This window comes from Choristoneura fumiferana, chromosome Z (assembly GCF_025370935.1).
Source record: "Choristoneura fumiferana chromosome Z, NRCan_CFum_1, whole genome shotgun sequence".
Classification (NCBI taxonomy): Eukaryota; Metazoa; Arthropoda; class Insecta; order Lepidoptera; family Tortricidae; genus Choristoneura; species Choristoneura fumiferana.
In genome coordinates this window covers 39,681,406-40,198,906 of record NC_133472.1, presented here as the reverse complement: position 1 = coordinate 40,198,906, position 517,501 = coordinate 39,681,406, and the positions used below count along the sequence as shown (strand labels likewise).

The 517,501-nt window shown below is 38.5% G+C and overlaps 11 protein-coding genes and 2 pseudogenes across 14 annotated transcripts; 8 read left to right on the top strand and 5 right to left on the bottom strand.

Annotated features, from left to right (window-relative positions):
- Nucleotides 1–13,939: 13,939 nt before the first annotated feature.
- Nucleotides 13,940–57,085, bottom strand: rno (PHD finger protein rhinoceros). 2 transcript variants are annotated; one of them, XM_074099946.1, is made up of 6 exons: nt 56,799–57,085; nt 55,657–55,976; nt 44,524–44,718; nt 43,385–43,601; nt 33,474–33,663; nt 13,940–32,944 (listed from the first exon to the last, which is right to left on the bottom strand). In XM_074099946.1, the coding sequence occupies exons 2-6, from the start codon at nt 55,830–55,832 to the stop codon at nt 25,833–25,835; spliced, it is 7,890 nt and encodes a 2,629-aa protein (XP_073956047.1). In that variant the 5' UTR covers nt 55,833–55,976; nt 56,799–57,085; the 3' UTR covers nt 13,940–25,832. The 2 variants fall into 2 exon arrangements, with proteins under 2 accessions (XP_073956047.1, XP_073956057.1); XM_074099956.1 differs by lacking the exon at nt 56,799–57,085 and adding an exon at nt 56,579–56,630.
- A 17,144-nt stretch (nt 57,086–74,229) lies between these two features.
- On the bottom strand, nt 74,230–94,685 carry RhoGAP68F (Rho GTPase activating protein at 68F). The gene is made up of 9 exons (XM_074099923.1): nt 94,314–94,685; nt 94,124–94,246; nt 85,690–85,814; nt 83,696–83,850; nt 82,842–83,159; nt 81,766–82,007; nt 80,157–80,357; nt 78,480–78,586; nt 74,230–77,610 (listed from the first exon to the last, which is right to left on the bottom strand). The coding sequence occupies exons 1-9, from the start codon at nt 94,360–94,362 to the stop codon at nt 77,440–77,442; spliced, it is 1,491 nt and encodes a 496-aa protein (XP_073956024.1). The 5' UTR covers nt 94,363–94,685; the 3' UTR covers nt 74,230–77,439.
- Nucleotides 94,686–96,124: 1,439 nt separating this feature from the next.
- Nucleotides 96,125–97,504, top strand: Cypl (peptidyl-prolyl cis-trans isomerase-like 1 Cypl). Its single transcript, XM_074099936.1, has 2 exons — nt 96,125–96,356; nt 96,436–97,504. Exons 1-2 carry the CDS (start codon nt 96,286–96,288, stop codon nt 96,878–96,880), a joined length of 516 nt encoding a protein of 171 aa, XP_073956037.1. The 5' UTR covers nt 96,125–96,285; the 3' UTR covers nt 96,881–97,504.
- Nucleotides 97,505–100,904: 3,400 nt separating this feature from the next.
- LOC141436827 (uncharacterized) lies at nt 100,905–122,635 on the top strand. 2 transcript variants are annotated; one of them, XM_074099909.1, is made up of 7 exons: nt 100,905–101,286; nt 106,776–106,991; nt 108,603–108,879; nt 109,597–109,944; nt 110,684–110,843; nt 111,092–113,918; nt 115,090–122,635. In XM_074099909.1, the coding sequence occupies exons 1-7, from the start codon at nt 101,221–101,223 to the stop codon at nt 115,243–115,245; spliced, it is 4,050 nt and encodes a 1,349-aa protein (XP_073956010.1). In that variant the 5' UTR covers nt 100,905–101,220; the 3' UTR covers nt 115,246–122,635. The 2 variants fall into 2 exon arrangements, with proteins under 2 accessions (XP_073956010.1, XP_073956016.1); XM_074099915.1 differs by lacking the exon at nt 100,905–101,286 and adding an exon at nt 101,420–101,631.
- Nucleotides 122,636–123,121: 486 nt separating this feature from the next.
- On the bottom strand, nt 123,122–126,476 carry LOC141439972 (uncharacterized). Its single transcript, XM_074104435.1, has one exon. It carries the CDS (start codon nt 126,425–126,427, stop codon nt 125,384–125,386), a length of 1,044 nt encoding a protein of 347 aa, XP_073960536.1. The 5' UTR covers nt 126,428–126,476; the 3' UTR covers nt 123,122–125,383.
- A 7,691-nt stretch (nt 126,477–134,167) lies between these two features.
- On the top strand, nt 134,168–166,404 carry LOC141436820 (uncharacterized). Its single transcript, XM_074099900.1, has 3 exons — nt 134,168–134,248; nt 155,635–155,769; nt 159,893–166,404. The coding sequence occupies exons 2-3, from the start codon at nt 155,646–155,648 to the stop codon at nt 160,747–160,749; spliced, it is 981 nt and encodes a 326-aa protein (XP_073956001.1). The 5' UTR covers nt 134,168–134,248; nt 155,635–155,645; the 3' UTR covers nt 160,750–166,404.
- Nucleotides 166,405–179,597: 13,193 nt separating this feature from the next.
- LOC141436921 (uncharacterized) lies at nt 179,598–229,073 on the top strand (annotated as a pseudogene).
- A 6,249-nt stretch (nt 229,074–235,322) lies between these two features.
- syd (JNK-interacting protein syd) lies at nt 235,323–283,247 on the bottom strand. The gene is given in 26 exon segments (XM_074099987.1): nt 235,323–244,117; nt 250,815–250,907; nt 250,910–251,053; nt 252,581–252,739; nt 253,388–253,502; nt 254,302–254,462; nt 254,543–254,703; nt 255,639–255,822; nt 256,041–256,197; nt 256,528–256,641; nt 256,778–256,927; nt 257,501–257,652; nt 257,824–257,975; nt 258,778–258,926; nt 259,272–259,431; nt 262,964–263,088; nt 263,849–263,971; nt 264,322–264,481; nt 265,025–265,082; nt 265,555–265,572; nt 266,954–266,989; nt 268,003–268,156; nt 271,488–271,675; nt 272,710–272,857; nt 273,863–274,018; nt 282,253–283,247. Coding segments are annotated over 26 exon segments (3,666 nt in total). The 5' UTR covers nt 282,583–283,247; the 3' UTR covers nt 235,323–243,998.
- A 108-nt stretch (nt 283,248–283,355) lies between these two features.
- Nucleotides 283,356–295,808, top strand: wus (TM2 and DnaJ domain-containing protein wurst). Its single transcript, XM_074100080.1, has 7 exons — nt 283,356–283,807; nt 285,146–285,293; nt 285,976–286,177; nt 287,009–287,152; nt 287,949–288,072; nt 288,531–288,614; nt 289,888–295,808. Exons 1-7 carry the CDS (start codon nt 283,547–283,549, stop codon nt 290,011–290,013), a joined length of 1,089 nt encoding a protein of 362 aa, XP_073956181.1. The 5' UTR covers nt 283,356–283,546; the 3' UTR covers nt 290,014–295,808.
- Nucleotides 295,809–300,068: 4,260 nt separating this feature from the next.
- Nucleotides 300,069–451,689, bottom strand: Egfr (epidermal growth factor receptor). 2 transcript variants are annotated; one of them, XM_074099977.1, is made up of 5 exons: nt 451,571–451,689; nt 307,328–308,728; nt 306,973–307,105; nt 303,548–305,384; nt 300,069–303,436 (listed from the first exon to the last, which is right to left on the bottom strand). In XM_074099977.1, exons 1-5 carry the CDS (start codon nt 451,629–451,631, stop codon nt 302,591–302,593), a joined length of 4,278 nt encoding a protein of 1,425 aa, XP_073956078.1. In that variant the 5' UTR covers nt 451,632–451,689; the 3' UTR covers nt 300,069–302,590. The 2 variants fall into 2 exon arrangements, with proteins under 2 accessions (XP_073956078.1, XP_073956068.1); XM_074099967.1 differs by lacking the exon at nt 451,571–451,689 and adding an exon at nt 323,059–323,233.
- A 31,140-nt stretch (nt 451,690–482,829) lies between these two features.
- LOC141436808 (paramyosin, long form-like) lies at nt 482,830–499,168 on the top strand. Its single transcript, XM_074099873.1, has 16 exons — nt 482,830–483,056; nt 483,128–483,184; nt 483,968–484,054; nt 485,156–485,322; nt 486,141–486,378; nt 487,021–487,140; nt 487,449–487,715; nt 488,402–488,648; nt 489,641–489,768; nt 492,044–492,156; nt 494,309–494,498; nt 495,260–495,394; nt 495,764–495,958; nt 496,808–496,903; nt 497,584–497,865; nt 498,512–499,168. Exons 1-16 carry the CDS (start codon nt 482,946–482,948, stop codon nt 498,707–498,709), a joined length of 2,631 nt encoding a protein of 876 aa, XP_073955974.1. The 5' UTR covers nt 482,830–482,945; the 3' UTR covers nt 498,710–499,168.
- LOC141436815 (paramyosin, short form-like) lies at nt 492,172–494,275 on the top strand. Its single transcript, XM_074099886.1, has one exon. The coding sequence runs from the start codon at nt 492,891–492,893 to the stop codon at nt 493,770–493,772; it is 882 nt and encodes a 293-aa protein (XP_073955987.1). The 5' UTR covers nt 492,172–492,890; the 3' UTR covers nt 493,773–494,275.
- A 13,238-nt stretch (nt 499,169–512,406) lies between the features above and the next one.
- LOC141428603 (paramyosin, long form-like) overlaps nt 512,407–517,501 on the top strand; it is a 15,119-nt pseudogene continuing 10,024 nt past the window's right edge.

The following is a 517,501-nucleotide window of genomic DNA, read 5'->3' as shown; positions in this document are numbered from 1 at the left end:
CAAAAAAAAATCCTTAATTGAGTTTATCGGTCTGTTACTTAGCAGACTGATTAAGCTTGTTAGACGTTTGTCAAGAGTATGATTCATAACGTTGCTAGCAGTCTGCTAGTTGTTTGAAGGCCGCTGATAGACTGATTAGACGCGTTATGTTGGCCACCTTGACCAAATCAAAGACAAAAAAATGGCCTAATCGATAATTAAAAAAAAAAACAGTTGACAGCAAATTAGCAGGAAAAAAAATAAAAAGCGAGAAGTTTGTTTTCCCGCCATTTCCGATCCGCATGTATGTTGTGCAAAAAGCCATAATTATGCTTAATCATCCTAATTATTTTTTCATATTTTATTGTTAATTTATTTGTTGCTAATTTAGAGGATTTTTTAAATACAAATTCCTGAAAAATATTTTTTCCTGCTTTTTTTTTAATCTTTGCGTAACTTCACCCTTCACTTAAAATATCTTCGGTATGATTTTTTGCTCTTTGTCAAAGTCAGCTGTTCAAACTTGTGGCGGCCATTTTGAACTTAGCAGGGAGATAAAGGAGGGTCTACGGTCCGCTAACTTTAGCAGAGCCTTGATCGACTGATTAGCGCTAACAGACGTTTATGAATCATGTTTTTTAGGCATCGGGCCTTCAAGGAGCCAAGAGGCTCTAACTTTTTATGAATAAGGCTGTAAGAGTTTTATCAGACCACATTTTTCATTTTCATTCAATTTTTATGGAATAATCGAGAAAAACTAACAAAAACGCAACGTTGCCAGCTCAGCAGGTATAAACTCTCTTAATTTGACAGAGTAAAAAAAGGATCCGCTGCTTTTGATGCTGACTCTACACCATGTGTACTCTTTCACAGTCAATTTCACTGAGATTATTTTGGCATTATCTTCGACAGTACATTTTTTTTACTAATTTTTTAGTTACACCACTGACTACTCCATGTTGTTTTTAGCCTAATGCACGGCCAGCGTCGTCAATAAAGCAATGCCGTAGGTCGGCGGTCGGAAAGGCTTATTTGCATTGCATTATTTCCGGTGGTAGGACCTCGTGCAAGGTCCGCCCGGATTGCTACCACCGTCTTGCTCGCTAATCCTGCCGTGAAGCCTGCTGCTTACACTATTGTGTTTCGGCGTGGAGAGTAAGACAGCCGGTGAAATTACTGGCACTTGAGGTATCCCATCTTAGGCCTCTAGGTTGGCAACGCATCTGCAACCCCCTGGTGTTGCAGGTGTCTATGGGCGGTGGTGACCTCTTACCATCAGGAGACCCACTTGCTCGTTTGCCATCCAGTAGAATAAAAAAAAATTATGTTGCATTAGAAGTTACTCTAATTCCAGGGTTTATACTATTCAAGAATTATATTACTATTTTTACTAGCTTTTGCCCGCGGCTTCGCCCGCGTGGAATTCGGTTATCGCGGGCTGTTCCCTCGGGAACTGTGCATTTTTCCGGGATAAAAAGTAGCCTATGTCACTCTCTGGCCCATAAACTATCTCTATGCCAAAAATCACGTCAATACGTCGCTCCGTTTGGACGGGAAAGACGGACAAACGTACAAACATACAAATACACACACTTTCGCATTTATAATATTAGTATGGATGAGTTGAAGTAGCAACAGGCAGTTCACATCTCTCGAAGAGCATTACTATAAAATTGATGATTTTCGACCCCCCACGCAAAAAGAAGGGTGTTATTAGTCTGATACCAGTGTCAATCAAACAGAAATATAATAATATAGAATCAAAATAATCAAATTAAAATACATTTATAATATTAGTTGTACGAGCATTAGTAATAAGTAAACATTAATAGATCTAGGCATTGTGTGGGAACCACTTAAATTAACATGGTGCTACAGTTTGTCTAGCCCTGGGCACTAGGATGTTAATTTGATATAACTCCGAGAAATGCCAGTACCTATTCTCTATTTAACTTGTTCCATGTCTGACTACAGCCTAGATCCATTTAATTTTCATCCATATTTAAATAATAACGCTCAAGCTCAGATTAGATAGAGACAGTACAGGCGCCATCAAATATGTCGGAGCGGCCGAGGTGATCAAAAATATCGAAACATAAACTCTAATAGTACTCTACTAGTTTGACCTATCGCCTCTCAAACAGAGGGTCGTGGGTTCAAACCCCGGCTCGCACCTCTGAGTTTTTCGAAATTCACGTGCGGAATTACATTTGAAATTTACCACGAGCTTTGCGGTGAAGGAAAACATCGTGAGGAAACCTGCACAAACCTGCGAAGCAATTCAATGGTGCGTGTGAAGTTCCCAATCCGCACTGGGCCCGCGTTGGAACTATGGCCCAAGCCCTCTTGTTCTGAGAGGAGGCCTGTGCCCAGCAGTGGGACGTATATAGGCTGGGATGATGATGATGAAACTCTAATATCTTAATAATAGAGTGCATGCGCCGATATTTTTGATCACCTCGGCCGCTCTGAAATATCAAATGGCGACATACCTGAGTGATTATTTATTTCTAAAATACCATCTATACCTATAAAAAAATATATATTATCACGCAGTTTAAACCATAGAGATAGGTAGGAAATGCAGAAATATTTTTTTAGAAAGAAATTGCATCTTTAGCACTACGATTGCATTTTTTTTATTCCTAGGAGTTAAAGAATAAAGTAAGGTTAAGCTAATCTTAACCTGAGGCAGTTGTCTCACCGCCGGCGAGGAAACGATTGGCGCTCAAGAAACGAACAAAAGATATAAGATCCTGTGTGAGTAAAAGAGACATATATATTAATAGTTGATCGCTGGCGGTTCACACTGCCGGCGAGAACTCGCTTTACATCTTTTGTCGCAGCGACAAGAGCTATAAAACTCGCTGAGCTATAAAACTAGCTCAGCGATACTCGCTCAGCGCTATTAGCTTGGCGGCCGCCCGGCTCGAGCGAGTGGAGCGAGTAATCGCCCGTCGTACTCGAACACTCGCTTCTCGCTGCTCGCCCACTCGTTTCTAGTTACTCGCTCTGCTCGCTTCTCGCTCATCGTCGGCGGTGGGACAAGTGCCTAATAGGTATAGTCTGGAAATAGAGCAATCCTTATTATCAGCAGTATTACAACAATAATAGATATTTATTAGAACATAAAAGATTGATTATATATTATATTGAATAACGAAGAAGAAATTTCACAATAACCTAACCTAACCAACAAAAAGTTGGAAAGCCCCCGACGTTAACACTTCAAAGTTCTATCTCAAAAACAGCTAAACCGATTTTGATGAAACATGTCTAAGAACCATCGCTAAAAAAAGCTACGGTGGCACACATAGCGGTCAAACTTATAACACCCCTATTTTTGCGTCGGGGGTTAAAAATTACACCAGTTAAAAATTAAATACCTAAATTAATTAAGGTCCCCGTGGCATTGTGCCCAAAATACTAGCAGTGTTTCATCATTGTAATTTTAATAATTTGTTTTCTGTATCGCTTACTATGTCTGGTGTACATTAAGAGTCTTTGTATTGTATTGCATAGCTAGTTAGGTACAGTCAACGTCATAAATAAATAAGTGATCACTTTTGTACCTTGTCGCTTTCAGTCAGTACACAATTTCGTATAGCTTCATTTTTCATTCTTCATTCAAACATGACGTTAAAACGACAAGGTACAAAAGTGATCACTTATTTATTACGTTGACTGTACCTATGCTAATTCATTTGATAGGTATAAGTTACTGGACCCTGCTAAAACATTCGCCCGCATTAGAAATAGCTTATAATAATTTGAAAGGACAACGTTCGCTGGCACAACGCCATCTATTGATTGCAATCGAAGTTAACACGTCATCTTGAGAGCCGAGGTACGGTACGTCACCGTTCCTGTGGCGGACAAAGGCGGTCAAAGGGCCCTATTAGGTTATTTCCATTCGGAAACACAGACGATCGGAGCTAAGTAATTCCATTTGTTATTTTTACCCGACTGCCCGAAGGAGGATTTGTTTCGAGCGTATATATGTATGTATGTACATATGTATCTTCTTACCTACTGATATGTTTAATTGTATGTCTACTAGGTAATCTACTAGTTGGTTAGATATTATATGGAATCCGCGTGCCGAAATAAATGATTTTTATTTTATTTTCCACTCAATTTATTTATATTATGGGACCACCACACATTTGGGGGGGTATAAGGCAGTTTGCAACACAGGAACAACATAATTGCAATATTCATAGCAGTACCTACATGTGGCAAGGGGGAAAGGGGGCGCGGAGCTAAAAATGGTCAAAATTGGCGAGACGTACCTTAGGATGGCCCTATTATCCCTCGTGTTATTGATATTTATAGACAAAACTTACCGAAACAAAAAATATACCTAAGGGTAGTAGATACTTATGCACTTTATCGTTTTACAGCAATGTACTTAACACCACACAAAATTGACAAATGTGTTAAAAGGACAAAGTAAAAAAGTGACCCGTTACCAAATAATTAAATAAATAAATAAATATCATGGGACACTTGACACCAATTGACCTAGTCCCAAACTAAGCAAAGCTTGTACTATGGATACTAGGCAACGGATAAACATACTTATATAGATAAATACATACTTAAATACATATTAAACATCCAAGACCCGAGAACAAACATTCGTGTTATTCACACAAATATCTGCCCCGGCCGGGATTCGAACCCAGGACCTCAAGCTTCGTAGTCAGGTTCTCTAACCACTTAGCCATCCGGTCGAATTTTGTTTCTGTTTTATCTCTTTATCATTTGAGCACACAAATCTCAAATTTTTTTTTTTTTTTTAATCTTTATTTATTATGGAACTTTGATCAAACGATAATGAACATGTCAGTTCCCAAAGCCTTAACTATAAAAACACACAACAGCTATAAGATTTAAATGAGTAACAACTCGTGCCAAGAGGGACTGCTATGTCCTCCAAACCATACCACCGGATCCCCTGCCACAGGGTGGCAAACCTGCGCACGGATTCTTTTACACAGAACTCGGAACCAATGTCAACCACAAATCTGACTACTTACTTATCTAAAAATCCGTATACAAATCTAGCAGCCTGCGACCAAGGCTCCGACAATATGGCTTGGAAAATACCAACATTTAAGACATTGACATTCCAAATTGAGTAAAACATATTCCTCTTGCTCGAGTCCTTACACACTCCATTAATAGGTGGAAAACATCTTCAACCACATCGCACTCAACACAATTTGGAGACTCTGCCTTTCTCATTAAATGCGCAAACTTATTTAAAGGAACATGACCAGATCGAAGTCTATGCGCACAAATAACTTTTGCTCTGGAGAGACTAACAGAATCAAACCAAGGTACATGAGGAGGCTCAGACTGCATTGTCCTATACCAAATACCCTTGAACTGAGACCGGCTGTCGAAATGCTCTTTCCAGAGGTCATGACATTTGTTCTTATAACGCAAAATTACCTCAGAAAATTCAGGAGCAATCACGATCTCTGTTCCTTCACTAACAGCAGACGCGGCTAGTCGATCAGCTTCCTCGTGCCTACCAAGCCAATATGTGAAGGGATCCACTGAATTTTTAAACACTGCCAGAATTTTGGAAGGAATAAATCAGTTCCAAATTCTGTAAGCCGTAGAAGAACAACGTTTCCCCGATGTACAACGAGCTATATGTTGAATCGCACTTTTGCTGTCGGTTAAAATCACTATGTTATGATAACCTAATACATGAACAAACGACAAGGCCTCATAAATAGCACAAAGCTCTGCAGACATAATGATAACCCGTGAGAGATTTTAAATTGTGCCTTTTTATTACAAATAGGATCAAAAAATGCTACTCCTAACTTATCACCACACTTTGATCCATCAGTAAATATTTTATGAAAACTGGAATACTTTCTTTCCAGCTCTAAGATTACCTCCAGACGAAGAACGTGACGATTGTATTCACGTTTTAGCCCCTGAATACATTCTAGATTACTAAACAAAACATCACTTACCTGGAATTTTGACACCCACATATCTAACTTAAACATAGGTAATGGACATGACGAGGAATATGCTCATCAGAAACCTCTACAAACACATCAGCTAGCAATGGTTTCCTCCTGCCATTCCAATAACCGCTTTGGCAAACATTGCTCAACTCACGGATCATGTCAACTGTAACATTATTGAATAGGTCAAAGCTTTTAAACAAAATCTAAACGCAAGGTAACGACTTCTGACATACAAAGGTGCTATACACAGTTCACTTTCCATGACGTGAATAGGCGTAGACCTTATGAACCCTCCAATCACCCTTAGAGCCTGGTTTTGAATTTTCTCAAGCTTATACATATGCGTCTTAGCACTGTTATTATACAAATAACAAGCGTAATCCATCCTACTACGAATCAACGAAATGTATAATCTACGAAGGTGCTTAGGATGAACACCCCAAGAGCACCAGCTAAAGTTTTCAGGATGTTAAGAATCTTTGAGTTTTTCAACAACATAACCTATATGTTTTTCCCCAACGCAACGACCTATCTAGCCACATTTAATACTTGACTGTGATATCAGAGCACAATTGACTACCGCAAATTTCAAGACTTACATGCTGAACCTTATGACCTTTGCTAAATACGCAGAATTTGATTACTGGCTGAAACGTCTAACCCTAAACTATCTAACACATTACCATTGTGCACAATGAATTTTGCATACTACCAACACTATCTTGCAAAGACTTTGACCTAATATACAAAACAAATCATCCGCATATTGTGAAATATGAACTTATCTATCTTATGACAAATTGATACGTAGCAATATTAAATAAAAGAGGAGAAGAGGGTCTCCTTGGGCCAAACCTCTATCAGTCCATCGAACAATGGAAAAGTCATATTTTGGTCTCGTAAAATGAGAATGTCTTTCACTCAAGAAAGTCCATAAATACTTACAAAAATTTGCACCAACTCCCAAATAATCTAAAATGTTTATCAATTTATTTTCCAAATTTCCTTTTAGAAATTTTAATATTGTTAATAGAGCTAAATACTACATACTTATCAACCAAATAAGAACCGGTCAAGTGTGAGCCGGTCTTAGAAAAAAAACTTTGTAAATAAAATCAAAAATAATAAGTTTCTTGTATGGAGACTCCCTTTCTTTGTCTGCCAGCTGTATACGTTATAAACCGGCTTCAAAAGAAGAATGAGGTTCTAAATTCGAATGTATATTGAACCTAAACAGTTTGTCAGTTTGATTATAAATATGAGATTTTGAGTTGCATTACATTGCAAGGCCGTAAAGCCGTAAAGTTTGTAGTGGTCAATCGAGCGCCGACTCGGTTTAGACACCGAGCGAGTCTATGCCGCGCTTGCCGGTTTACTATATTCCAGTACCTTGATACCATGTGGAAAGAGATTAGGACTGGATTTAGGGGAGGGCAACCGGGGCTATAGCCCCAGGGCCTCCACAAAAGAGGGGCCCCCACAATAGAGACTTCGGTTTTTTTTTTGAAATTCCCTATTTTATTTGCAAAATAGTTTGAGCGGGGGTGGGGGTCCCCACTCTTTCTTGCCCCAAGGTCTCCACACCATACCGGATTGCTACCACCATCTTGCTCGCTAATCCTGCCGTGAAGCAGCAGTGCTTGCACTGTTGTGTTTCGGCGTGGAGAGTAAGACAGCCGGTGAAATTACTGGCACTGAGGTATCCCATCTTAGGCCTCTAGGTTGGCAACGCATCTGCAATACCCCTGGTGTTGCAGATGTTTATGGGCGGTGGTGATCTCTTACCATCAGGAGACCCCACTTGCTCGTTTACCATCCAGTCGAATAAAAAAAAAACATAAAAACCATTAAATCCGGCCCTGCAAGAGATCGATCGAACGCCGCAGTGTCATGCTATTAAAACGACGTAACTGGAATAATCTAAATGGGGCCTTAAGTTCTCGTGCACTTAGTACTTACCAATAACTTGGGCCGCTTCCTCGCCGTGCCATATTTCCGTTCATAATAACCCTCCCTTTTTGGGTCCATCTTAAAACTTAACCAACATCTCACTGAAACTCCTCCTTAATCGGTTACTCACTTACTAATGTTTGATTCTAAGGCAACGTTATCAGATAATAAGTACTTGATAAGTTTAGGTCTCTGATATCATTAATAATAAACTAATGATTGATGTGTGTAAAATACGTTGCTCAGTAGTTGATTTCGTGTTACTGCATAGGTTAGAAAACGATTTCGCCCATGTTAGTTAAAGTAAACCGAGACACTGAACCATGGGGCGATTTTGAAAAATAATTTGGCGATGATCTCTCATTTTTATTCGCGTTTGCTACACCAAGTGATTCTTCGATCTTCTTTGCGTCCATGAGCTAATAAATATAAGAAACTAGTGATTACCCACGGCTTCGCACACGTAAATCATTAGATGCAGCAGCAGAATTGAAATTTCGGGATTTTAAAAAATTCTCGTGGGAAATTCTTCGTGATTTTCATTGATGTTACATTAAAAACAATCATGTCAAATTGCACGACTCTAACCCCAACGGTTGTTGTTTTTGAGATTTTATCCCTAACCCGTGGGAATATCGGGATAAAAAGTATCCTATGTTTTATTCCAGATGTCCAGCTATCTACATACCAATTTAAGTTTTATCCAAATCCGTCCAGTCGTTTTAGCATGAAGGAGTAACAAACATTAAGCCGTGGTGGCCTAGTGGTTTGACCTATCGCCTCTCAACCAGAGGGTCGTGGGTTCAAACCCCGGCTCGCACCTCTGAGTTTTTCGAAATTCATGTGCGGAATTACATTTGAAATTTACCACGAGCTTTGCGGTGAAGGAAAACATCGTGAGGAAACCTGCACAAACCTGCGAAGCAATTCAATGGTGCGTGTGAAGTTCCCAATCCGCACTGGCCCCGCGTGGGAGCGATGGCCCAAGCCCTCTTGTTCTGAGAGGAGGCCTGTGCCCAGCAGTGGGACGTATATAGGCTGGGATGTATGTATGTATAGTAACAAACATCCTTACTCACTCACAAACTTTCAAAAGTATAATATTAGTAGGATATCTGTTCTATAGTTCGATTTAAAGTTTAAAAACTATAGGTATTATAGGTAGTGCCACTTGTTGAGGTCATGCACAAAAAAACATGCCGTGTGACAGCAAGATTTTGAAATTTGACTCATTAATTTTCATTTCTGTTTTTGTGCAATAAGTTCTTTTTTGTAACTGTGTGTAATCATTCACTTCAAACTATCGTGGCACTACCTTATATTAGGACGATATATCCATCTAGGCAGGTCTCATTAGAGAACAAGTGCGATCAATTATCATTAGAGTAATACTGGGAATAAACTAGTAGTTTAGTAGCATTGAAGGTAAGTACACATACCTACGTTTTATGAATTCAATTCGGGTTTTGTTCCGCGTACCTTGATTTTAGAGTAGCTCGATATTTCGGTACAGTTGCATGCGCCATGATCACGAGACGACTGGAGAATTGCGGGTATGCTGGTATAACTGTTAGTCAGACAAATAAATCGGACGTAACCGATCTACGCTCTTCCCTGGGTGAATATTCGGGCGTTAGTACCGCCGTCATTGTTCTCAACACTTTTTTTATCAGATTTCTTAAGCAAAAAGGTACAACAAACATCAACATCCGACACATATTGATGAACACATGTGACACATGTTGATATTTATTGTACCTATTTCTTGAAATCTGATAAAAAAGTGTTGAGAACAATGACGGCGGTACAAACGCCCGAATATTCACCCCCCTACATTTATTTATGACCACAGGTTATGACGAAACAGAGTACCTAATCTGATTTTAATTATTTGTATTTTATTGTATAATGTATACATACTTACTAAGTTGGTCCCAGTTTTAATCCCTTAACTTATTTTATTGATCATACACCAATTGTTTCTTCATGCAACGAAGGGTTCTGTTCGCCGGTTTTTCTTTGTTAAATAGATATTTCGTGCCAATTTCAAATCAATCACAGTACCCTGTATAGTTCCTGAATGTAGAAGTAATAATCTGCCCCTCACCCTGCAGAAACTGCTTTTAAAATGGGTCAGCATGAGATACACCACCCAAATAAAAACGATAGAAGTCTATATTGATTTTTAATTGACTTATAACAATGCACAATAGTGTTGTTAATCTAAACATACAATCGACACATGAAATACAACAAATTCGGCTCTAGGCAAAAATGGCGCTTGGGGCCATTCAGGCGTCCTAGCCGCTGCGCGCTGGCCAATCGCTGGTCCTAATTAGATCCATAAATAATTTAGCTGACTGAATGTAAGCGGTTCAGTCTTTTTATTCGTCCTTTCGGACTGTCGTTTGATATGACGAGCCTTGATGCCGATACTAAGTTTTAAAAGCCTGAATAGCCCCGCATAAAAGGTAGGTATCGGGAAATAAAAACATTGGACTGAAAAAAATTAAAAGGAAAGATTAATTGATCTAAAAAATTTATTAATGAATGAGGCGACTATGTGCACATTGAAAACACTTGTTTTATTACAAGACCACCACTTGTACACTATTTACAACGCGCCGCCCCCGCGGCCTCCTCCCTTACAATAGCATCCACTTAAAATACTGTACACAATTAATTTGTACAAGTTAGTTATACTTAGAGTTAACCACTAACATTCTAAATTTAATTAAAAACAATGGAAATATTGTTGATCATAATACTTATACAGATAATGGTATAAGAAGTGAATCTCTTAAAGTTAAATACTTATAAACTTATTAGGTATATCGGCTACAATATAAATAATATATGTATTGAATCGTCTATCCTAATGACTGGTACGCGTCGGCAGCCAGGCCTTAGTCTAACCGTCTACCGGAATGCGCGCGCGTCGGTGCGCCGGCCTACGGTACCATAGTATAGTGTACGATGTACTCGCTTTATTATTACCACTAACCGACACTGAGAGCTAAGGAACCATCAATGTCGAAGCTTGACCCTACGCGTAACCCTAGCGGATCCCCGCAGTCCGCAGCGAACGGCGGCCGCCGCTCTCGCAACCACTTTATACATAAACATATCAACAACACGCATTCCTATTAACAGCACTTACCGAATAATTACAATTCCATACAACACTTTATAATATTCAACACTCAGTAAATAAAAATACTCAATATAAAATCATGCGCTCAAAGCACGAAATCTAAATAACGCCATGTCATAAATTACCACAAATCAATACGCTCCCCTCAAAATAATTAAATAGTTTCTAATGCATACATCGATTTCATAAAAAAATATTCTTTTTAAAAACGCTCATAAACGATTCACGTAACACAATTAAATGATGTTCCGTTAAATCAATCCTAATTAAATTTAAAATATAAATTAAAACAAATCACAGTAACAAGGTAATGATCTATATAAATATAATTTCCGTATGTGATGTATTGCTAACGTCAAGTGTTTGTGCGTGATAGAAAAGGTGCATCGGACCGGCTAGCACAAGCGTCGCGACTCTCAGGCTCCGGCACCTCGCGCACTAGACGGCCACGACCGCTACCAGTGGCCGCAACGGCCAACTGGCCGCTCTTTTAGTTAATTAGAGGCCGTATTGTCTAGCGCGCGATCACTCACGGTGGAATCCACCATCTCTTTCTACCTGCGTCTTATGCCGTATGACAGAAAAAAGTGGCGAGAACGACTGATTCAACTTTCCGATTCGACTGAGTCGAGTACGCAACGTTCATATGGTTGCTTTTGTGGCCGTTGCAGCCACTGGTTGTGGTCGTGGCCGTCTAGTGCACAAACTGCCTTCGTTGCTCATTGCGATCTGACATAGCAGCACTGAGTGATTATAGCGAAGAGGACGCGCGTGCTAGCCGTTTAACGAATCAAGTGAGAAGAGCACGTCATTGTGACAATGAAGACAGGCACTATCGAGCAGTTGAAGAACGAATTGGTCATGTCATGTCAGTGCCAATGCAGGCGTGAAAAGCGTTTTAATACGATTCGATTTAAGCGTTTATTGCGAGAATATCTAAAATACCACATTATTTACTTCGTTTAGACCGAGTGGACCAAACATTTCAAATGTAAGGTCAATAACGAGATTACTAGCAGTCAGAAAATAAATGTTAACAAGTGTCAAGTCTATTATGATTCTGGATCTTTCTAGTAGCTGAAGTCTATTCGCCGAGAGTTAATAAGTATTATGGGAACGTTCGAAATAGCGACTGTCGCTTAATAATCGCAAACTGTATGATGGGCGTCGCTAGTTGCCGCGCAAATTGAGTTTCGTGGTAGCGGGCATTTAGTTCTTGTCAAACGCGAAGCTAATCTGGCGAGCGGACGCGGCCGCCATTTTAGTTACCATTCTTTCTGGAATGGACTTCGAGTGTATTAGATGGGTGTTCGAATATTGTTTTCTGTTTCACAGTTAATAATTGCTTTAAGTTATTGTTTTTATTGCTAAAAATAATGAGCGGACCGCGTTTGCAATGAGTGAAAAACCCTTGATTGTTAATTTTTTGTCAACCGTCGGCGAATATATAGTCGGTGAAGGCAAATATTACTATAACACACCAGACCTCAAATTGAAAAAAAAAAAATGGTGCTTAAAGACGGTTTCGCACTGATTTTAGTTAAAAGCTGACGGGGTGAACTAGACTTGCATTGACATGGACACCGGTTACCGTAGCAATAGCTCGGACTTAACAGAAATATCAACAGACTGATTCTTGTCATGATTAACTTGAATTACTTAGTAGAAATTTCAGCGAGACATTAAGTACGATACAAGTTAATGTACCTATATAAAGGATAGACGAGCCTTCAGATTTCTTAAAAGCAAATATCTAGAACCGTTTAAAGGAAATTAGAACCAAGCGGTTAATTATTGTTTAGACGGCAAAGACTTGAAAACATAGCGCACTTTAACCCTTTATAAGGCTCCATTTATTGGAACATACTATCACAGCATCAAAAGCAGCTATCGAATACATACCTAGCAAAGGATGTTTTTAAAGCTAGCAGTATTTTCAATAATTACAATGAATATTGTAACTTATTACTAAAAGAATAAGGTAGAATTTCCAAAATAATGCATGTGGTCGCTAAATCGTCTCTGCCTTATAAAGGGTTAACAGGCCAACTCAACACTAGCGCCTGACAACCTCTACAACTGAAACTGATTGGGTGGTTTCCTGATAATAAATAAACCTTGTTCCATTTAGTACGTCAATTAGATAATCAGAAAATACCGGACGCGTATTTTTGTCAATCAAACAAATAATGAAAAAGACGAAGCGCCTCGAAGTTCTCGAGTGCGAGCCCGTGCGTCCCGCCGTGTTTAGTGTCGCATAGCGTGACATCACACGGAACTAACTGGGTATAAGTTTATTTTTTTTATTGGCAAAAGTAAAAATACGCGTCTGTAATGACGGACTACTTAATTAGACTTTTTCAGGAAACTAGTCCCTTGCCGTACCGAGACAAGGTACGGTACGAGACGAGAAGAGAACACGAATAGAGGAACTGACCGCTGTACCAGGCAAAAATACGATACGAGTACAGCACAACTAGAGTTATAGTGTCGCTCGGGACTCGTCGGTTGTCTTCGTTTTTCTGAACATTCAAATGAGAAAAAAAAGAAAACCGATCTTTTATTTCGAATTCCAAACGTCATTAGCATACTAGTTTAAGTGTACACGAACAACGAAACTGCAAATACCGTACCGGGTAAAGGTGCGGTTCGAACAAAATGGCCGACGCGGCCAAGTTATTCAACGGAAGACATCCTAAGCGTGATTTTGACTGCAGTTTCGTGTTCAAGTATTAATTAAAATTAATTAAACACCAATAGTACGACACGAACACCTATTACAGTTAAATAGTTTAGTTCATCGATAAAACCAATAGCAGGTCTGCTCCCAAGTTCAACATTTAAAATTAATAAATTAATATCATACCATCTCTCACACTCGCCTATTAAATACTATTAATGTGAGAAGGACAGCACGATACGAAGTATGAGTTTCTAGCTTAGAAGTATAGGCCAGCGTGTGTGATAGTTATGGCTGACAAAAGGGCAATCCGTTAGAATAAGAATGCCACATGTGCTCTACGCACAACCTGCAATAAAATATTTAACTCGGGATAATGCGGTTTGTTAACAGTACTTGTAGTTCACAGTTGGGTAAACCTAGCCTCAGTTAAAAGGCAAAATATAAACATACATATATAGATAAATACATAATTGTACTTAAATATATTAAACATCTAAAACTTGAGAAGAAAAATTCGTATTTTGGAAAGATTCCGAGCCTTCGTAATCACTGGTTTAACCGGTCTTCTAGTACTATTACCTATTTAATTGATAAGATAAATAGTATGGTGTGTTAGCGAAATAATGATAGTAATAAAGAATAAACATGATAAATAAGGATGGCGCTCCCTGCATGGATATGAAAAAGTGAAAAACACTTCAATCCGTTCAGGATAATTTAAGGGGTATTTTAGGGAAACCTAAAATGGCTCCGAAGCGGTAACGTTTCGTGTGCTCTGCCTACCCCATTTGGGAATAGGCGTGAAGTTTGTGGTGTGTGTGTTTGAGGGAATATTCAAAGTCGATTTTTAGTCTGATCAAGCTAGGTATATAGTTCAATAGTGATTGTAATTATATTATTATGAAAAAATGACTTTCTGCCAAGTTTCTTGCGGCGCATTGTTCTTGGCAATGATGGTGTTTCCGAAAGGCAGTTTAAAAAATTAAAAGTACCCATTGCGGCCTATTTACTGAATAAATGATTTGAATTTGAATAAAGTTGAACATGAACAGTAGCTAAATCTTTAATAGCAGTAGTATTGAGATGAATCATACAGAGGGACTAACAAAAATAAATTAAGTATCTCTGTAATGTTTAGTTTAAATCCAAAAAACGGCATCACATTAAAACCACTGATCATGTAACTATGAAACTTTTGATGTTTATTAAGCGATATTCAATATTCAATAGTCATTGTATGGTATTTGACTATTTTTTATTTACTTTATTAAATCAAAGCTTGACCATGTATGTTATCAAACGGAAAAAGATTTTTTAAGCATTCTTTACATATTGCAGAGTTAGAAAGGTGTTAAATTCGAAATAAGACAGAACGAAATATACGTGTGTGACGTCACATGCAAGTAGCGCCATTCCTACAGCATAGTTTTTTTTAAAGGAACAAAAATAGGTATCCATTTTTTTTTACTATAAATTAAATTTTCAACCATTTTCTTTTCTTCGCTAACATTGGATGTACAGTCGCCACCAGATATTTCAGAGCGGCCAAGGTGGTCAAAAATATTGAAACATGACCTCTAACCTCATAAATCTAAACTTTTATGAAATAGTTGTGTATGGAGTTGTCAAATACCGTATTGTATCAGTTTCCAGTAGCGCAGTAGTTAACTATTTATGTTTTATATGATAACATTATGAAAAATTATACTAAAGAAAATGCCCCGCACATCTTTTGTAATTTAGACTTTAATAATTAAAAAAGATAGGTTTGTTTTTATTTTTCCAACTTTACAAGCTCAGTTGATGAGATCTCGAAACTTTACAAGTTATTTACATTTATAAAATTTATAATATGACGGACAATTCGATTTATAAATATTAAAATATCCAACGAGTGTCGCCTATGATTCGTAAATACGACAAATATCTTTATAATTTTGTTAATATTCTTTTTATTACATAAAGTCTCAAAATTTCTATGTCGATAAGCTCTATGTTGGGGTTTAGTTCGTTACTGACGGTCGCTCTCGGAGACGCGATATTACATACATATTATAATAATTACAATTACATCTTAAATCTCTGCAAGCCGTCACTAAGGGCGGTTACAGACTAGCGTTTTTTTTCTGCGCGTATACGCTTGTTTTTGGCATACGCGCTTACACTCGCGCTACATTAAATCGAACACGCGTGTCGTACGCGCTCATTCCTGCGTGTTTGCTCGTGTTTAGTCTAAAGGACATGTTGTCTGTACGAGCGCTTACACGAGCTTATATTATTATGTGCGTCAACGCTCTCAACTGGCCCTTTACTGCGAACTGCAAAATTCGAACATCGTATCTTGCCGTGCCGCTGACGCTTATATTATTTAATACGAGTGAGAGGGACGGTATGATACGAACTTCGAATTTCGTAGTAGCCCCCCTAGGGTAAGTACAGTCGAGTTCATAAACTTTTGACCAAACATACACGCGATTGGAAACGAGCTTAGGTAAACGCGCGTATAAAACGTTAGTCTGATACCGCCCTAATGAAGTACAGTACAAATATTGAAAGGTTCGTACGTGTTCGGTAGAACCCTGTCGCAGGAAGCCTCTGCTGCCTTTACCAAGTTTTTTTTTCAATAAGTGCAACAAATGCTGACTGCAACAATGTTCTACCGATTGTCACATACGAACTTGTCAAGGTATAAGAATGTATATAAATATTGTTGATCGGGTCTCGTCGGTTTTCTTCTCATATCTTTATTTCGAGTTCCGAATGACATTAGTAAACAAGTAAGTGTACTCAAGTATAAGTGTACTTTTGGAACGTTGGGACTATGTTTTGCCTGGCCCAAAAAAAAAAACAAAATAAAATAATTCAGCGTATCCAACCGCGGCAGTCAGTCATAGGCGACAATGTATATTTCTTTTTTATCATCATACATAACCCTACAACTAATTTAGACTAAGATCACGCAAGAATTTCAAGTCCTTCTGACCTTCAACTTAATTTAATACATTATTTATACTTATTTTATTTATAATTTTCAATACATTACCAATGATTTTTTTAATTTACTTATTAAAATTTTGCAAAATTTTTAAACAACAACAGATAGGTACAGATTACATCAAAATAAAGAAATGCAGAAAAGCTTAAAAAGACAGCGAAATAAATTAATGACATATATGATAAATGGATAAAGAAGTTTCTTTTTTTTATACAAAACTTTAGTACCTAGTAAAGGTGATGCTGTACCGCTTTCGGGGCATTTGGATTTTCTCGGCAAAACATTAAGGCCAATACACACGGGACTGCATCCCAACTGCAACATAACTGCCAACTGAGAACTGCCCACACATTTTTTATTGCGGTTCCATTGCAATCGGCACAACTGTGCAGTTGTTCCTGAGTGCGATTGAAATTTAGAGGCAGTCGCAGTTCGGATGCAGACCGTCTGCACTGTCCCTTAGAGTACGGTAGCATACGTAGGGGTGGAAGAACTTTACATTGATTCATCAAAATTAATTAGAGTGCTATGCAGACTCCATGTTTCTTATGGTTTTGTTTTTGATCAAAATTAGTATACTAGTTTATGCTTTAAGATAGCTACAGCATACCTTTCTTCACCTGACTCTGTCACAATCAGTGTTAATATTTATTATGAATAAATATTGCATTTAACGATCAGATACTGGTGTAGGACGCTGCTGCGAAAATAAAATGTTTTAATAGGGAAATACATAAATCGTATCATTTTTTACCCGACTGCAAAGGAGAGGTATTGTTTTTATATACTATGTACGATCAGCCGCCGAGAAAAGTAAGCCTCCGGTGTGGTTATCTCCCTTACAGGGGGTAACTTTTTATCTACCGCTGACTGTAGAATCCGATACATTACATACATTTTACTTGCGCCGATGTATCTGCGTTAGACACCGGTATCGGATCAAATAAGTGTCAAAACACTGTAAGAATACATCGGAGCAGCCAAGAAGTAGGTACAACGGCTAACGAAGATCCCGTTATAAAACTTTTATTTTTATCTTACTCTCACTCAATATCACTGAAATTTAGTTAGTCATGTAGTTGTTTGAAATTGGTCAAATAGTTTGTTTTTCCTTTTGGCAATCAGTGTAACCGTTCCGTCTATTTTAAGCGACAGACACGTAAAAAAGTAATATATACATATCGGCCTTTACTCGCGGTTTCTCTCGCGTAATTCATTAGATCTAGCAGATTTAGACAATTTACTCTAAACTCACCGGTTGAAATATCAGGATTAAAAGTAGCCTGTTATTCTAGACATCCAGCTAGCGTACCAAATTTCATTCAAATCCGTCCAGTCTTTTCAGAGTGAGAGCAACACAAACGAACTTTCGCGTTTATAATAATTAGGTATACTATGTTCCAACGGCAGGCAAAAAAACTTATTATGGACAAACTTCTACATGTATCTCTCAACGTCATTCTAAAACATGATACAACAAGTTTTATTTTCTCGAGTGACCACTAGCCACTAACAGCCCATACTTTGAAAGTTTATACTAAGAGCTAAGTGATAAACAAGTGCATCGGACAAAATATATACTTCTTTAATGTTCGTTTTTTCGCCTGCCTTTGAAACAGAGTAGGTATAGCAGTATTATTGAACACCCTGTCTGCTCCGATGCGTTAGACTATTTTCAAATGAACAAGAACCAGGTAAACAAAAAAAATAGAAAACCTTATCTAGAGTTCAGATGGATTTTTCTGTTCTTAACGTCATTAAAGATATTTTTAGACCTTCGGAACAATAGATATAGTGGCAGGTAAACATAGGGAGTATTTGCATGTCATTATTACAGAGGGGTGTCTGTTTAACGGGTTATTTATACTAGATAAGTACGCACGAAAATTACTCGGACGACAAAAAATTGTTTGACAAAAAGGTGACTTGACTAATTTCTTATACTGGTGATAATGATCGGAATAGGCAGAGTCAGAGTCAAGTTTGCGAGAAGAAATTATATGGAGTTGTTAGAATTAGACCCCGGATTTTTGTGGCAATGACGTCACAATAGGGTAGTTTGGGGAGTAAATGGGACGGTGTTAATTAATCTGTCATCTCCCAGGATAACAGGATCAAAGGAATTTGGGCACAAATTTATGCCTCTGGGAGAGGACAGGTTAATACCACTGTGTAAATTATGATGATGATGATGATGATGATGTGTGTGGGAATGGGCCCAAAAACCATCTCACCGTCCAAAAACATCTACGTGCAAAAAACACCAACAACAAGCGAGTGGACACAAAAATCAAAACGGGTTTAACTTAAACCTAACGAATTTGTTGTAATTACTTGTAATTTATTTTTTATATAGGTATTAAATTTTAATTTAAAGAAAGAAAAAAATAAAATCATTTATTCGTGACATGGGAAGATGGACATCACATGGTCCCAAATCAACAATCTGCCGATCTTCCTTTGGGACCATCTTCACACACATCATCATCATCATCATCATTTACACAGACATATTAATTAACACAGTTCCATTTACTCCCCAAACTACCCTATTGTGTCGTCATTGCGACAGAAATCCGGGGTCTAGTTATTACAATACCACCTAATCACGGGAGCCTGAAATATAATACAAATTGAGTTGCAGGATTTTACGGTCACGTATTGCGATTCATTTTGAATTGGCGTATTAAAATCTCTAGTTATTGCAGAACGTATTTAACTTTTATACTTATTTAAACTAAAATATATTATAGTAGAATGAATGGTAAACAATACGAATTAATTATTTTCAGTATCCCAGGAATGGATGGTGTTAACAACTCTATATTAATTCTTCTCGTGAATAGTCATCATCATCATCATCATCATGTCAGCCGAAAGACGTCCACTGCTGGACATAGGCCTCTCCCAAGGCTCTCCATTCAGACCGGTCTTGTGCTTTCCGTATCTACCGCGATCCCGCGATCTTAACTTAACTAATTGAGTGAATTGTAAGTGAATTTAATCTCCCTATTACGACCATTGCTTATCATCCAATATCCGTAACAACTTGGGGGTACATCGCATGGTTAGGGTTGCCAACTTTTTTTACAAGAAATAAAGTATATTTACGTCTGAGAAGGGTAATAAACAGTATTTTAGAAAAATGAACAGTATTTTCTACCTTTCATGATTTAAAGACGAATTTTTGGGTGCTTCTCGCCCAACTTATCAATTTAGTTTCATTTTTAAAAGCCTCACAGACCTCGTCAGAATCAAAACTAAAATTAAAATAAATAAGGAGGTAAATTTTTATTAAATTAACATTGGCAGATTCGTTCTGGACCACCACTATTGTGACTATGCTGTACTGGCTTAGTGTGTGGTTAGTGTTAGACAATGTTGATGCTGAAAACAGTATTTTACATACTTTCTTTTAGTTCAACAGTAAAAAGTATAATGTAGTGAAAACTGTATAATACTTTTTTAACAGTATAGTTGGCAACCCTACGCATGGTCGAGCGGTAATGTCTATAAGGCCAATGGGATAGTATTTTGTGCCGTATAAAAAAAAACCCGTCACGTGGCCGCAATGTAAGTACAGAGCAAAACTGACTGTGAATGAAAACAGAATGACAAGCATAATTCTTTTTTTGAAATGTAACCAACAGATGTCGGTGCCATCGAGATCTATTTATTGTTTATTTACCAACTATAGATTGTTAATGTGAAATGCTGATCAATATAGGAACAATGTTGTGTAAACTATTATATAGCCTTCGACTACGCATACATGGAATAAAACCTAACCAGTAAAAAGTTATAAAACCTCCGACTTTGTCACTTCAAAGTTCAACACCTCAAAAACGGCCAAACCGATGTTGATGGAACATATCTAAACCAGTTCTAGAAAACCTGATTTCAAATAAAAAAACGCATTCAAATCGGTCCACCCGTTTAAGCGTTACGGTTCCACAGACAGTCAAACTTATAACACCCCTCTTTTTGCGTCGGGGTTAAAAATAGGAAAAAAACATGAACTATTGCTTTCTCTTGTTAGGATATCAGCGTTATCATTAAATCATTATTAACACGATTGAGATTAATTATACCTTCTTGAGAGCCCGCGTCAATTCTTTTTATATAAAATTTTAAAACTTAATGTCATAAAAAGTTGACGTTTGGTTAGACATTATTTTCAAAATTTTGTACGCTGGGTATCCTCAGACATTTCTTTACCGGTACAGTCGAGTTCATAAACTTGCGAGCAAATTTTTTATCAAAAATATCCGAACACGACTCTATTGTTAACGGCGTAGAAGCGTTTTCAGATATTTTTGATCAAATTTTTGCTCACAAGTTTATGAACTCGAATGTAATACTGTGAACGATACTAATGTAAAATCTCGATGACACCGAGATTTAATTATTTAAATTACTACTTTTATTACATTTGCGTCACCTCTTTTCATTAGAATAACTCAGCAGAAAAACTGACTCGCGGTTTTTAAATTAAGAACTGTTTTTAACACCAAGTTACTATACTTGTCATTAGTGCTACCTACATAAACTGTTATAATTATTACAATAAATATCTCGTTTCATACAGAAATGGTAACAAATTACATAGTTGTAGTCAGGAATGATTTTTCGCGTTTTTTTTTTGTACAGTGCAAAGGCAATAAATTCACTAGTATTAATTAGCAAAATAAATAAAATCCACTGATTAAGTGTGGGCGTGTTTGGCTTGGTTATAAACCAGAGCTTCTGTTTTAATTTAAATAGTGCTTTTTAATCAATGATTCGATTAAGTGTGTATATAATAAGATGCCTCACTCAGAAATGTACATTTTCCATACATAAAAATAAAATTGCTGTAACAATTACTTAGTTATTAAAGTTAATAGACAACCCTGGGTGCGACACATTATGGCTCGTTTTAAATATTATACCAAAAAACAGTTTAGACCAATGCCAAATAGTTTTATCAATCGGCTACATATTGTAAATGCATCGTCAAGCCAGCCCATACATGGCCAGTTCAAACTTTACTAGTGATTTTAATTGATTTCATAGCTAATGGCACGCAAGTACTTTAATTAATTAAAACTGAGATATTTTTGCGTAAAAGATACTAAAACTTTAATGATTGCAAAGTTGCTGTGGTTATTTTTTTTTTGTTATCTCGTTCCAGGACCGAACCAGCGACTGGAACCAGGCAGTGGCTTAGAGGAAACACGTTTGTTGTTACAATATCGGGAATAGAACAGTACTGATGAATACTACACAGACCCAAATGTACAGGTTTTAGTATACACAATACCTACAAGCGAATAACAATAAAGAGTGCATCAGTAAAATAACAATTAAATGAAGGCGCCTCTAAGAACTGTCACATTGACGTAACACGCTTCAAAAATTTTAGTTCCATTTCTATCCGTCGTGTACTGTTCCGTGCGGTCGGTCTGTGCGGTTAATGTGTTGATTGAAACAATACATAATGTTCCTTTTTATACTACAGTCAATACCAAGCGCAAACTGGCCAGTAAAGACGTCATCACGAGAGGTGTCAGAAAAATACACAAAACAAGTCCAAAAACTAATCGACCTCAAAAATACAGGTCGATACACGCCCTTAAATAACAGTGCACCCGGCACTTTATCTAACTGAAGGAAACAAAAGAGTTGTGTAGAAGTTCATAGCAGTAAGAAACCTGTCCGCATAAAAACGAGTGGAAGACTGAATCATAAGATGATTTCAAAGTATGTACGAGCCAGAAGTACAAGTTGGTTCGACATGTACATAGCAAAACGGATATAAGAAACGATTTAGAAAAACATCGATTATAAAGCGTCCAAATTATAAAGCCCGCGGTGGATTATCAAAATTAGAAACGCATAAAAAATAACACCAGAGCGAACATCACTAAAACGTATGTATGACAGATTATAATTTCCAAAAATATCGTTTTATATGGAGTATCGAATGACATGCGCAAAGTTGGAATGGTAGTCGTTTAAATAGTAAATCAGAAGCGAAATGCAATGCCTGTCATGAAGATCGAGTTTTGCTATAAATAAATATAAAAATATAAAAGTTTAGGTCTTATTTCGAGACTCAGTCGGACCATTATGCACTAACAAAACGCGTATGATTGCGATAGCTGACTCTTCCACACTCTTGCTACCCTACAGTCGTCTCATTCAAACGCATACAACCGTCTCACTCTAGAATGAGTGCGTATCAAAGCACTCATCGAAAATTACAGCACCGCATCGCCTCAAAACTACTGGATCGTTGCTTTAAAAAGCATTATATTAAATAAAAAGAAATAGCGGAATGCTACTTGCATTATAATAATTTTAGTACATTAAGGGATGAACAATAAAAATCTCTAATTATAATCACGATTTTGAGGCAAACCGGTGCTGAGGCGAGCGCGCTTGCAACCCTTACGCGCGACTTAGAGATTCGCTTACGACACAAGCATAATACGGCACAATATACAAAACAACGCGCATCATCGCTACCAACTAACTTACGGTTCAGCTGAGGTCGCATCGTAGTCGGTACACGGTATATTTACACAGAAATGGAAACATAAATCACTTACTCTTACACAATGACATTACTTAATGGTACATAAGCTTACCCTAGCACACAAGTGTACGGTCAACGTGACTATGTGATGAGTATTGCCGAATATTGCACAAACCTGTGTTAAAACCTGTTCCAAAAAAATCCAAACGACATTTTTACTTAACACTCACAAAGTCGCTTGAACTTTTTTGAAACCAGTCCAAGTTTAAAACCAAATAAACATACCAATCAGTACATTGTACATTTCCGATTAGTTAATTATTAATTATACAGTTGTCAAAATGATATGCAAGTATATAAAGGAAGCTTACAGCTTGTTCGTTTGAAAATTATTACTTTAGAACACGTCGCGAGGAAAATTCCCGTTATATTAGCGCAGTTAGCATCAGGTACTTTATGGGGCGAAACGCTCATAAATCGAGCATTTAATATTATTCATATTAAGGTCTCGCTCGATTTTTGAGCATTTTACGCACCTGTATCTGATACAGACTGTGAGCCAGTGGGCCTGGCACTTAAGTTAAATGAAATGTATTTCGTATTGCTCTCTTTGCTCCAAGACACGGGATGGCAGTAAGCAAGAAACGAGAGCACGTACTCGTCTCTACCACAACAAAGTAGACTATACTTCGTTTTTATAGCATTAGAAAAAGGGTAAATAATCTTGACGAGTTTTTTTATCTTACTAATGCTAAACAAATTAAGTATAGAACCTTGCAATAAACACAAGGGGTTCGAGTTGCGTGAGAAAAAGACAAATACATGCCCTCAAACGAATATTTGATCAATGATCACTAAAATATAAACTAAAATGCTGACATGGATGAAAAACTGAATATGTACAAATGTGTGTGTGTGTGTGTGTGTGTGTCAATCGGTTGTATGGTAGCATCAGCTGTATATCTGAGACAATTCTCGACAGATGTATCTAAAATGATTTATTCTGATGTTATGCCATTATCATTAAAAAAAAGAACGTCGTAAAAATTGGTTATAATGCCCGTCTATTTTATTGTTATTCTTTGGTGAAACCCGAGCCAATGTTCTTGGACTGCGGTTAACATCAAATAAAAGTTCGAGTATTTTTTTAATAAGCTCAAGCCAGCAAGCTTCTTCCATCTGCCAAAATAACCAGCAGTAGGTTTTGGGATAAAATACTGCATTGTAACAATGGTTTTACCTATATAGTACAAATTAATACAGGCTGGCGGCGAAATTGGCTAACCACTTGATATTAATAAATAAACTTTGATTATTAAAAAGTTTAAACGGTTCTAAAACTGATTATTGTTTTTTTATACATATAATCGCACAACGACTGTAAAATGATAAGGTTTTTTACTAAAAACAAAATAAATACGTTAGTTAAAAATTATCTATAATACGATCGGTATTCAGTCTCCGGATTTCTGATTATTTTGACCAATTTAATAACAAACAGATCGATAATTTCTAAATATTAATCTGCTAATTTGTTAAAATATAACGCTGTTGGTCCTGAGCCATGGAATTCATTTAAAAGTGTTAAAAAGCAGTTTAAAATCGTACGTGATAAATTATTTAAAAAAGCCATCTCATGGCAAAGTTTTTTTAAAAGTTATTTGTCGAATTTTACATCTACAACTAACGTCAGCTTCCAAAGTTCATCCGTTTTAGAACCAATAAGGTAAACGTCCGAGTGCCCAATAGATGACACCCTGATGTCACCTATAAACCTAATAACTAAATTAGATGGCAACTATTGAGACAGTGACGAGCACGCGTACGTGTACCGTACATCGATGTATTTGTGTGCCGCCAATTTACGTTTCCGGTAAAGTGATAATATGAAAACAAAATGACTATTATATAAAAATTAAAAAGAAAACCTAGTTTCATATAGCACCTGTTAAAACTTTTTTTGTCTGAAATAATGTTAACGTGTAATTATTTTAAACTATATTTTTTTAATGTTTACTGTATACGCAGTTTGGCCTCTACTGGTTTAAAATGTGAGAACGTTTTATTGCATTTTATGACAAAATATAAATACTGAGTGAAAAGTCAATCGCATCCAGCCATAACAAAGTACATGACGGAACCACTGAATCGCTGACGACAACCGAACCGAAAAACCGTGTGATGTGATTTGTGATCGTGATTTTTTTTGAAAACGTAATACATACTTGATTTCGATATAGTTACATACACGAAAATTAATGAGATTCCGTAAGAGGCACAAAGTAAAACAGTAACATTAACAAAAATATATAAGCTATACATTATATTAAAATATACAATAATTGTGCATCACTCAATGCACTGACCTATAATAAATCTTAGAGTAACTTTAAGTTAACCATTGAGCTTTCCATTTATACAAATAAATAGTTATACAGAAGACGTAATATTTAAAAATATACAGACATTAAAGATAAGGTTTCTATACATAAATAGTTCACACGCTCACGAGTGTCGGATCACCGTTTACCGCGCGTACTTTTTGTATCACCTCACTTCACAGTGTTTATTGACGGCCAGCGACAGCGGCTGCGCGGGCGCGTCGGGCGCGGGCTCGGACGCGGGCGCGGGCGCGGGCGCGTGCGAGGGCGCGGGCGCGGGGAGGGCGCGGGCGCGGCGTCGCCGGGCGGCTCCTTCATCACGTACCCCGAGCCCTGCGAGCTGCGCGCTATTTTTAACCGGATAGGAGTCACTTTAGCGGTCCGAATCTTGCGCACGCCGGAGGCTTCGGCGTAGGCGGCGGGCGGGTCGATGGCCAGCGGGTCGGGCAGCGTGGGGTCGTAGTCGAACGGGTCCACGGCGGCCTCCGGCGCCGGCGCCGGCGCCGCGCCCGCCGCCGCTGCCTCCTCCTCCTTCGGGCGCTTGATCTTTATTATCAACTTGGTAGCACTTTCACTTTCACTGTTCACCACTTGCAACTTGTCCTGTTTCTTGTCCTTTTTGCGTTTCCGCTTCTCGCTCTTGCTGGGCTTGACCTTCTTCGTCTTCTCGTCCTCCTCGAAGTCGGCCATGACCATGCGGCGGTACTTCATGCTCTCGCGGCGCAGGTCCTCGAAGCTGGGCTTGGGGATGGGGTGGTGGAGGCGCTTCTTGGGCGGGCGGAACTGGAAGCCGGCGGGTTCCTCCACCTGCTGCACGGTGTTGGAGCCTATCTTGATCTTGAGTTTGGGCGCGACGGGCGAGGTGGCGGGCCGGCCGGGCTTGGGCACGCGGCCGCGCCGCTTGTGCGCGGCCGGCGGCGTCACCACCGCGCTCAGAGTGGCCAGCTTGGACTCGTCGGCGACGTCGACGTCATCGTTCATGCTCACCTCGAGATGGCGCAGCTCCCGCGAGAGGCCGCTCGTCATCTTCCGCTTCTTCTTCTCGACGGGGGTTTCCGTCTTGTAGTCCTCGCGGGTGGGGATGCTCGTCATGGAAGCGACGGCTTTGGGTATGGTGATGACGGTGCGGGCGATGGGCGGCGGCGCGGCGGGCGGCGGTGCAGCGCCCATCGGCACGCCCGCCGTCGGGTCGTCCATGTTCATGTCCTGCGTCCAGTACTGGCGCAGCAGCTCCTTCTTGCGCATGCGCCGCAGATTGGTGGAGCCGGTCACCATGGAGGAGGGGCCGCCGGCCGCCGCCAGGCTGGCGCTCACGTCCACCGGCGGCGGCGGCTGCGGCGCCACCGGCGTAACCGTGCTGGAGTAGTTCGCGTCCAGGAACGGACCTTTGATCTTCACTTTGAGCTGATTCCTCGAGTCGGACAGGGAGACTTTAGGCAGCTGCGGCGTGAAGATCTCCTTGGCGAGCTGGACGGGCGGCTGCGGCGTGGGCGGGGCGAGGCGCGGCTTGCTGGCCATGAGCGCTGAGTGCAACTGCTTCTCGTCCTCCTCGTCTATTTCCCCGAGCTGCTGGTCGGCCGTGCCACTGGCGAACGCGAGCAGGTGGCTGTGGAAGGCGTCGGGCGCGGGCGGCGCGGCGCCCTCGAACGACAGCTTGTACGTGCGCATGTCGACGGGCCCCGGCAGCACCGGCTGCACCTGCGAGAAGCCCGGCCCGCGCTCGGCCGACTTGCGCGCCGGCGAGTCCGCCCGCTCCGGCTGCTCCGGCGTCGCCGGCTTCGCCTCATTTACCTCGACGCTGGGTTTCTTGGCGGGCTGCGGGCTGGCCACGCGCGGCGACTGCGAAGAGTCCTTGTACGAGTGCTCGGACTTCCTGTCGTCCCGTAAGTCGACGGACTTGCGCCTCTCGCGGAGCGCTTTGAGGTCGACGCCGTCGTTGGCGATCTCCTCGTCGAAGTCGTAGACGGTGCCGACGAGCTTGCTCTGTATGGAGTTGCCCATGTATTCGTACCCGGGCACGCCCTGGCCGCGGCTCTTGGAGCGGCCGCGCCCTCTCGCGCTCCTGTTGCTGCGGTTGCTAGCTCGCTTGCCTTTGGAGGGCTCGCTCTGCTTGGGCGATATGCCGGGGCTCTTGCCCGGCGATTTACCAGGGAACTTGGTCTTGGGAAGTTTCGGTTGAATTGGCGACTTCGACTCTTGCGCATGTAGACTCAGCATCGTTTCGGTGCTGTCATTGGATTTGGTGGGCGCTTTGTTACTGGTGTCGTTGAACGAGTCGACGCTTGGGCTGGAGACGACGTGTATGGAGAACTTGTCGCTGTTGCTGACGTCGGGGTCATCCCGCGGCGAGTCCACGGGCTTGGGCGTCGGCGGCGCGATCATGGCCGTCGTCAGCGCTATGTTTTGCGAAGACGAAGTGAAAGCAGCGCAAAGAGTCGGGAACGCGGGCTTGGACAAGGGCTGTATGAGAGGAGTACTGGTGTAGGACAGGCCCGGGGGAGCGTACAAGCCGGGACCGGGGGAAGGCAACGTGAGCTGAGCGGACGCGCAGGCCCCGCTCCCGAACAACGGCAGAGATCCCATCGAACTAAGGAACGGCGACGCGTCAGGTGGATACGAGGAGTACTGATTCAACGGCATGGAAGGCTCTACGGAACACGCGTACGCTGGTATCGGTGCGTAACGTTCTATCTCAGGTATCATGTGGCTTTGGTGTGAGATTTGGGAGTCGCAGCTGTTCATGTGTGATTTGAGATCAGTCTTCTGCGAACATATTGAACCTTCAGACGTTGTGCTTGAAGCGGATGACCGCCTCGTGATTATTTTGTTCTCCCTCCATTTCTCTTGACTCACGTAAGGGGATGAGATTGTGGCGCAGTCGGAGTGTATTTGAGAGTTGTTATTCTCGTAGTTCTGATTGTCTAGATGCAGTTCTTGGTCGTTGCTGTGCATGGAGTTGTCGACAACGGACAGGGACTGCGAGTCATCGCTTTGTTTTGACAATGATATCGTGTCACCCACTTCTGAAACGGACTGTACGTCGGACTGGATCGTCGCTGGCTCTTTCAATTCGTCGTTGTATCGATGGTCGTATTTCCTGTCGTTCGGTTCGACATCGTTGTGCTGCATCGGTAGATCGCGCCATTTATCGTTGCTTGTCATGGGTATGGGCTGGCAGTCTTTATTGTCATGCATGTCATTTCTACGCAACACGTGGTCGGCCGCTGACAGTGGTTTGTGAGTGACTAGATGTAAATCGTTGGCAGGTGTTTTGGGCTCATGGATGTCCGTGGCCGCGTTTTTGTTCGGCGGCGGAGTCTCGGCACGTTTGACAGGACTCGTAGGCAAATCTTCCTCTGTGGGTTCTTTCTCCTCGTTGGCGGCCTCGTCTTGAGCGGAATTCTCCGCAGGCACTTTTTTACTGCTCAGCTGCATTCGTAACCTGTCGACGAGGTTCAACGTTTCTTGCACGCCCTGTTCTTTCGAGTCTTCCTTGAAAAAGAATTCAGGATACGATGTGAAGGGTTTGATCATTTCGTCGTTGTTGAAGCCATCATCAACGGCCATCATTTCAAACTCGAATAGCTCGTTGTCTTTCGGCTGCGGTGAGAACATGGAGCGGCATGGATTCACAGAAGGTATCTTCGCACTCTTGGATATTTCAACACCCTGTACGTGACTCGCGTCTTGAGCTATAAACTTCTTTTCCTCTAGCGTAGAACGCTTCCGCATAATCCTAGGCGTAGGATTTTCTACTTCTATCGAATCCATGTTCAACGTTCGAGCATCCATCGGAGTCTTTGGTGACTTGATCATCGTATTCTCGTTCAAGTTAGCTTGGATTTTGGCGATCATTTTAATACTGTTCTTGTCCGCAGAATCCGTGTCCTCAGTCATGTATTTGTCGTGGCTGCCGAGTTTTTCTACTGGCGGAGGATGCATGCTGGGGCTTGGTGCTTTCTCAAGCCAATGCTTTTCATTTTCAGCATACTTGTCATTTTGATGGAAATCGTTAATCGGTATTGGAATCTTCTTGTCGTCATCGGCAAGTTTCTCCTCAGTTTGCGGCTGCTTGGCGGGCGATAAGCTGCTAATGGTGCGGCTCAATTCTAACGCGTTCTGTTCGTCGTGCCTGGTCAGTATCTTTCTCTTGGCCGACTCGCGCGGAGCTTCATGTACCGTCACTAATTCCTTGGTCACTTCCTTGACGCTCATTCGTCTATTAGGGATGGGTTTGTGTTTGACATCTGCTGTCTTTCTGGGGCTGGTCTTGTTTTGGATGGGGTCAGCCTCAGGTGTTTTTATCTTGTCCTTATCATCGATGGACACGCGCGGCTTGATCTTGGTGGGCGAGGCCTTCACGGTCTTGGGTTCGATGAGCGGCTCTTCCTTGACTTCGGTCTTCACCTCCTCGTCCGTTTTCCGCTCCGGAGTTGGAAGTTCACGGGACTGACTGCCCTCTTTGGGAGTTTTATTGGATCCAGAGGCATATCCGTTGTCGTCTTTAGATGGTTTTCTCTGTCGGGCATCAAGCTTATGAGGCAGATTTCCGCTTGTAGTAATGCTTCTGGTCCGAGCACGTGTGGCGGCCCGCGCGTCATCGGCTCGGCGCGGTTCCTCTCCTTCAGGAGCCGGTGATGATACGCCGCACTCGGGCCCCCGTTCGGAAGTTTTAAGCTTCTTGTCAGGGGCCTTGCGTGGGGACGTATCAGTCGAAAGGCTCTTTCCTTTTCTTCGTCTTCTGGGTCGCTTGGGAGAGGGACTGCCCGATCCGGAGAACCGCGATGCCTGAGAGCTGTCAGTATCACTCGAGGCACTAGTTGAAGACAATGGTCTTGACACCTTGTCGAGAAAGGGCAAGTCCACTGTAGGCCTAGTGCCTGGCGGCGAGAACATGGAGGGCTGACGCACGGCTGGCTTAATCTCACGCGCCTTGGCCGTCGGCTTGATGCCGGGCTTCTCGGGCTCGTCGTCGGAACTTGATGATGAAGAGTAGCTACTGCTGCTGGAGTTTGATGACGAACTTGAGCTCTCCTTCTGAGGCGTTTTCGCACTTTTGCCCTCTTCCTTCTTCGGTGTGAGTTTGGCAGGCTCAGGCTTGTCGCTCTCTTTCTTCTTGTCAGTGTCGGAAGTATCGGCGACTGGCGCCTTCGTGCCGAGCCCGCTCTTGATATGGGCCGCTGCTTTCTTGGCAGCCTGCCTTTGAGGCACGTATGCGATAGTCTCCTTTTCCACATCTTTCGATGACTTTTTGCGGCCAACTTTAGCGGGAATATCTTTCGGGACCTCTTTGCCTTTAGATTTGATAGGTATTTTGGGTTTTGGTTTATTCTCGTCACCACTTCCTGTCTTTTCGTTTCCAGACTCTTCCTTTTTAACTGCAGTAGTGGATCGCATATTCTCTGAAGCTTTTTTGGCAGCTTGCCTTTGTGGAACGATGAGATCCGAAGGATGATCTTTACTTTGTTTAGAGAATTTAATATTTTCCTTATCCTTAGCTTCATCATCCGAATCATTACTTTTAGTTGGAGTCTTCTTTTCCTTGTTGGAGGGTTTTCTTCCCCTCTTCTTAGGAGCAGGTCTATCCACTTTAGTGGGGCTTTTCTTTTCAGGCTGAGTAGGAATAAACTCCTTCATTGCGCCCTTCGTTCTGGGCAATGGTTGTTGTGAGTCATTATCAGGCGATTTGTCAGGTTTAGATTTTTCAGCTTTGATCTTGTCTGCTTTGAGATCTACCTTGCCTGAGGACTCCTCGCTGCTGTCGGAGTATATGTTGTTCGGGAACTTGCTGTTTTGTTGCCGAGTGGTTCTGATCGGCATCAGGTCGTCGCTGTCCGTGGCCGACTGGCCCGACTTCACGGCGTCGACCATTTCCTTCTCGAGATGCTGGAGCGTCTTGCTGCGAGACCGATCTTTCTTCATTCGACTCTGCAAAGCCTCGTCCTCACTACTGCTCTCGAGTACCAGCGCCTTAGACTGTGGCACCTTCTTTTTCTTCCTTTCGTTCTTTTTGGGAGATCTTTTGCCTTTGCTTTTAGGGGAGACTTTTTTCTTTGGAGAGGCTGACGGTTTCTTGGCGTCATCGTCGGTGCTGGACCCGATGGCCCGGCCGCGGTACCGCGTCGAGCGGGATATCTCCGGGGCACTCTCCTCGCTTGATAGCCCGCTATACATGCTGCCGCTCCTCCGTGAGCCGTTAACATAATGCTTTTTGTAGGGATTAGACGACTTAGAGCCTCTGACCATGCCGTTGCGATCCTTTTTCTTGTCGTCGCCCGAGTCGGGCGGCGCGATCCGAGCCAGCAGATCGTCGAAGTCGTTCTTATGGTCAGCGGCGTTGGGATGTGAGTAGAGCCTGTCGTATATGGAGGGGCCATGGTTGGCCTCGATGATGGCGGCGAGGTCGGGGCCGGAAAGGGCGGGCTCGGCGGCCAGCACGGCGACCTGCTTGTGGAAGGTCTGCTCGCGCATGCGGAAGAAGGATCGCGAGAGCTTCTCTCGCCGGCTGACCATGTAGCAGAGGTTGCGGACGCGCTCGAGGTCCTGCCGGAGTTGGACGAACATCTTCATCTTGTCGAGGTCGGCCTGCTCCTGGCGGTGCGAGAGCAGCTCGCTGTCGTCCGCCTTGGGCGGCAGCAGCGGCCGGTTGCGGCCGGCGCGTCGCTTCATCTTCCAGTAGTTGTAGATGTAGTTGATGGCGTCCTGGTCGACGTCGAGCAAGTGCGTGCTGACGTCCTTGACGCTCACGTGGCGGTCGAACTCGCCCTCGATCTCCTGCAGCCGCGCGGCGCGCGCCTGGTTCTTCTCCTCCGACGTCATATCTTTGCGCCGTTTGCGCTTCACCTCCTCTTCCTCCGAGCCGGAGCCGGGGCACTTCTCCTTTTTCGAATTGACACTATGTTTTTGACAATACGATCGCAACTTGACGCCGTCGTCGGCGTTCTCGTCCTCTATTATAGCGCGCATTTCTAGTCCATGTTTAAACGCGCACGTAACGTGATACGCAGTCTTACAAGTCTTTACGGAGCACTGTATGCAAGCACCCTTGCGTTCGCGACACAATACACACACTAGGGACCAGCGAGAGGCTGGTATTGAGGAAATTTTGGTTATTGGTTCCATTTTTTCCGCACAACCTATTGACACTTCGGGGATCCAGAGTACGCAGGAAACGTGGGCCCACTTGTGGCCGGTGGGCGTGCACTTCATGGCGCCGCCGTTGTTGGGGCACAGCACGCACGTCGGCCGCACACCGTCGCCGCACGGACGACACAACCACTGCCCTGGAAACGCACACACGACAATCAACGTCTATTAATTGTTATTTTATACAGGCTGTTTCATAAAATAACTTCGTCCGCAAATAATTTGTCCCGGTTTCTATGTCCTTTTCAGGGTCTCAAACTATTACACGGTATTCCTTGCAGGTTTAAAAAAAATAAAACAAAATACCGACTGTCTTGAAAAAACTCAAAACGTAAAAATAAGTTCAGTGCTTTAAAATATTAAGTAGCTCAAAAGTTCAACAATCGGGACCAATTGGATACTAAGAATCTTTGAGCCGGTCGAAATCATGCGTCCTGACTTGTTTTTTTTTATTGCAGTCGGGCTTTTGTTTTTTTTTTATGGTAACTTAATGTATATATTTAGAAAGGCTTATTATTAGCTTTCATTTAACACCCATATTGTTATTTATTTTTTATGAACGCCGTATTAAAACATGCTGCAGCGAGGACTAAAGACATACATACTACATACTCTCGAAAAACAGCCCTCCTTTAGGCGATGTAAAAACCTTCCAGCGGAACTTACCATCGGGTATGACAGTAATGCCGTAGCACGCCTGATGCACGCAGATGTTGCAGGAGTCGCAGAAGACCATTTCGTTGCCGTCCTCCGAGTCCGGCGAGCGGCAGACGTCACAGATCACGTTCTCGTCGTACTCTATACCGAGACCCTCCTCCGACTTCATGATGGCTTGGATCTTGTCCCACGTCCGCACCTGGAGAGTTCGCGGCATTAAAAACTCGTACGGCTCAACACACACAAATAAGACAATCGGGTAGTGTCCTGGTAAAAAAAATATACACAGTTAGATTATAAAATAGTTTTCTTTCACTTTTCATGCTCTAAAAGTAGGTCAATATAGCCTTACGATTACGAGGTGGGAGTAAAGCGAGTACTTTAGTCCTTAGGGATTAAAAGATTTTTTTTTTATTTACTTCGAGTGACAGATAAACTCAAACAGACAGTACTTGCTTAGTTTTTGGCATAAAATAGGATTGTGTGTGGACCATTTTCATTACGAAAATGTTATGTTCTTAGTCTACGTGGTCTTAGTTCTAAGCTTTTTCCACATGGAAGGTGGCGCCATTCCATTTATTCCACTTTGTGTGTGGGCCATTTCGCCGATGCGATTTTGTTATATCTGTGTCTGGCTGGCAAAAAATACTTACCGCGAAAACTTTGAAATTGTTGTAGTGTAAATCATAAACGATGAATGACTATTAAAGGGATAAGTTCGCCTTTGTGCATATATTTCATTGTTTGTCATCTGTGTTTGTTTACATACATACATACATACTATTCCTTTCTCGCCATCGACGTGAAAAATAGAGTTTTGACCTCGATAGTCTCGATAGTCAATATAAACCCTCGGATAAATAGACACCCTCGCTAAAGCTCGGGTGGCTAACCACCTCGGGTATATATTGGCTTATTTTAGTCCCTCGATAAAAGATATACCTACTATTAGACAAGTTTTATTTTTCTTAGTCAATCAGACAAATTTTTGCTGACTGCACTTGCATTGTCATCCAACTTACATTATGTATTCCAAGTTTCAAGTCAACTCGACTTCTACGAGTATAAATAATTGGGTCAAATCTCAAAAACAACAACAAACAAGGCAAATTATGAAGCTTGTAAAAATGACAAAGAGAATGCGCGTCGTACGGGACAAGTGACGTCAAATAAAAAATGTACTGAGGCGTGACGTAACACAAAACTTTAACGGACTATATATTCATTTTAAAATATTTTATTAAGTAACTATTACAAAGTTATGTTTCATCAGTCAGACAGATTGTAGTGACCAAACATCCCCTAAACACAAAGATTATTCAGCCGGGAGTATGAGCGCAAGAGATTAGGAAGGTAAGTCGTCTGCAGTGGCCAGTATGTAAGTGCGAAAGCGATGCCACAAACATAATTTAATTGTGGTTTATTTTTTTTGGTTATATATTAATCGATTTTACTGGCCTAATATAAAAAAAAAGTTGCAGAAAACATGCCAAACGGCCACAAAGCTAAGCTAAGCTAAGCTTGTAAGGTTGCATGTAAGTGAAAATAAGTTATGTCAGATCGCTCTGCGCTCCACCACGACCACTCTGGCACGAAATTATTTAAATTTACTAAGAAATAAAAAAATGTGGCCCCATACAAAAAACTCTACTCCGTCACATTTTTTTTGAGGACGAAAACGACAAAACGAAAAGAATTTTGACCCAGCCAGATTTTTTCAGGACAGCCTATCAATCTAGTTGCGAATACTTTCTAATGAGATCACGTCTTCAGAATCGCCCGGCTTAGGAACCTACCACCTTTACGAGCGGCAACCACCTGTGGCACGAACTAACGAACGCGCGGCAACGCAACGCGTCGCATCGCGTCAACGTTACCCAATCAAATACTGACTTAAACCGTCGATAGCCAGTAACGGGCCCTAGAAATATCGATTCCTGTATCTCCCACAGCCTAGGTACAAAGTGCATCGTACATAGGGTCCCAGGTCGTACATAGCGGTAATGAAATGACCTAAATAACCCAGCCAGCTCTAGAATCGATAAAGCACCGGATATTGTGATTTGCGTGCGGATGTTGAAAACTTGTTACAGTAAACCTTAGAGTTAAATAATATAAATTAGTATTTTATTTTACTGCTACTTGTACAGTCAACTGCAACAATGTCGATACGGCGAAAGTTACTATGAAGTATAACAATGTCTGTGAGATTAATATTATGTATTGAGCTTTCTTTCAATTTGGCCAAATAGTTAATTACCAGGTAGTTTTTGTATCAAAGAAATGAGTCGTTTGTGGAAGTTAGAAAAAATAAACGTATATCTTTATACAAGTTTTTATGTGGGCTATATTTGAAAAGTCATTCTATCTTCATTTTTAACCGACTTCAAAACAGGAGGAGGTTATCAATTCGGCTGTATGTTTGTTACCACAGAACTCCAGTCATTAATGAACCGAATAGAATTTTTTTTTTGCGTTCGTCAAGGTATGTCTCCAATTAAGTCCCACAAGCACCAAGTCAGGATCTGATGATTGGATCTTAAGGAAATCGAGGGAACTCTTCAAATGTTGTAGGGACACCTATAGTAAATTCGATATAAATTTAGTAGTAACTCGTGCATTTGCTCTTGAAAATCATCATTTGGTGAAGTGGAACTGATGATGCAGACCACAGTTGACCATCGGAGCTACTACTCAATTACAAGTATTTCACGGGTTGAATTTTAATTACTTTGACACAGTTGCTAAGCAACTTATGCTCCTCGTAATGTATATGGTAAAACGGGTGGTGAAGCCCCAAGACTCCTCAATAATGAACGTCTCAGCATCGGAAAAAGCAATCTTTCGTAAAAGGTGACGAGCAGTTGATATTAAACTATTGTATCTTAGATCGTGAAAAAAAATTGCAGTCTAAAAAAAAACATGAAAATAATGTAAATTGCGTAACAATACAATAATCTGGTAGTGACATCCTGGTAGTCCGGCCAGGATCGTCTCCGCATGACGGAACTCTTCAACGGTTAATGGCATCGACTTGAAATTTGGTATGGAAATGTAGTTTAGGTGACAATGCAAGTACAGTCAATAAAAAGTACAGTTAGAAAAAAAGATTGTACTAAAAATGAAATTTATACCAAAAACTTATTTGCGCTATATTTTCAGCGTCTATGGCCAGCAGAATGTATCTGGGGCTGTTGAATATTATTTCATCAAAAATCTCGTATCTCAAATAGATACATCAACAAATTATAAAGAAGAAGAGCTTTTCTAACCGACTTCAAAAAAGGAGGATGTTCTCAATTCGAGTGTCTTTTAATAGTATAATGTAGTGACCATATTCCACAATATAAGAGTATTTTAAAAAAATCAGCCATTACAAAACTAAAGAAGGGAGGCCGTTTACCCAACTTAGTCGGTATACATATTGGCGTTCAAAGTACATATGTAAGGGTTAACGGATGCGGATGCGGAGGTGAAAGTGGATGTGGAAAAAATAGTAGTTTATGCTTTATTCAACTCAAAAATCTCTAAAATTTAAATAAAAACTGCCAAATCTCACTTGTTTTCGGCGTCATCGTGCATATGACTTAAATAAACAATTACTTTGTACAAAATCACTTTAAAAATAGAAAAATAGAAAAAAAAGATGGCAACAACAGAACTAATAATATATCTAGCGGGCCCATACCTTGAAATCCCCTGAAATGTCACTTTGACAATGACGAAACTTTGTTTACATTTTTTCCGTAGGATTAAAAATCCGGGTTTAACTATCATATCATAATGTACTATTTAATGGTATGGTTTATACCAATCCAATTTATATAAAGTGTAAACAAACCAATTTAATCAAAATTCTTGTATGAACACCCAGTGGATCGCATCAATAACACATTCATCTGTAATTCATGTCTTTTATTTAACTAGACTTATAATTACTTTTATTTTTTCAAAAAATCACCTGGTTTAAATATTTAATTTTCATTTGAAAAATCTTCGTCAAAATCTGACGTTATTTCTTGAATGAAACATGTGTATAATCTGTAGCAGCCTAGACTAGCGTAGACTAGAGATGGTAGAAAATTGGACTTTTAAAAATCGACTAATGCTCGATTTAATAAGCAACTTTTATTTACTTACGTAAAAAATAATAGTACATTACTGCAGAGGCCATGAAGTAAGGGATTGATGGACGAGTTTGGGGTAGACGGCCGAGTCGTAGACGAGGCCGGATAAAACAAGTCCAGCAATCCCTGTTCTGGCCGAGGATTGTATAGTGCTTTTCTCAAACAATGTGAGGAAATATTAAAATGAAAATAACTACTAGGTAATCAAGTAAACAATAGTTTATTATGAAAAAAGTAAGTAGGTACACTAATTAATATTGAATGTAATATTAGACATATTCGGACAGTTTTTAAAAGTGAAATGTATCGTTTTTCCTGGCACATTAATGGTATTTTTCTGGATTGATGATGTTGGATTACTCGGTGGTGGTGGTGGTGAACCCTCTTGAGAGGCTAGTGGCTGAGGGTTATTTACTTCTTCGCTCTGGCGGGAAGTGGATGACTGGGGGCTATTTATTTGTATTCCCTGGTGGGAAGTAGATGGCTGAGAACTTAATAACGAGGTAGTGGATGATTTCAATTGAATACTATTGTTTATTTGTTTTGATATGCAACTTTTGTTTTCAATAGAATCTTCGATATAACCCTCGGCCACTTGATCAGAACGCCATCCACCATGTCTTTTAAGGGTCATCAGATTTGCCCCAGAATCTGCAAGAAGAGTTGCAGAAGACCTCCGGAAGCAATGACCCGTATAGGAGTCAATATTAGGCAAATTTAAAAAAGTTGCGATCGCCCTGGGCATCAATGCAATGGTGTGTCGTCCAATTGGTTGCCTAGTACACTTTCCATTTTTGTAATTAAGGAAAAATCGATCGGTCTTGGTGTCCACAGGGCGAAGAGCTTCGTATTTTTGTACTACCGTCAAATGTTCATCTCTGACAACAAACATGCGATCTATTTTTGTTTTAGTGTCACGTAGTTTCACAAGGATCATATTATTATGATGCTCGACGTCATTTATACTGATGTTGGTCAGTTCTAAACACCTACAGGCACCATTTATGCCTAATACTAGAGCAACCTGAAATCAATACTCAAATGTTAATTAAACGTTTATCGACAAGTCGAGAATTATATATTTTAAAGTGACATAAATTACGCAATAAGATTACCTTGATTGCCAAAAAACGATCATCGGGAGCTTCCAACAAGAATTTTAATATATTTTCACCAGTAAATACTTGAGATTTCTTGCTTTTATATCCAGCAGACTGCCGCTTCAACAGCGAGTTCAGGTTCTTGTATTCTTTAATATTGATTCCGTGTTTCAGTTGTACGGTACATCTAAGCATAGAATACATAGCCCACAGTGTTGAGGGCTTTTTGCTTTTTGCAGCTTGGCTAAAATATGCGAGAAACACATTCTCTGAAAACGAGCTAGTCTTGGTTTCTTTTCTCCAGTTCATGAATGCGTCGTAAATTTTCATGTATAATTCCTTGCTTTTATGCGGTAGCATATTTTCCATAGCTAAGTTGACCTCCTCTCTTAAATTAGGCGGAGTACAGTCCATAACTTCCCCATCACTCTCGTCGCTTGAAGTCATTTTTATTTTTGTTGAAATTACAATGTGAATGAACGAGAAAGAAAAAACATTTAATTTACCGCCTTTTATATTTTTTAAACTTGCCATTTGAACAAGCTGTTCGAGCACCATGTTTAACCGCAAAAAATATAGAACCATAGACCCCTTTTTTTTTAATGTTAGTTGCGACATTAAAAAAAAAGGAGTCTATCACCGTAGTTCCAAACCGATTTGAATGCGGTTACTTACAGAGTCTAGTGGTGGTTGGCTGTTTGTATTTTTTTCTTTTGTCAGTTTAATGTTAGTAAGCCAATTTAAAAAGTTAGAGCAGCGGACAATAATGGGTTTTCATACATACTTCATGGCCTAGGCCAAGAAGTTATGTAGGGAGGTGGTAGGGAGCCATAAATGAGAAACTTCATGTCTCCATTTTGTGACATTAACGCATACATTTCCGAGCATGTTTGAGAAAAAATAGTTACTGCTTTTATAATGGAACAAACAGCGTTTGGAATTAAATCAAGTATTGTAAATAATAAAATAGATAAAAATACTTTGATCCATTTTGGTAAATGGCATCTGTAAACAAAGACTTTCATAAAGTGGATTGATATAAACCATAACACAAGTCTATCACTGCCAGCGATACAGACTACTTTCGCGCGTCAGAGCCACAATGGATATTTTTCAAGCGACAAGGGCAGCGTCGCCTAGCAACCGGATAAAAGCTTTTGGTACATAATGACAACACCTACACGTTCATTTTAACTGTCTCAACAATGTCCCTTTTGTACTTGAAGGGTTGTGACTTTTGACGCTGATTCTAATGACGTGGTAACTTGGGTGCGCCGATACTTTTAGTTTTAACCCCCAATCTATCTGTACACCGAATTTCATCTAAATCGGTTCGGCGGTTTAGACGTAATGAGGTAACAAACAAACAGACTTACAAACTTTCGCATTTATAATATTAGTGAGATAAGATTTTATGTATAAGATATTATATAAATTCCACCAGTTCGCCCTATTCCTTGTACAGTCAGCATCAAAAGTAGCTATACACTTTCGTACTTTGTCGTTTTACAGCCTTGTACTAAACGCCATGCAAGATTGTCAATGTGTCAATGCGAGAGAATAAAAAAGTGATCCGCTATCCGTGATGACTGTACCGGTGCCTAGAATAGCCAGACCGCCTAAGCGGGATTATATCGACCTACATCGACCGGCCGACTGACCCGCTTTCGAAATACGTTACCCGCAGGCTCCCGATGAACCTTCAAAACTATTTTATCTAGAATAATATCAAGTTATTGGCAAAAAAGTGTTCCGACTGCGGCAGATTTTTTTGTGTTTTGAACGCTAATTAATTAATTATTACCCAGTCCACTTAGCTTAGAAATACATAATAGTACATTAACGGTCAGGCTTGCAAGTAGGCAATTGTAGTTCCGGCCGAGGCGGATAGTGCTGTTCACAATAATCTAAAACGGAATCAACAAATGAGGAGTATTGAGTACCTAACCTATCAAAAAAAACGCCACCTTTTTTTTTCAATGACACTTAATGAGTGCTATTTTTTTTTAATTTGTTGTTTATAAAGCGTTGGGCCTTAATTTTTTCTTGTCTTCCTTCCTCATCAGTTCCACTTCACCAAATGGTGATTTCTGAGAGCAAATGTATCTTAGGTGTCCTTACAATATTAGAAGAGTTCCCTCAATTTTCTAAGGATCCACTGATCAGATCCTGACTTGGTGACAACGGGACCTTATTGAAAGTATTCTCATCAAGGAACAATATAACTTCCTCTTTATTGAAGTCTGTTAATTATTATCTTCAATTAAAACAATGTTGACAAATGTAATCTATACTTAATATTTGTGTTTGTGTGTTTGTCCGTCTTTCACACCATAAATGAGCGACGGATCGACGTGATTTTTGGCATAGAGATAGTTTATGGGCCCGAGAGTGACATAGGCTACTTTTTATCCCGGAAAAATGCAGTTCCCGAGGGAACAGCGCGCGAAAACCGAATACCACGCGGGCGGAGCCGCGGGTAAAAGCTAGTGTCTTATATTACCTACATGTTTGATCGATCAGATAATTAGTTTATTTTTAATCTAATGGTCCCTGCTAATAACAGTTAAATCAAAGTAGTCCCTGGTCAAAAAAACTGTTGAGAAGCACTGATACGAACGTTACGTTATTAACTTATTATGAACGTGCAGTTAGTCCCTATAAGGAAACAGCTGCGATCCCTTTTTCGCTTTTATTTCTTTACAGATTACATCTTCACTTTTAACGCATCTAGCCATCTAGTGCTAAAAGCTGCGGCAGTTCCAAGGTTTCTCACTATGAACGCTGCAATTAAAGTACTGGGCGGAAGTTAAGTATTTAGAAGGTTATAATAATAATATGCTTTTCAGGAACTGAACGAAGTTCGAAGAAAAATTCCTGTCGTAAGTTGGAGAAAAATGCAGACAGTGAAAGGCGCGGCCACATGCAAATCGCTCGACGCTCGTTTCCAACGTCAAATCTGGTCACGTGACATATAGCGATAAAGCCACTTAAAGCTGAAAATGTTGAGCTCTTCAATTTCGGCAAAAAACCCTGTTTTTTTTTGTCATTCACTCCAATTTCTTTTATTTGTACCACTGGCACGACTGTTACTAAATGAGATTATGAAATCAGCTTCCAAGACCAAGATCATTCCTGCAGGCAGCCATCTTGTCGCTGCTGCTCGACGCGGCGACTTGACGCTACTTTTCGAGTCGCGGGAAATTCAAAATCACATTCAAAATTGGGTCACGTGACCAGATTTAGCGCTGCAAACGAGCGACGAGCGACTGCATGTGGCCGCACCCTAATGCTTTAAATTGAGTTGGTACCACTTTGTTTTCATGTAAGTATGATGACTTGATGATCTTAAAGGAAGACCAAGGCTGACAGTATGCTGATATTTTATTTACATAGATATTTTATTTTGAAACGTCATGAATAAATATTTTATTTATTTCTGTCTTATAACAATCAATAGTGACGGCAATTTCCCTTGTTCACGGTACATAAAGCCAGGGATACACTATGGGTCAAATGTCATGCGACGTGTGCAGCCAGCGACTCGGGTGAAGTGGCGCGACCTTGCCGGACTTCGCTTGACATGCCTGGCAACGTCGCGCGACACGTCTATCTAACGACGTCGGGTGTCAGGCGAAATCGACCGGCTTCGCTGGACATGTCGCCGGCACATGTCGTGAGACATTTATCCCCTAGTGTATTCCTGGCTTAAGTCGGCGGGATTTCACGCTTCTATAAAGGATCGAAGCGACATCATCCATAGTCAGGTCTTCGCACACTTTAACAGCTCAACAGCCTCTCGACTCCTTATCTTATGTCGTATTTCCTAACAGTGCAATTTTCATTTTGTAAAGGTAGTATACGACGCGTGTTCTACACGTCGACTACGCGTCTCCACTTAAGGTCAACTCGCACCCATTTACCACGCGTAGCCATACGTCGGTCCCGCGGCGACTAGGCGCTTGCGGATGGCGGGCAACCCGCCATATTCAACCAAGAACTATAATAATATGAAGACGAGCTGACACAGTTTACTACGCATTGCCCACTCATTGACACCACATTGTCCACTAGTGACCATTTGGGGTGGATTACGTAGTTGACTACTCAACCAAAAGTATGAGTTGAGTTTGTGCGGCAGTGGTCTTTTACCGGGTTAATAGAGTGGAAAACGAGCCTGCGAGACATCTGATGGATAACCTTACCAACAAGAAGTTGGAAGCCTCCTTTGTCACTTCAAAGTTCGATATCTCAAAAACGGCTTAACCCATTTTTATGAGACATGTCTAAGAACTATCGGTACTCGCACATTATTGGTGGAAACGCTGCTTTAGAAAGTGTCTGAACTGTACATTCGGCAGTTGTTCTTACTCGAAAATACAAAATGAAACATAGATACACAGAAAAACCAGAAAAAGAGACCAGCGCTGGGAATCGGACCCAGGGCCTCAGCATTCCGTGCTGCGTGCTATACCGCTACACCACCACTGGACAGGAGTACAGACACGAATTTTCCCTATGCACCACATATCTCAGCTTGTTTGTTTCTTATTTAGTCACTTAAGCAGCGAAACCGTACAAGTAATAAAATTTGGAATTGAAATAAAAAATACAAAAACACTCCAAAAACCAATCTTAAGTTGTTCTTACTGTTGTATTGTTCACGCGAGGAGTTAGGAGGTTAAGTACTAACCTCCAGTTCCTCGATAACTTTCTCGAGCTGGTCCTCGGTAACGGCGCCCACGCCTGCCCTAGCGCGCTCAGCATTCAACAGCTTCAGCCACGCAGTGTCGGTGGCGTCAAGGTCGTACGCGCAGGCGGCTTCGGCGCGAGCCAGCGTCGTCGTTATCAGGTGCTTGTCGGGGGAGTACGTCGCGTCGCGGTTCAAGTGTATGTACTTGTCTTTAGGCCTGCGGAAGGAAGGAGCCTTTACTCAAAAATGTCCGTAAGTCTACATTATTCCTTATATATCAGAATGCTAAGTGCATAGTATATGGTCAGCGAGAAATTAAAAAGTTAAAAACATTGCAGGCGCGCTAGCTCGACAATAATTTATTATTGTCGAGTCGCAAACTTTTAATAAAATGAAAATAGCCATGGAAATGTTGGCACAAACCGTATACAGCCAACTCAAATGGCTGCTATCAGTTATTTTGTTGGAACTCCAGACTTTTTTTATTAAATCTGAAACAGCTAGGGGTTTTTTCGGTGGAAAAATACACCTGCAGTTTTTTTGTCACTCCCAACTGATTGACAGATATTGGTGCTGGTACTGATGAAACCAAATAAATGGGTCAATCGGCTTTTTAGTCTACCTTGTTGCCATGGCAACGTCTCCTGAGTTACTTATATTAAAATCATGATTTTTTGGGATACAAAACCACTAAAAGTTTATTAGGAATTGTGGCAATTTAAGGCAATTCCTTCATGGCTCATCTCTGAAGCATGCTATTAAGTATATATTTTTTTTCCAACAAAGTGTATCACTGATGTCTCTTGAGTTACGGGACAGAACAACACACTAAAAAGTCGATTCACCAAAATATACTCAGCGACATAAAACTTGCCCCACTCTTTATACAAAATTACCTGTCACATACATTTGGGGGGCAGATTTTTTGGCGCTCAGTCTATTGCTCTTTGGTGCGCTTTGTGGTACAGGGAAGAGTGACAGACTCCGTTTAATCTTCCACAAAGTGTTCCCTTACTTAAATAGAGAGAGAGAGATGGAGAAGTCTCTAAAAAGCCGTAACCAATCTACAAGACAATCCATTAACACTATCACTCCGTCATGTACGACTAAGAAGAAGAATATCCTTCTTTACAACTCACAGTTTGAACTCCTGGAAGTCTGGCGGCTTCGGATTCTCGGTGATCCGGACCTTGGGCGCAGGCAGCGAGTCCGGGTTGACGGGCACCTGCACCCCCCGCTCCCAGTCCTGCTTCCAAGTGTCCGTAATCACCCAGTACTCGGACGCCGTCAACGGCTCTGAATCCGGCAGCTTCATGGCGCTGATAAGGTCCTTCCTGAAAACCGGATGGATTGCTATTAGAATTATATTTTTTTTTATCGAAAATGTAAGATCCTATCCCATCTTAAAAACCTTTGAATCTCTACGCATTGCACCGTATCATACCATGACCGTAACAGCAACGTGTCATTCAAATAGTAGATTGTACAACAAGAGCATAAAACGAGCCATTTTACCCAAGACGTTCATATAGCCACCCGAGCCGGTACGGCAAGGGTGGATAGACACGTCGAGGGAAAAATGGGTTTAATGCTCGCGTTTTACACACTGCTTTTCACTTAGATTGCGAGGAAATTAAATAGGAACAGTGGAAATAATTGTTCACTTACTATGTACCTTTTATTTTTCATGCATTATTATACAGTTATCTATATTGATTTTAAGTTTTATTAAAAAATAATGGGAAGAAACTTTTTTGTTTGTGGCCGTTACCACCTGCAGGGCTACTACGAAACTCGAAACTCGAAGTTCGTGTCGTGCGGTCCCTCTGACACTTATACTATTTAACATGAGAGCGATTAGCCCTGCTGATTACCTTGGTGTTAGACGAAGATTTTACTTTATGCACTAGAGCATAAGAAGTCATTATATATAAACAGGAACTTTACGAGCATGAGAAGTGAAATAGTTATTTGTGTCACAAGGGAGCAAAATGGTGTATTTACGGCGAGGGCTTAAATTGAATCCAGAATGTAGCGAAGGATTCTGCAATAGAATCCTGAGCGTAGCGAGGGATTCTAAAGTAGAATCCTAAGCGTAACGAGGGATTCAAGTATTAGCGCCCAAGATGAAAATAATTTTGCTCCCGAGTGGCTCATACAACTTTTCACATCGAGCATTAAGAAACTTGAAGAAAAAAATATCTAAATATTATTAAAGAACAACCAGCATATAAAATGGCGCGGCTTTACAAATATCAACTTCAAAAAATGGCATTTGCAATAAAACAATTAGAAAAGCCTTGAACAGAAAAGTCGCACTTTGCTCCCTCTCGTCAGGGAGGAAAAGTTACTTTTCTGAAGGAGAGGTGTGAAATATAGTGTTTGTATCGAAAAGTATGAGGCTCCGCCCACTAGCACGTTTCGTGACCAACCGTCGCCGTCGCGCGTCATGTATGCGTTTGACATTCCATTTGACACTTCGTCTGACACGTTCCTATTACGATCATGGCACGATACGCTGTAATGTTTAGGATAATCCGACAGTCGCGATATCGCGATTGAGTCATTCAAACGGCAGGTGATATAACGCGTAGAACATACGGCTGTCGGCGCAGTAAATTCACAACCAAATTAAGATGAAGTGGAGACCTGAGACTCGTGGGTTTGGGGGATCGAGGATTCGAGAGTAATGTCGTAAACTAGATTCGGCTAGAGGTTATACATAGTTAGGGTCTGTACGATTATTTGTGTTAATTAAAGACACAAAATTAACGGATCTTTGAGATTTTTGTACGTATTCAGCATTCGTTTATTTTTAGATAGGAATAGTTTATGTCGAATTGAAACCTCTTATTGGACAAGCGAAAGCCTTCAAAAGTAATTTATGTCAACATGCCAATATCCCGTGTTTTCAAAGTATCATTAGATTGATAGATTATTTTCACAAAAGCATTTTTTCATAGTAGCGAACTTATTTATTTAGCGAATACTGGTAAAATATGCAAAAAAAAAATACACGGTATGAAAAATCACTATAAAGGACAAGAACAATTAAATTTGCGATTGTGAAAAGCCGCGATGTGAAAATAAGCTACTATAAAAAAATGGTCCTGTGAAAATAATTTATCAATCCAACATTCTCTCTTTGAACTTATGGGTACGCATCCATGGAAGTGCAGTCTAGTTCTATTGGTTGAAATCAACGACCACCTCTCCCCCGGTAACGTGGATTCGACTAACGCGATTGGTCGACTTCCATGGAAGCGTACCTCAAGTGAACTATTTAAAGTCCTGGTTAGTGATAAAAGGGTATTTGACACTAAGGGGCTGTTTCACCAGCCATTGATTAGTGTTAACTGACGGTTAAATGTGATGCTGTCTCCGTCTATTCGAACAAAACAAACAGAGACGGCATCACATTTAATGGATGGTGAAACAGTCCCTAAATAAGCAAATAACAGTCCATAGGCTTGTTGATGCATAGCAACACCAGGCCCTATGTATGAGGCATCTTCCATCAATATTTTAATTGAAACAGAACGTCATAACAACCATGCAGCCTCAATACGACTACATCTCATCTCATCCGAGATTCAACCTAAAATTCGTTCAGCTACAATCTGAATTCCAACTGTTCAAAAAACAGCAAGTATTATACCTGCGTTTGAAGTTAGGAGTCGAGGGAAAAAACATCTTAAATCACATCAAAAGTTTGGTAACATTTCAATCCACTGTGTAGTACTGAAAATAAGGGACAATGTTGTAATAGGGCATAAACTAAGCGTGGTGTAAAGAACCCTAATTATCTACTTCGATCAATAGCGGCTACATTGCTTTGCTTTATCTGGACATCTCACCACAATTCAAATAGTCAGTTAATCATTCAATGTTTTATTCATAGCTTCTCAGCGTTCGTTGTCTCAAATACCTCCGATTGAAAAAACGTCAACGGCCCGACACCGATACGAAATCGATGCAAACGAACGCATCCAGCTGCTCGCATAAGGCTGCGTTTCCACCTGCGCGATGTGCGAGCCTTTCATGTCATGGACAAATAGAAACGTCATTTACCCATCCTCGCCTCGCTCAGCAAATCTCTAGTGGAAACAGCTTGGCGGAGCGAGGATAGGTAAAAAAAGCGATTGGTTCATGACAAACAAACTTCTCGCAACACATCCTCGCACATCTCTGGTGGTAATGCAGCCTAACAGTGGCCTTACTGTCTAACACCTTGGGATCTCAATCGTTTGCACCACTTCTCTCACACAGTAGAAGACAATGTTAGAAAGAGATGGTGAATTTGATCGCGAACGTCAGCGCGTTAGACAATACGGCCTCAAGCCCCTATTTAATAAAGTTACAAGTGCTACAATTCTACATAATTGACACTTTTTTGTATGAAAAACTTAGAAATTATGTAAAAGACCGTATTGTCTAAAGGCGCTGCCACATGCAGTCGCTCGTCGCTCGTTTGCAGCGATAAATCTGGTCACGTGACCCCATTTTGAATGTGTTTTTGAATTTCCCGCGACTCAAAAAAGTAGCGTCAAGTCGCCGCGTCGAGCAGCAGCGACAAGATAGCTTCTTGCAGGAATGATGAATGATCTTGGTATTGGAAGCTGATTTCTTAATCTCATTTAGTAGCAGTCGTGGTCGTGGCAGTGGTACAAATAAATTAAATTGGAGTGAATGAGAAAAAATAAGTGTTTTGCCGAAATTGAAGAGTTTTTTTTTCAACGATAAAGCTCAACATTTTCAGTTTTAACGTTATATATGTCACGTGACCAGATTTGACGTTGGAAACGAGCGTCGAGCGATTTGCATGTGGCCGCGCCTTAACGTTTCTGATACTCACGATCGTAATCAAATGACGATCGCGAGCGTCAGCAGTGCTACTACGAAACTCGAAACTCGAAGTTCGTGTCGTGCGGTCCCTCTGACACTTATACTATTTAATACGAGAGCGAGAGGGACGGTACGATACGAACATCGAGTTTCGTAATAGCCCTGCAGAAACGTAAGGCAATACTGCCTCAGTACCACTACCATGAGTTTACAGTGACCGTACTCGATAGCGACGGCGTAAATTATTTGTAGGGGCGCTGTACAATTCTCCATACAAATAATTTACGCCGTCTCTATCGAGTACGGTCACTGTAAACTCAAGGTAGTGGTACTAGTCACTAGTCCCCATTCGATGTAACCATCGGCATATTTGCAGACCATTAAAAAAGGAACTGAGCAAAATTGTCTATAGGTACCAGAATTACTGGAAAGGATCAATAACCAAAATGACCCAAAGCACTCGAAAATCAAATTACATTCGCAAGCGGACATTTCAAAAAGTTCAATATGTAAAATCCCTTTATGCAAATCCCTTTATGCAGTTAAAAGCCGGGTTGGGGCAAAATGTCAATCAATTTTATTGGAAATGCATCTGACAATTTGCGATTGCAACATATCGCTTTAAATCCTGGGGATAATTATTACTTATTAGTAAAGTCAACGTCATAAATAAGTTATCATTTCTGTACTTTGTCGCTTTCAGTCGTTACACAATTACGTATGGCTTTTCAAACATGACGTTAAAGTGATTGACGGTAATTAATTTCATCGCTTAATGGCGTAGATTCTTTTAAGTTTCTTTAACTTGCAATTTTAATATGTAAATCGGTGTTGTGGTTTCAAAATTTGCAAACCATTTTGCGACCACTTCCTGGCGTCCGATTGAGCTGAAACTCGGTATATTTATGCGAGTTCAGTGACAGTACGGTAATCTGGTAGTGAAATCCTGGTGGTCCAGCCAAGATTGTCTCTGAAGGCCGGACTCTTCAATGGTTAACGGCATCGATGTCGAATTTAATACGGAAACGTAGATGACAACGCAAGTACAGTCAACAAAATATACAGTCAGCAAAAAAAGGCTTTTATAAAAAATTATGTTCAACTTCGTCAGCATACAACGGAGGCTTATCTCTTTCCCGGATTAAGGGGCTGTTTCACCATCCATTGATTAGCGTTAACCATCGGTTAAATGTGATGCCGTCTCCGTCTATTTGAACAAAACAAATAGAGACGGCATCACACCTAACCGCCACTTAACACTAATCAATGGATGGTGAAACAGCCCCTAAAAGTAGCAAGTTAATCAAAGATATTGTAGATATTTATTCTTGAAAGAATTGTAAGAATCGGTTCGGTTGCTTCAAGTAAAAGCTAGCTGACTATGAAAAGTGACAAACTTTTAATTCTAATATTTGAATTTTTTATTAGTACGGTTGAGAGTTCAAAAATACCCTAACATGGCCGACATAAAACAATGTGGTAACTCAAATTCGAAAGTGCGAAACATAAGATAACAGATCTGACATTTTCCCAATCAACCTTAAATAATAAATGAAGGGTCCACAGAAAGAACATGCCTAGTCAGTCGCCTTTTTTAAAATTAAGATTTTAATCTTATAGCTCGCAAAGAACTATGACTTAACCATTGAATTAAATAATCTGAATACAATATAAAATGTTTTTTTATTTTTTTTTAATGGGAACCATATTAATTGTTTGTGATGACTAGAGAGCGGATTTGAAGTAGCGATTACAAGTTTAATATGGATAAGACTAGTACATGTAAGTATTTATTTTTATCAAAAAGGTGCGTAATAAATAGGATCTTTATTGATTTTAATTATCTATAAGATTGCATGGCGGTAAGTAAGTAATTAGATAACTGTAAGACCAATAAACAACATCTTTTTTCTATCTATCTGTCTAATCAATCACACTAGTCATATCTATATTAACCTTATAATCGTTACTACAAATCCGCTCTCTAGTGATGACCAACTTTCAAACCACTATAACTCAAAAAGTTGCTTAGGTGGTGACTAGACTCGTTCTTTCGGTAGACCCTTCAAATGTAGTATGTATGCATGTATTCATAATTATAAATAAAATAAGTCTTTATTACGAGACGCATAAGCCTTATCATACACAGCTCAAAACATTTCTAAGGATCAAATCATTAAAGAACTAAAGTTCCTGGGCGACTGAACGTTGCCCGTTGTCTCTCAAGAGATGGCGCCACTCACGCATAAAAAAAAATTCTATCTAAAATCATCTCTATTCAGCGTTTTGACGTGCATATATACAAGAATTTGGTCTTATTCTAAGTCCCTACACTCTTGGCAGAGTGGTTGTGGCCATCTGTTAGGGATCAGTAGTGAACCATCATGAGGACTTTCTAGGGGAAATTGTGTGGTTTCCCTTAGGCGACACCATTACTCATTGCAAGACAAATATATTTAATTTAGCCATGAAAACTAGATTTTAACATGGTTTTACTTCTAATATTTGTATGTTTGTTCATTACAAATTTTGCTACTTGAGTTTCCCCATTTCTAGAGATCGGATCAACTTGAAATTTGGTATGAATAATGTTGTTTGGGTGACAATGCAGGTACAGGTAGCAAAAAAAGCTTGTAAAAATTATTTCCTTTAAAACTTTCTCTTTTCAAATCTAGTTGTTTACTAATTAATTAGTTCTGATGTTACAGCGTGATGCAATAACAAACACACTCACAAACTTTCGATTCTCTAATTTGATCCCTAGATGAGTTCAAAGTGTGTAAAATAAATTCAAAAATTATACAACACACTAAAGTTAATGGATGTCTCTGACTGCCATCAAATATCTAAGTCTACCTAGCTCTTTAGCCCGTTCGCACCAGTGGTAACACTGCCAAATTAAAAATAATATGTACTATCAAATTAGAGACGGCATTATCTATAGGTCAGAGTGAACACCATGTATTTCCATCTCACTCTGACGTTTACTAACCATTAAGTTGGCAGACATTGGCCCAATATCAAATGAGTGTTCACAAATAAAGTCAGTTTCGCCCACAAAGCAAAACATACATACAGGGTTACATTCATTCATCTGTGTGAAAGAAATCTTTGTTTTAACTATTACATAATCTTTATCGAAATTTATTAACAGTATTACCACCAGTAGAATATAATATAAACACAAATAAAATAAAATTCGCTAGTGCTGTGCAATTTGAATTTAAAGAAAAAGAAATACTTGCTTTGAAACTAATATTATATCGGACAGAATTCAAAATAATTTGGCATTGCTTGCATAAAATCATTCGCATGGCAGCTTATTGGAAATATGGGACCAACATAAAAATGTTTAAACATACATCTGTTGTTCTCTATGCAACAAAACAACATGAAACAAAATTAAGATACAAAACAACTAGAAGAGTTACGAGAGTTTAGGCCTTATTGTCTAAAACACTCGGAATCACAACCGTTTTCACCACTTGTTTCATCACACGGTGGCCCAAGTTAAACGTTAGACCACTGGTTAAAACTCTACTTGACTTTTATTAAAGTCTTAACCAGTTCCCGTTAATTACTTAATATCAAATTCACACAAAAAATCTTCAAACGCTTTACGGTGTATAAAATGATACACACACAACTCTACTGCTAAGGTAATAAAGGCGAATAGATAAATTGAAGCAACATAACCGTTCATCCACTTCTGCTGTTGACCATACCATATCAAACGCATAGGTAATATAGTGTCCTGTCCTCTTAAAGAAAAAGGCGATATCTCAAAAAAAAACCATACCATGTCATCCAGAATGGTTGAAACATTCTATGCAGTCTATGCTACACAGTGGTATAAATAACTCCAAAAGTGATTTTAGTTATATATGTAAGTAATGAAGTTATAAATGTAGGTAGAGGCTGAGATGGAGGCCCACTCGCTAAATCCGGAATGTATGTATAGGTAGACAAAATAAGAAAGGCCCTATAAGCATATTATGCTTGTAGTAGTGCACAGAATTGATAAGAAACTTGTCATTTTTCTAATTTAGAGTGTCAACTTGTTTATGCACACACATTACTACTACATACATAAGGGGCTTTTCTTAGGTTTTATACCCATAAGTTTTTACCAGCCCTGAATTCAATAATTAATATTAAAGATACAGACCAAGATATACTCAGCGGCACAAAATTTGGCCCACTCTCCATACAAAATTGGCTATTACTGCATACATTTGAGGGCCCGGGAGCTGGCGCTGCCAAGAGTGCAGCCAGCGGTATCGGCAATTTTTGAAAAAATATTAGTTTTTCTTTTACAAATATACAATTTTACTCGCAAATGTGATGAAAAACATTGTGTGTTGCACGGGCGGTGCTAGAATTATGAACATCGACTCATTAAAGCCCTCAGTCTTCGACTTCGGGCTTCTAATAGACTCTCGTTCGTAATTCCTTATTTACCGCCCTTAGACACAATGTACTATTACTATGATGAGACTAGGAATTTGCAATCAGAATCTTACGGGTGCACTTCCTTAGAAATGGAAGAAGAACTGCAGCATTGGACCACTTATTTGAGGTACCTTTTTTTCAGATCCATAAATTTTGTGTCTGCTACGGTCTGCTTTTAGAGAAACTTCCAATGATCCCCCTAAACTTTAGAAATCATAAATGCCTTCAACTACTTTCCCACGCCTGGTCTAATTAGAAACTTTTTGAACATCAACTGATCAATTGTGTGCTATTAAAATGTTAAGGATCAAGTTTTACACAGATAAACTTTACACTACCATTTATATATGGACAATGTATTGAATGCTTAGATTTTTAAACTCTATTTGTATATGTGTAAGCATGGTCAGAAATATTTGAACACAGCTCTATTGACAAGCACTTTAGTGCGTGTTCTATTATCTTGAGCATCCAGGCTGCTTTGAGGTATTTGACATATGACTGTTCTATAATTTATTTCTTTCTTTCTTTGATTATTTATTTCTTTGTGTTACTAACCCTTTTAAAGAAGATTATGTATTATTAACAATCTATAGACCCTGAATAAATATTTATTATTATTATAATAAATGTAAATAGTATCTCAAAATTTTTTGTGCTAATTTGCATTTTTATTACTCCCTTTGTTGACTGTACTTGATAAAGGCATTGCCATCAGAGCTCTGTCAAGGACCAATTTTCAAATCAATCAGCCCTTTGGAAGTGTTTATATTAAATTGTTTTAGTTGCTTACAAGTGATGCTAAAAATAAACAAAATGTTACTTTATACAAAGCATTAGATGTTGAATGTGGTATATAATTAAATTAAGATCAAGATAATGTAATAGTAGTTGAGATTAAATTTCACCTTTAAACCTGTTTTGTCATTTTTTTTTATTATTATCATGTATCAATACAAAAAAATATCATATAACAATATATGTTTTTTGGCTACCAGAGCAATAAACACATATCTATTCTCCTAAACAGTGCATTTGAGTAAAAAAACAGTAGAAAACAGAGAAAACAAATATTGATGAAGTTAAGCTACTAAGATTTTAAAAATGTCATTTTTAGACCCTGGTTCCCATGCCAGCATTCTAGTCTCAACAGTCTCAGGTAGTACATCTGTACACATTATCTGTACAATATTAGTTTTATGCATAGATTTCCTGTGTGCCTGAGACACGTTAACAAAAGCCTCTTCCAACTGTCGCCATTTCACTCTATTACTGGGCACTGTATACAACCTAAAGTGGCTTTAATGTCAACAAACCACCATCAATCTCACACTTTTGTATATTATGTTGCAGATTTATTGCATATATCACAAATCACATTATGGCAGGAACTGTGGCCTTGTCCGTTTGCATTACACATTACACACACATATGGGTATTTCTCCACTAATTGGAAAATTTGAACAGCTGCCAACTTTCAATTTGAATTATGATGAATTGAACAGTAAAAATGGTTTTGCACCATCTACCATCGCATCCACCAATCAGGCAACAGGGTACATTTTTGTACTCTTGGGACAATGTTTGATTAAAAGTTAATAATAATTACATGCATATTTATTGAAATACTACTTTATTGTCATCAATGGTGTAATCATCTTTTTAAGTTCAATAGAGAAATCATGCTAAATAGTAAAACATGGCTAATATTATCTGATACTTATCAAATTCTGGGTTGGGGATATGTCAGGGGACTGGTTTTTGGGGTGTTTGTAAAATTTAAATTAAATAGGTAGTTTTATTTTTGGTATAATATTAGACAAGTTTAAAAACATTTTTCTTTGACATTTATTTGATCATGTTTTTCAAAAAAAGGCCAAGGACAATGATTTTCCAATTAGTGGAGAAATTGTCCATATACATATCTAGTGTATACATGATATACACAAAATATATCTGGGAAATCAATCTGGGAAATATACACTAAGGTTGCCACTTGAAAGAATTTGGAGTCCTAAATGGAACAATACTGTTTTTTGTTACACAAAAATAATAGTATTTTAAGTACAGTCAATATCAGATCTACCATGACAGCATTCAGCTCACAAGTTTTCACATTTGTTTAAAATCAATATTAATTTGATGATGATGATGATGATGATGTTTGAGAATTGTTTATCCCTATTCGCTAATATGTAGGTAATAAACTATTTTCAGGCTGTACCTTCATTTGACAGACAATTGTTTTTAATAAGACGAGTGTTTTACGGTACTAAATAAACAACTTCTCATGCACCAAAGTTTAACAGTTGCGAAATTTAGTTAATTTTTAGCATGTAATTAGAGAATCATTTGCAGTTCAAAATTTTAAACTGAAACGGTACTTTAACTGCTAAATTGATGAAGAGGACTTAGTAGCAGCGCTGTTTAAAAAAAGCAAAGCAGCAGTAGTATCAGGTTATGAATATTGCTTCGAACAATTAGGTTCTAATTCTAATTGCAAATACTTATTACTTATGCAAGAGTTACAACTTTGGCAATCAAAAATGTTAATATTTATATGATGACATAACCTCAAAATGTCAACTAATAATATGTAGTTATGAGGATGAATCAAAACATAAATAAGAATGCAAGAACAGACTGAATCTTTAAGCCCCTGTTTCACTACTATTGCTACTAAATTCTTGATAAATTTCATGTTACAGATATTTGTGATACTGTCCCGTTTGTTTAAAATACATTTGTCACTTGAAATTTATCAATGAATGGTGAAACGTACCCTAAAGCTCTTAAGCAAATAATTTCTTTGAACAAATATAAAGGTAACATCCTTAGTTTTGCCTTGTATTAGATATTTTATAAGATATTTTTACACAATAGACAATTTTGCCAGCATTATTCCTGCTTTAAGTCAAATGCAGATTAAATAACCCAATGACTGTGTTTAATTAAAATGTAAAATGATCACAAACCTGAAAAGTTCTGCCGGTGCCTCAGAGGCACTTCTATTATATATTGATGACCTCTTGAGGTCACTCGCAGGGCGGAGTTGCCACAGAGCGTCCTCGGGCTCCATCCTGCGGCGCTTGGACGCTCCGGCCTCCTCCCCGCGCACCCCTGAAGCCCTCTTTGTGCCTCTCAGAGACATCTTGCTTCCAACATTAACAACCTACATGTTCACGAACCAGCTGCTTTACACTTGGAGCGAGGGAGTAGCATTGTATAGAATGTCACATCGTTCTCTACATGATGGCATTTTAGTTGGACAGTGCACAACAACAGGGGATGCAACCTGGAAGAAAAAACACAATATTGCTACACAAGTCTAGTCACACACAAGTACACTTGTGATTTCCATCATTGAGCATGAACACTTGAATGACAGATCTGACAGCTCACACTGCACAATGCATCACACAACAAAACAATGCCACTTTGTACTGGTTATTTTTCACGATTCCCATTCTCTAAACACGACTCAAGACGCGGAGGGACGATAAAACAGCACAACATTACGTTTTTTGAGATTAAATGCTTGAACTACATAATGAAACAAAATATTACAATACCAATTAAAGGCAGTCGCGTCAAGGCATTGAAATATCACGACAGACATTTAGCATCGAGGATATTTTGTGAACGTGTAAAAGTTATCGCCTTAGCGGATTTCCACATGGAAATCGGATGAAAATGAACAACAATAAGGTTTGACGTTTGATATTGCACGGGAGGTATATGGCGGGTCCGCGGCGACTGCAGGGCTCGGTAAACACTGGGCGAAGCGCCGTGGGCCACCCGAGCCCGCAAATCATGCGCAGTACGACCCAACATGTCAAACACACTTGCATACACCAACAACAAAACCCACAAACGCCATTCTAAGCTTATATTAACCGTAAATATTTATCCCACGGCCAGTCTCCATTAGATAGTCTACATAACAAAATTGACAACATAGATAGCAGCACTGTTTTGTAGCCTGATTGACGTGACTGGTCCTACGCATCACTGTTGGTCATGATTCCATATGAATATATATGATACATGGTGCAAATCGATTGTACATTCCTCGATATCAACTTAATATGCTGTAATAACGTGTAATTTTACGTACATTTTCTATAATAGACATTTGGCGCCATTGATCCAAAAACCTCTTTGGTCACGTGACTATGTACGAATCACCAACGCAAGCCAAGTAAAATGGCCAAAACGCACATCGAGTTCATCTAATGTCATTGGTTTTGAGAGGAACTTGCCGCATAACTTATACATTGAGACAAGATTTTCACTACGTTACAACAGAAAACAAACCAAACACGAGCACATATTCAATAAACATCGGGTTTGTCAGCAAATAGCACAAATTTTAGCGAGAGTAATTACAACATGAACTTAGAGCAAGAGATATCAATAAGAAGTTACGGAAATTAGCCACTAGTTGGCGCTAATGTGTTAAAAAAATGCAAGTTGCCATAATGAAAAAACAGCGTTTAGTTCAGAAATTTTGCCATTAAGTGATACATATTCATTTTTTAAAACAACAATATAGGTGAATAACAATTATTGAAATATAGTTTGTTTTATTACAATTTTAAAAGAAGTGATTATTTAATTTCACAGAAATTGGAATGTGCTGATCGTTTTTTTCTATGATGGCAAGGACAGATTTATTTGCTGTGAACTGGAACAGTTAAATAAAGCTTGCTATACATTATCAGACCTCAATGGAAAGTAATGGTGGATAAAAATATCACAATAAAGACTATTAAAATGTAAATAATTAATGAAAGAAAATGTTTCTTTTCTTTTTGTTACTTACTGTTTCGTTTTTTCTAAAATAGAACACCGCAGTTTCATTTTTTTTTTATTTCAGATCGTTTTCTTCGTAAATGACACCAAATAATATTTTGATCTTAATATAATAAATCATTTATGGATATATCAAAAATTCATGAGTAATCTAAAAATAATATTTAAAAGGAAGGCCTCTGTAGAGATTATTTTAACTTTAATTCTATATCCTACGATAAAAAAGTATAATTTTCGATAATATGTAGCGCTTGTTTATACTTGTAAATATCTGACAATGTCTAGTATAGCTGCGAATTATGTATATAAAAAAAAAACGAAAAACATGGCCCAGTGTCCAGTTAGTACAAACATAAATGATTATGTTAGTTGCTAATTAAAATATTAAATTTTCTTTACTTATTCAAATAGATTTCTAGCTCACAATCTGATAGTAAGTTTAATTAGGTCATTAAGTACTGTACGGGTAGGGTTGCCATTTAAAATTTGGCATCCAGATAGGTAGTTGGGTGAGTGAATACAAATGAATAAATCAGAAACTAGTAATTTTTTTATCATTTTTTATTTAGTTGGTTCTATTAAAAACGTAAATGTATAATGCCTGTAAGCTGTAATAATCATCAAATTGATGACAGCTGGTCTTTATGAGGATTTTAAGGTCTTCACGTGAATATTTATGTATATTTTATAACAAGTGGAATTTTTGGTATTCATTTTACTATGAAGAAGTGCCTTCTAATAATTTCTGTATAAAAAGTAATGATATCCCATCAAAAACATAAATGTACAATGAGACAAGTTCAATATTATAATATGTACCTTGGTTATTGATTTCAACGACAAAAGAAGTGAGATCTAAATGGGTGCCAAGTTCTATGGTCAGTCCTGAAATTTATTTATTACAAATATACAATTTTAGTCGCAAATGTGATGAAAAACATTGTACGTCGCGCGGGCGGTACTAGAATTGCAAACATCAACTCATTAAAGCCCTCAGTCTTCGACTACGGGCTTCTAATAGACTCTACATCACATACATAATAATAATTCGTATATGAGAACTAGCCAAGTCATACCTTAGGCTCCAAATATGTATGTATTATCATAAGTATCGACAAAAAAACTGTGGGGAAGACATTTTATTACTATAATTACATATTTTCATGACAGATATTTAGTATTAAGCATATTTGTAAATTAATGATGATGATAATGATTAACTCAGTGTCACCATTATGAATGTGCTGGTTTTTGACGTATTATTTGTTAGTAATTTAAATAGGAAGAAAGACAAAACGTCACAGCAAGCCTACTATATATATATCGACACAGCACGGCTACGTTAACCTCCAGACTATTCTGATTTTGTATATTTCTTTTTCTTGGTTCTTTTTTAACCCAATCAATTTTTCTTGTCTACTTTAAACTGAAAAAAAAATCATTTATTTTTTTGTCAAATGGCAACATTTTGTTTTCATTCGCCATTGAGTCATTGCTTCCGCGTTGTTTTAATAGGAATTGCAAAATTTGCAAAACCGTACCTAATAAGAATACTTTTCAGTTTTAAGCAAGCAATTACTAAATTGGATGTATGACTGCTAGCTACCAAAAGATCGATGAGATTTTGTTAGTCTTACACAAATGTTAAAAAAGTTTCTTGGCTTTTTTTTCAGTATACACGATAGCTGTCAAATCATAAGTCAAAACGGAATATTATGTATTATCATTTTTGACAGCCAAATGTTTCGTAACTGAATTATGCTTGCTAGTGAATGCACGGCACTTTCACATGGGCCACCCCACGGCCACCCGATCGATGACGTCACGCGTCGGTGTACCGGTTTTACTATTCATGTGTGGCACGGCCGCACACAAAGACATAATTAACGTTATCCGTTGAATCATCGTGAAAGTAAAGAACTGCAAATTTAATTGTGCGGACGGGCAAAATTGGAACTAATGTTTTCTGAGCCAACTTCGGGTCAATGGTTTGGTATTGGCGCCATTAAAACTAGAAAACGTAAGTTTGTTGTATAGCAGTGTATGAATCTGCACTAATCTGCAGACGAGACAGAATTAAAATTAAGACTGAATTCTTAAAACATGCGTGAGCTACTTTGTTTTAGCAAATTCCCCCTCCTCCTAATTTCATAAAAGTTTTTAACTAAAGCAGGTCAGATTGAGGATTTTTATTTTTGTTTTATGTAGACCTGCGATGGAACTAACAGGTATGTGGACAGTTAGTATTTACCTGTGGAGCGCCCTACGATTGTAAGGATGCGAATTTCTAACCTCAAACCTCGTCTTCGTCCTGACATTAGCAGCTCCGAGCTCGACCAATGTTTAAGACACCAGACGCCTTACAATGCCTCCAAGCGAACGGGTCAAGTTATAATAGCCACACGATCAGCGATGAATGAATTGCGGATGAGGCTGCGAGTGCGGACTCCAAAATTCGTATCTTACAGTCACCAGCATTAATATCTGCCACAGTGGAGCGTGCAAAAATATCTGACATGTCCTTCCGCCCTAAAAATAGAGTCGTATCAGATATTTATGCACGCTTGTTGTGTCAGATATTGGTGCTGATGACTGTACCATCCCTTTCACACTTATTAAATTCAGTTAGCTTGTCCGGGACGGCGCGCTGTTCTAATTTCGAACTTCTTGGGTGTGTGATCATGATTTTTTTATCGACTTCATTAAGTAAGTACCTATCTCAAAACTCCGTCATTTATGAACCGATTTCAAAGAAATGTTCTTTACTTGAAATAGGAATATTTCCAATTACGTCCCCATGTCATCAAGGTCGGGATCTGATGATCTTCGAGGGAACTATTCAAATATTTTTTTTATAAAGGAACTACACATAGGTATACCTTCCGCCGCCTAACTTTGCCTAAAATTTCATTGCCACGACTAGTCGTACCACAAAAACTATAAAGGTATAATTCCAATAATTGAATAGTCACATACTGCTATTTATTTATTTATTTTATGTAAGCGATTCGAACACAATCCGGGACTAACGTAAAGACGTCGCATAAAATTGTATCTCAAAAATGCGTCAAAACTGAGTATTAAGTAATGAACTTTTAGGAAGATTTATATGGCGCGTGGTATATCGTTCGCGGGGCCCTGAGCACGTGTTCAGAGTGCCTAATGCAACGCTGGCCCTAGGAGCACGAGGAGCGGTCGCTATCGAGTGGCTAGGGGCGCTCAACGGCGTTGCCAAAGGGGGGCAGAGAGGGGCAGCTGCCCCTCCCTAGAGATTCTAAAAAGTTGCCAAATGTAAAGCAAACAAATAAAAGTTATTATAATCGCCATAGACGTAAGGCTCGTAATACTAGTGAAAAGCTTGATCTCGACTTTACCTACAATTCATACCAGTAAACATAAGTACCGAAGCGATAACGTTTCGTGGCTCTGCCTACCCCATTTGGGAATACAACGTGATGTTTGTGTGTGTGTAAAAAGTAGCCTATGTCACTCTCTGGTCCATAAACTATCTCTGTGCCAAAAATCACGTCGATCCGTCGCTCCGTTTCGACGTAAAAGACGGACAAACATACAAACACACACTTTCGCATTTATGATATTAGTATGGAAGTATGGATTACCTGATGTTTTATGAACATGATTTTAAATGTAGGTATTCGAATCGCAGATTCGTGGATGGCTTGTACAAAATGTTTTTATAGAATTAATGATTTTTTTGAATATGTAATGTGACTAATGGATATTTATTATTTTTAATTTACCTAAATTCTCTTTTAGTATTATTATCATTTATATCACTATTTGACATTTATTTAGAGTATTACGTATTATTATTATAATGTTTTGTTTGTACACCAGAAAAGGTAAAGAATTGGTGTATCTACTCGTAATTTATGATAATTATGAAATTGTTATCTGTAAGTACAGTCACCAGCATTAATATCTGCCACAGCGGAGCGTGCAAAAATATCTGACACGTCCTTCCGGCCCTAGAAATAGAGTCTTATCAGATATTTATGCACGCTTGTTGTGTCAGATATTGGTGCTGGTGACTGTACCAACAGTAACCCAATCCAATCCTCACAATCACAAACAATAAAGGAATTTGAATTTTGAAGATTTCGGACTTTTCTCATTGGTTGCTATTAGAGCTACCTTCATATCAAATTTCAAGTTTCCAGGACAATCAGAAGTCCTTATAGTTTATCTGTGTCATTTGATTGCGTTGACTTTGAAGTTTGATTTGTTCAAGATTTGTTCACTGCTTCGAGGGGTAGCGGACCGGAGGCCCTACTCCGAAATTCGAAAATCGAAGTTCGTATCGTACCTACCTCTCGTATTAACAGTATAAGCAAAGTCAAAGACACATTAATTATTTTTTTATGTTTTTTATTCTGGACTATGGAACAACCCGTAACCGACCGGACTGTCGTAATTTGGCGGTAAAGAAAACTCTACCATTCTGAGAGGAGGCCTGCACATCAGTGGGATGTCTACAGGCTGAGATGATGAAACACACAAACGTTCACATTTATAATATTAATTAGCCATCTATACTAATATTAATATTATAAAGTAGTTTGTGAGGTTGTAGGGGGTAATCTCTGGATCTACTGATCCAATTTAGGTGAAATTCGGTATACAGATAGTTTGTGTCCCGAGGAAGGAAATAAGATAGTTTTTATCCCGGAAAATAGCAGAGTTCCGGCGGGATAGCGATAAACGAACTGATGATGTTGATGATGATGATGATGAACTGAATTTTCACTACCACCACTGGCGTACTAACTCTGCTTGCTTGCACTATTTCTTGCACATTTGGGAGTACCTATGCTTGCTTGATCTGTTGTTTGCATGCTCGCTTGCATGTTTGATTGCATGCTTGCTTGCACTATTTCTTGCACATTTGGGAGTATGCTTGCTTGATTTGTTGTTTGCATGCTTGCTTGCTTTCTGGTTCGCACGCTCGCTTGCATGCTTGCCTGTATGCTTGCTTGCATGCTTGAATGCGTGCTTGCTGGCACTATTTCTTGCAAAATTACATGCTCACTTGCAAGCTTGCTTAGATGGCTACTTGCATGCTTGCTTGATTGCTTGCTTCTATTAAATGTTTATGGTTCACGCGAGCGAAGCCGCGGGTAATAGCTAGTATAATATAATGTAGTTTAATAGTAATAGCTTCCGTTATTATCTAAAACGCTAAACATTTTAACATCATAATCAAGTCCTTAAAAACAAAGTATCTACTTACTTTTAATGGGGTTCGAAAAGTTCAAGGGAAGTCCTCAGGAATTTCGAAATCCCCGTATCTAGTGTTGCATCAAGAAAAAACCCAACCTTATATAGGAAACAATCTATTGAACCCGATGATAACGTTGAAAAATCATTGCGAATGGAATCAATTGTTTCTCATAAGTTACGACAAAATAACAATGTAAGTAAGATAAGTTTTACATAAGAAATAGATAAAGTTCAAAGATCTGATTAAATTGCCAGCGCAGAAATTCATGCGTAAGTACATAAAAAGGCACTAGAATATAAGTCAGTCAGTTAGTAATAAGACGGACTGCTACACAAGTATGGTAGCGAGTGGGATGCGCGTACCAATTGAAATCCCAACTCATTAAGCGACCGAAAGCAAATTAGTTTACGTTCTTAAACTGGATTAAGTGAATTATTTCAAAATAGAACTTTATAGTGTTAAATCGTAATGCCTTATAAATTGGAAACGAAGTTTACCCAAATGGTCAAAGCCATGGCCATTCTATTAATAGTGAAAATCTTGATAGAATTATCAAACGTACACGTTCTAAACAGCTTAATCGAAAAACTGGTCAATTGTGGACCTTTAGCGCCGGTAGTTGTGTTCCAGCCGGAGATACGGAGATGCCTGCAGTATTTAGGGAGAATAATGCATACGAAGCAACAGAGAAGCGTGAACGAAGAGATCCTGTTATCGGTGAAGAAAGCTTTGCGTTACATGACGAAACGGAAAATAGGGGCGTTGATTACCTTGGAAAGACACATGGATCTGGCAGAATTCGTTGATACCGGGACGAGGTTGAACGCTGATGTTACTGGGGAGTTGTTGATTAATATATTCACCCGCAATGCCCCTCTTCACGACGGAGCCGTGATAATAAGGAACAATAAAATAGTAGCAGCAGGCACTTACCTTCCTCTGACGAAGAGCGCCCTTCTTCCAACGAAGTACGGGACCAGACATAGAGCTGCTATAGGGATCAGTGAAGTGAATGACTCCATTACTATAGTCGTGTCGGAGGAGACGGGAGAAGTAGGGATTGCCTTCGAAGGTGCGTTTCTTAATAACCTGACTATGGATATGTGCTTGGAAGTCATTCGACGGGAAATGTCGTCTATGTGAACTGCGACCAGAACTCTTGGATAAAGTTGTTATGGCTTACGAATATGTCAAGTACTCCGAAATTCGAAAATCGAAGTTCATGTCGTTCCGTTCCTCTGCCACTTATACCATTTAATACGAAGAGAGTGAGAGGGACGGTCCGATACGAACTTCGATTTTATAATTTCGGAGTAGGCCCACAGGAAGCTAATCAAAGGTCCGAGGCCCAAACTACGACTCTACGACTAGCATGTTTTGTAGGTTTGAAACTGTATTTTACTCGACATTGATGAATTTTATTGTTCTGCAGTAGTAGACGAGCGTTTATAAATAAATTATACATATATAATATAGTTGACAACGAACCCTAAAAAGATTTAGTTCGATTTGCGAAGTTTGTTTTGCGCCGTCACGTTTACCCTAATAGTATTTAACGGGATAATGAGAGGGATGAAACCACTGATTTTCCGCTTCAGCCGGCGGAATACGGTATTTGACTATTTTGTATATGTCTTATAAATTAAAACAACACAATACCTGTTATCGAATAGAAAAATATTTTTTAAGCTACCTGTACAAATAACAAAGTTATAAAGGTTTGAAATTCAAGATTAGACAAAGAAAGACATACTGGCATGTGACGTCACACGCCAGTACCGCCATACTTGCTGCATAGAGAAAAGCGTTTGAGAAAGAGACCGGTATATTTAGACGACCAGATGGCCTAGTGGTCAGAGAACCTGACTACGAAGCTTAAGGTCCCGGGTTCGATTCCCGTGTCGGGGCAGATATTTGTATGAAAAATACGAATGTTTGTTCTCGGGTCTTGGGTGTTTAATATGTATTTAAGTATGTATCTATCTATATAATTATATTTATCCGTTGCTTAGTACCCATAACACAAGCTTTGCTAAGCTTACTTTGGGACTAGGTCAATTGGTGTGAATTGTCCCGTGATATTTATTTATTTATTTATTTATTTATATAGATTTTTCAAAAAATCACTATAAATCCAATTTTCAACCGATTTAAATTTTCTCTTCGCTAAACACTATCTGTATATCTATATTTTCATAATAATATTAAGATATGGCAAAATCAGAAGTTGTCAAATACCGTATTGTATACGTTTCTTACATAACGTCACTGTCACTACTTTGAAAAAATCTCGTATCTTAAGCTCGTATCTCAAATGAATACATTAACAAAATTTATGTTCATTCATACAGTTCAGTCAGAAAAAATATCGATTATAGGTGCGGCCATATGCAGTCGCTCGTCACTCGTTTGCAGCGATAAATCTGGTCACGTGACCCCATTTTTAATGTGACCCGCGACTCAAAAAAAGTAGCGTCGAGCAGCAGCGTCAAGATGGCTGCCTGCAGGAATGATCTTGGTCTTGGAAGCTGATTTCTTAATCTCATTTAGTAGCAGTCGTGGCAGTGGTACAGATAAAAACTGGTCAAGAGCGTGTCGGAGACGCCCAAAATAGGGTTCCGTAGCCATTACGAAAAAATAAGTAATATTTTTCTAAGGATTTCGTATTTTATACGGAATCTTCCAAGTTTAGGTATATTTTATTCCTTAGGCTGTTATGTACTCATAAACTACTAATAATTCTCAAGCAAAACCTACCATCCTGATTTTTTTTTAAATTTTCCGCCCACCGGTTTAGATTTTAGAGGGGGGGACGCTCGATTTTAATAAAAGTTTTAAATAAAAGCGCTTTAAAGTTGAATATTTCGTAAACAAATCACTGAATCGAAAAATCGTTCTAGCAAACCCCTAATAGTTTTAAAAGACCTATCCAAAGATACCCCACACTATAGGGTTGGATGAGAAAAAAAAATCAATCCCCACTTTACGTCTACAGGAAGAACCCAAAAAAAATTTAATTTTTTAATTGTACCATTTTGTCGGCATAGTTTACGTATATATCCGTACAAAATTACAGCTTTCTAGCATTGATATTCCCTGAGCAAAGCCGCGGACGGACAGACAGACAGCCAGACAGACATGGCGAAACTATTAAGGGTTCCGTTTTTGCCGAAATTGATTTTTTTTTCCTGTGAAATCTCAACATTTTCAGCATTATCGCTATATGTCACGTGACCAGATTTGACGCTGGAAACGAGCGTCGAGCGACTTGCATGTGGCCGCGTCTTATAAGATAAGAGTATTTTAAAACTCCGTTTTAAAAGTAGTGACGCGATGCGTAGGTAGGTACCTATACATCCTTATCTACTATATTTAATACAACCTTAGTCGGTTAAAAAATAAAACAAGCAGGTTAAATTATAACAAATTCTATATTTTAATCATTATTGTTATTAATTATTATCTCATATTACTATCAACAGGCATATATTAAAGATTTAAACAATTTGATACTAAAGTACAAAACTACAGCTAATTTTTCTATTGGTTCACACATTTCGAATTGCTGTACAGTCGCCATCGTCGAAGCGTTAAGTTTAAGATACTCACAGACAAAGCACGCGGAATGAATGCATTTTTGATGAATATTCAAGAAGGGTTTTTTTTTAAATGTGATCTGTTCCATAATTTTTTTATTATTAAAATTCGTCGACCAATTTTTTTATACAAATGCGATGACCTTATAAACACACTGTTTTACACACAAGGATCTTATTGCGTGTACCTTATCCACTTCAACATGGCGACTGCACAGAAACTGGATCCCATAAGGTTACAAAAACATGAAAAAAAGTTAGACGGTCAAGGTCACAAGATCACAATTTTCACCTGCACTATGTCACCCTATGATGCAAAGCAAATATAGAGGGAGCCACTTGACTGTTGGGTTTTGTAAACTTTTGAATAAACTAACCAGGCCCTATAGGTACCGTCAAAGAAAGATATCAACACGGCCAAAGTTGCAAAATAAGTATACACGGCCTTAATGTTAATTGCATAAAGTCGTGTATACATTTTTTTGTAACTTTGGCCGTGTCGATATCTTTGCCCTTGACTGTACTACGAAGTGCAAAATTCCAACTTCGTATGTTGTCGTCCTGCAGCAGAGCTACTACGAAACTCGAAGTTAGTGTCGTACCGTCCCTCTCGCTCTCGTATTAAATAGTATTAGTGTCAGAGGGACCGCACGAAACAAACTTCGAGTTTCGGGTTTCGTAGTAGCCCCCCAGGACTCTATGGAGCGGTCTATAAAGACGATGACTTTTATGAGTATCGACAATTTCATTCTCTATTTGAAACAGCAGGGCTTCTACGAAATTCGAAGTTCGTATGTCGTACCGTACCGTCCCGTCGACACTTATATTATTTAATACGAGAGTGAGAGGGACGGTACCATACGAACTTCGATTTTCGAATGTCGTAGTAGCCCTGCAGTATAGTAGACGGCACGGAAGTAGACCCTAAAACCTTATTTCCCTCTCACTCATGTGAGACACATGTGAGCAAAAGAGTATATGACTTTGGGTTTTATTTTCGTGTCGTTTGCCACAGGACAGCGATTTTTTGCAAAATAGCATTTTACATTATACAAAAGACAAGTAGAAAAAAATATGAATATAAAAAAGATAAAAAAAGTCATTGCTCCAAAGATTCCTGTCCGTAAATAACATTACAGCCTTTAAAAATATTTTGATAGGAATTAAATTGAATAAAAAAAAACCGTCCACATATAAACTGAGACGAATACTTATAGGTACGAAGGATGAAAATTAACACTTAAAAATAACCTTTCAGACTTGGTTCGTACAGCCAGAATGGGACACCTACCGCTGGAATGGGAATTATACTGACGCACAAAAAAAGGTGACTTAATTCGATACAGAGTAACCCTTTACTTTTGCCCGTCAGTGAAGTCATTATTATTTTATTATGTTGATAGGTCGCCTACTGGCCGGTAAGAGATTTATATTCCACGCATTTGCTAAGGCTTATTGTAAAGATTTTTTTAATTCTGATAAGTACGGTCACGTGCTTTAATTTGGGACCTATTTTGTGAAAAAATCCTTTGAATTGTCATACAAAATGACAGATTCGAAATTAAGGCTCGTGACTGTACTGTCACACTGCTTCGAACGGTCGACTATAAATATTAAGTATGCACTGTTTACCTCATTGCATTGGAACAGGTTGAAAATATGTATATTTTTTTCTAGTCGACTGCACAATTTTAAAGTGATACCTACTGCTACACGAGGTAACTTTTACCAAAGACAAAAAATTCGACGACAGTTTTTAGAATTTCATTGATGCATTGTGATAATTCAATACAATACATAAAATAACTTCGACTTTATATTCTATATGGATATCAGAATCACGGCGTGTATGTAACCAAAACTAGCCTACCCTACTTATAAAAAAAAGTCTTCTCACATAAGCTTAGCAAATGAGTTCAAACATTTCACGTTGGAATGCTCTTTCACAGATTCAAATAGGTACATACAAATTAAAAATATATTATATAAAAAAACTTACATCTACTTTGAACTATAATAATTAACGTATACAGTGTAAAACTGACTCAATTCGAAATTCAAAATGAAACCTCGATTTTTTTAATGCAAAGTTTATGTTTGTAATATGTATATATTGGGTCAGGTTCATTCTGTAGATGCGTTGTACACATAACACTCTTAAATGGCCAAGTAAATACTGCACATAGGCAAAAATATTAATAAGGAGAGCTTGGAAAGGGAGAGCTATTCATATGACATCTCACTTTAAAATGACAATACATAGCAAAACGAGCACTGACTAGGCTTATAAATTTATTCAGACAAAAATTTATGTGTAATTGTAATAAATGTCTATTACTAGTACCTACGGGGGTCAGTTGACGCTTAATTGCCTTTGGATTTTACCATGTTTATAATCAAAAAGAATGTAAGTAGAATAAGCAATGGATAAATAAAATATTTGTATTTGTATTTGTAGTTTTTTCTATATAGCTCGTAGTAGAAAAGCAGTCTAAATAAAACAATTTTGTTTGTATAATAAAATTACACATGGAACTGCAATGACCGGACATTGCATGTCCACGTTATGCAAACTATCAAAAAACAGCTCACCCTTTACGAGCTCTGTTAGTGAGCTTGCTGCTATAGTAAAACTATACAAAAAGATGAAAGAGTGCCAGATATTGGATAGTTCATACCATAAACAATGACTCCAAGCTACAGCTCATTATGCACGCAATTATGACGTTACTTTGCCAACTCGATAATAAACGAAATAATTAAATTTTTCAGTTAATTAAAAATTAATAAATTTTAAGGGCGCTTTAAAGCGCTTTGTCACTGGGGTCGCTTCTTGAAATAATCTTTTTAGTGCAAGAAAACACTATGCGGTCGACCACGCGGTTTTAGCGAGCCGTCCCTCTTCAAAGTATCGCTTGAGAACGGGACAGACATACATTCATGGGTACAAACAATCGCGCCCATTCCAAACGAAGGCAGGCAGAGACTATTTGTTTCCACCTGCTACGATGATGATGAGATCGCTTACTCAACACTCATTCGTCTTTTACACATGCTCGCCGATTTTGGGTACTCTTGACCTGACCTGTCATCTGACCATGGAATGTCTTTCTTGGTCCCTCCCTTCCAACATATAAATTCACACCTACCTTATATTCTATTCTATATATAATCATTCGTTATTCTTCTTCATCCATCCTCTCCACATGGCCAACATCACCTTTAATGCCACAACGATCTCTTATTTGTTATTACACTATTCCTCATTCGGTCAGTCACGAGAAAGAGACAGCGAGCTAAAACCGCACGGTCAACCATGTTTTTACACTTAAGGTGTCATTCACCCTATTGTCAGCAGGCCGATCGGCCCGCCGGCGGCGTAATCACCTACACTAATATCTGCCACAGCATAGCGTGCAAAAATATCTGACACGTCTTACAGACTAGAAAAAAGAATCTTATCACATATTTATGCTCGCTCTATTGTGTCAGATATTGGTGCTGTTGTGTGAAGCTTATCTGTTCAGGTCTTTACATGGCCTTCATGAACCAGAAATTGTAACTGTTGTAAGTGACTGAATGTGAAACAATGAGGGCTAAAAGACATGAAATATCGCTAGATGGCGTTAGTATCGGGATTTTTTTTTTGACGTTGCGGTCTTGCTTGCAATTGGCTCATTTATTCAAGACCATAACGTCAAAAAACCTCGCGATACAAACGCTATCTAGCGATATTTCTATCTTTACCCCTCATATACGAGTACCTGCCCATATTTTACAATGACTATGATGATAGGGATAGTTTCCTAAAAAAAATCTAAATAATTAATCCGCCAGTTAGATTATTAGGTAATATTGAACAAATATTTTTTTATTTTATCAATTAAACAAAACTGATGAAATAGCCAGTAAGGCGGCCTCTAGCTAGACGATCAATTATAATAAATAATTATATTGAAGATTGCGCAATGCTTGAACGTAAGTTTGAGCGAGTTTAATTTTGATTGTTCCATATTTTCCCATTGAAAAAAAGTAAATGTCCAATTATTTCCCGATAATCGAACTGGCGGACTAAGGGCCTGTTTCACCACCCATTGATTAATTTTATTTGTCGGATAAATGTGATGCCGTCTCCGTCTATTCGAACAAAACGAACAGAGACGGCATCACGTTTCTCCGTCAAAAAAATTTAATCATTGGATGGTGGAACAGGGGGTAAATATAATATTTTTACTCATGAAACTACCCCAATTACTTTGTCGATTCTTCCAAACGTCAATTGAAAAAAAAAACCTTGTGCGTGATAATGATAAGATACAAATTCGAATCTTAATACTATGAGCGCTAAATCTAAACTGTACATTTATGAACAGTCAACTTCAAAATGTATTAAAGATGTATATAAAACAAGCTCGCCAGAAGTTGACTGCGAGGGCCCGCAGACGCGGGGTAAAGCCGCTGCTATTTCATTTGATTACAGCAGAAATATGTGACAGTGGAAGATTTCAGAATATTTTGACTGTTTAGGTATAGATAGTGCCGCGAGAGTTGAAGTGAATGATTACACACACAGCTACAAAAATAACTGATTGCACAAAAGAAGAATGAATGAAGTGAATGAGTAAATGTCAAAATCCTGCTGTCATTACACGGCGTGTTCTTGAGTGCGTGACTTCAACTCTGGTGGCACTACCTATAGTTAAACGTGAGCTGAAATAACAGAGGCCGTATTGCCTAAATCCGAGTTTAGACTTGCAAGAAAAATCGTGCAAGCGATCGTGTGCAATCGTGTTGGCTTTACGGCCTCGCAATGTAATGCAACTTGCACGATTTTTCTTGCAAGTCTAAACTCGGCTTTGCGTTTCTGGCGCTCGCGATCGTAATCAAATGTCAGATTTCCAATACAATGTCATTTGATTGCGATCGCGAGCGTCAGAAACGTTAGGCAATAGGGCGGTCACTTTCCAAGGTTGTATAAAAAGTGAATTTTTTTTTTTCTCGTCACCAAATACATTGTTCAATTTGTTATGAATAGATACTTTTATTCAAGTGACAAATGAAATGCCAAATTTCAAAGTATGGCTTGAGAAACAGACTGCGCACTCAAAGCGTACGTAGCGTAAGAGTTTTCAAACTATCCGATCCGATATCGGTGTCCTGCTCCTGATATCTTAATGGCGTGCAATACCAAATCGGCACGGATAATGTGAACACTAAAATGATACCTAAATATTAAAAGGCGTGTTTTACTATCATTTGTTAGTTGTATTTTTGTTGTTCAGTCTTTTTCCTAAGTCACACACAAGGTCTATATACACGATTTCATTTCGCTTTCCCTGCACCGTATCAAATAGCACTGACGTTACCCTAGCGTCGACGAGACACTACTTTGGCATGTGTGCTGATTCTACAGCCAGAGGCAGATCAGGTTTACATTTAATTGCTTAAAGACCACATGCACCTCACGCACTAGACGGCCACGACCAGATTAACTAAAGAAACCAAATTAACATCGCGCACTTGGCCGCAAAAGTCCTCGAGTGGCGACCACCAACCGGAAGACGAAGCTTTGGCAGGCCTCCCACCAGGTGGACTGACGACATCGTTAGTGTAGAGGGAAACCGGTGGAAGCAAGTGGCGAGATGACGTTCATTGTGGCGTTCTAAGGGGGAGGCCTTTGTCCAGCAGTGGACGTCTTCCGGCTGATGATGATGATGATGATGAACTTGTCCGCAACAAACAAATGGCCGCTTCTTTAGTTAATCTGGTTGTTGCGGCCACCGGTCCTGATCGTCGTCTTGTGCGCAATGTGCCGTAGGTGGTAAAGAGCAGGAATAGCTGTATTAGGATCTACCTCCATCTACGTATCGTTGCCCAATCGAACTGGCCTTTATAGGCCGAGATGGCACGGTTAGGTTGAATAGGAATCACAGTTTCCCTTCACTAAATTACACTCGTGACGTCAAAGTACTTATGCAAAATGTTACACGCTCGGTCTCCCTACAAATCGCTGAACTCTTTCCTGTATCACGATATTATTTCTGTGATAATGCTAATTGGACTGTCAGTTACATTATCAAAAAATATTGAACGCGAATTTTATATTTTTGTCAATTCAAACCAAATGAAGATATAGCCTTTTTCCGCGTAGCGTCACGCCGTGCAACACATTTTAGCACGGTGTGACGTCACGGGCCTCACTTCCAAATTTCCGTGTCCAATATTTTCTAATAAATAAACCAACTGACGTATAGAATTTTTTTTAGATACCCAATTTAGAAACACGATTAAGTTCACTATCTCTTTTACGACCGCCGCACATAAACTGCATCTATGCTGCAATTTCTCAGCCAGCTCACACTTCGAACGGACGTCTTAGAGTCTCCCCGCATCTAGCGACGCGGAATCTGCTTTAGCCGACCAAAAAACGCTTTATTTCCACGCAATAAGAGCGAGAAAGCTGGAAAAATATGCAAATTGAAGTGGCAATGGGCAGGTCACATCGCTCGAAGAACAGATAACCGTTGGGGGAGAAAAGTCCTCGAGTGGCGACCACGAAGCGGAAGACGAAGCGTTGGCAGGCCTCCCACCAGGTGGACTGACGACATCGTGAGAGTAGCGGGAAACCGGTGGATGCAAGTGGCGAGTTGTCGTTCATTGTGGCGTTCTAAGGGGTAGGCCTTTGTCCAGCATTTGACGTCTTCCGGCTGATGATGATGATGATGATGAAGAGCGAGAAAGACGTCTCCCGTCGGTAAACGTCGTTTCGCGTCGGCCGAGAAGATAGACGACTTTTTCGCTCTTATTGCGTGGACATAGATTTTTTGATCGGCTAAAGCAGATTCCGCGTCATTGGGTTTGGGGAGACCCTAACGCGGCTCTTAACGGTATCTGCACCGTATTATGTCTATAAATAGGAAAAAAGTGTTCAAATTCAACCTTTCAAAAAATAATTTCGCACAAATTCAATTTGAGTGAAATATTTCGACATTCCATAGGTACAGATCATGATTAGTTATATATTATACATTAACTATAAACTATATTATCAATATGTACATTATCATAAGTTAAATCTTTGTTAATAGCTATTTCGTTACTATAATTAATTATTACGTTAGATATAGTTCTTTTAAGTAAACTTTTAATATTACAATACAAATAACTGTCGATAGGATATATTATTTAAAATGGGACTATACCGCGTTCGTTTGTTTCTCCGTCTAGCATGCGACACAATACTGTCGCATTTAGACCACATTCACTAATGTAAATCCATCATGTTAGAAACCCTAAAGCTAAATGTTTTATAGATCTCCGATAAATATAAGATTAACCCCCTGTTTCACCATCCATACATTAAATTTATTTGACGGATCAATATGTGATGCCATCTCTGTTTGTTTTGTTCGAATAGACGGAGACTCACATTTATCCGTCAAATAAATTAATCAATGGGTTGTGAAACAGCCCCTAGATGTCGCAAATAAAAACAATGCAGATGTAATCTCTGACAATGAAGCAGCTTAAGCTGCGGTCCACCAAAGATGTGCGAGGAACGTGTCTTTCATGAACCAATCATAGAAACGCTTCATTTACCTCGCTTTGCTGTTTCCACTAGAGCTGTGCTGTGCGAGGGAGGGTAAATGGAACGTTTCTAATGGTTCATGAAAAACACAGTCTTTGCAAGACATCCTCGCATATCACTGATGGAAACAGCCTAACGAGCGTGAATCCATCGTACAGAATCTAATTTGATAAAATAATAAATTTTTGGCACTTCCATCTTCCTCATCCTGGGAGAGAATAAATAAAGATGAATAAATAAATGACAGATTTCTCATACAAAAACTGACATTTGATTGCGATCGCGAGCGTCAGAAACGTTAGGCCCTGCGGCATTTTTTAACCACAAGTAATGCTGATATGTCTGAAATTATTTTTATATATAATATAAATAACAAGCTTCAATATGAACTTTTGATAAATTAAGCTCGCTTCCAAATTCACCTTACGAGGTATAGTCCCAGCCCAGGCACTACCCCAATTATTAGTTTATACGTTAAACAAGTTTTTACAGTCTACCGCCGGGATCACTTACACCTGCGAAGATGTGTTGAGTAAATGTGTTTTTCATGAACCAATAGAAACGCTTCATTTACTTACCATGGGAAACAATAATGTAAAACTCGGAATGTACGCGCAATAATGTACGACATGATAATCCGAAGCATTATTGCTTCCGATTATCATGCCGTACATTATCATGGTCGCGCATTATCAGGACGTACAAAATATTGCGCGCGCTGTAATGTACGTAAGTAGTGATAATGTACGACGTGATAATCTGAATCAATCGATTCGAATGAAAAGACATTTTCTCAAAAATGTCCGTAAAAGTTGACATTATTCTTTACATATCAGAAGGTGAAGTGCATAGTTTATGGTCAGCGAAAAATTAAAAAGTTAAAAAGATTGCAGGCGCGCTAGCTCGACAATAATGAATTAGCGCGCCTGCAATCAGTCACAATTTTTTTTTTTAAGTTTAAAAGGCCATGGAAATTTTGTCACAAGTCGTATACAGCCAAGTCTAATGGCCAGTATCAGATATTTTGTTGGAACTCCGGACTTTTTCAATTGGGTCTGGAACAGCTTGTGGTGTTTTCGGTGGAAAAATACACCTGCAGTTTATTTTTAATGAAAAAAAGGCGGGAAAGCATAAGAAAAATATTGGAATAAAATTAAATGTTATGATATATTTTGAGAAAAAGTTTGTCCTATTTCAGAATTATTCACCATTTTTGAGAAAAGCTTTATATTAGTCTCGGCTGGAATAGCAATTGCTGGCTTCGTATTAGTTAAACGGACTCGCAAGCTCGTCCGTTTAATACTCATACTCAGCCAGCAATTGCCTACTTCCAGGCCACGACAATAATCTACTATTTTCGCCGCGAATCGAGCGAGCGCAGCAGTAGTCGGAGCAGATCCGACCCGGCCGGGTTAGGTTGAAGGGCGAGGAAGTGCGAGCGAGCTCGCCGCTCTCGCCCTTCGTTAGGTATTTTTTTTTTATTTCAATCACGGAAATCGTAAGGCATGATAATCGGAAGACATAATGCTTCGGATTATCACGTCGTACATTATTGGTTCCCTGCTAGTTCTGTACGGGGTGATAATGCACGGCATGATAATTCGTGCACATAAGCACGGATTATCAGGCCGTGCATTATTTAAGCGTGCATTAACAAGTTGTACATTAACTACACCCTTTATCATTGCACAGCACCGCCACACGGCGGCCACGCCGTACAAAATACGCGTTCTTGAATCTACATAGGCACGACGACGTCTGTACACGCGTCAATGTGTGCGTAAGATACACAGGGCTGACTATCGCAAAACCTAATAAAACCTAATAAGTGCTACCAATGATATTTAAAGGTACTTATATTTAGGTATGGCTTAGATAGTGCAAATCAATGTAATCGTTAATCTTACCTATTTATTTAAACCTAATTAAAATGTGTCTGTCTGTGTATTTAAGCATTATTATTTTCAATTACAGTAGATATACGACTACAAACTTAAACGAATTATTCGGTAGGTAGTTATTTCATGTATTAATCGCGATAATTTCAGAAATCATTATTTATTTAGAAAAAGGAAGTAGGTAGGGTGCCGTTACCATTTCGCAAAATTATTGCTCCCTAACTTAGTGCCGTGCGGCCGACATACATCGCGTCGCGCACCCGACTGCTTTCCTGCGGTTTTCCTACAATCTGCGCTTGAGGGGTGGGGTAACTCGAACCGGTGCGGGGCGGAGCGTGGCCATTCTGTACGTTAGTGCTATTATATATTCTGTGGCACCGCGCTGGTGGAAACAGCTGAGCGGAGCGAGGCGAGGTATACGAAGCGTTCCTATTGGTTCATGAAAAACACATCGCTCATCTCTAATGGAAACGCAGCCTAAAACGCGAGTCACAACAAGGACTAAGGAAAGACAAAATATCGCTTGATAGTGTTAATATATCGTAGTACCCTTGACATATGTCACGTTTAGGATTAGCTAAATTATCGCAAACTGTATAACAGGCGTCGCTTTCATCGCGCGCACTGAGTTTGGTGGTAAGAGTCACGCAATTGTTGTCAAATACGTGTCCTGGGGACGCACTAGGTGCGGGGGTTTGGAGGTCGCGTGCTGTTTTATATTTTGTACAGTTAATAATTGACTTATTTGTTTTTTTATCAACTCAATTCTCGGCGATCAGACTATATTTTAAGGTAATTCTTTTGATACACATTTCATTAGAAGAAGAATAGACAATCATCTAGTAGATAGAACAAAATACTACCTATATCTGTATTTCATTAATCAATTTATTGAATCTATTCATTGGTTTCCTAGACAAAGACAAGATTGTCTATGGTCGGGTCGGTAGCGTAGTCTCTAAAATGGTCTAGCATAAAAGGGCATAAAGTATACTCTTACCATCCTTGTTTAAACTAACCGATACTAACGCCATCTAGTGATACTTTGTGTTTTTTATCTTTACCTTCTCTAAACTTTAAATCGGCCGAAAACCGTTAGGCATAAGTGTCTCCCGACTCTTAGGGACGTACGCTTGCTATACATCGATCTCTTTCGCTCTGCACTAATAAGAAAAAGACTTATAATGCCCAGCATTTGAACATGATAGGTATATTCGATTCGCTTAGCATCGGCTGTAATTTAACTATCCGAAAAATATTTAATAAAATTTGCCACTAAATGTAAAGCCAAGACAACAAGGAAGACTTACAAACATCTTTTCAACGAGTACAAAATAACCCTGTTTCGATTATCAAATAATTTTTCGAAAGTAGTTTTTAATTTAGGAAGCCTTTTACCAAAATCAAATAGAGAAGAAAATCGCAATTCAAAATTTTAAATTATCACTAATTACCACTTTCTCGACGCCGTGTAGTCCGAAAAGCAACACAGTCGCTTTTTTAACTACAAAAATAAACGTCACCGGCAATCCGTATACGACGTTTACGAAACTAAAAGAAACCGATTTAAAATTTCGAATCCGATAAACCGCTTCTGGCTGTTCCACGTTCCGCGAAATTTAAATGATGAAGATGGTTTCTTGATTTTTCAATAGGAAGTCCACAAATGAATTGATGGGGGCGATGGCCTGAAGAGACATCTGGCCGTTTGGCGGCCACGAGAGGTTGGGTCCAAACACCACTGCCAAGTTGCTGCTCGTCATTTTGTTGAGGCAACTCCTGTCTTGTACCTGGAATTTTGCGGCTTTCGATCAGAGGCCTTATTATCTATACACATGAAGTCATAATCGTTTTCACCACTTCTTTCTGTCACACGATTTTTCTTGCAAGTCTAAACTCATCATCCCAGCCTATATACGTCCCACTGCTGGGCACAGGCTCTCAGAACAAGAGGGCTTGGGCCATAGCTCCCACGCGGGCCCAGTGCGGATTGGGAACTTCACACACACCATTGAATTGCTTCGCAGGTTTGTGCAGGTTTCCTCACGATGTTTTCCTTCACCGCAAAGCTCGTGGTAAATTTCAAATTTAATTCCGCACATGAATTTCGAAAAACTCAGAGGTGCGAGCCGGGGTTTGAACCCACGACCCTCTGCTTGAGAGGGGATAGGTCAAACCACTAGGCCACCACGGCTTAAACTAAAACGGCTAAATTCGGCTTTAGACAATACGGCGACAGGGTCAAGTTTCTCTAAGCATAGTTTAGTTTATTTAGTCATTCAATATAATACACCATAAGTTACAAAAATGGGTCACATTTTTTACGAATAGGGAATATTACTGCAATTTTGTGCCGTCAGAGTGCAGCACTATAATAGCATAAAACCGTAAGCAGTTTTTTGAGTATCTTTAATGCCATAACATCATATTTTTTTAAATAAAATTTTTGGAAATATAGCTCTATCGTTACAATCGATGTAAATATCACGTTATTTTGTTACTAATAAATTCATCATGATTTCTGTAGGTACTGAATACTGATACTCTTTGGTCATGATCTGTCATGGCGACAAAATATAAAGAGAACTGACGTTGTCATGGGTTTGCGCTAGTGTCGCTCCCTGCGCAGAGATTTGCCTAATATGCCCTTTTGGCTTACCTTCCACAGGAACTGTATGATGTATTTCAAAAGTTTGTAGTTGTCGGGAGGAAGCCACTCTAGTATCAGTATCTTGACGTGCCTAGGTTTGTCTCGGTTGGACCATACTGAAAAAAAGAATTAAGAAACGTATATAACATAATATATTTTTATTTATAACTAGCTGTCCCGGCGAACTTCGTACCTCACACTTAAGAGACAAATATCCATAGGCGTATTTTCATTTTTTTAATATTTTTTTTATTTAACTGGATGCCAAACGAGCAAGTGTCTCCTAATGGTAAGAGATCACCACCGCCCATAAACATCTGCAATGCCAGGGGTATTGCAGATGCGTTGCCAACCTAGAGGCCTAAGATGGGATACCTCAAGTGCCAGTAATTTCACCGGCTGTCTTACTCTCCACGCCGAAACACAAAAGAACAACACAACTTATAATGCTTTTGCTTTTGCTTATAGTAAAAGACCTATTCGATGATACCACACTATAGATAGAGAGCGAGAAAAAAACATCCCCACTTTACGTGTATTATACGAGATACAGTCACCATTTATTATCAGCCACAGCGGAGCTTACAAAATATCTGACATATTAAATATAATGACCCGGATAACTCACGTCTTAAATCGAGTTTAGCTCGACATGTTTCGGGCCCGAAACATGTCGAGCTAAACTCGATTTAAGACGTGAGTTATCCGGGTCATTATATTTAATATGAGCGAGTCTCACGGTAGTTTCATGTTCAAAATATCTGACATGTGCTACCGGCCCTAAAAACAGAGTCGTATCCACAGGACATATCAGCTATTGATGCACGCTTTGTTGTGTCAGATATTGCGTCACTGCCGTGTGAAAACCTCGTAACATTTTTTTTTCAAAAAAGTCATACTCTTCATGATAAAATCTTGTAATGAATGTCCACATTTAAAAAAAACACTATGCACATTTTTGGTGCTTGGGCGTGTAAAAAAATTGTATCCATTCCGTTTTTTTTTAAATTTTGGAAAAAATATGGTTTTACCTACTCAGAATCAAGAGTTCAATCGATTCCGATCGTTTCAAAAAATGTCCCCAGTTTTTCATACAAAATTTTATGAGTCAGTTTTGTCACGCCCATCCATACTGAATGTATGAAAAAAAAATTTTTTTAACTACCGGAATCGATTGTGCTCTTGATTCTGAGTAGGAAAAACTATTTTTTTCCAAAATTTCAAAAAAAAGAAAGGGTACACTTTTTAAACGCCCGCTTACGAGGTTTTAACACGGCAGTGACGATTGGTGCTGGTGACTGTACCATATTTTTGGTACTTGGGCGAATATTCGAGCGTTTTGACCGCGCGGTCAAACGTCATTAGTGTCCTACGTTTGTTATTTTAATCACGCTAATTTCAGCATCGGTATTGTCTTAAATTTTCATAAGAATACAACCCTGGGCATTACCTCACCTGCGAAGACACTAATGACAAAAAAAACCCTAATATTCGCCCACTTACGAGGTTTTCACACGGCAGTGACCATTGGTGCTGGTAACTGTACCATATCTTTGGTAGTTACAAGGCTTTCGCACGGCAGTGACGATTGGTGCTGGTGACTGTACCTATTTTTTTCAAAATATTATATCATTGCTTGATCAAATGATCAACCCTCCTCCTTTTATTTACAATTAGAATACTCACATTGGAACTTCAGTATTTCCTCGTACAGGTCGAATGTCAGCAAAGGCTCCTCAAGGTCCCTCAAGAATGTCTTCAGCAACACGGCGGCGTTGTGCGGGCAGTTCCTGAAGGATATCGGCTCGCCCTTGTTGCAGGACCGTTGGAGCTCCTTGATCACCGATATGTTGGCTGAACGCCGGAATATACCCTCCGTTTCGAGAGCTAGAAAAAAAAATGCGAAAAAAAAATCTACCCGCTATCTAAAAGCCCTTTCTTTGTGAGAGGAAGCCTGTGCAGATAGGGCGAGACGTGGGTATATCACAACAAATATGTACCATGCTTACTCTGTTGTTTTCTCCGTATGTACAGTCGAACAAATGAATCACGACCCAGTGTGGAACCTTCGTGCTACTAATGACATGTTGACATCTCATACTTTTGTCAAGGAAATCATAGTGAAATTGATTATGAAAAGGTATCGCTTACTATTGTCGTGTTTTATTATTCCAGACATCGTCTCTACATACCAATTTTAACATGAAGGAGTAACAAGCAATAAACGCAGTCAAAATTCCTCAAACAGGACTTTCACGCTAAAACACACGAGTAATATTTACCTCGACGTTTCGACCACATTACAGTGGCCGTGGTCACGAGTAGACTGAAGTGTGGGGTGTCAAGTCTGCCTAGCAGCGCGAGTGCTTCGAACTACCCGCACTTGATCACAAATAGTACCGGCACTCGTATCTCGAACTACCCGCACTTGGTAATTTTTATTTGTCACCCCATCACACCGACACACAACACTAACAACGTGCGATCGTCCCTCCGAACATTCATCCCGACGCCGACATTTATTTATAACAGGATTCCACGAAGATGAAAGCTTGTATCCATCGTCCCGGTTGAATTTTATGTGCTTTATTATTTTAACCGCTTCACGCACCACTCTTGAGTAGAAATGACACTGTAATGTGGTCGAAACGTCCGTGACGTACCCGCGGTCCAACTATAGTTTGTCCAACTGCTTTTCGACGCCCTTGGGCGGATCTCCTCTTTCTGGGTATTTTGCCCTTCGGACAACTGAAGTTACCTAACTAACCTACCTATTTTTGTATTAAAATATAATATTTATATAAATAAATGTAAATATAATATTTCCGGGTTGGACAAATTAGTTGGACCACGGGTACGTACCTGAAACGTCGAGGTAAATATTACTCGTGTGTTTTAGTAGTTCTGTTTGTGGTATTTTGACTAGTGAGTGAAAATCACAAAAGTGTAAAGCGTTATATTACACGCATACTCACACTTTTATGTCAAAGGAAGGTAAACGAGCAAATGGGCCACCTGATCGTAAGTGATCACCACTGCCCATGGACACCCGCAAAACCAGAGGGATTGCAGGTGCGTTACCAACCTAGAGGGCTAAGATAAAATGCCTCTTGTGCCAGTAATTTCACCGGCTGTCTTACTCTCCTCACCAGAACACAACAGTGCAAGCACTGCTGCTTGGCGGTAGGATTAACGAGTAAGATGGTGGTAGCGATCCAGACGGACCCTGCACTAGGTCCTACCATCAGCAAAAAAAACTTTCGCAGCCATAATATTAGTAGGAAAAGTGACTAACCATCAGGTTGCGACAAGAACTCCACGCATTGCCTAACAACAGGCGGGATGGAGTCCACCATATTGGAATTGTTCTCCTTTATGAACTGGAGGGAAACCCCGAACTGTTGCGTGGGAGGGGGAGAGAGGCCCACTTTGCGCGCCTCGTCGCCGCTCTGCTGGCTCGTGGGGGGCTTCTTTTCAGCCAACTGTCGTGCTATTTCGGACGCCTTCGGATTTTTCTGGAGCAACAGCTGATCGTACCTGTGACGGGGTTGGTAGGTTAATACCTGTATAACTGTGAATTCAGCAATAATGACCTATTTGTGGGATCCAAAAATATATTTGAAAAAAAAAGGAGTTGTAGATATAAATAAGCACTATCAAGAACCCTCACGATCTGTTTCATAATAGAAGATGAGTTAAGTTTTTGTAATTTTTGATTTGTTCGACGAATTTTCGTAAATCCATAAATGCATTTTTTACTATTAAAAAAAAAGAAAAACTGCATAAAACGTACTATTACCAATATTTAAGATAGTTGCCGTCCATGTGGCGTTAGGTTTGTCCATATTGTGTTTTTTTGACACGCTTGCCGAGTGTTGTATTGTCAAACCAAACAAGATCTAATAATTCGTTAAAACTTCGAATTTAAACTTCTACATAGGCGTTTGCATACGGAGGCCTTTACCCAGCAGTGGGGGGATGTGGGCCGATTTAATTAAAATTTCTAGTGTTTTTTTTTTTCAACAGTAAATTTTGATGTCGGGTTTGACCACACAACCAACGGCCTGCAAATATATGTTTGTAATGGACTCGATTGACTTATTGGTAAAAAGTTAAGAAGATGCCCTGTTGTATCTATAGAATCTATACGGACACGTTTCTACGAATATTAGAAAAGTCCTATATCAATTCTGTGAAAGAAAAGAAAGAGAGAAAAACCAAGTAAACATTATACCGCTACACTACAACACTGCACTACCACACTACTGTTGCAGATGTGCACTACTACATACAACAGGTCATCTTTCTTGAGTTTCTTACGTATAATTTTTATCGCCTTATCAAGTTCGCAATCTAAAAAAATGTTCTTACTCTAAAACTTGCTGCGGTATGCTCAGCTTATCCAAATCCAAATGCGGCTGAAGTTCGTGCAGATAGTTGAAGTACATGACCTTCCTTCCAAACTTTACGCTGATCGCCGGCTTCAACATCTGGAAGACTATCCTTATGAAATTTGTCGGATGAACCAGATATAATGCTTTCAGATTCTTTTTATATTTCCTGTCGAAGGCTTTGTAGGCTTTCCAGAGCCATGAGGTTGGTGGCTTGTTGTTTCTAGTCAAACCGCAGTGGAGATAGACGAGACTGTAGTCTTGCTCGACGTACTTGTCAAGAGTAAACATGAGGTACCTGCGGAAAGATATGTTTATTCACAGAGTAGAAACAAAAATCGGCCAAGCGCGAGTCGGACTCGCGCACGAATGGTTCTGTACCATTATCTATACAACATTAGACATAAGCAAAAACACGGCAAATATATCAAGTTTGTTGCATGGGAGCCCCCTTTAAATATTTAGTTTTTTTAATTTGATTATTTATTTATAAATTGAATATACATTTAAATATTCTGTGAATATTTCAAGCATCTACCTGTTGCCATTATTAATATCAAGAAAAAAAAACCGCAAAAAAAAACACGTTTGTTGTATGGGTATATGTTGTTATAGCGGCCATAGTAATACATACAACAGAGCGGAGCGAGGGCTATGCGGAGCGGAGTTGCGGACTGGGGGGCTACTACGAAATTCGAAGTTCGTATCGTACCGTCCCTCTCAATTACATATTCCATAAATAGCCGCATACATTTTACGAATACGAATGTCAAAAAACGTGCGAATATTCGCGAACGCGAATGCGGATATTCGTTAAGTACGTCACTAACTTACCTCAGCAGCAAATCCGGGTGTTGGTCCTTGTTTGGCGGCAGCCGGCACGCGGACACGACGATGATGCGGCGTCCGATCTCATCGTCGCCGACCACCTCCACGAGTCCGCTGTCGTTCAGCTCCGCGAAACTGTCGTCCAGGGATATCGCCGCGATCTCAACGGATAAGCATTCGATTAGGAACTCAAACGGATTTAAGCAGGAATTAGTGTCCAAGCTTGTAACTTGTAACAAGGCTGATCAAGCCTTGTCTATTGTTAACCTCTTCCTCATTGCATGTTTTGGTTCGTTTTAAAAATTCAACTCGAATTTCAATTTTCGAATATCCACTGTACTTTCAAATTCAACACTTTGTTTTTATGTCAAAAATCATTCTCAGATCAGCAGCCATAATATAAGGACGTGCTAAATATTTTTATTATTTTGACATCGATAGCTATTCGATCATACATATATCATAACAGTTAACAGTTATTAGCCACGTATCCACTAGAGGCAGCCTCGGGCCGAGCGGCTGCCTCGCTCCGAGGCCGCGCAAGTGGAGACGCTGCCAAAGGCACGGCTCAGACTGAGGCTCCTTTGAGCACGGCCAAAAAACCGACAAAATATGGCTCGGCTCGCGGTGCTCGGCCTGAGGCTGCTCTAATGGATACGCGGCTACTTACAGTGTTTTATAACCAGTTTCATCGCACATTTGTATCCTGTTTTGCTTAACCCTCTAAGGGATCTTGAAGGCACAATTGTGCCTTCTATCTTACATTTAATAAACCTCTTGAACATCTCCTGTCTTTACCTCTTCATCATCATCTGTCGCACGCATCGCGACCAGCTAAGCAGGCACACTATGCCAAAGATACGAGTACGTGACCGAAGTGCCATCCAGTGGCGTAGCGTGGGTAGGTATCAGCCAAAAAAGAAAATTTTCACTTCTCATGCTCGAAAAGTTCGTGTTTATGCTGGATTTAGGCGACATAAAATTACTAAAATATTCGTCTAAGACCAAGGCAGTCAGGTGCCAACAGCCACAAACAAAAAAGTTTCTATATATTTTTAAATAGTTTTTAATTTATATAAAACTAAAAATCAATCAAAAAAATCATCCAGATCAAAAATCATCAAAATCAATATAATTATTTAGCAATGCATGAGAAATAAGAGCTACCTAGCAAGTGAACAATTGTTTCATCTGTTGCTATTTCATTTTCTCGCAATCGAAGTGAAAAGCAGTGTATTAAACCCATTTTCCCCTCGACGTCTATCCACCCTCGCCGTACTGGCTGAGCGTCTCGGGTAAAATGGCTCGTTTTATGCTCTTGTTGTACAATCTACTATTTGCCGCCCTCTTATTAAGGGTACCTACTCATTCTAATCGGTCCGAATCGTAGGTGCGACATTTTTTTTGTTATGGAATTATCATCATCATCCCAGCCTATACACGTCCCACTGCTGGGCACAGTCCTCCTCTCAGAATGAGAACACTTGGGCCGTAGTTCCCGCGCGGGCCCAGTGCGGATTGGGAACTTCACACATACCATAAAAAAATTATGGTGTTTGCCGCCCCCTAAATATGCCGCCCGAGGCATTCGCCTAATGTATTAGGGCAGAAGCACCGTTTGGGGCCACTGTACCTTTTATGGCCAGTTATTGTTTAAATAAATATACGTTTGAAATCAATTATTCGTTTCAGCAAGTATAAACTTTTAAAAACTCACTAAAAAAAAAAAAGAAAAAAAAAGAATAATTGTTATTGTATTGTATTGTAAACATATTATTTTAATACTATAACTTTTTATATGTGACCGCAAATTTCAACTGGCCAAAAACGGGCTTAAGCTGGCCAAAACCAGTACTTCTGCCCTATTAGTAACTGAAACAAAATTGCGAGCACGTGATTTCGGCAAAATGCGCTAACACCCATAAGCTAAGCAGTGTTTTATCTAACAGTCACGACTGTAAGATAGGTCCTGTTACTCTTTTATATATATAAGGTTATACCTCCGTATAAATCTCCTCGAGTTTGGTAGCGAGTTCCTCCTCGAAGTTCTCCTCGATGGTGCCATCGCTGCCAGATCTCTGGAGCAGGTTATCCGGGATATCCAACAACTCGGGAGGCAGGGGCGCTGGGAACAAACCACCTTGGTCTTCAATAACAATATAATAGTAATATCTTGGGACAGATTACACCAATGAGGGCTATCGCGTATGAATTCGCCACTAGAGGCGCTAGTGTAGCGTGAGGTCTCCGAAATGTTTGCAATATCTGAAATTAATTATGGCAAATACGCGTTCCGAAATTAATGTCTGTGTTTTGAGACAGTTTTGTCTTTCGGAAACCTTTGTCCTCCCATTTTTCCGAACAAAACGGGCATGCAACACTGTGGCATGCTCGATATTTTTATGGTACGGTTTTAAGGTGTATTAAATATGATTTTAATCTAAACTTTGTTTTCACGCCCGTAATAACAGACTTTGAAAGCCATACTTAAAAACCTCACGCAACCGTGCGCCATCTAGTGAGGCAAAAAACGATAGCCCTCATTGAACAAAGCCCCAAATTAAGCAAAGGTTGTATGTACTATATGGGCGCTAGACAACGGGTAGACATACATATAAAGGTAAATATTATACATACTTAAATACATACAAACATCCAAGACTCAAGCACAAACATTCGTATGCATCAACCGTAAGTCACAGACGGTTCTGGCGGAAAATCAGCGCTGCAGGTGTATAACGCCTCAGGATAATGCTGAGTCAGCGATCGTTTCGCATGGTTTCGCTCTTGCGACTATGGACTATAAAGAAATATGGCGATGTATAAAAAATACCACTTTCAAAAAATAAATTTGTCTGATTATTAGAACGTCGATTTACCACCCGTTAAGGTATATATAGTCGGAATATAATAACCTTACCAACCAGAAGTTGGTAAGTTTTTAATTTTTAAACTTTGTCACTTCAAAGTTCAATATCACGAAAACGGCTGAACTTATTTTGATAAAACATGTCTAAGAACCATCGCTAGGAAATCTGCTTTCAAATAAAAAAACGCATTCAAATCGGTCCACCCGTTTAAGAGCTACAGTGACACAAACAGACACACAGACACACGGAGCGGTCAAACTTATAACTCCCCTCTTTTTGCAAAAGAAAGAAAAGGATGGTGGTAAGTATATCAAATTTACAACGAAAATTATAACGGCTAAGATTGCTTGAGAATGATTACTTGGAAGATTCCGTACACAATACGCATTTATTTATATTACTTGATTTTTTTCGTAATGGCTATACGGAACCCTATTTTGGGCGCATCCGACACACTCTTGGCCGGTTTTTTTACGTATACGCTCGTCTCGACTAACGGACGGCCAGTCGTTCCCGGCTTCCTGTGCCTATACCGTTTGGCCATTATTCTGTAATCTAGTCACGTTACTTGACAATCATGCGCACAATGGCGTCCAAATTTTTAAAATGACGTATTTCTAAGCGGATGACGGTTGAAAACTGGACTTAGTGGACATATATGAGAAGTTAAATCTTTCTACAGATACAGAATGATCAACCGATATGGGTCAGTTGGAGAAGTCACACTATAAGAGATTGCGAAATCTATACTTGGTTTGAAAGAAAGAAAGAATAAGTTTATTTACTAAACTTATATATATATTAAACAGAAGAAAGAAAAGAAAATAAACATTGTGCCGAAAGAAGTAAATATTAGGGCCACACTCAGCGTATTGCCACAGCAAGCCGCAGCGCTGGTTTTCAGTATGACCCTTGGTTTGAATAAGTATTTAACTAAATGTAAACAAAACAACCGTGAAAAAGCCGTGGTGGCCTAGTGGTTTGACCTATCGCCTCTCAAGCAGAGGGTCGTGGGTTCAAACCCCGGCTCGCACCTCTGAGTTTTTCGAAATTCATGTGCGGAATTACATTTGAAATTTACCACGAGCTTTGCGGTGAAGGAAAACATCGTGAGGAAACCTGCACAAATCTGCGAAGCAATTCAATGGTGTGTGTGAAGTTCCCAATCCGCACTGGGCCCGCGTGGGAACTATGGCCCAAGCCCTCTTGTTCTGAGAGGAGGCCTGTGCCCAGCAGTGGGACGTATATAGGCTGGGATGATGATGATGATGAAACAAAACAACGTCAATCGGTGTAGCAAATATTGAAATTCCCACTATCTAAACATTTACATTTCTGTATTGAAATACACTGAACTAGTTATTATTACAATGACGGATAAGTAAAATGTTTAAAATCCTTGAATGTACCAAATCTGGCAGCTGAAGTTTGTTTACATTTAGTTAATTACCTAAACGTTTAAATTTACTATAGCATTCAACATTCGAACAAGGTACTGAAGTGTAAAGCCGAGTTTAGACTTGCAAGAAAAATCGTGCAAGTTGCATTACATTGCGAGGCCGTGAAGCCAACGAGTTTGTATTGGTCCATCGAGCGCCGCAATGTAATGCATGCAACTTGCACAACTTTTCTTGCAAGTCTAAACTCGGCTTAAAGATATCTAGTATCTGTGAACTCGACTGTACCTACAGGATTCAGTCAGTCTTTTTATTGTTACACACATACCTATAGTCAGCCGTGGTGGCCTAGTGGTTTGACCTATCGCCTCTCAAACAGAGGGTCGTGGGTTCAAACCCCGGCTCGCACCTCTGAGTTTTTCGAAATTCATGTGCGGAATTACATTTGAAATTTACCACGAGCTTTGCGGTGAAGGAAAACATCGTGAGGAAACCTGCACAAATCTGCGAAGCAATTCAATGTGTGTGGTTCCGCACTGGGCCCGCGTGGGAACTATGGCCCAAGCCCTCTTGTTCTGAGAGGAGGCCTGTGCCCAGCAGTGGGTCGTATATAGGCTGGGATGATGACATACCTATTTCAGTAAGCATTGTGCATTGTGAATCACTTATAATAACGACTTCATGACGCAATAAGTTTTTATACTAGTAGTTGTATTTGTTAACAGGAAAGTATTTAAGGAAACCATTTGAAATTCAGTTTTTCCTTTGGGAGTACTATTGAATTCTTTAATATCATAATAATTATTTTATTATGCTTATGCATACAAATTCCAAAGAGACAAACAGAAAAAAAAATTAAGGCGACAAGCAGTTTGTATGAAAGGACAGTAGGGCTACTACGTAATTCGCAAATCGAAGTTCGTATCGTACCGTCCCGCTGACGCTAACATTATTCCATACGAGAGTGAGAGGGATGGTACGATACGAACTTCTAATTTCGAATTTCGTAGTGGCCCTACTGGGCATTCAAGCCGCATAAATAACATAATTGTGATAAGACTGATATGAACAGGAAACATGTTGCTGCTTTAGGCCGCTCGCCCACGGCGACTCTTTGTAGCGATGCAGCAGCGATGCTGTCGCGCGTTCGCATAGGTAGTCGCGATGCGGTCGATAGCTGTGTGCCGTCGCCCACATAACTACGATTCAGTCGCGATGCAAACGCGCTTCTCCCTCCCTCCCTTCACACCCTTCCTCCGTTCTCTCCACGATGTCGTCCGAAATCGTCGCGCGTTAGCATTAGAGATGGGTAAATCCGGATCTGAAGATTCAAAAGAGTCAGATCCTCAACCGGATCCGAATCCCTTAATGACTCCTTTCAAATCTTATCGACTCCGGAGTTACTAACTCCGACCAAGTCCGGCCGGATCGAGTGGCTCGTGATCGCCGTCACACTCACTCGCTCCGCTATCACTCTCGGCTCGGATCGGATCGGATCGGATCTTAGTACGTTTGGTCGGGCGCTGAGTGAGCCGGTACCTACGTCGGCACTCGGACGGACTTCTCGCTCGGTTACATTGGAAAGAAATAAGATAGAATTAAAACACAATATAATATGACCGGAGCGGGCGACGCATATTTAACACTGTTTTCAAGCTTCAAATAATCAAACAGAAAACTAGTAGGTTCTTAAGTAGCTCATAGTTCTTTAAAAAATACACAATTTAGAATTTTTCAACATTAAAAGGACGAAACGAATCGGTACTTCAGTTCAGTTCAGTACATTGACCTTGGTACCTACCGAACCGAGCCGCGCCGCATCGGCCATAGATAAATTAATAATCGCTCGAAAGAACCGGAGTCAATAAAGGAGTCGGATTCAATAAGCGGATTCGGTACCGACACCGGAGCTGGATCTAGTGAGTCAGATCACTTCGCGGAGTTGAGATTACCCATGTCTAGTTAGCATCGCTTCTGTAGCGCGTTGCCAATGCGACTAACGCGCGTTAGTAGCGAGTTAGTCGAGCATTTACAAAACGCGCGACAGCATCGCTACAAAAAGTCGCAATGGGCGAGCGCCCTTAGTAACCAGTAGCATTCCACCTAATCGCATTTATATTATACTTATACACACAACAGTAATGACAACATAAGAATAATAGTTCACCCTTGTCGAGCTGTGATTACTGTTGATGCCCAGCAGGCGTAGACTTAAGTACCGTATATGTAAAAGTTTGTTATGTTTTGGAGATAATTAGAGAATCAACTTTACTGCGTTAAAACATAATGTTAATGAGATTTTTTTTTTATTTGACTGGATGGCATACGAGCAAGTGGGTCTCCTGATGGTAAGAGATCACCACCGCCCATAAACATCTGCAACACCAGGGGTATTGCAGACACGTTGCCAACCTAGAGGCCTAAGATGGGATACCTCACGTGCCAGTAATTTCACCGGCTGTCTTACTCTCCACGCTGAAACACAACAGTGCAAGCACTGCTGCTTCACGGCAGGATTAGCGAGCAAGATGGTGGTAGCAATCCGGGCGGACCTTGCACAAGGTCCTACCACCTAGAGATAATTAATAGTCAGTGATTAAAACTTATTTTACTGTCACGAGTAACTAGATACATCAGATACATAAATGTCAAAGGCACATAATGCTTACTAAAAGTTTTCCCGCCAATCGTTGACGGTTATGACAAATGTGACAAACAACGGGTCACTTGACAGAAAGTGTTAAAATATCTTGTCACTCAATCAAATGCACAGGTTGATTATGTTTGGGCGGAATTTCTCGCGGGCTCCATTTTGCGCAGGCACGCGCAAGTACGGCAACCAGATCTTACTAAAAGAAATCATTACAGAATTTGCCCTCCCATACCCCATAAAACTAAATTTGCTTCGAGACAATTCCAAATCACTAGCTCATTTCTTTATAATAAGATAAATAATGTTTTAAAAATAATTAGATTAAGTAGGTTTCAAATGAAAAAGAAAGTCTCACAGTGGTTGCAAAAACTCGATTATGATGATACCGAGTATCTTCTGACTTAAGACAGCAACATTTCTCTTTAACGTACCTGCACATACACTGTCACCCATATAGACTCAGAAACTTTTACACCCATAGATACATACACACACTCACACGCGCACTCACACATTTACACACACACACACACACACACACATAATTTTATTAATTATTAATTTTTCCTTTTCTTAATAAAAATGTTTCAGTTTACTTAGTAGCTACTTGGATATACGTAGTATTACTCTATTAGCTCTAGGAATGATTGATAGTTATCAGTTTGTAACTGTTACAATAATTATCTTGATTATTACTATCCCTTGCAACCCACTACACTGGTATTCAGAGGGTTTAACACTGGTAAATATAATTATGTATACTTAAACATCACACATAAAACTGAACTCGTCAGCCAAAGATATGGAGTCTCTTGATAACTATAATCAGTTTTATTATAAAAATAAATAAACCATAAATTAAGAATACTTTAAATATGTCACCAATGCAAGAGAAAGCTTGATATTGTTCAAAAGTACCTTGTCACTTTAACCACTGTGACAGTTCATATTTATGGCAGTTCAAATATGACGAAAATAGACAAGGTACTAAAGCATATACATGTTTTTGCCCTTGACTGTACACATATGTGACAGATACACAAAACTACTTTCTTGTACACTATGTACAATAATACTTGTAAATGTAAGGAATATAGCTTATTTTACAAGATTTTATTTAGGTTCACCTGTCCCGTTGTCTGTCAGTCTGTCTGTAATCAAATCTTGTAAGTTAAATTCGACCAACTTCCAGTGGTTGTATTGACTTGAAATTTGGTATACTTATGTAAATTGCGTGACAATACAATGATCTGGTAGTGACATCCTGGTAGTCCGGCCAGGAGCGTCTCCACAGGACGGAACTCTTAAACGGTTAATGGCATCGACTTGAAATTTGGTATGCATATGTAGTACAGTCAGCAAGAAGAATGAAAATAATGAAAAGAATGTTGCCATACAAAGACAAAACCCACTAGACACTGACAAAATTGATCTCCGATGGACAGAGCCACATTAAAACAAAATTAAAAAGATTTTTTTGTTATCAAAAATATTTTGAGTTCTGGAACCTACTAGAATGTATTGTTTAAATTTTCCACACCGCATTCCCTCTACTGATTTTAAAAAGTGTTTATTAGAATCAATGATTTATTCATCATGGAGAGAAATTGTTATGTACAGTCACCAGCACCAACATCTGACACAACAAGCGCGCATAAATATCTGATACGACTCTATTTCTAGGGCCGGAAGGATGTGTCAGATATTTTTGCAGGCTCCGCTGTGGCAGATATTAATGCTGGTGACTGTACATAATACTAGTGGTTGAACTTGAAAGCTAACAGTGGGACACATCAATGTCAAATAATAGACAACTATACTTGGTTTGGATAGGTATTAACTAAATGTAAACAAAACAATGTCAATTGGTGTCTTACATATTGAAATTCCCCCATTAAACTGTCTAAACATTTACACTTCTGTACTGAAATACACTAGTCCAGTTTGTATTACAATACAATGATAGATAAGTAAAATGTTTAGCTGTAGTTTGTTTACATTTAGTTAAATACCTATTCAAACCAAGTATAGAGACATTTATATTCCTAACAGCTTTGATATCATTCATGAAATGATTTACTAATGACTACCTGGGGCTTCACATTGTCACTGTATTAATTTTTGTGTTGACGTGTGAAAGTACACTAATAAAATGGTAGTCTTAATGGTAGTTTAAATAATAATAAAAATTAGGAAGCCAGGTTATTTTTAAAGAAAATAAAACAGCCAAAACTCAGCCAATAAAGGAAATTTGGAATTTTTAGCCCAAGCCGGGGTCTCAGACGTTGCAATAAAAACTTAGTCTCACCTGATAGAGGTTCCCAGTTTTCTCTGACTTCATTGTAAACTTGGTAAAAAATAAATTAAATAATTACTTTGGGGCTTAAAAATATAGCCAAAATAATATAGCGTCAACATTCGTCTACTTTAAAAAAAATAAAAAAAGTCCTCATGGCGGCGCACCTCTTGCTTTTCAATTTATTATATCTCCATCCAGCATGGCGAGATGCAATGCGTTAATAGATCCAAATTTTAAATGAATTTATATATGCATATACTAGCAACTGAAAATGTGAAGTGCCTTTGATTAGAGACCTTTTTTTAACCACCAACGCAAAAAGAGGGATGTTATAAGTTAGACGCCAAGGTCTGTCTGTGGCATCGTAGCTCTCAAACGGATTGATCGATTCTGATGCGGTTTTTTTGGGTGCCGTCCAATCGTCATACAATCATTTAGCATAATTTCATTTTACTACGTTCAAAAATCATAATATTAATTTAAAATATAAAGAGATTTTATATTTTTAACAAGCATAAGCTTAAAATAAAAAAAAATTAATCATGACACTCAAAAATTCTTACCTAATGGATCCCGACTGTTGAACTTTAATTCAGCTACTTAACAAAGTTCCAGCCCACTAGACTTGTTTTCTTCTCTTTAGTACTTTTCAAGGCAGTCGGGTTTTTCATCATCATCATCATCTCAGCCTATATACGTCCCACTGCTGGGCACAGGCCTCCTCTCAGAACAAGAGGGCTTGGGCCATAGTTCCCACGCGGGCCCAGTGCGGATTGGGAACTTCACACGCACCATTGAATTGCTTCGCAGGTTGTGCAGGTTTCCTCACGATGTTTTCCTTCACCGCACTCGTGGTAAATTTCAAATATAATTCCGCACATGAATTTCGAAAAACTCAGAAGTGCAAGCCGGGGTTCGAACCCACGACCCTCTGCTTAAGAGGCGATAGGTCAAACCACTAGGCCACCACAGCTTTTGGTTGGGTTTTTGCTTGTTTAAATTTATTGTTTTATTTATATCTATGCATTAGACCAAGGACATATAAATAAGTAAACAAAGAATAGAGAATAATCAAGAAACTTGACCTGCGTTCTAGGTCAAGTTTTTTCTCTAGGTTCCAGAAGGTACCAAGTAGCTGTTTACAGTTTCAACAAGTTTGTTTATCAATGTTATGGACGCAATGAGCATGGAAGCGTGATATTCTGAACAACTTACCAAGACCGTCGGTCGGTATGGGTTGGGTGAGTTCAGAGTCGTCAAACTCCAGTCGCGGCTCGTAGTCGTGGTACTCCGACAGACTGGTAAACGACTCGTCCGCCTCGGAGTTCCCGTGCAAAACTGCGTACGTAGCAAATGATTTAATGTTTACCTTAATCAAACTACCTACGCATCGATCGATACGTACCTTGGAAGGCCCGCACGGGACCCAGCTTCGGCTGATATTCTGACTCCATGTCGGCTTGTCGAAATGCCCCCCAAGAGCCCTTGCGTTATCAGCTATATACGTAAAAATTTAAGAGAAAACTGTTGGTAATGTTATGTACTGTAATGTCACTTCCTCTCCACTCTCATTACGACACTAGTTAATCAAGGACTGTGGCGCTCTTGAAACACTGTCTTAACGGCCAATGGACTGTGGAAATACATCGCATTACTATATAATTTGAAAAACACAAAGTGGGTAGGGAATTACCTAAGCAAATATTAACGCCCGATTAGACACTGAGGATCACTAACACAAGCAACTTTTTTCTTTCTTTTCTTTATTTACGTCAAACATAGGGAGAAGCTTGTTCATAAAAAATGGCAACATTGGTAGTTTGTTTGTCATCAACAACCATATCTAGGTACATACTGAGGGCATACTCCGAAGTTCGAAAATCGAAGTTCGTGTCGTACCGCCCCTCTCGCTCTCGTATTGAATAGTATAAGTGTCAGAGGGACTGCACGACACGAACTTCGAGTATCGAGTTTCATAGTAGCCCTGCTGTTGGGCTACTACGAAACTAGAAACTCGAAGTATTAAATAGTATAAGTGTCAGAGGGCTGGCTCTTTCCTCGGTCAACGTATTGGCATTGACATACAACGAGGAAACGCAGCCATGCCTTATGGGCGGGCACCCTGCACAATAGCATCGACTTGGGTGAAATTTGTAAATATAGATTTTTAGGATTAGAGTAAGTTACTTTTAGTTCTTTTTTTATTTATTTCTGTTAATTATTGTGTATATTATTTGCTTGTTTATAAATAAATTTGTTATTTAGTAGCCCTTCAGGGCTACTACGAAGTTCGTGTAGTGCCGTCCCTCTGACACTTATACTAATTAATACGCGAGCGAGAGGGACGGCACGATACGAACTTCGAGTTTCGAGTTACGTAGTAGCCCTGCTGCTGTAGCTGTGGCGTTGCCAATATGCCAACAAAACGATACTCTCCTACCCTACCTCCAACCTCATTGGCTATTGCGTAACGTCTCTGCAGCAGGGCTACCACGAAAATCGTAACACGGAGTTCGTGTCGTGCGGTCCCTCTGACACATATGCTATTTAATACGAGAGCGAGAGGGACGGTACGATACGAAATTCGATGTTCGTATCGGACGACCGAACTTTGAATTTCGTATAATACTTTACGGATAACTTGTGTACGGTGACATTTGTTTTTTTTCCATTCCACAGGCAGGCAAAAACTAGTTAAAAATACAAACTATCACTATTACTATAAACTACACACTACAAAATATCACGATTACACATCCTTAGCATATTTAATCGAAAATCACAAAATATCGATTCGAATTTAAATTTTGCATAATGACATGTGCCACCGTACCTTTCTATTCTATTCTAGATAAATACTCAAAGTACCGTACCCATGGGTAGTACGTCCAATACCGTACCCAAGCTATGTGAAATGAAAAGTATTCTAGTGATACCATATGGCAAACACTTTATGTACTTCCAGTACCATACCAATGAAAATATTTATGTCTAGCGTTTTCATCTGTCTCACAAACGAATATAATTTTCCATTTTCAATTTTTATGCCTTACTTATACTTACTCCACTCCAAAAAAGACTCCAAAGCTCCTCCAAAGCAACTCCAAAGAGATACTTACTCATAGTCTGTGGTAGTGTAAGCACCAAAGAGTATTTAGAGTACCTATAGAGAAAGCACTATGGATGGTGTAAGCTAAGCGTCAAATCATATGTCATTGTCATTACATTTCCTACGTCAAGCCAGCGGCCAGCCAAAGCCAAACAACTACCAGGTGTTGAGCTAGCACAGCTTTCTTTTTTTTTGACGCCAGCAACTTTACAAATAGTAGTGTAGCGTGCGAAATAAAATAAAGATTTATCAAATTATCTGATCAACCATGCTGGGCTATTCAAATGCTGGTATTCCTGATAAATCATGGCAACCACCGGTCGCTGTCATAGAAACATCGTAAGTATTTTAACACTGATATGCTCATTTATGTGTGAAAAATAAACAATGTAACACTTAATTCTGTCTCATCTTGCAGTATGGGCAGCGTGGTCGTAGAAATGTATTGGAAGCATGCTCCACTTACCTGCAGAAACTTCATGGAGCTCATTAGAAGAGGTTACTATAACAACACAAAGTTCCATAGAGTTATTAGGGACTTCATGATCCAAGGCGGAGATCCTACGGGCACAGGAAAAGGTGGACAATCAATCTACGGACCAACATTTGATGATGAAATAACCTCGGATTTAAAACATACTGGAGCTGGTATATTATCTATGGCCAACGCTGGGCCAGATACAAACGGCTCGCAGTTCTTTGTAACATTAGCGCCGACACAGTGGTTAGACGGAAAACACACCATATTTGGTAGAGTTCAGAGCGGAATGGCGGTAGTAAAGAGAATAGGTTTAGTTGAATGTGACAAAAATGACTGCCCCGTTGATGATGTTAGAATTGAAAGAGCATATATACCTAAGTAAAAAAAATATTTTATAAATTGTCTTTGTATGAAATCTGTGTGAAAAAGTGAATATTAAGAATTTGGCAAATAGATAGGGGGACTGTTTACCACAGGCATATTACTAAGCTTCGTTTAAAAATTATGCCCCACATTGGCTTTGCTAACTCATTGAAACCTGCTGTAAATTTAATTAAATTACTAGTTATTTTTATAGTGATATTCAATTCAATTTTATTTTCATAACACTATGTTGTGTCAGATATTACAAACTATTAAATATTGCCGTTATTTTATAATATAAGGGTCAATCAACTTTTTCTTGTCCACTTGTTGCTATAATTACCTTCTACCCTTTTACCTACTGCCAAACATGCATTTTTATGGTAATTTTAAGCCCCTTTTATAATTGGTCATCTAATAAACATCTTGCAGCATCTAATATAATGTGACAGAATAACAACAAGAAATAGTGGATCCACCATATGAACAAAAAATTACATTTATTCATAGGATCCACCCATGTGTAAAGTAAAGGTTTAAACAACTCTAAAACTTAAGTAAATGCCAGGTGTACCAATACCAGTATTGACGTGAGACTTAAGTAATTTTTCAAATAAATAAAGATGTTATACTGCATCATTTACTTAGTTGTTTCACCTTACATCATGAATTTTTGTGGGAGTTGCAGGCAAAAGCTAGTAAGTAAAATCTTAGCAAAACAAAACACTGGTCACAATCATACCCCGGGACTTTCGGGGCACAAACAATTTCCTAAAGAGTAGACATTAATAGATAGGTTATTCTGACAAAACATCATATTATGCCTAATGAATAATTACCTCACTGCGAATCGTAAATTATACTAGTATTTTAGGTTTAGTACCAAGGCTTATGTTATGAGATAATAATAAAAACGTTAATTACCTGCAGTAAATTTAGTAGTTGACATGATTTTCGAAATAAATTATTAATATCTTTTCTTTGGAACAGTTAAGCAGCGGTCTCTTGCTGTAAATATCCATTTTAACCCACTGAATGATTTTTCATTGCCTTGTAACAATTTGTTCAAGATGTTTAGTGTGCTATAGCCAAAATTCTTATTTAAAACCAACTTCAATTTATTAAAAATCTTTTCTTTTTTTTTTTTTTTTTTGATTAAGAGTGAAACAATTTCATCTTAGGAAATTTTATATTTTTTGAGTTTTAAATATCATGTATTTCTTTTTCTTATTGATCAATTGTTTATTAGGTAGAAACCAGCTAGAGTGCACTCTATTTTTTAACTCGATACCTACTCTTTGGCTAATGTCAAGCATCGGTGCCCCGAAAGTCCCGGGGTATGGTATGGTCATAATAAGTCCCAAACTTTCTGCTTTGTATTGTATGTAGTCAAGTGCAAAGCTGCCGCAGTATAACTAAAATGCCGTTGAATGACATCCGGGCAATGTTCAACTTTGAATGGTCAGTACAGTCGCCAACATTAATATCTGCCACAGCGGAGCGTGCAAAAATATCTGACACGTCCTTCCGGCCCTAGAAATAGAGTCGTATCAGATCTTTATGCACGCTTGTTGTGTAATATAATACTTGTAATAAAGAAGTACCTCTGAAAAACCATCAACATCAACACACATACTTTTAGTTATAGCCTATATTGCCGATAGATGGCGCTGTACCCCCAACGTTGAAATTTTACTTTCGCGCTGTTAGAGGGCTACCTCTTTGGAGGGCTCCACTCCAAAATTCGAAAATCGAAGTTCGTATAGTACCGTCTCTCTCGCTCTCGTATTAAATAGTTAAAAGTGTCAGAGGGATCGAACGACACGAACTTCGATTGACGAATTTCGTAGTAGCCCTGCCGAAACACGAAACTCGAAGTTCGTATCGTACCATCCCTCTCGCTCTCGTATTAAATAGTACAAGTGCCAGAGGGACCGCACGACACGAACTTCAGAGTTTTGAGTTTCGTAGTAGCCCAGCTATCCATTGGCTGTCCACGAGAAACCGCGTCAAATAAAAAAAAAAAAAGCCGACAACACTTGCCGTATGCTTGATTGAAGTACACTGTTTAAACGATGTTGATACTTAGATATAATTAAAAATTTCCAGATATTAATTTATACTCGGGACTTCAAGCTGCATCAAAATTCATGTAGTAATGAGTGAAAGTTGATGATGCACTTTAGGAGTCCCTTGGTAAATTTTATGACTTTTGTCAGTGCCCATTTACGTACCTACAGTCCAGACGCATAAATTTTTGGACCATTTGGACCAGATTGGCATTGAATATATCTTGTAACATTTGAATTCTAACATAATCTTATAACATTTGGATTTTGAGGATGGTAGGTTGAATCAAACAAAAAATAATTTATTTATTTCTTAAGCAGAAGTAACAAAATTATCTAAGCCGGGCTAGAATGGCGATATCACAGACTTATAAGAGATGACGATATAACAATTTTGACACTCAAAAATTATACCAGCTACGAATAAATATTCTCTGGAAACGTAACTAAACCCGAATAACCATTCCGCGGAATGTCTACCGCGACGGGCGGGGTTTAAAATATCTACCGCGCGTCGCGCCAGTTCGGCCGTAAAACTTGAGTCGTGCAGTAGCTCCGTGGAAAATTTCGATCAAGTTTGTGATTGCGTTTAGGCTCGAATCAATTTAAAAAATATGCCATCTTGTTGTGTGAAGTGGTGCAGAAGCCACTCAGATATGAAAAACACAGGACTCACCTTTCATATGTAAGTAAATAAATATTTAAAACACCATACTTGGCGGCCCTGGAAAGTGTTATGCAACATGTAACTAAGATTATTTTTCTATGGATTATAATAACTCTCACGTGATTTGCTCCAATAAAATATATATATTTTTCTAGTCTGTAGGATGATATTATGCATTAAGTATTACAATAGTGTTTAATGCAACTGTATCATGATAAGGGCCATTGAGATACGAGTGCGAGTTTATAACATGCGGCAAAGCCAGAAGAAAATAAAAGGTACTTAGTAAGTGAACAATGTTTCCACTGTCGTTATTTCATCTCCTCGCAATCGAAGTGAAAACCAGAGTGCAAAACTCAAGCATTTTTTCTCATTTTCCCCTAGACGTGTTTATCGACCCTCGCCGTACCGGCTCGGGTGGCTATATGAACGTCTTCGGTAAAATAGCTCGTTTTATGCTCTTGTTGTACAATCTACTATTTCACTTGTCATGCTCGTAAACTTCGTATTTATGCTGGATCTAGGTGACGTAAAATGACTTTTTATGCTCTAGTATGCACTGGTAATATTGAAATCTTCGTTTAAGGCGTTCGTAATCAGGTGTCAATCGAAGTGAAAAGCAGAGTGTAATACTAGTTTTAAACCCGTTTTTTCCTCGACGTGTCTATCCACCCTCGCCGTACTGGCTCGGTTCAAATTTTATACTATTCTAATTTTGTTCAAACTTTTATTCTGAATTTCAAACCAAATAACGGCATCAGAATGAACATTTTATGTAGTGATTTTATCACCACCTGCTGTAATTGTTATAACAAAGATTATTTATTTCCATTGTTGTATTTAAAACATTAAATAAAAAAATAAACTCGTAAACAAGCCTATTTATTTTAGTCTAATTCTGCATAATGCCATCCACGCATTGTAAGATCGTCCCACGCTTGTCGCTTGTTGTTTGTTTGCGTAAATGTTATAAATGGAATCACAATCGAACGAAGCGTTCATTGCTAGCAGTTACGCTTCCAGAGAATATTTATTCGTAGGACACCAGATTAAAGTTCCGTAAAAAACGCGTGGACAGCTTTCGCTGGCCAGTCTATTTCATACATTTTACTTGCCCCAATATCATACCGTCGTCCGATATCGGATCGGATAATGTGAAAACGCTCTTATCTTTAGGTGTTTGGTTTGCCGTCTTCCTACGAGCATAGTTTTCTGTACACTCGCAACCCTCGCAACGCAAAGCGTGGTCAATTTATGTGCTGGCATCACTAAATAACCGCAGAAGGTGGCAACACTAACTGAAAATGATGAATATTGCAACACCGCGTGTCGAGCGGTAACGTGAAATTCGCCGTTTTTATTAATTTCTATCAAGTTTCTATCAAGTTCATATGATGTATGTTTTTACTTAAATACAAATGTTTTAAAACAGCTCAGTTGGACGATAAAAGTTAAATCAGTGTTAAATTAAACGTGTGAAGATCCATCCAAGCTCTGTTCTGACACGTTCTAGAGACGCCATGTTTGTCACGTTTTTGCCAGTTGTGAATTTATTTGGGCAAAAATTGAATTTGCATTAGCTTTGCCGTATGAGATAAGCAAGTGTTGAAAGAATAATTCACAATGAATATCGTCTTTCCAAAGAACAAAGAGAAACGGAGCCGAACATCGTCTGGTGAATCCAACAATGTAAGTTGTCATCCTACCGATTCCCGCTCTAGCGATGTCGTCGTTAAATTTTCGTCCGAACCAACTGCGGCCTCACGCGTTGATGTGTATTTATATCTTTACCAGTGACGCTACGCTTGGCGATTGATCGCAATGTGTCGTTATTTAAACAATTACGATAAATTGTGTATTTGAGTTTTTTGAGGCTAAGAAGTGGTTGATTTTCAAGTTTTTGCGTGTGCGGCATCCTTGTCTTGTCAAAGTCCATGCTTGGTTAGTTTCATTCTGATCTTGAAGCCTGGACGTCGTGCAAGCTTTTATGGGCTCCTGAGGTTGGTTTGCTGTCCCAAAAAAGTCATGGCCCAGGTATGTTTTGGCTGTTAGTTTATGGATAAGATAAAGATTTACTATCAATGTGTGTTCAAGAAATAGTGCTTGATATTTTCTTTATAAACTACATAATGGTTTTCCTAGAATACTTACTCTTAAGACTGCCTTCACAATGAGCATCATGTCACATGTTAAATATATGATTATTGATAAATTTCTGTTGCATCTTCTTTTTTAGGAATGCTAGGAGTAACTAGCTTTACTAAATTTAAATGGGAATATAATAATCCTTATGAAGACTGTTTAATTACAGACAAGAATCTTTAACTTGTCCTTATTCAGAAAATGAAACAGGTTATTCTAGTGTATTCAGTGCTTTCAATATGACTGTCTTTTTATATTTTGTCTTCAACACTTGTGTGTCCATTTATATTAACTTAAACCAACCCACACCAACCCTTTGTATCTATCCATCCACTAACCTTAATGTGTGTCTGGTGTGAACTTGGCGCTACACATCTTCCCCTTCCCTGCTGAATTCCATCAGTCTTAAATCTAATGTTGAAAACACCATCTTTTTAATTCTAAAGTATCTGTCAATGATCTTAATGATTTTTGACTTGTAATCATTATTTGTTCATCAAAGTTTATCTAAAACATTTGTTTTTCTACAAAAATATCTTGTGGGATTGTTTAATTGAACTTAATATTTATTATCAAGAAGCTTTGAAAATTGCAACTGTGGTTGAATTCCTGCATGCACTTTGATAACTGTTTGCCTTGTTGATGGGAAATAATATCAAACATAACTGGTAAGTTATTCATTCATGCTAGCAATCTCAAAATCCATTTATACCTGTCCATTGGTATGTATAGGTACTTTTATGTGTGGGCTGTTCTCTGCAAATCAACGTCTAAATGTCACTGATTGTAGTTCTTACTAACTCATTATCTTTGCTGCAAAATTTCTGTGGTCTGTTCATAAACATGCACTCTTTTTCCTTGCCTAATACTCTGTTCAAAAATTAGATGAACACAAAATTGTATTAACTTCTCTTCATGTTGACTTTCAATATCGAAAGTGAGTTATCTGATGGTCAGAATGACAAATTTGATAGATTTGCGTCCTGTTTCACCATCCATTGATTAATTTTTTTTGAGGGATAAATGTGATGCAGTCTCGGTCTGTTTGTTTTGTTTGAATAGACGGAGACTGCATCACATTTATCCCTAAAAGAAATTAATCAATGGGTGGTGAAGCAACCCCTTATCCTCCTTAATCCTAACTTTTAATTTAACAGATAGTACTTGAGACCTAGATGCAGGTCACCAACTTTGTTATTTTGATATTATTTCAACATTCTCATTATTATTTTTTCTACAAACAATATGTGCTTTGTAACGCACATTCGGCCATTATACTAAGCTTTAATTTGTTCTTTGCAAAGTACAGTCAAAGAACTAAAGTCACTGACATAGCTGGAAAAATATGCAAATTGTAGTGGCAATGGGCAGGCCACATCGCTCGAATAACAGATAACCATTGGCGGAGAAAAGTCCTTGAGTGGCGACCACAAACCGGAAGCCTAAGCGTTGGCAGGCCTTCCACCAGGTGGACTGACTGCATCGTGAGAGTGGTGGGAGACCGGTGTATGCAAGTCGCGAGTTGTCGTTCACTGTGGAGTTCTAAGGGGGGGGAGGCCTTTATCCAGCAGTGGACGTCTTCCGGCTGATGATGATGATGATGCAAGTACAGTGGCAGAATGACAAGGTTGACCAGTTTTCAAATACATTATGACGGAATATGTCGTATGCGGTCAATAAATCAGATACTTATCTATACTAATTATAAAGAGGAACACTTTGGATTTTTGGATGTTTGTTACGAATTAACTCAAAAATTACTAGACCAATATTAAAAATTCTTTCACTCTTAGAATGCTAAATTATTACAAAGTGCCATAGGCTATATTTATTAACAGCAAAAATTAGGGTTCCATACTAAACTACAATGTAACTCAAAACACTTTGAGTTTACACAAAAAAAGTTGCCATAAAAAATATTTCATCGCATGTGCTGTAGAAACTATTGATTATAGAACAAATAAATGTTTTATGATATTAAAGAATACATCAAGATCTACAAAAAAACTTTGCGGTACCATATGTCCAACTAATGTAGTTAGTTGTCACTATAACTACTTTATTACATTTTAAAAGTTGACAGAAATGACGGCCAAAATCAGACCATGTTATCGATACCTTTGTATTAATCTTTATCCAAATAAATAATTTTATATTCAAGACGGTTTCAATACCTGTAGATTACTTTTTGAATTATTCAAATCGGACATTCCATTCAAAAAATATTACGAATTTAAAAATATCAAACTAACCAAAAAATGCATTTACTCTACGTTGACGCGCCCCAGCTTCGTGCGTGTCTCGGTTGTAGTTTTTGGGAAATTGAGCTCAAAAATATGTGTGAAGTGCCCTTGATTAGAAACCTTTTTAGAGTTCGGTGCCCAAAGGGTAATAGAAACGGGACCCTATTACTAAGACTCCACTGTCCACCTCATTTTTTTTTTAAATACCACGTCGGTGGCAAACTGGCATGCGGCGCGCCTGATGTTAACCAATTACCGCCGTCTAGGAACGCTTGCAACACCCGAAGTATCACTCGCGCGTTGCCGACCCTGCATAAACCTGTCTGTCTGTCACTAGGCATTGCAGTATCTCATGAATCGTGATAGCTAGACAGTTGAAATTTTCACAGATGATGTATTTCTATTGCCGCTATAACAACAAATACTTAAAACAGAACAAAATAAATGTTTAAGGGGGCTCCCATACAACAAACGTTATTTTTTTTTTGCTCGATATTTATAACGGGAACAGGTAGTTGCTTGAAATATTCACAGAATATTTATTTGTATAAATGTACTTTCAAAATAAATAATTAAATTAAAATAAAATAAATATTTTAGTGGGCTCCCATACAGCAAACGTGTTTTTTTTGCCGTTTTATGTTAATGTCGATCGAGTAATGGAGATCGAGTCTTCGTACGAGAGTCCGATTCGAACTTGGCCTTTTTTTTACTTTGCCCGTGCGAAGCCGGGGCGGGTCGCTAGTATATTATACTAAGCAAGCAAAAACCTTAAGGTGGTCAACCATTTCATTCCGCGACTGTACATTAGGACACAAGATTATAAATGGCCAACTTCAATGCAATATTAAATAAAGTATGATAAGTCAAAAATCTTGCATTAAACATTATATTTAAAATAAACTAGTTTTACATCTCATTTCATGTTCAGTTTAGGTTGTGCAATATCTATTTGAATTTAAAAGCAGATCTTTACACTATTTGTTTATTCTAAACCTCTCCCTCGTTTTTCAATAAGATGCTGCTTTGGATGTTGATTTTAGTCTAGCCAAGCTGTAGCATGGAAATTCATTATAATTTGTGTCTCAAATCAAATGTATTTAATGAAAACAATTTGATAGGTTTCTTGTCATTTTACTTGATTAGAAAGTAGTGTTGATTCTAATTGCATTTGCTTGTGAAATATAGGTAGGTACACAATATTGCAACAGCGAACAAAATTATAGAAATGTGTAGCTACTCATTTAAAATTTTATGTTTCGGTTTCTATCTATGGATTTATCATAGGAAGATCAATAAGTCGATAATCAAGTAATCAACATGATTACTTCTCTCCTACTACTAGGTCTCCATCTACTAAGACAACAGGAGTGGTTGGGTGGGAACCAAATTCAGCTGTGCTAAAGATGCAACTATAAATTAATCTATAAGACTTGCAAGAAAAATCGTGCAAGTTGCATTACATTGCGACGCTCGACTGACCACTACAAACTCGTTGGCTTTACGGCCTCGCAATGTAATGCAACTTTGACGATTTTTCTTGGAAATCTAAACTCGGCCAAGTCGTCCGTTTTTTCCGGTGAAGCTTCTGATATGTTATATAATAATCTGTCATTCAATCCCTGTTTATCCAATGGAATAAAAAGAAATGACATTGTAAATTACAGCCAGGAGAACAAGGAGAAGAGACAATCGAATATGTTGATGACGTTGGGACAACTAATATCAATAAAAGGATAAGATCACAACAAATTACAATTTATTCATGAAGTTTGAGCCACATTTCAATTTTGATCTGAAAGTCAATGAGTTGTGTCTCCAGGGTACCAGATATGACTACAATCATTTTTATTCCTCTGAACTGAACTTCTTGCTCAGCTTTAAAAAGTTGTTGAAGCACAGAATGCCAAAAATTTCTTTTTGTGGACTTTTAACCATTCTCTATCATTAAGCAATTATTGAAAAAAAAGAAACAATGTTATTGTTGTTTTACAGGAGCGAGGTGTACTAATGAATTTAAATATTGCTGTCCCTTCCCTTCCCGTTATATTTATAGGTCTATCCCTTTGAGTTAACATATTTTGTAGAAAAAAAAACAGAAATATAACATCTACTTTATTTAATCTCTAAATAAACTCGAATAAAAAGAAGCCACTTAACTTGAAGCCATTAAATTTCTCCCCCTCCCGTCTTACTTCCAATTTCGATTTATTAAAACTCCTCAGACTGAATGTTGTATGGTATCCATGAAAGGTTCAAGGCAAGAAACAGAACAAAACTTTGTAATGTCGGCTGTAATGTTATGATTCAGTTGGAATAAATTATTTTTTATGCATTATTATTATTATTAAGTGTCCTATGCATTATTACATTAACTATATTTTTTTTTAGTTTTATTGATTTATTTTGATTGATTGATTTTTAGTTTTAGATAAATAAAAAAATATTAAAAAAAATGTAGAAACTTTTGTTTGTGGCTTGGCTGTTGACACCTGATTACCTTGGTCTTTATGTCGCCTAGATTTAGCATAAACACGAACTTTACGAGCATGAGAAGTGAAAAATAAGTGATGCGTAAAAAAAAGCCAAAAGAAACAAAAAAATAGCAAACTGGTAATATTGTGCCTTTAGCTGAAGCGAAGTTGTTAACCAATTCTATCTTATTGTTAATTCAATAAAACAGATCAAAGAAGCTGCTGTGAGGAGTCATTGGCAGTAGTGTTTGCTAAAAGCGACTGGTTGCCGAAAAAAAAGTTAGTTGAATCACATAGTAACCGCCTTCTTATTTTCCAGTCGTTCGTGAAGAATATGACGTCGCGTGTGTCGGGTCTGCTCCCGGCGACGATAACGAAGTGGTTCAGCAGCCCCAAGTCGAGCGCTAACGGGTCGGCGCCGGCCGCCGACGCCACGGACTCCTCCACGGAGGACGAGGCGCCGGAGAGCCCCGCCAGCCAGCCCCCGGCCAAGCGGATGCGGTACAGCCCCGGCGCTGTGTACGGCAACACAGACGTGAGTACAGTACAGCTTTTTGCCATCATCATCATCCAAAAAGGCGGAATATCGCTAGATGGCGGAGGCGATGGGTAGATGGTGATGAGGTTTTTTTGACGTTACGGTCTTGCTTGCAACGAGGGAAGCTTGAGGTCCCGGGTTCGATTCCTGGCCGTGGCAGATATTTGTATGAATGATACAAATGTTTGTTCTCAGGTCTTGGATGTTTGATATGTATTTAAGTATATTTATCTATTTAAGTATGTTTATCTGTTGCCTAGTATCCATAGTACAAGCTTTGCTTAGTTTGGGACTGGGTCAATTGGTGTCAAGTGTCCCATGATATTTTCTTTTTTATTTTATTTATTTAAAAGCATGAATCATATTGAGTAATTTTAAGTACCTAAAAGCCTCTCAAATAAGTATATCGCGCGGCGACTATAGGTACACTCGAGTTCATAAACTTGTGAGCAAACATTTTATCAAAAATATATGAACACGACTCTATTGTTAACGGCGTAGAAGCGTGTTCAGATATTTTTGATTGAATTTTTGCTCACAAGCTCCACTGTACCTATGTATAACAATAAAACTGTCAACATTATTGTTCTAACTAATGAAATGACCTAGCGCCCAACGTGGCAGCGACAGAGCTGTCTAATCGAGTATAGTGGTCTTGTTTGAATGGTATTGATTGTGTCGCGTACAGTCTATTGTGAACGGAACAACGTACCTGTCAGACGCAATAACCAATTAGCCTTATAGACTAGCTAGACAATATTGGCAGGAATATTCCCTGTATGATAGGTGTTCTCGTGGACTGCATCAGATCGTAACTATACCGCTCCATTTGAAACTAGCTAACTTATTTTATCTTAATTTTCCACTTAAAACTTTTCAATTTAAATACCTAATGATATTTTATTCTTATTTACGCTGGGTTAACCTTTCGAACGGAGAATGTAAAATAAACCTGCGTTCTAGCCTCCTTTGTTTTGAATGATATCAATAAGGTGGATTAAGATAAAAATAGAAAAAGGTAGCATTCTATTTTGGACTGATCCAAGCCAAAGTATTTGCAAGGTTAAGAAATTGTAACAAACAAGTATCATGGATTAATTTTGATCTGGAAAAAAAACTTAATTTTAAAATGTTAGAAAAATGAATTTAAGCAAGCTACACTGGTAAAAAGCCTGTGTTGTAGTATGCCGCCTCTAAAATGTTGTAACCAGGGACTTGGTTATCCTCCTGCGACCCACCATACAACAAAATATGACATCGAAGTTTAAAACTTAATGTCTCATAGTTAAAGTTTTTTTTTTTTTTGTAAATTTGAATAATAAGGAGAAAATTACACTATTCCTTTTTCAAAAGATATGTTCTATTGCTAACAAAGTGTACTAATATTATCACTTTGAACCCCAGGAGTTTATAATATACATTATTTATTTTCCCATACAATTCTGCTATAACCGTCCTAACCGGCCGACGTTGAGCCAATACGAAAAAACTGGCATGAGAGAGAAATATATATTTCGCGACAGTGTGTGCTAATAGGCGATTTGTTTTGGATCTCATTGCGTTAGCCTTTAAAATAATTTCCATTGTTTTATTTCCACGTCTCTCCAGGCGAATTGCGTCACAAACAATATAGAAACCATAGAGCCGTCGACGTCATTCACGGTCCAATCACCGCCGGGCCGCACCACCTTCCGGCGGGAGACCAACTACGTGTCCACACCGATCCGGTCGCCGGATGACACCATCGATCGGACGGACAAAGACAGCACCGCCACCTTCCAGCAGCACACAGTGACGACCATCGGCCCAAGCGTTGCTAAGAAACGGAAATCGCTCTTCGGGAACCAATCGCAGGAACTCAGTGATGCTTCCAAAAAAGCGTATGGTAAGTAGTTTTCTCAGTTTTCTCAGATTGCTCACCAGAGGACGTATTGTCTAACGCTGATGTTAGCGATCGCATTCACCATCTCTTTCTACCCTCGTCTTATATACAGTGTCACAGAAGGAATTGGTTACAACAATTTTGTCATTCCAAGTGTGTTAGACAAGAAGGCCCCTGTACAAAAGTACTAAGTTGAAAGAAGTCAAACCTGGTTATCCTGTAGTCCTAAAAATACATTAAAAACATACAAAATGGCTATAGGCTGAATGCCTCGACGCAAGGTCAAACAACAGGCCTGACATACTCAATTCATTTTTGCAACACTATAAAACTTGGATCTTTGTTCCAGAGCATTATCAATGTCAATAAAATCAAGCCTCTTTCCTAATGGGGTAGGCAGAGACTACATCCTTCCAATTGCTACGATCCTGGCATACAACTCTCGCTCCCTCTACATTCATCAATCTTTTCACGCATGCAAGTCGGTTTAGAGTACTCCATGTCCATTAAACCGTTCAAATATAAGCTGTCGTGCGAAATGGGACTAAGGGCCTGGACACATGTCGCCGGTACGGTGCCGTCTACGGTGTCACGGCGCGGCGCCGTCAAAACTACCAAGCGTGTACGTACCAAGCGTTTGACGGCGCCGCGCCGTGACACCGTAGACGGCACCGTACCGGCGACATGTGTCCAGGCTCTAAGCCAATCATCTTTCCACAGTGAAAACATCAAACAACACAGTGAAGGATCCAAAGCAGCCTTCGTTCAAGCCGACACTTCTCGGCTCTCCGTTCTACGCCGGCCGGACCACGTACGGGGGCGCGGCGTCATCCTACATCAACCAACCAAACATAACACATCGACAGAACACGACGGTCAGAGAGTCGCCGACCACAAGTGACAATAACATCAGCCACTCTGCGAGGAGGGTCATGGAACTGCTGGAATCATACTCTTCACCTCTAACGGAGGCCAAGAGGATACCACATTACACAAGACCAACAAAACATGACCTAATGAAAAGGATATCGGAAAGCTCGGTGTCTTCGTCCATTAACAAAATTAACTGTAAGTCCCTAGATGTAGGTACAGTCACTAGCACCAATATCTGACACAACCTGATAAGACTATTTCTGAGGCCGGTAGGACGTGTACGATGTTTTTTGCGCACTCTGCTGTGGCAGATACTAATGCTATGTGTAAATGTACAGTCGCCACCAGATATTTCGAAGCGGCCAAGGTAATCAAAAATATCGATACATGAACTCTAATACCTTAATAATAGAGTGCATGTGCCGATATTTTTGACCACTTTTTGACTGTACTATCGAAACATTTGACTCCAAATTCGCCAAAGGACTTTCTCATAGTAAATTTTCTAATGAATTCCGTTGTCAAGCAGTGCAGTGCTTTTTTTTGTCGTGTAAAGGTTCCAGGTCAAGATTCAATTGGTTTGGTAGTATTTGAGTGGTTGTGACTTAGCCACTCTCTTTGTTAAAACCTTAAACTTCGCTTTGTTCATTTGACGATGTCAGAACAAAATTCCAGTTCAAAACTTTCCGTCAATTAAAGTGATTACAGAAAGAACCAATTATAAATTGTCATATTAGTTTAGGTTCGATCACTTTGCCCAGCCGGCGACGTGGCGGGCGATTTTGCAATGCATTGCGTGTTTTATCCATTTGCCGATGTGCGGTGAGCATGTTGACTGCACAATGAACATCGTAATGGCTCGCCATATTCCTGGCTAGGCCATTAGTTCTTCTAACGTTAAAATTATACTACAATATCGCTTTTTTTTTCGTAGCCTTCAAAACGCAAGAACTCCACGTGTCAAGCATAGCATCGATACTGCGGCTGAAGCAGCGATCGCGGCTGAATGACACCACAAACGCGGCGCGGCAGCTGATAGCCTCTCACAGCAGCACATCGCCTGACTACCGGCCTTATCCGTCCGCCTCCAAGAGGTAACTATTAACTACGAAACGACCATGACCTATACACGATGTATCTGATTCTGGGGCTACTACGAAATTCGAAAGTCGAAAATCGTGTCTTTCCGTCCCTCTGACACTTGTACTATTTTATACGAGAGTGAGAGGGATGGTACGATACGAACATCGATTTTCGAATTTCAGAGTAGGCCCTCTGAGGTCTTCCTCCTGCTTACGTATTTGGTGTTATGTGGCTTAACGAAGTGTTATTTTTCTTGCAGCGATCAAAAAGAGACTGATGGCAGCAACAAATTAACTACAAAAGTAAAATCGAGACTGACGAGGCCCGCAAGGGGCGACACTAACGCTCTGGACACGGAAACGTTGCCGCCGGTGGACTTGCCCAATGCCATTTTACAAATCGACCCCAGTAACTTACCCGACTTCGGCAGCCCACTGGCCACTAAAACGACCTTATCACAAAAACCCAGCTTAACAGCTACATACTCTTCGTCTATATTCGAGAAAAAATCGACCCCAGCCGTAGAAATAAAAAGCATAGAAACAGTTCCTAGTAGCAGTATTTATAATTTCGCCAACCCCGTCAGAATAACAAGTGAATCTCCTAAAACGACGACGACACCGCCTAAATTCACGTTCGGCAGCCCGGAAAGGAAAATAGACGAACAGCTCACGAGCGAAAACAAAAGCTCCGAGCCTCTCAAACCCGTAGCCGCGGCAGCGAAGGAAAACAAGGCAGAGACCGCGCCAGCGAACTGGTCGTGTCCCGACTGCTGGGTTAGCAACAAACACGACGCCGACAAATGCGTCTGCTGCGGGTACAAGCACGTTGCTAAACCCAGCAGTAAACCTAAATGTACCCTCTGCAAGCTAGCTGACAGCCAAGCGAACTCCGACAAATGCGTCAACTGCGACAAAGTACAAGTCAATAACATCTCCAAGCCACTCAAAGCCGACACGTCCAAATGGAAATGCGAGGATTGTTGGGTGAGCAACGACGAGGCTGCAGACAAATGCGCCTGCTGTGGCGCCAAAAACCCCAAAGGTGCCAGCCAAGTCGTCCCCGTGAAGCCGGCCGAACCTTCCAGCGGCATGTGCCCGAAATGTTTTGCCGTCACCACCAACGGGAAGTGCGGCAAGTGCACGCAAGTCTCTAGCACGCCTGACAAAAACTTCAAAACAGTACTAAAAGCCCAGTCCAATAAGTGGGAATGTGAACATTGTTTAGTAAGAAACGATAGTGATAAAACCAGATGCGTTTGCTGCGAAGCGGACCGCTCCGGCAAACCCAAAGAACCAGAGAACAAACAGTTCAATTTCGGTACTATCAACACCACATTCAAATTCGGTATTGATCCGAAAGTCCAAGAAGCCAATTTGGCCAAAGCGGCGGAGAAACCCGCAGAGACTAAGGATAAGATAGAGGAGTCCGAAACTAACAATAACGTGCTTGCGAAAGCACCGACTTTCTCATTCGGCATACCAGCTAAGAAATCGGAAGATCAACCGGATGCCTCTAAAGAGAAAACGGATGAAACTCCCAAGGCCACCTTTACTTTTGGCTTGCCCAAGCAGAACTCCGTGGCGCCGACCCCGGCTCCCATGTTCGGCATTCCTAGTAAAGTCAATGATACTCCAAAAGAAAAAGAGAAAGACGAAGCCGAAACTAAAACCCAAGAGGTGAAAGCCGTTGAAGAGGCGCCGAAACAACCCGTCGTTATGTTTGGAGCGACGTCGACTCCTGCCGTCACTTCTGCCGCGCCCAGCCAGCCGATCTTGAGCACGTCGTTTACTCTAGAGAAAAAAGAAGCTCCAAGCAACCCCCTCAGCTTACCAACGACGAGCGTTTCGGCCCCGGCGCCGACACTCAGTTTCGCGGCGCCTAAACCTGCAACCGGCGGCTTGTTCGGGGCCATCGCGACCACGGCCGCACCAGCCAGCGTTAACTTCGCGCCTATAACTACGCCAGCTACGACGGCGACAATGTTCCAAAAGACTGATACCGCACCCAAGCCGCTGTCGATGTTCCAAAAGAGCGATCCAGCGACGACGGCCACTGTGTCGCTGTTCCAGAAGAGCGAGGCGCCGGCGACCGCGGCCGCGCCGCCGTCCGCCGCCACCGCGCCCATGTTTAGCTTCGGTAGCACCCAATCTGCTCAACCGCAAACCGACAAGCCCAAGTTCAGCTTCACGTTTGGTGGCAACAAAACCGATAACGTGTTCAAACCGCCGACGTTCGGAGGCACCGATCCTAACAACGCCATGAACAAGTTCATCCTCGGCAGTGCAACTGATAACCCTATGGGAGCGTCGAATCCTTTAGCTTCTGGTAACAGTTTAGCCGGCAATAGCTTAGCTGGTAATAGTTTGACCGGTAACAATTTGACCGGTAACAGTTTGACTGGTAACAGCTTGACTGGCAACACGATGACGAGTAACAGTATCGCGTCTAATCCATTGTCCGGGAATGGTATGCAAGCTGCCGCGCCCGCTGCCACTGGTATGTTTGGTTCAGTGCCAAAGGAGAACATGTGGTCGCCACCTAACAGCAGCACGCCGAATCCGTTCGTTGCGAACGCGTCAACGAACAACGCGCCCAAACCGTTCGCGTTCGGTAGTTCGACGCCGTTCAATGCGGCCGCCGCGCCGGCTTTCGGCGGCGTCAACACGCAAACGTCAACGACGCCGGCGTTCGGCGCTGCCAAGATGACGTTTGGGGGCGCGTCGCAGCCCCCGGCCTTCGGGGCCGCGTCGCCGCCGGCGCCCGCGTTCGGCTCCAACGTACAATCGACGCCTAGTATCTTCGGGATGAATAATCAGAACAACCAGCCGTCGATGTTCTCGACGCCGGCTCAGAACTCGACGGGCATGTTCGGGTCGCCGCAGCAGCCGGCCGCGGGCAGCATGCCGCCGCCCTCCGTGGGCATGTTCGGGCGGCCCAGCGTGGGCGCGGCGCCGACCTTCGGCACGCCCAACTCCTCGATACCCAACTTCGAGGCGCCTTCGCTCACGCCGGCGCAGGCTCCCGCTTTCAATTTCGGCTCCACGCCGACTTCGAACATCTTCGGATTTGGACAGCAACAACCGGTAAGGGCTCTATTCGTTTCTCGTCTAGAAACACATAATTTTTAAAAAGATTTTGTACTTTTAGATTTTTTCTGTACGTGATTATGCATGTAACAGTCGAATTAAGTTATGTCCGTATGTCTAGTAGTTCAGTTGTCTATTAGGTAATATTAAAATATACATAATGATGGTGGTACTTCATTATTAATGCATACTCCATCAGACCATTAGAAGTGAGTAAAAATCTAGTTGCAAGATTTGTTTACATTGAGTTAAGTGAAGCTACTACATTTTTTTTTTCTGAAACTCCACATCAAAATAATAATCATAAATTGAAAATACAAACTGAAATATAGATGCACAGAAAAAACAGAAAAATAAGACCATCACTGGGAATCGAACCCAGGTCCTCGGTAATCCACTGATGGTGTTTTGACCATCAGTGGTGTAGCGGTATAGCATGCGGTACGGATTACCGAGGACCTGGGTTCGATTCCCAGTGATGGTCTTATTTTTCTGTTTTTTCTGTGCATCTATATTTCAGTTTGTATTTTCAATTTCGGTTTTACGGGATGACCGTAAAAGTAAAAATTTGGAATTGAAATGAAATTTACAAAAAGATTCCAAAAAACCAATCTTAATAATCATAATCCGATGTTCCCTGTATTGCCAACTCACTTCATTAAAGCTAATCAGAATGTTTTTTATCGAGGTTTATGTTTAATAAATCTTTGTTATAAATGTAGTAGAGTTGTTTCTCCAACCCACCTGTAGTATCAATCAAACATATGGTATCTGGTGACTGGCAGATGCGATCATCAAGGTAATCCTTATGTATTTTTTTATACATAAAAAAACAGTTTGGGTCTACAGGTTATCCCTTGTATTTTATAATGCCCATTGGTTCGAGCGAGACTTTGTACATGTAAATACCCTACTCTACATGTTCTTTTCATGTTTGTCTAGAGGCCAGGGACAGGTTGTAGATATATACTTTTAGGGCCTACGTTAGCTGACGTGGTTTGCACGGCGCGGGTGGCCGCCTGTTGAACAATAGTGTGAGCAGCGCTAACTGCGCGCGTCGCGTGCATAGGATTGTACCTGCGCCCGCGCCCGCACCCGCGCCAGCTAGCGTTGGCCCTTAGTTTTCTGTGGTTATATTTAACCTAACGCTTTATTATTGTTACCGCAGCAGCAGCCTGGCGGCCTAGGCGGCGGTCAGACGGGCGTGTACAGTTTCGGCGTCGCGCCGGGAGCGCAGGCGCCGGTCCAGTTCAACATGGGCAGCGCACCCAACGCAGCCGGCCGCAGGGTCCGCAAAGCCGTCCGCCGGAGCTCCCAGCGATGAGTCGCCCCCCACCCGCGCCCCGTGAGTCCGTTGTAAACCTCCAAAAACCGGCTCCATCCAGTTTTTCGATGGTTCAAACTAACCCGCATTCAGTCTGGTTGGTTGATATAAAGGACAGGAATTTAGCAGCCATGCTGGTGTTTAGTTTGCTGCTACTTAGCTTTTTTTGTTAGTCGTATTTTCTAGACTGAGGTACGACGGAACTGCGCAAAAGATTCTACGCTGTCAACTTTTGAACGGTTTCATTTTAGTGTTAAGCTGGAACCACACTACCGGATGTACATAATTACAACATCTAAATTCTCTGTTTAAATGTGTACCGCGTAGATTTGGCGCGAGTGTGTTTCTAGACTTAGTTACCCAGCACACATTTGGATTGATGTAATGTTGGTTATTTAATGTTGTCTTCAGAAAATTATTGTTTAGATTTATACGAAACACTCATACGTTAGCTAGCTATCTTACCGGTGATAAAATGGAGGATTTATAAAATTGTGAATAGTTAAATTATGGTCAGTGGTAGATTGACGATTGATTGTCACTGGATGTTAACCTCTTCATCAGATGTTTGTAGAAATTATACGGAAGTTTTAAAATTTTATTAAAGCGACTGGTAGAAATGTGCCGCCAGTACTAGTTGGGAGTCAATTTAGCTTAAGAGCAAATTAGTCGCGGTTGTAATGAGACCTAATAAAGTTACTTAGCATTTACTAGGGCAAATGCCTACATTATTTATTTTTGTAATATATTTTAGGAGCGTTCAGATTAGACAGTCCAAATATCAGAACGCCACACCAATCTTTCGTGCAACTAATGATTTTACGTAGTTCATTTCTAAAGCTATATTTTTATATTCGTAAAAGCAGTGCTTTTTAAACAGTTGTTTTTTAAAGTCGAAAGAAACAAAAAACGTAACAAGTTTCGTCGACTAATTATACTGTGTGACTTTGCCAAGTGCATATACGGAGGCTATTAATATATAAATTTGTCCTGTGAAAAAGTTAACAATCAATGGCAACGTTCCAGAACACATGTCAAGTACTGTGGTCAAGTGACGATCAGTGTTGACTTGATAGGGATATAGCTGGATTAACCCAAGATATGATCAAACATATAGTTTCAGAGTAAACATGAAATTTTGTAACAAATATAATTGTAAAGAAAATATCAGAGTAGAGAATGTATGTAAGTACAATGCCTTTTAGTAACCTAATGGCTTTTCACTATTTCTCTCCGTCAACGTCAAACGGTGTAAGATGGTAGAAAGAGATAGTAAATGCCATTGAACAATAAGGCCAATAGTTGTCTTAGGCCAATAGTTGTCTTGACGCTCTGATTCGGATTGGACTATGCGTTCTAGTGAGAGCCAGTGTACCGGTGATGCTTGCTCGCTCTAACGCAGGATGACTATCAAGATGGGGCCTTCGACTGCTTAGCCTCTAGATATTTTGTTAACTGTCAATATATTGTAAGTTATAGTTTTGCACATAGAAAGTATATAGCTTTCTGTACTTAGGTAGAGACGGTACAAATTGGGCCGGTGATGTACGAATTTATCCAAAATTAACGTAAGTTTGTTATATGTTTTTCAATTCGACTATGTCGTACAACGCTGGCCGTTACGATTCTGTTAGATGTACTGCCGACACCAGACGCCTAAGAGTCGCTGGCTCAGTCTTCAAAGGTTCTATGTTTAGCGTAATCTAACTCTACTTAAAACCCCGCGGCCCCGTATCTATCGCCGCAAGTAAATTTTGTACAGTGAAAAATAACCAGAAAGTTGAAATTTAACCATCATTTAATTTATGAAATTAATTAAGTATTATATGATGATGAATGATGCTATCAAAATGCATGGGCTTAAAACTGGCCATTCCAGAAAGGTAAAAAAGAAAGTAAAAATGAAGCTTAACTTATAGTTGTGACTTCGATCTTTCCGGATGTGTCATATCCATATCATATTAGTAGGAAAGCTGGCTTTTTTGGGTAGGTAAATTGAGGCGAGCTGAAAACTTTTCTAGTTTTGTGTTTGCCTCAAATACAGAAACAAAATATCAGCCAGCTCTCGAGCTATATTCAATCGCTATCCAATTGTACAATTTGTGTGGTCTTTTTTGCGTTTGTGTCATTTATGGTCAAGCGGTCTTCTGATTTGGACTGAATGATTTGCCTTCGGTCATGATCAAACTACTCAAACTGAATTAGTAGGGTATATAGTTAAATATCACATTAGTTTTTTTTTTTAGTTCATTATACAAACTTTGAATTTAAAGCCCCATGGTCAAAGACATCCTGTATACTAACTTCATAAGGCAGAGGGCGATATCTCAAAAACAATCACTTGAACTATTTCTACCATCTGATTCAGAACGCCTTAAGCTAGACAGTGCTGCAGTGGTACAAATAACACTAGTGTTTTTTTAGGTATCGCCTTTTGTCCTGAGAGAGAGCGTAACTCCATAACCAAGTATTTTTTGAACCAAATCACAACGTACTTGAAATTAACATGACGTTCGTTTGTGCAATGGATTACAATAAGAACTAATTCTGTGAAAAAGTTCCGCTTTTAAAATCTATTGTATCTAAATACTTGTAGTAGTTGTTTTAAAACTCTACTACTCCTTACAGTCCAGTTCATAAACTTGTGAGCAAAAATTTGACATAAAATATCTGAACACGCTTTTACGCCGTTAACAATAGAGTCGTGTTCAGATATTATTGATCAAATTTTTGCTCACAAGTTTATGAACTCGACTGTACAATAGCAAAATCATGCAATAGTGAAATGGTAACCTATGCCTCGAGCCCAAAATTAGGCGAACTAGATCGACAACTGAAAATGATACCAGACATAGCAAAAAAAATAGGCATAGGAATATGTCGAGATGCGGAATGAAAGTGTTTGTCAGTTTTGGATTTTATTTTCATAGCTTTAAGCCTAAAATCGACAAAAAGAATAACAACAAATAATAACGTAACGAAAATTTCACAATAACTGAAATAGTTCCAAGCAAGCCGATGGCAGTTAAGTCGAATGACATATATAAAATGCCAATAAAATAAAATGGCGGATGGCGTCCTTACCAATGTTCGACATTTTTTCGAAAAAGATTTATTTTATTATTATTTCGTATTGAGTTTGTTTCTAACATCGATATTAAGTTTTTTTTTAAATATCGATATTACAGCCCTGGTGTAACTGTGGCAACATTTAATTTTGTGTGTAATGAACTGTCAAGTTGGTTCGCCTAATTCTGGTCTCGAGTATAGTAACACACACACCGGCTATTTAGTGGAACAGAACGAGGTTTACCAAGCATCCAGCCAACTAAAAGTACCGTTGAATATCTGACAGAGTAGGTACGATATTATAGGGTAGAACACTGATGAAATTTTAGATTAAATGTGGCGGCCTCATTTTAATTCTACAATTTATTGTCGTACTCTAGTACTGCTCGTAGATCAGTCTGGTATTTGTTTTGAAGATGGGTAAATCCGGACCTGTAGATTCAGAACAGTCGGATTCTTAAGAGGATCCGAATCCATTATTGGCTCCTTTCAAATCTTATCGGCTCCCCGCGGAGTCGGAGTGACCAACTTATTTGGATCGAGCGGCTTGCGATCGGTGATTCAGCACACTTCACTTTCGCTTAGTAATTATGACAAACCGATACATACTTCAGTATCTTAGTATCAAACCGATCCTGATGGAGTCGTCGGATCGGATGTAACTGAATCACCGCTACACACATGTCTAATTTGTTTCCGCCGCTCCGCAAGCTTCGATTGGGTGTTATAATGTTGTGTGGATAAGCACTATTTAGTATTTTTCACTTCTCATGCTCTTAAAATGTTACTTTAGTCTCTGCAAATCTAGGGAGTAAAGCTGAGGATTTTTAGGGCGTGGAAATAACCTCAAATTGCCAACTGTGCAAAAATATAAAAAAAAACACGATTTAGTTTCGTGAAACACAATTAATGATTACGAATATGAATATATTCAATTATATTAAGGATTGATTCATTTTATTATGCAGTCCAATTAGTTTTAAAATAGTTTTTTTTTAACTGTTGGCTAAATATGCAAGCATTTAAAACGTAACTTCATAAACAATAAAAGAAAAGAAAAAACCGCGCAACAATTCTTTTTTTCTATTTCAATTTTAATGATGATGGCCTGTCCATTAGTCCAGCGTACGTTTTTAAAAAGTAATATTGTAATTTTGAACAGAATATTGTTTTTTTTCTTCGCATTCAAAGTGGAAGGTAGCGTGTTTAACGCGAGACTAAACGACCTAATGCCACTCGAACTATAGCATAAACATCTCGTGTCGTTATGGCTTGTTTTAGTCCCTTGTTGAACAATCTACTATAAAATGCTTACTTATTCTAGTATTCGCCCAATGGTTCCATTAAATATGCCGGTTTGTTAAATTCATCTCCCTTTGACTAACAAATCCAATTTAGCTGTAAGTTTCTCTGTTAATTTGTTAGTGGAACGGGTACGGTGCCGAGGTTATTTACAAATTGGAATCCCGACTGTTCATTACTGGTGTAAACTAAATTCTCGTCTCATTTTTTTAGGCGACTTTCTGTGCTATGGGGTTTTAAATCGGCGTCTCACTTGGTCGTAAGCTCTTAATTTTAGTGCACTAATTTTCATTTTTATTTAATTATGACTTAACTCAAGTTCTCATTCATTAGCTTTATTCCAATAGATAAAATCGCGGAAACAACGTAGAGTAATAAAATACTATAATTTACTTCAAAGCTATTTTTGTATTGAATCAATCGCCTTGTTACGGGCACATCCAGACTTGTATAGTGACTAATGAAGCTATGTTGTAGGCAATTGTATTTGTTGTAGTATTTAATTTTGAGTGGTTATTTTTCTAACGAAAATAAGGTATTACATTATTTTCTTTTATCAGTGATTGTTTTTGTTTCGACAACGGCACGCGCCCGCTTTTCGTGTAAATACCTACTTAACGTGGTACATGCAAGTGAGTCCAAAGGAGCTGCTCCCTCGTACTTTGTCGCTTTAAGTTCAGTGTAGAACGTCATACAAGGTTGACAAGTGTTTTAATGCGACAAAGTACGAAATTCAGCTGCTTTCGAGACGTATAATAGACGATTGAAAATATTCAAGTGCCCATTTTACGCACTACGCAACATTTGCATTTACTGTGTTAAAATGGCGATCCGTATTTGATTCTAGACTCTAGGCTATCATTCCGAAATCGCCTCTATTGTTATGGAAGCTGGACTTTCAAAATCTATGGCTAACATCATCTTTTAATATTTCCCGCGACTTCGTACTTTAGGGTATTTAATTTAATTTTATAGAGTCGGACCCTGACTCTTCCATCAACAAGATATCCAATTTACATATAGGCGAATATAACTGCTTGTGTTAACTATAAGTATTTATAATTTGATCTTTGCTTCCGCATGGAAAATAAACAGTTTTCAATAACGCATTCGGGCATTGTGTCACTTCAATTTGAGGTTATGATTACTGATATGACCATGTCTGGGTCCCGCAGTTTCGGGACATATATTTGTATTATCATTTTCTTATCTTGTAAATATCCATTCTAGGTTTTAACATATATTTAAGTACTAATTAGTTGTAATCCATTAACAGAAACTAACTAAAATTATTTCAGCCAAAAGATCATAAACATTGGTGTTTACTTTGCTCACTTTAGTTAAAAATTATGCCCAATAGTTTCATTAAGTTTAATTTTTATTAATAATTTATTTATTTATGTATCGGTCAGACAATGTGAAAAATTAAAAATTTAAATATGATGACCAATGTTGTATGTAACATAAAATGTGTATTTTACAAGTAAATGTTAATTATAAAAAAGATCCGATTTTGTACAGAAACTAAAACGCACATATATAATAATTAATAACGCAATGCAGTTAATATACGTCGTTAATTGTCTTCCTGGATAAATTTAGGGTTTTTTTTCTACTAAACAGTTATATCTATCACTTGATAACTCTGACTAAATTCGTATCTTATTTTAGAGCCAAGTTCGCTTCATTAACTTAATTATTTATAGACATTGGCGCTTTCTGCTGTAACTATCTACTTACAAACTAACAAAACTCATCATTAAACGCGCTTAGATAATTTGTGTAATATACATTGTTTCTAGATAATTTTCCATTGTTACTCACATGGTTGTCTCATTTCGTATTTCTGACGCTATTTACTTTCTTTAGTCTTCGCCCTGTAAGGGTTTCTTTCTCAAGTTTTCCGAAGTTTGTAACAAATTTCAAATTTTAAAAATAAATCATGTCCATGTTTTGTTTTTAGTTTTAGCAGTGTCGGCTCTACGTTGATCATAAGTCAGTCATAATTTTTTACGTTAGATTATTGTAGGTAACTGAAGGTACTATCACAATTGTAAGCTGTATTATTTCCAAACTTTAATATTTCAATAAGTAATTGTATCAATACAACGTTGATCTGGTTAATTCCTACAGTTTTAGTTGAACGGACTATTTAGTTATTAAAAAATGTGTATTGAACTGTGTCAGTTTTGGATGGGGTCTCGTGATTTGTGATTGTTGAATTGTTCCCCGGTAGGATCCGCCTAAATGAGGAGTTCTGTGGGTTCCGTGAAGGAAGCTCACCTGTTGTACGTATACGAGGTGGGTAGGCGGTATTGCATAAGGCGCCCGTGACTTCAGTAGGGATAGATACATTCCCACTGTCAGGTTTTGATAGCGTCAATGTAATATAAGTTAAAAACTGGCCGAACAACGATAACTTCAGTTATAAATTGTCGCCAAAAGGAACATCTTGGCTACCATCGTTATAGGCATCCTAGTTATCGGTATCTCTAAGTTCTAGATGTATTCAGCATGTAAACACGTTAGGCAAAACATTGTAACAGGCTCGTGTATGATTCGTTTGGATCGATTGTATATTTTAAAAATGTTACATGAAAAAGGAAATCTTTATGTCAGTACATAAGTTGTTTATATATCTGCTCCTAAATGACTGTTACGATCTTTTGCTTGTATTTAGTTTTTATTTCTGTATATAGTTAGTTGAGTTGAATCATTTCGTGATTTGTGGTAGTGTTTGGACCTTGGTAACTATCGTATTTTTTTATTGATAGGTAATGAAATCAGAAGGCCTCCAAATGCTAACTACGCAGTCATTAAGTAATGTAAAATATGTTATTGTATGTAACTGGACTATCGGTGAATATTACAATAAACACGCTGTGGATTTTGGGGAACAAAACTAAACTTGTATACTCCCACGAGATAATGTAATGTTGACTAATTAAATGGTGACAAATAACGTGGGTTTATAAATGTTTTGGCTTTGTTCCTCAACCAAGCTGCCATCAAAATTAAACCGTTGTTTTCGTTTTATCCTTGAATTTCCTAAATAAACGTTTCCTGAATAAACGTTATACCATGAGTTAAAATAAATGATTACCTCGACATTTCGGCTGCATTGCAGAGGCCGCGGTTATAGTAGGTACACAATTGAAGAAACTGAATCGCGTACCAGGGTGGAACCTTATTGTTGAAAATGTCATGTTGACGTTTCGTACGCCTGCCAAAGAAAGCATCGTGTCATTGATTGGGAAAAGGTTCCACCATGTGCGATTTAGGTGCCTCGACTGAGGGAGAGAGTTATGGGGGAGGCATACCTATGTGTAACAGTGGACGTCTTACGGGTGATATGATGATGATGAAATGAGAACTACTATGATTATTCAGTGCCACTAATATTCCCTCTGAAATAAAAATCCTGACTATAGGAGAGAATAACTTTAATTAAAATGAAGTAGGTAAATTTATTATAATGTTAAACATACATATATCAAATCTACACTCAAATCAAGGCATTAAGTACCTATTGATTGTGCCGTAAAAATGTCTTAAATATTAAAAAATAAATCCAATAATTCGCCTAAACGTTAATATTTTTTTCTAAAACAACCCTAACTGATTTTAAATAGATATGTCGTATCGTATGTCAGTCGAATCATACCGGGTGTGGCCTAACGGGATTACGGGAGCAAATAATGAGGGTTTTCATAGAGGCAAAATATCGCTACATGCTACATGGCGTTAGTATCAATTCAATTCAATTTTTGGGATTATAATGGTCCCATCGAACGATGCGATGATTCCGCCGATGTCAGAGGCGTCTCTACCTATAGTGCAGGGTGTGCGTTGCACACGGGCGCATCGGTGTTAGGGGCGCCGGCCGCGGCATTTTATACCTATTCCATTTTGACCGCGCGCTTCCTAGATGGCGCTAAAGTAATGATTGCACAAGGGCGCTACATGGGCTAAAGACGCCGCTGGCCGATGTCGAGGTAGGATAAGACAGTGCCAGTCAACTTTAGGTCGAGTACGGTAGAGCTGTCCTTGTTCGGTAGAATACCAGCCGCAACCAATCTAAAACAAGTAACCCCTGCCACCACTGAACAACCCACTACTTTACTTATAGTTAGACACAGTTTAAACTACGGGACACTTTTTCTTTTAATTAAGGGATTGCAGAGTTATATACCAAATTGAGGGAGCCCTGAACCATTGAGGAGAGGACGAGTGGTGATTGGGGAATGGAAGAGGCTGGGGTAATTCAAACGGTTTTTGGAATGCATCCGCATACCTTGTCCTAACAGGGCAGAACCGCTGAGCAGCTTCAAGATATCCAATATTTTCTTCGGACACAACTAGTTTTATAGCCTTTTGGCGGCTATGTTCAGGACACTTTGGATCTGTAGCTTTATGAGGCCCAGAGCAGAACAAACAGCTTATTTTGTTTTGTGGCACTGTGCAAGATTCACCTGTGTGTTGTTGGGAGCAGTTGTAACAGCATGGCTTAGACCTACATTTTGCTGCTATGTGGCCAAATTTACAGCAGTTTCTGGATTGAATGGTTAGGATGTCATAGGTAGCGACGTATTGAAAATATATATTTTCTCTGGAAGTGATTGAGAGTGAAAAGTGAGAACTACTGTGTTTGAGGGGATCCATTCTGGGGCTTGTCCTTCCCTACGCACTTTTCTGAACAATCTACGCTCTTTTATGATCTGACCAGTTGAGCAACCAAAGCTTGAAGGGAAATCAATACCTGAGATCAATTCGGAATTCCTCTAGTGACCACCCAGTCGGGATGTTTTTCACTACACCCATCCTAATACTCGTACTTGATACAGTAGGATAGACGCAGTTAATTTGTTTTCTTGTATAAACTCAGAATCGCCAAAACAATTTGCTTCATTTGCTGATTTGAAATTAATGACAATTTTATTACGACCCATGGATTTTATTGAACCTTCAAAATTTCTTTAATGTTGTTTTTATGTAGAAGCTGAGCTAGTTTCAGGACGCGCAATGTTACACCAGCTGAGGGGTCTGACTCAGTCCTACTGATGTGAACCACAAAGGGTCCCTTGTCTGCATCTGAATATTTCATATTTCATTTCATATTTTGAATAGAATCCCAGGAGATTGAATTTTTTTCGGAGACTCAGATATGCTAACACTACCACCATCAAGCATAGCACTTCGCTTTCTATTTGCACTTTGCAGTTCCCCAATTTGCATTTGTGAAGCTTGAGTGAGAGGTAGGAATGAGCCATCGCATGAGTCTTGTGAAGACATATCCTCATTTGTAATAAACGACAACGAGCCTCCCTTATCGGGAGGATCTTTGTCACTCATGCTAAAAAATCGAAAATACTCACCTGTAACACCACCTGGTTGATAAAATTATTATAAACCAACACCAATATTAGTAAAAACTACCCAGGTATTGAACAAAGATCACTATTCTTAGAGATTACAGCGGGGCACGTGTGTACACCAACGTAACAACGAGCGGAATCCGGCGTATCGTGAGGTCCGTTTGACGTTTGCTCGTGATTGGTTAAATAACTAAATGAGCTAATCGCAAGCAAACGTCAAACGGACCTGACGATACCAACGCCATCTAGCGATATTTCGCCTCAGTGAAAACCCTCATTAAAACAGATCGTATTCGTCAGACTGAACGAAATTAGTTCAACGACTTTTAAAAATAAGTAGCGTATTATTCTTTGCAATTTCACCAATAGGCAAAGTACTTCTTTACATACCTTCAGAAGGAGTTCATAGGTTGCGGAAGCACAGCGCCTATGGTGCGTTGTTCCTTGCTCAGGAACACATGTTTGTGCCCCTGGCCCAGGATGCCACAGCTGACGACCTGGTCCTTGTATCTCCCTACTCCGGGCCACACTACCACACGTTTGTAACCAGGCGGTCGGTCATAGGAGCTGTTGAAACCGTAACGATTCTGCTTGAACACTCTGGGCTTGACTATGTCCTGATCCGCCGGCCCTGGCTCCTTTGGCGAACGCTGCACCATCGCGACGTCCACCAGGGCATTCCGACCTCGATACGACTTCTCCCTTCCCGTCTTATTCATCACACCAAGCCTCGTCCTCTTGAACTTCTCGAAGCTTCCCGGCAACGCAATCGGCCAGGTCGCCGCTGAACATTTCTTGAAGCTCTTGTCCCTTTTCCCTGTGAAAAGATCGTATGGTCCGCGCAGAGAGACGATCTTCTTGGATTTCATTTCAATGCTCTCCTTGTCGACTATTTTGTAGCGGTCGGGCGCCAGACTCCATCTAGGAACCGTATCCTTGAACCGGCAGGGATCTTCCCATTCGAAAGAAGGTAGAGTTGAATGGGGACCGTAAGGAGCTTTGAAGGGTACGGCACGGTAGTAGGTTCCAGGAGGAGGGACGAACGCTTTAGATCGTCTGAAGCGTGGGGCTCTGCCGAAGCCGACGTTGTTGCAGGCGGGCTGGTAGCTGGCAGGTTCGTGCAGCGTGCACCACGCCGGGCCACCCTGCGCCGCCATGCGTCTTCGTTGTCTTAGAATAGCCTGATTTCTGTATCCTAAATTTTTCGACCAGTCTTCCATTTCGGCTTTGTATCTCCATACGTCTTTCGCGTCAGTGCGATTCTTGTTGATGCGGTAAGCTTCATGTATGGGTATGGGATGGTAGAGGCAGGGGTCGCAGCCGGGCTCACGTTTCGTGTACAGGCCAGAGGAGTCTAGGTTGGGGTGGACTGTTATTTTGCCGAACCTCGGCACGCTGGCGCCGAAGCCGGCGGGGCATGCCTTTGCCGCAGCCATGGTTTAGTAAATAAATCCAAAAGTTATAAAAATAAACGGGCCTGTTGGATATGTCACTTTGATAAATTTTGATTGACGTTGTTGATTTTTTTTATGTTTGGATCAAAGAGTATTGTAGGTACAGGTAGGTACCTATTTTTGGATGCAAAGGTAAGGTTTGAACCGAATAATTACAATACCAACTTAGCTGGATTGAGCTTGTGGCAGAAAACTGTCTCCAGTTATTCAAAGCGAATGCAAACAAAAGCTTTTGTGAGCAGTTATTTGTAATTTTTGTAAGTGACAAAGGGGATTTGGGATCTAACACATGTCTATGTAATTCGAACTTCGTATCTTGCCTTGCCGTCCCGACGATGCTTATATTATTTAACACGAGAGTGAGAAGCACGGTACGATACGAACTTCGATTTTCGAATTTCGTAGTAGCCCGCTACGACTCTATTGTTAACGGCGTAGAAGCGTGTTCAGATATTTTTGAACAAATTTTTGCTCAGAAGTTTATGAACTCGACTGTACAAGCGAGCGGTTGGAACGCTGCGTCTTTTAATGTCACTTAGCAACAGTGACATGACACGGTTGGTCGCTAATTGAATCCCGTTCGAGCTGGATCAACTAGAAGTAGGTAACACAATTATTGACAGACAAGAAACGCACACTCCACTATTTCTGAATTTTAAACTCTCTTTGTCGGTCACTAACTAAACGCTTCTTTTATCCACTTAAAGTTTTATTGGTAGAGACCCCTTAACGGGATAAGTTCGCCTTTGTGTATCTCAACATTTGTAAATTGTGTTTGTTCCATACGTATTGCCAGAACCATGTCCAATGAGGGCTATCGCGTATGAATTCACCACTAGAGGCGCTAGTGTAGCGTGAGGTCTCCGAAATGTCAAATCTCATAGTTTTTGGGTGAACTAAGAGGGTGTATTTATAATTAGAATAATTTTGTGAATATTTTGCAATATCTGAAATTAATTATGGCAAATATGCGTTCCGGGGCAATGAATGTCTGTGTCTTGAGACAGTTTTGTCTTTCGGAAACCTTTGCCCTCCCTTTTTTCCGAACAAAACGGGGACTATGCAACACTGTAGCATGCTCGATATTTTCATGGTACGGTTTTAAGGTGTGTTAAATATGATTTTAATCTTAACTTTGTTTTCACGCCTGCAATAACAGACTTTGAAAGCCATACTTAAAAACCTCACGCAACAGTGCGCCATCTAGTGAGACAAAAAGCGATAGCCCTCATTGTCTATCCTTGCTTTTCATTTTCATTTTGTCCACAAATAAAACCGCTACGATAAAATAGTAAGTATTTAACAATGCCAAAAATACAAGCGTTAAAACGAAAACGAGGAGCAAACGCCGATTAAATCCATTTCCTTGCATAAAAAAAACTCCATTGCATTTGAGTACAGTCGCCTGCATTAATATCTGCGACAGCGGAACGTGCAAAAATATCTGACACATCGTACCAGCCCTAGAAATAGAGTCGTATGAGATATTTATGCACGCTTTGCTGTGCCAGATATTGGTGCTAGTGACTGTAGGTACGTGGTGCTGCACCACCCTGTGTGACCCTGTCTACTTGTTTATTTTGCTTCACATTCTTTTCGGGCCTTCAATAAGCTCGGTGTTGGAGTATTGCGGGAATCCTCGCATTTACGCGGAGATATTTATCCGTTAATAAAAGCTTGTGAAGTCATGTTAAAATTCAGAAATGCAAATAATTTATGTAGCACGCAATATGATAACTAAAATTACTAATTTATTTATATTTTAAAGCATTTATTTAGGCACTAGCTGTTCCCCGCGACTCTGTTTGCCAATAAATCGTTTACTGCTGACAAATCTGTGATTTTTAGCATAGTAGCATTTGAACCCCCTTTCCTCCTGGTAAGTTTTAAGATAAACCCCCTCCCCTGTTCAAAATCACGTGTATTTTTTTAGGGTTTTCTCAAAAGGAAATAAAAACCAGCCAAGAGCGTGTCGGACACGCCCAGGATAGAGTTCCGTAGGCATTACGAAAAAATCGAGTAATATTTTTCCAAGGATTTTGTACTGTGTACGGAATCTTCCAAGTTTAGGTATGTTTGAGACCTTACCCGGATTAGACGTGGCCGCGGTCATGACCAATCATTGTAGAATTGCCGAGTGTCATAGTGGAGATAATCGTACTGTACTTCCGGTTGCTATTGAAACTTCAAATTTGGTAAAAGTGTGAAAAAATTAATTTTGTATGTCCGTCTGTATGTCAGTATATAACCATGTATGAGTAAAATGACCTCACTCTGTACATTTTGCTTAGGGGAGACGCTCTGCTAACTCTGGATATTATAGATACCTAAAAATTTGCATGGAACCCTCGGCGGGCGAGTCTGACTCGCTCTTGGTCAGTTTTTTTAGTACGAAGTAGGTACACAGGTAAAAACCAAACCGAATTTTCACTTCCCTCACTTAAGTTGAAGTTTCTTAAATCAAGGGACATTTTATTTAAAGTTAGTAGTTCTATTTTTATTTGTAGTAATAAAAAAATAACAAGTAAATAAAAGAAAGGACTTCGTGTGATTAGCCCATAAGTCGATTCAACCTAAAAATATAGATTTTAGTGTTGTCTTTGATGGATTCCACTTTATAAAAACCGGCCAACAGCGTGTCGGACATGCCCAAGATAGGGTTCCGTAGCCATTACGAAAAAAAAACAAGTAATATTATATGCGTTATAACACAATTAAAACACTTACTACATTCTTAAAATCTGTTACCAGAAAAAGAGCGTATCTTCACCGCACTTACGTCCTTTTGTTGAGTAGCGCAGTTTTTCAGTAATAACTCAAAAACGGTATATCTGATCATATTGAAACCAATTTTCGTTGAAAGTATTTATTACGCGTTACCTTTCCATATTTTTGCATATTTTTTGGACAAACGGTTTACAAGATAGGGGATAGGGGGGGACACAATTTTTGCTACTTTGGGAGCGATTATTTCCGGAAATCTTCACTTAATCAAAAAATTTCCGAGAAACCTTACCATCTTTTCAAAAGAGCTGTCGAACTATGTGCCACAACTGCCACACGTTGATGCGAGTTATTTTTTTTTTCAATTTCTGTTACGTGTATGGAGTGCCCCCCTATAAATATTTATTTTTGTAATTTAACTACAAAACTAAATAGCGGCTTTGACAAGACATCTGTACTCCAAATTTCATTGATATACATCTTGTAGTTTTCGAGTAAAATGCCTGTGACATACGGACAGACGGACAGACAGACAGACAGACGGACTTGACGAAACTATACGGGTTCCGTTTTTGCCATTTTGAAAAAATTTACACGCTGTTTAGAAATCGTGCGCTCAACTCAACCTCGCTCTCCCTCTTCGTGATATTTTGTGTTTTTTTCCGATCCCCCCCTTTCGAGCCTCACGTGATTAATGGCCGGTCCCTTATATCATACACGTACATTTATCGACGCATCGTGACATTCTAGAATTCCCGACGTAAGAATTCAGATTTCCCTGCCATGTCTGAGGGATATAATCTTCTTATTTGTTCTTGATGCAACGTGGCGCCCATGTAGGTAGAGTCAACAAGTCTGGGAACTACATTGCCCACGGCCTTGTGTGACTAACTATCTATGCTTCCCTCGCGAAGAAATTGTTTGTTTACACTTTTTGTATATTGGATTGATATACAATATAGGCTCCTAGACCAGCTATTTTTAGTAAATCGCGCGAAGCATGATCTTTGCAACACAACGCTGTCATCGACGTCAAAAAACTAAAGTAAAGTCGTCCACTACCCAAACCGTGAACAACAATTATTGTGCGCAGTTTTATGCAGTCTGTACTGTGCCTATAAAGTGTTAATTGGGCCAATCAACTATTTTACCGACACTTTGGGCGTCTCCTGCGTTACCAAAATTGTCTCTGGCGTTACCAAAAAATCGTACTTCCAACAAGATATTTCACGGTTTAATAGTTTGAACTTACGTAGGATGGCATGAATTCGTGTACACCATCTATTAAATTACACAAACAACATGTTTACTGACAAAAATCTGCAATTGTTTGAAAAATGTCGCGGACAGATTAGTGTTGGTAAAAAAGTAAATCTTGAAAGCAGTTCGTTAGGAATCTAGAGTAGAATCGATAATATACTGTATTTTCAAACACTATTTTTTTTATTTTTTTCTATAAAAAGTAGGTTGTTTTTTTTCAAACTCTTGTTTTAAAGAAAGAAAGAACAATTTATTTTGAAATAATATTCGTCACATTATGTACAGGTTTTTAGGGTTCCGTAGTCAACTAGGAAACCCTTATAGTTTCGCCATGTCTGCCCGTCTGTCTGTCTGTCTGTCCGCGGCAATTTGCCATGAATTTAGATATCAGTTCAGCCGACCAAATGGTAAAATAATAAAGCAAAAAAAATTTTTTTTAGGATACTTCCCGTAGACGTAAAGTGGGGGTGATTTTTTTCTCTCGACTAACCCTATAGTGTGGGGTATCGTTGGATAGGTCTTTAAAACCATTGGGGAGTTGCCAAGACGATTTTTCGATGCAGTGATATGTGTGCGTGCGTTTTCGTAGTAGCCCCTCAGCATAAATACGAACTTAACGGGCAAGAGAAGTGAAATATTTTTGTATCAAGCTGGCATACTTCATAACATCATACTGCTAAATTGAACTAACGTCTGCGTAAGGCACCCACTTGTAAGCAGTGTTCCGGTACGCGACTCCAGACTTCCGGATGCCTGGGTCTAGAATCGTCGCCGAGAATGCAGGATACTGCAGTTTTGGAGGTAAAATTCCATAAGTAATTTTTACGAGGGCAAGCAGTGGAAATATAAATAAAATTGCTCATGTGTTTTATATAAAAACAAAATAAAATTTAAGCCCCGCTTATACTTCGCTTTTCTTAGCATTAGAAAAAGGGTAATCAATCTTGATGAGTCTTTTTATTGAAAAATGTTTTTAAAAATTCAGCGACTATTACTTATGATACCAAAGCATGTAAATGATCATACATATGTCCTTGCTAATGAGGGCTATCGTTTTTTGTCTCACTAGATGGCGCACTGTTGCGTGAGGTTTTTAAGTATGGCTTTCAAAGTCTGTTATTACGGGCGTGAAAACTAAGTTTAGATTAAAATCATATTTAATACACTTTAAAACCGTACCATAAAAATATCGAGCATGCCACAGTGTTGCATAGTCCCCGTTTTGTTCGGAAAAAAGGGAGGACAAAGGTTTCTGAAAGACAAAACTGTCTCAAAACACAGACATTCATTGCCCCGGAACGCATATTTGCCATAATTAATTTCAGATATTGCAAAATATTCACAAAATTATTCTAATTATAAATAAACCCGCGTAGCTCACCCAAAAACTATGAGATTTGACATTTCGGAGACCTACCGCTACACTAGCGCCTCTAGTGGCAAATATTTGCTGTGAATTTTTTTCTAAAGTATTTTTCAATAAAAAGACACGTCAAGATCGCTTACCTTCTATCTAATGCTAAAAAAAAGAAGTACCTATAGAGGTAGACCCGTGTCCTATTTCACGAACCTACATGTTACTATTTTACAAGCGTCTTTGTTTAACAGTATGCATTGAAAAGAGACTACCACCTGTAAATTATAATTTGTAGATTGAAATGGGCCTCTGGAATTAGAATCGTGCAAGTTACATTACATTGCGAGGCCGCAAAGCGAATGAAGTGGTTAATAGAGCGCCGCTTTGTCATTGGCACAATAAGGGCACAATCGTCGTTCTATCCGAACCTGTATATTGCCATAAAAAAAAAATAGAGCGCCGCTATGTAATGCAAATTGCACGATTTTTCTTGCAGTTCATTTATTGTCAAACGTAATTTGAATCTCAATTGTTTTTACCACTTCCTTCTGTCACATGGTAGGTATATGACGAGGGTAGAAAGAGATGTTGAATGCACTCTAGACCATACGGCCTGTGGGCTTTATACTGTCATTCGGTCAGTCAATTCCTACCCCCATGTTCTCTATTTGATGTCAGCTCTCCATAGTCGGTGTTAACTGTCATACTGTAAAATTGAAAATCGTCCTATGAATTGACTATTTTGAATTCATAATCAATATTACAATTATTATCGTTCAAAGTGTCTTTTGTCAAAATGTAGAGCTGAAAAATATTTAGAACCAGCTATCTTATCGTCGTGTATGAATTACCTAAGCCCGATTTTGTTATGTATGTCTGAATCAAGACCGAAACGTAATACGTAAGCTCAAAACAATGATGGTGGAGCAATATCTCCATCTTAGGCCTCTAGGTTGGCAACGCGTTTGCAATACCCCTGGGCGGTGGAGACATCTTACCATCAGGAGACCCACTAGCTCGTTTGCCTTCCAGTCGTATAAAAAAAATAATTACAACTAGTACTTATTCTCAGCCTACGTAAATACAAATGATCCTTATTTCTTACGGCCCATATCAAAGTCAATGTTACCATGAGACAAGATTCCATTTTTAAGGTTCCGTAGCCAAAATGGCAAAAACGGAACCCTTATAGTTTCGCCATGTCTGTCTGTCTGTCTGTCTGTCCGTCCGCGGCTTTGCTCAGGAATTATCAATGCTAGAAAGTTGTTCCCATAGACGTGAAAAGAGGGTGTTTTTTTTCTCTCATCCAGCCTTGTAGTGTGGGGTATCGTTGGATAGGTCTTTTAAAACCATTACGGGGTTGCGAAAACTATTTTTCGATTCAGTGATTTATTTGAAAAATAATCAACTTAGTGCAAATTTTCATTAAAACCGAGCGTCCCCCCCCTCTAAAATCTAAACCTAAACAAAACCGTGTGATGAAAAATTTGAAAAAATCAGGATGGTAGTTAGTATATCAAACTCACAAGAAAAACTATAATGGTTAAATTTTCTTGAGAATTATTAGTAGTTTAAGAGCAAATAGCAGCCTAAGGTATAAAATATACGTAAACTTGGAATATTCCGTACAAAAAACGAAACCTTAGAAGAATATTACTTAATTTTTTCGTAATGGCTTTGGAACCATATTTCGGGCATGTCCGACACGCTCTTGGCCAGTTTTGATGATATTCAGGATAGTCAATTTTCCTTGTTGATGTACTTATTTTCAATTTGTATTTTTCTGTTTAGGGCCTATAACTGTCCCCAAAAGTAGCCCCTAAGTTTAAAATTCATTAATTTATGTTTCATCATAATTATGTGTATATATATATGTGTGTTTGTTCCCGCTTTGACGCTTAACATATCTACCCAACCGACCGTCATGAAAATTGTTAACTATGGCGATACTTCGAGATTAAGAAGGATACAAGACATTTTTTATCCCGAGAGTAGAGTTAAACGATTTTATGGCTTATCAAGTCGCGGGTATCAGCTAATTTCTGTATACCTAAGTATAGATAGTACTTGAAGGAAGATATCGTACTCGTATCTGAGTACATCGGACGGCGCTAAAATCCCGACCACCGACTCGCGCAACGTTAAAGCCGCAACCCAAACCGCATCGCAAAGATATCATCACGATTTTAATTCATTGTATAAACCTTTATTTTCCGCATGTGCTAGTCGTTATCACCGAATTGGGGTAAAATCTTAGGGGGAACAGTTCTCTGCATTACTTAGTAAATACTGGGGTGTTTGAAAATCGATGGGGGAAGGGGGTGACGCGCGCTTGCGTTAAGCGGGGGTACGTCGCGTGTTGGACTCAGGCCGCCGCCGTCGCCGCACGCCACCGACTGTAACAGGTCCTGACTTGTTGCGAGAGCCACCTGTTAACACATGGAGGCACCGTGAACCCCCAGGTGAGCAGCTATTGCGAATTTACCATTTTCCTGACGAATGGGGACGGCACGCGCCATTTTGACGCGCGCTTTCCCGCCAATTTCAAGTTTCGAATGTTGTCTGTGGCATTGCGTTAGATTTTTCTGAGGTTCTTTACAGGAAGCGATTATTGCTGTTCGGTTTTTTTATCGGTTTGCTCCACAACACGATTTTATGTTCTATGAAACCACTTGAAACGATCTTAATTATACTTACGTCATGTTTTGAATATCTCATGTGTACCTATTTCGTATTAAACAAGCATTTTGAAATGCCTGTAGGCATGTTCATTAACGAAATCTTCTGAAGTGAAGTTTGAAAGCCATTGCCGCCATCAACGGCGTAAACGTATGTTAAACTTTTTAAATCTTTTCAACGAGATATGTTTCGTATTTTGAACTCGCCCGCAGTCAGGTTTCATCCTTTGAAAGGCTTCAGTTGGAAACACGTAGTTCAGTTTAATCTACACTCCTATTGGATATAGTTTAATTATAGTTTTTGTCGGATACCCACTTCATGAGCAACCAAAAAACAAACCTAAATTGTATCCTTCCTAGATTTAAACACCCGTCCTTATTTATCTTGAACCGAGTGAAAGAGAGTTGCTTTTGCTCTGCGGTACTTTACCGGCTTAGTAGTTGTCGCATAGTTTTAGGAATGAAAAGAGTGCCGTGTAATTTTTGTTTGTTGGAACTCACATAGAGAGGTTTCCTTGCCTGTTGCATTCAATGCAAGGGGGGTGCATGCTTAAGGTATGCTGCTACATGTACGTCGTCGATACAGTACTGTTACTGTGCCCTAAGTGTAAAGTACATGTGACGTAGGTTACAGTCAACGTCATAAATAATTGATCACTTCTGTACCTTGTCGCTTTCGGTCGTTACGCAATTTCGTATGGTTTTTCAAACATGACGTTAAAGTGACAAGTAGGTACCTACCTACAAAAGTGATCACTATTTATGACGTTGACTATACCTGGCGGAAAATGTTAAGCTGTCCCATAGTTCTGGTAGATATTAGGTAAAACAAGCTTTAACATAAAGGAAACATAGGCTCTAGGCAATGCCTAGATTGCCACTCAAAATACCATATATACCCGTATCACGCTATTTTTACACAAGTAATATTTACCTCGACGTTTCGGCAACGTTACAGTTGCCGTGGTCACGAGTAGACTGAAGTGTGGGGTGTCAAGTTCGCCTAGCAGCACGAGTTCTTCGAACTACCCTCACTTGATCACTAATAGTACCGGCACTCGTATCGCGAACTACCCGTACTTGGTCATTTTTATTAGTCACTGTAAAAACGTACTGTATTACAAAGCATCACACAAAATACTAACGAAATAAGACCAATTGATTGTTTGCTCTCGAAACCTGTAAAATCCCGAAATCCCATCCGCTAAGTCTAGCTAAAGATATAAAACTACATCTTTTAAAACGATGTTAGTACAAATTCCCGCACCTAAGCAGCAAAATTCCAAAATTTCGATCGAGGGTTATTATTCAAGCGTTTACTTTATTTGATATACGTGGGCACATTTTTGTTGACATTCTGTTATAGTTTCAAGATTATCTAGTACAGCGGAGTTCGTTAACTTCTGAGCAAAACTTTGATCCAAAATATGTGAACATTAAATCTATTGTTAACGGCTTATAAGCGTGTTCAAATATTTTTGATCAAATTCTTGCTCGGTGTTAGAATAATAAATAGCAATGCAAATACTCTTTGCTTGTTTCTAGTTTTGTGTCAGAGGTCGGCATCTCTATGTTCGACTGAAGTTTCCGTTTCCGGTCGCTTAGCTTTTGTTACAATCTTTATGTCATACAGAATTTACGTTGTGCAAGAATAAAATCTTTTCTTTATTGTTTCGAAACCAGTTTTCTTATTTAATTAACTTCAGGCTATGGGCCCAGAGACGCCAGCCTGTTATTTAAGTTAAGAGATGTGGTGAGCAAATAACATCGACCATTTTGAATATCGGCGGAGAGTGGGTTAGGTTTGCCGGCGAGCGGCCATTACAAATTTTCGTCGAGAAGGTATACTTGCGGTTGGCAAGGCAGGAAAGGAAGATGGAAGTAAATACGAACAACGTAATGAAACTGGAAGGAAACAGGAACTGGAATATCTGGAAATTTCAAACTACAGTACTACTGAGAGGTCAGGGATGGTTGGACATCGTAGAGGGACGAACTTTAATACCCGAAGATAAAGTGGCAAGACCCATTTGGGAGGCTAACGACGCTAAGGCTCAGACATTAATGGTGACAAGAATGTCAGAAGATGTCATGGTGCATCTGATATCATGCAGAACGTCAGCTGAAATGTGGAAAAAGCTTTTAAGCGTCTATGAACAGAAGTCTGAGACGAGTATTCATATTGCACAGCAAAGATTCTTTCAATATAAATATGAAGAAGGGTTGAAATGTCAGTATTTTTATCAAGAGTTCACGAAATGCAAAACCAGTTAAAGCAGCTGGGAGAAGAAATCTCCGATAAATTCACAATCACGAAAGTACTAATGTCGCTTCCGGAAGAATACAAGCACTTTGTGTCAGCTTGGGAGTCTGCTCCGGACGAGAAACAAACTTATGACAATCTCGTGGCAAGACTTTTAGTGGAGGAAGAGAGATTGAAAGAGAAAGGCGGACCATCGCAGTCGTCCGCAGCATTTGTTGCGAAGAAAATAGTAGACAAACGGAACATTAAGTGTTTTAAGTGTAATAAATTCGGACATTATGCGAACGAGTGTAGAAGCAATACTTCGAACTATCGTGACAGCAGGTCAAATAATAATAACAATCGTCCGAGTACATCAAGTTCAGATAATAGGTGCTATTATTGCAAGTAAAATTGGACATAATAAGTCGCAGTGTCGTTTCAAGAAAAATAAAGAAGATAATAAAAATAATGCATTTGTGGTATCTAATTCGTGTGAGGAACATTGTCATATGAAGTGGCTCGTAGATTCCGGGGCCAGCGAACATATGTGTTGTGACAGATCGTTATTTTCATCATTTACAAGTGCCTCGCAAAAATCCGTAGTAGTTGGAAATGGCGCCGTGATTAGTGTTTTGGGACGTGGACAGATGTCAGTGCAAGTCAGCAATGGGAGTGAATGGATTGACACGACGATTGACAACGTCTTGTTCGTTCCCGATTTAAAAACAAACTTATTGTCTGTGAATCGCGCGGCTGACCGCGGATATGTCATTGTGACAGATGACAATTCGTGCAAATTTTTGAAAAATGGCGTTGTTTGTGCGATCGCAAATAGAGTTGAAAACTCTTATTATATGGTTTTTCGATATAAATGTGAAGCTGCGAGTGTTGCAAAAGTAGTAAAGAACGATCTGTATGAGTGGCATGAAAAATTAGCGCACCAAAACTTCGATTACGTCAGGAAAGTGTTGGAGAAAAATAACATTGAAACAAAACAAACCGCGTCTCAATGTGAAAGTTGTTTAAAGGGAAAAATACACAGATTACCGTTTAAGAAGAGCGAAACTGTAAGCACCAAGACGTGCGAAATAATACATGGGGACACGTGTGGGCCCATGGAGGAAGAATCGATCGGCGGGTCGAGATATTTTGTCGTACTGAAGGATGACTATTCGAACTTCAGAACCGTGTATTTTGTGAAAGCTAAACACGAAATAAAGAGCTGTTTGGAGGATTTCTTTAACAAGTCAGAAAATGTTACCGGAAACAGAGTGAAAACTTTTAGAACTGATAATGGATCAGAGTTTATAAACAAAGAAATGATGGAACTATGCTCGAGAAGGGGGATAGTACATCAAACCACCGTTATATATTCACCAGAACAGAACGGAAAATCGGAACGCGAAAACAGAACGCTTGTCGAAGCAGCTAGGACAATGCTACATGCTAAGAATTTACCCAAGAAATTGTGGGCTGAAGCAGTCAACACTGCTGCATTTGTCTTGAACAGAACAGGGAAAGGCAAAGAGGGAAAATCGCCATATGAAATATGGACTAATAAAACTTTTGACATACATCAGCTAAAGGCTTTTGGTTCACCAGTGTATGTTCACATTCCGAAGGAGAAGAGAAGAAAGTGGGACCAGAAGGGTGAAAAAGGAATGATGGTTGGATATGGTGAAAATGTCAAAGGGTACAGAATATACTACCCAGAGAAGAATTGTGTTGATACAAAAAGAGATATAGTTTTCTTAACTCAAGAGGGAAATGAAGAGAGTGAGACAGTAAGTGAAGCATGATATGTCTGAAACAGTGACAGAGGCTGAAGGTGAAGGGTCAAACATACTGAATGACACTCATGGGAGTCTCAATTTAGACTCATGTTCAGGCGAAAGTGAGTATCAGACTGAATATGAACCCTCCGAGGGTGAATCATCAGAGGCAAATGAGCCACCAGTCCTTAATGAAAGAAGAAGCCAGCGGGTAAGAAAACAAACTTCATTTTACCAGTGTCACAATGTTGAAAGTGAGCAGAGCGAGCCTACCACATATAAGGAGGCTATGAAAAGAAGTGATGCAAGTAAGTGGTGTGAGGCGATTAATAGAGAACTGCAGACCTTAAAAGACAATAACACGTGGGACTTCTGTAGTGCACCGGTAAGTGAGGAAGTTATTAGTAGCAAGTGGGTATTTAAATTAAAAGGCAATGGTAACAATATTAAATATAAAGCCAGGCTAGTTGCAAGAGGGTTTGAGCAGAATAGTGATTTTGATTTGGGTGAAATTTATGCTCCTGTGGCAAAATTATCAACTTTTAGAGTCTTTGTAGCTATAGCAACTAAATTGAATTTACCCATTTATCAAATGGACGTTACTGGGGCATTTTTGTATGGAGATATTGATAGAGATGTGTATATTAGATTGCCAGAAGGGGCTTATTCTGGGGAGAACAACATTGTTAAGTTAAAAAAATCTTTATATGGATTAAAGAGTTCACCAAAGTGTTGGAACACTAAATTCAATTCTGTTATGACTAGAGAGGGCTTTATAAGGTCAAACTGTGATTCATGTTTATTTAAAAGGTGTAATGATAAAGATAAAATGTATGTTTTACTCTATGTTGACGATATTTTGATTTTTGGTACAAATGAGAAAGAAGTTTCAAAATTTAAAGGAATATTGAGTAACGACTTTGAAATGAAGGATATGGGACTAATTTCAAACTTTCTAGGCATTCGTGTAAAGCAAAATTTAGAAACTAGAGTTACTGAACTAGATCAACAAGTTTACTTGGAAAATGTTCTCAAACGGTTTGATATGGAGAATTGCAAGGACATGTTAACTCCTATGGATCCTAACTTTAATGCAAAAATATTTACAAATAGTACTGCGCCTATAGATAAAAATATTGAGAAGTTATGCAGGCAGATGATAGGGTCTTTAATGTATGCTGCATCAGGTACTAGACCTGATTTATGTTTTCCAGTATCCATGTTAAGTAGATACCAAACATGTGCGAATCATGAGTTGCTATCTGCATTAAAAAGGGTGTTACGGTATGTAAAGCACAGTTTGAATTATAAATTAGTTTATAAATGTGATGATATTGTTTTGCAAGGGTATTGTGATGCAGACTGGGGAGGTGATCTCAAGGACAGGAAGTCCACCTCAGGCTATATGTTTATGTTGTCAAACTGTTTAGTTTTGTGGTGCTCTAAGAAGCAAGCTTCTGTAAGTCTGTCTTCTACAGAATCAGAATATGTATCATTAAGCATGGCTGCTAGTGATGCATGTTGGCTTATAAATTTATTAAGTTATTTTAATTGTGAAAAAGTTTGTCCAGTCAATATACTGTGTGACAACCAATCAGCTATAATAAATGCTAAGACAGACACCATAAAGCGTTTGAAACATGTGGATATTCGATATCATTTTGTGAAAGAGCTGATTAAGGGTAATAAAATTTGTGTTAATTATGTTGGCACTAATGACCAACCGGCAGACATGTTAACAAAGTCTTTAAGCAGAGAGTTGGTCTCTAAGCATTTAGATAAGTGTGGTATTATGAGCACTACTACTACTAATTAGTGTAAAATTGTTAGATTTTTTTTGTTGTTGTTTGTTTTACAATGTATTTGCATTGAGAAGGGGTGTTAGAATAATAAATAGCAATGCAAATACTCTTTGCTTGTTTCTAGTTTTGTGTCAGAGGTCGGCATCTCTATGTTCGACTGAAGTTTCCGTTTCCGGTCGCTTAGCTTTTGTTACAATCTTTATGTCATACAGAATTTACGTTGTGCAAGAATAAAATCTTTTCTTTATTGTTTCAAAACCAGTTTTCTTATTTAATTAACTTCACTCGGATGTTTACGGACCGACTGTAGAAGTACAGGACGCGCCTGAAAAATAATCGAAAATATCATCAAATTTTACGGACCATCCATAATTAAGTGTGACCACGATAATTGATGCAGTTGAAAATCTCAAATAATGACCCTTGATCTGTTAGACCGAATAATTGACGCGGTTAACTAGTTAAGAATATTTTAAGCTGCAATTCGTTATATAAAAGTTAAAAACTTCAACAAAAGAAACTCGAGCTCGTGTCTATTGTAAAACTGCGGTCCTTTATAGGTAACACGATCACGAAAAGTTCTAGACAAAAACTGGATTCCACTGAAACTCAGGCACCGATACCAACTCGCATGCAGTTTGCCCCAGTGCAGCTTGGAAATGGATTCTCAAGTTATTTTACTAGAATGAATACTGGCTAAGAGCGTGTCGGGCCACGCACTGTATATGGTTCTGTATAATATGCGGTAAATAGCCTACATTCCTATAAATATATAAAAAGTCCGTTAGTTTTTCAAAAAAATCGGACGCCCATTTAAAAGGTTATGCCAGCGACTTCGTCTGCGCGGATCTAGATTATCGCACGGTGGCGCCCTTTACCGGAATAAAAGGTACCCTATGTTGATTCTTGGGGTTCAAACTACCTATATACCAAATTTACTATACACAAAATCACTTTTTCACTTCTCATGCTCGTAAAGTTCGTGTTCATGCTGGATCAAAGTCAAAGTCAAAGTCAAAATATCTTTATTCAATTTAGGCTATAACAAGCACTTATGAATGTCAAAAAAAATCTACCACCGGTTCGGAAAAACCTCTGCTGAGAAGAATCCGGCAAGAAACTCAACGAGGTATATATATATTTTTTTTAAAACAGGTTTACAATATTATTAAATGACATGTATACATCACAAGTTCGCTATTTGAAGGGATTGCTAATGCGGATCGGAATTATTTCCAAATATCCCTGTCCATGATATAATCATTAACTTTATAATACGCCTTTGATATTAATGTCTTCTTGACAATAGATCTGAATTTTGTATCCGTTTCATTTATAATATTTTTTGGAATTTTATTATAAAAACGTATGCAATTTCCAGAAAAGACTTTGGTTTTAGCCAGTCTGTACGATGGAACTTTAAGCTTCCCTGTGTTTCTAGTAGCCTTTGGCTTATCGACGTTAGTGGGAAAATCACATATGTTCTTCCTAACATACATGATTATTTCAAAAACATAAAGCGACGGCAGGGTTAGGATATCTGTTTCCTTAAAAAAAGATCTTAAAGATTCACGCGTCTTCAAATTATAAATTGCTCTAATTGCTCTCTTTTCTAAGATAAAAATTGACTCAATGTCTGCAGCAGATCCCCATAAAATAAGGCCGTACGAAATAATGCTATTAAAATAATCTACACACTGGGCGACATAAAATGACTTTTTATGCCCTAGTGCATAAAGTAAAATCTTTGTCTAAGACCAAGGTAATCAGGTGTCAACAGCCACAAAAAAGTTTCTATATATTTTTTAATTTTTTTTTTAAATAGCTTATAATGTGTCCCACTAAAAACTTAAAATCAATCAAATCAATCATTATAACTAAAAACTTATAATTATATAGAAATGCATGAAAAATAAAAGGTACCTAGTAAGTGAAAAATTGTTTCCACTGTTGCTATTTAATTTCCTCTCAATCGAAGAAAAAAGCAGTGTAAAACTCGAGCATTAAACCCATTTTCCCTTCGACTCGTCTATCCGTACCGGCTCGGGTGGCTATGTGAACGCCTCGGGTAAAATGACTCGTTTTATGCTCTCGTTGTACAATCCACTATTTATGGTCTAGTGCATTAGAGAAAATTTTCATCTAAGACCAAGGCAATCAGGTGTACTTAAAATACGCTGACGCACCGTAAATCCATGCGTATTTTGAGCACCGGTTTTGCAAGTTACGCGACAAGAAAGTGATTTTAAGCGCGGTGTGGACGGTACGCGTTAATAAAATAATAAATAAAAAAACCCGACTGCCTTAAAAACAAGTGGGCTAGAACTTTGTTAAGTAGCTAACTTAAAGTTCAACAGTCGGGACCCATTAGGTAATAATTTTTGAGCGTCACTATTTAAATGGGTCCCGACTGTTGAACTTTAAGTTAGCTACTTAACAAAGTTCTAGCCCACTAGACTTGTTTTCTTCTTTTTAGTATTTTTTTAGGTATATTAAAACGATTATAAACTATATATATTTAGAATGGGACTCGATAGGTTTGAATAAAAAACATTTTTTGAATACTTAGAATTTGGCACCAAAAATCAGCCATTTTGATTTTTCAAGAATTTCATGTACCCAGTGTCACTCGCGTCATCAAGACGAATCCAATGACGTATCATTTATCAAAATCGGTTCAGCCATTGAGTAGTTACGAGAGGACATAGGAATAGACATACATACATACATACGCGCCGCTTCGCAGTCGGGTAAAAAAACATGGCGCATGAGGCACGTCCTGGCGTCTCAGGTGCGTCAGCATTATGTGTTCAATCTTTGCGAATATTAAACCCAAACCTGTATCATTATGCGAAAATCAACAGGTAGATATTACTTGAGTAAACACGGCGACTCAGCCTCAGCAGTGTAGATTGTGGACAGCGAAATTGTCTCCGTTATTTACATTGGCCTTTTAATCCTAAAAAAATACGAATCCCTGTGCTCGTTGTGAGGTCAAGGAATTCGAGTGGGATGCAATTATGGAAACAAAACGCGTAAGTAGGGCAGTGAAATGAAATCAAGTTTTATCTGAATACGGTATTTAGGCCATATTTTAAACTAGGCCTTCCTGCGGCTTTGCTTGCATGAACCAATCTGAAACTAAAACTTAACCACTTGACAGTCCGACGATAGTATGGTATCCAAAACCAAAATGCTCAACCCGTCCGTGGATATTTTGATGTCATAAAGTTTAACATTTCCTTGCTCACCCGCGACCTTACGATAGCTAAGCTTATGCAAAATATGCGTGTTCATGCAGTTCCTCCACCTCCACACTGTAAGAACACACACAAATCACACAAACCCATCTATCACCACCACCACACAAGCAAGGAAATTATTTTAGTTCATTGATATGGACCTCCGCAAAGTAACGCCTGATTCAATAAATTATTTGAAGCAATTAAATTGAAATTGCAGGATTTACTTACATGGAAGTTCATGATGTAGTTTTGGTAATTTGGAATTACCAAAAATATAGTGCCCGGTCGCTAAGAAGTTAATCCTGACACATTCATCATCATCCACATCATCCACTGCTGGGCTCCTCTCAGAACAAGAGGGCTTGGGCCATAGTTCCCACGCGGGCCCAGTGCGGATTGGGAACTTCGCATGCACCATTGAATCGCTTCGCAGGTTTGTGAAGGTTCCCTCACGACGTTTTCCTTCACCGCAAAGCTCGTGGTAAATTTCAAATGTAATTCCGCACATGAATTTCGAAAAACTCAGAGGTGCGAGCCGGGGTTCGAACCCACGACCCTCTGCTTGAGAGGCGATAGGTCAAACCACTAGGCCACCACGGCTTCCACACCCTGCCTGACACATTGCACAACAGTAACTATGAACTGTGATACTTGAAGTACCTGATTATTATTTGAAAAAAAAAAAATGCAATACTTACTACTCTGTCGCACGCAACAAGTAATCATTGCATTTTGGTCTATGATTCATATTATTAACTAACCGTTGCCCGCGACTCCGTCCGCACAGAATTCATTTATCGCTAACCCGCGGGAACTATGCAATTTTCCGGGATAAAAACTATCCTATGCCCTTCGGACTTAAGCTATTTGCATACCGAATTTCATCTAAATCGGTTCAGCGTCACAAACTTTCAGATCCATCGCATCCAAACATCTTCACAAACTTTCACATTTATTATTTTACTAGCTTTTGCCCGCGACTTCGTCTGCGTAGATTTTTATATTTACACAATACTCCATAGGAATGAGGTTAATATCCCGCATTGCCTGTTTCCGTGGGATTTACGAAAAACCCCTTCAAACTACGGCTAAACATCCACATCTATAATGCTCAAGGAATAAGATTTTTAATTCCTTACCATTTTCCTACATCGAGCGATATCAAAGATTGCGTACGATGATACCAATATTCAACAGAACAGTACAATCGAACGAACTGAACCTCAACCCTACTGTGCAACCTTTTGGGTGACACTCTTTCCCAGCCCGGATAATACCAGGATGGAAATACCGACCCTGTTTTTTGTGTACACGCCCATAGAAGCTCCTGTCAGTTTCTATAGGCGTGTACACAAAAAACAGGGCCGGTATTTCCATCTCGGTGTTATCCGGGCCGGGAAGGAGTGTCACCCTAACCTTTTCACACAAAATGATACAGTTGCATTGCCGCACAAACATAAAGCTTGCTGTGACAACGTAGCGTGGAATCAAATACCTAGTTCGATAGTACTCAATGGCCTTCATTGACCAAGTGTTGAACAGACATGCTACGGCACATCTACGAGTATATTATAGTCTTACGTCACAGAAGGGCACGACGAAATTCGTAAATCAGAAAGAAAGAAAGAAAGAAAGAAAAACATTGATTCGTGACATTTTTACAAATAAAAGAAAAAAGGAAATAAATTTTGTCACGAAATGGTCCCAACTCAGCATGATGTCAACCTTGCGGCCGACGCTGGTCTTCCGTTGGAACCATTTAAGCGTTAAAAGAACACAACAGCAGTGAACTCGACAACTAAAACAATTTTTACAATACACAAAACTAGTAATTTACAACATAAAATATACCTTAACTACACAAAATATAAATAAAAGAAAAAAGAGAATAATATGCACGTCTGTATAGGCCTATTGCCTTTGCCAATAATACAATTATTGACGTGGCATTAAAAAAAGAAAAAAGAAGAAGAAGAAGGAAATCGAAGTTCGTATCGTGCCATCCTTCTCACTCTCGTATTAAATAATAGTACCTGGGAGACCGAGCTTTCCTCGGCCTAAAATTCGATGATAAGCGTTTTCCCAGAGATAAGATCAAGCTAGATCAATTTTTCATCGTCGAAAACCCGCACATACCAAATTGCATCGAAATCGTTGGAGCCGTTTCGGAGATTCTGATTATTAATACAAGAATTGCTCGATCAAAGGTATTAGATTAGATAGATAGATAGGTTACTCGTACCGACAGCGGGACGGTACGATACGAACTTCGATTTTCGAATTTCGTAGTAGCCCCTCAGGTGACCGGGCGTTAATAGACCAAGAGCTGGTAGACACTTTAGAAGAAATATGAATATTTATTTGTTTTTCGCAGAAACATGTACATTACACATAAACAATTTAAGAAAGTAATAAAAGCAAGTTTTTTGTGAAATTGCGAAGCGGTCTTAGCTCAGCATAGTGTTGGCCGTGTAGGCCAACGCTGGTCTTAAAGGACGTCTTGCACAAGTACAGTCACCAGCACCAATATCTGTCACAACAAGCGTGCATAAATATCTCATACGACTCTATTTCTAGGGCCGGAAGGACGTGTCAGATATTTTTACACGCTCCGCTGTGGCAGATATTTCTAATTAGTTTTACATTTTATTTTGTTTTTATTTTCAATATTGTATGATTTTGTTTTGGTATTGTCACCTTCCGTAACAAGTTGAAGACAACTGTTTTTTTTTGTAATTTTTAGTTCGTGATAGCAACAAAAAAACGGAAGGATTATAAACACCTTGCTGTCTGTCTGGTCAGCACAATTTTCTCAGCCATGTTTTCCGCCATACTTAAGCTTTTCTTAGCTTGGGCCGCAAATGTGTTTTAGCATTGGTGCAGCGGGCGCGGTGTTGAATTTCACCATTAAAGGTCAAAATGGTTGAAAATCAATAATTTTTATGCCAGGCAGGGCACTCACAGAAGCTTGGCGTGCCGGGATGTGTATACGTAGCTGAGTTGAACTGCCTATTCACTGGAGCCGGGGTGAGGCAGCGGAGCGGAGCGAGGGGGTAATCGAAGCGGAGTTGCGGAGTGTGTCTGTGGAAAGGCGCGGAGGTACATAGCGGAGCGGAGCAAGAAAGTAACGCGGAACGGAGTTGTGGGCTGTGTCTGTCTATAGACGCGGAGCTATATCTATGTATGTACTCGTAGGTAGCAGGGATGTAAAGGATACTGTGGTTTTATCGGAATCGAAAGCGGAACCAGATGTTTTCTATTTAGTTTATCGGAACCAGAAACGGAATCGGAACGGAAAACGGAACCGGAAACAGAACCGGAGCCTGAGTGATAGGTGGTTGAGATGTAGTGTATTTAGCACGTAGCAAGCGGGGCGAAGAGCGAATGACTTACTTAAACCTGTTTCGAAAATACAAACTGAGACATGGATGCACAGAAAAACAAGAAAAAGAGACCAGCGCTGGGATCGAACCCAGGTCCTCAGCAATTTGTGCTGCGTGCCTGAACCAAAACCTGTTTGTTTTTGATGTACGCCGTTCAAGTTCGGCCGCCACGCTAAGCATTGACATCCGATATAACTTCTGTTTCAAAAGTAACGGAACCGGACCCGAACCGAATGTGTAAAACCAAATGGAAGTTCCGACTTAACGGAAACGGAATCGGAGTTCCGTAACATCCCTGCTATGTAGCTCAGCAGCTAGTCGAAGCGCATAAAGACCGCTATCCCCACTTCTTACAAGAATTGCTCGTTTAAAGTTATTAGATATAGATAGATAGATAAACAAGCCACGTGACGTGTGTACGTTAGATCGTTACAAAGTTAACTCAACAAGTAACAGCTTGTTACGAGTAAGTACTGTGTCAATCATTCAATATTAGAATCTGTAATACGAGTGGATTATACTTCACGGCCAGTACATGAAAGCACTAATTATATTACACCCTATAGGATTTATCTCCGCTCCACTCCGTTCTGCTCTAGTGGCCAGGCATCCGAACATAACGAGCGTGTTCTAGTCTAAAACGCTCTGAAATCCACTCGAAACGCTTTGATTCAGACTTTCACGACCAGAAGTCAAAGCGTTCCGTTCGAATTTACTATTGACCAAATGGTTCGAACTAAAAACGACGTATAAATCTTTGATACGTAAAGGGCATACGACATTTTAGAACGAACTAGCAAGCGAGGGCGACCTGTTACTTGACTATTGTATCGCCGCTCGTACCAAAAGCGACTCTGTGTGCTATCTATAACATACATAGATCCAGAACCTTGTGTCGTATCTAGTTTCTTCGCGCACAAAGGACCACTTGGTAGCTAAATCTTTCTTAGAAATAGAGTTAAAAGATAAACTTTATTCTTTTATTTGTGCTGAAATTCACATTTGATTTTTCGTCTTAAAGTCTCCGTGTTGTGTTACTCACCTGAGGCTAGAAAGAGAAAAGGTATTGAAAAATCACACAAGTATTGCAGATATCGAGTACCTATTTATAGAGCTCCATCGAACATTTACTACTCGATACAATTAGGTAAGCTAATCATCTTAATTACCGCCGTAAAGACATGGTGGCCTAGCGGTCAAATTCAAATTCAAATTAAAATCATTTATTCAGTAAATAGGCTGCAATGGGCACTTTTACACGTCATTTTTTAAACTACAAGCGCTTCCGGAAAGTCAATCATTGCCAAGAAGAATACGCCGCAAGCAACCGCAAACTTCAGTAGGTATAAAATTAAAGAAAAAAATACAAAAAAGTATACATATGTGCTAGAATTAGTTTACCTAAGAATGGTGACAGCACAAAATAAAAAGATAGGGCATACTGACGAAAAATTCTATAATTTGTGGCAACAAAAAAGGACATTTCCATACAAATTTATTGGGACATTTTGGGAAAATAAAATTTAGTAAAAAACTTAAGAAGATAACCTGTTGTATGTAGTAGTGCACAGAATTGATATGGGACTTATGTAATTTTTGGAATATGGAACATCGACTTATCTATACCCTCCTAACGCCCAGAGCCCTTTAGCACTTATTGTAATTTGAACATTAAACTCTATCATAAATTACATAAAGTTTATTGTTCATAAATCAAAAATTTGACTTGGGCGTTAGGATGATACGGACAGGTTACTACTACATACAACAGGTCATCTTTTTAAGTTTTTTGCCTATAGAGGTACCCTGAGGTAAAGTCAACGTCATAATAAGTGATCACTTTTGTACCTTGTCGCTTTCAGTCGGTACGCAATTTCGTATACTTTTCACACATGACGTTAAAATGACAAAGTACAAAAGTGATCACTTATTTATGACGTTGACTGTACCTGTCTACATTTTTACGAATCTGAGTCGAAAATAAGATTGATTTGCTTTATGCCAATTTTATAATACTTCGCTCATAATATAAAAGCTGTGGAAACGCGTTGTCTCAAGTTATGGGTAAACCTTGTTTGCTTGTGTCCTTATAAATCTCATAGTAAGTTCAACTGTCTGACCTAACGATTCACTTGAGAGAAGTCACGAGGAGTAGCTAGTAATAAATAAAGTAAGTAAACATAATACTCATTGCACGAAAGTTATAGAGTCAATGTTCTTATCCACCCTTCAAATTTCAAGTTTCAAGATATTCACAAAAAGTAATTGAAATAATTCCTCTGAAGCGATCAGGGCAACGACCTCACCCGCATCGCCGTGGCGTAGACCCTCTACGAATTCGTAGCCACCCGTAGCACCTTTAACTGAGAATCCAATATATTTTTTATTGCTCCAGATTTTAATAAAAAAGGAAGTTTCGAAAGTTGACGCGAATATTTTTTCTATTAACGAATTAAAAACGTTATATTTTTTACCTTAGCTAAGTATTAGAGTACTTATTAGATCGGCAGTGCCAACACCGATATAAGGCAATCGCCCGAGAGCTCAACACGCTAATGTCCAATAGATGGCACTCTGATGCCACCTCTTTTGCTTTTTCTTTTAAGAGCGTTTATACCTGCTGAGCTGGCAACGTTGCATTTTTGTTAGTTTTTCTCGATTATTCCATAAAAATTTAATGAACATTAAAAATATTGTCTTATAGAACACTTCTTTATATATAAGTTAATGTGTCTACTCCAATAATTATTCGTGGTGGACTTTTATATTCTTTAAAAACTAATTAATGTTTATGAACGGTTTTTAAAGAAAATAAAAGTCTATAACGAATAATTATTGGAGTAGATACATTAACTTATATATTCAGATGTGTTCTATCGGACAATATTTTTAAAATTTTATGATTTATTCGAGAAAAACTAACAAAAATGCAACGTTGCCAGCTCAGCAGGTATAAACGCTCTTGAGTGGTCATGGGCGTCGCATGAGGGTCAGTAGTCAACCTAGCTAAAAACTAGCTCTCTCTCTCTCTCTGGTCGTAAGATCGAATCCAGGAGGACTACTACGAAATTCGAAAATCGAAGTTCGTATCGTACCGTCCCTCTCACTCCCGTACTAAATAATATAAGCGTCAGCGGGACGGCAAGATACGAACTTGGAATTTTGCACTTCGTAGTACAGGGCCACGGCCAGGTTCGCGCCTCTGAATTTTTTAAAATGTATGCGCGAAATCGCACTTGAAATTTGCCGAAAGATTTTCGGTGAATGAAACCATGTGTGAGAGGCTTATACCCAGCGGTATAAGCTAGAGAGAGATAAAATAATAGTCTTTAAGATACATAATAGTTGCCCTCGAACACGTTCGTTACCTCCACCGGCATGTTATGTAGATGTAAGCGCGGACTCTGTTACCTGTTGATTACATTTTTACTTATTCAAGGGCCGGGCGCAACTGTCTAAAATATAAATAGAGGCTTAATACATTTCAATGGACGTAGCCCAAAGTTGGATTTGGAAGGTGTAAAATTTACTCTTTTGCTCCCGGGGGAACTTTGGGGGCGGCAGGCGTGAGCTTGCCTTTGGAATCGGAATCGGAGAAATACCGAAGGAACCCTTAATAAACAAAATATTTACTACATAATTTGCGTGATCCTAATACTGGCTAAGTAATACAGATCAGTCATTTTCTGAATCCCGAGATTAGGTGGTATTAACAACTCTTTACTTATTACATCTTTACGCAAAGTGTACGTAAATTGACTGTACCTATTCCAATCACTACTGGTATAGAGTGACGTAGCACTGGCTGAATCTAGATAAATATATCAATTTGAGGTTTTTATTCAACATAAGACATGCCAAATAAATTGAAACAGTCAGCTTTTTTAATAACAGACAGAATGTGAGCGAGAGTTTTGTTTCCGAACTTCGCGGTCACGAGTCCGGCTTTTAGTCAGAAACGATTTTTATCAATATTAAAATAAATATTAACAATGGGTGTTGTTTTATAAACGACACATATTTCCTAGTTTCTAATTAATCAGAGCTCGACCAGGCAACGGATAAACATATACATATTTATATAGATAAATACATACCTACTTAAATACATTTTAAACATCTAAGACTCGAGAACAAACATTCGTATTATTCATACAAATATCTGCCCCGACCGGGGATCGATCCAGGGACCTCGAGCTTCATAGCTATACGGTCGTCATATTGCCACCTTTCCGATTCTAAAGCCGAGTTTAGACTTGCGAGAAAAATCTTGCAAGTTGCATTACTTTGCTGCGCTCGATTGACCACTACAAACTCGTCGGCTTTACGGCCACGCAATGTAATGCAACTTGCACGATCTTTCTTGCAAGTCTAAACTCGGCTTTGTATTAATTTATTTGATAACAATAGTCTAAGACCCGAGTATAAAATAGCCTGTTAAAAAAAACTGTTTAAAAAAAAATACCTCGTTGAGTTTCTTGCTGGATTCTCCTCAACAGAGGTTAGAGGTGGTAGATTTTTTGACATTCAGAAGTGCTTGTTATAGTCTAAATTGAGTAAAGATATTTTGAGTTTGACTTTGACTTTAAACTTTCTGGATAAATTTTAATACCAATCGAAACTATGAAGCCTATAAAATGTATAAACGTTGGGTTATCTATTTTTATCCGTGCATAACTACGGTTGTCAGGTTTAAATCAATTCTAGTTTTTTTCACCCATTTTTGTAATAAACTAATCTTATATCACAGAAGCGCTGTTTTCACTGCAAACATTATGGTTTAGGGTTACCTAACTGCAAAAAATCTGGTTCGAATTTGCATGACGGTTGTAGTTTTTTTTACTTACTTTGGTCAGGAATTTTTTAGGCAACCCACTTGCTATATATTTATTAACATATTTAATTTAATATAAAATACTTTCATCCATTAACCAGTTCGGTGAAGGTCGTCCTTTATCGAATCTTCTACTACAATATATAGGTAGAACCACATTAGGTAGATACTTAGATAGGTAGATACTTATATTATTAATCAAGAGGTTAAAAATAATAAAGAAAGCTTCAGAAATGGCTCACAATATAATATTAATTTAAGTAGTATTAGAGGAAAGCCTGTTGGTTGAGGTATATATTAAAAGCCGGCCAAGAGCGTATCGGACACGCCCAAGAAAGGGTTCCGTACCGTAGCCATTACGATTAGAAGAACTTAATATTTTTCTAAGGATTTCGTATTGTGTACGGAATCTTCCAAGTTTAGGTATATTTTACACCTTAGGCTGCTATTTACTCTTAAACTACTACTAATTCTCAAGCAATGTCAGCCATTATAATTTTCCTTGTAAATTTGATATACCTGTTTACTACCATCCTGTATTTATATTTTTTTTTCCACCCAACGGTTTAGCTTTTAGAGGGGGGCGGGGGACGATAGATTTTAATAAAAATTTGCACTTTAAAGTTGAATATTTCGCAAGCAAATCACTGAATTGTCTATTCAACCTTCCAATGGTTTTAAAATACCTATCCAACGATACCCCACAGTATAGGGTTAGTTGAGAAAAAAAATGAGCCCCACTTTACGATGGACGGTAGTACGGTCAACATCAAAAGTAGCTGGTTACTTTTATACTCTGTCACATTACAACAAACAAATATTTCCCATCTACTTTTGATGCTGACTGTACATACACTAAAAAAATATTTTTAGGTTTTTTATTTTACCATTTTGTCGGCGTGACTGATATATTATTCCATGCCAAATTACAGCTTTCTAGTACTAACGCGTTAGAACGGTCTCTGAGCTTAACCGCGGGCAGACAGACGGACAGACATGGCGAAACTATATGGGTTCCTAGTTGACTACGGAACCCTAAAAACGGAGCACCCACGGTATTAATAAATAAATAATAGAATTGCATCCGCTATTCGTCTGATGATGTGATGTACAGTACAGTCAACGTCATAAATAAGTGATCACTTTTGTACCTTGCCACTTTAACGTCATGTTTGAAAAGCCATACGAAATTGTGCAACGACTGAAAGCGAAAAGGTACAGAAATGATCACTTATTTATGACGTTGACTGTACATAGCTCTCACGTCAAAATTACTTACAGTATAGCTTATTTTCAGACGTTGAAGCTCAGAGCTCCTTAAGTATTTCTCAAAGAGCCTCCTATGAAGTTTAATAAGTACGAACTTTATGCGCATCTACTATCTACCTCACGTCGTTTCCATTTAACAGCTCTGCGCAAAATAAAGATAATGCTCAATGTTAACTGCATATTGCAGCTAGCGTCGTCGTGTATTAAAAAAGTATTTACCATTAGATCTTGTACTTCAATTGAAATTCCGGCATTTTGCATCATTCCCGTGGGAATCCTTAAAAATTACAATGAGGGCTATCGTTTTTTGTCTCACTAGATGGCGCACTGTTGCGTGAGGTTTTTAAGTATGGTTTTGAAAGTCTGTTATTACGGGCGTGGAAACAAAGTTTAGATTAAAATCATATTTAATACACCTTGAAACCGTACCATATAAATATCGCGCATGCCACAGTGTTGCATAGTCCCCGTTTTGTTCGGAAAAAAGGGAGGACAAAGGTTTCCGAAAGACAAAACTGTCTCAAAACACAGACATTCATTGCCCCGGAACGTATATTTGCCATAATTAATTACAGATATTGCAAAATATTCACAAAATTATTCTAATTATAAATAAACCCGCGTAGCTCACCCAAAAACTATGAGATTTGACATTTCGGAGACCTCACGCTACACTAGCGCCTCCAGCGGCGAATTCATACGCGATAGCCCTCATTGTCATTGACGCTGTATAAAGAACAATAGTCTTTCAATTTATAGATTGGGATATTGGGATTTTATCCCAACCCCGTGGGATTATCGGTATAAAGAGTAGCCTTTTTGTTATTCCAGAGATCCAGCTATTTGTATATCAGTTTCATTCAAATTCGTCCAGTTTTAGCCTGAAGAGTAAAAAATACAAACACGCTTGCACTCACTAACATAATAGCTAAAGTCAAGGGCATATGTACGTTACCAAGATATCAAAAATATCTATACATCTTTATGCCACTTACCATAAGGTCGATGTATGCATAATATATTTGACGCTATGGCTGTATACATATTAATGCCCTCGACTGTACAATAGTACAGTCAGTGCCATCCACTTTTCTATACAACTAGTATAAAAAAGTGGATACATAAGTTAGGGAACCTACCGTACCTATGGTGTTTAATGAAAAATATTGGCGCTAGTGTCGTCGTATTTTCAATGACAGCCAGCAAATGCAGGAGTATAATGTTTTACCAGGATTAAGTGCAAGAGTTCCGTACGAAATGTACATCTATAGGTAAATAATTAAAACATTCAGTATTAGCAGAGCTCCTCAGCAAAATGTACGCAGCTCGGGGTCACTTTAGATAGCTACTGACATAGAGAGACAGACAAAAAATGGTTATAGTGAGGATCGAAACCATAGATAAGAGGTTTACTTTGATCCATAATTATGGAAAACCACATAAAAACGTAAAATAAAAACGTGATCGATCAATGAACACCAACCACGTGGCAAAGAGCCATAATCTAAAATCAATAATAAAACCAGAGGCTATTGCCTAACGTTTCTGACTTTCGCGATCGCAATCAAATGACAGATTTCGCATACAAAAACTGTCACTTGATGGCGATCGCGAGCGTCAGTAACGTTACTAGTACGCTAGGCAATACGGCCTCAGGACCAAATCAATCCCAAGGGCCACAGTTACCCTTCAGGGCCCAAGTACCCCGACCTTACGGTACCATCAGCCAAATATGTGGTCTACCACCCTAGAGTTGATAATCGTTTGCATGTCATAAAACAATAATGCCTGTGATAATGCCAAAAGACGTGTCTGTCAACTTGAAAGTTCGTCTTCAGCGACATATTAATTTGATAGGAACTTGTTTAAAACCACTTATTTGGCTGATGGTACATACATACACACGTACATAAATAAATACATACACTCGACAATCATGACTCTCCTTCGGGTAGTCGGGTAAAAAAAAACCGGCCAAGAGCGTGTCGTACACGCCCAAAATAGGGTTCCGTAGCCATTACGAAAAAATTAAGTAATATTATTAACGATTTCGTATTTTATACGACATCTTCCAAGTTTAGGTATATTTATACCTTAGGTATAATAAATGAACGATATTAATATTAAGTAAATAATAGTACACGTCTAAATAATAGTGCCTGGGCGACTGCTCGATCTAAAACTCCAAAAAACGCGTTTTCCCGGAGATACGACCAAGCTAGATCGATTGATCGCCTCGAAAGCCCCTCATTTTTAGATTCCAAATAAATGATTAGATATATAAGAATTGTTCCTTTGAACCTATTCGATTAGGTACGAGTAAATTAAATCTTAATAGAAATTTTATTTCACATAGTTTCCCATTTAGTTTGTACATAATCATTTATTTATCTGATTCCACAGTAAGGGTTATTCACGGCCTATATCGAACAATTACAATAAAAAACCGCTATTTGTACAAAAACGTCTTGGCTATTGACTAAAAAACTTTAAGTAGTTTTTAGAGAATTTAGTAGCAGAATCTTTTCAATAACTCATTGAATCAGGCTACTTTGCGAGGGTTAGTAGCTCGAAATCTTTTCCTGAATTAAACTAGCTTTTTAATTTTATTTTGTCCCAGCGTTGGCCGCGATGCCGCGCTGCTACATGGTGAAGAAAGGCAACCAGCGCCACGATGGGCCCCCGCCGTGCAGTCCCACTGAGGCCACCGTAGCGCCGCCCTGCTACAGCCCTGCTGAAGACCCGGCGCTCACAGGTAAGCCCCATAGCCCTGTAGTCCCATTGCCCCATACCCGTAGATAGCTTGGCTTTGCTACAGACCCGCTGAAGACCCGGCGCTCACAGGTAACTAGGACCTTTAGCTGAGCCACATATTACAGCCTGGTAGCCCCCATGCCCGTAGACTCCTATAACTTGGGTGTGCTACAGACCCGGTGAATATCCGGAGCTCACAGGTAGGCCCTTTAGTTGAGCCCTATAGCCCTGTAGCCCCATTGCCCCATACCCGTAGACACGTATAGCTTGGCTGTGTAATAACCCGTCCAACGCTTACAGGTAAGCCTTTTAGCTGTGCCCCATAGCCATTTAGCAATAGAACGTGCTCAGTCTACATTTATGACATCTTTCAGTCCTCCGAGGCCACAATAGCTCGTTTGTGGACGAAACGTTTATATAGACGTAGATAGGTGGCCCTGTAGTCAATCGTCAGGTCACCAATTGCTAAGCTAGCCGAAGCATCACGATTCCCAGATAGTCCCCATAGGCTGTGCCTTATATCTTAATTACTAGTGTTGTCCTTCTACATACGTAGCAGCCAAGAAGACCTCTTTTTCATTAAGCCGAGTCGAAAATACTTCATTCACACCAACTAGCCAAATTCAGCCAGCTAAATTGCATTAAAAACATTGTTTTACTGGGTAGTAACAAATTACGCGGCGTGTTTCCTCTGTTACATTGGGGCAATATTTCTCGTCGCGTCGTGCAACTGGTGGACATAATTCTATTACCGAAGCCGGCGTGGCATCGCGTTGCAATTGGCTCTTTTGTAAGCCGATAACTAAGTTCAGACGAAAAATGTTCCTTTAATTTTTGGATACCTAGTACGGCTTCCTAAAGGGTTTTTTTTTGCGATCGAGTCTTCTTAAGGGCCGAAGCCGCTGAGTTTTTGCTTTCTTTTATTTGTTTTTAATCTTTCTAATTTTAGAGGTGCTTCCTAAGGGGTTATGAGTAGAGATGCCAGGAATATTCGGCCACTATTCGGTATTCGGCCTATTCGGCACCGAATACCAAAAAAGCCCTAACCCTATAGTGTGGGGTATCGTTGGATAGGTCTTTTAAAACCATTAGGGGTTTTTCAGGCGATTTTTCGATTCAGTGATTTGTTTGCGAAATATTCAACTTTAAAGTGCAAATTTACATTAAAATCGAGCGTCCCCCCCCTCTAAAATCTAAACCGGTGGGTGGAAAATTTAAGAAAATTCAGGATGGTAGTAAGTATATCAAACTTTCAAGGAAAACTATAACGGTTAAGTTTGCTAAACAAAACAACGTGAATTGGTGTCTTAAATATTGAAATTCCCCCATTAAACTATTTAAACTTTTACATTTCTGTATTGAAATACACTAGTCTAGTTTGTATTACAATGATAGATAAAACAAATGTTTAAAATCCTTGAATGTACCAAATCTGGCAGGTGAAGTTTGTTTACATTTAGCTATCCAAACCAAATATAGGTAGGTACATTGCTTCTTTAAATAGACTTTAAAGTGTAATAAAAATAATTATTTTTAAAAGACGCTGAACTAATTTTATTCAGTTTCACCAGTACGATCTATGTTTTACTTAATTATTTCCTCGTGTTACAGGCTACACCCGGTATAGCCTTTTGTTTTTTGACCCAGTGTAGAATCTTCCGACAGTAAGTTCCATAAAGAATTTCTTCGTCAAGCAATACGATAAATGACTCATGTGAGATGGTCCTACACTCCCACAGTGATCACAATTCTGGTAGTTCGATCGTTATAGTTCTGAACCTAAATGTACTAGTCGCGGAACCGCATTCAATAAAATTATCTGAGTTCCCTGAATATTCCAATACGCCTCAGGTGCTGTCGACGGGAAATAATGCGCGAAAATATAATTTATCAACAAGCAACCTCCTGTGTAAAATATTACTTCGGTCTGGTGAGAATTCAGAATACGAAATCGGAAGTTCGTTTTACTTATTTATTTATTATTGGTTTGAGACAAAGAAAATAAAAGCTCTAATTGTCTTTCGGCAACTAAGTAAATATTCCCGCCAGAAGACGTGCGTGCAATGCGTCACTTGAGTGAAAAGAGTGATTTGATTAAGTAGGAGTATGTATCTAAGTACAGCTCACGATATATTTAGCTCACATTTAGCTCATTAGCTCGTTTAGCTTAGTAACTCTTGTGTGTCTGTGGTTTTTCTGATTTATTACAACTCTTTTCATCCACTCGCTCACTTATCGACTGAGCGATTTATCTGTGAATAGAAAAGTTTCTATGCCGTTCGCATAAAGCTCTCAGCGTAGCATAGCTTGGTCTGATCCACAAATAAGTTGATCAGTCTGCCACGGGTAGGTACAGGCTAGTTTATAATCTTACTGCCGCGGCACCGGCGGCATCGGCGTTGTGGCGGGCACATGCTAATTTATAATACTACTACCGCGGGCACTAAGGTTGTAATCTATGGTTGTAATGTTAATGTCGCTCGAGAGTTGTCAGTTTTCTCCATTTTTCTGAAGATTTAAATGAGAAAGAAAAAGAAAACAAAGTTTAAACTAAGTGTCCTCATATTATTGTGGGCAAGCCGTGGATGCAAGTGGTGTGGTCGTTATTGTGGTGTTCTAACAAGTGGGAGGCCTTTGTTTAACAGTCGACGTCTTCCGGCTGATTATAAAAGTATAACATTAGTAAAGCCGTAATGGCCTAGTGGTTTGACCTATGGCCTTTCAACCAGAGGATTGCGGCTTTAAACCCGGGCTCGCATTTCTGAGTCTAAAAATCATGCGTGAAAATACATTCAAAATTTATCTAATTTTATACAGGATGTGGCCTGTAATACGAGCAAAAAATTAAAACATAGATCATACTCGTCAAACTGAACAACATTAGTTCAGCGACTTTTAAAAATATTGAAGTCTTTACATTTTCCCTTTTTCATACAAATTAAATACTGCTATCAATGTACGCCATCCTAAAATATAACTGACATCGTCTGTCACCCTACAAACAACAAGCACTTTGCTTTACATTGTTTCTTCGCATTAATTATTTTTAAGAGTTTGACGAATATGATCTATGTTTTAATTATTTGCTCATATTCATATTACAGGCCACACCCGGTATAATACTTCAATAAAAAACAACAACATACCTACAGTACCTAGTCTAAAACCGTCATACTTATAATGTTAGCGAAAATAGTTGTATTTTTAATTTTGTCATAAAGTATTCACGCTGGATAATGAAAATGTCCGGATATAGCTTTCAAGCTTCATTGGCAAAGTGAATACGTTAACATGACAGACAGGCGGTGTGCTATGAATAGGTAAAATTAATGATTTAAAAAGGAAGTGCCATTGATTTAATATTCTTTGAATTGTGTATAACTTTAGCAAGTACTTTTAAGCAGACATTCAGTTCTGTTACTCTTATATGTATACGCGTAGCTTTCACACACTAATTACCTACCTAGTTTATACTTGGTTTATCATATCACCTAATTATGTGTATGTTATACGCAACGTAAGGTAGATAGATACTGTTTATATTGTAAGGTAAAGTTAGTAAAAACTAGCCAAATCTTGAGTTCCATTTGATCTTAAGTTTTGGGCTGATCGCATTTTCATACAAAAGTAGTTTCGTTCTAATTTACAAACGACACACTGAAACGAAATAAAAATTTGCGACTATAATGGGAGCAGCCATTTTGATGTTTATAATAGGTTTCGTACATATTCAATGTAACAAAATAAAATCACATTAATTTAAAGTTTTGTATGAGACATGGAAATTTGCTGTTGTATTTTTCCGTTACATTTTATTTTAACCAAAACTAACTATAAACATCGTAATAGCTGCTCTCATAATAGTTGCAAAGTTGCGTTTTGATCCGTAGTGCTGCTGGTAAATTAGAACGAAACTACGTTTGTATGGGGACGTGAGCGTACAGGGGACTTAAGATTACCGGCAGAATTTGGGTAACATTTGGACTCCAATTATTTTGCCGGCGAAATCTACATCCATTTTGAACTTGGATCTCATTGTACATTTTTATTTATGACAGTATAAGATTAACAAAAGTGTTATAAAAATATGATGGTGTACCGTAACGTTAACGTGTTGTCGGCAGAGCCTCGCACTGCGGAGTATGCGGAGTTGGGGAGCGGGCCGCAGCAGGAGCGGACCGCCGCAGAGACCGAGGCGGCGCACGAGCTGCTGTCGCTCGCGCAGGGCCTGCCGCCGCTGCCCCCCCTCCCCCCACCGCCGACACTGGTCACCGTCCTCGAGCCCGCGCCGGCCCCTCTCCTCCCCCTATACACTTACACCATCCAACCCACCAACATCTACATCATCGCCGAAGAACCCCCTCTCCCCGTCTTCACCACCGTACAAACCGTCGCCCCGTTCGAATTCACGAGCATCGAGCCGCAACTCAACTATGTGACGTACCAGCAGCCCGTGGAGCCGCCGCCGCCGCCCCCGCCGCCGCCGGAGCCCGAGCCCGAGTCCAGCGACGACGAGCCGTTGACGCCGGCGCAGCTCGCGCGCGACAGGTACGGCTGCGACGAATGCGGTAAGCGGTACGCGACTTCGTCCAACTTGTCGCGGCACAAGCAGACGCACCGCAGCTTGGACTCGATGTCGGCGAAGCGGTGCGGCGAGTGCGGGAAGGCGTACGTGTCGATGCCGGCGTTGGCTATGCACGTGTTGACGCATCGCATGGGGCACGTGTGCGGCGTGTGCGGTAAGCAGTTCTCGCGGCCGTGGCTGCTGCGCGGACACCTGCGCTCGCACACGGGAGAGAAGCCGTACCGCTGCGCGGCGTGCGGCAAGGCGTTCGCGGACCGCTCCAACCTGCGCGCGCACCTGCAGACGCACTCCTCCGACAAGCAGCACCAGTGCGCGCGCTGCTGCCGCTGGTTCGCGCTCAAGAGTTACCTCAACAAGCACCAGGAGACCGCGTGCGTGCGCGCCGACAAGCCGTGACCGCCGCCGCCCGCCACCGAACATTGCAACGAACGTTTCTCTATGAACTTCTTTACACCTTTATATTCGAACAATATTGTAGCGTAGCAGCTCGTAGTTTCGACGGCGTCGAAGGAAAAATAAGCAATAATAACGTACCTAATAACGATAGGGCTCTTTCCATAATTCTAAATTTAATAAAATTATATATTTTTCAATTATTAGTCCCGAGTCGACGGAATCGTGTCAATTTATGGCAGGAGCCTGTAATGTTACAGCGTAGTGTAATATTTACACGATAATGTATAGTTAAGTTAGCGTCGCACGGGTGGTGTGTGACATTAGATAGTAGTTACGGTGATACGTAGAGACTTAATGAAACCGTCGAGCTGTGGTACAAAGAGAGCAATAAAGTAACGACCGTAGAGTGCCAGTGATAGGCGATAGGCGACGCGCACGGATAGCGTGCGACGCGTAGCGAGTAGCTTAGCGCTAGCGGCCCGGGAGGACCAAACTGTTGCCCGGGCGCAGCCGCCGCCGCGCGCCCGCGGCGCCGCGCCGCTTTGTCTTGATCGTGGACACGGGAGTCTCAGTAATAATCGCATTTTCTCGCAGTCTCATAACTTGGCATGTTCCGCGCGTTGCTCTTTAAATCGCTCACATTCACAAGCTTTGCAGAATTAGCAGTTAAATATTAATTAAACACGACCAAGTATTTTAGAGGCGTTTGGACACGTGCCGCGTATTATGAGCGCCGTGGCGGGCGCTCCGCGGGCCTGCGACGACCACCGGTTGCCGCGGGTGGGCAGGGAGCGCGGGGATCGAAGTTGTTTTCAATTATTAGGCGAAATCCGCCGCCCGGCCGTAGCTCGGTGTCGGCACTAATCGAATTAAGTAATTAACGCAGTAATAAATTAACTCTTTGTGAATTTGTGAGTGCAGAAACGAGTTTAAAGCGCAGTTTGATTGGACTGTATGCGAGCGCCGGCGCGCCGCGGTCAATCAGAATTGCGAATGGGGCGTGTCCGCAAAGCCGGACGAACCGTAGTTACAGCGAATAAAAAACGACTTTATTGTTACGAGCCTAATGTTTAAATCGGATACGATGTAGTCGTAGGGTAAGACTTCTGTTTTTTATCGTTCCCATGCATGTTCTGTAACTACTGTTCTTAATTTATATTCGTGCATTATATTTTCTGTAACAAAAAGTACCCTCGACGATTTTCGGATTTATTGTTTAATTCATTTCACATAACTTTCGGTACGGATGAAGTGAATTGTGACGTTTCCGTAATAGCGGAAGCAATGTCTAGGACGTGTAAAACATATGCGGGTTTTGAAAGAAAGTATTTTTATAGAAAGTTAAAAGTTACGTGGATATTGAATATTTCACAATGTCTTTCCTTTACGGTAGTGTTTGTTAGAATTAGTTTTTACGAAGTATACATGATATTGAATCGTTGATATTTTTACGTTTATACCTAAGCACTCGTGTGTTGTAAGCACTATCCGTCAGCAGATAGCGAGTTTGAATCTTATGTGGATACATTTTAGGTAGGTTTTCCACCTTAGAATTGACCGTTTTGAATAGTGAAACCTACATAGATAATTGATATACATATTTGAAACTGTAATAAAAATTGAATTCATTTAATCTTCATTCGCATAGTTCTGCTGACGGTATGTGCAAGTACGTAAAGTTACGTGTAAGTACTTATTAATATAATGGTTATGGATTATGGTTTGGTGATTGTAAATATACAAATTATCTTAAAAAACTGCAAAGTATACTTGTAGGGAGCTACTTATGTTTTACAATATCTCACCTTATAAATCTTATATTCATCAGCGGGGCTACTACGTAATTCGAAACGCGAAGTTCGTATCGTACCGTCCCTCTCACTCTCGTATTAAATTAAATAATATAAGCGGGACGACAAGATACGAAGTTCGAATTTTGCACCTCGTAGTATAGGGACAGTCCACGAGCTCGCTACGAGAAACGCGGGGCTGCGCAGGGAAAGCCCCCGCACCCCGCCTCACACCCCGCACTCGTCCAGTGCTCTTTCGGGCATGACGCGACAACAATTTCATCTTGCACTTTTTCGATTGATCAATCGATATCGGATTTAATTCGTTTTTAGATTCCTTGGAGCTCGCGCGTGGAGTGCAGGTTCAATCAGTAACAGAAATGGTTCTCTATCGTTTGCCCGACTTTCATTTGCCATAAAGTAGTTTATTTCTGAAATTGTATTTACTTCAGAGTTGATATTAAACTAACCTAACCTACTTGGATTCTATAAGATGACATTAAAAAAAATCCTGAAAACAGCACGGTATGGCAAGTGAAATTCGGGCAAATGAAGTTCGGGCAAGTAAAGGTATACGAGCAGAAATAAATAAGCGGTAGCGGTACTCAAAATGATCTAAACGCTCTCTTATTACTTTGGTAGTAGAGTCGTGTATAGATTATTTTAAGCACCTCTCATGCTCTTCTGGTGCTGGATGTACAACTCGGTACCTCTCACGCAACGTACGGGATACAAAGTAAATGGACAGGTAATTCAAAGAACACTGAAATACAACATAATACGTAAACAGTTTTATTACAACTCGTATCTCCTGAATTTTTCTAATTTAAATATTTTCTAATATGCTCTTTGTGATCGGTATCCTCCTCAATTGACCTATAGCACTTTTTGGTAAAACTTTTAAATTTTCAAGGAAGTTTAGAATAAAAACTTAGAAGACGAACGTACCCTCGAAGGTACCCACATAATTTTTATAATTTTGATGTGTTTACAATTTGTGCAGTCGAGGTAAAAAATATCTTTACACTTTAGTACCCTGTCACCGTAAGCCTGGCAACAATTATATACGAAATTTCATACTTGAAGTCACAGCGATAAGGTGGTAAAGTGGAAACGTAATCCTTGTTCTCGATTGTGTAAAAATATTTACGACCAAATGGAGATACCATACGAGAGTAGAGTAAAAGGAAAACTAATAAAAAATTTACGCTCTTGAGTTAATGTCGAAGCAATTTATTAGGATGTTTGGTAGTTTTGCTCAATATGGTTAAGGTTTTAAGGTAACGTACGAGTGCTCGTCACTGCCCCAATAGTTGGCATCAAGCTTTAATATTGTCGTCTATTGGGCATTAGCGTGTCGAGCACTGGGACACTTACCTTATTTAGTTTAAATTAACCCAGGAGTTGACCCTGCTCTTAAATAAAATAACTTTACTTATATAAGGTAAGAAAAAAAAGTGGCACCTATACCATAACCACAGACCTTATATCGAGATAGACGAAAAGAGCGCTTCAAACAGTATGAGAAACTAGCGTGTCGAATTTTTCGTACCTACGATGACGTCACGAGCGAGATTTAGTGATGGGAAATCAAGACCTCGCGGTGCCGATTCAAAGGCGCGCGGAGCCGATTGAAAGGCGTGCCGCAGCGCGTCTTTTTCAAAGCGCATCGAGCATTTAGGTCTTACAAAACTTTGACCGTGGATCAAACTTTTTACACGCAAGTTAGGTAAACTTAAGGTCTATCTCGATATAAGTTCTGTGACCATAATCGTAGTCTTAATCTGCGAATAGTTTTTTGATTTGAGCCGCCTTACACTACACCGTGTCATACTATGACCGTAATGGGAACGTGTCATTCATAAATATATTATTTTTATTGAAAAGTATGAGACTATGCCCACTAGCACGTTTCTTAACGCATTCACTGTCACCGACGCAAATATGCGTTTTCGGAACTTCGCCCAGTGCCGCTGTCATAATTATTCATACATTTTGAACGCACATGTGCGTCGGTGGCACTAGTGGAAGTCAGGTTTTCTTGCAAGTCTAAACTCGGCTTTATATTCCATGCCTGACATGTTCCTAATACTGTTATGGTATACCTACGGTGTAGTGGGTAGATACCTTTAAGGGCTGACACTAAAAATGTTTTTTTGAACAAAAACCTATCAAAGAAAACCTTATTTATTTTTTACTTTGTATAAGTAAAGAGATAATACTTTATAAGTCTGTTAATAGTTCTAGGCCTATTTTACGAATATATAGAACTCACTATCCACCGGTAAGTAGTTATAGTATATTGTCAATTTCATAATTTTGTCAATTCCTGAGTAATGTTCTCGGTTAGTCGTAATTAATTGCAACACTCTCCCTTTCAGTAATAATCTGATCAAAATAACGCCCTAATTGTGACCTGTAAAGGTTCTAACATTTTCACATTAAGTTGCCACAATATTAACTTCTTATAGCCAGCGGCGTCCTTAGCTTAATATTACTTGTTCATAGTCTTGTATAAAATCTTATCAGAGGCGTCTTTAGCCCATGTAGCTCCCGTGTGCAATTATTATTTTAGCGCCATCTAGGAAGAGCGCGGTCAATATTGAATAGGTATAAAATGCCGCGGCCGGCGCCCCTAACACCGCTGCGCCCGTGTGCAACGCACACCCTGCACTATAGGTAAAGACGCCTCTGCTTATAGCTCACTGTGAACTGTGACGAGGTTATACAAACATGAATCACTTAGGACAGGGCTTGCCTTTAGCTTAATCAGTGCACAAAACTTTTATTGTCTCCTTTCTTGGAGGGCGAGGTAATGTCCGCACGTCAATACGCTATTTGGTATCACGAAACCATTTTCTTACACACCGGTTCTTAAATTACCATAATTAAGTAACGGTATCGAATTAAAACTTCAGAATAAGACTGATAGGAGAGTGGGGCTACCGGCTCGACTGTACTCAACCGGCGCCTACATTCCGCTTCTCATGTCAGTGCATCCTTCTTTAATTGATTGGAAGTGAAAAGGATACATAGATGGAAATGAGAATCGGAAAGCGGGCTTACTATCAAAACAAGTGCGCCATCCCGCTCACTTACTTAGTAATGGAGCGAGACAACGAACTGTTCGGAGTATGATCGAGCTATATCGGAACACCGAATCAATTCGGTATATCGACGCAAGTCTTCCATATGCAACGGTCTCAATTTAGCATGAAAGCGTATTTAAATGTTTGGTCCTGCGTAAACTGGATTGAATGTCTTTGTGGATATACTTTGAAATTTAATTTTAATAAACTGTCATTACATGTTTAAAAATTCGTAACTAATCTGCCAATAGAAAGGAAGGTACCATTTGTAGAATTTTCTGCTTCGATTCAAAGCACACTTTGTTGAAATTACGCGACCAGATTTCCTCGTCATTATACCAGTACAAGTAACACATTTCCACAACTATGCCATGTTTTCGACTGAACTTCGGTCGGGCGTCAGCCGAAGTTCCGCGGCTGCGGGGCTACTACGAAATTCGAAAATCGAAGTTCGTGTCGTTCCGTCCCTTCGGGACTTATACTATTCAATACGAGAGTGAGAGAGACAATACGATACGAACTTCGATTTTCGAATTTCGGAGTAGGCCCTCTGATCACGCCAAAATGTGACGTAAATTACCCAAACATGTAGTTGTTAATGAGGGCTATCGTTTTTTGTCTCACTAGATGGCGCACTGTTGCGTTAGGTTTTTAAGTATGGCTTTCAAAGTCTGTTATTACGGGCGTGAAAACAAAGTTTAGATTAAAATCATATTTAATACACCTTAAAACCGTACCATAAAAATATCGAGCATGCCACAGTGTTGTATAGTCCCCGTTTTGTTGAAAAAAGGGAGGACAAAGGTTTCCCGAATCAGACAAAACACATTTCCAAAACGCATGTTTGCCATGAACTTCGGTCGGGCATAGCAATTTCCGCCTTACACGAAATTAAAATCGAATTGTAGTTCCCCCTATGAGATTTACTATTTCGAGATTTCGGAGACCTACGCTGCACGAACTCTAGTGGCGAATTCATACGCGATAACCCCCATTGAAAACACTTTAGAGGCGTAATCACGCCGAATTTCAGCAGGGCTACTACGAAAATCAAAACTTGAAGGTCGTATCGTACCGTCCCTCTCGCTCTCGTATTAAATAGTATAAGTGTCAGAGGGATCGGACGACACCAACTTCGAGTTTCGAGTTTCGTAGTAGCCCTGCAGTTGCGTAATTTCCATTCTCATGTGTTTCATATCATAACCAGGGATCAAACGGATTAGCGTTATTGTTCGCAATATTGTGGACATGATTCCAAAATCAATAAATTGGTTAATTAATTTTCTTCAAACTATATTCGGATTCCTGGAGACACATGTCCTGGACAATTGACACATGTTCTCAAAAACATTATCTCAATAAAAAGTTAATAAAAGTAGCAGTTGCTATCGTCGGAATAATATAAACTTACCACTGAAAATTTGGAAATAAAAATAATATTGTTTACTTTCTTTAATACGTCCACATTATAACAAATATTTGTGTTATTTATTTACTAGCAATCAAAATTAAATCTCAAGTAAGAAATAATTTCTTTATTGATTATTTAACGAATTTTGGAGTCATGTCCACATTATTGCAAACAATGACGCCAATTATCCGATTACGTTGCGACGTAAAATCTTCGGCAGTTTGCGTAGACATTTTCAACTCTAAAATTTGTGTAAGAAAAATAATGGTAACTTAACATAGCCACGGTATTATAACATTAAATATCTTGCATTGGTTTCGATCTAGTTCACGCAGCCACCTAATTAACTATTAATAATTAAACAGTTCAATTAATCAAAAAATTTGTCAAAGCTTTTATGCTTTGATGAGAATAAAGTTAAAAAAAAATGTCTAGTGGATAATCCGTTAAGAATTGTAAAAGAACGTTTGACTTGAGCGCACCAGCGAAAATATCTCTAAATTAATATACAAGTTAAGTTAGTCGCATATTGTCATTATTGAATTATTAGTTGTCTGTTTACTATCCTTACATGGTTATAAAATGTATCCGAAATATTCCACCAGATGGACAAGTTTGACTGAACACTTCGAGTTTTTCAGGATTTTTCAAATTGATTTTAACAAATGTTGATATATTGGTTGTCGAAAATATGCCGTCTCGTGTCAAAGGAGTGATTTCATATCCAATAAAAACAAATACTGGGGCGTTAAACTTGTTGAATTGTCTGTAGAAATGTTCTGGATGAATTATATAATACCATGTGTACTTATGTTCAATTCATGGTACTTAACTTCCTGAGTCCCGACATTTTTTAACAAACAGAGTGCTTAAGACCTAGCTGTGGTTGACCTGCTTTGTTATGTTGGATATTATTTCAAAATGCTTAGAATTCTTTATTCAATGAACAATTTATGCTTTATAAAGTACATTTGGCCGTTATTCTTAGTGTTAATTGGTCCTTTATAAAGTATGCGACGGCTCAGGAGGGTAAGTACATTCTACACATTGGTAAGTTATTCATACGCCGTCTACATAACACGCACATTAAACTCCTTCACATAGCAAAAACAAAATAATAAGTGAAACGTATTGCACTATACCTAAATACGCGTACACTAGTGTACACCATGTAATTAAGTGAACACCAATAAATATCTGAACCATACACCCGTAATCAATAATAAATATACAGTGTAGTACTAAAATTGTAATTACAAAACTACCGATACAAGAATGTCTGTCGTGCCATTTCACTAGAAATAGATATCTAAACTAAGCAATAGGTGGATTATGGTGAGGATATTGTTATAATTTATTTGATTTAGTGTATTTTACAACACGGTAACAAATATTATACAGGCTGTTCATAATCACATTAATGTACGTAACGTGAGACGATGTTCATCTTGTGCGATTACAGCTGGAAATACAGCCTGTGTACAAGTGAATAAAATGGATATACCCGTGCAATTTAAATGTTAGTACTGTTAATATTAGAATTCTGAACTTCTTAGTAAATAATATCACCTAAGTGTCAACCCTGCATCCCATTTATAGTACTTAGTAAGTTCTAAGTCTAGTCTGTAGTCTTAATATACTTAAAAAGTTTCTTGTACTTAGCTTCGCTGAGTAGCAGCGACATTTAGAGTAACAGGTATTCAGTACTAAGTACTTTTAGTACTTTAGGTTAAGTTACAAAATAAGATGCAATTATTAAGGCAATTTATATTAAATGGGTAGTATTAAGTATTTAGACGTAGTTATTCTGTTTGGACATGCGGGAAGGCTAGAAATTTGTCTGAGTTAGTTGTCATTAAAAATGACTGTGTACTTTAAGTTGTTGATTTGAAAATAATGAACGTGATATTGTACCAAAGTAATAATTTAGTTTTTTTAAGTGGTTCAAACCAGGATCTGTTTTTAATACGTATTAAGTAATAAACACATATTTCGATTACAGCTTGAGCTTCTCAGGCTTGACCGTTTCCAATGTAGGTAACCCAAATATTTTTTGTTTGTAAAAATAATATGAATTTGTATGTTAGGACATATTTGTGAAAGACTGTAAATGTGACTGTTTTTGAGGAGTCAGAAAAACATAACGTAAGGTATTTTATTGACTACTACTAAAATGTTACTTTCTAATACTCGTAAATTAACCTTTCGCTAATTACGATCTATTTCCATTAAACTTCTGCTTAGTCGGTAAGTAATCCTGAGTCTAATTGATTGCAATCACAACAAAATTTAACTTACACAATACCTATATATGAAAATTTATTTCACTCCAGGAAAATTATTCTAATAATAAATAAAAAAATATATCAAAAAGCAATACATTACGTACAATTTTAGAATAATATGTAAGCTATTCAGAAAACGGTATCAAAATTATATTTACTACGACTAATATAAATCAAAATATTTACGATGTCAAATTCATAGAAATAATCGACTAAATAGGTACCTATTACCACATACATCAGTTGTGACATTACAACAAAATTGATATTCCAACCAGAAATCCAAAAATGCATAAAAACGCCAATAACAAACTGTATTGTTACTAGCTATCTATATTATTTTTACAAGCTGTTATTTAATTTACTCTCGTATTTATTTTGTTTGTTTCTAATCTTGCAAGTTAATTTTGATCCACTTCCAGTGGTCGGATTAAAATGTGATATACCTACAATACATGAGTTGGGTGGATCATAATGCAAATAACATAAAAAAGTGAGGCCAGTATAAAACTTGTATTAAAAATGTTTTTTTTTAACAAATAATTATTTGGGTGTTTTCGGCCATGTGCTTGCATCAATCGTGCCATTTGAAACTTCCGTCGTTTCAGTGAATTATAGTGAATACTAAGTATTTTTTTTTATAAAAAATCAGTTGAAATGGCTAAGTAATACGGGGAGGCTTACGGGGAGGGGATGTCAATGTCTAACAATTTAACCCCCAAACCCCCCGCACTCGTTAAAAAAGTTGTAAATAAACTTTCGCAGAACTCACACGCGGTATAAAAGTTTGGTTTTAGAATATTTTTCTTTGATATTAACAGGCGGAACATTTGGTCTTGCGTTAAAATAGCCAATAACCGGTTTCATTTAAAACGTTTGCTTTTTAGGATTCAAACGACATTAATTAAAAACGACGACTTTTTTTCTATGAAACGATGCACAATGAAAAACAGCTCATGTTATTTTTTTCATTAATTGAACGGCTGTGTTGAATTTGCATTGACGCTCGCGACAAATTTTTCAGTATCGAACATGTTTATCAGTTTAACAAATTATGATCTATCTATCCATTATATATTGTAAATTAATCCCTGTTTCCCTTGGCATATACCTTATAAAAGATCTAATCCATTTCATCCATCTTTAAAAAAAATGTCTATTGCTTTGTAGGAATGTTCTTACGGCTTAAAAAAAAACGAAATGATTATATAAACTTTTCTAATGTACACTTAGCGCGTAAAATTAGAACCCGCTTGGGACTACGAGCTCAATCCCTCTAAATACGAATGGAGCCCGTGTTTTGCTGTAGGATGTAACTTAACATTCCCCACCAATGTTGCCTCTCAAATTTTCTTGGTAAAGCCACCTCCTGTCATGAGTGCTTTGTGGCCGCGATATTTCCGCAGTTTTCAATATGACCAACAAAAAAACAGGCCATGTGCATGTCGTACTCGGGTACTGAGTGTTCCGTACAAATTTAAAATTTAGCTCGAGTTTAGCTCGACATGTTTAGGGCTAATCCGTAGCCCTTCGTCTTCGGAGCAACGCGACTCATCGGCTGCTGCAACACGCGAAAGGCTACGGCATGCGAAGGGCTACGGATTAGCCCGAAACATGTCTAGCTAAACTCGATTTAAGACGTGAGTTATCCGGGTCAATATATTTAAATATATGTGTACCTAAATACTGGGTGTTTCTATGAAAAACAGTTTTTTTTTTGAGAATGCGTTTCAAGACCATTTTTGTTTACTTGTGTTACTCTTTGCCTTTCGATACCCTGCAGATTATGATACCTACCTACATATGGTTTAAAAAAAAGCACTCGCATAAGAATGTTTGTTTTGATCGTGTGAGGCATGATTCTGGTAAAACGAACGAAACGAAATTTGTTTTTTTTTTTTCGGTTGCAAGAATAGTCTCTTAAATATTACCTAATTACAATTTGATACTTCCACGCATTAATCCAACAAAAGTGAGCCAATAATGGGTTCTTTTCCTTTTAAGCTACGGAACCCTAGAAATAGCCGGCGCTTTGATGTGACAGATTTTTTAATAAAATGAACACGAAACTGCGGCCGAAGCATCCACTTGCACCGAAATTGTGGACGTATTTTTCGTACGGTATTTTATAGTCATGTGATCGGATTTTTACTTTTATTTGACAAGTATTCTGTTAGTTTAGAGGTTTAGAAGCTTCGGTGAAATTTTTTTGCAACAGCGAGCCAGATGAATTTAACAGTTTTGTGAGAGAGCTCGTCACTGTCCCAATAGTTGGCATCTATAATCTTATGTCATTAGCAATAGAGATTGATTTACTTATATTTTCGTGATATTTAACATATTTTGGATCATTATTCGAGTGTTCCTACCGCCTAAATTATCGTGGTCACATTTTTTATGAATTGGGTATAAAATTTGAATTTTTTGACATTTTTGATTATTTCTTAGACGTTCTGTACTTCTACCAGAAAGGATTGGCCACACCGCTGCTTAAATAACGTTACGACTTTTGGTAGAGAGCATGCGGTAAAGTCCTGAGTCCTGACGTTTAAGGCACGTCACTGCGATTCCGCACCGTTTGCGTAGGTATTTTAAGCAGCGGTGTGGCGAGCATGCGATAAAAACGGCGCGCATACGGTGCGTCACTGCGATTCCATACCGTCACCGTTTTTTAAGCAGCGGTGTGGTCGTGGCCTAACCCGGAAACTGTAACGGAATCATCGACCATGTCAAAAAAATGTGTCAACGTAAATCAAATAAAATAAACGCTCAAATAATGACCTTTTCATGTCAAGACTTTAGCTGTTAATAAAGATGACAGTTTAGGTATTATTTTTAACGATTGATTCACATCAGATTTTTCAAGCCAACGGTTTACCTTTAAAGCGGAATTCAAGCCATTTGACTATAACAAAAATTAGCACTGCAAAGCTTAATATTTTGAAAATAGAGCCCGAAATCTAACAACGGTTTCAGCAAACCTGAAATATTAAGAGACCTAACCAAAGATACCCCACTTCACGAGTAGGTGTAACACATTTTTTTTAAATAACATCTGAATGGTTAGTATATAAATGCCGATGATGCTAAATTGCCCCCGTACCAAGACACAGCGGTAACACCGCCATGTCCGATACACTGATTGTCACTGATTTATCGATTAAACTTTGAGCATCAATAAATTGTCTAAATTCAAGTTATTTAAAAATGTTACAACACGAAAGTAACTTATTATGCGAGTCTAATCGAACCCTGGATTTTAAGGCCCAAATGGGGTCAGACACCTGCTGTATATTTTAACTACTTCATAGATTCAAACTACGGCTTTCATTTGCCAATGCTTAATAAGGACCTATACCTATAACATTCAAACAGTTATAGAACTGAATACTTACGAACAGAAAATAAACAATAATGAAATTACTAATTTAATTGTAGACCAATTAGAAGTATTTAAATTATTTTAAATATTGCCACTATCGAAAAGCCTCGTATCGCAAATCATTATGTAAACTAAACTGAACTCTAAAGCAGGCAGGGTAAAGCTTAATAAAATTACCGATGTTGTCTCTTATTAAAGTAGTGACGATATAAACGTGACAACAATAATTATCACCAAATGATGTAAATTTCCGTTTAAAAGTAATTGTGAGATAGTTTTACTTCCAGTGTTTACATTGAGATTTGGCACGGATACGTACTGGTTATTAGGACGACAATACAAGGACAGTTTTAGCAAAAATGCTTGACTTGAAAAATATTTTTTTAACTAAAGAGTATTCTGGCAGTTCGCTTGACAAAGTAACAACAAGTTTAATGCCACCCGAACTTAATCGAACGATACACCGCTGTATTTGGTGGACAAAAAGGTTAACTATTCTTATGCAGTTCATTTTAACCCTCCGCTCCAGAAGAATTTGCGGTTTCAACTCTACTCAGTATTTAATTCTTAAATTAAAAATAGCATTTTCTTGTTTAAAACATAGAGTATCCTTTCGTCCGCTTAAACATAGTTCCTTTTTAACGGCCTCTTCTTAGCAAAAAGCGGGAAAAAGGGCCACAACTAAACACTGCGGGACCTCTGTTTAGAGAGAAAATTACTGGCCATGACAACCCTTTGTGTCGGTCCAGGTGGCACTACGTGACAGATTTAAAGTCAAAGTTGGTCTGGCGCGGTGTTTTTTAACTTGTGTACTAAGGATGCTTTTACTTTTAGGTCGACCGTTAAACGTAAGCATCAACTTATGACTGTTTTATTACACCAGAGGCCGTATTGCCTAACGTTTCTGAAGCTCGTGACCGCAATCAAATGACAGTTTTTGTATGCGAAATCTGTCATTTGATTGCGATCGCAAGCATCAGTAACGTTAGGCAATATGGCCTCAGCTCTGCGGCGAGTATTTTAAAGATTACATAAAACTGAACTGACTCCAAAAAAACATGAATATAATTTTCTACTGCTCTGTTTGAAGTCGGTGCCTCAGCTATTTAGTGTCACTAACCTAAGTTCCCTGGATTTCCCCGAGATGTACTCGTCAGATCCTGACTTGGCGACAGTTCGACCTCATTAGACGTATTTACATTCCAAAAAAAGACTATTCGATTTTTAATTGACGGTAACTAACATGAAGAAAAAAATCTCCTTTTTTTGAAGTTGATTAATTTTTTGTAATTAATTTCTCGCCTATTTATCAAAATGATTAAAGTTTTGCAGTGTAAAATATGCAGAAATGCTACTAACTATTTCACTCAGTATGTACGTAAAAATGACAATCAACTGGTGTAATTTGAACTTCAATAGACTTACTTCTAAAAGAGACAATTAATCAATTAATTTACGAAAGCCGAAAGTTGAGATTATAACTGTTATGTATTGAATGCTTTTGGCTTAGATTTTATATCTGACCCTTACGTTTTATATCTGACCTGTTACTTTTGGTATTATTGATGGATGATCTAAGTCGAAATTCGTATGAGAATTATTTGCATACTTTGAAGTTTATATGACTTTTATATGACATTACTGAATGCCACCATATATTTTTTATTCACTTAGTTTAATGATATAACCGAAACTAACTTACAAATCTTTCTTCGATGTACGACAACGAAAAATTGAGAATAAAAAAGCTTAAGTATTTTTATATATATTGAATAAGACATTATTTTGGGCATTTTAAAAATTACAACGACACTACTGGGAAATATATAAGACGCTCTTTATAATAATATTTATAAGTCTTATGGACGATCTGAATAAAAAATATTTATTCTATAAATTGCAAATTATCACAGAATGACAAAAATATAATGAATATGAAACAAAATTAAACCGTATTAATGAACCTATTAATAATAATATAGTACTTATACATACATTATACGTGACTGCATGTTTTTATAAGAGTCCCACATTTAACACGTAGGCATTATAATTGTATAAAAGTAGCATAAGCAAACTAAATCATACAGCGGGCATCGGGATAGGAATGAAAATAGATTTACACAATGATTTAAAGATTCGTTTTTGTCTTCACTCACTGATAAAATACAGAGTCCCACGCCTGTGCCACATGGAGCGAAAGTACCTACAGATGATAATGTTTTTAAATCGTATTTTGTCGGATTACTTTGTATTTATCTTGCTCTCTCAATTAACTCAAGTAAACTAGTTAAATACGAACGTTAGATAAATACGAACTTTTCCGACAAAATGATGGCGATCCCGGGAATGAAGCCCGAGAATCGAACCCACCCAAAGGTAAAAAAGCACCCGTATTAATTTTTCTGAAATTATAAATCAAAAATTTCATGGGCTTACTTTTGTTTAACATATTATTTTCGAAAAAAAAACACATGATTAAGCCCATGATCGGTATGATTAAGACATGGAAATAAAAAAACTTTGCATGCAGTTTAAATTGTTTTCTTAATCAAAATGAAGTTTCCTTTCAGTGCAATTTGTCTATCTACAATAGTAAGAAACATTACATACCTCTTGTGGCGTTGCCGTGGGACTCCTGTTTACTCACTCAATAGTTATTTAATGAGAGAATAAAGACAAATCGTGTGTTTTATGATTATTTAAGAAACCAAAATAATCAAAAAAGTTATAAACTTACAATTTATTTTCATTAACAATTGGAAAATCTAGTAAAAAAACACGTTTTCAAGTATTAGGTACATATAACTTTATGTTAAATATGCTTTTTGTAATGATGTCTTATTATAACTGTAAATTATCAGTTGAAAATATCTTTTCTGACTCTATTTAATTTACCAAAACATTTTATAAAATAAGTAGCACATATATTTCAAACTATCTCATTTCTTAATCATAAGTCAGACAATTCAAATTACGATAACATTTCGGTATTTGTTATAAAAATAAGTCTGTTAATAAGACCCCGTTCCCACTAGTTGGGTGTCCGATTTGTAACTAAATAACTCGGTAATATGTTGTCGGATAAATGTAATCTTGCTTTGGAGGATAATTACTTTATTGACAACTAGATGTCGCTGTACTTCAAAAGAAGCTAGATAACGTTTCGCTGACTATAAATCTACCGGGTAGGCCCTCTAACTCGAGTAAATAAATAAAAACATAGATCGTACTCGTCAAATCGAACAACATGAGTTCAGCTACTTTTAAAAATAATTAGTTTTTAATTCTATAGACGTAAGTGTCCCTAAGGCTGCATTTCCATCAGAGATGTGCGAGAATTTGTTGCAGGAATGTGTTTTTCATGAACCAATAGAAACGCTTAGGTACCTCGCCCTCTCCGCTCAGCTGTTTCCACCAGAGCGGTGCTGTGCGAGGATAGGTAAATGAAGCGTTCATAAAAAACACATTTCTCGCAATACATCCTCGCACATCTCTGGTGGAAACGGAGCCTTAGGGACACTTACGTCATTTGACAAACATTGGTAAGTGTCTGCGACAGTTTGGACTTGGAGTTTCTTTTTTCTGATAGTATTTATTCTTATTTTGTATTCGATAACAGTACTAAGTACCCTATTTCCAAATATTGTACTCGTAACATTATATAGTTTTGTCGGTCTGTAAGTTCGCACTGATTTATGTACTGTACCTACATTACGACGCGTACAATATCAAGCAATAACTGTGAACTGCTTACAAGTAATATTAGAAGTAATTCGATTTAATAAAATTGTAGCAAACTTATGTGTTGTTTTATTTATAACTAACCTGAACACGCAGGTTCTACGCAATAGGTAAAATTGCTACTGATAATAAATAATAATAGGATAAAGAAAATATTATTCTATTTAATATGTCAGTTAAATTATCAGAAAATCTTATCATGTCTTAAATGCAATGTTTAACTATGTGACTGTTTGTTGCCTTAATAAATAAAAAAAAAAATCAGATATCAATTTTTTTTCATTTCAAAAATTACGATTATATAATTCAATGTTCTTAATTATAAAAGTAAACAAAACAAAGTAAAAATTTAAATTACGTGGGTTGCATATTACACAAACTATTGCTTTTTTAAATTGGGATAAAGAGTTCTCCATACAAAATGAATCCCAAACTATTTTGCCGGCGCGTCCGTCCCCCGTAGTGTTTCCGGTGCGTTCCCGTTCGGTCGCTTCCGCTGCGGCTTGTTCTCGCTGCGGCCAAACGATAATTTATGACACGCGGATATTACCTTGAATAATTAGTTACACGGCGTAGCGGTGCTACGCGGCATTTGCTACGCGGCGTAGCGGCTACGAGGCGACAGACGCGACCGTTTAGAAAGAAAGATAGAAAGAAAAAACATTTATAGCTTATAAAAAAACCACATATTAATAAGAAGGTACATGCTCAGCTATGATTTAATGTCATTCATGTTGTTTTTTAGGGTTCCGTAGTCAACTAGGAACCCTTATAGTTTCGCCATGTCTGTCCGCGGCTAAGCTCTGAGACCGTTAGTACTAGAAATCTGTAATTTGGCATGAATATACATATCAGTCACGCCGACAAAGTGGTAGAATAAAAAAGGTTTTTTTAGGGTACCTTCCATAGACGTAAAGTGGGGATCATTTTTTTTCTCGACTAAACCTATAGTGTGGGGTAAAACCATTGTGGGGTAGTATATCAGATTTACAAGGAAAATTATAACGACTAAGATTGCTTGAGAATTAGTTGTAGTTTCAGAATAAATAGCAGCATAAGGTATAAAATATATCTAAATTTGGAAGATTCCGTACACAGTACGAAATCCTTAGAAAAATATTGCTTGATTTTTTCGTACGGAACCCTATCTTGGGCGTGTCCGACACGCTCTTGGCCGGTTTTTTATAGCTTGTGTTCTTGGCGCATTCAGCTAAACGGGGACACGTAATCAGATATGGTCTGATATGGATAATATGGGTGAAGTTGTTTTTAATAGCAAATTCTTTGTTGTTTAATAGTTTCTTAAACACGAATGTCAAAAAAACTTCTCATGCTCGTAAAGTTCGTGTTTATGCTGGATCTAGGCGACATAAAATGACTTTTTATGCTCTAGTGCATAAAGTAAAACTTTGTGTCAACCGCCACAAACAAAAAAATCCACACATATTTTTTGAGAATTCTTAATTTATATAAAAATAAAAAAACAATTAAAGTAAATCAATCATCATCATCATCATCTCAGCCGCAGGACGTCCACTGTTGGACCTAAGGCCTCCCCCATAAATATATCTATAACTATGCTATTTGACGGTATAAAAACTATCCTATGTTCTTCCCCGGGACTCAAACTATCTGTATACCGAATTTCATCTAAATCGGTTCCGTGGTTTAGACGTGATGAAGTAACAAACATCCAAACCTACATCTTCACAAACTTTCACGTTTACCATATTAGTAGGAAGGATTACTACATGATTGATTCGAGAAAAGGGAGAGCAGGAGTTGTACTGCAAATTGCTTGCAATAACATTTCGGTTCCATTTTTAGTTCATCTCTTCTAATATTAAACTGTCGTTTTGCTCAACTAGACATGACATGATATTAAAATTGAAGTGTATTTTTGCAGCTGTGTAGTATACGACGCTCTATAAGAAAAATAACAAATTGGCTCCGTGATAATTTCTAAAAATCCCCTGGGTCTCATGGTCTACAAAAGTATTTCTGTCAACATTCTCCTGTTTCAGTGCGTTGTGGGTATGTTTCTTATTTATTTGCATATATTTTCCAAGTACATACTCAATCAAATGTGCAGAATAGCGCAACATAATTTTATGCGACATATTAAACAGGAGACTGTCAAATCGCGTATAAGACACACGCAAAAATATGTATACACGACTTTATGCACTTAACATTAAGGTCGTGTATACATATTTTTGTAACTTTGGCCGTGTCTTCTTTGCACTTGACTAATAATATTGCAAATATGCCTTGTATTTATTATACTGACGCAATGTTACACGATCAAATTAAAACAGTAGTGAAAAAATTGAAACAAATCTAGCTGGAATACTTATTCGCAATAATTATTTATTATTTTTGTCTGTATTTATAAGCGACTTCAATTTTGACTTAATATGTATAATCTTTTTTTTTTTTTGTTATTATTGTTTTATTGTACTCGCATGACATTTTTTATTATTTATTTTTGATTGAATTGTGTTCCAATGTATTCTTATTTTTTTATCAAATTCTATTTTAATCTGTGACTATTTAATTATATATATTTTTTTTTAAGTACCAAATTTTAAACATTGTAATGGACATCTCGCATTTATGGTCAATGACATGTGCTCCGTAATTGTCATGTATATTGGAATAAAGTACCTTTAAATAGTTTATAATATGGCTCAAAGTGTAATATACATGATGTGGATGTACTTTCTAAATAAATAAATAAATAGTTCTTTCGTCAGTAGCTTAACAGTATTACTGTCTATTTTATCGCAGACCCGTCATAAGCTGGGATTTAAGGAATTTGCAAAGGAATAAGAAAAAAAATAATAGCATTAATACTATTAAACGAACTAGAGGGCATAATCCATCTAGCGCATCATTGAATGCATCAAAGCTAATATAGGACGGCATGTCACAATGAACGCAGCGGGTCAAAGCAAATGAATTTATTATGCGATACCAGGCCACAATCGCATAGTACAATGTTTCCACTGGTTGCTCGTGTGTAAGGTGGACAGCGGCAAAGTTTGCTCGGCGTGTTGCTCATCGATCGAGGTGCGCGCGCAGCGAGCGCGGCGTATATAAGACGCGGGCCGCTCGCGCCGCCGTCACTGTCGTATCAGACCGCGTTGCCGCTCGCCCGGGGCGTTTTCTTTCTTCTCTGTCTACTTGTCTTCTATGCGGGCGCGTGGGGGCTGATGCCGGCGCCGCGATGCCGCGCTGCCTCATGGCTAAGAAGTGGAAGGGTGCTCCGGCGGTGGCCGAGGACACCGACGAGGAGATCGACGTCGTGGGGGAGGGGCGCGGCCGCAGTCCCGCGCTCGCGGCCACCGCGCCCGGCCCTCCGCCCCGCGATCCCGAACCGACGCTCCTCTACAACGGTACGTCTTAGCTTTACTTGGCGAATGCGAACGTTATCCAACAATCCAAAAACATACTAAAAACACCTGTCTAAATAAGATCATTGGATACACCAGCGTTGTGTCGCTTGTAGAAGTACAATATTTCGTCGCGCACGCTTTTAGAGTACGCAGAAGTCAAATTGCGGTCACAACACGACGCAGTTTTCGGTTTACCTCGAAAACTAGAATATAAGCAGTGGAAACACCGTAATCTTTTATCGAGTATTAGTATACGCAGCAACTACCCCGACCTACTAATGACCCGAAAATACTTTAGATGACTATACGAAAGCACAGAACATGGAGTGATTGGAAATTTGGGTTACAGGCAAAACTATTGATAAAAGTAACTCTTGTTCATGTACATAGTACAAGTAATGGCTCTACATAGAATTTGACGTTTTATATCAAGCGTATTATACTTATAAACTATTACTTGCAAGAAGCTTTCGTAAGTTTTTCATTTATGTTTACTGAATTATGAAGATGTAAGAGTTTACAAAAACCTGAACTAGAACAATTTACAATACAATACAATACAAATATTCTTTATTGCCCACCACAAATCAGTACATAAAATCTATATATTACACATCTCATCGCGATCTCTTTTAGACAACCATTTGGGTACATAGATCTTAAGATTATGTCAACATCGTAGGTTGCGGACACAGAAACAAAAAACAAGAAGAACTACTTGATGTTGTTAGTAGGACCCAATAACAATTTTTAACTTAAATTATATCAGTTTGTCATTTTGTGTCTTATTATTATCAATACATCCACATTCAGTTGCTACAAAAACTTAGTAATTACACATTAAGTAAATACTATAGGTATCCAAATTAGTGTACGGTTAGAAAATTCCTTGGCACAATAGTAGATTGTACAACAAGGGCATAAAATGAGCCATTTTACCCATGGCGTTCATATAGCCAACCGAGCCGCTACGGCGAGGGTGGATAGACACGTCGAGGGGAAAATGGGTTTAATGGTTGAGTTTTACACTCTTTTTTTCATTTCGATTGAGGGGAAATCAAATAGCAACAGTGGAAACAATTGTTCACTTGCTAGGTACCTTTCATTTTTCATGGATTTCTTTAAAATTATAATGTTTTAGTTTTATTGATTTATTTTGATTGATGTTCAGTTTTACATAAAATAAAAATTATTAAAAAAATATAAAGAAACTTTTTTGTTTGTGGCTGTTGACACCTGATTACCTTGCCTTGGTCTTAGCGAAGATTTTACTTTATGCACTAGAGCATTAAAGGTAATTTTATGTCGCCTAGATCCAGCATAAATACCAACTTTACGAGCATGAGAAGTGAAAAAGAATTTGTTTGTTTGTTTGTTGAAAATAAACAAACACGACAGCTTCAAAGTAATCTTGTTAAATACAAAAAGCCGTTACTTTGGTGTTTGTTATCAGTTAATGAGACATATTATTATGCACCAAATAAGGCCCACACGTCCGTACTGTTAGCCGTTTGTATGGAGACTGAGGGTAGATTGACAAAAGGCTTCTAAAGGCACATAAAACACAGTTTTTGTAAGGTCTTTGCCGCGCTGAACTTTAAGCCGAGTTTAGACTTTCAAGAAAAATCTTCTTGCAAAAAAACTTAGATTTAGTTTCCATTTTATAATAATAGCTAATAGTATTTCTACCTCCTTTAATATATTTAGGTAATAGCTTTCCGTCCACGACTTTGTCCGCGTTGACTACATTAACGCGTCAAACAATACTTTCTAGCGTAAAAGTAGCGCACCTATGTAATTTTAATCGCAATCGACCAAGTAAATAAGCCGTGAAAACAAACGAATAAATAATTTATTGAATCAGGCGATAATTTGCGGAGGTCCATGTTAATAAACTACGAGTATAAACAATTACTTTGATCACTCGCGATACCTACGTCCATGCAACAATGATGTGTCTCATCTTAACATAAAGTACCGTGGTGAACGGTTGTCTTGCTCTGATGATGAACTCTGATAGAGTTCGAAACGCGTCAGCGTAGTATGATTGTTGGGTTTTGTGATTTGTGTACGTGCTTGCAGTGTCATCATCATGTCAACCGAAAGGCGTCCACTGCTGGACATAGGCCTCCCCCAAGGCTCTCGAGTCAGACGGTCTTGTGCTTTCTGCATCCACCGCGATCCCGTACCGTCCCTCTCACTCTCGTATTAAATAATATTAGTGTCAGCAGGACAGCAAGATACGAAGTTCGAATTTTGCACCTCGGAGTATAGGCCCTGTGTTCACGAGGACTAGAGGCTCAAAGACACTTGGCAATAAGAGAAAGCAACTTACAAACGTTAAATGCCGGAGGATGAGAGCGAGAACCTGCACGTAAAGCCTTTTTCATCACACTTGCTCGTAAACAGTGTTGAAACATGCAGACTACCTTGCTTGCAACCCCCCAAATAAAACCCTCGACCTTAATGTGCTTGTCATGAAACCCGTGGTCGGTAAATGAGTCATTGCCCGTACTAATTTTGTTGTCATGAAGCCCAAGGTCGGTAAATGAGTGTGATACTGCATGGCGTGCAGGAGCGCGGCGCGCGCACGTGGGGCACATGCACTGCCAAGAGCGCAGTCAGCGGTATCGGCAATTATTTAAAAAATATTAGTTTTTCTTTTACAAATATACAATTTTACTCGCAAATATGATGAAAAACATTGTCTGTCGCACGGGCGGTACTAGAATTACGAACATCGACTCATTAAAATTCTAATAAACTCTCGTTCGTAATTCCTTGCTTACCGCCCTTAAGACACAATGTACTATTCGACGTCGTAAAAAAGGAAGTACCACTAGATTGAGGTACAGCCAAGGAAATTAATTTACGTCTCAGGGTGGAACCTTTTCATAATCATTTTAGTCATGTTTTCTTTAGCAGATGTATGGAATGTCAATATGACATTAGTAGCACAAAGGTTCCACCCTGGGTAGTGAATTGAATAATTTCCATGAATGTACGTTGATAATTGACCACTCTTACTTTTCTCTTAAACATATGCCAAAAGTATTTAATTTAGTTTTTTTAACCGACATCAAAAAAGGAGGAGGTTCTATGTTCCAATTTTTTTTAATGTATGTTCACCGATTACTCAGCCAATTGTGGACCGATTTTCAAAATTCTTTTTTTATTCGAAAGAGTATTCTTCTGAGGTGAAGTCAAGATCTGATGATGGGATCCTAGGGAAATCGAGGGCTAACCTCAAATTTTATAGGCACACCTATGGCGATTTTGGCTTCTTTTAGCATTAAGATGAGCATTTATATTCAGAAAGTATCATTTGGTAAACTGGACCTTATGAAGAAGACCGTAGATGACCAATGGAACTCATCAAAGCTAAGTAATGCTCGCTCGTCTATTAACGATCATGTTTAATATACCTAGATAAGCGACTAAGAAGAAACTTTAAGTTAATGAATCTTTCAAACTGATCTGATACTGAAGACAGAAGGTAGGCAACGGAAGTCTGTTATGAAACAACGTAACTAAGTCGTGTTTGGGCTTAATGGAATCTTTGTGAAATGTACTTTGGCTACGAATCACTAAAAAGTGAGAAATAAAAAAAATAACAAAAAAGTAAATACGACCCAGCAGGAGGGATTGAAACCCATAGTATGTAGGTGAGGTAGACGACTATTGTCCCACTCCTGCTGGGTCGTGCTGAGTCACCGACTTCGAGCTACATAGTACGTACATAGAAAAATATTTTCAAGGGTTTTGTAGTCGCTTCCATTTTTTGTTATTTTTTTGGAGTCGGTTTTACTTTTTTTTAATTTTTTTTAATTTACATTTTGGATTCTTTTAAAAAAAATGTGTGATTTTCAGGATCACTTTAGAAGCGGTAATGTATAAAATCACACAACTTCAAATAAACGTGAAAAAATGTGCATTTTTCAAAAATCTGTAATTGGATGTTGGGAGTGTGGAAAAAATAAACGTTATGTGGCAGCCCTATGCTTAAGTGTGGTATGAGCACCGCAATGTCTGAGTTTAGAACGTCCTTCAATGAGAGTGTCGCTTCTATCCGGTGTATTAATTTTTATGTTTGCTGTTTAGTAGATAGGTGATTCGAGATACGTGACCAGGACCAACCTTACAACCTCAGTAATTGATAATGGATCCTTCGCAATCATATTTAAGTAAAACCCCTACACTTAATCACAGCAACATTAAAAAAAACGTTAATCTCACTAATACTGGTACAATATAGTAGCTTTAACTCATCCGGTAGGTAAATCCTGCTCACGTCTCCTGAATCGTCGCGTAAACATATGCTTTGCCAAAATGCGATTGCTTCATTATTAGCGAATTGGATTATAATCAATTAGAATAAAATTCTGCAAATGCGAGGTTTTATTTTTAATTAATTAAATACCTTTTTTTCGTCCTCTTCAATCTTGAGCTACCCAATGCTGAGTAAAGGTTCCATTTAAGCTAATTTTGTACAGACACATAAATACCTCCCAGTGCTGGACACAGGCCTCCTCTCAGAATGGGAACGCTTGAACTGTAGTCTCCAGCCCTAATACAGATTGAGAAGAACAGTTTAAATTAAATTGTAGGAAAAATTCAATGGTCAATACAGTAATAGAACAAAGATCAAACGATCTCCTAACTATCTAGGTCTTATAAAATTACCTACTTAATGCTAAATCATCATTAAATATTGCTCTCATTTTAGTTCAAAAGTGAAAATTATCACGTTATACGGCTTTTTTAAATACTTATGCTCAGGAAAAATCAATCACTTTAAAAAGAAGAGACTAAGTTATACATATACGGATGACCCAGTTCTTTGCAGGCCTTGGACAGCAATATAAGTAAGAAAATACGTTCTTTACCAAACCGTCCAAGTATTCTAATAACAATGACTTTAAATACGAGTATCCTTATACACCCAGCTGGCAGGCGTAGTTAGGCGTGGTCAACACAGTTTTTCCTTTGTATCTGTAAAATCTATAAATAAAATCTACAGCTCAAATAAAATTTTGGACTGGTTGCATACTGGTTAATGAAATTAAATACTTACAGTTGAGTTCATAAACTTGTGAGCAAAAATTTGATCAAATATATTTGAACACGCTTCTATTCCGTTAACAATAGAGGTTCAGATATTTTTGATCAAATTTTTGCTCATAAGTTTAAGGACGCGATTGTTCGTACTCGCAGAGCTGTGATTTTCTATAACTCTACTCGTATTTATTCAGAACCGATTTTCCATTTTGGAAATACAAATTAATAAAAAATCGAAATCCAACTAAAAGTGGTAAAAAATTGTGTAACGTTGCAAAACTAAGAGAGATTGAGAGTCGCCATTTTCTGCTAATTTTCTTCATTTTCAAAGTCCTCGCCTTTTTACGCTTAATTTTCGATGTTCTAATATCATTTGATCTCTTTTAACGCTTATAATATTAATCGGGAACACCATAACGTTATGCCGTCGTTCTTGGCAACTCATAAACAGAGCAGATAAACCCACGAGCAGCTATTAATGCGTAATGGCTTGTGAGATCCAATCCTTGGTTTACGAGGGATGTATCGTACCTATTGATTGCGTGGAGGCACTTTAAAAGGTAATGTACACTATTTTTGTACAACGTTTCACAGAGGAAGACATTGTTATCCCACTTGTTCGAAAATCGAATTGGTTCTTCAATAAGTGCGAGCAAAGTAAGGCTTTTCTTTAAGAGAATTTGACATTTGAATTTAGAATATGAATTATGAGTGTTACGCGACACAACTAAAGAGATAAATTGTATGAATGAGGTAAATGAAAACTAAAGGTAATAAATAAATTAATTAACATAATATTAATAATTAATTGAACAATACTAGATACTGTTATAAACCAAATTTGATTCGAATTCTACTAACCGTTCTACTTAGTACTAAATATACACAAACAGTCACAAATCTTTCGCATTTAAAGTACTACTCACTATTTAAACGAACGTGCATTGTGCAGCCAAAATGTAACTTTTCAGACGAATAAAGCTCCATGTCATTTTGAGTGTCAACTCTTGGCGTTTTAAGGTTATCTGGCGAGCGCAGTGCTGGCAACCGAGCGCTCAAAAACTTGCCCGATAAGTGCACGATAACTGTTTGACATTAAGGGGCTGTTTCACCATCCATTGATTAATGTAACTGGCGGTTAGGTGTGATGCCGTCTCTATTTGTTTTGTTCGAATAGACGAAGACGGCATCACATTTAACCGTCGGTTAACGCTAATCAATGGATGGTGAAACCGCCCCTAAACTAAGTATTTTATTCGGTACTAGAGGAGCAATGGGACTCTTTTGAAATAATTATAACCTAACCAACTGAGAAAAGTTCGGAACCTCCGACCTTGCCACTTTTAAGTTCAATATCTCAAAAATGGTTGAATCGATTTGAATGAAACTTAGCTAAGAACCATCTCGATTAAAACTAGCTTTCGATTTAAGAAAAACGCGTCAAAATCGGTACAGTTTAAAAAAAAAACATAAATTATATCGTAAGATAATTTATGTTTTCTAAAATGACTTTCTGCCAATCCTTTCAATTTAAATAAATAAAATAAATATCATGGGACACTTGACACCAATTGACCTAGTCCCAAACTAAGCAAAGCTTGTACTATGGATACTAGGCAACGGATAAACATACTTATATAGATAAATACATACTTAAATACATATTAAACACCCAAGACCCGAGAACAAACATTCGAATTATTCATACAAATATTTGCCCCGGCCGGGAATGGAACCCGGGACCTCGAGCTTCGTAGTCAGGTTCTCTAACCACTTGGCCATCTGGTCGTCTAATTATGGTCTTTCCGAAAGCACTGGTAGTTTAAAAAAGTGATCCGTAAAAGAATCCTTTGCGGCCTGTTTACAGAATAATAAAAATTAAAACACGTGCCGGAGAAATTACTGGCACTTGAGGTATCCCATCTTAGGCCTCTTGGTTGGAAACGTTTCTGCAAATGGGCGGTGGTGATCTTTTACCATCAGGAGACCCACTTGCTCGTTTGCCATCCAGTCGAAAAAAAAAGTTTTGATTTTACGGGGTACGTAGCAATGAATATAATATACTATCATAAGGCAGCAGGGCTACTACGAAACTCGAAACTCGAAGTTCGTGTCGTGCGGGACCTCGTATTAAATAGTATAAGTGTCAGAGGGACCGCACGATACGAACTTCGAGTTTCGAGTTTCGTAGTAGCCCTGCAGACTCGAATGTCAATTGCACGAGTTCGCGCTCGGCCGAGCGGACGGTGTCCGACACACGCGTATTTAACCCGTTTCTGCCGGTTATGCGCAGGGCCGCTACTACAAAATTCGAAAATCGAAGTTCGTATTGTACCATCCCTCTCAATCTCGTATTAAATAATATTAGCGTCAGCGGGACAGCAAGATACGAACTTCGATTTTCAAATTTCGTAGTACCACCAGCAGGGCTACTACGAAACTCGTAACTCCAAGTTCGTATCGTACCGTCCCTCTCGCTCTCGTATTAAATAGTGTAAGTGTCACCAGGACCGCACGAGACGAACTTCGAGTTTCGAGTTTCGTAGTAGCCCTGCAGGGCCAATTTTCGAAATAAGCCCCGTGGAAATATCATTCGAGAGGTTTGAAAAAATAAGCAAAGTGCATCGGAGTCATTGACTCCAGTTGGTTTAATGCTCTAAGATGAACATGAGTAAGTAATATGACAAACCGAGTTGTGGAAGAAATTCCGGGAAAATTCTAAAATAGCTGTTGAAAGTGTACTGCGTCAAACCTGTTTGTTGCAATTTGAATGAAAACATCTGCATCTGAAAGCATCTGCTGTAATAATCAAAGTATCAGTCGGCTGTCATTTACACTTACTTGGGCCGATCAACTATGTTACCGACACTTTGGGCGTCTCCTGCGTTACCAAAATTGTCTCATGGCGTTACCAAAAATCGTACTTCCAACAAGATATTTCACGGTTTAATAGGTTGAACTTACGTAGGATGGCATGGATTCATGTACACCATCTATTAAATTACAGAAAAAACATGTTTACTTACAAAAATCTGCAATTGTTTGAAAAATATCGCGGACAGATTAGTGTGGGTAAAAAAGGTGTTTGGCCCACTTGTCAATTTACTTTAGTTAATAAAGTATTAATAGTTAATAAATAAAGTCTGAATTTTGATTTATTAATTAAATTAATGTCATGGTTAACTTACAGAAATACGTTACTTTAACCTCCCTTAAAAAAGCTGCCGGTAACACACTGTATACGTACTATTTTGTTAACCTCAGTTTCAGGAACGCTATAAATTTACGCTAGCGAAATACACCTTCGTTTAACACGCATACTTACATTGTTTCGTTATACACACATACAAAAAGCACGTTGCTATCAGTAAGGGAGGGTGCAGATTGGAGGACTATTTTAAATATACTCATTATGTAGATACAGCATACTCGCCTCGCAGTAAATGTCATAATGAAATACATTCCATTATTTGAAAATATAATTATAATTATGTAAAGTAGGTATTTCAAAAAAGCAGATGCTTGATAAATAAGATTCTATTACGCAGACGATGAGAATGACATGGTATAATGTAGGTTATTTGCTAGGCTAAGAAGAAGATGCCTCAGCATCTAACTATGCATTATTACTGAATTAGGTAATTTTAACCAACGTTATTTTAACCAAGTCTAAGCATCTGTTATAAAAGAATATTAAAAAAATAATTTACGTCTTATTGTATTGTCTCTTTTCCCCCTTATAGGTACTTTTATTCCAAGATACGATTAGATTTGCATATAGCTATTGTTAATTCAGTCAATTAGGTATGTAGATACGTTAACAGTCATCTAAATTACATATTATTATAGCTTTTCATGAATAGATTGTATAGGTAGAAGAAAATTTTAGATTTGGCAGTCAGAGTTTTTTTTTTGCTTTAAAGGATTACCTACGGTCAAACACTTACAGCCTTATTCATAAAAAAACCTTAACTGAGGTTTGATCGGTCTGTTACTTAGCAGGCTGATTAAGCTTGTTAGACGGTTGTCAAGAAGTATGATTGATTCATAAGCGCAAGCTAGCAGTCTGCTAGTTTTTGAGCTGCTGATAGACGGATTAGACGCGTTATGTTGGCCATCTTGACAAAACAAAGACAAAATGGCCTCATCGATAATTAAAAAAAAAATTGACAGCAGTGACAGCAAATTAGCAGGAAAAAAATAAAAAGCGAGATGTTTGTTTTCCCGCCATTTCCGATCCGCATGTTTATGTTGTGCCTAAGTGCAAAAAGCCGAATTATGTTAATCATCCTAATTTTATTTTTTTCATATTTATTGTTAGTAAAGTGGTAAAGTAGCAGTAATAAATACCTAATTTAGAGGATTTTTAAATACAAATTCCTGAAAATAAATTTTCCTGGTTTTTTTTAAATCTTTGCGTAACCATCCCTTCACTAAAAATATCTTCGGTATGGTTTTTTGCTCTTGTCAAAGTCAGCTGTTCAAACTTGTGGCGGCCATTTTGTGACTTAGTAGGGAGATACAGATATACAGATAACAGACGTTTATGAATCACGTTTTTTAGCATCGGGCCTTCAAGGAGGCTCTAACTTTTTATGAATAAGGCTGTTAAAGTATACATGAATCGCACCTAGAAGGGAGTATAAACGTATATGGTTTGTTCGTTGTGCACTAGTCCTTAGTAAGTAGCTCGCTCCCTTACACATATTGATTTTCTGTTTGAACCGGATGAAACCAATTAGCTTGGGGTTCCGTACAATGTCATGGGGAAAGTCACATTAAAACTGTTCGTCTTATATTTGGACCTTCATAGTGTACGTAACCTTCATGGACAACTAATATAAAGTTTCTGAATATTGACCATAATAAATCATAGACAATAGTTATTTTCACTTCTCCTGCGCTAAAAGTAGGTAAATATAACCTTACGAGGCGGGAGTAAAGTGAGTACTTTAGTCCCTAGGGAGTAAAAGTAATTATTTGTTTAATTTACTTCGAGTGACTTAGATAAACTTAAACAGCCAGTACTTGCTTAGTTTTTGGCATAAAGTAAGATTTTGTGGCATAAAGTAAGATGTTTCATGTCGAAAATGTTACCTTCTTAGTCTACGTGGTCTTAGTTCTATGCTTTTTCCGCATAGAAGGTGGCGCCATTCTATTTATTCCAGTTTGTGTATGGACCATTTCGCCGATGCGATTTTGTTATATCTCTGTCTGGTTGGAAAAAAAATCTTACCGCGAAAACTTTTAAATTGTTGTAGAGCGTAAATATCATAAACAATTAAAATAAATTGATTATTCTCACAATGTCGTCAAGTGATAGTGAAATTATGATGTGTTTTATTGCAAAGAGCAAAAGACATATTTGATAATCTTTTGCCGCCGAAATCTAGAAAGATTAAATAATTTTTTTTTTTTTAATAAAGCATTTTTTTAAATGATTAAGTAAATCATTTAAAAAAATGCTTTATTTACTCTCCTGCCGCATGCAACAAGTATTGTATTTTTTCACACCTCTCATTCAGAAAAGTAACTTTTCCTCCCATTCCTCCATCTAAGTAAGACAATATTCAGTCACTTCATAGATAGTAGTGAAATGTGTGATGATTTACATAACGCTACTATACTAATAATACTTATGTGACTATAGTTCTCCTTTTGTCATATCATAACACCCCCACACTCTGACCATACCCAAATACACACCTACACATACATGCGCGCGCACTTTTCTCCATGCGCATCTATTCTGCCAGCCATGATTTGACTGCAAATTAAAGAAAAATGTTTTCTTTTGCAACAACTTTATAAAAGTACCTACAGGATGTCCCTGAAATCTGAAAACTGAGTGCTGATGGAACAGCTTAGGTGTTATAAAATTATGCCAATTTTACCTTAATGAAAATACCATAGTTTTAAAGATTTTTGGCACGCACAACAAAATTTGCATTCATATTTGTAAAACTTTTATTAATTTACATCCTGATATTGGCTTAAGAACAGCTTCTTTGCTCTTAGTGTAAGCTTCGATTCCAAACGTCACTAACAACCTACTTACATATAACCTTGTCATTATAAACGCCCAATTAAACAAGCATTTACCCCACCTAATATCATTCCCAAGCATACTGCCACACAGTCCGAAAACTAAACATTTTGAACTACAAGCAGCAGATTGTTCCGTAATTGAGCCACGGAGCGAAAGGATTTTAGGAGCCTCTTTGTGTTAAAGCCTAAACTGGTCTAACTGCGGTAACCGTCGCTTTAAACGGCTGCGATATTAACAGCTAACTTTGAGCGCTAACTACGCTCTATCAAAGGCTCTAACTTAGGTTTACACGCGGTTTACTCAGTATGAAGTTTTGGAGCTAGATGCAAACTAAAATGACTAGAATATTTTTACTTGACTGCGGAAAGCCCAAAAATAGGGCTGCTTTTGACCTGCATCTACAGTCAAAAATATGAACTCATTCAACGTTTCAAAAACATGTTACCACAGTCTTTCGACGTAACAAGACCGTAGTAACATATTTTTAAATAAAAATAATTTATTTCCAGATAATAAAATCCATAATTTGTTAGTGACACTGATTATACTTACGATACGAACTATGTAGATATAATTAGTTAATTAATTAATTTTGAGTGCTTCGAATACATACATACATATTTTTGCACTTGACTGTAGGTACAATCGAGTTCTTAATACCTCTGAGCAAAAATTCAATCCAAAACATCTGAACACGACTATTGTTAACGGCGTAGAAGTGTTCAGATATTTTGGATTGAATTTTTGCCCAGAAGTATAACAACTCGACTGTAATGTGTATGCGTTGCTGTTTTTAACTACTCAATCTGTGAAGAAATTCAGAGTTGTATGAAATTGACAATCTGCATTTGGCCCGCCTGAATGGAAAAGAATAGAATAGATACATTTATTTGCCAGAATACTTATAAACGTAGTGCATGTTGTTAAAGTAGGTACAGCAGTCCAGTATTCGTGGGAGCAAGTTGAAGAATTTTAAATCTGAGAGAACATTTTTGTTTTTGTTTAAAAAAATGACTTTCTGCCAAGTTCTTTGCGGCGCATTCTTCTTGGCAATGATGGTCTTTCCGAAAGCGCTGGTAAGTAGTTTAAAAAACATGTAAAAGAACCCTTTTCATTTTGAATTGAACACAACACCTTCAGTATACGTATACGTAGACAGTCAATGAGCACATTGGTCAGTAGAAACGTTTAGTTGTGTGTTTTTTTGCTAAAATAGTAACCCTTTCTTTTGGCTTTGCTGTTGTTGGGGGAAAAAGGGCCAAGGCCGGAATGGGCGGTTCCGGCAGATTGATGGCCACGGCGCAAAAAAAGGATCAACATCCGCAACATGCCCTATGCTACGAAGTGCAAAATTCGAATTTCGTATCATGCCGTCCCGCTGACGCTAATATTGTTTAATACGAGAGTGAGAGAGACGGTACGATACAAACACTGATTTTAGAACTAAAGAAGAAGTAGCCCCCCAGTCCAGTTTGACTTTTGAGTGACGTGCACTAACGTTAACATAGATATAGATCACAAAAACCGGCCAAGAGCGTGTCGGACACGCCCAAAATAGGATTTCGTAGCCATTACGAAAAAATTAAGTATTTTTTTTTTAAGTATTTCGTATTTTATACGGAATCTTCCAAGTTTAGGTATATTTATACCTTAGGCTGTTATTTAAGAGTAAAACTACTAACAAAATAATCCTCAAGCAAATTTGTCCAACCACCGGTTTAGGTTTTAGAGAGGGGGGGGGGAGACCGGGGACGCTCGATTTTATGAAAATTTACACTAGTTGAATATTTTGCAAAAAAAAACAATAATCGAAAAATCTTTTTAGCAAGCCCCTAATGGTTTTAAAAAACCTAAGTACCCAACGATACCCCAATTATAGGGTTGGATGAGAAAAAAATATCTCCCCACTTTACGTCTATGGGAGGTGCTGGTGATTTTATTTTTATTTTTTATTGTACCATTTTGTCGGCATAGTTTACATATCCGTGCAAAATTACAGCTTTCTAGCATTGATAGTCCCTGAGAAAAGCCGCGGACGGACGGACAGACAGACAGACAGATATGGTGAAACTATAAGGTTCCGTTTTTGCCATTTTGGCTCCGGAAACCTAAAAAGGACGGATAAAAAGCTATACTTGGTGATTCAGGAGAAGTACATAAACGTAACGTAAGCACCTACTCTACACCTTAAATAATTGATAATGGATCGTTCATATTCATATATCGGGTGGGCCCTTTAACAGGAGCAAATAATTAAAACATAGATCGCACTCGCCAAACTGAGCGACTTTTTTTTTGGACATTCTCCTTTCGATTTTGTTTACGAAGCGAATTGACGAAAAATACGCGTTGAATAGACCCCTCGGCTCAAATACAACTTCCTACTTGATGAGTCCAATTCTGCCCATAGTTTTTTAACGATTTCGATTTGGCCCGCGGGCAACATCAATAACTGGATTTAATTGAGTTTGTTAAAAAATACAGAGCATTTGAATTTGACCGTAGGCAATTCTATTTCATTGTTTGTTGGGTTGAAATAGTGAGTAGCAGAGAGCTAGTGTCAGAGAGAATTGTACAAAGTGTATTTGCATCCGGAATTCTTTTATTCGACAACTATTTTGTGCATGTTTTTAAGCTTGCAATCGTTTTATCCTTTGAGACTTTTGAGACAAATTTTTGAATGCCATAATTAATAAAAGTTTATAGGAGTTTCCAGCTTTTTATCTGTCATTCCGAGATTAACTCAATAAAATTACTTATTAGCTCGCACGGGTGTACTAATTAATAATAAGATACCAAATCTCTTTACAAGTGCTTTGTTGTTTCTTTTTTCATATAAAGTAACTAAAGTACCTAATAGATTTTTTACGGTACTAAAACATAGCTTTTGCCTGCGACTCCGTCTACGAGGAAGTTTATCGCTATCCCGCGGGAACTAAAAAACTATCCTATGTCCTTTGCAAGATCTCAATCTTTCTGTATAGGTACCAAATCAAACTCAAATCAGTTCAGCGGTCTATTTAAAATATTAGTAAAGATAAAACAGGACATTTTTGATTAAGACGGAATCATTAAGTATAGATAGATCAGCTCACACTTGAAGCTTTGTCTCCTGAAAACTGGCTGTAAAAGAGATGGCTCCTCTGTGGAAATTTCAAAAAACCTATCTTAGTGCCATTAAGCAGGGTTTCCACCAGAGATGTGCGTGGATCTGTTGCGAGGAATGTGTTTTTCATCAACAAATACCTATCCTAGCACAGCACATCTCTGGTGGAAACAGTCACACCGTTCCATATCCCCGCTACACATCCTCACACCGCTCATCTTCCTCGCAAATCTCTGGTAGAAACGCTGCTTAATCCTTAAGGAATGTTTGTCCAATTTCTAATCTATAATCCCTTTTATCATGACCCAGGGTCTTTAAAAACCTTTTAATAATAAAAATCACTATGATTTCCTTGACAAAAGTATGAGATGTCAACATGACTTTAGTAGCACAAAGGTTCCATCCTGGATCATGATTCAATCTGTTCGACTGTAATACATCTTAAAGAATTTACAATACAATACAATACAATAATTCCTTATAATGTTCAGACTGTATGTTGTCTGTCAGTGAGACATATTATTAGACATAGTATTACATGAAGAGGTAAATGACAGCTTTTTATAATCAACATTTATTCAAATACATTGTAGCGCCATCGCCCTAACCATTAAAATCATTTTACATTTAAGAAAAAAGTATAATTACAAAATCTTATTAAAAGTTTACCGGACGGCGTTGAACTTTCTAGAGCAGTTTTTACCCGAGTTCAAGACTTGTGAAGGAAACACTGTAATACCGGGCTATTTAACGAGTTAGGTAAAAACTTCTTTAGGTTGTTACTGGGAGGAGCTCTCCCAAGTTCCCGGGAGATTTTAAATAAGAGATGCGACTAGTTTACTAAGCAGTTAATGGTTGCGTGGTAGGAATTTTAAGCCGGTTTGATTTTCTTTGGCATGGTCATTCTGAAGGTCACGAAACTAGTTACTATGAAGCTACGCGTTCCCTGCATCGGGATCGAAGCGTGCGCACCGTATGGAGCGGACGGATTAGGTTTAGGTTTAAGGTAAACGTCCACTTGTCGGTATCGTACGCAGCGGACGCATCGCACGCAACGGATCGTAGTATTCTTTGTATAGAAACTCATATAAGTGCGTCCACCTGTCCGCATCGTAAGCATCGCACATTTCTATACAAAGCAACAAATCCGATACGTCCGAAGCGTACGATGAGGATCAGTGGACGCCTACCTTTAAAGATCATTTATTCTCATTAAGAATTTACAATTCACTTATTATGAGAACTTAAAATTAAACATGTATGTTTATAATGAGCGAGAACATAAAAAGAGGGTTGGTAAGTATACAACACTCCGAAAGCATTTGTTTGTTGCTTTGTATACAGCGTGTATTTTTGATAATACCTCAAACTTTAAGGGCAGTTAGTGAAGGCCCTAATAATCACATTTTACTATATTTAAGTAAAAAAAATGGACTTATTATTTTCCTTACAAAATTAATTAGCACGCAATGTATCACTACGCGATACTACTTTGTTTTTATTCAAAAAGTGTCGAACTCGCTGACGTGACAGCTGTCACAGAACGCTTCTCTCTCGTATCAAATTATTGTACGCATTACATTGCTGCTCGAAAATATTTCAAAAATTAATTACGCTCTGGTAGTTAATTATAAATTAACAATTTGTTTTGATATCGGTTCACAGCACTTAAATCTTCGTCTGGTTACAGTTTGAGGTAGTATCAAAAATACACGCTGTAGATTTCTATGGCGCAGAAATGCCGATCCAATACACGCAGTACTTAGATACCATAGAAATCCAATGAGCTCCGTACACTTCGATTCCGATGCAGTGGACGCGCAGCTTAAGGGTTGGTTTTCGGATCATGGTCGAATATTCCACTAATATTGTAGGACCTTGTGCAAGGTCCGCCCGAATTGCTACCACCATCTTGCTCGCTAATCCTGCCGTGAAGCAGCAGTGTTTGCACTGTTGTGTTTCGGCGTGGAGAGTGAGACAGCTGGTGAAATTACTGGCACTTGAGGTATGCATCTTAGGCCTCAAGGTTGGCAACGCATCTGCAATACCCCTGGTGTTGCAGATGTTTATGGGCGGTGGTGATCTCTTACCACCAGGAGACCCACTTGCTCGTTTGCCACCCAGTCGAATAAACAAAAGAAAACTAGCCGTTGCCCGCGACTCCGTCCGCGCAGAATTCGTTTATCGCTATTCCGCGGGAATTATCCAATTTTCCGGAACAAAAATGATCCTATGACCTTCTCTGGGACTCAAACCATCTGTATACCGAATTTCATCTAAATCGATTCAGCGGTTTGATGAAGTAACAAACAAACAAACAGTAGGTATATAGGCTGGGACGATGATGACAGCACCTTCGGCGAAATTAAAGGCAAAGACAAAAGCAGATATTTATAAAAGCAGATTTATATAATGACCAGCGTTTACCCGCGGCTTTGCACGCGTAAATCATTATATACAGCAGTTGAATTGTAATTCCGGGATTTTATTAAATTCTCGTGGGAATTCCCTAAAATTACATCGTAGTTTTCACTGACGTTAAATTAAAATACCCATGCCAAATAAGCCCAGCGGTTGTTATTTCGAGATTTTATCACTATCCTGTGGGAATATCGGGATAAAAAGCAGCCTATGTATTATTCCAGACGTCCAGCTACCTACATACCAAATTTCATTACTCTAAGCCCAGCGGTTGTTATTTAGAGATTTTATCCCTATCCCGTTCCTCGTAGCCTATGTTTTAATCCAGGTCATAAACTAACTTCTTGCCAAATTTCATCCAAATCCGTTGAGCCGTTTCAGCGTGAAGAAGTAACAAACATACTCACTCACTCGCAAACTGACTCACTCACTCACAAACTATCACATTTATAACATTAAGTAGGAAGGATTGGTCGCGCTCTATGCTTGTTTGCGCGATAAAACCCGTCTGAACTTATTATTAGTTATGTAGTGTTAGAAATCAGTTTTGTAGTTTTTGAGATATATACAAACATACCGGGTGTGGCCTGTAATACGAGCAAAAAATTAAAACAGATCGTAATCGTCAAACTGAACAACATTAGTTCAGCGACTTTTAAAAATAATGGAGTCTTTGAATTTAACTTTTTTCATACAAAATAAATACTGCTATCAATGTACGCCATCCTGGAACACAACTGACGTTGGCTGTCACGCTAGAAACATCAAGCATTTCGCTTTACATTGCTTCTATGAATAAACTTAAGTGTGATAAAAATTAAAAAACTAATTATTTTAAAATTCGCTGAACTAATGTTGTTCAGTTTGAGGAGTATGATCTATGTTTTAATTATTTGCTCATATTACAGGCCACCTCATCCCAAACACAATTATTCTTTCTCCGTACCGTCGTGGGTCTTAACCATTTGGCTATTGACAAATCTAAGCGTTTTAAACGCTATTTAAAGAAATACCAATTTTACAGGTACTTGATTGAGTTCAAAATGCAACTAACAACAAGGTTCTGGTGATGAATGCCTCACCCGTAGCTCTAAATCGTATGCTAGTCACGTATCAGCTTTACAGTCTTGCAGTTAAACATCTCTACCCTTAAAATTAAGATCGTTGTTAAATAACTTACTTATAACTAAAACAGTTGCAAAAAAACAAATGAACAATTAACTATCGAATCTGCTCCCAAAATTTCACGAGAATCTGTAGAAAATACAGATACGAAAATATTTTTCCCGAGTTGAAAGATATGAATCGAGGTAAATGAATAAATTAATAAATTTTTAGTACACGTAAACTCGTATCTTAACGAAAGGTATATAAAGAATAATACTTGTCAAGTCTCAACGTTTAGGTTATAAATAATATGGTAAGTACTTAATGGAAATATGGTAGGTGAGTACATGCCAGAGTTTATAATTTTGCCGCGTAATGCTCTATGGGTTTAGTACCTAATGATAATATCAACTACGAGTATATATTTAACTTGGCTAAATTACGAACAGCGCGAGTAACTTACCTGTAACTATACTTCCTTCATACTTACTTAATTCATTTAGATCTGGTGACTGACTTAAAATTAAGTTTATATTTACATAGAAATGAATAATTAAAATAGTTATTTGACTATTTATTTTACGTTAAACTGGATGTTAGCATATGTGAGTGAACACAAATATCATTAAATTACACTACACGGTACAGTTTGAAGCCTTGCCTTCCGATTGGATACGTACTGTACAGGCAACTTAGTACCGCTTGAGCATTTGGCTATCTCTTCAACTAAGTTTGTGGTGGTGAATTCCGCATTGCAGCTGTCGAGGCTTTCTGGCGCTTTAGCTGTCTAAATAACGATTTATCCAGCTGCCTAAATAATGTTACCTACTAATCCTACTAACATTTAAATGCGAAAGTTTGTGAGTGTAACAAACGCGTAGGTACTGGTTGCTGCGGCTTGCCGTGGCAACACTGAGTATGCCTCTTTTCGCTACTTTCGGCACAGTGTTTATTTTCTTTGCTCCTATTTAGTGTACACGAGTAAGATTATGTTATAGTCCATTCAGGATAACATTGGACTCTAGAAGGTCACAGAAAAAGGGGTTATAAACATTTTTTGTGAAATCGTAATAATGATGATGATGATGAAATAAAAGAAGTAATATGATGAAGTCATGATATTTTTTACTTTGTAAGTAGATTAATACGTAATGAAGGTACTCTTACAAAATAATACAATATTAATACATAATATAATAATTGTGTTTCGTGGACTCATCGTTATCATTCCCTGTTTAACATAGGCCTCTTCCATGGTGCGCCACAACACTGTCTTCAGCCCCTCGCATCCATCTGCCGCCAGCGACCCTCTTCAGGTCGTCCGTCCACCGTGTCTCAGGACGCCCCACTACGTTTTCCCATCCGTGGTCTCCATTCAACGACTCGTCTACTCCACCGTTCATCGGTCCCGCGACAGACTTGGCCAGCCCAACGCCACTTCAGCGAACTAATTCTCTGAGCAACGTCGGTGACTTTCGTTCCTTGTCTACGACTTTAGTCTCTCACAATATTATTATTATTATTATATTATCATAAGCCTTTAATCGGACAGCATGTAACATTACAACAATGTATAAATGTATTTCATCACTCCTTTCCTTCTCTTTTATTCATAGATTTCTCGTTTGCTTATTTTTTGCATGTCCGTTTGCCAGGTGGCAAAGGCCTCCTCCAATCTTCTCAATTCTCGTCTTTCTATAGCCAATTCCATGATATTCCTGCGACCAGTCTGATATCGTCATCCCACCTTCCTTGTGGTCTTCCCCTTTTTCTTTTCCCATTTCTCGGGTACCACTCACAATATACTGAGTTGAAATTATTTTCGATGTAGTATTTATCAAGGAGGGTGAAGATAATGGGAGGGGGGGGGGGTAACTCAAGTAGATCAACCACAAAACTAAAGACGGTTTAAGCCAACGTTGACTCTGTCATAACGACATAAAAGCTTAACTAAATGCATTCTAACGCTAATTCGACGATTTAATGATAATGAAATTTGCAAGTTTTATCTTAACGTGTTGGGAAGATATAATTAAGTTATAGAACTCTTTTAATCTACAATGGCACTTGAAGTTGACAGACTAGAGGATTTATTTATTTATTTATGGATGAAGCTGAAGCCCTCATTATTATTAATCCAATCAATTACTTGAAATTTTAATCAACGGGGCACGTTCGCAGTGATTTCTGCAGCTATATATTTAATCCAGATTTAGCTGCTTTAATTTATAAAACACCATTCGAAACAAACACAGGTCTTAATTGTTTTTCGTTGTTTCTGTTTCGTCTCCTGGCAAATATTTGTAAAGATTATGCTGAGTTAATTTAAGAAAACGAAAGATAGTTTATATGCAAGGAACATTTTTTTTATAGCTACAATACTGAAAAATAAAACGGATGACTTAAAAATCGGTTAAGTGTTCCGTACTATTAAATATGAGGTAAAGATGAATTGAACGTGTTGTTTAGGATATTTCTAATCTCAAAGGCTCATACAGACCGCCACCTTATAGACGGACAGTTTATAAGATTTTATTACTTCGGCACACGCATTGTTTTTTTTTTATGTTGATGTACTGGAGTGGCTCACAGATAGATCACATGCACGCGAGTGACGCCAGAGGAATGTTATCAGAGGCATGATCGGACAGGATAGTACTCAGGGGAATGTTTAGGGGGTTGCAAAAGACGGCTGAAATGAAACAGTCGAGTTCACCGAGACGGCTTAAGGCTGCGTTTCCACTAGAGAATTATATACTTAGCAGATAGTTTGCTCAGAATCGAGAGTAGAATCGATTACACTAGGTACTTATGTTTTAAATCAGGTTGTTTGTGATTTTGAATCTAAAAATGTGGAACGTTGTGACTGTTTCCAGTAGAGATAAATAAAATAAAAATAAATATCATGGGACACTTGATACCAATTGACCTAGTCCAATGATACTAAGAAACGGATAAACATACCGATATAGATAAATACGTACTTAAATACATATTAAACATCCATGACCCGAGAACAAACATTCGTATTATTCACACAAATGTCTGCCTCGGGCGGGAATAGAACCCAGGAGTTCAAGCTTCGTAGGCAGGTTCTCTAACCACTTGGCTATCCGGTCGTCTAATGTGAGAGGTAGCTGAGCGGTGGGAGAATGGGTTTACTATCATTTAGCAAACAACGTTTCACAAACTATTCATTTCACAAACTGCTCATATCAAAAATGATCATTTGGTAAATAGCGATCCGCCTGCTCGTTTGCCCCCTATACCATAAAAAAGGCACTTCTATCACAATTGCTCAAATTATCAATATTCATATTCTGTATCCATTTTGTCGTAAGCAGGTCTGCGTTGGCCCGCAGTGGGCTGCTCGATGTCCTGCACTGCTCCACACTATACACATGCAAAATGCTCGGCTTCGGCCACAGCCCGTTCTCATTCTGTTCAACTGGCACCAGTCCTTCCTGGGAAGCGAGAAACCAGGCAGTTTCGCTGTGGGGTTTATTTTGGTTGGCACATTTAAAAAAAGGTAGCTATACTTTTAACAGACTTGTCACTTTACAAACACATCATATGATAAATCATCATTTAAAAAATGTCCATTGCCCAAACAACTCATTTTTCAAACTAGTCATTTCACAAAACATCAACTAATAAATAATTATTTCACAAACTAGTTACATAACATTTTAATTGGTAGGATTTGGTTCTCGTGGCTCGTCTTTGTTTCCCATTTCTAAAGGTCACAGTTCAATCTAACCTAACCGACTGTTGCCATACATTCTTCCTAACTTTATTTGCGAACTTCTTTCCGCTGGCGTTCGTGTCGTTACACCCTAGTGTGTATATGTTTTTATTTTATGTGTTTAGTTTTAATGGGTCGCACTGAAAAACAGCGTTGCGGCTTGCCACAACATTATGCTGAGAGGGCCCCAATTTATACTATTCGATGTTTTTTTTAATTATTATTTCTTCCTAACGTTTTTTTTCATCGAGTATGTGTAAATAAATGTCTCTCTCTCTCTCTCTCTCTGTAGGTACTGACAGGAGTTATTATTTCTATGGGTCGCAGTTCTAACCCAGCCTAACCAACCTTTACTGGCAAAAATTGGTTTCTCTTAGGGTCTCAGTTCTAACCTAACCTAACCTATTTCTTAATCCAAGTTAACCTGTTTATCAAATGATACATTTTATTAAACATTTTTTTGCCAAACGCTGATTTGCCAAAACGTGGTTTTACCAAATGACGAAAATAATAAATGAATAGTTTGCCAAATAATTATTTGTTATATGATGGTTTGTCTAAGAGTTTGTGAAATGATCAATTTGTGAAATGTGCTGTTATAAAACGATTAATTTGTGAAACAAAAGTTTGCGAAACGTTGTCTGTTAAATTTGTTGAAACGTTTGTTGCCAAATGATTGGATACCGTGAGAATGCGTGGCAAGGGCGTGTAGCGGACTCTTTTCAAATATGCGAGCAGGTGCGGTGAAGCGGGCTGAGTTGAGCTCTTCGCAACACATTCCTCGCTCACATCCTTCCCTTGTTATGTACACAAAAACCTCGCTCCGCTGAGCTGTTTTCACTAGAGCTACGCTAAGTCAGGATAGGTAAATGAAGCGTTCTATTGGTTCATGAAAAACACATTCACTACGCATCCTCGCGCATCTTCGGTGGAAACGCACCCCAACGTTTGCAAAGCCTCCCTCTCCCTAACTAGACTAGCATTTCATTTCATTGCCTTTATTGATTGCGTACCTACGTGTGGTATATAGTGAGTATAGTCGAATAAGAACAGTACATTATTGCTTAGGCCTGGAAGTAGGCAATTGCTGTTCCAGTCGAGCCGAATATATGTAGTGTTTTTACAAAAATCTAAAACGGAACCAACAAACAAAAATAAATAATTGATTGAATCAGGCGTTACTTTGCGAAGATCCATATCAATGAGCTGTAACAAAACAATTAGCTACTTATGAAGGTCGCGGGTGAGCAAAATATTTTTTAAGTGAGAGTGAGTGAGTACCTATGAAAAGTTATAAAACTTGAATAAAAGTTTAAAAGTTCTTGATATTTAAAAATATTCCAAATAAAACACTTAAAATTCCAAAAGAATTGACAGAATGAGTAACTTATACTGAATCGCTAAATTTGACACTGAAGCGATTCAATTCCCACTCAAGTTAAGCGTCATGGTACGAAAACCGCTTGAAGTGAGTGAATGAAAATGTCTGTATCGCTGTCGCTGAACCGTGCTTGATGAATCGCAAAAGCAACGTCGTGGAACGAAATAGCGATGCAGTTCAGTTTAGAGCCTAAACTGAATCGTATTAGAGAGCGTGGTAAGCCCCCTGATCAAAATGAGTAGGTATCATTTTGAAGACCGGTTTTGTGAGTATCACTCAATATAAAATTTCAACCACAAAACGTTTCATTAGGAAAATTGTTGAACATGTACGAGATGTAAAGGAATTAAGAACAAAACAGGGACAGTGTTCAATAATTCAAGCTCGCATCATAACACAAACATCTATTACTAAAATTAGGTAGTTAAAGTCTATACAAATTGCTTTGTTAATGACAGATTCATATGAGTATGACAGATGATAGAGCCAGAACTATTTCTACTTTTGGCCACCATGAGCGCTGTGATAGATTTCATCACCCCCACCTAGTACTGCGCACCATCCCAATAGTGTTTGCGATATTATTACATAAGAATACACTATTCGTGACCTGACACGCGCTTGGCCGGTTTTTTAAAATCTTTTATTTATATTGCCGTTTGTTTTTGTTTGGTTAGATCTAGCAAATTTGTTTTGTTCCACTTCCAGTGGTCGGTCGGATGACTTGAAATTCGTCATACATGTACTCGTAAGTTGGATAGCAAAAAAAACAGTCAGAAAAAAAGCTTGTTTTAAAAATTAAATTTATAATACAAACTTTTTTATTATAAGTACATAACCGTACTTCTAATGCAGTCGAGTAAAAAGAATACGTATTTTTATTTAATCGAACGACATTTCCATTGAATACGAGTGTACCCGAGAATATGCTCCGGCAAATTGCGCTAATAAACATCAGCCAAATGCGACGAAATAATTCCCCCGCAGAAGCTACCTCATTGTCGATACGGCCGTTCCTTTCTACCCAAGCCTATCAGTAAGAGACACACTGAAATCGAAATGCAGCAGTCGTTCGGAATCCGATGTGTCCCGAGAAATACAATTAAGCTCTTTGTGGAACCTTTTTGATGGCTTTATTCATTGCCAATTACGTATTTGTGGACGCCTTTTGAAAATGTGTGGTTAACTTTGCTATACTTCGTTTTTTATAGCATTCGAAAAAGGGTAAACAAACTTGACGAGACTTTTTATTGAAGAACGTTTAATAAAACAGTATTACTTATGGTACCAAAAGCATGTATGTTAATGATCATATGCCCTTGCTAATTGTTACATGTTTCATCATCATCATCATCATCATCATGTCAGCCGAAAGACGTCCACTGCTGGACATAGGCCTCCCCCAAGGCTCTCCACTCAGACCGGTCTTGTGCTTTTCGCATCCACCGCGATCCCGCGATCTTAACCAGGTCGTCGCTCCATCTTGTTGGAGGCCTACCGACAGCTCGTCTCCCGGTCCGCGGACGCCATTCGAGAACCTTCTGACCCCATCGGCCATCAGTCCTGCGAGCAATGTGCCCCGCCCATTGCCACTTCAGTTTCGCAATTCTTCGGGCTTCAATTGTTACATGTTTGCTGTGACTTATCTTTCAAAAGTGTTTTTCCATAAAAAGACACATCAAAATCGCTTACTTTCTTTCTAATGCTTAAAAAACGAAGTATAAGAGAAAAAGGACAGTCCATTGAAATCTGTTCAAGTCGCTACTTCTACATAGTCTTTATCCCCGACTTCGCATGCGTGAACGATGGTCTGGTAGTTGAACTATAATTATGAGATATTATTGAAGCCCAAAATTATAACGTGCTCATATAAATGACGAGACGTTACCCATGGCTAAGCACGCGTATTGCTTTGGATCTGACAGTTGAATTGAAATTTTGGGATTTTACTATATTCTCATAAGAATTCCTAAAAATTATATCGTTGTTCACGTCATTCGCGTCTCCAGAATGTTTATAGTACTTTCCAATATCAAAAATACTGAAATTTATGAGTGTGTGCGTAGATGCGTGTGTGTGTGTGTGTGTATTTTTTTTATTCTTCCACGCTTTGTATAGCGAAGAGAAAACTTAAATCAGTTGAAAATTGGATTTATGATGATGTTTTGAAAAGTCTATATACCTCTCTTTCTCAAAAGCTTTCCTCTATGCAGCATGACGTTACATGCAAGTGTCTTTCTCTGTCTAATCTTGAATTTCAAACCTTTATAACTTTTTAAATATTTGAAAGGTAGCTTAAAATTGTTTCTCTATTCGATAACAGGTATTATGAAGTTTTAATTTATAAAACATATAAAAAAACAAATCCCATATTCACTACAGTCTTGACTGAGGGCTCGTGGTCCTTACTATTCTAAAACTGGACACAGCTTGATGGATTTGAATGACTTTTGTTACCTATGCAACGCATCTGCAATACCCCTGGTGTTGCAGATGTTTATGGGCGGTGGTGATTTCTTACCATCAGGAGACCCACTTGCTCGTTTGCCAACCAGTCGAATAAAAAAAATATATAGCTGGATATCTGGAATAACCACATAAACTACTTTTTATCCCGGTTGTTACACTGGATCAGGTTGTAGGCATATATAAAATCCTGAAAATTCAACCACCAAGTGAAGATTCGAGATATGAAGTTTCGCTCGTCTGTTCTATACATAATTAACAAGTGTGTCGGAAACGCTCAAGAAAGGGTTCCGTAGCCATTACGAAAAAATCAAGTAATATTTTTCTAAGTATTTCGTATTGTGTTCAATCTTCCTTTAGGCATGTTTTATACCTTAGGCTGCTATTTACTCTACAACTAGGTACTAATAATTCTCAAACAATCTTAGCCCTTATAATTTTCCTTGTAAATTTGATATACTTACTACAATCCTGAATTATTTTAAGTTTTTCCACCCAACAGTTTAGATTTTAGAAGGGGGGGGGGCGTCCAATTTAATGAAAATACGCACTTTAAAGTTGAATATTTCAAAAATGTATTACAGAATCGAAAAATCGTCCTGGCAACTCCGCAGTGGTTTTAAAAGACCTATCTAACGAGGGTATAGGGTTAGTCGAGAAAAAATAAATCACCCCACTTTACGTCTAAGTATGGGAGGTACCGTAATTTGTTATTTATTTTAGGTACCACTTTGTCGGCGTGACTGATATATATATTAATGCCAAATTACAACTTTCTAGTACTAACGGTCTCTGAGCTTAGCCGCGGACAGACAAACAAACAAACGGACAGATATGGGGAAACTATACGGGTTCCTAGTTGCCTACGGAACCCCAAAAATATTCCGTAAAATCCCAGAATTTCTATTCAACTGCCGAAATGGACGGTTTTTGCGTGCGAAACCGGGTAATGATCTAAGGGGTAATTAATGGCTAGTCTGTATAAATAAAACAAATAAAAAGTACCTAAAATTTGCAATAAAATCGGAATGAACGCCAAGCTCGGCGGCACTGGTAGTGGCAAAAACAAACTGACAGTGGAGTCTCCGCATTGCACCAGTTGAATCTCGATCCCTTGGCTCGGGGGGTGGGGGTTGGGGCCCGGACGCGACCCCCGCCGGGGGAGGCAAGTACTTGTTGACGCTACGAGCGGGTTACGACATTTTGTGCAATGCCGTTTGATTTTAAGTTTAGACTCGTACGAAAGATGGAGATTTTGTTAAATATAATATTTAGTACAGTTTCCAATCCGCACTGGGCCCGCGTGGGAACTATGGCCCAAGCCCTCTTGTTCTGAGAGGAGGCTGCAGCAAGATATTATTATGGATTATGAATACAATTATTATTTTGCTGAATAGAACGTGTTTATATTATCTTAATAATGCAAAAGTTGTTCCATATTATTTATCATATGCTATGATTTATTCATTCATTAGATATTATTATTTATTATTATAAATAGTTTTAAAAGGTGTATACGAAGTTGTTAACTAGTTTTGTTTATGCTTGTTTCGAATATAAAAAAATCGTTTAAGTAATGCCGAGAAAACATCCTGTGAACGTACCATTTTTACTTACATAACCTTAACGTTTCTATGCCAAATACGCAAACCGCGTTAGCCAAAAAAAAAAAAACATTCTAATGTCGAAAGACTGTAGCTACGGTCAAGGACTTCAATTCATGAGCAACCACGGAACCATTTCACAGTAAACGTCATAGTGACATCGCATTATTTGACTTTTCCTTTGAAAAGGTTCCATGGTGGCTCATGATAAAGTCCTTGACCGTACCTGCCTGTTGTATATTGCTTACCTTGTAAATCAATAGTACCTACGTACACACACTAACACATTTATAGCATTAGCAGGATTACTTCACATGTTTCGAACAAAAACCTGTAACAAATTGGGCACAACATGCAATACATAATTGGTCAATTTACTGGGCGGTCAATTTGCCGGACAGTCAATTCAAAATAGTCCGACCAAGGAGGGTTGCAAAACCCAAATAATTCTCCCGTCTATATGAAACTTGGCACATGATGAAAATAGGTAATACAGATTATAAATATACTATAATCCAACAACTTTTCTTACGAGAAGTTAGGTATTTTTACCTAAACATGAAAATCATTTATAGCAATTAAAAATAGTATATAGTAATTAAAAAATTAAAATCAGCAGAGCAATTTTTCAGTAGAAGTTATAGTGCAAAATGTTAAAAGTTAAATTTGCGGTATCTCTGAAATCGAAAAATAATTGGATAGTTTTACATACATATTATAAGTAGTACATAGGTACGTATACAGAAAGAATTTCAGTCTGAGGAATTTTTCGCAGAGAGCTAAGCGATTTTCATGTTTAGGTAAAAATACCTAACTTCTCGTAACAAAAGTTGTTGGATTATTGTATATCTATAATATGTTTTACCTATTTTCATCATGTGCCAAGTTTCATAGGCGGGAGAATTATTCGGAAGTCCCCATACAACGAATCTCCTCGTAGACTAGATCAAAAGCCGATATGCCGTAGCATGATACGAGCGCAGCAGTGTTACGACGCTGGGGCAGAGTGGCTGTTTATTCGGCAATTTCTCAGTGATATATTTATATACATACCTATATCGCTAATTTACTGTACGTTTGACAGGAAATAGAAAATGAATATCATCATCATCATCTCAAACGTCCACTGTTGGACATAGGGACCTCCAGCAGCGGCCTGCATACCAATAGGCTAGATGAATATGTACAATAGTAGATTGTACAACGAGAGCATAAAACGAGCCAATTTACCCAAGACGTTCATAAAGCCACCCGAGCCGGTACGACGAGGGTGGATAGACACGTCAAGGGGAAAATGGATTATGTGTGACAATTCAAAGGTTTTTTTCACGAAATGGTATGTACCGAATCATATACAGAATTGCGTCTGTTTCTTAACCGACTTCAAAAAAGGAGCAGGTTATCGATTCACTTGTATTTTTATTTTTTATGTTTGTTAATCTCAGAACTCCGTCATTTATGAACCGATTTGAAAAAAAATTTCGTTCGTTTAGAAATGCCTTCAAATTACTTAGGTTCCATAAGCACCAAATCAGGATCTGATTATTGAATCTTAAGGAAATCGAGGGAACTCTTCAAATACTGTAGGGCAGGGGGGTAATTTGGATATATTTAGTTGTAACTCGTGCATATTATGCTCTTAAAAATCATCATTCGGTGAAGTGGAACTGATGATGAAGACCAAACTTGACCAACGGACCTACTACTCAATAACAAGTACTTCACGGGTTGAATTTCAAATACTTTAACACAGTTGCTAAGCAATTTATGCTCATCGTAATGCATATGGGGAAATGGAACGGGTGATGAAGCACCAGGACTCCTCAATAATGAAAGTCTCTGCATCGGAAAAAGCAATCTTTCGTAAACGGTGAAGACCGGTTGATATTAACTTATTATATCTTAGATTATTTACACTAAAAAGCGTGAAAAAAAATTATATCAAAAAATTGAACCGACTACAAAAAACCATGAAAATAATTTTCATATAGTCTGAAGTCGGTGCCTCAGCACGAGCCAGCAGGAGTGATAGAAGCCCAAAGTATGTAAGTTAGGTAGACGACTATACTCGTAGGTCCACTCCTGCTGGCTTGTGCTGAGGCACCGACTCTAGAGTAGTAAAAATTATTTTCATAGTTTTTGTAAAGACGGTTCAATTTTATGTTTTTTTTTTCATTGTTGACGTGACGGGCCTATGACAGTGGCACGAATCCCGACTCGCACTTAACCGTTTCTATCTTTTTAAATTCTTTATGTCAGCAGTGCCTAATGTTGCTACCACACTGGCTGTTATAAATGTTATATAACGTTATAAAACATTTGTTTTATAACATTGAATAACAAATACGGTATTTGACAACTCCTGATTTTGCCATATCTTAATATTATTATGAAAATATAGATATACAGATAGTGTTTAGCGAAGAGAAAATTTAAATCGGTTGAAAATTGGATTTAAAGTGTTTTTTTGAAAAATCTATATACCTGTCTCTTTTTCAAACGCTTTTCTCTATGCAAGAAGTATGGCGGTACTGGCGTGTGACGTCACATGCCAGTATGTCTTTCTCTGTCTAATCTTGAACTTCAAACCTAAATAACTGTTATTTGTAAAGGTAGCTTAAAAATTGTTTTTCTATTCGATAACAGGCATTGTGTAGTTTTAATTTATAAAACATATGTAGTCAAATACCGTATTGTAACAAATGTTACTTATTCATTTTTATCATGTTATATAACATGATAGCATAGGGCATGGTGTTATATAAAATGTTTATACCAGTGTGGGAGCACCATAGAGGTAAAGTAGCGAGCAAAAGCAGGTTTTGCGCTCTGCGACCTATCACGTGCGAGCGATGCGTCACTCGCAACGTGTAGATTTTGCCGCACGTGCGGCACGTGCCTCGCCGCTACAGATTCCTGAAAGCATTGTACTTAACTACTAAGATAGATAGAGAGATATTTACTGCAAGAAAAGGTAGAAAAGTAATAGGTACTTTGGCTTAAGTGCTTTTATAAAAGTTATCTGCTTTAAAATGCCTTAAAAGGTAGTGACGTGACACAAATCTAGTATCCAAAGTACCTAGTGTAATTTTTTAAGTCGTAATGTAATATTTAGCACAGACTCTGTTATAGTCCGTTCGCGTTAAAAATGCATTGAATCAATGTCCGCCGGCCTAGCCACGCCCAGTAACCTATCAAATCGTTCCTAATTAGAAAGTCAAGTCAAGTTGCCAGTGACGAGTTGAACGCATACTCACGAACGCAACGGTTGTGTCTTATCCTTTACGTGCTTTCTGACCACTACCATGAGTTTACAGTGACCGTACTCGATAGCGACGGCGTAAATTATTTGTAAAGGCGCTGTACAATTCTCCATACAAATAATTTACGCCGTCGCTATCGAGTACGGTCACTGTAAACTCATGGTTGTGGTACTGAATTAAGTTGCACTGATGACTCACTGCATTCTTAACGTGAACAAACTGTAGTCATAACTTTTTCGCGCTGAAACCCAATTTTTTTTAGAAATTTTTAATTGATCACCATCACCAGTAACTCTAAAGGTGAGGTTAGGTTTGTATTATAAGATTATAACAATTCTGAACAATTAATGGAATTATGACAAACAATACATTATGACTTTCAACAATTAAGTATGCGGGTTGATACGACACAATCGGAAATATCATTTAAAACCTATTTAAAACGAAAAGTGGCAATAGTAATTATGTGTATTGCTGTTATATTATAAAAAAAACCCGGCCAAGAGCGTGTCGGACACGCCCAAACTAGGGTTCCGTAGCCATTACGAAAAAATTAAGTAATATTTTTCTATGGATTTCGTATTTTATACGGAGTCTTCCAAGTTTAGGTATATTTTATGCCTTTTATAACTTATCCGTTATAGTTTTCCTTGAAAGTTTGATATATTTAATACCATTCTGATTTTTTTCAAATTTTTCCACCCACCGCTTTGGATTTTAGGGGGGGAGGGGCGCTCGATTTTAATGAAAATTTGCACTTTAAAGTTGAATATTTCGCAAACATATCACTAAATCGAAAAATCGTCTTAGCAAACCCCCAATGGTTTTAAAAGAACTATCCAACGATACCCCACACTATAGGGTTGGATGATTTTTTTTTAATTTTTAATTGTACCCTTTTTGTCGGCATAGTTTACTTATATATCCGTGCAAAATTACAGCTTTCTAGCATTGATAGTCCCTGAGCAAAGCCGCGGACGGATGGACAGACAGACAGACAGACAGACATGGCGAAACTATAAGGGTTCCGTTTGTGCCATTTTGGCTCCGGAACCCTAAAAAGGCTCACAAAATGAACAGGAGCGTTTTACGAGCATTCCAGCGAGCATTCACGCAAAATGCCGGAAAATTGGCTTCGAGATTTTGCTGTGCATCTGTCAAACAAGTAATAAATATTTAATTAATTTAATTTAATTTAGACCGTTCCCTAGAATGACCGTGTACATGTTAGTAGCAATGTTTGGCTCTATGCTTAGCATTGTTCGTTGTTCAGTTCGCCACATTGAATAAAGGAGCTGCCACACCGCTGCTTAAAAAACCGGTGACGGCACGGCAGTGACGCATCGTATACGCACCGTTTTTATCGCATGCCCTCCACACCGCTGCTCAAAATACGCGGACGGTGCGGAATCGCAGTGACGTGCCGTAAACGTCACTACTTTTGGTAGAGAGCATGCGGTAAAGTGCTGACGTTTACGGCACGTCACTGCGATATTGCACCGTTTGCATATTTTAAGCAGCGGTGTGGAGAGCATACAATAAAAACGCGCAGATACGATGCGTCACTGCGATTTCGTACCGTCACCGTTTCTTAAGCAGCGGTGTGGTCGCGGCCTAATGGCGAATGTTCGATGTTTCAGCTCCTTTAGATAAAAAGTATGATTGAAATCTAAAACTTTGTCATCATAGAGTGCTTAATTAAATAAACAATACACTACATACTATACATGCTGAGCTGAGTCCTTTTGGCATCACACTACAGCACAATGTCTCTTATTTTTCTCTCTTCTCCTATTTATGTTTTTACTGTGTTTTTGTTGTCAATAAATGTTGTGAGTTTGAGTTTGAAGCTTTGAACGGTCGTTAGAGGCATTTGAACGCTTCCAATATTCAAAGTGGAGCAAACAAATAGCTTTGAACACAAGTGTAGTTTAATAATGGGTTGGAAGTGGAGGTCGAATGGACAATAACGGCGCGGTATCGACGGCGTAATATTGTTGAAGAACAGTATTTTGACAGTTTTCACCATTCAGTTTTGTTAACACAATGTTATACATTGGTTACATATTTGAATATCGAAAGTTAAAATACCTACGGGTAAAATGTCGATGTTCAAAATATCGAAAATTAAAATAACGAAAGTTTATATTGTCGAAGGGTTAGATAACCTACGTCCAATATATCGAAAATATATTTATCTACAAAAGTGACATCGAAAGATAAAAATATCGAAGTGCAAAATATCGAAGTATAGAGTATCGAATATCCTATGTATGAACTATCACGTGACAGGGTCGACGAGCTCCGCTTCGCGGAGCTCCTATTCCGCTCAGTTGAGGAGGTTTGCGTCTTGACACAATACTAACCTAACCTATAAATATTTGGTTCGGTTAGGTTAGAACTGCGACTACAACAATAATAAAAATTGCTAGATTATGTAAAATAAATGCTATTAAGAGAAAGGAGCAATAAATAAAGCAGATTTGTATGTACGATATTTTAATTTTCGACATTCAATTATGTTGACATTTACAACTTAGATATATTGGCTATCGATATTTTTACTCATTCGATATTTGAATCAATCGACATTTCAATCTTAGACATTTTGACCATAGATATAACAACTTTCGATATAGTGATACAATCGATATTTTAATTTTAGATTTTTTGAACATCGACATTTTAACCGTAGGTATTTTTATTTTCGATATTCAAATATGTAACCTATACATTATGTTCGCCGATAGTTGAAAAAACTGACCTCTAGGTGTCTTGGGGTGTCAGACACATCCAGGATAGGGTTCAGTAGTCATTACGAAAAAATTATACTATACGTATTAAACAAGTAATATTTTTCTAAGTATTTAGTAGGTACGGAATTTTTCAAGTTTAGATATATTTTATAACTTAGGCTGCTCTACTCTTAAATAATTCTCAAGTGAACTTAGCCGTTATAGTTTTCTTGTAAATTTTGATATACTTAGGCACACATCATCATGTTTTTTTTTCATAATTTTCAAACCAACCGCTTAGCTTTTAGAGGGGCTGGGTGACGCTCAATTTTGACACTTTGCACTTTTAGGTTAAATATTCCGCCAACGAGTCAACGTTTTGAAAAATCGTCTTAACAACTCCTTAATGATTTTAAAAGACAATTTGACATTACCCTGTACAGATAACTATATACAGTACATATACTTACTTAAATTCACATTAAACTTCCAATCCTAAGTATTTCGCGACATCGGTACTAGCTAATGCGAACTGTGTGTAAACAAAATGCGTGTTCTTTTAAAGTCGACGGCTGAAACTGTTATAGACTGTGACCAAAGCTCTTAGGTGCTTTTGAACTAAAAGCCCCCCTCGACTGAGTGTAAAAGCTGTTGCCACAGTCGCTTTGGCAAACGTCAATCTAAAGTCAAAGCGATATTTATTTACACTTTACTACCTTGTCGCTGTCACTTCGAGTTTGAACTTTTGTATAAAAATTTACAGAAGGCGTAAGTACAGAGATAAGGAACTGTACCTATACAAAGTGTCTCCAATCTCTGGACAATGCCAAAATCCTGAGTAGAGTCCCTTCTCAGAAATGTTTTAATATTGTAATTATTTCATAAGTGTAAAAAAATATATAGTAAAATTAATGTATGTTCTAAAGTACAGTACCCGGCTATAAAGATGGCACATCGGTCTTTGGAAAGAGACTCAGCTAATTTCGGTTCCGTAGAGCGTTGTTACACACTACTTATGTGACGTTTGTCAGTCGTTGTATAGGTGTAATAGAGTACGGATGCATTTAGAAGAAAATATATAACAAAGAGTTGTTCAAACCCCCCAACACTTTAAATTGTAACTGAAAAAGAGGGAACTTTTTTGTAGTTGCAACAGCTCTCTATAAATATCCGAAGTTTACATGTCATTAATTTGACGTAAACTAATTAAGCCCATAAAGGTGCAGCATTTGTTTGTGATATAAAACGTCACTTAATAAGTACGGTTACTATTACGCTTACTATTTCTGGTGTACAATAAAGAGCCATTGTATTGTATTGTATTGTAAGATGATTAATCGCCAGTGATCGGAAAAGGTGCGCAATCTTTATCGCTGCGTACTGTATTCATTCTTAGATCAACCATTTATCTGTTAATACTGCGTCGCATGCGCATAGCTCTGTACATAGGTTACAAATACCCTAAGCAACACGTTCTATTTCATCTTTGTGCAGAGGAGACACGTAGTGTGAGTTGAAAGTTTTAACGTGATATAAATCTTAGGCCTCTAGGTTGGCAACGTTATCTGCAATACCCGGGTATTGCAGATGTTTATGGGCGGTGGTGATCTCTTACCATCAGGAGACCCACTTGCTCGTTTGCCAACCAGTCGAATAAAAAAAAAATAGTGTTTCTAGCTAAGATAATACTGGATAATACATGATATTACGGGACTTTCATTGTCCAGTACCTAAGTCAGTAGGGCCCCTCTATTCAATAACTAAAGAAATATGATTATATAGCATGAACAATAAAAGGTAAATAGTAAGTGAACAATTGTTTCCACTGTCGCTTTTTCATTTCCTCGCTCGATGGCACTATGGACTTCGATAAGTGAAAAGCAGTGTAAAACTCGACTCGACTCGAGTTACTCGAGCATCAAACCCATTTTTCCCTTGACATGTCTAGCCACCCGGAAATAGCTCGTTTTATGCTCTTGTTCTACAATCTACTATTTTTACCCAAGAAGCTACCCAATGGCTCGCGTTCGTTGTTGTTATGCGATGTGTTGCATGTTATGCTATGAATTGGGGTCGCACCTCAAAACTTGCCAAAGTTTCATTCCGACGCAGCGTTCTTTTGTTTTGCAAGAAAGTGTAAAGTTTTACGATGAAAACTTTACTACGTTCCCTGCGTTCCCTACAACGTACAGCATTATACCTAGTGCCATCCACTAAGACGCGTGATTTTGTCAAAATTAGACATTAATGACATTGTAATAAGAATCACGGCACGCGTAATCGTGAATGACTACCTATACTAGATTATGTAGCGGCCTGCTTTCATTGAGCTGTATTTCCATTAGTTGTAGGCTTCGCTACTCTTCTAATCTTTAGTCTATCTATTTCTATTTAAAATACTAATACTTTTTAAATATTAGTATTTTTTTTTCTTTCTTTCTTTCTAACATTTAACATTTTCGCCCTGGCTGATTCATGATCGCCGAGCCGAAGGTACTGAAGCCATAGACTTGTAATTTGGCAGACATATTTTTGAGGCTCAGAGTTTCACTAAGAAGAGTATGTCGGAAATTCCCGCGGGATAGGAAACAAAATGTACATAATGCGTAGTTTACTATTTAATTTTACTGAAATAGGGTACGCATGCCGATGAAAAAAAAATTTTTTTTGCTTATACAGTAATACTACGGTTTTCAAATATTCTAAATGGATCTTTATAACGGACCATTTCACCCATATCTACTTTACGGCTATTTTTGTAACAGCGTGCATAAATAAAAAGTGATATGAAAGCTTCTAAAATAGCGTCAGAACATAATTTAAAAAATCCGTACGCTAATAAAAAAAATAGAGCCGGCGCAGTGAGAAAGAAACTCTGTTATAACAAATTGAACTGAAGCGGTCTTTCATTAAAATTCAGTTCCAATCAATATCAGACTGCCATCGCAAATAGAAGCTGTGACGATTTAATCGATAGTCCTTTTTATTCGACGCGCAGTGTTCGAATTTAATTAATCGAAATGCTGCAGTCACCGAGGCGGTAACGATTTGTTGACTCGATTGAACACCGACAAATTGTCAAATCGATTGTTTCTATTTCTACAGACAGGAATATGTTTTGTCTATACAGCGTGTAACTAACACCCTGTACGTTAATTCACTTGGGTAACTTAAGACTCCCTGTATTAACAAAGTGTCCCCTCCATAAATGGTAGGAAAGCATAGCATTACGATATATGAAATAAATCGCGTGACAACACTAATCCGTAATCGACCTACAGTACTTTCATTGTAGCGTGGTGCGGGTGACAGCTGTCAATATCACATAAGACTAGAGAGTCAAAGTGTCGAAACTTGAGTCGATAAAACTAATAATTTAAAATCTTAACCATAATTATGTCATCATTAATCCGATCATTACGCTAACTTTGATGAGAATATTAGTGAAATTCTAGGTTGGAATATTACTTGCCACAAGTAAGGCTAAACGGAGTTTGCAAGAATATTCGTTACTTAGCAATTAATAAGTACCGATATAATTCAAGATCCATTAGGTCTTAGGTCCCATGACTAAACGAGGCTCTGGTGTTACGTTACATATAATATGCATATTAAGTTTCTTCGCTTAATGTGCTTTGAATTTAATTTATTGATTATAAAAGTCTGATAGCTTAAATTTATGTCGTATAATATAGTTCTTTATGTTCAAATATTTTACGCTAGTCATATTCAGGCTACAACTGAGATATACTCGTGCTCGTGAGCTCGTGAGAATGTTATATGAACCCAGGTCTAAATATGCTTAGTTTATGAGATATTTTCATTTTTATGCAAAAAAGTTTCTATGAAAGTGGTGGAGGTGCTGGGATTATGCCTCTTTCCCAACGGGGTAGGCAGAGACTACATCCTTCCACTTGCTACGATTCTGGCATACAACTCTCGCTTCCTCTACATTCATCAATCTTTTCATGCACGCACATCGGTTTTAAGTACTCCTGACCCTGATTTTTATTATGAATGAAAAAATAAAAAGTTAAAAAACATCATTTGACCTAGGTTCATTCAACAGTTATTACTCCTTATAGCCTCAGGAATGCGTGATTGAACGAGCACCTTGGATATTAAGCCCGCAGCAACTTTTTTTGAGTAAAACGAAACGTGCATCAAGTGTCACCCGCACCATGCTACATTTTTTTTTTTTTATTCGACTGGATGGCAAACGAGCAAGTGGGTCTCCTGATGGTAAGAGATCACCACCGCCCATAAACACCTGCAACGCCAGGGGTCTTGCAGATGCGTTGCCAACCTAGAGGCCTAAGATGGAATACCTCAGGTGCCAGTAATTTCACCGGCTGTCTTACTATGAAAGCACTGTAGTCCCAAAGTAAGCAAAGCTTGTGTTATGGTACTGGACAATGGATAAATATACTTAACTAAGTAGCTGTTTATTCGTACATAATTATAGATATCAAACACCCAAGACTCGAGAATTTTTTTATACAAATATCTGCCCCGACCAGGAATCGAACCCGGGACCTCAAGCTTTAACCGCTCAGCTATTCGATCATCGGCCGATAGGCTAAAGACTGCCTTTTTAAGATACTTGGCGGACTAACCTATTTTTAGGGTACAGTTAGCATCAAAAGTAGCGGATCACTTTTTTACTCTGTCCCATTGACACATTGGAAATCTTGCATGTCGTTTAGTACGTGGCTGTAAAACGACAAAGTATGATAGTGTCCAGCTACTTTTGATGTTGACTGTACCTGCCACGCTACACATAAATAACCCCGTAGCGCCTTCTGTTCTGTGTAATTCGACGTTCAAAAAATAGTGTACACTGACTCTTATTTCGACGTAATATGACCGTGGTAATTTTTTTTCGTTGTTTCAACCCAATACTAATATTATAAATGCGAAAGTGTGTGTTTGTATGTTTGTGTGTTTGTATGTTTGTCCGTCTTTTACGTCGAAACGGAGAACGGATTGACGTGATTTTTGGCATAGAGATAGTTTATGGGCCCGAGAGTGACATAAATAAGTTACTTTTTATCCCGGAAAAATGCACAGGAACCGAGGAAACAGCGCGCGATAACCGAATTCCTCGCGGGCGAAGCCGTGGGCAAAAGCTATTAGAAAGATATTTTTGCACTGGCCTGTAAATCACTAAAGTGTACATTAGGGAGGGTAACATGTGATGGACCCTACGAACAAATAATATCGATGGGCCTCAAAATGTTGCTTGATTCAGTAAATTATCAGTAGAAATACCTATAAGTCCTAATCAAACAAGGAAAATATGAGAACCTGTTTCAAGTAGGAATGCCATAGTTTATACATAAAACCTGTTTGCTCAGTTGTCAGTGCAGAAATTGATTTAGGATAAGGACCACTTCGCTTCCTTGTTCGCGTTTTCACGAGATCACTTATAACTTAGTTCGTTTTATGTTATGACATGTTGTTAAGGGCCTTTTCTGTGATAACCTTTACCGTTCACTGTTAAATCATTATGATATCAGCGGAATGTTCACTGCTGGACAGAGGCCATTTTAAATAGCTTCATGCCATGCTAATCAGATCGTCCGTCCTTGCGGCAGGTCTACCGACGCTTCGAGTTACGGTCATAGGTTCTATTAGCAGTGAGCCGCCGCTATACCCACCGCTAAACAGTGGCTGGCGTCTCAGAATATTTGACTTTATTTGTTTATAGTCCCGTGGATTAATCCCGGCCTTTTGTCCACAGGCTACACCGAGGAGCAGCCTTCCACACAATTCACGGCCCAGCTGCCGAGCGAGGTGAGCGCGACGGGGGACGCCGCGCCGCTCTCCTACGCCCTTCTGCAACTCTCCGCCTCCGACCCCTCCGAGCCCTTCCTCCACGTGCAGCTTCAGTCTTCTGTCTCTCCCCCTCCGCCACCGGCGAGCGGCAAGTCCATCTCCATGTGCTACACCAGCACTGGCGCCCTTCTCTCTCTCCCGCCCAAAAAAAAGGACATCTACCGGCCGTACTGCCTCGAGAACCGCGCTGCACATCTCCACCGCGCGGAGGAAGACCTGAACGCGGCCCACGCCATCCTCGACCTCAGCCAGCACGCCGTGTTCCTGGCCGCGCCGCCGCGCGCCGAGCCCGCGCCCCCCGAGCCGCTGCCGCCGCCCCCGAGCCCCTCGAAGAAGACGGCTCCGAGAAGCCCCGCGAGACCGTCGCGTACACCTACGACGCATTCTTCGTCAGCGACGGCCGCTCCAAGCGTCGCAACTACGTCAACTCGCCCGTCGAGCCGCCGCCCCAGCCGGAGCCCAAGTCCAAATACACCTGCAGCGAATGCGGCAAGCGCTACGCCACGTCGTCCAACCTGTCGCGGCACAAGCAGACGCACCGCAGCCTCGACTCTGTGTCGGCGAAGCGGTGCGGCGAGTGCGGCAAGGCTTACGTGTCGATGCCGGCGTTGGCTATGCACGTGCTGACGCACCAGCTGTCGCACGTGTGCGGAGTGTGCGGCAAGCTGTTCTCGCGGCCGTGGCTGCTGCAGGGGCACCTGCGCTCGCACACCGGCGAGAAGCCGTACGGCTGCGCGCACTGCGGCAAGGCGTTCGCGGACCGATCCAACCTGCGCGCGCACATGCAGACGCACTCCTCCGACAAGAACTTCGAGTGCTCGCGTTGCCACAAGACGTTCGCGCTGAAGAGCTACCTCAACAAGCACCAGGAGTCGGCGTGCACGCGCGACGGGGAGTCGCCGCAGCCCGAGCCGGCGCCCGACCAGGGCTAGGCCACACACACGCAACTAGGGACCGTAACCGCCGTATGGTTTACAACTAAACGTAAAGTATTAATATGAATTTAGTTAATAGTGTAATATAAATTTACAAATTTTAAACTAGGAGCGTTCGCGCCCGCGGCCCCGTCAGCCGCGCGCTCTGGACCCTAACGGCGAGGCATTGTGTGCGTTTAAAATAAGAATTTTGGTTGTGCTGAAACAAAACAGAAGCAAAAGAAGCAATAAGTATTTGTGGGCGTGTAACCCGACAAACACAGAGGCTAGTTTAATCGTATTTTGTTGTGAGGTGTGAATGTGTGCGTGAATGAAGCAAGTGGTGCCGAGCCAGAGCGCGGGAGGAGGGGACGCCGGCGCAGCGTGACACTCGAGCAACGTTTCGCAAACAACGAATAACGTACGACCCCGTAGGCCGCTCCGCGGCAGTAGGCCGTAGCGTCAGACGTCCCGATACGTTAAACATTTACCTATATGTATGTACTTGTCGATAAAATATACCCTTATATACATAGTATTGAAATATGGATGAAACTAATATCTTTTGTAGGTGATTTTTACAACCGCTACGTAGGTTAGAGATAGGGTGTAAGTTAGCCGAGGAGCGGAGGACGGAGCAGAGCGTTTAGGTGCCAGCTTCGTCTCAGGGGCTGGGCTTACTGTTGGTAGTGAACTTGACATGTACCATAGCGACCATTGCACTGACAGTGCGCCCAGTTATCCCTCGGTAAGATACTTGCCAAAAGTTTCCGTCCGAAGGCGCTCACGCCGCCGCGCGGCAGTGCCTTAGCGGCGACGCGTCCGCGCCGCGCCCGCGCCGCCCGCCGCGACTATTGCCTAGAGTAACCAGGGGGGCTACTACGAAATTCGAAATTCGTATCGTACCATCCCTCTCACTCTCGTATTAAATAATATTAGCGTCAGCGGGACGGCAAGATAAGAAGTTCGAATTTTGCACTTCGTAGTGGGGCAGCCCACTCTGACGAATCCCACTGCTCTTAAGCAAAACTGGGCAAGCAACCGTCACATTCCGAAGTGTGACAGCGTGGGAACTATTCCTGTAAGTGCACGCCCCACAATTTGTGCCTCTAGGCAGGGAAATGTCACATGATTATGCGTTCTTGCAGAAAATTGCCGTATTATGAAATTATGCCCCGAAGCAACTGTCAGGAAAATGATACTTAATAATACTCCAAAGACTGTGACGTAATGATAACTTCTGTCTTAAACGAACCTGTTGTATGGCCATCATCAGGCAAGTCTGTGACGAGCCCCATACTTTTAGTTGAAGGACCAGCGACTTATATCTAAACTGGACTGAGTGCCAACTTTTATTAGCCAGTTAAACATTAAACAATAAACATATTACCGAGCAAGATAGTTAACAATTCTGTGATGATAGAAGATTATAGGAAACGGTCAGAGCGAGAGCAATCAACCTAAGTACGGTATCTCACTGACACAAGTTGACAATATTATTTAAGTAGTTAAACACATTCATTAATTTATGATGTCGTAAATATTTACGTAAGATCTACCTACCTACACTTGACTTCAACAATTAAATGTAGGAAGACCATGAAGGCATCCAGTTATTATCGTTTTAACAGATTCAAATTCAAAATTCAAAGTTAGCTAGTTATTAAGTACGTTTTTCAACTTGTAATCACTAATTAAAAATCATCGTGTATACATATTAATAACCCAAGGCCCACATATAAACTTGGTCACCAAATAAAACAAAATCCAATTCTCTAGTTTAGTTTTTCTATCTGTCATACGATTATGTCACAGCGCTCAATCCAGTTTAGGTATAAAGCCAAGTAAGGGCTTTATAAATACTTAAATTTATGTATCACAATGTGACTAGAACGCTTGAATATCGGCTAAGCAGTCGCGGCGAGCGGGACGGGCTGCGGCGGGGCGACGCGGCGGGCGCACCCTGTGGCTAGGGTTACCATCATAACAAATAGCATAATACTGAAACAGGCGCCTAACAGCCTTAATTAAGAAACCATAGAAGAAATGCTAGCATAGTTTACTCTACTCGTAATCTTACGTGCGTCAAACACGGCGCGAACCTTTCAGATACAAACATTTATTTGCCTAAAATAAGGTGGTAACCCTACCTGTGGAAGCAGGCAGGGCCGCGCTAAACTGACAGCATGCCTTTAGTTTGAGCGTGCATTATTAGACAAGTTGAAGTAACTGGCAATAAACTAAACGTAGTCTAAGCTAGGGTTAAGTAGACTAGAGGCGAGCGAGGCTCGCGAAGAGGGTATTCGAAAAGCAATAATAATGTAGGCACTAAAAAAGTTGCGCACCGCCGTCGACATGACGCTGACTTGGTATCCCTTAGTCCGTAGAGTAGTCACGCACCGGCCTCACACGGAAACTGAACCGAAGCTGAAGTACGCATTCGCACATTTATAAATACAACAGCATTGGAAACCACTGAAACAAATGCTTAAGTATTACATTAAAAACCAATCCGTTAACATTTAACAACATGCTTGTTTTGTTTACAACGACTCAAGTTAAAAGATACAACTCAATACTGAAACACGTATGCAGCTTCATTTGTTTTTAATATTGTCATCGGAAGCGTTTTTTATGCCTTTGAGCTATTTGCATGTAACCACAAATACGCGTTGCGTTATTTTTTAAGTGTGACTAAATTTAATTGAAATCAAACTAAGTTGAATTCTGTCAATGAAATGAAAAACGAGAGTGGCTTTTAATATGTCATTACTTACTTATAAATGTGTGAATTATAATACCGTCAAACCCGACATCGGTAACAAATAAGAAGTGGGTCAGATTATTTACTTTTATATGGCTTTATGTACTCGTAAAATATGAACTTTACATAACATCGCATTTCTTACGCTTAAGCGTATTTGTACCTATCAATTCGAACGCATTCAAAAGGTCTTGTAGAATATATGTTACCATGACTTTAACGAACGACGTATATTTGAAACAGCCCCATTTCAAGTTTTTGGGCTGGGTGAATATTAAACTCAGTCCTTTTTATGTTATACAGACTCTTGCTGGCCAAGTTATAGTACCCACCCATCCATCTAAATGACCCGCGGTCTGTGTATCTTCATATTAAAGTTACCTTCTCGAAGTATGAACGTCGGGTCTGACGGTAGGTACACCCAGTCTGATCGAAAGAAGTGTATGGGTTACAGAACTGTCAATGTACATTGCTTGTTCCCTGGTTATTTATTTACGCGATGGATTAAAACACGGTGTTAGTGTTCAGAAATTGAGGCAGCTATATGCAGTTGTCAGACCACTAGATAAGCGACAATTGTGCCGTAACCTTAAATGAGGATAACTGTTACTGCGATTTATAATATATAAAAACGTCGCCAGACGACGAGAAATCACCCTGAACCAGCCGACAATGTCATGAACGTATGACAGTTCAATAATCTAAGTCCTGTAACCCAGCCGAGTTTCGTCGACCATTACTTCAAAATAAGTGATATTACAGAGAAACTAGTTTTATAAATGCGTTTTCAACAAAAAATACAAACGTGGGCAGTTTTTGCCGGCCGGCTTATGCGAGGAACGTACCTGACTTAGCGTTAGGAGCGTAGGAACGTAGACGGGGGGTACTTCCCGCCGGGCCGCGCTGTGAGGCCGGTGCCCCTTCTATTACCTAGTTAGTGCCTCACGAGTCAATTCGTCGTTAGTGAGTTTATTTAAACCAGTCAATTAAAATCTTTTAAAAAGATGCTCCTTTGTTAATGTATTAAGCCCAAAGCGTCAGTAAATAAGTTATGAGTCCTATACTTTTTTCTTACGGAGAAGTACTCGTAGTGAGGCACCGACCAGAATCACTTACTGAATGGTCTGAGACGCTATTTTGATAGTAATCCTTCTCCGAAATTGTCTTTCCCTAAAATACTTTACTGGAGATTGCTAATTGACATTAAAAGTTTCATTTGAATACGTTCAATTAAGAATTTAAATTCTAAACTTCTCGTAAGCCGATTATCGCAGATTCGAATAAAAAAATACTTGAAATAATTTACGTCCACTGGCTGGCTTTTTAATCTAGGTTTAAATGGTCTTAAGTCCTGTCAGATCCATACAAGAACTGTCAGTTTAAGCCTTAAATCGAGATTTAAAAAAGCCTATACAGACGTCCTTTAAGTTTATACTGTTCCCTTGAATTTTATGATCTCCAGTAAAATTAAATCGTCTTGCGTAGGTCTGCCATTTTTTTAATTCATATGGAACACCAGTAGGAGAGGTGGGATCGAATAGAAAGTTATTCGGGGCAGCATAAAAAATATAAAGCAAATAGTACATCTGGCAACAATCCATATTTGCCCAGTTTATTGCCAGCAACATTATTTTCTGGCATTGTTGCCAAGTACATCACTTTTCAGAGTATCCATGGATGCTTCCCAGATGCCACCGAAATAAGGTGAACCAGGAGTATAATGGCAGCCCTATGCTCTTTCTTACTTGTTTCGATTTCAGAAGCTAACACAATGCCTAGGGAGGCACTGTACTCGATCCTAGACTATATATTCCCACTCCAAATATTCCTAATAGTAGTTGTAGTGCCACATTTTAAATCTAGTATTAAATATTTCCCCTAGTAATCACTATTGATTATTCTTTTATTTTTGTTTAATACAAAATAGGCTAAAGACGAAGGTCGCGCGATAAAGCAATACTATGTAAATGAATAAGCAATACTACGGTAGGTTTTACGTAGTTTATATTTATTGTTTAATCAAAATAAATTGTGTAGATTTTTAGATATTTTTGGTGCTTTGGAGTACTATATTGGAAATTGAAACGAATCTCACATCGAATATTGAGTAATTTATAATGTGATTGTTTTTATTATTGATTAGGTAGATTGACGAGAGTTAAGTTTGTCTCCTTCGTCTCCATCTGTGTAGAGATAATCTCTATGTACTCCTTCGCATCTCCTCCCTCGATCTCTTTTCAAGTACGGTACTCTAGCTCTCCCGATTGTCTTTTGTAGCAAACGCGAAATAAATGCTTTTAAAAAAAAGTCTAAAGCAAGATATTATATTCAAATATTTATACTAACGTTATTGTAATTGTAGTGAATATGGATAAGTATCTTAACTAACGAAACCAACTTATATACAAAAATATATACATTTAATTGTAAATATTTCCCTGTGTACCAAAATTTTCCTTCTTTACAATTTTTGTAGAGGTAGTATTAAAACCTTTTATAGTAGATAATAAAGAAACAGTTATATTATAGATTTAAAAAAACTTAGAATCGTCACATTTAGTCTCGATAGTTCACGCGAGAGGTGGTTCACCGCTCTATGGTTTAGTCATGACATTGGAAAACCCCAAACATCTAAAAATATTTTCTAAATCAATTCAACTAAGATTCGAAAACCTACTTCTAAGTCACCTCTGATATAGCAGCCCGAAATAATAAACTTCTTAAAAACGGGTGAATTAAAAAGATACCTTAACATAGATAAGCATTATGGAAATGAAGACACTAATTTAATTTACTTATTAAACAAATGTGGTTGTTATTTATTTTAAATTTATTTACACCTAAATTCACGAATGACACTGTTTAAACGATGCCAATAACTTTATTGTATTAACCGTAGCGGTGATAAATCAGAAAAAATAAAGTCGAAACGTTTATTCTGTGAGTAGGTAGACTGCAAAGAGCTCTTTTACAAGCCACTTTTTCATAACATTGCCAAGAAGAATGCGCCGAAGGAACTTGATTTATCAAACAAAGTTAAATTAAGGTTCTTATAATTACGGTTCCCCTGTTCTACAATTGATCTAAAATTTGAACCGCGCGTGTTTGGACCAATTATACCGTAGCATCTTTTGACTACGACAGATAGCAGTGTCTGTTCGTGAATATAAGGAAAAAGAGGTGACAAGATACGATTTGATCACAGAAATAAGCAAAACAAATTCTCAATAACAGTGATAATATAAAAAATGTCCAAACTAGCAATACACAACTAACTTAAGCAATAAATACATTAGAATAATATACCTATTAGGCCATTATAAATAGCGAATAGCAATAAAGATAAGACTTGCATTAAGAAAAAGCAATACTGAAGCAATATTCATGTTTGTCTAATGTATTTGGGGACGAAAGTCAAAGTTTACCAAACCTTGCTAATAAGTAGACTGTCTACAAGTGATAATTACCATAAATTGTGAAATATTACATTCAATTTAAACTTCTAAATTACGTATTTGTAAAGTTTTATTTGTTTTATCAGGTAAAACTAATTATTGGAATCAATAGGAGTTTTCATTTTTATAAATTGTGTCTAATAAATTAATCTTTATATCATAGGAGGACTGACTTTTGAAAGGGATTTTATTTAACTTTTCATAAAGATATTATTTTTTATTTTGATGTTTATGTTGAATAGTGAAACTAAAAATAGGTCCTTTAAAAAGTCTTTCCTCGCATGACTTATTGCCATCCTTTAATAATAACAGTTGTTAGAAATACATATTTTGGCTCGTTTTAAGAATGATAATATCGATCAATTAATAATGTGAAGTATTCAAAGCAATATTTACAATGTCATTGAATGGTGATATCTGACCGTACCAGAAGCTTGAAAAAATAGAGAAGAGTTAAGTGCTTAAGTAAATAATACTTAATCAAATAGTAATAGTTCACCAAAATATCAGTCTTAAATATAATATTAACATCATAAGTCCCGACTTTTTAAACATACATAATTCTGCAGACTGAGCCGATTTGTGATTTTGAAAATTATTAAATTGAAGTTCTTCTTTCATTGAAAATAAGTACTTCACAAAGAACATTTGGCAGTTATTCTCACAAATGATTTGTGCTTTCTGAAGTACGTGAGGACTTACGAGGTAACGAAGTTACGATCGATCTGCCCTATCATGACAGTAATGTTAGAAGCTTTATACAGACAATCTATTTGATTCCTGAGCATCAATGGAATATTATCTCAGTAAATTTAATTTATCTATGACAAAATGACGATGCTTATTGAATGACGAATATCTCTTATTGACAAGCTTCTACGATAGCTGGGATTAAGATTGTTTGTGCTTTATGTATTTTCATGAATGGCAGGCATGTTTTTTTATAAAAAAGTTTAAATACTTTACAATATTGCCCTCGCCTTCAACTCTCTTTTCGAGTACCAACTCCATAGTTTTTCAAGCTTCAGAACAGTCGTAATGTATTGTAAGCAATAATCGATACAAGCAATAATATTATATCGAAGATCTACATCGAATTATTAAATTATAGTTGTTTTGCGTGTACAACGAATATGTGATGTAGCTGATTTACTTACATTTTGCAATTAACTATTAATGAAAATACGAAATGCCCCTGCATGCCTGAAAACTGCGGATTAATATGTGTAATGTATGTATGTACTTAAGTCTGAGTAGCTTTCTACTTGGACTTACTTATTTGACGTATATTTCCGTTGAGAGCAACAACGTTAACTCCATCAAGAGTCAATAATTGTCAAGAAAAGAATTAAGTGTTGTTATTGTAAAAATTGGAATTATGAAAATGGATCATCTTGTGGAAAGTGTATTATCAAGCAAGACTAAGCTCAAAATGGCTGGCAATGCGACTTTAGTGTATTTTTCTAACCAAAGTGGCAAAAAGAGACGTAGTGAACAAAAAAATCTAAGTTAAAAAAAGTAATGCAGACCACTCAGACCAGTCCGATTTCAAATTTTCAATTTTTGCTCCTTGAGTCCCATTTATTTGTAACCTATTAATAAACCAGGGCGCTAGCGATCAAGTTTAGCGAACAAAGTTGCCGACATTAACATGAAGGGGTAGTTTTGTGTAGAGTTTTTTTTTATATAACTAATAGAGTCTACGATAATGTATAATCATGATTAGCTCTAGAAGGGTTATTATTTTACTTCGTTCTCAGATATGTTAATTAATTTTCAATCATTACTAAGTGACGGTTCTTTTTACAAAACAATCGAAATTAACGGATCGCTACTAATAAAAAATAGTTACCATCTCTGATAAGGCGAATAACTTCTCGAAAGAGATTTTTTTTAATAGGTGTCCCATTTGGGTTGTAGGGTTGACCAGTTTGGCCGTGACTCATTGACACATTATGGAACCACTCGATTCGACTCGATTATTGATCCATCGTAGAACTTTGCCATATTAAGCGCCGTAATGATTTTCCTAGTCAGGCTATATATCACTGTGATATTTTATATGAAAAGGTTCCGCAGTGGGTCACGATACAGTTGGCTTAATAGTAAATACATTACAAGATTATTTTAAGTATCTAATGATTATAAGGTTAATTGTTATATAAACATTCACGGATATTGTGATTATTTCATGCAAGGTCATCTCATCACCAAATGACACATTTTCACTTGTGACTTTGACACTTGTGTCATTCATAATTACTTCTCAAGTTCATTATTTTTTTAATATACTTAATGCCTAACACTGTGATCGTTGTGAAATTATACAATCATGAGAATCTTGATTTTGAGAAACAGCGTAATCTAGCCCGTAGATGATCTAGTCATTTAGATTTTAAACTTATATACCATTAGCAGTAGAAAGAGAGGGGACGACGTATTGTGATGCATCCCGTAGTGTGCGAGAGCTAATAGGAAACATTAGAAAGCGAAAGGTATAGAATAAGCAGGTGAAACGATATAATATGATGTCATATGCCTTCTTTTGTACAAGTGAGCGAACTTATATTTTTTCGTTTTGACTTAAAAGGAATTGAGATGAATTGATCTTATGATAACATTTAGTTTACAAGTACCCATTATTCTCGTGACATAAGTTATTTTTTATAATAACTTAATTTTTAACTGTAATCTGTAGACGCGTATTTTTATTATTCTTTATTTGCATTATAAATATGTAAATAAATATACAAAATGGCGATAAAATGTATCCAATTTAATAAGGTAAACATCCGAGTTTTCGACACACTGATGCTCAATAGCGCTATTGGGCATTAAATGATAGGGCATCTATGTAGATGACACCCTACCGTAATCCTCTATTGCGAATAATAAAAAAAAGACAACTACTGGAACAGTGACCAGCACTCGTACGTTTACCTTACATCTATCACTAGTAGTTACTTTGTTCACTCGTACAAAAATAAGTGCAGACATTTAGCACCAACTAAGAATGCCATGATGCAATCGCTTAATTAAGAAAGTTGTTGACCAAATACCCGAACGGGTGTCTTTGGTAGCCTGGACTACTGTGACCAAAACGCACCTCCGGGCCTGATACAAGTGCTGTGCTAAAAAAAGGACAGTAGTATAATGAGACACGAAAATAAAAGACGTAAGTCATCTTACGACATTCTTTTAGCTAAAAATAGAGTAGGTTCACAGAAATATCACGTACTTAATCGCACTGAATTAATTTCACTAGTGCAACTAAAAATCGAAGCGTTTGGCAACTTGTCTAGGCACGCTGGAGCCTAGATCCAAGAAATAAATAATTAGCGGTTACTTTTAAATAGAATTATTCAGCAGAATGACAAAGCTCAGCACAGCGTGTTCGGGTCTGGAGGACATCTCATTACCATATACTATAGTGTATACAGGTACCCTATATGTAAGCCTTTATAAATCCACCCCCGTTCTTTCTTACCTTTCCAAGCTATTCAGATAAGTAATCGTAGCAAGTCAATTTTTAATTCATCTATTCCTTCCTTGTAAGCAATTATTATAGTACCAAAAGTACCTACAGAGTTAGTATAACATTGCATGGATTATATATTATTATATAATATTATACCATATAAAAACTTATGTAAAGTAAGTATATATTATAATAATTCTTAACGTTGCATTAGAAAAGTTAAATTAAAATTGTGTTTGTATGTATTTCGAATTACTTCCACATATTTTCAAGCGTAAAAATATTTGATAGTTAAATAAAAGTCAATTCGTTTTTTTTTTATATGGATACCTACTTTTACCAGCATAAGCATTTTTAACTAACTCCGGAAATTTAAAAAGAAACTTATAATATAAATATCCTGTACAAATACATCAGAATAAAAGTCAGAACATACTAGTTAATATAGTTTTCAAACAGCTGGAAGTTATATTTCATACTTACAAAATATATCTACGAATGTTAGGTAAAATTAACAGTTACAGTTTCGCATTTTTTAAATTCTCGTAATATCTGATAAAATCCCATAAGTATAACCCACCCTAGTAGAAAGACGGTAATTAGTACAAAATAATTTTTTGCTTCGAATCTCGACTACTGTACAAAGTTTGTCAGTAAACTAAACGAAAAAACACCAAATAACGATATACATATACAACTCATAGATTTTAAGTTAAAACGATCTCTATTATAATAATACATTTCAAACGAAGTAATATGACTAGTGTTCACTTTATTTAAGTTAATTTATTTATTTTATACCAAAATAGGGTCCACTGCGTTGAATTTCTATACGTCATAGATTCAATATGTTTAGGTCTCATAGTTTCGCTATGCACAAATTAGTTTCAAATATATAATTTAGGCCACGAAAAAAATAATTAAAATGCATTATCAGCACTTGCGCCCTTATTCGCAAAAGAAATAACTTTTCACTTTGTGTTCGTGGAAATTACGATAGATCGCATGTACTTACTAGTTTTTACTTACATTTGCTTAGGTACTTTTTAATACTTACAACCTTTTTTGTTGTCAATAATTTATAATTGCAATGAGGGCTATCGCGAATGAATTCGCCACTAGAGGCGCTAGTGTAGCGTGAGGTCTCCGAAATGTCAAATCTCATAGTTTTTGAGTGAGCTACTTTATAATTAGAATAATTGTGTGAATATTTTGTAATATCTGAAAATTATGCAAATATGCGTTCGGGGCAATGAATGTCTGTGTTTTGAGACAGTTTTGTCTTTCGGAAACCTTTGTCCTCCCTTTTTCGAACAAAACGGGGACTATGCAACACTGGCATGCTCGACATTTTTATGGTACGGTTTTAAGGTGTATTAAATATGATTTTAATCTAAACTTTGTTTTCACGCCCGTAATAACAGACTTTGAAAGCCATACTTAAAAACCTCACGCAACAGTGCGCCATCTAGTGAGACAAAAAACGATAGCCCTCATTAAGAAATTTTGAATCTAAAAAGTAAAAGAGTAAAAATTTCAAACCTATCTAGGGACTAACACGTGCAGTTAAAAGTTTGTAAAAACACTCAACGCAAACGGAAAGTGCCCTCATCAACTTTTGATTGGTCAAAGGTTGAAAATGAAAAAAAAGTGTAAAAGCAGTATCGGTATTCCTTTTACATTTTTTTAAGAGCCCCATCTCTTGCACGGTTTTTGTTTGAAACGCATGCCTGGTACTGGTACGTAATGAATGACACGGAAAAAAGAAAAGTTGACATTTTGAAAACGCGCTATGCAGCATTTCCACCAATAATGTGCGATGATGTGTTGCGAGGGATGTGCTTTTATGTGATTTTAACCAACGAAAAAAAAAACAGAGGAGGTTCTCAAGTCGACGCGTATATGTATATTTTTTTTTAATGTAGGTACAACGCATTACTTTTTACAGAGTAGTACGATTTTGATAATTCTTTTTTTATCATTAACCAGTAGAAACGCTCCATTTAAACATCCTCGCACAGCACATCTCTGGTGGAAACGCTGCTTTATGGATTTATTCCATCGAAATACAAAGATCTTAGTGTAGTTAACTATCACATTGGGCGACTTATTCAATCTCAAGATAAAATTATTAACGTTATAGACTAGTTTTTTCAGTTCCTACGAAAATTTTCATTGCATTGTTAATCTCGATCAAATTTATGTTCTATGTGATCAATGATAATCAGAACAATATGATCAGATCATTCAACATTTTCTTACTTTAATTAAACTATTTGTTTAGCGCGATATCGCCTCGCCTCGAAAGTAACTAAAAAATTGAGACTATGTAGAGTTGTACTATTAAATATGTACCTATAGCATCCTACCGCGCTCAGTGTCCTGTAGGACTTATTCTATGGCATCGTACTCTCTCATAAATGACATACCAGTTTCTTGTTCATAAAACAAAAAAAAAATAGTTGGGCAGGTAAATTTACAACTTAAGAAGCGGGGTATGAAACGCGGGAAAGAGTAAAGCTGTAAAGCGTTGTCATTCTTAACCTTACGAGTACTACTTGCCTTGGCTCTCATTCGATAAAGTTGTACACTTGTACACTTATTTTCTTTCTGTGAAGACTAAATATAAAAAGACCATAACATTTGCTAACAAAGTCCAAATTATGCCTATGGCACAATTTAGCAATTTTGTTGTACGTAGATTCGTTCTAAGTTTAGATGTATTATTAGAGCACAAAATAAGCATTGTGTTATGATTATTTACTATTAGTGATATTATTGCGTTAACAGGCTGTGTATTTTCCGTTGCGCTGTACATTTTATTTTACGGTTAAACTTGTTTTCATTATTCATAAAAATAAAATTGTATTGTATAATAATTGTGTTTTTATTCAAACATCTGTCCTATATCTGAACATTTAAAATGGGGAATGGATGAAAATTTTAGAAACGCTTGATAGTTTTTTTATCGATGGGAATAACCTTTTTAATGAGGGCTATCGCGTATGAATTCGCCACTAGAGGCGCTAGTGTAGCGTGAGGTCTCCGAAATGTCAAATCTCATAGTTTTTGGGTGAGCTACGCGGGTTTATTTATAATTAGAATAATTTTGTGAGTATTTTGCAATATCTGAAATTAATTAAGGCAAATATGCGTACCGGGGCAATGAATGTCTGTGTTTTGAGACAGTTTTGTCTTTCGGAAACCTTTGTCCTCCCTTTTTTCCGAACAAAATGGGGACTATGCAACACTGTGGCATGCTCGATATTTTTATGGTACGGTTTTAAGGTGTATTAAATATGATTTTAATCTAAACTTTGTTTTCACGCCCGTAATAACAGACTTTGAAAGCCATACTTAAAAACCTCACGCAACAGTGCGCCATCTAGTGAGACAAAAAACGATAGCCCTCATTAACAGAAAAAAGGGTCTATACTTATCGGCTCGCATACCTATTGAGTCCAAATGTAAGCAGAAATAGGTAAATACATATAATAGGTATGCGGAAATAGGTAATTTTGTATGGAGAGTGGGCCGAATTTTGTGCCGCTGAGTATATTTGTCAGAATGATCGTTTGTCATAATTTTTTTTCTCTGAATCCAATAATTGTTCACAATTGTTATAAAACAAACCTAACCTAAGTAACCAATAGTTTTCTATAGGATGACCATTTAAAAAATTCAGAAAAATGTAAGGTTTCAGTCGGAAAAAAGTATGACAAACGACGATTCGGACTTAAATTACGGTATGACTAGCGAAGAGTATGCGAACTTTGGCGCTCACCAGAAAAAAAAACCTATTTTTAAGTAGCATCAATTAATTAAAAAAAATTAAAGTTTTCTTTACCGCCAAATTACGATAGTCCGGTCGGTTACGGGTTGTTCCATAGCCCAGAACAAAAATAATAAAAAAAAGAAGTTATGTGTCTTTGACTCGTTTTTTTTAAAGGTGACACTCTTTACCGGCCCGGATAGTTACGGGTACTGTTTTTGGGTCAATCAACTTTTCCCTGTACCGCGTTGCCATGGTTACGTCCCCTGGACAACTCTTTAAAACCATGAGTTTCTATGTTTTCTGTGGTTATAATTCGTAGAGCGTACATTTTTGTCGTAGTTACAAGCCCATTATTTTATGGACTATCTGCTAAGCACATTAGTAGCAATTTATAACAATTTTTTCACGAACTGTCACTGTTGTCTCTTGGACGACGGGACAGAATAACAAACAAGAAAAACTTGATCGACCCTTTTCATGTACAGTCACGTCTAAAAATATGTATACAAAAACAAGGTTGCATAAATATGTAGTCATACATTGTTTCAAAAATATTTATCTATTACTGACACCAAAAAATTGTATTCATTAAACTTTTTCAGTATTATGTAATCACAAAATGCTTCAGAAAGTTGCATACTTAAATAAATTCAATTTAAATGTATCCAACTCGTAGGCAAAAATAAGTATACATGAATAGGTTCCATATACATATAACCACACAAATTTGGCAAATATTTGTATACGCCGTTTGATTCATAAATATGTAAACACGATTTGATATTTTGATTAGTTTTGAAGAATTACTGTTTTGTTAAGATTACATGTCTGTCTCTTTCGTAACCTGCATGCGGGCAGGGATACATACTACGAATCCATACTCCATTAAAATAATATTATATACTGGTGACCCGTTCCGGCACAACACGGTTACGGTATACATAGACACCGTGAATCACACTATTTATTTGTGAAAACCGCATCAAATCCGTTGCGTAGTTTGAAAGATCTAAGCGTACAGACAAAAAAGCGACTTTGTTTTATACTATGGAGTGATGAATTGAAAGTAACTCTGTCTGTTCCGGTATCACGTCGAAACCGAGAAAGAAAGAACTGGCTACAGTGCGGCTCTACCACTAACAATTAACAATATAATTAAAATAAAAACAAAAAATGCTTAGTGCACCTTTCTGAGAATGACCCTAAACTGAAATACTCAATATTTACAAGTCAATTCAATCTAAGGACTGTCAAGTGCGTCATAGAATAATCGTGAGATAGACGTATGCAGTGACAAGTCCGCACTGTTTTCGTGAATTGTCAAATCAGTTAAATATACAACTTACGATTCTATGCCAGTCAGACAAGGTTTGTTGTTGCAGTCTGGATACATATTTATGAATCAAACGGCGTATACAAATATTTGCCAAATTGGTGTGGTTATATGTATATGGAACCCATTCATGTATACTTATTTTTGCCTACGAGGTGGATACATTTAAATAGAATTTATTTAAGTATGCAACTTTCTGAAGCATTTTGTGATTACATAATACTGAAACAGTTTAATGAATACAATTTTTTGGTGACAGTAATAGATACATATTTATGATGAAAATGTGTGGCTACATATTTTTCAATTTTTTTTGTGTATACATACTTTTAGACGTGACTGTACACGCCTATAGAAACTGACGTGAGCTTCTGCGGGTGTGTACATGAAAAACAGGGTCGGTATTTCTATGTCGGTATTATCCGGGCCGGTAAACTGTCATCTGTCAAAACGAACGAGTCAAAGACACATTTTTTTTTTTAAGTTTTTTGTTCTGGGTTACGGAACAACCCGTAACCGACCGGACTATCGTAATTTGTCGGTAAAGAAAACTCTTTCATTTTTTGAAACTAATTGTGCTACTTAAATATTACTTATTTTTTCTGTTAATTAGGAAGGTTATTCCTATCGATAAAAAAAGTCTCAAACGTTTCTAAAATTTTCATCCACTCCCCATTACCATAGAAAATCAATTTAAGTATTCGATTAACAAATTGCAGAGCTAAACTGGCCAGTCATTTATGATACAGTCGAGTTCATAAACTTGTGAGCAAAAATCTGATCAAAAATATCTGGACACGCTTCTACGACGTAAACAATAAAGTCGTGTTCAGATATTTTGTCAAATGTTTGCTCACAATTTTATGAACTCGACTGTATAAATGTTATCTATTGATGTGCTTATATTTCGTCTATGTGCTTATGCAGATTTATTTCATTCAATCCCTTTGCTTTCTCTTTATGTTTAAATTAAAGATTTAAATATTCGTCAGCATTCCTTTATTTGATTGCATATTTATTACAAACAAGAGATAACTTTAAATACTAATTATAAATAATGATTTCACCCTTTTGTCAAACGATTGATTAGATAATTACGTGAGATGTTAAATAAATAAAATTAATCATTCTTTCATATACAATATACAGGTTCTTTTTTGAATAATAATAATATTTTTTAAAATAAGTGTAACAAAATAATAAAACATTTAATATTGCATCAAAATTAATTCACATGTGTTACATTTTTATGTAAAAGAAAACCTATAAGCTGTGTACACATTTATCAATTTAATTTCTGCCGAGGCGCTAAGGCACGTCTGACGACATACATACCTATAGACCCACTGTCATTTAAGAACTGCGGAATTGCATTCAATATTACTTAATTTTTATCACCTTTACAATACATTTCTAAGGGATTAAAACACGAAATCAAGGAACAGGGCGAGAATAAAAAATAGTAAAGAAATGAACTGCATTCTGATTGGTCAATTGATGATTGAATTCGAACATTAGCCAATAAGCAAGCATAGTGACACTTCATACATCTAAGTCCAACTTTGAGCGCAGTTCTAAATAAATTTAATTTCTACCATCAGCAGCAGAAGTGGATGTGCGGCTGTGGTGCTCAAAATGATCTACACAATTTTCCACTACACAGGTAATAACAGGATATGTTGGTTAACCACTGTGTACACAGCTTAATACTGATAAGAAATAAACTAAGTACAAAAATAAAGTCATATAACATTGCAAATGTAGTTATCTATAAATGTCATTTTACATCGTCAAGCTGTATATATCATTCTGATTCTTACATCGATTTTAGAGCATTCAGCACTTTAAGCTAAACTTGCTAAGCTTGGTTCTGGTTTTACATATCGGTTAAGGCTTAATTTACGATGATTTTATATATAATTGTAAGAGCCACGTCAACTTTTTACCATCAAAATGTGTCACTTAATGTCAAAATTAGAAGTTGACATTTGCCTAAACGTATGCAGGTACTAAATTTAGTACGCTAAGCTTCACAAGGAAAAGGTAGTATTTATTTTTGAAAAACTAGTGGAAAGTATCCATAAAAATAGTTTAAAGCTGTAACTGATATTGTTTTTAATTAACATCCCCTGCACTTAATACCAAAGCGCCAAGATGAAAAAAATTAGACCTTTTATTCCGTTTGTAAAAAAAATACTAGTGATAAAGTACAATATGTAAAACCAGTAACAAACCTCAGGTGGCTAACTGTGTTATACCATGGTTGTCAAGAATTTTGTATTTTATCCAAATATATTCAATAAAGAGTGAAAAGTGGGTAAATAAGAAACAGAAACTTTAAATACGAAATTGCTGAGTTGAAAACGTCAAAAAGCTGACAGTAAGATAATAGGAGCTTTACATAATTTCTGACTGTTCACTTCACGAAATTGGTACACAAGAAGCTTTCGTTGAACTTCCTCATTAGCATAACACAATTTACCCCCCCTACATTCAAGTGCAATGAATGCAATCCAATAAAAAAGCAGCTATCAATGTATAAAGTATTTATTATTCAGCAAAACAACGTAAGCCTTGCTCACTAACTTAATTATTTTGACTAGGACGTACAACGGAAAACGGTCAAGAGGGAAATTGAACAAGACCTAACTAGGCAGTACAGTGTGTAGTTTTATATTCAGTGCAAATTATATACGACCGCAAAAAAGTACTAAGATATAACGGTATAAAACCAAAATAACTTTGTCGCTTATGCCGTAAGCGTGAATATAAGTGTCGCTTACGCAGTTATTACTAATATAAGTTTAGAGAGTAGAGAACTCATGTCGCTCACGCTTTTATGCACTCTGCACTCTGGTTGTATATGCAAAATACGGCTATTGAACAATAAGAAAATATCGTAAGAAACACAACGCATGTACTGCCTGGTAGCGACTCGTTTTAAACCAATTCACCTCAAAATCGACTTCCACTGTAACACTTAATAAACTAACCATAAGACTATTCATAAATAATTTTAGTATTTATCTAAAAACTCCAATTTCAAAATAAACAACTGCACATAATTATCGAAAAAATATTATGTGATATTAATTTTCTAAATTAAATAAAGACGATAACAAAAAAAAAGCTAGTTATCGTCTCAACGATAATGTTGCACCAAAGTTATTACAAAATTAATACATAAGTAACCACATAAATTCGCTATTAAATATAACACGAGCAAGTCTCAGTGAGAAACTAAATATGCAATCTGGTTTTTTTCGTTTAAAAAACCAGGTTATGAATCAGTTTCTCGCATTAAAAAAAACCTCCATACATTCTGTTTGAGTAATGGTACCTCAAATACAGTCTCAACGACAAGATAAAAGTCACAGGCAATGGCAGTAAATATTTCTTTAACAGCACTACATTTAATTTTAGTACTGGCCGTTAGACTACGGTTTACCTGCCGATCTCACAGACATCAATCAGCTTTTGTATTCGTAATTGACGCGAAATTAATTCTCGGGGCACTATCAAGTGCCACGTGATTCGATGAAGGTCGTGACGAAAAAAATAAAGCAAAATAATAAACAATCATGTTACAAAATCAAAGCCTTAATTTTATAGGCAAAACTGAGCGATATCATTGGATAGAGTTGAAAATGACACTAAATATTGCCACAAAAAACTGTCTGTTGACTATACAGTACTATGTCACTTTAACCTGCAGCCGTATTGTCTAACGCACTGACATTCGCGATCACATTCACTGTCCCGTTCTACCCTCGTCTTATGCCGTGTGACAGAAAGAAGTGGTGAAAACGATTGTGATTCCAAGTGCATTAGACAAGCCATTTGGGTTATTTATATTTCATAACACACCTAAGCATTTTGCTTAAAACTTTTTTCAAATAAAAATCCAATCTGGAACTAAATTCACTTAAGCAACGGTTTTGAACTGGTTAAAATGACAAAGTGTTAGCATAATTAGCAGAAAATAATACAGCTTTTTTATATAGATTTAAAAAACAATACGTGCCTTGTAAAAATATTGCTATTTTATATTCCAATAAACATGTTTTAGCTATAGGAATTCGATGAGTTTAACTAAGGATCCACATAAAATAGTCTGTGGAAATCTATTGCTTTCGTTAATATGTAGATTTTTTTAAGACTAAGGGTACGCGTAATCCTTCCTAAAACTTCACAAGTAAACCGATCCATAGCCCAACGTTTCCTGTTTCTCATGTCGCATGGTAACAAAGTACACGAAGTAATTCTCCTTAGGCAGGTTGTACAGTAAATCTCACAAGGATTCTTATTAGACATTGATTGATCAAAGACAAGCCTAAATACCATTTAAAAAACAATAGTTTGAATCCGTTATTAATTCACATCGTAATAGGGCAGTTGACTCCATACAATACGAAAAAAAAAAAAAACATTTTATTTTAGCTTTTTCCTGACAGGCGAAATGTCGCTAGATGGCGTTAGTATCGAGAGGTCCGTTTGATGTTGCACTGTCGCTTGCTATTGGCTCATTTTGTTATTTAACCAATCACAAATGTGACTCAAATGTCCAAGTTATCAAACGGACCTCGCTAAACTGCATACCGCCAACAAGTTTCTCGCAAAAATCATTGATTGGTTGTGTCAATTACTCCTCAATTAGAAGTGGGATGGTGTATTCTAATTGTTTTGAATAGAATAGAATAGAATAGAATAGAAATGACTTTATTCATCCACAACACAGAATATCATAACAAGATTTAAAAATATACATATAATTATCATTCATTAAAGTTAAACTACAAAGTTAAAAACTATTGATACTTTACCAATCAAAATGTTTCGAAAAGAAGAAGTGAAGTAGTATTTAATGAGAAATCATACAAAATTTATTGGGATATATATATATATGCAGCATGCACATACCCACACAGGCGCACACATATGTATACGAGTGTCTGTACGTACATACTTACATAAAACCTATATATACATGTGAAAATACACAACGTGCAGGCCATGTGTTGTGGAAAGAAAGGGCGCTGACTCAGCAATAATGCTGCGGAGGCCGCAGCGCTGATATTCTGCCAGAACCAGTACAGAAGAGGTCTATGAAGATATGGTGCGTGCAAACACAAACAACGCGATCATTGGTCGTATTAAATTATACGAACAAGTGATAGTAAATAAAAAATAAAATAAAAGATGGAACGTGACAGGGCCAATTAACAAATTAACAATTATGTGATATAGCAAAACCTAAATGTATAATATATATAATATAATATTTGCAATATATAATTTTAAAGAACTGAGGAAGGAAGGAGGAAGCCATGGAACAATATAAGTAGCAAGGGGGCTTCAGGTATGTGTGTTTTTCTGCATATTTAACAAATATTCACGGAGCTTGATTCTAAAAGTGTACTTAGCTTTGAGATCACGTAGTGGTGGGGGTATGTTGTTCCAACATTTAGTAGCATGATACCGAAAGCTTCCCCTGAAAGCAGCAGTTCTGTGACAAGGTACACTCAGCAGCACAGCACGTGAGGGTCTGATATATAATAGCCTCCTGGACCACTTTAGTTTTTTATAGAGGTAACCGGGAGTTTGGGTTTTAATTGTGTCAAACAGGAGGCAGGCAAACAAGAGTTTTTGACGATTAAATATTTTTAGCATATTAGCATTATTTAAAAAAGGGGTAACGTGGGATTTGCATACATTTATCGATTTAATTTATCGACCCTGTCACATCACTACATCTAACTCATTATAAGTTAGTGTTGTGCTTTTAAACACAGTATCCACGCTTGTCTTTGACCTAAGCGAGCGAGACAGACATGTCGACATTTAGAACGTCGCATTTAGTTTTTACTGACAATAAGTCCTATATTCCTTTCGCAGAAATACCTAAGCTTGAGGGAAACAGACCGATGCTTTAAGTCTGCGACAAACATCACCGAGTAAAAACCACAAAGGGTTTCAACCACCGTATCTTTACGTTAATACAATCTATGTCAATATAATAAGTCGTAAAAACTTCGTTTTTAACTTTTACAATAGTGTTATTTTTTCAACAGTCGCTTACTTTGACTTATTGGGTTTCAACACCTATGTCCATGAAGTAAAATCACGCAGCGCACCATACACAAACAAACAGAGATTGTACAAGCATTTATTTTTTTGATTTAGTATATCTTTTTAAAAATCTCAAGATATAGACATTTGAAATTTCCAATTAGATAGAGATTCGACATGTACGGTCAAGGGCATACCTAAATATATATACGTTACCAAGACGTCAAAAATATCTATACACCTTTATACCACTAAACATTAAGGTCGATGAATACATATTTTGACGCTATGGCTGTATATATATTTTTGCATTCGACTGTACCATGGCGTCACATGTCATGACGAGCTTAGAAAGTCCATACTAAACTTTATTTCTTTAGATAGAGATGGAATTCAAAGTTCACTCGCTAGTATCTTCCTTATTTTTCAACAGATATTCACAATATTTACGTCATTCATGTATCACGTTAAATTAAGAGCAAATTTGTGTTACATACATACCCGCTGTTGCTTTCATTTCATGTACATATTGGTCGATTTTTTTAACATAAACATACGCTATTGATTCCCTTCGTGGTAAGTATTACCCTAATAGCTACTAACATGTAGTCCCATGGCAGGATTAGTTCACGTAGTCCCTGAAATAAATACATAAACTTAACAGCGACCTATCTACGAGTTATAATGTATATGTACAGGTGCAGTGGTTAATGGTTTACCATCGTATTTTATCGGAAAAGTTCGCATTTGCCATGCTCTTTTAATTAGTTTCAGTACCCATCGTACAGCCGTTTCGACACGACTCTAAATTGAGTCGCTTAACTTCAAACTCGGGTAAATCTAATTGTTTTTTTTTTTAAGATTTTGGTATTAAATAAAATGGAAAAATATAAATATATTAAAAAAAATTGTGTAGTTTTTGAGAAAAATACAGTTAAAATCATAATATTTTATCAATATCAGATATATCAATATGACAGTTTTTTTTTCAAATGTAGGTAAGTCCTTCTAAGCCAATCAGCGAAAGAAGTTTGTCCAACATGGCTGTCAGTATTTTTTTCAAATCTAGATAAATCCAGATCTGTTAAATCAAAATTATACAAATCCAAATTGAGTTTTTTCAAAGATGGATAAATTGTAATCGATTATCAAATGAAGATGATCCAATCAACATTTTATTTTTAGTAAAGAATGGATGGTTTTAATGCTAAATGATTTAGCCGATTTAGCCATAATAAAGAAATATTGCCTTTCAAATCACCGAATTAACGTTATTATCACTTTTTTTCAATTATCTCCCAAATGGTTAGAGTGGATTTATCTGAGTTAGAAGTTAAGCGACTCAATTAAACACTCATTTAATACAATACTTAATTGATTGGCACTTCTTGTACCGTCGTATGCCGATGGAGATCCGACTTTTCCCAATGGGAATACATTACGCACTATACCTGTATACCGTTTCATCGGCATCAGCATATCACACGTCGACGTAAGCACACCTAAAATTATTGTGATGCAGATGACAAACACAGCCCAAAATGGTTAGCATTCAGATACCTTATTATATTTTACATCTATATACCTAATAAGTAATGAATATAAAAAAATCTCCGTTATTAGCCTACACTAATAAATATATAACACTACTAAAATGAAATTATTTGGTGGTTACATCTTGTACATTACTTCTAGATGAGATTTACTTAAGCTTAAACGATACTAAGATCAGTTGCAAGTCAAAAATAGAAATCCTGTACCTTTCGTGAAAGTTTTCCACATAAAAAACGTCTGTACAGTCGCGAACAGGGTTTGTTTAGCCACAAACCACTGTTCATAATTTAGCCTTGTAATGCTATTCTGACATAATGACAATAAAGTATGTATAACTCGACTAAATTATGAACAGTGGCTTAATAACGCGATAGTACAACTCTATGACTAGACTTAATAAGCCAACGAAACGTTAATTGCGCCGAAAACTTAACACTCGGAACACCTTACCAACATTAGGACATTTTACTTAATGGTAAACTCTAGAAACAGAACTGACTACTACTTAGTTATTGCGTAAACAGTGTTTGTACTAAGATTTCTTGGTCGACATTCTGCATCAGTCTTCTATCAAGTCTAATGCCCTAACGCAGTAAAACCACCATTTCGCGTTCTAAACTAAAAGCGCTGTACCGTATAAAACTATTAAAAAATAAAATCAAGTTTAATGAAAAAAAAACTATGCTGCAATATGCTGCCTATTGTTGGTATGCTTCGATAGTTTTTTGTTGAAATATAAATTCGCGTCAAATATTTCTTGAGCGCACTATCCAATTCAGTTTATTTTCACTCTGTAATACATAAGTACTCTGCTAAGGCAGATATATTAATATAATAAAATGATACACAATATGATTTGCGTTGTAAAAAGCGCGCTCAGGCGCTTACATCATTTTCTTTTCAGACAGCGCTTTTAGCGTAAACGACCTGCGTCACAATGATATGAGCAATTACAAAACAGTTACAAGTCTAAGCGCCACTAAAAAGTTATAGCAAAACAACAAGCACATAAGATACGCTCATTAAGAGTCCGGGTGCCGTGCACTGCTTCTATCCGAAGTTTCTATAACGTGAAGGACAAGGGCCTTGGCTGGTGATACGAAACGAATTCTTATTCAGGATCTCATTTTATACATTTGTGAGGGTGCCAAGGCCCACACACACGCGTGAGGCGGCGACTAATACCACAGGGAAAGCATATTTCTGAATTTACTGTTCATAATATTATTACTACCCTTAGGGATATTTTTATTACTCTTTTGTACTAGTATTTAAAAATGCGTACGTTTATTTTACTCAATAAATTAATGCCACATTACATTTTGGTAAAAACATGCTTTCTCCATGATATTTGCATAATGTGAATAGGAAAAATGGATTTCGATGGACCAACTATCTAAATTCAAATCAATTCCTAATTTAGATGTATGCAACCAATGTTCAACTAATTTAGACAATACTGACCTCTCCTTAAAAATCCACCTTTGCGGGAATAGCTGTACCTATTAACTAAGCGCATACCATCAATTTAGTTCAAAACTCTAATAGATATTGTCGTTTACGCCCTTTACACCAAAAGGTGTAAGTGACACATATCAAATTATAAATATGTATCAAAACGTTTTTTAGAGCTTGGCTATTAATTAAATTCATTGTCAGTAAATTTATACATATTTGATATGCAAAATTGTTTTCCATGTCGCTTACAACTTTTTTGTACACTGGATAGCTCCTTTTTCGTTACTTCATTATTATCATACTACTCAATAAAAAATATCAATTTGAATTAATACTGTTGTTATTTAAGAGCATGTTTTTGCTTAAATAGAGTGTATGCGCTTAGGCCCACTATCCACGTAACGCAGCACATTTTCCATACACAATAATACTACAAACGTAGAACGACGCTGCGTTCCGTGGACAGTAGGGCTTAGGCTTGGAACTTCCCTATTCACATGATAACCGTCGCCGGTTTAGCGGTGGTACACACGTAAACGAAATCGTCAGAATCGAGGCGCGCGCGGCTTGGCTTGCGTTAGGCGGTCGCCACCTGCCAGACGATCAAATGGCTCTTGGAAGCCCGCTCCAGCGAACTGTGGCCGCTCGAGGAACCGTCCTCGGCTACCACCACGCTGTCCTCCATTTCTGAGTCGGCTGTGGAGTAATTGGCGGCGATCATAAATTTGTGTTTTGTGTGTTTAAGTGAAATGATTAGACACATGGCGGTTACATCACTAAACAGCAGGTGCAAATTGTCTAACGCACGAGTGTCCGTAATCGTATTTACCATCTATTTTACCATTGCCCTATACAGTTTAAACAGCTCAAATCATTTAAGCATAAATCACAATCACATTCTTCGTTCCTTTCTATCAAACGGTATTGGGTAACGGTTGCAAAAGATGGCGAATCCGACCAAGAGCCTAAGCGCGGTAGAAAATGCGGCCTCAAGTTTAAGTTTGAAAGTTGGTTCCATACAGAACTTGCACCTGGGTAAGGCTCCAAAGCATTTCAGCCGCCATGTCTTTGTGTGACCGAATCGACGAATATGTTCATGAACTAACTAAAACCGATCGCTTTGCTACCAAGAGGACCCCACACATCTGCCGCGGAGAAGCAAGTAATAACCTTCGCACACCGTACTTTTAGAAGTGCGCGTTGACAGCGTATTTTTTGCCAAAGAGCAGCCATATAACATGCGTGCATATCGCGTTTGTATCTATACAAACGCACGTCAACGGTGCGCTTAAAAAACGCGGTGTGTAAGGACCCTAAAAGATTTAGGTTTATGGACACATTCGTCGATTCTGGTACGGCAAAGACGCGCCGGTTCAAATACTTTTGTTTTACCCACTTACGATATCATTGTATACTTTTAACATTCCTTTATTAGTATCTAACTACTTTATCTAGTGTTGTTCAATATAGCACTGACGTTTAATTGTAGACACGCAATGTATAAGGAAATACATAACTCAAGAGAACAGTAGTGACTAGCTTGTTAGACGACACATGTTCTTAGTGTAAGTAACAATTGAATTAGTACTAACAAAAAATTACTAGTTCTCTTTAACCGTTATAGCAATATACACGCTAGCGAATATTTACCAAAGCGGCTCTCATTGACTATATAAGTTACACTCTTTATCTCATTAAGGACTGATCGCAGAAAAACCAACCGTTTCCCAAAACCCCCGTTCCAAAATAACAATTTCTTTTAACAACCTCACGCCTAGGTAGCATTATACGGAGCAAAATTGCGTACTCGCCAACAAACAACCAACGCCAAGTCAACGGGACCAGTTATAATTGTCTGTCGAAAGCTGCCAAGTAACAATCCGCGGAAAGGTTCGTTTTGAATCACACCACTGGTTGATGTCGTAAAGCCTGGTTTAAATTTGCCATATCCACAGGCAGGTACATTTTGACAGTTATAAACTGTTAGTTCCGATGGAGTGCCGAAAAGTTTCTTAATCAGGGCTACGGCATAGATGTCGCTAGTGTCGCTGCTTAAGTGGCTAAATAAGAAACAACACAAGCTGAGATATGAGGTGCATAGGAGAAATTCGTGTCTGTATCGTTGTCCAGCGGTGGTGTAGCGGTATAGCACACGGCACGGAATGCCGAGGACCTGGGTTCGATTCCCAGCGCTGGTCTTATTTTTCTGGTTTTTCTGTGCATCTATATTTCAGTTTGTGTTTTCGAGTTATAAACTGCGCTTAAACTAGATCATGCTTCGTCGGAAAAACTAAATGAATGCAACACCCTGCTTTGATGGCTGCTTCCAATTAAAGCGTTCGACTAACATAGATAAAGAGTGTATATTTACAATCAAAGATAACAGCTTCATTCGTATGAATAACCTGTGTACATATATAAATACGTCTTTTTGCAATATGTAAAGTTTCATTTCTTTTCTTCTGTGGCAATGAGAACAAAAATCCAATCACCGAACAATTACGCAAAAACCGTACAATTATTAAAAACTTATGACATTTACCACCTTTATGTTATTTTTATGAAAAAAATATCCCACCGCTATTGCAAGCACATGATGAAAAATTGTGAGGCTATTTGCATTGAAATAGGATTTAGGTTGGCAAATTTGCGTAACCGCCAATGTATAAGGTGCGAGAAATATCTTGCTGATTGCTGTACAGTCAAGGGCAAAGATATCGACACGGCCAAAGTTGCAAAAATATGTATACACGGCACACAAAAATGTGCATAAAGTCGTGTATACGTATGTTTGTAACTTTGGCCGTGTCGATATCTTTGCACTTGCCTGTTCTTTGCCGTGGTCAATAAACTTTCCAAATGTGTAACCACGCCGGCCACGCATTGTAAAGCAACACGTTCGGTATTTCTTTCACCATAAATAAGGCTATGGTAATGGCACTTAGATAGAACTTACTTCCCTTGGTAAAAATATATTCGTGCCAGTAACATTTATAATGGTGTCTTGGAGCGCAAGGCTGGTATTCCAAGTCAGTAAATAAGACGAGTAGCGACGGCATTGCTTGCTGGTAAAAGCGTTGGAAAGCGCACGCCGTTTCATAGCAAGCAATGGACTCTGTACTCGACTAGATACCAAATGCTATGCCAGCCTTCGCCGTCCACTTGGTACCGGGTTAGTATTTCATACCAGCAACAGTTAGCGGTGTAACCCAAGCGACTACATGCGGACCGTGATCAAGTTCAACATACCGGTTGGGGATAAATATATTTGTTTTAATTGCTTATATCCTATCAGGTACTCAGGGTTCAACAATCTGCCAAACAATGAGGTGGGAGGCTGTATCTCGAACGTCATCCGCATGCTCCTCTAATTGTGGGGAAAAAAATAAAAAAATGGAAAATTAAAAGCCTGCTTCGGAATTTCGGGTAAGTTTTTCTACTCCCGGATAATTAGTACGCCTGCTGTGTTGATGCAAATGGCTTATGTGCGAAGGAGACATTTGTATCAACATCTAACAAGTATACCAGTTAATAGTGATGGGTAATTGTTAATAAACGTTATCCCAGCTCGACATGATCCACGATAGTTCATTTTTAATACGCGCATAATTTTCACTTCTCGCGTTAAAAGATGGCACTTTATAGTATTCAGCATACTAGTGTTTAGTGCGAGCATATTGTACAGTGAGCAGCGGAAGTGGACGAGCAGTTACACACGACACTACTGCCAAGGTAATAAGAGAGAGTGTAGATCAATTTGAGCACCACAACTGCTCATCTACTTCTGCTGCTGACTGTACACATTTTTAAACGCAAGTATATTACGATGGGTCTCTGACGTAACCTCATATATAAAATTTTAAGAAATTTGAATAATCATTTTAGATACACAGTTCTTAAAGTAGATGTTCCAGTTTCATATCATAACTTACGAGGTTTATTAGTTGGTGAAAATATGAACTAAATATGCCCTCGATAAATTAAAGTTTGACACTACTTTGAAAAAAGCTTGTATCGCATATCTATTTATAAACTAAACTGAACCATAAAGCGCTTTGAATACGAGCGTTTTTTTAGTACTCCCTAATTTTGTCAGGCGAGGGGTTTTGCACGTCTTATTTTCAATCTGTAGGTACAATTTGGGCAAACAAACTATCGTGGTACATTTCGATACTTTTTTTTTTTTTTATTACGAACCGCAGTAGAAAAACTTAAGTCAAATCAAACAATAGGCACAGAACTTAAACATAAGAAGCGAGGAAAACCGGATCAGTACTGAAGCGTATGTTCGTCCACTGGTAAAACGATCGATTGTATATAGGCACTACTTTGAAAAAATCTCGTATCTAAAATCAATATGTCAACAAAATTGAACCTTGACCTAATGTTCATAAGGTCCACTCAGAAAAAATATCTGCTTTGAGATACGAGTTTTTTTAAAGTAGTGACGATATGAACCTTTTTCTTTACATAAAACTGATCGTGCTTGACCCCTATCTCACCTGATGTTAAGTGCAGATGAGGACCTAATCATCAGTAATGGGATTAGGTAGTGCCATTTCCGGTGAATGACCTTAAACGTTGTACAGAACATGGATAAGATTCGGGATTCCGGGACTCGTATTTTTTTCACAGAAAATATGCCAGTATGATTAAAGTCTTAAAAAGGTTCGTCGCTACATGATAGCTTTGTTACTTTCTTAAATATTCTTTGCAAAGATATTTTACAATTGAAACATTAGATTAACTTGCTTACTATCAATAAATTGTAACAAAAAAGAGAGTAGCAAGTATAAGTGTAGTCCGGTAAACCAAATTTATGTATATTGTATATATCTATCTATCTATCTATATAAATAAAAATGAATCGTAAAATGTGTTGCTAAGCGCAAAACTCGGGAGCGACTGGTCCGATTTCGCTAATTCTTTTTTTGTTGTGTTCATTACTGTCAGGAGAAGGTTTTTATGGAAGAAAATACAGAAAAAAGCAACGGGGTCGAAGCCGCGGGCAACAGCTAGTGTAATTTGAGAATGATGTACCTTATATATAAGATGAACTTTAAACTTTTCATATGAAATCTCGGGGTTAAATTAGGCACTACCTAATCCGATCACTGCTAATCATTATACTATTACCTGTCCCTATTATTTAGCCGAAACTGTATTGATGAAAACATTAATTGTAATGTTCAACTGTATTGATATTGCCAATGAGGGCTATCGCGTATGAATTCGCCGCTAGAGGCGCTAGTGTAGCGTGAGGTCTCCGAAATGTCAAATCTCATAGTTTTTGGGTGAGCTACGGGGTTTATTTATAATTAGAATAATTTTGTGAATATTTTGCAATATCTGAAATTAATTATGGCAAATATGCGTACCGGGGCAATGAATGTCTGTGTTTTGAGACAGTTTTGTCTTTCGGAAACCTTTGTCCTCCCTTTTTTCCGAACAAAACGGGGACTATGCAACACTGTGGCATGCTCGATATTTTTATGGTACGGTTTTAAGGTGTATTAAATATGATTTTAATCTAAACTTTGTTTTCACGCCCGTAATAACAGACTTTGAAAGCCATACTTAAAAACCTCACGCAACAGTGCGCCATCTAGTGAGACAAAAAACGATAGCCCTCATTCCCATTGGTTATTTAACCGAATAGTGGATACATCCAGTGATTAATGTTTTGCCGTCGTATTTTGTCAGAAAAGTTCGTATTTCTCAACTAGCTTACCGAAGCGAATTGAGAAAGAAAGATAAATAAAAACTTATCCGACAGAATACGATGAAAAAACATTACGCACTAAATCTGTACCTGGGCTGATGGGCTGGGCTGGGATGCTCTGATAGTCGTCAAAATTAAGCAATTCCGTTTAGAAAATTGACAGGCGTTACGAATAAATTTTAGGACCCGTTTTTGTGTGGAGAAAGTTCGTTCACCGACACTAAAAATGTCAAAAGCAATATAGCAACATTGTAAGGAGGTTCTACTATTTTTACATAACAGTAAAGTAGTGTAAACTCTCTCCGTACATTCTACATCCTTAATTTTTCTGATCGACACATGACTGAACGAACATCACCCATGACCAAAGTGGTCAATTACCTACTATCAAAACTAGAAGGGAAATTGTAACTTAATTTTTACAAGTCTGTATAAAAAAAGTAATAGGTAGTTCTCTCATTTTAGCAGTGGACTCGTATGGATGATAAGCGTAAAGCGTCAACACTACAAACAATCGAAGCGCAAGCTGACCGATAACCGCTTTGCAAAAACTTGAATAAATAATATTTTACCATGAGCCTAAGTCAGCACAATGAATAACTGTCATTTTTACAGCACAGCATGTCTAGTGTACGCTTCTATTAAAACGGAGCGAATCGGCGACGTGCATTATCGACAAAAACCTTCTCAAGGATCACTTTTTGTCACTAACTCGATCTTACTTTATTATTCGGTCAGGTTCGGCTATTTTTTTTTCCTTACCTTATTTCTTCCAATTTCGGCATGTTTTACTAATATTTTTTTATAAGTATGTATGTATTGAATATAAAATAATCCATATTTATTCTAAATATTTATTGATTTCGTTGCTTTTGTGTTAGCCAACATCTACCCTGCTTTTATTTTCTATTTCACTGTACTTATTGTCATTATTGTGGAGTTGAATAAATATTTGTAATGTATTGTCAGTTCCAATTCTCATTTTGCTCGGCCCCACTCCCAATATAACAACGACACGTGATAGGTCAATTCTGCACATCGCCATCCCGCTATGTCTCATTAAAAACGCACCCTTAGATGTCAGTGACCTTCTTTCGCATTTGATGAGAAACAAAGACTATCTCCACCGACTTGGAAAAAGAAATTGGAAAACCTTACTTGACATCAAAGTGCAATCGGCTACAAGACACCTAAAACATGAAGATTGCCGATAGCTAATGGTAAAATATTAGTACAGTAAGACTACGTGCATATTGCTTGTTTTGAAAAAATGTGTAGTAGTTTTCAATAGGTAGTCTATAGATGAAGCATAGTATGTGAAATAAAATCATGAACAATCAAGTTACGGTAGACGTCATCGCCAAAAAAAAGGCAACCAAATTTTAATAACAAAAAAAAAACAATAATATTAATATTTCGACCTTTATATCAGGTTGGAGTACGTGGCCAGTGTTTATTGAAATAAATTTTGTTCAAATATTTGTAACACGCATAATTTGCTATTATTCTTCAAAGCATTCCTGCAGCTAGTCCGCTTAAAAATAAACTCCACAATTCCAGCCGTCTTCCCGGGTCACCTCGGCTTTGGTACGGTTCAATCGCACCGCTTGGTGACTGGCTTGCCCAGTGCCCCGCCCATCAAGGATTAAAAGGCTTAGTAGATGTACTCACCTATCCTAAAGTCGATGTAGCCCTCCCCGCCGGAGACGACGAGCATGGGGTGTGTCGCGCGGCGCGCGGGGGGCGGCGAGGGGGCGATGGGCGAGGGGGCGAGGGGGCCGAGGGGGACGACGCGCCCGGCACCGCCACGAAGAACGTCACGGCGTCGCGGTGCCCGTGGAACGACAGCTGCGCGTGCGCCATCGAGCACCACGGCAGCGCGCCCGCCGGAGACGTCGCCGCGCCGGACGCTGGAGGGTTAACGGACAACGTCACAATGAGGGCTAAAAGACACGCGAAATATCGCTAGATGGCGTTAGTATCGTGAGGTTTTTTGACGTTACGGTCTTGCTTGCAATTGGCTAATAACTAAATGAGCCAATGAGGGTTATCGCGTATGAATTCGCCACTAGAGGCGCTAGTGTAGCGTGAGGTCTCCGAAATGTCAATTCTCATAGTTTTTGGGTGAGCTACGCGGGTTTATTTATAATTAGAATAATTTTGTGTATATTTTGCAATATCATAAAATTAATTATGGCAAATATGCGTTCCGGGGCAATTAATGTCTTTGTTTTGAGACAGTTTTGTCTTTCGGAAACCTTTGTCCTCCCTTTTTTCCGAACAAAACGGGGACTATGCAACACTGTGGCATGCTCGATATTTTTATGGTACGTTTTTAAGGTGTATTAAATATGATTTTAATCTAAACTTTGTTTACACGCCCGTAATGACAGACTTTGAAAGTCATACTTAAAAACCTCACGCAACAGTGCGCCATCTAGTGAGACAAAAAACGATAGCCCTTATTGCAGACAAGACCGTGACGTCAAAAAAACTCACGATACTAACGCCATCTAGCGATATTTCGCCTGTCTTTTAGCCCTCATTGATGGACATTTACACTCGTGCGCGAATGTGTCAAATCACGACAAGCGACTGTGAACGAGCATTGGCGCCTCGCTGATCGCTTCGTCTCGACTCTCGCTGCGCTCACTTTGGGCAAGCATCAAAGGACTTCATGACGAACGCGACCTCACTACGAGAGTGTAAACAGAAACTCATTTTTCATCGGATGGCATGCGAGACACAAGCCGATGCACGAGGCGATATACTATGCGAGAGTGTAAATGCAGTTCAACAGTAGGAGAACCCGCTGTGCCAGAGGCTACGGGGGTTTAACGACCTTGTAGATTTGATAACGGCTTTCTTCAACATAATAATGTCCATAAGAGTACCCGGAGGTGTCCCGATCTCGTTAACAGTCAACCTTTCGAGCAAAGCTATTGTATTCTATTGTGTCCTCAACCGCATAATACTGTTTAAAATTAACGGAAATATAAAATAAAAATATGTTCATTGAGATAACGACTTTATTGTCTAGAGCAGAAAGTGCACTTTAAAATAAATACACGTTCGCAGATAATACTTTTCCATGAGGCTGCTTGTCTACGACGCATTCAATTTTGAAAAACATTATCTGCCAACAAAGTTTTATTTAAAATTAACTCTATGGTAAATAATAAAATCGTTATTTCAATGAGCTACTTTATTATCTTATATTTCATTTCATTTTAAACTGAGTATTACGCGCTTGAGGACATAATAGAACACAATGGCTTTGTTCGAATGGTTGTCTGTTAACGAGATCGGGACAACTCAAATAATTACTACTATACCCTGCTGCTTTTCTACACAAATCAGGATTCTACGAAGTTAAAAAATCACAACAGCGCATTGTAATAGCCTAAAGCCTAAGATGGCATCTGTCTCGCACTTACCAGACACGCTTCCGGCGGGCGCGAGCGAGAGCGAGTTGGCGCCGGAATCCCGGCCGCCGCCCTCCGACAGCGGCACGGAGATGACGACGCCGTTGCTGGTGCCGATCCAGAGCCGGCCCGCGCTGATCAGCAGCGCCGTGATGCGCACCAGAGAGAAGCCTGCACACACCACAAATTATAAATGACCTGCGCCCGTGTTGTCTGACGCTCGCGATCGTAATCACGGTCTCTTTTTATCAGATTCCATACCGCGTGACAGAAGGAAGAGGTGAAATTGATAGTGATGTTAGACAGTAAGGCCTCTGGGACGGGTTGACGAGGTCTATCCCCAATCGTTTTGGGTCGAACGCATTCAGACATTAGTTGAAAGCTACGAGTATGTCAAGCCGAAAGACGTCTCCTGCTGAATGTAGTACAACTTGCCATCTGCATCACCGACTGTCCTGAACTCTAGAAGTATCCTCGATTCATCTAGTGGAGGCCAACCAACACTGTGCAAGGGTTCGTGGTCATCAGATATTTTTTTTCAGCAGCAACGGTTATCTGTTCTTCGAGCGATGTGGCCCGCCTATACATACATATTCTTCAAGCTATGTCGGTAACTCTAGTTCTTTGGCAATATCCGTATTTTGGTTTTAAATGTACATTTCGCATTATCTAATAACAAGTGTAACCTGCAATGATAATTGTGTTCATGTGGAAAAAAATAAATACAATTCTACTACCACAGTTAAAATGACGATCGTATTTCTTCAACACGACTTCGCCAGTAGTCTATCCAGATATAACACTGTGGCAGTTACTTACCCAGCTTCCCTGTACCGAGCATTTTGCTAACATAAGGCTCGATGTCCACGTCCTGTAGATGCTGGTAAGTATGGGCGTGGTAGAGGCGCAGAGTCGAGTCCATCTTTATTGACACCTGAAAACATTCTACAGTTGAGGTCAAATTATTTATCAAAGTATCAAAGTTATAGCAATATCTGGTTAGGAATACCTAATTTTCATTAAAAGAGCATAAATAATCAAGTCTTCTGTATCATCAAAACTGAACGTACGTAAATGTGCAATCAACCATTAAGGAGTTCCCTCAAGAGGAGACGACCTTGGCTGCAGCATCAGGTGGTGTCTTTCAAATAAACGCATTGTCATATAAATCGAACAATCATGTCAAGTTTTGTGTCTGCGCTGTCAACCATTAAGGAGTTCCCTCATGAGAAGACATTCCTAGCTGCAATATCAAGTTGTGTCTATCATATAAATGAATGCCATTGAATTGAAACAATCATGCATAGTATCGCATCTGTGCTGTTAAGTAATGAGAAGTTCCCTCCTGCGGAGACGATCCTGGCTAGACCACCAGGATGTCACTACCAGATTATTGTACGGTCACTAAATTTACAGAAGTATGGCAAATTCAAGTCAATCCGACCACTGGAAGCGGGTTAAATTTAGCTTCCAAGATTTGACCCATACTAATAAAGTAACATACTAACAGGGCAAGTTAAATAAAAGCTTGTAATGACAGATGTTATGATATAAACGAAAGTTAAGTGAACCTTAACAAACCCTTAACGGAAAACCGTATTCCAATTGACTAAAAATAACCAAGACCCAAACAGCTTGAAGTCAAGCATGTCAACTTATGAAATAGCCGAAGATTCCATATTATTCTGATCACGTACCGTCTCACACACCACACTTATAGCAGTAGCACTCACCCAGACGCCGTCCCCGTCGCAGGCCATCTGGCGCACCTGGCTCTCCTGGCGCGGGTGGGCCTCCAGCGAGTGCAGCAGCAGCCGCGCTCGCGCGTCCAGCACGTGAACCTTGTTGCGGTACCCGCACCACACGGTGCACCCCACCGCCGCCAGGCAGCGCACTGCGGAAGGGCACACACACATGAGCACGCGTGGACTTGTACGCCGCACTGTACGCACGCCGCCGTCTGCACGGCCGTACCCGAGCACTTGGGGTCCCCCAGCGTTAGCAGCCAGTACTGCGTGAAGTCCCACTGCCCGTCGGCGAGCCGCATGAACATCGCCACCGTCCCGTCCGCCAGCGCCACCACGCAGCGAGACGAGCACGCCACTATCGCCAAGATGGCATCGTTCAGTTTCACCCTGCAGACAAAAAAAAACGATTCATGAGAAAAAAATCTACACACCGCTCACGGGCTTCAGATCAATGAATATGCTCGGAGTTCGCCCAATCTCTCTCTCTCCCTGGTGGGAATCAGATAGAGTATGTCTAATGAAAGCTGGACCCAGCTATTATTTGAGTGGCAACATTATTCAAATGTCATGGGCAATCAGACCAAAGAGTATAAGAAAACAGAAACTTGAGCTTGTGCTATTATCTATTCTGTGCCTTGTTGAGTTTAGTACCTTTGCGTGTTAAAATAAAGATTTCTTTAGTTTTACCGCTGAAACAAGGGCGAAACAATCAAAAGTGGTGTGCCACAGATTATTGATAAGCAAATTAACACATGTAATAGTACAAGCAGAAACTGCCGTACAAAAGTGACGTTTAGGCATAAGAAAAATCGCATAACTCGTGTTCACTCGCACGCGTTGAGTCGCACTGAATCGAAGGCCTTGTTCAAAGTAGTTCAAATAGAAAAAAAGAGTGTTTAGATGCGGTGACCGAATTTGTAGGTTATAGTAGGCATGGCAAAATATTTTGATACTAATATCCCTTTCAGAACTGGTCAATACCGGTCAAACCAATTACGGTTCCTAAGATGCACTTTTTCTAATTTTATTTTGTTTTAAACATTTTTATATTCAACCTATCGTTGTCATGTGATAGACAGAGAAGCATAAAGTAGGCACGATTCTTATGCCTAATCGTCACTTCTGTACTTGTACTATTACTAATTCTATTGGTGATACCTGGTGATACCATCTGCAATTTTTTTGAATATGCCGCGATTTTGCAGGTTCAGCTATGATTAGCCAGACTCTAGATGCGGACGTTACAGCATCGATCACTAGGGCGTTCTTCGGGGGAAGCTTGTGTCCAGCAGAACGTCTTTTATCTGTCGCTGCCGACTCACCTTGCGAGGCACTTGCTGTAGTTGCCCATAGCCGAGTGTACGTAGAGGTTGCCGCTCTTAGTGCCCAGCCACATAGTCGCCATGACAGTGGACATCTTACGGTCGGGGACATCCTCGCGGTTGTCCGCTTGAGACTGCTCCTCCGCGAACGCGTCCACGCCGGGCTCGGGGGACCCTAGGTGTTCTGCAAAGAGTCGGCCTGTATTAAATAACTCAATATATCCTAGCGCTATAGTCTAGTAAACTATAACCGCTAGTAAACTATAGTCTAGTAAACTATAAACGTTAGCAAACTATAGTCTAGTAAACTATAGCCCCTTGTAAACTATAGTCTAGTAAACTATAGCCGCTAGTAAATTATAGTCTATGATACAGTTCGTGGTAGATCCAGGGTTAGTGTACCATTATTGACAGGCGTGGAGCTGAGCGGCGGGCTGTCCGGGGCAGTGGAGTCCGGCTCCTCCACGTTTTTGACGGTGGACTCGCGCGGCGGCGCCACCGGCTCCGGTTCCGGCTCTTTGACCGGCGTGCTCGGCGGCGTAAGGAGCGTGGCTTGCACCTGTATACAAAGTACCAGATTGGTCATCAGTCATTAGTCATTAAACAGACAGGTCTCATTAGTCATTAGAGACAAAGAACCATTAGCTTCCAAAGTCAAAGGGCTAAATTAGAACCGTGCGGGACGATAGCGCCACATAGCTGTGGGGCATATGTTGAAACAAATTTCAAGCGAGAAGTAAGTTAACATCGTAATAATTTCAATGAGTTTACATGATATTATACTATAGTAGACTATGCAGCCAAATTTTGGCCTATAGCCTCTCAAGTCAAGCAGTGAATGTGATTTCAAGGGAAGGATGTGTGCTCAAGCCCGGTTCCGCAGTCTTACCAGTTTAGTGGCTCCGACGACGACCTCTTTCTCTCCGTTCTCGTTCCCTCCGGCGCCGGGCAGACCGTTGCTTTGGTTGTCCATAGATTCGCTTTTACCCGTGTTGAACAGTGCCTGGAAACATCAGAGTGAATTAATATTTTCACCGCTCGCGGGCTCAGAGTCATATAGTAACATTTCTACTCGATAGCACTGCCAACCGTGTTTTGCGATAAGTCTGACCGCAGCGTACAGATCGTATCGCACTCACCTCGTGCCGCTCGTCCCCCCCGGCCATCCGCTGCTCGTACTCGCGGTAGTCCTCCGCGACGGCGCCGGGCACGGACGCCACGCACAGGATGTGCTTGTCGGCGAGCGGGAACGACTCCATCACCTCCGCCGGGTTGTTCGCGTCTATTATCTATAAAAAAAAATGACCAATGTTTCATTCCGAAATTATTTTAAACTCTAAAAAATTAATTTCATTTTACACCAAAAGGCTACCATAATACGATTTAATTACAACATTAACACTCGCTTAGTAGTCGCCTCGAGTCCCGCATGGCACCCGATGGATGATTTCTATTTTTTCTCTCGTGCTGAGATCGCGTTTGTCATTAAGTCTTTTGATTTGTACCCAAAAAATTGCTTCCGAACATTGCCCTGTAAGTTTTCGGATACAAAATACGTCTCGATCGCGTTCGCGTTAAAATCTCAATTTGTATGCAAACACGAACATCGCAAACGTTCCGCTTTCCGCTAGAGGCGCTGTTCGTGTTTCCATACAAATTGAGATTTTAGAGCGAACGCGATCGAGACGTATTTTGTAACCGAAAACTTACACTAAAGGTGCAGAGCGCGGCGCGAGCCAAACCGTAAATGCTCGTTCGATCACTTATGGCAACTTGCGCCTCGACTTCGTCTCGTCACTCGCGCGAGTCTAAATGGGCTACTCGTACAAGCCTAGCAGTTTCAATGTGTTGTCCGTCGTTACCATGACAACCCCCTTGGTCTGCGTGCTGGAGCAGATCCAGACGAGCGAGGACAGGCTCTGCTCGGCGCGGCCCGCGTTCTGCGTCGACTGCAGCTGCCGGTTGATCTGTTCCACTTCCGGTGAATGCAGCGTCGCTTTGCTCATTTCTTCCGCTTCGTAAAAAGAAACTTTGTTAACCTTCTGGACGCCAATAACGGATATACATTATGGTCAGAGAGTACTGTCAATGTGGTATTGATCAAGCCTCATTAAGACTATCCACACTCCACATATACCGTGATATTACCTAATCGTCATAGCATTCGAATCATCCATTCTCTTACCCAAACACATCGTGTTGTCAGACTTTTCGTCGTCTTTGGAGTAGAACACGCTCTCACCAACCATACAGCCGCCATCGGGCGTGCGGCCGCCGCTCAGGTTCACACCAGCCGCACACAGCAGCGTCATGCGCGGCTCGCTCTCCGCTATCGGCCTGCGAAGAAGAATATCAAATGAAACAAAAATAATCATAAAATTGTTTTAAGACAGTTTCATTGAATGTCCATAGTAAAATTGCAAGTGTATCAACATATAAAGATATTTCGTCGTGCAGTGTTAGTTCATAATTTATCGATTCCCGTAATAAAAATTGTAGCGGTCCCAATATAGATCCCTAGGGGACTCCGTAGCTAAGAGGCTGAGATGTGCTTCGATATTACTCAATTTTGATTATTTGAAAACGATTAGCTAGATAAGACTCGAATATTTTGTATGATTTGCCGGTTAGTCCTATATCATTGAGTTTGTTAAGGAGGATGGAGTGACTAACAGTATCGAATGCCTTTATTAAATCAATGGATCCAAGGCGTTTTTAGAGTCAATATTTGATTATCTTTGGTGACCAGATCAATAGTTGAAGAGGGTGAATTGGACTGTTTACGAAACTCATATTTATGCGTAAATAAATAGTCAATTACATTTAAATGGGTATAGAGTGGGCTACATATAACATAAAAAAATATGAAAATATTTTGTAGCCTTACAAACAGTTTTTATAAACTTGCCAGTTTACTTTGGGATCTTGGAAGACGAATTTAATCCATTTCCACTGATCTGATTGACCTAGAATTTGGTATACACAAGTAGGTTGGATGACAATGCAAGAACAGTCAAAAAAAAGGCTCATATTCTTCTAAAAGTATCTCCGAGTGATCTGATTTCAAAAACTGGGACATTTTGCCCAGAGTACCTAGCGAAACGTAGCCCGGTGTCGATAGTGCTAAAGGTGAGCATACCTGCAGAAAACTGGCACGGGCACTGGCACCCCACCGGAGGAAAGCGACGTGCATGGACTGGGCCCCTTCTGGCCCTGCCCGGTCTTGCCCGGGAGGCTCCAACCGTACGCCTGCGTGCGACCGTCTTCCTTGCGCACGTGGGCGCGGACCTGGGAACGATTAGCATAATCTGAGTACAGCCTCGCGGGTAAATGAATTATTACGGTAACACGCTACTGCAATCTTGGAATGAAGAACCGGCTATACCAGCAGTCGGCAACACCAGAGCATCGTCACTGCATACATAATATTCAGTATTTCGCTCCCACTATCGTTGTCATATGTAGTGATTCTATTCTCTTTGGCAGTTGTCGCGTCGCCTGTCTAAACTGCCCGGTCCTCTCGTGCCTCCTATAGTGATGGTCACCCAACGGTGTCGAAAAGAAGTATCCCAGTGTCCACGACTCATGCAGCACCATTTGACACCAAAGCTTGGAGTTTAGAGAGTCGCTTACCTGTCTAAACTGCTCGGTCCTCTCGTGCTTCCTATGGTGGTGGTCAGTCAACTGTGTCTCCAGGAAGTCGGCCTGTGTCCGCGAGTGACGCAGCGCCGTTTGGGGCGCGGTCACAGCGCGGAGGTGCGGGGTGGACAGCGGACGTTGGGGACGCTCGGTACTGAAATAATGCAGTTTGATCTTTGATAAAAAAATATTGATTCGCATGGAAATATTCAAAAATTACACACTGATTTTCGTTTACGTAGCATAGAGAACAACCGTGCGTTTCATATCTAGAGACTAAGCGTTGAAAATTATATAGACAAGCAAAATCCCGATCAAGCTGGAAAATCGGAATAAAAAGAAGACTGTGTAATATTCCATCCAGATCCAGCTATCTGCATGCTAAATTTCGTCTAAATCTGTCCACCAGTTTAAGCGTGAAAGAGTAACAAACTCACACATAGCACGCACGCACGCATGCACGAACTCACACATGTAAACTTTCGCATTTATTGTAGAATCAGATGATCAAATTCTCTGACTTATTAACAAAAACCTCGTAAGACACACTACACTATTCTGGGCAGACAGTTAATCTTTATACGGTGTTTGAAATGAAAATGAAATGAAAAATTTATTATTACACACAAGCAATATTACATTTTTAGTAGTATACAGTGGACCCCAAACTTTTTTTTTCAAGTATTTCGTTATTTCTAAAGTGTCAAACGGTTATAATATGACATCGATCCATTGCCTCGTCGCGACTTACAGTCACTAGCACCAATACACCTGACACAACAAAGTGTGCGGAAATATCTGAAACGACTATACTTCTAGGGCCAGTAGGACGTGTCAGATATTTTTGCACGCTCCGCTGTGGCAGATATTAATGCAGGTGACTGAACCGCACCACAAACATACACAATTGACACTGATAAATTAGGAAGTCTGTATGTGAATAAAGGAAGTCTTACCACCTTCACCATCAAGTTAAGTTTATCTGACAGATAAATGGGATGCTGTCTCTGTTTGTTTTGTTCGAATAGACGGAGACGGCTTCACATTTATCAGTCAAATAAAATTAATCAATGGGTGGTGAGACAGGCCCTTAGTATAACAAACTAAAACTGTTGCACTGTTTATTTCCGAATAAAACCAAATACAGTATTTTTTAAATTCGACTGGATGGCAAACGAGCAAGTGGGTCTCCTGATGGTAAGATATCACCACCGCCCATAGACACCAGGGGGATTGCAGATGCGTTGCCAACCTAGAGGCCTAACATGGGATACCTCAAGTGCCAGTAATTTCACCGGTTGTCTTACTCTCCACGCCGAAACACAACAGTGCAAGCACTGCTGCTTCACGGCATGATTAGAAAGCAAGATGGTGGTAGCAATCCGGGCGGACCTTGCACAAGGTCCTACCACCTGCTAGAGATAATGGAGAAAATTAATAAACAAAATAAGTACTTCCGATAAACAAATTACTTTGGATACACAAAAATATCAACACGAAAATTTGCACAAGCTTCAGCAAAGTAAAATAGCAATATTGCGCTGCGTACACTTAAGCGGCATTTAAGCAATTAAAAAAACACTTTTCATACAAGTTTTTCCAGGGGCTGAGCAAGTTCAAAGAACACTCCTTCAAATATTTCCGAACAGAGTTTCTAAGCAAAATGACCATCGGCTAATCGAAGAAGTGGATTGTCATCAAGAGATAAATTCGCTTCTGTACGGGTATTTCAAGTGTTTGCCAATCGTTTTAATTTCTTCGCTTTTGTATAATAAACGGTTTACACACATTCTTAACATCGGGTTAACCGTATACCCGTTTGTCAGCAAAGAAACAACATTCATAGATCAGACACAGGGGCTGTTTCACCACCCATTGATTAGTGTTAACTAATAAACTAATTTCAAATTCCATTTAGGGGCTGTTTCACCACCCATTGATACTAATCAATGACGAAGGTTAAATGTGATGCTATCTAGTCGAACAAAACAAATAGAATGGGTCATTAGTATCGGCCCCTAAATGGAATTTGAAATGTGGATATACTCAGCATGAACCTAGCGTAAGCAAAAAGATTGTATTTAAAACTAGTGATTCGCACACGTAAATCATTAGATCCAGCAGCTGAATTGAAATTTCGTTATTTTTAAAAAGTCCTGTGGGAAAACCCGAAAATTAAATCGTGGTTTTCATTGACGTTACATTAAAAACAACCATGTCGAATTTCATGACTCTTAAGCCCAGCGTTTATTATTTCGAGATTTTATCCTTATCCCGTGGGAATATCGGAATAAAAAGTAGCCTATGTTTTATTCCAAATGTCCAGCTATCTACATATCAAATTTCATCCAAATCCGTCCAGCCGTTTCAGCGTGAAGGAGTAACAAACATATTCACTCACTCACTCACAAACTTTCGCATTTATAATGTTAAGTAGGATTAAATGTTTAACAAAAATTCGCAATCGCAAGCACTTATCTACATAAGTATAATAAAAATATACAGGCACACTTTATTTGTTTGTATGTAGATGACATCTTTAACTACTAAACCAATTTCAAAACATCTGCACGCTCCCTGATACATAAATCGTGACTACTTTGAAAAATCTCGTATCTAATATCAACATGTCAACAAAATTGAACCTTGACGTAATAATCATAAAGTTCACTCAGAAAAATTAACGATTTAGAGGTACGAGTTTTTGTTAAAGTAGTGACGAAATATAGGACGCTTGTGTCGTTGAGGACAACAGTAAACTTAGGTATAATGGAACTGACAGTTAACAATATGAATTGGCATATCTTTCAATCCCATTCTTATTGCGGTTTAGTAATACGATGATGAATCAGGCTACTCAGGCAGGAAGATATTCGCAAAGCTGCTACATGTCAAAACGTAACCGTCCATTGCATGATTCAAGCAAATCAAATTTATCAATATAATGACCCTTTGTATCACCATCCATTGATTAATTTTATTTGACGGATAAATGTGACGTCTCTGTTTGTTTTGTTTGAATAGATGGAGACGGCATCACATTTATCCGTCAAATAAATCAATGGGTGGTGAAACAGCCCGTAAAACTATTCAAATAACCATAAAGTAGATAGACTAAATACTCGTATGTGAATTCAATGATTATTATACATCGATGAGAGAGAGAGAGTGAGAGAGAGTGAGTGTTTAGCCCTTCGTCTGCGGAAACTAAAAAAAATAAAGCATTCTAGTCTTATTTGTTTTAATAAACAAGTACACATTCTGCTGATTTAAATAACAAAAAAAAACAAAAGGTAGCTTTAAATTTGATACTGATCCGTATCAAACACAGGCAATGGGTTAGTCAAAGTACAGCGAAGACTTTTTCTACCAAATGAAATGAAGCACTGTCTAGATGACTTTTAAGTGTTGTAATTTTGGAAATTATTTAAGTACATTTAAACTTCTTTATTCATTGAGTAATTTGTACTTTTTATAGTACATTCGGCAGTTATTTTTACAATAAGTGCGAATTGAAAAAATTGGCATTAATCACTTTTTTACAATGTGTTTACTATTACTACTACTTTTTACAATTGATTTGTTCTTTATAAAGTACGCTAGAGTCACGACGATATCCCTGAAAAAATTAACTCTTCCTATCCCAAAATAGTTCTCTCAAAGTAATCTGTAAGATCTAAACGTACCTAAAGAGATTGCTAAAGAACTTCCAGATGCTCTGCTTGTTCTTCTTATCCATGGTGGAATCCACGCGACTCGCGCGCACCATTTCCGTCCAGCGCACTGCGTCTTGTAACTCCATGAAACGCTCCTGCAAAATACACATTTTATTCATCAACATATACGTCCTACTGCAGGGCAAGTCTCCTTTCAGGATATGAAGGCTTGGCCTACAACTCCCACGTTGGCCTAAAGCGGACTGAGAGCTTCGCACACACCACAGAAACGTTTCGTAGGTGTGTGCTGGTACAAGGAAAGGTCATGGCAAAATCACAAATCGTCGGAGATAGTGCAAATCCAAGATGGCGTTAGTGTCGAGAGGTCCGTTTGACTTTACAGTCTTGCTTGAGATTGGCTCAACTTTCACAGAAATCCTCATTGCAAGTCGATAGTATGTCCAACCCTGATTAAACCGTTAAGAACTAATGTAATGCAACTTGGGCGTTTTTCTTGCAAGTCTAAACTGGTCTGGTCATGGACGCTTGGCATAGAGCGTAGTTTACTAAAAGTGAAAGAACATTGACAAAGATATCCTTCTTAGGGCCTATGCTAGCTGACGCGGTTTGCACGGAGCGGGTGGCCGCCTGTTGAACAACAGAATGAGCAGCGCTAACTGCGCGCGTCACGTGCATAGGATTGTACCTGCCCCCGCGCCAGCTAGCGTAGGCCCTTAGAGCCTCTCCAACTAGTGAAGGTTGGCAGTCAGCTCCGCATCTCCTTCGATCTTCCGCGAGGCTCAGCTCTGCTGCCCTCATGACCAGCCCATTCCGGAATGTTTCACAGCCACAATTTCTCCCTGCGTCCGACAGCTGTTCCTGCAGCTAAAACCCCCAGTCAGTGAGTGAGCTCACCTTATACTGGTTCCTCTCCATCAGGACACGCGCCATTTCGACCCTGGTGAACCGTCGCCGCTGGGACATGGGCACGTCGGCCTCGTCTTCGTTCTCGCCGCCCGCGCTGTTGCTCACCGTCTCCTGGTGACAACGACTACCTATAGCATCCTACTTAGAGCCTTCCAATTTTAAGCTGAAAGGACCATTTCTAATCAAGTTGGAAAAAAAGGTTGTATTTATAATAACCTGAGAACCGAATATGCTAAATTCCTTAAAATGTATAATTAGACAATAAAACAAAAAAAATAGAGATAAGTAGATACTTCACTAAGGAGTGACGACACGGTGACAGTAAGTTTCTTTAGGCCATTACCGGTTGAATTTCTTTTTATGTTTTGAACTGATTTGAAATTTCGTTCGAATGGAAATACTTCCAACTCGGTCCCATTGTAGAATTAATCAATTTGTATCCTTATAATCTCCTTTTTTACCTTCAACCGTCTCAACTCTTCCTCTAGCTGCGTCACCCTCTCCCTGAGCTTTTCTCGCGTCGCGCACAGGTTCGCCACTTCCTCTCTCAATATCTCTTGTTCTCCAGTCAACTCGTCAACCTTGACGATTAGGTCGTCTTTGACCACATTCAGGGCATTTCTGGAAAAAAGATACAGTAGGTATAAAAAGGACATACGTGATTAAATAGGACTTGAAACCCGCGTTATCCGCACTCCGGGTCTCGCTTAACATCTGATTGAGGAATCTGAATCAGTTTTTTCAACCTGTGGGTCGTGACCCCCCTTGGGGTAAAAACAATTTTTGACCTACCTTTACATATAAAAGAGTTATAAAGGTTTGAAATTCAAGATTAGAGAGAGAAAGAAATACTAGCATGTAACGTTACACGAAAGTAGCGCTATGGCAACTGTATAGAGAAAATAGTTTTAAAAAGAAAAGGATTATTAAAAAAATAGCTGTAAATTCAATTTCAAACCGAATTATACTATTTTGTTCACTAAAATTGGCTGTTTATGTATATTTTCATAAAACGAGTAATAAATAGGATATGGAAAATTCTGGACTTGTCGTCTACCGTGTTGTGCATTGTATTTATGGTCATCACATATTGGGACAAAAAAAAGTGCCATAATCATTCAAGAAACTTCTTGCAATCAAACAAAATTATTTTGGTTTACTTACTTTGTTGCCAGCAATTCGTTGTTTTCCAAGATTAAATTCTCAACCTCTTTGCCCATACCTGTGAATAAACAACGGCTTAAAAAATCAGAAGATTGGCGATTGATCTATGCCTGAGTAGCAGCAGCAGAGTTTAGTTCGTTACATTATATATGGACTCGTCGCACACGGTACACGGTTGACGCCGGTGGCCGCCACACGCTAAAAATCGTCGCGTATATATAATGTATGAAAACTACAGGAAACCCTAAATTGTGTTCTTTAACCAAGAATCCACCCAGTTAAATGCAACTCGAACGATATGGGTGACACTCTTTCCCAGCCCGGATAGTACCGACATGGAAATACCGACCCTGTTTTCGTGTACACGCCCATAGAAACTTACATGAGCCTCTATGGGCGTGTACACGAAAAACAGGGTCGGTATTTCCATGTCGGTATTATCCGGGCCGGGAAAGTGTCACCCAACGATATTTCTCGCAGGTCTAAACTGAGCTTTAAGTTAGTTTAGTTAAAAACAACGATTTACTCACCGAAGTAGTTGTCGTTTACTGCAAGTCAGGTTTTGTTAGAGCATGGAATAAATTAAGAATGTATTAGCGTGAAGCGAACATTAATCGGTTTATTCATGGTAAGCAAGTATAAACAGGCTAAAGTTGTGTACAGTCAAGGAAACTGAATCGCGTGCCAGGGTGGAACCATTGTGCTCCTAATGCCACATTGACATTCCATACACTTGCCAAAAAACGGCTAAATTGAATAAGAAAAGGTTCCACCCCGGCGCGTGATTCAGTTTCCTTGACCGTACATTGGAGTATTTTTCAATGACGAAATTTATTGAAATACGTATTGACACTACCGTTTGTACAGTCACGTCACGAGATTTAATTAGGGACCCACTTAATATCGAATATCTGTCGTTTTGTATGACGACTCAAAGGATTTGTTCACGAAACGGGTCCCAAATTAACACTCGTGACCGTAACTTAGCGACCCTTGTTAAAATGTTTATAAAAACTATAAGAACCAGCTAGTTTGTAATTTTCCTTTTTTTTTCAAAATTAAAAACACAGTACCTAACCGAAGAGGCAGTAACATGGTAAAGAAGTTAACGTCTTTGACAAGTGACTAATTTTAACATCGAGTCTTTCTATCTGACGGTTAACATTAACAGGTTTCCTGTCCCATGAGGCACATGTGCCTCATGGCCTGTGGTGTAAATAATGCAGTTGTTCTTCAGACAAATAATAAATTTAATTACGTATTATAAATATTATTTAATTTTTATTCTTGAACCACATTAAGATTAACAATGGAAATTACTATGGAGACATTACATTGGGGATATTACATTACTTTATATGCTATGGGGACGTGTCAAAAGAACGCTGCACATTGCTTCGGGACAGGGAACCTGTTAACTTTTTAATTTAAACCGCATAGTGTTTAAATATAATATAATATTATTATTTTTTACTATCATAGGTATGAGTTGAGAAATACTCCTTGTACTAAATAGTAAGAGGAATAGAAATTTCACGCCAGCTAAAAGTCCAACGCAAAAAAGTAATGAATTCATTTCGTGTTAATTTCGTATTAATTATAGCTTTAAAAAAATACAGCGACTGTAACTAAACTTTGAAAAGTGGGCATCCATTAATAACGTGAGATGTTTAGGGAGGGAGAGCATCGAGCCAAATCTCACATCTCACCAGGGGGGCCCTCATTTAGTTAATGATAATGTGCATCCCCAAATCTATGAAAACACAAAAAACGTGCGCATTAATAGCAAATTGATTAGAACAATTCTGGGCGGTAATAATATAGATACAATTTTTATTCCTCTTAGTATTAATTAATTAAACATTACATTAAGGCGTATTTTAATATTATTTACATACATAGCATAACATAATGCCGGCAACGACTTACCAGATGATGCGTATTCGCCAGGGTGCACCCAACTTCCTGTTTGATAAAAAAAATAGTAGTCGTTAATAAATAAGTTACAGAAAATTTTTACATACCTACCTAATTGTCATCCTACTTACATAGATATATATATATATACCAAATTTCAAGTCAATTGGCATTGATCACTTTTTTTAAATGTGGTCTAATTCCAAAACCATTTCGAGGAATAGGTTTATTAAATCATTTAATAACATTTTTGAAAAAGTTTGACCTTTGTTTGACTTTCATCGTAAATAAACGTTATATAACGAATCCGCCTAATTCTAACACTGCCAGGTGACAGAAGACACTACTTTTTTTTAAATAATAGTGATGGGCAACGAAAAACGTATTTTTTAACGCCATGACAACTATGGTTAGCTATAATTCCGGTAACTTCTTAATAGGGTAAAAATTTTAAAACGCAACTAAAACCAAAATCCTTCAAATAGGAGTCTTAAATTCGCCTATTTTATGAAAAAATAAAAATAAAAATAAACATTGTTTTTTGAGACCAAGGCCAATTGGGCCACTGGAAGATTTGACATAAGTACATAACAAACAGTCGTTTGGTGTACCCCTGGCACCACGCCTGAAGTATCCCTGGCTTAAGCTACGTTTCCACCAATGTTGTACGAGGATGTGTTGCAAGGAACATTCCTACACAATATTTTTTACATTAACCAATAGTTTACGCATCCTCGCACAGCACATCTCTGGTGGAAAAAAGCTGAGCGGAGCGAGGCGAGGTAAATGAAACGTTTCTATTGGTTCATGAAAAACACATTCCTCGCAGCACATCTCTGGTGGAAATGGAGCCTTAACCCGTCGCGCGACCAATGACTTTATTGGGTAATTTTGGACTAGTACCCTATGTTAAAGGGTGATCGAATAGTAACAAAAATTGACTAATCACAAGTACGTAGATACGCGCCACTGTGGCGCGCAGGGCGTTCGACGGGTTAATGAGTCCACTCGCGGTGGAAACCGTGCTTAATACTTTCGATGTTCTGTTGAGGTGATCTTACCAGTGATGTCAGCGCCATCATCGCCCTCAGCCATGCTGGCGTCCGTGTCATGGAACGCCAGCTCTTGGTACAGGGTGTTACCGCTCCGCTTCTCGCTCTTGGTTTGAGACTTGCTCACGGACGAGGCGTTGGGCGGGGCGACGGGGGACGTAGCCTGCCGGAAGGAATAGTATAATGTAGTGTAGGAATAGACATAGAACATGTTAGAGGAATAGACATGTCACGCGAGCTTAAAAATACGACCGCGCACGTGGCTGAAAAGACATATGTTCATTTTAACGCTTTGGGCTTAAAACCACTAAATCTCTTAATACCTTAGTCACTAATACCCTAATTTTAAATGATAATAGCTCATAATACCTAAAATTGTCAAATCTCTTGTATTAAATAAGCGCCACTATGACGACTTAAAATGTCATATTCTTAAATCCCTCGCGATGGAAACAATTCATTCAAACTTTCGAATGACAGAAATGACAAAATATTAAAACAACTCAACCGCCATCATCGCCAAAATGCCATGCTCACGGAGGTGTTCGAGAAACGATGTTGATTATTAACGTACATTTAGGTATTTTAACTTTTGGTTGTTTTAAGCATATGTTGTTTTGCCATGAAAGTGATTTTGAAGTTTAGGTATTTGAGACTAAGGTATTTTGAAATTCAGCCTGCCGGTGTTATAAGATAACAATATTAGGCATTCTGCAATTTAGGTATTTTGAGACCAAGAAGTTTTGAGATCTAGGAATATTGATAAGAAGGTAAAATGCAATTTAGAAGTTATAAGCCCAAAGCATTTTAACAGCCCAGTCTGTGACGAAGATAAGTTTACCGAACGTACAATACCTACATGGAAATACCGACCTGATATTTCGTGTACACGCCCATAGAAACTCTTGTCAGTTTGATACCAGTCTGTATGGGCGTGTACACGAAATATCGGGTCGGTATTATCCGTGCCGGTAAACAGTGTCACCCATGCATGAATAGGTATTGCAGAGAGTTTGCCAGACAAGGTTTAATCTGTTACCACATACCATAGACTTTTGGTAATTTCTATAGAATTTATTTAGGATATTTTGGAAATCTGTGTGAATAAAGCTCAGTATCATTGCCTGCAAATTTGTTTGCATATCGGAGTCGAAAATTAAATTGTATTTTTTTTTTGAGAAATGCTCAGGTAACGTCCATTTCTTTTACGCATTACTAGTAGTTACATGTTTATCACGTTCCTTTTTAGACATAAATTCACCTCAGTACTACTATCTCGTCTACTATTGTATTTTTATACCGTTACGCGCAATAATTTGTTTGCAAAAAACATTCTACTAATAAAGCAGCAAAAAGGAACACATCGGTATAATTTCAATTCATCGCAAATAAAAACTTAAAAAAAACGCATTTCAAAATCCGAACGTCACGCATGACATCGATCAAAGACATCACGAAAGGAAAAAATGAAAGGCGCTAACCGCACCGCAATATTTTTAATTTTAATAATAATTAAACGTGTCCTTAGCATACAATGCTACCAATGCAGCACAATGACCACCCGATCATGCTTCGCCTACAACTTGGGTAAAGAACATTTGAGGGAATGCGAGAACCGTACAGTGCGTGCAGTGTGCAGGGCACTCACACAAGTGCAATTCTACACACCAGAACAAGAGATTACTATAATAAGAGAGTGCGCCTACCAATACGCTGCGATGGGTTGTGTGCAGTCTAAGTTCAGTGACGTACATTACTCGCTGTCCTGCGAGTGCGACCAAGACGGTTGCAACAGAGCGCGCGATGGATACGTCACGTGGATCGTTCTTCTAGTAATGTGTCATTTGTTTTTATGAGCATAGTATTGTGTATAAAGGCAAAACAATTACGTGATTTTTAAGTGATATTGAAGAGTAAACTACAGTAATTATAATGTTTTTTGTTAATCCTTTCAATCAACAAAATAAAATTACCCGAGTCCTAACTGAGCAAATTACTGACGAACTGACGCTTTTATGCATAGGTCAATAGCCGGCCAAGTGCGAGTCGTGTTCACACACTGAGGGTTCCAAACAAATTGAAAAGCAAGCGAAAAATAAGTCTAGTGTTGTATTGTATTTGTATGAAATAGGTACAAAGTATTTTTTTCATAGAAATACTATTTTTGGATTTTTTTTTGCTTTACTGTGACTTACTATTTATTTTGCGGAATTAATTAAGTTATTATTTTATTCCGCTGGCTTTTGAGACAACTGGGTGCTGGGGGTCTGGGGCTAAAGCCTACGTTAAGGAGGTAGGGCGTCGTATTAGCGAGAGAGGGTCTGACGCTAGCGCGGGTGTTTTCTGGCGCAAAGGTTTTCCATCGCTATTCAGCGTGGTAATGCGGCAAGCGTGATGGGCAATTTAGTGCCCGGGGCAACTCGAGGGGACTTCTTAACTCCACTTGAAGATACTTATTTTTAAGTGACATCATCCCACCGCTGGGCACAGGCCTCCTCTCAGAACAAGAGGGCTTGGGCCATAGTTCCCACGCGGGCCCAGTGCGGATTGGGAACTTCGCACGAACCATTGAATCGCTTCGCAGGTTTGTGCAGGTTTCCTCACGATCTTTTCCTTCACCGCAAAGCTCGTGGTAAATTTCAAATGTAATTCCGCACATCAATTTTGAAAAACTCAGAGGTGCGAGTCGGGGTTCGAACCCACGACCCTCTGCTTGAGAGGCGATAGGTCAAACCACTAGGCCACCAGGGCTTCGGTTTTTTTTAAGTGACATAGAGAATGATATTTTTTTCCACGTGTTAGAAAAAGTATCTTATATATATCTTAACTGAACTTACATAACTAAACCGGCCAAGAGCGTGTCGGACACGCACAAAATAGGGTTCCGTAGCCATTACGAAAAAATTAAGTAATATTTTTCCAAGGATTTCATATTTTATACGGAATCTTCCAAGTTTAGGTATATTTTATACCTTAGGCTGCTATTTAAGAGTAAAACTCATAATCATTTTCAAGCAAACTTAGCCGTTATAGTTTTCCTTGAAAGTTTGATATACTTACTACCATCCCATTATATCATATCATCTATATCTGCTCGATTTTAATGAAAATTTGCACTTAAAACAATTAATCGAAAAATTGTCTTAGCAAACCCCTAATGGTTTTAAAAGACCTATCCAACGATACCCCACACTATAGGGTTGGATGAGAAAAAAATATAGGACAGGCTCGTCGGGCTGCCGGGGATGCTCTCGATTTAGCATTACTCAGACTGTGTCAGTTACGTTAGATCTTCTGCGAGTCTCTTCATTTCTGACTAGACCACGCAGAGAACCGAGGTTGTACGCCTTTGTCTTACCTGGCTCTGTTGCGTGATGGGGTCAGTCTGATGGGCGCGCTCGACGGTCCTTCTGTGTCACTTATGTTGTATCTTCTGTGACTCGTTAATTTGACTAGACCACGCAGAGAACCGAGTCTGTACGCCTTTGTCTTACCTGGCTCTGTTGCGTGATGGGGTCAGTCTGGTGGGCGCGTTCGACGGTCCTCACCGCGGCCAGTTCCGAGCCGATGGTGGGCGACGGCGGCGACGACGACAGGCTCGTCGGGCTGCCGGGGATGCTCTCCGTTTGCTCCACGATGTGCACGGAACCCTCAAGGGACGCGAACCCGAAAGATATCGGGCCTGAAAAAGACGTTGGTTTTTACGAGCTATTACCGAGGCAGTGAATGTTTTGCCTTCGTATTTTGTCGGAAAAGTTCATGTTTCCTTTCTCATGTTAATGCTTATTATTACAGAAGCTAATACGGTATTTGACTATTTTGTATATGTTTTATAAATTAAAACTACACAATGCCTGTTATCGAATAGAAAAACAATTTTTAAGCTACCTTTACAAATAACAAAGTTATAAAGGTTTAAAATTCAAGATTAGACAGAGAAAGACATACTGGCATGTGACGTCACACGCCAGTACCGCCATACTTGCTGCATAGAGAAAAGCGTTTGAGAAAGAGACAGGTATATAGATTTTTCAAAAAATCACTATGAATCCAATTTTCAACCGATTTAAATTTTCTCTTCGCTAAACACTATCTGTATATCTATATTTTCATAATAATATTAAGATATGGCAAAATCAGGAGTTGTCAAATACTGTATTGTCTCCGCAAGCCGGCACTCTTCAATGGTTGTATCTATGACAATGCAAGTACAGGCATCCTACAGAACAGACAGCAAATAAGACCTGTTTTTTTTCTAAAACTTTTTTAAAACTAATGAACTAAAAGAATTTCCTTGCTCACCCGCGACCTTACGATACTTAAGCTTATGCAAAGCATGCGTGTTCATGCAGTTCCTCCACCTCCACATTGTAAGAACACACACAAATCACACAAACCCATCAATCACCACAACCGTACCATTTGCTAACAACTGGTAGCATGGTGTACGGTTGTGTCACTCAGAAGATGAGCTCTGGTTGAGTTCGAAACGCGTCAGTGTAGTGTGGTGGTGGTGATAGATGGGTTCGTGTGATTTGTGTGTGTTCTTACAGTGTGGAGGTGGAGGAGCTGCATGAACACGTATATTTTGCATAAGCTTAGCTATCGTAAGGTCGCGGGTGAGCAAGGAAATTCTTTTAGTTCATTGATATGGACCTCCGCAAAGTAACGCCTGATTCAATATTTTTTTTAAAGCTTTCAAAGCAAAGGTCTCACCACTGGACCTGCCGACGGGGTTGAGCCCGAGCCTCCCCCGCACCTCGCTCCGCTCGCTCGCCGTGCTCATGAGGAGTTTCGTCCGCTCCATATAGTCCATGTGGGTCTTGAACAGGTCCGTGTAGCGGACGTGGAGCTTCGCATATTCCTGACGAAGACAGAAACAATTACAATGTCTCGGCATTTTACAAAAAAGTGCACCTTTCTTTTTTTCAACTTTAGAAAGAATATGGTTTTTCTACTCAGAATCAAGAGCACAATCAATTTTGATAGTTTAAAAAAAAACATTCAAAAACGTCAATTTTGGTGACTTTTTTTTCATAAATTCGACATGGGCGTCACAAGACTGACTAAGTGACTAAAAACTAAATGCATTTTAAAAGAAAAAGTACACTTTTTTTTTTCAAAACGCCCGTTTTTATAACGAAGCCTGCTCGTTAGTAAATATACTAATGGGCTAGTTTCCTAATAAAAATTAAATTAGTCAGTCAACAGTCGGTCGCATCGAGAGATTTAAAATGGATATAGAGTGGTTAACATCTAAGTTAAAAAAATAATAAATTTTTCTTTACATACATTTTCTACACGTATAATTTGATTGTGTAGGTTATAACGTCTTAGTGTATTATACTTCATAATTATGATTTGACATTTGTCACTAATAAATAAAAGGTACACTATTTCATTAATACAAACATGTCACTTATTAATACAACAATTTATTGCCACATCGCGGCATCGGCAGCATTCGGAAGTAGTCGAGAGACCTGAATTTTCATGATGGGAACGGATTATTCACTACATAATATACTCTATAGTATGCACCTTGCAAGCGTATACACCTTGGATCAGGTCCGAGAAAGGTGTATACACCTTGGATCCAGACTGAGTAAGGTGTATGTATACACCTTGGATCCGGTCCAAGAAAGGCGTATCCATCTTGAATCCGGTCCGAGTAAGATGTGTACACCTTGGATCCATTCCGAGTAAGGTGTACCTATACACCGTGGACCTGGTCCGATTAAGGTGTATAGTATAATTCACCTTGGATCCAGTCCGAGTAAGGTGCATACACCTTTGATCCGGTTCGAGTAAGGTGACACACCTTGGATCCGGACCAACGTTTCAGCCAGTGACGTCACGAAGCACTCACCACTTTAAGCTCGTTCTCGCGCTCCTCCAGCCGGCTCGCGTGGTCCAATGAGTTCTTGTGCTTCAGCTCCAGCATACGAACGATGCTGTCCAGCGATTCCAAGCGGCTGGTCAGCTCCTTCCGCTCGCCTTCGTAGTGATCCTCGGCTTCTAGAAGCTGGGGACAGATGAAAAAATTAGAACGTCGTCACTGATAAAAAATAGTATAAAGTATACATGAGAGAAGTAGTTAGTTTAAAAAAAATATATGGCTCGAAATTCCAAGTTCTTATAATACGGTCCCTCTCCTTCTCCTATTAAATACTATTAACTTGAGTGGGATGAAACGATACAAAGTTCTAATTTCGATGGAGTATAAGGCCAGATACCTATTTACAGAGGATTGGTCTTGGCATCGTATTTACTATAATTGAAGCGAGCAAACAACAAATCATTAATCTTTTGGCGTCGCTTATAACTGTCTAATTTTAACACCGAAGACTACATCTTTGTGCAATATAGTACAGTCTAGGTTGTTGTTTTGATTTTGAGAATAATAATTGTTTAGTAATATATTATAAACACTGTGGAGCTAACTTGGAATAACAAAGATCCATTGTGAGAAGCATGATGGGACTAAGAAAGCTGGACAAAGAGATAAGAGAAAAACTAAGTAAGAGTAAAAAAAATATAGAGTAATAGATGTTTTTGCTCAAATAAATCAAATAATAAAGACATAAAACGTGGAGAGTGGACACATGATCCGAAATCCACAAGAAAAATGGAGTAAAAATGTCTCAGATCGGTACCCCAGAGATGAAAAATGCTGTCGTTGACTGCGTACACATGAACGCACAGATATGAGTTTGTTACTTCTTCACTAAAACGGCTGGACGGATTTGAGTATTTGTCATGGGCTGGACGTTTGGAATAACACTTAGGCTACTTTTTATCCAGATATTCCCACAAAGTCCATGTAAAATTACAAAATCTTAACGCAAAGGGGGAAAGGATAAATGCCGTCTCTGTCTATTCGAACAAAAAAACAGAGACGGCATCACATTTAACCGTCAGTTAAAACTAATCAATGGGTGGTGAAACAGCCCCTAAATCTAGCGACATAAAATTTTGCATGGATGTTTACTTACGACGTACTTAAATGAAATCATTGTGATTTCTATGGGATTTATTAAAATCCCGGAATTTTAATTTAACTGCCTGATCTAATGATTCCCAAATCCAATAAACTACTAAAGCCTTTTCTAAGGATCTGAGGGCACGGTAGGCCCCCGTCAAGCCAAGCACAACCAAGGCATGGCCGTACCATACTTTTCTCGAAACCATTCAGGCTATTTTCAACCTCCTGTAGGTAATTTTGTTATGGCTAAAGCTAGAACCCTGAATTTTCAGGGTTCCAATTTACCTACATTGTCTTATGAGACTTAGATATAACTATTATCAATAACATTCAATTTGAACATGTAGCTTAAGAACTGTTACACGTCAAATATCTTTAACTTGAACAGAGGCGTAGCAAGGTTTTCCGAAACCCAACAACAAAGCCAATACGATAGTCTCATTGACATCTGATCCCTCTCTACAAGTCACAGTATAACACACACACACACACACAGCCACACAGTATAGTCACAGTATAGTCACAGTATACAGCAGAAGTGGATTAACTTGCAGCGTTACGGAAAATTACGTGTCAATAGTTGACAGTCGAATGTAGTGTCGGGCACACCTTCATCGGAACCATATACAGGGTGTTTGGCAGATGGACACGTGGCAGAAATTAATAATATTGTAAATCTGTTTAAAAAAAATATATAGCTCGTTGAGTTTCTTGCCGGATTCTTCTCAAGAGAATTGACATTTATAAGTGCTTGTTATAGCATAAATTGAATAAAGATATTTTATGACTTTGACTTTGAAAAGAAAATCCCAGATTTTCGGAAATTCATTTTCAAATAATTTCTTCTACGATCTTTAAAAAAAATCTTTAGCCCCAAGTGTTCTTTTTATGCTCGACCACGTTGTACCATCAGTTAAATATGTGGCCTGTACCACCCTAAAGTTGATAATCGTTTGCATATCACAAAACAATAATGCCAATAGACGTGACTGTCAACTTGAAAGTTCGACTTTAGCGACATATTCATTTGATAAGAACATGTTTAATAATTGATAGACCACTTATTTGGCTGATGGTACCTATATGGCCCCATCTATCCCCTATATACATACATTTATCCATCCATCTGCCAAACACCCACAACACCTTCAAGCCTTCAATAAAAGAGCGTACATTACAGCGTTGCCGCGGGAATATCGTGATAAAAAGAAGCCCATGTGTTATTCCATATATCCAGCTATCTACAAAAAAAAACAGCCAAATCCGTCCAGCCGTTTTAGCGTGAAGAAGTAGGTAACGAGCACGTGAAGCACGCGCACACACACATCGTCATCAGCCAAACTAAAATTAAATAAAAAATTACAAATTTCTTTTTTTATAACATTATCGCACTCATGCATGAAGTTAACGAATAAATTTAATACCAACCAAAAGTATGAAGCCTAAAAAATGTATAAACATTGAGTTGTCTACTTTTTTCGTTGCGTAACAACTGGGTAGGCAGGTATACATCGATACTACATAGTTATTGTCGCTCATTAGTTTTATCGCTTTTCATTGCAAAACGATAATTTAGGGTTACCTAGGTACAAGTTTTTTTTCATACTTTGACTAGGTATTTTTAGGGAACCCACCCGACACATTATTTTCATGCTAAATTGACTACAAAATTATTTTCATCCATTACATTATTCCATCCGTTTAATTCCTATAAACCGTGTTTTTTTTCATTTCCATTAACTTCGGCAGTACATAGATAGAAATCACATGGAAATCGCTTTTAGGCCAAGTTGAAAAAAAAATTTTTTTTCTTCATGCAATGTACACATTTCATAACTTCAGTCATTGCTGAAGGCCAAATGAAATTGACATATGAGAGAGACATCCAAAAACAGGCGAAGCGTTTTTTATGAAAACATAGCTAAGTACCACCACAACGTACTAGCTTTCACGAAAAACCTCATCGAAATCGGTCCATCCGTTTCAGAGCCACGATGTCACAGACAGACTTGGCGCGAAACTTTCAAAACTACTTTATTGAATCAGGCGTTACTTTGCGGAGGTCCATATCAATGAACTAAAATAATTTCCTTGCTCACCCGCGACCTTACGATAGCTAAGCTTATGCAAAATATGCGTGTTCATGCAGTTCCTCCACCTCCACACTGTAAGAACACACACAAATCACACAAACCCATCTATCACCACCACCACACTACACTGACGCGTTTCGAACTCAACCAGAGCTCATCTTCAAAGAAGATGTAGTGTGCGCGTTAGCAAATGGTACGGTTGTGGTGATTGATGGGTTTGTGTGATTTGTGTGTGTTCTTACAGTGTGGAGGTGGAGGAACTGCATGATCACGCATATTTTGCATAAGCTTAGCTATCGTAAGGTCGCGGGTGAGCAAGGAAATTATTTTAGTTCATTTTCAAAACTACGTCGTGGGTTAAAAACTCATGGCAACTATGAGAAGACACTAAACATTACAACGAGATAGTATAAATCAAACAAGTTAACTAGCATATAATAATAGAAGCTGTGGTGGCCTAGTGGTTTGACCTATCCTAGCCTAGTGGTTTGAGGCGTCTCAAGCAGAGGATCGTCGTTTCGAATCCCGGCTTGCACCTCTGAATTTTTCGAAATTCGTGTGCGGAATTACATTTGAAATTTACCAAGAGCTTTGCGGTGAAGGAAAACATCGTGAGGTCATTATGCTACTTTATGTGTTCTGCTTACTATGATGCCTGTGTTTAATTAATCTAATTAGTATAGTTTTAAGATAACTTTGCATGCTATTATGTAGCAAAATATGTTTTTGTACTGGAAATGTTAATTTATCACCTATTGTTGATCTGAGAGGAGGCCTGTGCCCAGCAGTGGGATGTATATAGGCTGGGATGATGAACTAGCATATAGCCGTGCGAAGCCGGGGCGGTTCGCTAGTCACTTGATAAAGCGTAAACAAAACGTTGAAATATGGCTTCACAGTAATTGCAATCCAAAATGGACCCTAAGTAGATGACTACAAAACACAATTACAATCAACCTACAAACGAAGCATAGATCCTTGTCAAACCGAAGTGCTAATCTCCAAAACATGGAAATAAAACGGATTTATAACACTAACATAACATTCAAGCAACCATTTTGTTTTGACTCATCAACGTGTGAATCACCATACAAAAGAGGGGTCACGTAGAATGGTCTGACCATGTATGAATATACATGTGATGTTCTAATCTAATTGGGACTGGCTGAGATCAATATTGCATAACCGCTGTTGCTCAAACAGAATGCGGGCTTAAGACTGAATATGTTAATTTAGTGTTACACAATACGGCCATCCGCCGCTAAAACCATTCGTATCTGAAGATAGAACATAGAATATGGCCTACGCCGTGTTTTTAACCCCCAACGCAAAAAGAGGGGTGTTATAAGTTAACGCCTGATTCAATAAATTATGTAAAATCTTTAATTTATGTTGCTCAAGATATATGTTTAGACAAATTATATTAATTTTGAATTTGGGAGGATTTTGCAAACTACTATGTGGATGTGATATATCAAATAAAAGTTTGGGTTGCAAATATATATATTTATCTCTCTTCAATGATTCAGCTTGCTGTAAGTAAGAAGCACTACCCATGGACACTTGTAGTATAGAGAACTGCAGTATTGCCAGCTTGAGGGTTTAAAATACAAAGCCTAAGTACTTTTTAATGGCATGGCATCTTTTACCACTACCGCTACTGCCACCATACTGAACTTGTACTAGGTTCTCCTCCCACCCTAGACGCGACTTTATCAGCCACACTATAAGTCTCATCTTTCGGCATGTCTCACTCAACCAACATTATGCCAGTTTTTTTAAATGAAGAATGCAGTGATGTCTTGCGGTGCGGCGAAGGCATATGTTATCTCACATAGTAAACATTATAACACCTTGAATAACAAGCAGGCCAAAGTGATTAAATGGTCCATGAGACATTTTAAAACCAGTTTAGTAATTTGTGTAGGACGGACAATGATAAACCGTCACTTCTTTGAAAAAAATGTTTGTATCTCAAATCCATATATTTTTTTTTATTATTCCACTGGATGGCAAACGAGCAAGTGGGTCTCCTGATGGTAAAAGATCACCACCACCCATAAACATATGTTGACAAAATTAGTCTTTAAAATAATGCTCACAAAGTTCACTCAGAAATAAAGACTGATGTTTTCAGCCACATTTTTCTGTATTTTCGGGATAATGAGGTCTATCGCGAATGAAAAGAGGCACTAGTGTAGCGTGAGGTCTCCGAAATGTCAAATCTCATAGTTTTTGGGTGAGCTACGAGGGTTTATTTATAATTAGAATATTTTTGCGAATATTTTGCATTACCTGAAATTAATTATGGCAATTATGCGATACGGGGCAATGAATGTCTGTGTTTTGAGACAGTTTTGTCTTTCGGAAACTTTTGTCCTCCCTTTTTTCCGAACAAAACGGGACTAAGCAACACTGTGGTTGCTGGATATTTTTATGGTACGGTTTTAAGGTGTTTTAAATATGATTTTAATCTAAACTTTGTTTTCACGCCCGTAATAACAGACTCGGAAAGCCACACTTAAAAACCTCACGCAACAGTGCGCCATCTAGTGAGACAAAAAACGATAGCCCTAAAAAGAAAAATTAATTGTACAATTGATTTGGATATTAACTTATTATTATTACTTGCTTCTTGGCAGGCACATGGTTTCATTTAATTAAGAATGTGAGATTGTTTTAACAAGTTGATTAACAAACAAATGTAACAAAAATAAAAAGACAGGTTTGATATCAATTAATTATGCATTCAATTGAGTGTCGAAGTTTGTACCTACATATTTTGCTGTTACATGAGCTATTAACTAAAAATATATATATTTAAATAAACTATATGTGATACGGAGAAGCATGTTATAATCATATATTTATAGCTTGAATTATTTCAACGTCATTTATTGCTGTACTAATGCAAGAACTGGTTACTTTGGTAAAGATGATTAAAGCACATCGCTAATGAAATAATAATATTTATAACGTCCTAACTACACTTTTCCTAACAATTTTAGCTATAATGCAATAGTACAGAGGCATAACTAAGACAAGTGAAGGCAGCTTAATCCAGTATAAATGCATTGCTCAATAGATAGATAGATTATAAACTTTACAGCCATAGTGGCTTTATAAATCAGTGCTCCAAGTCTTATACACTGAAGTCATAAATTCGAACTAAGCATCATGTCCTACTCACGCTACAGTATGATTACTTGAAGTTAACACTTGACAGATGGGTGTGCATTCAGTCAATTTTCACCTTAGACGTCATACAAATAAAATAGTTTTTACATAATCTGCAAACGTGGGTAGCGGTATACTAAAAATGGCTTTATTTGTATGACGTCAAAGTTGAAAATTGACTGAACGCACGCCCATCTGTCAAGTGTTAATTCCAAGTAATCATACTGTAATAGTGTTAAAAAGGGAGTCAGAGGATCTGTATGATACAAACTTCAAATTTTCCAAAGAATTACTGGCACCAGGGGCCAGCCCCATTGGAAAATATAATAGCGTCTATGATGCGATTGTGTTGATATCCACATAAAATATATTTCCAGCTAGTAGACAGTGAGTATCATTTATTAGCTCCCAATATTTTGACACTACTAGCCTCATGATCATGGGTACACTACATCACATAGAGAATATGTCTAATGTAATTAACAGTTGATACATAATACATATAATAACACACACAAGCGCATATGCCCACACTATAGCCTGCATTGTTTAGAAAGACTTGTGGGGAAGTAAATAATAAAATAAAATCAGTTGCTATTACACGACCAGACGACAGATGATTTAGACGACCAGATGGCCTAGTGGTTAGAGAACCTGACTATGAAGCTTGAGGTCCCGGGTTTGATTCCCGTGTCGGGGCAGATATTTGTATGAAAAATATGAATGTTTGTTCTCGGGTCTTGGGTGTTTAATATGTATTTAAGTATGTATCTATATCTATATAATTATATTTATCCGTTGCTTAGCAAAGCTTGTGTTACCCATAACACAAGCTTTGCTAAGCTTACTTTGGGACTAGGTCAATTGGTGTGAATTGTCCCGTGATATTTATTTATTTATTTATTACAGGTTCCTATTACATAAACGTGACAAGTCTAAATTTCATAGTATCACATTGTGACAGCCACTTTTGTTTCCTGTCTCATTTATGAAATAGGGCCTAGTACAAATAAATAATATGAAGTGTTTACATTTTGTAGCAGTCAATTGTTTATAGCAGTATGATGCCCTTTAGGCCGCTGTGTAATAGTGATAATTCCCTTTTGTTTGATAGGCAAACCTATTAATAAGTGCGTTGTTACACATCAAACAATTACTTGTAAAATCTAATGACAAGACCAGTATAAAACACAAATTAATAACTTACTTGTATTTCCTGTTAATCATGATTACAGCATCAAATTTTAAATTAGAGTTGGGCACAAATTTCATCCATTTTAATAGGTGAAACACAAAAATTTGCCTCACTGCAATTGTTATCCTTGAGAGACTACATTAAATTCATACATCGGCCAGCATTAATTATTGAGCAAAGGAAATGCATTGCATGCTATAATTAACTTCATAACTCACAAATATATAGGGTCATGTAAGCGTGTACATATAATTGTTTTGGTTAGATATTTAACTAAATGTAAACAAACTTCAGCTGCCAGATTTGGTACATTCAAGGTTTTATACATTTTTTTATCTATCATTGTAATACAAACTAGACTAGTGTATTTCAATACAGAAATGTAAATGTTTAGATAGCTTAATGGGGGAATTTCAATATTAAAGACACTAATTGACATTGTTTTGTTTACATTTAGTTAAATAGCTATCCAAACCAAGTATAGTTTGCTACACTAACGGGTAAACAATGACATAAATTCTCTCAGGTCAAGTGCCAAATGTGTTTAACGCCAAGCAGCAATACAAAGGAAACTAACATAATTTAAATATGCTTAATTTTAAAATTAAAGAGTTCATTTACCTTACGTCTTAGATAGTGTATCGGGTTGCACATGTCATTTGAAAAACAAAAACTAAATAAAATATAAAGTAAACAACAGATTAGCCGAAAGATGCAATGCAGACTAACAGTTTTTATTGATAACCTTGTGAACCGAAACAAAGGAATGCATAAATGCAACCAAGGTTTCGGTGTGCATTGTTGCTTACCTTCTGTTCCGCATGCTTCCTGGAAGTCTTCTCGCGCTCGTACTGCGTCACAAGTTGCTCGTTGTCTTCTCGCAGCAGTTCCAGCTCCACTTCATGCTCTTGGTTCGTCTGGTACGCGGAGTCCAGGCACTCCAGGACGTTCACCAGCAGGGGCATCAAGGTCTTAACGACATCCTCGTCGTACCTCGCTATCATGCGCTCGAACTCCTGGTAAATACTCCCAGCCAACGTCTGCACCTTCTCCGACATCACTACGTGAGAATCTTCGTGCGTGCCATATATCGTCTCCGCCGTGACATAGCCACTACTCGCGCTGTCCTCGAAATTCATGATTGCTACGACCCAGGACAACCCGCGACAAATTACGTTTACCCCTCACAAGGACGTTCAATGAATTTTACGCGAAAACATGTTAGACAACTGATTTGTGTATAAGACGTCCCGATGACGCGATCGATGGTGACTTCAGTAAATTATCGTGCAAGGCATTTCAGTGGTCATTTGAAACGTGGCCGTATGGTGCTGTGCAAATATGCAGCAGAAAAGATCGGAAGGAAAGATTTTACGTTCACACCATTTGTTTGACTGACGTACGAACGTATTTATGCTATACGAAAAAAAAAGTTTCTTTAACGATTGACGTTGTACACTTCCGGATGTGATCTGCATTTAGAATTTTATCTTTAGTTTAGTTTTGTGCAAATATAGAAAGTGTGTGTCATCAAACGAAAAACTATTTTTAAATTTAATTACGTATTAATGATATTTTAAGATTGATTTTTGTAGCGTGTTTCAATTTCAATTAAAACTTGTGTAATGTGTAATAAATGATTTTTAGCGTATGAAACATAGAGATACGGAAGAACACTTGTGAATACTGAAAAGCATTGACCTTAATTATTTGCTTAGGCACTACTAATAGCTGAAATATAGAACACGTAAATGGTTGTGTATTGTTTTTTTAATTCAAATTGCGTGCCATTAAACTAACTGTTTCATTTCACTCGTCCCACTCTGCAGTGTACGTTAACCATGTTACAAAACACGAATGGCCTGGCAACACTAAACTTTTTTTTTGTAATGTCACCAAAGTCACGTCATGTCATCACATCGAGTCGCGTCAAACTTTTAAAACTGCTGAAAATTTAATTCAGCGAAATAATCTTTAGCAAATACATCAAAATTCTTGGTATAAGAAGCTTCAAAATCTCTAAATGAAACTTTGATTGTAATTTGTTGGGTTTTAAAATTTAAAGTGTAATTGATACTGCTCTTCACATTTTCTCTAGTTAAAATGGTTATAAAAGGGAGCAGTATTCCTGGTAAGAAGTCCGTACTCGTGGCGTACTTGCTTTGGCTGTTTGGGGGTATATTTGGCGTGCATCACTTCTACTTGCGTCGGGACCGCCATGCGTTTGTTTGGTGGACTACTCTCGGTGGTTTCGGCATTGGGTGGCTCGGCGAGATACTCAGGATCCCACGCTACGTCCGTGACGCGAATGAAGACCCAAAGTACATGGAGGAGCTGGTTGGCCGAATGGTCAGGAACAAGAAGGTGAGGTTAATTTACTGTTGTTATGTTAATTATTTAGCTGTAACCTACTTTTCGCGGTCAGTACCCTCTACAGTGTAATTTCAATTTCAATAAGAAGTACTTACTTTACAATTTGTTCGTGACAAGTTCCGGTGTGGGCTGGCCTTAAAAATTAATGAGGAAAAATACAGTTGTCGATATTGACACATTTAAACTCGGAAAATGCAAAGTTTCATACAACTTTTATGTCTGTTTAGGTCTGTAACTTAACTTAAGATTTGAATGCTATTTATGTCAAGAACATTAAACAGTATTTAAACTGTATTGTATGTACATTGTTGTTACTTTTATTATACTAGTTTTTTCTTATTTTACTACAGTCAAAACTTTATAACAACATCAAAGGGTTAGCAATATTTGGTTGTTGAAGACCATTGGTTGATATAAAGTGTTATAACCAAACACCGGATTGATGGGGGCAAATATGTACTAGAGCTAGTGATTCATTAAAAATCAACTAAGTTTATCATCATCAATAAAAAACAATTTTAACCATCATTATCATAAGTTATGGCTAAGTATGAATACTAACATCATATTGTCCATAAGCTAAAAGTATGTTATATCAAGATTACATTTGAATCCTCAGGGTAAATTAATTCACAAAAAACTTCAAAGGTCAGCAGGGCTACTATGAAACTTGAAGTATGTGTTGTACCCTCTGTCACTTATACTATTTAATACAAGAGCGAGAGGGATGGTACAACACAAACTTCGAGTTTCGTAGTAGCCCTGCAGCATTTCAACTTTAAAAACATTAAATGATTGGTTATCCAAAAAAAAAAATAGAAATGAGTAGTACAGAAAATATTTGTCAACACTGTAAAATGTTTGAATTTGCTCCAATTACTACAGTTGACCTAGAAAAGTCATTTAGTTGGCTAATATAGATATTGTCGCCCAGGTGACGAAGATTCAAATCTGAAACCGTATATTATGAAAATTATATAAAATATTAAAGAAAAGTTTATTTTTGTGTATATACATGTTGTTTTTTTTTAATTAAAATTCCTAAAATTACACAATGGTTGTATGTCATTTTTATCAATATCAACTAATAAAATTAGTTTAATGTGTCCTCACTGCAGATTTGCAGCCATCAATCCGCTGTTTGGTTATAACCAGTGTTATTTTGGTATATAAGAGAATGTTGGGATCTTGTTCTTGGTTGTTACATCCAATATGTCATTATAACTGGTGTTGTTATAAAAGGTATTGACATAATCACATTGTTGTTAGTAAGAGACTGATTTAGTCACCAAAAGCTTTAAAATTATTAATGTCATCGTCATTTTGCAGCCCCCATTCTCGATGAACCGTTTCACGGGGATGTTGATGATTGGGTACTCATGGGGCCAGTTGATGATGCAAGCTGTGCCGCCCGATGAGTTCTGGGGCATCAACCTGAAATACTTGTATCTCCTGATACCTTTTGTTGCTAGTCTCGGTAAGTACATTTAATTAATGCTTGATATTTTATTGCACATAGAAGGTTTCATAGGTGGTATGACTTAGAAGTAGATCAAAATGCACACTGTTGGGTGCTGCAATTATGATTACAATCACAGAATTAAAACTTTTTGTCATTAATTGATTATTAATCATTAATTAATGGATAGTTGTTAATTGATTAATATTTTTTATTATTAATTTTACTCTGACTTTATATTGATTACATACTATGATTAATAGTAGATGCATGTTTTATAAATTAGCTTTTAAATTGGCATTGTATCCATACTATATTCACTTACGAGGAAATAAAAAGATTGTCCTGCCAAAAACAAAGCAAGGGTTGATTCAATTGGATTTTTAGGGTTCCGTAGCCAAAATGGCAAAAACGGAACCCTTATAGTTTCGCCATGTCTGTCTCTGTCTGTCTGTCTGTCCGTCCGTCCGCGGCTTTGCTCAGAGACTATCAACGCTAGAAAGCTGTAATTTTGCACGGATATATACGTAAACTATGCCGACCGACGATTTCCCAGTACCCAATAGTTCATAGGCTAAAATTTTTACTGTACACCCAGTGTATTTTCCATTTTTTTCCAACCTTGAATCCTCTATTTACTTACAGCAAACACGCCTAGAATTTCAGTGTCGATTTAATTAATTCCGTATTGTTTACGCAGGTGTATGGACGGTTGGCAACATCGGTCGCGAGCAGGGTACGCTCAAGTGGCCCCTTCTAGCCGCTTATGCGGTCTACCCGCTGCGTTACTATGTATACGATGAGACCGTGTGGTTCTCTATCATGGTTCTCGCCTCCAGTCTCGCCTTCGACTCGTTCTCGAAGGAGTGGCGGAGGACACCTGTGAGACGGCACTTTTTCAAGTAAGATCCAATAGAAAGTTTCGATGTTGTTACAAAATTACTATTTTTTCCTCACAAGTTTTCTTGATATTTAGTCAAGAAATTTTGGATGTTTTATGCAGTTTATGTTTTATCATCTCGTCCTTAGTGTTAATGATATCTTGACAAAACTGATTTCTTATCCCAACATTCCCAATTATATTTATTTGGATAAATAAAATAGGTAGCAGAGATTGATAGTTCCAGTTTTAATTAGATTGAAATGACAAAAACAGAGAGAGACCGAATATATTCGAAAACACAATTTAAATATTATGACAGGCCAGGATATGACTGTTATCACAGGTTTAACACCTCCCCGTAATAGAGCATCCTGTATTGAAAAGTACAGCAATACAAAAAATATAACAACCTGTACATACAATATATTCAGTAAAAAAAATATGACAGCCTGTATATACAATATATGTTAAGTTCAAGAATACAACAGCCTATATATACATTAAAATAAAAATATAAAGTTTGCTAACTACTCGTAACCAAACCTAATGCATTTGTGAATCTGCAATGTTTGATTTTTAAGTGGAAGCGTGCTGGGCCCATAACCTGATATTTATTTGGATAAATAAAATAGGTAGCAGAGATTGATAGTTCCAGTTTTAATTAGATTGAAATGACAAAGACAGAGAGAGACAGAATATATTCGAATACACAATTTAAATATTATGACAGGCCAGGGTGATCTGTTATCACAAATAGGTTTAACACCCAAATCTTCATTACAACTGCCAGATCTAATGATTTACGCGCGCGAAGCCGCGGGTAAAGTCTATGCTATACTTTATTCGACAGGCGTATCTTGATCCTTGGCGCGGCGGCTACTATCTTCCTCTCGCTCTGGGCCGGCTATCTCTACTTCCACGGCACCATCACCGACAGCGAAGGAGACGAGGTCCCGATCTATGAGGCTTTGCATCATTTCTTCACGAGCCCTTGGTAACTATCTGTCTGAGAGACTATAATGTGCTAGATAAGACAATAATGTGCATAGATAGGGACATTATAGTCTCTGCTCTCAGTTGATAAAAAATATGCATAAACAAATATTCTTTATACCAGTTTGAAGTTGATGCTTCAATATGAACCAGCAGGAGTGGACCAATAGTGGTCTATCTTACCTACATACTATATATTGAGCTTCTATCACTCCTGTTGGCTCGTGCTGAGGCAGCGACTTCGAACTGTTAAAAAAATGTATTCATGGTTTTTGTAGTTGGTTCTAAGATACAATAGTGTAACGTGAACTCCTCCCCTTTTACAAAAGATTGCTTTTTCCGATGCAGAGACGTCCATTATTGAGTACAGTCAGCAAAAAAGCTTGTTGTGATTGGTTTTTTGGAGTCTATTTGTATTTTTTATTTAAATTCCAAATTTGTTACTTTTACGGGTATCCCGTGAAACCATATCGAAAATACAAACTGAGACATGGATGCACAGAAAAACCAGAAAAAGAGACCAGCACTGGGAATCGAACCCAAGTCCTCAGCATTCCGTGCTGCGTGCTATAACCCCTACACCACTGCTGGTCAGGAATCTAGACACGATTTTTTCCTATGCATACATATCTCAGGTTGATAATCAGCACGCAGCACGGAATGCTGAGGACTTTGGTTCGATTCCCAATGCTGGTCTCTTTTTCTGGTTTTTCTGTGCATCCATGTCTCAGTTTGTATTTTCGAAAAAAGCTTGTATTAAAAATGAAAATTTTAACAAGAGCTTATTTTTTTTTTAGGTGGCTGGACGTAAAACAGTGTCTGTATGAGACCTACCAGTACGCGCAACATCACGGCTGGTACGAAGTTTGGAAACAGATAATTGAACTGTCTGATCCACATGGCGAACAGAATGCTTATAAGGTAAGCTGACTCATTTTTAGGTTTCCAAAAAACGAAAGCCATTAAACTGAATTGTCATTCAAACAGATTCAGAAGAAGATTCAATATTTTTTACAATGTTGTTTTTTTATAGATTTGTCTTACAGTCTTTGACAATGACAGCCGTGCTGGTCTAGTTGTGTCTAGTCTAGTGCAGGTCTAAAGCAGAGGATCGTGGGTTCAAATCCAGGCTCGCAGCTGTTCGAAGTCCATGTGCGAAATTATAATTGGTTTGAAATTTACCTCGAGCTTTACATTCATGAGGAAACCTGCACAAACCTAAAATTGATTCAATGTTGAGTTCCCAATCCGCACTAGATCCGCTTGGAAACTACGGCCCAAGCCGTCTCATGCTGAGAGAAGGCGGGTTCCCAGCAGTGGGGCTGTATACGCTGAGATGATGATGATGATGATTGTTTATTTAATTTTGTCGTTCGTAGGTGCTTGGCCTCGGGCCGGATGCGAGTCAGCAAGAGATTACGTCAACATGGCGCCGCCTGTCCCGCGAGAATCATCCGGACAAGGTATTTTTTTATTTTTTATTTTTATTCGACTGGATGGCAAACGAGCAACTGGGTCTCCTGATGGTAAGAGATCACCACCGCCCATAAACATCTACAACCCCAGGGTTTTGCAGATGCGTTGCCAACCTAGAGGGCTGAGATGGGATACCTCAAGTGCCAGTAATGTCATCCTTTATGTAACGAAGGAGGAATAAAAAATAATACGAAGGCACGACTCCAGTAAAAATACGCTTTATTTTAACCCCGAAAACCAGATTAATTTTCGATTTACTGTAAAATTGGATTTTTTGTTGCTTTAAAACAAATAAATAGTTAGTTTATTGAGTTGGCGAACAAATAGCGACTTATGACGTCATAAGTCGCTATTGCCATTGAAACTCTATGGGAGAACTGTTTTGACAGCTCATAAAAAGTACGTCAGTTGATTGGTGATGTCAAAATCCCTATTCGATGTGGGCAAGATTCTTGTGAAGCCCTGTAGGCCCTGTAGCTCATTTACACTCGCGTACGAGTCGCGAGTCGAGGCGCGAGGCGAGGTACGAGGTGAGAGTGTAAATCCCGCATAAATGCGGCATCAAAAACAACTGAACTCGCCACGAGAGTGTAAACAGGAAGCTCATTTACCATATCAACTTTTTTAGTGTTTATTATGTGTCCCGTCACTCAGGGGACATCAGGAATACACTTTCTTAGAAAAATGTTTTCAATTTATATTATTAGCATGCTTAGGAGATGAGCCATGAAGGGATTGCCTTTAAACTGTCACAACCCCTAACTTTTAGTGGATTTGTTCCCTATGTTTTTACTCGGTTGGCGAATATTTTGATTATTTTAAATTTAAACGATGATTGTAGTAATGACATGTGAATTATTTATTTATTAATCGATTTGTTTCTATACATATATATGTATAATAATTATAACATTGTATTTTACATCTTAATAAACAGTTTTAGCCTCTTAAGGTGGTTTTTCACCGGCGAGACGAGACGAGAATTGAAATTTGTATGGCGGGCGCGCGAGAATGCATACAAATTTCAATTCTCGTCTCGTCTCGCCGGTGGAAAATCACCATTAGCCTTTAGAATTTACTGACATTAAAATCTTGCTTGCCAGTTTCTGGTTAAATGTGTGAAACGTGTACATCTTTATTGCCAACTTTATGTATCACATTTTATGCAAAATAAACATATTTGTATTTGTAAATTCATACTACACTACACTAAAAAATCGATTGGCCGAAGTGTGATAAAAGTAATCTCATTCCCCTTAGGTTAAAGACCACAATCTCCGTCGCGCAGCCCAAGAACGCTTCATGGATATACAGCAGGCGTACGAAATACTCTCCAACAGCAAACACAGGAGGCACAGGAGGAACAAAAAGGATAACTCTGAGTAGGGACACTTAGTGAACGGGAGACGTCGCTTTGAACTTTTATGTCAGCGCAGATAGAGCGGTCCGGAGTCCGGAGAACGGACAATACAATATCTGGCCCCTATACCACAAACTTACAAATGCTACAATAGGGAATATTACTGCAATGTTCTGCCGTCAGAGTGCAGCACTAGCACAAACCGTAAACAGTTTTTTGAGTATCTTAAATGTCCGTGGGATGCTATAATATCATAATTATTACAATAAAATGATTGGAAATATAGCTCTATCGTTACAATCGATGTTAATATCATGTTATTTTGTTACTAATAAATATGTCGTGCATGATTTCTATATGTACTAATACTCATATTAAATATATTGACCCGGATAAGTCACGTCTTAAATCGAGTTTAGCTCGACATGTTTCGGGCTAATCCTTAGCCCTTCGTCTTCGGAGCAACGCGACTCAGCGGCTGCTGCAACACGCGCACTGCGCGCCGCCGCTCTGCTCGATTTAAGACGTGAGTTATCCGGGTCAATATATTTTAATATGAGTGAGTCTCACGGTAGTTTCAAAATATAAAGAGAACTGAAGTTGTCATGGCGTTTTGCGCTAGTGTCGCCCCCTGCTTTGCTTAATACACGTTGTCACTTTTTTGTATGAGAAAGTTAACAATTATAACGATTTCTAGCGTTTGTAATTTTTGCGGTACAGAGGCCAGGACCGCTCTGTCTGTAAGAGATCTTTAAATTCAGGAATATACAATCGAAACGGATGAATGATGACAATAAATGAAAACGGCAGTTGGGAACGGTTAAAAAATGGTTTATTCAAAATAAATCTGTAACAAAGAATTAGTTCTAGCGTTGGTTCAAAGCGCTCGGCTAAGCCTGTCACGGAAGAACCTTTTTAATACAAATTAAAATGACAACGAAAGGAGATTAACTGCTTTTATGGGAGTTGGACTAAGTGCTGCCTAAATGTGATGCCGTCTCCGTCTATTCGAACAAAACAAATAGAGATGGCATCACACTTAACCGTCAGTTAACACTAATCAATGGATGGTGAAACAGCCCCTAAGGGTCGGCAATAGGCGGACCGCGGAAGGCCTAGCCTCGGACCGCCAAGTGTCTTTGAATATAGGTATTTACCTACTTGGCTACTTATAACACAATATTTTAGACTATTGCGGTCATTACTAATTTACCAGCATACCCGCAATTCTCCAGTCGTCTCCTGATCATGGCGCATGCGACTGTACCGAAATATCGAGCTGCTCAAAAATCAAGTTACGCGAAACAAAACCCGAATTTAATTCATTAAATACGGTATTTGACTATTTGGTATATGTTTTATAAATTAAAACTACACAATGCCTGTTATCGAATAGAAAAACAATTTTAAGCTACCTTTACAAATAACAAAGTAATAAAGGTTTGAAATTCAAGATTAGACAGAGAAAGACATACTGGCATGTGACGTCACACGCCAGTACCGCCATACTTGCTGCATAGAGAAAACCGTTTGAGAAAGACAGGTATATAGGTTTTTCAAAAAATCACTTTAAATCCAATTTTCAACCGATTTAAATTCTCTTTTCGCTAAACACTATCTGTATATCTATATTTTCATAATAATATTAAGATATGGTAAAATCAGGAGTGGTCAAATACCGTATTGGTTACTTATTTGCATATAAATAAATAATACTTTATCACAAAAAAAAATCTGGACCTTGATAAAAGTTTTAAACAGCATTCTCGACCCTACTTAAAACTGATTGGCAATCCCTGGCCTAGATTAAACACAGTACATTAAGAGCGTTTGTACCTGCTGAGCTGGCAACATTGCATTTTTGATAGTTTTTCTCGATCTACATTTGTTCGTTTTTAAAGAAATAAAAGTCTATCACGCATAATTATTGAAGTAGACATTAACTTATATATTAAGAACAGTTCTATCAGACCACATTTTTAATTATCATTCAATTTTTATGGAATAATCGAGAAAAGCTAACAAAAATGCAACGTTGCCAGCTCAGCAGGTAAATGCTCTTAAGGTCTCTACCCACTACACCGTATCATACCATGTCAGTAATAGGAAAGTGTCAGGCAAAGATCCAAAATTCAAAAACGCAACGCCATGCAGGGAGCGTCAAAAACGGTGCCGTGAAGCTTCCTATGGGTATGACACGCCATTGACATGTAGTCCGTGTTGCGTTACATTCCGTGCCAGATACGTTCCTATTACGGTCATGGTATGATACGGTGTATAGTGTACAGACCTTAATGCTCCGTAGGCCTCACTAGGCTAAACTGTACGTACTCTAAAGCGCTTCAGAATCTATCCCAGGAGTCATAAAAAAATAAAGTTTTGATGAGTACTACATCATTTTATTTGTTACGACAAAGTATTACGCAACACAAAATTACAAAGTATTATTATTAGTAAAGCAAGGAGCTCATTAGAAGTATTTTCATTCCTGGGCAGCATTTGTCCCAAACTTTGTCAATCTCCTTTGGTTGGTTTGTGGTCTCCTTTATTATGTTGGGTTGCAATTCAGATAGTTTGACTGTACTAACTCGATTTTTATTGCATGCATTCGTCGGGCGACAAGCAAAATAAGTCACTAACTGCATAAAAAGAGTAGTGGAATATTAACCTTACGATGCTATGCATAAGTTTGATTATTCCTCTTGACTTTAAGTGGTAATTAGTGACTTTTGCTTGTCCACCGACGAATATTAATAACCGTGTAACACGGTGGCTTTGATAAAATACTATTAGTTTGATCGTTTTAAAATCGATGTCCATAATATGTGGGTTTTCCACTTGTAAGGATGCGTTTCCACCAGAGATGTGTGAGGAATGTTTTTCATGAATCAATAGAAACGCTTCATTTACCTATCCTCGCACAGCACAGCTCTAGTGGAAACAGCTGAGTGGAGGATCTATGGAAATATTAACTGGAGTTTTCAAAACGGGAATAAAAACGAGCAAGTTCGTCGTCAAATTCAGTTGAAAGTCACCCTGTTTTATGGAATCAGTTTTTGTATAGAACGTTTTCAATAATGAGGGTTTTCACAGAGGTGAAATAGCGCTAGATGGCGTTAGTATCGTGATTTCCGTTTGACGTTTGACGTTTGCTCGTGATTGGTTAAATAACTAAATGAGCCAATCGCAAGCAAACGTCAAACGGACCTGACGATACCAACGCCATCTAGCGATATTTCGCCTCAGTGAAAACCCTCATTGCGATAAATGCATTTAATGAGCGGTAAGTGTTGTCTGTAGGAAAAAAAGGGGCGTTGCCTAAAGGCGACTCCTGTCGTATGAGTTTCATTTATTCTTTTGTTAAATTCATTCGCTGTAACTCTTGAAACAGTATGACTAAGTAAAGTTTAATAGCGACGTTTGACATGTTCAGGGGGCTACTACGAAATTCGAAAATCGAAGTTCGTATCGCACCGTCCCTCTCACTCTCGTGTTAAATAATATAAGCGTTAGCGGGACGGCAAGATATGAAGTTCGAATTTTGGATTTCGTAGTTACAGGGACTATCGACTATTATGGAATAATTTTAAGTACTCTTCCATGCTGGTCACTTCTGCTTCTGTATCCACCAATCACGAGGTAGGCTTTACAGCCTATCAGAATCAAGCATCAACTTTAAAAACTGCCAAATGTTAAACTAAATCAAACGACTGCTCAATATTAAAAATATTTTATTCGAATATGAAGAATCGTTATGGTTAGTGATTTGATTAATTTTTAACCTTTGTTAATATTGAAATAATATTTTGTATGTTTAATTTATAATAGCGAATGTATTTTTTGATATAAATATTATTGATAATTAGATCTGGGTTTTAAGGCTATTGTTTTATCTAAATTTTTAGAAAGTATTTTTTCTGAACTCTAAGTCCGGTCGGCCAAGTAAGTGCTTTATCAATTTTTGAACAACTTTCTAGGAAATAAAATGAATACCTATCTCAGTATAGTCAAACTTTCAAAATGACAGAGCCGTCTTATCTATATATTATATTTTTATACAAATTATGTTCAATCTTAAATTTCTTATTCGAGTGGATCTCCTGATGGTAAGAGATCACCACCGCCCATAAACATCTCAAATTGGTAGACGTTTTATTTGACCGACTGTATACTTATTCTTATTAGTTTGTAAGATAATGGACCTGTTGCACTTCAGATCAATGCATAACATTCCAAGCTAATCGACTCACAACCACGCCCAGGGGGGCAACTACGAAAATACGAAATTCGAAAATCGAAGTTCGTATCGTGCCGTCCCTCTTACTCTTTTATTAAATAATATTAGCGTGCGGGACGGCAAGAAACGAAGGTTGGTTTGCCAACGTCCTCGCTGTACGTATGTTTACAGTACGATTACTTGGAGTTAACACTTGACAGATGGGCGTGCCTTCAGTCAATTTTCAACTTTGACGTCATACAAATAAAATAGTTTTTACATAATCCGTAAACGTGGGTAGCGGTATACTAAAAATGGCTTTATTTGTATGACGTCAAAGTTGAAAATTGACTGAAGGCACGCCCATCTGCCAAGTGTTAACTCGAATTAATCAAACTGTAATATACGTTCCAGAATATAGCCGTCATTCATTAGATCTATCGTGGCAGGCGAGGTATTCAAATATTTCCGAGCATCATTACATTTGAATAAATTTGTTACACTGTATAACGTGTATACGGTTTCCAAAATGTGAGTTGAATGTACAACAGGTTTCATATTTATAACTTGGTAATCGCAAATAACTCGAATTATGCATTTACTATGCCAAATCTAGTAATATTTGAATATTTAAAAATACGTTAAATACTAACTGTATCATCTGTTAATAACTAAAAAAAATGTCTCCGCTAATTATAAGTTGGGAACTGTCTGACAAGGTTTGGACATTTCAGCAGACCTTCTTCAGGGCATGTGCATTATTTATTATTATTATAAATCATATGATTAACTTAACATGTTTAACTGAGAACAGGTCCTATCCTGGGTCGTGTCACATACTTATATGTATAAATATTTTTTGGATTTTTTTACTATTTATTGAAAGTTCACAAATTAGCCGTTTTTAAAACATTCCCATATAAGTGATCTATATTTTGATTACATTGTATTTTTTAAAGCATTTAAAGATTGTAATTTTTATGAAATATTTGTAAGACATCATGAATCTATAATTACATATAAATACATTATCTTTTCTTTCCTATTCTAAGACAAGATTTTTGCTAACCGTACTTAGTTGCATTTTCATTGGAGCTCTATACATGTATCAATTTTCAAATACATTGGACAGTTGAAAGTAGATTAAAATTTACTTGATTAGGTATATTATTTATTAGTTACAAACAAGGGGAAGCTAATTTGTGGGTGTTAAAAATGTTTTTTTTCCAACAAAAAGTTTTTATTTGTACTGAATAATGAGGCTGTATTTAAGTCCGTCCAATATTATTATGTGTGTTTATTATTACACAGGCGATGTACTTTAATTTCCGATACAAGTTTTGGTATTTACATTTAACAAAGTTTTAGCCAGGGCCGCATTTAGGGAAGGGCATCCCAAGCAGGCAAGATAAAAAAATGATAGTTTCAAATTTCATCAAGACATTAATTTTAAGGTTTTTTTCAGAATTTTTTCGCTTTCGTGGACTTCCACTCCTTAATTGCCCTAAGGTTCCCAGACCTCTAAATCCGACCCTGATTTTTGCTAATATGTATAAACGTATTTTGATATAATTTATTTTACTAATTATAAATCAAGTAACTGAATTATTTTGTTTTTTTAAGGAAACCCTTTCGCTTGCAACATTAGGTCCAGATTAAATGCTGACACTGCTATAATTTTGACTGAACTATACTTCAACTATAATAATATATTATACCTCTATTAATCCCATAAGCGAACCATCCCTAGACTATTACGTACGTATACTTCTGTGTGACTGAATGAACTAAATTCTAAACAGTGTTCAATTAGTTTGTTATTAGGAACACAGATTTCAGTGGATAAATATCTTAATGAGCCAATCGCAAGCAAGACTGAAACGTCAAACGGACTTCACGATACTAACGCCATCTAGCGGTATTTCACCTGTCGAAAAACCCTAAATTATTATATAAAAACCTGCCTCTTAACTTGAGCAACAGATGGCGCGCAAATTCACACAAATATCAAAACTAAATAGAGAAATAAAAATGTTATGAATTTTATTTTATTTATTTGGTACTCAAATTTTACTTTGTTATATTCTTCGTTATATATCGGTTAATTGTGTATGCAATCATATTGCCAAACTCGTGTTTTATGTTGTTGAAATCTTATATACATACTGGGTAGAAGGTTCCAAGTCAAAATGAAGAAGTAAGTAGGTATCAGGGCTATATGAAATTAAAGCTTCAGTACCACAGGGATCGGTGCTTGGTCCAGTGTTGTACTCAATATATACCGGCAGCCGATCGTAAAATCCGCCTAGTCACGAAATTGCTAGGCATATCGTGAAATGGCGCCTTTTCATGGTAGGTATGCCTAAAAGTTGGCCAGGCATATCACGATGAGCAACGCATTCGTCGATATTCCTAGCTCTATACCGGGCACATCGTGATTATGCCGAAAAAAATAAAAAATTAAGTACGACGAGCGAAGCGAGGAGTTGTTAGTATGAATTGTAACCACAACGCACGAGCCGAGCGAGCGAAGCGAGCGTGCCGCGGCAGCGGCCGGCGAAGTGCCAGGACCGATATGGCGGCGTTTCATGATATGCCTAGGAATTTCATGATCTGCCTAAACTGGCCAAATCATGAAATGGCGGCGTTTCATGATATGCCTAGGAATTTCGTGATCTGGCGGATTTTACGATCGGCCGACGACATATACATCAGATCTACCTAACAGCAAGGATGTTGTAATGGCAACATATGGAGAATACAGCCTAACGTCCAATAGTCTGTACAAATAATATTTACCCTACGAAGGGGAGACTGCCCTAGTGTATACCTGCGAGGAGAACAATTACCCTCGGAAACAAGTATAAGATACCTTGGTCTCCATTTAGATAGAAGATTAACCTGGGCCAATCACATCAAAAGAAAAAGAAAAGAAGCAGATCTCCAGTTCAAAAACTTGTATTGGTTAATAGGTCGACACTCTCCGCTGACACTGGAAAACAAACTATTGGTATTTAATAGTAGATTATTGTCGTGGCCTCGAAGTAGGCAATTGCTGGCTGAGTATGTGTATTAAACGGACGAGCTAACTAATACGAAGCCAGCAATTGCTATTCCAGCCGAGACTAATATAAAGCTTTTCTCAAAAATGGTGAATAATTCTGAAATAGAATAAACTTTTTCTCAAAATATATTGTAAAATTTAATTTTATTCCAATATTTTTCATTTAAAATAAACTGCAGGTGTATTTTTCCACCGAAAACACCACAAGCTATTTCAGACCCAATAGAAAAAGTCCGGAGTTCCAACAAAATATCTGATACCGGCCATTAGACTTGGCTGTATACGACTTGTGCCAACATTTCCATGGCCGCTGCAGGACCACATGCACACGCTGCACCGCATGCTGAGGGTGGGGGAGGGGAGGGCGGTGCTGCCAAGAGCGCAGCCCAAGGTAGGTATAGCCAATATTTGGAAGAATTATATTTTTTCTTTTAGAAACAAAATTTTTACTCGCAAATGTGATGAAAAACATTGTATGTCGCACGGGCGGTACTAGAATTACGAACATCGACTCATTAAAGCCCTCAGTCTTCGACTTCGGGCTTCTAATCGACTCTCGTTCGTAATTACTTATTTACCGCCCTTAGGACACAATGTACTATTCTAATCGTTTTTTATGGTTAGAAAAATTTAACTTTATTTAATACTTACTGTGTTTAATTCTAGTTTTAAAAAAAATGTTCGAGCTGTCCTCCCCCTGCACCTAAAGCACGCCCGACCACAGATATGGATAGGTGTATATATCTGTGCGCCCGACATACAAACATTACGGTAGCTAGTCGCATTTCTGCTTTCATTGTCATAAAAGCTGTGTCTATCCTTTCAGTTAATACCTCTCGCGTGGGCAACTGGGCATGGGACTCGAGTATGGGAAAAGATTATCCAGGTCTTCTCAAATTGGCAAAATTGCTGTTGTCTCGCTTGAATGCTCGCTGAAACACTTACTAGATGCTATCTGAAACGCTTCTATTTATTTTGTGAGCTTTTAACTAAAATAACATGCTCAATGCTGATTATAAAAAAAATGCTCAAGTTTATCAACACTTACAATTTTTTCAAGTTATGTGTAAAGGAAGGCGGGTGACATTGCCGGTTGGCTTGTCGCGAAGGTACCTAATGATAATTTGGTAGAAAGAATTTTCCATCTACTACAATATTTAATGGGGAAAATGAAACAACGAGCTAGTTTTTTAATTATTTAATTACATTTCTTTCATCAAGGTACAAGTACATTTAACCGCAAAACGATCGTGTCGGCCCGTTTAGCACACGACGTGACTATTTACATATAACATAAACTATTTTTTCTTTTTATACGATTATACAAAATTTTAGAAATAGTACCTACCATTATAACAGCGAAGAGAACTGTAAAGACTTGCTATTGTACAGAATTGACATTTGCATTTTATACGCTGGAAGAATAACGTGAGAATTTTATGTGGAAATCTGAAGATATGTAGCGAGGTCCCTACTGGGAGAGTTAACTCGCGTGGCAGCCATTTTTGGTGCGATTTTGAGCACAGTGTCGAACAAGACCATGCTTCTTGCGCTTGCCTCGCGAGAATAATCACCGTTGAATTTGAAATATGAAAGGCCTAGGAGAAAGTTACATGCCTAGTTCATTTTCCCAACCAAGTCAAAATCTACTTGTGGGCAGATATTTGTCATTTTCAAAAATGGAACTTTTATTTATAGTTTATAACATAAAAAATAGGTTGTCCCTGATATAAGCGAAGGAAGGTTTTTCGACAGGCCAAATATCACTAGATGGCGTTAGTATCGTGAGGTATGTTTAACGTTTCAGTCTTGCTTGCGATTGGCTCATTTATTTATTTAAATAACCAATCACGAGCGCGACGCAAATGTAACTTGGATCTCACGATACTAACGCCATCTAGAGATATTTCGCCTGTCGAAAAACTGTCATTCTTCGCAGATGAAGTCGCAGCCAACAACTATACCTAGTGGGTTCATAATAAATTAGGGCTGTAATTTTAGCGCTAATATTTCGAATTCAACACGAATTTGTTCCATTTTTGAACGGAATTATATGCGCCGGGAACGGGTGCGCGAATATATTCTAAAACTAAAAAAATCGTTTAGGTTAAATTTTCAAGTCGTCCAAAAACGTTTTCAGGATGTATTTAACAATTAATTCTTTTCAGATCTGAATGTAAAAAAATATCCATTTAATTTAATTTAAATGCAATTATTATTACGTCGCACATTTCGGGACCAATAACCTTTTAAATAAGATTCAAGATTCAACATTCAAAATGGTCGAATCTCATGCCGATTCTGTACAATTGTAAGTTTTAAGTGTTCCCTTTGCAATAGGAAGATAATGTTTGAGCTTTTACTTATTAAGAAATAACTATTTTCTTCTCTTCTTATATTCAGTTTAATTAAACTATCAAAATCCTTACCTCAGGAGTATTATTATTAAATAATTTACCGGCTAAAAAGATCCGTGCCTTATTTCCGTTTGATTAAGGAAATAAAAAACAGTTTTTTTGGAAAAATTTAACTTTCACGAGGCCGGTAAGGACCTGCTCAAGTCGTTATTCGAAAATTATATACACGAGGTCGTTGAATCGATTATGTTTTCAGTTTACAGGCAGTATGGATTCATTTTTTATATTTCATATTTAAAACTTTAACGCACAAGAGCGTTAATATGTTGAATCATTTTTTACTAATTCTATTAAATTTTCAAGTGGTCAAAAACTTCAAATAATTCTTTTAAAATGTAAACTATTTTTAAAAATATACAACTAATAATAATACAAGTCTTGTAAGTTTTAAGTGTTCCCTTTGCAATAGGAAGATAATGTTTGAGCTTTTACTTATTAAGAAATAACTATTTTCTTCTCTTATATTCAAATAATTTACTCATCTGACCGAATCCTTACCTATGAAGGAGTAATTATTATTAAGCCGGGTTTAGACCGGCAAGAAAAATCGCTCAAGTCGTACTCCATTGCGAGGCCGTAAAGCCATCGAGTACGTTTGATTACAGGAAATAAAAAAGGTAAGTTTTTTTAAAATCACACTTAATGTCATGTGGTAAAATCATTTAGGCGACCTCTTCATAGGTAAGGAGAGTAATTATGCACTTTAACATTAGTATCAAGTCGTTATTTCAAAAATGTATACACTATCAAATTTTTGTTGTTATTGTAATGAATGGCACAACTTTACTCTATAGTTTACCAGCAACTATGGAAGATACATTTTTATATTAAATTAAAATTTAACGCACAATCCCTCCACGCGTTATATGTATGATATCTCTTTATTACTAATTCTATAGCATATTTACAAAAATACATGGCAAACGAGGGTTTGGTCAGATAACAAGGCTTATGTACACTATTATATATACTATATAATATGTTATAATATATTTGCATTTTAGTGGAATATTTTATATTTTGTGCTTTAATTTTGTAATTACAGAATGATTTTTGAGTTTTAAGCGCTATTACGTTTATTAGGAAACATAAATAAAACTTTCATTAGGTACCTACGTAGTTTAAAATTAAATTTATCCGAATTACCTATACGTTTCATTTCATTGAAAACTGGTGTAATCAGTACATAGTATTGATCGAGTGGTTTGACCACTTTCAATGTTTAAAAAAATATTATATTGTAGATACACAATACGACGGAAAAAACAACTTTCCACCTTTATTTTAGTACAAAATATTGAAAACGCAGTAAAATCAAAAACCATCCCTCAGTAATCATAAAACAGGCACAACTCTTAATATTATTGTCTTTTTAACGTTGCCCCACATTTATTGCGATATTTACACGTTGACTTAAAAACCTATTTGTTCTCTAATTTTGCAGTTCTGCAGAACAAACAGACCCTTCGTATCAATTTGCTTGTTACTGTACGTAAACTTAAAAAAACAGGAATGCATGATTCTTCTCCCTTATACCTGTAAAACTAAGGGTCTACGCTAGCTGACGCGGTTTGCACGGAGCGGGTGGCTGTCTGTTGAAAAACAGTATGAGCAGCGCTAACTGCGCGCGTCGCGTGCCACGGATTGCACGTGCACCCGCGCCCGCAGGCGTGCGCCCGCGAAGTGCACCCGCGCCAGCTAGTGTAGGCTAGGCCCTAAAAGCCTTTGCACGTTGTGTTTTAAACGCACTGTCGACGCGCGTTCCTTAATGAGCATCGGCAGTGTGGTTTTCTTTCCATAGAGCAGCCATACAACTCGTGTGCGTATCGCGTTTGTATAATGCAAACGCGCGTCGACGGCGCGTTGTAAAAATGCCGTGTGGGCTGTTTCAGGGCTGAAACATGGTCGTTCTGATTTTTTTTGATAAAGAAATGTCAAAATTAAGAATAAAGACAATTTTTTAACTCGCATATTGTTTCCTCTAGAGCAAACATGAGATAACGTAGAAGTTAACGTCAAAATACACATGCTTTATTGAAGGCCAAGAAGGCCAATGAACGACAAATCTTATTAATGTCCCTTTTATTAAAAATAGATCTCGTCAAGTAATTCATTTTGCTATTCGATTTAATCGAATGAATCTATGTAAGTACAAATAAAAAAAATGGTTTTATGTTGGCAGGCAAGCATCAGAAGCAAGACTGGCTCCTATTAGTATGTGAAATGTAGAATGACGTCCAAAAAGGCTTTTTTTTTGGCAAGAACTATAGTAGATAACTAAAGTATTTAACATACAGCTTAAAAAATCAATAGCTGAATACAAGAATCAGTTTGTAAAACAGTAAATTTGACATGATAAAATTAATTTGATAGCTATACTTCTAAAATGAAGCATACCGCTAACGTCTGATGATTTAATGGCAAACCCTAACATTATATTCACAAAGTTCATTATTCCAGCCTTTGCGTTACATTTCGCTGGTCCCCAATGTAATGTAATAAGTCTATATCACAGCTTTATAATTATATAACACACGCTAAGCTACCTAACTTCGAGAAACATAAACATAGCCTTCCTTATGGTAAATTAATAAATATCTTATGCATAGTGGTGCACGAGCACCTAATAAAAATATTTTTACAATTTTGTTTTATAACAGTTCCTTACACAGTTATAGTAAAAAAATAACAAAATGCTTTATTAATAACTAAATAAAATTCTTAAGTTGATCTGTTCCCAACAAACTACCTAACACTAGCCATCACTCTAATGGCACGGAGCGCGGGAAGCGCTTTAAGTAAAAACAGTCAGCGAGAGATCACTCCGGAGCAGAGTCCACTCAGGCCACGGTCCTCACGGCCGACGCAGCCTTCCGGCAATGCGACCACATCAATCAGCGACCAACTCAGACAGTGGTTTCGTTCTTGCGAAGCGGCTGTAATTCCCTTTGCAGGTCATTGTAGTACTCGTGGTCCGACATGGACTCTTCCTCGACGGAGCGCTGCGGCAAGTACTTGCTGGTGCCGGGCTGCGTTGGCTCCCCGCTCGCCCCACTCGCGTCGCTCGTCAGAGACTCCAAGGGCACCGGCTCGGTGGGAATACCTAGCGTCTGTGTCGGTACGTTCTCGTCACTCATCAAGTACTCGGGATTGTCCACACACCGCTTGGGCCCGAGCCCCACGAAGCCGCTGTACCGCAAGTCTTTCTCCTGGCTCTCTCCGCCTTCCCCGATCAAATCCATGTAAGTGGAAGCGTTTTGGTTGTGCTGCGGTGACGGCATCAGGTAGTCGTCCTCGTCTAACGGTAAGTTCAGCTTTAAGTTACCAACTTGAGCTTCTTTCACCTTTGACATGCTGTCAAAGTTACCTTCGTCTGAGCCTTCGGGCCGCTTCGGGTCGCGGTATCGAGAGCCCGATCCGTCCGAAGCACATACCCCATTGTTGTAGTAGTGCCTTAGTTCTGGACCATCTGGGTTAGATTGGTTATACCTTAGCATCTCGTGGTCCCAGGCCTCTGCTTTGGAGTTATCAGGAGTAACGTTCTCTGGGCTTGTGGCATTATTGGGCCAGGAAGATGATGTGCAAGGCTTCAACGAACTAGTCTGAGTTTCTAAGCCAGCGCTGGTCGCCGAATTGGTAGTGACCGTGCCAGCAGCTGCCTTAAACTTGGGCTGGAGGTACTCGTCGGCTTCCACCACTGACTCTGGACCTTCTATCGCTGATGAGAGGTTCCTTATTAACTCCTTTTCATCCTGAAATATAAAAATAAAACAACATTAGTATATACTCTTCTTTCTTATTGAGCTTTACATATATTATCATAACTTAATAAGGTAGAGTTTCAAGAAATATGGTGCAGTTACCTGAGAAGAATAGGATGGAAGACGCATAAACTTGTCACCCGGAATAACCAGATATCGACCGGGATCCCTCGCCATATCAGCGAATGTGTCAGCGAGCTGTTTGAACGTCGGCCTGCTCTCAGCGTCCAACATCCAACACGACACCATTATGCAGTATATGTCCAACGTGCAAATGTTAGGTTGAGGCAGTTTTAGTCCGTTCTCAATCAACCCGGGCACGTTCTTAGCGTAAATGTTTTCATACGGGCGTGCACCGTAACTAAGAATCTCCCAAATCGTTACACCAAACGCCCAAACATCACTCTTATGTGTGAATATCCTGTGCTGTATACATTCCAAGGCCAACCATTTGATCGGCATTTTACCACCAGCAGCTTTGTACTCGACCTCGTTTATATCTAATAGTTTTGCTAAGCCAAAATCGGTTATCTTAACACAATTCGGGGTTTGTACTAAAACATTGCGTGCTGCCAAGTCTCGATGGACCAGCCGTTTCTCTTCTAAATATGCCATTCCTCTGGCTATTTGAGTGCACCAGTTCAAAAAAGCTTTCGACCCTATCTTTTCCTTATGTGTTCTAACATAGTCGAGCAAGCATCCAAGCGGCATCAGCTGTGTGATCAACATCATCTGATTAGTCATACATACTGCAAGCAGCTGAAGAAGATTCGGGTGTTCCACGCTAGCCATAATGTACGCTTCTTCTAGGAACTCTTTACTCGTGCTTGCACCTGTTCCTTCTTTCAAAACTTTGATTGCCACTGGAATCTTAACGTTTCCGCCTTCTGGGACCCAGACTCCTTTATACACTTTACCGAACGCGCCGAACCCGAGCATGCCGCCTCTTCGCAGCTCGCCTTCCTTTACTATTCGCAGTTTCGCTAAATTGGGCTTGACATCGGTCGGACTAAGCGGCTCGTTGTCGTCACAGCCAGTTAGAACCAAAGTCATTTTGACGGCCTCTTCCTTGGCCTTTGCGTTCTGTCTGCAAGTATACCCAATTATTCCTAGTATCAGCAGCAATAAGAAGGCTATGATTAATACAATAACTAGGACTATGGACGTTTTGGCTCCCCTAGGAAGCGCGCCCTCTTTGAGCGCCGAGCAATAAGGTTCGTCGATCGTATTTTGTTGTTGCTCGTCGAAGAGTATCTTATTTGGCACGTCCGGAGGGCAGGAGCTGGTGCAGTTGAACGCTTGCTTGTTGTCTATTGAATTGGATTCACCGAGAAATACTTTAAGGGATTGGCATTTGGTGCAGTCTGTAGAATCGGGACCCGTGCAGCCTCTGCACGCGGGGTGGCAAGGCGTGCACGACCTGCCATTGACATCGGTGAAGTGGTCCTTAGGGCACTCGTCCTCGCACTGGTCGCCGCGTTTGAACCCGTTGCAGACTTGGCAGACTTGCTCATGGATGCCGAAGCCAGTGCACTTTAAGCAGAGAGGGTGGCATTTTCGGCAGACTATGGTCACTTTCCCTTCCAATGGTTTGACATTGCCGACCCATTCGTTGTAGTACCCATCGGGGCAGGGTTCGTTTTCCCTGAGGCACTGTTGAACGGTGGCTTCGACGGTGATGATGGCTTTTTTGCAGGAGTAGCAGCCTGTGTCACCGACAGTGTTGTCGGGGCCGGAGCAGCCGTTGATGCAGTTCGGGTGGCAGGGAAGGCAAGTGCCGTTTTCTGAGACGAAGCGGGATTCGGGGCACTGTGTGACGCAGTAGGGCCCGTCGCGCACGTGCTGGCAGCGGGTGCAGTTGGCTCGGCTGGGTCCAGTACAACCGTCGAGACACTCCGAGTGACATTTCTCGCACGTCTTCTCGCCTGACTTGTAGAGCCTGGAATGTGAAATAATGGTACGTGAGAAGTGTAACAACTAACAACTGCATAGGAGTGTTTTCGTTAGGCAAGTAAACACGGATGTAAAAAAATGTTCAACATAAAATAAAATAAAAATTGTGGACATTATTATCGTGCAAATTCTTTGAAAATAAATTGATATTTAAATTAGTAGGTATAAGCACAGTAAATGGGTACCTAAGTCGATATACCAGCCTTAGGAAATTCGTTTAATTGATTTTTTAAAGTAGTTTTTGGCTGGACTTTGGACTCAATTTTTAATCAGTAACAATTTTGATTTCTCTATCAATCTGTAAATACGAGTAAATACATACAAACATCGAGATATAAAGCTTGCCATTTTCATCAAGTAGTGAATAGAAACAAGTTTTTAGTTAAGATAGGTGAAGGTGCCCAAAAATTGTAAAGGGTTTTGAACTCTGTACTAATTTTGAACACCTTGACCGCTTCTAATGACATTATATACTTATTGCTGTGTTGCTTCTATACGGACGAAAGATTGTGCGTTAGGTGCAATCTAGGTCATAAGTATTGATTCAGTCATTGCGTCAATTTATATGCGTATTTACAACTATCTTCTTGTTAGTAACATAAAGTTGTGTATGTTTTTAAAGTCTTGGTAATCGAATCTACTACTATCGTACCCCCGCCAAGACCAAAAAAAGAAGACGGGGCATTACCTACTCTTTTCATCTTTCATCTAAGCGTTTCATCGTATTTTCAAGCCCTCATAACATCGTCCTAGTTGACAAACACTTACAAGCTCATAACGCTTTGGCTGTAAAAAGTTATCAGAGCCAAGGAAATCCAAGCTCCTTAACCCTGGCTTTATCTATGGCTGGCTAATCATATATACTCGTTCTCGTACTCAGCCAGACAGTCCGATAAAAAATTATGTCACAGGTCTTGAATTTTATGAATAATATGCATAGAGTTATGAAACTGCTAGGTCACACTTTAAAACCAAGGTGTAGAGTTAGTAAAGCCAGGGTTAAGGGGCATTACTTTTCCTTGGATCTGATAACTTTTTACAGTGAAAGCGTAATAAGCTTGTGTCTTGCCGCCATTTTCACATGAAATGTTTTTGGTGGGATAAGAAATTTCTTTATCATCCCAAATATTGATATTTTAATTTTAAAGTAATACAGCTAGCTTTTTTACTTATAGTTATAAGTCATTACGACAATCGGCCTTATTGTTTTTTCTGAAGCAGAAACTGTCTTAAAAATGGGAAATCACTTACTAGGTCGACTATACATATGTGTTGTGTAGGATAATAATATGACTGTATATTAAAACAAAAAAATATTGCATTGCGTTATCTAGGAGTAAATGTAGTCTTTAACTTTCGCTTGTTTCATGTAGAATAAATAAATGTTTATGGGCGGTGGTGATCTCTTACCATCAGGAGACCCACTTGCTCGTTTGCCATCTAGTCGAATAAAAAAAACTGGGGATTACGATGTTCATAGGCCCTACAGTGTAATAAATAAAAAGTCCTCTAAGCTGCACCACCTGTGCAATGTACGAACACAAGACGGAATGTACTTATAAAGCTATACGTACCCTGGCAACACGCTGCAGTTATGTATGCAGGTCTCGTCGAACTTGAAGTTTCGGCAGGAGAGGCACTGGTCCGGCCCAGGGCCCCAGCAGCCGTCGGCGGAACATTGAGGATCGCAAACCAAATTCGCTTTTTCTGTTAAAAAAATATTACTTAGGAAAGGTCATCGTCGACACAAATCGCTGAGCAATGCTGGTTAATAGTGTTAGTGCTAAATTAAAGGACAGTCAAAACAGAATTAATGTCAACATTCGCTTGCATCAAAAAAGAAAATCGCTATGGCATTTTTTAAAGTAGATTAAACTAAAAAGAACTATGAGGATCCTCATTAACAAAACATCGCACGCTTGGACTCACCACATGCTGTCAAGTTTCCATTCTTCTGTATGATCTGCTTGTGGTCCTTGGACTTCACCAGTTTGTTCCATGCAATGTTATCGGCGAAGCAGAGGTTGCTGTTCTCCATAATCGCTATGGCACCTGAGTTCACTCTCTTCAAAGACTTCAGCCCTAAAGACTCCAGTGAAGTCTTGACAATGTACAGAGAAGCGAAAAGGTTCTCGACCATCTGCCGGCCTCCGATGACTTCCAGGTTGCGGAAGTAAGAGAGACTCGTGAAGTTAGGATGGAGTGCCTGCACGTTCAGATAACCGGTGACCTCCCGTACGGTGCTGAACACCTCCAAACGGTCCGGGTCCATTTGCACGTACCGCTCTCCGAACGAGTAATCCTGGTTCACCTGCTGAAAACCAGTGAACGTCATCTCCAAGATCTCTATCGAGCCGTCTATGATTGTGCAGTCTTTGAAACTGTCGATGTTCCCAGAATGTATAGGCTTCTCCGCGCGGCAAGTCTTCGGGCAGGTTACATTGCAAGAAATGCATTCTCCATTCACTGCAGTCTTGTCAGGTGGACAACTCCTCACGCACGCGCCGGTGTCTTTTAAGAGATGCTCTGGACAGCTGCGCACGCACGTGGCACCGTAGGCGTATTTTCCATTTGGATTTGGCTCCCAAGAGTAAGTAGTGGAGTTGTATTTTTCCATTCTCGGACATTCTTGTGAGCAAGTGCCTTCGTTGTAGAAGTTGCGGCAAGCGAGGCACTGCGACGGGAGCGGGCCGGTGCAGCCTCCTGCGCAGAACGTGTTGCAGCAGTCGCGCGGGTTGGGCCCGAAGCAGCGGCCTTGCGCGCATTGTGGACTGCAGTTTGTTTTAGAAAACTTTTGGCAATTCTTGTGTCCTTCGCCCCAGCAGCCCGCCTCGCAGCTGGGATCGCAGCGAGGACAGACGCGCTCCGGCGCCTTGAAATCGTACACGTAAACATAAGTCGCGTTAGTGCCGGTGATAATTTCATCCCAATTTATGGTCTTCACATGGCAGAGGTTATAATTGTTATAAATTCCGACGCTCCCGCGCAGGATGTCGCGCAGCGCCGGCAGCTCCAGCGTGAAGGCCGTAGACATGGTGACCATCAGCGCGAACTCTTCGTCTCTCACGTTTAGCTTGAACAGTGTCCGTCCTCGAATGATCTGGAGTTGAGGCAATATAATCCTGCGCACTTTCACATGTGAAATCAGGACATAGCCGGTCACTTCCCTGATGTACTGGAGGAAGGACAAGTCCATGGTGTCGTTTTCCAGCCATGTCAACTCTAGATTGCCGTCTACATAAGTACAATTGGTGAATCGGTCTCGAAGATTCCGGTAGTGGGTGTCGCGGTTCGAGGGCACCGACATCCGGCCGTTTGTTCCGATACATACTGTAAAAAAAGAAAAATAACTGTTAGAATATAATAAACTAGCCGTTACCCCCGACTCCGTCCGCGCAAAATTCGTTTATCGCTATCCCGCGGGAACTACCTACGCAATTTTCCGGGATTAAAACTATCATATGTCCTTCTCCGGGATTGAAACTATCTGTATACCGAATTTCATCTAAATCGAATCAGAGGTTTAGACGTGATGAAGTAACAAACAAACAAACCAACAAACAGACTTACAAACTTTCGCATTTATAATATTAGTAGGATTAAAAGTTGACTCATTCAACTGATTAGTCAATAAAATCTAGGTTGTATAAAAAGGTCCTTGAAGGATCTTCGAGTTATGAGCTTGACTAACGAAGAGGCGGGCCGGTGTGGGCGGGCTCTGAAGCCAGTTTCCCCGACCACGGTACACGAGACACGCGCTTGTTTCTGACTAAATCGGTGGTAACAGCATCCAACGCTGCTTCGTTGTAAAGCTCTTAGTTGAAACGTCAAGCGGGGCCACGTTTGTACAACGCATTAGGGATAAACGCAAAACATCAAAGCGTACACCGATCGCGTCCAAACTTTACCGTTACTCGGTTGTTATTCTAACAGACAATAAAACACAGTTGTACTATTTTCGATACTAATGTTGCAAGACTAAGTTGGAATTTGTTTTATTGTTTTGTAAATGAAATAACAGAATGTCAATTGTTAAATTTAGATTTACGGTCAAAGCGGATCGGTAGCGATTCGTCATGATAAAGTTAGGGTTACTTATTTTATTACCAATTGTAAAGTGCTTAGACATGTATAATATCCTTAATAATTTTAATTAATCATGGTACCAGTACCAGTTGGATACTTACCAATATATAACCGATCATCTTGGAGTTACGCTTATAAGATTTTGTTAAAAATGTCATTATTAACCCTTAATTTGACAAAATTAAAAAAAGTTCATGATATAAACCTCGTCGTTACCTTATAGTCCGAAAAGTTTTACATTTAAAAAAAATACAAAAAGATAGTCTTGGACGTGCTCTATAGTTTGGGACGCTACTTGCGTGGATACGTTAGCTCCGTCTCACGTCACAAGCACCGCTCGGAGAGCTGGGGCTGCAGCCGAACAAGCGCAAATAATAAAGTCCAGAAAGCACTCACAGCTATGCGCTAACTACGACTTTGTTGCGCTGGCTGTAGAGACTTTGGGCCCGTGGTCGTCTCAAACAAAAAAACTATGCAAGGAGTTGTCCACAAGGTTGGTCCATGCCACTGGTGATCTCAGGGCTGGCTCCTACTTTGCCCAACGGCTAAGTCTCGCGATCCAGCGTGGCAATGCTGCCAGTATCCTGGGATCCTTGCCGCGGGTCAACTGCGATAGTTTGTATTTTTAAATTAGTTTTATTCTCCTACTTTTTTTATTAATATTTGTAACTTAATGTTTTAAATTTTTAGTTGCTATTTTTTCAGTTTAGTTATGATATTGATACTGTGTTAGTTTAGTTTTTACTTCAATTGTACCATTTAATGCGTTTGTTTAAATAAATAAATAATTTTGTATTATAAACGTTCATAATGTATAATTACATTATGTATAACATGAAAAAAAAAGATAGTCTTGAATCATATTCATTGTGGCATGTCAAATTAAGGGTTAATACAAACTTTTTTGCTGACTGTGCTTTTTATTGATTGTACTGTCTTGTATTGTCATGCAAACTACATTTCCGTAATCATGTCGAAACCATTAACCGTTAAGGAGTTCTGTTCTGTAAGACGATCCCGGCTGGACTACCAGAATTTCACTACCAGATTAATGTAGGTATAACATCAGACTTAGATAAGTACACCAAATTTCACGTCAATCCGACCAATCGGTTTCATCCATTAAATTGAGATTTAAAAACGGATCAGACTAGGCAAATAAAAAGCTGGTAAAAGTTGCAATTTACGTAGCATATCTTTCGTGTGCAATTTTATAATTTAAAAAGTTTTTATTTTTTACCTGCACACCGCTAAGTGGCTAAGACATTTCATCATAAGACAGGCCTCCTGTGCTTACAAGGGGTTTTTTGTGGCACTTCATAGAAAAAGAGAGGTATTCAAAAGGTAAATCCTACCTGGCCGTCCAAATAATGGTCCCGTTTTTTGTAAAAGCTATTCTGTAGTATAGTGTTACGGTCATACGATACGAGAGTTTTAACTACAACTAAACTGCAGGTAACTATTTGGGTTTATCTATTAGTTAATTGAGAACTGGTTTGGGTATGTGGAGAATTTTAGTATCATTTACTTGGCTGTAAAGTGGCGTGTTCAGTTTGTTAGTCATTTAATTGGATTGGGGTAGTAAAAGTTGCTTTTTAATAGACGTGAGTTTAATTTATAGAATATAATTTAAAAAGCATCCTATTGCTGTGAAAAAGACTTCGCGAATTAGTTCACACGTGTAACGGCTTTGCAATGGTTACTTTAAAACTACAGTTTGTACAGTCGACTTTATGAAGTTGTGAGCAAAAGTTTGATCAAAAATATCGGAGCACGTTACGCTTCCATGCCGTTAACAATAGAGTCGTGTTCAGATATTTTTGATCAAATTTTTGCTCACAAGCTTATGAACTCGACTGTACCAGTGTGATCAATTCTACTCGTATCTCAGTTTATAGAATACAAACGAATTTTTCCACCTCAGGTAGTACTCTACACTTACTCCAACAAGTTGGAAAAGTGATTACATCTCTCTGGTCTTTGCTATCCAAGAGAAACCGATAATTGTAAGCTGTGTAACAAATTCGAAGCCACCATTGGAATGTATCCTCCATTAAAACGGCTCCGTTCAAAGACTCGCCGCTTGAACGCAGCGAGGTGTTAATGAACGCTACCTACATTCAACAGCGAGCACCATGCTAGTGCATAAAATTATAAATAATTAAACTGAAGCTTTCCTAACCACATTAGAGCGTGTGGGTATTCGACAACTATTAAAAATCGAAACAGCAAGCCTTACGTAAGTTGGGTTGCGTCCCACGCGATACTCGGCAGATTTGAGAAGTCGACTAGCGGTTGAGAGCGCTGGTGTTATGCTGTTATTGTGTTTGGCTGGTTGGCGTGGTGGGTAGAAATCCAGTGTCCGGTCGACCTGGTTACCGATGACACGGGAGATAATATAGAAGCAGCGTCGCGCTCACTGACTTGTTACTGATGCATCTGTATGACACGCTGAACAAAGCAACTAAACGGCGCCATACCATCAAATAACACCGGACCGGACAGAGCGTACTCAAAATTCTCGCTCCGTCTCATTGAACGTCTTGAAAAATTCATTGCATGTGTGTAAAAAACTAGTCGCGACGGACCTGATGAAATTGAATCAACTTAGAAAATGAACCGGCTTGCTAAGCCCTCTTAAAATACGGCTGTATTTCCATTTGCGACGCGGGAATAAGTGGCTGAATAAAGTCTGCCTTCTTGGGCTGTCAACGACAACTGTAACGCGCGAGGTAAGCCTTGGCGACACGACGACAGGTTTGATCTTTTATCCAGTTACTTGAATTCAGTATTGGAACCAGTTCTTTCGCCGCATTACTATAATGGCACCTTTCACTGCAATCCGTCAATGCGCGCTTACCGTCGTCGCGTAAGACTTGCTTTTGTTTCGAGTGTCGAAGCGAACCCTTCAATGGAGATTGAACTGACATTTCAGCCACGTGTGCTGGTTGGTTGTGTTGTATTTTTCCACGAAAGTGAATTGACTTGCGCAATTCTTGCCAAAAAAGTACTCGGGTAAAAGTGCCGAGGGCTGTTGGTGGAAATTGTGTCGTTTGTGTAACTCACAATATGCTCTAGATATTAAAAAATATCGCAGATTGGCAAGCGCAGTGTAGAACGTCCACGAACGAGATGGATGGATGACTTGAGGGCCTGCTCCAAAATTCGAAAATCGAAGTTCGTATCGTACCGTTCCTCTCACTCTAGTATTAAATACTAAGTACGAGTTGTCGGAGGGATGGAACGACACGAGCTTCGATTTTCGAATTTCGGAGTAGCCCCGCTGGTTAAAGGTGAGGTGAGGTGTGAGGTATGGATGCAAGCCGCTTCCAACCGAAGCAACAAGAATCGGACTCGCGCAGGTATTTATGGATATCCAGTATAAAAGAACCCATCTCCTTAGCAAAATGTACTCAGTATAGGGTCACTTTAGATTTAAATGGTGTCTGCCAGTTGGGGTTAGAAATAATAAAAGCCGTAATATTATGTACCAATAAATTATTAACAAAATGACCGAACACTCAGAATCGACGGTAAAATGTTTTATGCTTATTTTATTAGTTTATTGGGTCGTTTCCTCTGATTCTAGGAAAAATATTTAAGTGCTTGAGAACCTAAAACTTTTAATTGGTAACGTCGATTTACACATATTTATAACGTTAGTGTAGATACAGTCAAAGACACTGTTTAGCGTATCGTGGTGGAACTTTTTCTCTGCAAATATCACGTTGACATGCCATATGTCTACCAAAGGAATCATTGTGCATTTTTATTGTGAAAAGGTACGTAATTCAGTTTCTCGGAAGAAAAGATGAAAGAACATGAAAATATTTTTTCATGTTTTAAGTCGGTGCCTCAGCGCGAGCCAGCAGGATTTTTATATCACGGGACCTATTTATTAGTCGTCTACTTTACCTACATAATCTGTCACGCTTCTATCACTCCTACTGGCTCGTGCAGAGGCACCAATTTTAAACTGGTAGAAAATTACTTTCATGGTTTATTTCGGTCACTTAATTTTTTTTCAGATTCAACTTACATAGAACCTATATGTATTGGTTTTGGGGTTTCTCTACGAGATCATATCAAACATGAAGAGATACGAACAAGAACGAGGGTCACAGTTCACCGACATAGCAAAGCGAATTAGCTCTTTGAAATGGCAACGGGCGGGTCGTATAGCACGGAAACTTCTCAAATGGAGCCCACGAATCGGCAAGCACAGTGTAGGACGTCCTCCGACGAAATGGACGGATGACGATGATGATGATGATATTTGTATAAGTAGCCGTTAAAAGGTTCAAGAAACGACGTTTTTGCATAATTAAATATAGAATTATCGTAGCCGTTACGTTCTAACTCGTTTTAAGATGTCAACAAGATACGTAGCTCATGCGAGATGGTCATTTAATGAATAGTAAATCTATAAGGCACTGCTAATATGACCAATGTCACAATTTTCTGTTAAACAAACAAGACTTAAATATAGACAGTCAAAACTCCTTTTAAATTAGCACATTCTTTCAGGTTTTGCTCTATTGGCGAGAGAAACGTGTTGGGTTGTGTGCATCATGTTTGTTCTCTCTCTTATATACCTATATTAAGAGTGAGAAGATGTAACAAGTGTTTAGCGATTCGGGGAATCGATATTTGAAAGCATATTCGTAGGAATACTATTCGATGATGGAGTAAATTTTATAAATATTATTTTTATTATATTTTTTTTTTTTTTTATTTGACGACCGGATGGCTAAGACGTTAGAGAACCTGACTACGAAGCTTGAGGTCCCGGGTTCGATTCCCTGCCGGGGCAGATATTTGTATGAATAATACGAATGTTTGTTCTCGGGTCTTGGATGTTTAATACGTATTTAAGTATGTATTTATCTATATAAGTATGTTTTTCCGTTGCCTAGTATCCATAGTACAAGCTTTGCTTAGTTTGGAACTAGGTCAAATGTTAAATGGTCCAGCAGGGCTACTACGAAACTTGAAACTCGAAGTTCGTGTAGTGCGGTCCCTCTGGCACTTATACTATTTAATGCGAGAACGAGAGGGACGGTACGACACGAACTTCGAGTTTCGAGTTTCGTAGTAGCCCTGCAGCCACGGCTGAAGATGTTCGGAGCAGTGGCGTAGCGTGGGGGAAGAAAATTTTGCCGCCCTCTTATTTAGGGTACCTACTCATTCTAATCGGTCCGAATCGTAGATGCGACAATTTTTTTTGTTATGGAATTATCATCATCATCCCAGCCTATACACGTCCCACTGCTGGGCACAGTCCTCCTCTCAGAATGAGAAAATTTGGGCCGTAGTTCCCACGCGGGCCCAGTGCGGATTTGGAACTTCACACGCACCATTAATTTTTTTAGGTATTTTGCCGCCCCCTAAATGTGCCGCCCGGGGCGGACCGCCCCCCGCCCCTACTACGCTACGCCACTGGTTCGGAGTTTACCTACTACCCATCCATGACGTTGGGATGTACCCTGACGCCAAACGAGGTAATATCAGAACTATTCATATTAACATAATCTCATGGTAATTATCTTAATATGCAAATAAGCAGGCATATATCATGGAACCTATAAGTGTGTAAGATAGACGGCGACACTTTTAAGAATTTACTTTACTTCCTTAGGTACTTTATCGTTTTAATATCTTGCTGCTAAGCTTTCTTTAACCTAACCTAATACAATCTCATTACCAAGCTAAAGATCTTCTAAATCAGAAGTAAAGTTTGAACAAACAGAAATTAGTATTTTTCTCACACATCTAAGGAAATGTAGTCCTTATATTCGTGATGATTATTCCCGAAAATTACAACGTTAGGTCCTTGGACCATGGAACCTTTTTAAAGGAAAAGTCATTAGAATTTTCCTTGTTAATAAATGCGATGCCACATTGGCGTTTGCTGTGAAATGGTTCCATGGTGGCTCATGAATTAAAGTTCATTACCGTAGGTACAGTCAACGTCATAAATATGTGATCACTTTTGTACCTTGTCACTTTAACGTCTTGTTTGAAAAGTTATACGAAATTGTGTAACGACTGAAAGCGACAAGGTACGTAAATTATCACTTATTTATGACGTTGATTGTAACTATATATTTCATTAACGTTGCATATAAAAAACCCGCGCTAAATTTCATGTCTCTAATCCCTGTAGTTCGAGATTATATTCTAGGGGTTTCGGGATACCTAATATAACATACTAATTTGATCTAAATCTGTCAAACTGTTTTAGCGGAAAGGAGTAATAAACATACAGACATTATACTCACAAACTTTCGCATTTCTTAATAGGATTATGTTCCACCGTATTTCGTTGCTTAAATACAAAAGGGCCACAAGTAAAAAAATATTTTTTTTCAATCGCAATAATTGCATTTTAAATGCTATTTAACGTGCAACTATTGCAATAAAAATATATTTTTTTTGATTTGTGGCTCTTTTGTATTTAAGCAGCGATTTATGCCCCAAGATTGGAACTAAAAGATTCCCGAAAAGAGGTCTTAGGGCGTTGTTGTCAATCTCACGCGGGTTTCGCAGTTGGTAGCACTGTGCAGGCACAGATTATTATACTACAGAGCTACAGAGTAGCCAACTGTCAAAGATAATATAGTCAATACCTGTCAACGATAGTGACGGAAAAGAACACTTCTGTATGGAGTGTCGAACCACTGGTTCTGGTTTGTAATTGAATTCTTTCTACAACTTTTCATCGTTGAAATTCAGACGAGTAGAATATTATTCAGTCTCTGTCGCAAAATTCATTACCACAATAAACGACTAACAGTGAAGCGGTTAAATGTAAATTGAATTCAATAATCCTGTCCTACGATCATACTTCGCATATGCATTAATATTAAAACACATAAATATCTCATTGAACAAGGCTCGTGTATATCATTATGATATCGAGTTTGCATGACTATGCTTCTCGAGTTAGTATAAAACATAAAGTTACCACCCAGTCACCATTTCCGCGTATTTCATAAGAGCTTCATCGTTAAACCTTCTTGCAATAGGGCATATTAGGCAAAGCTCCGCGCGGGGGCGACACTAGCGTAAACCCATGATAACGTCAGTTCTCTTTTTGTCACCATGACAGGTGACCAAAGAGTATTAGTACCTATAGAAATCATGATATATTTATTAGTAACAAAATAACATGATATTTACATCGATAGCAACGATAGAGCTATATTTTCAAAAAATTAATTGAAATACTTAATGTATTATTGGCATTTAATATACTCAAAAAACTGTGTTTTGTTTTTTACGGTTTTGTGCTAGTGCTGCACTCTGACGGCAGAAAATCGCAGTAATATTCCCTATAGACTAAGTACTAGGTACCCTACCCTATCAATGTCTTAGGCACGTAGTGAATGGGGAATGGATGAAAATTTTAGACCGCTTGAAACTTTTTTAATCGATAGGAATAACCTTCCTAATTAACAAAAAAAAGTAACAGATTTTTAAATAGCATCAATAAATTTAAGAAATGAAAGAGTTTTCTTTACCACCAAATTACGATAGTCCGGTCGGTTACGGGTTGTTCCATAGCCCACAACAAAAAAAATAAAAATGTGTCTTTGACTCATTTGTTTTGTCAGGTGACACTCTTTACCGGTACGGATAATACCAAAATGGAAATACCGACCCTGTTTTTCATGTACACGCCCATAGAAACTGACATGAGTTTCACTTGGTGTGTACATGAAGAACAGGGTCGGTATTTCCAAGTCGGTATTATCCGGGCCGGTAAAGAACCTGTCAAAGCGAACGAGTCAAAGACACATAAATTCTTCTTTTTTTTTCCTGGGCTATGGAACAATCCGTTACCGACCGGACTGTCGTAATTTGTCTGTAAAGAAAACTTTTTTAAATTAATTGATGCTACTTACAAATCTGATATTATTTTCTGTTAATTAGAAAGGTTATTCCTATCGATAACAAAAGTTTCAAGCGTTTCTAAAATTTTCATCCGTTCCCCATTCATTCACTCTTTTTTAGCAGTTATCACTGGAATATTATTTGTTAGTGATAAAACGTCCGCACCCACCACTCAAATAAGTCACTTAAATTCACAATAGTTTACGCCATTTCTTTCTGTCATACGGTATAGGTTCACAGTAGAAAGAGACAGTTAATGCGATTGCGAGCGTTTGGCTTAGTACTTAATTAGTCAATACGGTCTCTGATCACATATTGTCAGTTTTAGTGTTTTGTAAGTGTTAAACGCGAAATTCAAAAGCCAAACTTGTAACAGTAAAAATATCGAAAAAAAGGAATTTGCAATCTCACCGATGAAATAAGTAACTACGCTAACATCGTCAGTTGTGTGCCGGCTGGTAAGTAAAGGGTGCCAAACTCGATTGTCATTTCTGTTTAGTAACTATTTTTTTTCGTCTTGGCGGAGGCACTACCGTGCCCCCATATATATTAGCTAATCTGTGTCCAGACCACTAATGTTAGATTCAGCGGTTTAAGCGTGAAGAGATATACAGACAGAGTTCCTTTCGCATTTGTATTATTAATAGTAATTAATTAATATTCGTTAATTAAATAATTAATACTGATATTAATAAAAAAAACTAAGATACCGGAGAAGGATTCAGCATCACTATCTTTCCTCGGAATGTTGCTACATTTTTGAAATATTAGTAATGGAATGTACTATAATACTCTATTCCAGGACTACGAATGGCGGCGGCCGGCACGGTGTGTTCTCTGTCTATTGCGTGTGCTGCCAGGTAACCATTGCCACAGTATATATATAAGCTAAAGCAGTAGGGAAGCTGCGAACAAAGCGATCGAAACGAACACACACACAGACGCGCGCTCTACATGGCCTTTAAGGGGGTCTCGCGGTACTGCAGTCGCGTGAGTGTGTGTTCGTTTCGTTTCGATCTATTTGTTCGTAGGTTCCCTACTGCTTTAGCTTGTATATATATACTGTGCCATTGCGCAGCGAGCATCTCGGCCCCGCGACCTCATTAGTGCCATGATCAACGACTAGATGCAATACAAAGGTGCTAATTGCCTAGGCTAATTAGCATTCGTTTAAAGACTAGCTTCTAGCCTATAATTAAGAAAGAAAGAAATGTCAAAATAAATGTCAAAACATGTGCTGTAAGTTTTGCGAGTAGTGAATAGGTAAGTGTTTCTTTCTTTCTTCTTTCTTTCAAACCTGAGGCCGTATTGCCTATCGTTTCTGCCGCTCGCGATCGCAATCAAATGACAGATTTCGCATACAAAAACTGTCATTTGATTGCGATCGCTAGCTTCAGAAACGTTAGGCGATACGGCCTGTGTAATTAGGTACCTAAATGTCTTTAATAACAGATTGTTATCATCCCAAGAGGGCTACGTCCCAGTGGAGGGTACAGGGTGGTACAGGCTTCCTCTCAGAACGAGTGAGCTAGCATAGTTACCATGTTTAAACTCGTCTGTGCGCTACACTAACGACGTCTTCCCATTGGTTGACTATTCTCTCGCACAACTCAGATGGAAATTATATATACTAGCTTTTGCCCGCGGCTTCGTCCGCGTGGAATTTGGTTATCCCGCGCTGTTCCCTCGGGAACTGTGCATTTTTCCGGGATCAGTAGTAGCAGTGTCACTCTCTGGCCCATTAACTATCTCTATGCCAAAATTCACGTCGATCCGTCGCACCATTTCGACGTGAAAGACGGACAAACATACAAACACACTTTCGCATTTACAATACATTTTAGTATGGATTGACTACTAAATATTTATGTGGATTATTTAATCCACGTGTACTATTATATTTATGCAATGTATGCGCAAGCACATATGCCAACGCACTTGTTTATAACTATTACATCTATTCAACTTCATTTCCCTGGTCGTTAAAGTCAATTTACTTTTTTTTTATTCGACTGGATGGCAAACGAGCAAGTGGGTCTCCTGATGGTAAGAGATCACCACCGCCCATAGACACCTGCAACACCAGGGGGATTGCAGATGCGTTGCCAACCTAGAGGCCTAACATGGGAATAAAGTTGAACGCTCGCTGGTAAGTAAGGCAATGAGGGCTATCGTTTTTTGTCTCACTAGATGGCGCACTGTTGCGTGAGGTTTTTAAGTATGGCTTTCAAAGTCTGTTATTACGGGCGTGAAAACAAAGTTTAGATTTAAATCATATTTAATACACCTTAAAACCGTACCATAAAAATATCGAGCATGCCACAGTGTTGCATAGTCCCCGTTTTGTTCGGAAAAAAGGGAGGACAAACTGTCTCAAAACACAGACATTCATTGCCCCGGAACGCATATTTGCCATAATTAATTTCAGATATTGCAAAATATTCACAAAATTATTCTAATTACAAATAAACCCGCGTAGCTCACCCAAAAACTATGAGATTTGACATTTCGGAGACCTCACGCTACACTAGCGCCTCTAGTGGCGAACTCATACGCGATAGCCCTCATTAAATAATAATGCAGTTAATCATAGTTAAGTAATCAAATCATCTCATTTCAATTTACATTTCAATTGTGATAGAAAATAATCAACTAATGCGACAGATTTAAGTTTTTTCATCACACTTGCTCGTGAACAGTGTCGTAACATGCAAGCTACCTTGCTTGCAACCCCCCAAATAAAACCCTCGACCTTAATGTGCTTGTCATGAAACCCGTGGTCGGTAAATGAGTCGTTGCCCGTACTAATTTTCTTGTCATGAAGCCCAAGGTCGGTAAATGAGTTTGTTAATGCATGGCGTGCTGCCGTCCCTGCAGGGCTACTCCGAAACTCGAAACTCGAAGTTCGTGTCGTGCGGTCCCTCTGAAACTTATACTATTTAATACGAGAGCGAGAGGGACCGCACGACACGAACTTCGAGTTTCGAGTTCCGGAGTAGCCCTGCTGTACGAAACAAACTTCGATTTTCGAATTTCGTAGTAGCCCCCAAGCTTCCAAGTTAATAACAATTTGTACTTTCGTAGTTCAACAAGCATTTGCCGATTTCACGCTTATTTAACTTGGCATAATAATATTTTATTAACAATATGTTTTATAAATATGTGAAAACAATGGCCCTTTTTAACTTAGCCATAAATAACGCTGGGTTATTCGATAGGTATTGCCAAGAGTTCTTTAACCATAATCCATGGCATATTGTGCTTTAGCATAGGCGTTTAAGTAAGGTTCAAAACATTGCTGTTTACAATTCTAGGAAGTGGCTAATCCTATCCTACTTAGTTAGTATTATAAACGCGAAAGTTTGTGAGTGAGTGAGTATGCTTGTTACTCCTACACGCTGAATCGGCCAGACGGATTTGGATGAAATTTGGTATGTAGATAGCTGGATATCTGTAATAAAGCATAGGCTAATTTTTATTCCGATATTCCCACGGGATAGGGATAAAATCTCGAAACAGCAACCGCTGCACTTGAAGTCATGAAATTTTACACGATTGTTTTTAATGTAACGTCAATGAAAAATTCGACGTAAAAGACGGACAAACATACAAAACACACACTTTCACATTTATAATATTAGTATGGAAGCAGACGGTCATGAATAATGTAGTGAGAAATAACTGTACTTTTTTATAACGTGATCCTTATAATACCTAAAGAGTTAACCCTTCATTTAAAATCCAGCAAAATCGTCGCCGTATAGGGTTTATTAACCCGTTCTTTCTTCCCATAACGCATTTAGTTCATCACCGTGCATCCAGAAAAGACGTCTTGAGACGAAGGATCTTTTATCTACCGTCCCTTTTCCTCCCACAGGTGTGTCGGAGACAAACGATGTTTAATTGTTTTAAGCTCAAACCTGCCTGCGTACTTTGTACTCGTTTAAGGCTATTCAATGTCAGGCGCAGATGGTTTGCTTGCTGGACGGTTTATTTTATTTTTTCAGTCACACTCAAAACATAATAATGACTAAAACTATGAAGTTTTTAAAAATACCTATACATGACTTTTTTCTGTTATACTTATATAATTATTGGTGGTTTCATCAGGTCATTTTTAGTATATTTTTAGCATACCTACCACAAAATGAAAATACGAGTATTGACTTTTTCAGTTTCAAATCGAGAACCTTAAACTTCGTTACCCTATAATATCTCAAATGGTTGTCAGAACGATTTCCTTGCAAAAAGCCTAACATCAGGGATTTAAGAACTGTCATGTAGATGCTACTAAATCAACAATTTATATTGGACGCGTTGTTATTTATCTAACTTTCGCGAGAAAAAAAAAAGACGAATGCACCATTTTCCTTGTGACAAGTAATATCAAGTTAAATTAGAAAGAGAAAAGGAATGCGATTGATTATATCGAAAAAAAAAACAATAAAATAAATTAATGTATAATAGATGATATATAATTACAATTTGCTAAATACTTAAATTTCAGTTATTAATTGGCCATTTTGTGAAGAAATTTGATGGATCACTTACTTGTTTGGTTTTATAAATTGAAGTTAGAATACTATTTAACAACGCCTTGGTGCCCAAGTTTCTGCTTGCTGCTATTTTAAGTTTTTAGTTATTAAGTTGACAGCAACTTGTCAACTTTCAGAACATCTTTATTAGGCCAATAGGTATTTGGTCACAATTCAAAAAACTTCTAAGCAATATGAAAACATTTCACTAGGTAGTTGAAACTATGATGAATGGGAAAATGTATTCCTATTCAATGTATCCAATAAATGTCTTTGTCTCTCTCTTTCTATGATGAAATGAGGTATATAATTTTTTCATTTTCATCTCGGACGTTTCACATTGCATGGCGGGCTTTACCCTCGCAACCTTAAAGCAGCTTCGCCGTGTATGGCGTTGTTCGTTCTAGATAAGCGCTGTTTACCTTAGAACGATTAGCTTATATTTTCCTTCTTTATTGCTTTTAATATAACCACAAGTAGGGCAGAGTTTTAAGTCGTGTAAATGTTACCTTGTAGTAAGTTTTTTTTTAAAGAACGTTGGTAACGCAAACAGAATCGCGAAGTGCGAAAAACAAATAAAGTCTAAGGTATATCAAAGTTACTAAAGTTTTAAGTTTTAAATAGATTGTTCAAGCACTTTCTACAAGTATCGGCTTCGCCAACAGAAAGGCTATGTTCATGGAATTTTTCAATAAGTATTGTTTAAATAAGTACATCATCATCATCGGTCATTTTTAAATCAAGTTCTTTTCCTGGTTGTCATGCAACCTTTATATGCAACTCTAAAACAACAAAAAATATGTAAATAATGACAGAAGAACGGTTAAAACTCGATCAAAAAAGGGGTTTTTCGCATTTATCTCGAAAAGGTGCATTGTTGTATTAGAGGCGCGAATATGTATACAAAATTGTAAGACAAACCGACCATAATGACCACTTGGACGGAGCAGGGTTAAAGAAACGTCAAACATGTTTTAGGGCTGACGGTTCCATACAGACTGCTGCAGGGTAACAGTTAAAAGTTAACTCTGCTCCGCGCAAGCATTAAAAGCTTGTAAAAACCCAATTTGAAAGTTTTGACCACACGCCGCAGCTAAAAGCCTTCTGAAAAACACAACACTCATACACACGCACGACACTCACTTTTCCCCTTCACAAATTCCGAGTACTTGTGGTTGCGCTGCGGCACCACATGGTGGGTGCGATTGCGATGCGACCGCGCGGCGTCGGCTGCGCACGCGCACACTAACAACAAGCCCCACAGCAGCATGCTGCGTCATCACTATGACGGGCGGACGGCGCGAGCGTTCATCGCGTACTGAACACCGCCGGCGCAGGTACGCAGCGCTTTTGAATTCGAACACGTTTGAATTTTCGAATCGTTGTAGGTTGTAGGTGGCCAGTCGCGTCGGTATTTCGGTTTGGCGGACTTTTGTGCCAGGTATGTGTATGCTTGTGATGCACGGATGTTTTGCGCTGTGGATGTCAGCTGGTGGATTTGTTTGTTCCATTTTTAAACCCCGGCGCAAAAAGAGGGCTGTCATAAATATCATAAGACTATTGACACCAATTGATCTAGTCCACTAAGCAAAGCTTGTACAGTCGCCATTAGATATTTCGGAGCGATCAAGGTGGTCAAAAATATAAGCACACATGCACTCTATTATTAATGTATTACAGTTCATGTTTCGATATTTTTGATCACCTTGGCCGCTCTGATGGTGTCTGTACTGTGTGTACTGGGCAACGGATGGACATACAGGTAAATACATATGAAACATCCAAGACTCGAGAACAAAGATTCGTAATATTCATACAAATATCTGCTCCTACCGGGGGTCGATCCCGGGACCTCAAGCTTCATAAGAGGTTTTCTAACACTTGGCTATTCGGTCGTCAAATGCTATGGGCTTGACGTGAATATCTGTGGCATTATAGCAAACGAGACAGATAATACAGATTAAAAAAAAACACTATAAATCCGATTCAACCGAATTAATGGTTTTCTTCGCTATATATACATTGGAGTTATTAAACACGGATCTTATCGAGTTTACTTAGCACGACAGTTTCGGTCTCATTCGCAGCTCTTCCTCGAGGTCAAAGAGGCCCGCGAAGCCACCGAACAAAGAAAGATATCCTTATTAATTTTCGTAAAAGTGTTTTTGCCGAACTATGGTGATCCGTGGCAGACAAAACTAATAAAATGGCCCCTCATCACTGAAAGGTTGAGAACCATTGCTCTAGGCTAGGAGTAAAGCGACAGTAGTTCCATGTTCAAAATACGGTATTTGATCTTTTTGTATATGTTTTATAAATTAAAACAACACAATGCCTGTTATCGAATAGAAAAACAATTTTTATAGAGAAAACGAGCATAGAGAAAAGCGTTTGAGAAAGAGACAGGAATATAGATTTTTCAAAAAATCACTATAAATCCAATTTTCAACCGATTTAAATTTTCTCTTCGCTAAACACTATCTGTATATCAATATTTTCATAATAATATTGAGATATGGCAAAATCAGGAGTTGTCAAATACCGTATAGTTAAATACCTCCGTACTAGCACCGATAAATGCCACATCTCCAGGCTAGCTCTTGGACCACCTCTGCTCTTGCGCAGGAATGTGGCCGAAAACGCCGCGTAACGCCGCTGTAATAACCCGAGTGTATAGATTGTAGAAAGATGTCATTGCTATGCACGACACCCAGCTTTTTAATAACTATACTTATAACATAAGCCCGGTTTAGCCCTCATATGAAAAAAAATGAACTACATATAAACAATTGCTTTGCTTTGATCACCCTCGACCTTAATAGATATAAGATAGAGTTACGTCTATATAACAAATGTGTGTTCATGGTACTCCTCTGCCTCCGCGCTGTAAGAACACCCACATCACATAATTCCAACTATCATCACCGGAACATTACGCTAACACGTTTCGAACTGAATCAGAGATTATCGTCAGAGCAACACAAACGTTCAACATGTTGTTGGACTAACGGTATACGCGTGCGATGACGCGGGTAAACGCTAGTCTAGAATAATTAAAAAAATTAAAAACATTGAAGAAGCTTGCCCGTTCCACTGGTGACATGGTGACCATAGACCTGGCTCTTTCCTCGGTCAACTGGGTAATTTTGTACATAAATATAGGTTTTCTAGGCTTAGAATTAGTGTGTTTTCGTTTTATTTTTCTTTGTTTTTGTATTAGGTGACGCATAAATTTTGTAAAAATAAATTATCAGACGTCACATAGACGAGTCGCACTTTGAACATATGGTACGGTAGACGTACCGAAATATTGTTAAACACAATTAAATATCTTTGAAAACTTTTGCAAAAGTATTCCATCCCAGCCTATATACGTCCCACTGCTGGGCACAGGCCTCCTCTCAGAACAAGAGGGCTTGGGCCATAGTTCCCACGCGGGCCCAGTGTGGATTGGGACCTTCACACGCACCATTGAATTGCTTCACAGGTTTGTGCAGGTTTCCTCACGATGTTTTCCTTCACCGCAAAGCTCATGGTAAATTTCAAATGTAACTCCGCACATGAATTGCGAAAAACTCAGGGGCGAGCCGGGGTTTGAACCCACGACCCTCTGCTTGAGAGGCGATAGGTCAAACCACTAGGCCACCACGGCAAAAGTATTCAGTTGAATAAATATATTATTCAAGCGCTGTCTGAAATACTCGTACAGTCACCAGCATTAATATCTGCCACAGCGGAGCGTGCAAAAATATCTGACACGTCCTTCCGGCCCTAGAAATAGAGTCGTATCAGATATTTATGCACGCTTTGCTATGTTAGATACTGGTGACTGTACCAGCACGGTTGACCAGTACCTACCCTTTCGCTAGAGGCGCTGTTCGTGTTTCCATACAAATTGAGATTTCAACGCGAACGCGATCGAGACGTATTTTGTAACCGAAAACTTACACTAAGGGTCCAGGGCAGGTAAGGAAAATAATATATACTCCGACCGGGATCGAACCCGGGGCCTCAAACTTTGTAGACAGGTTAATTACTGGGTTATCCGCTCGTCAGTACATTAAGGCTAAAATTATGCATGCCGCGGGAATCAAACTGCGACCTCTGCTTCCACGTTCCATTTTAATATAATTAGTGACATAAAGCGCCAATGACTAATATTTTTATTGGTTCTGGTAGTATTTATAGAATGTTGTATTTCTTATGTAGATCCAATAACGCTATATCCAATGAGCGCCGTAAAACTTGTTTGTGTCCGTTCGTACTGAGCCAATCTTGGACAATGTTTTATGGGTTTCTCAATGATTAGTTTATTTCATTTTCATTTTATTTAAAATATGGCTTCTGTCCTATTTTAGGACAATTTCGCCAGTGTCAAAGTAAGCTCTCTTTGGGAGCGACGTTGTACGGTGATTGTAGTTTTTGCAACTTGATAGTAAAATTCCAGAAACCACGTGGAGACAACTTGCGCATTAAAAAATGTCAGACACGAGAGCAATATAGAATTTTGTGATCACTGTTAAGGCTAATCGCTGCATAAAACACTATCAAAATTATACTTCAACTAGCCAAAGAAACCAGCAATACCAAAATTAGATAATGTCTACATCCGCCATGTTCGAATGCTATGACAAATCGAATCAATGATTAGTTGAAAATTAATTGATAAAGTGACAAAATGAGTACTTACTTATAATTCTCAAGCAATCTTAGCCGCTAAAACTTTCCTTGTAAATTTGATATATTTACTACCATTCTGAATTATTTCAAATTTTGCAATCCAACAGTTTAGATTTTAGAGGGGGGACGACGACTTTAAAGTTGAATATTTCGCAAACAGATCGCTGAATAGAAAAATGGTCTTAGCAACTCTGCAATGGTTTTAAAAGACCTATCCAACGATACCCCACAATATAGGGATAGTCGAGAAAAAATATCACCCCTACTTTACGTTTATGGGAGGTACCCTAAAAAATTTTTTTTCCTTTTTTTTGTACCACTTTGTCGGCGTAACTGATATGTATATTCATGTCAAATTACAGCTGTCTAGTACTAACGGTCTCTGAGCTTACCCGCGGACAGACATGACGAAACCATAAGGGTTCCTAGTTGGCTACGGAACCCTAAAGAAGGCAAAAAGGGCTTCCAACTATGGCATATCGAGCATTAACAATTGCTTAAATATAAACGACCGTATTTAAAAAAAGTAACGTTTAATAACCAACTTTATATAAAGTCGTTTATATCTAAAATAATCTATAAGTTGAAGAGCGCGTTGAACTCTTTACGAAACCCGAGTCGCGCCGCCACCAAGCATCCAGCGGCGAGCGCTATTTCCCATTGCTTCGCCATCCACTGCCGGTTAACCTAGCAAACCTGAATAACATAACAGTACTGAACCATCGACGTATACGACATGAGTGTTACTGTAGTATCTTGCGGTTACGAAATAACAGTTCAGGGTATAAAATAGTGACTAGTCACATTCCTTCTGAGCCTTTACTAGATTGAGGACGCTGGCGCCTTCCAGATAAGCCTATGATAATTCAACTAATATTCTTATGGTATACTAGCTTTTGCCCGCTGCTTCGCCCGCGTGGAATTCGGTTATCGCGCGCTGTTCCCTCGGGAACTGCGCAGTTTTCGGGATAAAAAGTAGCCTATGTCACTCTTTGGCCTATAAACTATCTCTATGCCAAAAATCACGTCGATCCGTCGCTCTATTTTGACGTGAAAGACGGACAAACATACAAATATACAAACACACACACTTTCGCGTTTATAATATTAGTATGGATTTTATGTTTACCTCGAAGAAAAATTAGGCACTTTACACGTAATTTTTTAAACTACCAGCGCTCTCGGAAAGATCATCATTGCCAAGAAGAATGCGCCGCAAGATATCAAATAATTACAAATATACTTAATTAAATAAAAATTAAAGAAAAAAATTACAAAAAATGAATAATAATAATACAGGGATGTATGGGCCCCCTTAGTTACAAAACTAAACACTAACTATATCTACGTTCAGTGGAAGTGTAGAATGCTTTAACCGTCATAAATAAAAAAATATAAATTTCAGGTCAAGTTCAAAAACAGCTAGCTATTATATTTCCGAAACTGTTGTAGACTCTTCCGAAATTTTCAGCCAATCAGAAGGCTGGAACAACATTTAGCTTTAAACAGTTTTCCCTATTATCTCAGCAGATGTATGAACACAAACAAAAGTAACTCCTTAACTTTCAGTTCCTACTTCCCACTCATACAAACCACCTACTAATTTACAACATACGTCATTTTTATCACAAGCCAATAAAGTTCAAAGTAATAGAAGCTACGTTAAACTCAAATTGGTTTCTTCCCGTATTACCAACATAACTTTGCGAGTGTTACGAGTTTTATGCGACTAAAGTTAAAGTTCAAAGTAGAGTATTTATTGGTTTGAAGGTTATTTTCTCTGGCCCTTAGTACGCCTACGAGGTGCGACCTCGGCAGCCGTCGATAAATGTGAACTTAAACTAAAATAATGTTATAAATATCAAGCACGTTCTATAAATGTGCTCGGAAACAAAACTATAGCAAATTGGTTATGTAAGTCGAGCTTTATGACCCGAGAACAATAATAGTGCTACCAATATTATAAATGCAAAAGTTCATGTGTTTGACTCGTTGACGGTAAAACGGCAGCACGGATTTCAATAAAAATTTATTTGCAAATATCCTGATATATGGAGCTAGAGTATAACCGCGGCTTCGCACGCGTAGACTATTCGATCTGGTACATACAATTGAAATTCAGGGATTCTACAAATTCCCAAAATTGATATCGTCGTCTTCATTGAGGTTGTGTTAAGAACAACTGTCCAAAATTTCAAGATTATACTCGTAAACCCAGCGGTAGCATTTTCATGATTTTATCCCTACCCCGTAGGAATATTGGGATAAAAAGTAGCCTATATATTATATGTTATCAGCTCTCTGCGTACCAAATTTCATCTAAATGCGTCCATCCGTTTTAGTGAAGGAGTAACAAACCTACACACACACACAAACTTTCGCATTAATAACACAAGTAGGATAACACATAGGCTATTTTTTATCCCGATATGCCAACGGGATATGTACCAATCCTTCAAATTTCAACCGCTAGGGTTAGAAACCTGGACGTACGATTGTTATTTTTGAGAATTCTTTTAAGATGTTTCGGGAAACTTCGAAATTTAACTTGAATTGCCAATTTAATGGTTAGTGCGAGTAAAACCGCGGATAAAACTAGTATTATAAATGCGAAATTTATCTATGCTTTAACGCTAAAATAGATAGACGGATTTGTATTGGTGTATCTAGTTATATTTCAGGGGGGGGGGTCTGGCCTGGATTTTTGTGTAAAGATATCAAGATAGATAGAAGTATTATAGAATTTTGAATCGGTAGCCCAGCATCCTGGGGTGGGCACTAGACCATACTGGGGTGGGCACGGCTCATGGATGCGGATTGGAATAACATTTGATAGTTATGCTGATATGTATTTATGTATTTCTCTAAAATAACATTCTATTATATAGACGCGTTGGACGCGTCCCTCAGGTTGACTGGCGCTGGCGCATTGTATGGAAACAGCATAAACAATAATTGGAATTGCATGACAGTACTGATTTGAAGCCCAGAGGCGCTATCCCAAAAATTTAAATTCGAAATTTACGAATCATAGAGTCCCTCATACTGTTCTATTTTAAATTTACGAATCATATAGAGTCTCTCTTATTCTCCTATTTTAAATTTACGAATCGTAGAGTCTCTCTTACTCTCCTATTTTAAATTTAGGAATCATAGAGTCCCTCTTACTTTCCTATTTTAAATTCCATAATTGAGAGAGGGCCGGCACGTTACGAAGTTCGAATTTAGAACTATCCAGCACCAGGCCTTATAGCAGTATTTAGGCCTAATATAGGTGAAAACATCTAGAGCTGCTTATTATTCTTGATGGAGTTATCTTATCTACACCTCAATGAAGATCACTATATTATTTTGGGAATTCCCAGGAATATTGTGATGTGTCCTGTGTGTGTTTTTTGTACTAGATCGCTAGAACGTACGGACCCTGGACATCGTGGAATTTACACATATGCTACTTTTATGAGGACATTGCACAAAGGGGTAAAATTATTCAATGGTGCGCTGATCAGAGTCTTGATGGACAGTTGTTCTTATCACAACCTCAATGAAGATCACGATATATATTTTGGAAATTCCCAGGGGAATATTAAAGGATAAAATCCTCCCGGAATTTCATTTGTACTAGATCGAATAGTTTACGCGTGCGAAGCCGCTGGTAAACTCTAGTTAGGCATAAAAACATAATATTTTTAATTGTATACAAAGAGACCACACAACGCTCTGTTCGAATTGTTAAACGAATACGTTTACGGAATTTAAATGACTTCTTTATATTTCGGTTAGCTTAGGATATTGTTTCGTGGTTTAGCTTAAGTTTTGAATGATATTAACTTTTTATGCTAGAGGGGGTTAAATATAGGAGTCATCTGATGGTTAGCACCCCCCATGGTACACCTGCAACACCAGAGGATTACTTATGAGTTCAGTTCCACCGGCTCAGATTACCAAAGCAGAATACCTCATATGCCAGTACTGCCAGTTAAAGTTTCGTCTAACTAGAGCCTCATTAAAAGGTCTTCATATCAGATAATTATCAAAGGTCTAAGGGGAAGAAATAAAGGTATTTATTCAAGAATTATCATGATTGTATCCAGTATCAACGGCACTTAGCTAGGGCAGTAACTATATAAAATAGTGCTGTATATAGAATGCTCTCTTATCTGGTATCACTGAACCAGCAAAGAACTCTATTGAGAAAACAATTTATTATTAACAAGTCCTATTAAAACGTTCACGAGTGATCGTATTTACTAAATATGTAGAGGGTCGTTCGTTAGGACTCTGGGCACACACACGCAAGTATTAACAAACACCCATGCGTGGTTTGACGCTAGCCAAGCTTCTGGGACACCGTGTAAAACAGACAGAAAGACATAGTTAATTTTTTAAATGGCGTCAACCTGCCGCCGGCGGGTGTTCGAGGACAATACAAAAGGCCACGAACCACTTGACTGCATTGTATTGCCTGCCAGCCACAAAGGCTTTGATTTCACCTATTGTCGACGCAGGTACTGGCCACTGCATACGCTGCCCCAACTTCGCCCTGGCATACGAACGTCGTTCCTATTTCAAGTAAATTAAAAACAAATTTTAAATGTTCACGTTTGACAGGTTAGTTTTTACTTTTTTTAAGAAGCTTGAGCGAAACGGCGCCACGATGTTTGCACTGAACGCTTGATGTCTAAGACAAGGTAAAAAATAGTTGAAAACTAAAAACTTAGTTAGAGGTGTAATTAAATGTGAATAATTCCCATAACCCTATGTTAACTATAAAGTGAAGGTTTAACAAACGGCACCGCCACCTCGGGACATTAAAATTATACGTCAGATCATTAAATACTGGCTGTAGAACTGTTAATAATCGGTGCGGCTTATAAATGTTGTAATAAAAAGTGCATTCTTGGGCCGAGCGCCCTACTGCGCGGGGTAGATTCGGACTTTATGATCAACAGCCTCCTGGCTGGAAGAAAGAAATTACAACCGTTAAACTTTATTAATAGAATTGATTTTCAAACAACTAAGTATACATGCGTGATACACAGCCTATCATGTCATTGGTGTTTAGGAACCAATGAAAACCGTAAACCAACGTCAATAAGATTGCTTTTAAAGACCGGAATCATCATTTGTTTTTAATTTTTAATAACGCATTTGGATATTTTGGATGCGAGGCATCTGCCACCCCGCTAAGATGCAGGTATGTGAAATTTATATCGATATAATAGAACGTATCGCTTTTATTGTTCTATTATTAGTTTCGTTATTATTATTTTTTTGTTTGTAATTAATGAGATTTGTGCACGTGATTAATGTTCATGGCTGGTGAAGTTATTTTTTTAGTTTCAATACACGAATTCAGAACTAGGGACCGATTTCCGAAATTACATCACTCGAAAACACGATTTGAATGTGGTGCGAGATTGCACTGAAATACACCCCAGCTTTCTTCGGCTAAAATGATTTTTGTCTTAAAAATCCTTTATTTTGTTACGGTTTTCCCCTTACACATAAAAATATGAAAGGGTTACAAGTTATAAATATTTCAAAAGGTATTTTAATGAATTCTGTGCCTCAAGATGTGCATCCAGTTGCATGATTGTGGCAATTCTTATGGTAATGCGAGTTTAAAATGCAGGGCCCCAGGGTTCACGTGCGGGTTGAAGAACGTAGCTGTTTACAATAATTTGTTCCTCGAAATAACCAAGTTTAGGCATAAGCTGAAGTCGATATGGACGCGCGACCATTCGGAAGTTCAACCAAATGGCTTCGACTGATAAAAAGAGCGTCTTCATACTGGATAACATTCAATCAGCCGCACTGCTTGGCTGGCTGAAAGCGACGCGCCGTCGACCATTACATTAGTAAATTAAAAAAAAATGGAAATGTCAAGAATTCATACAACAAAATGTTACATTGGAATGACAAAGTGGTTGATCTGCGATAACTTCTAAGTTTTATCTTATAGAATAGTATGTAAAGTCGAAATTGAAATTCAAATGGAAATAAGCTCTTTTGAAAGGCTCTTCCCCATTTGTAAATTATGTTTTTTGGAACATAAACCTTAGGCGATCGATATCTTTGGTATGTGCTTTGCTTAAGTCATAGACAACAGAGCTCGTGTCTCACAGAAGTCCTTTAAGGTTTTTTTTGTATTGATTCCGTAATTTTGTTATAAAATCATTTATACTTTATACTTTTATTGTAAGTATTTATTTCTACATTTACTATAAATAGGTACCTACTTACAACTTTGCTTTTAAAAATATTCCAACAATTCGTTAGATTTTATAAAGCAAGTTTTTCCGTCACTGCTATACGCTGTACTAATATTGGTTCGAATGTACTATCTCGCTAAGCGGATATACTGACTTCGTACAAAAAACCAGACTGTAAATATTACCGATATCACATATTATTTACGATGTGTAGGTACATAAAGTAACCCAAAATCAAGGTTAACTTTTGATAAACGAAAGGTCTTTTATCAGTCCAGTTTCTTGATCGCACGTCTCTGATACGTTCGGTTTTGAAATTAAAATGATCTCGACAGATGCTCCCTGACATAGGTATCGAACAAAAGCCTGCTTGTATTCACACGGTCCTTACAAAGAACCTTTTTTGCCTCTACAGATTCCTAACGAAATCTCAGAGCGAATCGCGCTGTCGGATTCTTATTTTGAAAGTTTAGATTTTTTGAACTGAACAGGCAATGCTGGTTTGAATTTTTGAATTCGGAACGGTCTGCTCGCTTTTTATTTGAATTCGGAATATAACGGCATCACAGAGAATATAGATTTATTCGTTTGTTTTTATTAAATTTTATTTACTTATGATTAAGGTAGAGTTATGTAACGTAAGTATGTTACCTACTATAAAAGTTATAGATTCTCGAGTACGTATGAGAGTATGATCAAAGAGATTGTAGTAACTTTGCTTCGTTCTTTTGTAATTTAAGCTTTTGTTGAGTTTCAGAACAAAGTGCCGAGGCGTGCAAACACAAAAAACTGTCATTTACTTCAGCATAATTCGGTAAACCTAACCGAACAATGCTTACAGCTCATGTCACAAGAAAGTGCAAAAATTACATTAAAAACACAACAAACCACAATCGACGTGGAGCTATAAATCTTTCAAATAAAAACTGTACTATGCCACGACGAAAATGGACGATTAAAATCGAAAACAAAACTACAACGGGGCTTTTGTCTTACTCGTGTCATCGTGCCTACAACACGGCCTGATCCCGGCCCGGGGCAGAAAAAATCTCGAGCCAGTGTTGCTACGACAAAGGAACTAGAAGTGGCCAAAAACCATATTTTGCATCTAGAAGAGCTAAAAATAATTAATAAATAGATAAAAATTTATATCTGTTGCACTTATCTACTAGTTTATGCATGAAAAAAAAACTAATGACAATATTATTTTAATACAGCAATGTAAGCACATAATAGAAATTTGAGTGCAGTCAAGTGCAAAAATAAGTATCTATTCGAATCACTCAAAAATATGTAATTACGGCCTTATTGCGTCGGAATTAGAGTCTGTGGTAATTATTTTTGAAACTTTGAATAAGTTCATATTTTTACACTTTCAGATGTAAATTATTTCCAGCTGAAAGCTCTTCATGTTAACGACACTAAGTTAAGGACAGTCTAAGGACACGAAACAAATCGGAATGTACCAAAAACTAGCCAGGTCTACCGTAAACTCGTTTACTTGGCAACACTACTCAGGACATGAAAAAAAAACTTCGAGGTGAGTGCCGCACGCAGGTAAGACCGGCCATTTTGTTCTCTGCCGCGTTTTGTTATTCCTTTTTTAATAATCCGCATGTTTTATAGGTTGTTAGGGACTTGTTACGATGTGTTCACTAATTAGAAATTAAAACACGGCAACACCAGTAGCAGGAAGCGTTGATTAAATATCTTAATGCTCTACAAGTTTTTTTGACTGGCAATAAATTTTATTTTCAAACCGTCGAGACGGTTACCCGTGTTAGCTAATTAATGCTTCTCTCTTTAATTGAAATTATTCATTAGATCTAATACTGTGACTGTTAAATAAGTTTCAAGTCACAAGTTTGTGTGTTCACAGAAAATAATGGACATCGTATTTAATTTCACTTAAAAATATGTAATTCGCAGCCTTTTGCTAAAAGAAGGTTTATCGGCTAGATGTGCAATGCAATGTTTTGATTGAAACTATGACTGAACGAAAAAAATGCAGTGTTAATTTTTAGTCACCCGAATTACGATTATATACAATACAAAGAGGATCAATGGAGAACTAAAGCTGTGAATCAGAATATTGTTTTGGTTAACACCAAACACCGTTGTTTAGCCAATCCTTTTAACACTCAATCATTCAACTATCTTAGTTTTACAGTCAGTCAAACGTTATCTATGTTATTTTAAAGTACAGCGACACCTATCGGTCAATAATGTAACTATCGTCTAAAACAGTTTTCTTGGTAACTAATCAGACGTAGAAGGTATCAGGCAATACTGATGCATACCAACATAAGAGGATATGATGCCTTATTAGTATTAATTGCAAGATAACTATGAAGGAAACTTTTTTTGCCACAATACTATGGTAATACAAATCAATTATGCTGTTTTAATTGGGGCAATTCTTTGCATTCTTTAAAGTGTATGTTTCCCTTATTATAAGGAGAGTACTTGGGTAACCGAGCTTTGCTGGACTAAAACTCGAGAACAAGCGTTTTCCCAGAAATAAGACCAAGCTAGATCGATTGACCAGAATTTCACTACCAGATTATGGTATGTATCAATAAACTATAATGTACCTAAGTATAGTATGCTAAGTTGCAGCACAATTTGATACAAGGAAGTCATCAAAAATGGTTTGCAAATTTACATACGAAACAAAAGCTTGTAAAAAAATTTATCGGCTCCGAATAAAACAAGCGTAAAATAAAGCCCGCTAATTTAGAAACAAAAAAATGATGCCCTGAGTGTCCAGTTACAGAAGTCAGTATCCAGTCCATCAGGTAGTAGGTATATACATAATATGTAAGATAGAAAAATACTTGACTACCTCTATCTGTCTGGCTCGTGCTGCAACGACTTTGAACAAACTCCTTTTTTTGAAGTCGGTTAGTAAAAAGTCGATCGACGAGATCTAGAAAATTCGAATACAAATTGATGGTTCTTAGAATCGTTACGGCTTTACTTTTACAGCTCTTACAAAACGTATTCGTTTTATAGCTAAACAAAAGAGCATATGTGGTCTATAGACCAGACACTTGAATCTAGACTTTGTTGGAACCCTTTATGGTTTATTTTGTGGACAGAAAGTGGTGCGAGTTAAGTCGGTTTTGAATGTGCTATCATGATGCGAGTGAGACGCATGCGTATTGTCGATATAATAATTTATTCATATTATCCTAAATAATATTATGCATAAATGAGCAAGTTAGTGAGCATAAGCGTGTGTGTATGTGTGTGTATATATATAGATGGCTGGATATCTGGGATAAACATCTATATATACGACCAGACTAGACCAGACGACCAGATGGCCTAGTGGTTAGAGAACCTGACTACGAAGCTTGAGGTCCCGGGTTCGATTCCCGTGTCGGGGCAGATATTTGTATGAAAAATACGAATGTTTGTTCTCGGGTCTTGGGTGTTTACTATGTATTTAAGTATGTATCTTTGCTAAGCTTACTTTGGAACTAGGTTAATTGGTGTGAATTGTCCCGTAATATTTATTTTTTATATTTACTTTATAACCATTCAGCTAAAAAGCTTGTATTAATAATGAATTTTGTTGTATAAAAACTTGTATTACTTAAAACAGATAAATAATAAATATATGTAAATATTCAAGGCGATATGGATCCATATCACATAATTACAAGGAGGTTCCTAACCTTCATACTGTAATTTTTGAGGTTTAATTCTTTTTTTTTTGGCAGTTGGACACCAAGCTCTAATGGCTATCGCATCACTGGCCAAAGACTACAGCCACTACCTATAATCCATAGCATCGTCGGGAGTAGACACGCCGTGGGCAATAAATTGCACAGCACGACCACTACCCTAATAAATAATAGCTTTACAACACCTTATTATATTATACTAGCTTATGCCCGCGGCTCCGTCCACGTGGTATACGGTTATCGCGCGCTGTTCCCTCGGGAACTGTGCATTTTTCCGGGATAAAAAGTAGCCTGTGTCACTCTCGGGCCCATAAACTATCTCTATGCCAATCTCTATATCTCGTCGCTCCGTTACGGCGTGAAAGACGGACAAATACACAAACATACAAACTCACTTTCGCATTTATAATATTAGTATGGATTGTGAGGGATAACTTATAACCGAGTTTAGACTTGCAAGAAAAATCGTGCAAGTTGCATTACATTGCGAGGCCGTAAAGAAAACGAGCTTGTAGTGGTCAATCGAGCGCCGCAATGTAATGCAACTTGCACGATTTTTCTTGCAAGTCTAAACTCGGCTTAAGATAAATCTTAGAATAGCAAACGAGCAAGCGGGTCATCATCATCATCATGTCAGCCGAAAGACGTCCACTGCTGGTCATAGGCCTCCCCCAAGGCTCTCCACTCAGACCGGTCTTGTGCTTTCCGCATCCACCGCGATCCCGCGATCTTAACCAAGTCGTCGCTCCATCTTGTTGGAGGCCTACCGACAGCTCGTCTCCCGGTCCGCGGACGCCATTCGAGAACCTTCTGACCCCATCGGCCATCAGTCCTGCGAGCAATGTGCCCCGCCCACTGCCACTTTAGTTTCGCAATTCTTCGGGCTATGTCGGTAACCTTAGTTCTACTGCGGATATCATCATTTCTAATTCTATCCCGCAGAGAAACCCCGAGCATAGCCCTCTCCATAGCCCTCTGAGTGACTTTGAGTTTTCTCATGAGGCCCATCGTTAGCGCCCACGTCTCAGATCCGTATGTCATCACTGGCAACACACACTGGTCAAAGACTTTTGACTTCAAACACTGCGGTAATTTGGACGAAAAGACACAGCAGACAAAGACAAGCTGGTCATCTGATGGGAATTGATCACCGCACCGCCCGTGAGCACCTACCAACTACTCAAGGAGTCATTGGTCCGCTTCCGGCCTTTGCATGTACACGTTAAGCCCTTTTCTAGAAAGCCCCAATGTCATAGTGATTTGCAATTTTATTTATCTGCGTATCAAATTATCTACCTTACCTACTTATCTAGTTATAGGTAGGTAGGGATCTAGATTAATATATCAAAGTAATACACTATTTTAATTTAGACTTCCATAAATTTAATCCTACTTAGATTATAAATGCGAAAGTTTGTGTGTGCGTGTGTGTATATTTGTTACTCCTTCACGCTAAAACGGCTGAACGGATTTGGATGAAATTTAGAATGTAGATATATTCCTACGGCTAAGGGATAAAATCTTGAATTAACTACCGCTGGGCTTAGAATCATGTTTGGCATGGTTCTTTTTAATGCAATTAAAACCACGGTGTAATTTTCGGGAATTCCCACGGGAAATTCGTGAAATCCCGGAATTCCAATTCAAATGCTGTATCCATTACGAAAAAATTAAGTAATATCTTCTAAGGATTTCGTATTTTATACGGAATCTTCCAAGCTTAGGTATATTTTATACCTTAGGCTGCTATTTACTCATAAACTACTAATAATTCTCAAGCAAACTTAGCCGTTATAGTTTTCCTTGAAAGTTTGATATGCTTACTACCATTCTGATTTTTTTTCAAATTTTTCCACTCACCGGTTTAGATTTTAGAGGAGGGGGGACGCTCGATTTTTATGAAATCTTTGCACTTTAAAGTTGAATATTTCGCAAACAAATCTATGAATAAAAAATATTTTGAATAAATGTACCATCGGCATAGTTTACTTATATATCCGTACAAAATTACAGATTTCTAGCATTGATAGTCCCTGAGCAAAGCCGCGGACGGACAGACAGACAGACAGAAAGGTTTTTGCCATTTTGGCTCTGGAACCCTAAAAACTAAGCTGCAGCTGTGGGGTTGTCAGTCTTGCCGTGATCGCCAACACCAGAATGATACCTTTTGGTATTTTTCCGTCGCCGCGTCTTACTAAAATTGTCAGTTTTCGTCGGGTGACAGGACGTTGTGCTGTTTTTAAAATGGCGTCGAACAATAGGGGTCGGGGCCAGAGGGCAAACGTATTCCTAACACGTTTTAATTTACCTTGTTTACCTGTTCGTCTTTGATTAGTTACTTTTGTTCAAAGACTGAACTTTGGTTTGTAATTGTCGATATTCTGCCAACGCTGCTTATGGGTATTAATCAGCAGGGAAATGATAGAGGAGGTCAATAACAGTTTTAGTTTCGATAGTTTCTTTTTAACCGACTTCAAAAAAGGAGGAGGTTATTAATTCAGTTGTATTTTTTTCATGTTTGTTACCTCAGAACTCCGTCATTTATGAAACGATTTGTTTTTTTTTGCGTTCGTCTGAGAATGTCTTCAATTAGGTCCCATAAGCACCAAATCTGGACCTGATGATTGGATCTTAAGGAAATCGAGGGAACTTTTCAAATATTGTAGGAACACCTATAGTAAATTGGATATATTTAGTAGTAACTCGTGCATTTGCTCTTGAAAATCATCATTTGGTGAAGTGGAACTGATGATGAAGACCACAGTTGACCATCGGAGTTACTAACTACTCAATAACAAGTATTTCAAGGGTTGAATTATAATTACTTTGACACAGTTTCTAAGCAATTTATGCTCCTCGTAATGTATATGGTAAAACGGGTGGTGAAGCTCCAGGACTCCTCAATAATGAACGTCTCTGCATCGGTAAAAGCAATCTTTCGTAAAAGGTGACGAGCAGTTGATATTAAACTATTGTATCTTAGATTATTTTCACTATAACAAAAAATTGAACCGACTAGGTACAAAAAACCATGAAAATTATTTTCTACCGGTCTGAAGTCGGTGGGTGCCTCAGCAAGCCAGCAGGAGTGATTGAAGCCCAATATAAAGTGCGTAGGTGAGGTACATGACTATAAGTCCGCTCCTGCTGGTTCGTGCTGAGGCACCGACCGACTTCAGACTGGTAGAATAGTACATTGTGTCTTAAGGGCGGTAAATAAGAAATTACGAACGAGAGTCTATTAGAACCGCCCGTGCGACATACAATGTTTTTCATCACATTTGCAAGTAAAATTTTATATTTGTGAAAGAAAAAATATAATTGTTCTAAATATTAGCGATACCTTAGGCTGTGCTCTTGGCAACGTCGCCCTCAACCTCCCTCGGCATGCGCCGCAACGTGCGTGTGCATGTAGACCATGTAGTCCTGCAGCAGCGCGCGCAGCACCATCAGTACGGGCACTGACTCATTTACCGACCTTGGGCTTCATGACAAGAAAATGTGTACGCGCAATGACTCATTTACCGACCACGGGTTTCATGACAAGCACATTAAGGTCGAGGGTTTTATTTGGGGGGTTGCAACCAAGGTAGCCTGCATGTTACGACACTGTTTACGAGCAAGTGTGATGAAAAATAATTTTCATGGTTTTTTGTAGTCGGTTCAATATTTTGTTCTATTTTTTTTTGATCTTATGTTTCAATTTTACCTTCTCACTCGCGTAAAGCATAAGGTCTGATATTTGAATTTTAATTCCGTATTTAGGTACAAAATTCCCATGGGAATCCCATAATTAACATCGTAGTTTCCATTTATATTGTACTAGCCGTTACCCGCGACTTCGTCCACGTACAATTCGGTTATCGCTATCCCGAGGGAATTATGCAATTTTCCGAGATGAAAACTATCCTATGTCCTTCCCCGGGACGCAAACTATTTGTAGATATATCGAATTTCATTTAAATCAGTTTAGCGGTTTAGACGTGATGACGTTACAAACAAACAAATAAACAAACAGACTTACAAACTTTCGCATTTATAATTTTTATATATGTAGTGGGATAAAGAACACTCGTGCAAAATTTTATCTCTAGACTTAGCGGTAAAATTTCTGGGATTTTGCGTGAATGTATTTTATTATTATTATTTTCTTTATATAATAAGACTGAAATAAAGATTGGCATTTTTGGAATCTTTTTGTATTTTTTATTTCTATTCCAAATTTTTGTTACTTTTACGGTCATCCCGTAAAACCCATATCGAAAATACAAACTGAAATATAGATGCACAGAAAAACCAGAAAAATAAGACCAGCGCTGGGAATCGAACCCAGGTCCTCGGCATTCCGTGCCACGTGCTATACCTCCAGCGGTGGAGTAGCGGTATAGCACGTGGCACGGAATGCCGGGGACCTAGGTTCGATTCCCAGCGCTGGTTTATTTTTCTGATTTTTCTGTGCATCTATATTTCACTTTGTATTTTCGATAGGACTGAAATATTTATTTATAAGCAATTTTTTTTAATTTTGACACATGGTCTTTACACTGACATAATGTATGTACCTATACCAAATTTTAAGAACACTAATGGAAGTGGGTGATATTCAATTTGGAAGATCTGACCTGACCAACTAACAGATAAACATTGCGTGCATGCAAGTTAAGAAGCGTGTTTGAGCAATAGGTCAACTTAACCAAATAACACATATAGTGTAGTCATACATTAATATAAAAATTTATAACGTTGGCACACTGGCTCTGTATTACGAAGTGCAAAATGCAAACTTCTCTTGCCATTACACTTACGCTAATATTATTTAATACAAGAGTGAGAGCGACGGTACGATACGAACTTTGAGATTCGAATTTCGTCGTAGCCCTTCAGATTGGTATCAAGAATCGTGGTGCGCCGGCGCAGCCGTGACTCCATGATCACGTTCAGGACCACTCTAGCTTTAATCTCTGCGTGGGAACGAGACAAACGATTTTAAGTCGTTAACCTTATTAAGTGCGAGCGGGAGAGGCGGTGGGATAAAGCTTTTAGGAACTAAACTCACAAGTAATGCGCGTACAAAATTATTCGTCGTAATTTGTAATCCTGAATTTGGGTTTGCCCGTGCCCACTGTGAATACAATTGCGATTTAGAATGCAATTGTTGGGGAAGTAAGGAAAAGTGGTTTGACATACAGCGGCGGCCTTAGGGCAATCGCCCGGGGCCACGCTCTTGCAGGGGCCTCGCACAACAACCCACGCAAATAAAAAAAAAAAAAACTATATTTTCGCATCACATACTTTTCACGAAGGCAAAGGGCCTCGCAAAGACCTGCCGCCGGGAGCGTCGCAATGGGTAAGGCCACTGCTGTTGACATATCTATGGCCACATAAGAAGACGATCGTGGGTTCAAACCGGGCTCGATCTGAGTTTTCCGAAATCCATTTGCGAAATTACATTTTAACCCTGCGAAGTAGTAAAGTGAAGCTGCGAAGTAGTGGAACCTGCGAAGTTATTCAACGGTATGTGCCAAGTTCTCAATACACATCAGTGGGCCCGCGACAAACTATAGCCCAAGCTCTCGCATTCTGAAAGGAGGCCTGGGAGGAGGAAAAATGGCCCCTGAAAAATATTTACAGGGGTGTTCAGTCATAGTAACCTGTTGACATATTCTGGATTCATTTCAAAACACATTGGATATAAGGGAGCGTTGAAGTCGTAACGCAATTTGGAGGACGGGGGGGGTCTTGTAAAACGTTACGATGCGTTACAGGGACTGGAGGGGGGGTTCAAACAACGCGTTACGTCACAATTTTTTTGTAACAAGTACATATACTATAATGTCCTCAAAAGTGGAAAATTCGATGATGCTGAGTTGCCAGTGTGACTGTGCCCAAAAAGGCCTACTTAATTCGGAGGGGGGGGGGGCGGTTCAAAAATCTCCAACGTAAAAACCTACCTTATACGATAACGAACAAATGAACACGAAACGTTTAATTTATGTAATTAATCCATCCATGTGCTTCGACCAAGCTATTTACAATTTCACATTCAAGTGACAACTCCTTAGACCATTACGAATACACGAATACGAACGTTTGCACTCACTTTTTATGTAAATATTTATGCTTGCTCGTGTTTAAATCATTCCTTTGTACACGCCGATTCTTAAAATAGCAAAGAACTACGCAGTAAAAATTTTGAGACAATACGACAATACGCGTACTAGACGACGCGCGGATATTTGCATGTTGATTTACAATGCGGGCGGAGCTAGCGGTATTATAAAAGTTGTCGATCAAGAGCCTCAATGTAATTTGCGATCCTATTTCTACACGAACAGTCTGCTTGCTTTTTTTTAAAGCAGCTTGGGGGTGAAATATTCGCAAAGACACTACGAAATAAAACAATGACTTTACAAAACGCGAACATAAATCTTCCTTGATGTGGACCTCCGCAAAGCAACGCCTGATTCAATATTTTTTTCACTTCTCATGCTCGTAAAGTTCGTGTTTAAGTTCGCCTAGATAGGCGACACAAAATGTTTTTTTTGCTCTAGTGCATAATGTAAAATCTTCTTCTAAGACCAAGGCAATCAGGTGTTAACAGCCACAAATAAAAAAGTTTCTGTAATATATATTTTTAATAATTTTTAATATGTATAAAACTAAATTATAATAAATTATTAAAACTAAATATTTATAATTATATAAGCAATGCATGAAAAATAAAAGGTGCGCCTAGTAAGTGAATAACTCCACTTTGTTATTTCATCTGGCAATCGAAGTGAAAAGCAGTGTAAAACTCGTGCATTAAACCCATTTTCCCCTCGACGTGTCTGTCCACACTCGCCGCATCGGCTCGGGTGGCTATATTAACGCCTCGGGTAAAATGGCTCGTTTTATGCTACTATTTTCAAAAACACTACATAACGTGCATAGTGCTCCGAGTAATTAATGTCCAGAAGTAGGTAACCAAGTCCAACACTATAGAACTGTTTTGATCTAGGTTTAACGATTTCGTTTTTTAACCCTGGACTGTGTAAGTGAGACACAATTATGTTTTGAATGTAAAAGAATACCACAATGTTCAATAATGTTTTCGTTTTACGAATTTACAGCAATATTTCTAATCTATGTTAAACAAAGTCTAGTTTGATGCTACGCCTGTGCGTGAACTGTATACCACACAATAAGTGTGTATACACAGAGCGAGGCGTAGTTTTACAATTAAAAAATATTAAAACCTATTGAACCAACGATTCATATAATGCGTAAGAGTTGGAAACAAATATACGGCACACGCCTTTGCTATCTCTTTGAGAATGTCGAATAAAGTTCCAAATTCAAACAAAAGAACAATCAGCATGGTATGCCTGCTAGCCTGATTGCTTCTTGGACCTTTGGGACGGCTCTAGCACATGTTCTCTCTTTCCTACTCGGTAAATTAGAAAGGGACACACATGGCACTCGTGCCAACGCTATTAAACGAAAAATAATCTCTTTGCATACAACCGATAATTAGTTCTCTTCTCAGTCACGAGCGCATTCCGGAGATAGCCGAATGATGCCGAGTCATCAGACAAACTAAGAAACGGTGGTCAAAACTGTAGGGCCGGGTTATCTGAAATCGACAATAATATTGGTTCAATTTTCAAATTAAAATCTTAATTTTGATCGGATGAACTATTCTTAATGATGTCATTTAAAATCGTTCTAGATTATTTAACGGTTCAATACACGGTACATAAAACATCACTCGTGCACTCGTTAAAAATCTGAAAATAGGTAAATCATAGACAGAGGGCCTACTCCGTACCGTCCCTCTCGCTCTCGTATTAAATAGTATAAGTGTCAAAGGGACCGAACGACACGAACTTCGATTTTCGAATTTCGTAGTAGGCAGCCCTGCTGTTCTACGGGAATTCTTCGTAGACGAAGTAGCGGGCAAAAACACGTTGCTAAAAATCTAAAATATGTACCAACCTATAGTGAAAATTCAATATCACAATTATCCCTTTAGAAAGGGAGTGGGTCAGGTGGATTCCAATTAATGCGACTCAGATTCTACGGGTTTCCGCTCCGCTCCGCCTCAATGGCGCGTACCCTAAAAGTACTAATAAACACAAAATTATCAAAGCACTCCTGTATATCGCCCATACTAAGCTTCTCGGATTCCATTATAATTATTAATTTCACGAGACCCATTAAAACCCTGTCCTGACAGGAAAAAAAGAAGCGTAAAACCTCTAAAGGTGGACATGGAAAAAAAGACGGACACGTTGTTAACGTTTATGTTTCTGGGTGCCATTAATATACTAATTGTGGCCAATGAATAATATTAAGCTGCGTGAACCGTCGAATACCTAAACATATTTTCTTGGTAATCTATTTAATATACTATTTACAACGGGAGTGGTCATAACCAATCCTTGTTAGGTTCTTTAAATAAAAATAAAAAACTTCTCAATCTCAATAGACGGGTTTTCTCTAATCAGTGGTAGGTACATTTTTGACAGTCATACCTAATCATAAGTACTTTTTTTAAGCCGGTATCGTACATCTATATCGAACAATCAACTCTCTTCTTTCTTTCTCTTTCCTCATCTTTTTTTTATTCAAAGAAAATAAAAATATGAAAGGTAAATGTATTAGTATTTGACATGCTAATGCCCAATAGATAACCTACCTTCAACCCATTGCTACTGTAATGCCTTAAAATATGTCAACTACTGAGTCAGTGACCAGCACTCAGACTTCTTTATACTTATTATTTCGCTTCAACATATTAATCAATACTCAAAGACAGCTAAAACAAAATACACATTGATAAAAAGCTAAAGAGGTTTCATTCATTTCACACAAGATTTTGATGTAAATGCGCCCATTTCCGAGTATATAAATGACACAGAACATTTATCTGAGCGATTTTAAAGGCCATTCTGAAGCTTACATTATCGTAAGCCTTAGACCAGCGACAAACAAGCGCGTGTTGGAGGCTTTAGTCTGCCTTAGATAAACGTTAAGAGCTTTGGGATGAGGCAGGGGTGACCACGCTGTGAAAAAACAGCGGAAGTCTAGTACAAAGTCTCGCTCGACAATTGCACTCAGAAACACTGCGCTTTTGTAGTTTAAAAAATTGTGGTTTATTCGTGCTTGACATGTAAAATTTCCTGCACAGTTTAACCCTTTAGGTTAAAGTATTGAAAATAGAAAAAACGAGCAAAAATTTATGACACTGCGCTACATTTCTAAATTAAAAGTTAATATAACAGTAGCAAAAGCTTAAATCGCGCTCGGATTGCCAAAAGTTACTGCATTTTTATTTAGGCACTGTTACCGGTAATAGATACTTGATATGTACGGACATGTTTGATACGCTGATTTCATGTTTAGTACCTTTAAATGGAATAAATACAGCCACTCAACTGATTTTATTATAAAGAAAATATTATTTGTACGAGTATGTTATATCGTCATTTTTAAGAAGCAATTTATTTTTTTCTCATTTTATGTAGGTATGTTTATTATAATATTAATATCCTACATACAGGGTGATTCCGGGGTCATGAGCAGGAGTGAAAGGGGTGATGGGGAGATTCACACTGAGCAACTTTTACTATGGGACCAGCCACGAAATGGCAAAAAAATCTGCTTTTCCATACATTTCGAATAGTTAGCAATCAATTATCTCTTGATTAGATGGTTTTTTTTTCGCAATTTCGGGACTGGTCCCATAGTAAAAGTAGATCAGTGTGAATATCCCCATCACCCCTTTCACTCCTGCTCATGACCCCGGAATCACCCAGTATATCAAGATCTATTAATTCATGACTTTTTAAAGTATCCAAAAGACGAAGGACTATCCCTCCGCGCGACCATAACACAGTCACCCTAGGCTTGGGCAGAAAAAACCCATTCCGTTGATTTACGACGACGAGGTCCGATTTCACGGCTGCCTTGTAACCTACTCTCGTGCAGGAAGGGTTCCAACTAAGGTTCCGTCAAACAGTGCCGTGAGACGTCACGAATATTTCCACTTATTCCAGTTTTTTTCCACGCATTTTGAAAAACTGTGAGTATTTACAAAGTTACCGCTCAAATTAGATTTTCTCAATTAGGAATCAAGTTCTCTAACCACTTGGCTATCCGGTTATCAAATGAAGCATTTCTATTGGTTCCTTGTAAAGCATCCTCGCACATGAAAAAGCAGGCTAAGGGGCTGTTTCACCATCCCCTGATTAGTGTTAACTGACGGTGTAAATATGATGCCGTCTCCGTCTATTCGAACAAAACAAATAAACGGCATCACATTTAACCGTCAGATAACACTAATCAATGGATAGTGAAACAGCCCCTAAGTCTAGACTTTTGAGCTTCACTTTAATTACCCAGTTTAAGCGCTCTTGATACATAACCTTCAAACTCAGTTATCGATTAAAATTAACATAAAAAAAACTTCATGTTTTACATCGGATATATTAATATGTGCGGGGTTCTGATAAAATCGGAAAACTTGATATTTTATAGTAAGATGATAGCCTTAATTTCAGATAGGAGTGAGAAATGACGGTTCGAGGCGATATTTCAAACAATATCCCGTGCGCCTACGCAACGGTCTCCGTCTTTATTTTGGGGTAATGATTCATTAAAAATATTTACGAGAATCCGAGATTTCACGAAGGTTCAAGGGCTTATAGCATAAGTTTGGTACGCGAAAGACTATGTTATGATTATTCATCAGCATTATACCAGCCTATATTTTTTCAAACAGCTGGGTCAGTGCCTTCTCTCAGAATAAGGCTTGAACCGTAGATACCACGGCCCGAGTGCGGATTAGAGTGAGCGCCAAAGTTCGCATACTCTTCGCTAGTCATACTGTATTGTTTGTCCGAGTCATCGTTTGTCATATTTTTTTCCCATTGAAACGTTATAATTTCTCTGAATTTTTTAAATGGTCATCCTATAGAAAACTGTAGGTTAGGTTAGGTTTGTTTTATAACAATTCTGAACAATTATTCGATTCAGAGAAAAAAGAGTTATGACAAACGATCATTTTGACAAAAATTACATTCGGACTTAAAACAAGCATGCGAGTCGGTATGGACCCTGGATTAGATCACTTATCATTGAATAGCTTCGCAGGTTTTCCTTCACGTTAAAGCTCACTATTTTTTTTTAATTTTGCACTTATTCTGTTTAGACAGAATACCCTCGAAAAGTAATTACCTACGCACATAAATTTAAAAAATCTTAAAGTTCCGAGCACGGATTTGAGCTACGATCCTTTGCTTAAGAGGCCATAGGTCAAAGCAATGGGCTGCCACGGCTATGATTATTAGTGGAATAAACATTGCACAATTTTTTAAAGTTCTACAGTGCGACGCATGAAGATTAACATTTTTGTACGTTTTCACACAGCGCTCAAATTTTCTACCTCTCATAATTCTTTTTCTAGACGTTTTACTCATACTCGTACATTATGGTTTTACCGTACACTGGCTGAATAACTGGCTGGCTGTCTTCCAATGGACAGAGCCATATAAAGAAACTAAACTAATTTCAAATTTCGAAGCGAAATCTCTTACCTTTTTTTTCAGCGTTCTTCGGCCAGCACGTTAACATAAGTAACCATCAGCCTTTAGAGACATTTAAAAAAAAAGATTCCGTGTATACAAACTGGAAAGTGTAAAACGGCGTGTTAACGACGTATTACGGGAACGACCGGTCCAACGGGTCGCGGGACGATGCGGTCGGCGTTTTATTCGGTGGTGTAATTAACCGGGCTGAGTTTCTACCAGAGATGTGCGAGGGTATGTTGCGAAGAATGTGTTTCTCATGAACTTATTGGGAGGGTGCGAAGTACTAGGTGGGGGTAATGAAATCTATCGCAGCGCTCATTGTGGCCAAAAGAAGAAATAAACTAGGCTCTGTCATCTATCATACTCATATGTAATCTGTCATAACAAAGCAATTTGTATAGACTTTAACTACCTAATTTTAGTAATAGATGTTTGTGTTATGATGCCAGCTTGAATTATTGAATACTGCACAGAGCCAATAGGTTTGATTTTTGTCATAATGTTGCGATGAAATTTCAAAACGTCAGAGCATCAGAGCCAAAAAAGTTGCGGACGCTAGGAGGCGCTGATGTCGTGCACAGAGCCAATAGGTTTGATTTTTGTCACAATGTCGCGATGAAATTTCAAAACGTCAGAGCATCAGAGCCAAAAAAGTTGCGGACGCTAGGTGGCGCTGATGTCGTGCACAGAGCCAATAGTAACGCTTCATTTACCTGTCCTCGCTACGCTCAGCTGTTTTTCTAGAGCTGTACTGGAGCGAGTGTAGGTTAATGAAATTTCGAGATTTGAATTAATTCCCACGGTAATCCCAAAAAATACATTTAATAAGGCAGACTATTTTGTACGCATTACGAATTTACATTGTAGATAAGTGAGCCCCTGAGCAAAATTTCCTGTCCTTAGATTTAACGGTTGAGATTTAATGAAATAGACGATCGGTTATCTTTTTATTTCTCCTATGAATCTCCAGGAAAACGAACCCGAAGAAGAGTCCCGAGCGACATTAACATTCTAGTTGTACAGTCAACGTCATAAATAAATGATAATTTCTGTACCTTGTCCCTTTCAGTTGTTACACAATTTCGTATGGCTTTTCAAATATGACGTTAAAGTGACAAGGTAGAAAAGTGATCACATATTTATGAATTATGATGTTGACTGTACTGTGGGTACGAGTAACATGCTAGTGTCCTTGACTTTACAAAACCATTACATTTTTAATTAAAAAAACGAAAGCTATCGTTCGATTTCGAAACAAAAGGCGATCGAGTCGCGTGGGTACGACCGACAAACTTAAAAAAGAATCACTAAAACCAAATTTCAACCTTAACTCGTGCACTTAAGAGCTGCGTCGCCTTTTGCAATTCAAGTTTTTTAAACCATGATTTAAACCTTATTTTCAAAGCGTAAGATACGTGATTTAAGCATCTTTTTTTAAGAGGTGGGCGCTGCCTACGTGAGTTTTAAGAGTTAAAAGATTAGCCTAAGCGACCCTGTAACGTTTACAAAATCAATTAGTATCAAAACATTTCTTTGTATGTATCTGTTACGAAGAACTAATGACGGGAGTTGGTATACGTGGGACATAAGAGGGACACATCGCACCTTCAGAATTGTAGGGACTCAATTCGAAATATTCTAATTTCAATTAATAAACTTTGTACCAAAACAACCAGGTACCAGAGCTGGCGCTTACCTCTCCCAGCGAATTTCTCTGACTGTATAGAGAGGTAATGCCGAAAGTGTGCTGGGGTCTATGCCGCCGGAGGGCCTTATATGGTGTTTTCTTTTTATAGTTAGGTATATTTATGTAGTTTTTTTTTTGTTTCCTTTTTTTTGTTTTAGCCATGTATGAAAAATGTATTATCCTTCAGTCAATATACCTTTCCAGAGATTTAAGTGACTACCAGCAGGTACCTATAGCTTAAAAAACCGGCCATTACGAAAAAAAACAAGTAATATTATGTGCGTTATAACACAATTAAATAATAAATCTAAATAATAAATCTCACGGGACAATTCACACCAATTGACCTAGTCCCAAAGTAAGCTTAGCAAAGCTTGTGTTATGGGTACTAAGCAACGGATAAATATAATTATATAGATAGATACATACTTAAATACATAGTAAACACCCAAGACCCGAGAACAAACATTCGTATTTTTCATACAAATATCTGCCCCGACACGGGAATCGAACCCGGGACCTCAAGCTTCGTAGTCAGGTTCTCTAACCACTAGGCCATCTGGTCGTCTAAAAACACTACACTACAGTCTTAAAATCGATTACCAGGAAAAGGGCGTATCTTCACGGCACTTACGTCCTTTTGTTGAGAAGCGCAGTTTTTCGGCAATAACTCAAAAACGGTATATGCGATCAATGTTGAAATCAATTTTCGTTGAAAATATTTATTAGGCGTTACCATGCCATATTTTTTGCATATTTTTTTGGCCAAACGGTTTACAAGGTAGAGGGGGTGGGGGGGCACAATTTTTGCTACTTTGGGAGCGATTATTTCCGGAAACCTTTACTTAATCAAAAAAGTTTTGATGCGAGTTAAAAGTTTTTTTTTTAAATTTCTGTTACGTGTGCCCCCCTATAATATATATTTTTGTAAATTTAACTACAAAACTAAAAAGCGGCTTTGACAAGACATCTGTACTCCAATCCAAATTTCATTGATATGCATCTTGTAGTTTTCGATTAAAATGCCTGTGACATACGGACGGACGGACAGACAGACAGACGGACTTGACGAAACTATAAGGGTTCCGTTTTTGCCATTTTGGCTACGGAACCCTAAAAATGACATTATTCCGAAATAAGTCACTACAGATTTGAAGGTGCGACTAATTTTCATTCTTCTTTCTACTAGTATTTTTATATTCAAGCAAGCGCAGCGTAGGACGTCCACCAACGAGATGGACGGATGATCTGGTTAAAGCTGCGGGTTCACGGTGGATACAGGCTGCTTCCAAGTAAAGCAACTGGAGGTCTATGGGGGCGGCCTATGTCTAGCATTGGACGTCCTGTGGCTAATGTGAGGATGATGAATTTTCCATTAATAATATGGTCATTAATATATAGATAATAAATAAAGAAGGACAATTTATATAAATTCATTTAAGCATAGCAGCTTATAGGGTCGGTTTCCTAACATAAGTATCCACTTTCCAATACTAATTGCATATAAAGGTGGATATTTATGATAGAAAACCGACTATGAATGCTAGAAATAGCATTTATGATCCAAGATTCAAGTTCAAGCGTCCACATTCATCGCACAAATATCAGCTACCAGGATGTGAACCCGGGACCTCTAAGCTCATAGAACCAGCAACCGGCCTATCCGGTCGTCCATTGCCTGTCATATTTTTAAAAGAGGAGAAAACTTGCATTACCATCTCCTGTCATAAGTCTTGTGTGATTTATATGCGTATGCAAAGTTGTGTGGGTCGCAACCAATAGATGGAGCTTATTGAGGATGTAATTAATAAAAGCTGTGTGTGGCTAAGGACACTACCATTTTGGAACCTTTTATAGCTTACTTAGCGTCGGGGTCCCTTAATTGTAGAGTCTAAACGATTTTTTTTATTTAGTTTGTGGTGTGACCCACAGCTGGGCAAAAGTTTCCTTTTTTTCTTCCATTTGTCTCTACTTTTGGCCAACTCTTGTCAGTCTGATTGAAAACGATCCAAATTGTCCCGCCATCTCCTCCTAGGTCTGCTTTTGCTCTTGTGCCCGTCGTATGGAACGATGTTATTTTTGGGTAATCCCACAGGATTTTCAATTTCAATTCCACTGCTAGGTCTTATACAGGACCTTATTTACCCTAAGGCGAAGGGGCCATGGCCCGGGGCGTGGCGAACCCCATTGCAGGTTTTTTTTTCTTAAATGAATTTTATCGTCACTCAATGGAGTGGAAAATCTCTGGCCCGAAGCGCCTAATTTTTAAATACGCCTCTGGCCTGATATTGTACGCAGGTAAAGCGTATTAAAAAAAAGGCTTAGGAAACCGAATTTAAAAAATCACACTCGTAAGATCGGCGTATCAAGCGTATATGAATAAGGTGGTTAGTTTGCATATTTAATAAGATATGCTCCATTCTGGGTAAACATTCGGAACCTTCTGAAATCGTCAACCTAAAAACCCAATTCCTTGTTAATAGGTACACGGCGCCTTCAGTGACGGCGTTCTAACCCAAGCCTTTACTCCTCTGGGGTTCCGTGTCAAGAACTCTACTTACTTTTTACTACTTGAACTCTAATGATTCAGCTGATTATAAATGCGATAATGTGTGTATCCGTGTGTGTTTATAATGAGTACCCTACGATTAATGTACGACTGTTAATTAGTAATAATAATATCATGGGACACTTGACACCAATTGACCTAGTCCCAAACTAAACAAAGCTTCAAACTTTTCAAAAAAAAAACTGCCAAATTTCTTGCGGCGTATTCTTCTTAGCAATGATGCTATTTCCGAAAGCGCTGCTAGTATAAAATGTGACAGGTAAAAGCACCCTTTAAATGTGGACCTGAAATCAACGCCAATAATGTATGATCTGATAATTTTGGTGTCCTTGCCTTGGTGCAAATTACATGAGGGCAAATCATACCTTTACTTTTTATCCATTTTCACTAGTTAACCTCAAAAAAATGGACGGCTTAAAGGATAAAGCCTAATAGGTCTAAAAGCCTGAAACCTAAAAGCTCTTGGAGTACAAACAATTTGAAAAGGATTGTTTTTAATAAAACAGCCTAATCGGTATTAAAGTCGAGGCTATTAAAACAAATAGGCTTGGGCCCAAAGAACCTTTTAAAAAAGGGCTAAAAGACTCGACTCTTTTGGATCACCAGTGCAAAGATTTCCCCTGGTTTTGACCATGGACCCCTAGCCATATACAAATAACACCAACTGTTTATTCTGACCTACAGTACTCCATATAGCCAAGGTCACTGAATAGAAGGGGGGCCCTTGTACACACAGTGGATAAACCCTGGTCACAGTATTTACCATCGATAAGGCATATTTGAATGACACTAAATATATGTTTTCCTGAAAGTCTCTTGCGGTGTTTGTTATAAACAGAGCTTATTCGTATCGTTTGAAATGCGGTTACCGGGCTTTTTTGTAGGATTTGCATGGGAAGGTTACGTTCATTGTGTTCCCAAACGGACAGGAATAACTGAACGTCAGCATCATCATCATCATCATATCAGCTGTTGGACAAAGGCCACCCCCATAGACCTCCTGTTGTTTCAGTTGGATGCAGCCTGCATCCACCGTGAACCCGCGGCTTTAACCAGGTCACCCGTTCATCACGTTGGTGGACGTCCTAAGCTGCACGTGCCGATCTACGGTCTCATTCGAAAACTTTTCGCCCGTGTTCTCCATGCTGTATGGCCTGCCCATTGCCACTCCAACAGGCTAATTCGATTGGCTATGTCCGTGACTCTCATTCTTCTATGTATCTTCTCATTAACTCAATCATGATAAATGATATATTTCGGGAATTAATATTAATCACGATTACTACGTGCTGCATGGATAACTAGATGGAGCGACGACCTGCAAAACTCGAACTTCGTATGTTGCCGTCCCGCTGACGCTTATGTGATTTAATACGCGAGTGAAAGGGACGGTGCGATACGAACTTAGAGTTTCGAGTTTCGTAGTGGCCCCTCTGGTTAAGATCGCGGTGGATGCGGGAAGCACAAGACCGATCTGAGTGGAGAGCCTTGGGGGAGGCCTATGTCCAGCAGTGGCCGTCTTTCGGCTGACATGATGACTACATTTATTGTTAAAATTAGCTTGACGTTTCAACATATGCAACGGCCATGGCCACACATTTCAGACGACCGATTGTTTAGTGAGTGATTTTTTTACTAGCTGATTGACGGACTGAGAAAGCTGAAATTTTGTAGTTTCCTTTATGATAACCGTGGAATAAAGGGGTGAAAAGTCTTTTCGTTGTCTTGTTTTTGTCCCCGAAAAAAAGTGAAGGAGTAGAATATTTTTGTAGTTGCACTGAAAACGACAAACAATGGCACCACATTTTTTTTAGTTATAAAACAAAATCATTTCGTGACAGAGTTTTCAGCAACAATGCAATGAATAGTACATTACTGCAGAGGCCATGAAGTAAGGGATTGATGGACGAGTTTGGGGTAGACGGCCGAGTCGTAGACGAGGCCGGATAAAACGAGTCCAGCAATCCTGTTCTGGCCGAGGTTTGTATAGTGCTTTTCTCAAACAATGTGAGGAAATATTTCATCCATCCATCCATCCATCCATCCATCCGTCCGTCCGTTCGTCCGTCCCATCCATCCGTCCATCCATCCGTCCATCCATCCATCCGTCCATCCATCCATCCGTCCGTCATCCATCCGTCCGTCCATCCATCTGTCCGTCCATCCATCCGTCCGTCCATCCATCCGTCCGTCCATCCATCCGTCCGTCCATCCATCTGTCCGTCCATCCATCCGTCGTCCATCCATCCGTCCATCCATCCATCCGTCCATCCATCCATCCGTCATCCATCCATCCATCCATCCGTCCGTCCGTCCGTCCGTCGTCCACCCATCCATCCATTCGTCCGTCCATCCATCTGTCCGTCCGTCCACCCATCCATCCGTCCATCCATCCATCCGTCCGTCCATCCATCCGTCCGTCATCCATCCGTCCGTCCATCCATCCGTCCGTCCATCCATCCGTCCATCCATCCATCCGTCCATCCATCCATCCATCATCCGTCCGTCCGTCCGTCCGTCCGTCTGTCCACCCATCCATCCATTCGTCCGTCCATCCATCTGTCCGTCCGTCCACCCATCCATCCGTCCATCCATCCATCCGTCCGTCCATCCATCCGTCCGTCCATCCATCCGTCCGTCCATCCATCCGTCCATCCATCCGTCCATCCATCCATCCGTCATCCGTCCATCCATCCATCCATCCATCCGTCGTCCGTCCGTCCACCATCCATCCATTCGTCCGTCCATCCATCTGTCCGTCCGTCCACCCATCCATCCGTCCATCCATCCATCCGTCCGTCCATCCATCCGTCCATCGATCCATCCGTCCATCCATCCATCCATCCATCCATCCGTCCGTCCATCCATCCGTCCATCCATCCATCCGTCCATCCATCCATCCGTCCATCCATCCATCCATCCATCCATCCGTCCGTCCGTCGTCCGTCCGTCCACCCATCCATCCATTCGTCCGTCCATCCATCTGTCCGTCCGTCCACCCATCCATCCATCCGTCCGTCCGTCCGTCCGTCCGTCCGTCCGTCCACCCATCCATCCATTCGTCCGTCCATCCATCTGTCCGTCCGTCCACCCATCCATCCGTCCATCCATCCATCCGTCGTCCATCCATCGTCGTCCATCCATCCGTCCGTCCATCCATCCGTCCGTCCATCCATCCGTCCATCCATCCATCTGTCCTTCCGTCCATCCATCCATCCATCCATCCATCCGTCCGTCCGTCCGTCCACCCATCCATCCATTTGTCCGTCCATCCATCTGTCCGTCCGTCCACCCATCCATCCGTCCATCCATCCATCCGTCCGTCCATCCATCCGTCCATCCATCCATCCGTCCGTCCATCCATCGTCCATCCATCCATCCGTCCATCGATCCATCCGTCCATCCATCCATCCATCCATATATCACATCGCAACGCATCGCATCGCATCGCAGTATCGCAAATGCTTACAGAGTAGTGGTAGTTGGCTGTTCGTAATTTTTCCCTTGTCAGTTTAATGTTAGTAAGCAAAATTAAAAAGTTAGAGCAGCGGACAATAATGGATTTTCATACATACTTCATGGCCTAGGCCAAGAAGTTATGTAGGGAGGTGGTAGGGAGCCATAAATGAGAAACTTCATGTCTCCATTTCGTGACATTAACGCATACATTTCCGAGCATGTTTGAGAAAAATAATTTAGACCCAAAGATGGACTTAACTAAATTACTCTAGGAATCAGTTGGTGTGGGCAAAGCTCGCGTGAACTTACTTTAGAAAGTGATTAAAACATAAAAGAAAATTTCATATTCCGTGTGGTCTTTTGCATCGTAGGCGGAGTTCCGGCACGGCGTCCAAGATTGTGTAATCAATTCTCTACTTAACGATTCGCATGTTCATGCAAGGATTTAAGGACAAGAAAAATACCAATTGATTTCATAAAGGGCCCACCACATTCGCTTGTAAGCCGGGTCGAAGCAAAGTCAGCAATTCTTGTATATAATCGAAATCTCGAAATGGCTCCAACGATTTCGATGAAATTTGGTGGGGGTTTTCGGGGATGACAAATCGCTCTAGCTTGGTCTTATCTCTGGGAAAACGCTTAATGTCGAGTTTTAGTCCGAGCAAAGCTTGGTCGCCCAGGTACTAAGTATAACAAGAGCTGACGAAAACCGAAAAAAAATTAACACCGGTTCCAAAACCTACGAATAGAAAACTGTCAAGAAACGGAAAGAGGTACTAAGGTAGGTATTTTTGTCAAAACAAAGGGGTTAGATACGAGTGTGGGTGCACACTGCATTCTGATAATGAGTAAGTAGCCTAAGTAATGTTTATATATTTTTTTTATTCTACTGGATGGCAAACGAGCAAGTGGGTCTCCTGATGGTAAGAGATCACCACCGCCCATAAACATCTGCAATACCAGGATTATTGCAGATGCGTTGCCAACCTAGAGGCTTAAGATGGGATACCTCAAGTGCCAGGAATTCCTTCGGCTGTCTTACTCTCCACGCCGAAACACAACAGTGCAAGCACTGCTGCTTATATCATTTGCCACTTTCTCTGCAAAGGTTCTATAGTGGTTTACAATTTAAGCGCACTGGAGGATTGAAAGTCTCAAGGGACATTATGATTATGATATGATTATGTAGACATAATACATAAGATATTTGTTTATTTCGCGTATGTAAAAGGGCCATCATTCCCATATTGTAGTTTTAAGCCGCAACTTTACGACCAGTTTGTCTTAAGCTCATTTTACATATAAAATGATAGTTTATTTTTTTATTATTCGGCCTTTACAAGTATTTATGTTAAATTGTTTACGAAACATTCAGTAACAGCAATGTATTGGCATTAACATATTATTATGCAATAGATAATTTTCAGCCAGTAGTTAATTCGACTGAAACCCTTGTATTTTTTAATTATTTTTAAATTACCTAAAGTAAACTATACTCTCAAAGTGTGTAACTTAGTAAGTGTGTAACCCCGAGGAATTGTGGTTCCGCGAAACTTCTGCTAGGGTTCCGCAAAAGTACTGAAAACTATCGAAGTACGAGTTTTGATTTAATCGGGATTGTTTAAAAAAAATACTACTGCATTTTATTTTTTTTTGTATACAAAAATCAATAATAAGGAAACTAATTTCAATATATATTTTTTTATAAGTCAATACTTTTTTTATATTAATTGTTGAAACTATTTCAGACCAATGCTTATTTCATAAGTTTGATCAGTATTGTTGAGCATCAGCATTATTTTTTTTATCTATGGTGAAGAAGCATCTAGTCATGTCTACTCTAGTCTGTCATTAGCTAGTGTCAATGTCATGTCGTGTCATATAGCTAATCGTGTTGGGAGTTTTAGCATTTGAGTTCAGTTCTGATCTTACTTAGCTAGTTAGGATTCAGGGTTCGATCCGTGAGGGTTCCGGTGGACATCACTAGCCCTTCGATAGCCGCACCAGAGACGGATCCAGGGGAGGGGACACGGGGGGCATGACCCCTCTTGGGCCCTGGGCTGACACTGTCAACATTAGATATTATCTAAACTAATTGATTTTAACCCGTCGAACGCCCTGGGCGCCACAGTGGCGCGTATCTACGAGTAAGTAGTAGTGATTAGTAAATTTTTGTTACTAGTTTCGATCACCCTTTAACATAGGGTACTAGTCCAAAATTACTCAAAAAAGTCGTTTGGTCGCGCGACGGGTTAATAAAATTAATGTCACTGTGACAAAAGAGGGTTGATTTCGTTTTGATTAGTGTTGATGCGAAAGTTTGTAAGTCTCTTTGTTTGTTTGTTACCTTAGCATGTCCAAGCCGCTGAACCGATTTAGATGAAATTCGGTATAGAGATAGTTTGAGTCCCAGGGCGTAGGATATTTTTTATGTCAAAAAATTGCGTAGTTCCCGCGGTGTAGCGATAAACGAATTCTACGCAGAAGGAGTCGCAGGCAACAGCTAGTTTTAGCATAAATAACTTTCAATATTTTGTTCACTGTCTTTCGCCTGGCTTTAAAGGATCGACCCTAGAGCTCCACTGTTGATATTGCTCCTTTGCTTATTTGTGGCTCAAAAAAAAGTTCGAGTGTGGCTTCACCAGTCGAACCTTAGTGCAATGATTCGTCGTAATACCCACGGGATGTTGAACGTGCCAGTTTTTATTCCATGGGTTCGAAGCCGTGGGGCAAAACTAGTGATTTGCAGCATCTGCTTGTACTCGTTTCGTCTTACCTGTAACAAAAAAATGCAATAAGTAATTGTTTTTTTATATAAGATCTTCTCAATTTTTATTTTTATATTGAATCTCGAAATGGAATAAAAACCATAAGTTATTGTTCTAAAAAAAGATATAGCTGGGAACACACCGACGCCGGCGGACGGTGCCGGTTGTAATATTCGAGCTAACGTGAAAGAGAGCACACAATTACCACGCTACGCTTATTTCCCGCGCGGTATTATGTGTGGCCTCTTTCATGTTAGCTTGAATATTACAACCGGTACCGGCTCCGCGCTAATAAGCTGTACCTATAGGTATTTACTTAAATCCGATCACTGAAAGTTGCTTGACTTCTAAGATTAGACATTCATACAAACAGGGTAGTTCGATAAAGTTGTATAAAAGCCGTGGTAGCCCACTAGTTTGACTTCATCATCATCATCCCAGCCTATATACGTCCCACTGCTGGGCACAGGCCTCCTCTCAGAATGAGAGGGCTTGACCTACGGCGTCTCAAACAAAGAGTGGTGGTTCAAAGTCGCTGCTGGAACATCGACGTTTTCGGACATTTTCAATTTGCCATGGGTTTTTCAGTGAAGGAAAATATCAAAATATCATTGATTGTTCCAAGATCCAAATTCTAAATTACCAAGCAAAATGTGAATTATGAGAGGAGGCCTTAGCAACAGTGAGACGTATATAAACCAGAGATACAATACATAATGTTCAAAGCGGGTTCACGAGCAGGCTGCTTCCAATCGAAGCAACTGGAGGTCCATAGGGTCTACGAGTATGTCTAACAGTGGACGTCTATGGCTGATGATGATGATGATGATGATGATGATGAAAGCATGTTCTATAAGAAATGCGTGGAACAACAATACGGTGTAGTTTGTTCGGCGCACGCGCCGCTCTCGACCCGCGCTGCGTAGGCGCAGGGGCCCAAGACACAGGCGGGAGCCGTCGCTGGAGCGTTTAAATTAAATAAATAAATGAAACATTTATTTCAGAAGCGAGATCCACTTCTTTTCTTAAACATTTTTTTGTTGCTGAGGGTGTTGTTATTGGTACTGCTGAATACTAGAAAAAACTGTATCCTCATACTAATGTGTAAAAATAAGTAAATTTTTATATACCTGTGTTTTTTCAGTACTGCTTACAATGTTTTGATGTTCAATAAAGAGCCATTGTATTGTATTGTAGGTAAAATTTTCTAATAATAATAGATAAAATATACTTAGTTTTATTTAACAAAAGTACCTACTAAGGTAAACATTGACTTGTATTTTGATTGCTTGTATTATGAATAGTTTTAATACTTTTATAATATCTAATAAGCAACAAATAATAACAATTAATAAATTATGATGTGGCATAGTTATGTAAATTGTAAGGGTTATAGTATTTTTTTTGTTTATACTATCTGCAGATTTGTTTAAGTTAGGTTCATTTTATAACAATTCTGTGAAGTTGACAATTTATGAGAAAAAAACATTATGTCAAAAAAAACATTATGTATCCATTGATCTTTTCAAACTTTACGCATCATGTGGTCAAATGTCTCAATTAAATGTAGGCGATAAAACTAAGATCAATTTACCCGCGTAGCTTATAAAGTTTTGTAAAAATGCATTCGAAACTTGGACTAAACCCAATACCAGGTCAGAGGGGTCAAGGGGGGGAGGTCGGATTATTTCCTAAAGAAAGTGTCATGTGGGCACGCGCCGTATTACGAAACACACCAACTTGACAAAAACCACGGCCAAATGTGGAACTAAACCTAACTGCATACAACGTTCATAATCAAAATGCGATTACAGCGCCACTCTCAGCCGCAATAATAAGTTTGGTTCTTACGGTAAATGAGAAAAAAGAAAAAACTAAAACTAACTGGCCAGTTGTCAAGAGACAAGCCCGTATCTCAACCATGCAAGGTATTGAGAAAGAGACTTTATACGTTGAGGATTACCTACAATATTGAATGAAGCCAAATATGAGGATTTCTCCAATAGTTATTAAACTTAATATGTTGTGCGGTAAAAGGGCTGGCTGGTAATAAATCAGCGGATACTAAAACCATGTTGAACGAGTCCTTGGATTAAGGAACAAGTGACCTTTTTCAAAAGAAATAAGGACTTAATTCTAGGAATAGTTATATTGGTAGTTTAAGGTTGTGATGTCGAAAGGATAAGTGATATTTTTAAAAGGGGTTATATTTTGTCGTTAACCTCCTAAGGCCCAAGGTAGGTACAAAATGTTAACTGCTTTTTTTGGTTAGTTTTTATCCTGGGAAGTTGCATTTTCCGCGGGATAGGGATAAACGAATTCTACACGGACAGGGTTGCGGGCAACAGCTAGTAATATCTATTTCTTTCTAAAGTTACAATTACAAATTCTGATATTTAAAAAAAATACTTGAGTCTTATGAGGTACAGTCAACGTACTTGCTCGTTTGCCATCCAGTGGAATAAAAAATAAAAAATAAATAAAATAAAACGTCATAAATAAGTGATCATTTTTGTACCTTGCCGCTTTCAGTCGTTACATGATCACTTATTTATGACGTTGACAGTACTAACCCCAAGAGAATCGTTTGTCATTATCATCCCAGCCTATATACGTCCCACTGCTGGGCACAGGCCTCCTCTCAGAACAAGAGGGCTTGGGCCATAGTTCCCACGCGGGCCCAGTGCGGATTGGGAACTTCACACGCACCATTGAATTGCTTCGCTTGTTTGTGCAAGTTTTTCTTCACCGCAAAGCTCGTGGTAAATTTTAAATGTAATTCCGCACATGAATTTCGAAAAACTCAGAGGTGCGAGCCGGGGTTTGAACCCGCGACCCTCTGCTTGAGAGGCGATAGGTCAAACCACTAGGCCACCATGGCTTTACTCAAGCGACATAAATGTCATAATATGTGACGTTGACGCGATTTATTTTATTTTAATATGGAGATGAAAGTCGCTTATCAAAGAGGTCAAATGTTACAGAATAATGCTAAAGGCGATAACAAGCGAAGATTCGATTCGATAACTGGAATAGTCGATAAAACTTATGTTCAATCCCTTTGATATTTGATTTTTGCTATGAGAAATTCCGCTCCTTGGTTATGACAAACGATAATTCTGACACACATTACATTTGGACTTTCGATAAGTTGCGAGCCGATATGGACCCGGTATTGGCACCTGTCAGCGTGGTAAAATAGGGCCAAGATGAACAGACGGACGGACATCTAAAACTATAAGGATTCTTTGTTAGAGCTCGCCGCACCGCAGATCGTGTATTCGAGAACCTATAATGCCCTAAATTTGCCCCCTATACCATAAAAAAGGCTTCTAGAAGACGTGTGGAAGAACAACGGACAGACATAGCCGAAGTAGAATGTTTCTTTCTTCTTTGCTAGGATTCGCTGGGCCAAAATATCGCGCGTATTCAAGGCAGAGTTGCTGGAATGTATGAATTTGAACGAAAGACATCAACGCGTTTGAAATATTAATTCCTATTGCTCTCTTGCTCACATTTGTCTCAAACGAGCGAGAGGGAAATATGATTTTAGGCTCTACTTTCGTGCCGTGTACTATACCAGTCCTGTTAATATAGTTGTTACAACAATAAAGTCTAATTTAGATGTCATCAAAAAGGGACTATAAAGTAATCGAAAGAAGGTTCGATTTAGCTTAATTTTTAAGGCAGTCACGTTTTCAAATTTTCTTTAATTAGGTAAATCCACTTAACATCGGAATGTTTATGGTTCTGTCAATCGTTTTAACAAACCTAATCTTTAATTTAAGTGCATGCAGGTACAGTTCAGTTTGTAATTACAGGTATACCCATTAAAAATAAAATCGATATATCGACGATATGGACCCTTAAAACTGTTGTGTTTCACGTGAAAAATTAATTGAACGCGAACGCAGTCGCGGGTAAAAAGCTAGTATATAGATAAGATACAAACAACAAAAAGTACATTCAAAAAGCTCCAATAAAAATGTTTTTTATAAGTTATTAAGTGGTCTTGAATTTTTACAAGCCAAATATCACCCATTTACCTACAGTGATCGAGTCAACTGCAAAGGTTCGGACGTATGGCAGTTGTCTCACCGCCGGCGAGGAAACGATTGGCTATCGACTATTTTCTCGCTCAAGAAACGAACAAAAGATATAAGATCCTGTGTGAGTAAAAGAGACATATATATTAATAGTTGATCGCTGGTGGTTCACACTGCCGGCGAGAACTCGCTCTTACATCTTTTGTCGCAGCGACAAGAGCTATAAAACTCGCTGAGCTATAAAACTAGCTCAGCGATACTCGCTCAGCGCTGTTAGCTTGGCGGCCGCCCGGCTCGAGCGAGTGGAGCGAGTAATCGCCCGTCGTGCTCGAACACTCGCTTTTCACTGCTCGCCCACTCGTTTCTAGTTAATCGCTCTGCTCGCTTCTCGCTCATCGTCGGCGGTGGGACAAGTGCCTATACACTGACTAATTATTTTTAAAAGTCGCTGAACTAATGCCCCTAAGGCACAGGTTTAAACCTAGTTTAGGGGTCGAAAGCTCGACCACTTACTTAAGATCTTTTTGTACAAACTTAAGTTTATGTTACTTGTAACACTTGTTTTTGAGTAGGTACAATAAACATTTATTATTATTGATTTAATGTTGTTCAATTTGAGGAGTATGATCTATGTTTTAATTACATATTTGCTCATATTACAGGCCACACCCGGTATGGGTCCATATTGGCTCGCATGCTTATTGAAAGTCCGAATGATCGTTTGTCAAAACTCTACATTCGAACCTTTGAAGTTGATTCGATCACTGAAATAAGGTGATATTTGGCCTGTAAGAATCAAATTAATAAGTGGTTATTAACTTATAAAAAACATTTTTAGTTGAGCGTTTTGAATGTAATTTATGTTGTTTGCATCTTATCTCCATACTAGCTTTTTACCCGCGACTTCGTTCACGTTGAATTATTTTTTCACGTGAAACACAACTATTTTAAATATAGATGTAGAATTTGCTATTTTCATCGAAATCAGCCAAGCCAGCCGAGAAAACAAAACAAACAAATAGACAGAAATTCAAATACTTTGCTTGTGTAGAGCAGATTTACTTTAATTTCTTTGTCTTTTTTGACAGGGAACCAGAGGTTAAGTATAAACTTATAAAAAGGGATTCTCTTTGAACACATTAACTTAATGGTTTTGATTGTGCATCTACCCACATGTCACTCAGTTCATTCATTAACAGTTTATTTGGCAATAGGGCCGGATGTACTACGAGCTATCATAGCCTTTGACACTTGCCATCGCCTACTATACTCAGAAAGCCTTTAATATTGTATAAATACACCCACCGTCCGCCATTATGGTGTCACCAACCCGACCAAAATGTAAAGTAACTTCGGAGGAAACATCTAAAGTTCGAAACATACTTTTTAACTCGGTAGGGTTATAATGCAATTGCCTAATAGCGTGTAGGCTTAGCGACTAGGCTATTTAATTGTCAACTTAATATGAACTTTCGGTCGGTTTATTTAGAATCAAATTCGGTTAGTCGCATGTAACTTTGAAAATGGAATTAAGTTGCTTCATACTGGCGCAATCGACGCGTGCCGCGTCAAAAAAAATCAACCGTTGGAAATTAAGTTTTGTTGGTTGGCCATATAGTTTGATTTCAAAGAGGTTGCCTTTGATTTTCATTTGTTTGGATGCAAGTGTGGGCTAAAATGGCTGAAGATAAAAGTTAAGATGTGGGATGGGATGACGTCATGTCTTAAAGTGTAGATAAACGTAAACTATGACATAATTTAGGCGTAGTGCACTGGAAATTGGGCTACCGTTTTATCAAATGGCAAATGTTTGCCACAAATGTCCGTGTAACGTAGTTTTAGAGCTAAATAAGTAATGACAAAGACAGATTCTGATCAGGGGCCCTATGGTCTTTAATACACTTGAACATTTTTTTTCACCCCTGCTTTCTGTCACACGATGTAAGATGAGGATAGAAAGAGATGATAAATGCGATCATGAACGTCAGTGCGTCCGCCCTCACAACAAACTGAAAAAAAAAATACTTTTCACTTCTCATGCTCGTAAACTTGGTGTTTAGGTTGAATCTAGGTGACATACTCGTAAAACGACTTTTTATGCTCTAGTGCATAAAGTATAATCATCGTCTAAGACCAAGGCAATCATGTGTAAACAGCCACAAACAAAGAAGTTTCTACATATTTTTTATATTTTTTAAGTTATATAAAACCAAAAATCAATGAAAATAAATCAATAAATCTAAAAAAATATAATTAAGTGAACATTTGTTTCAACTGTTTCTGTTTAATTTCCTCGCAATCTAAGTGAAAAGCAGAGTGTAAAACTCGAGAATTAAACCCATTTTCCCCTCAGCGTGTCTATCCACCCTCGCCATGTCCGGCTCGGGTTGCTATATGAACGCCTCGGGTAAAATGGCTCGTTTTATGCTCTTGTTGTACAATCTACTATTGTTTTTTTATAGAAATCTATAAAGTACAAACTTATTTTTTGCTTGCGTCCCAGCAGAGAGCCTTTGGTGCATAGAGACCGACTCGCACTGGGTTTTACCTGAACCTGAGTATAAATAGAATTATAAGTATAACCATTTAGAAGCCTTCCATTTATTTTATGATTTAGTAATTTTATGTTTTTGAACTTAAACCTTAAGTAAATGAGGCCGTTGAATTCTTAAATAAATTAATAAATTAACCGTGATTTAGACTTCTACCGCTAATCGTCTGATAAAGACGCCGCGTACTTAAAGTTAATTTATTCAATACTTATTTATGGCATTTTCTATTAGGATTACCAAAGTCATGTCATGTCATTAGTTTGATAACGGCTTTGTGTGTTTGTTGACTAGGTTCTGATAAAGAACTCGTAGAGGGTTCGAAACGCTTTGGCATTTTGCGTTTTTATTCGTGACAGTTGGGCCTGTGGGGCATTGTATAAATCTAAGTTTCAAGATCATTTATTCCCATTAAGAATTTCACTTGATTCGCTTATATGTGAACATATCTACTGTTTTCCATGGAAAGAGCGGTTCTGCATGTTAACACAAATATATGTAGCACAGAAGTAGCGTTCTATATATAGTATATTGTAGTTTAACTATAATTTAAGTTAATAATTAATTAAAAAATATATATTTACTTGGATTGTCTTGATAAACACATTTTCTTGATTATAAATAACTAGATATGTAATTTCTCTCTAGATATGTAATCTAGAAATGTCCTTTTTTATTATTTCAGATTCACATCCATATTTAATAGTATTAGTTCAAAAAGTTAATAATTACATAGATGATATTACACCTGATTAAATCAGTTACCTACATTAAGTTTAAAATTAATGTATTAAAAAAAATTGAACCATAACCTAAGGGTTATGAGAATGAACCTCCACAGCAACCTACGTAGTGCCTACATTATACAGTAAGTGGTCCGAAGGTAATCCAGTCGCGTCTCGCTCGCGCATTAGGCTTGGAGTATTTGCATCTCTCTCGACTCATGCGCAGGGATGGCTTCTAAGAACCTTTCCCTAGTTAGATGCGATCAGTGTAATGGTTTTCTACGTATGATGGTTATGGCGTTTCCTGGTAAAAAAGCATTAGTATTAAGTATTAAGTAGATAAGGCAAGTTTTAGTAACATTATGATTTTGTATGATTACTTACTACGCAGGCTTTAAAACATTTGATCCGGCTGTTAATTTTAAATTCTGGAATTTCACGTCATTCTCATAGGAATTCACAAAATTACAAAGCTTTTATTTAGTTTCACCAGTCCCGTTGTCTGTCTGTCTGTAGTCAAATCTTGCAAGATAAATTCGACCAACTTCCAGTAGTCAGATCGACTTGAAGTTTGGCATACTTATGCAAATTGCGTGACAATACAGTTAATAATATGGTAGTGGCATAGGTACTGGTACTCTTGCCAGGATCGTCTCCGTAGGACGGAACTATTCAACGGTTAATGGCATCGACTTGACATTTGGTATGTAAATGTAGTTTGGGTGACAATGCAAGTAAAGTCGATAAAAGTACAGTCAGCAAAAAGCTTGTATTCAAAATGAAGTTTTTACCAAACTTTTTTTTATATCTTAATCTTCATTAACGTTGCACTTAAGACAACTGTACCAAAGGTCAGGACTCTAAGCCCAGCGGCTTAGATTTGGAGATTTTCTCCCAATGTCATAGGAATTCTGGGATAAAAAGTAGCCCATGTGTTATTCCAGATGTTCAGCTATCTGCATATACGAAAATGTCATTGAAATTGGTTTAACGATTTGAGCATGAAGAGGTAACCGAGCCAGATAGACCGACAGACAGATAGAACATTCGCATTTATAAATCTTATAATATTAGTAAAAAGTAATAATTTTCACTTCATTGCGTCTGTCCCGATACCTACATATTTAACCGTTTTTTTTAAATAATCTAAACGTTATTTTAAACGGTCCTTCTAATCATAAATACAGATTAAATACTTCACTTGCAAGTATCGTGGTTTTATCAATACAAGTACCGCTTATCGGCCACTTACCCCATCATGTTAAAAATAAATAACACTATTATTTACTACTACATTAGGTTATATGCAATATTAAGAACCATTCGTTGAAGGCTTCACAAATGCAAACTAAGGTGACAAAGAAATGGATAAAAGATATTGTCCAAGATCCAAATTCATATGATAGATGAATACACGTAAACGTAAAGTATACAAAGCGCATTGACAGTACGAGTAGTAGCGGTAAAATTGACATTAGACATTGTTGTCAATATTACACAATCTTGATTGACAATTGTCAAATTATACGACTAGATTAGATTGGTAATTGTCAAATCTATTACGTCAGATTAGTAATATTTAGTATAATAAATAAGTTACGTAAACTAGATTGGCTATTGTCAACATTCCACAAACTAAATTGGCAAGTGTTATAAATTAAATGACTCATAATTATAGACTAGATTGGTAATTGTAAAAATACACAAACTAGATTGTCAATTGTCAATTTATACAAACTAGATGTTAAATTGGTAATTGCAATGTCGATTGGTAAAAATCTGTGTAATGCTACAAAAGTACAGTTCGAATATGAAACTTCTTCTTGGACAAGATTCATTAGAGCAATACCTAATTTTAGTAGAAATAGTATTTCAGGCGAGTTTTCACTGCTTTCGATTAGTATTCTAGAGTAATGTGATTTTAAAAATTAGTCCTCAACTTTTTCTATATTACAAGCATATCTTGCCGCGTTTGGGGTCAAATCTTGCATTTTGAATTTAGCCCACGTCCAGTGGTCGGATTGATTTGAATTTTGGTATAGCATATATAGGTTGGATGAAGATGTCAATAGGTTTTAAGTAGGTACGTACGTTTGTCAACAAAAATTAAAGTCAGCAAAAAAAGCTTGTTATTAACAATGAGCTAAACAGAAACATATTTAAAAATTCCTTAACCATCCCAAAAATTACACATTCATCCAAAACTTAAACAAACATTACAATGCTAACAGTAAACATAACCCGAAGCGTAGTAAAACTGTTTGTATGTTTGTACAAGCCATGATAGCCGGAGATTATCAAGTCGTTCACTCTGATAATGATAACGAAATGGGTTTGATAACGGCCATCTTAAGCGTGTTAAAAAGCTAAAGCAGTAGCTACCAGTGGCGTGGTGCCACAACAACTCGATTCTCACCAGTATCACCACCATGAGTTTACAGTGACCGTACTCGATAGCGACGGCGTAAAGTATTTGTAGAGGCGCTGTACAATTCTCCATACAAATAATTTACGCCGTCGCTATCGAGTACGGTCACTGTAAACTCATGGTAGTGGTGCAGGCCACGAAATACTAAATTCGAACTTCGTATCTCGCTGTCCCACTGACGCTAATATTATTTATTACGAGAGTGAGAGGGACGGTACGATACGAACTTCGATTTTCGTAGTAGCCCTTCTGATTGCTCCTCTCATCCACTCAGAGGTTACTGGTAGAGTCAAAGTCAATTATTTTGCTTCTTTTCTTTTGTACAATAAAGAGTTTACATACATACATAAGTAAAAAATTATGCGTTTATAAGGACGCTTGTTTAGGCATCTAAAAGAATGTTGAATCAAATTTCACAAAAAGAGTAAAAGGCCTAAAGGCATGCATGTCTCGAGTTCGTCCAGTAAATTGTCTACGGATAATCTGTGGAATGTAAGCACGTGCCAAATTGATGGACCATGCACATGAGTTTGAAATAACAGCCAAGAGCGAATCATACTGGCCCACTGTACAAGTGTACCCTACAAGTGAAATAGCAAAAATATATTTGTGGACTTCCCAAGGCCCAAATGAAATTTTTGATTTATGAACATCTAACTTTACGTTATTTATGATAGAGTTTGATGTTGAAATTACAATAAGTCCTTTATAAAGGACTCTGGGCATTAATAGGTTATGTAATATAGGCGTTTTCGCTCGTCCTTTATTATTTGGACAGTTAAGGAGTGGAATGCCCTGCGTGCGTGTGTTCCCTGATCGCTACAATTTGGCCGTCTTCAAATCTAGGGTGAATGGACATTTATTGGGCAAGCGTGGTCCGTCTTAGTCCACGTCTTTGCTTACCATTCGCCATCAGGCGTGTGGTCAAACGCTGGCCTATTTATTTATAAAAATATAAATAAATATTATTTCCATGCCCGTAAAAAATTGCATCACTAGAAACAGGTGAAAATTCCCATTTCTTCCCGTGGGTGTAAAAAAGCGATTAAGGGACTTAATGCGAAAGTGGGCAACAGCACTTTCTATTGCCAACTACGAACTCCAGACTTCAGCTCTGCAATCTGGAGACAACTATTTTTCCGAGAAATGTAGTGTAACGACCTTGATGAGATACACTCGTACTTACATACGATACTTTTTGTAAGTTAATTAAAATCTTGTAAAAATAAGCTTCTTATTTGTGTTTTACCATAGATGATTCACTGTGAACTGAGGATTGATTCACTGTATCCCACCCCCAGTACACAGTGGCTCAAATTGTTTTTTTGAATGCTGTTTATTTTTCAAAATATTACCTTTTTGAAATAAATTTATTAAAATAAAATTGGGGTGCCTCGAAATTTTTGCAGGATGAGGTACAGACGAAAAAACTGAATCATGTACAGTCATTAATATCTGCCACGGCGGAGCTTGCTAAAATATCTGACACGTCCTACTGGTCCAAGAAATAGAGTTGTAGGTATCAGATATATAATGCACGCTTTGGTGTGTCAAATATTGACGCTGGTGACTGTACTTGGGTGGAAACTTTGTGCTACTAATATCATCCCATACAACATCAAATCACAGTGAAATTGATTATTAAAAGGTTCCATCCTAATCCTGGTACATGTATCAGTTTGTTCTGTAAACCAAAAAATATCATCACATCACCAATGTAGGAACAAAACTAAGAACAACTTAAACACAAATCTGTATGCGTAATTAATGTAGGTAAACTAAAGGGCCCATAACCGGTCCAAACTAGGCAGGGGAAAGTTATAAATGGGTATATATTATCGTATCGATAGTTTTGAAAAATATCGACTTATACAGACTAATAAATATAGCAGCGATTACCTAAATTATTGCCAAAATATTTGAATGTCGAAAAAACACGATTTGTAGCAAGTTTTACTAACTTTCTTAATTGTTACAATTTTCACTAGCATAAATAAAAAACTGAATATTGATATCACAATTTAATTAAAAAATAATAATATTATACAACAAAAACCTTAAAAAGTATCGAATTTAATACAAATATGACATTCAGAAATAAATATCTAATATCGATGCTTTCAGATTAAAAATAGCTACGATTATAGTCGACTATTTATTGAAAAACTATCGATATTTTGGTTTATCGATATTTTTTATCCACGCCTAGTCCAAACGTAGCACGTGAGCACCATTTTTCTTAAATTCCGAGAAATGGGCACACGCTAGTATAACTCGTTCTGTGACATGCCGTATTTATGGTACTAACTGCTAGTACCATTTAGTTAGGATCAAAAGTACTACTTAGTACCGTAATCTGCTTCAACTTTGCCCTCTGGCCCCAACATTGCGTGATTCGATTTAGAGTCGATAACGTAGCACCCTTTAGGTTTTTAAAGTTTTATCCCCCCGTAATAAAAAATCCCGTTTATATAAAAGTTTAAAACCTATAAGAGTGCTGAGTTATCGATTCTAAATCAAACTAGGCAATGTTGGGGCCAGAGGGCAAAGTTGAAGTAGTTTACGGTATGTGTGTTACCGGCAGCCAGACTTTTTTTAAGGGATGTTAAAGTAACGAATTTGTGTAACTTTACCATGATATTAATTTAATTAATTAACTAAAATTCAGACTGTTAACATTCCAACAATATTATAATTGCCGGCAATGTACAGCAAAGTAAATTGACAAGTAATAATAAATAATAATAATAAAATTCGTTTATTAACTCCACCACAGGATATACAGTTCTTACAGTAACAAGTAATGATAATAATATGCATAGGTACAAAATTGTGCGGTGGAGACTGGTGCCCGAACTAGGGGAGACCTGTATGTCAGGTCCCCAGGTCTCCAACCCTCAAACAACTGTAACAACAGATTAGGAGAGCTAAGACAAAATTATAGAAACAATAGTATCCCTACATATCCCAATGTGTGTGTGTGTGTGTGTGTGTGTGCACTACTAATATATTATTATGTATTATTATTATGATATTGTAATCATTAGTTTTTCGGTGCAGTTATAGTCTAGGCTGAGGAGCCAATCGGAGACAATCTTTTTAGCAGATGATTTTGTTTTAGAGTAAATAGCAAGTGCGCTAAAAGATCTGTCGGCTGTAATTTTGTTAGAAAGTTAATGAAGCCTGAATTTTAGTTTATTAATTAAATTATTGGCATGGTTAAGTTACAGAAATAACCTTACTTTAACCTCCCTTAAAAAAGCCTCGATTTAGACGTTTTCAACAACAGAACAAAAGAACAATGAAATTACAATATGAGCCAAACACCATAGCGATGAACCACCAAGCAATGACAGACATACATTGCATGTTAAATAAAAGCTCTCAAAAATACAAAAACATGCGTTTATCTAGGTAACTACGAGTATACTTCGTTTTTTTAGCATTAGAAATAAGGTAAACAATCTTGACGAGTCTTTATATTGAAAAACGTTTAAAAAAACAGTAAGTAACTATTACTACGATACCAAAAGAATGTAAATGATCATATTATGTCATTGCTAATTGATACATATTTGCTGTGACTTATTTTTCAAAAGTCTTTTTCAATAATAAGACACGTCAAAATCGCTTACCTTCTTTCTAATGCTACAAAAATAAGTGTAGGACCAAGCTAGATCGCTTATCGCCCCGAAAGCTTCCATATAACAAATCTCGCCCAAATCGACCCGTTCCCGATATAAATAAATGTATAAGAAACTACAGCTGTTGCCCGCAACTCCGGTTATCCCGCGGGAACTAAATAAATCGGTACAAACAGAATTGAGGGCTGTCGCGTATGAATTCGCCACTAGAGGCGCTAGTGTAGCGTGAGGTCTCCGAAATGTCAAATCTCATAGTTTTTGGGTGAGCTACGCGGGTTTATTTATAATTAGAATAATTTTGTGAATATTTTTCATTACCTGAAATTGATTACGGCAATTATGCGTTACGGGGCAATGAATGTCTGTGTTTTGAGACAGTTTTGTCTTTCGGAAACTTTTGTCCTCCCTTTTTTCTGTACAAAACGGGACTACGCAACACTGTGGTTGCTCGATATTTTTATGGCAAGGTTTTAAAGTGTATTAAATATGATTTTAATCTAAACTTGGTTTTCACGCCCGTAATAACAGACTTTGAAAGCCACACTTAAAAATCTCACGCAACAGTGGCGCCATCTAGAAAGACGAAAAACGATAGCCCTCATTATAATATTAGTGAGATTCGTGTTAAGATGAGCTCGATAGCAGTGGTGGTGATGATGATGATGACGATGACTTGAAGCAGTCGGTAATACTCATTATACCTAGCTTGAACTAAACTAATACTTTGTTCAGTTTCTCTAATCTTCAAAGTAAACGTTTAACTATAAGTTTTCCTGGTATGTCAATTATTATCATATTAGAGAAGCAGTCGAATGGAATGTAGAGTCGATAGAACTATATTACATACTTGTTTGTTATTAGGGTTCCGTACCCAAAGTGTAAAAACGGAAACCATATCATTAATACCTCGCTGTCCGTCCGTCTGTCACCAGGCTGTCTCTCATGAACCGTGATAGCTAGACAGTTGAAATTTTCACAGATGTAAACTGTGGCCGCTATAACAACAAATACTAAAAACAGAATAAATTAAATATTTAAGGGGGGCTCCCATACAACAAACGTGTTTTTTGCCGTGTTTTGCCAATGTCATGAATGTTGTATAGATGGTACGGAACCCTTCGTGCGCGAGTCCGTCTCGCACTTGGCCGTTTTTTAGCAAAATGTTTGCTTATCGAAATCTAAAAAAGTATAAAATTGAGGCCGTATTTCTAACGCGCTGGTGTTCGCAATCGCATTTACCGTCTCTTTCTTCCCTCGTCTTATGCCGTGTGACAAAAAGAAGTGGTGAAAACGATTGTGATTACAAGTGTCTTTGACAATAAGGCCTAGTCGTCACTCCGGGAGACCAGCTCGCATACATAATTGTAGAAAGTCATAATGTAATATTTGGGTTTACTAATGTTTCGGCGAATAACGTTTGGCCACCTGTTTCATTTCGCAACTTTTCATTTCCCAACTGTTTAATATTTCTGAAACTGTAAATATTTCAGGATTTTTATAAAACTAACCTAACCTAACCCAAAGGGTTCTACACGGTGGCCCTGAAATAAATCCTGAAATATTTACAGTTTTAGAGTTTGCGAAATGAAAAGTTGCGAAATGAAACTGGTTGCCAAACGTTACGTTGCGAAAAGGCAGTACTCGTAATATTTGACATAATAATTGTTTGGCATTTTTTTTTCTCTGAATCCATTAATTGTCCAGAAGTTATAATACGAATGTAACCTAACCTACTGTAGAGTTTTACAGGTGAGTATTTCAAATTTTATTATAATGTATTTACTTAGGATTTCGTAGGGAAAAATTTCCATCCATCCATCCATCCCAGCCTATATACGTCCCACTGCTGGGCAGAGGCCTCCTCTCAGAACAAGAGGGCTTGGGCCATAGTTCCCACGCGGGCCCAGTGCGGATTGGGAACTTCACACGCACCATTGAATTGCTTCGCAGGTTTGTGCAGGTTTCCTCACGATGTTTTCCTTCACCGCAAAGCTCGTGGTAAATTTCAAATGTAACTCCGCACATGAATATCGAAAAACTCAGAGGTGCGAGCCGGGGTTTGAACCCACGACCCTCTGCATGAGAGGCGATAGGTCAAACCACTAGGCCACGTTGAAAAATTTAGACTAACAAAAAATATGATAAACATTATAAAGGCGCGCGTGTTTTTCGAGCTACCCTCATTTGGTTTTCTTGTACCGGCACATAATTACTTCGCCACACAATATGCCGCAATTTATATATGGATAAGAATACATCTTAACGGCCATTATTATATACGCTATTATTTCTATATTTTGCACAATTACGTGATGTAATTGTTTTTTAAACAGGTACAATTAGGCCACTACGTGTATTGGAAAAAGTAACTTCATTTGACATTTGAACATAAGACTAACATGAGTGCTTCAAGAGGATGAGCTACGAATTAGCTCGAAACATGTCGAGCTACTCGATTTAAGACTGAGTTATCCGGTTTTTCACTACTTGATTTAACCTGTTCAATGTTCTCTTAAGGTTAACGGAAATCAAAAATTAACACGTTGTAGCCATTGTATATACACAGGAAGTTCACGGCCGAACGCGGTGGTACCACGGAACCGGTCCTCACTCGCGACGAAGCGAGAATGCGGTGGAACTACGATTTGTAATCATTAAACGAGGTGTTACAATTAGACATGGAAACAATGCGGTCTCTTAAGTTCGTAAATTAATAGCGTTGAAAGGAGTCGGTACCTTTTTTATCTCGACTCATTTATTTATGGGTGCCTTGTTGCAAGCTTTTGCCGAACTACGTTTTACGAGTACTTGTCCCACTTTTTGAACTCTACCCATCAGAGAACACATCGCTCCTAGTGGCATCAAATTTTTAAAACGATAAAAACAAAATCAAAACAGGCGGCACAGTAAAGGCCGTGTATCGAGGAATTAAAAAAAAGAACGCCAGAGCGAGACGTCAGATGCTTGAGTGAGATACAGCGCTGCAAAGTTACCTTTGCGCGTGTGTAAAAAAAGAACTGATGGTATTTTCATAATAATTTGAAGTTGTACGTTCATAGTGGCGCCGCTGCGGGCTGTTTGGATAAGTTTGTAAATCGTGGCTGCGCAAGAGTCGCGTCGTGCAGCCGCAATCAGGGCATCTCTCACGACGTGGCTTGAACTAGTTGTATGTATGTACATAACTGGGGCTAATTTAAGTGTACTTGTAAATTAGTAATAGGATAGAACAGTTCAACGTACATATAGGTACACGTAGGTACAGACGGAGAAAAGTGCAAGACTGATAAATATTATGAATTGGCAAAATCGTGGGAGTACCTATTCGAGACTTTCCCGTCAAAAAAATTACATTTAAAAAACAGGCCTCCTTCGGGCAGTAGGGTAAAATGGGTCGTTGTTAGTTTAGTTTTTTATATTAAAAATACAGCTCTGCCCATCGGAAGACAATTTTACTAGGATCTAGTGTACTTACTTAGCCGACATTCGGCAAAAAAACTGATCACTAAGTTAGTTTGAACGTTTATTTGACATTTTCTCCTTGTCATATACATAGGTTATTTTTTTTATTCGACTGGATGGCAAACGAGCAAGTGGGACCAGGAGGGGTATTGCAGACGCGTTGCCAACCCGGGCGGCTTGCACAAAGTCCACCACCAAGGTTAAGTATCAAACAAAACTAAGTAACTACTAAATATCATAATTTTCAAATATAATTTTTATACCCATTTTGAAAAGCTGGTTTAGAACCAACGGTCATGTCTATTAGAAGCCCTGTAAAATACTTTGCGACTACAGTAAACTAATCGCTCCACATTTGTAAAAAGTTACTTACTGACTTTTCACAACTAATCAGCCAAAGTCAAAGTGACAGATAAAGATTTTTCATCTCTCATAGGTATTCGGAAAGTGAGGAAAGTCATATCTAACACAAGGCAGGAAAACTACACTTTCTTCCCAAGTGTAGAAATAAATTGAAAAATAAAAAGGCATTGGATGTCAATGGACCACATATTTACGTATTCACCCTATACATATTAAATTTTGTTTAATTAATTATTGCTCAGCAATTAAAACAAAATGTATTTTTTAAAAATGACTACATTGACCTTCGACCTATACTGTCGAACAAAATCAAAAATCATAGTCGAAAATGTGACATTGTCATTTATGAATTGTATTTTTTTCTATTAATTTTAGTTTTTTTTTCTCATATACTTACATAGGTAGGTACATATATTTTACTTTCTTTGTAATCGAAATGAAAAGTTGAGTGCTTAACTCGGGAAAAACACCAATATCACACTCAAAATATCTCTATTATCTCTATCTCTATTATTATCTCTATTATATTGGTTCTTTTCCTTCCTTGTTGAACAATCTACTATTTAACTGTATGGATATTACTTCCTTTGCCTATCCTTAAGGAGGTGAACTGAATATAAAATGCTTCACAAGCACATAAAGGCGGTAAAACATTGGCCGTGATCTCCATATTTCACTCATTAAGCTTGTATTTAGCTTCTCGATACTAAAAGACTTTTCTTCTCATGAGCCAGCGAAATTCTTGCCGCGGTTATCATATAAGTGTTATGTTTAGACTTGTTAGTTAGGCACGAGTCTGAATTGATAATACCTATAGGACTTCAATCAGCATATTCCACATACTAAATGCAACTCTAGTTGAAACATTTTACGGTCACAATTGGAATAACAATGTGCTGGAGTTAGGTCGTTTAGTGCGTTGTGATTTTTAGTGTAGCGCTGTTTTAAACTGTGTTTAAAGTCGTGAAGTCAGGGAAAATTCCGATGGAAAAATAACCTTTTGGTGTCGGTGTAGGGTTGAAAGCTTGGTAGATGGTGATAGAGATTTGGACACAGTGTTTGTGGTTGGAAAACAGTTTGTTCAAAGTTTGTTTGTTTTCAAAGAGAAGTTTAGTCAGTTTTGTCACAAGTCTCTGGAGGTGTAATTTAAAAGGCCTCACTTTACATAAATACTTAAATACCTTTGTCTGAATAAGTATAGTTATGAGTGGAGAAGAGACTGCGGAGTAAACTAAATTATCATGTTAATTTTATTATACTTTACCCGACATTTGGTGAATCTAGCAGCTAGAGCAGACAGCGACGATGTCATAGCGTAATTTATTTTGTCTGTGCTCAGCAAAAAATAAATGTCAGTGTCAGATTAATACTTATTTGTCAAAAAACAATACAATATCGTCTTCGATTTGCAAAAAATATTGCAGGCAGGTAGATTGAATGACACTAAGCTTAATTAACATAGTATGCCCAACAGTTTATTATCCAAAAACGCAAAGGCATTTTCAATTAATTTTTGTACCTTATAATGAATTGTTTCATATGACTGTCGGAAAAAGTTTAGAACGTTTTAATGCGGTCCTTATGTTAACAAAAACAAACGACATGAATTGTCATGGCTTGTAACACTTTCTAATACAGCCGTGAATACACTAGAGCTTTATCACAATACGATAAAGCTTCCTTTAGCTAAATTCCTTTTTACGAGCAGCAAACATTTTGTTAAACCAACTTTTCGATGCGACTGCCAACGAAGCATATAACTTTAAAATAATGAAAATAACAGCCTAAAAACGTAATATTTTTTTTGCAAAACGGTGCTAGCTTTGTTCACCCCGCCGGCGTAGCAATTAAAATTAATCGGGATGAGATTGAACTGAGATCTATTGAGATTTGAGATGTCTTTTCCTGGTGCTGTACGTGTTTTTTTCTCAGAAATTTGGGAGGTATGCGTCATTCAGTTAAACATGAATGTTCAAATTCGATGGAATGTAGTCATCGTATTTATTGACGTCCGGATAGCCCAGTGATTAGAGAAGCTGGCTACGAACCTTGAGGTCCCGGTTTGATCTCCGGTCGGGGCAGATGAAAATGAAAATGAGAAAGTTTATTGTTTATCATAAGGTTGACAATGAATGAAGGTTGGGGCCCTCTAGTAAGTGTGAAACACACTTGTAGCAAAAAGTCCCGCTCTTCTATAGCATGATATGCATTGAATAACTATTCAATTACAACTTTAAAATATAAAACTTATAATCTAAGTATACTATTATTAGTGATTGAGCATGCAAGTATGTGTGTGTGTGTGTGTAAAGATATTTGTATGAAATATACAAATGTTTGTTCTCGAGTAGTGTTCGTGGTGGAGTGCTTTAGAGGATTAGAAACAAGGCGAATCTTCATAAAAAACAATTTAGTATCTCTGTACATAATCCTTTTTCACATGTCGCTGCTTAGGTAGGTCAAAAGGTTGCCTGGAAGAGATCGCTCTTAAGCAATAAGGTCGCCTATTGGTTACCTTGTAATTTTCTCTCTGTGAGTCATTATATTTGTATTGTAGGTATTGTAGTGAAGATCACGTTGGCAGCTAGAACCCCAGTCATCTGTTTAACACCCTTGCGTCCGTTTTTTATTATTATTTTAAAATTAGAACTATGCTGCCAGCATCGAATCAACGGACACAAGAGGTTAGTACAATATGTAATACTATGTATGTAAGTACAAAAGCGCAACAAATCGAAAAGTCTAGTTAAAATGCGATGTTTGCAATAAAATAACATTTTTTATTATTTGTGGCGCTTTTGTGCACATATGCGCGATGTAAACACATAATGTTGGTAAATTCAAGGAAAGTAATAAAAATGCTTTTTCGCAGGTTCATCATGTTCTCCATTGGATGCGTGGTCCATTGTACGCCTCCGAGATTGCCGCCGGTTTTTTTTTTGTACCAGTTGGTAAGGGCCGGGCCACGGTTCCCGGCACGCATTGGCTTTTTATACTGGTTTTTAACCGGTGCCAGGATGACCTCGCGTGTGAAGGTCGCCTTCTCGGGTTGTATGATGGATGATGTGGTCAGTGATGATTCCGATTTTACAGAACGACTTGGGAAGTAGGTATAACGAAAAAAAAAAGTTGTCTTGTTGGTTACAATGTTGATGTTTTTCAGTACTTTACGTCGAAAAACGTGTTTGTGCCCGCGGTTTTGTCCTTGTTGCAAAAGGATCCCGTAGAAATTCCAAATAAATAGTTTTTCTTCGTCTACTTCCATACATACGTGTAATATGTAGGAATCTAAACACAATAGGTAGAGTTCTAAACTAAGGATTAAAAATAACCAGGAATCGATTGAAATGACGTGTGACAATAATAATGACAACCCTAGCACTTTAATGAATTTTGCTCGCATTTAACGACTGATTCAGGCCACTCTACGCCAAAATCAAACACAACACGCCACTTGCATCCCCCATTTGCCCCCAACTCTCGTGATGTCGCTAGTTCTGCCGACGCTTTTCCTTTCCATCTGTGCTCACTACTCGTGAACCTTTCTCCTCGGTTATCGTTCTTCAAGCGATGTGGTCCTCCCATAACCTATTCAGCGTTGTCTCCGTGTCATCTAGGCTCTAGATTCTAGGGATTTTGCATATCCGGCTGTCCAGTTTTCTGTTCTCTACATGTTGCATTTTTTAGCCGACTCTCATGACATTTTGTGAGCAGGTTCCTTTTTCGAAATGTTTCAAAATGGCCGGGCCGGGGGGTTTGAGAGCGTAAACCACAGATATGCACGAGGTCTACAACTTACTGGCCATACATAAACCGCTATCACCAAAAAAGGAAAAACACTAACTGGCCACTTGTAATATTAGTAAGGTTAATAGGATGCCAACAGCCGACCCTTCGAACGTCATACGTTACCATGCGCGCACGATTAGTCACACGTGTGCACATAATACGGGAGTTTAGGGAATTCATCGAATTATACATGTACATGTAACGTAATGCAGAAGAGTGGGGTTTCTGTGTAAATATGTTTATCTTCTTCTATGCTATGGAAAAGGAAATCCTACTAACCTTAAATGCGAAAGTTTGTGGTTGTATTTGTTACTCCATAAAGCTAAAAGGCTGGATGGACTCAACACTGTTTTTTTTTTTGGAATACCCCATTGCCTACAGTTGGCAGTATGAGAATTTAGTTAAGTCTTGGCATTTCAATTCTATTATCGAATCTAATGGCTTACGCGAGCGAAGCCGCGGCTGTAAGCTAGTATTGTATATACTTTAGTAGGAATTTGCGTAGTTTTGAAATTATAGACACACGGACGTAGCGGATGATATGTAAGTGATAGCATTATATGTGAAAGTACGGTGTATTTGATGATTCGCTGTCACGACATAGTCTTGTGTGGTCCAGGTCCAGTGTAAAGTGGTCTCCCGATCGTTTGACTCTGTTTAGAGATTAGTAAATCCCTTGGCTCAAGTAATGGCGGTTAACGTACAATTGTGTATTAAATGATAGGTTAGGGTCCTACAGGAAAGTGTTATTTAGAATAATTTATGTCAAGCACATAGTAGGTTCACGATGGATAACTAATGGGACCACCTCCGTTGACACTAACGTACGTACCTAGTACCTGTTATAATACTATTGTTTCAAACTAACGATTTTCAGTACTGTTCTATCAGGTAAGTTGGTTCGTGTCTTTAAAAATCTAATTAGTACAGTTTTTTTAATAGTCTACACCAGGGGTGGCGTTCGTTCGCGATATTAGTCCAGTCCAGGGTTTCTCAAACTTATGGCTCCACGTACCCCTGTTAAAGTTTCTAGACGACAGCGAGCTAATAAAACTGGCTGTTGGAGAAACTAAGTTTATTTTTATTTCAATCATCATGATAATATAAGGTATATTATTTATTTCAACAATAGGTAGCAAATATAGGTAAGAATCGTCTTGCCAACGAAAATACAAACTGAAACAAACAAACAAATAACAAACAAATAAGTAACAAATTTGAAGTTGAAATAAAAAATACAAAAATACTCCAAAAACCAATCTTAATCATCTTGCCAGTCTTGCAGCCACCATCACGTAGGTAAACCTTGTCGCGAACCCCCTACCGTCGAATAGCGAACCCCAAGGGGTTCGCGTACCCCACTTTGAGAAACCCTGGTCCAGTCGATCGTGGCAAGGCAAAAAATATAAACATTGAACTATGCAGCTGGTTTATTTAAGAATTATGTAATTGGTAGATCGCACAGGTTTTCGTCAGTAAATAGATCTTGGGTGTAATCAAGTTGGCCACCCTGGTCTATACCTACGGTGTCCTACTGCTGGGCAAAGTCCTTCCTTTCTTTTTCTACTCGTCTCTGGCTTCGGCAAAATGTTGCCAGTCCGGCTGGAATCGCTCCAAATCGTCCCGCTACCACCTTTAATGTGCCCGTCGCATGGAACCAATCAGTGGTGATTTTGGTCTAGTGATACGGATCAGATTAGATTATCAGAAAATAACCGACACAATGTTTTTAGAGTTCTGTAGTCAACTAGGAACCCTTGTAGTTTCACCATGTCTGTCTGTCTGTCCGTCCGCGGCTAAGCTCAGACACCGTTATAGTACTGGAAAGCTGTGATTTGGCATGAAGTGGTAAAATAAAAAATAGAAAATATTTTTTTAGTGTTCCTACCATAGACGTAAAGTGGGGGTGTTTTTTTTCTCGTCTAACCCTATTGTGTGGGGTATCGTTGGATAGGTCTCTTAAAACCATTGGGGAGTTGATCAGACGATTTTTGTATTTAGTGATCTGTTTGCTAAATATTAAACTTTAAAGTGCAAATTTTTCATTTCCATTAAAATCCAAAATAGTAGTAAATATATCAAATTTACAAGGAAAATTATAGCGACTAAGATTGCTTGAGAATTATTAGTAGTTTAAGGGGCTGTTTCACCATCCATTGATTAGCGTTAACCGACGGTTAAATGTGATGCCGTCTCCGTCTATTCGAACAAAACAAATAGAGACGGCATCACACCTAACCGCCAGTTAACACTAATCAATGGATGGTGAAACAGCCCCTAAGAGTTAATAGCAGCCTAAGGTACCACACATACCTACCTAAACTTGGAAGACTCCGTACACAATACGAAATCCTTAGAAAGATTTTACTTGATTTTTTCGTAATGACTACGGAACCCTATCCCGGGCGTGTCCGACACGCTCTTGGCCGGATTAAGAGCCAGTTAAAGTTTCGTATGACGTTACGCCGTATGACGCTTTTTAAGCACTGCGTGACGTCACGGATCCCACTTCCCAACTGTGACGCACTTTGTCTTCGTCATTTTCAATAATAAATCAATAATCAATAATTGAATTTTGCAGGTGGTAGGACCTTGTGCAAGGTCCGCCCGGATTGCTACCACCATCTTGCTCGGTAATCCTGCCGTGAAGCAGCAGTGCTTGCACTGTTTTGTTTCGGCGTGGAGAGTAAGACAGCCGGTGAAATTACTGGCACTTGAGGTATCCCATCTTAGGCCTCTAGGTTGGCAACGCATCTGCAATACCCCTGGTGTTGCAGATGTTTATGGGCGGTGGTGATCTCTTACCATCAGGAGACCCACTTGCTCATTTGCCATCCAGTCAAATAAAAAACAACAATGGGTGGTCACACAGGGGGTAAATCTAACCGATGGACTACATAAATAGAATAATAATAACTGCAATGGGTATACATAATTTATTTAACAAATAATAATTACGACTGTAATGTAGTTTCATCTTTAGTTGAAATTGATAGTATTTCTATAACTTTTGTATATTAAATATGTTATTTGTAAGAAGTACAGCAAAATAAATTGCAAAAGCCAAGAGGATTTTTAGTTGTAACCGTTTAAAAAAGTAATCGAAACCCTTTGATTTTCCAGAATTTTCTAACCGCAGCGATTTCGCGCGAACGCCGCCATCTTGGAAACGGAGCAACACGTTTAGAAATAAAACCTATGTGGTATACGTTCGCGTACAGAACTTATTTGATCGGTCGTTCAACCATGTCGTTCTTCCGTCCTTTGCTAGCCCAGCGCGCGCTCCCGCTCTCTCGCACCGTTAAGGTGGTATGCCTGAATTATGGCATTCCTTAGTTACCACCACCGCTAAGAGGCTGCGCGTTCACTATGAAGGTTTAGCTGTGTTGTTCGAGTATGTTAGGTAGGTTGGATACAAACTTACGCTTGCGGTCCACCGCGGCGCCACTGTACAAAGAAACTTGTACTCTCCTTTTGGGAAATTTAGTTCCAATTTTATCCGCCCATACAAACTCAGGTGTGAACACTGCTAGTGCTAGATTAGAGAAATTAATTGAACTACGGAATGCGCATCAAATTTTTTACCATCTTTTTGCTCGGCGTTAATAAAAAGCCGAATTGTAATGGTTTTGGATTAATCTGTGATGTAAAAACTTAAGTGTAGACAAGTATTGGATGTAATAACTTGAGAACCGAATGGTGAAGCCATTTGGTCGGTTAAGTAATCATTTATCATTATTTATTGATGTGTACGAATAACTTTTAAAATGAACGATATAATATAAGCTAAGCCATAGCTTATTCCAGGCTATAAGACAGATAGATAGGTACGTGGTGCCAAAATAGGTAAAGAAAATTATAAATTGAAGTTAAAACGGAATTTAAAAATAGTTAAATTTATAAATTATAATATATATAATAATAGTAGAGCCACTAGAGCCTTTATGCGTGCGTCTCTGTCACTCGTGAAAGACTCATATGTTGGAACTTTATAGCATAGGTGGTAATCTTTCATATAATATACTAGCAGGTAACTCAGAATCTTTCTTAAAAATTTCTTTACGTGGAAGTGATGGCGAGCTATGCTGCTATTTACTTATAATACTTATTTGGTTTTCTCAACTATATGCTTGCGATTTCTCAGAAACAGGTAAATGAGGAAAAATATTTAACTTTTGTACCTAAGCTTTGAACGATTATTCTAAGAATTTTATTGCCAAGAACCTAAATAAAATAAAAACATTGTGTACAAGTATTGAGGATACTACTTTATATCTCGGAAAACTTTTAAATCTTATATATTTAAACGAGCAATTCTTGTTAATATAGGTAATATGTATATTTATTTATATCGGGTATCCTGGAAACGGCTCTAACGATTTTGACGAAGTTTGTTACATGCGGGCTTTTGGGGGCGAACAAAGTTTAACGAACGAACGATCTGGGGGGGCTACTACGAAATTCAAAAATCGAAGTTCGTATCGTACTGTCCCTCTCACTCTCGTATTAAATAATATAAGCATTGGGACGGCAAGATACGGAGTTCGGAATTTTGCACATCGTAGATCAGGGCCTGACTATTCATTTATTTATTTATTATGGACTATGGTCTTATCTCTGGGAAAAGGCGTATTTTCGAGTTTTAGCCCTACCTCCCTAGAATTTTAACTTTTTGTTGTCTAAAATTTAAACACTTTCTACAAGCTTTTATTTAGTTTCACCTGTCCCAATGTTTGTCATCAAATCTTGCAAATTAAATTTGAACCACTTCCCGGAGGTTACCGATTGAGCTGAAATTTTGCATACATGTGTAAATCGTGTGACAATACAATAATCTGGCAGTGACATCCTGGTAGTTTGACGAGGATCGTCTCCGCAGGACGGACTCTACAACTTTCAAATTTGGTATGCAAATATAGTTAGGGTGACAATGCAAGTACAGTCAACAAAATGTAATGTCAGCAAAAAGCTTGTATTCAAAATGATTTTTCTATCAAAAACTTATTCCTGCAAAGAACAGTTCACTCATGTGTTTGGGTCCCTTAATATAGGCATAGGCACCCCTGCCTAGCTGAATCATGTTCAGTTTCTTCGTCAGGATAGTCTATTTTATTACACGGCACACACATGCGAGGATTGTGGAACTACAAAAAATATAGAAGATATCTCGCACTGAGCATTGAGTATAATTCTTTACTAGCTTTTGCCCGCGGCTTCGCCTGCGTGGAATTCGGTTATCGCGCGCTGTTCCCTCGGGAACTGTGCATTTTTCCGGGATAAAAAGAAGCATGTCACTTTTTGGCCCATTAACTATCTCTATCCCAAAAATTACGTCCATCCGTCGCTCCGTTTCGACGTGAAAGACGGACAAACATACAAACACACACACTTTCGCATTTATTAGTATGGCTATGGATTTGGCCTGGACTTCACGCTTTCCGACGGACGAGGGTTTGGTTGATCTGGAGGTACCTACATAGCTCTTTGTACATTTTTTTAGGATCGGCACGGGCTAGGTGCTACGAGGTGGCAAATTATAACTAACCAACATGTCCTTAAAAGGCGAATCGATGCGAATGACGCGAACGTTTGGATCTCTCATAGACCTTATTTAGCAACTTGCTGATATAGTAACTAGTTACTATACAACAGTAATATTTTTTGCTACTTCGCTGTTTTGCGCCGTATCGCGTAGGCTGTAAAGCTTAAAAAGGCGTGGGCAGGCGGTAAACGAGAGTCCATAGAAAGGCATTGCGAAATTTTGGTATGTTGATATTATTCGAAAACTAGATAAACGAAGCTGGTGTATTTAAGTTAATTTTGTGCTCTTTGCAGAATTCACCTAACCTAGAGAAACGCCAAATTGTTTTTGACCCCCGACACAAAAAGAGGGGTTTTAGAAGTATGAAGCCAATGTCGGTTTGTCTGGATGTCTGTGGCATTATAGCTCTCAAATGTATGGACCAATGTCAATGCGGTTTTTTTACGTGAAAGCGAGTTTCCTTTTAGTGTAAGTGATACAAGTAAATCACTAATCGTATTCGCTAGCTGGAATTGTATTAAATGTAATATCTGAGCATAACCCATAAGTAATAATTTCTGAATTAAATGTGTAACCAAATCGATGGTAACCAATCTGTAAGTAATGCAATTGTACTGCCACTGTATCAAATAAATAATGTTCAATTTTATTTTTGAATTTGAGTGGTTCTTAGCTAGATTTCATTAAAATCAATTCAGTCGTTTTTAGATATTGAACTTTGAAATTACAATGACTGGGGTTTTTCAACTCTTCTAAGTTGGCTAAGTTATTAAATTAAGTAGGTACTTATAACTTATAACGAACGAAAGAACGTGTAGTTCAGCAGGGCTACTACGAAACTCGAAACTCAAAGTTCGTGTCGTGCGGTCTCACTGACACTTACACTATATACGAGAGCGAGAGGGACCGCACGACACGAACTTTGAGTTTCGAGTACCCAAAACGTTTGTTGGATGGTGGTAGATTAGATACACAAAGTTCAGGCACGCGTATCTATCTAGAGCTATAGAAAAATATTGGGAGCCTCTAGTGTAATCAATCGTGTAATCGCAGTTCATTATTGTTTACTTAACATATAAATAAAGTCCATATCTTCCGACGTACGCCATCTCTGAACCAAGTGTGAAACTATTTAAGTTTGATTATAATGACATCTAGCGAAGCTACCTAAAACTACATCTACACTGAAGTCACCAACGAACTTTTCGATTACTACGTTTGTATACTTTCCGCTAGATGGCGCTAGCGCTTAGCATCATTACCGAGGGGTACGGTGGTACAAGAAATATTTTATAGGTGGCGCTGTAATCAAATTTGTTGTTCGCTTGCAATATAACAGATAGATGGCGCTGTAAGACAGTACTAAAAATTTATTTATTTCGCTAGGCGAGCATAGTATAAAATAAGTAGAAACTACTTTAAGTAACTAAATAAGTAAATACTAGTGATGTACATCAAGAAAAAGAGTAGAAAATGCCAACAACGAAATTAAAGGAACTGCTGAAACTAACTCACTAACGGTCTTATTTCTTTGACAATAAGGCCATTTTTATTAGATCTTTTTTTATTCGTCTGAGCAAAATAATATCTTCATCTTCAAGTACCCTGAGACGAACCTTTGTTATACTATGAAGATGTTGTGTTGACCCTTTTTCAATAAAACAAAGGCTTTGTTTCATACTTCTTAGTGCATGGTGTGAATTATACTTAATATAATAGAGCGCTGATATTTGAGAAGCATCGCTCGAAAATATCACTCAAAAACAGTACATTCTTCGATAATGAACTGCTTATGTTCAATTCCGTAAATATAGTTTTCTTACTTTATCAAAAAATGCGACAGTGAAAGTAAGAGCTAATAGATAAAAAAAAAAAAAAAGCAAGTAGGTACAGAAAACAAAAATGTTTGTACTATATCACAAATTCGTATGTGACACTTAGTGGAACCCTGTCGCAGGGAGCCTCTACGTCCTTTATCAAGTTTTTTTACAGGTAAGTGCGACAAATGCTGACTGTGACAATGTTCTATACCTTCCGCCGCCTAACTTTGCCTAAAAGTTCATTGCCCCGACTAGTACCACAAAAACTATAAAGGTATAATTCCAATAATTGAATAATTGAACACAATCCGGGAGTAACTTAAAGACGTCGCTTAAAAAATGTATCTCAAAAATGCGTCAAAACTGAGTATTAAGTACTAATGAACTTTTAGGCAGATTTATATGGCGCGTGGTATACCGCGTATTATTCACAAGCTTGTCAAGATTATAGAAATGTGTTAAAAAACAAAAACTTCTTAAAAGCAATTGATCAGCCAATAACGTCTGGTGCCCTTTGAGTCTCAATACATGGTTAATAAATGAGTTGTAAGTAGATGACATGCTCTTGGCATTATTTTATTCTTAAGTGATTTCTTAGAAGCTTTTAGATTGTACCCACGAAATCGTGCGCAATTCGCAATTATAGCTTAAGTACATACTTAAGGACTCTGTTGTACTATACTTTTTTAGATCCACTTAGAAGAACGTGCAGTATGGTGTTTATGGTCGCTACCTACTATACATGGCCTACTTGCAAAAGGTTTTGAGCTCGCAGAATTCATACTAATATTATAAATGCGAAAGTGTGTTTGTGTGTTTGTCCGTCTTTCACGCCGTAACGGAGCGACGGATCGACGTGATTTTTGGCATAGAGATAGTTTATGGGCCCCAGAATAGGCTTCTTTTTATCCCGGAAAAATGCACAGTTCCCGAGGGAACAGCGCGCGATAAGCGAATACCACGCGGGCGGAGCCGCGGGCAAAAGCTAGTAAGTGTTATAAATGCGAAAGTGTGTGTGTTTGTATGTTTGTACGTCTTTCACGTCGAAACGGAGCGACGGATCGACGTGATTTTTGGCATAGAGATTTATGGGCCAGAGAGTGACATAGGCTATATACTTTTATCCCGGAAAATGTACTGTTCCCGAGGGAACAGCATAATACAGTATTTATTATAAAACTAGGAGTTAAATCGAAATTCGAGGATTTCACTAAGTTCTCATGGGACTTCCCAAAAATAACTTAGTGGATTTCATTGACGTTGTGTATTACTTACGCTAAGTAAAAAAGTAAAAAAAAGCCGCGGTGGCCGAGTGGTTTGACCTATGGCCTCTCAAGCAGAGGATCGTGGGTTCAAACCCCGGCTCGCACCTCTGAGTGTTTCAAAATTCATGTGCGGAATTACATTGGAAATTGACTTCGAGCTTTACGGCGAAGGGAAACATCGTGAGGAAACCTGCACAAACCTGCGAAGCAATTCATAGGTGTGTGTGAAGTTCCCAATCCGCACTGGGCCCGCGTGGGAACTGCGGCCCAAGCCCTCATTCTGAGAGGAGGCCTGTGCCCAGCAGTGGGACGTATGTAGGCTGAGATGAGATGAATTACTTACGCTATCTTGCGCTAGATACCTATGTCTATTAACCCTGGTGGTGGAAATTTCGAGATTTCATCCCGACTTCCACACAGGGAATATCGGGATAAAAAGTAGCCTATATGTTATTCCAGACGCACAGCTATCTACACACCATATTTCCACAATGTTAAGAGTTTCGACGTGAAAGACGGACAAACATACAACCACACACATTCACATTCATAATATTAAGTATGGATTATTTAGTAGTATATTTTTCCTCGCACCATCTGACCATCGAAATGCTAGCCATTATAATAAAAGAAGTTATGTCTTAAAAAAAGAAGTCAAGACCCCCTCGATCTGCGCCGGCGCTGTGTAACCAAATATCAGTGAAGTGGTGCGTGAAATTGCAGCGCCGGTCATTGAACTCCATTTAATTGGAATATATAAGGCATAGTAGCACGTAAAACATTAACATAGTATATGGAGATGTAGGTAGCGTATGGGTTGATTTTGCAAAATCGTCCGGACATCAGAATTTAAGTAGGAGGCTAATTTCAAAATCCATACTCATATTATAAATTGCGAAAGTGTGTGTGTTTGTATGTTTGTGTGTCTGTATGTTTGTTCGTCTTTTCTTTGGCATAGAGAAAGTCTATGGGCCCGAGAGTGACATAGGCTACTTTTTATCCCGGATAAATGCACATTACCCGAGGGAACAGCGCGCGATAACCGAATTCTATGCGGGCGAAGCCGCGGGCAAAAGCTAGTAAATATATAAATAGTAAAGAGACAACAGACAGACAGTCAAAGTAAGAGCTAATAGGCGATAAGTTCGCCTTTTTACACCTTATTTTACTGTTTTCTTGTAATTTCATGTGTTTTTGTGTACAATAAAGAGTATTACAATACAATACAAGTGATCGCTCCAAGTTTTATTTGTAAAGATAGATACGATTCTGTTGAAAGAGTATAAAAGGCCGGCAACGCACTGACTCTCCTAGTGTTGCAGGTGTCCGTCGGCGATGGCAATCGCTTAGTATCAGGCGCTCCGTTTGCTCGTTTGCCTCCTATTCCATAAAAAAAAGTTAAATGTCTCCTTTATCTTTCACCCTTCGCCTAGCGATCACGTAAAATTGCTTTGAGGTAATTTAGTCATCGTGTGCAAAAAAATATTTACAAAAATGCACACAAACTGAGTTCTGACGCGTAAGAATAAAAGATTTCTTTAGGTGATCTCTTACCGTCAGGAGACCCACTTGCTCGTTTTCCATCAAGTCGAATAAAAAAAAAGTCACAATATATGAATAAGAAAAATTCCGAAATTTCTTCGTTTTATGAAATAAAATGCGACTATCTTTGGTACAGTACAGTAACATAGTTAGAGATATGTTTATTATTATATGTATTCTGTATACAAGAATTACTTAAATAACTGTAAACCTGAAAAAAGTTTAGAACCAAGAGAAGAATCGAAAATTACACTTTAAGTACACCTACTTTAAACCAGGATGCGTTTTTTTTTAAACCCTGTTTTACTGCCCAGTCTAAAAGTTCACAAAAGCAAAATGCTAATTAAATGTCTTAGCGAGTCGGATGCATGTTATTTGAATAATTTAAAACTGGCCGTGTTTCTGTCAGTTTCGCTTTTCTTCAAATTAGAAATCAGTAAAGCCTGACCAGAAATATATGAATATTCGCCATGTTGCGGAATTTTATTGGAACTAATTTCTTACACTGGCAATAATTTTCATGATTGTCAGTGTCACTGTGGCGGTTACTTTGAACAATAAGAAAAAAATGCCCAAAACGATTAGTAGTCAACAAAGGATCATTGTAAATAATGTTTATAATAACCTACTGAAAAAAAAAACGCTTGGGAAATGAAACTATTTCACTACAAAACCTTTCCAAATTAACATCAGAGCTAACAGGTAAACGTTGTAGACAAGTCAAGATGTCATTGTTCCGACTATACTGAACTATTGCCATATAAATAAGAACAATAGCGCCCTCTTGACAATAGTCATATATTTTTTGTTTACCTAAACTTGACTTAGCAGAGGTAGATATTTCTTAGTATATTTAGGTATTATGCATTAAACTAACGTAAAATAGAAAAAAGACAAATAAAAGTCAGTTTTATAATTATCACCTTGTAGGTTTATTTACAACCAAATGAGATTCTGGTTATTATAACTTTTTTGAATAGATACCATCAGCAATTCATTTCAATTCGCCATGTCATTTGCAAATTAAACGGAATCTACGTCATTCGGCCTTTTCAGTGTTGCCACTGATAAAAAATACATTCGATTTGGTTTAGAATTCGAATTGGCAGACGAGACAAAAAAATCGGAAATCTATGTCCGTATTCTTTTATTTGGTTTCTGGACAATATAAGACTGACAAAGGCAAATGGAGGGAACAGAACGCAATTATTTTAGCCTGTTTTGTTAGACAAATTTTGGCTGGATTGTCAAGTATTGTCGCAACTCGCAGGCCAGAGGTTGTATGCCTAACGTTTCTGACGCTCGCGATCGCAATCAAATGATAGATTTCGCATACAAAAACTGTCATGTGATTTATTTTATTTTATTTATTTAGCGTGAGGTCTCCGAAATGTCAAATCTCATAGTTTTTGGGTGAGCTACGCGGGTTTATTTATAACTAATTAGAATAATTGTGTGAATATTTTGCATTACCTGAAATTAATTATGGCAATTATGCGTTACGGGGCAATGAATGTCAGTGTATTGAGACAGTTTGGTCTTTCGGAAACTTTTGTCCTCCCTTTTTTTCCGAACAAAACGGGACTAGGCGACACATGTGGTTGCTCGATATTTTTATGGTACGGTTTTAAGGTGTATTAAATATGATTTTAATCTAAACTTAGTTTTCACGCCCGTAATAACAGACTTAAAAGTCACACTTAAAAACCTCACGCAACAGTGGCGCCATCTAGAAAGACAAAAACCGATAGCCCTCATTGAGATAAACATACTTAAATAGATAAGATACATAACTAAATACTAAACACCCAAAACTCGACAACTATCGGCCCTAGAAATAGAGTCTTATCTGAACTAGCTTCTTACTGCGGCTTCGCCCGCGTGGAATTCGGTATCGCGCGCTGTTCCCTCGGGAACTGTGCATTTTCCGAGATAAAAAGTAGCCTATGTCACTCTCTGGCCCATAAAACATCTCTATGCCAAAAATCACGTCGATCCGTCGCTCCGTTGCGACGTGAAAGACGGACAATATTAGTATGGATTTATGCACGATTTGTTGTGTCAGATATTGGTGCTGATGACTGTACAACTAGTTTGTTAATGCCGCACTTCAGTTTTCTACGTTTTTCTGAAGATTCAAATGAGAAAGGAAAAGAAAACCGTTCTTTTGTTTCGAATTTCGAACATTAGCAAGCCTGTTTAAGTGTAACTGATTGAAGCTCTAACTTTTGGTATATCCAAACTCAATTGACGCAATGCACCCTCTATTAGTTTACTTTAGGCACTTTAGAGGAATCATAATTAAATGAAGGTCCATACGGGCTCAAATGGACTGACCGATTAAAACCACAACTTTAACAAAAACGCGGATAAGCCAATAAGCAATCTTAAATCAACGGTATAACGCCTTTGCTGCGGGATTAGTTTACTTGGTCGTAATTTACAAACTTTGCAATGTTAGCGGGGAAAAAAGGAACTACAATATTTACGTACGAAATGTGAGACTAGTGGCGCCGTCGCCAACAGAATGAAGTTTTTGAACTGCATTCTTAATTTAAAATGAGACGGTCCATCGCCATCACTTTGTCAGATAAATTAGGTACGTTTATATTTTGAAAAACTTAATTTGCTTTTAATAAGATGGTGTAATTTTATACCGTTTTCATTTTGATTTTCTTACTTTTGCGAAGGTAATAAATATATGCGAGGAAAAAATACGTTTATTTGCATTTTAAATGGCGGTAACAATCAGCAGCCAGAAGTAAGTACCTACTTAGAGTCGAAGAGCTCAAAGAGTTTTTTTTAATGAAGAAACGGGTAAAACTTGAATGATCGGATGGGACGAAATTAGGAAATAATGTAAAATAAAAAATCGATGGTAAAAGTTTAAATAAAGAGTACTAGAGGACTTGTAAAGACTCATATATATATATATACTGAGCGGCAAAAAATCTGGCCCTCAAATGTATGCAGTAATAGATAATTTTGTATGTAGTGGGCCATATTTTGTACTGCTAATTATTATTTTACACTAGCTTTTGAACGCGGCTTCGCCCGCGTGGAATTCGGTTATCCCGCGCTTTACCCTCGGGTACTGTGCATTTTGCGGGATAAAAAATAGCCTATGTCACTCTCTGGCCCATAAACTATCTCTATTCCAAAAATCAGGTCGATCCGTCGCCTCGCTTCTTTCTTCTTTTTATATCATTCATTCCAGGCTATATACGTGTCACTGCTGGGCACAGGCCTTCTCTCAGAATGAGAGGGCTTGGACCGTAGTTCCCACGCGGACCCAGTGCCGATTGGGAACTTGAAACGCGCCATTAAATTTTAGCTTTACGAGTCTACCTAACCTTACAGAATATGTATGTATTTAAGTTTAAGTAAGTAATTAAATACTTTTTTAAGTTACTTTATTATTAAATTACTTGCGTTTTTAATAAACAATTTGATAAATTGACATAAATTAGTTAACAGAAACATACGTATTTGTTCTCTTGTTGAAGGTTAATTTACATGAATGGACAGAAATAAAACCCAAAGTACTCAACATAGCCTAGCCGTTTTTTGCGCAAACCTGTTATTAGGGAGAGACCACATATAAAACGCACGGGAGCGAAGGAGATGCAAGACATCTTGAGCTGTAATTACTCCGCTCGTGTTGTATTACAAATAGCCTGGTCAAAGTGGATTACGTTTGTATTTAGAAGTGATAATAATTAATTTGTATGTTTTGTTAACTTATTTGTTCCTAGGATAACCTAGAACCTTAGATGAATGATTGTTCTCGCGCGTACGAGAGCAATTTCATCTAAGCCTAGAATCTTGTCACCATGACATCCTCTTCATTCAATAAGCATTGCAATAGATAAATAAAACTATTTATAATGACAAGGTTTCATCGTTGCCCAGAAATCGAATTGACAACATAGTTTTAAATCGATCCAAACTTCAGGGGGTAGCGTTTTGTCCTAGATTAAGAGGATGACATGAGAATATGTTTTTATATCCGGAATATTATTAAGTCTTATTATATATATGTGTCAGATAGGCTTAAATTGTACATTTACTTAAGGCCCCAGGACGAAAGAAATATATAATATAATATGAGATGTTAACGTGTTGTATTGAGATATGTCTATATTATATAGTTAAAGAATGAATTATTGTCAGTCTTTTCAGATTATTTGACTGGACTATAATAATAATATGTTAAAACGTGTTTACAAGTTTGAATGCGAATTTTTAAATTAAAACGAAAGATGATCTTTATACACCGACTTAGAAAAATGAGGGTTCTTGTTTCGTACCTATGAAATAATCCCTACTAATATTATATACGCAAAAGTAACTGTCCATCCGTCTGTCTGCATGTCAGCCTACTACCTCTAAAGGCTTAAACTGCTGAACCGATTTTGATGAAAATTGGTATGGATATAGTGTGAGGCCCAAGGATATAGGATGCCTTTTATCCTGGAAAATTGCAAACAAATTCTAAGCGGACCAAGTCGTGGGCAAAAGCTAGTACTTACCTCTAGTTAAGTTTCTGTATTAAACTTCCCAATTTGGCCCGTCTTAAGACCAGGATACTAAAAACACGGTGAAAAACTTGGAATATCCTCAAAGGACATATGTTCACCGAATAAATTAAAAAAAAACTTTTTCTCCGAGCGCAGCATCTGGCCGCGTATTGGGTGACCTGCCACCCGACTCGAGATAAGGACGCGGTGGAAAAGTTTTGATCCTTGATTCTTGTTGTCGGTAATTTTTTTGTTGACTTTGTGACTGTGAAGTGAAGGTATGTATGCAAGAAAAGTTTGAACAATGGTACCATAGGCCAGAGTAAAAAATCGGATTCAAAAATTTACTTACAACTAGGGTGAGTTGCTAGTTGTGGATAAAATAAAAAATCTTTAATAGCCTAAGGGCCTGTTTCACCACTTGTCGACTAACTTTAAGTGTCAGATAAAAGTAATGCCGTCTTTGTTTATTCGGATAAAACAAACAGAGACGGCATCACTGATATTCGTCACTTAAACTTAGTCGACAAGTGGTGAAACGGGCCTTAAATATACAAAGGTAATTCGAAACAAAACAAATTAAAACAATAGATGACACAACATAAAACATTAGGCAGACTATTTTCTGTCAATTTAGAAAAATACTTAGTGTCGAAAATCACCAGGTCCTCCGCTCCCTTTAATTTGTATCAGTGTCATGATGACTATTTGAATAGTTTTTACAGTTATACAAACTAACATACGAACCTTGCAAGTTAAGTAAGCTTGTAGAATAGTGTACTTACTGAAGAGTAGGGTATTTGAACGAACTCTGTCGAAAAAACCAGTTTCTTTCCGGCGTATCAATCAAACTTACCTGTAAAAGATAAAACATTTTTTTTGTGAGGAATATATTTTTATTGTGTTTACAGAATAATCAGCTTACAATTATTTATATTAAAAAAACATTGGCACGTATAAAGGTTTCGACACAATACCCCTAATAATAATAAAAACACGAATATTTTTTTCTTGTAACAACCAAAAGTCTAAAAGGTTTGAAATTTTAGGACTTCTTGAAGGTAGGTAGAGTCGTGGAGAACTAAATTGCGTTGGTTACCTTTTCATAACCAATAAGCTATAGCAATTTATTTCCAAGTATCAACTAAGTTCCGTCGCCCTATCAACCTACCGGCTCGGTTCACACACCCACCCCCACTACGCTTTTTCGAACAGGTTCCTGCGCATGTGTGCGGCAGGTTGCTGTGTGTGTATTTGGCATACGAAAGGTGGTTTTTTATGAATGAGTGTCGGAAGGTTCGAAGAAATGTACGTCATTCATTTATTTCTATGAATGCGTATAACGTATAGTAAACGGCGCAATGGAATCCAAAATCATATTACTCTCTTGCTCACTTTTTCTCAAACGAGCGTGAGGGAAATGTGATTTTAGATTTCTGTGCCGTTTACTTGGGTTTGATTATTTACTGGCTGGCTGTATAACTACAAGTAGTAAAGGAAAAAGATATATATACAGTCGCCTGCATTAATATCTGCCATAGCGGAGCGTGTAAAAATATCTGATACGTCCTACTGACTCTAGAAATAGAGGTGCAATCAGTTATTTATGCACGCTTAGCTGTGTCAAATATTGGTGCCGGTGACTGTACTGTACCTCTACTACGATACTATATACTACTTAGGCCCTAGGCTATGGTAGGGTAGGGGGTAAGTAACTATGGTCTTAAATGGATCTATTTATTTATTTGGATGACTTTAAAATTCCAAATATTACATACAGCGGGAACAGCGCGCGATAGCCGAATTCCACGCGGGCGAAGCCGCGGGCAAAAGCTAGTGTAAGAAAATTACCTAGTACCATCCACGAAGACGCGTGATTTTGTCAAAATTAGACATTAATGACATTGTAATAAGAGCCACGGCACGCGTCATCGTGAACAACTACCACCTATAGTCCTAATTAATACACCTAAGTAGAAACGAGTTTGAATTCGATATTATTTATTTTATTTATTTATTATAGTTATAGAGAACGTTTTTATTAGTACTACTAGCTTTTACACGAGGCTTTCCTCCTGCTGCTATAAAGACGATGACATTAACGCGTTCGGGAATGTCAAAAACTTTCACTAAGATACGATGATAGAGGTTCCGGATTCTTTTATATTTTAAAGGGAATCGAAACGTTTTGTACAGGCACCAGCACCAACATTTGACACAATAAAGCGCACGTCAATATCTGATAAGACTCTATTCCTCGGGCCGGCAGGACTTGTCAGATATTTTTGCGCGGTTCACTGTGGCAGATATTAAATGCAGGTACTTCTATGGATACAAGTTACCAGTTAAAACGAGATGCAATTCTCTAGTTTGGATTCTCTGTCGGTCTCACTTTTTCGCAATGCGGTCCAGTTTGGGTATCCACCGTATCCAAAGTTAGCAAAGTGTCATAAAAAATACACGAGCTTGTAAATAGTGCAAGAAAATGAAAATCGTGTGAAATCGTAAGTGTCAGATTGCAAGGTGCTGTCAACGTACTACACGCCCACTCGCCACCTACGTTGCCGTGAGGAGTTTACCTCGCCATATACAGCCACACGACCTTGTGAAACAAAACCATGTCGTACATCGAAATAATAATGTAAACAAAACCACGTGACTGGTAGTCGCTAAGGCCTTTTTTACTATATTGCCTGGCAGAAATGAGGAGATACGTAGATGAACAAGGGTAACCGACATAGCTAAGCGAATTAGCTCGTTGAAGTGGCAATGGGCAGGCCATATAGCACGGAGAACAGATGGTCTTTGGGGCCGAAAGGTTCTCGAGTGGAGACCGCGGATCGGCAAGCGCAGCGTAGGACGCCCCCACGAGACGGACGGATGACCTGGTTAAAGCCACTGGTCTATGGGGGAGGCCTATGTACAGCAAATTCATATCAAATACTCAGGTCTACTGTCCCTTGGAGCTGTGAAAAAATCAAAAGATACAGCCGTTTATGCTGCAAATTTTCGACACTCGCAAGGGAATCGAAACCTACAGGGTACTTCCCGTGAACTCAGAATCTTGAAATTTGGTACGAAGTAACGTACACGAGCACAGATAAAGGAAAAATTGCGAAGAGCATAAATTTTGAGTTACATCATATACACTTCTGATATAAATTTTGGAAATGCCCAGGGGAATATTGCAAAATCCCGGAATTTCAATTGTAACTACCAGATCGAATATTTTACGCGTGCGAAGCCGCGGGTATATTCTAGTATCTCATAAATTGAACTTTGTTACTCGTATTACCTACCTATGCAACGGAGAGTAAAAGCGTTTGTTATTTAACCGTTAGTGCTTAATTATTTTCTCATACACATAGGTTGTAAGAGAACGCTGTAAGCAACGTGTCAAATGACAGTTGACAGTTGAACATTACCAGCTCACATCCGGTTGATAACCCCAGGGATCAGATATCAATTAGCTATTCATTGTTATCAGAATAATATAACATATCAAATACCTTGGCAATTACAGCGAGCTGGTGTCGGAGCCGAAAGAGAGATGGATTACAGAATACACCATCATCAATGTACAAATTGTGTGTTTTGAGATAAGCTTGTATATCTTTGGTGTTTCCATTGATACTGAGAAAACAACTACTGTAACAGATAAAAGAACTATTCAGCTAACATCAATACCAATTATTAACCTATGTACTAGGGTCGTGGGTTCAAACCCCGGCTCGCACCTCTGAGTTTTTCGAAATTCATGTGCGGAGTTACATTTGAAATTTACCACGAGCTTTGCGGTGAAGGAAAACATCGTGAGGAAACTGCACAAACCTGCGAAGCAATTCAATGGTGTGTGTGAAGTTCCCAATCCGCACTGGGCCCGCGTGGGAACTATGGCCCAAGCCCTCTCATTCTGAGGGGAGGCCTGTGCCCTGCAGTGGGACGTATATAGGCTGGAATGATGATGATGAACCTATGTACTAATCATTTTAATGGTTATCTAGTCGTTTTTGTAAAGTCCTGACTGTTGGTCAATTCACCCCATACTCGGGGTAGGTTGACCTCGCTGGTATTACGCCAATGGAAAGCGGATTAATATATACAAACTCAATCTCACAACATTTATTGACATAAAAAATACACTACACATCACAACAAAAAGACAGTAAAATCAGTGCAGTAAAACTATAAATAGGAGAAGAGAGAAGTATTAGAGACGTTGCGCTGTAGTGTGATGGCCAAAAGGACTCAGCTCAGCCACGCTCAGCAGTGCCGTAGCCCTGTAACCAGCGCTGCAGCGCTGGTTTTCAGCTGAACCAGGGTTCATTAGATAGATGCAAGCAAAATTCATAGAAGTGCTAGAATTGTCATATTTGGCATTGACGTCAATCGTTTTTTTTCGCATTTTACGATCCCTGATATTATCTATCACGATTGTTTCTACTTGTTCGGAGCGATCCGTTTTGTGGACAAGCACGCACACTCTAATACTGATGTTATCTGGTATGCTTCTGTCAATTTTCACATAACCCAACAGTATCGAAATATCCACACAAAAACGGTTGGTCAATGAAACCAGTCCGAACATTAAAAGAATATTTTTATGACACTGGCAGCATACGTTTCCCTGAAACCGGTATGAAAATAGCGGTTGATAACGATTCTAAATTTAAATTAACATGTAATTAATACGTGATTTGAATGCCAGAACTGGAGGATAATAATGCCCGTATCTTGATAATTTTGCAGCGCCATGGCCAAACGGGCGGTTGGAAGTGAAACTAATTATTTGATTTTTATAAAAAATATTTTTGACACTTTTTTTGGGTGATAAATTTTAACTTGTTCTCATTTTGAATCAGTAGCGTGGAAAGAAGAAGTAAATTCGGTACTATTTATTACACATGCCTAGTTTCGATCCCAGAAAAAGATTTTATAAGATTTGTACCTATTTACCAGACTCTTAAATGATAAAAAATTAAAAAACAAAAATTATCAGAATAGTACAAATCCGCTTATCTACTTTACGTAAATACCGCGTATTTACACTGGGTACGTGTTGTTTTACGGGGGACGCTTTAAACCTCATATTAGTTTTATTTCATCGAATTTGGAGTAAAATAGGAAATTAAGTAGCTGTATTTATTACTTAACGTAAAATTAGCCACACGCGGGTTTGCACAATTTTTTTTATTCGACTGGATTGCAAACGAGCAGGTCCTGATGGTAAGAGATCACCACCGCCCATAAACATCTGCAACACCAGGGGTATTGCACAATTTCCATCAAAAACGAAAAACTTTGGAGTTACGAGCGAAATTTACCGTTTCACGTACTAGACTTCGCACACGCATAAATCATTAGACCTAGCAATTGAATAGAAGTTCCAGAATTACCTACGCAAAATTTTCAAAAACAACGCCGTAAATTTTGCATAATAAACACACATTTTCATATCTCTAATGCTACTGGTTGTAAAACGCATTGAGGTTAAGAAAAGATTTATATCTAGTTGCTAAGTTTTCTAATTTTGCATTTTTTTCCCTACCTTTTACAAAGCATTAAAAAACTTTAAAAACTAATGAAATTGGTAAAGAGGTTCCCAAGTTACTGCGTGGCCAAGGGAAACTGATTCAACTTTATACCTATAGATTTGTTAATAAATGTACCAATGACCAATGAGGGCTATCGCGTATGAATTCGCCACTAGAGGCGCTAGTGTAGCGTGAGGTCTCCGAAATGTCAAATCTCATAGTTTTTGGGTGAGCTACGCGGGTTTATTTTTAATTAGAATAATTTTGTGAATATTTTGCAGTATCTGAAATTAATTATATGGCAAATATGCGTTCCGGGGCAATGAATGTCTGTGTTTTGAGACAGTTTAGTCTTTCGGAAACCTTTGTCCTCCCTTTTTTCCGAACAAAACGGGGACTATGCAACACTGTGGCATGCTCGATATTTTTATGGTACGGTTTTAAGGTGCATTAAATATGATTTTAATCTAAACTTTGTTTTCACGTCCGTAATAACAGACTTTGAAAGCCATACTTAAAAACCTCACGCAACAGTGCGCCATCTAGTGAGACATAAAACGATAGCCCTCATTGAAACATAAATCATAAACAATTCTTTTTAAAGATAAGACCCCCGATGCTTTAGAGCTTCTCACTATCATAAGTTATTCCATTAATCCCTATAGGATAGGATATACCTACGGCGCCACCTCATTAATTAAATATCAACGGGAAACATATTAAATTTAATGAACCAGCCGTGCCACTTTGATTGCCCGCTGGTGACGTTTTTCGAGCGATAGCAGAATAGTTTTATCTTCAATTTACATAACTGTGGAGAGAAAATACTAATACGAAATAAAAAATAATCTATGTTAATAGTATAAAAAACTTTAAAGTTCCATCTTCAAACCCTGGACATCATTCTTGGTAAGTTAAGTACTTAAAGACTGAAGGTCCTTACTCTTTCAAAAGTATCACATTAAATACTTAAAAGAAAATGCTTGCAAAAGGACGTTCTTTGCAAAGGTCGGGTATGTGAGCTATGTCCCTACATACAAGCTTAACATCACAGCCCATAAATCACTGTAGCCGAAAACGGCTAGGTATAATTATTATTATTATTTAAAGAAAAAACTTTTCTTTTAATTTCCTTACAACGCGTTGAATACGTTTGATCTTAATATACATGGGATGCCAAAGACTGACTGCCCAAATTTTATTATTTTCAATATTGCAGAGGGTGAGAGATAGAGAGAGATTTATTTACACATATTTGACACACAGGGTAAACACACTCAGAAGGAAAACATTTTGAAACAACATCGAATGGTTTAAATATATTTCGACTCTCGAATCGAACTTCAAAATACCATACGCATAAATAAAAGCGAAAACATGAGTTATGAAGCAAAGCGAACTCAATCCTACCTAGCTAATCAATTACGTACTGGATGAATAGAACACACTTCTCTGTCTTAATAAAAAAAAATAGTTTTAATCATAAAACTGGCCAGTGTCTCCAATGACCCGTTTAGTAAGTACGAGTACTGGGTACCGTTCCTGCAAAAACCTGGGACAACCGTACGGCCTTACTGGGCGGTACCGGTACAACAGTTAGGAACTGTAAACTAGCTCCTAGAAAGGACAGGGTTAATAGTTAATAATAATTAGTTTAATAACAAATATATTCGAGGGAGATTTTATCCAACACTCCCGGATACATAAAGCCAGCTTGCAAGCATTTTCACTTTAAACTCAGCTGAAATTAGGCTGGAATCTTAAGCTCAAGTTGGAATGGAATTGTCAGCGTTCAGTATTTCCACGGCTATCTTCTCTTCTTTTCATATTTAGTAATTCAATGGTCGTGGCAGGATTCTTGAAAAAAAAATGTTTTTTTAACGACGAGTAGAATAGAATAGGTGGGTAGTTTTTACTTTTTATGTAGTTTAAGGCCAAGATAACTTCTTCCTTTTCATTCCCAAATTATACCTACATATTAATAACTGCATGCTCATTGTGATATTGATTTATTCGGATTGTATGGACCCAAAAGGGCATTTTTATTTTCATTATGCGTTATCAAAAAAACTCCAAAAAACTACCAAGTGAAACTGAAACAAAACACAATCCAGCCTCAAACATTTATTATCTACGTTTCGTCGAATTAAAAACAAACACCGCATTCGTATTGGTAACGCATCGCCGTTCAAATTTCGAACACGTGTAATGTGTGCGTAATCACATCAACACGTTGCGTCGGTGTGCGTCAGGACGCGGTTCGATTTTCAAAACATGCCACATTGAGACATTGTTATACATCGGAGTCGTGTGACAATGTTATAACTGCGAATAGACAGTATTGCTTTTGCTAGACATTGCAAATCTTTTATGTGAACGCGTAAAATTTGGTTTACTAATGATTCGGCGAAAATTATTTAGCAAATTATTAGCTCCCAAACTATTTATCCCATATTTTTATTTAGGCGAAATGTTATTTCCCAACTCAACATTTCGCACTGATATCATTTCCCAACTAATCATTTGATAAATTATTATTATACAAATTATTATCTGGGATTTTTTAAGATGTCTTTTATATTTTGGTCAATTGTATTGATTGGCATACCTTAACTTAGCAACATATTGAATGGCTTACAACCTATTTTCCTAGTGGCAGTTATTTGGGCTGCTATAAAAAAAAACCTAACATCGAAGGCTAAGGCGGGAGCTACGCTCCGCTTCGCTCCCGCCTTAGCCTTCTGAACCTAAACTATCCAAGTCGCTTCTGCTCCGAGCCGTCTTGCTCGCTCGCTTCGCTCGCTCGCACAAATTTTGAAGTAAAACTTTGCAGTATAAAAATTGGCCAAATGTTATTTAACAATTTGTTATTCGCCTAAGCCAATCATTAGCTACACAATTATTTGCCACATAAAAGTGTGATGAAGTAAAATTTTGCAATATAAAATTGTTGCGTAATAAGAAAAATGCGGAGTAAAGTTATGCCAACGAATTGTTTGCCAAATGAATCCTTGGCGAAAGATTGGTTGCTAAGTGAAATTTGGCGAAACATATTTCGCCGAAAAGGCAGTACACCGTAAAATTTGCCACGTTCAAAGATTCATTAATTGTTTAAGGAATAAGCTTTTTTTTAAATGATACACCTCACACACCTGAACATAAATAAGGACGAAAGTGACCATGGAATGAAAGAAAGACGAAGCAATCACTCGAGCAAGTGACCGTTTATTCCAGTGAACCGTCTGATATTACCTACTTTTATTTAGCCGTTCACTAATTATCTGAGAGGCGATTTTGTACATTTTTCGATTTTTTTGTTTATTCTGTTAGTAAGCTATAAAGGGGTATTTTACATATTTAATACGTTTATACTACCAGTGTATTCTGTAATACCGTCATTTCCAATTATAACACGCTGCAAGGAACATTAGTTTTTTTTAAACAAAAAACTGTAAACCCTAATAAAAATAGTACATAAATTGAAAAGATAAAAGCTACATTACACATCCTTTTTACATGGATATAATCGGAACCCGATAAAAGTAAACCTCATAGAGATGTATTGTATGTACCAGGTACCTATAAAAGGTTTCTATTTGGCGCGACTCCTTCCCCGCCCTTCACGTGAGATCTCACTAACAGGACCCTGAAAATGCGTCTGCAGAACATATTTTAAATAAATAATTCTATTCTATAATTCTCACTTAGGTAGTAGAGCTTCTCAATTCTGAAGAAATGTTACACCGACATTTTGTCTTAGCTCTATCCTACTTATGCTGTTATACTCGTACCTATTTGTAAAGTATACTCGTATTTAGTAGGTTCCTAAAAAATCAGTTTCCTAATCACCTTTACAAAGAACCATTATCTCCATTATCTTCAAGGAATTAAGAATATCAGGGCTATATTTTTATAGATCTACAGATTTTTTTTAATTTTATTTCTACTACAACGTCTACAACGCACAACACCGAGTAAGGAATCGATTTAAGTCATATTACTTATTTACTACGTAATTTATCAATCGTACTACATTCCATTTCCTTAGACTCCCATCCCGTCATCTCAGCCTTTTCAAAATGAAGCTAGCAAAAAATGTCGCAGCTCTCCATCACGCTCCCACCCGCTAAAAGCACCGCAAGTGATCTCCCTTCTTCCTCTGCACCGTTACAATAGGTGGAATGTGTACAAAAACGGGCTGTCTGTTTCGAACGCTTCCCTTTTGAAAATGGAACTAGCGCGTTCACATAATGAACGACTTTTTTCTCAATTCAAATTTTGTACTAAAAATCAATCTACATCTCGGACCATGGGCACTTTTCGGCCAGCATGAAAAAACGGTTACTATCGGGTCTGTGAAATTGATGCGTGTTTTGTTTTGTTAGGTTTGACGTTGAGTTTATTAATTTAAATACAATAAATTGAGAATCTTTCTTTAGATTACATGGGTTTCGTTAGATTACATACCTATATGATGGGTCACGTACAGCATGACCCATTTATTTTCTAGGAACAAGCTTAGAAATAAGGCACTTCATAGAAAGGATTTTAATGCTTTCTATCATAAACTTAAGAAAAGTGGCCAGCTACTTGCGTATTTCACTATCATTATTAAAGGTTCAAATTCTTAGGATATTTGTAGACCGCATTTGACCCGTTTTGATTGTTTTGCAACTTGAAACGTAACTTACACGACGCTACAGTGTTTTCGAAGAACAACGAAGACATCAACATACTATAGGTATGGAAACCGAAACCAAAATACTTTAGAATCACGCTCCATTCACTCAAGAGACGGGTCGGGCGAATGAATGGGTTTGGAGAACAGCTCGTGGACAGTGGTTCTGAGAATATATGAAGCGATGACCGACACCTTGTTATTACCGTGAGACATTACTACTATAACAAATAGCTATCAACAATCATCGTGTTTCACTTGGGTTATACTTAAGAATACGGCTGCCCATGGTGATCTAAGCGGTGTGCTGTGTGAGAAAGAGTTGAGAGTGGTTTAGAAATATCTACGTGACTATATCTACGGACCATTCTCACGTTATCCTAACTACTATCCTAATAAAATGCAAAAGTATGTGAGTACAGATCGAGTCACAAGAGCTGGCACGAATGGATTTAAATTTAATGACTGAATGAAAGTTATTTGTATGTTACCTAAGTATTTAAACACATTTCCCGCAAACGTAAAATTTTTATTTGTGTTAGTGTAAAGATTACGATGAAATAACTTAGCTTTGCTTCATGTGCTCTGTGAATTGTGAACTTAACCCATTTTTCTACAGGGCTGCTACGAAATACGAAAATCGATGTATCGTATCGTCCGGTCCCTCTGACTCTTATACTATTTAATACGAGAGCGAGAGGGACGGTACGATACGAAATTCGACTTTCGAACTTCGGAGTAGGCCCTCTAATTCGGAACGTCAACTTTACTAATGCTAGAAAGATGGGGTGGGAAGGGGGAAACTTTTTTCCACTGTGACAGCACAAAACACAGCACAGCACGATGTTGTTTAATAACATTATTTACAGTGTCGCCTGAGCACCGGTGTCAAGTTGCGATCGCAAGTATCGCTGATCATGTCGTTTGCGTCGGGAGAGGGTTCTCATAGACTTAGAGCCACATCATTATCATCATCATCATCGGCCTATTTTAGTCCACTGCTGGACATAGGCCTCTCCAGTTGCACGCCACTGAGCACGATCCTCGGCCAGTCTCATCCAGTTATTGCCAGCTAACCTGCGAAGATCATCGCTCCACCTAGTCTGAGGGCGTCCTACGCCACGCTTGCCGATTCGCGGTCTCCACTCAAGAACTCGTTTGCCCCAGCGGTTATCGGTTCTTCGACTGATATGGCCGGCCCACTGCCACTGCTAAGAGCCACACTAGCAACTATATAAACATTCCGACATCTCCCTAAAAGTCCTAACTTTTCTTGTAAGAGAGATTTGTCGTAGCTTAATCGCACTTAGGTTTAAATTTAAGCAGAAAAATAATTAGGATCGTTTTAGCTGTAATAATATCCTATTTTAAATTGTTTTGAAAGAAATATTATTGGTTTTGTTGATTATTTCCAATTTAATTCAGCAAAAACTTTGTTATAAATGTAAAAACCCCGACACTTGCCAAGTCCAGCCGCAATCCTGGCAAAGGGTTAAAAATCCTGACATGTCAGGACAAGTCCTGACGTATGCCATCCCTATCAGCGGTGTCATTTTGGGCGTCAGTGTCTTAGGTATACTTAATGTTAATACCTAGTTGGTGTTTACTGGCGAAAGTTAACGCGACCAAGATTATGTCAAGAATATAGCGACTGTAAAGTCTGTTAGTTTATAACAAAAATTTGGACACGCATTTTTTCTTTTGTCAACCAAACAAAAATGTCAAAGATGAGGCGTGTCAAAGTGCGAGAGTGGGGCCAGTGACGTCACGCCGTGCTAAAAAGCGTCGCAAAGCGTGATACCACGCGTAGCTTTAACTGGCCACATCTTAATAATTTTTAGGGTTCCGTAGTCAACTAGGAACCCTTATAGTTTTGCCATGTCTGGCCGTCTGTGTATCTGTCTGTCTGTCTGTCCGCGGCTAAGCTCAGAGACTGTTAGTATGAGAAAGCTGTAATTTGGCATGAATATATATACATATCACTGATAATATCAGTCACGCCGACAAAGTGGTAAAATAAATGAAAAAAATATAATTTAGACGATTTTTTTTACTTTAAAGTGCAAATTTTCATTAAAATCGGGCGTCCCCCCCCCCCTCTAAAATCTAAACTATTGGGTGGAAAAAATTGAAAAAATCAGGATGGCAGTAAGTAGGTATGTACCAAATTTACAAGGAAATTTATAACGGCTAACTGCTTGAGAATTATTAGTTGTTTAAGAGTAAATAGCAGCCTAAGGTACAAAATATACCTAAACTTGGAAGATTCAGTACACAATACGAAATCTGCAGGTTTTTGATTACTTGATTTTTTCGTATTGGCTACGGGACCTTATCGTGGGCGTGTGGTTTTTTGATTAATTGACTAAAGAAAAAATACGTGTTTTATATTTTCTAATAATTTAACTGACGCAGTAATTAGATATTTTTAGGATACTAGCCTATTCAGGAGTTGTCAAATACAAGGGCAATGACGTGTTGTAGTTATGGTTTTTAGCGCTAGATGGCACTAACTACGCTTGACAGTGCAGCAGGCCGCCGCTAGATGTCGCCGCGTTACCTCGTGACAGCGGCCAGAGGTCACACTTTCACTGCGTCCGCGCAAGCGATTGTTACCGAATTCTATGATAATTAGTATTATCAACACGAAGGCTTGTAATAAGGAAGTTTATGTGAAATGCCTTCACTATTGAAGATGCAAGCTGATGTCAAATATGTTTCATAGTTTACAAAATTATCTATTCATGCAGGCTTACATAGTTAATAGTGTGTAGTACCTACATCCTACTAAATAATATTTAATGTAAAAGTTTGTGAAGATGTTTGGATGCTTGTTACTCAATCACGTCTAAACCGCTGAACCGATTTAGATGAAATTCGGTATGCAGATAGTTCGAGTCCCCGGCAAGGTCATAGGATTGTTTTAATCCCGGAAAATTGCATAGTTCCCGCGGGCAAAACTACGTGGACGGAATCGCAGGCAATAGTGATAAACACGGCTAGTAAATAGATAAATATCATGGGAAAATTGACAGCAACCAATTCGGAACAAACATTCGTATTATTCATATAAATACCTGCCCCGACGGGAATCGAATCCGGGACCTCAAGCTTTACAGTCAGGTTCTCTAACCACTTGGCTATCCGGTCGTCAAATCCGGTCGAAAAGTGTTTTATCTCCTTCTTTCTTCATTACGTTTCCGTTACGCCGACCCGTATCCCCACGCACATACGTGATTGTGATTGCGAGTCATTAACTGTCATTAAACTTGAACGTAACGCCGATCGATACCAACGGGACGTGTGGGAGTCTAAAGACAATCAAAATGAAAATCGGTGAAAAACGCCATGTGAACTAAGGCGGTAACGGGCGTTGCAACTGTTTTGATAGTTATATTAAATAACCGGTTATGACCCTGTTAAAGCTGTTAACGACGAGTGGCTGCTTCCAGAGGCGTCTTTACCTGGCTGAACATTCGGACGTTAGTACCGCCGTCATTGTTCTCAACACTTTTTTTATCAGGTTTCTTAAGCAAAAAGGTACAACAAACATTAACATCCGACACATATTGATGAACACATGTTGACACATGTTGATATTTATTGTACCTATTTCTTGAAATCTGATAAAAAAGTGATGAGAACAATGACGGCGGTACAAACGGCCGAATATTCACCCACCTATAGTGCACTTTAGTGCAGGCTGTGCGTTGCACACGAGCGCAGGGGTGCTAGGGGCGCCGGCCACGGCACTTTGTACCTATTCCAATTTGATCAAGCGCTTCCTAGATGGCGCTAAAGTAATAATTGCACACGGGCACTACATGGGCTAAAGACGCCGCTGGCTGCTTCTGTTAAGTACGTTGACGCGGTTTGCACGCAGCGGGTGGACGCCTATTGAAGAATACTATGAGCAGCGCTAACTAACTCCACCGTGCGACGGATTTTACCCGCGCCAGCTAGCGTAGGCTCTAAAGCTCAAACTCTAAAGCTTTGGTTTCCTAGGGTCAGCGGTGTCGTCATGTAGCGGCCGTGATAGGGCGGTGAATAACGTCAGTAGAACGTTGTCTATGTGGCCGGAATGTCGCGGTTTCCTAGAGGTAATAATTTGTTTACATGGATAACGTTCTGCAGGGCTACTACGAAACTCGAAGTTCGTATGTCGTTCGGTCACTCTTACACCATTTAATAAGAGAGCGAGAGGGACGGTACGATACGAACTTCGTCTTTCGAGTTTCGAGTAGCCCTGCTGGTGACGTCATTCGCCGCTTTGTTGCGGCCACTGCGTGACGGCACTGCTAATCATAGGAAACCCGGGCTTAAGGGTCTGTTGTAGAGCTTTGTGTCAAAGCATCACTTAATATGGAACCAGCTAAATCTGGACCACACCATGACTTCAGGGCCGGAAAAACCATGTCGGGGCCCCTAGATAAATCAATTCTCGGGGGCCAACTTCTCACTCAGCCGTCTGAAGATGATCAGCCTTTTCTAGTCCAAGTTAAATTCCTATTGTCATTGCGATAAGTTATGAAGTGAAATTTTCACGCTATGAAACATTTTCTACTCTTACTGTGCGCGTGAAGCCTAGGCCTTACTTCCCCTAACCTACTACCTACCTTCTTACCTACTTCGTCTAAAAGTTATTCTGTGCAACCTTTTTGCAGAAAAAGTCGTACCTACCTAGTGACATCTTGTTGCTCCACAAAAGCTTGATAACTTGTCTACCATTACTTGCCGCAGTCCTTTGCCTCAAATGCCTAAAAATTATTTTAATTATAGGTAGGGGGTAAACCAAAGAGCCATTGTTCTCTTCAGGATCAAGACAAGACTATCTAACGAAAAAAAAACGTAACCATAAAAATTTTCATTTTAATACAAGCTTTTTTTGCTGACTGTACTTTTCGTTCACTGTACTTGGTGACATTGCTCCCCAAACTACATTTGCATACCAAATTTCAAGTCGATGCTATTAACCGTTAAAGAGTTCCGTCCTGCCGAAACGATCCTGGCTGGACTAACAGTATGTCTCTACTAGATTATTGTATTGTCACTCGATTTACATAAGTATTCAAAATTTCAAGTCAATTTGATTACAGAAAGATAGACAGACAGACGGACAGGTGAATGAAACTAAATAAAAAGCTTGTAAAAATCGTTCATCTCTTTAAAATCTTTGCCAATCCAGCCAGTTGAAGTTCAAACGTGAACTCCCCTTTGTATGGGAATCAGCGCTTTATGTTAATTAAGATTTACATAGACTTTCTTTGAATACACAAACGCGTCGCTAAAACGTATGGGTAATTTAAATTTAAAATATGTACTGTACTAGGGAAATAGGTAGGTGATGAAGTCATTGCTACAAGTACTGATTGTATGTAGATACTTATTTGACAAAGAAACCTCTTGTTATTATCGATTTAGATATGCGTCTCCCATTGAACTACCTACATTTTGGTACCATTTAACAGCTTAGTGTACATAAATACCTATATCCTCTTGAGTCCTAACTTTTTTATTTTGGATATTACTTTATTATATTTACTTATTTCAACATTCTTTAAATTCCTTATTTATTGAACAATTTGTGATTTATAAAGAACATTCGGCGTTATTCTTAGTGCTAATTTGTCCTTTATACAGTACGCGAGGACTCACGAAGATAAACAATTTAACAGCGGAGTAAGAGGGGCGGAAAGCTACGAACTTCGAATTTCGAAGTAACCCTAAGTCTCCTTCTAAACGGGTCTTAAACTCACTTTTAAAATATTCAAACTACTCTCACAATTCTACCTCAAGGGTCTTTCCTCAATAAGGTCCCTTAACAACCATTTACGTACGTCTCCTTAGATAGCAATACCATCTAAATGCAACCTATAAAAGGCCGGTGGACCTCATTATAGTATTCGTACAGCGTTTGATACAAGTACAAGCGATCGTGTACGCGTTTAGAATTCTTTACTTCAAATATCAAACCACCAAGCAACCTTAGAGCTCAGCCATAACGTTCAGATTTCTCAAAGAACTATTTGATTATATTCGCGAGGGAATCATCCAACCATAGTAAAGGACAGCGAAATGTCAGACAATCTAAAAGCAACGTCATACGAGTAAGTAGGTTTGTGTAAAAAATATCGATATTTTTTCAGTAAATAATCGAAATAATAGTGTTGATTCAAACTTCAAACTTCTTAATTTGCACAGAGTATTTTTAATTTAGGTATAATAGAATTTTTCAATTTGCAAATATAGATATTATATATTATTTCTGAATATCAAAATCGCATTAAAATGGAAAATTTTCATGGGCTTTTTGTACTACTTGTAAATGAATTTTATTTGTATTTTAATTGTGATATCCGTTTTAGTGGGTTAAATTTTAAATTTATGCTTATTTGTAAATTAAATTGTAACTGATTTAATAATAAAACTACCAATTTAGGTAATCGCGCTTCGGGGTAAAAATATCGATAATGAATAATTTCAGCCAAAAAATACTACTTATAGGTACTGAAAATTATTTAAATAATTAGCTTTAGATTATGTTAAGAATAATTTTAACAAAATTACACCTAATAATGATATTACCAATAAATGGGTACCTATGAGTATGATATAATCGATGTTTATTGCTCTGCATAAATCGATGTTTTTGAAAACCTATCGTTCGATACATCGATACGTATAACTTTTTCATTTACCCATCCCTAGTTATGTTTTTCGCCAATGGATTCATTTTGTTGTGCTATCTAGAGTTTAAACTGTTGAGGTAGAATTACGCAGACTGGCAGTCTCGCTGTAATTTGCATAGCAAGCGTGAGCCGCATGTCGTATTGAGTATTGATACTTTGCGTTCTCGTCCAACGGCATTCCCTTACTGCTGTATAATTTTAAATGGAATGGATTCTGTTTAACCTCGTCGTAAAATGCTACAGATCTATAATGAACCAAAGTGTTCGAATTTGCTTAGAACACTTATTAAATTTATTTTGGATGGAAAAAAGTTTTCAATGCGTTTGTGGCGTTGACGTTGAATATTATAATTATTATTTTAAGGGTTCTGTAGTCAACTAGGAACCCTTATAGTTTCGCTATGTCTGTCCGTCTGTCTGTCCGCGGGTAAGCTCAGAGACCGTTAGTACTAGAAAGCTGTAATTTGACATGAACATATATATCAGTCACGCCGACAAAGTGGTACAAAAAAGGTCAATAAAAATATTTAAGGTACCTCCCTATATGTAAAGTGGGGGTGATTTTTTTTTCTCGACTAACCTTTTATTATGGAGAATCGTTGGAATCGTTTTAAAACCATTGAGGGGTTGCTAAGATAACTTTTCTATTCAGTGATCTGTTTGCGAAATATTCAACTTTAAAGTGAAAATTTTCATTGAAATCGAGCGTGTCCCCCCCCCCTCTAAAATCTAAACTGTTGGGTGTAAATATTTGAAAAAATTCAGAATGGTAGTAAGTATATAAAATTTACAAGTAAAATTATAGCGGCTAAGATTGCTTGAGAATTATTAGTAGTTTAAGGGGCTGTTTCACCATCCATTGATTAGCGTTAACCGACGGTTAAATGTGATGCCGTCTCCTCGAACAAAACAAATAGAGACGGCATCACACTTAACCGCCAGTTAACACTAATCAATGGATGGTGAAACAGCCCCTAAGAGTAAATAGCAGCCTAAGGTATAAAATATACTTACCTAAACTTGGAAGATTCAGTACACAATACAACACAATACGAATTTAGAATTTAGAAAAATATTATTTGATTTTTTCGTAATGGCTACGGAACCCTATCCTGGGCGTGCACGACACGCTCTTGGCCGGTTTTTTTTAACTTCTAAGACACTAATAGCCTAACCCTTAAATTGAGAGTGTGAACACAATTCAAGTCTACCTTTTTGTAGATGATAGATGTTTTTATTGTAGATTTTTTGGACTAAGTACTAGATAAGTATATGAACTTTTTCTATTTTGTGAATCTAAGGTTTAGATAATAGTTTGAACAGTAAATGATTAAAAAAACGGTCAAACTTAAACTTGATATTGAACTTGACAGATGGCATTTACAACTTTCCTAATGGCTGTTACAGCTTGTCTGGTGGTGGTGGCTTTTACAACTTTTCTGATGGCTATGCTGTTACAGCTTTTCTAATTATTTTTAAAGCTTTTCTGATGACTTTTACAGATTTTCTGATGGTGTTTATAGCTTTTATGATGGCTTTTACGGCATTTTTGGCGGATTTTACAGCTTGAGTCATGAAGGTAGGTAACTAGTGTCCTAGTGTTCACTTGGGAATCCTTTTTTTAATCAACAACTTTACCTCGACTGCAACAGTGGCGCTGTCGTCGCACACCGCACAGACAATGTATACGCCAACACGCTTAGTTTTCTAACCGTGTCCACTCCATTAACTTTGTAAGAACATTACAACTTATTTACTCTTAATTTGTATATGAAAACGGATGGCTTTATTGAATGTTTAGTTTAATTATAGACCTTTCACAACATACCGGTCGTCGTCCGGTGGCGGATGTATGACCGCTCGAGAAAGCTGTCCAGTGTGCGCGTCCCCTTACCGGAGTACATAGTTGACCAATTATAATTATTATCCTACTATTTTCCTATTAATATTATGAATGCAAAAGTTTTCTGAGCGTGTGCGTGTGTGTGTGTTTGTTATTCCTTCACGCTAGAGTCTAACCGGCGTGTCATGGCAACGGTTTGTCTATAGCATCTTCAGGGCCCGGTTTTGAAGTAAAATGGCCATCGCTATCCATTTCTACTAAACTTGAGTTTATTAAATAAGGCTTTTTCTGGCACGCTACATATCGCAGCAAAGACAAAGCTTATTAAATCTGTCATCTCCCAGGATAACAGGATCGAAGGATTTTGGGCACAAATTTGTGCCTCTGGGAGAGGACAGGTTAAATTACGTACTCAGTATATAAGTCACTGTTTCTCAGCGGTCCGGATCCGGACCTGTCTATAGTGTGGAGTGTAGCGAAAGTCCCGATTGTTCTGCCACCGGTGCAGGAAGGAAGTTCCATCCTGCAGCTTCCTTGCATCTGGTCGGGCCAATGGACTATAAGCCGTTTGATCGGCGACAGCGCACGTCGCCTTACAAAATGACTTTTGTGTCTTTGTAGCAGTCAAAGGGTTAACTGACCATTGAGAACGGAACTGACTGTCTACCTATGGTCTAAAGGGGTGCATTGCGTGAACTTTGCTTTGCATCGAGTACAGTCACCAGCACCAATATCTGACACAACAAGCGTACATAAATATCTGATACGACTCTATTTCTAGGGCCGGAAGGAAGTATCAGATATTATTGCACGCTCCGCTGTGGCAGATATTAATGCTGGTGACTGTACCCAATGCTATCCTACAAATCTTACTAGTATGAATTATAGCCTCGTAATGCTCGATATATTTTTGGACGCTTCTGGCACCTATATATCGGCCCAGAACTTTTAATTTTCCTTATTTTAGAACCCCGAGCCGATATTTTATTAATGTACCTACTTACACGTTCACTTGGACTGGAAAGAGTACAACTTGTAGTCCTAAAAATACAAGATGTAAAGACTAAAAATAAAAAATTAAAAAATACGTCCTATAAAGACGTTAAATTTTACGAGGATAAATGCGAAAGTTATGTTTGTAGGTTCTTCACGCTAAAACGGCTAAACGGATTTGGATGATATTTGGTGTATATATGAAGATTCGGAGTAGCACATAGGCTACTTTTCGTTCCGAGATTCCCATGGGAAACGGTTTAAATCTCCAAATTTCAACCGTTCATAAAGTGAGATTTGGCAAAATTATTACATGTGCTACGTTAATGAAAACCACGATGTTGTTTTTGGAAATTCTCTTAAGAATTTAGTAAAATACTCTCCTACCATACCAACAGTGCCGGTTTTAGCACTTCCAGCGCCTTGGGCGAGATTTCCACGGCGCCCCCAACTTTTGAGAACTCCCTAGAAGGTATAGGCTTCTGGCGCCTCTTTAAGACCGGGGCCCGCATGGGGCCCGGGTGGTCGCCCCACCGTGCCCTACCCTAACGCCGCTACTGCCTGCCACAAAAATTACAAGCGCTACAAATTAACATAATTATTAACTTTCTTATAAAAAAAACGTGTTAAAATACTGTAGATTTGTAGCACTTGTATCATTTGTGGTATAAAGGCCAGACACGTGCAAAGCTATGGGAAAAGTCTAGTATTATAATAATTACCATATCCTGGACTCTGGTCTGCTCTGTGGGTACGAATAACGGCTTACGGGGCTTGATACATTAAGATACAGTAAACAGTACGAAAGTATAACCCAAAATCATAATACTTTCTTGCTCACATTTGTATCAAACGAGCGGGAGGGAAATATGATTTAAAGTTCTACTTGATGCGTCACTATGAGCTGGTATACCCTTTCGTTTTCTCGTTTACGTTTGCAGACTTAAACCTCTCATATTTGTTTTTTGTATGACATTTTCTGACCGAAAACTCATTGTCCCATACATTCGTTTTCGGTCCCACGGGAAGTAAATTTAAAAAACTCGATGTCATAATGATGACCATAACTTTCGGGGCGACACCAAATCGGGACAGCAATTGCTGGCTGAAAGGATCTGTTCATGACCAGAAATAAAAAACAGCTTATGGTTTTTAAAGAAATAATATGCCATAACATACTAAATGTTGTATGTATGACATTTCCTTTGTCTGATGGCAAGTGACGGATGACATTTAATTTTCTTTGGCAAATCCCTAGAGAGGTGAATAATAATAGAAAAAAAAATACTACCTAGCTAGTGCTGAAGCATGGTGTTAATAAAGAGCCAGGTCAGAAAGAAACTCACCTTGTGCTTTTTAGACGTTTTTTCCCACTCTACATATACCAAGTCTAATGCAAATGACAAAGTTTTTCTGATATTGACGTAGAGTAACTTTCTACTTAATTAATTACTATTTTTTCTATATTCTCAATAATACAAAGTTATCAAAATCAAGCGGTCAAATTTAAACCTACAAAAATCACGTACTGCTCTACTTCTCCCAAAACAAAACAGCGCCACTTGCACCAGCAAAACAAACTTTGCATAAAAACCGTGAAAACATTTCGCGCGCCACAGTTCTTCGTGCATCGACATACAGTTAATTTTCCTTTGATTTACGGTACACATTCTCGTAGTAAGTTGCCAGTGACAAAAACGCATCGTTGAAAATGGCAGCGCAACATGGCGGATGGTTTCCCACGAGCAATGGGAACCTGCGCGCATGCGCCACACATGGCGGGAAACATTTTTTAGGGTTCCCTTTTTAAAATGGAAACGGTTATGCGGATACTAATATGATGTGAAAAATGTGTAAGTTCGTTTTTGTGGTTTAATTAGGGTTTCTTGACAGGCGTGATAATGCTAGATGGCGTAAGTAAGAAGTCTTCTTGCTTGCGACTGGCACATTTATTTGACCAATCACAAACACGACACAAATGTCAAAGTTGTCAAACTGACGTTACGATACTAGCGCTGACTAGCTTATCAGAGAAACCCTCATATCGTTTATGTTTTGTTTAGTTTACTTTTTATAAAAAATCAACCACGTAATCTTAATCTGGCAAAATTTTGCCAGAAAAAGAGACGGTCGGAAAAAGATAGGGGATGCTATATTGCTCAGCAGTGGAACTGCTATGCTAAAAAGAAAAAGATTTAATTGTAAAAAACAGGGTTATTATTAAATTACAGAAATCAAACGTTTCGTTTCACGATCATAAATCAGGATTGGTTCGATTAGTTCCGATCACCTACACCCTACACAATAAAAAACGTCGTGGCCTAATGGTTTGACCTATCGTCTCTCAAGCAGAGGTTCGTGGGTTCAAACCCCGGCCCGCACCTCTGAGTTTTTTCAAAATTCATGTGCGAAATTATTATTATTATATTTAGCCCATAACAGTGTCCCCCTTGAAATTTACCACGAGCTTTACGGTGAACGAAAACCTGTCCAAGCCCTCTTATTCTGAGAGGAGGCCTGTGCCCAGCAGTGGGACGTAAATAGGCTGGAATGATGATGACATAAGAAAAATATCTTCCGAAAAGAATTAAACTAGTCGGATCGTTCCTGACTTATAGTCTAGTTGAACCGTTTAATTTTTGTAAATCGTTTTAGCAACCCTACAAGGTTGGATGAGAAAAAAAAATCACCCCCACTTTTCATGTATGGGAGGTACTCCAAAAAAAATTTATTTTTATTTTTTTATTGTACCATTTAGTCGGTATAGCTTACATATATATTCGTGCAAAATTACAGCTTTATAGCATTGATAGTCCCTTAGCAAAGCCGCGGACGAACAGACAGACAGACAGACACGGCGAAACTATAAGGGTTCCGTTTTTGCCATTTTGGCTACAGAACCCTAATAACTAATTATTTTTATAAGTCGTTGTTGTTCAGATTGAGGAGTATGATGCGGCCACACCCGGTATAAGTTATAAGAATCTTATTAATCAAAATAGTGATAATTTTGTTCCACGGAACCGCTGCCGTAGCATAAAACTTGACACAGCACTAGCCTTAATTTTAAGCGGCAAATAAACGATGTTATTAGAACATACATGTGTTAGTACGTCAACAAGCACACCATGATTCATTTTTATCATAATGTTATTGCTTTTTTCAAACTTGTATCTTAAAGTTGACGAGATATGTGATTTATATTTTTCATTCAACAAGGTACAATTTAATAGAATGGTAGGAATCTAATCTAATATGAATTAGTTTATTGTTCATTTATAATCCATGCGCAAATTGTGAAGAATTCTACTCTTCACAGAATGAAGTCAAGTTCATAAATTTTTAAGCAAAAACTTGATCATAAATATCTGAACACGCTTCTACGAGTACGCCGTTAACAATAGAGTCGTGTTCTCATATTTTTGATAAAATTATTGCTCATAAATTTATGAACTTGACTGTACACCTTGGACCGTAAATGAACGTCATTGCTTATTTTTAGGGTTCCGTAGCCAAAATGGCCTATCTGTCTGTCCGTCCGCGGCTTTGCTCAGGGACTAAATATAAATATATACTATGCCGACAAAATGGTACAAAAAGTACAAAAAAATTTTTTTAGGGTTCCTCCCATAGACGTAAAGTGGGGGTGATTTTTTGTACTTAATGCCAATTAGTAAAAGTTGAAATTTGCTTTGAGGTAGGTATGCCCTAAATTTAGGTCGTTGGACGTTTCATTAAAATCGAGCGTCAGGCCCCTCTAAAATCTGAAAAAATTCAGGATTATAGTAAGTATATCAAACTTACAAGGAAATCTATAATGGTTAAGTTTTCTTGAGAATAATTAGTAGGTAGTTTAAGAGTATATAGCAGCCTATGGTATAAAATATGCCTAAACTTGAAATATTCCCTAAAAAATACGAAATCCTTAGAAAAATATTACTTAATTTTTTCCTAATGCCTACGGAACCCTATTTCAGGCGTATCCGACACGCTCTTGTTTATGCAATAAATTCATTAAATTAATTAGGTATACTAAAATTAAATATCTACAAAAAACGATTTATAAAATTGAAATGGTTTCCGATTTACTATACCTTGTAAAAAATAAAATAAAAAATAGACAATAACTCCAACTCAGAAACTCGTTTACGTATAGATTTTTCGATCTTTTCGTTTACAAGTGAAACCCCACAATCCACAAAGTAGCACTTTTTTTTTCAGGCGGCCTCTTGGTGTTGGCCTCAGACGGCTTTTACAGACCGGAGAGAGGGCCAGCTGCCTAAGGGAACTCTCCCTTAGCAAGTAATCGGAATTTAACATAGCTCGACGTAATTTCTATACTAATTTAAAAAATATTTATAAAAACATATTACGGTACCCTAAAAAGTATCCATTTCATATTATCTTAAGCTGCCAACATGTTTACACTAAGACAATTCCAAGTAAAATTTATCACGGTAGGTATCGGGTTAGCTTCTTGAGATAACCACAAAAGTTAAAGAAATTAATTATACGAGTAGCCGCTAAACTCAGTGTAATTTTGATCTTGACCCCAATGGCTGCTCATTCTTAGTATTTTTTAATCTTTGTTGACGACATGCTATGTTTTATACCTATTGTATTTACTATCAAGTTTGTAGTTACAGTATCTCAAAGTTTGTCAATTGTATTTTATTTCTTTTCTTTTGTACAATAAAGAGTTTATATACATACGTATACATACTATCTGTGATTTCCGTATGTTTTCTATTACTTGTGTTAATATTCTTAGATAAGTCGAAAAACCACAAGTATCGTCATTTCAAAGTTCAATATAGTTTAGTAAATAAAGTTCAGTAGGTAGGTACCTGTCTCAAAACGGCTGTACCGATTTTGATAAAAGTAAGCTAGGAACCATCGCAAGGAAACTCATGGAAAAAACCGCACCGAAGTCAATCCATCTGTTTGAGAGCAACGATGCTACAGACAATATATTGGCGTCAAACTTCTAACACCCCTCTTTTTGCGTAATATCTCTACTAATGTCTCTTAAGCAAGCTAAAATAGTTCCATTTTTTAAAAATAAAACAAAGGCCAACGAATTGATCATTCCATCGGCAAATTGCTCTGAGCTAAAGAAATTCTTTAATAGTCCCGAACCGTTAGCTTCCCGCGTATACCAGTTTGCGAAGCACGTGTGGTCGAACTGTGAAAAAACATGGCGGAGGCGCCACTGTCCGTACAAACCATGCGAACTTACACGCAATTTTGTTAGTACTATTTTTGGCCGCACGTAATTTTTTGCAATTACGTCGGTATCTCTATGTTATTGAAGTCCCCTGCTGTGTTAGCCGGTCTTCGTTAACTTTGTGTTTCCACAATGCTATTTAGCCCCGTGGTGGCAAAACGACTCCGTTCCCATCGGGCTGTCTAAATTTTCTGGATACTACCTACATACTTAGCTTTAATACTTTGTGCTTAGATACAAGTTTAACTAATATAACTTAGAAAAGTTTAAAACCTTTAAGTCATCTCGAAGTTCAATATCTCAAAAACTGGCATCAAACTATTATAACATCCCTTATTTGCATCGGGGGTCATTAATGTTGTCAATAACTTAATTCCCGAGCAACCGTTCCAATTCGTCGTCAATGACAAAATTTCAACTGAGCAAATAAAATCACAAAGACCTAGCCCAGCTAATATTTTTCTACTAAGTGTGACATTGGTTTCAAACTAGAGTTTGCATTGTTAAGTCAACACACGATGAATAGAATGACGTGCACACGTCTAGCCGAGTTGTTGCATAATCCACCGAATAATATTAAGATGAACATTACAGCGAACTGAGAAATAAAATAGTAACTTAAATGTGGAAGGAAGTCTTAAATGCCATCTTTGTAAAAAAGGGGAACGGAAATATGTTCGACACAGTAAGGATATAGTTGCTCCAAAAAGAAGCGCTACAAGATGATACGTTTTCGTATATAAAGTGGTGGACTGTTAGCTACGAGTATTATAGCTCGGAAATAGAAAAAGAGGTATGACCAAAAACTACTTGGCGGAGAGCTGAGGCAGTAGAAGCCTATTAATTACCCTGAGAAACAGCTCTCAACCATGAGGATCAGCTGTAAACCATGAGAATATTTTTTACGAGCCACTCGAGATTTTCAAAGAAAGTTTTTTTGCGAATTTCTAGTTCAGTTTGGTTTTGGATTTGAGCATTTTTTGTCACTCGATAGGCTCGACTCAGGATGTTTATTGGGTGATATGTTTTGTCGTTCTATGCATGCATATGAAGATCCTGTGAAGATAGAAAAAGTAGCACTAAGAGAAGTTAGCTTATTAGATGGCATAACATCTTTGTCTTTAACCTGCTGAAACTGGCCTCCGACTGTACCAATTTTACGACGCATCAATAATTCGGCTGAAATCCAGTCTGAATGACAGAAAGAATGACAAAAAATAGCACCCAATAAACATCCTAAGTCAAACCTATTGGGGGACACAAAATGCTCAAATCCAAAAATAAGCTAAACTACGAATTCACAAAAAACTTTCGTTGAAAATTTCGAGTGGCGTTTACCTTTACTTGCCCGAATTTCACTTGCCATACCAACGTTTGCCTTAAAATATATAGAACCGTGCTGTTTTCAGGATCTAAATGTCATCATCATATAGAAAAAAAATATCAACTCTGAAGAAATTGCTATTTCAGAAATAAATTACTTTATGGCGAATGAAAATTCTAGAAAACGAATACACTCGGGCATATGAAATTCGGGCAAACGATAGAAAACCCTCAAGTGGATCGTCAAAAATATTCTCATGGTTTGCAGAGCGTTGTGAAAAAAAATCCAAGCACGTGGTTACCCGCATGTGTTGTGTTACTAACATCTGTTAAAGTCTCGGCAATGCGTTGGATGATGTTTGGCTTATCAGCAGTGTTGAGGCACTGCCAACTGTTATTAAACAAACAATTGGTTCAGATATCATCAATACTGATGGTTCCACCATCTTTGGTTGGTCCAGTGTTACAGAAAAATACTTCTCTTAGTTTTCCATGATCACCAATTTTTGTACTGTCTACATCTAACGAATTAATGAGATCTTTTAAATTACTTACTGGATCTGGCATTTAAAATGTTACCTTGCACAAAAGACTTGCATTGGACCACGAGCAACATACACTTAGATCTAGAGAGGACCTAGCTTGATAATGCCTATAATTACTCTAATTAGCTTTGGGTCAGGCACTGTCCATAAGGAAAGAGTTTCAACAAAACATCTTTCAGTACAGGTAAGGGCCAGTACAGACGGACTGCATTCCAACTGCAACGTGACCGCTTTTACATTTTTTGTTGCAGTTCGATTGCAGTCGGAGCAACTGCACTCTGACTGCAATTGAAATGTATGGGCAGTTACGTTGCAGCTGGAATGCAGTATGTCCGTACTGGCCCTAACATTAGATAAAGACACTGGCCTTTGTATAATATAAAAAAAATCGAGTTGCAGAATAAAATAGACGAGGTTAAAGAATGCTTTGAGGGTTATTATGGGTGTTCAGAATTGTATATAATAGGTATATTATGGGTGATAGCTGATGTCTAGCACGACTACGTCAAATTTGCCTTGTTGTTACAATGAAATGTAGTTTTAATGAGCTCAATGCAGTGCTGTTGACTTTGGACTTGGTGTCATTTAACTCCTCAGCTGCTTATCAATGCTCAACGTAAGGCAATATTTAATTGAAGCACATCATCGTACTGAATCATAATTGATTCGATGTTGATGATTCAAAACATTGATATTGGTGCCAGTTTGTACCAGCGCTAGTTGGTTAGGGCAAAATAAAAAAGTAGAACTTAACTAAAGAAGAACCAAAACTGTTTATACAAAATTGTCTTCATATTCTTGCGTTTTTCATTAAATATGTGACAGTTGAGAAAAAAGTGGCGCCCTGATTCTGTGATCTGCAGCAGCATTGCCGAAGAACTTTGTAAAGTTGTGGATACGTGAGACGTAGAAAAGTTGATTGGTTTTCGTTCAATCAAAGACATAAATTATTATCATTAACTACTGAAAACAAAGCCAAGAAAAGAGCCAGACATAAAGTCTTAAAGCTGAAAAAACTATAATCAAAAAACGGTACGAAATTGATGTATCTATCGCTATCGAGCATCATTACTTTGAACCGTTGATGCAACTGTTGATATTTACAAACAAAACATTGACAACCGGAAAGGAATTGATCGCAATGTGCCGAGTCGCAATGTCATGTCATAAATACTTTCTACGTCAATAGTAATACTACTTAATTGTTCCATACTATTAAAATTTGATACAATTAAAGCCGATGAAATGCTTCCAAAATGTAATTGTAACTCCCAATGCCAGACATTTGAAGAAAGTTTACTAAATTATAAAGCAAGATGCCCACTGACGCTCCGAAGACGCGGGCAGCTGCACCACAGGTCAATTGGAAGTGACCCTAGCTTAAGAATATAACTAAATTGCACGGCACCGCGCCTCCCACTTCTGGGGCCATCACAAACACTCCCCAATTTGGCGGTATTTCGTGGCCCTTGAAACCGTTTGATATTTTAGTTTGTGAAACACACGCCACCAAATGGGTAGGTATTGCCACAAGGTTCAGTACTGGGGACCATTGAATTCAGTTTATAGAAATACAGCTAGTTTTATGTCTCCAGGTGATAAAAATGTGTCCATAATTGTCCGGATTGCATTAATAACAAAAAATTGCATGAATAATAATTGGGTTGACAATCATCGACGACCGGATGGCCAATTGGTTAGAGAACATGACTACGAACCTTGAGGTCCCGGGTTCGATTCCCGGCCGGGGCTGATATTTGTATGAATAATATGAATGTTTGTTCTCGGGTCTTGGATCTTTAATATGTAATTCAAGTATTTATTTATCTATATAGGTATGTTTATCCGTTGCCTAGTATCCATAGTACAAGCTTTGCTTAGTTTGGGACTAGGCCAATTGGTGTCAAGTGTCCCATGATATTTATTTATTTATAATAGGATAGGAGGTGATAGAAAATAATGTTTTCTCCTATGTTCATTGGTTATGGGGAGTAAATAATTGGTTCTACATTTGAGTGACGGCATTTTTAATACGAGTTAGTAGGAAGGATTTAAGAGAAGTTTCCCTGCCGGCCGCGCGGCCGCGTTAGGTATTCGTTTGGGATATTGCTGTCTTTATCGCTCGTGACATAAGCGCTCGCAGCCCCCCCCCATGCCTTCCGCAATGACGTCCGTAATTTATATCGAGATAGCTGTAGGCTTTTCAAGATTTGGGCGGTTGAATTTTGGGATTCGTTGTCCTCATATTATACGAAAAGTATAGCACATAAATCAATGATATTTTACAATCAAGATATTCATTATATTTTCTATGCCTGTGGTTTTTCGATTTTTGTTAAAATGCTTTATTAAGCTCCTGTAATTTATTTATTTAGAAAGTACATCCACATCATGTACCTATATTACAATTTGAGCCATATTATGAACTATTTAAAGGTACTTTATTCCGATATTGTAATTCTGATATTACACATTTATATGAAAATCTGAAAAATCGCAGGCATAGATAATTAAATTCCATCTATTTCTGTGGCCTCGTTTTGAAATGAGACCGGGACTACGTTTGTATGGAGAACGAAGAGACATCTCTCAATATAAAATTAAATGCATGTTGCACGAAACGCAACAGAAAATGTATAGCTACTTACTCGCAAATAAGAAATAATGCATCTTTATGCTATAATCAAAAATTGGTACCGATTATGAAGGCACATTTAACAGACATGTTTAAAGACGTGTTCGCTCACTAAGGTGCAGTGCACCCCTCCACAGCAAATCAGTTACCTGTAACAAATAAATGAATAAAAATAAATAAATTATCATAGTAGTAGTAAAAGACGTGTTAAAAAGATGTCTTATTCTACATGCCTAACGATTCGTCCATGTTACGCACACATAGACGAATTAAACAGAATCAATCACAAACAACTAAATTATTTCAAAGGTGAGACGTTTAACTTCCATTGATTTTTGCGCGGACGAAGTCACAAACAAAAACTAGTACAGACTGTGGGAGCTTCTAAATCATCGCCATGAACACGAAACAAAAGCGAGTGCATTGTTTGAGGGTAAAGACTTCAAACCGATCGAAAACAAAATAAACTAGCTTCCAACATACGAGCTACACGTGTGTAAAGATTATATGAATAAAAAACAACATAGTAAAGTACTATGTGAGCGCATCTCGCTGGAAATCGCGCGAGCGTGACATATAAGTCCAGTAGCACAGTAACTAATGTAGCAAAGCTAACCAACACTAGCGATGTATGTGAGTATTCATTATTAAGTTCGGTCTAGAGAGCCATATAAGGGCTAGTAGCTAGCTAGCTTTACTTTGCTCGCTAATTCTGCCGTGAAGCAGCTGTGCTACACTGTTATGTTTCGGCGTGGAGAGTAAGACAGACGGTGAAATTACTGGCACGTGAGATATCCATCTCATCTGAGGCCTCTAGGTTGGCAACGCGTCTGCAATATCCCTGGTGTTGCAGATGTTTATGGCCGGTGGAAATCTTTAACCATCAGGAGACCCACTTGCTCGTTTGCCATCCAGTCGAATAAAATAAATAAATAAATAGTAATATAAGTTATAGTTAAATATCTCAAAACTAGAAATATTCTACGAATTGCATTATTTATTCAATTTAGTCTTGGTCATCGTCATCAACATCAAAGTGATACATGGATAACCAGTCCTTTCCGAATTAGTTTATGCCAGTAAATAAACGGAATTTGAATTGAAAGTTAAATCTTTTTTTATAGAAAAACTAAACTTTTGTTTTTATTTGTACATATCTGTCGATACTTTTGCTATCTGCGAAACGGTTTTGAATAGTATTTTTTGTTTATTTCGACAACGTACGTCCCATATTCCAATAAAAATCGGCTAAGCATAATATTACCAGCTGTGCCACATGGTTTCACAGGCACTTTAATTTAAAACTAGTCGAATCGAGCCTTCTTGCCAAATTGCCTTGAAGTTTCTTGAGCTATCAGAAGTAAAATTACTATCCCAAATAATAAGCATTTCCAGAGATTATTGCCCTCAAAATTACAAATTCTTAATTCAACCTAATTTTAGTAAGACCAAAGCGTATGGGTTCCGCTATATAGCAATTAGTATGACATCAGCCTTAACTACTTACATGGGGCCGTGAGGGTCGTCGGTTACCGGCCGTGGCAGATTACGCGTTAGCTATTTATTTAGTTATTTTATTAGATAACAATTGGCATTCATCTTTTTTTGCATTAAAAAGCAACTTCGAACTCGGTTACAAAAGTTAATAGCCCATAAAAACAACATACGCCTTAGAACGCTACCCTGAGGGACCACGTCAAGAAAATATTTGTAGAATTTTGTGAAGGTTATTACAAGTTTGCTCTGCTCCTTGCCACGCCTTTTAGCCCGTTCCCAAGCCAAACACAAGTACGTATGGTATGTAATTAAATTACATCACCGACTAAATGGTGCATTAAACACGTCAACGCCTAATCCACACTTGTAAAACTCATCACCCGTGTCCAAAACAAATAAAAATACAAAAGCATGATGGCAGACAACTTCAACTCTATTAAGAAGGATCCAAGTATTTGTTTCGATGTTTTTTTGCGATTTAACTGTTTAGCTGTAGTTCAGATGGAATAGGACCAAACTTGTGTTAAGAGTATTATTGTGTCTGTAGAAAAACCTTCTCCAGAATTACATTCTTTACAAACCTATAAATTAAAAGTCTTATAAAGAATGTATCTGAAGAAGGTTTCTCTACCAACACAATAATACTTTTATATAATATAAGTTATAATGTTTTGTTTACCTCCTCATTGTTTTATTTCAAGGAAAATAAAACTGAAATACCCATATCTAACGAGATCAAAATTAACTCAATAGCAATAGCATATGGATCCACGGTTAAAAAACGACTGATAACGTTCAAAAAGGTGTATCTACATATTTGAATAAGGTCAATGTAAACATCACCTGTCAAAAAGATGTGGTATCTTTATTTTTTAAGATATTTTTCCTCCAGACTAAGTATATTTGTTTTTTCCATCCTATAATATGTACTTGTATATCGTTGATAATGACAACTCAACAAATCAGATAATGTATGAGTTTTGCAAAATAGTGTCCATTCCCCTCAATTTCCACACAAGTAGTAATCAACATTGTGTACGTTGCATTTAAACATACTGCATCAACGATCAAGCACATGTGGCAATAATAATACAAGTGACTGTTACCTATTATAGTCATTTAAAAGGGCATATGTGACCATCATTGCCAAGGGACTTAATTAAAAGCCAAGGCGTCACAAGAAATATTGTATCATAAAAGAATGTTATCTTAACTTACTTACCACAAGATGTGTACGGTTATTCAATATTTTTATTGTTATGTTGTACTTAATTAGAGACAGTGAAGCATGATGGTTTAGTATTTATGGCGCATGTCAACATGCATTATAATCTCTTTAAGAACAGGGAAATTAATTATAGATAAGAAAGGAAAAAGGAAATCACAGATTAACGTAAATAATAAATCGCATCACTCATCATTATTTAAATAATTTAGGTTGCGTAAATAGAGCCAACAATTGACATTTAAAAATAGAGCTTCTGAAGTTTGGATATTTATGTTAGTAACTTATTAAAAAGATGCAAAATATAACCCCGATTACGAAACCAAATATCTGTTGATAGAGCAATAAGGAAATTTTGCAAAAAGGAACTATTCTAAACCGCATTGACCATGGCAGTCTACAGTTTAATTAATTTAATTGTTTCACCATCTCCAAATACCTCGACAAAACTTGTATTATTTTTATCCTAAAAAATCTCACGCAAAACATCTACGAGTTACGTCTACTTTGTAATAATGATAAAAAATTTGGTACAAAATTACTTAGATTGAGGGAAAGGGAAGGGCCCAAAGAAATTTAGCTTAGTGTAGAATGAAAAAGGTTACTTCAGTTATGAAGTAAACAACGTCCAACAAAGTATAGTGACGTATGTACAGTAAAGTATTTCAAAGAATAAAGCAATTTGTGCTTCGTGTGGACGCTGGCCGTGACACCGGCGCGATCCGCGGTGGCTTCATTTTTTGCTGGTTCAAATCATTAACCCCATTTCAGGACAGCACGCGAACGCGGTGTTTTTGTACGTTCTGATGACAATTACGTCGCTCTACGAATTTTAAAAGTATTACGTGTCTTTGTACGTACACGCTTGGGTTTTGTGTATGCCGCAGAAATAATAAGAGCAATAGAAATGTCTACTTTACCGCCTAACATCCTAACAGTGTATAATTTGAAAGGAAAAACTATGTTCAAGTCCTCAATAATATTGTAGATGGTTAACAATCATAGGTAAAATAGATAATTCTAAAAGGTGCCGTTTTTTATCTTTGATTGTCTACTACTTTAATGATTCATTCAATTCGAGTTCGACTCTAAATTTTAAGTGTATCTTCGAACTACATCACTTAACATTTTCTTAACAAAGCGTGAAGAAAACACTGCGAGTTGAAATGAATTGTTCGCTTGTACGCAGAATGTCATTCTAACGCGTTTTGATACTCGTCATTATATTATTAGAACTACTTTTAGTCCTTCTACACTTCTCCATTTTGGCAAAGCGCGACATTAAATCTAAGCGAGTGGTTAAATGTGAAATTAAAACTAACATTCTTTTTGGGCAAGATTTGCGGTCTGAAGCTAAAATCCTCATTTGCGTACAAAACGTCAATGCAGACCGCAAGTTTCGACAACGCGGAAGTATTTCACAATTCCTCGCCGACCGTGTCTTTTCGTCATACAGTAATCATACTAGACATTATAGGGTTTATATGGAAGCCCATACAGTATCAAGTAGTGAGTAGGAGACGTCACACATCGTTGAGCAGGAGTCACGGACTGGCGACCTCCCCACTTCGCGTCGCCTTCGGGAAACCTCGGCTATCTTCGGGCGCGTTCGGCACCTAGGTCCCCAATCCTAGGTGCTTGCGCATGATTCAACTAATTACTGGGATCTTAGAGTGCAATGATATCAGAGTTGTCATTGGGTGTAATTGGTTGGTATGCGTGTGTTATGATGAATAATCGGGGACTTTGGAAGCTTTACGAGTACGACTATGTTGTGAAACTGCCATGCGAAAAAATTTAACCGACTACAAAAAACCATGAAAATAATTTTCTACCAGTCTGAAGTCAGTGCTTCAGCACGAGCCAGCAGGAGTGAACCTATGTCGTCTACCTTACCTACATCATTGGGCTTCAATTACTCCTGCTGGCTCTTGCTGAGACACCGACTTCAGACTAGCAGAAAATTATTTTCATATTTTTTTGTAGTCGGTTAATTTATTGTTAATTTTTTTTTTCAAGCTTTTTAGTGTACCAACACGATCTTAAATAGTTTAACATCAACTACTCTTCATCTTTTACGAAAGATTGCTCCGATACAGAGTACAGAGCACGTTCATTATTGAGGAGTCCTGGTGCTTCATCACCCGTTCCATTTCACCATATGCATTACGATGAGCTTAAATTGCTTAGCAACTGTGTTAAAGTCATTGAAATTCAACCCGTAAAGTACTTGTTATTGAGTTTCTAGTCGCTCCGTTGGTCAAATGTGGTCTTCATCATCAGTTCCACTTCACCGAATGATGATTATAAAGAGCAAATGCACGAGTTACTATTAAACATACCTACTTATCTATACGTAAATTAGCATAGGTGCCCCTACAATATTTGAAGAGTTCCCTCGATTTCCTTAGGATCCAATCATCAGATCCTGATTTGTTCTTATGGGACTTAATTAAAGGCATTCCCAGACAACTAATTTTTCAAATCGGATCATAAATGACGGAGCTCTGTGGTAACAAACGTAAAAACATACAACCGAATTGATATCTTCCTCTTTTTTTGAAGTCGGTTAAAAAGAGGTTTTATTAAAGTTTCTTACCTACACTTGACTTAACTGTAGAGGACGTAAGATAAGACTGTCTTTGTTTAACAGTAGCTTGAGGATTCATCGAATGTTTGTTAAATGAATCATAGCAGAACAAATTAAAGGTGTTTAAAAAAAGCAAGCTTAAATGGGTAAATAAGCTGGCTATACAGAGTTCATTGATCCTTACCTTATGTATTCGAATATGGAACGTCAATTTTTCTATACGGACACGCTACTACTAAATACATACAAAAGGTCATCTTCTTAAGTTTTTTACCTATAGATACTATAGTAGACTGCCGTTAAAACGTCAATCTTGACACCTGTCATCCTGGTATTAAATACGTCAATGTTTTTGTTTTTTGACGTATTCTGTATGGGACTGAGTCAGAATTGGCTTCTTAACAGCGGACATATACTACCTACATTAAATCCATACTAATATTATAAATGTGAAAGTGTGTGTGTTTGTCCGTCTTACACGGCGAGCGACGGATCGAAATGATTTTTGGCATAGAGATAGTTTTTAGGCCAGAGAGTGGCATAGGCTACTTTTTATCCCGGAAAAATACACAGTTCCCGAGGGAACAGCGCGCTATAACTTAATTCCACGCGGGGGAAACCACGGGCAAAAGCTAGTTACTAATAAAAACCGGCCAAGTTCGAGTTCGAATCGGTCTCGCAGGTTCCATACTTTGTAGATATAAATATCCAGTGTTAGCAGAGCCCCTCTCCGAAGCAAGTGTGGGTTCATTCTAGATGGTTACTCGCATAGACAGACAAACAAAAAAGGTAGGGCACGGCAAGCACTCATGCTTACACAATAATTAAAGTTCAAGAGTAAGCTAGGGTGATCGAGCATATTCTAGTTATGTTCGTTTACATTTTTAACCCCCGACTTAAAAGGGGAGGGTGTCGTAAGTTTGACCGCTATGTGTGTCTGTGTATCTGTCTGTGGCACCGTAGCTCTTAAATGGGTGGACCGATTTGAATGCGCTTTTTTAATTTGAAAGCAGGTTTTCCAGCGATAGTTTTTAGACATGTTTTATCAAAATCAGTTTAGCCGTTTTAGAGATCACATATTGTACTTTGAAGTGACAAAGTCAGAGGTTTCCAACTTTTTGTTGGTTAGGTAAGGTTATATTAAAATCGGTTTTACACCTTTTTTTAAGTTAGGTAGGTTATTTACGTGACATCAGTAACGATGAACATACGGACGGACAGAGTAGCGCAGGCGAGTTTGTCTCGCTTGAATACAGAATCCTAAAAAATATACGTAAGTATTAATATAGTCACTACTTTGAAAAATCTCGTATCTAAAATCAATATGTCAACGAAATTGAACCTTGACGTAATATTCATAAAGTCCACTAAGAAAAATTATCTACTTTGAGATACGAGTTTTTTTTAAAGTAGTGACTATATGTTTATTGTCATAGACTAAAATTTATCCTGTTGACACTGAGATCATAGCATGGTAATTCTATTTTATATATTCTTCCAGGAAAGAATAAGTGGTCATACCTATTTATTCTAAAATAGTACATGAATCAGAATCGTCCCACTATATTATAAATGCGAAAGTTTGTGAGTCTGTTTGTACTCTATCACTTATGACTGTGTGTGTGTGTGAGAGAGAGAGAGAGAGAGAGAGAGAGAGAGAACATTTATTTACACATATTCGATACACATAAAACGACCAGATGGCCTAGTAGTTAGAAAACCTGACTACGAAGCTTGAGGTCCCGGGTTCGATTCCCGTGTCGGGGCAGATATTTGTATGAAAAATACGAATGTTTGTTCTCGGGTCTTGGGTGTTTAATATGTATTTTAGTATGTATCTATCTATATAATTATATTTATCCGTTGCTTAGTACCCATAACACAAGCTTTGCTAAGCTTACTTTGGGACTAGGTCAATTGGTGTGAATTGTCCCGTGATATTTATATTTATTTAATTATAAAAATACATTAGATGGAAAGAATAAAAATAACATCGAATAGTATAAAGTGGGCCCCACTCAGCATAATATAACGCCGTTTTTCAGTGGGACCCATTTAAAACTAAAACTAAAGAACATACAACACACTATGACGAAACTTTCAATCCGGAAGCATATATGGCAACACTCGATCAGTTTAACCATTTTAACCAGTTTATCACGTCTAAACCATTGAACCGACTTAAATGAAATTCGTTATACAGTTAGTTTGTATCCCGGAAAATTGCATAGTTCCCACGGGATAGCGTGGGTAACGCTAATCCATACTAATATTATAAATGCGAAAGTGTGTGTGTTTGGAAGTTTGTATTTTTAATCGTCTTTTATATTCTATTTTTTCTAACATGATTCAAATGCAAGATGCCAAACTGACGGAACTAGAGTCCCTTGGATCTGTATGTATATTTTCATCACACTTGCTCGTAAACAGTGTCGTAACATGCAGGCTACCTTGGTTGCAACCCCCCAAATAAAACCCTCGACCTTAATGTGCTTCTCATGAAACCCAAGGTCGGTAAATGAGTCAGTGCCCGTACTGATGGTGCTGCGCGCGCTGCTGCAGGACCACATGCAGTGTGCACGCTGCGGCGCATGCTGCGGGAGGGGGAGGTAGAGGGCGGCGCTACTAAGAGCGCAGCCTAAGGTATCGCCAATATTTGGAACAATTATATTTTTCTTTTAGAAATATAAAATTTTACTCGCAAATGTGATGAAAAACATTTAACGTCGCACGGACGGTACTAGAATTACGAACATCGACTCATTAAAGCCCTCAGCCTTCGACTTCGGACTTCTAATAGACTCTCGTTCGTAATTCCTTATTTACCGCCCTTAAGACACAATGTACTATTTTTTATATTATTTCTAAACCGTTTTACAGTCCATTTGTCCTTTGCCCGCTATCGATATGGAAAGTGCCGATTGTACCATGGTTCGTATCAGTTAGCCAACTCTCATGGCCAGAACAATTAAACAATTACACGAATTTACGCAGTACGACTTAACTAACTAGGTACATATATTTCTAACAAGCTTTTGCCTGCGGATTCGCTCGCGTGAACTATGAAAGTTGGCAGTTCAATTGTAATTTCCGGAGTAATCTAAATTCCTATTGGAATTCCATTACAAGCGTTTTTTACAAGCTTATAAAACTTATTTGTTTGTTGTTGTTGGGTCAAATCATGCCAGTTAATTTTGACCCACTTTCAGTGATCGGATTAACTTGAAATTTGGTATACATATGTAAGTTGGATGGCAATTTATGTGCAGTTAACAAAAAGTTCAGCCAGCAAAAAGGTAAGTTAGAAATTTATTTAATTATATTTCAATGGTAATGTAATCGCTAATTAAATTATTCAACATCAGGTTCATGAAAAAAAAATAAGAACTGATATTTTCCGCGTTTTTAAATAACAATATATTCTCTTTGACAAAGTGTCACCTGCGTTGCTAGTAGAGACCATCTTCATACATATTTATGTATTATGTCTATAGTCTCTATCTAATGTTACCCCATAAACGTCTCAGAAAAAAAATGGCCATAACTGGCCAGTTGCATAACAACTGCAGACGGTCATGCAGCTTTAACTCCAATTAGCTGTCTAAGAAAAAGGTCGTAAGTCACAAGACTAAAGTGGCAGTCTTTATTGTCACGCAACGACGTAGGGCCTTACGTGCCGTTTTACATTAAAGGGCACGACTCAGGCGTGGCTAAATTGGAACGCGCTCGCAGATGTCTTGTTAGGAAAAATCTTTGAGTTGTTGTCATAGATATAGAGCGATATATAGCCCTAATACGGGCGATCTTTATATTAAGCTGGCGTTTTTCCGGTTTCGGTTACAAAGGAATGTATGTATATAAAAGCTCGAGTTTTATTAATTTACTAGTAATACTAAATTATATAATATCGCTGTTTAACTGACTTGGTAACTGCAATTTGATACGAGCTGGTAATTAAAAAGCAAATGGCTAAAATCCAAGAAGACCACACAACATTGCTTGAACACGAGAACGACATTTGACCCGCGTACTGCATTTTGCAATGTAGGTTTCCTGAAAGGCTATATATCTATAATAATGTAACTTAGCTAAAATCTAATCGGGATTAATCTGACTATTGACGATACCTAAACCAACTTCATATAAAATTATCTGTTTATTTGGGAGCTATGATGCCAGAGACACACACACGCTATCGGTCAAACTAAAACAGCCCTCTTTTACGCCCGGGGTTAGAAATATTATGTAGTAGAAGGCACGAAAGCAGAAACTACTTAAAATCATATTTCCCTCTGGCTCATACTTGGCAAATGTGAGCAAGAGAGTAATATAATTTCGAGTTCTACTATCCTGCTGTTTACCATACCTCTATTTTGAAGGTTTAATTGGCTTAAAAACAATATCATGCCTTAACAGACAAAATTCATAGAATTTAATTCGTTAACCGCAGAAATGGTTACAAAACAGGTAGTTATTTAAGATAATTCCAACACGTAACAGATACTTTTCCATCCCAATTTTCCGTTGTCAATGTTTTTTTATCTGTTTAATGTTGAAACTAAATGTCAAGTTAGTTTTTCATACTTATTAATTTCCTTATTGTAAATCTTTGCTATTATTTTTCATTGTACATACTTAACATAATTTTTTTATTGTATTCATTGTACTTACTCGATAGTTCATAATTATTGTAAAAGTAGCTTAAGCTGATGGCCGTGTTGCCAATGCTTCAATAAATTAAAAAAAAAAAAAACTTAATGTCAATTTACTATTGACATTCAAGGGGTCAGTGACCTTGTAAGCAGATCTATCTGGAACGGGTGTGTATTATAATAATATTAAAGCGCATAGCATGTTTAATTTTAAATATACCTACATAACAATCATTTTAATAAGCATCAGCGCTTTCGTAACCTAAATACGCATCACATTGATACGCAAAACAGACAACGCGTAATCTGTAAATTAAGCATGACTAAAGAATATCAGTGGGTACGTGACGAAATTGAGTGATTGAGCTTCCCTTTATAAGTAGTTTGGACCTTCGGCCTTGAAAAAATACAAAAACAATCTAAGTTATTTGACCCAGATATTAACTACTTAACCTACCGTACCCATCACCCATCTGTAGGCATTAAAATGTACAAATATAATAAATTTAAACTTTGTGTTTTAGAGTAATTATTACTTATTGGCTTAGGTATTATGCCTGCTACGCATTACGCAATTTTAAGGGTTCCGTAGCCAAATTGGCGAAAACGGAACCCTTACAGTTTCGCCATGTCTGTCTGTCTGTCCGTCCGTCCGTGGCTTTGCTCAGGGACTATCAATGCTAGAAAGCTGTAATTTTGCACATATATATACTTATACGTAAACTATACCGACAAAATGGTACAATAAAAATTACAAAAAAAAATGTTTAATCCCATAGACGTAAAGTGGGGGTGTTTTTTTTTCTCCTCCAACCTTGTAGTGTGGGGTATCGTTGGATAGGTCTTTTAAAATCATTAGAGGGTTGCTGAAACGATTTTTCGATTCAGTGATTTGTTTGCAAAATATTCAACTTTTATGTGCAAATTTTCATTAAAATCGAGCGTCCCACCCCCTCTAAAATGTAAACCGGTAGGTGAAAATTTTGAAAAAATTTAGAATGCTATTAAGTATATCAAATTTTCAAGGAAAACCTTAACAGCTAAGTTTGCTTGAGACTTATTAGTAGTTTAAGAGTAAATAGCAGCCTAAGGTATAAAATATACCTAAACTTGGAAGATTCCGTATAAAAACGAAATCCTTGGAAAATATTAGTTATTTTTTTTGTAAAGGCTACGGAACCCTAATTTGGGCGTGTCCGACACGCTCTTGGCCGGTTTTTTTATTGTTATGCCAAGTGAATGTTATGCCAATTAAGGGATACCCATCTGGAATGCAGTATAGTTTGTTGTCAGCTGCCCTTGAGCTTGTGGTGTGAGTATTTCAGATATAATTGTTTTGTTAGCGCATTATAGTAATGATATCAGTATGGGAAATCGCGCGGGAAAATGTTCTGCGCCTGCTATTGGTAGCCTTGGAGAAAAATACTAATTTAAAAAACAAACGGTGTGAAACAAACGGCCACTTGTCATCTGGAACGCATGAGTTTGATCAACTTGGGAACATTAGATTTTTGCAAATTTAGTCTTTTTGGCTGTCGGTAGTTTTGGCTTTTGCAATCTTTTTATCTGAATTGCGTATTTTTAGCCATATGCCGTGTATCCAAACTCTTGAAATTTAAGTTGCTTTTCATTTTGAGTAATGATTTAAAAAAAAGGTAGGTAGCCAGGTTTTTTTCATTTCATACAGTTATGATTTTCTGTAAGAATTGTATGTTGAAAGCATATAACACATACATAATAATATATGTGGAATGGGCTAATTATTAGCTTTCATTTGGTACCCACACTGTTAACATAAAAAAACCGCTGTCCATATTTTATTCACTGCCCCCATTTTGAAATATTAGGTACCTACCTATATACTCTTTGACACTCCGACAGTTTTGCCGAATTACCTAAGAAAACCGTCAAATCGTGTAGACTACATAGAGAACCAAAGAAATACATATCACATACATACATACGCTCGAAAAATATAACCCTCATTCGGTTAGTCTGGTAAAATAGGAAAAAGCTTGGAAAAAAAATATTCCAACATCTGTTTTGTTATCATTCCTCAGTTTAATATTATGATGTACTTGCTGACAACTGACAAAACGATTTAAATGCTGATAACGTTTCGATTATCAGAACTGATTATGTGGAATGCACTTGGACCAAGCCCACGCGTGGGTGGGCGATAAGGAAACAGCTGAATATTCAGCTTTTTGTTCATTTATTATTTGTTTACTAGCTTTTGCCCGCGGCTTCGCCCGCGTGGAATTCGGTTATCGCGCGCTGTTCCCTCGGGAACTGTGCATTTTTTCGGGATAAAAAGTAGCCTATGTCACTCTCTGGCCCATAAACTGTGCATTTTTTCGGGATAAAAAGTAGCCTATGTCACTCTCTGGCCCATAAACTAACTATACCAAAAACTACGTTGACTTTCGCATTTATAATATTAGTAAGTATGGATACTTTATAAGAGTAGTTTCAAACTCGAGACGTACCAGTTAGCTATTGAGCGCATCCAAGATGTTCAAAAGACTGATCGACTGAGAAACACTGCGCTCTAGTAAGTACTCTAATTGTATATGTAGAGACAATCGAACTAAAGTGACAATTACACAACGTGACTGCTGCGTGACGCCGGTGCAAGGAGGGTGCGCTTGCACCCCCCGGCATAAAAGAAATACATAGAACAAGACTAAGATACAGAATGAAACCTATAAATGCACCTCCGTTTATGCAGATGCGAAATGCATGCAAAATCTGAAAATAATTCTCCCGGCACCCATGGCAGGAGGCATCTAACAACAATGTGGCATGCTCGATATTTTTATGGTACAGTTCTAAGGTATTAAATATGATTTAAATGTCAATTTTGTTTACACGCCCGTAATAACAAACTAACCACTATACTTTAGGCAGGACCTTTGTCTACAGTGGCGCCAACTGGTGAGCGCGAAAATGGTCCCTCATTTAACACTCACACTATAGTGTTCCGTACTTCTGTTGGCAAAAACAAAAACCTTTTAGGATCACTTTGTTGTCAGTCTGTTAAAACCCTTTTCTCAGGAACGTATGAAATTAATCAAATATTCAGATCATGTTTTTTTTTTTTAATTTTACCTTTAACCAACCGAAGCAGCGATAAATAGGAACAGCCAGTCAGGTTTTGCGTTCAACATTTCTGTATTTGCAAACAAGAATAGATTATATAAAGGCTTTATTATTTTTCAAATGGTAACTAAGTATAGGTAGAGTCATTCACGATGACGCGTGCCGTGGTTCTTATTACAATGTCATTAATGTCTAATTTTGTCATAATCACGCGTCTTCGTGGATGGCACTAGGTATACGCATGTGCATATTTTCTTAGCTTAATAGAGACTCAGATATCTGGTAGATAACAATAACAATAATATACCGACACTGCACAAGGTTACTGCTCATAGATATGTATCTTCGTATATAATCGCTGGTACGCACCTAATTATGTATATACATAAGTTATGCTTTTATGCTTGAGTATTTGTATTGAAGACATAGACCATATCTCTAAGAAGCGCCGAGTTTTTAGCGCATTTATTGCATTCATTCAATCCTTGCTTTAAAGCTTTAGTTTTGAAACAAGATTACTTTTAGTTCGTTCGATTGAAAAAAACACTCAAAGAGGTATTTAAACTAAATAAACCCTTAGCACGGCGTAAATATTTCCCGGCAGGTCATGTGTTCTGAATGGTAAGAAAACAATATGTTTTCTATCGCGTATACGCGTCTTATTTTTAAAATAATATTTGTATTTGTTTCAGTAATACGAAGAATATACGTTCTGATCAACCTATCTTGAACCGCCACCGCGCTTCGCCTCTATTCTCTTTCACCCCCCTCCATATCCACATTGATTAGCGCTAAACACTCGGCAGTCCCTTGAGTTTGTATTGAGTATTGAAGATAGTATAGATGTGCTATACTAAGAAACGTTGTCATGATGTTCTGTTGACACCAACAACCAATTGACATACTTTTTAGAAACAGTTGAAACGCGATTCTCTTATAGAATTCGATGTCACTTATTGACTTACTCAACTGGCTGGGTATTTAGTTGTCTTAAAGCATCTTAAAATCGAATGCATATATGTCCGCTAAAACACAAACGATGGACATAACCTAACCAACAAAAAGTTGGAAAACTTTGTCACTTCAAAGTTCAATATCTCAAAAACGGCTGCTAGAAAACCTGCTTCAAATAAAAAAACTGCATTCAAATAGACCCACCCGTATGAGAGCTACGGTGCCATAGACAGACAGACAGACACACATAGCGGTCTAACTTATAACACCCTTCTCTTTGCGTCGGGGGTTAAAAAATAACCAAGTGCAAGTCGGGTACATTCAGTGCTAAAAAGAGACAAAACAAAGTTTTAATCGACAATTACTCATTAATCAGAGAGGCTACTACGAAATTCGAAGATCGAAGTTCGTATCGCACCATTCAGCTGACGCTAAAGGTGATTTTCCACCGGCGTGGCGAGACGAGACAAGGCGAGACAAGAATTTAAATTTGTATGGCGGCACTGAGATTGCATACAAATTTTAATTATCGTCTCGCCTTGTCTCGTCTCACCTCGCCGGTGAAAATCACCTTAATATGAAGGGTCCACGGAAAGAACGTGTCTAGTCACCTAAGCAACTTTTTGAGTTATAGCGGTTTGAAAGTTAGTCATCACAAACAATTACTATGGTTACCATTTATTCAAAAGTAAAAAAAAAATTTTTTTTTCAGTATAGTTTTCAGATTATTTAATTCAATGGTAAGTCATAGTACTTTTTGAGCTCTACATTTTGAAGTTAAAATCTCAATTAAAAAAAAAGGTGACTAGGCATTTTTTCGTGGACCCTTCATATTATTTAATACGAGAGTGAGAGGGATGGTACAGTCACCGGCACCAATATCTGACACAACAAGCGTGCATAAATATCTGATAAGTACAACTCTATTTCTATGGCCGCGAGTCGCAGGAAACAGTCTAATTCATATTTAGGGCTACTACGAAATTCGAAAATCAAAGTTCGTATCGTATCGTCCCTCTCGCTCTCGTAGGAAATAATATTAGCGTCAGCGAGACGGCACGATACGAGCTTCGATTTTCGAGTTTCGTAGTAGCCCTTCTGGCCTCCAGCCAGGACTTGGGCTGTAGTTCCTACGCGGGCCCAATGCAAATTGGGAGATTCACACACACCATTGAATTGTCCCGGGGAAGGACATAGGATCATTATTATCCCGGAAAAGTGCATAGTTCCCGCTGGATAGTGCTAAACGAATTCTACACAGACGGAGTCGCAGGAAACAGGCTAATTCACTGTAGCTGTACCTACTACGAAATTCGAAATTGAAGTTCGTATCATACCGTCCCTCTCGCTCTCATATAAAATAATATTAGCGTCAGCGAGGCGGTAAAATACGAACTTCGATTTTCGAATTTCGTGCCCTACTGTTCTGGTACGCGATTTAGTTTTCTGTGCCTGCATTCTTCGCGATTTTTTAAACGCGCTTGTAAAGTGAAACAAAATTCGTTGTAATTTCCAAAACAGACAGCTCCTGCGCCCGCGCACAATCGCGCAGGTGTTGACAAAATACGCGCCGCATTGTTCCGGCGACAATGCGCCGGTTATCATGCCATTTTTATTTTTAATAGCTTTAAATCCCTTACGCCTGAGCATGGGAAGTGGCGAGGTAAGAAGCAGGGATAAAATTACTAAATGAAACAGTTCAGCTCACGATTATAAATCAGGAAAGGTCCGACTAGTTTCGATCTATTATAAAGAAAACTGCTGTGACTACTTATTTTAGGCAAAGACGTGGCAGAACGTTTGGTGGAATAGGTTAGAATAATTTTAAATAGGTATTAATCCAAAGTAACTAGTTATGCGTATTTTGCCAACTTATCGTCATGCCAATGTACATTACGCGCTTATGGGTATTCAGTTACGCGAATAATTGTTATACGAATTAATAATTATGCCAAAATAACGTTATGACTTTCAAATTAGTATTAAATACCCCTAGTAACTTATGTAATATTAACAGTTACACAAACTATCAATTAGAATTAGACTAAGGCCGCCTAAACGCGTCGTTTAGCGGAAAAAGTGGTAAGGTAAACCGTACGAGTACGTCACTGACCCAATAGATGTCATCTATAATTTTATGCCAAGTTGCGTGTCACCTATTATCTATATTGTAATGTCGCCTATATTATAATGTTAGTGTTCCTTTTTATTATTTAAATAGGAATGTATTTTTAACTGAAAACTTTATCGGTCTCACTTTATTTAACTGTATTTTTTTTAATGTATGATGACCAGATGGTCCCAAAGGAAGACCAGCGCCGTTCGCAAGACCGACAGATTGCTGATTTGGGACCATTTCGTGACATGTTAACTATTTTTATTTTTTTATTGCTATTTATTTTTACCATGTTATCACGAATAAATGTTTTCTTTCTATTCGGCATTAGTCTGTCTACCAGTCGGACGTTTAACTTAGATTTAGTTGGACTATGTTTATATGCAGAATGGCCGAGATAAGGGTTAAAGGGGAGCGCCAAAGTTCGCATACTCTTCGCAAGTCATATCGTAATTTTTGTCCGAATCATCGTTTGTCATAATTTTTTTCCCATTGAAATCTTAAAAAAATCTGAAATTTTTAAATGGTCATCCTATAGAATACTATAGGTTAGGTTAGGTTTGTTTTATAACAATTCTGAATAATTATTGGATTCAGAGAAAAACGAGTTATGACAAACGATTCATTCGGACAAACATTACATTTGGACTTTTGATAAGTATGCGAGCCGATGTGGACCCGGGATAAAGAACTATGACAGAGATTAAAAAAGCTATCACCCATATCGACGCAGGCGCCGGCGGTCCGATGTTCCAGACATGTGCAAATAAACTTTTATAATGTTTCAATATTGCAAACACGTTATTTTACGCTTGGATGGTTATCAAATGTGGTAGCGTTAAATTTTTACTTGGGATAAACCAGTCATGTATGAGTTAGGCACAATTTAAAAACCCCGACGCAAAAAGAGGGGTATTTATTATAATTTTAACTTAACATAATACAGAATATAATACAGAATATCACTGTGCCATAATAGTTTTAACTTAGTAAATAAAGTGCACCAAAGTTTTTGTGATTGTGACATGTCATGACATGTCGTTTCACCATAGTTTTTAGGTTAATTTTAAAATTATGGCTATACCCTACTAGGGTGCATAATATTGTAAGTGACTTTAGAATAAGACCTTATGTATTTATGTTTGTGCAAATAAATAAATACCAAATACTAATTATGTCTGTGCTATTGCAGCTCTCAAAATGGACCGATTCCACGCGAAGTTTTTAAGGCGAAAGCGAGTTTTCATGCGTGTTTTTAGCTATGTCTTTGAAATTGGTTCATCCATTTTGAGATATTGAACTTTGCAATTACAAAGTCAGGGGTTTTTCAATCTTCCAAGTTGGATAGGTTATCATTGTACAGTCACCATCAAAAGTAGCGGATCGCTTTTTTACTTTGTCGTATTAGCACATTTGCCAAATGTGTATGGTGTTAAGTACGTTGCTGTAAAACGATAAAGTACAAAAGTATGCAGCTACTTTTGATGCCGACCGTATATTGTTAGGAATCAAAACGCGCCATTTTACCCGAGCCGTTTGCATCCACTGAATCGCAGCAAACTTGCGAATATACGTTTATTTCGCTTTCATACTTGATGTAGCTACGATACCTGTCATTAGAAATTTAGTAAGGTAAACGTACGAGTACTTGTCACTGTCCCAGTAGTTGGCATCTTTAATCTTACGCCATTAGCAATAGAGATGACAGCAGGGTGACGTCTATTACCTTACCTAATCTTATGCCTTTGCATAAGATATTTTTGATCCTGGAAAACTGTAGCTATTTACAGCTCCCTTCATCGAGACATTTTTGATAAGCGCTAAAAATACTGACTGAGATAGGGTTCTACTGTACGAACGAACTTGTCAATGTATATAGTTTAATACGATTCGCAATGTTTTTAATATATGACTTCATAATTGTACGCCGATATAGCTATTGATATCGCATTTAATAGCGGCCAGTGAGTAATACGCACGGTAACTGTTGTTGCTGCTGAATACTGTATACATACAACGTATGTAGTTTGATAAGCTTTATTGTAGCTAACTCCGAGCTGGAGGAACGCAGTGCCCCGTCACTCAGTGCTAAGGGAACGTATTAAAAAAATAGAGCTTAAAAAGAATAATGAACGAAATACATAATAGTCATTTGACATAATGAATCTATTTATTAGACGAACTTTTTTGATCGTATAATCTACAGATTGGTTTAGATTAGGCTAGGTTTATTTTATAGCAATTCGTTAAAATTGTTAATTTCTGAGAAAATTGCATTATGTCAAATGATAATTATGTCTTAGGTCCGTTATAAATTCTACTTTATGTAATTTGATATGACTATCTTGAAATGTTTCCTTTCGATCTTTCATCCGAAAAACAATTTAATGTTTAAACGGTTAAATAGTTGTTTTATGTAGTATAATAGTTGATATAGAGTTGTTTAAATAGTACACATATCGCAGAAATCTTATTTTAGTCGTTAAAGCTTCCGTTTATTTATTTATCAGCAGATTTATCTGCCAGTTAAAACCAATTAGAGGTAACCAGTGGAAAGGTTGCTATCCATTTACGTACGGAAAAGCCCGTCTTGCCTTTGTAGAGATATAATTGGATAGAAATCAGGAAAGCCTGTACCCGTTGCCCGTTATATGAACCGGTTAGAAAATAAAATGTAAGGTCCATGATATTCTGTTTTTTTGGTACATTTTAGACTTTACGAGTATAATTATGGTAAAATGATTGGAAAACATTTTTTTTTAATTTTCTTCCTCTGCTGTCGGTGGCTGATTGGCGAAAGACCTTTGCCGCGCGCCTTATTAGCTCGTAAAAAAAACTATCGGTGGATATTGGATACAATATTTATTGGGGGGATGACACTATTTACCGGCCCGGATAATACCGACCCGATTTTTCGTGGACTATCCTTATTAAGTCGGTATTATCCGGGCCAGTATATGAACGGTTGTACTCGGTTTTATAGATAAATTTTTTTTGTGTATATGTAAACATTGTAAATAATAGTTTGGGTATAAAATAGTAGATTTCGTACGCCTTAAAACTATCTCGCGAAGTGGTGGTGCGGACAATTGCGGCTATATTTATACCTAAGTCGGCTTTGTTGAGATACTTATTTATTTATTGCAGATGTTTATGGGCGGTGGTGATCTCTTACCATCAGGAGACCCACTTGCTCGTTTGCCAACCAGTCGAATAAAAAAAAAAAAATTAGTAGTTCATAAATTGTTCTCTAGGCATAATGATGCACACTGCACTGAAGAACAAATAAACCACGGCCTTGATAACAGTCACTATTCGAAGGTTTTATTTAACAAAATTTAATATTTAAGACTCAAGAACGAACATTATCAGCAGGGCTACTACGAAATTTGAAAATCGAAGTTCGTGTCGTTCGGTCCCTCTGACACTATTAACGGCCTGTAGTACAGTCACCAGCACCAATATCTGACACAATAAGCGTGCATAAATATCTGACACGGCTCTATTTCTAGGGCCGGAAGGACCTGTCAGATATTTTTGCACGCTCCGCTGTGGTAGATATTAATGCTGGTGACTGTACGAGCACATAATTAAAATATAGATCGCACCTGTGGCCCATTTCACGAAGCTACAAGTTACAATTTACAAGCGGTAGTCTCTTTTCAATGCATACTGTTAAACAAAGACTACCGCTTGTAATTTGTAACTTGTAGCTTCGTGAAATAGGGCACTGATCGCACTGATCATTTTTTTTTATTACAGTTTTAAGTTATTCGAAGTAGCAATGTAAAGCAAATGTTTGATGTTTGTATAGTGACGCGCGCCGTCAATTGGTTTCTAGGATGGCGTACATTGATAACAGTATTTAATTTGTACTAAGAAGGGAAAATCTAAAGACTCCATTATATTTAAAAGTCGCTGAACTAATGTTGTTCAGTTTGACGACTATGATCTATGTTTTAATTATTTGGTCGTATTACAGGCCACACCCGGTATACTATTTGATACGAGAGCGATTTCATATTTTCAAACTTCGGCCCTCAGAAATGTGTATTGAACCCGGGATCTCAAATTCGGTAGTCAAGTTCTTCAACTCGGTTATTCCGGTTCTAGTTTAATAATAACATCAGCTGTCTCTCTCAAACACGTGACTGTCGAGCCAAAGAATGAAAGATCAGCGTCAAAAAATCCTTCAAAAACTTATAGGGTTGTATTCAGAGTGAATGGAACGGAAGTATGTCTAAGTAGGATGTTAGTGCAGATACCCTTGCACATGCGCGAGAGCTTTTTGTCCAATACCCAGTTAAGTGGATACAACCCACTTCAAAAAACTATATGGTGTCCTGTATCCGGTTCCTGAAGGCAATGCGAAACCTGCCTTTTAAATACGACTCTTATGGTGGGTGCAATTATCATTAGAAGGGTAAAAGCGGCAGTGGGGAGGAGTTTATTAAGAAGTATTTTGTTTTTGAAAAGGAGTGTTTTAAGATTGACGCCAATGTCAGTCGTGACATCGTAGCACCCAACGGATGGACCGATTTCGATGGGTTTTTTACGTGAAAACTAATCTTTTGTCATCCAAACAACATCCGAAGGTGGCTACATTTTGAGTGTCAATCCATTTGCTAGAAATATATAAAACATACAAAATGAAGTCTATGTTTAGAGGACATTGTTTTTTTCCGCATAACTGTGAAAGTTAGTTTATTTATTTGTATGTTGCTGTATATCTATCTATTTATATTATTGTTTCTATGGTAAAAGTTGCCTGGAAGCGATCGGGCTGAAGCGATAAAACTGTGTATTCATTTTCTTGAGATACCGCCTATTGCTTTATGACGGCAGAATACTCCAGGTTAAGGAACCTGACTCCGAAGCTTGAGGTCCGGGTTCGATCCCGGTGGGGGCGGATATTTATGCGAAAACTACGGATATTTATTCTCGAATCTTGGGTATTTAATATGCATTATGCATCTATACTAATATTATAAATGCGAAAGTGTGTGTGTTTGTCCGTCTTTCACGTCGAAACGGAGCGACGGAACGACATCGACATGATTTTTGGCACAGATATAGTTTATGGGCCGGAGAGCTTCTTTTACAGAGAGCTAGGCTATTTTTTATCCCGGAAAAATGCACAGTTCCCGAGGGAACAGCTCGTGATAACCGAATTCCACGCGGGAGAAGACGCGGGCAAAAGCTAGTTTAAGTATATTTATCCATTGCCTAGTAGGTACAGTCGAGTTCATAATCTTGTGAGCAAAAATGTGATCAAAAATATCTGAACACGCTTCTATACCGTTAACAATAGAGTCGTGTTCAGATAATTTTGATCAAAATTTTGCTCACAAGCTTATGAACTCGACTGTATCCATTATACAAGCATTGCGTTGCTTACCTACTTTGAGACTGGAAAAAGGGTATTAAGTCTCCCGTGATATTTTTTTTTTTATTATTTTATTGTATTGCAAACAAAGCCAGTAACTTAAACAAGTACCTAAATCTTCTATATAAATAAAAATGAATCGTCAAATGTGTTGCTAAGCGCAAAACTCGGGAGCGACTGGTCCGATTTCGCTAATTCTTTTTTTGTTGTGTTCATTACTATCAGGAGAAGGTTTTTATGGAAGAAAATACAGAAAAAAACAACGGGGGCGAAGCCGTGGGCAACAGCTAGTTTGTAATAAAAACTGTCCACGTATAAAATTTAAAACAAAGTAAGATTAATAAATGTAAACAAATAACACGCTTACGTGACACAGATATTTCTGTTTCTCATGACACCATCTTGTTTGTGTCATACTGGCGCTACTATATGTCTTATACACAACTAGCTTTTGCCCGCGACTCCGCCCGCGTGGTATTCTGTTATTGCGCGCTGTTCCCTCGGGAATTGTGCATTTTTTCGGGGTAAAAAGTAGCCTATCTCTCTGTAAAAGAAGCTCTCTGTCCCATAAACTATCTTTATGCCAAAAATCACGTCGCTCCGTCGCTCCGATTCGACGTGAAAGACGGACAAACATACAAACACACACACACCTTCACATTTATAATGTTAGTATGGATTACTGAAAACGCTACGATACTATTTATACCGGGGTGTGGCCTGTAATACGAGCAAATAATAAAAACAAAGATCGTCCTCGTCAAACTGAACAACATTAGTTCAGCGACATTTAAAAATAAATCATCCTTTTTTCATACAAATTAAATACTGCTTTAAAAATCGCTGAACTAATATTGTTCACTATTCACTATGATCAGTTTGACGAGTATGATCTATGTTTAATTAGGTACCTATAGCTCTACCATTTCCTTAATGACGTCAATAAATGCTATCACTGGATACACTAGAATTAGAAACTATATATGATAAGTATCGTTATCATAATTATTAACTAATTTTTTGTTAACTTAATTTGCGCTGTCACCTTATCTACATATTGTATTAAAAAAGTCAATCCGTTCACTAGAGTTAAGGTTAGGTTTGTTTGTTACTTCATCACGTCTAAGCCGCTGAACTGATTCAGATAAAATTCAGTATACAGATAGTTTGAATACCGGGGAAGGACATGGGATAGTTTTTATCCCGAAAAATTGCGTAGTTCCCGCGGGATAGCGATAACCGAATTCCGCGCGGACGCCATTTTGTAATATTTTATGACCAAAAATACCAAGTCTCAAAATAATCTACTAAATAACCAATTGTAGCGATAGCTTTGCTACTAAAAAGTCAGTTTTGTTACGGTTATGTACACTCACCAGCATTAATATCTGCCACAGGGGAGCGTGCAAAAATATCTGACACGTCCTTCCGAACCTAGAAATAGAGTCGTAAGTATCAGATCTTGTTGTGTCAGATATTGGTGCAGTCATCAGTACGACTCTAAAATAAATGTGGTTTACTTTGCGGTACTGATTAGTATATACTTACGACATTTTTAAAAATACATACTTGCGGTTTTAGATTGTTCTAAAATGTCCTTTGTATAGGTTGGAAAATAGCTAGCGATTCTCAGAAGAGTTAGGTAATTATAGTGTTATAGAATGGATTAAATTATTTTTTAACTTCTCATACTTTAAAAGTAGGACAATATAGCCTTACGAGGCGGGAGTAAAGTGAGTACTTTAGTCCCTAGGGAGTAAAAGTTTTTTTTTTTTTTTTTAAATTTACTTCGAGTGACTTAGATAAACTCAAACAGCCAGTACTAGCTTAGTTGGCATAAAATAAGATTGGACGTGTGACGATATGTGGACCATTTTCATGATGAAAATGTTACGTTCTTAGTCTACGTGCTTTTTCCGCATTGAAGGTGGCGGGCGGAGGATGGTGGAAGGTAGGAAGGTGGTGGTGGTGGATTCTATTTATTCCAGTTTGTGTATGGACTGGTACTGTGATGGAATCAGTACCGCAAAGTAAACCACATTTATTTTAGAGTCGTACAGTCATCAGCACCAATATCTGACACAACAAGATCCGATACTTACGACTCTATTTCTAGGTTCGGAAGGACGTGTCAGATATTTTTGCACGCTCCGCTGTGGCAGATATTAATGCTGGTGAATGTACCATCCCTTTCAACCTTGTATTACATATTATAAGTGACAGAGGGACGGAATAACGACACGAACTTCGATTTTCGAATTTCGGGATCACAATCCTAACGAGATAAGAGTACGCGATCGATCGAGTACCGCAGTGACAGCTACTTGGGAATTACTACGAAATTCGAAAATCGAAATTCGTATCGTACCGTCCCTTTCACTCTCTTATTAAATAATATTAGCGTAAGCGGGACGGCAAGATACGACGTTCGAATTTTGCATTTCGTAATACAGGGCCAGCAGGGCTACTACGAAACTCGAAGTTCAGTCATTGAGGTAACGTAAAAAAATCAAGGAACCCGGTGGGAATTGAGTTGCTACAGCGTTGTGCCACTATACCCCAACTACATTGAAGGCATATTTATGATATACACCCGGAGCTTACCATAGGACCGTTAGAAAAAAAAGCATAATTAAATAATTATTTACAACCTGACATAAATCTTTCAAACATGCAAATCTAAGCTGGTAATTTACAAGCTTAAAATATATCTCACGCTGTACGATAGTGCTGTAAATAATAATGGCTGCTAAGACCTGTCTTGTATAACACCTATGTTTCTCATAGCCTACGAAAAAATAGTTTATAAAATAATATATTATTATAAATGCGAAAGTGTGTCTTTGTGTGTATGTTTGTCCGTCTTTCACGTCGAGACGGAGCGACTGATCGACGTGATTTTTGGCAAAGAGATAGTTTATGGGTCAGAGAGTGACATAGGCTACTTTTTATCCCGGAAAAATGCACAGTTCCCGCGATAACCGAATTCTACGCGGGCGAAGCCGCGGGCAAAAGCTAGTAGTTTATAAATCTGTTCCTGTGTCCAGTGTCCACTCCATTTCAATAGCTTTGAACTAATTTGAGACTAGCATGAGAAATAATGAAAAATAATGTCTTCTATTGTATTCTAGAAAGACATAGTGCTGCAGGGCTACTACGAAATTCGAAAATCGAAGTTCGTGTCATTCGGTCCCTCTGACACTTACACTATTTAATACGAGAGCGAGAGGGGCGGTAATACGAACTTCGATTTTCGAACTTCGGAGTAGGCCCTCTGATACGCTGGCGTTTTGAAATAGGGGAGACCGAGGAGAGTTGTGACAGAGGAGAGAGTAGTGACAGCGTCGATTTTTTGGAACTTATTACCTTCTGGCGGGCTCGCAATTGCGCGCGTTTTTTAGTTCAAGTCTCGAGCTAGGAAACGCGCCTTGTTGCGAGCTTCATCATCATCATCATCATCATCAGCCCGAAGACGTCCACTGCTGGACAAAGGCCTCCCCCTTAGAACGCCACAATGAACGACAACTCGTCACTTGCATCCACCGGTTTCCCGCTACTCTCACGGGCGAGCGTTGCGAGCTTGCTAGCAGTTAATAGGTTACCAAAAATCGACGTTGTCACTACTCTCCTCGGTCTCCCCTATGTGCCTTGAATACGCGGGTTTTAAGAACCAATATGCATTTAAGACAGAGAGAAAGAGAGAGAGAGAGAGAGATAGACGCTTTTATTTACACATATCCACCTATTGTGGAAACGCTGCTTTATCCTAGATCCTTATTGGAACTTGCGATCGTATGCTCATCTCTTTTTACCCTCATCTTCTAACAGAAAAAAATTCTTGATATACCGGGTGTGGCCTGTAATACGAGCAAATAATTAAAACATAGATCGTACTCTTCTGAACAACAACAACATTAGTTCAACGACTTTTAAAAATAATGGAGTCTTTTGATGTTCCTTTTTTCATACAAATAAAATACTGCTATCAATGTACGCCGTCCTAGAACACAGCTGACACCGCCTGTCACGGTACTAACATCAAGCATTTTGCTTTACATTGCTTCTTCGAATAAACTTTAAAATGTAATAAAAGTTAAGAAACTATTTTATTTAGAAGTTCTGAACTAATGTTGTTCATTTTGAAGAGTATGATCTATGTTTTAATTATTTGCTCATATAACAGGCCACACCCGGTATTATGCCGTTGTGATTCCGAGTGTCTTAGACAGTGTAAACCAGGCTACTATATACGAAATTCGAAAATCGAAGTTCTTGTCGTTCCGTCCCTCTCACTCTTGTATTAAATAATATAAGCGTGAGCGGGACGGCATGATAAGAAATTCGAATTTTGCACTTCGTAATACAGCAGCAGGAGCTACACTGTCTAAGACAGTCCTGATTAGGTCACAGTAAATGGAATCAGTTGTTGACTAGTAAGTGACAAGTATTTATAAGTTAAATATATTATAAAAATACATTTAAATGTAATTAATTAATCAATGTAATTAAATTTGCCCCAACAGGGCATCATTTTTTATAATTTATTTGTAAAAAGTGTTGCAATAAATAAATAAATACTGAATACTGACATTTCTAATCAGTCGCATTTGCAGTTTTATGGATATTTAGCACTTGCATGGTTCGTTTAGATGCAAGCTATTAAGTTCGAACAGTACCTACTAAATATTAATCGCTTAGCGCATGTAAACCGAGGATAACGCTGTAAGCGTGATTTTTTCGCACGTGTAAATAAGACTAGCGCAGAAGGCTACTACGAAATTCGAAAATCGAAGTTCGTATCGTACCGTCCCTCTCACTCTCGTATTAAAGAACATTAGCGTCTGCGGGACGGCAAGATACGAAGTTCGAATTTCGCAGTTCATGGTATAGGGCCAAGTTTGGTATAAATAAAGCCTCATACAGCAACATTGATATTAATTTATATAAAATCATCATCATCATCATCCCAGCCTATATACGTCCCACTGCAGGGCACAGGCCTCCCCTCAGAATGAGAGGGCTTGGGCAGTAGTTCCCACGCGGGCAAAGTGCGGATTGGGAACTTCACACACACCATTGAATTGCTTCGCTGGTTTGTGCAGGTTAATAGGTTAATATCAAATAATTAATATGAATAACAAATAAATATCATGGGTTACTTGACTCCAATTGACCAAGTCCCAAACTAAGCAAAGCTTGTACTATGGATACTAGGCAACGGATAAACATACTTATATAGATAAACACATACTTAAATACATATTAAACATCCAAGACCCGGACCAACATTCTTATTATTCATACAAATATCTGCCCCGGCCGGGAATCGAACCTCGAGCTTCGTAGTCAGGTTCTCTAATCACTTGGCCATCCGGTCGTCAAGAATTAGAAATACAATTTATTGAAGAATTTTACTCGTACATACTTATATTACATTTATTGGTATAGATTTCATATTCGATATACCTAGTTGATAAATAGGGTAGACTACCTACACAGATATTCAAAATAGTATTCGATATAGATTCGAACCGTCTAAATTAAGGAATTACGCGTCTAACGTAGCAGTAAGTTGATCCTTATCTTTGAATAATTAAAATCAAATTGCATTAATCAACAGTTCAATTTGAACGGGTTACATTCATCCTTGGTTTTGTTATAAAGCCTCTTAGCACTTGAAGTGGTTTTAGCAACGCAACTCCACAATATTGCTTGGTTTTGTGTCGTTTTACAGCGCAGTAAACCAACAGTTTGTGTTATTTTTCATTAATTTTAAAATTTTAGTCTTAACTTATGTATAACTTAGGTGCTTATGTGATATATCTCTCGTTCCACGCCTTCATTCTTCTTAATTCGTAGTCCTTTTAAAATGTAGAGACTTAAATTAAAGGGCAAAAACTAGAGCATATCTATTGTAACAAGACCTCAAGAAAAAGTTAAAGAGAAATTCAATCCAGCACCGAACTTGATACTCATACAATTCAAGTAACTGTAAATTGTATGATGCTCCATTGACTATAAGACCACCGAGTTGTAAAAACTTAATAGGGTCTTCCCAACGAACCTGTTTTAGACTTTAGGGTTTTAAGTAAACTAACAACTACATAATTGCAAGCTATTTAAACGAAGAACCATGTTACCAACTTAAAGCTGCTTAAAAACTTGTTTACGCTTCTTGTGAAGCGTAACAGCCTTAGACTGTCGAACAACTTCGAAGCGAGCGTTGCAACGTTCAAAAAACATGTTCTAACTACTAACAGTACTACAGCCAAAATAATAGAGCTTAGTTTAAAAAAAATGTTCGTCTATAACAGGTTCTAGTTAAAAGTACCTCTCTCCTGGAACTCAGCGCTGCACCCCAGTGCCAGTAGGAGAAGAATCGCGACACACATTGTCACTAGCACTGTCACTCAGTCATGTTAGTCACAGCACAAAACACGCGCGAGCCGCACGATGGCGTAGCTTGAATGACTCTACTGCTGCTCTTGCGCAGCCAGAGCGTTACTGGAGACGCGACAGTTGATAAGTTCAAGGTTCAATTTATACCTACGGCGTGCTTAGTTTTAGCAAGCTTGGTGACAATGGGAAATAGTTAGTTGATAATGGAGTTCTGCGGTAACAAACATAAAACTCTAGCTGTTGAATTGAGATTCTGGGATTTCGTAAACATGAACATGAGAATTACCTACATCGATATAATAAAAAGAAATGTTTGAAATCATTTTTTTTAAAGTACTTACTTGTTTATCGGTATTCTAAGAACTTTTCAGAACAATAAATTTATGTTTCGGGTACCTTCATGATAGGAAGAATACCCAAAGGAATTATCAGATTTCTAATAAGGTTTAAAGCAAGTTTAGTTGGCAAATATGTATCAATATGTAATTTAAACAAATACTTAGTAAGTTTAATGAGATAACTAACTTTGACCAATTTTTGATATGCTGTCAGTTATAAAAAAGTGAATATTTTTCGTTTAATTCAATTTCATCCATAAATTTGAACCTTATTTAAATTAAAAACAAAACTCACAAACGATGGAAGTGATAACTATATAACCGTTGGAAGGTATTGGTCATAAATACATTTGATTTAACTATGTAAATACATATGTATTTAATAATCTATTAAGTATATTGACATAGTTTTTAATTGTTTATTGAATCAGGTGTTACTATGCGGAGGTCCATATCAATGAACTGAAATAGAACTGAATGAACTGAACATTTCAGTTCATATTTTAATTGATTTTACCCATTGATATGTCAATGGATAAAATCAATTAAAATATGAACTGAAACAATCCAATTCATCATCATCATCATCATAGCTTACAGACAGAAGTCCACTGCTGGACATAGGCTTCTTCCATGCCATAACACTCTGTTTCCAGTCCTTCGCATCCATCCGCTGCAAGCGACTCTCTTCTCTTTAATTGAAACAATTCGATTGATTTGTTTTTATTTTTGTCATGTTTTTAACTTTATTTTTGATGACGATCGTGAATCCTTACTATTTTTGTCATATCTAAAATGTAACGTGTGATTTTCATTAAAAAAAACATTAATTTATCTAAAACAATAGTTGCGACATCTTGACACTGACAGCCTCTCAGAGGCTCGTCACTACGCGTCGTCACGCCGTGTCTCGTCTGTTGTCTTGCTCTATGGCGAGGCTCGCGTCGCCGGCGCAGGTAAGCCTCCGATGGAGAGGGGATGAGCTCGCGCTAGGGATGGCAGTGGAGAAATTATATGAATTATAAATAAATAATACCTAATAATAACGATATGGGTGGTATTTGTAAATATACGTTTTAAGACCTAGAAAAAGTTAGTTTTATTTTTCTTTGCTTTTGTACTAATTTATTTGTTATTTTTTTTATATTAGATACGTATGTGCTTATAAATAAAGAATCTTTTTTACTTTCTTTCTTTACTAAATAATAATAAATAAATATCTTAGGGCGATTCTGCCCTGCTAAGCCGCAAGCCGCTATGTCTGAGATACGCCCTTTTAGTTTTTTTGTTCCATTCGATAGCTAAACCAATTTTGCACCTAATGATATGAGCCAAATAGCGCTATCTAACTTAAACCGGTTAAAAAACCACTAAGAAGATTTTTCATATCGCAACTCTTCCTTAAATTACTATGAGACTGAGTGCTATGTCGTTTATTTATACGAAGCCAAACAGCCGTACGTAATGACATAGGCTAAAACGCTTCAAAATAGTTACCATCAATGGCATTCAATTTCCAAACCAATAGGTGGTAAGTTCATAGTTATAAAGACAATCTCAAGGAAGACTTCACAATCAATCACGTGTTATACCAGGGCCCGATTGCATAGCGAAGTGCAGGCTAATGTTATTAGCAACTTTGTATTGAAATTCACTAATATCACCACCGCCCATAAACATCTGCAATACCAGGGGTATTGCAGATGCATTGCCAACCTAGAGGCCCAAGATGGGATACCTCAAGTGCCAGTAATTTCACCGGCTGTCTTACTCTCCACGCCGAAACACGACAGTGCAAGTACTGCTGCTTCAACGCAGGATTAGCGAGCAAGATGGTGGTAGCAATCCGGGCAGACCTTGCACAAGGTCCTACCACCTGCGAATATGATTATATACACGGTATCATACTATGACCGTACCAGCAACGTGTCAGGGAAAAATATATTATTTGTATTGAAAAGCATGAGACGAAGCCCACTAGCACGTTACCTAACAGTGCCATGTATGTGCTTGATATTCCGTTCTTGACACATTCTTATTACGTTCATGACATAATACGGTGTAGTGGATACCTTAAGCATTAATGCCATTTGAATTTTAGTCCTGTGGCTACATCATAGTTAGCAACCCTAGCGAAAGGAGATGCATTTTGTACCAAGAACTTTTGAATTCCAATACTACAGGTCGTAAGAGCTTTACTCTAGCTTCACCGTTGTCTCTTTCGTTTATCAACTGCATAAGCAAGACAGCGCGAAACTCTACCCAATTTAAACAAAAACGAAGCAAGTCGAGTTGTACCACTCTTCATTGTAGATTATAAAACATCGTGTCTAAGATTCAAAATGGAAAAGGCTTTGAGTTTTTTTCTGTGTATGGTAGTGTGAATGGAGACGGCAAGACAGTTATTAATTAAATTCTTTTGTTACTACGTTATTTGTTTTCGTAAAGGTAATGGGAAAGATCACAATATGTGACAGGCGGGGTAGTTCCTACATGACCTTTTACATATTAAAGAAGTTACTTAAACCTACTTACACTTACAATCCATACTAATATTATAAATGTGAAAGTGTTTGTGTGTGGGTATGTTTGTATGTTTGTCCGTTTTTCACGTCGAAACGGAGCGACGGCGCGACGTGATTTTTGGCATAAAGATAGTTTACGGGCCAGAGAGTGACATAGGCTACTTTTTATCCCGGAAAAATGCACAGTTCCCGAGGGAACAGCGCGCAATAACCGGATTCCACGCGGGCGAAGCCGGGGGCAAAAGGGAGTCATTTAGAAACTACATTTATAAGCGTCAGATTTGTGGTTTAAACCTAATATTCCAGGTACCTATTTTAACAAGATAAAGTAATCACATCATTAACAAAATAGGATTGATAATTAAAATATACTTTACGCTAACGATAAAAGTAAACTAAAATTAAAAAATACCTAGTAGGTATTTAAATATTATAATAATTATTATTTCTACGGCTCTACCCAGTGGAAGAATAAAAAAATTGCTGTATCACGTGAAAATTACGCAAAAGCCCTTTTTAACCCCCGACGCAAAAAAGGGGTGTTATAAGTTTGACCTCTATGTGTGTCTGTCTGTAGCACCGTAGCTCTTAAACGGGTGGACCAATTTGAATGCGGTTTTTTATTTGAAATCAAATTTTCTAGCGATGGTTCTTAGACATGTTTCATCAAAATCGGTTCAGCCGTTTTTGAGATATTGAACACTGAAGTGACAAAGTCGGGGGTTTTCCAACGTTTTGTAGGTTAGGTTAGGTTATTAGTGAACCATCACCCCTGTCAGCACTCACTCATCATAGTGGCATTTATCAACTTATTTGTTTTATATGGGTATGTCCCACTAACGTTTTAAACTTTCGTGATTCTCACTCATAGTCAAAATACCACAAACGGGACTTATCACGCTATTATTACACAAGTAATATTTACCTCGACGTTTCGGCAACGTTACAGTTGCCGTGGTCACGAGTAGACTGAAGTGTGGGGTGTCAAGTCTGCCTAGCAGCGCGAGTTCTTCGAACTACCCGCACTTGATCACTAATAGTGCCGGCACTCGTATCACGAACTACCCGCACTTGGTCACTTTTATTAGTCACCCTATCACACCGACACACAACACTAACAACGTCCGATCGTCCCTCCGAACATTCATCCCGAGGCCGACACTTATTAATAACAGGATAACACGAAGATGAAAGTTTATACCCATCGTCCCGGTTGAAATTCTTATGCTTTTTTATTTCAACTGCTTCACGTACCATTCTTGAGTAAAAAAAAGCGAGGCGTCGAGGTAAATATTACTTGTGTAATAATAGCGTGATAAGTCCCGTTTGTGGTATTTTGACTATGGCGCACTAGTATTTAAATCGCCAAAAAATTCACATGACACACACAACACACAAACATCACGCCTGTATTCCTAAATGGGGTAGGCAGAGCACACGAAACGTTACCGCTTCGGAGCCACTTTTAGCAATTTTAGATTTAAAGTTTGACAAAAACGGTAGGTACAATAGTGACAGGGTGCTAGCCTGTCGCCTACGGTATACCTTAACCTATATCCTCAGTCGCCTCTTACGACATCCACGGAAGAAATGGAGAGGTGTAAAATAATTCCAACCCGACACCACACAGATTTCAATTCACATGACATACTTAAATGACGTTAAGTATTGACTATTTTTGTCCTGCTAAAATTATAAATGTAAAATTTTATGAGTATGTGTGTGTGTATGTGTGTGTGTATGTGTGTGTGTCTATTTTCTGTTTGTGGTACAAAAGGCAACGACCGAACCTATTATTTCTTCTGTGTTGTGTATCAAGGCAAAAGCGGCCCGCCAGAAGGTCGACGAAGCCACGCTATGGCGGGGCTTCTATTTTCTACTCTAACTTAAAAGGTAACGAAGTAACCTATTATGAAATGAGTGTATTTTTGTTAAAGAATACGCGCACTTCTAAATCGTGTCTAATTGTAAACAAATACATGCGACTCGTTGCGGTATTCTGAATGCAGCACGCTCATTGGCTGGCTGGCCGGTTACGGCGCGTGCGCGCTCTCGTTCCCGCGCAGCGCACCACGAGGTGTGTTGCTAATTTTCATTAAAAAAGAAGACGAATTATTATTTTAGTTGCTAAGACATTATTTACGATGCTCTCTATTGGGGGTTGATTTTAGTTAAATTGGTAGACAGAATATTGAGTTGCAATATTAGTCGCCGAATCATGATTTTTGAAGATAAGTTATATTATTTGTTGTTTGTAAATTGTTGCTCGATCTTGCATAATTTGCTGGTATTGTAAAGATGGCATATTAGTTTAATAGAAGCTGTTCTATTAACCCGTTGCTTACATACAAAAACAGATGTTCCGTTGCGGATGCTAAATAAAACTTTAGTCGCTGCACTTATTATTTCCCATAAAAAATACAGTCATTAAAAATATTAGCAATTTAGCGTTACCCAAAAACCTGTAGGGTATTCCGGTTGTCCCAGAAACTTGGAGTTTGATATGAATATAGGTCAGTAGATACAATCAATGAGAAAAGTCTGAAAAACTAAATGGTGTTTATGCCTCTCTTTCAGTCACCATTTAAAATGATCCCATACGGCGTTCATTTTGCTTAGGAGAGGTGCTCGGCTAAAACTGGATATTCATTATTCATTAGCAAGGAGCGTAACTTTGGTGCGGGTGACGTCATTATGATGGACATAATTACACAAACATATAGGACATATACACACAGGATATTTTTAAAACAAAATTACGACACTGCAATGATTCTTAATAATTTAGTGGTGATGTCAATTTAAAATACTTTTGAATTAAATATTTTACTGGGTAGTCCCTGTGTTTATTTGGGTTTTAATGGGTAGGTAACGAAAAATATTTTTCCTCGAGTAAATGAAAGAACACAACAAATGTTTAATTGGATGACAAAGTATGCAGAACGCTTAAGATTGCAACATAATATCGCATTTTAGTTTTTATTTACATAAGTACAACATAAATTATATAACACTCGAATCTCCCGCCAGTTACAAAAAATTTTTTATTCGACTGGATGGCAAACAAGCAAGTGGATCTCCCGATGGTAAGAGATCACCACAGCCCATAAACATCTGCAACACCAGGGGTATTGCAGATGCGTTGCCAACCTAGAGGCCTAAGATGGGATACCTCAAGTGCCAGTAATTTCACCGGCAATAATTACCGGTAATTTGTAATTGGTGTTGTACTGGTCATAATCATAATCCTCATAACCGAACTTAGAGCAAAATATTGTTGACGGTAAAAACCTTTCATCGTGTATTTTTTTATGGCATTTTTTTTTAATATACTGAGCGGGAAAAAATCGGTCGCTGGCAGAAATAGGTAATGTTGTATGCAATGAGGGCTATCGTTTTTTGTCTCACTAGATGGCGCACTGTTGCGTGAGGTTTTTATGTATGGCTTTCAAAGTCTGTTATTACGGGCGTGAAAACAAAGTTTAGATTAAAATCATATTTAATACACCTTAAAACCGTACCATAAAAATATCGAGCATGCCACAGTGTTGCATAGTCCCCGTTTTGTTCGGAAAAAAGGGAGGCAAAAGGTTTCTGAAAGACAAAACTGTCTCAAAACACAGACATTCATTGCCCCGGAACGCATATTTGCCATAGTTAATTCCAGATATTGCTAAATATTCACAAAATTATTCTAATTATAAATAAACCCGCGTAGCTCACCCAAAAACTATGAGATTGACATTTCGGAGACCTCACGCTACACTAGCGCCTCTAGCGGCGAATTCATACGCGATAGCCCTCATTGCATGGGCCACAGAGTACCATGGGCTAAATTTTGTGCCGCTGAGTATATTTCTTTGCGTAAAACTTCTGGCAATTCCAAATCCCAAAACCATCCATGAAAATTTACTACGTTCTATCTGACATTGATTATTATATCAGTAAAGTAAAGAGGTCTGGATAAAACAATCAGTATTTTATTTAGCTTGACGTCATACATCTGTCATTGGCACCAAAGTTACGCTCCCTGTTCATTAGATAGGTAACTTTAAACGGAACCAGTAAATAGTTTAATAACACAAATAGCTTTTGACCGCGGCTTCGTCCGCGTAGAAAAGTAATTTTGGGAAGTAAGTATTTTATTTTTATAGGATACCTATTCTGCCAATAATACCTACATATGAAAATAACGAATTTTAAGTTCCCGTGGGAGAGAAATGACTATTTTAACCCCATTTTTATTGTTTGTATTGTTAATCAGAGTCTGTAGCTTTCTATTAGTGTTTTTTTTTTATTCAGCATCGAAGTTAAATGTCATGTCATGAAATTACATGAGGTTAAAATAGCATAATATGTTATGTAAAGTTAATTAATGTAATTAATTTTAAAATTGCCACGCCCCAACAGGGCATCATTTTTTATAATTTTTTGCAAGAGGTGTTGCAATAAATAAATACTGAATAATGAATAAATTAACTTATTTCCATCCCGTGGGAATTTTGCATTTTCCTGGAGAAAAAGTAGCCTACGTGAATGAGTGTGGCTTTCTATTGGTGAAAGAATTTCTAAAAAAAAACAGCCACGAAGTTTAATTCACTTATTTCTATCCCGCAGGAATTTCGCATTTGCCCAAAGAAGAGTAGTCTATACTAATGAGAAATACTGTAGCTTTCTATTGGTATTTTTTTTAAATCAGCCCCGAAGTTGAATTCAGTTTTTTCTATCCCATAGGAATATTGTAATTTCCCGAAGAAAAAGTAGCCTTTATCATTTGGGGATAGGCATATAATATGTAAGTTTTTTTTTAATCAGCTCCGATATTGAATTAATTTATTTCTATCCCTAGGGAATTTTGCATTATCCCGGATAAAAAGTAATCTATGTCAATCAAGGATAGTGTAGCTTACTAACGATGAAAGAATTTTTAAAATCGGCTCAATAGTTTCAGAGATTCGACTACAAACAAATAAACGATAAAAGTTTAGATATTTCCCTATACCGTGGGAATTTCGAAAAATCCTTCCTTAGTACACCTCTACAACACTCGAGGTACATGTATGGCAAATTGCAAGTCTCTAGCAGCAGTAGTTTAGGCTGTGCGTCGGCTGTCAGTCAGTCAGTCAGTCACGGTACTGTTTTATATGCCTAGATACAAATTTTTAACCGTTTTTGAATGGAATTTTGACAGAAATGATTTCCTCAAAACGAAAAAATAACGAAAACTTGTGTCGTGGTGAATGTAAAAGACAAAGACAAGCTAGTAAAGTTCCAAGTTTCCGCGGCCTAATGTAGAATTATACTACTAATGCCACCTATCGTGGCACAAATGCACTTACCATTGGCTTTGAAAGTTAGCCAACCGCGCGGTATCGTTAATGCGGACAATGGCCACGAGATGGCGTTGAACTAGGATTATTCAAGCTTATCGATACTTTGTATTTATTAATGTGACTTTAACACTGTTACCGACCCCAAGATAGGTACCTAATAATGTAAAATTAGATTATTTTATTAAATAATACACATCGTGTCGTACTTTTACATTTTATTATTTCCTAGATGCATGGCTAGATGGCGTTTGGAACTGAGTATTTTCGGGTGCGGTTTAGTGTACGTAGGACCCCGTATTTTTCGACTCGGAATGAACATCTCTAAATAAATTGAAACCCTTAGCAGTTACAGGAGAATTAGGAGGTCATTAGGCAGTCAGGTTCATTCTAGGTCAACAAAATATAAGTAGATCGTTAACCGCACTCGTATTTTATTATACCTACCTACCATATTAAATGATATTATACCTACCTACCATTAGGTTTGGTATCATTTTCATAGGTACTGTACTGACCAGTAGGAAGCTCTAACAGAAATACGTGTTATCATCATCACAGCCTATATACGTCCCATTACTGGGCATAGGCCTCCTCTCGAAATGAGAGGGCTTGAGCCGTAGTTCCCACGCGGGCCCAGTGCGGATGTGGGAACTTCGCACACACCATTGAATTGCTTCGCAGGTTTGTGCAGGTTTTCCTGAATAGGTAAGTAATATTTCCTTGGCAATAAAACTCGTCATAAATTTCGAATATAATTTCGCACATTCATTTCGAAACTCTACGAGATGCGAGCCCCGGGTTTGAAGCGACGATCCTCATCTTGAGAGGCCATAGATCAAACAGCTACGCCACCACGGCACGGATTTGTACAATACAAATTATTTGAATTAGGTATGTATGTGGCAGTGCTTAATCAAATAGATTTTAGTGTTCGTTGTTCTTTGGAGTCGGTTTTTTCTCTTTTTAGGGTTCCGGAGCCAAAATGGCAAAAACGGAACCCTTATAGTTTCTCCTTCTCTGTCTGCCTGTCCGTCCGCGGCTTTGCTCAGAGACTATCGATGCTAGAAAGCTGTAATTTTGCACGGATATATATGTAAACTATGGCGACAAAATGGTACAATTAAAAAAAAATTTTTTTAGGGTACCTCCCATAGATGTAAAGTGAGGGTGTTTTTTTTTCTCATCCAACCCTATACTATAGTGTGGGGTATCGTTGGATTGGTCTTTTAAAACCAAAGGGGTTTGCTAAGACGACTTTTCGATTCAGTGATTTGTTTGCGAAATATTCAACTCCCCCTCTAAAATCTAAACCAGTGGGTGGAAAAATTTGAAAAAATTTAGGATGGTAGTAAGTATATCAAACTTTCAAGGAAAACTATAACGGCTAAGTTTGCTTGAGAATTTTTAGTAGTTTATGAGTAAATAGCAGCCCAAGGTATAAAATATACCTAAACTTGGAAGATTCTGTATAAAATACGAAATCCCTAGAAAAATATTACTTATTTTTTTCGTAATGGCTACGGAACCCTATTTTGTGCGTGTCCGACACGCTCCTGGCCGGTTTTTTTTTAATTGACCAAAAAGTTTATGAGCGTCCGAACTCCACGGACCCAAAGTTTCAACAGCAAAGCCGGAAATAATGTAGTCTTTAGATAGCCCTGTATATTACGGTGTTTTGCTGTCACAACCTGCGCTGCTGCTCCGCCCGCCTTAATAGATGAAGAGGCTAAATGGGACGGCGGAAGGGTATCCACACAAGTGGCATCCCAAATAAGTGGCCGACCCATTTGCCTGGGAATAAGGGTTAATCCGTCGGGTCTCTTTCCACCATCGCGGGCAAGCCCGGGAGGTTCCAAAATATTATTAGATAAATTAAATTGAGACTTTACCTACATATACCTATCTGTCTGATAGAATATCAGCAATTTATCAGGGGCTGGTGCAATAAGCCCTAGCTATGTTAAATGCGACCTTCGTCGTACCGAAACATCTGCATGAGCCAAGGCCACTGAACAATATCGGATATTCTTTCACCGAATTATTCGGATATCATATACTAAAAGAATAAGAAACAGAATGTGCAGTCAACTCATCTGCATTAATATCTGCCACAGCGGAGCGTGCAAAAATATCTGAGACATCCTACTAGCGATAGAAATATGTAGAAGCGTATCTACTGATCGCAAACGTTCCGCTAGAGGCGCTGTTCGTGTTTCCATACAAATTGAGATTTTAACGCGTACGCGATCGAGACGTATTTTGTAACCGAAAACTTACACTAAGGGTATAGACATTAGATAGATCTTTATAAGTGTCGAAAATATCCAAAGGAATTATAGTAAGATCGCCGAACTTCAATCCGATTGCCAGTCTAAAGCCACATTCACATTTATCTGTCGTGTTGTGTCGTGACGTCACGCATCAGAACGGTAGCGGTATCATACATTTTATCGTTTACCTTTACTTGCCCGAATTTCACTTGCCATACCAACGTTTGTCATAAAATGTATAGAACCGTGCTGTTTTCAGGATTTTTTTAAATGTCATCATATAGAATGCAGTAGATTAGGTTAGGTTAGTTTAATATCAACTCTAAAGAAATTACTATTTCAGAAATAAGTAACATTAAGGCAAATGGAAATTCTAGAAAACGATACATTCGTGCAAACGATAGAGAACCACATTTTATAAGGTTGCGTTCACATTTATCTGATGCAGTGTGTTGTGACGGCTTATGTTGTGTCGCATCAAAGCTATAGAGAGAGAGAGAGAGAGAGAGAGAGAGAGAGAAACAGAGAGCATCACATCACAACACGACAGATAAATGTGAATGCGGCTTAAGGTGCGAGTGAAATCGCGGGCGTAGCCTAGTATTTAGGTAATCAATAAGTCATCAAACTCGCGCGTAGTGTATTGAGAGTAAAATGGTCATAACCTAACCGACTTAACCGTCCAACGACCTAAATTTAGGGCATACCTACCTCAAAGCAAATGTCAACTTTTACTAAAAAAATCACCCCCACTTTACGTCTATGGGAGGCACCCTAAAAAATTTTTTTTGTACTTTTTATTGTACCATTTTGTCGGCATAGTTTACATATATATTCGTGCAAAATTACAGCTTTCTAGCATTGATAGTCCCTGAGCAAAGCTGCGGATGGACAGACAGACAGAGAGACAGACATGGCGAAACTATAAAGGTTCCGTTTTTGCCATTTTGGCTACGGAACCCTAAAAAAACGCATTCAAATCGGTTCACCCGTTTAAGAACTAGGGTGCCACAGAAAGACACACAGACACACTAGCGGTCAAACTTATAACACCCCTCCTTTTGGGGTTACAAATAATTGACTGCAGAAAATAAAGAAGACTATGTAAAAATTTCAATATGAAGTTTTTACGAACTATTAAATCGATTTACTGGGTTTGACCACACAGCTCTGCAGGGCTACTGCAGGGCTACTACGAATCTCGAAACTCGAAGTTCGTATCGTACCGTCCCTCTTGCTCTCGTATTAAATAGTGTAAGTGTCAGAGGGACCGCACGACACGAACTTCAAGTTTCGAGTTTCGTAGTAGCCCAGCTGGCCCTCTTTATCGTAATTTATTGAATCAGGCGTTACTTTGCGGAGGTCCATATCAATGAACTAAAACAACAGTATGGGGTCTATTATTAATGAGCAGGTAAATTTAGTTTCATCTCCCTTGCTACGGCTTGGATCTAATTTCAGCAATGGTAGTTAATAAAACATGCCTTGACAGTAAATAAATAAAAATCAAGGCAGTTTAGAAGGACGGTTAAAAAATTTATTAATAATTTGAGGGCAGTTTCGTTTTGTTTCATAAAACGTATGTGGGTACTTGGGGAGTTACAGTGACAAGTTAAAACGGTGGTTGTGGTTCGTTAGTCTAACAACTGGTAGCATGGTGTAGGTACGGTTGTGTCACTCTGAAGATGAGCTCTGGTTGAGTTCTAAACGCGTCAGTGTAGTGTGGTGGTGGTGATAGATGGGTTTGTGTGATTTGTGTGTGTTCTTACAGTGTGGAGGTGGAGGAACTGCATGAACATGCATATTTTGCATAAGCTTAGCTATCGTAAGGTCGCGGGTGAGCAAGGAAATTCTTTTAGCTCCTCTTTATCGTGTCGGTCATAAAGCTCGGGCATGTGAACGGAGTGGCATATCCGCGCACACTGATCTATGCAAGGCCGCTTGCGAAACGGAGATGTGGAACGATCTATATTTACCGCCGGCGCACGCGCATCCATCGTGGTTTCCTTGCTACCTGTCCTAGCAATAACATATACCCCGCTGCACACTACCTTAACCCCAGCAGGGCTACGAAACTCGAAAATCGAAGTTCGTATCGTACCGTCCCGCTGACGCTTATATTATTTAATACGAGAGTGAGAGGGACGGTACGATACGAACTTCGATTTTCGAATTACGTAGTAGCCGTGCAGTGCAGACCAAGCCCTTATACGAAGCTACGAAGTGTAAAATTCGAAGTTCGTATTTTGCCGTCTCTCGCTGACGCTTATGTATGTTACTTAATACGAGAGTGAGAGGGACGAAACGATACTAACTTCGATTTTTGAATTATGTTGTTGCCCCCCTGGTAAAGACATTGTGCAAGTTGCGTTACCTACATTGCGGCGCTCGATTGACCACTACAAAGTCGTTAGCTTTACGGCCTCGCTATGTTTATTGAAGAATAAAGTTGCTATTAAAAATAAAGTTGCTTTACATTGCTAAACCGATAAGCGATGAGTTTTAAGTTGTCATTGAAACGCAGCAATATAAAAGAACTTGCACAGTTTTTCGTCCAGGTTTAAACTGGGCTTAAAACTGTCTGGAAATAGTTTGAGTCTCAAAGGACAGTATATTTTTAATCCCGGAAAATTTCATATATCCCACGGGATAGTGATAAATGAATTCTACGCAGACGGTGTCGCGGGAAACAGCTAGCAAGCTATACTTTATCTTGGGAATGTATAAACCTCCAACGGGATAGAGGCAAAACTGCAAGCAACGACTAGTTTTAATATTTATCTCGAGCAAAGTTCAGAACGATAGTTAGACGTAGTGACATTGAATATTGTTCATTAAACCTGTCTGGAGAATACAATGGTTAATTTGTTTTTAATTACCTATCATTTATAATAATAAACTAGTTGTGCCCGCGACTTTGTCCGCGTGGACTTAGATTTATCTCAGCCAGTTATTGTTTTAACTGCCTAGAAGTTTAGGAGTGACCAAAGTTTCGGCTGATCTCTCGCTGAAAACAAAACTGTACTGTAACCAAAAAAAAAACTTTATACAAAAAAATACTGGACAGGCGAAATACCGCTAGATGACGCTAGTATCGTGTGATTCATTCAGTTTTTAACCCCCGACGCAAAAAGAGGGGTGTTATAAGTTTGACCGCTATGTGTGTCTGTGTATCTGTGTATGTGTCTGTCTGTCTGTCTGTGGCACCGTAGCTCTTAAACGGGTGGATCGACTTGAATGTGTTTTTTTATTTGAAAGCAGGTTTTCTAGCGATGGTTCTTAGACATCAAAATCGGTTCAGCCCTTTTTGAGATATTGAACTTTGAAGTGACAAAGTCGGGGTTTTTTAACCAATCACAAACGTGATCCAAATCTCAAATGGCCCTCACGATAGTGGCGCCAACTATCATGTCGCAGAAAACCTTATACAGTGTGTTACCTGCGATAGAATCGAACCCTAGATTTAAAGCCGCATGGTCAGAGAATCCCCGTATTAGACCAGTGTGAAAATATCCATTGTATAAATGGAGCACTGTAGAACTCTAATGACTTTGTTTTCGCTTCAAATATATAAAGAGTAAAGTCCTCTCGACCCAGAGCCCGATCAATCAGCAAAAACATAAATAAGTCGTCGTATTTTCTTACGAATAGCCACTTTTACCGACCCGATGTGCCGACGTTGACGTGGTTATGAATCAGAACGTTCAAACTATTTCACTTTCACACGGTCTTATTGCCTTTTTGGAGCGCTGAAAATTAGATCTAGAATGAAAGAATGCACGATCCAATCTTTGAATTGTATGAAAGAAACTGTTTTAGTTGAGATATTGGGTGTAGAAATACGCGGTGAGTCATGGCGGCTGCCGCGTTTCACAGTGAAGCGGAGACGTCACATACGGGACTATAGGAAGCATCTCTAATGGCATCGTCTAGTTTCTAGGTATTTTTTTAACCCCCGACGCAAAAAGAGGGGTGTTATAAGTTTTACACCAGTCTTTTTTTTATGGAGGCAAACGAACAAATGGATCGCCTCACGGTAAGCTATTACCGTCACCCATTATGGACACCTGCACCAGAAGAGTCACAAGTGCGTTGCCGGCCTTTTAGGTAGGAGTAAGCTCTTTTCTCGAAAGCTTGAAGGTCATATCGGTCCGGGAATACCGCAGGCGATAGTTCATTCCAGAGTTTTGCTGTGCGAGGCAGGAAATTTCTGGAAAAACGCACAGTAGAGGACTGCCAACCATCTAAATGGTGAGGAAGTGTAGTCGCGTAGGGCGTTGTGTCTGTCTGTCTGTCTGTCTAGTGACTAGACTCTAGTCTATGGCGTGCATTGAGTGGGCAGCGCCAGTGCTGGTGGCGCACTGCCTTTGACAAACTAGTACCAACTGCCTACCTTGGAATCGACCTAATCCACGCCAGCGCGTCTGTTTGCCTGTGGATATACTGATTTCGATGCAATATTTTTTACGAGAAAGCGAGTTACCTTATGGTGATTCTTAGCTATGTTGGATAAAAATCGGATCAAACGTTTTTAAGATCCTGAACTTTGAAATGACAATGTAGAGGGAGTTTCAACTTTACAAAGATTTTTTAGGTTAGTCGCCTATTGGTTCGTAGATTTTCTAGGGGAACTTTTTAGTTTCTAATACAAGGTACGATCACCTGCATTACCCACTGCAGATGTGCAAGTTGCGGAAAGTTTCCAAAAAGTTTGGAAAACTTCTTGGAAATAACTGGAAACTTTCTCAAGATATATTCAATATAGATAAGCAGAGCAGAGGAGGCTTAAAAGAGAGAAATTTTTATTTTCTCAAAATATATGTAGGACAGTTAAATTTAACTAATTTATGAAACAGATAGTTTCAATCGCCATAGATACAAAATTGTGAGAAGTTTTCGTAATTTTTCTATATGAAAAATTCCACAACTTTGAAAAGTTTCCTTTGGCACATCAGTACCAGGTAAGTAATAAAGTGTACCTACCCTTTTTAACCGTGTTATAAGTTTGACCGCTATGTGTGTCTGTCTGTGGCATCGTAGCTCTTAAACGGGTGGACCGATTTTAATGCGGTTTTTTATTTGAAAGCAAGTTTACTAGCGATGGTCCTTAGACATGTTGTATCAAAATCAGTTCAGCCGTTTTTGAGATATTGAACTTTGAAGTGACAAAGTCGGGGGTTGTCCAACTTTTTGTTGGTAAGGTTATTCAAAGAAAAAAACATGTCCCCATTTTACATACAATTTTCATGTGTCCATTTTTGTATGTCCATCATCCACCTCTAACTTACTAAACTCAATGGTAAAAAAAGGTACAAAACTGACAAAAAAACAAGGAAACCATTTTTACCCTCCAAATCAATAGTGCTAATAATTCTGAGTAAAAAAAACCCAAATCTAATTCTGAAAAATGTATAGGCTGCAATTAAACTGAAAATCCCCACTAACATTATAAGTCTAAACAACGCAACCGCAGTTCACACTGAAACTATAATTTTTTGCGTTACTGAAGTCAACAATACGGCGAGCACCTACAAGGTGTAACATTCTCGGTCCGAAATAGATGCGCGTAGGCGCCTACCTCTGTTGTTCGAGAACTGCGCGAGCGCCGAGCTCCGAAACTGTGGATAAGCCAAACCCTTAATCTAAATCTCCGTTTAAGTCAATTTGATCCGGTAAACTGCTTTTTCGCAGAATTATTGTTTGCCAAATGTTTCACTTGCCAAATGTTTCATTTTCCAACTAATTTTTTTTCGAAATCAATTTTTTTTTTCAGTGTATTTTCTTACACAGGTTAGGTTAGGGTGGTTTTATGAAAGTACTGAAAAAAATTTAGTTCCAGAGAAAATCCTGAGTTGGGAAAAGGCAGACAACCATTTGAGCCATTCAGAATGTTGATTGGACGGGACACTAAGGCAAATTAAATTTACTTGTTTGTATCAGGCGCAAATCGGCGTAACTTTGTGGCGGTCATGTTGCCATTCCCTTTTGAAATGCGCTTTGTAGTTATTAGTATATTTAATTATTTTCATTTAGTGTTTTTATCAATAAAAATAATCATTTATACGGCTTTTATAACTATCAACTCACGACAAACCGGCATTATTCAAACAAAATGTATGAACGGTGTTTTAGTGACGACATTAATATTACCCTATGATGGGTCAAATATAGCTGCAACATAATAAGTGGCAGAATATTCTTAATAATGTGAGAAAAATCTACGAAGTATTCAGAGAGAATTTTAGGGCAAACTCGTTTCTACTAATCACGGCGCAATTTCGCTATTGGCTAAATAAATTAGAAAAAATTAGAACCTTCCATTTGGTAATTTTGCAACTGAAAAATTTGGTTAGTAGTCTAAAAGATAGTAATAAATCAAAACGCAGAAATCATACTAAATTTTACAATTTTCCAACTTAGTGCAATGCTAATAAGGTAAACGTACGAGTGCTCGTCGCTTTCCCAATAGTTAGCATCTTTACTCTTATGTCATTGCAATAGAGATGACATCAGGGTTTTATCTATTGGGCATTAGCGTGTCGAACAATCGGACGTTTACCTTAAATAATAACCTAAATCCGTTTTCTATTCGTGTTTTGGCACAGATTATAATCCAGATTAATTTACAGCGACTTGGTCGCTCGGTGTAGTCCTAAGGTGTAGTCATAATGCATATGCGTCGTGTACTAACTGACAGCAATTAGAACGATTGAAATGTGACCTGGTATCGTAGGGTTGATAGAAATTACAATTCAAATAACGAAAAAGATTTTCGGATACGCTGGATAGGTTCGAATCGTAGCTACACGCACCAAATGTACGAACTGCACGGTCAACCCATCCGAAACTTTGATCGCTAAGTAGTTCGAGTACATAATTTCAGGGTTCCTTTCCATTACCTGGCCAACGTGCATGGATCCTGAGGGGTAACATTTCTTCGCAAATCCGAGAACAAATGGTGCAAATTTATGCGCCCTTGAAAAGAAAGATGGAGGTATTAGACCCATAGCCGTAGGACTAGCCTTTAGGCGTTTAACCTCGAAATTATCGTGCAAGCATGTCCTTCCTAGGCTAACTACAAATTTTCAACCCCATCAATTGGGCTTCGGAAGTAAAGGGGGATGTGAAGTTGCGGTTCACGCAGCACGCACCTTCCTCGAGGACGACTGCAGTGAAGTTTTTTTTTTTATTTATTTTTTATTAGACTGGATGGCAAACGAGCAAGTGGGTCTCCTGATGGTAAGAGATCACCACCGCCCATAGACAACTGCAACACCAGGGTATTGCAGATGCGTTGCCAACCTAGAGGCCTAAGATGGAATACCTCAAGTGCCAGTTATTTCACCGGCTGTCTTACTCTCCACGCCGAAACACAACAGTGCAAGCACTGCTGCTTCACGGCTGGATTAGCGAGCAAGATGGTGGTAGCAATCCGGGCGGACCTTGCACAAGGTCCTACCACCTGCAAAGTGCTGCTGAAGGTCATCATCCCATCATCCCAGCCTATATACGTCCCACTGCTGGGCACAGGCCTCCTCTCAGAACAAGAGGGCTTGGGCCATAGTTCCCACGCGGGCCCAGTGCGGATTAGGAACTTCACACGCACCATTGAATTGCTTTGCAGGTTTGTGCGGGTTTCCTCACGATGTTTTCCTTCACCGCATAGCTCGTGGTAAATTTCAAATGTAATTCCGCACATGAATTTCGAAAAACTCAGAGGTGCGAGCCGGGGTTTGAACCCACGACCCTCTGTTTGAGAGGCGATAGGTCAAACCACTAGGCCCCCACGGCTCTCATGCTGCAGGCTCATGTCGCATCTCTGCTGAAGGTGGATGTCAAAAATGCGTTTAACTCTTTAGACAGAGGTGCTCTGCTCACAGAAGCCAAAAATAACATTCCAGAAATTTACAGTTACCTTTGGCAATGCTATCACCAGTCATCACATCTACTATTCAAAACTCATACTTTGTCTTCTGCAGTCGGTTGTCAACAAGGCGATCCTCTTGGACCAGCTATTTTCAGTTTAGCTATTCACCCTATCATTACATCCCTAAATTCTAAATTCAATTCATGGTATCCTGACGATGGCACCCTAGGAGGCGAAGCGAACACAGTTCTAGATGATTAACGTCTCCTCATTAGCTCTTTCAATAAAATTGGACTAGATTTAAATTTTGCTAAATGTGAATTGTGATGAATGTGGTGATGGTTTAACTCTCATTATTTGCAATAATTTGTTTGCGGGACCAAAAGTAAAAACATTATAATACCTAAAACCATGTCTTTGAATGAAAAACACACTGTGCCCGGCTGCCATTTATCCAAATTAACAAGAATTTTAACTTAATTTGACCTGTTGAATGTTCCACTGGAGTTGACGGAAACCAAAAATAGATTAGGTACTAAACTATATTTTAAACCGCGTCCATAGGAATTTTCTTGGGTAGTCCGGGTCGGTTCTGTTTTGCTCGATTCTTGGCAACTAGGTAACATGTAAAGTTTTAACTGCCTTGTATAACGCTGGAAGCTGGACTTGCAAAACCCAGTAAACTCGTGAGGACACCCATTAATTTAAAGAGATTTTGGAGATTTATCCGCCCCTTCTTCCTTCCCGGTGAGTTGCGAGATAAAGCTAGAGATTCCGCATTTTCAAAAAATAATTATTTTTTCTTTTGTCGATTGAATAATAACCTAACCAACAAAAAGTGGGAAAACCCCCGACTTTGTCACTTCATAGTTCAATATCTCAAAACGGATGAACCGATTTTGATGAAACATGCCTAAGAACCATCGCTATAAACCAGATTTCAAATAAAAAAACTGAATTTAAATCGGTCCACCCGTTTAAGAGCTGCAATGCCGTAGACAGACACACAGACAGATAGAGATCAAACTTATAACACCCCCCTTTTTGCGTCGGGGGTTAAAAAAATATGGACATATAGCCGGCTTAAGTTCCGCGTGTCATCACTGCTATGTACATACTTAAACTTTTTATTAAGAAGTGACGTCACGGGCCCGACTCCCGAACTTTGACAGGTTTCATCTTAGTCATATTTCGTTTGATTGTCAAAAAAATACGTTTCCAATATTTTCTGATATGGTTTCTGATATTTCTGATATGGCCTGGGAGAGCGAGTTGACACTATACTCAGCGGCCGCCTAAGCCGGATTCTCACACCAAAGAGCCCAACAAGGGTACTGACCGATCTAAATATGTGAGGGGGGGGGAGACTACAATAGAAATATCTCTCCAATATCCCTAGGCATAACATCTGCCTGGAGAGAGACCTCTCTATAGTAGCTTCCCCCCTCATGTGCCACCATGCAAACGAGCAAATACTCGGGCTAAGAAGGACACAACATATCCCCCAAACCTATCGCCAGAATAATATATTGAATCAGGCGTTACTTTGCGGAGGTCCATAATTATCTATGAACTAAAAGAATTTCTTTGCTTACCCGCAACCTTATGATAGCTAAGCTTATACCAAGATATGCGTTCTCATGCAGTTCCTCCACCTCCACACTGTAAAAACACACACAAATCACACAAACCCATCTATCGCCACCACCACACTACACTGACGCATTTCGAACTCAACCAGAGCTCATCTTCAGATGTTAGACACCACACAGACAGATGTTAGATGTCAGATTGTGTGATTTGTGTGTGTTCTTACAGTGTGGAGTCGGAGGATCTGCATGAACACGCATATCTTGCATAAGCTTAGCTATCTTAAGGTCGCGGGTGAGCAAAGAAATTCTTTTAAGTAGTTCATTGTAAACCACCAGAATCCTTGCCACTGACCGCCTACTCTACTCACGGATTTTCTAACAAATAAGCAAACAAATAACTTAAACCTGTCTTCTCACAAAATCCGTACCTATTTATGTATACAAATCTAGCAGCTTGCTACAACATAACAACAATAAGCCTTTTTTCTGAACTTTAGTGTTTTCGTTCGTTACAATATGTCCGGAAGATCATTTTGCCTCTTGGCATAAGCCTCCTCTAACATTTTCCATAGGGATCTGTCGGACTGCCCTTCTCCAATGATGTCCAGTCGTGATATTTTTAGGTCGTCTTCCCATCTTGTTTGTGACCCAGAGATGGCAAGAAAAAATAGACGCCAGTCTCTCTACTTCTCTTGCCATCTCTGGAATACCAGTAAGTAAGAATTTTGCAGCATTTCTGTGGTGAATCGCGTATCATGTGACCGATTCATCTCCACTTTTGCGACATTCTGGTATTGTAATTAAATAAGGCTTGCTCAGTGTGATATTGATTGAAAGAAAACCATTACTTATTAATAAGTTTATTAATCAATCCAAATACACTTTGCACACGGCGGACGCCATAGCGAGAGAGACCGCAGCAGTGCTGCCATCTAAACAGAACTATACACATATAAAGGCCGATGCACAATCTCTCAAGGACGATATACACAACATCGAGTTACGAGTCATTAATCAATATAAATATATTTAGGTAACCATAGAAGTTTCAAAATACACAAAGCGCCAAGACGGAAGCTGGTTTATGCACTATATTTGCCATTTGCGTTTGGGGGTTGCGATATAAATGTAGGTACGGCATACGTCTACACTGAACAGAAGTTAGGTAAAGCGAGGTTGTCTTTAGGCGCTTAAGTAAACGTTTTGTTTTTACGAAAGGCATAGAAGGCAATCTTATTGCTTTGTAGGACTGGCCAGCAAAGGCTAAGCAGTAGGGATGAAACGATACCACTGAGGTATCGATACCTTTACTCGATACAGTGTCGCTCGTAGGTAAAGTATCGAAACTTATTCCGTATTGATTGAAAAGTATCGATACTTAACTCGTATCGAAATGATATATCGAGTAAGTAGGTACCAGTATTTACTCGTATCGTTTCATCCCCACTGAGCAGAGACATGGAAAAAACATTGACAAACCTATGCCTTTCTTAAAAATAACTATTTAAGTGCTTCTTACACGTTTTCTTTTCATATGTTCTGTCTTGTACCGGACAGTTGACCGTCGCCAATCAATCACATTTTCATTCACCCCATCGGCGCACCTGTCAAACGTCGGTGCAGTTTTCACCCAATTGCGGCCCACGCGCAGCCAAATATAAGAGATCTAACAATCATCATCGTATCGTAGTCATACAGCTATTCGGGGCTCGTGGGACGCCAGCCAACAATCCAGGGCGGTTGTGACGGGACAATACGATACAAAATTCATTTCGGCCGAATGTAATGTCTGTATTAGTCAGATACGTTCGTCATCGCGGCGATCGTTATAAAGTTGCAGTCAGGTAAATGTCCCAGTGTTCGACATGCATGCCCAATAGATGGCACCCTGCTGTTAAGCCTTTAAAAACAAACAAAATAAAATATCTTTAAGGTACTGTTACACATGCTAGTTACTATACTAGCATGCTAATAAACGTGCTTATAAGCATGCCAGTAATGAGCATGCTCATGGATTGTTTACATTTGCTAGCAATAAGCATGCTAGTTTTAAGTATGCTCCTGAATAAGCGTGCTCAAGGCAAACACTCCGATAGATATGCCTTTTTTATTTATTGTAAAATATTATTTCATCACACTTGCTCGTAAACAGTGTCGTAACATGCAGGCTATCTTGGTTGCAACCCCCCAAATAAAACCCTCGACCTTAATGTGCTTGTCATGAAACCCGTGGTCGGTAAATGAGTCATTGCCCGTACCCCGTACTAATTTTCATGTCATGAAGCCCAAGGTCGGTAAATGAGTTTGTTACTGCATTGTGTGCTGCTGCTCCGTGCGCGCGCTGCACACGCACGCCAAGAGCGCAATCAGCGGCATCGGCAATTTTTGAAAAAATATTAGTTTTCTTTTACAAATATACAATTTTACTCGCAAATGTGATAAAAAACATTGTATGTCGCACGGGCGGTACTAGAATTAGGAACTTCGACTTCGGGCTTCTAATAGACTCTCGTTCGTAATTCCTTATTTACCGCCCTTAAGACACAATTTACTATTATACACATTTTACCATAAGAAGTATTTCGCCAAATTGCAAAACAATTTGTAGGCGAACAAACACTCATTTTAACAATATTGTGCACAATAGTTTGATTAGCGTGCTCTCTGCCATTTCAAACAAAGTCATGGAAAATCAAACAGCCATCCGCATGGAGCTGAATAAAAATATCCTTTTGCTGGCGGTGCAATGCATCCAAAAACCTCTCTCAACTAGAAAGAGGAAAAAAAGGAACAGAAAGATTAATAATTGTTTTTTATATAAGTAAATAGTAAACCATGGTGGCCTAGTGGTTTGACCTATCGCCTCTCAAGCAGAGGGTCGTGGGTTCAAACCCCGGTTCGCACCTCTGAGTTTTTCGAAATTCATGTGCAGAATTACATTTGAAATTTACCACGAGCTTTGCGGTGAAGGAAAACATCGTGAGGAAGCCTGCACAAACTAGCGAAGCAATTTAATGGTGCGTGTGAAGTTCCCAATCCGCACTGGGCCCGCGTGGGACTATAGCCCAAGCCCTCTTGTTATGAGAGGAGGCCTGTGCCCAGCAGTGGGACGTATATAGGCTGGGATGGATGGATATAAGTAAATTTATATTCACTCATTCATTTTATTCCTTTTTTTCAATCATTACTTCATGTAGCTGTGTGTATATCTAATCATTCACTTCAACTCTCGTGGCACTACCTATACTAGCATGCTCATTAAACAACTACCTTTCCCCTCCCACCCCCGCATCAACTAGCATGCTCAAAGATAGCAGGGCCTGCTATTAAGTAGTATGCCACCACAGAATAAGTAATAATACAAGTAATACCACTAAAAAGCATGCTTTCGTGCTAGTAACTAGCACGTGTAACAGTAGCTTTACTTCAGAGGGGGGTGTCCATAGGTTTTTAGTTACAGGAAAAAGATTTACTATGTTAGTATTTTTTTTTTATTAAACTTGCTTTAACAATTCGCAATTCGCAGCCTGATTTTCTTTAGCCTTACTTACGACGACGCTGCAAATTTTGATTATAAACCATCACGATCATTTTCCATTTCGCTTCTAAAATACTTCCTGGTCTCCTCAGATCTTCCTCGAGACAATCTTTCCATCATTTCGTGGGTTTTCTACAGGGTTGTTCCTGCTGTGGAATCCACTTGTATGCTTTTCCAGCCTTGATGTCATCCATCTCGGCCTTTGTGACTTTGTGACATCTGTGAAAATAAAGTGTGGAATTTCAAATGCAAGTAAAGTAATACGAGTAGAGTACTAAACAATCTTGTCAGCTAGAAAATTGAAGTGGCTACCGGGTTTTAGCGCTAATCAATGTTGATATCGGGGAAAGGTAAAGGAGTATCGGGGCGAAACTCAGCGGTTCCAGATAGGTTGGTCAGAACGCGTACGTTTTTAGGTACATACCTACGTATTTATTTATTTTTCATCACACTGCTCGTCAATGATGTTGTCCCATGCCTGTATACTAAAGGACAATGGCCTCAATTGTTCCCGCGGGAGTAATGGATTTACGTATAGTTTTTCCTCCCCAGGGAGGAAAAGTTTAGTTTTAAAATTTGCAAAAATAATGTTAGTAGGTGTGTGTCATTCCATACTAAACAGGTTTCAAGTTAGCCAACATTTTATTTATATCTTTAAAACTTAGCTATGTCCCAATTTTACTCCACAAAACTTATCAACGATTCATGAAACTTCGTTATTTTTACATTTTAAATTTATACAAAATTGTTTTGCAATACAGTCAGCAAAAAGTGCAGTCAGCAAAAAAAGCTTGTATTTAAAATAAAATAAATATGGTTAGGTTATTTTCTTAGCGTCTTTCACTTGCCGACCTGTGAAGTGTTTAGACCACGTTTAGACACAAAATATTTAATTTTATTTTTTGCATTATTTTCCTCGCAACGTGACGAAAATCATTGTGTGTAAGGGGGTTAGTGCACAATGTACTATTATTGTAAAATCATAAAATATGGTTTATATTTTTGTAAGTTAGTCTATGACGCCCTGCAATTGCACAGAATATTATTATTGTGTAAATTTCAATTAGAGCCAGGAATTTACTACTACATTTATTGATATTACTTTACGTTCTGAAGTTTGTAATAATATTTGGGTCAGCAAATGCAAAGTTTATTATTGGTAATTTATTGGTAATATTTTTCGCGATTTATCTACACTTGTACCTAGTGTAGTGTTCTTTACATTAGTCGTATCATCATTCATGAATTCATTTATTATAGAATATTTAATAACATTTTTCAATTAAGAATGTTTTTCATTTATTTTCGGAATATATTATAACGGGTTTCCTGCCCAATCGATTCTGAAATTCCTTTGACAGTATTTACGAAAAAGGAGAATTATTAGTATGAAAGTAAAGAAACAAGGAACTGCTGCAAATCATCTCCAAGACACACTCATTCGAACACTATATCGGACTAAAATTAAAGCGTGACCAATCGTGAAACTCTCTCGCATCCACAATAATCTAGAAATCAGTCGAAAAATAACCCATTTCAAGTAATGATAAAGTTCCTGAACCAGCCACGTTTCAATGACACATTACAAATACAGCAAACGAGAGCACCGGCGTCCTAAATTTTCCAACGTTTTCTGAAAATTCATAAGAAATGAGACGTGTTTGCTTGCTTTGGGTTCGCTGAGTCATACCTGAGTCACAGGGGGGAGGGGGTACGCGGAAAGCGCTCGGCCCACTTCGGCCAGGTACGAATATAACCGAATATTTTGCCACCTGCGTAAGCGCAAGCGGGACACGGTACTGGTGCGCGCGGAAATGTTTACATGTTTTTGAAATTGGCTTAGCTTAAAGACTTTTTAGTTAGCACTAGAAAGTTGTGATTTTCACATACCCTAAGTACAGTGTGCTTTGAGTAGGCGGGCAGCATGATAGGTTGAGTGTTGGTGCTGGTATAAATAGTGCCATCCACGAAGACGCGTGCTTTTGTCATAATTAATTAGACATTAATGGCATTGTAATAAGAACCACGGCTCGCGTCATCGTGAACGACTCTACCTATAGCGTGCTGTGTTGGCGCAAACTACAAACTCATCATCATCATCCCAGCCTATATACGTCCCACTGCTGGGCACAGGCCTCCTCTCAGAACAAGAGGGCTTGGGCCATAGTTCCCACGCGGGCCCAGTGCGGATTGGGAACTTCACACACACCATTAAATTGCTTCGCAGGTTTGTGCAGGTTTCCTCACGATGTTTTCCTTCACCGCAAAGCTCGTGGTAAATTTCAAATGTAATTCCGCACATGAATTTCGAAAAACTCAGAGGTGCGAGCCGGGGTTTGAACCCACGACCCTCTGCTTGAGGGAACTACCAACTGCCTAACCTGAAATCAACGCAATGCACGCCAATAGTTACGCCAATTTCGGTATGTAACACATAATTGGGTAGTTTAGAAAAATATTTTTTTTACCAAGAAACTATATTACCTAATCTAATCTAAGTTGAAAAGCTTGCTTGGCCAAAGAGCTGCCACTTTCTGTTACTCTATTAATGTTTGAAATTCAGCACAATATTTCTCAATTTTCGTATACGTAAAAGTCCTAGTCCTCGACACGCTAATGCCCAATAGATGACACTCATTTATCACTTCCATTAATAATACAACAAAATTAAAGATGTCTACTGGGACAGTGTCGAGCACCTCATTTATCACTGTTTTGAAAATATCGACTCATTGAGTGTGTTTTGGGCCGAGCCTGGTTTTTACAAGCCTTGGCCCAGTTTGCAGTTTGTTGATGTTTTTTCGGTCAAATCTTGCAGGTTAATTTTGATCCACTTCCAGTGGTCATGATATATACGTGACGTCAGAGGGTTCTAGGATGGCGTACATTGATGACAGTATTTAATTTGTATGAAAAAGGGAAAATAAGGACTCTATTATTTTTAAAAGTCGCTGAACTAATGTGTTTCAGTTTGACGAGTACGGCCTGTTTAAAGTATTTGCTCGTGTTACAGGAAACAACCATAATGTGTAAGTTTAATGACAATGCAAAGAACAATCAACTAGAATAGCTTGTATTATGGGACATTTGGAAATAATTCCGATCCGCATTGGCAATCCCTTCAAATAGCGAACCTACTGGGTTAAAAATAAAGTTGTGTTAAATACTTGTGATGTATAGTATAGATATCATTTAATAATATTGTAATTGTAATATTATAAATCTGTTAAAAAAAATATACCTCGTTGAGTTCTCTTGCCGGATTCTTCTCAACAGAGGCTTTCCCGAATCGGTGGTAGATTTTTTTTTGACATTCATAAGTGCTTGCCTAAATTGAATAAAGACTTTGACTTTGATTAAAAATGCGATTTTTAACAGAAACTTATGTTAACTGCGTGCAATGATAATCCTTCAGGCAACGACTGTACACAATTTGAAATAGAACATAATTTATGAGTTCACCTGATATCACTATGCTATTATAGAGTCTTGACATTTTCACTTGCATATTAATCGTGTACATGTATCATAAATACAGTCAGAAAATAGATGCTCAGATGATGGGACGTTTAGTCAGTCGTGGGCAAAAGCTTAGGTAGAATAAAGACAGCTCATTTGGTGACTGGTCTAATGACTTTGTCTAAGTTTTTACCCGAGTGCCCGAAGAAGGATTATGTTTTTCGAGCGCTATATGTAGCTGTACGAGGTGTCTGTACCCTCTGGACACACATGATTTGAATAGTAGATTGTACAACAAGAGCATAAAATTAACCGAGCCGTTCCTATGCACGAGCCTGTACGGCGAGGGCGGATAGACACGACAAGGGGGAAAATGGGTTAAATGCTAGAGTTTTAAACTCTTCTTTTCACTTCGATTGCGAGATGTTAATTTGTTAGAAATTTTTAGTTTTATTTATTTATTTGGATTGATTTTTTTGTATAAGAGGTGGAAAACGAGCATGCGGTCGCCCATGAACACCTGTCAACTCAACACGAGGAATTTCATTGATTTTCAGTTTTATATAAATTAATAGTAGATTATACAACAAGATTATTAAACGAGTCATTTTACCCGAGGCGTTCATATAGCCACCCAAGCTGGTACGGCGAGGGTGGATAGACACGTCGAGGGGAAAATGGGTTTACCTAATGCTCGAGTTTTATACTCCGCTTTTCACTTCGATTGTGAAGAAATTAAATAGCAACAGTGGAAACAATATTGTTCACATACTAGGTACCTTTTATTTTTCACGCATTGTTATATAATTATATTTTTTTATTATATTGGCTTATTTTGGTTTATTTGATTGATTTTTAGTTTTACAAGTAAAATAAAAGATAGAAACTTTTTTATTTGTGGCTGTTGACACCTTGGTCTTAAACGAAGATTCTACTTTATGCACTAGAGCATAAAAAGTTATTTTATGTCGCCTAGATCCAGCATAAACACGAACTTTACAAGCATGAGAAGTGAAAAAAATTTTTTATTGGCTGTTGACACCCTTGATTGCCTTGATCTTAGACGAAAATTTTACTTTAAGAAAGAAAGAAAGAAAGAAACATTTATTCGTGACAAACATAAGAACAATGGATAAAAAAATAAATAAAGAAAAATATAGTTTTATGTATGCCACGAAATGGTCCCAAATCAGCAATCTGCCGGTCTTGCGAACGGCGCTGGTCTTCCTTTGGGACCATCGGGGTCATCATACATTAAAAAAATACATCATAAAATACAGTGAGACCGATAAAATTTTCACTTAAAAAAATAAACTCAAAATGAAACTGTTACCTATATTGTATTTTGTTACCTATATTGTAGAGCCGAGCCAAGCCAACTCTGCAGAGAATAATATGGCAACACTGCAACTTTATGCACTAGAGCATAAAAAAAGTCATTTTTTGTTGCCTAGATCCAGCATAAATACGAAGTTTACGAGCATGAGGAGTGAAAAAATACTTTTTAACTTGCTCTACATTATTATGTTTGGTAAAGGGATAGTTTATGAGCCAGAGAGTGACATAGGCTACTCTTTTTATCCCGGAAAAATGCACAGTCCCCGAAGGAACAGCCCGCGATAGCCGATCTCCACGCGGGGGAAGCCGCGAGCAAAAACTAGTATAAATATATAGCCAGTTAAAGTTCCGGGGTCCCGCCCTGTGACACTTTTTAGCACGGCGTCACATCAGCGGCCCCCACTCCCGAACTAAGACACGCTTTATCTTTGTAATTTTCTCCACCCAATTGTCAGAGATTCCAGAATAACTGCTCGCAGTTCCAGAATCTCGGAATGCCCTACACTAGAGATGCACCGGTTACCCAGCTAGGATCCGGTACCCGGCGGTTTCGGCACTTTTTCAGGATCCGGCCGGATACCGGATAATGATGCCGGATAACGGGTAAGTAACAAAAAAAGAAAGCATCTGTTTACATAGGAAAATGTTTATTAAACTTTGTATTTAAATCAACTTCTAATTTTTTTTAAATAGTATTAAATGAAGTATTTATATCTCATTTATTAATCATTATTATAGTAACTAGTCATTGAGATCCATTTATTTAAGTATTAATTTTAAAAATGTTGAATGTCAAGTGAATCAATAATCAAACTTCAAATTCGGCAGATTGTGAAGTAAGAACACAAGTCACACTCTCTGCCTCACCCCGGCCGCTTAGCCCTTCCGAGCGGTGGATTTAAAGGCATTTTAAAGACGAGTAATTTTGCCGGTTACCCGACAAAACCAGGATCGGCCCATCTCTACCCTACGCTTAATACCTATATAGGTAGAGTCATTCATGATGACGCGTACCGTGGTTTTATTACAACGTCAATAATGTCTAATTGTGACAAAATCACGCGTCTTCATGGATGGCACTAGGTAGTAGGTATACACCTGACCTGAGCTGAGACAAGTATACTTAATCGTACTCTTACATCTCCCCCATATAAACGAAGTATTTCAGCAAACATGCTTTCCGCCAAGAATCTTCAAGCGTCAAAAATAACTCTATTTATAATTTGTTTTCAGCTATTCACTTTCTTGATAAATATAACATTTAGGGGCTGTTTCACCATCCATTGATTGTCTATTCGAACAAAACAAATAGAGACCAGCCAGTTAACACTAATCAATGGATGGTGAAACAGCCCCTTAATATTTAAAATAATTGCTTCCTGCTCGGCTCGCGATTAATATCATAGCACAGAAGTGCTTCAAAGTACAAGGAAATCTGGAGCAACGACTTGTATTTAACTAGGTGCTTAGTTATGTACCTACACTTGTAGATTTTACAGCAAGAGCATAAAACGAGCCATTTTACCCGAGACGTTCATATAGCCACCCGAGCCGGTACGGTCTAGGGGAAAATGGGTTTATTGCTCAAGTTTTACACTCTAATTTACACTTCGATTGCGGGGAGATGAAATAACAACAGTGGGAACAATTGTTCACTTACTGGTACTTTTTTTTCATGCAATGCAAATATATATATATTTAGTTTTATTGATTTATTTGATTGATTTTGAGTTATATATAAATTAAAAATTATTAAGTAAAATTAAGTAAACTTTTTTGTTTGTGGCTGTTTAACACCTGATTGCCTTGGTCTTAGACGAAGATTTTACTTTATGCACTAAAGCATAAAACATCATTTTATGTCGCTTAGATCCAGCATGAACACGAACTTTACGGGCATGAGAAGTGAAAAACTTATTTTTAGTAAGGAACGCCGTTAAATTTGCAGGTACCCACTTGAGACTACATACATTTTATTATATCTGTTGCCTTAAACCCTAAGCTTTTCTTTTTCGTTTCCCTTAAAGTACGGGTCACACGCACAAAACACACAAAACACTTAAAACAATAACCTAACCTAACCAATAAAAAGTTAGAAAACCCCCGACTTTGTCATTTCAAACATGTCTAAGATGGTTCTTAGAAGACCTGATTTCAAATAGAAAAACTGCATTCAAATCGGTCCACCCGTTTAAGAGCTACGGTGCCACAGACAGACACACATAGCGGTCAAGCTTATAACACCCCTCTTTTTGCGTCGGGGGTTTAAAAAAGAAATGGTTTTTGTTGTTGATGTCGTTCACTCTTTTTATGTTCCAAACGGGCCCCAAATTTGTTGGTGCCTCAAAGATACCGGCATGCTATAGGTAAGACATCTCTGATTCTATGATGATTCATAACAAATTCCTTCTCGAAAGAATCGGAGCTGAAAATTTAATCGTCTCTAAAGGCTCCATTCTAATCATGCCATAAATCCAGATTATGATCATCCGTCTATTTTAGACTCGATTGATGTTTGTAAACATATCAGGGAGAACAAATAAAGTTCTAAGTTCAATGCTAAGTTCTGAAGGTTGGTGGCATTTAGAGGGTGCCAGAGCCGCGGCTGGGAGCTGGATTGTTTACTGGCAGGCTGGCGCAGGCTCAGCCGCGACCTTGCACAACCGACGACTCTTAATGTTGTTTTGCTTTCCAAATGATCTATGTGCTACAACTGGCCAGAGGGATTCACTTTCAGCCGGAGAAAGCGATTCCTCTGAAGCTGCACGCCTCGAAACTGGGCTGAAAAGGGTTTCGCCAAAAACTTTTTGGTCAAAACAAATAGAAGAGAACTGCGGACGGGAAGGCGGGCGTGTCTATAAAAGGCCGAGAGGGGGGGGCGCGCGGGGGTGGTAACACGATCCGCGCGCTCCAGCCGGCCGGCCGCCTGGAGCAGGGGGGAGGCGCGCTCGCGCCGCGCGGCTGCCGCCCGCTCTCACTAGTCGAACGGTGCCCGACCGGTAACGTAGCGCCGACTGCCGAGTGCCGACCGATCCCGACCAGCGACAATGTCCGCCGTGGCGAAGACCTCCAAGTACACCTACCGCAGCAGCGGTGGGGGCACCACCGACGTCAACATCGAGTATAGCGCCGACCTGAGTGCTCTCTCCAGGCTGGAGGTACAGCCGATGCAACGACCAGTGCAGTGCTGTGACAGTGCCCGCGGATACTATAATGTTCTATTTTTCAGGACAAGATCCGTCTCCTCCATGATGATCTGGAATCCGAAAGGGAGCTGCGTCAGAGGGTAAGAGCGGTCGAAACGTGATCCGCGAACCAAAGCGGGCGCGCGCGCGTGGGCGGGTCGCCGCTATTAATACGCCGCCCTGGTTTGCCCGGTAGCCGGCGCCCCGCCCACCTAACGTCTACTAACGGATTGTGTGCTTTTTTAACTTAATTAGAACTTGAAGTGTGAAAAGTGTTATCTGAAGTGCTTTGACTTAGAAGTTTTTCAAAGTGGCCGGTGTTGCGCCGTCGTCATACCGCGTCACCGGATCAGTTTGCGAGGCTATTTCGGTATGCTGCAGTCGGAACCGCTCGCGTAACTCTGCGCTGCCGAACCGAGGATAAATATAGACGTAGCGAAAGCATTCTCACAAATCTCTACTCTTCGCTCGAGACAGTTTTGAAACTGGGCCAAATGATGCCTCGAGAATGCTACAATATTGAAATGTAAGAATAGACCTGGCGAAAATATCCGTCTTACTCAGCGGTACCTGCGCTGTAACAGGCCCTTATTGAAGGCCGTATTATGCGCGCTATTATATAATATTAAGCGATGTTTTTAAAGTGATTATTCTACATTTTTGACATTTTCCACTTTTTCGGTTTTACCTTATCTAACATAATTTAAATATTTTCATCAATTTTGAAAATAACTTCATTAACATCTCAAGCCGCTAATTTTATTTGCTACTCTCAATTCGCTTCTGTACCTATATCTTTTACTTTAAATATGTGTAGCTTCTAAATTTCATAGTTACTCTCAGAAATAGTGGTCACCACTTCAGTGTCTTCTTCTGTTCTGTAGATCGAGAGGGAGAAGGCAGATTTGAGCGTGCAAGTCATCCAATTGTCCGAAAGGCTGGAGGAAGCTGAAGGCGGAGCCGAGAGTCAGGTAAATATTCTGTTTATCAAAATAATGCACAGTTTGACAGTGACGTAAATATGTACTCTAGGAAAGAAGAATTAAAAAGAAGTAAAGAAAAGAAAAAGAAGTATATCTTAAAGAACCATAAAGTCAAGAAACCAAGAAGAATAAGAAACGGGACTTTGAAGATAATTTCTGAACAAAAACAAAAATAACATTATGAAGATGAATAAAGTTACATGGACGATTTTATCATTAACTGAAATGAATTACGATGTTTGAATAAAAAACTAAACTAAATAAATAAATACAGAAAGTATGAAAAGTCAAACAAGAAACAGCGACATCCATTACCAGTGAAGGATTAAAACGTGTAATATTAAAAAAAAACTTAAGAAACTGCGTTGGTATACCTACATTTAAAGTATGCTAACAATTTCGTTGAAAAACTTTTTCATGCACTGCGATATTAACTTGCATCTGCGAAATTTGAAATGCTCGGCGATGTTTTTATTTTTGTATTAAATATAGGCTGTCTTTGAAAATTTACGTATATTTACACAAATTTGATTGGTGTATGTGTTAAAATATTATATGTTTAAAACATACATAAATCAATTAAATAAAAAGGGTGTATTAAAAGTCTACTGGCTATTATTATGCTTTTTGGTTTTCATGTCAATAATTGAGAAAAAACCTAATCCGTCTGCATTTTACAGCTTCTCCTTGATATCATCTATGTTTAATAATGGTCAGAACCATCCTTACAATTACACTTAAGTAAATAAAGATTTCAGTGTATATGATTCAAGGTTATTCCTATAACTTGGTCATAAGTTTTTGTTTTTAAAATAGAAAAATTAACCGAATTCAAATGTAAATAACATTGTGATTGCAGAAAACAATTTTGTTACATTATAATAAAAATATCGACCAACACGTATTAAAAAAACAAAGTCGAACTGCTCACTCTTATTTTAAAGTTGCTAAAATTCCTATATTTCTCTCTTTCTAAATATTGGAATTATTAAAAATAAAATTGAAAACCGATTTGCATCATAATTGCACGCAGACTCTCACCCTGAAGAGTCCAGGGTAGTACTTTGACATGGGCCTTCAAATTTCCAGTTCGAGATCAACAGGAAACGCGATACTGAGCTGACCAAGCTCCGCAAACTATTGGAAGATGTCCACCTGGAGTCCGAGGAGACTGCTCATCTCCTCAAAAAGAAGCACCAGGAGATCGTCGTCGACTTCCAGGACCAAATCGACCAGCTTTCCAAAAGCAAAGCCAGGTAAAGATTTGTGTCAAAATAAAGAAAGAACCGCAGGTTGCATTTGTTTTTTAATCACAAACAAAGACAATGTTACGTCAATGATAGCGTTAGAGTGGCAAGATAATGAGAAAAAACGAAGCAGCCAATGGCCTTGCATTCAAATCAAAAAATTTGATTCCTGTCCAACACACCAATTGACGCTAACAATATTCTAAAGTATCAAGAAACACATGCAAATTCCTGTGTCCTAAAATGAACTGAATGCATTATGCTTCTAGCAAATTAGCTTACTTTGATGATAAATTTGCAGTAAGTGCTGCTAGCTTGATGCATTTAGTCTGCGCTTAAAAGTCAAATGTTTCCGATCATAATCATCATCCATATACTCGTAGGTACTGACCATTGTTAACAGCATGGTTTTATTTACCACTATACTTAGTCTAAGTTATGCTGTGCGAATTGCGAGCTGCGCGACTTTTTACATTCAAACATCATCCTTACTACCTTTTAACAAAATAAAGACACCAAGTATACCAACAATCGGACACAGACAGTCGCAGAAATCAAGTTCAAAAATCTCTGCCCAACAAGACATTCTATGTAATCGGGCTGAAATTTTTGAACCTTAGGACTTTTCAAACTATAAATTTTAGTACAAACGTTCAAACCCGACTGTCCGTGGTAATCGAAGGTTGACTGATATCACAAACAATGTCATCCTTCCATTAACACTTACTCATCCACGAAGAAATCTTGATGATATTCCTGATAATGCCTTAAAGTTGTTAGAAAATATAGTTTTAGGAATACACGACGTTTTATATCCTTGTCCGCAGGAGTGAGAAAGAGAAGTCCAAGTTCCAGGCCGAGGTCTACGAGCTTTTGGCCCAAGTGGAGAACATCAGCAAGGAGAAAGTCACAATCTCGAAGACATGTGAGAGGCTGGAAATTACCATTAGCGAGCTCCACATCAAGATTGAAGAGCTGAACCGCACTATTGTAGACATCACGTCGCACAAGCAGCGTTTGTCGCAGGAGAATGTTGAGCTCATCAAAGAAGTCCAGGACCTGAAGGTGTGTATAACATTTTTTTTTAATTTAAAACTGACCGGCGATTGACCTTTATCTCACCTGATGGTAGGGGCAGATGAGGCCGAAGATGTAATTTATTATTTCAGCAACAGTCTATTCACTCTAGCCTTGAATAGCCCTGAATTGTACTGCTCCGGAAAAACATACGTTAGAAGTGAATTTCACTCCTTAGCAGATATTATAGATGATAGACCAGAGCTAATTTAAAATTCTTAGTACAAATTAATGACCATCTAGCTAAATTACTCCTACAAGCTTTATCGGTTCCATGCAGCTGTTCTATGTAGGTTCTACTTTTCTTCTTAGATAGTCGAACTGAGCTTTATTGTCACGATATTCCTTAAAAACTACTTTCAATAAAAATTCCAAAAATATATTTCAATACCCCACTGAAATATTCAAAAGTCGACTTTACCTTACGAAATTCGAACTTGGACTCTGCCTTCCAACACTATGCCATTTAGGAGACATTTCTGCAGCGTGAAACATAAAACTGTGTTATCTATAATGTTATATTACAAGTCAATTGAAGTCTTGTTTTAGCCTTCTAATCGATTCAAATATGGTCAGTTAACAAAAATTACCAACGGCGAAAAACACTGTTTTTACATTATATTTTTTTAGGTGAACATCGAAAACGTCGTGTACCTGAAGAGCCAGCTGGTGAGCCAGCTCGAGGACTCTCGTCGCCGCCTGGAGGATGAAGACAGGAGGCGTTCTCTGCTGGAGGCGAGCCTTCACCAGGTCTGATATATGTTCCTTCAATATTCAGAATAGGTGCTAGCTAAGTTATGCGGATGCCAAAAGGCAGAATATGAACAGCATAGTCTATAACAGTTTTACTCGTAACGTCAAGCTTTTTTTTTTGGTAAAAACTACCTTCTATTTCCTCGTAATACCCAGTTATTAATACAATTGATCATATGTCACATGAAAATAATGTTGATCTTTAAAATCCAAAGCTATTGCCGTTGTCCAAATAAATTACTACTGAGCAATTTATTTTCTAAAAGAGTCACCGTCCAGCTATATCAACAATCTTCTCCATCCAGGTTGAGATCGACCTGGAATCCGTCCGCGTTCAATTCGAGGAAGAATCCGAAGCTCGTCTGGACCTGGAACGGCAGATCGTCAAGGTCAACGGCGAGATGCAGCACTGGAGGTCTAAATATGAGTCCGAGGCTTCCGCCCGCGCTGAGGAGATCGAAGAGATCCGCCGCAAATACTCCATCCGCATCCAGGAACAGGAGGAGCAGATCGAGACCCTCATTGTTAAGATCAACAACATCGAGAAGCAGAAGTCTCGTCTGCAGTCTGAGGTACATAAAAATAAATTATTAGCAAGTCGTTTCAAAGATCTGTTTACTGTTTCACTGCTTGTATGGAAACAGTTCAAGTGCTAGGTAGTACCAAAATGGACATCGAAAACTGGTCTGAAATATCGTAATTAGACAGAACAGGGGTATAATTCCAGACGCAGTTACTTTGTGATTTTATTTCTACGACGAAAAATTTCAAAATTATAAACTCAAACCCGTTTACTGGGGCTATAGGTAGTGCCACGAGAGATGAAGTGAATGATTACACACACAGCTATATGAAGAACTGATTGCATAAAAGGAGAACGAATGAAATGAATGAGTGAATGTCAAAATCCCGCTGTCATTACATGACATGTTTTGTGTGCGTGGCCTCAACTCTGGTGGCACTACCTACACAAATGTTGTTGCGTACATATTTTTGACCTTGACGCACAAATGTGAGTCAGTCTTCATCAGCTACAGAGCTCCTGCGAGCTTGAGTCTTCTATTGCCAAGATACTTTTAAGAAGCTAGTACCCACTGATTCCAGACACAGAAGCAGTGTAAAGTTTTTTATGTCCCACAAACACAGAGCTAATCCTGTGCAAAAATGTCGGAACCTCAGCATGAGTCCTTGCTGCTGATTGCTCACTAACCTGATCCAAGTTGACCAAGTTTCACTGTTCACTGTACCTTCCTCTCAGGTGGAAATCCTCATCATCGACCTCGAGAAGGCGAACGGAACTGCTCGGGAGCTGCAAAAGCGCACTGAGCAGCTGGAACGCGTCAACATTGAGATCAAGTCACGCCTGGAGGAGACGGTGCAGCTCTATGAAGTGTCTCAGCGCGATCTGCGCAACAAGCAGACGGAACTGCAGCGTGTGTCTCATGAGCTGGACAAGACGCGCGAGCAGAAGGACGGGCTAGCCCGCGAGAACAAGAAACTGAACGGTGAGGATAACAACGACTGTCAGAAACCAGACCGTATTGTCTAACGCTTTGACGTTCTATTATTTTAGATAAGTTTCTTGAGCGATATCATTAATTCCGCCTCTGTTTATTTTGTTCGAACAAACATAGATGACATCATAGACAGCATTTACATAAAATATCTAGAACTTATCACAGTAGTAATAACAGATCCTGAGGTTCTTTCTATGAGACTTACTTTCTTCCAGGCTACTGTGAAAGCGTTGGTAAGAACTGATATCGAACAGAAACCCCTTTTACCCAACAATACTACCTACCTAAGTTAATCCACTACAATCTTACACTTGGCATTCTTTCTCAAACTCACTTTCACGTGTGTAATCCGGATTACAAATTTCTTTCACTGCAACAAAACACTCAATAACATTCTTACTTTACTAGAGAGTACTTAACTTAGTGTCAAATATTATACACTTGTTAGGTAATATCACTGTTCCGAAAACAGAAACGCAAATGATCTAAAGTTTATACTGTCCTCTGAAACCCAAGTCTTAATTAGGTATTATTCAAAATTAATTAATTTTAAGAGTCATAAAAATATTAAAAAATCAACAAGTGGTTGGGTTGGGTCTGTGTCTGACAAAGATATATTTCAAAATAACAAATAAAGACAAAATAATATTGAAGTACCAAATATTTTTCCGTATGATTTTCGTGGGCATTTTTTTGATGACATGGTGGAAGATTCTGTTACAGTTTTCAGTAAGTTTATCTAGTAGAGGAACGTCTAAAAAATAATCGAAAAGACAATAAAATTTTACGGCCCGTTCATAAAAAATGAGACCACGCAAACGAGGTGGTTGAAACGCTCGAGGGTTAGAGGTTATGTCTATGAGATTCTTAGCAAGTTTCCATTAAAAAGGGGGGTTAGACGAAATACTTATGAGAGCCATAGTAATTGTCCATAAGAAAGGGGGTTAGACGAGATGCTGATAAGATCCATCCCCCCACAGATGACTTGCACGACGCCCGCGGTAACCTGACCGAGTTGACTCGCCGTCTCCACGAGCTCGAAATCGAGCTGCGCCGTCTCGAGAACGAGCGTGAGGAACTCACCGCCGCCTACAAGGAGGCTGAAGCTGTAAGTACCCATCTATACTTTGACAAGTTTGTACGTGACAGTCGGTAGAACCCCCTCGCAGGGAGCCACTGCCGCTTTTTTTCAAGATTCTTTTTGATATTTAAGTGTGGCAAATGCTGACCGCAATAGCGCTGAGTGTCACATACGAACTTGCCAGGGGACGTCATGTGATTCGATGAATATAAGGATTAGATTTGAAGAAAATTGGGTATTCTTTTGGAGATTCAGAGAGATGTGAAGATTCTTAGATAAAAAAAGTCCGTCAGTTAGATAATCAGAAAATATTCGACATTTATTTCTTATTTTGTCTATTTTGCTAAAAATGACAAAAATGAAGCGCGTCAAGATTCACGAGCCCGTGACGTCAATCCTTAGTAAAAATGTACACGGAACTTTAATCGACTATCCATACTATAATATTATAAATGCGAGAGTGTGTGTGTTTGTGTGTATGTTTGTCCGTCTTTCACGCCGTAAGGGAGCGACGGATCAACGTAATTTTTGGCATAGAGATAGTTTATGGGCCAGAGAGTGAGATAGGCTACAGACCTTCCACGTTAGCTATTATATTTTGGCAGCCGCTCAGCAACAAATTGCTAAATCATTTAACGCTGCCAGATTTCCTATCTTGTTCTTTTATTAGAATATTTTTATACTCTTTAGTATATACAAAGCAGCTAGTATTGATTGGTATAATATTACCTGACAATATTGTATGTTCATAAAAAAAAAATACTATAGTTTTTATTAGGGTTTCGTACATAAACGAAGCCCTATTGTTGTCAGGCGCAGTCGCAGCCTGAAATTTTGGAGGGGGGTCACTAAAAATAATACCTACACCGTGGCAAAGCAGGCAAAAGATTGCTTTTTTATTTTGTAAATTTTTAGAAGGTTTTTCAAATTCACGTGTACGATTTTGGGGGGTCATGTCCCCCGTGACCCCCCCCCCCCTTTGGTTCGCGCCTGTTGTTATCGCTCTCATGTCCGTCCGTCTGTTACAGCGTTTTACAGCCAAACCGTTAAGTTTCGATCAAAGCTCCAGTATTAAAATTTTCACAGCATAAGCATCGGTACTATGGTCTAAATATACTTTTAAATGTTTTTACGGGTGGCTCCCATACAGCTAAAGGAGGAAGCAAGCAAAAATGTTTGACCTCACCCCAGCGAAAGGAGTATCATTGTACAGAACTCATTGAGTAGATAAAATATGCGAAAACAGGAGAATGAGAAGCAACCAAACTCAGTTTTCTTACAAAAATTTCTACCGTTTTTCCATCTTCTAATTGACTTACAAACCTTAAATTTTGGCGATTGTACCAACCTCTTAAATCAGTTTTTTTTAATTCCTTCTTTTTTCTATTACAACAAACTTAAATTGGCTGTCAAACGCTTAACACGGAACTGCCATTCGGACGGCTTATTGAGAGGTGTATGGCACTCTCAGTGCGCGATTCCGACTCGCACTTAGCCGCTATATCGCCGATTTTTACTATTGTGTTGTACCCGCGTATTAACTGGTTGAATATTTCATTTTTTTCCAAATTTACTTTTTGTCCAAATTTCCGCAACTAGTATCAATCATGGTACTCATAATTTCACTTCTAAGCTTTAATTCAATAGTGCATAGTGTCATGGCCATCTTCTGCAATTGGCATGAATTTCGTCTGCGTTATGAAATAACGAAGGTAAAAAAGTAATTATTTTCGGTTCTTAGTTAGACGGCACATTAATTTCATATTCCACATTATCACTGACTTATAAAAAAGTTCGCAAAGCAAGAATCAGAAAATTACAACTTCACATACAGATATAACTGACCCAGTAATTACTGATGACATTAAGTCCATTAAATACGAATACAATCTTGTTTCATCGAAAGCTTTTAGCATTCGCAAAAAATAAATAAAGCCCATGCCCTAGAAGATAGTGTTAGAATGAAAAGGAGGTTAAACTGCAACCTTGCACGGACCTTCGTTACCTTACAATTTTATTTTACTAACAATCAACCCTCCTACTCGTATTTACAAGGTAAACACGTCGTTGAGAGACGTCACTGGCATCGACCCCAAAACGCAGGCCGCATTACCCCTGTGAATGGCTAACCCAACTCTTTGCGCGAGATAACCGCCAGCTCTAGAGTCCCGAGCCTAGTGCCTAGTACGGGCATCATAAAATAGAATCTACCTAAAATATATTCTAAAATCAAAGCTCAAGCGTCATCATTCATAGAAATAGTCAAGGTCCTTACCCATAATCATCTTTTGTTTTTCATCAGGGCCGCAAAGCTGAGGAGCAGCGTGCCCAAAGGCTGGCCTCCGAATTTGGCCAGTTCCGCCATGAAGCTGAACGCCGTCTGCAAGAGAAGGACGAGGAGATCGAGTCCATCCGGTAAGTGCTGGACAGAAAGGGATGGTGATAAAAGTTAGTTATGACGTATGAGGGACAGCATGGTAAGATATCGTTTGAGTAAAACATGATGGGCCAGTCTATAAAGATGAACATCTTGAAAAACTTGTAGATAATCAAAGTAAATACACACCCTTCATGCACGACTTGGTGCATGATGTTTACACGGAATACACAAGACAAGCCACTCCGCCCCTCAAGAGCCAACTCGGAACTAAGTGTTTCGTCTCTCAGCACTCTCCCCTCCCCCTCGCAGTGAGTGACGCCTGTCACCCTAACACGCGGCTGACAAACCTCAACAATAATCCATGACACACATATGACTGGATCACCGCCAATATATAATAAATTACACTCAAATTGGAGCAATACAATACACGAATTTACACAATACTCCGTTCCAAGAAACATACATCCATAATGCAATCAGATTTGACTGGAACAACATATGAGTGGCATGTTTCCGGAGCAACTCCAAAAGCGTCACACCTGAATTTATCTTCAATTATTGGCACGGATACCATTTATATTTAACTTGCTGTCCCATTGGTGACTAATTTAGGTGTTCATATTAGAATTTTGGCACACTGTTACTAGTTAAAATGTACAAAAGACGTGGTCGCGTTTATAGCGGACCTAATTAATCGACCTCGGCCTCTGGCGACGCTCGCTTGCCGATAATTCAATCGAAACGTTAATCTCGCGATCGGTCAATAATGCCACCGGTCAAAGTGCCTACTTACAAATGGAACCGTCCACCCACCGCCGTCTACGAAGACAATTACGGCTACGGGATCAACTTCTACCAGCCCATGATAGATTATATATCTGCTAAGGAGCATGGCTCCACTGCTAAGCCTCCTCACTTGCCGTGGAACAACGAGAGAGGTTTAGAAAAGTACCGATTCGACAAACCTGTCAACGCGTACTCTCAGGATGACTTATCCCGAATCACGCATGATATTTCAGAACAAGCTAAACGCGATCTCAACAAATTTGAAGTACGGAAACGTGCGCCAGTCACGATGGTAGCAGCAGCTGCAGCAATGAACGTGACAAAACACGTCGGTGCTGAAAGTGTTAATGTGAAAGCGAGAAAGATAAAAGTGAACAGAGAAAAGATTAAGGCGGAACGTCAGAAGAAGAGGATGGATGAAATCGAGAAAGAGCTCGAGCTTTACGAGAAACAAGTTAATGTTGGTGCTGAATTGAAAGGCAAAGCGATGATGTATCGTGGTAAATCTGCAAAGGCCATTGCTCAAACTCTACTAGACGAGAGTAGGAGGAATGTGGATCAAGCGCATGTTAGAAAAATGGATACTCAGGCGCGAAAGGACCAAATTGATCGTAGTCTTGCTAGAGTTTCTAGAAACATTATGTCCGAGAGTCATGCTGCTAGTAGTTCTCAGAAGCGAGTCACTGAGTGTGAGGAGACGGTAAGGACTTACCGCGAGATGTCTCCCAGGACTTGCGTTGTGAGGATCAAAGAGGAGATGCCTATTATAGACGATTCGTATCTGCGACCGTTGGGTGAATTAAAGGAAACGTTAAAGCAGTTTGAGCACTTGAATACGAGTATCATGATTGACACGAGGTGATTTATTTTAGTATTACTTCATGGACACAATATTTATTCATGCATACGGAACACTTGTTTACTGTGTAACTGTAAACTATACATTTAGATGTAATTAGACAAATTTAAAAGCCTTAAACACAGAACTATCTCATATAGGTACAATTAAATTTCCTTTTTTTTTTGTTAATCTACATACTTTGCTGAGTTTTTTATGCCTTCTAAAAGAGCAATAGAATTAAATTTACTTGAGTTTCCGTGATTGTGGATGTGCATTGAACCAATTTGACTTGTAGGCCATTACAAAACCTTATCATTGTGGCATTTCATTAATCAAGCATTGTTATCATCATCATCATCATCGTCTCAAACTATAGACGACCCACCACAGAACAAAGGTCTCTCAGAAGTAAATTAAATTTGCATGATGGAGTGTTTACATTTTTATGTATTTCAGTTACTAGTAGAATTGTAGGATAAAATTGCGACTGTGTATAAACTACTTCCTCTGATGTTTCATTTGGCACAGACTAAAAGTATTATTCTTTTTATTTCCAGCAAGCAGACCAGCATTGAAATTGAACAGCTGAACGCTCGCGTTGTCGAGGCCGAGACGAAGTTGAAGACCGAGGTCACTCGCATCAAGAAGAAGCTGCAGATCCAGATCACTGAGCTGGAGCTCAGCCTGGATGTCGCCAACAAGACCAACATCGATCTGCAGAAGACCATCAAGAAACAGTCGCTGCAGGTAAGAGGATCAAAATTCACTTTCCTTTTTTAGTCATCATCCTCATTACCTCCACAATAAATATTGAGCAGAGTTTTTAGTTATGAGAACTAATGATGGTACCGATGCTAAATCTGGTCTTATCAAAGTTTTTACGGCTTGTCAATCCGACATAGTGACACCATGGGTATTATTCTTAAGCTGTAACAAAGAAAAAAACTCTTCTAATTTGCTATCCTCTGACAAATTCGTCGTCAGTTGAGGTAGCAAACCTTCATGACTTCGGGGCTTTCTCAGTGTTGTCCACCTTTCACACGGCAGTGCGGCAGTCTGGAATTAAGTAGCAGTTAGCAATAGATAACGCTGCTGATCTCTCAAAAATCTTTAAGAACAAGATCAAGATAAACGATTTTTAGTCCTGAAAACCAGAACTAGTTTTGTTATTAAATTCGATGTTTATTTTCTTTTGAAATAAATAAATAAATAATTGATTGAGATAGCAGAGTAACGTCACAGATTCCTATTGCTATACAAGATCCAGTCACCAGCACCAAATATCTGACACAGCAAAGCGTGCATAAATACTCATACGACTCTATTTCAAGGGCCATAGGTGTATTGTCAGATATTTTCGCATGCTCAGCTGTGAAAGATATTAGGTAATGCAGGTGACTGTACAACGCTTCGTAGCACACTGAATGGTGGTATTATTCATTGACAACATTCCTTCCCAAAATAACGAGTTTTTTTGGAAAATACTGACGCTCTGCCTTCTTCCACAGTTGACTGAGATCCAGACCCACTACGATGAGGTCCAGAGGCAGTTGCAGGTGACGCTCGACCAGTACGGCGTCGCGCAGCGCAGGATACAGTCCCTCACCGGAGAGGTTGAGGAGATCCGCGGCAACTACGAACAGGTAAGTAATAAAATACCCTCGTTCGGACAGTCGAGTAAAATGGGAAAACACATTAGCCTTTACTATTATCATTAAATACCAAAAAATACATTGTCCTTTTCATAAACTTTTATTAAAAAAAACGTTAAATACGACATACTTCTAAATCTACTTCACTATTAGCCCTTGGGACTTATCTTCACTCGTTTCGTTCGGCGTTACGGCTTGAAGGCCATCAACAAAGTTTGGCCAGAAACTATTGCAGCGACAGGAGTGCCTACTGATGCATTATCTAAGCCATATGCAAGGGCATCGATGTCGACTATCCTACTCCGCAACTTTGTCTCTCGAGGTTGATTCTGTATTTCACATTTCATCTGTATCCCTCAGGCCCTCCGCGCTAAGCGCAGCGTCGAGCAATCCTACGAGGAAGCCACGACCCGCATCAACGAGCTCACCGTCATCAACGTAAACCTGTCCAGCAGCAAGGCCAAGATCGAGCAGGAACTGGCCGCCGTCGCCTCTGATTACGACGAGATCACCCGCGAACTGCGTGTCGCCGATGAGAGATACCAGCGCGTCCAGGTGAGTGAGATCTTCGTTCTTAACTACCATTATGTATGAATAAATGATGGCTTTTCTTTAATCTCAATTCAGTTCAATTCTTGAAAGTATGGCTCCGTCGATACTATCGATGATTACCCCAATGTTGAGGTTGAAAAAGACTGTCGCTTAGCCATTGTTTGGTAGCTTCAGTGTGCGATACTCGGATGAGAACGTAAAAAAGGCAATTTTTTTAATCTTATTAATGAGAGTTTCTTGACAGGTGAAATATCTTGAACATGAAACTACCGTGAGATTCACTCATATTAAATATAATGACCCGGATAACTCACGTCTTAAATCGCGAAGATCGCTTAGGTGAAATATCGCTAGATGGCGTTGGTATTGATGTTGGACCTGTAACGTCCTTGCTGGCGATTGGCTCATTTAATTATTGACCAATCATAAACGAGATGCAAATGTCAAAGTGTCAAACGAACCTCACGATACTAGAGCCAACTAAATAGCTTGTCACAGTAACCCTCATTGCTGCGATATGGTTTTAATTCTAGCAATAATTCCTGAGACAGCGTGTTGAATTCCACATTAATTGCATACACAGTTGAACCATACATTAATTGCTAAAATAGGGTCTGCAATAATTAATAGGGTACTTACTTGTGTATTTGGTAAACTCGTCGTTTCATGTAAAAATGCGCAATGATCTGTTCGATTCCCAGCGCCAGTATTATTTTCCATCGATCTCGATCCTTGTTTTAAAAAATAAGCATGGAAACAACAACGTATCTTTGTTCTCTGATTAACGGTTCCTGTATTCGGAGACAAATTTACTGAAACAGAGTCTTTGAATATATTTTCCTCTCTTTCTAGACTGAGCTGAAGCACACCGTGGAGATCCTGCACGAGGAGCAGGAGAGGATCGTCAAGATCGAGGCCGTCAAGAAGTCACTCGAAATCGAAGTCAAGGTAAAGTCGCAAACGCCTACGGCAGTTATGAGCAATATTCCCTCAAAATCCGTACCAATGAATGCAAGGAGCCAGTGACTTGTTCCGCTAATACCTACCTTAAAGTTATGTTTAATGTTTACATTGTTGTTGTTTAATGTGTACTATTAAAGTAATAGGAGTGTAACCTAAATCATACATACCTATGAACGAAATCTGCGCTACAGCAGCGCGGCTCTGGTTTATAAATAAATACCTATTTAATATCAAGTTTAACTCACGATCTTCAATTGGCTTTGTCAATTTGGATACAAAAGATATTATTCAGATAGTTATAAGGCTAATTTAGAATTACACTAAGGGGATGTTTCACCACCCATTGATTAATTTTATTTGACGGATAAATTTGATGCCGTCTCCGTCTATTCGAACAAAATACGCAGAGACGGCATCACATTTATCCGTGAAAAAAATTTGATTAATGGATGGTGAAGCAGGGGTAAGTCTCTTGCCTGCATTTTTTCTAGTCTCGTGTGTTGTAAGAATTATTAATTTCAGAGATTAAAATAAAATCAGAAAAGATAGCTTTAAATTTTGCACTGGTCCATGTAAAAAGAATATTAGGGATATAACCGCTGAAATCCAAGAATAAAAATCTCATGCTTAATCATCTTTAACTAGCTACTCTTCATGATTTCCAGAACATGTCTGTCCGCCTGGAGGAAGTTGAAGCCAACGCCATCGTGGGTGGCAAGCGCATCATCAGCAAACTGGAAGCTCGCATGAAGGATATGGAGCTGGAGATTGATGAGGAGAAGAGGAGGCACGCAGAGACCATCAAGATCCTGCGTAAGAAGGAACGCCAGCTTAAGGAGGTCATCATTCAGTGCGAAGAGGACCAGAAGAACATCCAACTGCTACAGGACTCTTTGGAAAAGACCACCCAGAAGGTCAACATCTACAAGAGGCAGTTGACGGAACAGGTACGCAAAATCAATTATCAGTTCCAAGCATTGCTCGCCCAACGTATTGGGATCACAATCTAGCGCGGAAATGCAGCCAGCCTTACGGGCACTCTTCCGCAGGGACGAGACTTGGGCCAATTGTATTTATAGTAATGTTATATTTAGAATAGCTTTTAGTTCAATTGTATCTTTTAGTAAAAGGTTGCCTTAATATGTGTATTATAGAATGAATCAAGAGCCAAAATGCTCGTGAAACTTACAGGCATTGGAAATGGTTCCAATGTGAAAGACATCTTTTCGGCAGCTATCCTTTCCGGACACCGAATTCTTGAATCATGGATGTTCTTTATGGACCTTTGTCTTATTTACGTTTTTGGAACTAAAATAAATTAGTGAGAACTCAAGGTTTAGGAACTCATAGTACCTACACCTTTGTTTATCTGATCGCTATTTATTTAGCAGGATTTTAAGCCGTTGATTTTTTTTTAATAGATGTCATTCTATGAAGCCCTACTAGACCCAAGAATCCAATGAAAGATCCATTAGGTACAAGTTATCTATTCAAATGATGCCATTTCCTAAAATTCTAGTAGAGTCATAAACTGAATAACTATAATAAAGTCTAACTGTGCCCATGAAAATTATTTTTTAAAACCATTTGCAGGAGGGCATGTCCCAGCAGTCCGTGACGCGGGTACGACGATTCCAGCGCGAGCTGGAGGCAGCCGAAGACCGCGCCGACGTCGCCGAGAGCAACCTCACTCTCATCCGCGCCAAGCACCGCACCTTCGTCACCACCTCCACCGTTCCCGGCTCCCAGGTCTACCTGGTCCAGGAATCCCGCGCCCTCAGCTCAGAGTGAAGCGCTCGCGCACAGCGCTCCGGTCGGGTTAAGCCTAGTCGTTCGTTAAGTGATGTCTCGTAAGAACAAGAGATGGCGCTGGCGCGTGTCGCATCAACGCCATCTCTTGCCTGCCGCCGGGACGCGCGCTCCGCGCATGTGCTCGCCCTAACGTGTCTCAGTACATCAGCCAAACGTTGACCGCGCGTCCCCCATTTTTAAATTTTGCTAAATAATACCAAATAAAGGAACCAAATTTCAATATTAAGCTTTTTTTCACTATTTTTCTAATGTAAGGACACCTGCGCTAAAACATTACGCACTCGCGGTGCAGTAGTTTAAAAATAAATGAATTATTTTATATTATTATTTATTAATGGTGCAATGCATACTGTACGTTTGTAACTGTAACTTGTAATAATTAAAAATAAACGCTATTTATGTTATAGAAACAAAAAAAGCAATAAAAGTTCAAAACGGCTTGGATTTTTATTTATTTTTTGGGTTACTTGTCGTTTTTATTTAAAAACAATAGAAGTAAGCTCAGACAGATTAAATATAACATTATAGCAAATGGTATGTTTTCCTTGCATTTAATTAGGAAAGTAGTTAGTGATTACATCCTTCCTCATCCTTTCATGCCACAACCTTCGTGATCACTACTAGTTATTTAGAGATTGTTTCCTACCTATTCGGTTCTACCAAAATAAATTTACAAAAGCTCAATTGATCAATGCGAATGATTGCGATGGTCTCATTATCTTCTACGCTCTTTTGCGTTTTCTTTTTAGTTCTGCGATCTGGACGGTAACAATTGGAGAAACGACTATTTAATCATATTATTTTAATTTCACAATCATACTTTAGTCGAATTTGTTTCTTCACCATATCGACGTTCTTTAATTTGAATGACCATAGTGAACTGTGATTTACGTCACTTGTTTTCCAATTCAGTACTACTTTATCTTCATTCTATCAATTTTCTATAAAATCAGTCTCTACACCGAAAGTGGCTAAAGACATCTTTGGTATAAAATAATTAATGACATAACACTAAGAATCATTTAATTTTTCGGCGCAACAAATTTTTTTAATTTAAAGTAAAACTTATGATGCAAAATTTAATTTTTTTTATTAGTCTTTAAAAAAACTTAAATGTGGGAAGCTAAATCACTTAATGCAGCATCACTTTCCTAGGCATACTTATCGTAATGTTACCTTTCATGAATTGGCTAAGACATCCGCCATATCGTTCACTCACCGTTTAACGATTTGCCTTGTGACGTTTAGGCAAATCATGAAAGTCGTAGGCATATCTTGAAACGACGCCATTTCATGATTTGGCCACTAGGCTCGGTTCTGACACTTCTTGACATAGAAGTTTTATCATTTTAAGTCGTTGGGATTAAGCAATGATAAGGCTTCTCATTCACAGAGCAAACAGCTATTACCTTAATCCACATCTGAAAACTATAGTTGGTAAGTGATTTTAGACTATTTTATCTATATACAAAAACGTACAATTCATATCTAAGCAAAAGTATTACGAATATCTATAGATTTGGGTGAAATTAGTCATTCCATTGACCTTTATCGTGTATTAAAAATGCATTGTTTGTAAAATATCATTGCAATTCGATGTTTGGTATATAGAAACATCATTTTCTTAAATTTATAAACTTAATTTATAAATTCTAATGAGTAAAATTGCCTTAAACTAAATTTCATTTTTCCTGTGCTAAAGGATAGAAGAAACTAGTATGTGTCATTAGTAAAGGAAGATCGTATAAAAGAAGAAGTAAATACTAGCAATTGCCCGCTTTGCGCCCCTCGGGAACTGTGCATTTTTCCGGGCTAAAAGTAGCCTATGTCACTCTCGGGCCCATAAACTATCTCTATTCAAAAATCACGTCGATCCGTCGCTCCGTTACGGCGTGAAACACGGACAAACATACAAACACACTTTCGCATTTATAATATTAGTATAGTATATGGATATATTATTTATACGTAACGAAAAAGAAGTTATTTAGGGATTTTTATTAGCATACTTTCTGGCAGGCGCTATCTATTTCGTTATTTGCGCAGAGGAGTTTTCAAACTGGCCGCTTTACCCACGTTGAATGGCGATAGACAATCTTTGCACCAGGGTACGAAACCCGCGCCGGGCGTGAGACCCCCTTCCCGTAATTCGGACGTCCCACTTCCCGAATGTAAACAATAGCCGAATAATCTCCCCGTTTTTTTGACCGCAAAATCCACCGCGGATTGCCGCGGAGTGTTCAGCTGAGGTGCAAGGCGGGCGAAAGTACGACGCACGTAACGTCCGACAGCAAACACTTCCCGTTCTGCCATGGCACTAAAGTTAAGCCATCTGGCCTTTTGCTGTCGGTTCGACAGAGGACCGCAGGCTCCAGAACGCAGAGAATGTTGGCGGATATTAAAGCCCTCTTCAGTATGTCAAAGAGAGCATAGCGGGCGCGGAAATTTTCCTGAACACCGACAAGAACTCAACGCGTGAAATGGCCAGGGTGCGGGGTACCGGTGGCTAGGTATAACAACTTTAGATATATTATTGGTCGATAAACGTTCAGTGGTGGTATAATGAATTATTGCGTTATAATCTGGAATACGTAAATACTATTATTATTAATAATGTGTTGTGCCAAAAAGTAGGTTAGGTTAGAACTGCGACCCTATCAAGAAACGAAACTGCCTGAAAACTAGGATAGGTTAGAATTGCAACTCCAACGATTTCATAGAGAAAAATAAATTTTATCTACACATTATACTAATAAATACATAATACTTATAGCATAATATTGTGAAATTATGTGTTATTTGTTATACCGACCATCTTAAGTCCTGATGGCCATTTGCTTCCACCATGGAGCCGCAGATGCACTTATGAGGCACACAAACATCGCAGCCAGGCGGAGAGCTACTGCCACCCACAATGAGCCGTTGTCCAGAAGTATTCCCAAATGAGGAGCAAGCAAAGCCCATAACCACGCTCCCGCTTTGATTTTTGATACAGACTTCAGCCCGGCTAAATCCACTCTAGTGGCACACCCACCCACAAGTGCCAGAGCGTCTCTAGCCCCCACGACATCCAAACTCGTTATATCAGCGGAGCCCGAGGCAGCGACGCTATTAGGTGTCGAGCCGTCCACCTCGCCAGTGCACCATGCACAGACGGAATGGTAACCCCATCTTCATGAGAATTTTTAATTTTAAGAGACAAGGCCACTATAATAACTCCATGTACTGATGTGAGGAAGACTGGCGAACCCACATTCTCCACACGCCGCAAACTGAGACCAAACTTGAACATTGGACTTGGTTGAATTTAGTAGTGACGGGCAGGCTTCCTCCAGGTCGCATTCTGTCCTTAAGACTATCGAGTCCAAAGTATATGAGGCCGGTGTGTGGGGGGCGTTCGCGTGTTAATGTCAGATGACTCGGTAGCACCTCCGGTCTTGAGACGCTTGTGTTCTTGCGTACGAAGCATCCTCCNACGAAGATTTACGTGTAGGTAATCATGGGTCATCAACTTTAATATCTGGTTGTATTGTATATTTTTCCAAAATGTTCTATTTGAAGTGAGTATTATGAACAGTTTCACTAATTGACTGTAATTCCGTTAGCCTTCCGTTTTAAATTGGACTTTTATGACTGTGAAAAAAGAAAAATGGCGTAGTTTGAACCATTAGAGCTGGCAATTGAAATCATATAAATGCCCATGGGAATTTTTAAATTAACATCATGTTACATTTACGGGCATAATAAAAAATAATCTATCTAAAGTTTCCCTTCAGTGCTGGAAAGATATATCATACTTATATTAACTTAATCAATATGCCTTACGGTGTCTAAGACATGACGACCGATGGCCAAGTGGTTAGAGAGAACCTGGACTACGAAGCTTAGGTCCCAGGGTTCGATTCCCGCCGGGCAGATATGTATGAACTAATACGAATGTTTTTCTCGGTCTTGATGTTTATATTAAGATGTATTTATCTATTCGTCGCTCGCAGGCAAAAGTACTAAAGCGACACTTTGGCTAAAATGAGTTATGCATATCACCAGAATCAGCAAATTTTCTGCATCGAACTGTCTAGGTTTCAAAGCGATTGGAGCAAAAATTAACTTTTTTTTGGCGCTTTAGTCTTTCAAAAAACGCTTAAATTGGGAAGCAAAACTTAATGCAGCATCACTTTCATTATTTTCATTTAGTACTGTTACCTTTTTTGCCATTTTTCGATTAACTGTCGTTCAGTCTTTGCCATTTTTCTTAGTTTGCAAATGTTGGACGTTTAGTATTTTGTGCAAAAAAAAAGAAATACCTTTGTCACTTCAGTAATTATGCCCTCCCCCGAGTTGAAGTTTATACACCTTTAGATCGTTTGGTGTATTGATAAGAATTCATTTATAAGAATTTACTATTTGTTCTTAAAAACTAAAACATACGTTTGGCATTTTAGCCATTTTAACATATACAAAAGCATACATTCAAACAGGATTAGCAAAAAACTTCACGAATATTATAGATTTGGTGAAATTAGTCATTACTCTTGACCTTTATCGTGTATTAAAAAAGTGTTTAGTATATATACGTTGTAAAATATCATTGCATTCGATGTTTGGTATATAGAAACATCATATTTTCTTAAGATTATAACTTTATTTATAAATTATAATGATTATTATTCCTTAAAACTTTAAGTTCTTTTTATTTGCCAAAGGATAAAGAAAAATAGTGTGTATGTATGTAAACTCTTAATTGTACAAAAGAAAAGAAACACACACAATTGACAAACTTTGAGATACTTGTACAAGGCGGACTTATCCCTTTAAGGGATCTCTCCCAGGCAACCTCAATAGTAAATCTATTTCAAAATTTTGTAGTTATAATTTTATCGCTACGGTTCTGTTTGCATCGAATAAAGATGATGTTCGGCCCTAAGTATTTGAAATTTAGAGTTAGAAGTTTTAATTTGTTTATTAATGTTACATAAATAGCTTAAGTTTAGTCCAGAAGCCCCCTCGAGTTGTCCCTAGTGCAAAGTAGCCATCAAACTGGCCGCATTACCACGTTTAATGGCGATAGACAATCTTTGCACCAGGGAACGAATCCGCGCGGGCGTGAGCGTAGACCCCCTTTCCGTAATTCGACGTCCACTTCCCGAATGTAAACAATCACCTCAAACGCAAGAGGAACAAAAAATAGTGCCGAATAATTCTGCGTTTTTTGACCGCAAAATCCACCGCGGATTGCCGCGGACTATTCAGCTGAGGTGCGAGGCGGCGAAAGTACTAACGCACGTAACGTCCGACAGCAAACACTTCCCGTTCTGCCACGCACTAAAGTTAAGCCATCTGCCTTTTGCTTCTGTCGTTTGACAGAGGACCGGAGGCTCCAGAACGCAGAGGATGTTGGCGGATATTAAAGCCCTCTTCAGTATGTCAAAGAGAGCGTAGTAGCGCGGAAATTTTCCTGAACACCACAAGAACTCAACGCGTGAATGGCCAGGTGCGTACCGGTGGCTAGTTATAACAACTTTAGATATATTATTGGAGATATAACTTTCAGTGGGTATAATGAATTATTGGTATAATCTGGAATACGTAATACTATTATAATAAAATGTGTTATGCCAAAAAAGTAGTTAGGTTAGAACTGCGACCCTATCAAGAAACGAAACTGCCTGAAAACTAGGTTAGGTAGAATTGCAACTCCAACGATTCATAAAGAAAACTAAATTATATCTACACATTATACTACTAAATACTTATAGCATAATATTGTGAAATTATGTGTTATTTGTTATACCGATCATCTTAACCCTGATGGCCATTTGCTTCCACCATGGAGCCGCAGATGCATTTATGAGGCACACAAACATCGCAGCCCAGCGCGAGAGCTACTGCCACCCACAATGAGTCGTTGCCAGAAGTATTTCTAAATAAGGAGCAAGCAAAACCCATAACCACGCTCCCGCTTTGATTTTTGATACCGACTTCAGCCTGGCTAAATCCACCCTAGTGGCACAACCCACCCACAAGCCAGAGCGTCTCTAGCCCCCACGTCATCCCAAACTCGTTATATCAGCGGAGCCCGAGGCAGCGACCTATTAGTGTCGAGCCGTCCACCTCGCCAGTGCACCATGCACAAACGGAATGGTAACCCGATGGGGTTTCATGAGAATTTTTAATTTTAAGAGACAAGGCCACTATAATAACTCCATGTGCTGATGCGAGGAAGACTGGCAAGCCCACATTCTCCACACGCCGCAAACTGAGACCAAACTTGAACATGGGACTTGGTTGAATTTAGTAGTGACGGCAGGCTTCCTCCAGGTCGCATTCTGTCCTTAAGACTATAGAGTCCAAAGTATATGAGGCCGTGTGTGGGGGCCGTTCGCCTGATGACTCGGTAGCACCTCCGGGTCTTGAGACGCTTGTGTTCGAAGCATCCTCCCGCGTCCCGCACGTTAAATTTCCTCGGGAGCCGATCGGTCCATTCAAGCCTTGCCGGTAAACTTGGAGGATGTGGTGCGAGCACTAGGGTCATTCCATAATGGGTCAGCCGTGGCTTAGACGGAATTCGACCAGCTCATTTTCAGCTGGGTTTTGGAACACTGAGGTCACGATCCACAACACGCACTTTCGTCACGGAACCCGGAAATCCAGACTGTGTCGTCTTGAAGTAGGATCTCAAGAACGTGTCCAATACTGGCGAGAGGGATGTTCTGTTGGCGAAGTGAAAAATACATTCCCACCCTGTACCTTTTTACACCAGTCTATCATTCTTCTTCTAACCTTGTCTACGGCGATTCTAAAATTCTTTCGCAGGTGGGTGCGCAGTAGGGAGATCAGCTTGGACCGCTCACCTTCAGTCTTACTATTCATGAAGCACTGTCGTCTCGAAAATCACCTCTTAATATTTGGTATTTACTCGTAGATGATGATGGCACCTAAGGAGCCTAAGTCGTAAAGCAGGACTTGGCTTTCCTTATCCCCCCCCCCCTTGAGAGGTATAGGACTGAAGGCGAATATGGACAGATTTAACCCCGCCTGTTCTCCTTCTTTAACTTCTTGAAGTCTTTCTTCCTGGTCTCAAAGGGCTTTTACACGAAACCTTTACCCTCTTGGTTCTTCTATTTTCCAAGAGGCCATTTCTAGTGCACTAGAGACCAGGAAGCGTCTATTTTGCTCGCCCAGGAACGTTTGAAGAGTATTAATACCCATCTCGTCTTGACTCTGTTACGAATGTGTTTCGCAGTTCCTAAAATAACCTATTTTTTGAAAACCACTCCAATGGTTTGTTCGGGTAAAAACTTCTTCTTTTGACGTCACGTTGAGAGATACAAAGGAGACTGTATTGAACGTGTCCCTTGCGGATGAGAGCAATGGGTGTCCAGCGTCCTTGCCCATATGTAACGGTGGTCTCGGTTTGCGGCGTACGGCGATTGGGCTTGCCAGCGTTCCTCGGATCGGCACATGGAGTTGGTGGCCTTATCTCCTAAATTTTTAAATCTCATAAAGGTTACCAATACCATTTCGTATGTGGATGATGCACTGGCGAGCCAAATGAGACTGGCGTCACTGCACGGGGCTCCGCAGATATAATGAGTTTGGATGACGAGGGGCTAGGACGCTCTAGCACGGCCTTGTGTGTAACCACGGGGTGACCAGCTGAAGTCGGCATCAAAAGTCAAAGCGGGAACGTGGTTATAGGCGTTGTCTGTTCCTTATTTGGGAACAGTCTTGGACAACGACTTATTGCGGGTGGCAGTAGCTCTCCGCCTGGGCTGCGATGTTTGTGTGCCTCATAACTGCAGCTGCGGCTCCATGGTGGAACCGAATGGCCATCAGGGTGTGTTATGACCAGTATAACAACTTTAGATATACTTTCACTAGAATAAAAGATATTTGGCATAAATACCAGTAATTCATTATACCCCACTGAACGTTATATCGAACATAGGTTATATCACATATATTATACCATCAATCAGGCCTACGCGTCTGTTCCAGACGAATTTTGGCGTGTTGCCTGTGCACAACGTCTTTGGTGGCTGACTAGACCGATGCGAGAGCGACATGTCCGTCCACATCTCTGACAAGCGAAGCCTTGGTGTCGTTTCTGTCTCTTTTCAATAAGTGCATTGAGCCAGGCAAGCCTTCATCGCAATACTTGCGGCCCTCCAACACACGTCTGCACCAATCAGTGCATTTTTCCGCAAGCTTTTCTCAGTCTAGGTGGTCAATTTTGAAGACGGCCATATCTCACTTAGCGCAGTCCTTAAATCTCAGCAAAGGTCTCACGACGTTTCATTTGGCATTATACCATATTACTGTTAGGGGCTGTTTCACCATCCATTGATTAGCGTTAACCGACGGTTTAATGTGATGCCGTCTCCGTCTATTGAGTCTATTCGAACAAACAAATAGAGACGGCATCACACCTAACCACCAGTTAACAGTAATCAATGGATGGTGAAACAGCCCCTTAGTATATTAATAGTTTGTACAACAAGTACAACAAGTCCATGATACTGGAATAGTTAGATCATGAGAATATAACAAATGTTGTTGTACCAATAGTGCATTATATTTCTTAATCGTTATATAGACCAATGATATATCTAAAGTTGCTATAGCAACCATGACGCATGAGTTTGTTATTCAGGTTTCTTACTTATTAGTACCTAATAAGTACTATAATGTTGAATGAATGATTTATTTGCATAACATAGAAAAAAAATGTTCTGAAGTTTTAGTTGAAATGCTAATTAAAGTTATTACCTACAGAATAAATTAAGGTTATTTACGTATTATTTCATCCTTAAACCTAAGCGTATGCTGTGTATATACACCAAAAATAGTAGGACAGGATAATGATCAAAATACCTAAAAAAATAATAGTGAAAAAAACCTTTTGTGCATTTTGTTAGAAATCAGATGGTGCCTTTGTGATTAATACCTTATAATATTAATAAAAGTCTAGTGTTAGTAACAGTTAACGTTAAGTTATTGAAATTTTAGCATTGATGATTAATATTTATTATAATTAATTAATATTATTTATATAATTTCTGTTCAGTAGGTACTTTGGAATATTTTTTCCCTTGCAATTTGGTAAATCAGCATTATGAACAGTTTGATAAGAAATAAAATGTGTGTTGTTAGTAAAAACATGCGAAATTTATTGAGACGTAAAATCACATAAGTTAATTTGAAATATGACGTTTGAGGTAAATTTTTACGTTTAGTCTTTTTGCCTGATTGCATTTGCTCGATGACTAGGGGACAATTTACTAAAGCGACACTTATCTCCTAAACCAGTGGATTTTGCTATGAATTATTAAAACCTTATTATAGTCTATTAAATTATGTGTCATATATTCCTGGAAATTTTAAAATTGGTTGTCTGGTTAAAAAGTTATGATTTTTTTTCGTAAAAAAAATACTTTAAATCGCTCTCCTGTAAAGTTGACGAAGTGTCGCTTTAGTACTTTTGCCTGCCGAGCGACGATATAATATTTTCATCCGTTGCCTGGTATGGATATAGTACAAGCTTTAGTTAGTTTGTTACTAGGTCAATTGGTGTCAAGTGACCCATGAGATATATTTATATATTTTTATATAATATAAGTTTCATCTTGTTGCACCAATGAGGGCTATCGTTTTTTTCTCACTAGATGGCGCACTGTTGCGTGAGGTTTTTAAGTATGGCTTTCAAAGTCTGTTATTACGGGCGTGAAAACAAAGTTTAGATTAAAATCATATTTAATACACCTTAAAACTGTACCATAAAATATCGAGCATGCCACAGTTGCATAGTCCCCGTTTTGTTCGAAAAAAAGGGAGGACAAAGTTTCCGAAAGACAAAACTGTCTCAAAACAAGACATTCATTGCCCCGGAACGCATATTAGCCATAATTAATTTCAGATATTGCAAAATATTCACAAAATTATTCTAATTATAAATAAACCCGCGTAGCTCACCCAAAAACTATGAGATTTGACATTTCGGAGACCTCACGCTACACTAGCGCCTCTAGCGGGGAATTCATTCGCGATAGCCCTCATTGACCCGAACCAAATTCGTATATATTCATACAAATATCTGCCCCGGCCGGGAATCGAAACCCGGGACCTCAACTCACCTTATATTGTGACTCAACGAGACTCAACTTATATTATGTTACAGTTAATCCTTAAGATGGTGTTATTGGAATATTTTTGTATTTTTTATTTCAATTCCAGTTTTTTTTGTTACTTTTACGGTCATCCCGTAAAACCCACATCAAAATACAAACTGAATACAGATGCATAGAAAAACCAGAAAAATAAGACCAGCGTTCTTCCGGTTTTTCTATGCATCTGTATGTATTTCAGTTTGTATTTTCGACTTAATCCTTAGTTTATTATGTACTGCTTAACTGACGTACCAACAAATAAAACGATAGAGATATAATCATAAGTTACAAGCCACGATCTGAATTACAGCCGTAACTAGGCAAGTTAATGGGTTGCACTAACGACCAGTTGCATAGGTGGTGTAGTAAACTATTGGTTTAATTACGGAAGTCGGTTTTGACATTATGTTAATTATCATCGTAATATTAAGGTAATATCTTTGAGCGTTTATTAATAAAAGTATTGTAGCAGTGTGTGGGGGTTTTCAGATAAAAATGTACCCGTTTTACCTTAATTATCCTTAATTTTGCATACAAAATGTATTAGTCAGTTTTGTCCATACAACATGGAAGGTTAACTGCGTCACAAAACTGACAGATAAAAGTGGGACACTTTTTTTATTGCTTAAATCGATAGTGCTCGTTATTCTGAGTAGAAATAACCCAAAATTTGTAAGGTTTAAAAATAGTACCGGGTACACTTTTTTCTGAAAATGCCCGTGTACTAGTTTAATAGCTACTGCTAAAATATGAATATGTGATGATAAATTAATAATCACAAGTTTTATACAATACAATACAATTATTCTTTATTGAGTACCATAAATAAGTACAAGAAATTAATATACAAAGACAAAATGAAGGGGTTTTTCGTCAACTATTATTAGGTAAGTTGTAAAGCCTACCTAGAGCTGTGATAGTTTCAATAGTAAAGAATTAAAAATTAAACGTGTACCGCTATCTGGTATAAGATGACCCCGCTCTGCAATTATTTTACTTAGAATCAGGGCTCTACATTGCTACTGTACCTACAGTCAAATTAAGGCCTCCGCGAGGTCGCGCGCGTCACGCACAGTCTTTTACAGTTTTCGATGACCGGATACTCTAGTAGTGAGATAACTACGAAGTTTAAGGTCCTGGGTTCGATCCCCGGTCGGGGCAAACTATTTGTATGAAAAAAAAATTGCTTATTATCGAGTTATGGAGGACTAAGGGCTATTATGTATCAAAATATATATTTATCGATACTAGCCTAGCACCCATAATATAAGCTTGGGCGTGGCATGATGTTTTTTATTTAGTTATTTGGGCTACGAAACCCTTCATCATCATCCCAGCCTATATACGTCCCACTGCAGGGCACAGGCCTCCTCTCGGAATGAGAGGGCTTGGGCAGTAGTTCCCACGCGGGCCCAGTGCGGATTGGGAACTTCACTCACACCGTTGAATTGCCAAAACACACACAAATTGCTTAGGCAAGGTTCCGAAGACGCGGCAACGGTCTCTCTCTGAATAGCTGAGGTCCCCTGTGAAGTCTACTAACTTCTTTGTCATTTATTTCCTCATAACTACTTAGAGCTTTAATTTTACTACAATATTTAGCATTGTTGCCAAAATTACATAAATGATGCCAAATTTCAGCTCAATTGGATACATAAAACTGGTCGGAAAATTGTGTGTAAATTCTGAAACCTTTACGAACTTAGGAAAGGAACGTTGCAAGTTGTTAAAGCTTGTAAATAATAATAAGAGATCCAGCCTCGTTCAAATGATTGATCAAAGTTCCATAATAAATAAAGATTAGAAAAAAAAGTTTGAATTATTTTTGCAAGAACGAACCACTATGTATGTAACCATCAAACATCGATATTTTAAGCTAAATGATTTCCCTGACTGACTACCTATGCTATTGTCGTTGTGTCACAATCTCATACCGTTTGCTCTGAATTCAATCAAAACACCCTAAACGATATAGAATTACGTAATAATTATACTAAGTAGCAAAATGTGATAACATTTATATTTTTTTGTCTTGACCCAATAATCGTCACGAATTGAAGGCCATTTAATGAAACGAAACAATAAAATCTTTATACACTTAACTGTACATTGTTGTGTGCGCTCTCTCTGTTACACGTTTGAAGAGTAAACGAGAGAGCATGAGTGCAAGTGAACGAAAGATTGCTTTTAAATAAGTGTGACCTTGCTCTGCTATAGTTCGTTAGCCAGCATCTCACCTGTTTCAGTTGTTTTGTATTTTTGACCTTAATATTGTAGTTAAAGAGTTTGGTTTACAATAAATATATCTATATAACCGCTGTACTGCTTTTACGACTTTGTATCTATTAATTTAAGGTATAGAATAATGAAATGTGATTAAATTTTTATGAGCAAACAAAATATTAAGAAAATATTGCAACAAAAGCAGTATCCATATCCATATTATCTTCCAAGATGGCTACACTGTTTCCTTTAAGTAACTGTGATACAGTCTATATTTCCCAACGTGTCTTTATTAAATTAAATTGTTTTATAAAAACTATCGAGAAAATCTTTTTATCTACAGTTTTTGTCACTGAATTTCAGAGGTCACTATCAAAATCTTAGGGGAAAAGAGCAGAGAGCCCGGAGAGAATGATCGTAATTGAGATCAATGTTAGCGAGCTGGAGACAGATCTGCCGGATAGACCAAACAAATGAGGAAGTCCAGGTCTCCGAAATTTAGCTTCATCATCAGAACCGCCATGGACAGAAGCCGATTGAAACAAATCATTCATTCCAACTGTACCACCTGTTGATCACAACGATCCTTAGTCATTAGGGAACTCTGTCTAGAGATAAAAAAATATTTTGATAGCTAGTAAAAAGTATATCGATTGATTCATCATCATCATCATCAGCCAAAAGACGTCCACTGCTAAACAAGGGTCTCCCAACCTTAGAACGCCATAATGAACGACAACTCGCCACTTGCATCCACTCATTGCCCGCAACTCTCAATGTTGTCAGTCCTGATGCACTGATCCTAGTACACTGATGGGCAAAGTACGGCCCGCGCGGGCCAACTCCGGCCCGCCAAGGAATTTAAATCAGCCCGCCGACTTACCTTCGAAATTAATAGTACCCATATGGCCCGCAATATCCTTCTTCTTAAATTTAAGAGCTATACTGTTGTCGGTGGAGTAATCGCCACTCCGCACGGTCTTTGGCCAGCTGTTTGACTTCCTGATACGACACGACACCCACCCTTTCCTTCACCTGGTCAAAATAGGTCAATGAGTGTGAGTTCAGCCAACGCTTCGTCTTCATTGCTAGATTGGTGGTATCAAATGGGAGTGAATGCGTAAACAATTACACAACAGTGCCCTTCTTCCAGCTGATGATGATGATGTAGATGATTTTCACGGGTGTGATTTCTGCTGGCATAAGAAAGAAAACAAAACAATTATTTATGAAACGCCTTTTTGGACAATGGTGTCATTAAACGGTTAATAAGCATTCTGTATTGTAATGTATGCAGTCGCAGACAAGATCGGGGAACGTAACCATATGGCGCGCGAACCACTACCAGTTAGGTAAATGAATTACATAATATTAAGAATAAATTAAGCAACTACATTACAGTTGTACTAGGCTACTAGTTAATAAAACCCTAAATCGTGGTTTGTTTATTGTTCTATGCAGCGTTTAATCTACAGTGCTTTCATTCTAGCATGGTGCGGGTGACACTAGATGCACGTTTCGTTTCACTCAAAAAAGTTGCTGCGGTCTAAATATATGGAAGTATATTTTAGTTGTAGCCTGAATATGACTGGCGTAAAATATTTGAACATAAGAACTATGTATACGAGATAAATTTAAGCTATCAGATTTTTATAATAAATTAATTAAATTCAAAGCACAATTAAGTGAAGAAACGTAATATGCATGTAACGTAACACCAGAGGCTCGTTTAGTGATGGGACCTAATGGATCTTGAGTTATATTGGTACTTATTAATTGGTAATAACGAATATTCTTACAAACTCCGTTTAGTCTTACTTAAGTGGCAAATAATATTCCAACCTAGAATTTCATTAATATTCTCATCAAAATTAGCATAATAATCGGATTAATGATGACATTAATTATGATCAAGATTTTAAATTATTAGTTCTATTGACTCAAGTTTCGACAGTTTGACTCTCTAGTCTTGTAATATTGACAGCTGTCATCCGCACCATGCTACAATGAAAGTACTGTAGAGAAAAAATATTTGAATCATCAACATTTTCAATGAAACCGATTTCGAGATATGACACTCGCAAAAGTTCGTAAAGCAGCAAAAGTGCGCAACATCACCATCAATACACAAATCAGTGCCAGTTTTAGATAGTAACTAGCCGCTACCCGCGGCTCCGTCTGCGCAGAATTCGTTTTTCGCTATCCCGCGGGAACTATGAAATTTTCCGGGATAAAAACTATCCTTCCGGAATATCCTTTCGGAAGGATCTCCGGGACTCATACTGTTTATATACTGAATTTCATCTAAATCGGTTCAGTGGTTTAAACGTGAAGAGGTAACAAATAAACAAACAGACAAGCAAACTTTCGCATTTATAATATTAGTGGGATTTTACTTAATGTTAATCCATAAATCGATATTTTGGTCTGCTTTGACATCGCTAACCGTTTCTCCGGCATCCACTGATTCGCTGAGTACCCATCACTACGAGTGAGCCACTTAAACCATAGAGATAAGTAACATCTAGTTTCAACATTGCCTTTATAAAATACAAAACAAAACAACCACACCATGACGATGCCCATCTACGCTCGCCGCAACTGCAACGTTGAATGTCAATGTTACAAAACAAATGAAGACATAATGATGTCAGATGCAACGCCGAGATGTAATAAAGACTGATTATAATGGTGTTACACGTTCGTGTTGCAAATATCGAATGTCTGTATGAATATAACACACACAAAGAATTGGTGTGTGTTGATAGGTTTCAGTTGTTTTGTTTTGTAGTAACATTTTTGTGAGTGCCTTCAATTGTTTTTGTTTTATTATTCTCAATTATTCTCTCTTGTCCCTTTTGTGCATAAAAGGTATACACCCAGAATATAACAAAAACAAATTCAAAGATTGTAAATGTTATAGTGTAAGAGTTCCCTCAATTTCTCCCCGCACTCCTTGGCTAGCTGGCCACGATACCACCTCAAAAGTAGGTATACCTTTTTAAACAAAAAACAAATTTTCGGATCGGGACCAAACATGAAAAATTAACTAATAACCTCCTTTTTTTGAACACGATTAAAAAAAGCATAAAAGTATCTAAAATATTGCTAATTGGTGTCAATTGTGCCATGATATTTATTTATTTATTTAAATCATAACAGCAGCATACGCCAGTTTTCATATATTATTAGCGATTAAGGCCAGCTCACACGAACTGTTACACTTCCCCTTTACAATCACACTTCTTACGCCGTGTGACACCGACCTTATTGGAACATTTAGTAGCATATCACGTATTATTGTTTTGCTAAAAAGGAAATCTGGCAATGCAGGAATTCAAATAAGATTAGGGCCTGTTTCACCACTAGACGACTTAATTTAAGTGACGGATATCAGCAATGCCGTCTTTGTTTGTTTTGTCCGAATAAACAAAGACGGCATTACTTTTAACTGAAACTTAAAGTTAGTCGACAATGTGTTGAACAGGCCCTAGGTGTTGTTTTGTAATGTATTGTGTCAGTATTCTTGTTTTTAACATTTTGCTCGTAATCTTAACACTTGGTTTGTTCGGTAGACATTTTATCCACGATGGAACACAGAAGATAATTAGGCACTTGTTCTACCGCCAGCGAGGATGCGATTAATTATCGACTATTTTCTCGCTTAAGAATTGGACAAGAGATCTAGGTCCCGTCTTAATAAAAGAGACACTCATAATAATAGTTGAGCGCTGGTTGTTCACACTGCCGGCGAGGACTCTCGCTCCACTAGTTTTTAGCAGCGACAAGAGTTCTTAAAACACAAAACTCCGTCAGCGATGTCTGAACTCATGCCGCGAGCACAAACAGCGGTCATTTTACTCTCCAGTGCACTAGTTCTAAATTCAGTTACTCGAATCGAAATCGAATCGCTTGTCGCACTATACTTACTTATAGCCCAGCTACACAACTAACGATCATTCGTTCTTCTCTTAGTTCTTCTTCTTATAGTTAGTTATAGTTTGTAGCTCTGCTCGCTTCTCGTTTATCGTCGGCGTTGGGACAAGTGCCCAAGGGCGCACTATTAGCTTGACAGTTCATCTAAAAAGAGATAATTACATGATTTCTGATTTGTGTGTACGACTTAATATGCGGTATTAAAATGTTGTTTAGCTGACAATGCAAATAGAGTCAGCAAAAAAGATACTTACCTTAGATAATATCTAACGTAAGTTTTTGTTGCTAGCAATAATTTACAATAATGTATTATACCATGTTGAAGGTGCTTTACTTAATAATAAGTTGGTGTTGGTATATGGTATTTACTTAGATAAGAAATCAATGGCATTATTACAGTTTACGGCAAAGGAAACGGCCGTGTCTCAACAGATGGCGTGATTTCATAAATTCTAATGGTCTCACATTAGCGATTTGCCCAAGCGCTTATAAACGGGGCCTGAGGGCGGGGTGCGGCGCTACTGTTAGCGATTAGATTTTTAGTCCTTCTGCTCCTTATCTAATATTAATTAAATCCTGCTTATATTATAAATGTTGAAGATTGTGTGTTTGTTGACTTTTTCACGCTAAAATTGACAGATTTGGAAGTAGTTTGGTAGGTACAGCTGAACTTCCAAAATAACAGAAAGGCCCCTTTTTATCCTTACTTTTTTACGCGAACCATGTTTAATCCCAAGATCCGATTGATTCATTAACGTCGAACGCTTGGACCTAAAAAGTTGAAATGTTTAACGACGAATCCATATGCGCAACATACATAGTCTTAAGTCCCCATTAACTTTTGAGTCTTACAAAGCATCACCATAAATAACTACAAGTTTATTACCGTTCAGTAGTTCAAAGGAAAATAATTAGTACAGATAGTACCTAATTCGAATATTTATTTCCGTGTCAACGTGTTTCCGTATTAGAAGAGCACTAACTGCAAAGTTGACGGTATAACAATTTTTCCTTTGACTATCAAGGAACGAAAAGAAAATATATATTCAAGTAAAAGAAAAGATCATCATCCCAGCCTACATACGTATACGTCCCACTGCTGGGCACAGGCCTCCCCTCAGAATGAGAGGGCTTGGACCGTAGTTCCCACGCGGGCCCAGTGCGGATTAGGAACTTCACACACACCATTGAATTGCTTCGCAGATTTGTGCAGGTTTCTTCACGATGTTTTCCTTCACCGTAAAGTCGTGGTAAATTTCAAATGTAACTCCGCACATGAATTTCGAAAAACTCAGAGGTTCTCGGAAAGTTACAAATATAACTATTAACCTTTGTTGTTAACCTAGTATTTTACTTGTTTTTGTTGTAATTGTTACAAATTTGTTTGAATTACGTGTGTTGCAAATAATGAAGTTCGATAGCCGCTATCACAGCAACCACACCCTACCAAGCAATAAGGCAAATCTTACACAATAGACCGAGAACAGTCTCGAACGGACACTCGGTACGTTTCTGACACGACGGTAACTATTACAACGTTCTATATTACAGGTATTACGGAACTAGTTTAGAACCTTGCCGCACTAGCGATTTTTGTAGTCAACACTAGTTGTGTATAGTCTCCTGTAGAGTCAAAGTATGAATGTTAAGTCCTCATCTTTTAACCCCTGTTATAAATTTGACGCCAACGTCTGTCTGTCTCTTTGTCTGTCTGTGGATTTCAAACGGATGGACCAATTGCGATACAACTTTTTTAATCGACTGCGGTTTCGTCGGAATGGTTTTTAGCTAATTTTAATTAAATTGTGTCAGCCATTTTTGAGATATTGAACTACGTAATGACTATAGAGAATATTACTGCAATTTTCTTCCATCAGAGTGCAGCACTAGCACAAAACCGTGAACAATTTTCATCAGTATTATTTCAATTACAATTTTGGAAATATCGATTAAATATCGTCACTGTTACTAATAAATAATATCATGTTATCTATAGGTATTGGCATGTATTGATCATGATCTGTCATGGCGATAAAATGTAAATAGAACTGAAGTTGCCATGGAGGTTTGCACTAGTGTCACGTCCTGCGCAGGGCTTTGCTTAATATATTTTTTTTTTTTATTCGACTGGATGGCAAACGAGCAAGTTGGTCTCCTGATGGTAAGAGAGCACCACCGCCCATAAACATCTGCAACACCAGGGGTATTACAAATGCGTTGCCAACCTGGAGGCCTAAGATGGGATACCTCAAGTGCCAGTAATTTCACCGGCTGTCTTACTCTCCACGCCGAAACACAACAGTGCAAGCACTGCTGCTTCACGGCAGGATTAGCGAGCAAGATGGTGGTAGCAATCCGGGCGGACCTTGCACAAGGTCCTACCACCTGCAAATCCGGCAGGACCATTAATACCGGAGGATTTTTCAACTTTTAAAGGTTTTTGACG

What these genes read in the sequence shown, in the direction of transcription:
- rno (XM_074099946.1), bottom strand. Translation starts at nt 55,832, where the DNA reads ATGTCTCTGAGAGGCACAAAGAGGGCTTCAGGGGTGCGCGGGGAGGAG. An exon ending in GCACCGGCAGAACTTTTCAG is followed by an intron (nt 44,719 to 55,656) that starts GTTTGTGATCAT and finishes TCCGGTTTTCAG; the next exon opens with GAAGGACCTTATCAGCGCCA. An exon ending in AAGTTATCGAGGAACTGGAG is followed by an intron (nt 33,664 to 43,384) that starts GTTAGTACTTAA and finishes CGAACTCTCCAG; the next exon opens with GTGCGGACGTGGGACAAGAT.
- RhoGAP68F (XM_074099923.1), bottom strand. Translation starts at nt 94,362, where the DNA reads ATGGAGTCAGAATATCAGCCGAAGCTGGGTCCCGTGCGGGCCTTCCAA. An exon ending in CATACCGACCGACGGTCTTG is followed by an intron (nt 85,815 to 94,123) that starts GTAAGTTGTTCA and finishes GTTTGTTCCCAG; the next exon opens with CGCCCCTGCCTCCCGAGTTG. An exon ending in GGAAATACTGAAGTTCCAAT is followed by an intron (nt 78,587 to 80,156) that starts GTGAGTATTCTA and finishes TCTTTTTTTCAG; the next exon opens with TATGGTCCAACCGAGACAAA.
- Cypl (XM_074099936.1), top strand. Translation starts at nt 96,286, where the DNA reads ATGCTGGGCTATTCAAATGCTGGTATTCCTGATAAATCATGGCAACCA. An exon ending in GTCGCTGTCATAGAAACATC is followed by an intron (nt 96,357 to 96,435) that starts GTAAGTATTTTA and finishes CTCATCTTGCAG; the next exon opens with TATGGGCAGCGTGGTCGTAG.
- LOC141436827 (XM_074099909.1), top strand. Translation starts at nt 101,221, where the DNA reads ATGAATATCGTCTTTCCAAAGAACAAAGAGAAACGGAGCCGAACATCG. An exon ending in CTGTGTACGGCAACACAGAC is followed by an intron (nt 106,992 to 108,602) that starts GTGAGTACAGTA and finishes ACGTCTCTCCAG; the next exon opens with GCGAATTGCGTCACAAACAA. An exon ending in TGCTTCCAAAAAAGCGTATG is followed by an intron (nt 108,880 to 109,596) that starts GTAAGTAGTTTT and finishes ATCTTTCCACAG; the next exon opens with TGAAAACATCAAACAACACA.
- LOC141439972 (XM_074104435.1), bottom strand. Translation starts at nt 126,427, where the DNA reads ATGGCTGCGGCAAAGGCATGCCCCGCCGGCTTCGGCGCCAGCGTGCCG.
- LOC141436820 (XM_074099900.1), top strand. Translation starts at nt 155,646, where the DNA reads ATGCCGCGCTGCTACATGGTGAAGAAAGGCAACCAGCGCCACGATGGG. An exon ending in TGAAGACCCGGCGCTCACAG is followed by an intron (nt 155,770 to 159,892) that starts GTAAGCCCCATA and finishes TGTTGTCGGCAG; the next exon opens with AGCCTCGCACTGCGGAGTAT.
- wus (XM_074100080.1), top strand. Translation starts at nt 283,547, where the DNA reads ATGGTTATAAAAGGGAGCAGTATTCCTGGTAAGAAGTCCGTACTCGTG. An exon ending in GAATGGTCAGGAACAAGAAG is followed by an intron (nt 283,808 to 285,145) that starts GTGAGGTTAATT and finishes GTCATTTTGCAG; the next exon opens with CCCCCATTCTCGATGAACCG. An exon ending in ACCTTTTGTTGCTAGTCTCG is followed by an intron (nt 285,294 to 285,975) that starts GTAAGTACATTT and finishes TTGTTTACGCAG; the next exon opens with GTGTATGGACGGTTGGCAAC.
- Egfr (XM_074099967.1), bottom strand. Translation starts at nt 323,185, where the DNA reads ATGCTGCTGTGGGGCTTGTTGTTAGTGTGCGCGTGCGCAGCCGACGCC. An exon ending in TGGAAACTTGACAGCATGTG is followed by an intron (nt 307,106 to 307,327) that starts GTGAGTCCAAGC and finishes TTTTTTTAACAG; the next exon opens with AAAAAGCGAATTTGGTTTGC. An exon ending in AACTGCAGCGTGTTGCCAGG is followed by an intron (nt 305,385 to 306,972) that starts GTACGTATAGCT and finishes TTCACATTCCAG; the next exon opens with GCTCTACAAGTCAGGCGAGA.
- LOC141436808 (XM_074099873.1), top strand. Translation starts at nt 482,946, where the DNA reads ATGTCCGCCGTGGCGAAGACCTCCAAGTACACCTACCGCAGCAGCGGT. An exon ending in TCAAGAAACAGTCGCTGCAG is followed by an intron (nt 494,499 to 495,259) that starts GTAAGAGGATCA and finishes CTTCTTCCACAG; the next exon opens with TTGACTGAGATCCAGACCCA. An exon ending in TCCGCGGCAACTACGAACAG is followed by an intron (nt 495,395 to 495,763) that starts GTAAGTAATAAA and finishes TGTATCCCTCAG; the next exon opens with GCCCTCCGCGCTAAGCGCAG.
- LOC141436815 (XM_074099886.1), top strand. Translation starts at nt 492,891, where the DNA reads ATGCCACCGGTCAAAGTGCCTACTTACAAATGGAACCGTCCACCCACC.